General features: G+C 55.5%; 13 protein-coding genes, 1 long non-coding RNA gene and 5 pseudogenes across 40 annotated transcripts; 10 read left to right on the top strand and 9 right to left on the bottom strand.

Moving 5' to 3' along the window:
- The first annotated feature begins 74,858 nt into the window (after window positions 1–74,858).
- Window positions 74,859–82,780, top strand: TH (tyrosine hydroxylase). Of its 5 annotated transcripts, XM_050757879.1 has the most exons (14): window positions 74,936–75,054; window positions 75,929–76,008; window positions 76,817–77,038; window positions 78,004–78,178; window positions 78,491–78,579; window positions 78,738–78,805; window positions 79,187–79,237; window positions 79,657–79,802; window positions 79,933–80,068; window positions 80,152–80,221; window positions 80,644–80,700; window positions 80,938–81,033; window positions 81,336–81,469; window positions 82,317–82,780. In XM_050757879.1, exons 1-14 carry the CDS (start codon window positions 74,949–74,951, stop codon window positions 82,474–82,476), a joined length of 1,590 nt encoding a protein of 529 aa, XP_050613836.1. In that variant the 5' UTR covers window positions 74,936–74,948; the 3' UTR covers window positions 82,477–82,780. The 5 variants fall into 5 exon arrangements, with proteins under 5 accessions (XP_050613838.1, XP_050613837.1, XP_050613836.1 ...); XM_050757881.1 differs by lacking the exon at window positions 75,929–76,008 and having other exon boundaries at window positions 74,859–75,038; XM_050757880.1 differs by lacking the exon at window positions 75,929–76,008 and having other exon boundaries at window positions 74,859–75,050.
- A 2,064-nt stretch (window positions 82,781–84,844) lies between these two features.
- On the top strand, window positions 84,845–86,527 carry INS (insulin). 3 transcript variants are annotated; one of them, XM_050757988.1, is made up of 3 exons: window positions 84,845–85,183; window positions 85,353–85,556; window positions 86,310–86,527. In XM_050757988.1, the coding sequence occupies exons 1-3, from the start codon at window positions 85,072–85,074 to the stop codon at window positions 86,453–86,455; spliced, it is 462 nt and encodes a 153-aa protein (XP_050613945.1). In that variant the 5' UTR covers window positions 84,845–85,071; the 3' UTR covers window positions 86,456–86,527. The 3 variants fall into 3 exon arrangements, with proteins under 3 accessions (XP_050613945.1, XP_050613946.1, XP_050613947.1); XM_050757989.1 differs by having other exon boundaries at window positions 85,066–85,157; XM_050757990.1 differs by having other exon boundaries at window positions 85,118–85,233.
- A 12,711-nt stretch (window positions 86,528–99,238) lies between these two features.
- On the bottom strand, window positions 99,239–106,138 carry LOC126935778 (putative insulin-like growth factor 2 antisense gene protein; annotated as a pseudogene).
- Window positions 105,516–117,388, top strand: IGF2 (insulin like growth factor 2). The gene is made up of 5 exons (XM_050758018.1): window positions 105,516–105,888; window positions 106,446–106,610; window positions 111,220–111,382; window positions 113,084–113,232; window positions 113,526–117,388. Exons 2-5 carry the CDS (start codon window positions 106,449–106,451, stop codon window positions 113,760–113,762), a joined length of 711 nt encoding a protein of 236 aa, XP_050613975.1. The 5' UTR covers window positions 105,516–105,888; window positions 106,446–106,448; the 3' UTR covers window positions 113,763–117,388.
- A 96,274-nt stretch (window positions 117,389–213,662) lies between these two features.
- Window positions 213,663–475,499, top strand: CTSD (cathepsin D). Its single transcript, XM_050757899.1, has 10 exons — window positions 213,663–213,666; window positions 464,125–464,266; window positions 466,601–466,760; window positions 468,438–468,561; window positions 468,989–469,107; window positions 470,519–470,751; window positions 473,027–473,149; window positions 474,008–474,152; window positions 474,245–474,343; window positions 474,530–475,499. Exons 2-10 carry the CDS (start codon window positions 464,199–464,201, stop codon window positions 474,695–474,697), a joined length of 1,239 nt encoding a protein of 412 aa, XP_050613856.1. The 5' UTR covers window positions 213,663–213,666; window positions 464,125–464,198; the 3' UTR covers window positions 474,698–475,499.
- LOC126935735 (uncharacterized PE-PGRS family protein PE_PGRS54-like) lies at window positions 231,219–234,534 on the top strand (annotated as a pseudogene). The gene is made up of 8 exons (XR_007719285.1): window positions 231,219–231,301; window positions 231,418–231,552; window positions 232,219–232,258; window positions 232,393–233,214; window positions 233,296–233,430; window positions 233,526–233,638; window positions 233,719–233,839; window positions 233,921–234,534. The product of XR_007719285.1 is annotated as an uncharacterized PE-PGRS family protein PE_PGRS54-like (transcript).
- MRPL23 (mitochondrial ribosomal protein L23) lies at window positions 272,030–347,996 on the bottom strand. Its single transcript, XM_050757986.1, has 6 exons — window positions 347,993–347,996; window positions 280,979–281,028; window positions 277,490–277,612; window positions 276,319–276,401; window positions 275,703–275,776; window positions 272,030–272,280 (listed from the first exon to the last, which is right to left on the bottom strand). Exons 2-6 carry the CDS (start codon window positions 280,993–280,995, stop codon window positions 272,116–272,118), a joined length of 462 nt encoding a protein of 153 aa, XP_050613943.1. The 5' UTR covers window positions 280,996–281,028; window positions 347,993–347,996; the 3' UTR covers window positions 272,030–272,115.
- Window positions 312,715–327,782, bottom strand: TNNT3 (troponin T3, fast skeletal type). 5 transcript variants are annotated; one of them, XM_050758012.1, is made up of 14 exons: window positions 327,753–327,782; window positions 326,197–326,214; window positions 326,020–326,040; window positions 324,864–324,884; window positions 324,632–324,646; window positions 321,603–321,621; window positions 318,717–318,762; window positions 317,558–317,674; window positions 317,387–317,464; window positions 316,885–316,998; window positions 316,682–316,791; window positions 316,448–316,538; window positions 315,136–315,176; window positions 312,715–312,981 (listed from the first exon to the last, which is right to left on the bottom strand). In XM_050758012.1, the coding sequence occupies exons 8-14, from the start codon at window positions 317,639–317,641 to the stop codon at window positions 312,927–312,929; spliced, it is 573 nt and encodes a 190-aa protein (XP_050613969.1). In that variant the 5' UTR covers window positions 317,642–317,674; window positions 318,717–318,762; window positions 321,603–321,621; window positions 324,632–324,646; window positions 324,864–324,884; window positions 326,020–326,040; window positions 326,197–326,214; window positions 327,753–327,782; the 3' UTR covers window positions 312,715–312,926. The 5 variants fall into 5 exon arrangements, with proteins under 5 accessions (XP_050613969.1, XP_050613967.1, XP_050613971.1 ...); XM_050758010.1 differs by lacking the exon at window positions 315,136–315,176 and adding an exon at window positions 314,405–314,445; XM_050758014.1 differs by lacking the exon at window positions 324,632–324,646.
- On the top strand, window positions 333,614–341,033 carry PRR33 (proline rich 33). The gene is made up of 2 exons (XM_050757892.1): window positions 333,614–333,683; window positions 338,564–341,033. Exon 2 carries the CDS (start codon window positions 338,573–338,575, stop codon window positions 339,986–339,988), a length of 1,416 nt encoding a protein of 471 aa, XP_050613849.1. The 5' UTR covers window positions 333,614–333,683; window positions 338,564–338,572; the 3' UTR covers window positions 339,989–341,033.
- On the bottom strand, window positions 336,928–376,174 carry LSP1 (lymphocyte specific protein 1). Of its 7 annotated transcripts, none has more exons than XM_050757916.1 (11): window positions 375,939–376,174; window positions 348,817–348,954; window positions 347,483–347,647; window positions 345,572–345,713; window positions 345,101–345,193; window positions 344,801–344,844; window positions 344,547–344,628; window positions 342,254–342,388; window positions 341,807–341,884; window positions 341,551–341,653; window positions 336,928–337,417 (listed from the first exon to the last, which is right to left on the bottom strand). In XM_050757916.1, the coding sequence occupies exons 1-10, from the start codon at window positions 375,989–375,991 to the stop codon at window positions 341,564–341,566; spliced, it is 1,020 nt and encodes a 339-aa protein (XP_050613873.1). In that variant the 5' UTR covers window positions 375,992–376,174; the 3' UTR covers window positions 336,928–337,417; window positions 341,551–341,563. The 7 variants fall into 7 exon arrangements, with proteins under 7 accessions (XP_050613873.1, XP_050613872.1, XP_050613875.1 ...); XM_050757915.1 differs by lacking the exon at window positions 375,939–376,174 and adding an exon at window positions 363,033–363,344; XM_050757918.1 differs by lacking the exon at window positions 375,939–376,174 and adding an exon at window positions 358,804–358,971.
- TNNI2 (troponin I2, fast skeletal type) lies at window positions 388,307–389,799 on the bottom strand. Its single transcript, XM_050757985.1, has 5 exons — window positions 389,575–389,799; window positions 389,363–389,491; window positions 389,109–389,198; window positions 388,811–388,987; window positions 388,307–388,529 (listed from the first exon to the last, which is right to left on the bottom strand). The coding sequence occupies exons 2-5, from the start codon at window positions 389,483–389,485 to the stop codon at window positions 388,434–388,436; spliced, it is 486 nt and encodes a 161-aa protein (XP_050613942.1). The 5' UTR covers window positions 389,486–389,491; window positions 389,575–389,799; the 3' UTR covers window positions 388,307–388,433.
- On the bottom strand, window positions 390,315–395,106 carry SYT8 (synaptotagmin 8). 7 transcript variants are annotated; one of them, XR_007719316.1, is made up of 8 exons: window positions 394,712–395,106; window positions 394,452–394,615; window positions 393,939–394,037; window positions 393,639–393,797; window positions 393,382–393,549; window positions 393,136–393,241; window positions 390,966–393,039; window positions 390,315–390,349 (listed from the first exon to the last, which is right to left on the bottom strand). XR_007719316.1 is itself a non-coding variant. In XM_050757891.1 (8 exons), the coding sequence occupies exons 1-8, from the start codon at window positions 394,803–394,805 to the stop codon at window positions 392,565–392,567; spliced, it is 1,164 nt and encodes a 387-aa protein (XP_050613848.1). In that variant the 5' UTR covers window positions 394,806–395,106; the 3' UTR covers window positions 392,475–392,564. The 7 variants fall into 7 exon arrangements, 3 of the variants coding, with proteins under 3 accessions (XP_050613848.1, XP_050613847.1, XP_050613846.1); XM_050757891.1 differs by lacking the exon at window positions 390,315–390,349 and having other exon boundaries at window positions 392,475–392,804; window positions 392,906–393,039; XR_007719317.1 differs by having other exon boundaries at window positions 393,136–393,194; window positions 393,382–393,797; window positions 394,712–394,985.
- LOC126935847 (actin, cytoplasmic 2-like) lies at window positions 427,953–429,206 on the top strand (annotated as a pseudogene).
- Window positions 436,486–436,806, bottom strand: LOC126935876 (60S ribosomal protein L36a). Its single transcript, XM_050757995.1, has one exon. The coding sequence runs from the start codon at window positions 436,804–436,806 to the stop codon at window positions 436,486–436,488; it is 321 nt and encodes a 106-aa protein (XP_050613952.1).
- A 2,154-nt stretch (window positions 475,500–477,653) lies between the features above and the next one.
- IFITM10 (interferon induced transmembrane protein 10) lies at window positions 477,654–493,969 on the top strand. The gene is made up of 3 exons (XM_050758019.1): window positions 477,654–477,923; window positions 480,201–480,653; window positions 493,340–493,969. Exons 1-3 carry the CDS (start codon window positions 477,816–477,818, stop codon window positions 493,487–493,489), a joined length of 711 nt encoding a protein of 236 aa, XP_050613976.1. The 5' UTR covers window positions 477,654–477,815; the 3' UTR covers window positions 493,490–493,969.
- Window positions 493,970–531,697: 37,728 nt separating this feature from the next.
- On the top strand, window positions 531,698–534,885 carry LOC126935734 (uncharacterized; annotated as a pseudogene).
- A 7,098-nt stretch (window positions 534,886–541,983) lies between these two features.
- On the top strand, window positions 541,984–545,049 carry LOC126935733 (uncharacterized; annotated as a pseudogene).
- Window positions 545,050–545,810: 761 nt separating this feature from the next.
- Window positions 545,811–550,954, bottom strand: LOC126935887 (uncharacterized). The gene is made up of 4 exons (XR_007719328.1): window positions 550,624–550,954; window positions 550,018–550,190; window positions 546,960–547,681; window positions 545,811–546,798 (listed from the first exon to the last, which is right to left on the bottom strand). It is a non-coding gene; the product is annotated as an uncharacterized LOC126935887 (long non-coding RNA).
- LOC126935855 (integumentary mucin A.1-like) lies at window positions 547,401–550,011 on the bottom strand. 4 transcript variants are annotated; one of them, XM_050757947.1, is made up of 3 exons: window positions 548,636–550,011; window positions 548,501–548,527; window positions 547,401–548,428 (listed from the first exon to the last, which is right to left on the bottom strand). In XM_050757947.1, the coding sequence occupies exons 1-3, from the start codon at window positions 549,292–549,294 to the stop codon at window positions 548,341–548,343; spliced, it is 774 nt and encodes a 257-aa protein (XP_050613904.1). In that variant the 5' UTR covers window positions 549,295–550,011; the 3' UTR covers window positions 547,401–548,340. The 4 variants fall into 4 exon arrangements, with proteins under 4 accessions (XP_050613904.1, XP_050613903.1, XP_050613905.1 ...); XM_050757946.1 differs by lacking the exon at window positions 548,501–548,527 and having other exon boundaries at window positions 547,401–548,482; XM_050757948.1 differs by lacking the exon at window positions 548,501–548,527 and having other exon boundaries at window positions 547,401–548,437.
- Window positions 550,955–560,956: the final 10,002 nt, after the last annotated feature.

The following is a 560,956-nucleotide window of genomic DNA, read 5'->3' as shown; positions in this document are numbered from 1 at the left end:
GTCATTGCCTGGGGCCCTGACTGATACCCACCATCCCTTCCTCCTCCATCCATGCCAGATGGCCGGGACCTCGAGCAGCCCGTGGCTGCCATGGCCTTATCATGCTCACCCTGTGGCGCTTGCTACTTGCGGGAAGATCTGTGCATGGCAGCACCAAGAGATGCCCCTGGTGGGTCACCTGCCCGCCCCCATTGATGATACCTTCTCATGGTGCTCCCAGCAAGTTACCCCTGCCAGTATGGGAACTTCCTTCTCTCTGCCAGATTGTTGATACCAGGAGCCCAAAGTGACCAGGTGGAAGCTGTGTCTTAACAGTGTCTTCCAGTGGAAGCGTCCCGCTCTGGGAACGGCCCTGTCAAGCAACAGAGCCTAAAACTGCTGGAAATAGAACCACAGATTTGGTCCACTTCTTTCCCTATGAGTGCATGACCAGGTCCTGCACTCAAAGCTCACCCCCCTGGGAAGGTTTCCCCAACGCCACCATCATCACCACCTGAGTGGGCTGCAGTGCAAGAACAGTCCTTTGGGGGCTCACTAACGTTTCTAGCTAGCCCACCAATGAGTGACGCTCAGGCCCCTTCCTTCTCCATTGGCCGGTCAGAGGGAGCTCTGCAGGAGGCCGCAGGTGTGGACTGAAAAAGAGGTGTCGGTGCAACACTGGTAGCTGACGTGGGGGTTCTGATCCCTGGATTATGTAGCTTTCTTTTGCCCTCTGCTTGTTCCCAGTCCCAGGTTCTATCTTTTCCCATTTTGCTGGACGCTGCTGGGCTGGCCTGATCTGATTTGGTGGATCTAACAGATCCTAGCTCAAGATGGGCATCTCTGACCACATGGTCACTTTGGTCCATGACCAGAAATTCTTTTTCTAGAGGGTCCCGCAGGAGGGCAGGAATCTCTTTCTGAATGATATCGTTCTCTGCAGGGCCTTCTTCCAGAGCCCGGGGAGTCGGGGCCATGACTCTTATTTGAAGCTCTCCAGGGGCTCTGTGTGTGGTGTCTTTCTCCATTGCAGATACCACTTGTACCATGGGATTTGCCAGATTTTATGGCAATAACTTCATGGTAATGGTAATAAGATCATGATGTAGCAGGCCCCTAAAGCTTCATGGAATTTATCTCCCAGCCTGGCTCATGTGCCTTACTTGGGGCATCCAGAGCACTTGCCCCTGCTTGCTCGTCAGATCCAGTTAACATACTGCCATCAATATAGTGAACGAACTCGATCATCTGTGGAATGTCCAGAGGGCCTTTTCCCTTTGGACTACACTGTGACAAAGAGCAGGAGAATTAACCTATCCCTGGGGCAAAACTGTGACTGTATACTGTTGTCCCTCCCGTGTGAATGCAAATTGCTTCTCACACTCCCTCCTGATGAGACGGAAGAGAACTCATTCACACAGTCGATAGCTACTGATACCAGGTACCCGGGTGGTGTTAATTTAATCTTAGAATAAGTAAATCTAATCTAGTGCAAGATTAAACGAAGATACCACATCTGGCCTGGCAGCCCATTTGGTGTCGCTACTTGGTTGAGTCTGAGGTCTGCAATCATCTATTCTGAGTCAGTCAGTCTGCAGAGAGGCCAGAGGGGGGAAATCAGGAGAGAGAGGATGGTGGTTACTACCTAGGCCTTCTTTAACTCTTGCTGGGGTCCTGATTGAATCCATAGATGGATTTGTCACAAACTGACATCCTGATAATAATTCTGAGTCTTTCAATCCAGGACTCAGTATATTTCTTAATTTATTTGGGTATGACTTGTTTTTCTCAGGCATGTTTTCAGTTTTCAGTACACCAGACTTGCACATATTTTTTCAGATTTCTCTCTCAGTATTTTGCATTTTTACCCTATTAAAATTTCAATTTCTGATTGTTCTTTGTGTGTTGCATGTAGATTCTGTTTGACCATCTACCTAGACAATCATTTCTGTATAAATTAGGACAGTTTTTCTTTCTTCTTCCATTCCAATCTGGATGCATTTGTTTCTTTTTCTTTCCTTATTACACTGGGTAGAGCAGATATCTTCACCTTGTTTCTCATCTCAGGAAGAAAGCTTTCAATCGTTTACCATTAAATATGTTAGCTGTAAGTTTTTCATAGATACTCCTTATGAGGTTGAAGAAATTCCCGTTTATTCCTAATTTGCTGAGAGTTTTTTTTATCAGGAAAGGATATTGGATATTGTTTGTTAGATAATTTTTCTTAGCATTGTGGTGGTTAATTTTACATATCAAATTGGATAGACTATGGTGCCCAGATGTTTGGTCAAATATTATTCTGGATGCTTCAGCTAAGGTAATTTTTGGATGAGATTAATGTTAAATTGGTGAACTCTGAGTAGGGCAGATTAACCTCCACAATGTGCAGGGTCCTTGTCTTAGTTCATTTTGTGTTGCTATAAAGAAATACCTGAGACTGGATATCTATACAGAAAAAAGATCTGTTTGGCTCATGATTCTGGTGGCTGAAAAGTTCGAGACTGGGCATCTGCATCATGGTTAGGGAGAAAGCAAGAGTGAGCAAGGAAGGGGAGATGCCAGGCTCTTTTTAATAACCAGCTCTCTTGGAAACTAGTAAAGAACTGACTCATCACTGAGGGAGGACATTGATCTATTCAGGAAGGATCTGGCCCCATCACCCAAACACCTCCCATTAGGCCTCACCTCTAACATCAGGGATCAAACTTCAGTATGAAGTTTGGAGGGGACAAACATCTAAACCAGGGGTGTCCAATCTTTTGGCTTTCCTGGGTCACACTGGGAAAAGAAGAATTGTCTTGGGCTACACATAAAATATACTAACACTAATGATAGCTGATGAGATTTAAAAAAAATTGCAAAAAAGTCTAATGTTTTAAGAAAGTTTACTAATTTGTGTTAGGCTGCACTAAAAGCAGTCCTGCTACATGTGGCCCATGCGCCACAGGCTGGATAAGCTTGAACCATAGTCCTCATCTAAGCAGTTGAAGAAGGCCTTAACAAAACAAAGACTGACTTTCTCTAAGCCAGAAGGAATTCTGCCAGCTGACTGCTTTTGGATTTGGGCTCTAGTTTTTTCCTGGGGCTCCAGTCTGCCACTTACCCTGCCGATTTTGGACTTTCTCTCTTTCTCTGTGTGTGTGTGTGTCTCTCTCTCTCTCCACACACATACACGCACACACACACACACCTCCTGTTGGTTCTGTGGACTTTCTCTCTGTGTCTACTCTTTACACACACACACACCCTATCGGTTCTGTTTCTCTGGAGAACCCTAACCAGTACACATATATATATTGGTAATAATATGCTTTTCCTTTTCTAGTTTCATTAATATGAAAAATTTATATTGATTTTTGAATGTTAAACCAACCTTGTATTCTGAAACCACACTTGAGCATGAGGTATTATCCTTTTCATATATTTTCAGGCTTGATTTGATAAAATTTTGTTTAGAATTCTTGCATCTATTTTTATGACAGGTTTTAGCCTTAGTTTTCTCTTCTTGTAACGTCTTTGTCTACTTTTGGTATCAGGGTAATCATGCTGGTCTCATAGAAATGGTGAAGGACTATTCCCTCCTCTTTAATTTTTAGAAATAATGTTTCCAGAATTGGTATCATTTTTCTTTAAATGTTTGGTAAAATTTACCAGTGAAGCTGTGATGTTTTCTTTGTGAATAGAATTTTTACTACCAATTTAATTTGTGTTTGTGAGTGTATTTAGGTTGTCTATTTGTTCTTGTATGAGTTTTGGTAATTTCAGTCTTTCATTGAATTTGTTCATTTCATTTAAGATATCAAATTTATCAGAATAAAGTTATTGGTAATAGCCCCTATTATCCTTTGGATATCTGTAGAATCTGTAAATGATATCATCTCTCTTACTTCCTAATATTGCAGTTTCTGCCTTTTTTTCCTGATTAATCATGGTAGAAGTTCAGCAATTTGATTGATTTTCTCAAAAAGAATCCATTTTTGGTTTATTTATTTTTTTCCCATTTTTCCCTGTGCTTTGTTTCCTTGATTTACTTCTTAACTTTTATTATTTCCTTCTTTCTGTTAACTTTGAATTTAATTTGAATTGTAATTCAATTTCATTTTGGTCAGAGAGCATACTTTGTATTGCTTGAATCCTTTTGAAATTACTGAGACTTGTTTTATGGCCCATAGTAAGGTCTGTCTGAGTAAATGCTCCTTGTGCACTTGAAAAGAATGTGTATTGTGTTGTTATCAGGTGGACTGTCCTATCAGTGTCAGCTAAATCAAGTTGATTGTTTTATTCAAGTCTCTTATGTCCTTACCAATTTTCTGTCTATTTGTTCTATTATTGAAATAGGAATATTGAATTTCCCATTGTAATATGAATTTGTCTATTTCTCCCAGTAATTTGGTCAGTTTTCTGCTTTATTTGTTTTAAAGCTCTGTTACTGGGTGTATAAACATTTTGATTGCTAAATTCTCTCGATGGACTGACTCTTTTATCATTATGAAATGACCTTCTTAGTCCCAGTAATATTCTTTGCTTTTAAATCTGCCTCCCTTATATTACCATAGCAATTCTGGCTTTCTTTTGATTGGTGCTAGTTTTGCTTATGCTTTTTAAAATTCTTTTACTTTTAACCTACTGTCTTTATAATTAAAGTGTATTTTTGGCAGGCAGCATATAGTTGGGTCTTGCTTTTTTCATATGACCCAACGATCTATGTATATTAATGAAGGTGTGTAGCTCATTTACATTTAATGTAATTGTTGATATAATTGGAATTAAATCCATTATTTTGTAATTTGTTTTATATTTGCTTCATCTGTTTTTTTTCTTCAGATTGAGTATTTTTCATGATGTCATTTTCTTTCCTTTGTTGACTTATTATCTATAGCCATTTGTTTTATTATTTTAGTGGTTGCTTTAGGATTTCTAATACATATATTTATCTTATTAGTCTTTCTTCAAGTGATATTTGATCACATCATACATAGCATAAAAACTTGCAATAGTATATTTCCATTTCTTCCCTCCTCACTTTTATGCTATTATTGTCCTGCATTTTACTTACATATTATAAACCTCACACTATATTGTTATTCATTATTAAGTTAATATTTAAATAAATTTTTTATTTTAGAATAGTTTTAGCTTTTCAGAAAATGTGTAAAGTTAGTACAGAGAGTTCCCAGTCTACGCCACACTCACTTTCCTCTACTGTTAACATCTTGAATTATTTTGATATTGTTACAACTATAATTATCTTTTAAAGATATTTAAATCGCAAGATAAAAAGTACATATCTACCCATGTAGTTATCATTTCTGTGCTCTTTATTGCTTTGAGATCCGTATGTTTATTTGATATCACTTTCCTTCTGCCTGAAGAAGTTCCATCAACACTTCCTATAGTGCAAGTCAGTTGATGATTAATTCTTAGAGCTTTTGTATATCTGAAAAAGTCGATTTCACTTTCATTTTGGAAAGATATTTTTGCTGAATAGGAAATTCCAGTTGGCAATTTATTTGCTTGTGCTGTTTTACAGATGTTACTCACCCTTTGGCCGGGCGCGGTGGCTCACGCCTGTAATCCCAGCACTTTGGGAGGCCGAGACGGGCGGATCACGAGGTCAGGAGATCGAGACCACGGTGAAACCCCGTCTCTACTAAAAATACAAAAAATTAGCCGGGCGCGGTGGCGGGCGCCTGTAGTCCCAGCTACTCAGGAGGCTGAGGCAGGAGAATGGCGTAAACCCGCGAGGCGGAGCTTGCAATGAGCCGAGATCGCGCCACTGCACTCCAGCCTGGGCGACAGAGCGAGACTCCGTCTCAAAAAACAAAAACAAAAACAAAAAAAAAACAAACAAAAAAAGATGTTACTCACCCTTTTATTCTTTGATTTATTTCTGGTAATAAATGTACTGTCACTCTTATCTTTCTTTCTTTGTATGTAATGGGTCTATTTCCCCCTCTGGCTACTTTCAAGATTTATTTTTAATACTGATTTTGAGAAATTTGATTATTATCTTCCCCAGTATAGTTTTCTTAGTGATAGTGATTCTTATGTTGGGGCTTATTAAAATTTTTGGATCTGTGAGTTTATAGGTTTTCTCAAATTTGGATTTTTTTTTGCCTATTATGCCAGTTTCAATAAAGTTTTAAATTTTAGAACAGTTTTAGATTTACAGAATTATTGCAAAGATAGTACAGGGAATGCCCATAAACCCCACACCCGGTTTGTCCTATTATCAACATCTTACATCGGTGTGGAACATTTACCATGCTTAATGAACCAATATGTATACATTATTATTAAGTAAAAACTATAGTTTTTTTCAGATTCCTTCAGTTTTCCCCCAATGTTCCAGAATTCCCATCCGGGATACAACATTACATTTAGCCGTCGTGTTTCCTTAGCTTCCTCCTGGTAGTGACGTTTTCTCTGACTTTGCTTTCTTTTGATGACCTTGACAGTTTTTGAGAAATACTAGTCAGATGTTCTGCAGCATTTTCCTCAGTTGGGATTTGTCTGATTTCTCGGGATCAATTTGGGATTATGGGTTTGAGTAAGATGACAGAGGTAATGCCATTCACATCATATTGAGGCTATATATTATCAACATGGCTTATTGCTCTTGATGTCGAGCTTCATCACCTGGCCCAGGTGCTGTAATATGGTTTGCATCTATGTCCTCACCCAAATCTTATGTTGAAACGTAATCCCCAGTGTTGGAAGTGGGGCCTGGTGGGAGGTGATTGGCTCATGTGGGTGGATTTCTCATGAATGGTTTAGCACCGTCCTCTTGGTGCTATCCTTGTGATAGTGAGTGAATTCTTCCAAGGTCTGGTTGTTTAAAAATGTGTGGCACCCTCCCTGTCTCCCTTGCTCCTGCTTTTCCCATGTCATGTGCCTACACCCCCTTCACCTTCCACCACGATTGTAAGCTTCCTGAGGACTCCCTGGAAGCTGAGCAGATGTCAGCACCATTTCCTGTAAAACTTGCCGAGCCATGAGCCAATTACACCTGTTTTCTTTAAAAATTACTCAGCCTCAGGTATTTCATTATAGCAATGCAGTAACAGCCTAACACATGCTGTTTGTCAGGTTTCTCCACTGCTAAGTGACTCTTTTCTCCTCTTTTAGTACTGTCCTCTTTGGAAGGATGTCACTAGCATAGCCCACATCTAAGGAGTGGGGAGTTATACTCCACCTTGTTAAGGGTGAAGTAGCTACATAAATTGTTCGAAATTCTTCTGCATGGGAGAGTTGTCTGTTGTCTGCCATGTATGTATTTATTCAATCATTTATTTGTATCAGATTGGACTCCTGAATGTTTATTTTATAATTTGGGTTATAATCCATTACTACATTTATTTTGTTTTGTTCAAATCTTCCAGCTTTGGCCACTGGGAGCTCTTTGTGGTGGCATGTACCTGTAATCCCAGCTACTCGGGAGGCTGAGGCAGGAGAATTGCTTGAACCCAGGGGGCAGAGGTTGCAGTGAGCCGAGATCGCACCACTGCACTCCAGCCTGGGCGACAGAGCGAGACTCCGTCTCAAAAAAAAAAAAAAAAAAAATTCGAAGAGGCCCCATTCAGCATTGTCTCTTAGTTACGACTAAGAAGGGGCAGATGCAACTGCTTGTCCTTCCCCTTAGAACGGATAACTCGGCAGGCTCCACGCCATTGGATCCCTGGACGTTTCCCTGAGGTAGAAGGCTCTGAATTTTAGTTGGGTTTATTCCCCACCCTCTGACACCAACAAGTCTGGAATGGTGGCTACTTCTTGTGCCTTACGTCCCATCAGCATGATGTCATCAGTGTAATGGGCCAGTGTGACATCCTGGGGAAGGAAAAGGTGATCGAGACCTCTGAGAATTACCTCTGACACAGGCTGGAGAGGTGAGAGGCCCCTGAGGTGGGGCGGCGAGGGTGCGTTGCTGGCCTGGCTTCTGCTGGGCCTTGTGGACGGGGGTGGAGGAGAACACATTTGCCGGATCGGTAGCTGCGCACCAGGAAGCAGGAGATGTGCTAATTTGCTCAAGCAATGGAAACACGTCTGGCCCAGCAGCTGCAGTTGGAGTCAAACTTAGGACAGTCTCCCGTCATTCTCCAGGACCCACCTGTCTCCCCTACGGGCCGAACAGGCGAGTGGAATGGGCTGTGGTGGGGATCACTGCCCCTGCATCTCTCAAGTGCTTGGTGGTGGCGCTGATGTCTGCAGTTCCTCCAGGGATGTGGGATGGCTTTTGACTGACGGTTCTAGGTAGAGGCCTCTCTAACGGCTTCCACTTGGCCTTTCCCCCCATAGCAGCCCAGGTCAGGGGACGCATGTGGGGACTCTGCCGGCTGCTGAGTGTGTCTGTTCTACTTACGCATCTGGAGCCGGGGAAATGACCACAGGATGGGCCGGGGACCCACTGGACCCAGGAGTCAGACCTGAGCTAAAACTCCATTGATCCCCTGGCTCCCTAAGCCCCTCCCTAACTGGATGGCCACAGCGTCCCTCCAGCATCTCCTAGAATCAATGTCAGGACAGAGCCAGTGTCCAATTGTCCCGAAATGTCGCATGATTTTATTTTCTCCAATACACCGTCTCTTTCAGGAAGACTGCGGAAAAGATTACCAGGAGAAATTCTGGGGACTGTACCGGAGTTCTTTCTCAAGGGTACCCGCCTTTCTTAAAGCATTCAAGGGGTCGGGGTCCGTAGACTGTCTCAAGTCTGTGAATGACTAAGGCCATGATTCTCTCTGTTTTTATGATTGAACTTAGACTTTTGTCCACTTGGCCTGGAAGTTTACTGCTCGTATCCAGTAGGAATTGAGCAGGTTTCCTGTTTATTTCACTGCTAGGAGCATGATAAACAGCCAGAGCCGTAGGTCTGCATAGGTCAGACCTGTCACCCAGGTCTCATTGCTGCTTTGCTTCTGCTGTCCATCATGGTAACCACGCCCACCTTTTCTTTGGCCCCTGCTACCCCAGGATCCAATTAATCCCCGTTGCATGTAAGTTTTGCAGTTGATTGACTGCAGTTCCCACTGTGAGTCTGGCCTACAGAGAAGAACAATTGCAGAGCTCTGCAAGGAGACTGGGCTCCCTCACAAATCTATGTCTCAGTCATGAAAGGCCTGTGTCCTGGGCTCCCCCAGGGTGGGCGAGGAGGTTTTCATTGTCACATTCCCATCTCCCTGAGCCTTTGAACCGCTTCCTCTATGTTAAGCCAAGGGAGCTTGGGTACCTCCAGCTCGCTCACTGCGGGCATCCTTTGATCCATGTTTCAACCGACCAGCCATTTAGAGCTTTTCCAAGTCCCCGAGCTGCAGCCTGGAATGCAGCCTCTGCTTGGTGGCACGTCTGCACACCCGGCCCCTCCACCTCCACGTTCCTCCCCCCGTGCCCACACCCAGTGTCCGTTCCCACTCATGCCCCCGGGTGTCTATCTGTATAAATCAGAGAAGTCAAGGGGCTCTTCTAGGGTGTGGCCTGTCTCCTCCTGTGTCACACTGTGGGCCTCACCTTCAGGGGGCTGCTGGGCTGTGAGTCTTGTTATAAGTCCAGAAGCAAAGGGAGGTGGTGGGGGAGGGTCCCAAGGAGAATCAGCACCGACTTGCCTGGCAACTGCCTTAGGGGAAGTCCTTACCGTTTCCTCAGGCAACGCAGCTTAATGCCCCAGAGGAGGTGGAAAGGCCGGTGCCGCCGGGGGCGGGACGCTGCGTCCCCCGGGGCAGGGACGCTGCTGCCGCTGGGGCTGGGAATGTCACTTATGCTGGTTGTGGAGAGACTTTTTCCATGGTAAAAGAAGACTCAGTATTTCAGGGTACAGTGTCCCCAGCTTCATCGAGGCCCCCCTCCCAGGTCCCCATTCCAACTTATCAATTATTTCTCAACCGAAGCCTTCCCTTTAACAACAGACACCCCGCAAGGCCGAGAGCTGCATGATGAGGGCTTGCTTTTGACTTGCAGCAGTTTCGACCCTGTGGCTATAGGACCTAGGTTCTCCCGAGGGACACACCTAGCGGCTCTTAGGTCATTTGTGCAGTGCTTGAGCTGAGAATCCAAATACCTGACCTCATTCTTTGCCTTCATCACTTTGCCCAGCAACATTAGGCACAACCAGCAGTTCATTCCTTCCTTCGTTTTCCGCAAATGCTCCAGAGTATCAGATACAGAGCCTCTAAGTTCCTTGCCTCTTAAAAGTGGCTGCTCACTTTGGGAGGCCGAGGTGGGAGGATCGCTTGAGCTCAGGAGTCCAAGACCAGCCTTGGCAACATAGGGAGACCTCATCTCTACAAAAAATAAAATAAAATAAAATAAAATAAAATAAAATAAAAAAAATAATGAAGTGAAAGGCTCACTTGAGCCCAGGAGGTTGAGGCTGCAGTGAGCTGTGATTGTGCTGCTGCATTCCCACCTGGGTGACAGAGAGAGCCCCTGCCACAATAAAAAAAGTAAGGAAATAAAATTAAAAAGTAGTTGCTTAGGAGTACTTAATGCAGGTATTTTGCATGTCTTTATAAACAATTTATGCCATGACTATCGGTGCTCTGGGTGCTATTGGAAGTAGAGTCCTTAGCATTTTTAAGTCTGATCGGACTAGAGACCCCATTCCAGTAACTCTAAAACCAATTTAGAGAACTCATCCTTAAAATTCTGTCCCCTCTAGAACCACTCCTCGTACGTAGTAGGGGTTACCCAGAGAGACAAAACCAGTAGGATGCAGATAGACATAGATATAGATGTAGATATCAAAACTGATAGAGCTATATGAGAGAGGATTTATTATGGGAATTGGCTCATGCAATTACGGAGGCTGAGAAGTCCTATGATGTGTTTCCTGCAAGCCAGAAAACCAGGGAAGCCAAGAGCATGGCTCAGTCCAAGTGTGCAGGACTCAGGACCAGGAAAGCTGGTGGTGTAACTCAGTCTGCAGATGATGGCCTCAGAACCCGGGGGACACTGGTGCAGGTCCTGGAGTCCAAAGGCTGAAGAACCAGGGATTCCAATGTCCAAGGGCAGTAGAAGATGGGTGTCTCAGCTCCAGGAAAGATAGGTAGGTAGATAGAGAGATAGAGAGAGACTGAGCAAATAGACCATTGACCTTTCCGTTCTATCTGGGCTCTCAGACAATTAAATAGTGCCCACCCACATCACGTGAAGATAGATCTTCCTCATTCAGTCCATGGATTCAAACGCCAATCTCTTCTGGAAATGCCCTCACAGGGACGCCCATAGATAATACTTCACCAGCTAACTGGGTAGCCCTTCAAGTTGACAACCAAAATTAACCTTCACAGGGTCATATATATTTTGTTAAATTTATTCTTAAGAATTACGTTTTGGGGGTTCTGTTGTAAATGGTATTTTTTTTTTTTAACATTTCAGACTTCAGTTGCTCATTGCTAGTATATAGGAAAGTGATCGACTTTGGTGTATTAATGTGTATCCTGGGCCCTTGCCGTAGTTGCTTTTTAGTTCCAGGAGTATTTTGTTGATTCTTAGAGATTTTCTAGATGTACAATCATGGCATCTGCAAATATAAACAGTTGTATTTCTTCCTTTCCAATCTATATACCTTTTATTTTTCTTTCTTGTCTTATTGAAATAGCCAGGACTTTGAGTCCTGGTGAATTAGGAAGTGTGATGCCTCCTCTTTGGTTCTGCTTGGTCGACATTGCTTTAGTCATTTGGGGTCTTTCATGGTTCTGTAAAAATTTTATCATTGCTTTTTCTGTTTCTGTGCAAAATGCCACTGGAATTTTGATAGAGTTTGCATTGACTTTGTAGATCACTTTGGGTAATGTGGAGATTTTGACAACATTAATTCCTCTGATCTATGAACACAGGATATCCTTCCATTTATTTGTTTTCATCAGTTTCTTTCATCAAAGTTTTAGTTTCCAGTGTACCTATCTTTCACTACCTTGATTAAATTTATTCCTTAGTATTTTATCTTTTTTGATGCTATTGTAAATAAATTGTTTTCTTAATTTCTTTTTTGGATAGTTCATTGTTACTGTCAAAATACAACCCATTTTTGTACATTGATTTTGTATCCTAAAAATTTACTACATTGATTAGTTTTAACTTTTTTTCATGGAGTCATTAGGGTTTTCTATGTATGGAATCATGTCATCTGCAAACAGAGATAATTTTACTTCTTCTTTTCTGATTTGGATGCTTTTTTTTTTTTGTTTTTGCTTTCTTTTCTTACCTAATTTCTCTGGCTAGCACTTCCAGTGTTATGTTTAACAGAGCTGGCGAAAGTGGACATCCTTTTTGTTGTTCCTGATCTTAGGGAGAAAGCTTTTCACTTTTTATTATTGGGTATGTTGTTAGAGGTGAGATGTCGCATATGACCTTTATTGTGTTGAGGTACATTCCTTCTATACCAAATTTATTGATACTTTTTTTTTTTTATCATGAAAGGGTATTGAATTTTGACAAATGATTTTTCTGTATCTATTGAGATAATCATATGATTTTTATGTTTTATTCTGTTAATGTGATGTATCACTTTTTTGAGTTGCTTATAGTGAATTATCTTTGCATCTGAGGGATAAATGCAATTTGATCTTGATGTGTGACTCTTGTAATATGCTTTTGAATTTGGTTTGCTGGTAGTATTCTGTTGAGGATTTTTGCATTTATGCTCATCAGGGATATTGGTTTGTATTCTTTTCTTGTAGTGTCCTTGTCTATTTTTCATATCAGGGTAATACTTGCTTTATAAAATGAATTTGGGAGTATTCCAGAAATTCAGTTTTTTGGAAGAGTTTGAGAACAGTTGTTATTAGTTCCTCTCAAAATATTTGGTAGAATTTACCAGTGAAGCCATGAGGTTCTGGGCTTTTCTTTGATATGTGATTTTGATTACTTATTCAATCTCCTTACTTGGTCTGTTCAGATTTTCTATTTTTTTACGATGCATTCTTAGTTAATTGTATGTTTATAGGAATACATCTGTTTCTTCTAGATTATCCAGTGTGTTAATATATAATTGCTCATAGTGGTCTATTATGATCCTTTGTATTTCTGTAGGATCTGTTGAATGTCTCCTTTTTCATTTTTATTTATTTTAGTCTTATCTCTTTTTTTCTTCATCTGGCTAAATGTTTATCAATTTTGGTTATCTTTTCAAAAAAACAACTCTTAGTTTCATTAATCTTTCCCAGCTCTGCTTGTTGTTTTCTTCCTTCTGCTAACTTTCAGCTTAGCTTGCTCTTCTTTTTCTTTTTCTTTTTCTTTTTTTTCTTTTTTTATTTTTTTGAGACGGAGTCTCGCTCTGTCTCCCAGGCTGGAGTGCAGTGGCCGGATCTCAGCTCACTGCAAGCTCTGCCTTCCAGGTTTACGCCGTTCTCCTGCCTCAAGCTCCCGAGTAGCTGGGACTACAGGTGCCCGCCACCTCACCCGGCTAGTTTTTTGTATTTTTTAGTAGAGACGGGGTTTCACCATGTTAGCCAGGATGGTCTTGATCTCCTGACCTCGTGATCCGCCCGACTTGGCCTCCCAAAGTGCTGGGATTACAGGCTTGAGCCACCGCACCCAGCCTTCTTTTTCTAGTTCTCTGAGGTATAAAGTTAAGCTGCTTATTTGAGGTTTTTCCTTTTTCTTTATGCAGACATTTATCACTATAAAGTTCTCTCTTAGAACTGCTTTTGCAGTATCTCATAAGTTTTGATATGTTGTATTTCCATTTTCATGTGTCTGAGATATTTTTGGTGTCCCTTTTGATTTCTTCTTTGACCCATTGGTTTTTAAGGTGTGTGCTGTTTAATTTACATATATTTGTGGATTTTTCCATTTTTTCCCCCTGTTACTGATTTCTAGTTTGATACCAAACTAGAAACTGGAAATGGTTGGAATAGATGCTTGATATAATTTCAGTCATTTTAAATTTGTTAAAGTTTGTTTTGTGGTCTAACATATGATCTATCCTAGAGAATGTTCTGTGAATACTTGAGAAGAATGTTTATTCTGGTGCTGTTGAATGGAATGTTCTGTGTATGTCTGTTAGGTCCATTGGTCTAAAGTGTAGTTCAAGTCCAATGCTTGTTTCCATACTGATATTTCTGTCTGGGTGATCTATCCATTGTTGAAAGTGGGATATTGAGTTCTTCTACTATTATCATTGCATTGCTGTCTATTTCTCCTTTTAGCTAGTTATATACTTAGGTGCTTCAATGTTGGGTGCATATATGTTTAATATTGTTATATTCTCTTGGTAAATTGACCACTTTATCATTATGTAATAATCTTTTTCTCTTGTTAGTTTTTGATTTAAAGTCTATTTTGTCTGATATAAGTACAGCTATCCCTGCTCTCTTTTGGTTTCCATTTGTATGAAATATCATTTTTCTTCCCATCACTTTCGGTCTATGTATATCCTCAAAGTTGAAGTTAATCTCACGTAGGCAGTGTATACTTGGATCATGCTTTTTAAACACATTCAGCCATTCTGTTTTGTTTTTTAATTTAAAGGATGAGATCTCACTATGTTTCCCAGACTGGACTTGAAATCTTGGGCTCAGTAATCCTCCTGCCTTAGCCTCCTGAGTAGCTGGGACTACAGAAGTGCACCACACTTTGGGTATTCTATGTCTTTTGATTGTAGAATTTGATCCATTTACATTTAAAGTAATTATTAATAGGTGAAGACTTACTATTGCTGCTTTGTTAATTGTTTTCTGGATGTTTTATACACCCTTTTTGTTTTCTTCCTTTCTTATTGTCTTTCTTTGTGATTTGATGATTTTCTGTAATTGTATGTTTTGATTTTGTGTACCTACTATAGGTTTTTGATTTGTGGTTATCAGGAGACTTACATTAAACATCATAAACAGTCTATTTTAAGCTGATAATAGCTTAAGTCCCATACAAAACCTACATTGTTCCTCTTCCTTTCCCACATTATATGTTTATGATGAAGTCTGCAGATAAATTAGTAGGATCTATGGCCTTTCTTACCTTCTCCCAGCTTCTTGCAACCACTTAGCTGTGCTGATCACCTCAGTGTTCTGAGTGGGGTGAGAAAAAGTGGGCCTTTTGGGCAGTTAGCCATATGGCTGGGGGCGGGTGGCCTGGTGCTCACTCACTTTCCCCTGTGGAAAGGTCATGGACCTAATAGATTTCTTTTGTCACTGAGCTATGTTGCCTTGAAAAAAGGGTGATGTGGATAAAGTCAAACTGTTCTTTTACCCTCTTCAATGCATTTATTATTAGATTTTTTGCTATAACAGTGCTAGAACTTCTCCACTGGACTCCTGGACTTCCACAAAGATACTCTCATCTATAGGTAGTTGAAACATCAATGCTTTTGTGGAGGGATGATGGTGGAAATCTTCTATTCTGCCACCTTACTGACTTCACTCTTTTTAACTCCAGTTGTTCTTTGTAAGATACTTTGGACAAGATCACTAAAATCTTGTCACAGAAACTGGATATACCTATGGTGGCTACAGCCACTTCTTACATACTTGGAGAGCTAATGTCCTCCCCCTTCAAAAAAGTGGAGTAGAGGAGAAGAGGAGTAGTGGAGAAGAGGAAGACAGGAAAGGGGAAGAAGAGAAGGAACAGAAAGAAGCCAAAGGGAGAAAAATGCTAAATAAATTTTCTGCTTCAATTGATATGGTTATATATTGTTTTCTTTAGTCTGTTGATGTGTGGATTACAGTCCACACTTTTTAAATGCTGAACCCATCTTGCATATCTAGAATAAATCCCATTTGGTTGTATTTCATAATTCTTTTTATTTATTATTCAATTCACTTTGCTAATTTTTAGGTCTTTGCATTTATATTCATGAGAGCTATTGGTCTATAGTTTTCCTTTCCCATAATATCTTTATCTGAGTTTTGGTATTACGGTAATGCTGTCGTCAGAGAATGAGTTAGAAAATCTGTCACCTTGACTTTTTGGAAGAATTTGGTATGACTTCTTCCGTAAGTTTTTAATAGAATTCACTGCCAAAACCCTTTGGGCCTGGTAATTTCTTTTTAGGAAGGCTACTATTATTAATTCAATTTCTTTAATAGATACAGGGATATCCAGATTATTTATTTCACCTTGTGTAAGTTTTGGTAATTTGTGTCTTTCCAGAAATTAGTCCATTTCATCCATGTGAAATGTGTGGGTATAGAGTTAATTATAGAGTTTCTTTATTATGCTTTTACAGTCCATGGGATCAATAGTGATGACACTTTTTCATTTCCGATATTGGTTATTTGTGTCTTTTCTCTTTTTTTCTTACCTAACCTAGCTAGAGGTTTATGAATTTTATTAATATTTTCAAAGCACCAGCTTTTATTTCTGTTGATTTTTTTTCTGTTTTGAATTTCATTGATTTATCCTCTAATTTTTATTAAATTTTTCTTCTGCTTGTTTTAGGCCTAAGGTGGGAGCTTAGGTTACTGATTATCTTTCTAATAATATTCAGTTAATGCTATATTCAGCATTGATTTTGCTGAATCCTACAGATTTTTTGATATACTGTATTTTCATTTTCATTTAGTTAAAAATGTTTTTAAAATTTCTCTTGAGACTTCTTTTCAACTTGGATTATTTAGAGGTGTATTGTTTAATTTCTAAATATTTGGGGATTTTTTTTTTGCCAGCTTTTTGTTTTTTATTTCTAGTTTAATTCCACTGCTGCCTGAGAACACTTTATACGATTTCTATTCTTTTCAATTAGTTAAAGTATGTTTTATTCCAGAATGTGGTCTATCACGATGAATGTTCTACATGAGCTAGAGATTAATGTGTATTATTCTGTTGTTGGATGAGGTAGTCAAAAATGTCAATTAGAACAAGTTGGACGATAACTGCTGTTCAGGTCAACTTTATCCTTGTCTATTTTCTGCCTTCTTGACCTGTCAGTTACTGGCAGTGGTGTCTTGAAGTCTCCAACTGTAACAGTAAATTTGTCTATCTCTCCTTGCAGGTCTATCAGCTTTTGCTGCATGTATATTGGTGCTCTGTTGTTAGGTACAAACACATTAAGGATTGTTGTATCTTCTTGGAAGTCTGGTTCCTTTATCATTATATAGTGCATTTTAAACATAATTTCAATTTTGTTTTAGATGTAGGGGTTGCCTGTGCAGGTTTGTTACATGGGTATGTTGCATGAACCTGAGGTTCAAAAGGTCTCATCACCCATGTAGTGAGCATAATATCCAATAGGTAGTTTTTAAGGCCTTACCCCCCTCCTTCTCTCCCTTCTCTGGTAGTCCTCAGTGTCTGTTGTTCCCATCTTTATGTCCACGTGTACCCAATGCTTAGCTACCACTTATAAGTGAGAACGTGCAGTATTTGGTTTTCTATTAATTCACTTAGGATAATGGCCTCCAGTTGGGTCCATGCTGCAAAGGACATGATTTTGTTCTTTTTATGGCTGTGTAGTATTCCATAGTGTATATGTACCACATTTTCTTTATCTAATCTACCATTGATGGGCACTTAAGTTGATTCTATGCCTTTGCTGTTGTGAATAGTGCTATAATGAACATATGAATGCATGTGTCTTTTTGGTAGAATGATTTGTTTTCCTTGGGGTATACAACCAGTAATGGGATTGTTGCCTGGGATGGTAGTTCTGTTTTAAGTTATTTAAGAAATCTTCAAACTGCTTTCCATAGTGGCTGAACTAATTTACATTTTCATCAACAGTATATAAGTGTTCCCTTTTCTTTGCAGCCTTGCCATTATCTGTTATTTTTTGACTTTTTAAAAATAGCCATTCTGACTGATGTGAGATGGTATCTCATTATGGTTTTGATTTACATTTCTCTGGTAATTAGTGATGGTGAGCATTTTTTCATGTTTGTTGGCCATTTGTATGTCTTCTTTTGAGAAGTGTTTGTTCATGACTTTTGCCCGTTTTTTAATGGGGTTATTTGTTTTTTGCGTGTCGAATTGTTTAAGTTCCTTATAGATTCTGGATATTAGACTTTTGCCAGATACATAGTTTGAGAATATCTCCCCCATTCTGGAGGTTGTCTGTTTTTTTTCTGTTGATAAACAGATAAACAGTGATTACCTTAGCATTTACAATATACATTTTAAATTAACCTAAGCCCATCTCCAAATAACACCATTTCACTTCATCAGTAGCACAAGTAGCACAGATACCCTATAACAGATTAGTCCTGTGTTAGTCCATTTTGCATTGTTATAAAGGAATGCCTGAAATTGGGTAATGGATAAAGAAAAGAGGTTTAATAGTTCTGCAGGCTGTATAAGAAGCATGATGTCATCATCTGCTTCTGGTGAGGCCTCGGGAAGGTTTTACCCATGGCAGAAGGCAAAGAGGGAGCAGGCATGTCATATGGCAAGAGAGGAAGCAAGAGAAGTGCTAGACCCTTTTAAGCAACCAGCTTTCACATAACTTATTGCTGCAGGGAGGGCACCAAAACATTGATGAGGGATCCACTCCCATGACCCAAACACCTGTCACTAGGCCCAACTTCCAACATTGAGGATCACATTTCAACATGAAATTTGGAGGGGACAAATACCAAACTATATCAAGTCCCGATTCCTCCTCCCATCCCTTATAACACTTGTCATTTATTTTACTTACCCATATGCTGTAATAACCCAATGCATTCTTACTAATGTTATTTTAAACAAATAGTTATCATTAGATTGATTTAGCATAAGAGAAGATCTTACTTTTACCTTCATTTATTCCTTCTCTGATGATCCTTTTCTCTTTATGCAGATTCAGGTTTCTGACCTATAATTTTCCTCTGTCTAAAAAAATCTTAACATTTCATTCGGGTGTGGTGGTTCACACCTGTAATCCCAGCATTTCTTGTAGGGCAGATCTGGTGATAAATTCCTTCCATTTTTGTTTGTCTGTAAAAGTCTTTACTTTCTCTTCACTTTTGGAGGACAGTATCACTGGATATAGGGTGGATGCAATGACTAACACCCATAATCTCAGTGCTTTGGGAGGCTGAGGCAGGAGGATCACTTCATCCCCAGAGTTCAAGACTAGCCAGGGTAACATAGTGAGACCCCGTCTCTACAGAAATAAAATATAAAAACATTGTCAGATGTGGTGCAGCACACCTATAGTCCTAGCTACTTGGGAGGCTGAAGCAGGAGGATTTCAAAGTCCAGGAGGTCAAGGCTGCAGTGAGCTATGATCACACCACTGCACTCCAACCTGGGCAACGGAGTGAGACTGACTGAAAAAAAATTTTTTTTAATGATAGCCTAAGAGCTCTGAGAGTTAATGTGAATTGCAGGACACATTTATCATCAACACTTTGAACATACTTGTGGCCCTGGTTCCTCTCAGGACTTTAAAAATTATTTTTATACAATTTAAAAATTATATGTAAATATGTACATATACATACACACATATATACATATATATGTATACACACATACATACATATATGTATGTATACACATATACATACATATATGTGTGTATATGCACACACATATATATAACTGGATATAGAATTCTAGGTTGGTGGTATATGTCTTTCAACACTTAAATTATTTCACCTTACTGTCTTCTTACTTGAAGTTTTCTGACAAGAGGTCATTGTAATTCTTACCCATATTTCTCTCTAGGTAATGCGGTATTTTTCCTTTTGTGTCTTTCAAGAATTCTTGTTGTCTTAGGTCTTCTCAGATTGAATATAATAAGTCTGTGTGTAGTTGACGGTTTTTTAATGTTTAAAAAATTCTGCTTGGTGTTCTCTGAGTTTCTTGCATCTGTGGTTTGATGTCTGTCATTAACTTTGCCAAGTTCTAAGCCATTATAACTGCAAACATCTCTTCTGCTCCATTCCCTTTTTCTTCTCTTTCTGGTATTCTAACTACAAGTATGTTACATTTTTAAAATTTGCCTCAGTTTTTAGTTGCTCTGTTCTGTTTTTTTCTTTTTTCCAATTCCTCTTTTTTCCTTTGCATTTCGGTTTGGAAAGTGTCTATTGATCTGCCTTCAAGCTCCTCAATTCTTTCCTTAGCCATGCTTAGCCTATTGATAATCCCATTGAAGGCATTCTTTGTTTCTACTAAAATGTTTTTTTATTTCTAGCAGTTCCTTTTGATTCTTTCTTAGGATTTTCATATCTCTGCTTGATTACCCATCTTTTCTTATATTTTGTCCTTTTTTTTTCATTAGAGCTCTTAGTGTGTTAATCATAATTATATTCAATTATCTATGTGATTCAGTTCTGACGTCTGTGTCATATCTGAGTCTGGTTCTGTCACTTGTTTTGTCTTTTGAAGCTGTGCCTTTTCTTATCCTTTGGTGTGCCTTGTAAATTTTTTGTTTATCAGGTAATAGAAACTGAGGTAAACAGCCCTCTACTCTGAGGGTTTATATTATTCTGATAAGGAGTCAGGTATGTTGGGGAGAATACTGTTCTATAATCTTCCAATTAAATGTCTTATAGTGAGCCTGTGCCTCTGGCTGAAACCTTCACAAGTATTTCCTAGTGGCATAGCTTTTGCAACTTGGAGGTGACAGGAGAGCTAGAAGGGGCTGGAGTTGGGGAAATGCCCTTCACCCAGGTGGGATAAGGCTCTGGAAACATCTTTCCCCAGGAGAGTGGTCCTTTGTTGTGGAAATTACTCTAGGCCTGTTTCTCCATGATTACTCTTCACCCTTGTCCCCTACCTGCCTCCTACCAGGCTCTTCTGGGCTCTTTCTGGGCTCTTCACAGTGAGAAACTGGTATGGTTCCTGGAGGTAAAATCCATGAAAGTACGGAGCCCCCAAGACTGCACACCCCCAGGATCTCTTACTCTCAGGGTAGCCTGTCTCAGCAATTGATCAGAATTACCATTTAAACATCTGTGTCTGTTTGTGTCTCCTGTGGCTTCTATTCCCAGTAAGCCAGTCTTGGCCACAACTCTCTGGACTTACCCATTTCCCTGATTTCAGGAGAGTGATTTGCTCTGCAATCTCAAGTCTCTGATGAGTCTGAGAAAGCTAGTGATTTTCAGGTTGTTCTGCTTTTTCTTGTGGAAGGATGGGAGCTCTTTACATGTTTTGGGTGAAAATAAAAACCCATTCTTTTTTCAAAATTTTTTTGTCCCTCCCTATTCTTTCCTTCAGGCCCTCTAATTCCGTGTATATAGGCCACTTGAAATTGTCCCATAGCTCAGTGATACTCTTCGCATTTTTAAAAAATTATTGTTTTTTTTCATTTCATTTGGAATATTTTCTATTGGTATATCTTTAGCAATCTCATCCAGTGTATTTTTTATCTCAGACATTGCTATGTTTATACTGACAGCTCAATTTGGTTCATTCTTATATTTTTCACATCTCTCCACATCTCTGTTCAGCTCTTTGTACATAGGGAATGCAGTTACAGTAACTGTTTTAATGTCCTTGCTGCCAATTCTAACATTCATGTCTGTTCTGGGTTTGTCCAATGGGTTGATTTTTCTCCCCATTATGGGTTGTATTTTCTTGCTTCCTTGCAGATCTCACAATTTTTTATTGGCTGCATATGTTGTGAATTTTACCATGTTGGATACTGGATACGTCTGCATTCTTATGAACACGGCTGAGCTTTGTTCTGGGATGCAGTTAAGATACTTTGGAACAACTTGTTCCTTTCATATCTTGCTTTTATGACTTGTCAGGCAGGCCTGGAACATTACTACATCCAGGGCTAATTATTCCCCACTGCTGGGGCAAGACCCTTTTATTGGTACCCTACCCAATGCCCTGTGAATCATGACATTTTCCAGTCTGGCTGGTGGGAACTGGTTCTTCTCCCAGCTCTGCATAGGTCCTGGGTCCTGCAGCCCCGACCCCTTATAGATGGTCCTTCCAGGCTGTAGTCATTCCTTCCCAGGCCTGTGATGAGTATATCCTGCTGAATATTTCAGGGGGAACCATCTGGAGATCTCTAGGGTTCACTCTTTGTACCACTCTCTTCTCTGCCCTGCAAACTCTAGCCACCTTGGTCTCCCCAAACCCCCAACTCCATTTCCTCAACTTGGATTCACTGGGCTCTGCCTCAATTTCCCTCCCTGTGTTGCAGTCCAAAAACTCTCTCAAGGAAGCAAGACAAGGCAATTGTAGGACTCATTTTGTTTTTTTTTTTTTTCTTCTCTTGGGGATCACTGTCCTTCCTTGCCCGATATCCTTTCTTGAAAACCAGTGTTTCTTTTTTTTTCTTCAGTCTTTTTGCTTATTATTTTGGCTGAGAGGGGAAACCTAGTTACTGTTACTTCATCTCTGCCAGAAGTGGATGAAAAGCCTTGGAGAGTATCATCAGTTTTGACTGATTTTCTGGCTTTGGAGTGAAGGCAGGTTCAGGGACTTCTACTTGTTCTTTCCTGCCATAATAGGTCTTACCTCAAAGGTCAAGGAGCTGATGAAGGGGTCTGCCTGCTTATGGGTCCATGTTGATTATTTGTGTAGGAACTGGGGGAGTAATCTTCAAAAGGGTTCATGAACATAGCCCACCCCATGAGATAGACCTGGGCCAGGACTCCACTTATTACCCAACTCCCCTATGCTGCTTCTTTAATGGGGGGCCCATGATGGCACTTGGGGCCCCTAGTACCAGTGTTATGAGTGTTATGCAGACTCCATATGCAACAGGCCTGCAAAGATAGTTGTGTCCCTCAGTTATCAGCTGCGATGATCTGATTCAGTGGCTGTAAGTCCCTTGGGGAAAGGACTGAGGACATACCACAGATTGCATTTGGTATGCTGTTTCAGGGTCCTGCCTCATGGGGACCCAGCTTCTGTTTCCATTGATGAGTCTGGGTCTGAGAACTGGCTGAGGTCTGGAAATGGTCAACGGGTCAGGAATGCATTTGAGAGAACGATCTCAGCCTCAGGTCATCCAGTCTTGACCCCTTGTTTGTATATTAAGTGGTCACTTGGTTGGTTGCCCACCTGTCCCCTCTAGGAGCATGATGCTCTATTACCCTTCTCAAAGACGCCTGTGGGTTAGGCCAGCTGGTGCCATTTCCTCTTTGCTGCCTGAATTCACTTTCCATGGCTGCCATAACTAAGTACCATAGACGGGTAGACTTAATAACCAGAAGTTTATCCTCCTCAGTCCTGGAGGCTGGAATCCAGGATCAAGGTATCACAGGGCTGGTTCCTCCTGAGGCTTCTCCCCTTGGCTGGCAGATGGCTGCTCTCTGGCTGTGTCCTCACAGGGTCCTCCCCCTGTGTGTGTCTGAGCCCTAATCTCCTCTTCTCACAAGGACATCAGTCAGGTTGGATTAAAGCCGTTAGAATTTGGATGTTTGTCCACCCCAAACCTCATGTGGAAATTTGATCCAATGTTGAAAGTGGAGGTCTAATGAGAGGTGTTTGGGTCTTGGGAGCAGATCCCTCATGAATGGATCAATGCCCTCCCAAGTAGAGAGGGGCAAATAAGGTCTCACTTTATTAGTTCCCTTAAGAGCAGGTTGTTACAAAGAGGCTGGCACCTCCCTCCCATCTCTCTGGCTTGCTCTCTTGCCATATGGTCTCTGCACACACCGGCTCCGCCTCACCTTCCACCATGAGTGGAAGCAGCCTGAGGTCCTCACCAGCAGCAGATGCAGGCACCGTGCTTCCTGTACAGCCTGCAGAACCATGAACCAAGTAAACCTCTTTTATTTATAAATTACCCAGTCTCAGGTATGCCTTTATAGTAACACAAGTGGACTGAGAAAATTGGTACTGAGAGTGGGGTGTTGCTATAAAGATACCTGAAAATGTGGAAGTGGCTTTGGAACTGAGTAATGGGCAGAGGTTTAATGAGTCTGGAGGGCTCAGAAGAAGACAAGAAGATGAGGGAAAGTTTTAAGCTTCTTAGAGATTGGTTAAGTGGTTGTGACTAAAATGCTGATAGACATGTAGGCAATAGAGGCCATGCTGATGAGGTCTCTGATAGAAATGAGGAACTTACTAGGGACTAGAACGAAGATCACCCTTGTTAACCCCTAGCAAAGGTTGCAACTGCATCGTGAACATGCTTTAAGGCTTTGTGGAAGGCTAACCTTAAGAGTGATGACCCAGAGTATTTCGTGGACGAAATTTCTAAGCAGCAGAGTGTTCCAGAAGTACCATGACTACTTTTAACAACTTACAGTCAATACGACAGCAAAGGAATGATCTAAAAGCAGAATTTCTAATAAAAAGGGAAGTAGAGCATAAAAATTTGGACAATTTTCAGCCTGGCCTGTGGTAGAGAAGCAAAGAACGTTTTCAGGAGAGGAATTCAAGGTCCTTTGGGACTCTGCTTGCTAGAGGGATTAGCATGACTGAAAGAAGGCATAGTGCTAACAGTCACAACAATAGGGAAAGGGCCCTGAAGGCATTTCAAAGGACTTTGAGGCCACCCTTCCCATCACAGGCCCAGAAGCCTAGCAGAACAGAGTGACTTGGAGGGTCAGGTCCAGGGTGTCACTGCCGTGGACCACCTTGGGATTCTGCTTCCCACATCCCAGGCACCCCAGATCCAGCCATGGCCCAAAAGGCCTCAGATACCACTTGGGCAGCCGCTCTGCAGAGCATGAGGCATGGGACTTGCTGGCTTCCATGTGTTGTTAAGTCTGCAGGAATCCAGAATGCAAAAGTGCTGGAGGCTTCCAGGGTGCCACTGGAACTGCTGCTTCCCACATTCCAGCCATTCCAGATCCAGCCATGGACCAAACGGCCTCAGATACTGCTTGGACAGCTGCTCTGCAGAGCACGAGGCATGGGACTTGCTGGCTTCCATGTGTTGTTAAGTCTGCAAGAATCCGGAATGGAAAAGTACTGGAGGCTTGGCCGCTTCCATTTAGATTTCAAAGGGTGTATTGGAAAGCCTGGGTGCCCAGGCAGAACCCTGCTGCAGGGATAGAGCCCTTCAGAGGTATTCTTCTAGTGGAACTGTGGGAATGGGGCTGCCATAGGGACCCCAGAATTACAGAGACACTGGCAGTGTGCAATCTCAGCCTGGAAAAGTCCCAGGCATTGGACTCCAACCTGTGAGAGCAGCCGCGTGGGCTGGGCCCAGAAAAGCCATGCGGACAGGGCTGCCCAGAGTCCTGGGAGCCCACCCTTCCTTCCAGTGTGGAATGTGGGACATGGAGTCAAAAGAGATTTGGGACCTTTAAGATTTAATGTCTGTTCTACTGGGTTTCAAGCTTGTGTGGGGCCTGTTCTGCCTTCCTTTTGGTCAATTTCTCACTTTTGGAAGGGGAATGTTTACCCAATGTCTGTTCCACCGTTGTACCTTGGAAGTAAATGACTTGATTTTGATTTTACAGGCTCATACCTGAAAGAAACTTGCTTTGAGTCTTAGATGAGACTTTGCACTTTGGACTTTTAAATGGATGCAGGAACAAGCTAAAACTTTAGGGGACTCCTGAGATGGGATGATTGTATTTTGCATGTGAGAAGGACATAAATTTGGGGGGACTAGGGGGGAATGCTATAGTTTGGATGCTTGTCCCCCAACCTCATGTTGAAATTTGATGCCCATTGTTGGAGGTGGGGGCCTGGTGCGAGCTGTTGTGGTCATGGGGATGGATTCCTCGTGAGTGGATTAATACCCTCCCTGGAGGAGGGTGAATAACAAAGTTCTCACTTTGAGTTCCCATGAGCACTGATTGTTAAGAAGAGCCCAGCACCTTCCCTCTCTCTTGGTTCCTCTCTTACCAAGTGGTCTCTGCACACCAGCTCTCACCCTCCTGCCATGCGTGGATGCAGGCTGAGGCCCTCCCCAGCAGCCGATGCAGGTGCTGTGCTTCCTGTACAGCCTGCAGAACCATGAGCCAAATAAACCTCTTTTCTTTATCAATTACCTAGTCTCAGGTATTCCTTTATAGCAACACAAACAGACGAAGACAAAAGCCCACACCAGTGACCTCATTAGGACTCTCACACTGGGTCTTGAATTGTGAATTTGTAGATCTGAATTTGGGGTTTTCTTCCTTCAGGACCTTGGTGGCTCTCAGCAAACGCTGCCCGTTCCACCACTCTTTGGTTAAGGCTTCCTCATAGTTCTCAAGTGCTGGGGACATGGCACCAGGTGTGTGTGATCCCACAGTGTTCTGCTCTAGCCTGCCAGGGGCTCTGCCCACTCCTCCCCTGCTCACCCCCATGAGGGGTTCCTCCTTGCCCTGGTCAGTGAGAGAGCTGATCACAGAGTCCACACCTGGGTTCAGCTTCCCAGTGCCATGCCTGGCACCAACTGTCTTAGGCCTGTTCCCCTGAAGCGGAATCTGCAGTGGGGTTTCTCATGCGTGGGATTTGTTAGGGGAGGGATGTTCTCCTAGGAAGAGAAGAGCCTGAGAACACAGGCAAGCAAGAGGGTGTCTTAGCAGCAGACAGCCTCAGGGAGCTCTGGGGCATACATTGTACTGTGGTAGGCTGGGCTTTGAGGCAAGAGGACTGGGTTTCATATTCCTGGGTGGTCACTCCTGGTGTGGGCTGCCCCTGGGCTGGGGCACAACCTTCTGTTTGCCTGAGAACGAGTCACTGAGGAGGGGCAGCCGTGAGAACTTGCAGCCAATCTCTGTGGCTGGGAATGGTTGCACAGCCTGTGTAGGAGTCAGGTGGAGCCGAGGGTGTAGGGGCCAGGCAGAGCAGAGGCTGGTATAGGGACCCAGTGGGCACAGGGGATGGGGACCCAGGGAGGCGCTGGCAGCACGCTGCAGGCTGGGCAGCTCCAGGCACCTTCCTCATTACCATGTGTCCTCCTTGCACAGGGGATTGTGAAGGTTCCAAGGCTGGGTCCAAAGGGCCTTGGAATAGGGGGAGCCCACAGAGAGCCTCCCAGGCATAGGGGCTGTCCTGGGAAGCTGCTCTGACCCCAAGGGGTACCTTGGGAAGGCTTGGTCTGGCCACAGTCCTGCAGCACCCCCTGGGCATGGGAGGTGGGTGCCCAACTCAGCCAGGCTCAGAGGTCCTGGCCCCCTGCAGCAGGCAGTGGGCAGCAGGTGGTGCATCCACACCCGTAGGTCTCCTTATCCCAGCAGACGGGACTGTAGGCACACTCGCTGCGGCAGCGGTGTCTGTCTGAGCCTGCTGGCCTGGGTGGGCACCGCTGAGGATGTTTGCCGGGCGTTGGTGCCGGGACATCGGTGCTGGGCATTGGGAGTGGTGTCCCTGTGGGCAGGCAGCTGTGCTGGGAGGGCGGGTGTTGCTGGGTCCCCATGGGTGTGTCTGTGGCTGTGGGTGCGTGTGGCTGTGAGAGGATGGGCACGTCTCTGCGTGCCTGTGCGTGCTCCTGATTTGTGTGTCTGTGTGTGCTCATGCATCTCTGTGCACCTGTGCGTGCCCGTGTGGGGCTGTGCATCCCTGCTGTTTGTGCACGGTATGTATGTGTGTTTATCTGTGTGTGGCTCTGTGTGTCTGTGTTTTGTCTGTTCATGTCTGTGTGGCTATGTGTACTGTGTGTGGCTGTTTTATTTGTGTTTCTCTGGGTGTGGCTATGTGTGCCCATGTGTGGCTGTGTGTGTCTGCGTGTACTTTTGTGTGCCCATGTGTGGCTGTGTCTTTGTGGCTGTGTGGCTGTGTGTGCTGTGCGTGACTGTGTGTATTTGTGTTTATCTGTGTGTAGCTGTGCAAGTCTCTGTGTGTCTGTGCCTGTCTGTGTGTGTCTTTGTGTCTGTGTGTCTGTGTGTGTCTTTGTGTCTGTGTGTGTCTTTGTGACTGTGTGGCTGTGTGTGCTGTGCATGGCTGTGTGTATTTGTGTTTATCTGTGTGTGGCTGTGCAGGTCTGTGCGTGTCTGTGTGTGTGCCTTGCGTGTTTGCATGTGTACCTATGTGTGCCTGGTGCCCTCCAGGAGAATGGGCACAGGGAGTCCATTGCAAGGATAGGCAGCGTACGACCTGTCTCCCTGAGGGTTGCTGAGGGTGTGAGGGTGGGGTAGCCACACGTGTGTCTATGCCGGTCTCCCTTCTGTTTAGAGGGTGGGGTGGTTGGCAGCTGAGAAAGGAGAAGGGAAGAGGCAGCTCTGAGCTCCCTCCTGACCCCAGGAGACCCTGAGCCCAATACTGACCTCCCACTGGCACCCTGCTCTCCCTGGGGCCTGGCTGCGAGTGGGGCCTGAGAGGTGGGGCGCTGCCCTCAGGGCTGCCCATCTGGCCCAGGTTACACCTGGTTGGTGCCTACTTTCCTCAGGTGAGGACCTGCCCATTCCGGGCTCGTCTGTGAAGGGGACACAATGGTGAGACCACCGTGAGCATCCCATGTGCCCAGTGCATCCCGCAGGGAGGCCCCATCCTCAGTGCCTCTGGGGGTCTGTCCAGAGCACCTCTTGCTCCAGCTGCATCTATCCAGTCTGCTGGCCCTGACTGAGCGCCTACTCTATGCATTCCTGAGCGGGGACCCCGGGATATAGTGGGGGATCTGGGCCGAGCAGGGACCCCGGGATATAGTAGGGGATCTGGGCCAAGCAGGGACCCCGGGATATAGTGGGGGATCTGGGCCGAGCGGGGACCCCGGGATATAGTGGGGGATCTGGGCCGAGCGGGGACCCTTGGATATAGTGGGGGATCTGGGCCGAGTGGGGACCCTACAGAGCTTGTGGGTCAAGGCAGGAGAAGGCCCGGGATCGAGGGGCAAGTAGAAGCCAGGCTTCGCGGCCTCTGACACTGAGGGCCCCGGGCAGGCCTCCTGGGCGGCTGCTCTCCTGCACCTTCTGCAGACAGCGACCTCACCTTCACGTCTCCCCAAGCCCTGGTCACACACTTAGCCTGTCCTCTTGAGGGCCTCGTGAGCTTCTGAAAACTCACTTGTCTGGGACTTGCTCCTGTTACCCCATCACCTACCACCCAGGGGCTGTCCCGGTCCCCCCTCACCTGCCCCCCAACGTCCGTCCCGGCCCCCCTCACCTACACCTCAGTGGCTATCCCGGCCCCCCTCACCTACACCTCAGTGGCTATCCCGGTTCCCCCTCACCTACCCCCCAGCGTCCGTCCCGGCCCCCCTCACCTACCCCCCAGCGTCCGTCCCGGCCCCCCTCACCTACACCTCAGTGGCTATCCCGGTTCCCCCTCACCTACCCCCCAGCGTCCGTCCCGGCCCCCCTCACCTACACCTCAGTGGCTATCCCGGTTCCCCCTCACCTACCCCCCGGCGGCCGTGCTCCCTCTCTGGCTGCTCCCGGCTTCCGTTCCATGGAATTTAGCACCTCGAGCTCCCGTGTGCTCAGCGACACCTCTGTTCTCTGCTTCCTTCCCCCTAGGGTGGAGGCTCTGCGGGTTCTGGGACCGGGTCTGTTTTGTTCCCAGCTGTGGCCCGGTGCCCAGAGGGGGGCCTGGCTTGTGTATGAAGGGGACAACTGTGTACCCCTGAACGAGGACTGGGGTGTGTGGTCTGGCTGGGGAGGCTGCGGAGCCTTCCTTGCAGGAGAGGGTCCCGTAGAGTTAATTTCGGTGAAATGCAGGTGTGCAAAGGCCCTGCGGCTAGTCAGGTGTGGACCTGCAGAGGCTGGGGTGGGTGGGCACCACCCAAAGCCTGGGGAGGCAGGTGGGCCGGCCCAGGCCAAGCACAAAGGCTCTGTGTGGGTTCTGTCTGTGACTTTACCAAAGGCTGACGGGCAGCCCTGGGGGCCTCTAAGCACGGAGAAGTGCCCATTGACGCTCATGTTTGCAGAGGTCACTCTGACTCCCCAGAGGAGGATGTGCAGAGGCAGAGCGGGGGGTAAAGGGAGACCACAGAGATGTTGCTGCCCTCCTGATGGCGTGCCTGAAGGACAGAAGGTGGGGCAGGAAGGAGCAGCAGCTGGCAGGGCAGGTGGCAGGACAGTGGTACCCAGCATCAAGATCTGGCCTGGCAAGGAGGCCCAGGCGGTGAGGAGCCCTGGGGCTCAGGCCCGGGGCAGCTGAGCCTGTGCTGCCTTCTGTTGTCTGAGAGTGACAGACGAGGGCAGCTGGCTTCTGGGCTGGAGCACAGGGGAGAGGAGGTGGCCCAGCGGGAGACGGACTGTGGCCTGCATGTAGCCGGGAACTGTGGCAGGAAGACGAGAGGAGGCCATCTACAGCAGTTCCGGGCCCAGTGGAAGAGGCCGTCCCCCAAGGACCTGGGAAGGAGCAGCAGAGAGGGGAAGAAATGGATGGGGGGCAGGGAAGGCAGGAGGAGGTCTCCAGGACTGGAGGCCAAAGCACTGGGCCCCTTGGCGGTGCGGGAGCTGACTGACCTGGACTGTGGTTAGAAGAGAGGCGGCACGAGGTGACAGGGAAAGGCAGTGGACAGGCCTTCTGTCTTTGGAGACATTTAAGGTGAAGTAAAGAGGTTGGCACGAGCTGTAGGGCAGCCTGTGGACTCAAGGGATGAGTGTTTAAGATGGGAGAGAACTGAGCCTGTCTAAAAGCCCATGGAAGAAATGAGTTACAGGCCACAAAAAGACAGGAAGAAACCGCCAAGGCGACATGCTAAATGGAAGAGGCCAGGCTGCAAAGGATTGTAGGATCCTGTAGGTTTCTACCCCTAGGACATCCTGGAAACAGCAAAACCATGGAGACAAAGGTCAGTGGCTGCCAGGGGTTAGGGAGGAGGGAGGAACAAACAGGTGGAGTATGGAGGATTTCGGGGCCGCGGAACCCCTCTGTGGGGTGCTGTAACAGTGGATACAGGGTAGTATTTGTCCAAACCCAGAGAACTTACACCACCAAGCTCCAGGCCTCATGTAAACTATAGCCTTTGCATAATAATAAAGTATTGATGTATTTCAAAACAACGTGTTGTGCAGGATAAATATACGCATTTTTATTTGTCAATTAAATAAACAGAAATGTTTTTTAAAAAGCATCAGCATGGATAAGCAACGTGCGATCTCCCCATACGGTGGGGGATCCGGACCCCTGCTGCCACGGGGTGGACCTGAGGCACATGCTCGGTAGGAAACACCAAACACGGAAGGACGGACGCTGTGTGCTGCCACTCATGTGAGGCTACGAGAGTCATCAAATCCACAGAGATGGGAAGTAGAACGGGGGGTCAGGGGCTGGGGGAGGCGCAGGGAGTTTGCATTGAATGGGGACAGAGTCTCATCTTGGGAAGATGAGAGGGTTCTGAAGATGGATGGCCGTGAGGGCTGCGCACCAGTGTGAGTGTCCCTAGTGCCCCTGAACTGTGCCTTGAAAAACAGTGTCCATTTAGGACAGTACATTGATGTGATGTGTTTTTTGCCCCAGTAAAAAGTATGCAACTTTTAAAAACATCTGATGGGTTCCTGAACTGACTCACAGTGATGCAAGAGGCCAGTAACAGCCGAGACTGCGGGCACTGGGGAGGGCTGGGCAGGGGGTAGGGCATCTGGGAACTTTCAGTACCTTCTGCTCAATTTTCTGTAACCCTTAAAGTGTGTTCTTAAAAAAAAAAAAAAAAAAAGACTACCAGTTACAAAACGGAAAAAGCCCAGGGGCCAATGAGGGCACCCGGCGTAGCCTGCGGGCCAGTTAGCCGGGGGGCTGGAGGAGGTTGGGATGGAGCTGGCCCCTGCTGCACGCCCTGCTGCACCCCTGTCTAGGCGCGGGTGGGGGTCTCCTGGGGTTTGCCTGTTGCCCCTGGGGCTATGTACTCCATGGTAGCAGGAACCAGGGCAGCCTGCCCACTCCTGCGTCCCCACAGTAGGGCTGGCTTCTACCGCACAGTAGGTCTTCAGGACATTAGGGGAAAGACTGGATGGACTGGACAAAGGTGCTCGGAGAGGTGTGTGTGTGGCCACAGCAGCTCCCACGGAGGGCCCCTCCTGTGGCCACGCTCAACAGGAGCTGGGATGGCGCAGTGGGAGGTACAGGGCCACAGGCCCGGAGATCAAGGCACAGAGAGACCACCAAGGCCGCAGCCAGCCCCAGGCAGAGCTGGGAGTGAGCCAGGCTGCCTGCTTGGGGTCTGTGGCTCGGCCTCAGCCCCTAGCCTATCTGGGTTCCCCACGCTCAGGGACCCACCGTCTGTGTGTCTATCTCAGTGGGCTGTCATTTTTTAAATGAGTTGAAGCTCACATACACAGAATTAGCTATTTTCAGTGCACAATCCAGTGTATCCAGCACGATCTCAGTGTTGTGCGACCCTCACCTCCGTCTAGCTCCAGAGCCCAAGCATCCCCCAGGCGGAAACCCTGTCACTGAGCAGCCACTCCCCGTCTCCATCACCCCCCACCCTGGGCAGCCACCCATCTACTTTTGTCTCTATGGATTTGCCTATTCTGGACATTTCATATAAAGGAAGTCCATCACCATGTGGCATTGTGTGCCCCGCCTCTTCTACCGAGCGCAGCGTTGGCGAGGCTGGTCCATGCTGCAGCCTGCGTCTGTCCGTCATTCCTCTCATGGCCCAGTAATGTTCCATTGTATGGACAGACCACAGTGGGCTCATCTTTTTTGTGGTCGATGCATGCTGGGGTCATTTCCATCCTTGCCTCTGGTGAGTGATGCTGCCTGGAGCATGGGTGTGCACATGTGTGCCTGAGTCCCTGCTTTCACTTCTGGGGACAGAGCTGGGGTGGGATTGCTGGTCACATGGTAGTGCTGGGGGTAATCAGCCTGCACGGACCTGCCACGGCCTTGCCCATGGCAGCTGTGCTGTTGGCATCCCAGAGCTGTGTGAGGCTTGCTCGCAGGGCTCTAGCTGCAGGCCCACTCCTGGCCCGTGGGTCTGGAGTACACAGAGAATGAATGACCAGCTCTCAAGTGTGTGAGCAGCTCCCACAGCCCGGGGCAGGTGTCTTGCTGGGGACTCCAGCCGCTTCCTCTGGGCTCGTCTCCTGGCTCCAGGGTTGCTGGGAAGCTAGTTCTAAAACCAGGGGAGAAGCCATGTGCTCTCTCTGCCCACTGGGAGCCCCAGTGTAGAACAACTGTGCCCTGGTGGGGTGGGGGGGCTGGTGCCCACACCATGCCAGGCAGCTCCCCCACCCTGGCCTCAGGCAGAGCTGCCGTCCTTCTCCCCTTGGTTTAACCATTAACAGGTCGCCTGCGGTGCACCCGGAGACAATGGCGTGTTTGTTCAGCGTGGCCCGTAGGGGGCTGTGCAGGGTCCTGGCACAGTCATCAAAGCTTTGCGATTAAGTCTATTAGGGACGGGATTTGTGCAAACAAAGGGACAGGTGCAGGGGCCAGGCCAGCTGCTGGGGCCGGGTGCTCTGCCGGGTGGCCATAAACCTCCCTGGGCCGTGGGGCTTCCCTTACCTGCAGCCCGCTCGCCAAGGCTTTGCTGTTCGCCCAGGCACGGAGGCCAGGCTGTGCAGGGCAGGGTGTCCCCAGGGCATCCTGCTCCCCCTACCCCTTGGCCCCTGGGCTGCCTGGAACCTGGTTGGCTCAGGAGCTTTTTATGCACAACTCCTCTGCCTATGTCCCCTTGGCAGGTCCTTTTTAACACGAGTCCTCCTCCAGTAAAGGACAGGGTCACCACCAGGACCTGCAGCTGGGCCTCCGTTCCCCAGTGGGTGTCTTTGCATGAAACGGCCTGGGCCCTGGTCCTCGCCCCACCAGCGCTGCCTGCAACCTCGTCCCTGCACCTGGGACCCCCACCAAGTCCCTGGAACTGCACGAAGCAGCCCTGAGCATGGAAGTCAGGGGAAGGGAGGTCTCGATAGGAGCCCAGCCATGGCCAGAGTACTGAGCCCAGGGCCAGCAGCTTCAGCGGGCAGGGCAGGGTGATGGGTCTGTGGGCTGGGCTGCCCAGGGACCTCAGGCCTGGGATCTGAGGGACACCAATGCCCTTTGCAGGCCACCATTTCCCTTTCCACTTTCCAAATGTGCTTGGACACAGGTGGATGCACCTGTCTGACCGGCAGACACTCAGTTCTGACCCGTGTGGAGCTTCGTGGACTGGGCTCACCTGTGCCTTCTTGCATCAACCAGGTGTGGACCCTGACAAGGTGCCGGCCACTGTCCTCCAGGAGCTACCTCAGGGACACGCAGGGAGGGACTGGACAGACAGATGGAGCCCAGTCTTTGCTGCCCAGCCAAGCCCTCATGGGCAGTGCAGTCTCCTTCAAGATCGTCCAATGAAAGCAGGCAGAAGCCACGTCCTTTTGTGACCTAAGCTTGGAAGCAAGGTTGTCACTTCTGCCTCATCCTATTGGTTGGAAGTGAGCCAGGAGGTCCCGCCCACATCCAAGGTGGGAGTCCCTGCAGGACGGGGCTTGGGAGGTGGGTCCATGGGCTCCAGAGGGGCTGGACCACAGCAAGAAGAATGAGGCCAAAAAGCACCCGTGGCAGAGTCCTCCATGGGCAACGCAGACCGGCTCAGGCCCCGCCCTTCCCTCTGGGGTCTCCTGTGATGGGACAGAAGGGCACAGCTGGGGAGCAGGGTGGGCCGTTAGAGCTGGGCAGAGGCCACAGTGGCCAGGTGGCTGGTAGAGTGGCTCTCCAGCCCCATCAACTGCTGCCCTAGCCGCTGGCTGAGGGTCTGCCTGGAGAGGAGTGGGGTTGGACAGCCGGGCCCAGGACCCCCTCACAGCTGCCGCTAACACTTATTCCCTGCTCCCGGGAAACCTCCTCTAGGGGCCTCGCCTCTGGGGTCTTGGCGATGAGACAGAGGGACCTCAGCCAGGACAGAAAAGAGACCCTGGTCTTGGGGGTCCACAGAGTGGGAGCCGGGCAGACTGGGTGGAAGTCCTAGGCTCGGACCCTGTTATGGGACCTTCCCTGTCAGAGTGGGCTCAGGAGGGAGTAAGTGCCTGGTCCTCAGGTGTGTAAGCACCAGGGCTGGAGCCCACACCCTGGGGAAGCAGGGCCAGGGTGGCTGGGGCGGACTTGATCCCTGGAGAGGAGTGTGAGCGGCCAGGGCAGGCAGGAGGCAGGTCCAGGCCTGTGGCCTGACGGGGGGTGAGGAGGCAGTTTAGGGACCCAAGAGAAGGCCGAACGACTGTGGGGTGGGTGACCTGGGGCCCTGACCCTGCCTTACCCTTGGCCATGGGGCCACATTCATGCTTGGCCCCCACCCAGCCTGGGCTGGGAAGGCATCAGCTCGGCCATGAGGCAAGGGGCCAGCCATGCCTGGGGCCAGAGGGGGTCCCCCAGCCCTTCTTCTCTCCATCTTCTCTCTGTCTCCTGAGTGGGGCCCCTGCCCTGCCCTGACGGGGTGCCCAGTCCTGACCTGGCAGTGGCTCCAGCCTTTGCAGCGCGGCCCTGTCTGCCTGTGTGTGTGTCTGGGTTCCTTTCGTTTGGCCGCCCTCCCCTGTCTGCACTGGTGCTCCCCCAACCTGCACTGCCCGCTGGGCCAGGCTCTGTCTCTGCCACCTGTCAGGTGCTTGCAAGACTCTGCCGTCCTGTCTGCTCCCAGCTTGCGGTTTCTGCCTCCACTGGCCTGGGCCTGCCCTGCTGCCGCCTCCCTACGCCCTGGCTGTCCGCTGCCCCTCTGCTGCCCATGGGCCAGCTGGTAGGCTCCCTACCAGGAAAAGAAAGGGCCAGACGGTGCCGGACCAGGACTGGGCACAGCCTCCAACGCTCCAGATGGACAGGCTGAGACGCGCAGTGAGCAAGGCCGCCTGGGACAGGTGATTTCTGGAATGTGGGGCCAGCCAGCCTTGGCGTGAGGCGTGGACAGCTGCCAGCTTCTTCTCAGGCTGCTCACAAGCAGCAGGGGAGTGATCCCGTTTGCTGCTTGGCACCTGGCTTGCCATCCCGCCCTACCCCAGGGCACTCAGACCTCAAACTCCTCAGCTGCCTGGAGCACCAGGGAAGCCTAGGCTATGTGAACCTGTGCCCAGCAGCCTAAGGGGCACCAGCACATTCTCCTCTTCTCTGATTTTCCAAACCTTCCTGCCTTTGAGGAACGGCTCCCAGGCCTTCCTGGTTTTCACCCAGGTCTGCCAGCTCTGGAGCTCTGAGAATATTCCTGTAAGATGCACATCCCAGGCCTGGTCACAGACTGTGTGAGTCACAGGTAGGGCCCGGGATCAGCATTTTGATGGATTCTACAAGCACTGCCAAGAATGGCTGCCCCGGGATCCTGGAGCCTGGGTGTGGCCTGGCATCTCCTGCATCCCTGTGCACCCAGAGCCAGGCCAGGGCACGGGCCATCCTCCTCACTCTCCCCTTCTCAGAGGCCGCCCTTCTGGCCTGGCCTGCACCTTTCCCCACTCGCTGCCCTCCAGCCGCCGACACACTCACTCCTGCGTCGGGGCCTCCGCACGGTGCAGACGTTCCTCCCACAGCTTCCCAGGGAGGCCAAGAGCGAGGAACCTGCCTCTCCTCACGGAGCCCTCTGCTCCTGCCACATGGCTGGATTTTTCTTGGATGCCAGCATTTGACATCTCTATGTGAGATCTGCTTCTTCCCTGATCGTGTCATTTCCTCCACCAGCAGGCAGTCGCGTGAGGACCAGCGCCTGCTCACCGCTGGGTCCCTCCCATGTGCAGGGCAGGCAGGTGCTCAGTGCCCCCTGGGCGCATGCCTGGGAGCCCCGCTCCTGCTCCCCAGAGGGAACAAACGACTGACCTGCTGACGGAGGCTGTGAACCCACATGGGTTGTCTGCAGACATAAAGGGACAACTCCTACGATGCTTCTGGAGAGGGCAAGGCTCCACAGCTGAGGGCTTTCTTTGGGCCACAATCACGTGAAATGCCATGACCTTGTGCCACCCCGTGGCAGATGATGCTCTCAGAAGGTGGTGCGGACCCTTCCCCCATTATGGTGTGGACACGCAGACATGGGGCCTCTCCCACCTCTTACAACTGGGGCAGGCTGACGACCACAGAAGAAGGGACGCCCTGCGACTCCCAGACCACATCATAAGAGGCCACGCAGCTTCCTCCTGGAGCTCTCGGGCAGCTGCCCTTGGAGCCTGGTTGCCATACTGTGAGGAAGCCCAGGTGCCACCGAGGCGGCACATGCAGATGTGCAGCCAATGACCCTGGCAGAGCCTGGCAAAGTCAGCGCCAGCCACCAGACCTGCCAGCAAGGATGCTCTGAGCCGACTTCCGCTCCAGCTGTTGTCTGACTGCCCACGAGACACCCTGAGTGAGCACTGCCAAGCTGAACCCCGTCGACTCCAGAATTGTGAGAGTCAGTCATCCCACGACTTCCTGGTTTCAGTCACTGCTGTTGGGCAGTTGTGGGTGACCCTGAAGGGACGCTCTGATTAGGGACATCTGCCTGCCTGTGTGACCTGAGTCCCAGCCTCAGCTTTCTCATGTGAAAAATCAGGACAACGGTAGACCCTACCTTGTAAGGCCACTGCAAGAGTGAAATACAGTGGAAAATGTACACAAGACAGGGTGGCTGTTTGACACCCTCTTAGTTCTTAAAATCTAAGGCCCATGTCAAGTTTTACCATCATTTTGTCATCATGATGAGAAAAGAAATGAGATCAGCCTGACCAACATGGAGAAACCCCATCTCTACTAAAAACACAAAATTAGCCAGGCGTGGTGCGCATGCCTGTAACCCCAGTTACTAGAGAGGCTGAGGCAGAAGAATCACTTGAACTCGGGAGGCGGAGGTTGCTGTGAGCCGAGATCACGCCACTGCACTCCAGCGTGGGCAACAAGAGCGAAACTCTGTCTCGAAAAAAAAAAAAAAAAAGAAAGAAAGAAATGGAACTTAAATGAGGAAATGGTGCTTTCCTGCTTTCCTTGTTTTGTTTCTCGCTTATTGAAAGCACCTTGCCTGATGGGTTGAGGGAGAGATTTTCTTAAATCACCGTTGTGTACACATGTAGAGAGAAAATACCAGCAAGTAAGGGTTACTGGTCCCCACATTTGAGTCCACTTTCTCCGGGTCAATTTTGTCTAGAGTCGTTGCACCGAGGCCGTCCATCATACACTCTTCCTTTGGGCCGTGTACAGGACTGGGGGACACCCGTTCCCTAAGAAGGGCCTCCACGATTGACCCGGGACCTTTTGCCTGCTCTGCCGGTGTCTAGATCTTACCAGCAGGTGCCAGCAAATCATCTCTGGAAGGTGCCCCAGACTCACTGTCCTTCCCTAGATGGGCCCTTGAGGCTTGGGATGGAAGTGTAGAGGGGTCACTGCCAGGACGGACAGTCAGGTTCATCAGCGTTGAGCTGGGGCCACCATGTCACGAAGCTGGCTGTCGGCAGCATTCACATAAAACCTGTTTTCAGAGACAATAAGTGTGAACAAGTGTCTTAGGATCGGTGCATTGTGTCCAGGATGAGCCCCTTCTCTCAGTGCCCATCCACGACACTCACACCAGGAAAGGAGGCTGGGAGGCGGGGAGGCTGGAAGGCTGGGAAGTGGGGAGGCTGAGAGGTAGGGAGGTGGGGAGGCTGAGAGGTAGGGAGGTGAGGAGGCTGGGAGGTAGGGAGGTGGGGAGGCTGAGACGTAGGGAAGTGGGGAGGCTGAGAGATGGGGGTGGGGAGGCTAGGAGGCAGGGAGGTGGGGAGGCTGAGAGGTAGGGGGTGAGGAAGCTGGGAGGTAGGGAGGTGGGGAGGCTGGGAGATGGGGAGGCTGAGAGGTTGGGAGGCTGAGAGGTAGGGAGGTGGGGAGGCTGGGAGGTAGGAGGTGGGGAGGTGGGGAGGGAGGTGGGGAGGCTGAGAGGTAGGAGGTGGGGAGGCTGGGAGGTAGGGGGGGGTGAGGAGGCTTGGAGGTAGGGAGGTGGGGAGGCTGGGAGGTGGGGGTGGGGAGGCTGGGAGGTAGGGGGTGGGGAGGCTGGGAGGTAGGGGGTGAGGAGGCTGAGAGGTAGGGAGGTGGGGAGGCTGGGAGGTGGGGAGTAGGGAGGCTGGGAGGTAGGGAGGTGGGGAGGCTGGGAGATAGGGGGGTGGGGAAGCTGGGAGGTGGGGGGTGGGAGACTGGAAGGTGGGGAGGCTGGAAGGTGGGGAGGCTGGGAGTTGAGAAGGCTGGGAGGTGGGGAGGCTGACAGGTAGGGAGGTGGTGAGGCTGGGAGGTAGGGAGGTGGGGAGGCTGAGAGGTAGGAAGGTGAGGAGGCTTGGAGGTAGGGAGGCTGAGAGGTAGGGAAATGAGGAGGCTCGGAGGTAGGGATATGGGGAGGCTGGAAGGTGGGAAGGCTGGGAGGTGAGGAGGCTGGGAGGTAGGGAGTCTGAGAGGTAGGGAGGTGAGGAGGCTGGGAGGTAGGGGGGGGTGGGGAGGCTGGGAGATGGGGAGGCTGAGAGGTGGGGAGGCTGGGAGGTGGGGAGGCTGAGAGGTGGGGAGGCTGAGAGGTAGGGGGGAGGCTGGGAGGTAGGGGGTAGGGGAGGTAGGGGGCTGGGGGTGGGGAGGCTGAGAGGTAGGGAGGTGGGGGTAGGGAGGCTGGGAGGTAGGGAGGTGGGGAAGCTGGGAGGTGGGGGGTGGGGAGGCTGGGATGTGGGGAGGCTGAGAGGTGGGAAGGCTGCGAGGTAGGGAGGTGGGGAGGCTGGGAGGTAGGGGGTTGGGAGGCTGAGAGGTGGGGAAGCTGGGAGGTAGGGAGGTGAGGAAGCTGAGAGGTAGGGAAGCTGGGAGGTAGGGAGGCTGGGAGGTAGGAAGGTGGGGAAGCTGGGAGGTGGGGAGGCTGGGAGGTGAGGAGGCTGGGAGGTGGGGAGGCTGGGAGGTAGGGAGGTAGGGAGGCTGGGAGGTAGGGAGGTGGGGAGGCTGGGAGGTGGGGAGGCTGGGAGGTGGAGAGGCTGAGAGGTAGGGAGGTGAGGAGGCTGGGAGGTAGGGAGGTAGGGAGGCTGGGAGGTGGGGAGGCTGAGAGGTAGGGAGATGGGGAGACTGGGAGGTAGAAAGGTGGGCAGGCTGAGAGGTGGGGGAGCTGGGAGGCTGGGAGGTAAGGAGGTTGGAAGGCAGAGGGGCTGGGAAGTGGGGAGGCTGGAAGACTGGGCTGCTGGGAGGTAGGGAGGCTGGAGGCTGGGAGGTAGGGAGGTGGGGAGGATGGATGGCTGGGATGTGAGGAGGTGGCAGAGTGTGAGCCTTGGCAGAATGTGGGCTTTTTAGTGAATCACTGGCCCCTGAAGACAGCCCAGGTCAGGTGCAGCACCCCCCTAGAGGCCAGTTAGTGATTTGTCACCCTCTGCCTTGGGAGACCAGGCTGCCAGGAGTCCTGCCCCCAGCCACAGCACCCAGCTATGCTCCCTGCCCTCTGGCGGGAGATAGGGAAACCTGTGCTTTCACATCTGTGGGGAGGTCCCCATATTTGGCCCCTGCCCTTCAGGCCCAACCCACCCTGTCATGGAATCCTCTAGAGTCCTTGGAGGGGCAGAGTCCCATCCCCACCAGGAATTCCATCTGCGATCCTAGGAATGGAGTCCCGGAAGGCCTGCTCCTACGGCCCTGGGGGCAGGAATTGAAGCAGGCACTCCCTTCGGGCAGCGGGACAGGAAGGTGTCTGATGGACACTCCAAGTCCCTCTCCGTGTGACTCTGATGTCACCACCTTCTGACCCTCAGGCCCCGGAGGGTCCTAGGAGAGGATCCCCACCAAGGGCTGTGGACAGGAGCGAACCGGATCCTGGGGTCAGGCCACGTCCTGGGGCCTGGCACACAGTAGGGTTGCAATCGGGCACATCCACCCATGCTGTGGACGTTTGCAGGGCAGTGGAAGGGGGCACCTAGGCTGTAGCTGGGGAGCTCTCAAGGGCCCCGACTCTGTGCAGTTCAGCCGAGGCCAGGCCTGTCCCATGCAGGGTGAGGCTTCCCTTGGGGTGAGGGGTCCTCCTCACCTCCTGATCGTAAAGGCCCAGGGCTGGGCTAGGGGCCCTGGTGGGTTGAAAGGGCCAGAAAATGCTGTCCAGGCAGGCAGTCCCAGGGAGAGGGCCCAGAGCACCTGCGGCCAGGCTGGGGATGCACAGGAGTGCCGTGGTGTCACTCAGCACCCAGCACCCCCAGAAGCTCCTGGATCCCTGTCAAAACTGGGTGGATCGTGAAGTGGAGTGCGGTTGTGTCGCAGCCCCCGGAGGCCCCACCCACCACTCCCCAGCCACCCCTGGGAGCAAGGCCCTCACCCAGAGAGGTGGGGTGTCACCGGCCTGGCCAGAACCTCAGGGTGAGGCAGGGTCCTTGGGTCACTTCAGGGGGCCTCCAGTGGACCCAACCCAGCCGCTCCCTCTGGAGCTAGAGTTCTGGGTGTTTCTACACTTGCTCCGACAGCCAGCCACCCCTTGGGTGGGGCCCTTTGATGTCCCCGAACTCACAGGTGGGCGGGGCTCCAAGGCCTCCCCTGGCCCTTTGAAGCTGGGAACTCTCGTGGCCCACTCCCAGCAGACACAGGCTAACACCAAGTTCACCCTGGAGTCCACCGGCTCCCCCAGAGAGGCATGAGACCACCGGCTCTCCCAGAGAGGCATGAGGCCCCAGCCCAGCCCCAGGATCCCAGGCCTGCTCTCTTCAGGGGTCCCTGGAGGGCCAGTTCCCAGCCTGTGGTCCAACATCCTCACTTCCCTGAACCTCCATAGCAATAGCTGCTGGTTTGTCCCCTGGCTGAGCCGTCTCCTTGGTCTCCCTCGGCTCCATTAGCACCCTGTTCTTTAGGTAAGGAAACTGAGGCACAGGGGCTTGGGAAGGCAGAAGGCCCTGCCCACGGGAGTCATCAGGCAGAGGGAGAGAGGTGGGATGGGCGAAATAGGAGGCCACGGGCTTGCATGGGTCTGTATCCCAGAGTCCCCCCCAACCTGAGGGTGCCTGTCCCCCAGGCCTCCTGGTGACCTGGCGGAGGGGCTGGTGGCCCAGGTTCCAGGCGGGCTCATGCCGGCACCCCACAGCAGCGCAGGAGGCAGGGACCAGGTCTTATCAGAGCGACCGCCCGCCACCCGCCTGCAGCTGACGGAGGGATGGGGAGACCAGCCATAAACCCGTTTGTTCCCCCAAAGGAGAGAGGGAACAAAGGCATAAGCTAATAAAACTCAGATCAAAGCTGACTTATCTCTTCATTTTGCTATAAAAATTCAGAATCAAAAGGGAAGGCGGCCCCTTTATGGTTCAGGATTACAGAGATTTCTGTGCCTGTGGGGCCCTGCAGGGCCCCCGCTGCCCATCCCAGCTTCGGAGCCCCAGCCTCGGGCTGCGAGGGTTCCTGCGGTTGACCTTCCCAAGGGCACTCCTGGGACATGGGCTCCAGGTCCCTCCTGGGCTTCTGGGGGCCACAAGGAGGGAGTGAACAGCTCTATCCAAGGCCCCCTGGAGACACCAGGACACCCCACGGCTGACCTCCCCACGCCGATGGCTCTGTGGGTGAAGGGGGTTCCTGGCCTGGGGCCTGCGCCCTCCTGTCTCTGCAGAAGACCCCCCTTGGTCCCCAGTTCCTGAAACTCCTGGACCCCCCTAGGAGGGAGACAGCCAGGAGGGCAGGGCCTCTGCCAGCTGCACCGAGTCAAGCCTGGAGGCCACAGGGCTGGGTGGGTGGGGCCTCCTCTCCATTTCTTGGCTGCCCCAGGTCTCTGGGGTGGGGGGCACCACTCAGCACCGGGTGGAGTGGAACCCCTAGAACCTCGGGCAGCCAGGCACTCACTCCGGCATGCCCTGCACCCACAGCAGAGGCCCTTGTGCACTGCGCAGGTGACATGCGCGGACCTGTCTGCACCTACCTGGCTTGCTGTGACACATGGTCCAGTCCCGTGTGTGAGCACATGCCCAAGCTCCCGTCGGCGGGGCAGGCGCCCCTCCCCCATGCCCAGGGCGGCCCCCCGCACGCTTCCTGTGCACGCTTCACCTCTTCTCTAACCAACGCCTGAGCTCCCTGCTCCCTGCTAGGAAGCTGGCGGCCCTTCCCTTCCAAACAGGCCTGACAGGTTATGACTGAGGATTACAAACCTCCTCCAGGGTGGGTGGGGGAGGGGTGAGGAGGGAAGGTAGACTCCGGGACAGGGGCTTTGAATGGCCTTCAGCCCCTACCCCAGATGTCCCGGTGCCCAGAAGCTGGACCCTGTAACCTTCATCTCCGCACTCCAGTGGTGCAGGACATTCCTGGGTGGAGCGTGGGCCCGGGGCCAGGGGAAGGAGCCTTCCCTAGGTGGCTCTCGCAGGCACGGGCCAGGGCGGGGCAGGCAGGGCAGCCCTGCCATGCCCAGGGTGCCCAAGGCTACCCTCTCCATCATGCTCTGAGCCCCGGCATGAGCTGGGTTTGGAAGGAGGGGTTGCCACGTGGGTGCAGGTTCCAGGCATGGATGAGGGTGGGGTCTGGCCTCAGTCTCCTTGCTGCCCAGACGTTGCATTTTTGGGCAGGGCCTGGCAGACACCCGGGATGAACCAGGCACTAGAGGACCACGTGGTCCAGAACTCATGGGGGTCTTAATGGCCCCCATGGGGGAGGGAGAGGAGGAAGGGTTGAGGGATCCCCTCTGTTTCCCTGGAGTAGAGGACATTTCTGCTTGGTCTAGAAGACACGAGTGACTGGACAGCACACAGCTCCCAGCATCCTCTCAGCAGGGTCCTGAGATTCCCCTACAGGGAGACGCTGTACAGATATGCGCACCCATTTATCTACTAAATCTTAATGTGGTATACTGACGCTTGGCAGAGGACTTAGAAGGTACCCAGTTAGCAGTGGGCAGCCCCCTCTACCATGGCTAAGCCCCAGGTGGGCCAGGGTTTTGGAGTTATGTTAACTAGGTACCAAGTTTGACATCAGTAAGGATTGGGGTTTCAGAGAATTGGAGGCCTGTTAGGTCTGTTTACAAGAGGGTCAACCAAGGCAAATCTCCAAGCTGGCAGGGATGGGAGCTGAGTCTTTAGACTAAGGATATGGTGTTTGGAATACAGCAAAGGTCTTTCTTCTGTTTCCATCCACCCATTTATCCATCATCCCACTTATCCATCTATGCATCATCCCACTTATCCATCTGTCCATCTGTTCCTCCATCCATCCATCCATCCATCCATCCATCCATCCAGCCATCCAGCCAGCCAGTCAGCCATCCAGCCATTTTCCCATCCACCAATCCAACCATCCATCCATCCATCCATCCATCCATCCATCCATCCATCCATCCATCCATCCATCCGTCCGTCCATCCACTTCTCCATCCATCCATTTTGCCATCCATTCATTCATTCCTTTACCCATCTTTCCCTCTCTTCCTCCTTTCATCCTTTGATCTGTCTCTGCGTCTATCTTTAGGCACCTGTCTACACATTTATGTATCTATTCATGCATCTATCCATTAACTCTCACCACTTTTACGAGCAGATGGGCATGGGTTAAATCACAACTTATCTCTTATTAGGTAAAGGGCTTTTGGGGTCCAGAGTGTACATGTCTCAGTGTGCCCATAATAATACGGTGGTGGGGGCGGGTCCCAGAAGTTCTTTAATGAATGAAAGCTTCCTAAAGCAGTGGGCCTGTTTTATTAACTCAGTTGCTTTGAAAATATCTATTTTTCACCTTCATAGAGAACTGACCCTTGGTTGTTGGTCAACTCTGAGTCCACATTTGTTTTGCATTTGGGTGGCCCTCATCCTCTCTTGTGGGGGCTGCTCGTACCAGAGTGGGTGCTCGAGGGTGAAAAAAGGAATGGGTAGATGATAGGACACCCCGGGAAGGTGGACAGATGTGGGTGGGTGGCTGGGAGGAAAGAATGTTGGAGTAGGCTGTCTGGGGCCAGGAGGCAGGCAACAAGCCCAGACACCAGACATCAGCTGGTCATTCCCCAGCTGATGGCCTTGCCCATGCGTCTGCCTCTGCAGCCTCCATGTCTCCTTGGTGAAGTCCGGAAGTGTCTGCTTTGTGGGAAGAGGGTGAGGATCCAAAAGGACCGTGGCCCATCTTGGGGGTCTCTAAAGGGCGTAGGTGTGGCCTTGATGGAGGTAATCAAGGCTAAATGAGGGCACAAGTGTGGGCTCTGACCCCACACTGTGAGTGTCCTTGTAAGAAGAGACCCCAGAGCACTTACTTGCTGCCCGTGTGAGCTGGGGAGGCCCTGACTTGAGCCAGGAAGCAGGTTCTCACCAGCAATAGAATCTGCTGGCCCCTTGATCGGAGCCACCCAGGCCTCAGAGCTGTGGGACATGAATGAGTAGGGTTTAAGCCCCCAGTCTGTGGCCCTTTGTTCTGGCTGCCTGAGCTGACTGAGCTCTCAGGATAGAGTGTCTTTAGTCCTAGAGGCCATCTATGAGGGCAAGGTTGTGTAGGCCACTGTTTTCTCTGCCCCGGCCTGTCCAGAGCCCTGGTCGTTCTGTGCCCCCTCCCCGTCCAGCCCCTGCCTCTGTCTTGCCCTCACCTCCACACCCTGTCTGTCCTGCTCAGCACGGGGGACATTTTCTCCAGGCGGAACAGCCGTCCAGCTGCTCACCCTTGTGCCCAGGTAGATGCTAGGGTGGAAGATAGGCTGGGACACAGGTGGGGAGGGGGATCCGGCCTGGCTTAGGATGCAGACTCGGGCCTCTCGGAGGAGCCCTGGTCCCACCGAGCTCAGGAGGGGGTGCTGCAAGGCAGAAAACAAACAACTGGGGAGTCTGGGGACCCAGAAACACCTTGGGGCTCTGGGCTCACACCCTGTTAGCTGCAGGGCTGGCCCCGTGAGCCATTAGAGGGACCCACAGTGCACCCGCTGAACGCTGCAGCATGAGCTGACCCCCGGCCCCCGCCTCCCTGCCGGCCAGCCCACATTCAGAGTGGGGCGGCATGAAATAGGCACTTACAAAGGCCTGTGCCAGAGTGGCCCAGCAGTAAGTCTGCAGCAGGGCAGTCATGGGGTGGGCCCCAGCTGTGGCCTGGGGGTTCGGTCTAGGGCCCGCTGCAGCCATGGGCTACTCCTGGAGGCAGGTCAGTCTCTGCGCTCAGCCCCAGAGGTCCCTGGTGGGTGCTAGGTCACCAGACCGGCCAAAAGTTCCAGCAAAAGGGCCCCTGTCTTGGGAAGGCCCAGGCTAAGGAGGGGAGGATGGCCTGACCTTGGGGGTCAGAGTCTATGCTTTCAAACTTCCTTGGCCTCCCTTGCACGGGAGACACGTGGGTATAGAGAGTGTGGTCAGGGAGCCCGGTGGAGATGGAGTTGGCCGGCCAGGAAGTACCCAGGTATTCTGGGCAGGAGGGTGAGAAGGGCTCCCTCCTCCAGGCCTCCCCAGCCCGCCTCCTGCTCCAGGCTCCGCTAGCTGCCCCGGGCTCCGCTAGCTGCCCTGTTCCCCCCACCACCATGTCCCCTCACGCCTGCGGCAGGGAAACAGGAGATGCTGTGGTTCTGTGACGTCTGCCCTCATGTCTCCAGCTGGAGGCCCTCTGCGGGTCAGCCTGTGTCTGACTCTCACCCACCCCTGGTTATCCCTGTCTGCAGGTGCTGGCTGTGCTGGACAAAGGGCTGTGCCTTGGCTGGCAGTCCTCCAGGCCATCGGTCTGTGGCCGTCTGCGTGTGGTGGTCAAGCTGCCCAGGGCAGACAGTGAGCTATGCCAGCCAGGCCCTGGCTCCCACTGCTCAGCTCATAAGGTCCGGGCTAGGTATGTCTGTGAGGGCTGTGCCGGGCTGACCTCGGACACCCAGGAGCGGGACCCTGCAGGCACAGGTGACTTTGGAGCTGGGGCAGTTGCCCTCCCAGCCAGTAGCCAGGCCCAGCGCTGGTTAAAGGAGGGATGCTGGCCGTGCGGAGGCGAGAGGCCCAGCACCAGGTGGCCTCGTCTTGCTACCCGCCAGAACTGGAATGACACGGGGCTGGGCTGGCCTGTGAATGACCGCATGGCAGGCCCACCTCCTAGTTCTGTGGAGCAGGGGCCAAGACCCCTTCCCGGCCAGTGGCTGTGAGGACAGGATCCTGGAGGGGGAAGGGGTGCACCCAGTTTCCCTAGGATGGGTTCTGAGGAGGAGCCCTCCTGAACCCAGGTGAAGATACTGGCCAGGCCTGGTCCCTGGACAGCCCCCAGAAAGGTGCCACCTGCCAAGTCTCTGGGTCCTTGAGGTGGGCTCGAGGCCACCTCAGCAGACAACTCATGCCATCCCCACCCCAACAGGCATGCCAGGCCCAGTGTCTGTGGGGACTCCAGGAGCCCCCACTGGCCCCCTCCTCTGTCCTCTGAGCTGGGCTTTGCCCTGGGAGAAAGGAAGCAGTGAGGTCTCTGAGTGGGATGGCACAGGGCATGTGGGGTGTGGGTGATGAAGGACGCTGAGCTGTGTGGGGAGAGGTGGGACCTGTGCGTGGCCTGGCCATGTGGATCCTACCAGGGAAGCTGGAGCCCAGGGGCAAGATGCCCCGGCGGCTGGTGCCCGGTTAGGGAGCTGGGGTCACGGACCGGCCCCCGTTCGTCGCTTGCTAGCCTCTTCCCTGCTACCCTGCAGGCCGGGCTGTGGTGCCACGGTGGTCAGTCTTTCTGGGCTGGGATGTGATTCTTTCCTTTCTCCTGGGAGGTAAGTGTGTGCACAGCTGTGCAGGAGGCCGTCAGGGGCGTGTGTGTGACTGCGATGTGTGCTGTACATAGGGCCATGTGTGCTGGCATCTGCACATGCATGTTTGCAGGGCCCGCGAGTGTGCGTGTGCATATGTAGTGTGTGGCATGCGACGTGCCTGTAGAGAGAATGTGTCTGGGGGCCCCACGTCCTCAGGCCTGGCCCCCAACAGCCCCCGTTAGGCCCCAGCCACAGAGCTAGATTGTAGGTGGGACTGAGGCACTTCGGAGACCTCTGCACCTGACTGTGGGACTCTCATGGAGGCCTCCTGGGACGTGAGCGACCCCTGCCCTGCCTGGAAGTGTCAGCACCTCGGGCGGCCCGCACCTGGCCCCTCCACCCTTCCCCTGCCCCAGTCCTGTGGCAGTCACAGTTGAGCCGCACCTCCTGCGGTCTTGTCTCTCCCTTGGGGTCCTGGGGACCAGCCTGGTTCCCTGAGAGCAATCTGATGGAGACCCCCTGAGTCCCACCCCAGCTCCCCTTTCCTGACCCCTTCCCAGCCCCTCTCCTCCTTGAGGAGCCAGCACCCTCCTCCTGCAGCCTGGCCACCTGGACATAGGGCGACGGCCCCACCTTGTGGCCACCTGGACGCCCTGCAGGGCGGCTCTTCCACCGGACTTCTGCCTTCAGCACCCAGGGTTCCTCCTCCTCCCCGACTGGACGTGTGAGATGGGAGACAGAGACACGGGGACGGGGGCACAGAGACGGGGAGACAGAGATGGAGAGAGACAGAGAGATGGAGGCCGGGAGACAGAGACACAGAGAGACAGAGACAGAGACAGAGAGACAGGGACAGAGAGACAGGGAGACAGAGACACAGAGAGACAGAGACAGAGACAGGGACAGAGACAGAGAGACAGGGAGACAGAGACACAGAGAGACAGAGACAGAGACAGAGAGACAGGGACAGAGAGACAGGGAGACAGAGACACAGAGAGACAGAGACAGAGACAGAGACAGGGACAGAGACAGAGAGACAGGGAGACAGAGACACAGAGAGACAGAGACAGAGACAGAGACAGGGACAGAGACAGGGAGACAGAGACACAGAGAGACAGAGACAGAGACAGAGACAGGGACAGAGACAGGGAGACAGAGACACAGAGAGACAGAGACAGAGACAGAGACAGGGACAGAGACAGGGAGACAGAGACACAGAGAGATGGAGATGGAGAGACAAAGAGACAGAGATGAAGACAGATGAGGAGACAGAGGCACAGAGACAGGGACACAGAGACGGGGAGACAGAGACACAGAGATGGAGACAGAGAAGGGGAGACAGAGACACAGAGAGACAGAGAGATGAAGGGGAGGCAGAGACACAGAGATGGAGACAGAGATGAGGAGACAGAGACGGAGAGACAGGGACACAGAGACAGGGAGACAGGGAGACAGGGAACAGAGACACAGAGATGGAGACAGAGATGAGGAGACAGAGAGACAGAAACAGAGAGACAGGGAACAGAGACACAGACAGGGAGACAGAGATGGCGAGACAGAGATGCAGAAATGGAGAGACGGAGACACAAAGATAGAATAAGAGAGAGACAGAGATAGGGAGAGAAACAGAGATAGAGACAGAAGCAGAGACATAGAGACCCAAAGATAGAGACAGACTGGGAAGAGACAGACATGGAGACAGAGACACAGAGACACAGATAGAGACAGACAGAGATGGGGAGAGAGGCAGACAGAGACAGAGGCAGACAGAGAAACAGAGACTGATGAGGCCACACACTCATCCTTCTGTTCACCTCAAACCCCTACCCCTTTCCCTGCTACAGATGGAGACCCTCACGACCTGTGTGGTCCAGAACCCAGGTCTTCACCTGCACCCACTGGCCCTGGGCCCACCGGTTTCTTGGGGATAATGGTGAGCGTGGTGGTGGCTGGACCCCAGAGCCGGCTGGGCCACAGCACAGCCCAGGGACAGCCCACCCTCTACCAGGCCAGATTCAGCCCCCTGATGCCAACACCCCAGATCCAGCCCAGGCCCCAGCTGACCCCTGCCACATCTGCCCCTGTGAGTGGTGCCCACGAGATCTGATGCCCTGACTCACGGGCAGGGGTGGGCACCGCCCCTCCATCTTGGCAGGACGCCCTCCTCCCAAGATGCGTCTTCCTCAAGGCGGTGGAAGCAGCCTGGCGCCCGGTCTGAAGGCCTGGGCCCCGCTGCCACTCACTGTCCGCAGGCCTCGGTTTTCCCACCTGTGGAATGGGGGTGATGGACATAGAGCCCCAGGGGGTCGTGGTGCTGCACAAATTTGCGAGGCCACCAGTGCCCTGCGAAGCTGCCGGGGTGGGCTGTTGCGAATAGAGCAGTGCAACCCTCCCCGGGGGCGGGAAGCGGGGAGCAGCCTGGTTCAGGGCTGGGGTCTGAACTTGGAGCCGCATGGCCTCCCAAAACAAGCCAGGGGCCTGACTGCAAGGCTGGTTTGCTAAGGGTGGGCTGGGGCCAATTCAGAAGGCAGGAAAGAGCCCTCGGTGGGAGTCAATGAGGCGCAGGGGTCCTCTCAGGCCTTCAGAGGCCTTTCGAGAAGCCCCCTGCTCCCACCTGGGTGTCTGGGAGCTGTGTGGAAGCATCCCTAGAAAATTCTACCCCTGACCGACCATGTCAGGGGCTTGGGGAGCCCAGAGGCATCTGGGAAACTGGGGCCCATGCACCCACCTTCAGTGCACCCGATGCCAGCTGGCCCAGGGGCCCTGAGGCGCCCACAAATGCCCCCACAGACTGTTCTGTCAGGTTTGCCTGCCAGGCCCCTCCCTGGGCAGGGAGGGGGCTTTGGGGACCCCCAGCCTCTTTCTGGCACAGGCGGCTGGGAGCGAGGTTATGCCACAGATGGCCACGAGGGGGTGCCAGCCTCAGAGAACACCAAGGAAGGGGCTGGGCCTCAGTCTGCAAGGACAGAGATGGCCCGGAGTGCCTGTCACCCGCCACCCACCAGGAAGTGTGCACCCCAGGCAGCAAGAGAGAGGATGGCAGTTGCAAGGAAGAGGAGCACCAGCTAAGCTGGGACATGGGCCTGAGTGTGGCTGCGGCCATCCACGGAGCTAGAGGGCGTGGACAGGCGGGAGTGGGGCAGGCGCTGGAGACCCTGGGAGCAAGCATGCTGGGGGGTTCCTGGGGTGAGCTCAGGGTGCAGGGGACAGGGAAGCTGCAGGCCCCGAGAGCCCACCCCATCCATATCCCAGATCAACATGATCCAGGGAGAAACATACTTGCAACTTCTCAGCCCACAGATGCACACGGTCACATACAAATGCACACACACACTCAGTCCATCTGCAGCAAACGCACGTCCATACCCCACAGAAGCACCTGTGCACACCGTGGAGACCATTGTGCCCAGGAAGGGCGTGCAGCCTGCTCAGGTTTCTCCCCGTCCCTGCAGGTAGATCCCAGATCCAGTTGGGCGGCAGGACCAGGACCCAACGCCTCCCCATCCTCTGTCCCCTCCCTCTCTGTCCCCCTTGCAGCCACCATCACTGCTCTCAGCAGGCTAGGCTGGCCCTCACAGGTGGCCTGGTCTTCCATTGACCCTCGGCATGCACACACATGTGCACACAGGGCCGGGCCCACACGCTCTGACGCTCACGTGTGTGCACACAGGGCCAGGCTCACACGCTCTGACGCTCACATGTGTGCACGCACACAGGGCCGGGCCCACACGCTCTCTCACGTGTGTGCACACAGGGCCAGGCTCACACGCTCTCTCACGTGTGTGCACACAGGGCCGGGCCCACACGCTCTGACTCTCACATGCGTGTGCACAGGGCCGGGCTCACATGCTCTCTCACATGTGTGCATGGGGCCGGGCTCACACGCTCTGACTCTCACATGTGTGCGCACAGGGCTGGGCTCACACACTCTGACTCTCACATGTGTGCACACAGGGACAGGCCCACACACTCTGACTCTCATGTGTGCGCACAGGGCTGGGCTCACACGCTCTGACTCTCACATGTGTGCACGGGGCCAGGCTCACACACTCTGACTCTCATGTGTGCGCACAGGGCTGGGCTCACACGCTCTGACTCTCACATGTGTGCACGGGGCCAGGCTCACACACTCTGACTCTCACATGTATGCGCACAGGGCTGGGCTCACACGCTCTGACTCTCACATGTGTGCGCACAGGGCTGGGCTCACATGCTCTGACTCTCACATGTGTGCACTGGGCCGGGCTCACACACTCTGACTCTCACATGCGTGTGCACAGGGCCGGGCCCACACGCTCTGACTATCACATGTGTGTGCACAAATCGCAGCTGTTTCAGCACCAGCACTGCTGTGACAAGTCACTGGCACAGACCCCAGCTCCCCACTCCCTGGGTTTGGAGTCTGGTGTCTTCGGGGAGAAGAACATGGGGCCAAGGGTACAGCGGGTTAGGCCTCGAGTATGGGGTTTCGGGTGGGATGGCCCCGTGGGTGGATTCCCAGGGGTCTGCCCTCAGTGGGGTTCCCAGTAGCACCCAGCTAGGGTGGACCAGACAGTAAACTGGACTTCCCTGTGGGCCTGTAGCTGAGGCCCTTCCAAGAACAGGGGCGGGGCTGGGCCTCTCCTGGGCACTGTGCCGAGCCCCCGCCCCGCGCTGCACCCCGTCCTCCTTGCTCCAGGCCGGCCTGATGGCGCCTCCGTTCCTGCCCCTGCTTTTGCCCTCCCTGTGTCCACTTGGGCCCCCGCCGCCCTCATGGACGGTCTCTCCTGAACTGACCCCCAGCCCGCATCCCTGTCCTGACAGAGCTGTGCCTTCCTCGGTCTCCCACTGCTGAGGACAGCACACGGCACACCCCGCCTCTGCCCGGAGCCTCTGCCTACCTCCCAGTGGAACGGAGCAATGGTGTCACCTGTCACAGTGACACAGACCAGGGCCGCTGTGTTGAGGAGCAGAGCAGCTCAGCGGTGCCCGCAGGCAAGGTCAGGATGCGCACCCCGGGAGAGAACATCTTGTGCCACAGCCAGCAGGACCGTCTGGGGCTGGCGCGCACACCAGGCCCTGTGACGCCACCGTGGCCGCCTGAGCCATCACTGCACCCCATCACCCCTCTGATTCCCACCGTAGCCCACGGGGTTGGTATGAGGACACACGCTGCCCAGGTGGGGACACTGAGGCCCACCAGAGAGTGGGCAAGTGAGGCCTTGAGCCTGGGGCCCCCTCTTTTTTTTTTTTTGAGACGGAGTCTCGCTCTGTTGCCCAGGCTGGAGTGCGGTGGCGCGATCTCTGTTTACTGCAAGCTCCAACTCCCTGGTTCAAGCTATTCTCCTGCCTTAGCCTCCCGAGTGGCTGGGATTACAGGCGCCCACCACCAAGCTGGGCCTCCTCTTTTTACACAGCACCGTCCCCAGGGCCAACCCTGTTCTGGCCTCTGAGCTGCCCCCAGACAGCCTCTCCCTTGTTTGCCTAGGCACTGTCTGACCCTGCACCAGTGCCTGATGCCCAAGACAACGCTGGCCCCTCAGTGGGCAGGGCTGTAGCCAGTCTTACCCCTGGAAACAGGGGAGAAAGGGAGGGAGGGGGCCACCTTCAGCGATCGGCCACCATGCTCCCCCCTGCAGAGTCAGCTTAGGGACATCAGGCTCTGCCTTCTGGGGTCCCCAAGGCTGCTCCCCTGAAGAAGATTGCTCAGTCCCAACTGCCCCAGACCAGGACCTTGGTGGGGGGGTCCCTGAGCCTCCACTCCCTCTGGGAATGGCTGATCCTTCCTGGAGCCGAGTTCTTGTCCTGTGGGGAGAGCACCCAGCCATGGGGGGCACCCCTGGTGCCCCTGCCCACGGGTGTGCCTTTGGCCTGGAGACAGCTGCTCTACCGACTGCCGGGCCAGGAGTGTCCCAGGTTAAGCCAACAAGCACCCCCTTTCTGAGATGAAACTCACCTCTTTTGGGTGTGCAATATTGGGGACTGGGGGGCTGGGAGGTCGGGAGCCCTGGCTGGACCACAGGGCCTGTGGCTGGGGACTTCTCGCTGCCCAGGCCACAGTGAACGGGGTCGGGTCTCAGCCTGGAGGGGGTGACCCAGGAGGGTGCATTCCTGCTTCACCCCGAGAAGTCACACTGCACCTAGCCAGGGCCCCCCCAGGGTACACCCCAGGGGTTAGGGGACGTTAATGATTGACCATCTCGATTCACGAAGACAGTAATCACCAGCACCTCGGAGTGGCCACTGCCCAGCTCCGTCACACCCAGACTTAGCCTCACGTGCACCTTGATTTAAAGAATGATAAACCAGCCCTGCCCGTACCCCTCGCTCACTGAGCTTCCCTCCCTCCTTCCCTCCTTCCCCAGACATAGCCACCACTTTAAATTTCGTGTCCCGTGGGGTGTCCGCACAGCGCACCCGATTTATCCAGGCTCGGGGAGGGGTGCGGGGGGTCACAGATTATTCCTTAGGGGCCTTTACCTATTTTGTGTGTTTGTTCTAGGAGTTCTAGAAGCTACTCGGTTTCTTCTTTATGCATTTTTGTATGTTTTACATTTTTCTAGTGAGCATGGGGTTACCATTTTAATCATAAATATACATACCTATTTTTTTCAGTTAAAAAACTGTGGTTTCAGGCCAGGTGTGGTGGCTCAAGCCTGTAATCCCAATGCTTTGGGAGGCCAGGCAGGGGCATCGCTTAAGCCCAGGAGTTTGAGACCAGCCTGAGTGACATAGTGAGGCTCCGTCTCTACAAAAAATTGTTTTAAAATTAACAGGGCATGGTGGCGTGTCCCTATAGTCCCAGCTACTCAGGAGGCTGAGGTCGGAGGATTGATTGAGGCCATGGAGGTTGCCGTGATCCTGCAACTGTACTCCAACCTGGGTGACAGAGAGGGACCCCATCTCAAAATGAAAACAAAAATCTGTGTTTCCTCAATAACGAATATAAAGCCACCAACATCCTCATCCACTGAAAGGTTAGCATGTGCCTGGTGACAAAGTCAACACACAAAGGGAACCAGGGAACAGTTATGTTCCTCCTTTGCAGAGTCATAGGCCCCAGACCCTTCCCTGAGACAGCCTCAGGGCCTCCTCCTTCCCCTCGCTCATCCTCCTCTCCTTCCCTCTCCTTCCTCCCTCGCTTTCTCCCTCTGCAATCTCAGCCACCTGCACCCGCTTCCTCCACCCCGACCTTCCTGCCAGGCAGGTGCCCAGGGCTTGCTCAGCACGGGCAGCTCCGGCTCTGCCCCCTGCCCACTGGTAGGGTGCTCTACTCGCAGGGGTCTCTGGCTTTCCGTGTCCCTGCAATTAGCCTCCGCGTGCGTGCGAGAAGTCAGCACACTTTGACTCCACGTGGCCCCAGCGCCGATTGTGGACAGATAAAAGACAAACTAATGTCCTGCCCTGAGGATTAAGATGCAGCTGTTTCCCTGGATACCAGATCAGGGTGTAATTAGACAAAGGAAGTGCTTTCCAAACCAACTCAGCCAAGGCCCAGGGGCAGGCAGCCCTCACCCCCACGCAGCTGGCACGGGATCAGGCCCTTCCTTCCTCCTTGTTAAAAGCAGATTGATACAGACGCCACGGAAAAGGTTTCTGACACACAGCGGGATGATGGCAGCAAGGCCACCTGCGGTGACAGCGAAACAACAGGCTCAGAGCCCCATGAGCAGCGCGGCCACGTGCGCGTTCGCCTTCACCTCTGCTTCTATTTTCTCCAGTTTTGTTCCCTTTGCTGTATCATGGACGATAACACATCTTAATAAGAAATCAATAACTGGTCCCGAGGCTTTTAATGGAGAAGAAATAAGTAGCAACGGCATTTGGCGGTCTGGAGGAACCAGCCCTTTCTGCCTGGACCCTGAGCCTCAGGCTTCACCGCCAAGACGGCCCTCCCTGTGGGGCGGGAGTAGCCTGGGGTGGGAGGGGTCCACCCTTCCTTCCCGGCTTCCTGCAGAGGGCAGGGAGGGGCTCTGTCACCGTGCCCCTCCAAAGCCGGCTTGGGCTGTGTAACTGGGGACTTGTGGACAACAAGCCAGAAGGGGTCCTGCCAGGCTGTAGACGCCCACTCTGCCCATGAGGAGGGCACAGGCAGCGTAGTGCCGTGGTGGGTGGGCTGCCGACCTTATGCCCCAGAGGCGGCCTTAGTGCTGTGTGGACCCAGAGGGGACACTCCCCAGGGCTCCCTGAGGTGCTGCCTCAGTGGTTCTGCACTCCCAGTCCCCACGGGGTGTGCCCACCAGCTGCCCGGCCCCTGGGTGGGCCTGTGTCCATTCCCCCTCTGGCCTCCCAGGAGGGGCTGCTTGCTCTGCCCCAGGGTTGCTGAGAGACGGCCTTGCCGCTGACCCAGGCGGTCTCTGCCTCCAGCCCAGCCCTCTGTGCCCGCTGACCACGGGTGGAAACTCCAGGCTGGCAAAGAAAAACACGTGAGGCAGCCCCTCATTCTGCAGAAGAGTTCGTTCTGGGGTCTCTTTTTCAACATTCTTTTCTCCCTTTTTTTATATTATACTTTTTCCAGTTTTTTGCGGTCAAATACACATAACATAAAACTTCTCATCTGAACCACTTTAAGTGCACAGTTCAGTGGCATTAAGCACATTCAGGCTGCTGGGCAGCCATCACCACCGTCATCTCCAGAACTCTGTCATCTTCCCAAACTGAACTCTGTCCCCTGAAACACTCACTCCCTATCCCCTCCGCTGCCCCCACCCCGAACCCGCAGTCCCATTCTCCTCCCCATCCCGACGGATTTGACGGCTTTAGGGACCGCATGGGAGCAGAATCGGGCAGCGTTTGTCCTGTTGTGACTGGCTCCTCTCCCCGATTGTAAGGTTCTTGAGGTTCATCCACGGCATAGCGGGTATAAGAATGTCCTTCCTTTTTAAGGCTGAATCGTGCCCTGTTGTATGCGTGGACCACAAGACGTGGTCTTAGCCGGTGGACTTTGGGTTCACTCCACTTTTTGGCGACAGCAAATAACACTGAGCAGTCATACACATGTCCCCGTGTGGACATAGGTTTCATTTCTTTTGGGCATCGGCGTAGGAATAGGAGTGCGGCAGCCTCTAGTGCCCCTTTAACCTGCGGGGGTGCTGCCAGGGTACCGTCCACAGCGGCTGCCCCGCGGCACGTCCCCACCACAGGGGCTCTGATTTCTCCACATTCTCGTGAGAACTTGCTGTTTCCTGTCGTGCATTTTTTGGGTTTGCTGATGGTGGCCGCCCTAACGGGTGTGGGGTCCTGTCGTGCTGTGGTTTTGACTGGCATTGTCCTAACGATTCGTGGCATTGGGCACCTTTCCCTGCGGTTGCTGCTCTTGATACACCTTCCCCGGAGAGGCGCCCGTCTGTGTCCTTCGCCCACGTTTGAATCTGGTGTTTGGCGGTTGTGTTTTAGGGGTTCTCCCTGTGCTCTGGGTACTACTCCCCGATCAGGTGTGTGATTTGTGGCATTTTCTCCTGTTCCGGAAGTTGCCGTTGTACTGTTGATGATGTCCTCTGATGCACAAAGTTGTTTTTTTTTTAAATTTTCGAGTCCAGTTTATCTCTTTGTTGCTTACACCTTTGATGTCACGTCTGGGAAATCACTGCCAGGTCTGAGGCTGTGAAGCTTTGGCCCTGTGCATTCTCTCTACCGTCTCAGACCCTACGTCCAGGCCGTTGACCTGTTTGGCGTTAATTTTTGGATGGGAAGGGAGGGGTCCAGCATCGCACTTCTGCATTTGGGCATCCCGGTTTCCCAGCGCCCTCTGTGGAGGAGGCCGTCCTTGCCCCACTGAGTGGCCTTGGCACCTGTGCCAAAGATCATGGGACTGCATTCGCCAGGGGGGTTGTCAGGCTGTCCTCTACGTATCTACGTATGAATAGGGATCCATACTCATTCCACAGAACACCCAATGGGGCCACGGGACAGCCCTGTGCCAGGTTCCTACCTCCCCACCCAGAGGCTGTGTGGATAGAGCACACGCATGTGGCTGTAGCGTCTGTGGCGTGTTCGTGTGTGACACGTGGAGTGTGTGTGGGGTGTGTGTGTGCTGTGTGTTTGTGGTGTGCGTGGTATATGGTGTGTGTGGTATGTGTGGAGTGCGTGTGTGGTGTGTGTGTGGTGTGTGGTTGTGTGCGTGGTGTGTGTGATGTGTGTGTGGTGTGTAGCATGTGCGGTGTGTGCATGTGTGGTGTGTATGGGGTGTGTGAAGTGTGTGTGTGGTGGGTGTGTATGTGTGGGATGTGTGTGTGGTGTGTGATCTATGTGTGTTGTGTGTGTGGTGTGCATGTGTGTGCCTGTATGTGTGTGTAGTGTGTGATATGTGTGTGTTGCACGTGTGTGGCATGTGTATGTGGTGTGTGTGTGATGTGTATGATGTATGTGTTATGTGTGCCTATATATGTGGTGTGTGTGTGTGTGTGTGTATGTATGGTATGTGATGTTTGTGTGTGTGGTGTATATGGATGTGTGGTGTGTGTATGTGCATTGTGTTTGTAAGTGTGTGGTGGTGTGATATGTGTGTGTGGTTTATGCAGTTTGTGGGGTATGTGTGGTGTGTGTGGTGTGTATTGTGTGTAGTGTATGTGGTGTGTGGTGTTTGTGTGTGGTGTGGGTTTATGCGTGATGCGTATGTGTGCTGTGTGTGTATTGTGTGTTGTGTGTGTGTGGTGTGTGTATGTGGTGTGTGTAGTTTGCATAGTTCGTGTGGTGTGTATTGGGTGTGGTGTGTGTGTGGTGTGTATGTATGTGTGGTGTGTGTGTATTGGGTTTGGTGTGTGTGGTGTGTGTATGTGGTGTGTGGGTGGTTTGCACAGTTTGTGTAGTGTGTGTGGTGTATATGTAGCTGTGTGTGGTGTGTGTTTGGTGTGTATGTGTATGTGTATGATTGGTGTAGTTTGTGTGGTATGTGTGTGGTGTGTATGTAGGTGTTTGTGGTGTGTGGTGTGTATGTGTGTGTGGTGTGTATGTGTGTGTGGTGTGTGTGTAGGGTCTGGTGTGTGTAGTGTGTGGTTTATGTGTGTTTTGTGTGGCATGTGGTTTGTGTTTATGTGGTATGTATGTAGGTGTGTGTGGTATGTGTGGTGTGTGTGGTTTGTGTGTGTTGTGTGTGGCGTGTAGCTTGTATGTGGTGTGTGGTGTATATGTGTGTGTGGTGTGTATGTGGTGAGTATGTGGCATGTGGTGTTTGTGTGTCTGGTGTGTGTGGTTTGTGTATGTTGTGTGTGTTGTGTGGTATGTATGTGGTGTGTGTGTGTGGTTTGTGTGTGTGGTGTGTTTGTATGTGGTGTGGCGTGTGTGTGTGGTGTGCATGTGTATGGCATGTATGTGTGTTGTGTGTGTGATTTTGTGTGTGTTGCATGTGGCATGTGGTGTGTATATGGTGTGGTGTGCATGTGTGTGTGTATGGTGTGTGTGGTGTGTATATGTGTGGTTTGTGTGTGGTGTGTATGTGGTATGTGTGATGTGTGTGTGGTTTGTGTGTGGTGTGTTTGTATGTGATGTGGTGTGGTATGTGTGTGTGGTGTGTGTGTGGTGTGCATGTGTGTGGCGTGTGTGTGGTTTGTGTGTGTTGTATGTGGCGTGTGGTGTGTATATGGTGTGGTGTGCATGTATGTGTATGGTGTCTGTGGTGTGTGATGTGTGTTTGTGTGTGTGTGTGTCTGTGTGTGTGCACGCACTTAGATATCTTGTGTTCGCAGCTTGTCGTGGAGAGCAGTCCCTGGCACCGCTTCCTTCTCGGGCTGCCGTCCTGGGAAGGGCCCCCTTCACCCGGCCGTGCCTCCTGCTCCTGCCTCTGCTGCCCTCCCAATGCAGCCGCCTGGTTCAGCAGCCTTTCCGGGGAGGCCTGGGTGGGCCGCCCTCATCTTTTGTCTCCTCAGCGGGCGTTGCAGTGGCTTCACCTGGAGGCTCTGAGGGAGTGCACCTGTGTCCTCTGGGTAAACGCTGCTTGCGTCTGGATGCCATCCTCTGGTGCCCACAGGGATATCAGGCTGAGAAGGCCTTTGTGCTAGGGTCCTTTATAAAATAAGTCACCGGAGCATTCAGAACAGGTCAGAATCAATATTCAAATGTACTGTTGTCTAAAAATGTCTGGAAATTTTACTCTTGGGGTCAAAAGAGGCCCCTCCTGTGGGCTCTGAGACTGGAGCGTGGGGGTTGCGAGCAGAAGGACGCAGGGGAGGGGGGGTGCTAAAGAGTGGAGGGTCCAACCCACCAGAGAGCCTGCATTGGCAAGACCTGAGGTCATGCCATCATTTTCAGGCAGTGGGAGCCATTGAAAGTGCTTGAGTAAGAGAGTGGCCGAGGCAACGTGTGTTTGGTGAAACCACGGAAGTACTTGTGTTGGGAGATGTTTGCTGGGAAGAAATAGAGTGGGGGTGGCTGGGAAGAACCGTGAGACCTGTGTACACATTTCAGGGGTCCACTCAGCCTGGGTGTCTCATGGAGCTGTGGCAGGCTGCATGGACCATGCTGTTTGTTTGGACTCCCAGCTGTCGGTGGGGATGTGGAGAAGAAGGGAGACCCTGGGGCTGAGGGGGCAACAGCCTGGATAGGGGAAGGTGGCAAGCAGAGGTCAGATGCGGAGGGAGTGGAAGGCCCCAAACCACAGCCATTTACACGTGGGTACTGGGTTGCAGCCAGGAAGAGGGGCCAGGATGTTGGACGCCAGCACCACCCTCTGACTGCTCCCTGCCCAGGCCAACAGTGGGGAGGGGGCATACAGCATTCTGAGGACCATGAGGGTGGGGACCCCAGGAGCCGAATCTAGAAGGAAAGGGCTCCTTCCAGAGGAGGTCATTTGGAGATCCTGCCATCCCTACCCCCTTCCAAACAGCCAAATGCACTCTGGCACCACCGCCTTGCCTGTGACCCCACCCCAGCTCCGGGTGAACCCCCTCCCCCAGCTTCCTCGGGAGACTACCCATCTAGGCTGAGTTTCTGCAGCTCCTTCTCTGGAGCGCGAGCCAGGCACAGGCTCTGACACTGTCAGGGCAGCAGTAATGACGCTGGCCTCAAGTCTAGGGCCAGCCCAGGCCCCCTGCTGCCCCCAGACGAATCCTCAGAGGATGCGAGCCTGAGGGTCCCCATTCTGACCCGAATGAGAAGCCACTCCTGGGGGTGCACTGGCGCAGGGGGCGGGGATCCCGGGGCGGCCCGGACAGAGTCAGCCTCCTCACGTCGCCCAGCCCTGACGCCCAGGCCCTCCCTAGGAAGGTGGGGTGCGTGGCCTGCCTGCTCCCTCCGCAGGGTTCCCTGGGGCAACTCAGTGCTTGTGGACCTGACAGCTCTCTCTGCCTTCCTAACCCTTGATCCCTTTGATAAACATCAAAACCTCAGCATCAGCATCGCCTGGAGGCCCTGCCCTCCATGCTGCCTCCTCTGCACAGGCACTCACAGGTACGTTCACCCCAGTTCGGAAGATTCTGCCCAGCCCACCATCTGCGGTTTGTAAAAGAGAAACAATAGACCACGTTTGCTATTTTGTTATCTAAATGCAAAACTGCACTATGACATTACATATGCTTTTCTGGGAACACAGTCCCCTACTCCAGTGTGCACGAGGAGGGGGCTGGCGCTTCCTTTCTTTGGGGGAACATTGCTGTTTCTGGGGTGGGTTGTTGGACAAGATCCAGGCTGTAGACACCACAAAGGAGAGGGTTGACAAGCCTGGCTCCCCGAGGCCACATCAATGCCAAGCCTTCTTGATGACCACAGTCTCCATAAACATGGTAAAGGGTGGACCAGGCTTTGGGAGATGGTATTTCCTGCCAAAAAGGATTCATGTCGGGAATGCATAAAGAATTCCCACGTCTCATCATGGAAAATGCAAGCCCCCAAAGGGAAGATGAGGGGAAGCAGCAAAGGGATTGTTCGAGAGAGGGAGAAGTAGAGATGCCTGGGAAGCAGGTGGACCTGAGATGCCGCTGAAGTGTCCGTCAAGCTTCCTAATGTCGGGCGTGGGTGATGACCTGGAAGACAGACGCTGTTGGGTAGTGCTGGCGGAGTGTGACGGGAGAGGTGCTGGGGCTTTCCTAAGAACATGAATGTGGGCTCCCAGAGCTCGTGATTCCCTCCTCCCCAGAGAGGCTCACCCTCCAGTATCCAGGCAGGGGGGCCAGGAGCACATGCACCTTTTTATATTTGTGTGTGTGCACGTGTGTGAGTATGTGTGTGTTCAAAGGAGAATCTGTTGCTCATGTAACTAAAATTAAAAATAATATAGATGGCCGGGCGCAGTGGCTCAAGCCTGTAATCCCAGCACTTTGGGAGGCCGAGATGGGCGAATCACGAGATCAGGAGATCAAGACCATCCTGGCTAACCTGGTGAAACCCCGTCTCTACTAAAAAATACAAAAAACTAGCCGGGCGAGGTGGCGGGCGCCTGTAGTCCCAGCTACTCGGGAGGCTGAGGCAGGAGAATGGCGTAAACCCGGGAGGCGGAGCTTGCAGTGAGCTGAGATCTGGTCACTGTACTCCAGCCTGGGCGACAGAGCGAGACTCCGTCTCAAAATAATAATAATAATAATAATAATAATAATAATAATATAGATGTAGAGGAATTGGAAGTCTTGTGCTGTGTTGGGGGAGTGTGTAATGCTCCAGCCACTGTGCAAAACAGTAAACATTAAAACAGAAGCACCATGTGACCCACCAATGCCACTTCTAGGTCTAGCCCCAAAAGAATTGAAAGAAGGCTGAGTGCAGTGACTCACGCCTATAATTCTAACACTTTAGGAGGCCACGTCAGGAGGATCACCCAGGCCAGGAGTTCAACACCGGCCTGGGCAACATATGGAGATCCCCCATCTCTACAAGAAATTAAAACATTAGCCGGGCGTGGTAGTGCACACCTGCATTCCCAGTTCCTTGGGAGGCTGAGGTGGGAGGATCGCTTGAGCCCAGGAGTTTTCAGGCTACAGTGAGCCATGATGGTGCCACTGCACTCCTGGGTAACAGAGTAAGGCCCCATCTCTTTAAAAAAAAAAAATGTGTGTGTATGTTTGTATAGAAAGGGGGTGGGGATCTCAGCTGGGCGTGATGGCTCACGTCTGTAATCCCAGCACTTTGGGAGGCCGAGGCAGGTGGATCATGAGGTCAGAAGTTAGAGACCAGCCTGGCCAATATGGTGAAACCCCGTCTCTACTGAAAATATAAAAATTAGCCAGGCATGGTGGGGCATCCTGTAATCCCAGCTACTCGGGAGGCTGAGGCAGGAGAATCGTTTGAACCCAGGAGACGTAGTGAGCCGAGATCATGCCACTGCACTCCAGCCTGGGTGACAGAGCGAGATTCCGTATCAAAAAAAAAAAAAAAAAAAAAAAAAAAAAAAAAAAAAAAAAGGAGGGTCTCAAGGAGATGCTTGTGCGCTCACGTTCATAGGTTCGGAACTCACAAGAGCCAAAAAGCGAGTGCAACCCAAGTGTGTGTTGACAGGTGAATGAATGAACAAAAGATGGCCCATCCACACAATGACGACCATTCCATCCTAGAAAGGAAGGAAATTCTGACACTGCTGCATAGGGATGACCCTGATGGCATCGTGCTGAGCGAAATAAACCTCAGAAGCGCAGGTCCTGCAGCATCCCACTTAGACGCGGTCCCTAAGGCAGTCACTGGCGTGGAGACAGAGAGCCAACCTCGGTACCCACTTAGACGCGGTCCCTAAGGCAGTCACAGACATAGAGACAGAGAGCCAACGTCGGTACCCACTTAGATGCGGTCCCTAAGGCAGTCACAGACATAGAGACAGAGAGCCAACGATGGTACCCACTTGGACGCGGTCCCTAAGGCAGTCACTGGCGTGGAGACAGAGAGCCAACGTCGGTACCCACTTAGACGCAGTCCCTAAGGCAGTCACAGACATAGAGACAGAGAGCCAACGACGGTACCCACTTAGATGCGGTCCCTAAGGCAGTCATAGACATAGAGACAGAGAGCCAACGTCGGTACCCACTTAGATGCGGTCCCTAAGGCAGTCACAGACATAGAGACAGAGAGCCAATGACGGTACCCACTTAGATGCGGTCCCTAAGGCAGTCACAGACATAGAGACAGAGAGCCAACGACGGTACCCACTTAGATGCGGTCCCTAAGGCAGTCACTGGCGTGGAGACAGAGAGCCAATGACGGTACCCACTTAGACGCGGTCCCTAAGGCAGTCACAGGTGTGGAGACAGAGAGCCAACGACGGTACCCACTTAGATGCGGTCCCTAAGGCAGTCACAGACATAGAGACAGAGAGCCAACGACGGTACCCACTTAGATGCGGTCCCTAAGGCAGTCACAGACATAGAGACAGAGAGCCAACGACGGTACCCACTTAGACACAGTCCCTAAGGCAGTCACAGGTGTGGAGACAGACAGCCAACGTCAGTACCAGGAGCTGGGGAACGAGTGTTTAATGGGGAACAGAGTTTCAGTTTTAGAAGATGAAAAGAGTCCTGGAGATGATGGCTGTGACGGTTTCACAACCACGTGAATATACTTAATGCCACTGACTGGACAATGGACAATGGTTAAAACAGTAAATTTTAGCCAGGCGCAGCGGCTCACTACTGCAAGCACAGCACTCTAGGAGGCCGAGGGACTGGGAGGTGGGAGGATCACTTGAGCCCAGGGGTTCAAGACCAGCCTGGGCAACACAGAGAAACCTCATCTCTACAAAAAATAATAAAAAATAAACTGGCTGTGGTGGCACCCGCTTATAGTCCCAGCTACTTGGGAGGCTGAGGTGGGAGGATCGCTTGAACTCAGGTGTTCGAGGCTGCGGGAAGCCAAAATTGTGCCACGGCACTCCAGCCTGGGAGACAGAGTGAAACCCTGTCAAAAAAAAAAAAAAAAGAAAAAAAAATCAAAAATGAAAACAAAACAAAAAAGGTAAATCTTATGTACAAACAGGTAAATCTTATGTACAGCAAAACAATAATTATTTTACAAGCCCAGTAATAGAAAGCAGCCGGAACAGATGGGGGTGGCAACAGCCTCAGAGGTCCTCGGGGCTCCAAGTGCACCCCGGCCTGTGGGGAGTGGGCAGGGGTGGAGACATGAGTGGGCTTCAGGGAAAGGGCCAGAGGGAAGCAGCGCCTGCTCTGAGCCACCTGGGGCACTTGCTGGAGAACCCGAGTCCCAGGTCCACTGGCCGTGGCAGGGAGAGCTGGTCGGTGGCTTTGCCATGTGGCGGCCAATCCGCCCCCTCTTCTCATCTCTGAGCCTGGTGTTCCCAAACTTTTCTACTTGCCTGTTCATCCACCAGGCTCTGAGGGCCCGTCCTGCCCAGCAACAGGGGAACCAAGGGGCCAACTTCAGCTTTCCAGAAGCCTCCGTCCAGGGGAGGAGTCGACGTGAACGAACTGGTCACACACACGTGGAAAGGGGCTGCTGCTGGGGACCTGCGGGGCGGGGCGGTGGGCGGCAGAAGGAAGGTCCCCTGCTTGGGGGACCATATATTAAAAACAGGCGGCAAGCTGAGGCATCCAATCGAGTTCGTCCCGGGCCCCAAAGTCATCGCGAGGCCAATAAGTCCTGTCTAAGGTGAGGACGGGCGGGTCTGGACCCAGGCCCCGGCAGGACGGAGGGTCCTGGGCGTGCCACCAGCTCTCCGGTTGGAGGCTTCTGCAGGGGCCGTGCCCTGCGCTGGGAGACCCCTGCCTGGGCAGCCTTGCTCCAAGGTCAGCTCCATCGAGGGTGCCCGCCCTCTCAGCCCTGGCCTGTGCCATCTGCCCACAGCGCTTTCTTCCCTGGATGTAGGCTTCGCCCCCTCTGTGTCCTCCGCTGCACCAGGAAGGGCTTTGTTGCGTTGGCTGCCTGCCCGGCGCAGACTGACCCGGACTAGCTGAGGCTGACAGCGCAGGGAAGGAACCGGACGTCCCTGTGGCTGCTGTGCAGAGACCAGGTGTCTCCCCACACCTGTGGCCCCTAGGACCCCAGGGACACAGGGTCTGCACCCTGCCCCACCTGCTCCATCTCCAGGACGCCCTCGCTCCCCAGTCTGATTGCACGAGGTGGGGGGCCCAGCAGCCTTGGTGACACTTCTTCACCCCAAGGGCCCGCCCAGTTTCTCCTGGCTCCTGGGGATGGGAGCGGCCTGGGGCGTGGCCCCACTAGCTCTGTGACAGGGCTCTGGACGCCTTCCCAGGCCCTGGTTTCCCTGAGACCTGCTGGCCAGGACCACAGGCCTCCTGGTTTCTGGTTACTTTTCCTCCCCTCAGAAAGCAGCCTTGGCAGAGAGAACAGTGGCCCAGAGGATCCCAGAAGGCTCTCCACGCCCAGAATCTGGGCATCTTGCGAGGATTTGGAATCCTGGCCGGATGTGGTAGCCGAGCCTTAATCCAGAATTATGGGAGGCTAAGGCGGGAGGATCACTTGAGGCCAGGAGTTTGAGACCAGCCGGGGCAACACAGTGAGACCCCCTCTCTACAAAAAAATTTTAGAAAATAGCCGGGCGAGCTGTTGTGCCCCTACAGCCCCAGCTACTTGGGAGGCTGAAATGGGAGGATGGCTTGAGCCCAGGAGGTGAAGGCTTCAGTGAGCCATGATCAAGCCACTGCACTCCAGCCTGGGTGACAGAGTAAGACCCTGTCTCTCAAAATAAACATTTTAAACAATGGAAGTTAAATCCTCTTTTGGAGACTGTGGGGTGAGGGGAGTGTGGCCACACCACAGCCCTTCCACCTCCCCATTCTGTGCCCCGCACTGTGCTGTGCTGGCCACTGGCCTCACGCTCCCTGAAGCACGGCAGGTCCCCCACCCCCAAGGCCACGCTGGGGTGGGGACACGGGCCATGTGCTTCCCACTTGGCGGGGGCCGTTCCAGACACCTCCCTGGCCGCCCCGGCGGGGTCTCAGTTGTACTGGATGTGAGCACCATGGGCCTCCCTCCCCCCAGACTACGAGAGCCTCCGAAGTTGGGACCGTGCTGTTTCCCAAAGGGCTCCCAGGACATGCTTGCTGGGTGAATCAGTGAATGAGTGAATTCATTCTCCTGGGGGCTGGATGGGGGCGATGGAGCCTCCAGCCTCCTGGGACCTGCCCCCAGTGTGGAAAGTGAGGACCCATCTGTCTTCCTGAGGAAAACCTGGGCTTAGTCCTCCCTCCGGCCCAGGCGGGGACCGGACCCCGCAGCTGGAGGGAGCCGGCTTAGCGGACGGCGAGTGTATTAAAAACAAGCTTCGGAGAAAAGCTGAGGTGTTGGTAGAGACAAGCTCAGGTGTTGGTAGAGTTCATCCCAGGCCCCAGAGTAATCACACGGCAAACAAGCCCTGTCTAAATATCACGGCGGCTAGGGCAGCGGCACGCAGCAGCCTGGAAATGTCAGCTGGGGGTGGGGGCTCCTCCGAGCCCCGGGATTAACGGAGGCACCTGAAGCGAATGTGCCCACCTCCTTCTTCCTGCTCCTGCTCAGGACCTGGGCTGGGCCAGCCCAGGGCACCTAGGGAGGGGCTCAGAGGGTCTCACTGGGGCCGGGGGCTCTTCTTTCAGCCCCGGCCCGGGCTGGTTCCCGTGGGGTGGCAGCTGAGGGCAGTGGGAGACTGAGCTTGGCCGGAGTGGGGTGAACACACTTCCAGGCCCAAACCAGCAGCCCATGGGTGGGGGCAGAGAAAGCTGCCCCACTGCAGGCCCAGTGAGTCCTCAAGTGAGGGGGCCACCCGGTCACGGGGGTGTGGTGGTGTCGGTTCGGGGAACTTAGGGTTCGGGGACCAGCCCCTGGGCGAGGCGGTCACAGCAGCCACTGCCTGAGCGGGCTGTTCCTGAGCAGGCCACCTGCGGGCTTCCCTCCAGGTCTGCCCATCGGCTCAGGGCTTCCAGAGCCCAAGGGAGCAAAACATTTCTCCCTAGCATGGGTGGAGGGAAAATAAGGATGTTTACAGTCGAGTTGCCCACGGAAGCATTACCGAGCCCCCTGGAGACTGATCTCGCCGCAGTGGGACCTTTGCATTCTCCCAGGTGGTGGGGGTCTCTGCCGTGTTGTCCGTAAAGTGTCAGCGTGGGGCCAACCGGGGACCTCAGCAGCCGTGTCCGAGCCTCACGTGAAACAAGAACCGGAGGCCTGGGCTGCTCCTCCCTCCCCGCCCTCAGGAGCACGGGCAGCAGCAGGTGAGCTCCATGCAGGCCCCCAAAGCCAGGCAGGTGCAGGAGGGAAGGACAGGATTCAGGGACATGAGACACACAGGGCGTCCCCTCTGTCCCAGGATGCTCCTAAATCCAAGCCCAGCTGCCCCCAGGGCGGAGGGTGCAGGAGGCTGCGTGGACAGCCGGCCAAGAGGGGTGGGGCCACGGAAGGCCCTGGCGAGGCCGTGGAGCCAAGCAGAGGAGCCTAGAGTGGCTGCCCAGATGGGTCCTAGGAGACGCAAGGCGTCCTCTGCACCCATGTTCTGTTTCCCCGGCTCTGACCCGGTGTGCGGCCTCTCCTTCATGTCTGTATGTGGCTACCTCAAAGGCCCCTCTCCTCGGGCCCTGTATGTCCAAGCTCCTCGGGCCCTGTATGTCCTCCTTCCTCTGATTGCCCTTGGGAGAGGTGGCATTGAGGTCACCTGCACCCCTCCCAGAGTCTGTATCTTGTGGGCAAATGCCCCGCTGCCTCCCACCATCCTCCACGCATGCAGCTGCCTGCCCAGGTCCCCTGTGAATGCAGCCCAGGGCCATGCAGGCCACAGCCAGGGCTGATCTCCCCAGGTGGGGCCTCCAAGTCTACACCTGTGGCTGGGAAGGGGCGTCACAGCACAGATGGGATGAAGCATATGAGCCCTGGGTGTGGATCTGCCTCAGCTCAGAGCAGCAGTGGGACCACATCTTCTCCCTGCCACAGGCCAGATGACTAGCACCCAAGCCTGTGGCACTGGCACTGCTGGGGGACCAGGGCGGGCCGCGGCCTTGCAATTAGATGTGATTTTCTGTCAAAGCACAGCTGCTGCCTCTGTGAGTGACTAACGAGAACTGAATGTCGCTCTTACTGCCTTTCACTCCACTAATTTGTCAGAGGCTGTCAAGAACCAGGGGGAGGGGGCAGGGGGTGGGGACCAGAGGTCTGATTGAGTCACCAGCATGGGGGTGAGGCCGGGTGCTCAGGGGGGTCTGCAAGAAGGCAAGAGCCCTGGCGGGAACCCAGGGCCAGTAGAGGCCTCAGCCATGACGTTGTGTGAGAGTCCGGAGGGACACAGGAGCCGGGGTCACCCTGTTTATTCCATATCCATGGCTGGTCAGTCCCTTCTAAGCCCCTACTATAGGCACACGTGCACATGCATGCGTAGGACACACACACACTTACACAAGTGCACACATGCATGCATGTGGACATCAAATCATACACTCACATGAATAATTTTAGAAGCATGTACACACGTGTGCACGCAGACACTTTCACACATGGGGAAGCATTCCCACACATGTTCCCTGGCACAAGCATGCACACACACACACACACACGCACACGCGCACACACACCCTTGAATGCACACTCTGTCTCCCACACAGACACAGACCAGCGAAAACTCCAGGCCAAGCTCCGATGCATAGGTTCCCAAGCCTGGCTGCGCACACAACCAGGGTGCTCTCGGCGATCCCAGCATCTCCACACCCCTGAAGCCTCTTGTCCCGGGGTGGGCTTCCAGGTGATGTGGGCCAGCCAGGTATGGGTGGAACCGTTCTCCTCCCCCTCCAGCCCCAAGCCTGAGCCAACCTGAGTCTGGCATGGAGCTCCTGGAGCCAGGTGAGCAGTGAGGGGCACTGGGAGCTTGGCCTTTGGGGGTCCCATGGGCACAAGGGGCTCAAGACTGACCCCTCCTCCCACAAGGGCCTGCAACCGCCAATCCCTGATGTCTCCACTGTGTGGATGGTAAAACTGAGTCCAGGGCCCCAGGGGCTGAGTCAGGACCCTCTTTTCGGCCCACTACATGGTGGGTCTCAACACTGAGGCAGTCCCTACGGGCAACAAGGATGGAAGGACAGAACTGGCTGTCCAGGCTGGAGGGGCTCAGAGAGGAGGCCACTGGGGGACTGCCTGGAGGAGGAGGGCAGCCTGGGCCTGAGGGCCTGGCAGGATTTGGTGGGGAAGGGAAAGCGGAACCCCAGGCGGGCCGCAGCAGGAGCAGAGGGGGGGCAGGAGCCATCTGTGGGGGACAGGGAGGGCCTGGCTGACTGTCCAGGGTGTGGAGGAGGAGAGGCAGCCCACGGGCTCAGAGCCCGAAGGAGGTGCAGTGCCTGCTCTGCCGGCCTCGCTCTGGGCCTGACTTCCAAACACCCAATTATCCCTAAGTGCATCCGATCGACCGGCAGGGCGGCTGCTCCGGGGCCGCTTCGTCCGTGCGCTCCGCCCGCCCTGCTGCGGGGCTCCATCCGATGGCCTCGTTAGGGCTAATTGCTCTGGCATTTGGGTCTGACAGGGACGGCGGATTCTGTCCTGTGTCGGGGCGTCTTGGTTCCTCCAGCTTGGGAGACGGAGGGGAGCTGCTTCCTTACACAGCACAGAAAGGCCAGGGCAAGATGTCATGAGGGGAGGATGCAGGCCTCACTGTCCCCTGCCTTCTTGGGACAATGGGAACTGAGGGACAGCCCAGTGTGGCATGACACCCCAAATCCTCAGACGGTCCCCCAATGTCTCCCAAATGTGAGTGGGGGTCTAGGAGGGTGCAGGCCTGTGTCCCTGGGACCCAGGCTCTAGAGGGGGCATCTCTGGGGACCCTGGGAACCCTGGACCGTAAAGAGAACTGTGGGGTAGACATGGGCAGAGGGGCAGGGTGTGCTCCAGCATGTGTGTGCATGTACATGTGTGCACTTGTACCACCTGTGTGTATTCATGTGATGTGTATGTGTCATGTATGAGTGCACATGCATAGTGTGTGTGGACATATGTCACATGTGAGTGCATATGTGTAGTGTGTGTTGCATGTGTGGTGTGCCCATGTCATGTATGAGTGCACACGTGTAGTGTGTGCTCATGTGTGGTGTGTGCGTGTATCATGTATGCATGCACACATGTAGTGTGTGCTTGTATGTGATGTGTACATGCATCATGAATGTTCATGTGTGGTGTGTGCGTGTATGTGTGGTGTGTACGTGTGTCACGTATGAGTGCACTTGTATGTGTTGTGTGTAGTGTCATATATGAGTGTGCTTCCCTGTGTAGTGCACGTGCATCTGTGTGTGTGCTTATGGTGTGTCCGTGGGTCATTATGAGTGCATTGTATATTTGTTGTGTACGTGAGTGCACTTGTATGTGTGGTGTGTACATCTGTCTTGTGAGTGTACTTGTACATATAGTGCATGCATGTGTCATATGCATCCGTGTGTGTATGCATGTATTATGTATGAGTGTGCTTGTATGTGTGGTATGTACATGTCATGTGTGAGTGTGCTTGCATGTATAGTGTGTGGATGGTGCTTCCACCTATGGGGTGTACATGTGTCATGGGTGCCCACACGTGCATTGAGAGTTGTCTGTGTGCATGTGTGTGTGCCTCACACAGATGCCTGCATTTACCCAGGCACTCGCAAGAGGACACAATGCTGGCTCTCAAAGATCACAGGGCCACCTGAGCACACCACAGCCAGGCCATGTCTGGACGCTGCAGAGCCACAGGGCGATGCCTGTCAGCTAGGGGGCCTGGAACACCTCCTCGGCCCCTCCCCAGCACGTACATGGCTGGGCTCCTCCAGCAGCCCTGGATTTGGGAAGGCCCCATGGTGGGCAAGGCTGGTGCTGGGGATCAGGCCTGGTGGCCTCAGAGACTCTCCCTGTGGTCGGAGCAGCCTCACAGCCGGGTTGAAGCCAACGCTCTGACCCTGCCCCACGCAGGGAGTGGACACCAGTGCCAGGGCACAGACCTGCCGGGTGGTTAATCTGGGTGATTAAGCCTCGGTGCTGAGAGGCTGTTGAGCGCTCTGGTGATGGAGCTGGCTCAGCGCTCCTTACAGCCATGGTGGCAGGGGCCATAACCACAGGGATGGCAGGAGGAAGTGGCAGAGGGTGGTGGGGTATGGAGGGGACCCCAGAGGGCTCCATGCAGGAAGGTGGAGGCTGTCACAATGGAGGGGACAGCAAGGGCTGCTCAGACCCCCGTGGGGCCCCCACTCCCCCAGTCACCTGTTTTGTCTCTGATCTGGCCTGGGTCGGTCCTCACTCCTGGCCTCTCCCTCACAGCCCACCCCAGTGGGACTCTGCCCCAGCCCCTCTCCTTCCCAGGGGCCACTGTGCTGGTCCCAGGGGTCTCTTGGGGTGTGACCTCAGCCTCCAGAGAACCCTGTCCCAGCTCTGCCCTTCCCTCTGGGGTCTCTGTAGATGGGACGCTGGTCACAGCAGCCTGTCTGATTTGTCCCCTGTGGTCTGGGGTCCTGAGCCCCGCAGCGCCAGGGGATGGTGGCACCAGATCTTTGAAAGACCAGTGTCAGGCCGGGCGTGGTGGCTCACGCCTGTAATCCCAGCACTTTGGGAGGCTGAGGTGGGCAGATCATGAGGTCAGGAGATCGAGACCATCCTGGCTAACACGGTGAAACCCCGTCTCCACTAAAAACACAAAAAATTAGCTGGGTGAGGTGGCGGACGCCTGCAGTCCCAGCTACTCGGGAGGCTGAGGCAGGAGAATGGCGTGAACCAGGGAGGCAGAGCTTGCAGTGAGCCGAGATCGCACCAGTCCAGCCTGGGTGACAGAGTGAGACTCCGTTTCAAAAAAAAAAAAAAAAAAAAAAGGAAAGACCAGTGTCTTGGGAGTTGGAAAATCTGGGCTGGAGACTCACTGTGTGACCCCTGAGAGGTCGCACCTCAGAACCTCGGTCCTCGCATCTGCAGAATGGATCTGTGAACACCTCAGCTGCCCAAAGGTGGATGCTGCAGGCTGACCCAGCACTGAGCTCTGACAAGGCAAGGGGCAGCCGTGTGCTCCCTCCAGACCTGTGCCTAGCGTGGAGGGGCCTCGTCCCGTGGGCGCTGGAGTGGAGCCTTCCTGGTCTTTGTGGACATCTCTGGAGAGGGTCAGAGGCAGGTGGGTGACGCAGGTCAAGGCTCAATCCTGGGTGGTCCAGACTGGAGAGGTAGCCTCGGGCTGGGAGAGGGGAGGCTGGCCAGGGTGGACTCTCGGGGCCTCCATGGGTACCCTCACTATCTGGGATGGGGGAGGGGCACGGCACAAAGGAGGGCGGGACCAGGGCCAGGACTGGAGTCAGGGGCACCTCCGTGCCCACGGGGGCCTTGGATCTGGGGTGCAGCGTGGTTCCCTGGCCCTGAGGGGCTGGTGTGTGGTTCCCTGGCCCTGAGGGGCTGGTGTGTGGTTCCCTGGCCCTGAGGGGCTGGTGTGTGGGACAGGCTTCCCAGGAATGGACGGGCAGGGCTGCCTGACTAGGGCGGGAGGCTGGAGGCAGGGCAAGTGCAGGGGCCTGAGGGCAGCACTCGCCTCCTCAGGGGTCCAGGGGCCTCCCTGGCCTCAGCAGCTGGCCTGAGCTCCTGCCTCCGGAGAGCCTGGCCTCAAGGAAGAGTCTAGAAAGCTTCGTTCCCATCGGGCTTCCATGAAAGCACAACTGGCCCAGGCAGGAAACCGAATTAAAAAGCAATATTTGTATCAGTGGAAGACATTTGCTGAAAGGTTAAATCCACATCCGGCAGTGCTGGCCACGAGCCTCAGGCGTGGTGTTCGTCAGGCATGTCTCTCCTGGCCTGGACACCTGAGCACTCAGGCCACCCTGGGCAGAGCCGGGGCGGGGCGCTCAGGGGCCTGGCGCTGCCTCACCGAGGGATCCCCAGGCATCGACCCTGGGGCAGGCAAATGAGCCTCTTCCATGGACCTTGATGGGACTTGGGGGGATCCATGAAGAGCTTCAGCAGTCCTGGACACTGGGCATGGAGGCTGGGCCACCCGGGGCCATCATCAGGGACTCAGGTGTGTGGGCCTCAGCCCGGGGTGACAGAAGCTCACAGGCGGCAGGGTGAGGCCAGAGGTTGGGTCTTCAGGCAAATCCCTCCAACGCCCTTTTGAGCAGGCACCCAGACCTACTGTGGGCCAGGACCTAGAGGTGGAGGCCTTTGGGGAACGCCGTGGAGGGGCACAGCATCTCCGAGGGAGGACAGGGTCTGCACTGGGTGCTGGGAGACAGCAGGGGCTAAGCGGTGGGCTTCCCTGACCCCAGGGAGGTTCCAGAGGAGTGCAAGGGAGGGGGCATTAATACCATGGCAAGAAAGGGCAGGACTTGCAGAGTGAGCAGCGACCGAGGTGGGTTTTGTGGGATGTGCAGGAGCTCACCTGGATAGAGGTGGCTGAGGAATGACACTGCGAACTGGGGATCATGGAGCCCCAAATCCTTCTGGGGCAGGAAGTGGGAAGGGTCGGGGGGGTCTCCCATTTGCTCTGACTGAGCACTCAGCCTGCAGAGGACAGCGAGGAGCCGCCGAGGGGTGTGGAACAGGGATGCCATGGCTGAAGCAGTTTTAGGAAAGGTCCCAGGGGCTATGACTGAAGAGAGAATGGGGACGGGGGTCGTCCCACAGCTGACAAGAGCAGAATGAGCCCTGAGAGATGCCAGCTCTGGTGCCACAGTGACCAGCCGGGGAACGCCTTCAAGAAGTCAGGGAGCGTCCAGGGCTTCTGCTTCCTGCTGGGCCCAGTGTGCCACCTTGGGCTGCCAACACCAGAAAGCCCAGCAGACACAGGAAGCCCCATGCCTGTCGGAAGCAGTTCCCCTCCAGGAGGGACAGCGGTGGCAGCCTTAGGCCATGCACTCTGGGGCCATGTCCTTCCCTCTCTACAGTCCACCGTTGTCAAGGTGGGCTCTGGCCATCTCTGCTGACCCCAGAGGGGTGAGGAAGCCTCCCCTTCGACCAGAAACCACCCTGGGCAGGAGCATCACTTCCTGGATCGGGGCAGCGGCTGGGAGCAGGAGGTGCCAGTGGGCGTGGGCGGGGTGCGGGTGCCTGAGGACTGTGGGGTGGACACGGAACTCGGGGGAGGCTCTAGGCTGGGGTTGTCCTCAAGGGAGTTCTCAGGTCACCCCAGGATCACCCTCGCCCTCAGGCCCGGTGGGGTAGAGGAGAAATTGCAAAGGTCTCTCCAAGGCGAAGGGCGTCAGGGCCCTCAGCACAGGGACGTGTGTGCTCTTCAAAGAAGGGGCCACAGGACCTCCAAGGGAAGCCAGGAGGCTAGCAGTGGGCCACAGAGGGGCTGGGTGGGGGGGTGGAAGCCGTCCCTGGCATGCCATCCTGGCCCTGGTTGCCGTGGCCACCCTGGTGGGGGCTGCAATGCAGGAGGGGGGAGTCATTTGGAAACGCATGGCATCTCCTTGGGAATGTCTTCTGCAGCCTCCCAGGGTCCTCCACACTGGACGGGGGGCCCTCCTGGGACATTCTGGACCCCACGGGGCGAGCCTGGGGAGCCTCTGCAATGACCACACCTGCAGGGCCTGGGGGCTGCGGGCAGATGGCACTCCTAGGAAACACAATGACGAGACACACGGCCTGGAGTCTTCGGGAGAAGCAAACAAATCGCCTCCTGACGTCCAGGGCTGGAGGCTGGATTCCCCATCTTGGGGCTTTCTGGGTCCGTCTGCCACGAGGGTCTGGTGTTCATTAAAAGTATGCCCCTGGGTTGCCACAGAGCCCTTCCCTGTGTGCTCCCTTGAGGGGTGTAGGGCCAAGGGGACCCTGGCTGTCTCAGCCCCCCGCAGAGCACGAGCCCCTGGTCCCCGCAAGCCCGCAGGCTGAGGATGATTCAGACAGGGCTGGGGAGTGAAGGCAATTAGATTCCACGGACGAGCCCTTTCTCCTGCGCCTCCCTCCCTCCTCACCCACCCCCGCCTCCATCAGGCACAGCAGGCAGGGGTGGGGGACGTAAGGAGGGGAAGGTGGGGGACCCAGAGGGGCTTTGACGTCAGCTCAGCTTATAAGAGGCTGCTGGGCCAGGGCTGTGGAGACGGAGCCCGGACCTCCACACTGAGCCATGCCCACCCCCGACGCCACCACACCACAGGCCAAGGGCTTCCGCAGGGCCGTGTCTGAGCTGGATGCCAAGCAGGCAGAGGCCATCATGGTAAGAGGGCAGGTAGGTGCCCGGCGGCTGCAGTGGACGGGAGCCCAGGGCTGGTGCCAGCTGCCTCTGCTACTCCCCAGCCTGGCCGGCAACCCCAGGCTCAGGGTCCATGCAGACCCCTGGGACCCGGTGTGGGTGTGGAGTCCTGGGCACGGCGGCATCCCCTGTGCCTGGTGTTTGAGTCCCTGTTGGGGGAGGGTAAGGTGATGCCTGTCCCTGTGTGTGCCCCTCGTAGGCCGACCTCCCTCGGGAGTTGTGTGGGTCCCTGTGTCTTCTTTCATCTTGAATCTTAATGATGGGAACGTGGAAACAAATCCATCCAAAAAATCCCACATGGCCAGAGGTCCCTGGCTGCTGCACACAGCCCCCACCCTACTCCCACCTGCCCCTGCCTCCCTCTGCCCCAGCTGCCCTGGTCAGCACCCCAACCAGCCTGCCTGCTCCGGGAGGCAGCCCCAAGGCCCTTCCCGGGCTCTAGCAGCAGCTCATGGTGGGGGGTCCTGGGCAAATAGGGGGCAAGTCCAGAGTCAAAGAGTATCTGGGCTCTGGGGCGATTCCCATTGGCCTGTTCCTCCCTTATTTCCCTCATTCATTCATTCGCATGGAGTCTGTGTTCCCTGTGACCCGTACTTGGAAGCCCTGTGTACAGGGGGCTATGCCGGCCAGGCGGGATCATCGGGAGCTTCTCAGCCTTCAGGAAGGGTTTCCAGTGCCTCCGTGGGCACACAGAACCATGGTGTCCCTGGCACATTTAAAATGGATTTTTATTTAGGGACCTCGATTGAAACGTGGTGTGAGTTGTAGCAGTGTCATTTCCAGGTACCTTCTCAGGGACGCGGGGTGCCCTCCCCTGCCCTCCCCCACCAGGCTCCCCACCAGGCCCTCCCCAGGGGGACCCAGGCCCAGCCTCACGGGCTCTCCATGGCCTGGAACTGCAGCCCTAGCTGCATCCTACACCCCCGCCCCAAGGGTAAGAGGCAACTCCAGGAGGGGCTTCTGCTGCTCCCCTTCGTGTTCCATGACCCTGGAAGACCAGGGTGAAGCTGATTCTTCTCTTACAAGAGGCCCAGAGCCTTCTTGGGAGTTCAGGTCCAAGAGATGAGCCCCTCGTGTCTGCCAAGTCCCCCTCTGTCCAGGCCTGGGACAGCTCTGGGATCGAGGGGTTGGAGGTGCTGAGCCCAGGGAGAGACACCTGCACCCAGAGCTATGACAAAGGGCAGAGGGATGACAAGGCAGCCAGGAGCAGGCGCCTGGGGGGTGGCGCAGAGGGGCAGGGCCTGAGGACAGGTGTCCTGATGGGCTGTGAGAAAGGGCCCCTGTGTGGGAGGCAGGAGGGTAGGGGGTTTGTTCACCGGGGCCCTGTGGGGGCAGCTCCTTCCTGAGCTGCCGTTCCCTCCCCGGCAGCCAATGCCACTGTCCAAGACATCGCCCTCTTCCCATCACTAATCCAGTTAGCGCCTGGCCTGGGGACGGGTGACACAGCGTCTCTGTCTGTCTGTTCCCCACAGAGCGAGGAGCAGGCGAGCACCCTCCCAGCCCCTACTCCTCCCCCCGCCCCCACCGCTTCTGGCTGGGCTGCCCCCATCGGGAAGGGTGTGCAGTGCCTGCAGGCACCTCGGCTAGCGTCTGCCCCAGCAGGCACACAGTAGGCGCTCAACAATGTGCTCTCATGCCCGGCCTGTGTGCCATCAGCGCCGCCCAACTGTGGGATCAGCTCTGGGTGGGGGTCCCCGGGTCTCAGCAGGTGGAGGAGGCATGGGTGCCCCCTGTCCCCACAGTCCCCGCGGTTCGTTGGGCGACGGCAGAGCCTCATCGAGGACGCCCGCAAGGAGCGGGAGGCGGCGGTGGCAGCAGCAGCTGCTGCAGCCCCCTCGGAGCCCGGGGACCCCCTGGAGGCCGTGGCCTTTGAGGAAAAGGAGGGGAAGGCCGTGCTAAACCTGCTCTTCTCCCCGAGGGCCACCAAGCCCTCAGCGCTGTCCCGAGCTGTGAAGGTATTTGAGGTGAGCCAGTGGCCTTCGTGTCCCTGGGGCAAGTTCACCTGTGGGCGGGGCTGTGTGGGGTGAGTTCCTGGCCCCTCTATAGCAGAGGTGCAGCTGCCCAGGCCCCTGAGGCTGGCACAGGATGCAGCGGGGGAGTCTCAGGCCTCGGCTCAGCCCCCATGGCATCTAGCTACACCCCCGTGTTTTTGAGGGATCCTGAGCCCAGCCCTAGGGCTGAAGCCACCGAGCCTCCACTGTGCCTCCTGCCTTGCCCATCCCCTGGATCCCCCTCATCCACCATTTCACACATGGGGGGCTCCCAGCAGGGCAGCACGGGAGGCAGGGGTAGGATGGTGTGCCCTCTCCCTCCCGCCCAGCACAGCGACTGAGGTGATCACTGATTGCATTAGTCACTCCGGCCCCACTGTGCCCAGGGGGGCAGGTGACCCGGCTCCCGGAAGAAGCTCCCAAATGACATTAAAGCCAGACTCCCCCGGCCCAGCTCCGCAGAGCCCGAGGGGCACTGCAACCCATCGCCCTTGTTGCTGGGCAACGGAGGTGGGGGTGGAGCGGACCCTTCCGGCCAGTGTCCTGGATGCTCAGGGGCCATTGAGACTCGGGGCCCATCCTACAAACCTGGATGAGGCCACCAGGCTTGGGGGCACCTTCTGACCAGTGGCTGAGGAGCTGGACAGTGTGGCACGGCCTTGGAACACACAGACAGAGCCGCCCAGAAGCAGGTCAAGCCTCAAGCGGTGACAAATCCCGGTTAGGTGCATGACACAAAACCCAATTTGCCAGCGGCAAACCCTGGTCTGGTGGCCGACAGCTGACCTGAGCCTGGAAGAACAGGATCTGTGTGCTGCTAGAATAAAAGTCAAGGGCAGGGCCTGGCCAGCCGGCCAGATGTGCCTCCTCCTCCCCTCCTCCTCACCCTCTCTCCATTTCTGTCTCTCCTCTCTCTCTTCCTGCTTTTGCTCCCTAAGACGTTTGAAGCCAAAATCCACCACCTAGAGACCCGGCCTGCCCAGAGGCTGCGAGTCGGGGGCCCCCACCTGGAGTACTTTGTGCGCCTCGAGGTGCCCCGAGGGGACCTGGCCGCCCTGCTCAGTGGTGTGCGCCAGGTGTCAGAGGACGTGCGCAGCCCCGCGGAGCCCAAGGGTGAGGCAGTTTTCTGTCCTTGAGTGCCGCCAAATGACCTTGAGACGCTGGGGTGCAGGGGCTCCTGCAGGGGGACCCTACAGTGACCACGTGGTGGTGGACTGATTCCCTCTCTGTGGGCTCCACTTTGCCCCCCGTTTTGCTACACATCCGTGTCTGGGCCTGGGGCCACCTCCAGAATCCCCCCGCAGCTATCGCAGCCCCTGCTGCCTCTGCCCCTTGGAAGTCTTGTAGGGGAGGCTGCTTCAAGGTGGGTGACGCGGCCCCACGCCTCCAAGCTCACCAAGACCTCTTCCTCCATCCCCCATAAAGTCCCCTGGTTCCCAAGAAAAGTGTCAGAGCTGGACAAGTGTCATCACCTGGTCACCAAGTTTGACCCTGACCTGGACTTGGACCACCCGGTGAGTGGTGTGCCCCCCCACTCAGGCCTCCTGCCCCTGATCACATCCCCTACCCTTATCCCAACCCTGGACAGGAGTCTGTCGGCTTCGGGAGCCCCCGTGGCCTGTGCCCCCAACCTGAGCACGGCCTCCTGACCCGTGCACCCCTCTGCCCTCAGGGCTTCTCGGACCAGGTGTACCGCCAGCGCAGGAAGCTGATTGCTGAGATCGCCTTCCAGTACAGGCAGTGAGGGGCCCCTGCGCTCGGGACCCAGACTCCGTCCTGCAGGCTCACGCTGGACCTGGGGGGCGGGAGGGAAGGACAAAGGGGAGGACCCATCTTGTCACAGCATCATTGCCTCCTGCCAGGCAGCTCTGCTCCAGAGCTTTCCATGTCCCCAAATCCTGGGGGGGAAACTGAGGCCCGGGGGGGGGCTAGAGCAACAAGCCGAGGCCACACAGCCGGCTCACGGCACAGTCAGCTGGGGTGCACCCTCCTGTCCATCCTCCAACCCAAAGGCCTCGCTGCACAAGGCAGGTGTGGACCTGTGCCCAGAGAGGCTCCCTCCCTCCCTCCTGCCCTTCCCACTCCCCGAGGGGACCTGCTGACCACTGGCCCCCTCCCCAGCGGCGACCCGATTCCCCGTGTGGAGTACACCGCCGAGGAGATTGCCACCTGGTGAGACCCCGTGCAGCTAGCTGGCGAGGGACTGGGGAGGAGTCCGGGGGATGCCTCCTGGAATCCTGGTGTGTGAGGGCCGCCTCCAGGGACCTCGGCACAGCAGGAGAGACTACGGCCAGGAAGAAGAGGGACCTCCAGGGATCAGAATGTTGGGTTGGGAGGAACAGGCTACCCATCCTGTCGGGCCATCCCCAGTATGCTGAGGGACCACCCCTCACCGCCCCCTACCCCCTGGGATTCCCCAAAGCCACCAGCAAAAGCCCTTCCCAGGGGCCTGGGTCTTCACGGGTCCCCAAGAGGCGTGCGTTGGCAGGGGTTCAGGCAGGCAGAAGCACCCACAGCTCAGGAGGGGCTTCAGGGAGGGGGGTTCCGGCACTGGGGTGGGCTTGGAGGGCCCTGAGCCCCGCTGCCCGCAGGAAGGAGGTCTACACCACGCTGAAGGGCCTCTACGCCACGCACGCCTGCGGGGAGCACCTGGAGGCCTTTGCTCTGCTGGAGCGCTTCAGCGGCTACCGGGAAGACAACATCCCCCAGCTGGAGGATGTCTCCCGCTTCCTGAAGGGTGGGCCCAGACGGAAGGGGCGCGGAGTGGGGCGGGGGGGGGGGGGGCCGGGGACGGTCAGCCACGCGCCCCAGCCCAGCGCGGTTCCAGCCCGTCCTGGCTTGGCAGTGACCTGAGTGGCCCCTTGCAGAGCGCACGGGCTTCCAGCTGCGGCCTGTGGCTGGCCTGCTGTCCGCCCGGGACTTCCTGGCCAGCCTGGCCTTCCGCGTGTTCCAGTGCACCCAGTATATCCGGCACGCGTCCTCGCCCATGCACTCCCCTGAGCCGTGAGTGCGCGCCCTGGCCGCCAGCCCGAGGGTGGGGGGTGCGGCGCGCGGCCGCTCAGCCCCCCTCTCCCTCCCACGCGCAGGGACTGCTGCCACGAGCTGCTGGGGCACGTGCCCATGCTGGCCGACCGCACCTTCGCGCAGTTCTCCCAGGTACGCCGCGGCCTCGAGCGAGTCGGGTCGCCCAGGGGCTGGCCAGGCGCCGGGGGCGGGGGTCGATGTGCGGGTGGGTGAAGTGTGCGGCCTGCTCATGGGCCCCGCCATGGGGGCTCAGCGCCCCGAGGGTCGCGCGGCAGAGGGCGGGGCTGGAGCGGAGCCTCCCGCGGCCTGTGCTGCCACCTGCCGGCTACCTGGGAATGGCGCCCTCGGGCTTAGGGATATGGTCAAGGAGGGCTGCCTGGAGGAGGAGGCCCGGTGGAGGTGCGGATCCAGTGGAGGTCGCCAGGGAAGGTCTCTGCCGCCCGGGAAGTGTCCCAGAGATCCCTGGAGGGGCTGCGGACACCCCCGGCGCCCCCACCTCGAGCACCTCCCAGGGCTGCCTCTCCCCACCCTTCATCCTCCTCCCCACTCCACAGGACATCGGCCTGGCATCCCTGGGGGCCTCGGATGAGGAAATTGAGAAGCTGTCCACGGTGGGTTGACCCCTCCATGGAGGGCCCGTGGTGTGGGCTTGGGGGTCCGAATCCAGGCTTCGCCCTCCTGCTGTCCAGGCTGAGGCCTCTGCTTCCACCCAGGAATCGTGACCCTCACCCTGGCTCGCCTGCGGCCTGTCCTGGCCTCCCTGGGGGTGGTGTCCTGGTCACAGGTGACCAGGGGCTGCCAGGTGGTGGTAGCTGTCTCAGGGCTGATGCTGCTTGCCTTCCCCACAGCTGTACTGGTTTACCGTGGAGTTTGGGCTGTGCAAACAGAACGGGGAGGTGAAGGCCTATGGCGCCGGGCTGCTGTCCTCCTATGGGGAGCTACTGGTAAGACCCTCTCCTTGCTGCAGCCCCCAGCGGAGGGACAGGGCTGGGGGACAGTGCAGGGAGAGGACAGGCTCCCAGTGGGAGGAAACTGAGGCCTGGGCCTCCAGGACTCAGGCTCTGTTTGGGAGAAGGCTTGTCTCTACCCAATCCTCACCCCACACTATCCCAGGCCTCGGAAGGCCCGGCGGGAGAGGTGGGGGTGACTCTGCCCCAGGAACCCACCCAGCGTCAGGTTGTGGTATCCTGGTTCCCTCGGGGACCTGGGTGCAGTGGAGTCAGTGATGCCATTGGCCTCCTGCCAGCACTGCCTGTCTGAGGAGCCCGAGATTCGAGCCTTCGACCCTGAAGCAGCGGCTGTGCAGCCCTACCAAGACCAGACGTACCAGTCAGTCTACTTTGTGTCTGAGAGCTTCAGCGATGCCAAGGACAAGCTCAGGTGGGCTAGGCTCCTAGGGCAAGCCCCCAACGGTGCCCCCAAACTGGGCCAGCCAGGCCTTCCTTCTGGCCTTGAGCAGGGCTGGGCCTGTGAGCCCAGGTCACAGATAAGAACACCGACCCCCAGTTGCAGCAGCCCCCACACAGCAGGGACCCCGTCCGTGAGAAGGACCCCAGCGTCTGAGGAGGGCCAGACCTATAGGACTGGGGGCTGCTGGGTGGCCAGATCAAGGCCGGTCTTGGAGGTGCTGGCAGAGCCTGAGTTTTGTGAGGAGGTCCTGTGGAACCTGTCCCAACCCCCTGCCCTGGGATGGGGAGAAGTCAGAGGGGATAGATAGAGTCAGGGTGGGGGGCATGGCGGGAGTGGGGTCCCCAGGGCTGGGGGCCTTTGGTGCAATGACCAGAGTGTCAGGAGAGGGGAGCAAAGCCCACTAGCCTCATCCTCATAAAAGGTCTCATCATTTTCCCTCCAGCCTCCTGTAGTGCACTGGGGAAACTGAGACCAGGGGCTATGTTTCCAGTGGGTGCGGGTGCTGAATTCCACCCACAGGCTTAGGGATATGGTCAAGGAAGGCTTCCTGGAGGAGGAGGTCCAGTGGAGGTGCAGAGAGGGATGGGACGCCCGGCAGAGTCTCTAGTGGAAAAGGCGCCTAGCCTATCTCCCCCATGAACCCCCTCACCCAGTCCTGGAAGAGGCCTCAGTGTCCCGCCTGAGACCAGGTGGCTCAGAAAAGCCCTAGGAGCTCTGAGCCACCATGAAGGTGGAAGTGCGGCCCCGGCTTCCCCTCTCCTGGAGGCTGCAGACTCTGCCCGCCAGTTGACGAGGGCTCTGCCACTCTCCTCCCCAGGAGCTATGCGTCACGCATCCAGCGCCCCTTCTCCGTGAAGTTCGACCCGTACACCCTGGCCATCGACGTGCTGGACAGCCCCCAGGCCGTGCGGCGCTCCCTGGAGGGTGTCCAGGATGAGCTGGACACCCTGGCCCATGCGCTGAGTGCCATTGGCTAGGTGCAGGGCACCCCCGAGGGCCCTTCCCAACCTCCCCTGGGCCTGCACTGTCCTGGAGCTCAGGTCCTGGTGAGGGGCTGGGTCCCGGGTGCCCCCCATGCCCTCCCTGCTGCCAGGCTCCCGCTGCCCCCGCACCTGCTTCTCAGCGCAACAGCTGTGTGTGCCCGTGGTGAGGTTGTGCTGCCTGTGGTGAGGTCCTGTCCTGGCTCCCAGGGTCCTGGGGGCTGCCGCGCTGCCCTCCGCCCTTCCCTGACACTGTCTGCTGCCCCAATCGCCGTCACAATAAAAGAAAGTGCGGTCTCTACACCTGCCTGGCCCCACGTCTGTGCCACGGAGACAGGCCCTGGGATCCCCAGGCTCCCACACCCCATCCCCAGCCTCACTCCGGTTTCGCCCTGTCCTCCTTCCTCCTCTGGGAGATGGCTGGCCACCCCGGCCAGGCAGCTGGCCCCTCCGGGCCTGGTTTCCCTGCTTACCCTGAGGCCCCACCCAGCGCTGAGCCCCCAGCAGCTCCAGAGGCTCGGGCACCCTGGCTGAACTGCCCCATCTCTGTGGGGTGCCCTCCCAGGGTGGGGAGCCAGGTGGCAGTGGGAGGGCCTCTCTCAGGCCTGGCAGGGAGCAGGGTCACAACCGTGCTGGCTGAGGGTGGTCTCAGAGGTGGGCCTGCAGGCCTAACCCTCCCTGCTGATGGGGCTCCCAGCCCTTGAGAGGAACGGGGATGGAGGAACAGCTGCCCCAAAGCCGTTGCCCACCCGCAGCAGGCTCTGCAAGCCAAGGGGGAGCCTCAGCGTGGCCCCCAGCACATGTGCTGATGGGGAGGGTCCGGCTGAGCTGGTGCCCGGGCAGATGGTCTGGGCCTGTCTCCCCAGCGAGGCAGGCGGGGACTGGATTTCAGACTCTAAGATGCCCCTGGCTTACCCGAGGGGCCTGGACGTTGCCCTCCAGAGAGAACACCCAACACCCTCCAGCCTTGGCCAGCCAGGGTGCCCCCTTGCTACCTTGGAGAGAGCAGCCCCAGGGCATCCTGCAGAGTGGCTGGGATATCAGCTGGCCTTCAAGGCCTCTCCCTCCCTCCAGCTGCCCCACCACACTCTGCTGGGATCCTGGCTCTCAGCTCCCAGGGCCGACAACCCGGGCAAACTCCTACTCATCCGTGAAGGCCCTCCCAGGCACGGCAGTCCTTCCCAGCCTGGCAGTCTGTTCCTCACACACTTTGTCGGTGCCCAGCCCCTGAAGTTGCACCTGGGGGTGTCTCTGAAGGGCTGTGAGCCTCAAGGACGCCCTGGGAAAGTGCCTGCCTTGCCTCCCCCCAGCCCTGCCAACCCCTGGCTCTGCCCTCCCACCTGGGTACCCCCAATCCAGCCTCCCTCCTTACACACCCCTCTTAAGGAGGCACCCATGCCTTCTCCCGCTGCTGGGCCTCAGAGCACGGTGGCGTCCTGGGGCAGCCCCTGCACGTCCTGCTGTGGCATGGCTCGGGGTGGAAAGGGCGGAAGGGAGGGGCCCTACAGACAGCTGGTGCCCACTACCAAACCTGCTTGGGGCAGGAGAGCCTAAGGCTGGGTGTGTGCGGGGCAGCCTCGAGAGGTTCCGAGGCTGAGGCCAGGGTGGGACATAGGGATGGGAGGGGCCAGCGCACAGGATGCTCCAACCTGCCTGCCCCCATGGTCTCGCTCTCCTGCTGCTGGGACCTCCTGATCCTGCCCGTGGTGCTAAGAGGCAGGTAGGGGCTGCGGGCAGCAAGGCTTGGAGCCCATGCCCCCTCACCATGGGTCAGGCTGGGCCTCCAGGTGCCTGTCTTGGGGGGCTGGGAGGGCCGGAGGGGTGCACCGCAGGGGCTCAGCCCAGATGACACTATAGGAGTGATGGGGTCGTGGGGCCTGGCCAGGAGAGGGGAGATGGGCAGGGTCTCCCAGAAGAGGAGTGGGGCTGAGAGGGTGCCTGGGGAGCCTGGACGGAGCTGGGCCAGCGCACAGCCTCCCATACCTGCCCATGGAGTCCTGCCGCCACCCCCAGATCACATGGAAGATGAGGTCCGGGTGGCCTGCTGGGGACTCGCTGTTCGTCCCCACGTCCCTGGGTCGTGCCCTCCTTCTGCCACCCTGGGGAGCTGAGGGCCTCACCTGGGGCTGCTGTCCTAAGGCGGGTGGGAACTGGGCAGCCAGCAGGGAGGGGACCCTTCCTCACTCCCCCACCCCCGCCACCTTGGCCCATCCATGGGGGCATCTTGGGCAACCAGGGACTTAGAAAAAGGTCCCGAGGACAGGGGATCTGGGGATAGTGGCGCAAAGAGCCCCGCCCTGCAGCCCCAGCTCTCCTGGTGTAATGTGGAAAGTGGGCTGGGGAGGGCTTTGCTCTGCTGGAGACATTTGCCCCCAGCTGCGAGCAGGGACAGGCCTGGCCACCAGGCCCCTGGTTAAGACTCTAATGACGCGCTGGCCCTGAGGAAGAGGTGCTGACGACCAAGGAGATCTTCCCACAGACCCAGCACCAGGGAAATGATCCGGAAATTGCAGCCTCAGCCCCCAGCCATCTGCTAACCCCCCCACCCCAGGCCCTAATGGGCCAGGCAGCAGGGGGTGGCAGGCAGGGGAGATGGGCTCTGAGACTATAAAGCCAGTGGGAGCCCAGCAGCCCTCAACCCTCCGGGACAGGCTGCATCAGAAGAGGCCAGCAAGCAGGTCTGTTCCAAGGGCCTTCGCGTCAGGTGGGCTCAGGGCTGCCCCACTTGGGGGTTCCAGGGTGGCTGGACCCCAGGCCCCAGCTCTGCAACAGGGAAGACATGGCTGGGCTCTTGAAGCGTTTGGGGGTGAGCCCAGGGGCCCCAGGGCAGGGCACCTGGCCTTCAGCCGGCCTCAGGCCTGCCTGTCTCCCAGGTCACTGTCCTTCTGCCATGGCCCTGTGGATGCGCCTCTTGCCCCTGCTGGCGCTGCTGGCCCTCTGGGGACCTGACCCGGCCCCGGCCTTTGTGAACCAGCACCTGTGCGGCTCCCACCTGGTGGAAGCTCTCTACCTGGTGTGCGGGGAGCGAGGCTTCTTCTACACACCCAAGACCCGCCGGGAGGCAGAGGACCCTCAGGGTGAGCCCCACCGCCCAGCGCTGCCCCTGGTCGCCCCCAGCCACCCCCTGCTCCTGGCGCTCCCACCCAGCGTGGACAGAAGGGGGCAGGAGGCTGCCACCCAGCAGGGGGTCAGGAGTACTTTTTTTAAAAAAGAAATGAAGTTCTCTTGGTCACCTCCTAAAAGTGACCAGCTCCCTGTGGCCCAGTCAGGAGCTCAGCTTGAGGACGGCGTTAGCTTCAGCCGCTGAGCCCTGACATACGTCAGAGGGTGGGCACGTTCCTCCCTCCACTCGCCCGTCACACAAATGCCCCGCAGCCCATTTCTCCACCCTCATTTGATGACCACAGATTCAAGTGTTTTGTTGAGTACAAGTCCTGGGTGACCTGGGGTCACAGGGTGCCCCACGCTGCCTGCCTGAGTGGGCCAGACCCCTGTCGCCAGGCCTCATGGCAGCTCCGTAGTCAGGAGATGGGGAAGATGCTGGGGACAGGCCCTGGGGAGAAGAACCGGGGGCACCTGTTCAGGCTCCCACTATGGCACCGCCCTGGGGCGGGGGAAGGAGGTAGGACATGTGGGCATTGGGGCCTGTGGGTCCACACCCAGTGTGGGTGACCCTCCCTCTAACCTGGGCCCGGCTTGGCTGGAGACGGGTGGGAGTGCGACCTGGGGCTGGTGGGCAGGTGGGCACTGTCTCTCCCTGACTGTGTCCTCCTGTGTCCCTCTGCCTCGCTGCTGCTCTGCGACCTGCTCTGCACGGCCTGCCCTGGCAGTGGGGCAGGTGGAGCTGGGCGGGGGCCCTGGCGCAGGCAGCCTGCAGCCCTTGGCGCTGGAGGGGTCCCTGCAGAAGCGCGGCATCGTGGAGCAGTGCTGCACCAGCATCTGCTCCCTCTACCAGCTGGAGAACTACTGCAACTAGATGCGGCCCGCAGGCGGCCCACACCCTCCGCCTCCTGCACCAAGAGAGATCGAATAAAGCCCTTGAACCAGCCCTGCTGTGCCGTCTGTGTGTCTTGGGGGCCCTGGGACAGGCCCCGCTTCCGGGCAGTGTTGTGAGCCCCTCCCAGCTGTCTCCATGCTCTCTGGGTGCCCACAGGTGCCAATGCTGGCCAGGCCCGCCATGCAGTGGCTCTCCCCAAAGCGGCGATGCCTGTCGGCTGCCTGCTACCCCCACCCTGTGGCTCAGGGTCCAGTATCAGAGCTGGGGGGGTCGCTGAGAGGCCAGGGGTGGTGGGACCACTGAGAAATGACTTCTTGTTCAGTAGCTCTGGACCCTTGGAGTCCCCAGAGACCTTGTTCAGGAAAGGGAATGAGAACATTCCAGCAACTTTCCCCCACCTAGCCCTCCCAGGTCCTATTTTTAGAGCTATTTCTGATGGAGTCCCTGTGGAGGGAGGAGGCTGGGCTGAGGGAGGGGTTCCTGCAGAGCAGGGGGCTGGGAAGGTGGGGAGAGGCTGCCGAGTGCCACCTGCTATCCCCAGCTCTGGGCAGCCCCGGGACAGTCACATACCCTGGTCTCGAGGCCCAAGCTGGCAGCTGTCTGCAGCCACAGCCTATGCCAGCCCAGGCCCAGCCAGACACCTGAAGGACCCACTGGTGCCTTGGAGGAAGCAGGAGAGGTCAGATGGCACCATGAGCTGGGGCAGGTGCAGGGACCATGGCAGCACTGGGCAGGGCCTCAGAGACCACACCTTGGGCACCCTGGCCATAAGGCCCTAAGGATTGCAGCCCAAGAGGACCAGGGAACCACCAGGGCCACAGAGGCAGAGACTAGGGCCAGGGTCCCTCTGTGGACCCTTAGCCCTCCCTCTCCCAGAAAGCAGGGCCACTTGGCTGGCTTCCTTTGCTACAGACCTGCTGCTCACCCAGAAGGGCTGACGGGCCCTGGTGATAAGGTCATTCTGATTCCAGGTCCTTGGGGATCCTGACACGCAGCCTCTTCTTCAGCACCCCTGAGCACAGGGTGGCTCTGCTGGGCATTCAGCCTAGTGGGCAGACGAGAACCCAGGGGCTGCCTGGACCTACTGTGGCCTGGGAGGTCAGCGGGTGACCCTAGCTACCCTGTGGCTGGGCCAACCTGCCTGCTGCCCAGGCCAAACCAATCTGCACCTTTCCTGAGAGCCCCACCCAGGGCTGGGCTGGGGATGGCTGGGCCTGGGACTGGCATGGGCTGTGGCTGCAGACCACTGCCAGCTTGGGCCTCGAGGCCAGGAGCTCACCCTCCTGTTAGGGACCTGGCCACTGGGGCAGCCCTGTCCCTAAAGCTCTGAGCTCACCCCTTCCCCATGACCACATCAGCCCCCTCCACCCAGAGATGTCACAGCCCCCAGCTAGCCCCGCCTCCAGAGTGGGGGCCAAGGCTGGGCAGGCGGGTGGACGGCCGGACACTGGCCCCGGAAGAGGAGGGAGGCGGTGGCTGGGATCGGCAGCAGCCGTCCATGGGAACACCCGGCCGGCCCCTCTCGCACGGGTAGAGACAGGGGCGCCCTGCTGGAGCTGAGGTATGTGAGCTCGCGCGGGGCTGGGCCAGAGCAGGACCTGGTGGGCCAGCTGGGAGGCTGCCCACCAGGTGGCCATTGGCCAAGCTGTTGCCCTGGCCGAACCTGATGGCCAACAAGGTCGTAGGGAGTAATGGGCAGAGGCCTGTTCTGGGAAGGGAGGGTCGGCGCTCTGTGGGGGACCATGTGTTGGAGTGGAGGGTAGCAGGAGGAGCCCTTGGGTGTCCAGGGACTCCTGGAACCACCCCAGCCTTCCAGGACTTGCAGAGCAGCTGGCACTGGCTGGTGCTAGGGGCTGAGGAGTGTCCTTTGAGGGGCCAAATTTTCTGTGACCTCTGTCCTGGGGGACTTCTGGCCTGAGGCCTCAGGAGAGGGCAAGGCTGCCCACCCAAAAGAGACGCAGCCACGGTTCACGGAACCCTCAGCTGCCCTGGGCCAGAGCTGGGGCCAGTTTTCACCTTGTTGAGACCCAGGACTCTGTCCCCCAAGCCTGTCTTCTCCAGCACCTGACCCCACCCCCCACACACTGTGTCCTAGAAAAGGTGGACACGGGAGACCAGAACCAGGGCAAGGGATCACCCCTCCATCCCCCCAGGCCCAGTGAGAAGCAGCTGGCCAAGGTGATCCAGGTGGCAGAGAGAGCATCAGACCCAGTTTCCTGTCAGGCACCACCTTGGGCACCGGTCCCCAGATGCCCTGGCTGGGGAGCATGGATGCTCCCGGAGCCCCCAGGTCACCCCATGTGAGCCAGGCCCACAGAGCTTGGCTCTGCAACGCCTGCTGGGCCGCTGCCTATGCTCCGCCCCTTCTGGGAAGTTAAAAGACAGCCCTTCAGCGTCCAGAGACCTGCCTGGCCTTGGAACCTGGGCTCCACACGCCCACCGGGCTGGCAGGGGCACTCAGCTGCCTCCAGCCCCGGTGGTCACCCTGGCGTTGGGTGCATCTAACTGCTCCCCAGTCACAAGGCAACTGCTCCCCAAGGCTCCCCAAACCTGCCGGCCCCCCTAGAAGCCTCTGCCCATTCCTAGAGGACTCAGGACAGCCTGCAGTCCATCCCGCACACAGCCTTCTGTCTGGGCATCCCGCCTTCACATGTGCTGAGCAGGGAGGAAACTCTTGTACCACGTTCCTTAAGTGGAGACTGAAACCTGGAACCAGGCACACGGCACGTGCCCCCACCCACCCAGGACACACTGCGGTGTGGCTGCCTCCAGGCTGGCTCCCTGGATTACGTCTGCTCCTGGCATGGATAACTGGCACCTTTGCCTGGCCGTTGGGGCAGTGTTTGCCTTCCCCTGTCGGCAGCAAATATTTACTGTCCTCCCTGTCTCCAGGCCTGAGCAGACCCCGGGGGGATGAGAGTGGACTCAGGGGTGCTGAGGGTACCCCCCTGCCCTTCAGGTCCTGGTGCCCAGCAGGGGTCCAGCCCAGGGAAGAGAGTGAGGCCAAGACAGGTGGTATTTAAGCCTGAGCTGCTGGGAAAGGTAGCCCTGGGCAGAACTTGGGCGGAACATTGGCCAGTGTCTGTCTCCAGCCAGGCTATGAGGTAGCTTGTTCTGGGATGGGCACCTTTCCACTCCCAGCACTGTGGCCAGGAGCCGCCATTCACAGGTGCGACCAGCAGATGGCATCAGAGCCTCACTTTTGATGCACTCCAGCCACCAGCCACGGGTCCAGGCTCCGGCCGCCACCCAGGGTCTGAGCAGCTGCATCCTGCCCCTGCCGGGCACTCCCAGGGGCTGTGGGGCCTGTGGGAGCCTGTGGGGGCCCTGCCGGACACTCTTGGGAGCTGTGGGGGGCCCTGCTGGGCACTCTGAAGAGCGTGGGGCTTAGGAATGAGAGGAGGCATCTGATGATGATGTGGTCCACTGAGGCCCCCGGCCTGCTCAGGTCCAGTCTTGGCCCCCAAGTCAAGCCTCAGGCCAGCTTCTCACTGGCCTGGGTTTCTCAGAGGGCCGGGACAAACGTCCTGGGTCTCTAATATTCCGAGAAAGCCTCTGGCTAGACTCTGAGCCCCACCTGTGGGCCCTAGAATCACAGAGAGCCAGGGTGAGAAGACCAGGGGGACTCCGTCCCATCCTCGTCATGGCTGAGCCCACCGTGGCCGGAGGTGGACCGGGCTGTGGGTTTTGCTGAGGGTCCCCAGGGCCCCTGGGGGCTACTGAGGCTGGAGGCCAGCGGTGGCCAGGGGGCTCCATCCCTCAGCCACTCCAGTCGGAAGGTTGAGTCCTGGTTCCCATGTGAGGAGGGGGCTTCAGGGACTGGGACCTGGGGGCATGGAAGGCCTGGAACTGGGGTCCGGGCAGCTCAGGGTTAGCGTGTTCCCACGCTCCCCTCCGCCAGCGCCGCGAGGAGAGGGAGGTCCACTCTGGAAATAATGTTTGGGGGCAGGGGTAGACAAGGTCTGGGAACGCGGAGATGACACACTGGGGTGCCGCCTCCGCACCCTCCGCCCTTCCTCCCACTATTGTTTCTGGCCTCGGCCGCAGGAACAGCAAGGCAGATTCCTTCGAAAGTGGGGCCGGCCGGAGGCGGTACCCCATCGTCCCTCTCGCGGCCCAGCCGCGCTGTGCTGGCGCCAAGCTCCCTGCTGGCCTCCCACCCGCTCCTCCGCGTCCTCAGCTCACTCCCCTGCTCCCAGGTGGCCCCAGTCCCCACCCCACCTCGCTTGGACTCCCCACTTCCTGCCCATCTGCTGCTGTCGGGTGACATCCTCCTTGACCCCAGGGACTGCTGAGGCAGCCTCCAAGCCTCCCAGTGTCCCTGAGGCTGCCCTTAGAAGCTGGCTTGGGGCTGTACCAAAAGTCACCCCACAGTCCGCACTTTCCAAGGCAGGGAGATAGCAGAGATCTCAGGGTGCCTGTGGACCGAGGACTAAGTCAGAGTCGGGGTCCCTCAGGCCGAGGGAAAGATAGGTGGTGCCTGCCAGGCTCTCCTCACCCAGGGAGGCTGAGAATGTCTAGACCCAGGTGGCTGTGACCCCTGGGCAGTGTCACAGGGCTGCTGAGGGCTGCGCCAGAGCCAGTCCCGCCCTTGCCAGGGATGGAGACCGGCCTCGAGGAGGCCCGGCCCTGGGGGTCCGCAGGCCTGTAGGCTTCGGGGAGGCTCTGCCCCCTGCCCCCTGCAGCCCAGGCTGCTGAGTCATCAGAACCTCGGGGGCGCCGCGGGCCCCACATTCCGCCCAGGCCTCTCTCTGACCCTCTTCCCAGCCCATCTGTGTTTTTGGAAAACAGAGCCAGAGCCCCCCATAGCCCTGCCAACTTGCGGCTGCTCACGCTGGGACTCAAATCGCACCCTTCTGTCTTCAAAGTCCACCTTCACTTCAAAGCTCGGTCCCACCCCAGCCCAGCCTCCACAGGGCCACCACCTGCCCACATCCAGGCCTGCTGCTGCCCAGCTTCGGAGGGACCTTGGGCATCCCCTGATCCTCTCTAGAGCACAGGATCCCTGGCATGGGCCCATTACACACGGGTGGCTGGGTGGGTGGTGAGGACGGGGCTGGGAGGAGATCCTGGGGACCCCATGGTGGAGGCGATGAGGCTCCCAAACCCCGACTCCGGAGATGGCTGCTTGGTCTTCCATTGGGCCCTCCGAGCCCTGACCTCCAAGATGCAAGGAAAGCTTTCAGGGGCAGGGGCGAGTGGAAGGGGGGCTTCCTCCCTTGCCACCCGGGCGGTGGGCCCAGGGCAGATGCTCCATGGGCACTTCCCAACCTAGGCCCAGCTGTGGGGAAGGAGGGAGCAGGCGGCCAGGCTCCAGGTAGGGGGAGGAGTTGCCTGAGAACTAGGGGAGAGAGGGAGGGCTGGGGCACCCCATGCCAGCTCCAGCTGCACCACCAGAGCTCAGAACAGAGCAGGCAGGAGCCAGCAAGCTGAGAGGCTTCCTGAAGGAGGTGTCCCAGACCCTGCCAGCACTGCAGCCTTAAGCATGAGTCCACGCTGGGCTCCCACTGCCAGGGGTGCAGACCCAGCCCAGCACTGCCCATGCTGCCCTCGTCAGAGACCCATACGGAGTTAGCACCTGGGTCCTTCCCCCGGCTGGGCATGGGCTGGCCCTGACAATGAAGAAGGGGTAGCTGTGGCCTCAAGGTCTACAACGGGCTGTGATCTGTGGGTGCCAAGAAGCCACAGGCCCTCAGTGTCCACAGGGCCAGTGAGTGTCCACCCGGGCCAGTGTGGGGTTGAAGGGTGAGAGCTGGCAGGTGGCGTTGATGTCCTGGCTCTGCTGCTGGTGGCTGTGTGGCCTTGGGAAAGTCACTTAGCATCTCTGGGCCTTGGTTCCCTCATCAGAAGGGAATCAAAGGAGCCCCTGCCTGCCTCGGCTGCCGGGTGGTGTAGCTCAGTGGTGTCTGTGAGCGGCAGCCCTCGGGCAGCTGCGCCTCTGGCTTCAGTACACACGTGAGCTGCTTTCTGGGCCTTCAAATTACGGGGACAACCCCACGGGTGTGTTTCGTGTCTGGGCACCACAGCAAGGGGAAGCTGACATGTCCTCCGTGGGAAGTGGCAGTCCCCATGGCTACCGGGCATGAACAGGATGTGCGGAAGGGACCTTTCAGGGAGGAGCAGCTCCCCGAGGGAGGAGCCGGGGGCTGGGATACGGAGGCCTCTGCACATCTTGGAGTAAAACAAGCAGGAGGGGCTGGGTGCGGTGGCTTATGCCTATAATCCCAGCAATTTGGGAGGCTGAGGCGGGCAGATCACCTGAGGTCAGGAGTTTGAGACCAGCCTGACCAACAGGGAGAAACCCCATCTCTACTAAAACTATAAAATGAGCCAGGCGTGGTGGCTCGTGCCTGTAATCACAGCTACTCAGGAGGCTGAGGCAGGAGAATCGCTTGAACCTGGGAAGCAGAGGTTGCGGTGAGCCGAGATGGCGCCGTTGCGCTCCAACCTGGGCAACGAGAGCGAAACTCCGTCCCAAGAAAAAACAAAAACAAAGAAAATCAAAACAAACAAAAAAACCAGCAGGGGGGGCTCCGAGGTGCCTGCGACACCCAGGTGCCATCCGTGGTCCTGAGGCCCACCATAGGGAAGGGGCCTTTGCAGCTCTTTCAACCCCCAGCCCAGCTTCCAAGGAAGCCCAGGGCAGGAAGAAACCTCAGCGGCACCATCAGAGTCAGAACAGAGGAGCAGAAATGAGCAGGGAGTGGGGCCAGGGAGGCGTCCTGGAAGAGGTGTCTCCTGCCTTGCTGGCACCAAGCTCTCGAAGATGGGTCCATACTGGGCCCCCGCTGCCAGGGATGCAGATCCGGCCCAGTGCTGAAATATGTGCTCCTGGAGCCTCCCTCCTCTTCATGAGCCACAGGCTGTGAAAACCCCAGAGTCCTCCCAGGCAGCAAGTTTGTTTGTTCGTTTGTTTTGAGAGTCTTGCTCTGTCGTCCAGTCCAATGGCGCGATCTCGGTTCACTGCAACCTCTGCCAGCCAGCCAGTTTTCCTGGGGTAGGTGGAGGAGTCTTTGCAGAGAGATCGCCCAGGCTGCCTAGGCCTGCCGCAGAGTTGCTGTGCAACTAGGCAGTGTTTCTGTAGGACCACCAAAAAAGGTTTCGGCCCCCGTGGGTAGGGGAGGCAGGGGCAAATATCACTGGACGTCAGGGGGAGGATAAAATTGAACGTTTGTTAACATTGATTTTGTGCCAGAGGTGGCTACCCAGACCCATCCACTAAAGCGGTGAGGTTGGAAGGGAGAGGGGAGGCGTGAACAGGTCTGTCCAAGGTCATTGGCAGAGCGGGGCTGTGAACTGGGTTAGCCCCCAGGCCCCTCCTGCCCATCCGTCCTCCAAGCACTGATGTGTGAGTGGCATAGTGGGCCCCTCGGCCCTGCCAACCCCTCAGGCTGTGACCCTATATCCTTTGAGGGGCGGCCTCACTTCCCCAGCACAGGCAGCCTGGCCTTCCCGTACCTCGATGGTGTAGGGCTCTGGGGCCACAATCTGGTGTTTTCAGGACTAGGTTGTGAGTTACTTCCTCCTTTTCTCTCAACTCCCAAGATTTGGTAAAGCGGCCCTGTAGCCATGGTCATCATGGCAATATCGATGTATTGGAAAGCAAGGTGCTTTCTGAAGTTGTGGATGTAATTCTCACACGTGGCCACAAGGTGTCAGGCTCGGGCCAGATTTGGAAATCTGCGCTTTACAGGTGGAGCAGGGTGGGGCTGGGAAGCGAGTTAAGAACGAAATTCAGCCCATCTGGGCTCATCCTAGGGACGCTGCCTCTGAAAGGGGATCCCAGCGTTCTACCCCGGGCCTCTCAGTAATAGATCTGATCTTATTTTCATGCTAATGTAGTAGTTTCCTCTCTTAGAACAAAACGGATGTTTCAGAAAGGTGTTTCCAGACCTATCCTGTGGCTTAGGCCTTAAGCTTTAGGCTGCTCACCAGGCCACAGCCCCCTGGGGTAGGAGACACCCAAAGGGAGGAATTCCTTTAGCGCCCCCTCCCAGTACTGTAATGCCAGGACAAAAGCAGGTAAGAGCCCCGGCTCCAAACACAGAGGCGCAGAACCCATGGCACCCCGACACTGTAGGGAGGTGTCCTAACTTTGCCCCCAGAGTCCCCCTCCAGAGTGCTCCAAATTGCAGAGTCCCCCTCCAGAGTGCCCCAAATTGCAGAGTCCCCCTCCAGAGTGCCCCAAATTGCAGAGTCCCCCTCCAGAGTGCCCCAAATTGCGGTGCCCAAGACCTTTGGGTTATGCCACTGTAATTCTAGAAATGGCCGCCAGGTGTCAGCATAAGGCCACTTAAGACACTAAATGGCGAAGGCTTGGTGTAGATTTCTGGGGGTTCCCAAGACCCTCATGCATGAACAAGGGTGAGCTGAGCCTCTCCCAGGCCTAAGAGGCAGTGGAGCAAGGAGGTTTTTCTATGTCGCGTCCCTCACTTCTGCACCACAGTTTTTGTCCGTTTTGCGGTCCCTCTCACCTGTCTCCATAAAGCATGTGTACCCCCAACCTCTGCGTGGAAAATCTGTGGAAGGTAGTGCTGTGGGATCACAGCTCTCGCACCCCAACTCACTGACCCCCAATGCCTCTAGTCCTGTCTCGGTGGCACCATGGCTGAGCTGCTCCCCGGGGGCCCTTTCTATCCTGACCCCTTCTCCCTGCTCTCCTTCTGTTTACACACCCTGTGTTACAAGATCCTGATGGGATAAAATAGCCCCGGACTAGAGTGAGCTCCTCCTGGGCCCATCCAGAGATGGACTTTCAGTCCAGGGCAGAGTTTGGATTCAAGACACCATTGTGGGACTGGGAGGCTCCAGGTTGCCAGGAGTTTGAGCCGTGGGCTGCTTCCCTTTCAACCCCTTAGTTGCCCACCTCCTCAACCTGGGGACCCTTCATTCTGGGGGGCATCCCATGAAATCACTTCATCTGGCTTGGTGTCAGTCCTTCACTCTCTCTAGGTCCATCTGCAGCTTGGAAAGTCCCAGCCAAGTGTCTCCAGAGGGCTCTGGCTGTCACTCTTTGCAACATTTGGGCATCTCGCAGCAGACGCTGGGGCCCGCACGTGCTGCAGGGCCTCTAAGCTGTAGAGCTCCAAAGCAGAGCTAGAGCCAGCAGGATCGAGGGCTGCTTCATGCTGACTTCCTTGTATCTTTGTTTTGTTTCTTTCCCTGAGTCTTTGTTTTGTGTCTTCTCTTCTTGCAGGCTTGAGGAAGAGGTGTCAAATCCCCAGTAAGACTTGGTCTAATCCAGTGGGTGATTCTTTCTGAACCCTCCGTGAGCTGCTGCCAGCTCCGAGTCTGTGCTTTAGCTGGAAAGACTGTGAACCCATTCAGTGCTCTGGACCTGACAGGGTCATTAGCATCCCTCCCCACCCAAAAGCCAAGTGAAAACTCCCATTTTCCCTCCTCCCATGGGAGGGCATGGCTCTGGGGCATCTACATCTTATTTGAGACATCCCCCAACACACGCCAGATTTTAATGCCCTTCAAGTCTAATTCTCTTCCCTGTTGAAATCCTTGTTATCCCCACTAGATGTCCTATTCCTCCAGCTAATGAAGGGATTTAAGATGAGGGCTTGAAAGAAAAAGGGAAAGGGGACAATTAAATGCCAACCCAGGCTAGTAAGCTAAACACACTGAAGGTGGTTGGGGTGCATGGGTGTTGGGAGGGTGGGGACTGGTGGCTCTCTGGAAAGTACATGTCTTTGCCTCTTCCTGTGTCTTTGTGCCTGGTCTTCCTGCAGGCTTGGGGAAGAGGTTAGAAATTTCCAGTGTGATTTGGTCCAATCTGGTGGGTGCTTCTATATGAACCCTCACCCTGCTGCTGTCAGCTTTGAGTCTGTGCTTTGATTAGAAAGGCTGCAAACCTGTCCAATCACCCCATCCAGGAATGCCTGCGAGTGCCACTTGCAGCAGTATCATTAGAACTTAGTACCACACATGGACTGCACGAGGTCAGATCAGACATGAATAGTGAAGTGGAAAACTCCCAGCTAGGTCCCTTGTCCATGAACATAGAAGGACATCACTGTACTAGGAACACCTAAAATCCAATTTTTCTAATCATTCTTGAACCCTGCTTTTCCCCCCTTATTCCTCCACCATTTTACCAGTGCCACGCCCACCAACATTCCAGGGTGTCAAGTAACTGCCAAGTGTCACTCTAAGTAGAGCTACACCCACTCCCCACTACCTCCACATAGCCCCTACCTCCTGGCAGGCAGGGGGCTTCTGGCTTATACCCACGCCCACAGGTGCCTTTCTGCCAGGTCAGAGGTGGGCCAAACCTCCATCCCCTAATGCACCATGCCCTGGTGCTGGAAAGTGCCTGAGCCAGCTGCCCCAGCGGCCTCAGCACTACCAAGTTGGCACAAAGCTCCCCAAATTTGGAGGGGCTCAGGGAAAGGAGTGGAGGGGAAGAGGAGGTGAGGGGTGAGCCCATCATTTCAGTTGGCATTTGAGCAGGTGCCATGCTCAGCAGAGATGAGGCTATCCCATCTGTAGGGGGTGCATTCACATGCACACTCTAAAAGTGCCCTTCGTTTCTCCAGCCTCAGCCTTGTCCCCCTCCTCCTCCTCCACGTCAACCTGGCCAGAGGGTCTGGACGCCACAGCCAGACCACCACCTGCTTTGGTGGCGACTGCTAATATTGGCCAGGCTGGCAGATCATCATCCAGGCAGTTTCGGCAGAGAGCCTTGGGCACCAGTGACTCCCCAGTCCCCTTTATCCACTGTCCAGGAGCTGCGGGGATTGCGCAGAGACTAGAGTACAGGTAACTGGGCTCCCATCCCTTGAGTGTGGGAGAAGAGCTGCATTTTGAGTGTTCAGGCATGGGTGGGCCCGGAGCTTGGGGCAGCTGTCAGGATCCTGATTTCTGAAGGAGGGGAAGAATTTCTGCTGCTGGAGGGTCCAGGAAGCCTCCTGAGAGCAGCCTCCACTTCAACTTCGGGGGTGGGGGGTGGCAGGGAAGCCTGAGAGCAGCCTCAACTTGGCGGGGGTGGCGGGAAAGGCCACTGTGGAGAGGGTTCTTCTATAGGGCTGCACAAAGCCACTGAGGCTTTTGCAAGGAAAATAGGTTTTCCTTTACTAATTCACCAAGCAAAATGGGAGGGGTAGGGGAGGAGGGCCAGGCGGCTCTTCCCAGCGGGAACACACAGCTGTCTTCACAAGTGTAAAGGGAAGAGTCTTTCTGTGTGAAAAATTTCCTCCTATTGCATCCCCCACCCCATTCCCAGAGACAAACAGGAGACTTTGCAGAGGAGCCAGGGGCCCGAGATTCTGGTGCAGATATTTTATTTATATATATATATATATATATATACACACACACACACACACACACACACACACACACACACACATATATACACCATTTTAAAAGTAAAGCTTCCCTCTCTCCCACCTCCCTATGCCTCCTGACCACCAGCAAGAAATTGGACAGGAGACTGAGGAGAAAGGCCGGGAGCGGGCAACAATGCCCCTCCGTGTCCCCCCCAGGTTTAGCTTCTCTCCTCCTGATGGTGCACCTGGTCCCCCTTGCCACCCTCTCAGCCTCCCTGGCACACAGAGGGGCCTTGGGGCCAGGGCAGTTTCCCTGGGAATTCTCATTCATGCATGAAGTTTTTCTTTCTTGCTCCCTGGACCCAGACTCCTCAATCCACCCAGGGTGGTGTCTGTGGGGAGCGGATTCATTTCCCCAGGAAGCACAGCCACCCCTCCCTCACTGGCCTCGTCAAGGCAGAGCTGTGCATCCAGTGGCTTTTGCCGGGCCCCCCTCCTTGTCTCCTTCCAAGGTGGGAGTGTTTGGAGGTGCAGGAGGGTTTCATATTCTGTGCTGTGACCCCTCAAGGTGGGCCATTTGTGGGCAGCCCTCCACCCCCAGTGCCAGGCGGAAGCCCACCCTGGCCCAGGACCTGGGCAGCCTGTCTAACAGAAGGATTTCAGCCTCTCCATCAGCACCAGAACGCCCTTTCTAGGCAAACTTCTCACCACTTCTACCTTCCCTTGGACTTTGAAAAAGGGAGCTCTAGGCAGGGGAGGGGCTCGAGGGGGAGCCACTGCTCAAATCCTGACAAGGTGATCCGAAGGCAGCCAGGGGAGGGGGATGGGACAGGGCTCAGGCTTGGTGTGTATGGGGGGGCTTTGCTTTTAAAAGAGACCGGCCGGGCGCGGTGGCTCACACCTGTAATCTCAGCACTTTGGGAGGCCGAGGCGGGTGGATCACAAGGTCAGGAGATCGAGACCATCCTGGCTAACACGGTGAAACCTCGTCTCTACTAAAAACACAAAAAATTAGCTGGGTGTGGTGGCATGTGCCTGTAGTCCCAGCTACTCGGGAGGCTGAGGCAGGAGAATGGCATGAACCCGGGAGGTAGAGGTTGCAGTGAGCTGAGATTGCACCAATGCACTCCAGCCTGGTGACAGAGTGAGACTCTGTCTCTAAATAAATAAACAAATAAATAAATGAGGTAATCTCAGCAACATCTTTTTGCTTTTCCCCAGGGGCCGAAGAGTCACCACTGAGCTTGTGTGGGCGGAGGTGAATTCCAGCCCCCAGCTCCAGGCCTCCGAATCGCTGCCGGCTCAGCCCCCTGCCCAGCCTGCCCCACAGCCTGAGCCCCAGCAGGCCAGAGTGGCCAGAGAGTCCAGTCCTGAGGTGAGCTGCTGTGGCCTGTGGCCCAGGCGACCCCAGTACTCCCAGAACTAAGGCTGGCAGCCAGTCCCAGTCCCAGCCCCAACTGCAGAGGCAGAGAGGTGAGTGTCTCAGGCACCCTGAGGCCTCGCAGAAAGGGCCACAGGCTTTGTGCAGGGGTCTTCAGACTGGGATCGCCTGCTTCTGCAAGCAGCTGTGGCTCAGAGAGGCTGGTGTGGATTGTGAGTCACACAGCTGGGATCTGGAGTTCTGTGGTGGGCTCCAGGTGTTTCCAGGGGCCAGAGCAGGTGTGGGCAGAGCAGGCTTCCTGCAGTCTCCACAGCACTGAGGTCCTGGCAGGGGAGCTCCTGGGAGAGGAAAACGGGCAGAGAAGGGGAGAGGGGCAACGAGAGAGTGGGCAGCCAAGAGGGAGAAGATAGGCAGAAAGTGGATAAAGGGGGGAAAAGGGGAAAATATATCAGTTAGGAATAATCTGGAAACCCAAGGAAAGCTGGGCTCTGCTGGGGGCTGTGAGACCCCTGGGTTCTCCCCACCCCAGGCTGCTGGCCGTGGGGTCTTGCACCAATAGCCTAACCTTTCTGTCTGTCCCTATTTGTCAAAGTGGGTGACAGTCTCAGGACTCCTGGCTGTTCAGAATTGAGGCAATAACCAGAGGCCTCTGAGCAAAGGGCCTGAGGGGCTCCGGCGTCAGGATCCCATTGTGGTCAGGAGCCTGCGGGGCTTCCTTTGTGTGAGGAGGGTGGAAGGTGGCTAGAAAGGCCCGGCCAGTGGCCTCTGCCTCGGCCGGAGGGAGCTCTGTGGGGGTGGCCGCACCCATTCACTGGTCAGGCACTGGGGTGACGGGGGAGGTTCCAGGACTTGGGGAGCACTGGAGGTGGAGGCACATGGATTGGAGTCCCTGCACCTGCCCCATGACAGGGGCCTCCCTCGGGGCCTGCAGGGAGGGACCCAGCAGTGGACTCCTCAGGCTGGTTTGCCCAGATAGAAGCCAGGAGCGCTCTTTCAAAGCTGTCTTCAGCTTAGACACTCAATAAAACAGTAACACAGTGGCGCCATCTCAGTGCTTTGGAGCGTGTACCGTCTGAACCCCTCTCCCAGGGCCCTCTCCCAAGCACCCCAACCTGGACCCATATCCCCCACGTACTTTTGGCTTTGGGTGGGTCGAGCAGCCTTTGGGTGGTCTGTGCTGTCTGGCGTAGAGGCTTCCAGTTTGGGTCCTCCGTCGGACTTCCCAGTCCAGCCGGGCTGACGCCAGCAAGCGTGTCCTTCGCCAGAGAGGGGAGCGAGCGCAAGGTCAGCGCCCTGCAGGGGGTGACGGAGGGGCGCTCTGAGGACCCTTGGAGAAAGGAACTGGGTTTGTAAACTGCTGGGTTTGGTCCCATGGACGGGTGAGCGGTGAGCTCAGAGCCAGAGCCGGGGAGGAAACGGGAATGAGAAAGACCCACCGCAGGCCGGTGAGCGAGGGGATGTGCGGCGGCCACAGGCTGAGGCTGGGGTATGGGCCAGGCTCCGTGGGGTGAGTCTGAGTCCTTGAGGGGATGTTCATTCTCTGTGGAAATTGGGTTTGCCAGTGGAGAGACCAGCGCTGCCCTGGTGAGGTGCTGGGTCAGGGCTGGGGGAGGGTGCTGCTTGGGGCTAAAGTTCTTGCCAGCCAAGCTCTGGGCGAGAAGAGACCCCAGCCCCCTCCCAACACCCTTGGACTGCTGGCGGGACCCTTCCTACCTCCGGGGACTGGAAGTAGTAGGGAAGGAGCCGGTCTTGGGGAAGAACCCAGATGCTGGTCTTGGCTAGGGGGGAGCCGGTGTGCTTTTTGAGTCCCAGGGCGACCGGGGTCTGCCCCAGCCTCCAGCTTGCCCTGGTCACTTTTGACTAAATAAGGAGAGTACTCAGCAGGCAGCCCCGTGAGGGAGGGGGAACATGTGTGTCCCCCTACTTCCCCACCTGCTCCTCCCTCCCTACAGGGCCACTACACCCTGCTGTGGACACCCCAAGGTGACCTCAGCCTTCTTCCTACCTCAAAAAGTCCAGGCATGTGTCTCCAAGCATGAGTGGTGGCTCCTTGGGGGAAGGCACCTCTGCAGGGTAGAACAAGGGGAAGAGACCCCCAAACAGGTCACTAGTGTAATTGTCCCCAGCACCCCCAAAGAAGAGGAGAGTCACAACTCGGAACTGGGGCTCTCCCCCAGTGCCCATCCTGTCCCCAGCCTGGGAAGCAGGCGTGGAGGAAAAGGAGTGGGGAGCCCAGAGCTGGCCCTGGGGGCCCTGGTTTTGTCAATGACAGGAGCCTCAGCAACCTAGTCTGCTCTCCCAGGATCCAGGTTTGCAGACAGGCACTTTTCAAATGCTCCTCACCTCCAAATTTACAAGTCACCTTGCAGAGGAAAACATTAACACAGTCGGAGATTCTCTGCTGGAGGCTCCCTGTTCTATAGACACGGGCTGGAGCGGCCAGAGAGCTGGGAAACGGGGAGGCTGCAGAAGGCTGGTGGGAAGGGGGCCAGTGATGGGTGGGGGTAGATGGGCCAGATGTTCTTGGAATGGGACTTGGGGGTGATTGATGCAGACAGAAATTTGAAGGGGACATTCCCATATGTCTTGTGCTCTGGGTGGAAAATGGACTGTTTTTCATGGTGGGGGGGTTCTCTCCGTCTTGCCAAGCTAATGTGAAAGAGATGCCTCACCCTGCCCAGCTCCCCACACCTGTCCAAGGCTGTTAACTTCTGCCTCCCCAGTGCCAGGCTTTGAGATGCCCCCCTTCTAGCGGGGGTCCTCCTATGGGGTGACAATGGTGACAAGCAGTGCCCACTGTACTTGCCCCAAGATCCCACACCATTCTGCTGGTCCCCAGCGGTGCCCCCTCTCTGGCAGTCCCCCCACCCACCCCACAGGTCCCCTTAAGGCCACTGCCCCATCGCCCGACATTGCCCAACGCCAAGGGGTGACCTTGTTCCTGCTGACGGTGCGGTTGGGCGCCTGCACACGGGTTTAATATTTGCCTTTAAGGAACTGGGCTTTCCCCAGCCTGAGTGGACAGGCTTTCCCTGAAAATTCGCTTGGAGAGAACGAAAAGAGACGCCTGGCACCCCAGCGGCGTGCAGTCCTGCACCCCCCTCCCCACCGGCCCCATGTTTCTCATTTTCCTCCCCACTTCCTCTCCTCTTCAGTGTTACCCAAACAAAACTGGTTTCACCCTTGTTTGGTGCTGGCGAAGGCCCGAACGGCGCGCGCAAAGCTCCGAGGCGGGCCGGGGGTGGCCGCCGGGGGTGCTCCGGGCCCCCAAGCCAAGCCGGGGACTAGCCTGCCCCCGGTGGCGGCTCGGCCGCGGCTTCGCCTAGGCTCGCAGCGCAGAGGCGAGTGGGGCGCAGTGGCGAGGGGAAGCCTGCGGACCTCCCACGCGGGGACCGAGCAGGTAGCTGGGAGTCCCGGGAGCTCCCGGGAAGCAGCGTGCTGGTCGCTCCCTCGCGGCCTTTGGGTTTCTTCCTTCCACCCAGACGCCCGCTAAGCTCGGGCTGCCGCCACAAACGCGCTCTCCGTGTGGAGAAGGCAAAGAAAAAGAAAAGAAAGAAAGAAAAAACCCAAAGACCGAAAAGCAGAATTTCAGCCGGCCGTGCGCGCCAGGGCGCTCCGCGCTACCTGCCCGCGCCGCCCGCGCTCGCGTTTCCCGGGGAGGGCGCCAGTGCTCCGCACGCGCCCCAGTCAAGGTGAATCCCGGGCAGCGCCTTCCTTCCGCGGCCCGGGAAGCTTGAGCTCAACAATTAGCCTTTGATCCTGGGGGATCCCAATCCACGGAACAACTTCCCTGCTTTCCCCAAACTCGGACATTTTACTTGTTCTGGGATCCTCTAAATTTAAGCATTGCTTCCCAAGTCTTCCAAATATATTCAGCATTTCGACGGGTCACAAGAATTTTCTTGGACATTAATTTCCGGGGACGTCAAAACACACCAGCCCGGGCTGGCTTTTCCAGACTTACACTATGTCGCCTGGGTCCCCAGATTTGCTTTCTTCCAGGCTCTGGACAGTTTTATACACCCCTCCCCAGGTCCCACAGATTTACAGACTACTAACCCGGGTTCCCTAATTTTAAAGACGAAGCCCTTGGTCCGTGGTGGTCGCGCTGACCGATTTGCCTGGTTCCCCAGGATGTGGACAGTGCCCTTTCCACACTTGGACATTGTTCCCCAAACAAGTGGACCTTCCCCCCATAATTTTGAAAATTAACTCCAGGGTCTCCTAAGCTTACTGTTTCCCCCACATTTCCGCCCCATTCCGCGCCCCCACCCCACCCTTCCCCTTCACCTCAGCATGGGACATTTGCTACTTAGTTCTGCAAATCTATTCGCGCTAACCTGGGTTCCCTAAATTTTACACGTTGAATCCCAAGTCCCTCAGGACACTGAGCAGGGCTGGAAGGTTGGAACCCTCAGAGTATGAAAATTCCTTCCCATACCTTCCCCCAAATTCGGGCATTACACCCAGAGCACATTCAATCCTTTTCTGAATCAAAAACGACCTGCCCTCTGATTGCCTGAGTTTCATAAAATGGAGAGATTTCCCCAATGATTCCCAAAACCTATTGAGAATGTTGTGGGTGTGTGAGTCACAAAGCTTTGCGGCATTAATGTCTATGGCTCTATACGCTGCTTGGCCATGAATCAAGTCCGTTAAGTGTAGACACTGCCACTCAGGTCCCTGGAACACACTGAGCAGTTACCAGGAGGTGCTCAAGTGTGACCCAGGATTCTCCAGGTCCCCCAAATCACACAGGGTCTCACCGGTCCCTCTGGGCTAAACGAAGCACAAAAGAACCCCTTGGGCAGAGGCTATTTTTATTTCTGTTATGCCAGGTGTTGCTAACGGCCCCAGTTCCCAAACATTCTGAGCATTTTCTCTGCATCACAATATTGACTATTAAACAATTCTCTGGGTCCCAGGAGCTTCGCCACAAGAATCTTGCTTTTCCAAAATTCAGGCATTGGTCTGAAACCCCAATGGCCAGGATCACACTGGACCCTCTTCCTGGTCCCCCATACTTGGATGTTCTGGACGCCGCTCTCCAGGCCCTCTAGAAACATTCGGCATTGCCCTCGGATCAGAGGAAGGCACCGATTTCTTGGGCTCCAACAACCCACTGAGTCATCTGAAAGTTAAGCAATATTTCCTTCAAACACACTGTACACTCCCTATCACAAAATCTGAAAATTCCTAAGTCCTAAGACATAGGAACGCTGAATCTCCTTTCTCAAAAACATACATACCTAAAACGTACAAGTCCTCCAAGGACTATGAGTGACTTCCCTAGATCTTTAGATTCAAAAACGATTTTCCTGGAGCCCCCAAATTGAGGTATCATCTCCCAACCTTCCAAGCAAATTGAGATTTTTTTCCCTTCACAAAAACAATTGAGGTATTTTTTAAAATACTGATTTATGAGTCTCCTGACTTTATGATCCCTGCCCTGGGTCCCCCTACATTTAGAAAATGTTCCATGGACCCCCAAAGCACACTAAAAAATGTCCCTGGGTCCCAGAAATCCCAGGCATGAAAAAACCTGTGACCTGTAAGTTTCCTAGCTACTAACCAGGTTCCCAGACATTTAGATATCAAATCTCCATTGGGTAATTTCCAAGTGTCCCAAAAACCTGAAACGTGTTTCACTGGGGCTTCCCTAAATGCAGACACTGTGCAGGAAAATATATAGTATTTTTCTTATTTACCGAAAATAAACTAATGGAAATAATTTAAAATTTGACATAGAAAAAGAATACTGATTTTTTTGTTTGTTTTCCCCAAATGTACTGATCACACTCCAGGCTCCCCCAAAATTTAGACAGTGCTTTCTTCCATCTCTAAAGGGCATTAAAATGTTTCCCTGAAGCCACAGTAATTATGAAAGTTACTTTTCTCCGCATGCTGCCAACGTCCAGGCGACTAACTTGTATTCTTAAGATGTGAAAATTAATCTCAGCTTCCCTCTAACACACCAAGAATGTGTTTGGATCCCCAAAATGTGTCCCTTGCTTTCATCTGCCAATTTTAGGCAATGTGCCTCTTAGGCAAAACTCCCAATTTCATATGGAGAATTTCCTTTAACTACCCCTCCTCAAAAATTGGTCTGGGATTTCCTGGGTCCCCCAAGCTAGCTGGCCCCTATTTTAGACCTCTTTCTCTATGTTCCCAATTGCATGGAGCAAGTTCCCTCATCCCCCAAACCTGTAATCTATTTTTGTAGAGTCTCAGGTTTAGTCATTAATCAAGGTTCCCACATTAACGGAGTCCCCGGGGTCTCCTCCTCCAGGACACCCATTCGCTAAGCCCGCAAGGCAGAAAGAACTCTGCCTTGCGTTCCCCAAAATTTGGGCATTGTTCCCGGATCGACGGCCGCCCACTGCAGCTTCCTCAACCCCGTGCACAGCGGGCACTGGTTTCGGGCCTTTCTTTCTCCTACGAAGTCCCCAGAGCAACTAGGATTTGGGAAATTTCTCTCTAGCGTTGCCCAAACACACTTGGGTCGGCCGCGCGCCCTCAGGACGTGGACAGGGCTTCCCTGCGTCCAGGAAAGCGACCGGGCATTGCCCCCAGTCTCCCCCAAATTTGGTCATTGTCCTCGGGTCTTCCAACGGACTGGGCGTTGCTCCCGGACGCTGAGGACTGGCCCCGGGGTCTCGCTCACCTTCAGCAGCGTCCACCGCCCGCCACAGAGCGTTCGATCGCCCGCCGCCTGAGCTCCTGGTGCGCCCGCGATCGCAGCCTCCAGCCTCGCGGTGAGCTCCCCGCCGCGCCGGTCCCCGCTGCCTCTGCGCCCCTGCCCGGCTCTCGGCCCTCATCTGCTGCTGTCCCGCCGGTGCTGGCGCTCGTATCCGGCTGCCGCCGGAGAGGCCGGCGTGGGGCACGGGACCCGGCTGCGGACTTGAGGCTTGGCGGCTGCGCTCGCTCCGGCTGGGCGCCCCGAAATCCGCGCCACTTTCGTTTGCTTATTGCAAAGATCTCATTTGTGGGGAAAGCGGCTGGAGGGCCCCTAAGTGGGGCGGGCAGGGGGCTGCGGAAAGGGACGCGGAGGAGAGGCGCTCCCGCCGGGCGGTAAAGCGTCTCTAGCCCGCGGGCCTAGGACTCCGCCGGGAGGCGCGCGCGGAGCGCGGGCGAAGTGATTGATGGCGGAGCGAGGGGGGCGAGGGGGGCCCGGGGGGCGCGAGTTTCCGCCGGCGGCCCCTTCCCCTTGACCAGGCTTTGGCGGCGGGGGGCTGGCGGGGTGCGGGATTTTGTGCGTGGTTTTGACTTGATAAAAATCACAGTGCTTTCTTACATCGTTCAAACTCTCCAGGAGATGGTTTCCCCAGACCCCCAAATTATCGTGGTGACCCCCGAGACTGAACTCGCGTCTATGCAAGTCCAACGCACTGAGGACGGGGTAACCATTATCCGGATATTTTGGGTGGGCCGCAAAGTCGAGCTACTTAGACGCACCCCGGTGAGCTCGGCCATGCAGGTAGGATTTGAGCTGTGTTTCCCGCCCTGATTCTCTCTCCTTTGGCGGCCGGAGCCTCGGCAGGCTACAGGCCTGGCCCAGATTCGGCCTGGCCCAGCCGGCCTTCCGTGCGTCCCGCACCTGGCGGGGGCTCCGGGGCTCCGGCGCGGCACCGGGGGGCGCTCGGGATCTGGCTGAGGCTCCAAGCGCCGCGTGGCCGGCTCCTCCTGCTAGGGCAGGTGGCGGCTGCGCGCCCCGCCTGAGCCCAGGGGCCCCCTCCGCCGCAGCAACCAACAAGGATCCCCCGATCCAGCCCTGAGCCACCTGCATCTGCACTCAGACGGGGCGCACCCGCAGTGCAGCCTCCTGGCAGGGATCTGGGATCCTGCCTGCCCCTGCCTGCCCGGAGACCCCAGCTCACGAGCACAGGCCGCCCTGGCACCCCAGAAACCCTAGATGGGGCCCCTGAATTCTCTAGAACGGGCATTCAGCATGGCCTTGGCGCTCTGCGGCTCCCTGCCCCCCACTCAGCCTCGTCCCCGCGCACCCCCCAGCCCCCGCGACCGCCGCCCCCCCCAACCGGGGCCCCAGGGCCCCAGGGCCCCCAGCCCGCGCCCCCCGCCCCGCGCTTGGCTCGGGTTGCGGGGGCGGGCCGGGGGCGGGGCGAGGGCTCCGCGGGCGCCCATTGGCGCGGGCGCGAGGCCAGCGAGGCCCGCGCGGGCCCTGGGCCGCGGGCTGGCGCGACTATAAGAGCCGGGCGTGGGCGCCCGCAGTTCGCCTGCTCTCCGGCGGAGCTGCGTGAGGCCCGGCAGGGCCCGGCCCCCCCCTTCCGGCCGCCCCCGCCTCCTGGCCCACGCCTGCCCGCGCTCTGCCCACCAGCGCCTCCATCGGGCAAGGCGGCCCCGCGTCGACGCCGCCCGCTGCCTCGCTGCTGACTCCCGTCCCGGGCGTCGTCCGCGGGGTCGCGCTCCGCCGGGCCTGCGGATTCCCCGCCGCCTCCTCTTCATCTACCTCAACTCCCCCATCCCCGCTTCGCCCGAGGAGGCGGTTCCCCCCGCAGGCAGTCCGGCTCGCAGGCCGCCGGCGTTGTCACCCCCCCGCGCTCCCCCTCCAGCCCTCCCCCCGGCGCGCAGCCTCGGGCCGCTCCCCTTTCCACGCTGCGTCCCGGAGCGGCCCCGGTGCCGCCACCGCCTGTCTCCTCCCGAGGCCCGGGCTCGCGACGGCTGAGGGCTCCGTCGGCCCAAACCGAGCTGGGCGCCCGCGGCCCGGGTGCAGCCTCCACTCCGCCCCCCAGTCACCGCCTCCCCCGGCCCCTCGACGTGGCGCCCTTTCCTTCGCTTCTCTGTGCTCCCCGTGCCCCTCTTGGCATCTGGCCCCGGCCCCCGCTCTTTCTCCCGCAATCTTCCCTTCGCTCCCTCCCGTCCCCCCCAGTTCCCAGCCTCAGACTCCCTCCCCCCCTCACGCCCGCCCTCTCGCCTTCGCCGAACCAAAGTGGATTAATTACACGCTTTCTGTTTCTCTCCGTGCTGTTCTCTCCCGCTGTGAGCCTGCCCGCCTCTCGCTGTCCTCTCTCCCTCTCGCCCTCTCTTCGGCCCCCCCCCCTTTCACGTTCACTCTGTCTCTCCCACTATCTCTGCCCCCCTCTATCCTTGATACAACAGCTGACCTCATTTCCCGATACCTTTTCCCCCCCTAAAAGTACAACATCTGGCCCGCCCCAGCCCGAAGACAGCCCGTCCTCCCTGGACAATCAGACGAATTCCCCCCCCCCCAAAAAAAAAGCCATCCCCCCGCTCTGCCCCGTCGCACATTCGGCCCCCGCGACTCGGCCAGAGCGGCGCTGGCAGAGGAGTGTCCGGCAGGAGGGCCAACGCCCGCTGTTCGGTTTGCGACACGCAGCAGGGAGGTGGGCGGCAGCGTCGCCGGCTTCCAGGTAAGCGGCGTGTGCGGGCTGGGCCGGAGCCGGGGCTGGGGCGGCGCGGGCTTGCGCCGGACGCCCGGCCCTTCCTCCGACTGCTCCTGGCCCGGGCCTGCGGGGCTCGGCGGGGCGGCTGAGCCCGGGGAGGAGGAGGAAAACGGGCGGCTGCGGGTCCCGTTCCCTGCGCGGAGCCCCGCGCTCACTCTGGCGGTGGAGCTGGGGGTGGGGTGGGGTGGGGGCGTCGGGAAGGGCCAAGGGAGGTGTGAGCTGTCTGCAGGGGCGACTTCCTGGTCGGTCTGTGGGTGCAGGGGGTGCTGCCGAACGTGTGTGATTCGTGCCTTACGGGCCCTGGCCTCCGGGGTGCTGGGTAACGAGGAGGGGCGCGGAGCCGCACAAGCCCACCCTGGTATGTTGACGCGGTGCCAGCGAGACCGCGAGAGGAAGACGGGGTGGGCGGGGCCAGGATGGAGAGGGGCCGAGTTGGCAGGAGTCATGGCAGACGCCACATTCGCGATATCTCCCCCACACCCCCTCTGGCTCTGTCCGCAACATTTCCAAACAGGAGTCCCCGGGAGAGGGGGGAGAGGGGCTGCTGGCCCGAGGCTAAGAAGGGCAGAGCCTTCAACCCAGAGAGAGGCCGGGGCCCCTGCCCAGTGGGCAGCGTGGAAGTTTCCATACAAGGAGGTGGGAAGGAGACCCCCCCTTCAATGCCCTGTGCAGAGATGAGCTGGGGGTGCAGGATGGGAGCCCATGGCACTTCGCTACGGGATGGTCCAGGGCTCGCGGTTGGGGGTGCAGGAGAGAAGAGACTGGCTGGGAGGAGGGAGAGGGCGGGAGCAAAGGCGTGGGGGAGTGGTCAGCAGGGAGAGGGGTGGGGGGTAGGGTGGAGCCGGGACTGGGAGGAGTCGGCTCACACATAAAAGCTGAGGCACTGACCAGCCTGCAAACTGGACATTAGCTTCTCCTGTGAAAGAGACTTCCAGCTTCCTCCTCCTCTTCTTCCTCCTCCTCCTCCTGCCCCAGCGAGCCTCCTGCTGAGCTGTAGGTAACCAGGACTGTGGACTGAGGACACCCGCTGCCATCCCACTCCAGCCTGAGGCAGGGCAGCAGGGGGCACGGCCCACGCCTGGGCCTCGGGCCCTGCAGCCGCCAGCCTGCTGCCTCTCGGACAGCACCCCCCTCCTCTCTCTTCCTCTGCCCCTACCCCCACCTGGTCTCTGCTTCCTCACCTGCTCCTTCCCTTTCCGTTCCTTCCCTTCGGCCCCCTGCTTGCCCAGGTCAGGGCTTTTCCTGGGCCCTCACCTGCTCCGCACCGCGGCAGGCATGCTTCCTGCCCTGCTTTCTGCCGGTCCCCTGACCCGGACCTCCAAGTTCGGAGTGGTGGGGCTTGTTGCCGAACCGCGGCGAGGGCTTGAGTGGCCAGCTGGCCGAGTGTGCTCTTATAATTTGGAAGCGGGTGGCAGAGGGGGCGGTGAGGGGACTGGCTAGGGTCCAGTCAAGGAGATGACCAAGGAGGCTTTCGGATCCTCGGTGCGGCTGCCCACTGCTCTTTAGAGAGGGCATGCAAACTTGTGCTTCTGTCCCATTGCCTGCTCAGTCGCTCACATAATTTATTGCATCAAAAACTCGCCTGAGTCTGTGGAGGGAAGGCTGGGGCTGCCCGCCTGGAGGGCTCCACCTTCTGCAGGGGTAGGGCCAACTTGCTGTGGTGGCCCCCGGCCTCCCACCCCGGAGTTGGTTAGCGGCCCTGTGGCCCTGCAGCCTGTGGAGGGGGTGTGTCCTAAGACTGGCCTCCCCTTCCAGATTGCACTCAGGGGAACCTGTTGTCTGACTTCCCAGGTGGCCTGAGCTGGTCTCTCCAACTCTCACGGGGAGAGTTTGGTAGCGCAAATGGGGAGATGTTCTGGAGGCCCCGGCCTTACTGGTTTGATTTGAGGCCTGGAAAGGAGGCTCTGGGCTTGTGTGTGTGTGTGTGTTTGGAGGTACACATAGCAGACTGGAGTTGGAGAACTGGGTGACTGGGAAAACAAGGTTTCTAGAAGCATGGGTGGTGTGGTTGTGCTAACCACTGGAGTTCTGAGCCAGGCCTGGCTCAGCGGCAGACTGGAAAGGTGGAAAAGCCAGGGGAGGGGGCGGGACTGGCCCAGCGGGACCGGCCTGCCGCTTTGAGGGGGATGGTCCTCCTGGACCCCCCCTGCTCAGCTGGGGGTTGTGGGGAGGAAGGGACTGGTCCTCCTGGATGCACATGCTCTGTGGGGTGGGGTTGTCTGCCATCTTGGCTGGCGCTGGAGGCCTGAGACGTGGTGATGGGCCCCTGGGCTGGCCCTGCCCCCATGGTGTCATAGGACGGAGGCCAGGTCGGGTGTCCAGCCTGGGCCCCTGCAGCTGTGGGTGCCGCCAAGCTCCTGCAATAATGACCACGGAGATGGTCACTCGTCGTGTAAAATTACTAGTGCTTCTTGCAAATCGAAGGAACTGGGTCCTTTCTGCGTGCTTCCAGACACTTCATTCTCCAGGTGGCCCTGCGCCCTCAACTCGGCATTGTGACCTATGTGTTACTTTTGTAATGAAAATAATGTTTTTAGGAAAGCCATGCTTTAAATTTTTAATTGAATTTGTAGGTTGGCCAACGGCCTCTGGTTTGGGAGGGGCACCTTTGGCCTGGGGCTTGGCCTGGCTGCCACGCTCACACCACTTCTCTCCCGCCCCCAGATACCAATGGGAATCCCAATGGGGAAGTCGATGCTGGTGCTTCTCACCTTCTTGGCCTTCGCCTCGTGCTGCATTGCTGCTTACCGCCCCAGTGAGACCCTGTGCGGCGGGGAGCTCGTGGACACCCTCCAGTTCGTCTGTGGGGACCGCGGCTTCTACTTCAGTAAGTAGTTGGGAGGGGCTTCCTCAGACCCGGTCAGGCCCCTAAAGTGACAGGTGAGGACGCCCAACCTCAAGCCAGGGGAGCACACTCCTAGGTCAGCGGCCCAGCCCCTGCTCGGAGACTCCGACCTTCCAGCTGCGTTTCTGAGAACCTGCAGGGTCCCAGGGCATCCACACCAGCTGACTTTCCCTTCACAAGCCTCCTTCGAAGGGTGGGCCAGAGGTGTCCCCTAGACGTCGGGAGCACTTACAGGGGTCTCCCTTGGGGTCAGAATTTCTGTTGGGGGCTGTGAGCTCCCGCTGCGGAGGCGCCGCACCCCTAGGGCAGGGCTTCAGGCTCTGGAGGAAGAGCTTGCCTTTCTTCCTGCACCTTTTGGACATTTTGACAAGGGATGTGCGTTCAGTGAATGATCAGAATTAAAATCAGTAAAGTGATTTATAGAATTAAAATCAATAAAACAAGTGCAGTTGGTGGGTGGCAGGGGTGAACGGTGCATGCGCCTCCTTGGGCCCCAAGGCCGCCATGGAGGGTGCCCACCTGCTGACCTCAAGGACGATTCAGCCTTTCCTCATGTTTCTCTCTTGGTTTTCCGGCCTGGGGGTTGGCGGGTGGGTGCACAGCTCATTGTGCTTGAGACCCCGCCCCCAGATGGGGGGCTGGGTGGATGCAAAGGCAGGCATGGTGCCTAGGCATGCCTGATGGGGCAGGGGAGGGGCCACTTCTCGCTGGCCGGGACCACACGGCTTATTCCACCTGACACTCACCACGTCTCATCTTTACCACTTACTACTTACTCACGCTGTGCAATGGACTCACAGGATGCAAATGCACTTCAAAGCTTCTCTCTTAAAAGTTCCTGCTGCTTGACTCTGGAAGCCCCTGCCCGCCCTGGCCTCTCCTGTGCCCTCTCTCTCGCCTGTCCCATTTGGGGATAGGAAGTGGCACTGCAGGGCCTGGTGCCAGCCGGTCCTTGCCCAGGGAGAAGCTTCCCTGCACCAGGCTTTCCTGAGAGGAGGGGAGGGCCAAGCCCCCACTTGGGGGACCCTGTGATGGGGCTGCTGCTCCCTCCTCCGGCTGATGGCACCTGCCCTTTGGCACCCCAAGGTGGAGCCCCCAGTGACCTTCCCCTTCCAGCTGAGCATTGCTGTGGGGGAGAGGGGGAAGACGGGAGGAAAGAAGGGAGTGGTTCCATCGCGCCTCCTCACTCCTCTCCTCCCGTCTTCTCCTCTCCTGCCCTTGTCTCCCTGTCTCAGCAGCTCCGGGGTGGTGTGGGCCCCTCCAGCCTCCTAGGTGGTGCCAGGCCAGAGTCCAAGCTCAGGGACAGCAGTCCCTCCTGTGGGGGCCCCTGAACCGGACTCATATCCCACACATTTTCCAAATCACCCCAGTGTGGGCCTTTGGTCCTGGTGGTGTCTGTCTGGCCATGGGACCAAGAGCTTGTGCCCATTTTTCATCTGAGGAAGGAGGCAGCAGAGGCCACGGGCTGGTCTGGGTCCCACTCTCTTCCCCTCTCACTTCTCTTCTTCCTGGGACGCCTCTGCCCGCCCTGCCAGCTCTCACTTCCCTCCCCTGACCCGCAGGGTGGCCTCATCTTTCCAGAGCCTGGCCTGAGGGCAGGGGTGGTTTGCTCCTCCTTCGGCCTCCTGGGGCAGGGGGCAGCACGGTGCTAACATGGCTCTCTCTGTGCTGTGGGACTTCCAGGCAGGCCCGCAAGCCGTGTGAGCCGTCGCAGCCGTGGCATCGTCGAGGAGTGCTGTTTCCGCAGCTGTGACCTGGCCCTCCTGGAGACGTACTGTGCTACCCCCGCCAAGTCCGAGAGGGACGTGTCGACCCCTCCGACCGTGCTTCCGGTGAGGATCCTGGGCCCCTTCCCCACTCTCTAGAGATAGAGAAATAGGGTTTCGGGCGCCCAGCATTGCCTGTGGCCTCTGGGACCCCTTGGCCAGGGACAAGGACCCGTGACTTCCTTGCTTGTTGTGTGGCTGGGGAGCAGTTCAGACGCTGGCTCCTTCTGTCCCCCTGCCTGTGGACGTTAGCTCGAGTTGCTGATCAGTCACGGGGGTGACCTGTCAGGTCAGGCGGGTGGCTCGGGCGGAAAAGCGTGGAGAGCAGGCACCTGCTGACCAGCCCCTTCCCCTCTCAGGACAACTTCCCCAGATACCCCGTGGGCAAGTTCTTCCGATATGACACCTGGAAGCAGTCCACCCAGCGTCTGCGCAGGGGCCTGCCTGCCCTCCTGCGTGCCCGCCGGGGTCGCATGCTCGCCAAGGAGCTCGAGGCATTCAGGGAGGCCAAGCGTCACCGTCCCCTGATTGCTCTGCCCACCCAAGACCCCACCCACGGGGGCGCCTCCCCAGAGATGTCCAGCAATCGGAAGTGAGCAAAACTGCCGCAAGTCTGCAGCCGGCACCACCACCCTCCAGCCTCCTCCTGACCAGCGACGTTTCCATCAGGTTCCATCTCCAAAATCTCTCGGTTCCACTTCCCCCCCGGGGCTTCTCCTGACCCCAGCCCCCGTGCCCCGCCTCCCCGAAACAGGCTACTCTCCTCGGCCCCCTCCATCGGGCTGAGGTCCACAGCAACATCTTCAAACATGTACAAAATCGATTGGCTTTAAATACCCTCCCTCCAAATTATCCCCAATTATCCCCACACATAAAAAATCAAAACTTTAAACTAACCCCCTTCCCCCCTACCACAACAACCCTCTTAAAAATAATTGGCTTTTTAGAAACACCAGAAAAACTCAGAAATTGGCTTTAAAAAAACAACAACCAAAAAAAAAAAATCAATTGGCAAAAAAAAAAAAAGTATTAAAACGAATTGGCTGAGAAACAATTGGCAAAATAAAGGAATTTGGCACTCCCCACCCCCCTCTTTCTCTTCTCCCTTGGACTTTGAGTCAAATTGGCCTGGACTTGAGTCCCTGAACCAGCAAAGAGAAAAGAAGGGCCCCAGAAATCACAGGTGGGCATGTCGCTGCTACCGTCATCTCCCTTCTCATGGGAATTTTCAGGGTAAACTGGCCATCCCAAAATAGCAACAACCCAGACTGGCTCCTCACTCCCTTTTCCATCACTAAAAATCACAGAGCAGTCAGAGGGACCCCGTGAGACCAAAGGAGGGGAGGACAGAGCATGAAAACCGAAATCCATGCAAATAAAATGTAATTGGCACAACCCCACCCCCAAATCTTATATCTCATTTCCCATCCTAAAAAGCACTCATACCTTATGCATCCCCGCAGCCACACGCACGCAACACACAGCACACACACACACAGCAAACACACACAGCATACACGCACACACAGCACACACACGCACATGCGCACACACAGCACACATGCACACACAGCACACACAGCATACACACACACAGAGCACATGCACACAGCACACACAGCATACACGCACACACAGCACACGCACACAGCACACACAGCATACACGCACACAGCATACATGCACACACAGCACACGCACACACAGCAGACACGAACACAGCACACGCACACAGCACACGCACACAGCACACGCACACAGCACACACGAACACAGCACGCACACAGCATACACGCATACACAGCACGTGCACACACAGCGCATATACACAGCACACACATGCACACACAGCACACACACGCACACAGCACACACACACAGCACACACACATGCACACACAAGCACCCACCTGCGCACACACATGGGCACACACGCACACCCCCACACAATTGGATGACAACAATAAGCATATCTAAGCAACTGCAATATCTCTACGGATTAGGCCAAAGTCCCGCTAAGATTCTCCAAACTGTTTTCATGGTCTGAGCCCCGCTCCTGTTCCCATCTCCACTGCCCCTCAGCCCTGTCTGTGCCCTGCCTCTCAGAGGAGGGGGCTCAGGTGGTGCCTGAGTGTGCGGCCCGCGGCGTTTGGGATGCGCCCATAGGGTGGGCGGGGTGTGTCCCAGGCGTAATTCCATCTTTCCACCATTAGAGAGGTGCCCTTGCGAGGCTGGCCTCGTTGGCGCCTGTCTCCGCGGCCCCCGCAGTGTGAGCCACGATGCTCCCCATGCCCCACCATCCCGATACACCTTACTGTGTGTCGGCCCAGCCAGAGTGAGGAAGGAGTTTGGCCACAATGGAGATGATGGTAGCCGAGCAGACATGCCCCCACGAGTAGCCTGACTTCCTGGTGTGCTCCTGCAAGGAAGATCTTGGGGAACCCCCACCGGAGCACACTTAGGGATCATCTTTGCCCGTCTCCTGGGGACCCCCCAAGAAATGCGGGGTCCTCAGGAGCCGTGCACTGATGCGGGGAGTGTGGGAAGTCTGGCGGTTGGAGGGGTGGGTGGGGGGCAGTGGGGGCTGGGTGGGGGGAGCTTTGGGGTAGGAAGTGGTCCCTGGAGATTTTGGATGGAAAAGTCAGGAGGAGTGACGGCAGACTTGCGTAGAGAAATTAGGAACCCCCAAATTTCACGTCAATTGATCTATTTCCCCTCTTTGTTTCTTGGGGCATTTTTTCCTTTTTTTTTTTTGTTTTTTTTTTTTTGATCCCTCCTTAGCTTTACGCGCTCAGAAACCAAATTAAACCCCCTCCCTATGTAACAGGGGGGCAGTGACAAAAGCAAGAATGCACGAAGCCAGCTTGAGACCATCACGTCCTGCCCTCCGCCATTTATCGCCCTGATTGAATTTTGTTTTTATCTGTCCCTGTTGCTTGTGTTGGGTTGAGGGTGGAGCCTCCTGGGGGGCACTGGCCACTGAGCCCCCTTGGAGAAGTCAGAGGGGAGTGGAGAAGGTCACTGTCCGACCTGGCTTCTGGGGACAGTGGCTGGTCCCCAGAGGTCCTGAGGGCGGAGGGGGGAGTGGGCAGGGTCTCCTCAGGTGTCAGGAGGGTGCTCGGAGGCCACAGGAGGGGGCTTCCGGCTGGCCCAAGGCTGGCCAGAGGGGAAGGGGTTGCAGGTGTGTAAACAGAGGATTCCATCAGGCTGGTGCAGGGTGGCCGCCTTCCGCACACTTGAGGAGCCCTCCGCTCTCCCTCGGTGGCATCTTGCCCGCCCCTCAGCACCCTGCCTTGTCTCCAGGAGGTCCGAAGCTCTGTAGGACCTCCTGGGGGCAAGGTGGGGTGAGGTCGGAGAGTAGGGAGGTCAGGCAGGTCTGAGCCCACAGAGCAGGAGAGCTGCCAGGTCTGCCCATCGACCAGGTTGCTGGGGCCCCGGAGCCTGCGGGTCTGGCGATGCCGACGCAGCCACCACCGCGGCGCCTAGGGCTGTGGCAGGGACTCGGCGTCTGGGAGGCTTACCTCGCCCCCACTTGTGCCCCCAGCTCAGCCCCCCTGCACGCAGCCCGACTAGAAGTCTAGAGGCCCGAGGCTTCTGGGTCCTGGCGACGGGGCTGGCATGACCCCGGGGGTCGTCCATGCCAGCCCACCTCAGTCGCAGAGGGTCCCTCGGCAAGTGCCCTGAGAGTGGGCCATTCGGAACATTGGACAGAAGCCCAAAGAGCCAAATTGTCACAATTGGAGAACCCACATTGGCCTGAGATCCAAAACACTTCGAGGCACCCCAAATTACCTGCCCATTCGTCGGGACACCCACCCACCCAGTGTTACATTCGGCCTCACCAGAGTGGGTGTCCCCGGGGCACCTGCCGATGGACCCCTTGCGCCCCCAGGTTTGCAGCTCTCCCCTGGGCCACTAACCATCCTGGCCCGGCTGCCTGCCTGACCTCCGTGCCTGGTCGTGGCTCTCCATCTTATCTCCTCCCCGTGTCCCCAATGTCTTCAGCGGGGGCCCCCTCTTGGGTCCCCTCCTCTGCCATCAACTGAAGACCCCCACGCCAAACACTGAATGTCACCTGTACCTGCCGCCTCAGTCCACCTTGCGGCCCGTGTTTGACTCAACTCAGCTCTTTTAACGCTAATATTTCTGGCAAAATCCCATGCTTGGGTTTTTGTCACTAACCTGTTAACGCTTGCAATCCCAATAAAGCATTGAAAGCCATAATCTTCTGAGTGTTCCACTCTTTGACTAGGGTACCGGATTACGGGAGGGAGGGAAGGGGCTGAGCACCTGGGAGCGGGCAGAGGGGCATAGGAGAAGAGGGGAGGGGAAGGAAAGCCTTAGGGGTGTGGACACCTCCCTCTGTCCCCTGATCACACACATGGGAGAAACGAGAGCGGTTGGAAGCCAGACTCATACTCATGGTTGTGCACCTGAATCCAGGGGGTCTGGGACAGTTTCAGGCCCCAAGTTCTCAAAGATGGGGGTGCCACGAGGATAGGAACCTGGGGGGCTTTTTCAGAGAAAAAGCAAAGTACCATCACTACCAACTCCAGGGAATGCCCCCTCCCCACCAACCTTGGAGGACTGGGGCTGGGCAACCTCTGAAAGGTTTTGGAAATCATAGCTATTGCTGGAGATGGGGGCTCAGGGCCACTCCCACCCAGGCACTCAGCCCCCTTCCAAGATTGAGGCTGCCCATATGTCATTGGTACCACTCCCTCCTGCCAGGGCTCAGCCTATGCCCACCTGTCCCAAGGGTGCTGGCCTCTAGCTTTCAAGGGTCCCTGAGCATGGGAGGAGGGGTAGGCTGGGCTGCTGGGAGCCTGGCCCAGCCTCTTCTCTCCATCCCCCTCCAGGAACTTTCCAGCAGCCTTGGGCAGTGGATCTGCCTCTGCCCACCCCACTGTGGGGATGGAAGGACAGGGGCACCACAGTGGAGCCCGGAAGCATGCCCCCGGCCCTGCAGCCTTCAGTGCTGGGCAGGCAGTGGGGAGGGACCTGACTGGGTTGGGGGCATGTTTGCATCCTGGCACCCGGGGATTCTGCCCCTGGTCAAGCCCTGTCCCTTGATGGCTGCCTCTGTCCCTAGTTTCTCCTGTGCCGGGTACTGGAGGGTGCTGGGCTGTCACCCAAGCCTCTGGGGCCTGAGGACACATCTACACGGACGGTGTCACTGCCCACACCATCTGAGAACCACTCCAAGGGAAGGGAGAGGGTAGGCAGTGGTTTGGGGAGTTGCCTGGAGGAGGTGGGATTCGCCTTGAAAATGAGGAGGGCTGGGGGTTGGAGAAGAGCAGATTGGATGTGGGGGGCACCATGCCCTTCCCGGGCTGGTCCTTGGCTCTGTACCTCAGTGCTAGGGCTAAGCTGGAGGGCTCAGGGCCCAGGTGGCATTGCTGACCCCCAGGGGGTCAGGGCTGCTCTGAGGCCCTTCTGTAGGTGTAGATGGAGCCCTAGTCCTGTCCACCTTCCTGAGGCCAGCTGGAGTTTCTTTCCCTGCAAGCTCAGGAAGCCCTGCCCCGTGCCCCTCCCCCAGCCCTGCGGCCCCCTAGGCCCATGCAGGGCCAGCCTCATGGTCTCCCTTCCTCTCTGGATCTGATTCAGGGCCTAGCGTCCAGCCCCATGAGCCTGGGCCTTCCTGCTCTTGCCCACACTGGCCCCAGATCACTTCAACACTGGTTCTTCCTGCACCCTGGGCCTGCTCAGCCACTCCTGCCCACGCCCGGGAGCTTCTCTGCAGCTTCTTTCCTTTCACTTGCAGCCTGGCTGCCCTCTGCTTACCCAGAACCCTTGTGACCTCTCCTGACCTCTCTGCAGAACCAGGCAAAGCCACTCACCCCAGTTCTCTCGGGATTAGCCTGGTCTCTCGCCACCCACTCAGGGCTGCCCAGCCTTCATCCTGCTCCCCTGCGCCCAGCCTCATTCCAGGGGTTCTGAGACTGCAGGGCCCTCTCTTCTCCCCTCTCCCTGCTTTGCAAATTCTCAGTTCATCCTGGCAGCTCCAACTCTCCATCCCTCCACCCATCCATCCACCCATCCCTCCACCCATCCATCCCTCCACCCATCCCTCCACTCATCCCTCCACCCATCCATCCACCCATCCATCCCTCCACCCATCCATCCACCCATCCATCCACCCATCCCTCCACCCATCCCTCCACCCATCCATCCCTCCACCCATCCATCCACCCATCCCTCCACCCATCCCCCCACCCATCCATCCACCCATCCATCCACCCATCCATCCACCCCATCCCTCCATCCACCCATCCATCCACCCATCCCCCAACCCATCCATCCACCCATCCATCCACCCATCCCCCCACCCATCCCTCCACCCATCTGTCCACCCATCCGTCCCTCCACCCATCCCTCCACCCATCCCCCCACCCATCCATCCACCCATCCCTCCACCCGTCCCTCCACGCATCCCTCCACCCATCCATCCACCCATCCCTCCACCCATCCATCCACCCATCCATCCACCCATCCCTCCACCCATCCATCCATCCACCCATCCCTCCACCCTCCCCTCCACCCATCCCTCCACCCATCCATCCACCCATTCATCCCTCCACCCATCCCTCCACCCATCCATCCACCCATCCCTCCACCCATCCATCCACTCATCCATCCACCCATCCATCCAACCATCCATCCACCTGTCCATCCACCTATCCCTTCACCCATCCACCCATCCATCCCTCCACTCATCCATCCACCCATCCATCCACCCATCCACTTACCCACTCACTCACCAACTCATCCATCCACTCATCCATCTACCCACCCAACCATCCACTCACCATCCACCCATTCACCTGTTTATCCATCCCCTCCACTCACTTACCACTCACTCACCCACTCATCCATCCATTTACTCACCCCTCCATCCGCCTACCCACTCATCCATCTATTCATCCATCCTCCACCTACTCACCCACTCACTAACCCACTCACCCATTCACCCATCTTTTCATCCACCCGCCCAACCATCCACTCACCCACCCATCCATCTATTCATCCATCCCATCCACAAACACCCCACTTACTACTCACTCACCCACTCATCCATCCATTTACTTACCCCTTCACTCATCCACCCACTCATCCATCTATTCATCCATCCTATCCACCCACTCACCCACTTACCCACTCTCACCACGCATCCATCCACCCACTCACCCTCCCATCTACCCACCCACTCATCTATCCATCTACCCATTCACCCACTTACCCATTCACTCACTCATCCATCCATCCACTCACCTTCCATCCACCCACCCAGTCATCTATCCATCTACCCATTCACCCACTTACTCACCCACTCATCCATCCATCCACTCACCCTCCATCCACCCACCTGGTCATCTAGCTATTCACCTGTCCATCCACCCACTTAACTCTCACTCACCCACTCATCCATCCATCCACTCACCCTCCATCCACCCACCTGGTCATCTAGCTATTCACCTGTCCATCCACCCACTTAACTCTCACTAACCCACTCATCCATCCATCTACTCACCCTCCATCCACCCACCCGGTCATCTAGCTATTCATCTGTCCATCCACCCACTTACCACTCACTCACTCACTCATCCATCCATCCACTCACCCTCCATCCACCCACCAAGTCATCTATCTATTCATCTGTCCATCCACCCACTCGCCCACTTACCTCTTACTCGCCCACTCATCCATCCATCCCATCTACCCACCCACTCATCTATCCATCTATCCATCTACACATTCACCCACTTACCCACTCACCCACTCATCCATCCATCCACTCACCCTCCATCCACTCACCCAGTCATCTATCTATTCATCTGTCCATCCACCCACTTAACTCTCACCCACTCATCCATCCATCCACTCACCCTGCATCCACCCACCCAGTCATCTATCTATCTACCCATCCACCCACTTACCCACTCACTCACCCACTTATCCATCCATCCACTCACCCTCCATCCACCCACCTGGTCATCTAGCTATTCACCTGTCCATCCACCCACTTACCACTCACTCACCCACTCATCCATCCATCCACTCACCCTCCATCCACCCACCCACTCATGCATTTGTATGCATGGACAGGCACTATCCACATGCTGGACTTTCGGGCCAAGAGATGGGCTCAGTGTCATGGAGGGAAGAAGGACAAAGGTGTTGGGTGCTCTTTTAAGTAGGACAGGCCTCATGGAGAAGTTGGCATGGGGGAAGAGACTGGAAGGAGCGGAGGATGGAGTATGGAGTGTGCAGAAAGAGCATTCTTCCTCGTGGGGATGAAGCATGAGTGGCTGTGGGAGTGTTTGAGCAACAGCAGGAAGTCGGGGGTTTTGGTGGGTGGGAGTTGCAGCGGCAGGAGGAGGTGGGGGGCCTGTGTAGGGGCCTGTGTAGGAGGCACAGCTGTCATGGGGGGCAGATGGCCTGGGCTGCATAGGCCAATGCCATTTGTTCAACAGACACTACGGGCCCCTAAGGCCATGGGGTGAATGGTGGCCCTCAAAAAGATCTGTCCCACCACATCAGTGACTCGAAACTGTAGTCCCAGCTACTCGGGAGGCTGAGCCAGGAGGATCACTTGAGCTCGGGAGTCCAAGGTTACAGTGAGCAGTGATAGCACCTGTGAATAGACACTGCACTCCAGCCTGGGTTACAGCATGAGATCCCCCCCCCATGTCTCTAAACAATAAAAGAGACCTGTCTATATCCTGACCCCCTTGGACCTGTGAATGTGCTCGTGAATAGAAACAGGGTCAACAGGCGTGGTGGCTCACACCTGTAATCCCAACACTTTGGGAGGCTGGAGGTGTGTGGATCACCTGAGCCTAGGAGTTTGAGGCCAGCCTGGGCAAGATGGCAACACCCCATCTCTACCACAAAAAACCACCCCAAGACAAAAATTAGCTGGTGTGGTGGCTCACGCCTGTAGTCCCAGCTAGTTGGGAGGCTGAGGCAGAAGGATGACTTGAGCCTAGAAGGCAGAGGTTGCAGTGAGGAGATCGCACCACTGTACTCCACCCTTGGTGAGAGAGCAAGATCTTGTCTCAAAAAAAAGAAAAATAAAAAAAGATGAAGGGTCTTTGCAGGATCTTGTGATTAGATCATCTTGGGTTTGGGGTGGGCCTAAATCAAGTGATAGGTGTCCTCGGAAATGACACGAAGGGGAAGGGGCACCCCAGGACAAGGCCAGGTGACCCTGGAGGCCGAGATGGGAGTGAGGCAACCACACAACAGGGAACGCCCGGGCCCCAGGAGCTGGAATGGGTAGAGAGAAATCCTCCCCTAGAGACTTTGGAGGTGCCTTGCAGACCCCTTGGTTTCAGACTTGCGGCCTCTAGAACTATGAGAGAATGAATTTCTGTTATTTTAAGCCGCCTGCCTGGGGTCACTTAGGAAATGACATTAGGATGCCCTGGCTCCGTCCTAGGTCCCATTCCAGGTGCTGTGGATCCTTCCTTGAACATTTAATCAAGGAGCTCCCAGTCCACGGCCCACATCCCGGCTGCCCCAGCCTCCTGCCTGCCTGTTCTGGCTGTCTCCTCTCCACTCTAACCCCCACACAGCACCCACGTGGCCACATGGCACAGTTCGGCTCATAGTCTGGCAGTGGTACCTTATTTCCTTAGTGACAAGCAACACCCTCGTGATAACCCATGAGACCACCTGACCCAGGATACCCATCACCACCACCGCTATGACACCTGCCCAGACACAGTGGTTCCGGGTCGGACTTCCCCTGCCTAGATCCCTTCCCCTGCAGACCTTTGCCCAGGTAATCTTGGCATGGTTGCACCCTCGGCATGGAGCCTGCCTTGGAATTCCTCTACACAACGGCAGTCCGTGTGGACCTGTCCCGCAAATGCTCCGGGAATGAAGAGGACACGTTTCCAGTGGCACCTGCTGTGGCCGGCTTCACTCCTCCAGGATGTCCTGCAGACCCCTCACCCAGCGTGCCTCTGCCAGCCCCCAACCACTGTCCTCCACCACACCTCACAATGAGTTGGTTGAAGAGATCCATGGACTCCACTAGGTCCTGGCCCCTGCTGCTGTCTAGCCTCCAGTAGAGCTAGCCCCTATGGCCATGCTCCATATGGGACCAGAGCAGTGAGGCAGAGCCTGCCTCTCTCCACTTAGAGCCCTCCGTGAATCCCATGGGCCACTTGCAAATCCAGGCTCTGGCCAGGCTCCCTGGTCCTCCCAACCGCCCTCCGCTCCCAGTCCCAGGCTTCACCTGCTGCCCTCTTGCCCAGGCCCTCTGGCATCACCCTAGTCCTGGTAACTCACGCACGCCCTCTGCTGTACCGTGCCATTCTGACCCTCAGGAGTCTGGCCTCCCCAGTCCCCCTTCCTGTTTGGTCTGGCATTCAGCCCCTCCACTGTCCGCCAGAGACACTGCTAACCATGGTCCCAAGACGCCTGCTGGCAAGTCCTTTCCAGGATCCCTGGGGCTCTGTCTGGGGCTTCCAGACCAGAGGGGTCAGACAGACGGCCCCGAAGGGTGCCTCGACGAACCCTGGCACCCTACCCGGTGGCTAACTCCCTGCCCCCTGAGTTAGCTTGCCGGGGAGACCCAGCCTGCCGGGGGTCCTTGCTAGGGTTGCACACTGGCTGCTCAGCAGGCCTCATCCTGGAGGAACTTGTCCCTCTGGGCCTGGTCCCCAGGGTCCCTGCTCCTCTCAGCTCCCACACAGGTGCGGCCAGGCCAGGGCTGACAGCCCCACCCCTCAAGCCTGGTCTTTACCTTCTCAGCTGGGCCCCTGGCCCTGCCCAGCCCCCTCTGGCCCAGGCCAGGCCGCAGCCCCAGGCTCAGAGTGCAGTCTCCAGCCTGTCTCCCGGCTCCCAGCCCCAGCCAGCCCAGGCCTCAGCCAGCCTGAAACCAAAGAGAAAATGCCTGTTTATGCCAGTCATGCCGAAAGCAAAACAGTTTGTGGTTTGTGACCCAAATTTTTTGCCTTTTTTTTTCAGAACATAACAAAGCCCAAGACAACTCCCTCCCCGCCCCCAGCCCTCCCCCCAAGGCAGACAGAAATGATCTGTTTACACTGGCCGCGGCACATTCCGGCCGCCAGCCCGGCCCTCTCCCCAGCGCCGTGCCCTCCGCGCTGGGCTCCTCCTCGGTGGAAGGGGCTGCCGAGGCCGGGGAGAGAGAACCGCACCACAGACCTGGGGCGACGGTGGGGCTTGCTTCCTCTGGGCGACGGCTGAATGAGATGTGTCTTGGGGGTCGGGGGTATCGGGGTGCATGTCCATCTGGGAGTTGGAGTGGGGACTCCACGCTACCTGCACAGGCTGCACAGGGAAGGATGGCAGGAGAGCGGCCACCTGCAGCTGCTTCCTCCAGGGAACCCCTCTCCAAGTCTGGCCCTCAGTACCCCCTTCACACAGACAGGTGCTTAGACCCTCGTGGTGATGGGACCTATTACCCACCCACCCCCTCTACTGCACCCTATCCTCTCGCCTCCTCCCTCCTTGATTGTCCAAAACCTGAGACCCGCCATGACTCAGCTCGGCCGTGGAGCACACGGAGATGGGGATGGCTCTGTCCTTGGGAGCCGGCAGCCCCAGAGTGGCGGTGTCAGTGGGGTGGTGGGTGTGGAGCAGGGTGGCCTCAGACTGCATTGAGGGAGGGGGGTGCAGGCACATGTTGGAGCCCAGTGGTAGGGAGCAGGTGGGACCCCAAGGTGCCGTGGCTGGAAGCAAGAATGGGCCCCTCCCCATCTTCAGGCAGTTCCCAAGTGGCTGGCTTTCCCAGGAGACGGAAAAGTGGTGCAAGCCTTCACCTTCCCCGGGTCTCCTCGGAGTCCTCGGAGTCCTCAGGGAGCCAGCATTGCCCCTCCCTCCTTCCATTCCTCCACTGCCCTCTCCTGATCCCCGCCTCTCAGTCTTCATTCTTCGTTCATGCACTTGGCTATGCCCGCTCTTGGTGGTGGGGAGCCGAGGCTTCAGAAGAAGGAATTCCTGGGCCAAGAGGCCCTGGTGGTGTCAGTGGGATGAGGCAAAGGCACCTGGAGGCCTGGGGCTGAGAAAGACCATGCAGACAGGGCACTCCTCCCGCCGGGTTGGACAGGCGCGTGGGCATTGGCAGGACGTGGGCAGGAAGGGTGTTCTAGGCACAGGGAACCGCATGCTGCATGTGCAGGCAAAGGTGTGCACACATGGAGGGAGATGGCTGCAGCTCAAAGGGCCTCAGTGCTGAGCCAAGAAGCTGAACTTGACCTTGAGTGAGGTCTGGGAAGCAGGGAGGGGCTTTTAAGGGGACAGTGAGCCACTCAGATGCAAATTCTAGAGAGATGGTCTAAGTGTGGGAACCCTTGGAGCCTGAGAGAGTTTGGAGGTGCACCAGCAGGTGGGGTGGGAGGGGTGGTACTGGGCCAGGAGCAGGGAGGCGCACCAGCTGGGAGGAGCTCGGTGTGGCCCAGCAGCATCGCACACATGCACGGATGGGGTCCTTTCCATCCTGCCCCCAGCCCCACCAAATGCAGGTGCTGGCTCCTCAGCTGGGGGGAGTATGGGGAGCAGGGAGCTCCTCCTGCCTCAGGCCCTGGGGGCAGCCCAGGTCTGCCCACTGCCAGGCTGGCAGGCTCCCCGCGCCTGACTGGGAGCATCACTTTGGGAAGGTCTGGCCGAGTACCTCTGCCTCCCCTCCCCTGCCTTGTCGTCCCTGGCCTCCCGTCTATCAGGAACAGATGTGCCTCTGAGCAGGAATCCTAGCTATTTGGTTTAGCCAGCCACTCTCGGGAGTTTTCTGATAAGGCAAATTGGTTCTCTGCAGAGTCGTGGAGCGGAGGGGAGAGGACAAGCAGTGCCCACCCCCACCTTTCTCCTGCTGAGGATGGGGCCTAGGATGTGCCCCAGCCAGGTCCCTGGCCCCAGCTCAGCAGCACTGTGGGGAGAAAGACGTTCAAGGCCTCTCCTGATGCCCCGTGGCTGCAGCGGCTAAGGGCTGGCTGGCCCCAGCAGGTGGGAGTGGGCTGAGACTACAGGGGTTTCCCCCACCCCTGGACCTGGGCTCAGAGCTTTGTGGGAGAGAGAGAAATCTGCACTGGAGCCCTCTGTGGTGATGAAGCAAGCAGCCACAGCCCTCCCCAGCACCCAGCCCTCAGCGGCTACACGTCCCATGTTCCTGGCTCTGTGTAGGACCTTCCACAACACTCTGGTCCTTCCTCCCTTCATCGTCTGTTCAATACACATATGCCAGGCCCTGTACGAAGCCCGAGAGTCATGAAGATGGATAAAGTTCCATTCCTGCCCTCAAAACAGCTATAGGAAGTGACACATCAACATAAATGTTAACAAACATCAGGGCTGAGGAGGGGCCCGGTCAGCACCTTGCAGATTACTCACTCAGATCTTCCACACTGTTTCCCTGGATCCCAGAACATCGTCTTATCTTGTTCTATTCTGTCCGTGGTTTTAGCCCGCGGAGGCCATTCAAAATATCAGGTTGATCTTCGAAGCACTTAGCTTGTATTTCTCAGCCTTGGACCTTCAATGGGGGCTCCATGAATGGATGGGTGGATTGGTGGAAGGATAAACAGATGGGCAGATGGGTAGATGTATGGATGAGTAGTTGTTGGAGTGGGTGGGTGATGGATGGATGAATAGATGTGTGGGTGGGTGAACAGATGTATGGATGGATAAATGGATGTGTGGATAGGTGCAAGTCCGCTGTAGGTCAAGTGTCTACCTGGATTCTCTTCTGACATTATGATCCTTGTGAGGGAAGAGAGCAAAGGGACTGTAATCCGTTGAATATCTATGCTCGCAGAGATCCTATGTGTTGATTCAGGTTTAATATATCCTGTTTTTAGGATCTGACTCATCACAGAGATTTAAATATATGTGTTGATTAAATGAAATTTATTGGGAATGATATTAAAAGCAACTTAAAAAGGAAATGTAAAGCTCTTGTTTAAGCGAACATATATCTGGAAATTGTCTCAAGAGGACCTAGAAAAATCTGAACATATTGGTCAGGTGCAGTGGCTCATGCCTGTAATTCCAGCACTTTGGGAGGCTGAGGCAGGCAGATCATGAGGTCAGGAGTTCGAGACCAGCCTGACCAACTTGGTGAAAGCCCGTCTCCACTAAAAATACAAAAATTAGCTGGACATGGTGGCGTGTGCCTGTAATCCCAGCTACTCGGGAGGCTAACGCAGGACAATCGCTTGAATCCAGGAGGTAGAGGTTGCAGTGAGCCGAGATCATACCACTGCACTCCAGCCTGGGTGAAAGAGTGACTGTCTCAAAAAAAAAAAAAAAAAAAAAAAAAAAAAAAAGGCTGGACACGGTGGCTCATGCCTGTAATCCCAACACTTTGGGAGGCCGAGACGGGTGAATCACGAGGTCAGGAGATCGAGACCATCCTGGCTAACATGGTGAAACCCCGTCTCTACTAAAAATAAAAATAAAAAAAAATTACCTGGGCGTGGTGGTGGGCGCCTGTAGTCCCAGCTACTCGGGAGGCTGAGGCAGGAGAATGGCATGAACCCGGGAGGTGGAGCTTGCAGTGAGCTGAGATCACGTCACTGCACTCCAGCCTGGGTGACAGAGTGAGACGCCATCTCAAAAAAAGAAGGAAAGAAGGAAGGAAGGAAGGAAGGAAGGAAGGAAGGAAGGAAGGAAGGAAGGAAGGAAGGAAAGAAAGAGAGAAAAATCTGAACATACCAATTACTCTCAGTTATCTACTGAGAGTTATAAGATGCTACCCCAGAAAAAGTCACAGGGCCCAGAATGTTCCATGGGCAGGTTTTTTAAACACTCAAGATCATGCCTGTGCTATACAAAATGTTTCAAGTGTAGAAGATGGACACAGTTTCGATTCATTTTTGGTGTTAGCATAACCCTGATTAACAAAACCCAAACACAATGGCACAAAAAAGGAAAAACCACCGTCCAAGGTCACATGTAAAGAAAGATGCAAAAATTGTCAATAAAAGAATTAGCAAATTAAATCCAGCAGTGTATTAAATTAAAGTAATAACACACCATGGCCAAGTAGAGTTTGTTTCCAGGAATGTGAGGATGACTCAACATGAAGAAATCCATTAATATCATGATGCTAATAGACCAAAGGAAGAAAAACCATATGATAATATTGAGAAGTGCCAAAAACATATGTAATTAAATCTAAAATGCACTTCCAGTTATAAACCATGCTTAGCAGGTTAGGACTAAAAAGAAACTTCCTTAACTAAGAGAAGATACCTAGTCCTCAGTTTCCTGCTATCTTATCACCCACTGAGAGGACTTTTCATGACAACCACCAACCTTCTTGTAGCCAAATTCAGTGCACCTTTTTTTTTTTATTAGACTTGACCACTCAGCAGCCTTTTCCTGCTCACCCACTCACTCTCTCTCCCCACTCTGAAACTTCTCTTGGTTCTACTTCCAGTATGGCATAGCAAACTTTAACCAACCAGCACTCCTGCACATAACAACGGTAAACCCTGAATCACAGACAGACAGAAACTACCAAGGACTCTAGAAAGTTAGCAAAAGCAGGTAGATTTTGACGGGGTAGTCAGGGTATGGTGTGGGTATCTCTAATTCCAATAGAAAGCCTGCCATGTTTAACACCTGTGAAAAGAAGAGGGGATTAAAAGAAGTCCTGCCATTATCACGGCCAGAAGAAGCAGGAAAGGAGCCAGGGCAATCAAAGTCACTGGAGAGTGAGATGAGACTCTCAAAAAAGGCTAGAGACGGGCCTTGCATGTGTCCAATCTGCCCCAGTTTCTGGTATGGGACAGAAAACAATCTGAACTGAGATGGAGACTCCTGTCACCTCAGGTGAGACTCTTTGCAACCGGCACCTAATCAAGTTAATTCCCTGCTAAAACAAATGCAACAATGCTCTCCAGACAAATACAAGACATTTCAGAGTCTCCAACAACATAATACTCACAAAGTCCAGGATGCCGTCCCAAACCGTATGATGTATGTCAGGACCAGAAACCGGTATTTTCTTCTCGAGGGAAGACAATTCACTGAGGCCAGTCACGATGTTGGAATTATCAAACGAGGCCTCGATTATAACTATGCCCACCAAGATAAAGAAAAATACACTTTCAGTGAAGGAAGTGATAGGAAATGTCAGCAGACAGGTAGAAAATATTTAAAAATATCTAAACTGATGTTTCAAACTGAAAAATACAATCTCTGAAATTAGCAAAACACAAAATACTGGATGAAAAGATCAGTAGTGTAGAGACGACAGAAGAAAGAGTCTGTGACCTTGAAGACAGAGCAATAGAAATTATTGAACTCATTATGAAAACGAGAGAGAGAGAGAAAAGGCTTCAAAACATGAACAGAAACTCAAGTACATGTGAATAGTGTTAAAAATTTAACATATGACCAGGTGCAGCGGCTCACACCTGTATTCCCAGCACTTTGGGAGGCTGAGGCAAGCAGATCACTTGAGGCCAGGAGTTCGTGAGCAGCCTGGCCAACATGGTGAAACCCCATCTCTACCAAAACTACAAAAATTAGCCAAGCATGGTGGCACATGCCTGCAATCCCAGCTACTTGGGAGGCTGAGGCAGGAGAATAACTTAAACCCAGGAGGTGGAAGTTGCAGTGAGCCAAGATCACACTACTGCACTCCAGCCTGGGTGACAGAGTGAGACTCTATCTCAAAAAAAAAAAAAAAAAAAAAAAACCCAAAAATTAATATATGGGAAATTGGAGTTCTAGAAGGGGAGGAGAGAGCAAATGGAGCAGAAAAAACTATTAAAGAAATAATGATGAAAAACTTCTCAAGTTGATTTTAAAAAGCATAAACTTATGGATTCAAGAAGTTCATCAAAATCTGAATAGGATCAATTTGAAGAAAATCATACCTAGGCTCATCAAAGTCAAGTGGATAAAAAAGAAAATTTAAAAAGAAAATCTTGAAAAAAGAGAATGCCAGGTGTGGTGGCTCATGCCTATAATTCCAGCACTTTGGGAGGCCGAGGCAGCGGATCACAAGATCAGGAGATCGAGACCATCCTGGCCAACATGGTGAAACCCCGTCTCTACTAAAAATACAAAAAATTAGCCGGGCGTGGTGGCAGGTGCCTGTAGTCCCAGTTACTCAAGAGGTTGAGACAGGAGAATGGCGTGAACCTGGGAGGTGGAGCTTGCAGTGAGCCAAAATCACGCCACTGCACTCCAGCCTGGGTGACAGAGTGAGACTCCAAAAAAAAAAAAAAAAAAAAAGAGAGAACAAGGCACTACATAGCAGGGAACGGTGAATTGAATTACTACGGACTTCCAGTCAGAAACCATGGTGGCTGGAAGACAATGGAACAACATTCCTTAAACCCTGAAATGTCCTTTCCATTTGGCTCCTGTGGCCATTTGGTCCAGTTTTACTGTCCAGTCTTTTTGTTTTCCTTGTCGGTTTCCCTTCCATTAAGCATTGGCCTCATCCTGGCCTGGGCTTCCTCTATCCTCCCCTTCCTCCAACTTCACCCCTGAATGAAGTCTTCCACACCACAGCTTTGACAATGGCATATGTCCTGAAGACTCCCAAACACGAACCTCTTGCTTAACCCTCTTGAGACTGGGCACATAGATCCAATGCGTGCTCAATTTATCCACTAGCATCTGAATCTCTTCCTCCCATCTCAAGGAATAACCATCCCAGCCCCTCAGTTGCTGACACCAGAATTTTGGGTGTTAGCAGTCCCCATCTCTCTTACCTTCCATCACATCTGATGAACCTACTATCTGGCAAGTCTTAGTCCTTACAAGCCAGCCTTCCCTCCAGAAACTTCCACAGTCAGGGGGCCACCCTGTGCTACCTGCTGTACATCTGTTCTATCACTTCATCCTCAAAGGTAGAGCTATTCTCTGCATTTTAATTGATGGTCAACTGAGAAAGACAGGGACCTGTCGATGGTCATTCCATTGTTCTTGAGTGCCCCAGGTTAGCCACTGTGCTGGGCATTGGCCATGTAGCAGACAGGCAACTGCAAATTCACAGCCAGAGGCACAGACAGCCAACAAGGTGTCCAGTGCCCTGATAGGTGGCATGATGTCAGGCTGCAGAGAATAGCAGGGCCATGGGGCTATTCACCCCAGTGCTCCCAAGTCCTCCTGTGGTCAGGCGCTGCCCACGCTGTCTTGCCTCCCGAGGCTGAGACCAGAGATGCTGGTGGGCCTGTGCCTTCCAGGCAGTCCCTGGCCTCAGCACAATCATCTCTTACTTCCTCTACCAGGTGCAGCTCTGGGTGCAGGTGCAATGGAAGCAGCCCCATCCTCCTCCTGCCCACCCCTGGCCAGCTCAGAAAGCCTCCCAGAGAGGCAGCCCTAGGGTTGGCCTCCACTCCTCACTGCTGACCTGAGGCCAAAGGTGAGCTGTTCTGAGGCTTAGGGCCCTCTGGCACCCAGCTCTAGACCCCACCTGGCATCTCCCTACTGCCCCAGGTCAGGCCTGAGGGCTTGCTTGGGGGTACAGTTTTAAATCACGCAGGTGGAGGACCCATCCTGCTGCCCAACTCTCCGGCCTCCCCAGACTCTGGGTGTGAAGGTGGGGCTTTCACATCACATTTCCCCCACTCACGGGGCCGGGGCTGCCCAGAGCCCTCCGTGTGTGTCTCCCTGAATGCTCCCCATGTCCTAGGGGCAGGCTCTGTGCTCACCAGCCCCGGCCGCCAGGTAAGAAGACTGAGTCCGCAGCCAGCGAGTGAAGGGCAGGCCGGGGTTGCTCAGGGTGCAGCCAGGAGGCTGCCCTGTGTGTGTCCCCTCCGGGCCATTGCTCTGGCCCTGGTGCCCCTCCCTTCCCCTCTACCCCTCCTCCACCAGGCACCTCCCCCACTCAGGCCCAGGAAACCACCTGGAGCTTGGAAGAGCCCTCAGGGAAGGAGGGTGGCTTGGAGGAGGGAGGCCGGTGCCCTGTGTCCAGGCTCCCTTCTCTGTCTCACAGAACAGGCCAGTCTCTGCTACTGGGCCCGCTGCTGGGCCGTGGAGAGGAAGGGCTTCTGTGGTGCCCCAGCAGGACCCCATCAGGGGTCGCTGGCTCAAGGCTGAGTTGTCTCTTCTCTCAGCTGGGCAAGATCCTCCCACCAGGGCCCAGTTCCTGTCTGAACGCAGGGTCCAGGCCAGGGCCCGTGTGCCCAGGGGTGTCTGGGTCAGGCCTTCCATGCATCCCTGTCTGAGGAATGCCTGGGGCATGAGTGGGGACATGAGCCGGCACTGTCTCAGAGCACGAGCACGTCCAGGCGCTCAGGGCAGACTGCAGACGGCAAGCCCTGCTTGACCTGAGCCCCTCTGGGCCTGGGGAGCTCCCTTGTGGAAAACATGGGGGAGGAAGCCTGAGGGGGCCAGCTCCTTACTCCTGGTCTTTCCCACTCACCCGGTGCTCCCTGAAACTCCTTCCTCCAGCAACAGGATCGAGCATCTAACTCTCCGCACGTTCTAGGAAGTTCCTTACTGAACACTGTGCATGAGAAGAAACTTGGGGCAGGGCCCGTCCAGCTAGGAGGTGCGCGCCCGCCACACTCTGCCTGTGATTAGCAGGGAGGCGAGGGCTTTGCTCTCTGCGGTTCACCAGGGGGTCAAGAGAATTCCCCGATCCAGAGAAATGCCACTGCGGCCAGGCCTGGGACAGAGGGCCCTACGGGATGGCTGTGAGCTCGTGGGATGGACTACAGGAGGCCGTCCTAGCCTGGGTGAGGAGGAGATAAACCACTGCCAGATAGGAGACCGGGCTGGGTGGGGAGGTCTGCCTCTGCCAAGTTCACAGCCTGGTGGGGAAGCCAAGGGACATACACGATAGTAAAGAATGGGCAGAGGGAGCTCCAGGAAGCGAATTTCTCTAGGCTGGGCTGGTCAGGGAGGGCTCCCTGGAAGAGGAGAGGCTCCAGGAGAATCTAATGGGGAGGGTGAGGTAGTGGAGGGTGGAGGGGACAGGGAAGAGGGTAGGTCTATGAACGAGGCTGGGAACCATCCCACCAAAGCCTCCTGAGGGCGGGTCTATGAACGGGGCTGGGAACCATCCCACCAAAGCCTCCTGAGGGCGGGTCTATGAACGGGGCTGGGAACCATCCCACCAAAGCCTCCTGAGGGCGGGTCTATGAACGGGGCTGGGAACCATCCCACCAAAGCCTCCTGAGGGCGGGTCTATGAACGGGGCTTGGAACCATCCCACCAAAGCCTCCTGAGGGCGGGTCTATGAACGGGGCTGGGAACCATCCCACCAAAGCCTCCTGATAGGACAGTGTGGCTGAGTTTGGGGCAGGAGATGGGACCGAGCCCAGGTCTCCCAGCACATGGGACATGGGCCAGCTGCCAGTCTCACTTAAGAATGTCCTTGATGAAGCATTAAACTTTATTAATTCTATTAAATCTTGACCCTGGTGTGTGTCTTTTTAATATTCTCGGAGGCACGCTCAAAGCACTCCCACTGCAGCCGGAAGCAGGCCAGCATCCCCAGGAAAAGCTCCTGCACAGTGGTTTGAGTTGCAGGCTCTACTGGCTGCGGGCACCACTTTTACTGAACCGGCGACCGGCTGGTTGTCTCCTCAGAGAAGAATGAAAAGATCCACTTAGAGAAAAACAACTCCTGGATTTTGCTGTTGGTGACCACAGCGGAGCTTTCAAGCAAATAGCAGAATTTTGAGAGACTTGCAACCGCCCCCTTGAACCAGACAGTTTTCCAGTCCTTAAAGACCTTTCTGAGGAGCCCGCTGGGGACAGTCACAAATGGAGTTTTCCGTAACAGTAAAGAATGGTATCCACTCTTGGAAGAGCTGCCTGATTGTGAGACTGGTATTTTCCAAGCAATCAATGCAGAACGTTACAGAAGCACACACAGGAAAATATCCTTGAGGCCGAGGCGGGAGGATGGCTGGAGCCCAGGAGTTTAAGACCAGCCTGAGCAACACGGTGAAACCCTGTCTCTACCAAAAATGTTAAAATTAGCTGGGTGTGGTGGTGCGTGCCTGTGGTCCCAGCTACTGGGGAGGCTGATGTGGGAGGATCACCTGAGCCTGGGGAGGTTGAGGCTGCAGTGAACCGTGATCATGCCACTGCAATCCAGCCTGGATGACAGAGCAAGACCCTGTCTCAAAAATAAAAATAAAAACAAAAAAATGAGGAAAAGATCCTTAGAAAGTGCAAGATAGACCAGCTGACTTTTTTCCTGATACACCTTTTATTTTGGAATAATTTCAAGATGACAGACGAGTTGCAAGGATTGTACACACAGCCTCCCTTGCCCAATCCCCCTTCGTTAAGGTCACACCTGACTGTGGTATGGTTGTGACGATTAAGAGTCTGACATTGCTTCTTGACTTATTAATGTAACCCAGGCTTCATTTGGAGTTCACCAATGTTTCTGTTCACATTGATTTTGTTTTTTGTTTTGTTTTGAGACGGAGTTTCTTTTTTTTTTTTTTTTTTTTTTTTTGAGACAGAGTCTCTTCTGTTGCCCAGGCTGGAGTGCAGTGGCACGACCTCGGCTCACTGTGAGCTCCACCTCCCAGGTTCATGCCATTCTCCTGCCTCAGCCTCCCAAGTAGCTGGGACTACAGGTGCTCACCATCATGCCCAACTAATTTTTTGTATTTTTAGTAGAGATAGGGTTTCACCATGTTGGTCAGGATGGTCTCGATCTCCTGACCTCATGATCCACCCGCCTTGGCCTCCCAAAGTGCTGGGACTACCGGCGTGAGCCACCGTGCCCGGCCACATTGAGAGGGAGTTTCACTCTTGTCGCCCAGGCTGGAGCGCAGTGGTGCAGTCTTGGCTCACTGCAACCTCCACTTCCCAGGTTCAAGCAATTCTCCTGCCTCAGCCTCCTTAGTAACTGGGATTACAGGTGCCTGCCTCCATGCCCAGCTAATTTTTGTATTTTTAGTAGAGACAGGGTTTCACTATGTTGGCCAGGCTGGTCTCAAACTCCTGACCTCAGGTGATCTGCCCGCCTTGGCCTCCCAAAGTGCTGGGATTCCAGGCGTGAGCCACTGCGCCTGGCCCTGGTGCATTTAGTCATCATGCCTCCATCGTTTCCTAAACTGAAGGACTGTAACATCACAGAGTTTGTAAGGGTCATGGGTTTCAGATCCCGCATTGCAGCTAAGCTTGAAGAAATGATACTTGTCAAGTTTTGGTGTAGTAGCAAAAAGAAAATCTACAAGCACATAAGGCCATTAAAATACCAGTGCGCCCTGCCCCCCACTCCCAACCATGTATGTTCGTAGATGTCCTCATCTACATTCTTCCCATGCGTTGGCCAAAGCCTGCAGAAGCATGATGGGAATCCACTGTCTTCCAGCAAGCCACAGAGATTTGCAAAGTGCATAGCAATCTCACTCTTCTCACTGAACTTGTTTTGTTTTGAAAAGCCTAGTTATCTTTTGTAAACAAATATTTTATGTTAATGTGTAGTGAGTTTATTATTGCTGTTGTGATTTTACTGTTTTTTGCTCGTTTGTTTCATTTTGGTTTTGAGACAGGGTCTTGCTCTGTGGCCCAGGCTGGAGTGCAGTGGCACAATCAGGGTTCACTGCAGCCTCAACCTCCCAGGTCCAAGTGATCCTTCAGCCTCAGCCTCCCGAGTAGCTGGTATGTGCCACCATACCTAGCTTTATTATTATTATTATTATTATTAAGGATATTTTAACGGCCTCATGTGCTTGTAGATTTTCTTTTTGATTACTCATCCTTGTAATTCCAGCACTTTGGGAGGCCAAGGTGGGAGGACCCCTTGAGCCCAGGAGTTCAAGACCAGCCTGGGTAACATAACAACACAGCCCAGGCTGGTCTTGAACTCCTGGGCTCAAGTGATCCTCCCGCCTTGGCCTCCCAAAGTGCTGGAATTACAGGCAAGAGCCACCACGCCCAACCTCTGTTGTGACTTTTAAGTTAATTCATTTAACCTGTTTTTAAAATTTCTAATATTTTAAACATTAAAATATTTCAGTGTCTTAGTTGTAACTTCTAAGACGGTAAATATCAGCAGGGTTGACCCTGCATCAACCAGCTGTCTTTAACGGCTTGCCTGTAACTGTGAGGAATGTGAGAGGCCCTGAGGCCAGAACATTTGAGAACCGAGGTGGAAGAGCTTGGGCTTGGGGGGCCAGTAGCTGTGCTTGTAATTAGCAGAGGGGCGAGTGTTTTGACTGTTTCAAGTCCTGGAGTGTTGCATAGCTTTTCTGTGCCTCAGTTTCCCCCGTGCAAAAGCGAGCACCTGAGCACGGGGCTCCCACCAGATGCGCGTGTAAACAGCCTGGCTTGAGTCTGTTCTCCACAAAGGGAGCTGTTGGCAGTGGCATTAAAAAGTGACGGACAGACGGCCCTTGGACAAGAATAAAACTGGGTTAGGACTACAGAAGAATCACGCGGAAAGCACAGTGAGTTCCCATGGACCTCCTGCCTCATGCTTCCACCACGGTTTCCCCTGTTATTCACATGTTGCCATATGTGGGCCTTCTCTTACAACTGACCAGCCAACACCAGCACACACTGAAGTCCAGTCTCACTCTAGGGGCTGTGCATTCTACGAGTTTGGACAAATGTTATCATGCCCTATATCCACCATCAGAGTATCAGACAGAGTGGTTTCACTGCCCCACAATCATGGTTCTCCACCTCTTCCTCCCTGTCTTCCTGCAAACAATGGCAGCCACCGGTCTTGTCACTGTCTCCATAGCTTTGCCTTTTCGAGGACGCCATAGAGGTGAAATCCTACAGAGCGCAGCCTTTGCAGAGCGGCTTCTTCCACTTAGTAACATGCATTTGGGGTTCCTCCACGTCTTCTTGCGGCTGACAGCTAACTTCTTTTTAGCACTGAATAGCATTCCACGGCACAGAGGTACCACTTTGTGTTTACCCACTCACCTACTGAAAGATCTCGGTTGCTTCCAAGTTTTGGCGATTATGAATAAAACTGCTATGAATACTTGTGAGCAGGTTTTTGTGTGGACATAAGTGTTCTCTTTGGTCGAATTTTATTTCAAATTACTAACACATTATCTCAAGACAATGTTGAAGGCAGCTCCTCTGTGCTCCTCTGCTGGAAGGGCTTCTGAGATCCTATGCTGTGGTTTTAAATTGCAGTGTTCTTTTTTTCTGGAGTTTTAATGTTCTTTGTGTAGGTTGCTGGTTCCACTTCCAGACTTCCACTTTTCCTCCCCAGCCTATATCTCCATCTTTGCATCAGTACCATGAGGTTTTAATTATTGTTACTCTAGAACATGTTCTAACTTCTGGCAGGCTGAACTTTTCTGCTTTAAGCCCCTTTTATTTTAGAGCATTTCTTTAAAACTTGCCTCACACCTTTCTCTCTGAACCTGGCTCACAGAGACCCCTTCCCTGACTCAATGCCACCAGGGTGAGCTTCTGCAGGCCTCGGTGCCCCAACTGGGCTGCGGCAGCCCTTTGAAGGCCCTTGACCTGCCCGGCATGGCTGCCCGCCTCCTACCCACGCCCATTCTGCCCCATGAGAAGCCCAGCTAGTTTGTGTGTTCTGGGCTGGGTCTCAGCACCCTGGGTGGAGTGGCTGAGCCCACTGTGGCAGAGAAGGCTGTGTGCTGGGAGCCCACCCTTCTCTGACCTGCACGGCTCCATTGGCCAGGCACGAAGCCCAGGGGTTCCTCGCGGGGGAGTTCCAGCCTGGCCGTTTCCTGGAGGGATGGGACTGCCCAGCCCAGCCGAGGGCCTGGCTGCAGCGCCACCTTCTAGGCAGCCCGCATGCTGAGGCCCCAGCCCTCCCCTCACGTTCAGGGAAGACCAGCTGCTTCCTGTTTGTGTGAAGAATTCGGCTGTTTTCCTGCGTGGTGGGTGAGGGTCCAAGCACCCAGGGGGACGGTCACTCCTCGTTTCTGTGGGGCCTGCTGTTCTGAGGAGAAACTTAATCACTTTGTTTTCTTGGTTTAGGTTTTGCTTTTTAATAATAATAATAATAATAATAAAAGACCCAGCTTGACTGCAGCCCCAGGGCCCTGTGACGTTCCTGGCACAACAGGCGTCACTTTTACACAGGCTGCTGCAGTGGGCGGCTGACCGGGAGCTCCCGGGGAGGGCAGTGGGTCTCATGGACTTGGCCCTGCCCAGCCGGGCTGGGCACTGCTGCCCGAAAGTGGGGGGGCACGGAGGAGCCGACCCCTGTGTCTCGTGCTGGCTCAGCCGGGCTCCCTCAGGGCCCTGACCCTCTCCCAGCCACGGGTCAGTGCTGGGAAGAAGGTTCTCAGATGCCGGGGAGGCCTGGGAAGGAGAAGAGCTTGCAGGCTCCCTCAGCCAGGGCTGGCAGGTCTGGGAACCGCCGGGCCACCTGACTTCCAGGGCAGCCCCTCCGGGAGTCAGCACCCACCCCCTCTCCCAGGAGCCCAAGCCAGGAAAGATGGGAGACAGAGCCCCGGCACCCCCACTCTTTCTGGCATTCTCCTCTCAGAGGCCTCAGCTGCTGGACAAGGTCCTGGGCTCCCGGGGTTGCCCTCTTGGCCCAGGCTGGGGATGGAGAACGCTGCACAGACAGGGCCCCCAGGGCCTCAGGATGCCTCCCCCACCCTCCACCAGCTCTCCTGCCTCCCAGCCGGGCCCTTCCCTATCCCACCCAAAACCCTGGCTCTCCCCTTCTTGCCCTGTGGCTGGGGAATCTGCAGAGTCATGGGGCCAGGGGAGGGGACAGCAAGGAGGGACCCCCCTCTATCTCAGCATTGGAGGGGTTCAGGGTCCAGGGCTACCCCAGAGACAGTCGCTGTCTCACTGAAGAGCTGCAGGCACCCCCTGCCCGTGGCGCTCAGGGTGAGCCTATTGTGGGGAAGGAAGATGGGGCTGGAGGTGTTGGCTGGGCCAGGTCACCAGGTGTCGGGAATGGAACAAGAAGATGGTCAGTCTGGGGCTACCTTGCCCACTGCTTCTCTCACTTCATGTCATTTGTGGAAGAAAGAAGAGCATGTCATCTGCAAGTCATGGTAGCCATGGCCCCAGATCTGCACTTCTAGGAATTCTGCCACTGTGCGGCCCCTCTCACATTAATGGGATGGATTTGTGTAACCAACAGTGGGAATGATGGCAGGTGACTTCTGAGGCCAGGTCATAATCGAGACTGCAGCATCCTTCTTCTTCCCCCACCTCTCTCCCTTCGCTCCCTCTGGGGAAAGCTGGCTGCCATGTTGTGAGGATGCCCAAGCAGCCCTTGCAGAGGTTTGTGTGGAAGGACTGAGCTTCCCTCCGACAGCCACACCAGGTTGCCCGGCATGAAGGAGCCACTTTGGAGGGGATGCTCCAGTTCAGCAGAACCTTCAGATGGCTGGGCCCAGGGCTGGTGGCTTGGCTGGGGCTGTCCTGGGGTGGCAGCCAAGCCAAGCCACAACCACCAGGCTAAGCTGCTCCTGTACTCCTGACCCACAGAAACCAAGATGATAAATATCCCTCACTCTAAGTCTTCATTGTTTTAAGTTTTGGGGTAATTTATTGTGCAGCCATAGGCAACGAACCCTGTCTTCTGGCAGGGGTGACATAGATGCAACTAGACCAGAGGGGACGAGGCTGGTGCAAGGAAGGCTTGTAAGGATGGAGAGTGTGAGGGGAGCTCAGGAGTCCTGGCTGTGGGTCTGGCCTGGCTCTGAGGCTCAGCAGCTATGTGCGCTGGACAAGTCTGCCTCCCACACAGGTTAGCATGGGTGATGAGTGTGGTGTGTGGCAGAGGCAAATAGCCTACGATCACACAGGGAGGACCAGTGTGAGTCACGCAAGGGACAGCAATTAAGGGTGACATTGGAGGGACTTAGCTTGTGGTCTGGGTACAGGTGACATCAGGGAAGCCTGCAGATGGCTCAGAGTGACCAAGTCCCCAGAGCAGGCACAGAATAACAAAGCAGAGCATGACTCAAAACAACTGGCACCAGCACCTCCACAGTCAGGCTGGGCACATCTCTTTTGGCCCCTTCAACACCCGGGGCCCAGCAGTTGTTCTCAGGTCAGGGTGAGTGGTCTGGGAAGACAGCTGCCCACCTGGGCCTTTCCACTTGGCTATGTTCCCTGGCTGGCATTCAGAGAAAGGGCATCCACCCATCCATCCATCCATCTGTACATCTATCCATCCATCTATCCAGGCATCTATCCATTCATTCATCCACCCACCATCCATCCACCCATTTATACACCCAGTCATTCATCCATGTATTCATCTATCCACCCATCCATGCATCCACCCATCTATGCGTCTATTCATCTATCCATTCACCCACTCATAAATCCATGTATCTATCTATCATCTATCTATCTATCCATCCATCCATCCACGCATCCACCCATCTATGCATCTGTTCATCTGTCCATTCACCCACCCATTCATACACCCACTTATTTATCCATATATCTGTCTTCCATCCATGCATCCACCCACCAATTCATCCATCCATCCATCCATCCATCCACTCATTTGTTCATGTATCCATCCACCCATCCATCCTTCCTTCCTTCCATCCATGCATCCATCCATGCATCCTTCCTTCCTTCCTTCTCCTTCATTCCTTCCTTCTCCTGCCTTCCTGCCTTCCTTTTCCTTCCTTCCTTCCTTCTCCTTCCTTCTTTCCTTCCTTCCATGAATCCATGCATCCACCTATCCATCCATCCATCTGTTCATCCATCCATCTCTTCATCCATCCATCCATCCATGCACCCATCCATGCATCCATTCATCCTCCCTCCCTCCCTCTCTTCCTTCCTTCCTTCCATGAATCCATGCATGCATCCATCCATCCATCCATGCACCCATCCATGCATCCATCCATCTTCCCTTCTCTCCTTCCTTCCTTCCTTTTCCTTCCTTCTCCTTCCTTCCTTCTCCTTCCTTCCTTCCTTCTATGAATCCATGCATCCACCTATCCATCCATCCATCTGTTCATCCATCCATCTGTTCATCCATCCATGCACCCATTCATCCTCCCTCCCTCCCTCTCTTCCTTCCTTCCTTTTCCTTCCTTCTCCTGCCTTCCTTCCTTCCTTTTCCTTCCTTCCTTCCTTCTCCTTCCTTCTTTCCTTCCTTCTATGAATCCATGCATCCACCTATCCATCCATCCATCTGTTCATCCATCCATCCATCCATGCACCCATTCATCCTCCCTCCCTCCCTCTCTTCCTTCCCTCCTTCCTTCCTTCCTTCCTTCCTTCCTTCCTTCCTTCCTTCCTTCCTTCCTTCCTTCCTTCCTTCCTTCCTTCCTTCCTTCCTTCCTTCCTTCCTTCCTTCTTTCCTTCCTTCTTTCCATGAATCCATGCCTCCACCCACCCATTCAGCCATCTACCCAGCCATCCATTTACTCATCTACATACCTTTCTAGCCCCCACCACATACTCACATGGACATCTGGGGAAGAGTGTCTCATGTCAGGAGCAGCAGGTGCAAGGTTTTCACAGAGATGATGTGGCATCTCTGAGGAGTGGTGGATAGGGAGGAAGCATGGGTTGTTGAAAAACACACCTGAGAAACCAAGGGGAACTTGCCCAGGAAGGCACCAGGAAGCCCTGAAAGGGATGCAGCTTTTTCTTGGAGTGAAGTGGGGCTAGTGGAGGTCTCCGCTTAGGAGTGAAGGGATCCTGTGGCTGCTGAGTGACCAGAATACAAGGGGAGAAGTGGAGGCACCTGCTGGGATACAGAAAGAAGGGGGGGACTGGGAGGGACTGGAGGAGGAGTGAGGGTGGTTGGACCCTGGTGTGCGCTGAGGGCAGAGCGAGAGCCTTTGCTGAGGGCCTAGAGGAGTGAAGAGCCCAGGACGGCCCTGGGAAGGATGGCATCACCTGGTGGAGGAGAGGGAGAAAGGTGCATTTGGAGCTTCAGGGCTAAGGGGTCATGTCCACAGAGGCCGGGGACATCTGTGAGAGGGGAATAATGGACAGACAGCACCTGCTAGGTCATGTTGCCAAGAGGTCCCTGGCCAGGAGCTCAGCTCAGCCTGGGCAAGTGGTCAGGTCCTGGCTGCTGACTGTGGCCTTCCTCTTGCTGGCCTCTCAGATGTCACAGGGAGCTCTCAGAGCCTCTCGAGCTGTCCCACAATGGGCTGCGACCTGGCCCTGAGACCTGGTCCTGGCCCCACAACCCCAACTTGGCCTTCCTTCAGGGCAGAGACAGATGGGACAGGGGCGGGTGAGGGGAGGAGCGTTCTGAGGAGGCGGTGCTTGGGCTGGGCCTGGGAGGGAAGCTCCAGGGTGCTCCTGGGGCTGCAGGGTGAACCAGTTCTGATGTTTTCTGTATTAAGGAGCAACTGGGAAGGGAGAGAACAAACGCTTCGCTTTTCCAGTTCAGGCACAAACGTGATCGGTCCTCTGTTTTCATTCTGGGATCTGGAAAACAGCTGATTCTGGAAACCTACCACTTCCCTGGGTGCAGAGCTCTGTGCAGAAGGGTTCCCGCAGGGCTGGGGGTGGGAGCTCAGGCCCCTGGCACTCCAGAGCTGGTTCAGGAAAGGGTGAGGCTCAGACTGGGCCTGGAGGGAAGAGCCCATCAAGGAGGAACCTGTCTCCGCCCCCTGCCTCTGGCCAGGTTTCTATAGCACTGGTGACCAGGACACTCGAGCCTCTGGGACCTCAGTGGGCTAATCCGGGACTAATCCTAGCAACAGGCTGGGCCTGCAGCCACATGATGGCCGAGGGTTGCTGAGCTTGCACCCATGACCTTCCCGGGGCGCCTGGCCACAGCGCCTGGTTTCCCTCTGTGCCCTGGGGTTGAGTGGAGTCGGCTCCAGGAGCAAGGCCCCCCTGGGCCTTTGGTCTCCTTCCTGGGCCCTGCTCTGGGCCACTGGGGTCCCCTTGGCTGCCCTCACCTGGGGGTTGGCAGGATCAGAGGAGATTAGCAGGTGAGGGAGGCCTCATGCATGCAGCACGGCTTCCTGCTGGGAGCGGTGGAAACCCGGAGATTTTGGGGCGGGCTCAGGGATCCTGACACGCTCACTTGGGGCCCTGGGCTGGGGCAAGGCAACATGGTGGGTCTTCTGGGCCACTGGAACCTGAGGAAGGACAAAGCTCTGGAGGCCTTGATCAAGGAGGCCTGCTGCACGTGTGTGTGTTCGTGTGTGTGTATGAATGTGTGTTTGCATGTGTGGGCACATATGTGTATGCATGTGTGTCTGTGCATGCGTGTGTGCACCCGTGTGTTTGTGTGTGCACACCAGCACAGGAGGGGGTTGTGCCCCTGCCTCTGCTCTCCAGCAGCTCTGGCTCCATCTGTGTTCGTGCTTTTCATCAGTCAGCCATCATTTGTTAATTCATTCATTCACCCATCATTCATTCAGCAATGATCAGGAGGAGCCAGGAAGCAGGCCTCGTCCATGCTGACCCAGGCTGCGGGTCTGTTGTGTTGGTCTCAGCAGTGTCTGGGCATCAGCAGGTGAAAGGGTGCCCGAGTCTCAGTGCGGGAGCAGCCTCCACTGAGAACCGCAATTCCCCGGGGTACCCTGAGCTGCAGCCCTCCGTCGCCTGCTCTGCCGTCTCCTGTACCAATGCCCTTCCTAGCTGCTGGATCAGCCTCCGCCCAGGTTGGGCTGCAGGGGCTGGGTCCAGGCCTCTCTGGGGTGCCCCTCGCCAGGGATTGCGGGCAGCCCCTGAAACCTTGACTGGAGTTGGGCTGACCCGGGGTCGAGCTCCTGGCTCTTGTGCCACTTAGCGTGTGTCTGCGGGAAAGCCACTTAATGGAGACTGATCCTCTTTCTCCTTGTCTGGAACAGCGACAGTCCTGACTCCTTCAGGGTTTCAAAGGTGATGCTTGTGGAACATGCTGCCGGCACCTGACCATGGAGGGCATGTGAAGGACGGCCACTGTCACTACCCAGATGTTCCCTGGGCCAGCTGTGTGGGAACAGGTGGGATTTGGGGTGGAGCACCCGCAGGACGGGCCTCGTTCATTTTGGGTCCACACAGGATGTGTCCCCAGTTCCCGGCCCTGCCCCTGCTCTGTACTGCAGCACCCCTACTCTCAGAAGAGACCCCTTATTTCCATGTGGAAAGGGCTCTGTGGGTTCCAGGAAGGCAGAGTCCCTGGAGCCATCTCTGGGTCTCCAGGAAGCCCACTGGGAGGGTGGTGGATGGTGTCTCCAGGGCCACAGAACACTCTGGCTGCCCTTAGCACCAGGCGGGGAGATTCTCTGGTTTTCAGCTTGTCCTTCTGCTCCAGGGGGCAGCTCTGTGGGAGAGGCTCCCTCCCGCCAATGCAGGAGACAGAGCTGGAGCAGAGGAGAGCCCCTGCTTAGACCTGAGAGCCCCAGCTTGGTCACTGAACCTGGGAGCCACGGTTGGAAAGTCTGGTCTTCCGTGCCCTGGCAAGGGCAGACTTGATTTTCCTTCCTACTCTTCCTTTCCAGTCTCCTCCTCTGCCAGACTGGCCATGGTGGGCAGAGAGAGGGGCAAGGAAAGGGAAGTGGGTGGACAGAGCAGGATGACTGTGAGGAAGGGGACACAGGAGACAGAAGGGGATGCAGGGCCTTCCAACTATGGACTTGAAGAAGAAAGATGAAAATAAGAAACCAAAGTCACGTCTTGGCCAACAAGGGATGGTGAGGAGTAGGCCCTACCATCACCCCCAGCTTCTGTCTCCCTATAGAAAGAAGCTTGGGGGAAACTGGCTCCAGGAGCCTTGGCTGCAGGGAAGGCAGCAATTCCACGACTGAGCCCTTTGCAAACTATGTGGGTTCTGCTCTTTTTGGCCCTCCTGCTCCAGCCCCCAGCTCCCTGCATCCAGCTCTGAGGGCCCTGGAGCCCCATCAGATGTGGAGGGAGCTTGGGTGGAGCAGGGTGGAGGTGCAGCAAAGATCAGGCCAGGCCTCATTGTTTAGAAAAGAAGGAACTGACTTCAGCTCCGGGAGCAGGGCCTCCCACCCCACCCGGACTTCCTGCTCCCTGAGCCTGCCAGGGCGGACTTTGTCCACCTTATTTGGGGATTGAGAAGCCACACTGCTGTGTGGCCCTGGGGGTCATGGCAGAGAACCAGAGACTCATGGAGCGGAGGGTGCCCGGCAATCATTCTCCATCATTCAAGGTTACAACACTTTAGCCAAAGAAAGTGCTATTTGAGGATCCATTCATTCCTCCATCCAACTGTTCATCCACCCTTCCATCCACCCACCTACTTTTCACTCATCCACCTACTTATTCATACATCTACATTCATCCTCATGTCTACACATCCCCCATTCACCCATCCATTCATCTTTCCCTCTACCCACTCATCCATCCATCCATCCATCCACACACCCACCTTCCCATCCACTCATCCACCCATCCATCCCACACATCCTTCCATCTACCTACACATTCACTCATCTATCCATCCATCCATTCCAACCTCCATCCATTCACCCACCTACCCATCCACCGATGATCCATCCATCCATCCATCCATTCATCCACCCATCCATCCATTTATCCATCCATCCATCCATCCATCCAACCATCCATCCATCTGTCCGTTCATCTGTCCATCCATTTGTCCATCCATCCATCCATCCATCTGTCTGTCCATCCATCCATCCATCCGTTTATTCATCCATCCATCCATCCATTCGTCCATCCGTTTATCTATCCATCCATCCATCCGTTTATCCATCCATCCATCCATTTATCCATCTATCCATCCATTCATCCATCAGTTCATCCACCCATCTATCAACCCACCTATCTACCACCCTTTACACCACAATTCTATAGCATCCTGGTGTGATAATTGGAAGCTCATTGCTAAGAAAACTTCTTGAACAAGTTCTTTGGCTAAGAAACAAGAGCCTGCCTCAATTCACCCACTGCATCTGTGTCTTATAGATTTGAAGTCATCATAAGTCACATCTAAGACCAGGACCAGAACTTGAGACTGTCCTTCCGGGACCTTTTATTTTCCACAATGACAGTGACAGACACGCACGGGGAGCACTAAGGCTGGGGTCCCAGTGGCTGTCCGTGTGAAGAGTTTCTCTTGGCTCTGTGTGGCCTTTGAAAGGCACCTCATTCCTTTGGTCTAGCCTTCTCTGTAAAATGGGCTGCCAAGATGGTTGTGCGGGTCGATGGAGAGAAGGAATCTGCCTCTTTGAATCATTGCCTCCAGGTGAAGGTCTCCCCGCTTTCTGACTCTAATCTAAAAACCAATGAGGTTGAAATCCTCAAGCCCCAAGTGACACCTGTGAAACGGCCCAAGAGAAGTGTGCCATGAAGCAGCAGGAAGGGCATTCCAGGAGGAGGGAACAGAGGTGAGAGAGACACCCTGACATTTGGGGACCCAGCAGGGAGTTGGGCCAGGCTGTCTGGAATGGCAGCAAAAGTGGCTGGGGAGGAAAGAGGAGCCAGGCTGAAGGATCAGATGCCCCTGGGAACACACAGGAGCTGGGGGGTGGGCCGGGTGGGGTTTCTGGGGGAGGGGCACGGGTGGGCCAGCTGGCCAGAAGAAGCTGCCTCCGCAGGGTGGCGAGTAGAAAGGAGAGTGAGCCCCAACTGCATGGCTGCCAAGGGGTCCAGTGAGGGAAGGTGGTGAGTCCAGGGGCCCAGCTTCAAGTACCACATGGGTGCTGCTTGGCCATGCTGGACGTGAAGGGTTCTCCTCTGGTACACTGTGTCTGGAGGCCCCGGGTCTTCCTCCCTCGGCCTGGCAGGGTGGTCCCTCCCGCTGCTTGGCTCTGTGCTGGGCTTGATCCCCTGTCTTGGGTCCAATCCTGCTCAGCCTCCCCAGGCATCCGGTCCCTCCTGTCCTGCCCCATCAAGTCTGCAAACCCAATGCCCTTGGCTTCTCCCTGCCTCTAGCTCCCGTCCTTCAGTCCGTGCCAGGGGCCTGCCCGAGAGGTCCCTTGTCACCAGTCCCCAGTGCCTGTCTCCCAGTCTCCCACTCAGCAACTGTGGAGCACCTGGAAGGACCTGTGAAATAAACCCCTGAACCCTGGCCCAAAGCCACTGGCCCCAAAGCCTGGACTCAGGGAGCTCAGCAGAGCATGCAGGACCCCAACTGGCCTGGGCTGTCCACTTGTCCTGCAGGCTTTGGGCGTGGGGAAGGGCAGATGGCCTGGGCTGTCCACTTGTCCTGCAGGCTTTGGGCGTGGGGAAGGGCAGACAGAGGGGCAGGGCCAGGCCAGCCCAGGAGGCCCGGGGGGTGCAGAGTGGGGCCTGGCTGCACCAAGGAACCCAGGGGCTCTGGTCCCCTGGGCCCAGCAAGCTTCAGATGGGCCTGGGCACCTCCCTCCCCGCACTGGGCGGGCTTCCTGCCTGGCCCCGGGAAGTGGCCCCCCTGCGCCCCCCGCAGACAGGTGACGTCAGCGTCTGAGATAACAAGGCGGCCCTGCCGGCGTCTGCCCCAGAGTATGCCCACTGTAATCTGGGCTGTCTGGGCACACGGGCCACCTTGGCTCGGTGAAAAGCTACCCTTGCAGTGGGCTCTGGTGGGGCTGAGGAAAACACGTCTGCAGGCCTAGGCGGGGCAGGCCCCAGGAGCGGCTCTGCCTCACTCACCCTTAGATCTGTGCCAGAACTGAGCTGTTCTTACTGGGCGCACAGGACCTGGAGCCCAGCAGGGCGTGTAGTCAGTAGGTGCCCAGTAAATGTGTGGATGAGCCAAGGAACCCTGCACGAATTAGTGAGGCTGAAAAGCAAGATGATTTAGAGGCAAGAGGCTGGAGGAGCCTGGGCCTCTCCAAAGAGGAGGACAGGAGGCAGGGTCCCCGGGCACACACAGCCCAGTCCCCCGTCTGCCCCGCCCCCACCCAGGCCGGCCTTGGGCAGCCTGTCCTCCAGGCCCTGCTATCACTGTGGCCTGTCTTGTGGCCTGACTTGGCCTGGCAAGGGCACTTGGGCACAGGACCAAGGGTGCAGGGCCTCCCTTCCTTGTAGCCCACTCCAGTCTCCTCCACTGGCCGGGGAGGGCAAGGGAGCCGCTGCTGGAGCTGCGGCTGAGCGGGTGACGGGTACTGTTCTCAGGCAAGGCGGGGGTGCGGCTCCCGCTTGGCATCCTCCACCAGGGCTGCAGTGAGAGGCGTGGCCAGCAGGTGAGCAGGCAGAGGAGCGTGTGGGTGCACCCAGCCCAGCAGCCTGGCCACAAGGGCCTCTTGGCACCCAGGCACTGCTCTTCATCAGAGGCTGCCCTGTGCCAGCTGGCAGGACCAGCATAGGGATGTTTAACTTATGTACACTTCACAAGGGAAACGGCAGGCCGAGGAGCTGTCTGCCAAAGGCCAAGACCCGGGGACTCGCCACAAGTGGGGACAGCAGTTCCTGAGGATCCCAATGCCCCCTGGTGGGAGGGGCCGCGGGGAGGGTCCCAGGGCGCAGGTGCTGGGCACAGCAGCATGTCTGGGCCAGCTTCGACCCTCAGGAGGGTGGGCTGGGGTCATCCAAGCCACTTCTTAGAGCCTGGGGATATCAAAAACAGCATAGCTGGCCCGCTGTGCCCAGCACCGGCCAGGACAGGAGACAGCAGGGGTGGGGCACCAGCATATCATCTACCCAGGGCTGCAGGAGCTGGGTGGGGGCAGGCAGCAGACACCAGGAAAGAAGGGGGAGTGAGAAGGGATGTGGGCTGAGACTGGTGAGAGTTCTGGGTTCGGGATAAACTTGGCCACAGCCTCGAGGAGAGGGAGGGAAGCCCCTGCCCCAGCTGGGCCTGCATTTCTGGCCATGTTCAGACGCCCTGCGGTCCGGTCTCCACTCCAGGTGCTCTGCCCGGGCAGGAGGCTCTGACGCACCCTCATTGTCACGGGGCATTCAGGGATAAGGTTCCTGCCTGCAAGGAGCTCACTCTAGAAGGGGAGCAACTCCAAAGCAGACAGGATGGGGTGAACCGTGCGGGGTGAGGAGGAGGCACCCCAACTGGGAGGATGGGGAGGTCCCTGGAGGGGCCCAGCCCAATGTGAATGCTCGTCTGTCATGATGGCCGTGTTGGGGTAGGATCCAGGAGGGGTGCTGGTGGGTCCAAGGGGCGTGAGGACTGGGCAGGACGCTCCTGAGCTTGGTGCTGGTCCTGGAAGCCTCGCTCCCAGGAGGCCTGATGTCCCTGCCTCCTGCCCCAGTCCTTGGCAAGATGCCCGTGGTCCTGGGTTGCCCCTGCCCACCGTCTACCAGGGACCCCCAGTGTGCGCCTGCACGAGAGGTACAGGGTCTCCCATCCCTGCCTGGCAGTTAGTCTGCCTCTGTGAGCGTGAATTTTCAGCTTTCAGGTTCCCCAGGTGCCCTGACTTCATCAGAAAGGCCCTGTCCTATGCCCAGCCCAGAAGGGCCTTCCTGCCCCTCGGATTTGGATCTGTATCCCAGGGCCCCGCTGGAGCCGAGAGGCTCTTCTGGGACTTCTGGCAGCACATGTGGGGTTCTGTGCCCAGACAGGTGATTGGTTTGCATCCTTGGTTTGGGGTGTGTGTGGGAGGGCAAAGAGGCCTCCACTGCTGGCCCTGGGAGGCCCCTTCTTGGTCAGCATTTCCTTTTCTCCAGGGACCTTTCCTGGACTGGTCACTCCTTTGGTTTCACAAATGAAGGAAAATTTTGGAAGGCACCGGCACAGGCGGCTGGAGTAGGAGTGGTCACCAGGGAACAGCATTTCCGAAGGCTGGAACAGCATGCATGCAAGGACGAGGGGGAGGGCAGGGGCCCAGAGGGCCCGCGTGTGAGGCTGGCAGGTGTCAGGGCCACAGGGGAGAAACAAGAGTAAGGGCCTTCCCCAAGTTCCCCGGCAGCCTTTCTGGAGGGCGAGATTATCCCATGTTGCACCTGACTCCTGGGCCTTCCTTGCCCGAGGCCACAGAGCTCAGGCAAGAGGCTGTGCTGCCTGACCCCAAGGCAGTCTCTGTGGACAAAGGGAGGCAGGGATGCTGGAGGCATGTCCCGGGTTTGTGCTGCTTTCTCAACTCAGGTCCCCTCTTCCAGGGCCTCCTCTGTCCCCATCACCAGCTCCTGGTGCAGAGCTCACCCAGGGAGGCATTGCACAAGTTGACCTCCTTCTGCCCTGGCCTGGACCAGCACAGACCAGAGTGGGGAGGGCCAGGGGAGCAGTCCAGGCCAGGACCTCCAGCCCCGGCCAGTGCAGCTTGCCCGGCCCTTCAGCGGCTGCATCCTCTGCTCTGTAAAGGCACATTCCTGAGGCTGCGGGTTAGCGGCCCCCCTCGGTGGGGCATTAATGAAGAAATGGAGGCTGGTCTTGTGTAACCGTGACAGCCAGATCGGAGCAGCCAGGGCGGGCGGGCGGGCGCCGGGCCCTGGGTGGGGAGGACTGGGACGTGGCCCTGCCCTTGGCCCCCGCCCACCTGACCCCCAAGCTCACGGTCTGTGGCCGAGGCATGCCTGAACCCTCCCAGCCTCCCCCGCAGCGGGAAGCCCTGGGCTGGGCCTGCACTCAATGTGTCCTGAGTGAGTGTGTGTGTTTATTCTTCATCACTGAGCCCGCTTGTAGTGCGTTCGTTTCCTGATGTAGTAAACATTTTAGAAGGCCAAGATCCTCTCCTTCCTGTCTCTGTGCCAGCGAAATTCCCCAAGACCAGCTTGTCCTTCGTGGAGCGCCAGAGCTCATCTTCCTGAGGGGAGATCAGGGGGTTCCTAGACCCTCCCATTGGCACCCCCAAGACCTCCCCACCTCCCTGGGCCTCCCCATCAGTGCAGGTCTCCTCTGGGCCAAGCAGCGCCTCCCGATGCCTCTTGGGGCCGGGTGGGGCGTGCACTGTGGGCGGGAGGGCCATGGTGTGCGGGTGCCCCAGACTCGGAGCCTCAGAGCGGGCCCTCAGGCCAGCAGTTGGAGCAGGAAGTCCCTGCATTCGAATCCCAATTTGGTTTCTTAAAGCTGCGTATTCTGGGCCAAGGAATGGGCCACTCCAGGGGAGGCCCCAGCCAGTGAAGTCTGCCAGCCTGCCGTGAGCAGGGCAGCTTCCTGTGGAGAGGGCAGTTCACGGAGGGTATGGAAGGGGTCTAGGGAGGAGCTGGGGCTGCTTTGGGGCAGACAGCCTGGGGGCACAGACTTGAGGGGCATGCTGCCTTGGGGGTTCAGCCCCGGTGGTGCAGCCTTGGGTGGCACAAATTTGGAGGTACAGCCTTGGGGTTGTAGTCTTGGGGGCTCAGAGGTAGGTCTAAGGCAGGCCAGGGCAGGGTTGTGATGGCCAAAGGAGACTCACTGTGCCCTGGAGCAGGCCCTGGGTCCCCAGCTGCAAGGGCCTCTGTGGGACATGGGCTGAGGTCTCCCATCATGTGGCTGTGTGTGCTGACATGCAGGGCCTGTCACTCCCCATCTCACTGATTCTCCAAAGGACTCTGGGAGGCGTGAGGGGCAGAGAAAGGGAAACTGAGGCAAAGAGAAACCAATGACTGCCAGTCAGGACGGTGGGGGCCTGGACCCAGCAGCCGGCCCCCCACCCTGAGCTCCTTTCACAATATCACAGCCAGGACTGGGGAAAGGTTACCCCGAGGCCCTGTGTGTGATGTGCATGCTGGCGTGTGTATGTATGTACAAGCATGTATGTGCATGTGTGCAGGTGCGTGTGTACATGTGTGCACGTATGTGGTTCCTGTGTGCACACCTCAGCCCAGGCGTGGGGCCTGTGCTCCTCACCCAGCTCTGTCCGCACGGCTTCTATTTTCTTATACATGTCTGGCATTTTTTGCTGCTGAGTTGGGGGGCCGTGGTTTGGGGGGAGGCTGGGCAGTGGGGGAGGGGCTGTTTATGCCAGTTGTTCGCCCTGGCTACACATTCTTGTGGTTGTCTCTTTAACTTGGTAAAAATTTGGGAAATTTCTAAATAAAACAAAACAAAGGAAAAGCATTTTCAAAAGGATTTCAAAATCGATGCTGCCACTTCCCCCAGTAACTGGACCTGTGGGGCCTGGGAGATGCTTGTGTGAGGAGGGGTCTGGAAGGTGGAACTTTCTAACCACCAGCACCTTTGAAAAGTGTTGTGCTGTGGACGATGAGCTTGCTGTCGGGAGAAACATGGAAGCCTTGGGGAGCTGCTGGGCTGTTGGCTGAGACCTGGCCTTCTCTAGAAGGAATCCAAAACATCAGGTTCGTTAGAGGAAAGTCTTGACATCTTCAGGTTCTGGTGGCCAGGTAAGGGGTGCTGGACTCTACTCTCTGAGACCCGTGGGGGCAGCAGGGGTGGGCAGGGCGAGAGTCTGCAGGGAGCTGGGGCAGGGCTGGTGAGAGGAGAAATGGGGGTGGGGAGAGGAAGGGACTCTTGGCTGGTGAGGACCCGTGGATAGGTGTGCACTTGGTGAGGTAGGCCCTGTTGACTGCTGCATTCTTGGTGTCTGGCCTGGGCTGGCCAGGGAAGGCTCTGGAAGGTCTTTGCTGACCTGGGAGGTGTCAGGGGGTTCTATGGGGATGACCATCAGTCATAGTCATCCCCTACCTACCTAAGGGGTAGGTGCCTTAGACCTACCGCTGCACCCCCAAGGCTACAACCCCAAGTCTGCACCCCCAAAATTGTGTCATATTCCACTGGGGATGACCAGTTGGGCCTGGGTGAGGGGTCCTTGTGGGATGAGAAAGCATGGGCTGCTGGGGACAGGGGCTGGAGAGGGAGGTTGAGGTGGGCCTTGGCCTCCCACAGGGCGACGTGGCATCCACACGGGGCACTGTGGGGTCCAAGTGGCCCTTTGGTTCCCAGGCTTTTTCCTGTCCCATCCTGGCTGCACCTCTGAAACTCTGGGAGCAAGGAAGGGGGACCCCATATGTTCCCAGGCGGCCTGGACAGATGGCCCCACTGGAAACCTGTCCCTGGGTACATGGACTGTCCCTGTGTGCCTGGGCCCTGGGGGGGCTGGGCGTGGAGCCCTGGGAAGCTGCTCCCAGGCTTCAGTTTTCCACTCTGTACAGTGTCCAGTGGGACTTCACCTCCACTCTGGCCTGTCTTTAGGCCACCAGGCCCTGGGGTCAAGGCTGGGGAGGGACAGCTGCAGGAATAGAGAGGCTCCGCTCCCACCTGATGCGGGGTCCCCTACTTAGTGATGTGCTCTGGTCTGGTCCCTGGGGTCCCAGGATGAGCTGACTAGGCAGGCTATGGACCACGTCCTTTTGGGGATGTCCATCCACACTAGGGGCCCCAGGGCACAGCGGGACCTGGAGTATCCCAGGCTGTGCAGACGGCATGTTCGCAGGGACTGTGCCTGTGACCGAGCCCTGGGGCATGCACATACCCCTCTAGTCCTTGCCTCCTGCCCCCAGGATCTTACACCGTTGGCCAAACCCAAAGCCCCAGGCCAGTCTGATTGTCCCAGAAGAGCCCAGGAACCCCGGGAAGTGTTACAGGGGTTCCTTTGGGGTTTCACCTTTCCGTTTCACAACCAGACCCTCTGTTTTGTTTGCCAGCAGAGTTTTTAGCTTGTGATGGCTCCCAGCTTTCCTCTGGGACCCACACGCAAGGGTTGGCATGGAGCCAGTAGCCGCTGGGATCTCCTGGGCAGAGCTGGCCTTAGCCTCCTGGGCCATCCAGCTCAGGGCTGTGCCGCCCAGCATCCAGGCTGGCCTCGGGCACCGCTGCTGACCTCGGGCACCGTCCTCCATGCCTGGCAGCTCGGGGACTAGGCTTTGAGAGGCCACAGACACTTACCATAATCCCAGGAGAGTGCCCTGGGCTGTGCGTGGGAAGCTTTCTGGGCCAGGTGCCACCGGGACTCCACGAGTCTACAGCCAGCGGCGTGTCAGGCCGTGCTGACGATTCCTGACATTCAGGGCCTGGCCAAGTCGGGCTCCTGGTCCGGGGGTTCCTCCTTGTCCTGGGCACTCATCCTGCATGTTCCTATCTCTGCCTTGTGCCCGTACTCTGCCTTCCCCTCTCTGCCACATGACCTCCCTCCCTCAGAGCCCCCGTCTCTCTTGTGGAGCCACATGCCAGCCCCTGGGGCACTGCCAGCTTTTGGAGACAGAGTCTCATTGCTGTGGCCGGCAGGGAACTCCTCTTGGGTGAGTGCATGGTGAGTCCTGCTGATTGTTCGGTCATGGCCAGGCTGGCAAGTGGGGTGCTGCTCTGCTCCAAACCCCCCCGGGTTCCCCAGCACCTTTGGTCCAAGTCCAAGCTCTGTGGCCTGGTTCTCTAGGTCCTCGCCATCCTGCCTGCTCCCCCGGCCCTCTCCTCTGACACACACACACCCAGGTTCCTGCCATGCTGGAAAGTGCAGTGCCCAGCCACACCTTGCCTTTGCTGGACTGGCTTCTTGGTGAGGAGCGCCACTTCCTTTCCTCCCTGCTGCATTTCTGTACCCAGCTCAAATGTCAGCTCTTCCACACGACTTCCAGACCTTCCCTGGGACTCATTTTTTTCCCTCCTCCGTGGTTTCAGTCCATCTCGGGGGGTCTGATTCAGCAGGCACCATGCTAGGCCCCTCCCACACAGCACCTCCTTAACCCCCACCCGAGGTGGGTCTATCATCACCAGGTCAGGGGATTGGGCTGGGGTTCAGCCTCCTTCCCTCATCGCTCAGCCAGTAAAGGCAGGAGCTGGTGCAGGGCCCAGCCCCAGGAGGGGCCAGGTGGGACCTGCTGCAATCACAGCCTCACCACCCACTGGGCAGGAAGCCAGCCTGGGAGCCAGAAAGCCTCAAACCACAGGCGGCGGCTCTCACAGGGAGGCTGGCAGCCACCACCTGGCGGGGCCCCAAGCTGCTGCCTGGCTGAGCCGGGGGCTGCTCCAGGCACACTCTGGCCTCGGCTCCCATCCAGCCTGCCGGGCAGCCTCCTCCCTGGGGACCCGGTTGGGAGTTCCACGGGCCTGGACCTCCTCAGAAGACTTACCGGGTGAGTCAATAACCACCCGCACCTGGCAGCCTCCTGCTGACCAGGAGCCTCTCCAGCCTCCCCAGAAGCTTCCCTTGTTTGTTCCTTCACTCAGGACCCTGTCCGGCCATGGCTGCGAGCTCTTGCTTGCTTAGGGCTGGGGTGGCTGCATAGGGGATGGATAGCTTTGCACTGGCCCCAGGAGCTCCCTGGGCAGCTGGCGAGGCTCAGGGCGTGCAGTCAGCATGGAGCTGGAAGGCAGGACCCCAGGCAATGGCTGGGGTTAGGAAAGAGGGTTGAGGGAGCGGGGGCTCGCGGGAGGGACTGGATGGGGCTGATGAGGGCAGCAAGCGGGGATGAGCCAGTCCCAGGCTGAGAAGCCCCAAGACAGGGGCTAGGACCGGCTGGGGCTGCTGGAAGGAAGCAGTGGGAGCTTGTCAAAGCCAGCCTGGCCTCCCACCTCCCCTGGGGCCCCCAAGGAAGCCTCAGCCTCTGCCATCAGGCTGGTGTTCTGGAGGCCCCAAGGCTTGGCATGGGCCAGACTCTGCGCGTTTGCTGCTTCTGCTGCCCTCCAGGAACTGTCTCCCCTCTGCCCCGGGCAGGCCTACCGCTTGCACAGTGGTGCTGGAAGGCGTTCCTCAATACTCCAGCATGAGCCTCAGTTTTCCCTCCTAAATGATGGGCATCTCATAGTTGCTAGGAGGGTGAAGGGCCTCATGTGTGGACCCCTGGCAGCACACCCAGCACACGGTGGAGCCCCGGCAGCTCTCAGCAACCGTCCCACGCATCACCTGTTGTTTGGCAGACACAGACCCCAGACCCTGGGCCTGAGAGCATCCACTAGTCAGTCCACAGCAAGGCCAGTTGTGCCAGATTCTTATGCTCCCCCAGGCCTGGGGACCAGGGATGCTTCTCCCCTCTGTGCCTCAGTTTCCGATCTGTTAGTGCAAGGCACTCCCACCATGCACTGTTTTGCCCATTCGCAAAGGACATAGGTGTCTCCGTAGAGGGCTCTGCCTGTCCTTCTGGAGCCACTGGCCCCAAAGGTGCACTGCCTGCTCCGTCTGCTGTCTCGGGCTCTGCAGTCATGCTGGTGGCTGGGGTGCAGCAGGGAGAGGATGGAGATACCGATTATCCTGTCTTGAGGTCAACATCCCCGTGGGCTGACAGGAATGAACAAAGTAAGGGTGTGGAGTGCCAGCTGTGATGGCAGAGACAGGGGAGCGATGTGCCCGCCAGCCTAGGAGCTCCAGCAGCCCCTGGAAGCTGGAAGAGGCAGGAGGGACCCTCCTGTAGCCCCTGGAGGAAGCCCAGCCCTGCTGACACCTGCATTTCTAAATTCTGGCCCCCAGAATTGGGACAGAACCCATTTCTGTTGCTTTAAACCACCCAGTTTGTGGTCCTGTGCTGCATCCGCAGGGGATGCAGATGCAGAGGACTCCTGGGTGAGATGGGAGTGTGGGGTGGGAGCAGAGGGGTCTCCAGCCCTTGCTTATCCTTTGCCAGGGCCCCTCTGGCTGCTGTCAGAGCATGGATACAAGAGTGGGCAGGGCTGGCCTGGCTGCGGGGCTACCCTGGAGCCTACCTGCTGGTTCTGGGGTGGCCAGGCTCAGCGGAGGTGAAGCCAGCTGGGCAAAGGGCTTGGGAGCCAGACAGGAGTAGGCCCTGTTTTCCTGCCCGGACTGTACCACACAGCTGTGCTCTGTAATTTGGGGCTGGGGCCAGCACGCCCCGCTTCAGGTGGGGGTGAGCCTGGTAATTACAGCCTGGGGGCCAGGTCCCCAGCCCCCAGCCCCCAGCCCCACAGGGCTCCCACCCAGGCTGTGCAGCCAGGACCCAGAATCCAAGCCCCTTGTTCCACCTCCACCCACATGTGAGACCTGCAGGTTAGCCTGTGGCCCCTTTCAGAGTGTCACTCTGTTCACCCTTCCCAAGCCCTGCAGGGTGTCAGAGGTAAAAAGATAATAATAAATAAGCAAAATTTCAAGTAATTTATTGCAGTAAAAATATAAATAAACGAAGCCCCTCAGGAGGTCGTGCTGGGGGCTGTGCTGGGGCCCAAAATCTCCTCAGCAGATGTGACAAGTCATGGGCTTCCCAGAGTGTGGGGGCCGCCTGAGAGTTTTGGGGCCTGGAGGATGGGAGGGGTTTTTCCTGGTGTGGGAAGACCAGGTGCAAGGTGGTAAGGTGTGGGACAAGGTTTGGGTGAGGGTCCTGGAGGCTCTGGCTGACCCCCGCAGGCCCTCCAGGCCTCCTACATCCAGTGTCAGCAGGAACTTCCAGGCGGCAGTGGTCTTGGCGGGACCCTGTAAGGTGGCGGCCACTCTGAGCACAGCCCCAGAATCCGATGTCTTCAAAGCTGCTGTGGCTCTTGTCCTGCCCTCAGCCCTGGATAGCCAAGCCCTGGACATGCACGTGTGCACATACACATGGCCCACTCGCCTCTGTGCGCACTTGCCTGTGGGGATGGCGGTGGCAGTGGCTTTTCATCAGTCCAGATGTTGGAGGCTGCACAGAGCAGGCCTGTGGAGGGACCAGGGGAGCCGGGCAGGGGGTCTGGGAAGCAGGCTGGGGGCAGAGAGCCGATAACTTTACAAGGCTGAATGGGAGTTTTGTGTCCCAGTGTCTTTTGGAAACGATGTGCAAAACCTAGTTAATCCAGTGGGCAGGTCGTGGTGGCTCCTGGGTGAGCTGAGAGGGGCCAGGGGTCAGGAGGCTACTGGGCGACCAGCAGGACAAGGGGGGCCTGAGCTGTCAGCTGGGGACATGAGGATCCTATACACCCGTCTATTCATTCTAGCAGTGAATCTGCTGGCACAAAGGCCATATCCTCCAAGACCACGCCCTCTGTAAGGCCACACCCTCTCTAAGGCCACACCCTCACTAAAAGCCATATCCTCTCTAGAGGTCACACCCTCTCTAAGACCACAACCTCACTAGAAACCACACCCTCTATAAGGCCACACCCTCACTAGAGGCCACACCCCCTCTAAGGCCACACCCCCTCTAAGGCCACACCCTCTCTAAGGCCACACCCTCACTAGAGACCACACCCCCTCTAAGGCCACACCCCCTTAAGGCCACACTCTCTCCAAGGCCACACCCTCACTAGAGGCCACACCCCCTCTAAGGCCACACCCTCTCTTAAGACCACACCCTCTCTAAGGCCAACTCTCTCTGAGACTCTAGGCCAGATCCTTCCTTCCTCTCTCAGCTCCTGGGGGCTCCCACGGTTCAGTACTATGTGGTCCTGTTCCTCTCATCTCTGCCTCTGTCATCAAATCACGGCCTCCTCCTCCCCTCTGTCATCAAATCTCCCGCTGCCTCCCTCTTATAACCACCTTGTGTTGGCGTTTAGGGTGTTCAGATAGTCCAGGACCGGACTGCATCTCAAAGCCCTTTGCCTCCTCACGCCCGCACAGACCCTTCTTCCTCATTAGGTCACATTCAGGGATGAGGACCAGACACCTCCGGGGCCACTATTCCACCTGCTGGCTCCTCTTCACAGCACAGCCCCGAAGACAGGAGCTTCTGCTCCGGGTTCTGCTCCTCTCCTGCCTCCTCTGAACCACGTCCAGGGGACTGTCCCACCTCCCCAAAGCAGCTCTCTTCAAGACCTCCGGTGGCCTCTGGGTGGCCAAACCCACGAGTCCTTTCTTGGCTCTGTTTTTCCCAGACAAAGCAGTGCCTGATGCAGGCAAACACCTGTTACCTAGACCACACTGCTTGCTCCCTGGGCCCCTGGCTCTGACTGCCTGGCTGCTGGCTCAGCCCCTTTCTTCCCTTTCTGTCCCACCCCATTTTCAGAGCTGGCCTCCACACCTTCCATGTCTGAGTGGTCCCAGCCCTGGCCTCCGGGCCGACTGCCCAGCTCCCCACATCTCCTGAGGCCTCCCTGTCCCGGACCATCAGTGTGCAGACGCCACAGCAGACAGACTGCACCCAGAGCCCCCAGATGTGGGGCAGGAACAAGACCCGTGTTCGTCTGTCTGATGCATGAAAAGGAGGTACGGGTTCCATTCTGGAAGATTCTATCCCGTTTCCATGCCTATTGGTCCTCCCTGAGGACACCCACCAGGAGGGAGGATGCCACCCTGGGGCCCAGGAGCCCTCCTGCCCTCCCGGGAGCCACAGTGGAGGGCGTTTCCGCCGGACTGGACTTCCTCTTCCAGCCTGCTCCGAGCTCCTACTTCTGCTGGGGCTGACCTCAGAGGGCCTCGTCAGGCCTGAGCGAGAGGAAGATGCTGGACATTTTAGTGGGTCAGAGACCCTGGAGGGAGCCTCAGTGACTCCAGCTGGCTCAGCCATCAAGGACCCCTGCAGCCCCCAGACCCGCTCTGCTCCATGCATCCCACCCTGAACCCCTGTTCCTTGGCCGGGTGAGTCCAGCGTGCTTTCCAGAAGAGACAGAAGAGGCCAAGGCCTGCCTGAGCCCACATGTTCTGAAAGGTGTGAAGTCTAGCATGATTGTAAGCTGTTTTGAAGCCAAGAAATCCGTCAGGTACCCTGGGCGCCCATGGTCGAGGCTCCCTGCCGGCATGTGTAGGGTAGAGAGGGGGCCAGGTGGGCCCATCCTGTGTACCTGCTCCCAGGGGCCCACATGGAGGGGACTGTTTTCTCGTGGTAGGGCTATAGGTATCCCTGGGCCCTGCCTGGAGGGAGAGGTGTCCCCACCATCTTTCAGATGCGTCTGTGTCATCCAGACCTCGCTCAGCCACCTGGACCACAGGGGTAAGGGGCAGAGCCCAAGCTGCTGGGTGGGCCAGGAAGGCTATCCAGGAAGCCAGGAATGCGGCATGAAGCTGCTCCCAGCCTTGGCCAGAACGAAGAAGCAGCAAGAGAGTGGTGGGCGAGGGTCCAGAGCCCACGGAGGGCCCAGCACTCAGGAGGGTGCCACACTCAGGTGCAGGGGGAAGGGGGTAGGAGCGCTGGCCCCACACCTTCCAATCTGGGCCACAATAGGGAAAAGGGGTGGAGGGCCCAGCTCACGAAGGCGTGGGTGAACTCACTCACTCACTCATTGAGACACTCACTCATTCATTCATTCACTCATTCACTCATTCAGTCACTCATTCATTCAGTCACTCACTCATTCACTCATTCATTCATTCACTCACTCACACATTCACTCACTCATTCATTCAGTCACCCACTCATTCACTCACTCATTCATTCACTTATTCATTCAGTTAGTCATTAATTCAGTCATTCACTCATTCATTCATTAATTCACTCACACACTCATTCATTCACTTGCTCAAACATTGACTCACTTATTCACTCACTCAGTCACTCATTCTCACTCATTCACCCACTCACTCATTCACTCACTCATCCACTCTTTCACTGCCTCAGAATGTATGAGACATTGTTCTGAAGGCTGATACAGAGCTGTGATCCAAATAGGTTCCAGCCCTGGAGGAGCCTGAGCTGCAGCAGCAAGACCCCAGGACCCCGTCTGTGCTTCGGGTACCTGAACTGCACCAGGGGTGGCTTTGGGGAGGGAGCTTGCTGCTCCTTGTCCTATAATAGCACCTCCTGCCCCTCACTGCCCCTGAGGAGCAGAGCAAGGTGGCCGTCGTAGGAGAGCCACACTCACCAAAGGCTGCCTGTGGTCAGGCAGGCTGGGTGCCAGCTCAACTGGGTTTCAGCTGATGCTACCCCGGGCCCCAGGCTGTGAGCAACCATGGCTCACAGGCAAGGCCTGATGCTCAGCCTCTGTTGCTCAAATCCAGCTGCCTGCTGCGAGCCTCTCGCTTCTTCTGTATTGGCTCCTCTGACCATGTGGCCCGGCCTCACCAGTACCTGGGCGAAGCAGGCAAGGATGAACAGATGGGACCCCAGCCCCTGGCCCCCAGCCCTACAACTCTGTCTTGTTTGGAGGCAGTGAAGGGACAGGGACCTGTGGGGGCCTCAGTGACAAGTGTGAGCATCTCCAGGACAGGCCTGGACTGGAAGGAGAAGACAGGCCTATGACTGAGGATGAAGGGGGGTGAATTGAAGGGGTAGTAAGTCCACACCGAGGAGGACCTGGAGGTATTTAGGACCCAGAGGAAGAATGGGCCTCAGCTCCTGCATGCTCCACCATCAGGCCTGGCCCTCTGCTGACCGTCCCAGATACCCACCAAGTACCGTCCACACAGGCCACTCCCAGAGAGCCACCAGTGACACTGACACTCAAAGGTGCTGAGCGTGGCTAGGCCATGCGAGGGGTCTGGGCAGTTATAGGCTGAGTGTGGAATTTCAGGCCTGATTTCCAGCTTGAGGCTGAATCAAATTCCCTGGAGCTCTTAGGAAGCTCCTTCTCCTCTGCCTCAGTTTCCTTATTTGTAAGTGGGATCAGTGTCACCGCCCCCCCCTGCTGAGGCTCCAGCAGAAGCTTTGAAGGAGAGACCAAGGCTTGGAGATGGTGGGCCTGAGCAAGTGCCTGAGTGCATGAGTGTGTGTGTATGTGCATGTGTGTGACAGTGTGATTGTGTATTTATGTGTGTGCATGTGTGTCACAGTGTAATTGTGTGTGTGACAGTGTGATTGCATGTGTGTGCATGTATGTGGCAGTGTGATTGTGAGTGTGCACGTGTGTGACAATGATTGTGCATTTGTGTGATATTGTATGTGCATGTAACAGTGTGATTGTGTGTGCATGAGTGTGTGCATGTGTGTGTGAAAGTATGACTGAATGTGGGTTTGTGTGTGTGCATGTGTGACAGCATGATTGTGTGCATATGTGTGCATGTGTGTGTGTAAATGTGTGAGTGATTATATTTCTGTGTGTGCGTGTGTGTGATTGTGATTGTGTGCATGTGTGTGGCAGTGTGATTGTGACTGTGAGTGTGGGGGGTAGTGGGATGTGTGTGAGTATATGTGTGTGTGTAAATGTGATGTGTATATGTGGGTGTGATGTGTATGATTGTGTGTGGGTGTGATGTGGGTGTGTTTGTGCATGGGTGTGATGTGTGTGAGTGTGTGCACGTGGGTGTAATGGGTGCTCATGTGTGCTCACATGTGTGTATGTTCATGGGGGTGTGATGTGTGTGCATGGGTGTGATGTGTGAGTGTATGTGTGGATGTGTGGGGGGTGGAGTGATGTGCGTGGGCATGGGTGTGATGTGTGTGAGTGTGCATGTGCGTATGACAGTGCAATTGTGTATGACTGTGGGGGTGGATGTGATGTGTGTGTGCATGGGTGTGAACGTGTGTGCATGTGTGTGTGACAGTGCAGGTGTGTGAATGTATATGTGTGCATGAATGTGATTGTGTGAATATGTGTGATGTGTGTTATTGTATGTGTGTAGGGGTGTGATGTGTGTGGGTGTGATATGTGTGAGCCTATATGTGTGCATGGGTGTGATGTATGTATGACAGTGTGATTGTGTTTGTGTGTGGCTGTGTGTATGTGTGTGTGGGGATGTGATATGTATAAGTGTGTGTGCATGTGTGTGACTGTGTGTTTGTGGGGGTGTGATGTATGTGCATGGGTGTGATGTATGTGCATGGGTGTGATGTGTGTGCATGGGTGTGATGTGTGTGGGTGTGATGTGTGTGTGATGTGTGAGCATGAATGTGATGTGAGTGTATGTGTGTGAGTGTGGTGTGTGTGCATGGATGTGTGTGTGCATGGGTGTGATGTTTGTGAAAGGATGTGGTGTGTGTGTGCACTTGGGTGTAATGTGTGTGTGTGCAGTGGGTGTGGTGTTTGTGTGTGGGTGTGATGTGTGTGTGGGTGTGATGTGGGCATGGGTGTGATGTATGCCTACGTATGTGAATGTGTGTGGGTGTGATGTGTGTGAGTGTGCATGGGTGTGATGCCTGAGTGTGGGTGTGAGCGTGGGTGGGTGTGATATGTGTATATGTGCGTGACTATGATGTGTGAGTGTGCATAGGTGTGACGTGTGTTGGTGTGATGTGTGTGGGTGTGATCCATGTGAGTGTGCATGGGTGTGATGTGTGTGGGTGATGTGTGGGTGTGATGTGTGTGTGGGTGTGATCTATATGAGTGTGCGTGGGTGTGATGTGTGTGGGTGTGATGTGTGGGTGTGATGTGTGTGGGTGTGATGTGTGTGGATGTGTGTGGGTGTGATCTGTGTGTGTGGGTGTGATCTATGTGAGTGTGCGTGGGTGTGATGTGTGTGATGTGTGTGTGTGGGTGTGATGTGTGTATGTGGGTGTGATCTATGTGAGTGTGCGTGGGTGTGATATGTGTGTGTGATGTGTGTGGGTGTGTGTGTGTATGTGTGTGGGTGTGATCTGAGTGTGTGCACATGGGTGTGATGTGTGTATGTGTGTGTGATGTGAGTGTGTGTGATGTGTGTGTGGGGTGTGATATGTGATATGTGTGTATGCATGGGTGTGTTGGGTGGTGCAGCACAGGCTCATGCAGTCTCTGCACTCCACCTCCTGCTCAGTCTGGTGGACGCTTTCCTACCACTGTGTGCGCTTTCTGGGCAGTGCCAATTGAAGAGGCAGCGGCCCCTGCTTTGTGTTCTCCTGGGGGTGCCCATCTCTCCAGCCTCCCCTCCTCAGGTCAGGCCTCTCCTGGGCTACAGGCTCACTTGTGCATTTTCTTGGTGCACCCTGGAGTGGACTCACTCTCACCGTGATTGTCACTGAAACACCGGCCCGCTCCCAGTTCCCACCCTGGTGTATGTTGGGATGGGATGTCCCTCGCAGGAAGGTGCAGCAGGCTGCTGGGCAGCGTGTGCTCAGCCCTCTCGATTCTCTCACCGTCCCTGAGTGTGCCTGCCTGGGCCCATCAAACGAATCATAAAGTAAAGCCTGAAAGAATCAACCTGCTTCCAAGTAACTGAACAACAGTCCAGGACAAAGTTCAAAAACAATTGATAAGAGTACAAAATACCAAACACCCAAAAAGTAAAATTCACAATGTGCAGCAACCCATCAAAGATGACTGAGCACCCAAAAAGGCAGGAAGGTATCCCTCACCATGAGGAAAATCAGCCAACTGAAACCGACGCAGATGGACACCCTTGTTAAATCGGAAAAAGACACTGAAACAGCTTCCTAACTGTGTTCCACAGCTGCAAAAAGTTAAAGACATGAAATGTATTTTAAAAGACTCAAATACAACTTCTAAAGATAAAAACTACAATGCCTGAGACGAAAAACAAACAAACAAACAAAACACTGGATTAGATTAACAGCGAAAGAAAAGAATAGTGAATTTGAAGACAAAGAAATGGAAACCATTCAAAATAAAATACACAAAGACAAAAGAAATTTTTTTTAACGGCATCGATGAGTTCTGGTATAACTTCAGATGGCCCAATATATAGATAATTGGCTTAACTGAAGGAGAGATGTGCGTATGTTTGGGATAGGAGCAAGAAAGAAAAATGAAGAAATGATGACTGAAATGTTTCCAGACTTAATGAAAACTATAAACCTATAGGTCCAAGAAACTCAATGACTCCCTAGTGCAGGAAACAGGAATAAAACCACACCAAGGTACCTCATAATCAAATTGTTCAAACTAGTGGTAAAATGAGAATCTTTTTTTTTTGAGACCGAGTCTTGTCACCCAGGCTGGAGTGCAGTGGTGCGATCTCGGCTCACTGCAAGCTCCGCCTCCCGGGTTCACGCCATTCTCCTGCCTCAGCCTCCTGAGTAGCTGGGACTACAGGCGCCCGCCACCACGCCAGGCTAATTTTTTTTTTGTTTGCATTTTTAGTAGAGACGGGATTTCACCGTGTTAGCCAGGATGGTCTCGATCTCATGACCTCGTGATTCGCCCGCCTCGGCCTCCCAAAGTGCTGGGATTACAGGCGTGAGCCTCCGCGCCCGGCCCTTAATTACGTATTTTAAAATAGAGAATGTAATTGGATTGTTTGCAACTCAAAGGATAAATGTGTGAGGGAACGGATACCCCATTCTCCATGTTGTGCTTGTTTCGCGTTGCAGGCCTGTATCCAAACATCTCGTGTACTTTATAAATATAGACACGTACTGTGTACCCACAAACAATTTTTTAAACAATAAAAATAATTTAAATCGCTTTAAAAGGTAATAGACTAGAAAAAATAATAACGATGTATTATGAGATTTTTAACATACATAAAAGTAAAATGCTTGACAAGAACTACGTAACGACTGAGGGGAAATGGAAGGGTCCGAGTGCAAGGCGCTTTCCTGTAAGTAACGTGGTGAGACATCGTTGTAGAGAGTGATGCTTAAAATGGAAGCTAAAGGGACTAATAAAAGAAACAAGAGGTTATAGCTACAAAGTCAACAAAAGAGATGAAATCTTGACAAATATTCAGACTGGGTGCAGCGGTTCACACCTGTAATCCGAGAACTTTGGGAGGCTGAGGAGGGCATATGCCTTGAACTCAGGAGTTTGAGATTAGCCAAGGCAACACGTTGAAACTCGGTCTCTACCAAAAATACAAAAAAATTAGCCATGGCATAGAGGCGTGTGTCTGTGGTTCCAGCTACTCAGGTGGCTGAGGCTGAAGGATCATTTGAGCCCAGGAGGTTGAGGCTGCAGTGAGCTGAGATCGCACTGCTGCACTCCAGCCTGGGTGACAGGGTGAGACTCTGTCCTAAAAGAGGAAAAAAAATCAATCAATTCAGAAGAAGACAGAGAAGAAAAATAATAAAGAATAAATGTGGCAAATAGAAACAAATAGGAAGTGATGGAAAATTCAAGCCTAATGATATCAATAATCACATGAAATACAAATGGTCTAAACAACCTCATTAAAAGTAGAAAATGTCAAATTGGATTTAAAAAGCAAAGCCTGAATGTGTGCTGCCTACATTAAATATACAGACACAAATAGGCTAAAAGAGAAAGAAGGAAAACAGATATAGCATGCTAATGCTCGTCTAAAGAAAGCTGGAGTGACCATCCTAATTTCAGATAAAGGACATTTTGGAGTAAAGAATATTATAAGGATAATGAAGGTTATTTTATAATGATAAATAAGCATCCTAAATATTTACGCACCTAATCGTATAGCGTCAAAATGCATGATGAGATTCCAAGAAGTAAGCAAAACAGAAATTAGAGTCAGATTTCAGTACTCTCTCTTAATAACTATGAGAACAAGCAGGCAGAAAAACTCAGCAAGGTTGAGTAGACGTAGACAGCACTGTGAAGAAATTTGATCCAACTGACATTTAGAGGCCATTCCACCCAACGACGACAGAATACACGCTCTCCTCAAGTGCAGGTTGGACATTTATAAAGATAGATCATATTCTGGGCCATAAAATAAGTCTTACTAAATTCAGCAGAATTCAAGTGATGCCAAATGTACTACCTGGCCATAACAGAATAGAATTAGGAATCAATAACAAAAATATCTCTGGAAAATTCCCAAATATGAAGAACTAAATAATAGACTTCTAAATAGCCCATGGATCAAAGACAAAATCAAAAGGCAAATTAGAAAATAGTTTGAACCGAATAACAGTAACAACACAGCACATCCAAATTTGTGGGATGCTGATGAAGTGGTTGTTAAAGAAAAAAATTAGAGCACTAACGACTATACTGTAAAAGAAGAAATGTCTCAAAGCAGTGGCTTCAACTTTTACCGTAAGAGACTGAGGAAAGAAGAGCAAATTAAACCCAAGTAAAAGAGAAAGAATGAAGATCAAAACAGACATCAATGAAATTGGAAACAGAAAAAAAGAGAAAACCAATGAAAGTAAAAATTAGTTTTTTGGTAGGCTCAATCAAATTGATAAGCTTCTAGCCAGAATGATCGGGCAGGAGGGAGGGAGGAAGGGAAGGAGAGAGAAGGAAAAAGAGACATAAGTTCCAAATATCAGAAGCAAGTGACCCAACTACATATTCTACAGATATTAAAGGGATAAAAGGGAATATTATAAAATGCTTTATGCCAGTGGGTTCAACAACTTAGATGAAATGAATAAATATTAGCAATCAATGCTCAGAAATTGAAATAACAAATAACATTTATAATGGTATAAAAAATATGAAGAACTTAGAACTAAATTAGACAGAAATGCAAAAGGCCTATTCACTGAAAACTGCAAAATACTACCTAGAGGAGTTAAATAACATTTAAATGAATGAAAGATATACCTTTCTCATAGACCAGAAGATGCAGTCATGTTAAGATGTCAATTCTCCGTAAACTGATCTACAGATGAAATGCAATCCCGATCCAAATTGCAGACGTCTTCATGGTAGAAACTGACAAGCTCTAAGAGTCATATGAAAATGCAGAGGCCAAGCAACTCTGACAAAGAAGAAAAAGGTTGGAGGGATCTCACAATCTGGTATCAAGAGCCGTTACAGTGCGGCATCAGCATACAGACAGATAGAACAATGGAACTGAGCAGTGGGTCCAGAAATGAGTCCACACATAGGTGTCCACACAAATGAGTCCACACGTATGTGTACATACAAATGAGTCCACACGTATGTGTACAACTCTTTTGACAAAGATACAAAGTCAATACTGGTAAAAAAAAAAAAAAAAAAAAAAAAAAAAGGGAGACAAACTTTTCAACCAGTGGTGCTGGAACAATTACCATACGCAAGCCCCCCCATGCACACACCCGCAAGCCATGTCTCACATGTATAGAAATTCACTCAAAATCGATGATAGACCTATATGCAAAACCTAAAAACATAAAATTTCTAGGAGAACACATCAAAGAACAATTTTGTGACCTTGCGTTAGGCAAAGATTTCTTAGTTATGATACCAAAACTATAATTCATAAAAGAACTAATGGATAACATGGCCTTTAGCCAAATTAAAAACTGCTTCACCAAAGAGGCTGTTAAGAGAATAAAAAAACAAGCCACAGACAAGGAGAAAATCTTTGCAAATCATTAATCTAATGAAGGATATAGAGTTATCACAACTCAACAATAAGAAAACAATTCAGTTAAACATGGTAAAAGGTTTGCACAGACACTCCATCAAATAAGATAAACAGCTGGCAAATAAGTACATGGAAAGATTCTCAATGTGATTTTCTATCAGGTAAACAGAACAGCTAACCTTGAAATAACTGATTATAACCAGTGTTGCTGAGGACGTGGTGGAACTGGAATTCTCACTGTGGGTACAGTGTATGGTACAACCATTTGGAAACCAATCTGGCAGTTTCTTAGAAAACTGAACCCTCACCCAGCACAGGGCCCAGCCATTCCACTCCTACATATTTATTCAAGAGAAAAAAAATATGTTGATGCAAAGACTTGTGCACGAATATTCACAGAATCTTTTTTCTTTTGTAACAGCCAAAACCTGGATATGACTCAGATGTTCATCAACAGATGAACAGATAAAAACAAGCTCTGGTCTAGCCAGGCAGTAGGGTATAGTTAGCAACAGGAAGGGGTGAATTACTCATACAGCACAACGAACACGGTGAAGCTCAAGAGAATTTTCTGAATGAAGGAAGCCAGAGGAAAAAGAAGACTCGCTATATACTTCCATATATACAGTGAAACTCAGAAATGCGGTAGAAAGCAGGTCAGCAGTGGCTCATGGGGTCTGGGGAAAGGGAAGAGTGACAGGAAGGGTTACAAAGGGGCAGGAGGACACCGTCAGGGAGGGGACGTGCCCATTGTCCCCATCATGGTGACTATCTCCAAGGACATGAGTGGACACAAGTTTCACATGTTTTCTAATGTATCAAACTGTACATTTTAAATATGTGCAGTTTAAATCAAAACCACAATGAGATACCATCTCACACCAGTTAGAATGGTGATCATTAAAAAGTCAGGAAACAACAGGTGCTGGAGAGGATGTGGAGAAATAGGAACACTTTCACACTGTTGGTGGGAGTGTGAACTAGTTCAACCATTGTGGAAGACTGTGTGGCGATTCCTCAAGGATCTAGAACTAGAAATACCATTTGACCCAGTCATCCCATTACTGGGGATATACCCAAAGGATTATAAATCATGCTGCTATAAAGACACATGCACACATAAGTTTATTGTGGCACTATTCACAATAGCAGACTTGGAACCAACTCAAATGTCCATCAGTGACAGACTGGATTAAGAAAATGTGGCACATATACACCATGGAATACTATGCAGCCATAAAAAAGGATGAGTTCGTGTCCTTTGTGGGGACATGGATGCAGCTGGAAACCATCATTCTCAGCAAACTATGGCAAGAACAGAAAACCAAATACCACATGTTCTCACTCATAGGTGGGAATTGAACAATGAGAACACCTGGACACAGGGCGGGGAACATCACACACTGGGGCTTGTTGTGGGGCAGGGGGAGGGGGGAGGGAGAGCATTAGGAGAAATACCTGATGTAAATGACGAGTTAATGGATGCAGCACACCAACATGGCACATGTATACATATGTAACAAACCTGCACGTTGTGCACATGTACCCTAAAACATGAAGTATAATAAACAAATAAACAAATATGTGCAGCTTATTGTATGTCAATAATACCTCAATAAAGCTGCTTATTTAATGAAAAGAGACTATGAATGAATGGGGAAGAGGCTGAAAGTGATCACTCCAATAAGAAGTCGTGCTTTCTTGCCCCATGTCCGTATTTGAGTTTATTTTCTGACCCAGAGCCTGTTGCTTGAAGACACAGCCAAGGTCGGCAGAGGGAAGGCCCAGCAACACCGCTGCCAGCATTTGTTGGAATGCTCTGGAACATGCTCTCGCAAAGGCACACGGCGTTTACTCACAGGGCTGAGCACTCTGGCACATGGAGCCCCTCACATTGTAGGACTGCTGGACACCGGCTCTGAGTTGACATTGGCATCTAAAGACCTGGAGGGTGGCTGGGCACAGTGGTTCATGCCTATTATCACAGCACTTTGGGTGGCCAAGGAGGAATCGCCTGCACCCAGGAGATCAAGATCAGCTTGTGCACCACCACTCCTGGCTAATTTCTCTTAATTCTTCTTTTTCTGTCTCTCTACAAAACAAGAAAAATTAAGAGAAATTAGCCAGGCATGGTAGAGCACACCTGTGGTCCCAGCTGCTTGGGAGGGTGAGGCAGGAGGATCATTTGAGCCTAAGGGTTTGAGGCTGCAGTGAACCATGATCATGCCACTACACTCCAGCCTGGGCAACATAGCAAGACCCTGTCTCGCAAAACAAACAAACAAGACCTGAAACGTTATCATTGTCTTCTGTTAGAGAGGACCCCCATGGATCAAGAAGTGAATGATGTCCCTGCCAAGCTTAGAATGCGCCCTCAGGGTTCGTGGACCCGTCCAGCGGTCGTTTTTATGGTCTCTGAATATTCCATTGGGATTGAGATATTTGGCAATTAGAGTAATCCCAGTAAGTGGGTCCTTGGCCTGTGAGGTGAAACCTATCATAAGTGAAGTGAGGAGGTCAAGTGTAGGCCACTGAAAGCATCCTTGGTCAAGATAATAAATCAGAAACACAATCCCATCTCGGCCAGGACAGTGGATGTTTGTAAACACCATCAAGATCTCTGGTGTAACGATTATTTCTACGTGTTCACTTGACTGGGCCACAGGGTGCCCAGATTAAACCTTGATCCGGGCATGCCTGTCAGGTTGATTCTGGGTGAGATGGGTATTGGGATTGGTGGACTCAGGAAGGCAGATGCCCTCCCCAGCGTGGGGGCCTCCTCCCATCCATTGTGAACCTGAATAGAACAGAAAGGCAGGGAAAGAAGAACCTGCCCTCTTTTTCTTGCCTCACTACCATTGAACGATACACTTAAAATGGTGTATAGTTAAGACTGTAAACTTTGTGATTTGTATATTTTATCGTAATTTCCAAAAAAAAAAAAAAAAGATAGAAGAGATCTGAACATCCAGACATCTGTAGTACAGCCCACTGAGTCAATGGATCATTAATTGAACACGAATGACTTAACGGGGAGCCGGCAGGATGAGTGGGGGTAGCAGGCGCACTGGGGTCCTCCTTAGGATGTGCTCAGGAGGACGTGTGGTAAACCCTGCAAAGATCCAGGGGCCAGACCTATAGGTAAGTTCTCAGAGGCCCAGGCTCAGGGATATGTTTGCACGTTGAAATAAAAGGCACATGGCTCCCCTGTGACAAAGGAGGCACAAAGCTGGCTAGGCCTCTTTGCTTTTCAAAGGCAGTGCCCCCCACTCCTGGAAATGTGGGGAGACAGCGTCGCCTACTCCTGGGAATGGGGGAAGCAGTGCACCCCACTCCATGGAACATGGAGAGTCAGTGGCCCCCACTCCTGGGGATGTGGAGAGACAGCGGCCCCCACTCCTGGGGATGTGGAGAGACAGCGGCCCCCACTCTTGGGGATGTGGAGAGACAGCGGCCCCCACTCCTGGGGATGTGGGGAGTCAGCGGCGCCCACTCTTGGGGATGTGGAGAGACAGCGGCCCCCACTCTTGGGGATGTAGAGAGACAGCGGCCCCCACTCTTGGGGATGTGGGGAGTCAGCGGCCCCCACTCTTGGAGATGTGGGGGGTCAGCGGCCCCAACTCTTGGGGATGTGGGGAGTCAGCGGCCCCCACTCTTGGGGATGTGGAGAGACAGCGGCCCCCACTCTTGGGGATGTGGGGAGTCAGCGGCCCCCACTCTTGGGGATGTGGAGAGACAGCGGCCCCCACTCCTGGGAATGTGGGGAGTCAGCGGCCCCCACTCTTGGGGATGTGGAGAGTCAGCAGCCCCTATTCTTGAGAATATGGGGAGTCAGTGGCCCCGACTCTTGAGAATGTGGGGAGTCAGTGGCCCCCACTCCAGGGAATATTGCCCTGGGCCATACTCTGGGCAACAGGGAAGCTGAAGCTATGAGTGGGGCCTGTCACAGAGAAGGCCTGACCACAGCCCAGTGCCAGGGCTTGGGAGGTTGGAATGCCCATCTGGAGTGCAGCAGGAGCACCAGCTCAGAGGCGAGTCTCAGCGTGCACCAGGGAGCTTCGTGCAGCCCCGTGTGCCCAACAGGAGACGTGCATATGGTGCTGAGAACGGGGGTAGTTGCTGGGGTGGCCCCGCTTCCCATCATTCCCAGTGCTCCATGGGGACTTCCTGTTTCCTGTGCCCTTAAAGCCTGGCTCTGCAGCACTGGAGGCCCCTATGCCTGAAGGAGAACCCCGGCAAGGGTGCAGAGAGGGTGTTCTTGAACTTCAAGGTCTGTCTGCCGCCTGGGCCCTTTGGATTCCTGTGTCCAAGGACCAGCAAGAAGAGGAGACGCCACCTTGTTGGGGTCAATTGACCCTGGTCGGCAGGAGAAGGCAGGGCTGGTGCAGCCCAGTGTGGCCTGGGAGGGACATGGGCGGACTGCAGGGGACCCGTTCATGTGCCCCTTGTACTCCTTGGCTAGGTGCGACCATGAAAGGACAAGTAAAGCGTCCCTGGCCTAAGAAGGGCCTGTGCTGGGGCCAGACCATGCAGGTGAGAGGTGAGGGGAGTGCAGACTGGGTGGAGGAAGAGGGAGATGGTAAGTGCTGCTCACAGCCCCAGAGGAGCTCCAGTGAGCGGGGGCTGTGGTTTGTCCCAGGAACCCTGTTCCCAGGGCCCTGTAAGCTGCTCTTGCACCATGTGTAGGGAAGTGGATGGCGCAGCACAGGGGCGCCATGCAGAGCCGCCATGGACAAAGGCCTCCCTGCCCACCGCGAGGAGTGAGGACAACTGATGCTCCAGTGTCCGGAGCCTCCAGAATCCACCTCAGCTTTCATGCCAACGTCAGGCTGTTCTTGGGGTTCCCCGGCCAAAGACTGAGCCAGGCAGCAGTACAAGGGCCCAACCACTTCCACCCAAGGGACACTCTCCTGATGCCCAACCCTTGTTCCCCTGGCCCCTTAGCTTGGCAGAGCCCTTCGCAGGGGGCACTGGGACCTGGGGGCTGCCTCTGCCCCATCCTGCGGCCGTCTCTGTATTTTCAGAGGAGTCTTCGTGGCACACCTTGTGCTCACCGTCTCCACCTCAGCATCTTCTCCTCTGAGAACTCAGCTCGCAACAACCCAAATTTTGACTTTTTAATCCTCCTCCCGACAGAGAAATGATCATTGCTTCTAATGAGACCAGAGTCTTCATTCACTCACCAAATCCTGATTGAATACAAAGTCAGGGGAGAAAGTTATGCAGCTACCCAGGGAAAGACAGTTCTGGGCAGCAGGAACAGTGAGTGCAAAGGCCCTGGGGCATGACTGCATTGGGCAGAGTCAGGGAACAGCAAGGGGGACAGGAAGGCTGGAGGTTGGCTGAACAAAGGTGCAACCAGGTGGCCAGAGGGATTCCAGGCCAGACCCGTGGGTCTTGGTCAAACACTGCAAGTACTTGAGACTTTACTCTGAGCGAGGCAGGGCCGATGCAGGGCTCTGAGTGGAAGAGGGACGGGTCTGTCTTAGGTTTGTAGGGCTCTGAATGGAAGAGGGACGGGTCTGTCTTAGGTTGTAACAAGACTGCTCCACCCCCAGCCGCTGTGTGGAGAGTGGTCGGAAGGGGACCAGGGCAGAAGCAGGAGGATCCCTGAGGACATTGGTGTTGTAATCCAGGAACCAGGACTTGGGTGGGGGATGTGGAGGTCTGAGGGTGGTCGGATTCTGGGTACCTCCAACAGATGCGAGGTTTGGGTGTCGGAGAAAGAGAGGAGCCAAGCCTGGTGCCCAGACATCTGTCCAGGCATCAGATGCGGAGATGAGGTGGGAGCAGGAGAGAGGAGGGAAGCCGGCATTGGCCTGATTCTGATGGAAACGCTTGTCAGACAAGTATGAGTGGGGACCTCAAGGCTGCACGTGACTATCTGGGTCTGCAACGGGGCCTGGACCCGAGCGTCAGCACAGAGGCAGTCCATATGGTCATGAGCAGAGGGGTCACCAAGTCTGAGAGTGTGGATGGAAAGGGACCAAGCCAGGCCTCACAGTACGGAAAAGAGAGGAAGATGAGGACACCCAGCAAGGAAGCACAGACGAAAACGCCCAGCTGGTGGGATATACCCAGGAGGGTCCTGTGGCCTGGGGCAAGGTGTAGGCAACAGTTCAGGGAAAGAAAGTGACCCAGGGAGCCTGGGTCGTGAACGATTATTCAGGTAAGGGGGTCCTGAGCCGGGACCTTGAATGGAGCACCTTGGGGGGTCATTGCTGAGCGTGGGGTGTGTTGAGGAGAGGATAGGCTGGGGTCAAGTGGAGACACAGTGTGGAGGAATCATCTGGGTGGCCCGTGTGTTTGCTGGTTTTCATATGAAAGGAATACCCTTCATCAGGGCGTTGGAAGGATTCTGAAAGGAGATCTTTTCCCAGATAGCTGCATGGCTCCCTCGCTCTCCTCCTCTGTATCCTTCTGGGATTTGGTGAGTGAAGGAAGACCCCAAACTCACTAGCAGCTGTTATCATTTTTTCCTTAGGGGAGGGTTTGGGCTGTTGCAGGTTGAGGTCTCTTAGAAAGAGAGGCTGAGCTGGGCGCGGTGGCTCACGCCTGTAATCCCAGCACTTTGGGAGGCCGAGACGGGCGGATCACGAGGTCAGGAGATCGAGACCATCCTGACCAACACGGTGAAACCCCGTCTCTACTAAAAATACAAAAAATTAGCCGGGCACAGTGGCGGGCGCCTGTAGTCCCAGCTACTCGGGAGGCTGAGGCAGGAGAATGGTGTGAACCCGGGAGGCGGAGCTTGCAGTGAGCTGAGATCCGGCCACTGCACCCCAGCCCGGGCGACAGAGCGAGACTCCGTCTCAAAAAAAAAAAAAAGGAGAGATTGAGGCAGAGTCAGGTTAACTCAGGAGTGGGGCCTGTGAGAACATTCCTCCTGCCACAGTATCCTGAGCTGGGGCAGGAACCTGCTCTCCAATGGATGGGTGACCTTTGAGGGAGCATGGGGAGTTTACACCCAACACTGAGGGAAAGGAGCGATTCCATGGGATAGGCACAGAGGTTGGTGGGCACAGCACGTGTTGGTGGGCACGGGGCAGGGTGTGACGTGCACCAGGACACCTGAAAGGCCAGGTCCCTAGTGGGACAGAATGGTGGAGAGGAGCTGCTGGAATTCAGAGACAAGAAGAAAGAAGAGCCTCCAGCAGAGAGGGATGCAAGTGGACATAATGGTGTGTGAAGGATGGAACAGAAAGAATGGAGTGTGGGGTACACAGTGTGAAGCTTGGGGAAACATGGGACATGGAGAATGGAGTAAGCAGAATAAACAGTGGGTATGAAGGATGGGGAAGAGAACATGGAGAATGGAGCACTGGCTATAAAGGATGGAGAATGGAGCATGGAACATTGAGAGTGAAGTGAGGAGAATGGGAAACAGAGTGTAAAGAAAAGAGATGGAACATGGAGGCAGAGTATACAAGACGAAGAAGGGAGCATGGAGAATGAAGTCTGAAGAATGGTGTAGCAACATGGAACATGGAAGACGTATGGAAAACAGAGTGAGTATGGAGAATGGAGAATGGATGATAGAGATAGCAAATGGGGTTGAGAAAATGGAGCATGGAGAATGAAGAATGGAGCATGGAGAATGAAGAATGGAGCATGGAGAATGAAGAATGGAGCATGGAGAATGAAAAAGGGAGTGGGGATGGAGTTTGGTGTAAGGCGGATAGAGAATTGAGAATGGAGGGTGGAGCATGAGGTAGGGTACGGTGGACAGAATGTGGAACGCATCGTGAGAGTAGGGCATGGAGCATGCTGTATGGGGAACAGTGATGCAGAGTGGGGAATAGAGAAAGAAGTGTACAGTATGGAGAGGGGCGCATGGTAAATGGAATGTGCAGAATGGAGATTAAAGAATGGAGTACAGTCAGTCCCTGACTTACAATGGTTCAACTTACAATTTTTTTTTTACAATGATGTGAAAGCGATGTGCATTCAGTAGAAGCCATACTTCAAATTTGGAATTTTGAGTTTTCCCAGGCTAGTGACATGCAGTAGAATACTGTCTCATGAAGCTGCCAGGCAGCCACCGGCAGCCACAGCCCCCAGTCAGCCACACTCATGTGAGTGCTCTGAGCGTGTTCAAGGCAGGCTGGGCTCAGCTATGATGTTTAGCAGATTATGTGTATTAAATGCATTTTGGACAATGTATTTAATGTATGATGTGTTTATCAGGACAAAACTATCATAACTCGGGAGCATCTGGATAGAATACGGACAGAAAAGTATGGAGAATGAACAAGGGAAAGTGTAGCATCTAAGAACAGAGTATGGAGAATGAAGAATGGAGTATGAAAAGGAGAGGAATGTGGAAAATGAAGCGCAGAATATGGAGAATGGCACATCAAGAATGGAGTATGAAGTATGAAGAACAGAGTAGGAACCATAGAGCATGGAGAATGGAAAACAAGGAATGAAGTACAGAATATGAAGGATGAAGTACTGAGTGCGGGGAGTGGAGAACGGAAAGTGGAATTTGTGGGATGGAGTATAGCAAACGCAGAATGGTGATGGGGAACACAGTGTGAGGTATGGAGTATAGATTCTGGCAACTGTAGACGGGTAATGAGAATGGAGGATAGAGAACGCACAGCCATGCCTGGTTTTATTGTGCTTTGCAGATATTGTGTTTTTTACAAATTGAAGATGTGTAGCAAATGCTGTGTCCAGCAAGTCTTTTGCTGCCATTTTTTCCAGTAGTGTGTGTTCACTTCATGTCTCTGGGTCACATTTTGGAAATTCTTCAAACATTTCACACTTTATTATTTTAGCATTTATGGCAATCTGTGATCAGTGATCTTTGAGGTTACGATTATCATTGTTTTGGGGTGCTGTGAACCATGCTCATATAAGATGGGGAATTTAATTGATGTGTTGTTTGTGTTCTCCCTGCTCTACCAACTGGCTATTCCCCCAACTCTCTCCCCCTCCTCAGGCCTCTCTATTCACTGAGGCACAACAGTATGGAAATTAGGCCAATTAAACCAACAATGGCCTCTGAGTGTTCAAATATAAAAAGAGTCTCCTGCCTCTCACTTTAAATAAACAACTAAACATGATTAAACTTACTGAGAAAGGCCTGTTGAAAGCCAAGATAGGTGAAAGCAAGGCCTTTTGCACCAAATAATTAGTCAAGTTGCTGATGTAAAGGAAAAGTTCTTGAAGGAAATTAAAAGTGCTACTCCAATGAACTCATGAATAATAAAGAAGCAAAACAGTCTTTTGCTGATAGGAAGAAATGTTAGTGGTCTGCATAAAATATCACACCCCCATAACATTCCCTTAAGCCTCATTCAGAGCAAGGCCCTAACTCTCCTCATTCTGTGAAGGGTGAGGAAGCTGCAGAAGAAAGGTTGGAAGATAGCAGAACTTGGATCATGAAGTTTAAGAGAGGAAGCCATCTCCATAACATAAAAGTACAAAGTGAAGCAGTAAGTACTGATGCAAAAGCTGCACCAACTTATCCAGAAGATCTAGCTAAGATCGTTGAGGGAGGTAACTACATTAAATAGCAGATTTTCAGTGTAGATGAAACGGCCTTCTATGGGGAGGAGATCCCATCTAGGACTTTCATAGCTGGAGAGGAGAAGTTAATGCCTGGTTTCAAAGCTTCATGTGAGAGGCTGACTGTTTCGTTATGGCTGACGGAGCTGGTGAAGCCAACATTCGCAATTCCAAAACCTCTAGGGCCCTTAAAATTTTTTACACTAAATCTACTCTGCCTGTGCTCTGTCTGTGGAACAACAAAGCCTGGATGACAGCACGTCTGTTGACAGCATGGTTTGCTCAATATTTGAGGTCCACTTTTGAGAACTACTGCTCAGAAAAAAATTCCTTTCAAAATTTTACCACATATTAAGCATACAACTGGTCACTCAAGAGCTCTGATGGAGATGTACCAGGAGCCAAATGTTGTTTTCACGCCTGCTAACACAACATCCATTCGCAGCCCATGGATCGAAGCGTAATTTTGACTTTCAAAGCAGATTATTTAAGAAGTATACTTTGTAAGGCTATCGGTCCCATAGATGGAGATCCCTCAGATGGATCTGAATCTGAGAAAAGCAAATTGAGAGGCTTCTGAAAAGGATTCACCATTCTAGATGGCACTAAGAACGTTTGTGATTTATAGGAGGAGGTAAAAATGTCAACATTAGCGGGAGATTGGAAGAAGTCAATTCTCTCATGGATGATTTTGAAGGAGCTTAAGACTTCAGTGGATGAAGTAACTGCAGATGTTACGGGAATGGCAAGAAAACCAGCAGTGGGCCCTAAAGACATGATGAAATTGCTGCAGCCTCGTGATAAAATGTGATCAGATGAGGAGTTGCTTCTGAGGGATGAGCAAAGATTGTGGTTTCTTGAGATGGAATCTACTCCTGCTAAAGAAGAAGATGCAATGAATGTTGTTGAAATGACAACAAGGGAATTAGAATATGACATAAACTTAGTTGACAAAGCAGTGGCAGGGTTTGAGAGGTTCGATTCCAATTTTGAAAGAAATTCTACTGTGGTTAAAATGCTATCAAACAGCATCACATACCACAGAGAAATCTTCCATAAAAGGAATAGCCGATCAATGTGGCAAACTTCATTGTGTCTTATTTTAAGAAACTACCACAGCCACCTCATCCTTCAGCAACCACCACCCTGATCAGTTAGCAGCTATCAATAACTAGGCAAGACCCTCCACCAACAAAAAGATCATGACTCCTTGAAGGCTCAGATGACCATTAGCATTTTTTTAGCAATACAATTTGTTTAAGCTAAGGTATACATATTGTTTCTAGACATAATTCTATCGCACACTTAATAGACTACAGTATAGTATAAGAATATATGCACTGGGAAACACAAAACTGTGTTACCTGTTTTATTGTAATATTTGCTTTACTGTTGTGGTCTGGAACTGACCTTGCAAGAGCTTTGAGACGTTCCTGCAGCATGGAGAACGGTTATGTTGAATGGAGAATGAGGTATAGAATACGGAGACTGGATTATGGAGTATAGAGAATAGAGAATGGAGTACAGTTGGTTTCTGACTTACGATTTCGTTTACTATTTTTCAGTTTTACAATGGTGTGAAAGCGATGGGCTGTCAGTAGAAACCATACTTGAAATTTTGAATTTTGATTTTTCCTGGCCTATAATACTGTATCATCATGGTGGGTAGCCACAGAGAGTCACAGCACTCAATCGCCCAGGCTAATGTAAGCATTCTAAGCGTGTTTAAGGTAGGCTGGGCTAAGCTATGATGTACAGAAGATTAGGTGTATTCAGTGCATTTATGACTTGTGATATTTTCAATTTACCATGGAGGTCAAGATGTAACCCCATCGTAAGTAGAGGAGCATGTGTATAGAAAATAAACAAAAGAGTACAGAGTATGAAAGATAGAAAATAGAGAAAGAAGCATGAAAAAAGAGAATGGGATAAAAATATATAGGTAGAATACAGAGAATAGATAATGAAGTATGGAGGTAGGACAATGAAGAATGGGGCATGGAGTATAGACTAGGGAGAAAGGAGATGAAATATGGAGAATATAGAATATAGAGAGGGGGCATGGAGAAAGGAATATAGTTTGGTCTATAGCATATAGAGAATAAAATATAAAGTATGGAGTATGGAGAAAAAAATGTGGAGCATGAAATAGGAAGAATGAGGAACAGAATATGAAGAATAAAGAATGTAATGGGAACTAGAATATGGAGAATGATGCCTGGAGCATGGGAAATGGAGAATGGAATGGAATATGGAAAATGGAGAATAGAGAGTGGAATACGTTCAATGGTTGGTGTATGAAGTATGAAACTTGGAGGACGAAGAATAGAGAAACAGTACAGAGTATGGAGACTGAGTACGGAGAATGAAGTATAGAGTATAGAGTATGGAGAATGGAGTACAAAGTAAGACAAATATTGTGCAAAGTGTGTACTGCATGTGTGCACAGAGAACCTGAAGCAATATATGGTCCAAGAGGAAGGCCTAGTGCAAGGCCTGGTATATGATAGATGTTCCCAGAAACTAACATAAGGCAGGTAGCACTGGATCTGCACACAGTGGGGGCAGTAATCTATAATCCATAACTGTGAATATGGGATATGAGAAATGCAGAATATAGTATAGAGTATGAAGTGGGTTAGGGAGTATGGAAAATGGTGTATGGAGTATAAAGAATGGAAAATAGAAAATAAATAACAAATAATTGAAAGCAGTCGGAGCAGGAAAATGGTGTGTGGAGAATGGAGAGTGGAGTATGAACAATGAATATGAAGTATGGAATATGGAGCATAAAATATAGAGTATGAAGGATGGCATTTGCAGTACAAGAAATGCATGCACACTGGAGTATAAAAAAATAAAGAATAAAAATGGAGAACAGAGTGGAGTAGATAGATAACAGTCTACAGAGAATAAATTAAGGACAACGTGGTATGAAAGATGGGCTCTGGTGTATAAAAATGATGTATGGAAATGGAGTGTAAAGTGAAAGCATGGTGTATAGAGAAAAGAGAATGAAGAACAGTGTGCAGAGTGTGCAGTATGGTGAATAGAGAACGGTCTATGTATGGAGTGTGGAGAAAGGAAAATGAGAGATGATTTATGGGCTATGGACTACGGAGAATAAAGAATGAAGAATGAAAACGGAAAACATATAATGGAGTATGGAGAATGAAAAGTAAAGAAAGGAGAATGGAGCATGGAGAGTGGAAAATGGAGAAAGAGATATGGAGAATGAAGTATGGAGAAAAGAATAGGGAATGGATTATGAACTATGAACTAGGGAGAATGGAGTGTGGAGAATGAGAAATGAAGAATAGAGAATGGAATATGCAGAATGGAGAATTGTGTATGGAGAATGGAGAAATATTGAAAAGGATAATGAAGCACACAGTATGGAAAATGGAAAGTTGAGAACGGTGTACGGCAAGTGGAAAACATAGAATGGAAATTGGCGTATGAAGAATCAAGTGTGTAGAAAGAATAACGGAGTATAGAGTTTGGAGAATAAAAGATGGAATTGGAAAAGGGGGAAGAGAGAATGGTATATGAAGAAAGGAGTATGGAGGACAAAGAATGGAGAATGGAGTATGCAGTGTGAAGTATGAAGAATGGAGAATGGAAAATGGTGCATGGTGAATGGAGTTTGGAGAAAGGAGAACGGAAAATGCAGTGTGGAGAAAGAAGAATGGAGAGTGGAGGATGAAGAAAGAAGAAGGGAGAATACAGTATGGAGTACAAAGAATGGAATATGGAGAATGGAGTACAGAGAAAAAAGAATGAATTGTGGAGATTGGAAAATGTATGGTAAAGTATGATGTATGGATAAAGGAGAATGGAAAGTGGAGTATAAAGAATGGAGAATGAAGGGCGTGTAAGGAGAATAAAGTATGAAGAAAGGAGAATTAAGAATAGAGTATAAAAAATGGAGTATGAGGAGAGAAGAATGAGCAGTGGAGTATAGCGAATGGAGTATGGAGAAAGCAGTATGAAGAATGAAGAATGCCAAAAGGAAAATGGAGTATGGAGAACGAAGCATGGAAAATAGAAAATGGAGAATGAAGAATGATGTATGAGAGTAAAGTATGAAGAAAGGAGAATGGAGTATAGAGATGGAGAATGGAGAATGGGTAGTGATATATGGAGAATGGAATATGGTGAATGGTGAATGGTGATGGTGAATGGTGTATAAGGAATGGAGTATGGAGCACACCAGTCAGAATGGCAATTATTAAAAGGTCAAGAAACAACATATGTTGGTGAGGTCGCAGAGAAAAAGTAACACTTTTATGCTGTTGGTAGGAATGTATATTAGTTCAACCATTGTGGCAGCCAGTGTGGAGATTCCTCAAAGATCTAGATGCAGAAGAACCATTTGACCCAGCAATCCCATTACTGGGTATATACCCAAAGGAATATACATCATTCTATCATAACGACACATGCACGTGTATGTTCATTGCAGTACTACTCACAATAGCAAAGCAATGGAATCAACCCAATGTCCATCAATGGTAGGCTGGATAGAGAAAATGTGGTGCATATACACCATGGAATACTATGCAGTCTTTAAAAATGAGATCATGTCCTTTGCAGGAACATGAATAAAGCTGAAAGCTGTTATCCTCAGCAAACTCATGTAGGAACAGAAAACCAAACACCACATGTTCTTACTTATAAGTGGGAGCTAAACAATGAGAACACGTGGACACATGGAGTGTGGGGAACAACACACAATGAGGCCTGTCAGTCAGGAGGCAGGGGGAGGGAGAGCATAAGGAAGAATAGGTAATGGATGCTGGGCTTAATGCTTCGGCGATGGGTTGATCTGCGCAGCAAACCACCATGGCACATGTTTACCTATATAACAAACCTGCACATCCTACACATGTACCCCAGAACTTAAAATAAAAGTTGGAGAAAAAAATGAAGTATGGGAGAAAAATGGAGAACGGACTATGTAATATGAGTATAAAGAATGTAGTATGGAAAAGGGAGAATGAAGAATGCAGAATGCCATATGTAAAATCGACTATGAAGAAAGGAGAATAGAGCATAGAGTATGGAGAATAAAAAACTATAATGGAAAGGTGTATGAAGAACATAATATGGCAAATAGAAAATGGAGAATGGTGTTTGAAGAAAGGTGAATAGAGAATGGAAGATCGAGAAGGAACTATGAAGAAAAGGGTATGAAAAAGGGAGTGTGCAGAATAGAAAATGGAGAATGAAGAATGGTGTGTGGAAAGTGGGGTATGAAGAAAGCAGGATAGAGTATGGAGTATAGAGTATGGAGGACTAAAAATGGAGAATGAACGATGGTGTATGAAGAATGAAGAAAGGAGATTAGAAAATAAAGAATGAGTTACAGCATATGGGGAAGGAGTGTAAGGTATATAGTAGGGAAAAGGGAGGATGGGGAATGGTGTGTGGAGAAGAAGTATAAAGAAAGGAGTAAGGAGAATGAAGTATGAAGAATGGAGTATGTTGAAAAGAGAAAGAAGGAAGAATGAGTATAGAGAATGAGGTATAGAGAAAGGAGCATGATGAACAGAAAATGGAGAATGAATAATGGTGTACGTAAAATGAAGTACAAAGAAAGAATTGAGTATAGAGTACGGAATGTGGAGAATAAAAAATGGAGAATGGAACATGGAGAATAAGGTATGAGGAGGAGAATGAAGAAATGATAATAGAGAAAGGAGTATAGAGAACGGAGAGTGGAGAATGGTGTGTGGAAAATGAAGTATGGAGAAAAAGAATGAAGAACGGAGTATAGAGAATCAAAAATGGAGAATGGAAAAAAAAATGGAGAATGGAGAGTAGTGTACAGAGAAGGGAATATGAAGTATACCGTATGGAAAATGGAGAATGATATACAGAGAAAGGAGTAAGGAGTATGGAACAAGAAGAATAGAGTATGATGAAAAAAGAAAGAAGAGTGGAGTATGGAGAATGAGTATGGAGAAAAGAGAATAGAGTATGCAGAATGGAGAAGGGAGAAAGGTGTATGTAAAATGGCATATGAAGAAAGAAGAATGTATTACAGCATACGGAGAATAAAAAATGAAGAATGAACAACAGTGTATGAAGAATGGAGGATGAAGAACAGAAAATGAGGAATGAAGAATGGCATATGAGGAGGGGTACGAAGAAAGGAGAATGGAGAAAGGAGCGTGGTGAGAGTGAAGAGTAATGTGTGGAGAATGGAGTATGAAATATTGTTTACATAGTGTGGAGAATCCAGAATGGACAGCACAGAATGGTGTATAGACAATGGAGTCCAAAGTATGGAGTAAGGAAAATGGAAAATGGTGTATGAATAATGGAATATGACAAAAGAAAAATAATAAAATATGGAGAAGGGAGAATGGAGTAAAGATAATAAAGTATGGAGAATAGAAAACAGAGATTTAAAATGGTGTATGTAGAACGGAGTATGAAGGAAAAAGAATGGAACATAGAGCATGGAGAATAAAAATGGAGAATGAACAATGCTGTGTGAAGAATGGAGTATGGAGAATAGAAAATGAAGAATGGAGAAAGAATGGAGAATGGAATATAGGAAAATGAAGGAGAATGGAGAAAGAATGGAGAATGGAATATGAGGAGGAGTGTGAAAAAATGGAGAATAGAAAATGGTGTATAAGGAATGGAGCATGGGGGAAAAAGAATGGAGTGTGAAATATAGGATATAAAAAATGGAGTACAGAGAATAGAAAATGGGGAATGAAGCTGTGGGATGAATAACAAAGTATGAAAAGAGAAGAATGAGTATTGAGTATGTAGAATGAAGTCAGAAGAATGGAAAATGAAGAGCAGAGGATGATGTACAGAGAATGGTGTAGAATGAGAGGGGAAAATAAAATGGAGTTTGGAGAATGAGTATGAATAATTTTAAAAAGGTATAGAATATGGCATATGGAATGTGAAGATTACAAAACGCAGAATGAAAAATGGTATATAAAGAATGCAGTATGGAGGAAGGAGAATGGAATATGGAAAATGGAGTATGGACAAAGAAGAGATAATGGAGTATAAAGAATAATGTTTGGAGGATGGAGAATGGGATATGAGAAATGGAGAATGGTGTATGGGGATTAGAGTATGGAAAAAGCAGTGTGGAGTATAAAGTATAAAGAATGGAGAATGCAGAAAGGGGGAAGGAATTTGGAGTGTGATTATGCAGAAAGGAGTTTGGAAAATGGAAATGGAGAATGGTGTATGGAGAATGAACTATAGGTGAAGGAGAATGGAGAATGACCTATAAAGTATTGAGTATTGAAAAAGCAGAATGTAGTATAAAGAAACAGGAAAGGAGAATGGGATATGAAAAATGAAGAATGGAGAATACTTTTGGAGAATGAAGTATGGAGAAACCAGACTGGAGTATAAAATATGAAGAATAGAGATTGAGAATAGTGTATGGAGAATGGAGAGTATTGTGTGGAGGATGTAGCATATAGTGTGGAGGAAGAATATTGAGAATAAAGTACGGAGTATGGAGAATTTATAGAGAAGTATAGAGAATGGAGAATGGTGTATAGAAAGGAGAATGAAGAATGGTGTACATAGAATAAAGTATTGTGTATGAAGAAAGAAGAACGGAGAAAAGAATATGAAGAATACATAATGGTTTACGGAGAATGGAACATGAAAAAAATCAGATTGAAATACAAAGTATGCGAGTGGAGAATAGAGTATGTAAAATGGAAAATGGTGGATGGAGAATGAAGAAAGAGTAAGGAAAATGGAGAATGGATGATAATGTATGAAGATTCAAGTATGGAAAAGAATAATAAAGTATTGAATACAGAGATTGATGATGGAGAAAGGAGTATGGAGAAAGCAGAATGAGGATAATGTGTACAGTATGTAGTGGGGGAATTGAGAATGGGGAAAGGAGTCAGGAGTATGAAGTATGGAGAATGAAAAATGGAATGTGGTATATGCAGAATGGAGTTAGAAGAAAGAAAAATGGAGTATAGAGTATGAAGAACGGCATATGGAGAACTGATGTGGAGAATGGAGAATAAGGAATATAGTACAGAGAACGAAGAATAAAGAATTGTGTGTGAAGAATAAAGTATGGAAAAAGAAGACTGGAGAATTGTGTATGGAGTGAGTATGGAGAAGGGAACATAAAGAACGGATATTAGAGAATGGTGTATAGAGGACAGAGGGTGGAGTATAGAAAATGGGGAAAAAAGAACAGAGTATGGAGAATGAAATATGAAGAAAAGAGAATAAAATGTGGAATATGGAGCATTGAGAATGGTGTACAGAGAATGATGTATGACAGAAAAATGGAGAATGGTGTATGGAAAATAAGGAACGAAGTATGAAAATGGAGAATGGACAACAGTGTACAAACAATAAAATATGAAGAAAGGGGAATGAAGAATGGACAATGGTGAATGGAGAATGGGTTGTGAAGAAATAAGATTGAGAATAAAGTATAAAGTATATTGTATGGAAAATGGAGAATGAAGTTTGGAATGTGGAATATGAAACATGAAGAATAGAATATGGAGAAGGAAGCATGAAGCATTGAGTATAGAGAATGTAGTATAGACAATGGAGAATGAGGAATATAATATGAAGCATGGAGAAAAAAGAATGCTGTGTGGAGAATAAAATATAGATTTAAAAATTGCTAATGATGTATGGAATATAGAATATGGTGAATGGAATATAAATAATAGAGAATGGAGAGTGTTGAATGGAGAATGAAGTAGAAGAATGGATAATAAAGTATTGAGAATGGAAAATTGAGTATGAGAAAGGGGAATGAAGAAATGAGTATAGCGAATAAAGAATGGTGTCTGGAGAATGAATAATTAGAATGAAGAATTGATAGTAAAGTATGAAAGCCAGAGCATAAAGAGAAGAAGAATGGTGTATGGAGAATAAAGTATGTAGAATTGGGAATGGAGAATAAAGTATGGAGTATTGAGTATCGAGTATGAAGAATAGAGAATGGTGTACAGATATCAAAGTATGGAGAAGGGAATAGAGAATAAAGAGTGGAACATGGAGGATGGAGACTAGATGATGCTATATAAAGAACAGACTATAGGCTGGGCGCGGTGGCTCAAGCCTGTAATCCCAGCACTTTGGGAGGCCGAGACGGGCGGATCACGAGGTCAGGAGATCGAGACCATCCTGGCTAAACGGTGAAACCCCGTCTCTAGTTAAAAAATACAGAAAATGGAGTATGGGGCGCGGTGGCAGGCGCCTGTAGTCCCGGCTGCTCGGGAGGTGAGGCAGGAGAATGCGTGAACCCGGGAGGCGGAGCTTGCAGTGAGCTGAGGTCCGGCCACTGCACTCCAGCCTGGGCGGCAGTAGCGAGAAAGTCTCAAAAAAAAAAAAAAAAAAAAAGAACAGACTATAAAGAAAAAGAACAGCATATGTAGTATGAAGAATGAAGAATGGTGTATGAAGAAATAAGTGTGGAAAAAGGAGAATGGGGGATGGCGTATGGAAAAATGGTGTATAGTTGGAGCAAGAGAGAAAATGGAGTATGGAGAGCGAGTACGGAGTACTGAAGAACTGAAGTATGAAGAATGAAGAACAAAGTATGGAGTATATAGTATGGAGAATGAAGTACAAAGCTGAAAAAATGTAGAACGTAGAATGGTATATAAAGAATAAAGTATGAAGAAAGGAGAATGAAGTATAGAAAATGGAGCATGGAGACAAGAGTAGAGAGAATGAAGTATAAAGAATAAGGTTTGGAGAGTGAAGAATGGGGTACAAAAAATGAAGAGTGGAGAATGGTGTAAGGAGATTGGAGTATAGAGAAAGAAGGAAGGAGTGTGGTTTGTGTAGTATAAAGAGTGGAAAATACAGAATGGAGATTAATGTATGGAGGGAAAAGTACTGAGAAGAGAGGATGGAGTGTAGAATGTGGAGAATAAAGCATGAGAATGTGAAATGGAGACTGAAGAATGTTAGATGAGAAATAGAGAACGGAGAATGGTGCATGGGGTATGAAGCACGGGGTACAAAGAAAAGAGAATGGAGTATAAGAAAAGAATATGGAGAAAAGAAAATGGAGAGTGAAGAATGGAGAATGGTACATAAAGAACAAATTATGGAGAATGAAAAATAAAAAGGAGAAAATGATGTATAGATAATAAAGTATGGAGACAAAAGGTGAATAATGAAGTATGGAGAAAAGAGAATAGAGAATAGCGTATAAGGAATGAAGAATAAAGAAAGGAGAATGAAAAGTGGAGAATGGGGGAGGGCATATGGGAAATAAAATATAGAAAGAAAAGAATAGAGTTTGGGGTATAAAGAATGGAGAATGAACAATGGTATATGGAGGATGAATTACGGAGAAAGAAGAATAAGGATTGAAATATGGGTATACAGTATGGAAAACAGTATGGAGACTGAGAAATGGAGAATGAACAAAGGTGTATGGAGAATAGAATATAGAGAAAAAAATGGAATATAGAGAATGAAGCATGATGAAAGGAGAACAGAAAATATAATACAAAGAATGAAGTTTGGAGAATGGAGTATGGGGAATGGAAAATGGAGAATAGACTATGGTGTAGAGAGAATAAAGTATGAAGAATGAGAATCTTCTTACTCTTGGAGAAAAAAGAATGGAGTATGGAGAATGATGCATGGAGAATTGAGAATGGAGTATAAAAAATGGACTATGAGGAGAGAAAATAAGAAATGGAGTATAGTGAATGAAGTATAGAAAAAGGAGTATGGATGAGAAAGTATAAAAGAAAAATGGAATATAGAGAATGTAATATGGACAAAGAAGAATGGAGGATGAAAAATGGAGAATAAAGAATGGCATATGGAGAAAGGCATATTAAGAAAAAATGAAGAAAGGAGTATGGAGAATGGTGAATGGAGTTGGTATATGGTGAATGAAGTACGAAGAGAGACAAATTAAGTATGAAGTATGGAGTATGTAGAATGTAGTCAGGAGAATGGAAAATGGAGAATGGTTTATGAGAATGATGTATAGTGAGAGGGAAAAAGAACATGGAGTATGAAGGATGAATATAAAAAACAAAGAATAAAGTATGGAATATGTAGACCAAAGTATGGAAATGAAAAATGGAGAATGGTGTGTAAAGAATGAAGTATGGAAATAGAGTATAGAGAAATGAGAAGAGAAAACAAAGTATAGAGAATAATGTTTGGAGAATGGAGGATGTAGAAAAAAAATGCAGAATAGTGTAAGGAGATTGAAGTAGGAGAAAAGATAAAAAGTGTGGAGAATGGAGCATGGGGAATGGAGAATGAAGTATAGAGTATAGAGGATGAAGAATGGAAAATGCAGAATAAAGAATGGTATATGAAGGAGAAACTATGGAGAGAGAAGAATGGAGAATAGAGTATGGAGAATGGTGCATGGAGAATGGAATATGGAGAATAGAGAACGGAGAATGGTGTATAAGGATGGAATATGGAGAATGGAAAATGTGGAGTAGAGAATGGTGTATGGACAATCGATTGCACAGAAAAAAGGAGAATAAAATATGGAGAATAGAGAATGGAGAATGTTGTATAACAAATGGAATATGGAGAAAGGGAAATGGAGAATGGAGTACAGAGGATGGAGAACGGTGTATATTAAATTAACTTAAGAGGAAACAGAATAGAGGATGAAGTGTACAGTATGGAGAATGAAGAATGGTGTATGAAGCAGGGAGTATGGCAAAAAAAGAATGATTAATGAAGTATGAGTTAGAGTATGGAGATGGGAAAATAAAGAATGGAGAACAGCATATGGAGAATGGAGTATAGAGAAAAAAGGATTAAGCATGGAAAATGGAGCATGAAGTAGAGAATATAGAGAATAAACTTTGCAGAATAAAGTATTGGGAATAAAACATGGAGAATGATGAATGATATATCAAGAATAAAGTATAGAGAAAAGAGAATGGAGTATTGAATATTATTATGGAGTATAGAGTATGGAGAAGGAAGAATGAAAAGTACAAATAGAGAAAAGTGTATGAAGAAATATGGAAAGAGGAGTATAGAGTATAGAGAATGGTGTATGAAGAATGAAGAATGATGTATGGAGAATTAAGTATGGAGAAAGAAAAATAAAGATTGGTGTATGGGGTATGGAAAATGAAATATAAATAATAAAAAATGGAGACGTGTTTATGGAGAATAATGTGTGAAGATAAAAGAATGAAGAATGGACTGTGGAAAATGAAGAATGGGGAATGGTATATGCAGAATAGATTCTAGAATAAAGAAAATTAAGAAGGGTGTATAAAGTTGGAAACATGGAGAATGGAGTATGGAAAATGCAGAAAAGCGTAAGAGTATCGAAAGTGGAGAAACGTGAATGAACAATGGAATAAGGACTATGGATTATGGAGAATAATGTTTAGATAATAGAAATGGAGAATGGCGAATGGCATATGGAGAATAGAGTATGGAGAAAAAAGCATGGCATATGGAGAATGCAGTATGAAGAAAGAGGAATGGAGAACGGAATATGAAGAATGGAGAATTGTGTATGGAGAATGGAGTATGGAGAAAAAAGACTGCAGTATAAAGTATGGAGAATGAAGAATTAAGAATGAAGTATGGAGAATAGTGTATGGAGAATGTAGTACAGAATATGAAGAAATGAGAATTGAGAATGAAGTATGGAGAATGGAGAATAAGGTACAAAGAACGGAGAATAAGGAATAACAAAAGAATTACTGAGAGTGAGAGAGTGTGGTATGGAGAATAGTGTATCGATAATAGGGGATGGAGAAAGAAGAATGGAGACTGGAGTATGGAGAAAGAATGGAGAATGGAGATTGGATATGGAGAAAACAGAATAGAGAATGGTGTATGGAGAATGGAGAATAAGGTATAAAGAATAAATAATAAGAAATAAGCCCTAGCGGGGTGGCTCATGCCTGTAATCCCAGCATTTTGGGAGGCCGAGGTGGGCGGATCACCTGAGGTCAGGAGTTTGAGACCAGCCTGGCCAACATGGTGAAACCCCATCTCTACTAAAACTTCAAAAATTAGCCAGGCATGGTGGCAGGCACCTGTAATCCCAGCTACTTGGGAGGCGGATGCAGGAGAATCACTTGAACCTGGGAGATGGAGGTTGCATGGAGCCGAGATTGTGCCATTGCACTCCAGCCTGGGTGACACAGTGAAACTCTGTCTCGAATAAATAAATAAATAAATAAATAAATAAAAGATTATTGAGAATGAGAGAATGTGGTATGAAAAATGGTGTGTGGACAAAGAGGTACGGAGAAAGAAGACAGAAGAATGGAGAATGGAGAATGGAGTTTTGTGAATGCAGATTGTAGAATAAAGGAAAAGGAGGGGTTAATGGAATATAGAGAATGGAGAATGAACAATGGAATATGTAGAAAACAGATTGCAGTATAATGTATGAAGAATGAAGAAAGGAGCTAGAGAAGAGAGTATGGAGAATAGAAAATGGTGTGCGGAAAATAGAGAATGGAGAAAGGCTATTAAAGAATATAGTATGAAGCATGGGGAATACAAATGGTGTATGGAGAGTAACAAATGGAGAAAGGAGAATGGGAAATGGTGTATAAAGTATGAAGTATGGAGAATGGAGCATAAAGAATGAGACTGAACAATGATATATAAAAAATGGAGAATGGAGAGTAGAGTATGGAGGACAAAATTGCAGAAAGAAGAATCAATGATGGATATGAAGAGTGAAGCATGAAGGGAAAAGGAAAAGAATAAAGTATGAAGTATGAGGAATGGAGTATGGAGAATGGAAAAGGAAGAATGAAGTGTAATGCATAAAGAAATGAGAATGGAGAATTGAGTATAAAGGATGGATAACAGAGTGTGGAGAATGGAGAATATTATATGGAGAGTGAATAACAGAAAAGAGAATGGAGTATAGAGAATAAAGAATGGTGTATAGAGGATGGAGAATGGAGTGTGGAGAAAGGATGATTAAAATGGAGAATGGATAACAGAGTATAGAGAATAGACTATAAAGAATAGAAAGTGGAGAATGAGCTATGGAGAATAATGTACGGTTCTTCACCCAGAACCATCTCTGCAGTTCCACTTGCCCCAACCCAGGCCTTCCTCGCACCTCGGCCTCTCCCTTGGCGGGCCTCTCTGCTGCCCCTAGGCCTCCCCCTATCTCGGGCCTCCCCATATGTGGCTCCCAGCGCCTCTAGATGGTTTCTACAAGCCAAACCCCATCAGAAGAGGAAGAAGATTTGCCTGTTTCAGAAGGCTCAGAAGTGGTTCAAGTCAGCAAGCGAATGGAGGCCCCTCACCAGCCCTGCCTAAAACCTCCCCAAACACACGCAGACCTGTGAGTCCCTGCCTGGCTCTGACCTCAGGCACAACTCCCCACCCCGGCCCACAGACACGGCCCACCCAGCTCCAGCCCCAGGCCCAAGGAGCTAAGCCAGCAAAAAAATCCACGAGGCCCCTTCACCCGACTGGCCCGGGCCTGGGGCTGGGAAGGGAGCTGGGCTGATTGACGGGGCAGGTGGTGGCGTTGCAGCCTCTGCCCCACAGCCCGGCACAGCCAGGGCTCAAGTGCCCCCCAAGCTGCCGCAGGAGGTGCCTGTGCTCCGGGAACCTGGGGGCTGTCACCCCTAGGCAAAGGCGAAGGCCGCAGGAGGGCAGTTGCACAAGCCAGGAAGCAAAGGTTAGAGAAAAGCAAATTCAATAAGCCGGCTTTTGATCCGTTTTCCACGAAAAGTCCCCCTCCTGGTCCCCAGGCCTCGTGGCCAGCAGGGAAGCCCGCCAGGCTGACTCGCCCACACCCATCAGATCCCCACCTGCCCCCGACCTGCTGCAGGTCCCCAGCCCCTGGCTCTTGGGGCCTTTGCTCTTTGCCCACTCTCCCTGGGCTTCCCTGCCCACCCACTCCACCCTCCCAGACTCTAGGACCACCTGACAGACAGTCCCCTACTTAGGGAAGAGGCACAGAGGCAAAGGCCTGGGACCCTGCACGCAAGCCCCTCCGCCTCGCTGGGCTGCGTTGGGACCAGGCCTGAGCCATCTACTTCTCGAGGAAGGGTGACACGCAGAGGCTGGGGGCCCTGAGGGACCCATATGGTACGGGGAAGACCCTCTTCCCTGGGCCCTCCATGCCGCCCCTCTGCCTCAGGAGTGCTCCTCTTGGGGATTCTCAGTTCCACGCAGTGCTGAGATCACAGCATGGCACCTCCCAGCTGACCAGGAGCTGAGAACAAACGGGGAAACTGAGGCCTAGGAGAGGAAGAGCATGAGGGAAACAAGGCATGCTCCTTACCCTGGGGATACGATCGGGAGGTGTCTTGAGGGCCCACAGTCGTGAGTGTCAGCCTGGCCCAGCAGTGGCCAGCTGGAGTCCTCTGGGTCTCAGTTTCTCTCTGCTGTGCCCTCCCTGCAGGGTGGGGGTGCACAATGGCAGAGGCCGAGGAACGCCACTCCCATGTCAAGGGGCTGCCACCAGCCGGGGTTTATTGAGTTACAGGTGTACATCTGCTTCAGGACTGGCCTTTTGGGAAGGGAGGAAGCTATTAATATGGGCCGTTGGGGGATCTCAGATACGGTGGTAGGGCTGGGGTGGGCCAAGCCCTTGGGGAACCCTCTCTGGCCCAGGCCCTTAAAGCTCCTCGACCTGGGACTCCCCACCTCCTGCTGTGCAGACTTCCATGGCTCCCCAGTGCCCACAGAAGGACCAGCTGCTCACCCTTCTCAGATGCTGGGGGGCGTCCGCTCAACTCTTTCCCAGCTTGTTTGGAATGCTGGCAGCTGAGCCTCCCTCCTTCTCTCCACAGCTGCCACCCCCTGCCAGAGTTTCTCTCTGCCCAGAGTCCCAACATCCAGGCTGGAAGGGAGAAGAAGCCCTCCATCCCGTGCTGCCCCACCCAACACAGGCCAGCCCTGTAGCCTCCAGGGTGTGCTGGGAAGACCCCCGTAGGAATGTCCTCTCTGGGCCCAGAACCAAACCAGTGCCAGGAGAAAGAACATTTGCTCATAAACTTGGAAACTGTCTGCTGAAAGATGCACACGGCTCAGCTGTGTCTGACAAGCCCAGGAGGGGGAGTGAGCGGCCCCCACCCCAACAGCCCAGGACTCTGGGAGCTGGCCAGGCCTGGGCGTGGGCCTCCTTGGTGGAGCTGGGGGGTGGGGGTGGGGGTCAGGAGGGACCGTCCACTTTCCCATCCAGCTTCTGGCAGGCTTGCCCTTGCTCAGCAACCTTCCATGGCTCCCTAGTACTGGAGGGGACACTATGTCTCTTCTCCTTGCACTATCAGCTTCAGACCCAGGAGAGCGCCTCCTGCAGCCGACCCTGAGTCTATCTTTCTGGCTACTCCTGGATAGCTCCCCTTGGTCCCCTGTGAAGAGTACCCCTGCTGACCCTCAGGAGTCTGGCTCTGGCAGTGGGGCCCTCAGCACACCCCTCACTGCTCCTGCCTGAAGCTGGGTCTCTTCCCCTCTCCCTCCCCCCCCGCCTCCTCAATGTCCCTGGGATCTCCCACCCAAGCCCCTGGGCTGCCCTCTGCCTGTCCCTGGCCCCTCGGTGCCTCAATTCTTCATCTCCTCTCCCCAGCCCACTCCCATCCAGGGCCTCTGCCCGGTTTTGGAGCCCTCAGCCACCTCTCCCAAGCTCCTGGGCAGGGACCACACCTGGCTCCCGGGCCCTTCCCAGAGCTGCTCACTCTCCTCGGCTGCCTGAGACCTGTGGCCCCTCAGCCCCCGCTGCAGGCTTCTTCCTCCCGCCCCCACAGCCCCCAGGGAGCCTCAGGCCCCAGCCGGGTCTGGGGTGGGCCTGGGCTCATTCCCTCCTGCCTGGCTGGAGGAGAGGGAGGGAGGAAGAGGAGAGGAGAAGGGAGAGCGGCCTAGGGAGCAGGATAGAGGCAAGAGGGGCTGCAAGGTCAGGGGACATTGTTCAGGGTGGCAGGTGAGTGGGGTCAGGTAGCATGGCTCGCCTTTGAGAGACAACTGGGGAGTCCCCGCTCAGCCCCCACTAAGCCGCTCAGTCCAGAGGATCCAACCACAAAGGGACCTTCCCTTGAACTGGCTGAAATTTTGTTGTCTCCTGCGCCCCCGTGAGGTCAGTGGATAGCATGACACCCATTTGACCACTGAGGTGGGGCTTCTGGGGTGGGGGGCGAAGGTGGGAAGCGCCCCCAGCCACCTCTTACCACCTGCAAAGCTGGGCCCTTCCTTCCAGCCATTGTCTGCGTATTCCCAGGGCCTGAGGAGGGGGTGGATCTTTCCAGAACTGATTTCATCTCCCTGGCAGCAGGGAGGGGCTGCCGAGCTCCTCACCCCTGCCTCCTTTCTAACGCATGGAGACCCTCATCCCAGATTCCCAGATGACAGGGTCCTTCGAATCCGAGGCCCCTCGAGACCCCTCACTTGGTGGAGAGAGGCACCGGCCGTCTGGGCTCCAAAGGGAGTCCCAAGTCTGGGCTTGTGCTGAGCTCCCAGCCTGGTCACAGAGGCCTCCAACTCCAGCTGCAGCCTGGGACCCGATAGCCCCCAGCCCTGGCCCTGGCTCCCACACTTGCTACGGGTATTGGGGGCCACAGGGTGCCACCCCTGGCCCAACTGGAGACAGAGCCTGGGGCCTCAGCCCTTAGCGCATGAGTCCCCAAGGCCAGAACCCCGGAGAGAAGGGGTCTCCAAGGCCCCCTAGGCTGCAGCACCCTTTGCAATGAGCTGAGGCCCTCCCTTTGGAGCCTGGGCAGCCAGAAGCCTTGTGCCACTGACAGAAGCTGCTGGGAAGGAGTCCTGCCCAGCCACCTGCCTCCCTGCAGCCTGGCCTGGCCCCGAGGCTCCCAGCACTCCGGGCCTCTGTCACAAGGACGCCCTAGGAGGGTTCCCAGACTCCTGACCTCCCACCTGCAGCTGGCTGTCAGGCCCAATGGGTAAGGAAGGCTTTATGAGCAACCTGAGGCCAGAGGCAGGCCTCACAGGACAGCGGATTGAAGTAGGGGCACACAGGGACCAGGGCTGCTGGGCACTGCAGGCGTCTGGTCTGGTGGAGGTACAGGCTGCAGAGGCCATCCCCAACTCACCCACCTGCGGCGAGGGGTCGGACTGCAGTGAGGGCCCCCCACCAGCAAGGTGCCATGAGGAACAGGAGGAATTCCGATGGGGAAGGGTGGAGGCGGCCTTGAAGGCAGGGGGAGCCCACCTCCTGGCTGGGGTTGTACAACCCCCTTCTCCCCTAAGGGGTCTTTGGTTGCCCTTCAGAAAAGGAGGGGGTTCAATCGTCCTGTCACCAAGGACCCTTCTAGAGAAGCTGATGATGGGACGGTTCGAGTCAGGACGAGCCCCCAGGCCAGGCTGATGGGGGTTGGGATGCTGGAGCATGGAGCGTGCAGACGGCTTTGGTGGGGCTGGGGGCATATCCTGGAGCCTCCCCAGGGGTCCCCTGGGTCCCACCCTGAGCAGCTGGGCGTTGGAAGCCGCCTCCCCTTCCCAGAAGAGCAGCTCCCTGTCGGCATCCTCCCTCCCCCCGGGCTGAGCGGACAGGCTCCCATGGAACAGCCTCTGAGCAGAGAGAGCTGTGTCCTCAGATCTGCCGGGGCCAGGGCTGGGGCAGAGGAAGGGGCGTGCAGTGAGCCCAGCTGGGACAGCAAACAGGCCTCTGGGGTCTCTCCTTTCCCTTGCCTGCCCACTGCAGGGGGCTGGCCTGGGCCAGGGCCGGGGGAGGCTTCCTCGATTTATCTCTGCAGCCAGCGGACAGCCTACAGCCTGGAATCCGGGGTTAGGCTGAGGTTTGCGTGTCCTGCTGTGAGCAGCTTGCAGCAGGACAGAGGGACTGGGCTTGGGGGGGAGTGCACTGAGGGAATGCAGGCGGGATGGGGTGGGAGACTGGGACAGAGAGGATGCTGGGATGCCTCTGAGCTGGCTGGGGACCCCGCTGCTTCGATGAGGCCTGACTGTGTAGAACCCTGGTACAGGCCATGGCCATGTTCTCTGAGGAGCCAGGGGACTAAGGGCTGTAGGAAGTATGGGGGGGGTGCCAGGCAACGTAGACACATCCCCGCCTGCGGCAGAGGGTGGGGGGGTGCTGGAGCCTGTGCTTCAGCTGGAGGAGGAAGGCACGGATAGAAAGCAGAGGCTTCAGCAGGGCAGGGCAGGGCCGGGTCCTGGAACACTAGGGCCAGAGCCAGCTGGAGGGAGGCAGGAGCTGGGGGGCTCCCAGAGGCTTCAGGCAGGAAGGAAGGGAGGCCTGGGGTGCCAGGCTGGCGACCAGAGACAGCCCCGCTCCAGGACTGCCACCGAAGCAAGGCCCCAGACACAGGCGAGGGCCCCACCAGCGGCCCCATAGATAGCAGCTCCCGGCCTGGTTGCAAAACCCCACACGGTGCTTCCCTGTGTTTTCATGACATGGCTGGCCTCTCCCCTACAGCTGCCCCAAGACAAGAGGGGCCCTTCACGGCTGCCCATGCACTGCTGTCCCATAGAGGACCCTCCACAGCCCCTCAGGAGACCCTGCCCAGGTTCCCCTCATCAGGGAGCTGGAAGCCCAGCTGTGCCCCTCACCCACAAAATGAGAGGGGGGCTCTAGACCCCACAGCGAGGGTCACATGTCAGTGCCCAGCCTTGGATAAGGAAGATGTTGCTGGCTCCGATGAACTGGCTTCCTGGAGAAGGCGGCGCTTGATGGGGCTTTGGCAGCGGGGTAGGTGTGGAGAGGGCCCAGCCACAGACGAGTGAGGCAGCGGATCAGACTGTCCCAGCAAGACGGACTCTGAGACTCACCAGGGCCAGTGTCGGCCCCCAGACTCCAAGGCCAGAGCCTCACAAGTCCAAATGGCTCAGCACACACGGCACATGGCACTCCCCAGTGCTGCTCCAGCCCTGGCACCTCCTGAGGTCAACAGATTCCCGTGCCGGTGCTGGCCCTCCCTGCGCAGGCCACTGGCGCCATGCTGTCCCCACCTCATCACTGCGCAAGCAGCACCCGAGTGCCGTCCGGAGGACCTGCTGCCCAAGGGAGCACGGCTCTGGGCTTTTCTTTCCACCTTGTTGCCACTCAGGAGAGGACAGTGCATAGGTGGGAAGACCCTCATGTGCTTTCCCACCTCAGGCCCCACCCCAGCACCAGGCTGTGAGCAGGGCAGGCCTCATTGCAAAGTGCACGTGCGCCCAATCACCACCCCATCCTCTGCCCCATGAGGGCCCCAGGGGATGTGGAGCAAATCCCACACCCACCCTGCTGGTGTTGCCCCCAGGGAGCCCACGACGTTGTCTGTGAAGGTAGTGGCTGGGCTTTGCACACAGAAATCTTGCCCCCATGGGCCTGGAGCAAGGTCCATCCTCAAGCCCGATGGGCCTCAGTTTCCCCCTGGGCCCCGGGGTGGTGGAAACCCTGCTCACTGACCTCAGAGGCGTGGAAGTACTTTGGACGCACGGGGCTACCCAAGACCCCAGCTACTCCCAGCCACACATGCGTGACAACCCCCACCGAACTCGGGCATGGCCCACCCTAGTCTGCTGGCTGTGGGCCGCAGCTGTTCTTCTCTCCTCCACCTCTGGGCCCCTCTCCAACCTCGCTTTCCAAGGTGCCCCTGCTCTGTGGGATGTCTCTCGCGAGGGCAGGGCCCCGATGGACGGGCTCTGTTCACCTGTCCTGGTGGCCACAAGGTGAGAGGAGAGACAGCACGGAGGTCTTCCTGGCATGGTCCACGTACTTTGGCCGGGGAAAGTGGCGGTGGCACCCTGGTGGGCCACACTCACCCCTCCTGTGTCCACCTGGGCCATCAGGCTGTCGGGACAGCAGCCCACATCTTAGTCGGCAGAACCCCCAGTGGGCAGAGGCTGTGGGCCCTCTTGCATCCCTGAGTGTCCCCTTCGGTGTCTCTTGGCCTGCTGGGGCTCCCTGAAGGGCCCAGCTCCCCTGCCCAGGGCTGTGAGCCTGAGCCCCGATTTCCCCGAGTCCTCGCAGGCCTCCTAACCCGGCAGGCAGGCTCCAGGGAGCTCCAAGGCACCCAGGTCTAAGTCAGGCTGGGGTGGGGGTGGCTACACTGAGATCTACGCATGGTTCCTAGCGGTCCCCAAGGCCAGTCTGTGGCTCTGGCAGATAAACACGTGTTGAGGCACGGTGGAGGTGTGTGTGAAGCCACTCTGCCTCCCACCGCCATCGTCACTTTTTCCTCTTCCACTAATCCCAGCCGGGCTGCTCCAGCTCAGAGGGCCCACTCGGGCTGCAGGGCCCAGCAAGGGGGCACAGGAAGAAGCGCTCCCTGCAGAGGTAGTGTCTGCGGGCACCACACTGAGGCACGGTTTGGAGACCCTGCGCCCAGAACCAGAGCTTAGGGTCCCTGGAAACTCATTTCTAGGCAGCCGAGGCTGAGTTTGGCACAGAGCGAGAGGCCTCTCTGCCTTCCCCCAAGCCCGACCTGTTGAGCCATCGAGGCCCCGTCCACTCCTCTCGGGCCTTCTCTTCCCGCAGGTTCTGAGGGGTTCTTAGAAAGAGGTGCGGGGCCTGCAAAATCCAAGAGTCTGTGCAGCAGGTCCAGCCCGCTTCTTCCCAGGCCTGCAGGTGCCAAAGGGCCCCGGGGAGCCAAAGACGCAGGCAGCCAGCCTGCCCGAATGCCAGCCACGCCGGGAGCTGGGAGCCTCCTTCCACTCTGGTGTGAGGGCACTGTGTGGGGGGCCCCGAGGCCCTGGTCCACCAGCAAGCCCGGAGGAGAAGGGCTTTGGGGCAGCCATGCTATCAGCGGTTTACAACCCACGGCTCTGGGTCCCCACCTGGCCTTGTCAGCAGATGGGTCCTCCTTGGGACAGGCCACCAGGGACACTGGCTTTAGCCCTGAGAACCAAGACATGGGGCCTTTGGGCAGCAGAGACCAGTATGGGACATATCCCAGGGCCAAAGGGACCAGGAGGGCTTTCTAAGGAGGCAGGAGAAGGGCAAGACGACCCCGAAGTGTGTGGGGGAAGCCAGCCTGCCCAAAGCCTCTCTTAGGTGCTGCATGAGGGTTTCCTAGGACAGTGTGGTGGGCCGGGCAGGTGGAGGAGCAGGGATGGGCTGGGTAGACTGGGGACAAGGACCAGTGACGTTCTGGTGGCTGAGAGGCCTCTCACCTCAAGCCTCCTCCTTGTGGGGTTCCCTGGAGGTGCGTAGGCAGAGCACCCATGGCAGGCAGGACGCATTGGAGGTGTTGGGCCATGTTCTTCTCTCAATACCATCTCCTGGGCTTGAGCCTCAGCGACTGGGATGGTGTTGCCCCCATGACACAGAGGAGCCACAGCCAGAAGAGGCAGGGCTGCCTGTGGGTACCTCACTGTGCAGGCACCCAGGAGCCCAGGGAATGCTCCCTGATGAGCACACAGGGCGGTGAACGCTGAGCTGGCCAAGTCCAGTTTTTGAGCTGAACCTCAACACGGGGGGCTTGCTGTACCCTCCAAACTCACAGCCCAGGGCCTGTGGGCACCAGGGTCCAGCTGCTGCCGTTAGTTCCAACAGCTGAGCTTCCCCCTGGGCTGGCAGGGCCTCCTCGACACTCCCTGTGCCCCCCATGCCAGCCCTGCACGTACAAACCCCACTGCAAGCAACACCCCCACCTCGGCCACAAAGCAGCCCTGTTCGAAGGGGCCCTACTGGGCCTCAGGGTCAACAAGACTGAATTCAGAGGACTGAGAAGACCCTGGCAGAGCCGCCTGGCTCCTGGGGAAGCCATTTATCACTCCCAGGCCCCGGCCCGCCGCCTGCTCTGTGGCTGCGGCCAGCAGGCCTCACAGCGCCCGCCCACCACTCTGCCAAGAGCCCCTTGGCCAGGGCTCCCTTCACCACCTCAGCCAGCGCTTTCTGCTGAGCTGGCCTTCCTAGCTTCAGAAGGGTCCCCAGCCCCTCTGCTCAAACCAAAGCTTCCCAAACCCACCCACATTCCCCCCAGCTGTCTACTTGCCCAGGGTCTGTGGGCCTCGGTCAAAGGCAAAGGGGTCCCACTTGAAGAAATCCTAGTAGATGATGAGCCATTTCACAAAAGGGTCCCCTGAGGCCACCTGGAGAGACCCCTGAAAAAATCCCTGGCCACCTGGAGGGTCCCCTGGCCACCTGGAGAGCCCCCTGCCCACCTGGAGAGCCCCCTGGACACCCGGAGAGCCCCATGGCCACCTGGAGAGCCTCCTGGCATCCTGGTGCATTGCAAATGAGCTTTTATTGACACAGCTTTTCAGGAGCGGACGCAGGCAGGCATGGGTGTGGATGCCCTGTTGGGGCGCAGATGCGACATAGTGGGCCATTTCAGCAGCCACCAGGGGAACCCCGGCCCGGACACCTTTGGGCAAGGCCCCTGCTTCCTGGCGAAGTGTCTGGGCACCGTGTATTCCTGGTGAAGCGTCTGGGCACTGCGTGTTCCTGGGCTTCTGGCGCTCAAGGGAGCTGGTGCGGCCCCAGGGGCCCTGCCTCTGACCCTGAGGCCTTCAGATGAGATGCTGGGCTGAACCCTGCGCCATCCTCCTCTCCTGCCTGCCCCTCCAGACCTGGCTGTCACCTGCTCGGGCAGGCCAAGGGGGCTGTGGCCTTGTGCCCCTCCCCTGCTGAAGGCTCAGGAACCTCCTCAGTTCAAAGGTCAGCGTCCCTCAAAGCAGCAGGCTATGCCCCACCCAGCGCCACCCCCCACAGCCCCACACCACAGCCCTGGACAGGTGGGAGCTCTCCCCATCTGGGGCCTGGCACAGTGTGGAGCAACAGGGGCTGCCAGGGGAGCCCCGGAAGGATTCGGAGACGGGTGAAGGTTGAATCCCAAACCTCCATGCTGCCTTGAAGGGGAGGGTGAGGCAAGAGACCTGGTAGCCCCCAGGATGCCTACAGCCGCTAGCCACATACACACCCTCCTCCGGGCACCACCAGTGCTGTGGCCTGTGCCTGTCCTTGTGCTGGGCCTGCGCCCGGGTGCAGTGGTGCCAGGGCTGAGACTGGAACCCTGACTGCCTGAGACCCCCAGCCCCTCCTTGCTGTGCTGAGCCAAATATGAAGCTGGGTATCCAGCCAAGAGGCAGCGCTGGAGCCCAAACCTGCGCCCCACTCCCCAAGGAGCACACACTCCCGGCTTGCCGTCCTGGCACAGCTCAGTGACACATGCTTTTCGGGCCTGCCTGGTGTTTGCCCAGGGAGACTGCAAGCTCTCTGCAGGCAGAGCCCGCTGCCTCTGGACCACTGCTCCCAAGGGCTGGCCAGCACTCCTGTCCGGCACCCAGCTCTGAGCGTCCAGGACCCTCCAAGCCCCCAATACCCCCATCCAGGCTGAAGCTCACCCTTGAGCTCCAGGTTGGAGGGGAAGACTGCTGACCCCAGGTCAAAGGCCTGTGGTCAAAGAGAACTCGCCTGAGCCTACAGGATTTAGCCAGACTTTAGCTTTTCTGTGTCCGCCGGCCCTTGTCTCTCCCAGCCCCAACTCCAAGCAGGCAGAGCTGGTAGCCCAGGGAGGTCTTCCAGTCTCTGTCCACACCTCACCAGGTGTGGACTGGGGACAGCTCTGGGGCTTGGCAGGGGCTCTGCCCTGAGGCGGTTGGTTAGTGCCAGCTCTGCTTTTGGGAGCTCAAGTCAGCCTGGGTAACCTGTCTCCAGAGCACCTGGGCATCCAGGCACTGGTGCTGACCCCCAAACCCTGGGGCTGGAGCAGTTTGGCAGCCTCTCCAAACCCTGCGCCCATTTCTCACCGTCCCAGGAAGAAAACAAGCCAGGCATGTTTGGTCAGGCCCGGGAAGCACTGACCAGGGTGTCTCCCCCCGAGGACACAGAACAAGCCCCAGACCTTTTCGGAAGCCAGCCAAGTAGGCTGGCTGAGAGGGCGGTGAGTGGCATGGGTGGGAGTTTGGGCTGAGTGAGCAACCTGGGGTCTTGCGGGCCAGGGAGTCAGCCCAGCACACGGCCCTAAAGTGGGGCTCCTGGGGACAGAAAGACGTCCCCTTTGAGTGTTCCAGGTGGCTCCAGAGCTGGCTGGGTTGATTGGCCTTCCTCCTGCTCCATCTTACTCGCCCTGCTTGTGCCACAGCTCTCCCAGCCCCCTGCGTCTTCCCCCACCCGCTCGCTCTCCTCGGTGCGGTAGCGGGGGTCTGAGTATTCACTCTGAAGCTTGGAGCCCTCCTCGCCAGGGGACCTGCTGGAGAGAGAAACCCCCCACCAGGGCAGCACTGGCTCCCTTGGGCTCTCCTGGAGTGGAGGAGACGGCGCAGGGGCATGGGGCAGGGGCACAGGGCAGGGCAGAGGGAACACGGCCCACTGCCACTCGTGCCTGCAGAGGCTTGGGGAGTGCCTTGTGTGCTGAGCCGCCTGCCACCCATTTGTGATGAAGACTGCCCCTCCCTACCATCCTGAGCCAGCTTAAGGAGGGCCCAGCCTCCCTCTAGAACACTCTGTAGCTCACTCTCATCCTGTGCCAGCCCGGCGGCCTTACTAGCTGGCAAGTGAGGAGGGACCTCGTCTGTCCTCCAAGAGCTGCTGAGCCCAGCCCCAAAGCCAAGGCTTCACAATGGAGGCACCAGAGTGGGCTCTCAAAGGGTCTGGAGCCCCCGAGCTGTCGTCAGAGGGGGCTGAAGTTCTCTCCAACCCTGGGGCAGGGAGAAGCTGAAAAAGGGCCTGTTCCCCTACCCTCTCCTGGAACCAGGGTGTGGGGAGGCGGTGACATGGGGACCTCGAAACTGCCCGAGGGCCAGAACCCGTGAGCTCATGGGCAGAAAGGTGAGCTGGACAGGCCTGAGCTGGACGGGCCTGAGCTGGGCGGGCCTGAGCTGGACGGGCCTGAGCTGGCCTCTCTGCTCCCTTCCTTGCTGCCCTTTCTGGGGTCTCCAAGTGCCTGGCTGGCGCCTGTCCGGGCCAGGCGTCTACATTCCCTTCCTCTTTGGGAAGAGGACAGGGAAACTGACGCCAGGCCCTGAAATAGCCACTGTCCTTCGGCCTGTGCGCCTGTGCAGACGGCTGTGCTGATTGGTTCCCCCTTGGTGGGCACAGGTGGCCCTGCAGTGGACAGGCCCAAAAAAGGCCAACAGCCTCCCTGGGCGCTCTTGTGCCCCACACGGCTGGTACCTGGGAGCTGGGGATGAGGCTGGCAGTGATGTCTGCCCCTGCAGGGGGGCCCGGGCCAGGCTGGCATAGCAGCTGGGACTGCCATTCACAGCCACTGGAGACCAATGGGATGGGAGGGGCAGCTGAGCCAGCAGGGCCGGCGAGGGCACCACCTGGAGAGGTCAGGCCTTGGAGTGGCAAAGAGGGGTGCTGGCCTGGGCAGAGACGAGATGTCGCCAAGTCCATGCTGCCCCGAGTTCCGTCTCCCTGGCCAGTCCCCATCCGGCCCTGAGCCATGGGATGTGTGCTGGTGGCCCCTGCAAGCCCGGCCCCCGGCTGAGCAAGCCTGTGCGTTCTCAGAGTGAGAAGCCCCGGGTGCCTGCCATGGGCCCAGTGGGCAACGGTGCAGCCCCGTCAGACCACATGCTTGGTGTCCAAGAACCCTTGTCCCTCACAGGCCTGAAAGCCAGAGACCGGGGTGGAGGGTGAAGCCTGTGGGCCCCCTCGAGGCCAGGATGGCCCAGGATCCCCCTGTGTGGGTCTCTGTGCAATCCCCACCCTGGCCCTGCCTGTCTCTCCCCCATCTCCCTCTGCCCAGGGTCTGTGGGCCTCGGTTTCTCAGCCAGTAGCCACAGCTGAGTGGGCTGGGCAGGGAGTTTTAGGTGCGGAGCAAGGCGGGTGGGCAGGGGGAGGGGAGCCCCGTGCCCCCTGGCTAGGGATGAGGAAAGCTGCAGCCCATGGAAAAAACAGGGCAGCGGGCGACACGGTGCGGGCAGCGGCCCAGCCACGTCTCGCACGTGATGTTTCTCTCCTGGAGGCCTTGGCCTGGCATACCTCCCTTGCTAAAGTTTCTCACTTTCCACTGCTTCCTGCTTCCCAGGTTTGCTTTCCGGGGTCCAGGCAGACGGGTGGCCAGGGAGACTGCTCCGTGCGACTTTTCTTCCGAGATCCGCCTCTGGGAAGCTTCTCGCCCGGGCGCTGCCGGTCCCCTGCCCCGGCTGCCCTCCCACCCTTTATACTCCTACCTACGGGGATGGCAGTTCAAGGGGCTTGGACTGTCCAGGTTGACAGTGAGTGGGGCGGGGGGCAGAGGCTTGGGCCCCAGCACCTGCTCATCTGCCCAGAGACCCCCAGGCAGGGGCATCAGGAATAAATAAACACAAGGAAAGCACACGGTTGCAAGGCCCAGCCCTCAGGCAAACCCAGCTCCCACTCTCAGCCTCAGTTTCTCCATGTGTCAAGTAAGGGAGTGGGACTGGCCCCACCTGGCTGTAGCACTGGCTCTTGGCTCCAGGGTGCAGGCCTTCCTTCTCTCATCCCCCGTCCCTGCTCAGGGCATTCCCCCCTTTGAAGCCCCCTTGAGCCTGGGGACCCAGTACCCATTCACCAGTGACAGCGTAGAAACCTGCCCTCAGCCAGGTCTCTGTTCTCCGCCACTGGCCGTCCCTCTGAGACTGACAGGCCACACACAAGGCTGGAGCTCAGCCACACCCTGTTCTGTTCCTGCCAGCCCCTCCTGGACCGTCTCCTGGGGTGGGCACACAGTGGGCACGTGGCAGGGACTGTGCCATGAACATGGGCTGCCCTTCACTGCCCGCCTGTGCTGAGCAAACATGCACTTGGCCCTTGGCCGTTGGGCCCAGTGAGGTGGCAGTGGCAGCAGCAGTGGCCACCATTCACACCTGGCAGGGAGACATTCCCAAGGCCACCTGCCAGCCGCACTCGGGGCCAGGGCACAGGCTGTGCTGCTGGCCCCTCAGCCCACATGTCCCAGGACGGCCACCCGGTCAGGAAGGAGGCATCAGGGGCTCCGTCAGCCAACGTCCTCTCTTTTAGCATCCACCAGGGGATGGGAAGGTGGTCCTCAAGAAGCCAGGGATCAGGGCATCGCTGCGGGTGGGGGGTGCCCGAGGCTCCTCAGGGTTCTCCTGGACCTCCACGGCCATTGTGGGGAGGAGGTGCCTAAGGTTCCTCTGGGGGTTCTCCTGGCCCTCCACAGCCGTCGTGGGTGGGGGTGCCTGAGGCTCCTCTGAGGGTTCTCCTGGGATCTCCAGAGCCATCAGGTTATTTGTGCCCATCCAGGTGGCAAGAGCGAGTGAATGAGACACAAGGAGAGGGGTCAAAGTTGTGCCCACCCTCAGGCCATGGTCCATCCCTGGCTCAGGACCAGACAGGGGTGGAATTTGGGAAGATCTGGAGGCACACAGCACAGGGCGAGTGGGCCAGCACCCGAAGCATCACCTGTACCTGCTCAGGCCTAGACACTCGGCGATGGTCCACACAGGGCCTGGGAAGACTGAGCTCCCTGGGCAAAGGGAGCAGCCAGGGGCCTGCAGTCACCGAGCACACCTGGGAGCCCTGCCTGGTGACAGGGCTGGGCGTGGCTGGGATCCCTGCACCCGCGCCTCTCAAATGCTCTGGTTCCACCGGCCTGGATGTCAGCTAGAAAAGGTCTTTTATTCCCTTTCTTCGCAGGGGAACATGTGGCCATTACAATTACTGGTGCCATGAAGGTGCTTCAGCTCCAGGCCTTAGGACCACAGGCAGCTCCTGGAGTGGGGCCAGGGTGAGGAGAGAGGGCACAGGAATGGGGGCCGGTGCCTGGGTATAAGAAGACCCTTGTGGGCAGGGAGAGGGAGAGGAGGGGTAGAAGAGGACGGAAGGCCCTGGTCTTGAGAGCTGGCCTGCCAGGGTGTGGGCAGGTGGCCTCTCATCTGAGTTGAGCATCTTGGTGAGCCCTAACCCTCCCGCCTGGGGGTCTCTGCCCAGCCTGGTCCCTGGCCAGTCGGCCAGCAAGTCCCTCTGCAGCCCTTTCCAGAGGCTGCTGTGAGTCTGTGCCCACCTGCAGCCTCCTGCAGGGCCCTGGGAGGGGAAGGGGGGTGCAGGCGGCCCCAGCATCCAGCCTCACAGACACTGCTCCTCAGGAGCCATTTCTGGGGAGGGGAAGGGGGGTGCAGGCGGCCCCAGCACCCAGCCTCACAGACACTGTTCCTCGGGAGCCGTTTCTGGGGTGCAGCTCCGACTCACACCCCAGAGCGCCTTGTAGGAACGAGCAGCAGGCCTCAGGTAGGTGCTGGCGGGGGGGCCCGTCTGCTTGGTCACATTGGCAACCCAGCCCTGGAACTGCGGGTCGGGGGGTCTCTGCCTGGAAGGCACATAAAGAAAGATGGAGCCTGGAATTTTTCCCTTAGAAAAAAGAAAACTTGTTCTAAAAGGGGAAAGATTGATGTTCTTGCTTTCCCACACTTGGTTTGGAGCCAGCGAGGTGGTTTCAGAAAAAATTCTCGTCTCCTCTATTAAATGTAACCAAACACGATCGACATTTGCAGATCACACGGGAACCTTCAGGCAGCAAAGCTTGGGAATCCTCCCCGCCCTCCGCCCGGCCAGGCGAGAACAGACGCACCTCTCACCGCTTCCCTGCCCTCCGCCCGGCCAGGCGAGAACAGACGCACCTCTCACCCCTTCCCTGCCCTCCGCCCGGCCAGGCGAGAACAGACGCACCTCTCACCCCTTCCCTGCCCTCCGCCCGGCCAGGCGAGAACAGACGCACCTCTCACCCCTTCCCTGCCCTCCGCCCGGCCAGGCGAGAACAGACGCACCTCTCACCCCCTGGCCAGACAGCCGCGCAGGGGCTGTGGGCAGGAGGGAGGTGGGGGCTCCTCAGGGCCCCAGTGTCAGGAGGTGTCCAGATGAGAGTGGAGGCGGGCGCCTGTAGCCAGGGGCTGCCCACCAGCCGGCTGGCCAGAGGAGGCCCCAAAGGAGCCCAGCTGAGGATGTCAATGGGGCCGCGATTGGATGGGGGCCTTGGCATCCCACACCGCACCTGCCCCTCTTGGAGCCCCTCAGGAAAGCCCCTCAGGAAAGCCCCTCAGGACCCCCAGGGGGTCCAAGTGAGGTGCTGGTGGCCCCCGCAGAGACCCCGCTGCATCTCGGCCTTGACCCTGGGCCAGCGCAGCACGACGGGCCCGGACTTGTAGGCAGCTTCCACGCGGTTGGGGTGCCCTCCTGCATCAGCTGGCTGCCTGGACACGGACCCCCGGGATGCTCCTATGCTCAGCGATGGCCGGAAGGAAGGCAGGCGGGATAGAGACAGGGCCTGTGGGAGGGCAGGACCCGGCAGGCAGCCTCGCCTGTGGCCTGTGCTCAGAGGGGCCAGTTTCCAGCCTCCAGTCTGTTTTCTGGGCAGCCAGGGGGTGGGGGGTCCTGAGGGCAGCCAGAGCAGGCAAGTTCACAGCCTCTGTGTCCTTAGCCAAGACTCCACTTGTCCTCGAGACCACCAGAGGCCCAACAGCAGCTTCCCACTGACCAGTCAACCGCCGACCGCAGGCCTCGTCCAGACACAGGCTGTCCTGGGCCGGTGCGTGAACAGGGCAGCCAGACCCACCGATGGAAATACAGGGCGGCTGTTAAGCCTCGAATTTCAGATAAAGAACAGAGGCTTGTTTAGTATTTGTCTTCAACAGTGTCCCAAATATTACATGGCACACACTCACGCTAAGAACAGTCATGGTCTACGTGCAATTCGGATTCAGCTGGGCATCCTGCACTTTACCTGGTGACCCTAAACCGCAGAACGGAGCCACAACTGTGCAGGCCGCGCCTCCCGCTGCACTTCGAGGGCCTATCTCAGCTCCGCACCGTCCAGCGTGGCCATCTCCAGCCACCACAGCTGTTTACACTGCAGTCATGAAAACTCCATCAGCCACATTCCAGGGCCTCTAGAGCCACGTGTGGCTGGGGCTCCTGGCTGGACTGGGAAGACCCAGAGCGCTCCCATCACTGGAGGAAGCTTTGCTGGGCCCTGTGGGTTTCGGAAACTTCCTCCGGTTGCCTGGCCCGCACCGACCAGCGGGTCTGACTTCTCATGCCAGACCTTTCAACCGGGAGCTACCCGTGCCCAGGGCCTGACTCACAACTGTGGCAGAGGGGCATTCCCCTCCAAGCGGCTCTCGAGGACATGCCTGGCAGAGTGCCTCCCCCCGAGTCCGGACGCCATCCTGCTCAGCCCTGGGCCCGACACCCTCGTTTGGCCCTTGTTGGGGGAACGTGCTGCAGCCAGGGGTCTGATGCGGTCCCATCACCAGCAGAGCCCTCGGCTCCCCTCCCTGCCCTCCTCCCGGGCCTACCCCACAGTGGAGTTACTCACCTAGCACAGCCAGATGGTCCCCACTAGCCTCCGAGCCACAGGCCTCACGGTTGAGTCCCAGCAAGGCAGGGCTCAGCAGGGGCACAGTTTGCGCCCAAGGGTTGGTCGGCAGAGCTCTCCAGGGCTGTCCAGTCACTGCTCCCCAGGCCCTGTTCTCCCAGATTCTCTCTCACCACGGGGAGAGAAGGGGAGGCTACTGGGCCTGCATGCTCTCCCCTAGGAGTGGGCACCAGCCAGCTTCATCAATGGAGTCATCAAGGGGGTGCTGTCTGGGGGCCTCCCTGTCCACTCCCAAGTCAAGGGCCTGGTGTGTGTAGAGGGTACCTACTGTGTGCAGAGCGCAGAACCCAGTAAGAAGGCCAGGCTTTTGCAAGAACCCAGGTGTGAGGTGGTGAGATGAGAGCCAGGTGTGGGGGTGGCGGCAGGAAGGAAGGAGGGGCTCAGAGCTGAGTTGGAGCACTGCCAGTGTGGGGGCAGCCCAGGTCCCTTCTAGTCACCCCCAACTCAGAGCAGCGCTGAGCCCCCCTACCCAGCTCTTCATCCAGACCTGACACCTCCATCCCCTAGGACACAGGCTGACCAGACTGACCATTAACCTGTGGGCATGCACTGGGCACCAAGCAGCAGGCAAAGGCCCAGCCGACCCCAGACCACCCCAGACCACCCCAAACCCCTCAGGCCACCCCAAACCCCTCAGGCCACCCCAGACCACTGCAGACCACCCCCGACCACTTCAGACCACCCCACACCACTGCAGACCTCCCCCAGACCCCTCTGGCCACCTCAGACGATTGCAGACCACCCTAAACCTCCACAGAGCACCCCAGACCATCCCAGACCACTCCAGGCCACCCCAGACCCCTCAGGCGCGGGTCCGCCTTCAAGCCCAGGCCAAAGAAGGCTGAGGCAGGCCTGCACTGCCCGGGGCCCCAGGTTTGCCTGATGTCCTCGAGCCTCCCACCCCCAGACTCTCCCAATTGCTTCTGGGCTTTCCTGAGGCTGGGAGCTGCTTCGGGCTGCCTCGGGCTGATGAGGGGTGTGACGTGGGTACCCCGGACACGGGAGCCAATGGTAACTGCAGCAAGATGGGCTGCGGGCAGAGTCTTGCACCCTCCCAGGAGATGCATGGGGAGCCCAGCCCCACCTGTGGCCCCTCCAGCTCCACCACAGCCCTGCACCTGAGGGTCTGGCGTCTGCTCCACAGAAGTTCAGTGAAGCAAAGAGGGCGTGCGAATGCAAACCCCACCGTGATCCCTGTCCTTATTTGGACTCACCCGAGCCGCCCAAGCGGCTCCCCTCTCCTCCGAGGGCCTGGGGAGGAGGCTCACTCAGGACAGGCGGCCGGTGGGAGGAAAGGAAGGGAGTGAGCCAGGTGGGCCCTGGGGGTGGGGGTGGGAGTGAAGAGGGCAGTGAGAGACGCAGATTGCTGCTCGGAGGGCCTGGACCCCCTGGAGAGGCAGGGAACCCCTGAGGTCCTACTGAGAACTTTCCATGGTCAAAGTCACACTTGTGGGGCACTGGAGCCAGCGCTCACACCCCACCTCAAAATGGCCAATCCTCTCCCTGCTGAGTTCAGCATTTCGGGTAGCCTCATAATCAGCCTGGGAGGGAATATTTATACCCGTCACCGGAAGACGCTCCAAAGCAAAGCATGTCTTTTCTCCCTGAGCCCATTGTTAATGCATCCCAGCATACCCTGCCCCGGCAGTAAATTCCCTTTTATTTTTATTTATTTATTTATTTATTTATTTATTGAGACAGAGTTTTGCTCTTGTTGCCCAGGCTGGAGTGCAATGGCGCAATCTCCGCTCACTGCACCCTCTGCCATCCGGGTTCAAGTGATTCTCCTGCCTCAGCCTCCTGAGTAGCTCAGACTACAGGCAGGCGCCACCACGCCCGGCTAATTTTTGTGTTTTTAGTAGAGACGGGGTTTCTCCATGTTGGTCAGGCTGGTCTCGAACTCCCGACCTCAGGTGATCAGCCTGCCTTGGCCTCCCAGAATGCTAGGATGACAGGCGTGAGCCACCGCACCTGGCTGTAAGTTCCATGTTTACAGAATGACTCGGGATCAAGGCCATTCTATGAAAGGTGAGTTTCTGAAAAACAGAAACGGGCAATTCCCAAGAGTTTTATTAAGGGGAAAATATTCCATTTTGTTTAAGCAAGGACAAGAGATCTGACATGCCAGGAGCTTTCTGCCCCTCTGCGGATAGTTCAGTAGACCAGGCACTCCATAAAAGTCTCCCACGAGGCCCCCAGCCGCAGGCAGGTCCCCACTACCTGTCACTCTCACTGCTCAAGGCGGCGCCCGCTGGCTCCCTTGGGTGGGACTAAGGAAAGCACATTCCACTGGGCATTCTCTGAACACAAGCATCTTAATAGGAAATTCACCTTAAAAGGTGACAGGTGTCCTCCCGGGCCAGCTTCTGCGAGACAAAGCATGTCGAGGGAAGGGAAACACGTCTAATCCCCAAGCCTTCTCGTGGGGTTTTGCAGAGGAGATGGTCACAGCTCATGACCCAGCCTGCAACTCCCACCTCCCATGCCCTCAGCCCCAGGGCCTGGCACCCCCACCCTGCTCTGGCTTGGTGGTTTGCAGAGGGGTGACACAGGGCCATGGTCATCTGCACCTGTGGAGCTGTGAGAGGAAGGGAAGGGGCACAGTCTTCGCCACAAGCTACCCTCGGCCCTATTGTAATCTCTGGAAGGCTCCGTGAGACACCCAAGAGTCAGATGGGGAAACTGAGTCCCAGGGCTCAAGACCATGCTACGTGGAGGGAAATGGCAAAAGAGCCACCGCCCAGCCTTGCTTATCTTCAGAAGGTGGCAACAGAAGCCACTGACATCCCTAACAAAGTGCCATGTGCTGGAAGGTGTGTATCTATGGGGGTGAGGACACGGGGGCAGAGGGAGCCTGGCCTTTTCTTATAGGGTCCCTGTTCTTGCCTCTCCCCCAGCCTCCCCTGGTGCAGCTTCCACTGGTCCTTCGGAGGGTCGTGCCTGTGGTGCCTGTGGTGCCTGTGGTGTCTGTGGAGCCTGTGGTGTCTGTGGTGTGTGGTGTGGGGTGCCTGCCCCTCCCTCGGGGATGGTGGAGGTGTCCCAGATGCTGCGTGTCCCAGGTAGGCTCCCCCTCCCCCTGAACATGCCTGGCCGAGGGGCACCGCTGCAAATGTCATTATTACCAGGAGCCGTTTATAGGGTGCACTTTGTCCACGCGCAGGGTTTACAGCCCCTTTTATTCCTCATAAAACGGGAAGGGAGCAAAGCCCCAGCGTGTGGGGGCCAGGGCCTGGCTGCATCCACTGGAGAGCAGCGAGAGGCTGGCTCGGTGCAGGCCCCTTTGCCACGTGACCCTGGTAGGCCCTGCTCCGAGGGGACCTGGGCACAGGGGATGGACTGTGGCAGGGCCTCTCTGGAGACCTGGGTTTAGGATGACCAGGGGCCCCAAAGAGCCCGATGTGCTTGGGTTTTCTGGAGCAGAGGTAAGGGGGAGGTGCTGAGGGGCTGGGACAGTGAGTCTGGGCTGTCTCCCTGACGGGTCCTCTCTTCCAAGCCTCCTTCCCAGCACATGGATGCTCCATGCTGCCCAGGCCTGGCTCCCCTTCCTCCTCAGCCCTTCACCTGGTCCAGGACAAGAGGGCGGGAGACCCCCCAGGCCCCACGGGGTTATGGGCAGGGAAGGCAGGCGGCTCTCCGCGGAGACTGCCTTGTAACCCAGGAAGCAGGAGAGAGGACTGCCCTGCCAGGGGCAGCAAACAGGCACCAGATAGAACGGGGTGCCCAGGCCTCATCACCCGCCATGGCACTGTCCAAGGATGCCCAGATCACTGAATGCACAGCATGGAGAAGGGCTGAAACGGGGGTCACATGATGGGGGCTGCTGGTGTGGGCCACTCCCCAAACCCCAGGCATCACAGAGGCCACCAGGTCTCCAGGACTGTCCCTCCAGGGTCTTTACAGGTCCCGAGTCCTGACTCCGCCCTGCACCCCCTCTTTCTCTCCACACTCTATTCTCTTCTGTTCTCCCTGTGCTGTCTACCCTGCCCCTGCCCTTGCCCCACAGCCTCTTCCTGTCCACTCTGGTCAGGGTATCTCTGGGGGTCCTCCGGGCCTCCCCAGCCTCCCCTGCATGCATGCTGGTGTGGGGTGGGACTTTACAGGTCCCGAGTCCTGACTCCTTACACACAGAGCGTGGGCCTGGGAGTGGGAGTCCAGGCCCCCCAGGCCCAGGGCCCTCCATCTTCCCTCCCCAGTCAGACTCACAGCACCAGCCCTTGGGCCACAGGGGTGGCAGGCCCAGCTTCAGAGGCGCAGTGGCTGTCCTGGCCTCTGGTCAGTCTCCCTGGGGCAGGGGTGCCTCTCCTCACAGACCTGGGCCTCCCTTGGGGTGGGTGCTGCCTCACAAGGGAGCCTCAGGTGGGGGTGGGTGCGGCCGAGTCTTTAGTGTCCGCCCAGAGGCATCCAGCGGGCAGCTGACCCCCTAGACCAAAGATTCCTGGAGTCTGAGGCACTGCCTCCCCCACCACGTGGAAAGTTGGCCCTGATCAATTAGACCGCGTGCTAAATAAATCACTCGAGGGGCTTAGAGCTGTGTTTTTGCAGCGGCTGCAATAATAATATTAATAACAATGCCCCTCAGAAACCCGGCCAAGGCTGGAGTCTCAAGTGGGGAGGGAGCGGGTGCAGGGGCCATGCTGGCGTCCCTAGGCCTACCCCCAGCCCCCTGCCCACCCACCAGGGCCCCGCCACCTGGGCCACAGCCTGGCCCTGTCTCCTGGCTCAGAGCGTCCCGGACGTCTCCTACCCAGGGCCCCCTGGCCATGGTAGGGCTGTGCTGGGACCTAGAGCCCACCCCACACCAGCATGCATGCAGGGGAGGCTGGGGAGGCCCGGAGGACCCCCAGAGATACCCTGACCAGAGTGGACAGGAAGAGGCTGTGGGGCAAGGGCAGGGGCAGGGTAGACAGCACAGGGAGAACAGAAGAGAATAGAGTGTGGAGAGAAAGAGGGGGTGCAGGGCGGGTGGAGTAGGGGACGAGGGTCTGAGCGCAGGTTCGGTCCCCTGACTTCTCCAGGACCCCTCCTCCCACAGCGCTGACAGCCAGCATGGAAACAGTGCTCATCTCATGGGGACCTGCCCTGGAGGTCCACGCAGTCTGTGTAACTGCGGGGGGCCCCCGTGGGCACTGGCCCGGCTCTGCTTCTGGGATGAGGTTGAGTGAGCAGATGGGGATCCCTGCAAGGTCCAGGGCCAAGGCAGAGACACAGAAGCAGAGGGAGATGGGGTCTCCATTGTCACCCAGGCCCCTTGAGAGACCCCCGCCACCGCCAGAACCTGTGGACGGCTGAGCCGGATCTGTCCCCGCATCCTACAGTGGGGGGTCGGCCAGCACGGGCAACAGAGAGGAGCCGGCACAGGCCCTCCGTCCTCCTTCTGTGTGGGGCCAAGGAGGCCTCTGGCTGGTGAGTCTGCTGGACACCCAAGGCTCGAGAGGAAGCCATGGCTTTGGAGAGTGGCATTAGCACAGAGGGGAGCCAGCGGCCCACGGGCATCCGGCACACCCAGTGCACGGGTGGCAGCAGGCCTGCCCTGAGGGCTGGCTCTGGGATGGGCAGAAGCGGCTCCTGTGGAGCTGCAGGAGAGAAAGGCAGGCGTGCCCTCCCGGCTCAGGCCTCTCCCCACCTGAAGGTCCAGAGAGGAGGCAGCCCCAGAAGACCGCACGGGCGGGGCTCACAGACAGGGCTCAGGGACCAAGGTGTGGGCCCCAGGGACAGCCAGCAGCAGGGAGGGAAAGGGGGAAGAGGGGGCTTCCGCTGTGGGAGATGGCCCCTTGCTGGATGAAGGGCAGTTCTAGGGGGCCTCACTCCCACCTGAGCCCAGAGGCCCCAGCCTGGCGGGAGGGGCATTGCCCAGACCCACCCCTCGGCAGCCGCTGGTGCTTTGGGAGAGGGTGCCCTGGCTGCGGTTTGGGGAGGCATGTTAAAACATCAAAGACTTTTGAGTTCAAAGATGTCAGAGGGCAAAGGTCGCGGGCCCCGGCTGCCCTCTGTTTAACCTCAGCCCCAAAAGGGAAAAGGGAACCGAAGGGGAAGCAGCTCTGTCCCTGGCCCCATCCCCGGCCCCTCTCTCTCCTCTGATCCTTCTTCCTGGCTCTCTGCAGAGAGGGAGAGGGAGAGGGCCCCAATGTGGCTTCCCCAAGCTGCAGCCTCCACGCAGGCCCTCTCTCCCCTCCCCTTTTTCTGCAAAGGCATCGGAAAACAAACACGCTGCACTGCCCCCCCAACTCCCCACCTCCCACCCCCAAAATAAACCCAAGAACTCCGCCAGCCTGCTCAGCACAGCGGGAAAACCGGAGTGGTTGCCTGCGACCCAGAGCGCGACGCGAAAAATAAATTCCTTGTTTTATGATGGGAGGGGAAGGTGGGGGAGGAGAAGGAGACAGAGAGAGAGATAAATAATCTTTATTATTTTCTGTTATCATTTTCCTAGGGCCGTTTTGCCTGGGCACCACAGTCAGTTCTAGCCCAAGGCCCACCCCTGGGCCTAGGGCAGAAAAGGGCTGGAAGAGGTGGAGGAGGGGCCAGAGGAGGAGGAGGAGGAGGAGGAGGCGAGCAGTGTAATTGAAGCTGGCTGTTGGCCCAACCACCAACTTAAAACAATAAAGCCAGAGGAAGTCCTGCAGGACAGAGAAACAGGGCGAGGGGGTGGGTGGCCAGGGGGGCAGGATGGAGAGGCCAGGGTCGCCCTTGGGACCCAGCTCTCCTTGTGGGGAGGAGGCCCCGTGTCCCAGAGAGCATAGTGAGCTGAGGGCTTTGGGTAACGGAGAGCAGGGGCGGTCAGTGGCATGGGTGGGGGTTTGGGCTGAGTGAGCAACCTGGGGGCTTGCAGGCCAGGGAGTCAGCCCAGCGAACGGCCCTGAAGTGGGGCTCCTGGGAACAGAGGGACGTACTCTTTGGGTGCTCCGGGTGGCTCCAGAACTGGCTGGGTTGGTTGGTCCAGGAGTTCCATGGCCTGGGCCTCCTTCCCTGGTACTAGGGCCGTGGATGCTGACGGGTGGGGATGGAGGGGGCCCTTCTAAAGAGGGCCGGCTCCCATGGGCCCTCAGGCCAGGGGGCACTGCCCGCCTTCCAGGCCACCCTGGTAGGGCTGGGAGGACCAGAAAGAGGGCAGCAGCCCTCTCCCCAGCCCGCCACCCACCACGCCAGAGGCCCTTGAGAGGATGGGTCTATGCCAGATCCCCTGCCCACGCGGGACCCCAGAGCCGCGCCTGTGTTGGGCAGGGCGGATGCTGGGGCGCCTTCTGCGGAGCTGCACAGCTGGAGTCAGTGGACCACAGTCGCCTTCCCAGGCAGGGCTGGGCTTCCAGTCCCATCAGGGAGACTCTGGCCGAGCTAATGCTCCCCAGGCCAGGCTCCCCAGGGGACAAAGCGGGCAGGGCTCATGCCCAGCTGCTCTCGCTCCCCAGCCTGTCCTCTGTGTGCCGTTCCCCTCCCGGGCCTTAGGGTCTTTGTTCCCACGGCAGAGGGCCTGGCCCCTCTGAGGACCTCAGGCTCTGGAGACAGCACCTGCTCACGCCCAGCTAGAGCCACAGCAGGCGACCTGGTGAAGGGTCCTCAGGGCATCCTGCACCCAAGAGCAGGGAGGGGTCTGAGAGGCCGAGGGGCAATCTTAATTACCCCCAAAGCGAGGTTCAGTGAGACCCCCTTTGGAAGTCAGGGGTGCCCACGGAGAGGCCAGTCCTGGGAAGACGGGCATTTTCAACTGGCTGACCAGGAGGGGTGGGAGGCCGGAGGAAACAGGGCAGGCAGGCCAGAGGTGGTGGGAAACGGAGCGGGAGGTGACGATTTCAGCCTTCTTGGGCTGCTGTCACAAAGTACCACAGCATGAGAGAGAGTCTGAGGTCAAGGTGCCGTGGGCCAGTTCCTCCTGAGGCCTCTTTCCTGGGCTTGCAGATGCCGCCATCTCCCTGTGTCCTCACGTGGCTGTTGCCCTGTCAGCGTCTGTGTTCTGATCTCCGCTTACAAAAACAACAGTCGGATGGGCTCAGGGTCATCCTAACGATTCCATCTTAACTTGGTACCTCCTTAAAGACCTACCTCCAGACAGACTGATTCTGAAGTTGTGAGGGTCAGGACTTCGGTGCCTAGACTGGGCAGAGACACGATGCAGGCCTTAGCTGTCTGTGTTCCCAGAACATGGGGGCCAGGAGAAGGCCAGGCGGGCACAGGTGAAGGGAACACAGACGTCTGCAGGCTGCTGGGAAGAAGGGCAGGAGGGGAGAAGGGCCTGGGGAGCGTGGCTTTGGGCAGCCAGGTCACCTGTCCCACGGGTCCTGGAAACAGCAGCCCAGAGCCCAAGTGTACTGGGCCACGAGGACTCGGAGGGAGGATGTGGGTGAGGGCGAGGGGTGGCCCCCAAGAGCGAGGTCCAGAAATGCACAGGGGGCCCAGGGTCCTGGCTGGGAAGGCAGAGGCGGCCTTCCCTCGGCCAGGGACAGTGCAGATGCGGTCGGGCTGAGCAGTTGGAAGCCACGGCGTGGGAAACGGCCCGGCCAGAGCCGGATGTGAGAGGGGACCCAGGAGAGGCTGCACGTGCAGAGACGTGGCCCATCCACCCGGATCCTGTGGGCCTTGGGGGATCCAGACCCCTGACTCACAGTCACGCCACAGGCCAGGTGGGGACCCGCCTGGGGAAGAGACAGGAACTGGGGAGCTGCCTCCAGGTTTCCGAGCGCACGCGGATGGACGGGCTCCCAGCGGCCGGCTCCGACTTCGTCTCCCTGCCTCCCCTAATTGTCCCCGCATGAGGCACAGAGGAGGGAAGTGAGTTAACGCAGGAGTTTCCTCCAAGAAAGCTCATCAGAAAAGCCCAGATGGAAAAATCCGCCTCCATGGAGCCCTTGGAATTGGAAGTGATTTCTTTCTGGAAATATGTACCCTGAGGGGTGAGGGAAAGGACAGGGCCTGCACGTTCGTCAAGACGGAGACTGCTGGCTCCACACACCGTGAGCCCCCTCCCCAGGGCCGCCTCAACCCCTTCCTTCACCCCCTCTCGCATCCCCTCAGGGGGAGGGTCCTGCCGGCCTGCCCGGGTCAAGGTCCCTGGTCCAAGGTGGGGACGTGGCCTCTGCCTGTGAACAAGCTGTGAACGAGTTCCTCCCCAGACCAGCAGGGCCACAAAGGCTGGGACCTTCCGCCCTCAGGGTCCTCCCCACAGCCAACCTCCCTCTGCCAGTCTGCACCCACCACACCCCATCTGCACGGAGGGGAAGTCTCCCTGAGTTTAATCTGTCCTCTGTGTGCTTAATCTGAAGATGCCCCAATGCACACTGTGGGTGCCTGCAGCACGCAGATTGGAAAGCACTTAGATGTGGCTCTGCCCCTACCCCTATTTATGGACAAAGACACTAGGGTTGGGAACGAGGAACTGATTTGTCCCCAAGGCAGTGTGTGTGTCAGGACAGGACGGGCACTCCTGTGTGGAGAGCTGCCCCCCTTCCCTCCTGCCCCCCGTGTGGTCCTCCCTCACCATACTTGCCCCAAGATGGTGGGGCGCAGTCGACATGCGTGCATCTCTGCACAGTCACCGTTCTGGGAGGGTGGTCCAAGAACGGTGTGGGTAGGGTCTCCTCCAGGCGACTGGGGACCCAGGCTCCCGCAGCCTTGTGGCTCTGCACTCCTGAAGCTGCTGGGGGTAGAGGGAAGAGAACGTAGAGGATCCTTCTGGAGACTGTTACGGACCAGACCTGAGAACAATGCTATCACTTCTGCTCCCAGTGAGTGGGCTGGGCTCTGTGCACAGGGCCGGAGGACGTGTGCACAGACAGCGGTCCTCGCTGGCCCTCACTGGCCCGGCGGCAGCACCCACCTCCCACCTCCAAGCCCTTGTCCTCGTCTCTCTGCCAGCCCTGCTCCTGTCTCCGTGATGATGGCCCTTCCAGGTGGGGCTGGCCCGACTTGGGGCTCATGAATGCTCTCTGCTCATCGCCGTGTGCCCCTATGGGCTCTGAGTTCTGGGACAGGGCCCAGCTCTGCTGCTGGGGACAGAAGAGGTCCAGAGAAGACAGAGCCTCTGTGCTCAGGGAGCTTCTGGGCTGGGTGGGAGAAAGGGCTCCACTGGGCGCAGTCAGGTGCCAAGTGCAGCTGATCCCCAGAGCCTGGTGAGCAGGAGGCAGCCCCACCACAGGGGGCCATGTTGACGCAGTCCCTGGGACTCCGAGGGCAGCCTCGGTGGCCAGCCTGGGCCGTGTGCAGTGGACACTGGGCAGAAAGGGAGCCTGGGCCGTGTGCAGTGGACACTGGGCAGAAAGGGAGCCAGTGGTAAAGAGCAGATGGGCACCCCGGCACAGACAGCAGGAAGGGCCACAGAGACAAATGCCCCATTTCCCGGCCAGCCCCATGCAGGAAGGTGTGCCTGGGGAGGGAGGGAGGCAGGAAAGGCAGCCGCACGGCCCAGCCGCGGGTGACTGTGGACCTTGCCCCGGCCTTTCCAGCCCCAAACCCCCCAATGTGCAGCCTCAGCCTTCAGGAATGTCCTGTCCATGGCTCAAGCTGCCAAGGGGAATGGACAGGACCCAGGAGCGGGGGCCCAGGCAGGTGGCCGGCGGCTCTGACACTTTCCTGGCCGAGGTCTGAGTCCCCCGCGGACATCGCCGGGGCGGTTTGGTGGGCTCCAGCGTCTGGGGGTGTGGGAGAGTTTCCAGGCCCCAGCCCATCTGCTCAGGCTCCCACTTGGAAGGCCTGTGTTGTTGAGATGTCTGAAATATTTGTTTTCTAAAGGATTAGCTTCCAGATGATTCTGGAAGGGGCCAGGAACGATTGGCGTGGAGGGAGGAAGGAGGCCCTCGCTCCCTCTTGAATCTGGACCAGGAAGGCGTCCTCTGTGCCTTGAGAGGCCCAGGCCACGTCGTCCTTTCTCTAAGCCTTAGTTAGTCCACTTGCTCATCCACTGAGGCTTTTATTCATCCAACAAATATACCTTAAGCTCCCTCTATAAACCAGACCCACGGCCAGGGCCTTAAAACCCCACCTGGTCAGATAGCCCTTCCTCACCAAGCAGGGAGCAAGGGGCTCTTCTCCGTGGGGCATGTCCTGCCCAGGCCCCCGCACTGGCCTTCACGAAACCACTCCGATGTGTACACCCCTCCCACGTGGTGCCTGTTCTCTGGGAGCTGTCAACCCCAGACAAAGTCTAGGCCATTTGTCCCCTCTGTCCACACCCCTCTACTCACCACCCTGAGGATCCTGGCGAGGAAAAGGAGGGCCAGTCACCTTTCCCACCGAGGGACTTCTCCAGCCTTCCTGACTCAGATTCCACTGGCGTTGGCGTGCTGAGATTCAGGACAGTGGCAGCTCCTGTGGGTGGAGGATGGGGGTCCCGGGGAAGAAGATGGCCTGGAGCAGCCTGGCTGGGGCCTGTCCACGAGTGGGAGGCAGAGGACTTGAAGACGGCATGGCTTGTCTTTGACGGGGGAGGGTCTGGCTTTGGGGGACTGTGAGTGTTTTGGGAGAGACGAGAAGGGAGCCCTGGAGAGGGTGTCCTGGGGCCACCTTGCTGGTGTCAGCGTGAGCCTAAGGAAGCAGGGGCAGGAAAGTGGGGAGACACGAGGACTTCAGAGTCAGGAGGAGGAGAAGTCCTCTGAAGAAAGTCTCTAAGAACTGTTAGCATGGAGAACGGGAGAGGGGGAGAGACAGACCCTGGAGAAGACCAGCAGGCAGAAAACAAGGCTGGAAGGGGCAGAGGCCCAAGGACCCTGTGTTCCCAGGTTGGAAGCACCAACTGACACCCCACAAACCAACGGGGTCCCTGAGTGAGAATGCAGGGCTCGTGGCCGATGGTGACAGTCCTCACCCCAAAAGGAATAGCTGGGGCACCAGGCCGAGATGTTGGGGAGGCTGGCAGGCACCGGGTGGGGAGGAGTGTTGTGGGGTCAGCAGAGGCTGGGGAGAGGGCAGCGAGGTCGACAGCAGAGAGGCCGGGAGCCAGCTGCGTGCTGCCAAGATGGCAAGTCACCAACACCATGCATGACATCCTCAATGTGGGTGACAGCCAGGACAGGCCCCATTAAAACTCCAGGCCTCCAAAGACAGGCCTAGGCCCTCAGACACACCCAGAGGTCCAGGGGCACAGGCAGGCACAGGCCGGGTGTCAGCGGGCACAGGATGAGCCAGAGCTGCCCTGCAGGGGCCTCCAGAGCCTCCCATGTGTGTATTTTGGGGTCCACCACGGCAGGCTGCCTCATTCTGCCCCTTTCTAACTCTGAACTCTGAGCAGCTAAGAGCTCGCCAGGCTGCACACCACACCGGGAGCTCAGGCCAGATGGAAAACCCCACAGCAGGCCCAGCCCACATCATGCACAACGTCCTCAATGTGGGTGACAGCCAGGACCGGCCTCACTAACACGCCACACCTGGATTTCCCCAGGGGAAGGCTTGCAGGACGGTCTCCCTTCTACCTCCCCTGGAGGTGAGGCCCACTCTGTCTCCTTTCCCTCAGCCGGCAGGTGAGGAGTTGCGTGAACGCCGGCTTCCCTGCTATTTCGTGGCTGATTCCCAGGGGAACTCCCTGGTGCAGAAGAGTGAGGCTCAGAGAAGTGGAGGGTCTTAGGCTTCTCTTAGCTGGGTACATCTTCTGCCCGTGGGTGACTGGCCAGGCTCCGCCATGCGGCTGCTGTCTGCCGGAAGCTGGGCTCAGTTGGTCAGTCCAAGTAGCCTTGCCTTCCGAATCTGGCACTCTGGTGCCCTTTCTGGGAACTCTTTCCACACGGCTAGCTTGGGCTTCCTCACAGCATGGCAGTCTCCTGACAGTGAGAGTCGTACATGGCTTTTCATGCGCAAAAAGCACCCCTAAGACTTTTTAACGGTCAGCTTTGAAGTCCCAGAGCAACACCCCACTGCATTTTATTGGTCAAAAAGCACCCAGATTTCAGGGGAGGGGAAATAGATCCATCCTCCTGGCATGAGCAGGGGTGAAGCTTCCTTGCAAAAGGAGCACGGAGCGGGGACGAGACTGTATGGCGTCCCTGTAAGCAGCGTGCACGGGTGCTGCAGGGGAGGCTGTGGCTGGGTCAGTGCACCGACCTCGGGGGAACGGAAATCGACAGTCACGTGTCAAACCGTCAGCCTCGCCACATTTCGCTCCATTCCTTCTTGGGTTGAACACCTGATGTTGCTCCATTTTGTGATCCCTGAGAAGAAGTGGCTCTGTCAGGATGGAATCAGACAAGCAGAGCCTCCTCACGGACGAAGGGCAGGGGCTTTGCTGGAAGGGATGGGACCTTCTGCCGAGATGGAGCTCCAGGTTGTCTGTGAGACGCTACTGCCCGGCTCTGGGGCTGGGCCTGAAGCCAGCAGGACAGGCGGTCAGGAAAGAAGATGGGCAGGAAGTGGGAGGGGACAAGGGCCACCTGGACATGGCGAGGTCACACGTGAACCCATGTGGACAGTCCGGAGCCCACATCTGTGTCTTACCGCTTTGTGCTGCGTTGAGCTCCCCGGAAATTCATGTCCACCCAGGACCTGTGAGTGGGGCCTTCTGTGGACAAGGGCTTTTGTGGCTGCCACTAAAATAAAGACAAAGTCGCGCTGAATTGAGGTGGGGGAGGCATCAATTCAATGAGTGTTGTCCTTATAACAAGAGGGAAATTTGCACACAGACACAGACGCACAGTGGAGGAGGCCACGTGAAGGCAGAGGCAGAGATTGGAGCAATGCAGCCACACGCCGCAGGACGCCTGGAGCCCCCAGAAGCCAGAAGAGGCAAGCAGGGGCCACCCTAGGGCCTTGCGAAACAGGGCAGCCCTGCCCTCCCCTGGGTGGTGAACCTCGGGGCTCCAGAGCTGTGAGAGTCATTCCTATGGTTAAAACCACCCAGTCTGTGATCACTTTTTCACTGCAGCCCCAGGAATCAAACCCCTCCAGTCCAAAAACACAAGGGACATCTGGAGGAGCAAGCACCACGCACCAGGGGGCCGCAGACACCCGTGGCCCAGGACTCAGAGGAGCTGCAGGCTTGGGGCCCGGGGCCAGCAGGCTGAACCCGGGACGGTGACACCAGGCGTGTGCAGTAGCAGCACCTAGCCAGCACCCCCGGCAGATGCAAACATGGTGGCCGTTTCCACCCACTGGTCATGCTGCAGCCGGATAAGTCTGCCAGGGCTGCCTCTACAAAGCGCCACGGACCGGGAGGCTTAACTCAGGGAGATACATCCTCTCCCAGTCCTGGAGGTTGGAGTCCAAGATCAGGGCTGCTGCAGGGCTGGGTCCTCCGAGGCCTCTCTCCTTGGCTTATAGACGCTGCCTTCTCTGCGTGTCCTCGCGGGGTCATCCCTCCGTGTGTGTCTGTGTCCTCCTCTCCTCTTCCTATAAGGACACAGTCCTGTGGGACTGTGCTCACCCCTGCTCACATCAGGAGAACGGTCCTGTGTCTCCTCTCGGGACCCCATCTTGGTGCTTCCCCCTTGGCTACCCCACGGTCAGGACTCCGCCACCAGCGTGAGCCCACACACTGGTTCTGGAGTGGTGGGCACAGGTGAGAGGGAGGTATAGCTGCCACAGCCAGGAAACCCCAGGATGGTCCTGAATGGGCCCGCAGCTGGCTTTTCTCTGCCAGTCATGAGAGTGAAGGTCGCCAGCTCCCAGGGTCAGGGCCCAGCCTCCTTCCATCTCACTGCTCCGGCCGCCTCAGTTCCTCATGGAGTCTGTTTGGTGCCTCTCCAGAGAAGACAAGTTGAAGCCCTGACCGCCAGCGTCTCAGAGCACAAACTCATTTGGAAATAGGGTCATTATAGACACAGTCGGTCAGGTCAGACTGCAGTAGGGCAGGCCCTGAATCAAACATCATGGTGTTTGATGGTAGAAGAGCGGCACGAGAGAGCAGTGCTGCGTGAAGGCGCAGGGTGGGAGCGTCCCGGAAGATGGGCACGGCGGGGTTGACAGATCTGGGAGCCAGGGAACACTGGGAGCCTCCCTTAGAGCTCCAAGAAGGAGCCAGCCTCGACCACCCCTGACTCTGGCCTTCTAGCGTCGAAACAGGGAGAGACACATTCCATGTGGATGTTCCAATCAGCCCAGCTTCTGGGACTTCCTTATGGCAGCCTCAGGGAACTGGTTCAAAGCCCACGTGGGCTATCCCATTACTTACATCTGGGTAGGTCCCAGCCACAGGGGAGAGAGAAGAGAAAGCCCCTCTATCTAATGACACGCTGTGCCATGTCCCACCCAAGTGACACGCTGTACCCACATCCTGTCGAGGTGACACGCTGTGCCCACGTCCCTGTCTAGGTGACAGGCTGTACCCATGTCCCACCCAGGTGACACACTGTGCCCACGTCCCTGTCTAGGTGACAGGCTGTGCCCACGTCCCACCCAGGTGACATGCTGTACCCACGTCCCACCCAGGTGACATGCTGTACCCACATCCCTATCCAGGTGACAGGCTGTACCCACGTCCCTGTCTAGGTGACAGGCTGTGCCCACGTCCCACCCAGGTGACACGCTGTACCCATGTCCCACCCAGGTGACATGCTGTGCCCACGTCCCTGTCTAGGTGACAGGCTGTACCCACGTCCCACCCAGGTGACACGCTGTGCCCACATCCCTGTCTAGGTGACAGGCTGTACCCACGTCCCACCCAGGTGACATGCTGTACCCACATCCCTATCCAGGTGACAGGCTGTACCCACATCCCACCCAGGTGACACGCTGTACCCACGTCCCACCCAGGTGACATGCTGTACCCACATCCCTATCCAGGTGACAGGCTGTACCCACGTCCCACCCAGGTGACACGCTGTACCCATGTCCCACCCAGGTGACATGCTGTACCCACATCCCTATCCAGGTGACAGGCTGTACCCATGTCCCACCCAGGTGACAGGCTGTGCCCACATCCCACCCAGGTGACACGCTGTACCCACGTCCCACCCAGGTGACATGCTGTACCCACATCCCTATCCAGGTGACAGGCTGTACCCATGTCCCACCCAGGTGACAGGCTGTACCCACGTCCCACCCAGGTGACATGCTGTGCCCACGTCCCTGTCTAGGTTACAGGCTGTACCCGTGTCCCACCCAGGTGACACGCTGTACCCATGTCCCACCCAGGTGACATGCTGTACCCACGTCCCTATCCAGGTGACAGGCTGTACCCACATCCCACCCAGGTCACACGCTGTACCCACGTCCCTGTCCAGGTGACAGGCTGTACTCATGTCCCACCCAGGTGATGCACTCTACCCATGTCCCACCCGGGTGACACGATGTATCCATGTCCCTATCTGGGTGACAACGCTGTGCCATGTCCCTATCCAGGTGACACACTGTGCTCATGTCTGTATCTAGATGACAGCACCGTGCCCACATCTTCATCCGGACGACAGCACTGTGCCCACGTCCTGTCTTGGTGACATCAATGTGGTTACATACCTGTCCATGTGATACCACCATGCCCGCATTCCATCCACGTGATACACTATACCCACATCCCTGTCCAAGTGACATCACTGTGCCCACATCTGCCTCCAGGTGACAGTGCTGTGCCCACATCCCCACCCAAGTGCTCTGGGCAACTTGGTTGGGGCTCTGGCCACTTTCATGTTGGTGTCACCCTGTGTGTAGATCATAGCACCCAGGCACTCACCATTGCCGTGGCCAGCACAGACCAGATACGACCCCAGTCATCCTCAGAACTAGGTCCCCTGTGCTGCTGTGCCCCGCAGTTGCTTCACTGGCAAGACCACTCTTAGCAGGTGAGCCTGGAAGCAGAACCTCGCAGCTCCTGGTCTGTCCTATACACATGCAAATGCCCCATTAGAAAGCAAATAGCCCCAAGTGTCTGCCTGCTGCCAGGCAAAATCTTCCTCCGGGAATCAGTGAACAGAAGAGATGTCCGTCACCCCCAGGAGAGTGGTGTCTGAACCCGTATAACTGCCCAACAGGTTCTCCCTGCCGCCTATCTGGACAGAGCTGCTATCACGACAGGGGAATTGCAATAAAGTTTAATTCACACATAATCGGCTGTGCAGGAGACTAGAGTTTTATTATTACTCAAATCAGTCTCCCAGAAAATGTGGAGATCAAAGTTTTTCAGGAACATTTGGTGGGTAGGGGGCCAGTCAATCAGGAGTGCTGATTGGTTGGGTCAGAGAAGAAATCATAGGGAGTCAAAGCCGTCTTTTTGTGCTGCGTCAGTTCCTGGATGGGGGCCACAAGACTGGATGAGCCAGTTTATCAATCTGGGTGGTGCCAGCTGAGCCATCCAGTACAGGGTCTGCAAAATATCTCGAGCACTGATCTTAAGTTCTATAACAATGATGTGATCCTAGGAGCAATTTGAGGAGGTTAAGAATCTTGCAGCCTCCAGATATGTGACTCCATGACTCCTAAACCATAATTTCTAATCTGTGGCTAATTTGTTAGTCCTGAAAGTCTAGAACCCAGGCAGGAAGAGGGTTTGTCCTGGGAAAGGGCTGTTATTGTCTTTGTTTCAAAGTTAAACTACAAACTAAGTTCTTCCCAAAGTTAGTCCAGCCTGCACCCCAAAATGAACAAGGAGGCAAGATAGAGTTAGTTACGCCAGGTCTCTTTCACTGTCACAATTTTCTGTTATAATTTTTTTTTTTTTTTTTTTTTTTTTTGAGATGGAGTTTTGCTCTTGTCATCCAGGCTGGAGACCAATGGCTTGATCTTGGCTCACTGCAACCTCCACCTCCCGAGTTCAAGCGATTCTCCTGCCTCAGCTTCCCAAGTAGCTGGGATTACAGGTGCCCACCACCATGCCTGGCTAATTTTTGTAGTTTTAGTAGAGACTGGGTTTTGCCATGTTGGCCAGGTTGGTCTCGAATTCCTGACCTCAGGTGATCCACCCGCCTTGGCCTCCCAAACTGCTGGGATTACAGGCGTGAGCCACCACCGCTGGCCGATTTTCTGTGATAACTTTTGCAAAAGCGGTTTCACCAGGAGAACCAAGCATTAATGCGCTGTGACTAATGTGTAGTAGAGCGGCATTCCCCAATGGGAGAACCCTGGGGCTGTCTAGGAGCTCCTGCATGGCTGGGATCCTAATCCCAGGGACACCACTGATGACAGCTCCCATAGCACGTAGGACAGTGGATACTTAGAGGCAAAGAGAAATCTCTATGTTCTGGAGTGGTCATGACTTGGACCCCAAAGAACCTGAGCCCAAGGTCCAGATGGAAACCCTCCCCACAGGGCCTCCAGCAGAAACAGGGATTGTGGGAGCCTGCCAAGCATAGCGCACAAGTATTTCTGGAGGCTTCCCGTTCAGTCTTAGATGCCGACCTCACCAAGGGCAGCCCATCTCACCGACCTCACCAAGGGCGGCCCGTCTGACCGCCCTGATGGCGCAGAATTGGCTGTAGGTGTGGAATCAGAAGTGGCCGCGCGGCGGCAGTGCAGGCTCATACATCACAGCCCGAGCACGCCTGGCTGGGGTTCGCCCACAGAAACATCCCAGGTCACTCAGGCCAGGTGCCTCATTGGTTCCCGAGGGTCGTCAGAGATACGACACTCATGGGAGCCACATCGGGCTACGTGCCTGAGTCACCCCAGGGTACACTGTTGAAGGTTGGGGAGATTGGAGGAGATACTTGGGGGACAGTGAAGTGTCCCCATTCTTTGGATGATGGGGATCTCGGCCTCAGCGTGAGACCCCTCCCACAGGGTCTCTGGCAGGCATAAGAGCCCGGGGGCTCTTGCATAGCACATGGGTAATTTCTAGAGGCTTCCCCTTCGGTCTCACCGCCTGGATGGTGCAGAATTGGTTGTAGTTGTGGAATCAGAAGTGGCCGCGCGGCGGCAGTGCAGGCTCACACATCACAGCCCCAGCCCGCCCCGGCTGGGGTTCGCCCGCGGAAACATCCCGGGTCACGCAAGCCAGGCGCCGCAGGGTTCACGGGGGTCGTGAGGGATAGGACGCTCATGTGAGCCATGTTGGGCTAAGTGTCTGATTCACCTCAGGGTGCATTGCTGAAGGTTGGGGAGATGAGAGGAGATATTTGGGGGACAATGAGGTGTCCCCATTCTTTGGATGATGGGGATCTTGGCCTCAGCGTGAGGTCCTTCCCACAGGGTCTCTGGCAGGCACAAGAATCCGGGGGCTCCTGCGTAGCACATGTGTATTTCTAGAGGCTTCCCCTTCGGTCTCACCACCCTGACGGCACAGAATCGGTTGTAGTTGTGGAATCAAAAGTGGCCGTGCGGCGGCAGTGCAGGCTCACACATCACAGCCCGAGCCCTCTCTGGATGGGGTTCACCCGCGGAAACGTCCCGGGTCACCCAAGCCAGGTGCCCCAGGGTTCTCGGAGGTCTTCTGGGAATAGGATGCTCATGGGAGCCACATCAGGTCTTTTTATCGGGCCATATCCACAGCCCGTGGCCCCGGGTCGTACTCTGAGGCCTTCAGTGACATGGCCTGGGACTCAAGTCACGCCTACCAGCGTGATGAGCACAACGAGTTCCGCCAAAAGCTTACACTTTCCACATCCATCCCAGAGCATAGATCCGACTAAGGACAGCCTCCAAAATCCCGAGCCTTTTACTGAACTGACAGTTGCCTCCCCAGTGAACACTCTAAGCTCATCAATCCTAAACGGCCAGACATTAACATTCCCATTCAGTGCAGGTTTGATATGCTAATTCAGGAGCTTGAGATGCTAAAGAGCTGGGAGTGTCACTGCTGCTTTATTCTGGGGTCTAGGATCCTTGCGTTGCCTGAGATAAATCGCTAATGTGGGTGCGGCAGACATCCCGCGGTTTGTGGAATTGACAAAGGATGGGGATCAGTGGTGTTTGTGCACCGTGCGGTCTGTGCCCAATCGCCTGCCTTGTGCTGTGGAATCTGTACACCTGGCCAACATGTGCTCGTATGAGCCTGATGGTGCATTTTCCAGAGCCCCACCTTGGCTCTGCCCTGGAGCCTGTGTGCTGCTGGAATCAGACTCAAGGACCTCATCAGAGGACCATGGCCCCGTATCCCCTTGGTCAGGGACTGAAGTTGGGACAGGAGAGCAGAGACTTCCGAAATGAGGGATCCCTGTGTTCTGAGGTGGTAATGACTGGGACCCAAGGACTCAAGCACATGCTCCAGAGGGAACTGTTTCCCACAAGGCCTTCGGCAGGAACAGGGATCCTGGGAGCCTGCCAAGCATAGTGCACAAGTGTTCCTGGAGTCTCGCTGCCCGGATGCCACGGAATCAGTTGAAGGTATGGAAATTCAGGTGGCTGCGTGGCGGCAGGGCAGGCTCACGCATCATAGCCCAAGCCCGGCTACCTGCAGTTCCCCTGCGGAAATGTCCCAGGACAACAGGCCAGGTGCCGCAGGGTTCACGGGGGTCATCAGGGATAGGACACTCATGGGAGCCACATCGGGCTACGTGCCTGAGTCACCCCAGGGTGCACTGTTGAAGGTTGGGGAGATTGGAGGAGATACTTGGGGGACAGTGAAGTATCCCCATTCTTTGGATGATGGGGATCTCGGCCTCAGCGTGAGACCCCTCCCACAGGGTCTCTGGCAGGCACAAAAGCCCAGGGGCTCTTGCATAGCAAGTGGGTATTTCTAGAGGCTTCCCCTTCGGTCTCACCGCCCGGATTGCACAGAATCGGTTGTAGTTGTGGAATCAGAAGTGGCCGCGCGGCGGCAGTGCAGGCTCACACATCACAGCCCGAGCCCGCCCCGGCTGGGGTTCGCCCGTGGAAACATCCCGGGTCACGCAAGCCAGGCACCGCAGGGTTCCCGGGGGTCGTGAGGGATAGGACACTCATGGGAGCCACATCGGGCTACGTGTCTGATTCACCCCAGGGTGCACTATTGAGGGTTGGGGCGATGAGAGGAGATACCTGGGGGACAACGAGATGTCCCCATTCTTTGGATGATGGGGATCTCGGCCTCAGCGTGAGACCCCTCCCACAGGGTCTCTGGCAGACACAAGAACCTGGGGGCTCTTGCATACACATGTGTATTTCTAGAGGCTTCCCCTTCGATCTCACCGCCCGGATTGCACAGAATCAGTTGTAGTTGTGGAATCAGAAGTGGCCGCGTGGCGGCAGTGCAGGCTCACACATCACAGCCCGAGCCCGCCCCGGCTGGGGTTCGCCCGCGGAAATGTCCCGGGTCACGCAAGCCAGGCGCCGCAGGGTTCCCGGGGGTCGTGAGGGATAGGACACTCATGGGCGCCACATCGGGCTACGTTTCTGATTCACCCCAGGGTGCACTATTGAGGGTTGGGGCAATGAGAGGAGATACTTGGGAGACAATGAGGTGTCCCCATTCTTTGGATGATGGGGATCTCGGCCTCAGCGTGAGACCCTTCTCGTAGGGTCTCTGGCAGGCACAAGAACCCGGGGACTGTTGCGTAGCACATGTGTATTTCTAGAGGCTTCCCCTTCGGTCTCACTGCCCGGACGGCGCGGAATTGGTTGTAGTTGTGGAATCGGAAGTGGCCGCGCGGCGGCAGTGCAGGCTCACACATCATAGTCCGAGCCCGCCCCGGCTGGGGTTCGCCCGTGGAAATGTCCCGGGTCACCCACGCCAGGTGCCGCAGGGTTCACGGGGGTCATCTGGGAATAGGACACTCATGGGAGCCACACCAGGTCTTCAGGTGGGGCCATATCCACAGCCCTGTGGCCCCGGCTCGCACTCTGAGGGCTTCGGTGTCATTGTTTGGGACTCAAGTCACGCCTACTTATGTGATGATCACAGCGTGTTCCAGCAAAATCTTACACTTTCCACATGTATCGCAGAGCACAGATCCGACTCTAAGGACAGCGCCCAAATCCAACTCTTTACTGAACTGACTTCTGCCTCCCCAGAGAACACTCCGAGCTCCTCAGCCCTAAGTGGCCAGACATTAACATGCCCATTCAATGCAGGTTTGAGATGCTAATTCAGGAGCTTAAGATGCTAAAGAGCTGGGAGGGCCACTGCTGCTTTATTCTGGGGTCCAGGATCCTTGTGTTGTCAGAGATAATCCACTAACGTGGGTACAGCAGGCACCCTGTGGTTTATGGACTTGGTATGGGGTGGGGACCCTGATGGGGCTAAGATGCTCGATGGCCCGGATGTGCTACTTGCTCAGAGATCATCATGTCCGGGCGGTGGTAGTTGGCGTGTGGAGAGGTGCATTTGCCCACAGGTGTTCCCTGTGCCCGTGCATTGCTGGGAGTGAAATTCCAGGGCAGCACCACCGGATCCTCCCACAACGCCCGGAGCAGGAGCGAGGGGCCTGGGGAGCCGCCTTGCCCGGCACATTTGTATTTCCGGAGTCTCCCTTGGGTCTTGGGTGCTGTCCCCAGTGAGCCCATCTCCCAGCAATGGCACAGAATCGGTTGTAGCTATAGAGACAGAAATGGCTGAGAGGCAGCAGTGGTGACTCACATGACAGTATGAAGGTGACCCAAGGCTGGACTCCACTTTTAGCAAAATGTGGGGATCTGCCTTGGTCTCCTAACTTGGGGGTCCACTCATGGGAAAGCCTGAGAATTCTCATGCCGTGAAGCTGGGGTTCACCCACGACAAAGTCCGGTGGTCAGTGCTCAGCAGGCAAGCACCCAGCCGTTCCTGGCCAGGCCATAGAAGCAGAGGGTTTGCCGAAGGCGCAGCCAGCCCTTCCACATCCCAGAGGGCCTGCGGGGTGATTGGACCCATGAACTCTGGGTCCCTTGGCCCTGGTGCCCCCCTTCATGGCTTCGACACTCGAGACTCGAGGTGAACCCTATGGACCGCGGAGCCCCAACAACCCTCCCCAGAGGCCAAGGTGGTGACCCGCGGACCCACAGCGGGGTGGCTGGGGGAGTCGAAGCTCTCCAGTCTTCACTCCACTCCCAACCGTGGTGCCCCGCGGGGCCTGGGAGAGTCTGAGGCCGCCCACCATTTGTCAGTAGAGTGCGCCCGGGAGCCAAGAGCACGACCGGCAGCATGCCGTCTTCAGACAGGAAAGTGGACGGGAAGGGGACCAGGGTGCCCAGCGGCTGTGGGGACTCTGTCCTGCGGAAGCCGTGGTGACGAGCACAAGCTCGTTCAACTGGATGGGAATCGGCCTGGGGGCTGGCACCGCATCCATCAGGGGGTTTGCGGCACTTCCCTCTGCCCTCAGCACCCCACCCCCACTCTCCAGGAACCACACCCCGTGGACTGCCGGGACCCCTGGAGCAAACGTGAGGTCTGAGCCGTCCGTGGTGGTGGCAGGAAAGGGCTCTGTGTGCCATCCAAGTCCTCAGGGACCCGCAGTCGGCCCCCAGTCATGTGCAAAGTACGTGCAGGGCGCTGGCAGGCAGGGAGCAGCAGGCATGGTGCCCCCTGAGGGAAGACAGCAGTCTGGGAGGGAGAAGTCCTCGACCCTGAGGGAGACGACAGGGGCAATGCCCAGCCCTGTCTCCGGATGCCAAAGGAGGGGTGTGGGGAGGCCGTCTTTGGAGAATTCCAGGATGGGTGCTGGGTGAGAGAGACGTGTGCTGGAACTGTCCAGGGCGGAGGTGGGCCCTGCGGGGGCCCTCGGGAGGGCCCTGCTCTGATTGGCCGGCAGGGCAGGGGCGGGAATTCTGGGCGGGGCCACCCCAGTTAGAAAAAGCCCGGGCTAGGGCCAAGGAGCAGGGTGAGGGAGGGGGTGGGAGGGGTGGGGGGTAACGGGGGAAACTGGGGAAGTGGGGAACCGTGGGGCAACCAGGGGAAGATGGGGTGCTGGAGGAGAGTTTGTGGGAGCCAAGGAGCACCTTGGACATCTGGAGTCTGGCAGGCGTGACGACGGGTGGAGGGGCTAGCTCGGGGCAGGGCTGTGGGGTCTGGGGCCAGTGAGGAGTGTGGAGTAGGCGCCCAGGCATCGTGCAGACGGAGCAACATCAGCTGGGGGCGATGGGCCCGAGCTAGGGCTGGAGAGAAGGGGGAGCCAGACATTCATCCCGGTCACTTTTGGTTACAGGACGTGGCAGCTGGTTGGACGAGGGGAGCTGATGGGCAGGGTTTGATCCCAGGGCCTGGGCAACGGAGGTGTAGCTGGCAGCAGCGGGCAGGTGAGAACCCCATCTGCCGGGCAGGTGAGTCCCTTCCCTCCCCAGGCCTCGCTTCCCCAGCCTTCTGAAAGAAGGAGGTTTAGGGGATCGAGGGCTGGCGGGGAGAAGCAGACACCCTCCCGGCAGAGGGGCAGGATGGGGGCAGGAAAGTTAGAAAAGGTGACATCTTCTCGGGGGGAGCCGAGACTGCGCAAGGCTGGGGGGCTGCGGGCTCATCCCAGGCAGAAAGGGCAAGAGGGCAGGGACGGAGCGCAGGGTGGCCAGCGTAGGGTCCAGCACGTGGGGTGGTACCCCAGGCCCGGGTCAGACAGGGACAAGGCAGGGGACACAAAACAGAGGGGTCCCCAGCTGCCACCTCACCCACCGCAATTCATTTAGTAGCAGGCACAGGGGCAGCTCTGGCAGGGCTTTCTCAGGCCTATGCCGGAGCCTCGAGGGCTGGAGAGCGGGAAGACAGGCAGTGCTCGGGGAGTAGCAGCAGGACGTCACCAGGAGGGCGAAGCGGCCACGGGAGGGGCCCCGGGACATTACGCAGCAAGGAGGCTGCAGGGGCTCGGCCTGCGGGCGCCGTTCCCACGAGGCACTGCGGCCCAGGGTCTGGTGCGGAGAGGGCCCACAGTGGACTTGGTGACACTGTATGCCCTCACCGCTCAGCCCCTGGGGCTGGCTTGGCAGGCAGTACAGCATCCAGGGGAGTCAAGGGCATGGGGCGAGACCAGACTAGGCGAGGCGGGCGGGGCGGAGTGAATGAGAGCTCTCAGGAGGGAGGCTGGAGCAGGCAGGGGTGAGGAGCACAGCAGGCGGCGAGCGGGAGGCACTGGCCTCCAGAGCCCGTGGCCAAGGCGGGCCTCACGGGCGACGACGGAGCCGGGATCGGTGCCTCAGCGTTCGGGCTGGAGACGAGGGTGAGTTTTTTCTCCTCTGCCACCCTGAGCCCCCACCCGCCCCTTCCCACACAACTAACACCTCTCTCGTTCTCCCCACAGCCAGGTCTCCAGTCGGGGTGGACGTGCCCACCAGCTGCCGAAGGCCGGGACGCCAGGTCCGGCGGACTTGCCGAGCGGGACATGACATGGTCCGGTGTGACGGCGAGGACAGAAGGGGCGCGTCCGGCCTTCCTGGTAAGCATGTCTGCCCTTCTTGCGTCGGGACGGGGCCCTGCCCAGACCGCCCAGCCGGGCCACCATCTCACTCCCCCCACCTTTGTCTCCTACAGAACACCCTAGGCTGGTGGGGCTGCGGCAAGAAGCGGGTCTGTTTCTTTACTTCTCCCACGGAGTCGGCACACTACAGCTGCCCTCTGGGCTCCCAGAACCCACAACATGAAAGGTACGGGGCCTCCTGCCACACCTGGGGTGGGGGGCACGTGAGAGGAGCTGAGTGGGACCTCACTCCTTCTCCGTCCGCAGAATGGTGCTACCCAGCTCAAGCCTGGGCCTTTGAATCCGGACACAAAACCCTCTAGTTGGAATCGAACACGCTGCACTTTACAACCACTGCACTACTTGACTCAGGAATCGGCTCCAGAAGGTGAGCACCAGCGCTCCTTCCGGAAGCCTCCAGGCCCCCGAGCACCCTGCCCCCACCCAACCCACGTGTCGCTATTTGCAGGTGAAGCTAGAGGAACAAGACCTCATCAACCCAACACCAAAGACGCCATTGGACCAGCAGCGCCCGCAGCACCCACCCCCCACCAGCGACTCCATCTTCATGGCCACCCCCTGCGGCGGACGGTTGACCACCAGCCACCGCGTCATCCCAGAGCTGAGCTCCTCCAGCGGGATGACCCCGTCCCCACCACCTCCCTCTTCTTCTTCTTCATCCTTCTGTCTCTTTGTTTCTGAGCTTTCCTGTCTTTCCTTTCTCTGAGAGATTCAAAGCCTCCCCGACTCTGTTTCCCCCGTCCCTTCTGAATTTAATTTGCACTAAGTCATTTGCACTGGTTGGAGTTGTGGAGACGGCCTTGAGTCTCGGTGCGAGTGTGTGTGAGTGTGAGCCACCTTGGCAAGTGCCCGCCCAGGACCCGGCCGCCCTTCATCTGGGCTGGGTGACTGGGCGCCGGCTGTGTGCCCGAGGCCTCACTCTGCCCTCGCCTAGTCTGGAAGCTCCAACATCACGGGGCAACCTTCAAGCATTCCATTACGCCCCATCTCGCCCTGTGCCCCTCCCCACCAGGGCTTCAGCAGGAGCCCTGGACTCATCATCAATAAACACTGTTACAGCAACTTGTCTCAGGGACTCTGGAATCTGGGGCTGTGGGCCTGACGTGGGGGAGGCCAGCCTTGGGCAGAGGGGGGCTGGAGGGAGGGGGAGGGGGAGGAGTCCATGAAAAGGGGATGGGGGTTCCAGGGTGGGGGACTCGGGGATGGGTGCAGCACAGCACACACCAGGGGTGGGGTGAGCAGAGGGTGTGCGGACATCAGGGGCGCAGGGCAGGCGGTCAGCACGCAGTGATGGGAGTGGAGGGGCTGCAGGACCAGGGGCTCCACAGAGTGGGAGGGCCTGGGCTGGCGGAGGGGGCCTGGGTTCTGAGGCAGGGGTCAGGGACCACCAAGGCACCCCCAAACGAGTGCCTCCTGCCACCCCAAAGTCCCATCAGAATGACACCTTGGTGCTGGCCCCATACTCCTGAGGCTCAGACTAGGTGACTGGGAGAGGGCTGGCCATGCCACTCTGGGAGGCCCACAAGGTGCTCTGGGAGACCCCATCCCAAGAGGGACACGAACCCCTTGCCAGTCCCATTCCTGCTCCCCTGTTGCTGTGGGTGGGAGCCAGGGCCACACCGGAGGGACGGCCCCCACACAAGAAGCCAAGGGGTGGGGGTGGGAGTGGGCAGGTGGCCTTGGGGCGGAGGTCCTAAGGAGGCCAGGGGGCCAGGAGGAAGGCGGAAGGAGTTGAGGGTGGCCACAGAGAGGAGGTGAAGGAGGGGCAGGAGGGCCTAGGGTGAGGGGCTCCCGAGATCTCTCCCTGGGGTCTTGCTGCTGGAGCCCCAAGAACCCTGGCATGCAGGGGTTTGCTTCCCAGGTGCCAAGGCAGCCCACTCACGGGTTTGGGGTCAGCTTCCCCACAGAGGCCAGCGGCCGGCAGCTCCCTCAGCCAGGCCTCCCAGCCCCCAGCCCCTCACTCTGCAGGCGCTGGGAACACAAGGGGCAGCCCCTGGAAATAAGGGTGGGGTCCCGGCCTCCCCATTCCTTCCCTCCTCCCCCCTGCCTTCCACCCCCATTCCCAGTGCACAGAGCTGTCAGGAAAATGCCTCCCCGACTGACAAAGAACAGACAGGAAGGCGGTTAGGGACGCCCCTCCCCTACCGGCCCAGCCGCCCTTGGGGTCTTGGTGTCCAGGGCGGAAGAGCAGGGTGGTTACCCACGCCCCTTGGGTCTGGCCTCCCCTCTGCACCCTCTCTTGCCCCGTCCCCATCGAGCTGTGGGCCCTGGGGTCTGTCAGAGACTGAGGGGTTTCCAGGGACACACTTGTGTGCTAAAACCTGGGCGGATGGTCACCCCCCAGGATGCACGTAGACATCCGGTGAGGGAGTTTCTTGAAGCCTCTGGGATGGTGCCTCTGGGACTGGCCGCCATCTCATGGAGGAGGTCAGAGGTCGCTGGGGCCAGCCCAGGGTGAGGCCGCATTCATCTTCCTGACCCTACAGGCCAATTTGACTTACCCAAGTGGGTTTTGGCCGGCAGGATGAAGTAGCCCATCCATTACATGTCAAGAGTCAGGTCTATAAACGGCCTTTATTATAAACGCCCAACGCTGCAGGAGGTTTACAAAGCGGGGCTCAGGAGATAAAAGCCAGCTTCCCCAGGTGGCGGCTGCAGGGCGCAACAGGCAGCCCCCGGGGTGCCCAGGGTGGCAGGGCAGGGGAACTGTAGGGAGGGGGAGGGGGCGCCCAGAAAACCTCACCTGGGGAACATGGAAGACTTTGCCCGCTTTAAATCCCTGCCTGGGGAAGGGCGCATGGGAATGGGGCCTCAGGCCTTCGTCACCTGCCTCAGCTCCTAGGGGCTGTCTCCTCCTGGTCACTTGGAGAGAACAGGCATGCTGGTCACATCCACACCTCTGGGCCCAGGAGTGTATGAATGACACGTTTGCTCTGGAGTTTCCACCTGGGAGCTGTATGGGGACAGGGCTTCTCCTTCTCACACCCGATGGGGAAGGGACACAAGCCTCCTGGTGGCCCCCGCCATCTCCCAGCACTGCCCACGGCTGTGTCCACGCTGGCTTCCCCCTGAGAGCAGAACGTGTACACAGGCGCAGTGCCTACCTCTGGGCAGCCCATGTTCCTCTGCTCCCTGCAGCAGAACGGGCTTCCTAGGGCAGTTCCCGGGGTGGTGTCCCCACGGCAGCCCCTGAGTGCCAGAGAGGATCTGGGCCACCGGTCCTGAGACAGGGAAGTAGTGAGGGCAGCATTCTGGGGGCTGAACCTCAGAGTGAGGCAGGCAGGCGGGGAGCCACAGGCCTGGGGGCCCCTGCAGCAGGTGGTCAGCCTCGGAGCCTCCTGCCGCGCCCCGGAGCGGGGGCTGGGAGCCCGCCCAAGCCCCTAGCTCTGAACGACCTGCCAGGTTGGAATGTGTGTTTATCTTTGGCCCAACCTGATTTCCTGCTTTTTAGAAAAGGGGCTTAGAGAGGGTTGTTAGACAGGCTCTGGGCGCCCCGACACCCAAAGGCACTTTCAAAATGCCCCTGCACTGACTTCAGTGTGGAGAAGCAAACAGGGGCTGGAATTTCACTCCCGAACCCCAACATGGGGGTGGCGGGGCCGGGGTGGGGGTTGTGGCTGCCTGCGAAGGTGCTGGGCAATCTGGGGAGGGAGGAACTTCCACCATTCGGGGAGACCCCGAGGGTGCCCAGGCTTCTGGCCATGTCCCTGACCCTGTCAGGCGCTGGGGTCTTCACACCTGGACCCTCCACCCACCCAAGTTTCTGTGGCATGTTTAGGTTGAGTGAAGATCAAGTCACCCAGTTAGAGAAGAGGACTCGAGGCGTGTGCTGCTGCTGTGGCCACGCTGGGCCCTCGGTGCACACATCTCCAGGCTAATCCCTGTGGCTCTGAGGGCCGCCGGATGGCCTGTGCAGCCATGCACTCCCGGGGCACGGGACCTCAGCTATCTTGTCACCAAGTGTGTGCATCACTTGGTGCACAACACAACATGCACAACACAAGGTGCATGTCACAACAGCTGTGCGTCTGTGCCTGAGAGTGGGGTCTCCACTTGGCAGGTCTCTGCATGCTGACCAGTTAACCTGCCCGTCCGGGCTGCGGATGGTGTGGGTCCTGTCCGGCCCGGAGATGCTCCGCGGGGCGTGTGTGTGATCATGGCCCCGTAGTGGGGTGGTGTTCCCTGGAGGGTGGACCCCTGAGCCTGGCTGTGTGTGTCTTGTGCCTTTGTGTGGGTTCGTGTCTTGGCATGAATTCTGTGACCCAGGAGCACGTTTTGAGGCAGGGATTAGGAGCAGCTGGGGCTGGGATGGAGGCAGGGCACTTGGTATACCATTGAATGAAGACAGAAAATCCCAACCCTACGAAGGAAGTAAAGTTCTTTAAACAGGGATGAAGCGATGTTTGGGGTCTGACTATGATGCACCCTGGGAAGTCTCAAAGAAAACAGTTGGGGCCCCAAGGAGGGCAGCCCCCTCTCCCCGACCCTGAGCTCCGGGGAAGATAAATGATTTCCTTCTCTCTAGACATGGTGTGGGATCTGAGCACTCAGAGCTAAGGGCGCAGTGGGTCCGGGCGGGGGCCCTCCTCGGCCCTCCCAACATGGGGGCCAGGAGGTCAGCCCCTCAACCGGACCCCAGCTGAGTCTCAAGGAATGGCGTCCCATAGCGGCCCAGCTTGCTCGTGTTTTCAGGCGGGTGTGCCCGTGTGTGTGTGCATGTGAGATGCCTGACAAGCCCCAGAGAGCCAAAGACCTGAGTGGAGATCTTGTGACTTCCCAAAAGGGGGACTGGAAGGTTCAAGAAGGAGCTGTGGTCAGCCTTGCTCTCCCCTGAGGCTGCAGTAACCACACTAGGCGTAGCCCAGGCCTGCGCCCCATCCCTCCTTCCCTCCTCCGCGCCTCTCCTTTCTCCTTCTCCCCGCTCTGCCCCGCTCCCCAGCCTGCTCCTGGTGACACCGTTGGCCCCTTTCCAGGGCTGAGGGAAGCCAGCGGGGGCCCCTTCCTGGAAGACCACCTGCAGGCCGGCTTGCTGGGAAGGGGCTGCGAGGCGGAGGCTCCCGCCCGCCCTGCAGCCGTTTCCTGGAAGCAGTCGCTGTGGGTATTCTGTTCCTTGTCAGCACTGTGCTTGCAAAGAAAGCAGACACTGTGCTCCTTGTCCTTAGGGAGCCCTGCTCCATCACCCAACACCTGGCTGGACACAGGCGGGAGGCCGGGTCCGCGGGGAGCGGCGCGGGGCTGGGGCCGGACCAGTAAACACACACGGGCGCCAGGCGCTGAAGGCTCCTCCTCCTCCTCCTGCCCGGTGCCTCTGCTAACAGGCACGTGCCAAGCCCCTAGGCTGGGAGGCCCAGCAGTGGGTGCACAGCAAGCTCCTGGGAAGGGGATGCAGGGCGGACCCCCGGGGAGAAGGGTTGGCAGGGCTGTAGGGGACACTGACCATGGGCCCCACATTGCAGAAACCTGACTGCCTGGCTGGAAGTCGGGGGAGATGCCAAGGCTCTGAGGCCGCAGGAGCAGGGTGCATGAAGGCTGGCGTGCGGGGAGGCCGCAGAGCAGCATGTACCCCGAAGCCCGGGGGGAGTGGAGACCAGGCCATGGAATCGAGGAGTAGAAAGGTGGCTTGGAGGCCTCAGAACCGGCTGACCTCCAACAGAGAGAGGGGTCAGCCCTGGGGGAAAGAGGTGCCCAGGGCCCAGCCCTGCCTGGGGGAGCCGCGTATCATAGGCAGCCACAGGATATGTAGCCAGCTCTGAGCACACGGACCCATGGGCAGGGCAGGGCAGGGCAGGGGAGACAGATAGGGGAGCAAGGAGCAGAGAGGGGGCCTCAGGCTCTCCCAGGAGGTACATTCTCCCAACAGGAGGAAGAGACGGCCCAGGGGTGACTGTGGAGAGCCATGGTGGCAGCTGGGGTTGTGGCAGATGGAAGAGAGGCTGGCGAGGTGAAGGCTCTAGGGCCCACATGCCTGTGGGAGCGGGCAGGCCCAGGGCTCTCTGCCACTCCCCACTCCCACTTGGCTCATAGGCTGGGCCCAAGGGTGGGGTGGGATGAGTAGGAGATGGGGCCCGGGGGGAAGCAGGGCCCCAAAGGACATTTAGAAAAACCGGTTTATTACGCAGGCGGCATTTAGAGCATGTAGCGTGCATGGCGGCGGCCCTGGGAGCACAGAGAGGCACATGCAGGGCCCCCGAGGGGCTCCCCATTGGCCGGTAGTGACATCACCCCTGTGTCAACACTGTGATGTCTGTACCTCCGGCCAGCCAGGGTTTATGGAGCGAGACCCAGCCCGGCCTGGGCCCTCACTCCCCAGGCCCACACACTAGCCCACTGTTCAGGGTCTGGGGTGGTGGCACAGCCTGGGGGTCCTGGCACCGCTGCTCCTCTGCCCACCCCAACTTCCCGGCATGGTGGCTGCCCCCTTTGGGCGCCCCCAACCAGAGAGTGTGGAGCCTGCAGGCCTGCCCTCCTCCTCCTCGTCCCTCTAGCGAGAAACTTGGAGGTCCTGGGGCTGGGGTACTCACAGCCCTGTGGCACAGGTACATGGGGTCAGGGGGCCCAGAATGGCCTCTGGGAAGGACCTCAGGTGGGCCAGCAGCTCTGGAGGTGCTTCAGGGGTCTGTCTGCACAGGGGCTAGCCCCTCCCAGACCTCTGTGAAGCCAGTACAGGCCTCCCCTCCCTGCCCTGAGCTCCGTCTGGTGCTGCCTGGACTGCACCGTGGGCCACTGGCGAGAGGGCGGACAGGGAAGGGCCACCGTGATGGCTGTTTCTGCCCACCTGGCTGTGTGGGCCTCTCCAAGTAGGGACAACCCTTCTGAGGGCTTGGGGGCATCCTGGGGTTTCCAGGGCCTCCCGGAGCCCTGCGAGCCCCTCGGGGGTCTGGCCTGATGCCCCCCTCCACGTCCAGGGCAGGCAGTGGCCCAGAACCCCAGCTTCCCAGCAGGCCAGTGTGCAGTGGTGACCCAGGAGGGGCCTCACCTCCACTGAGGGGCCACCAACCTCTGCCAGGCCACAGAGACCCCGAGGAGTCTGAAGGTTGGAGACCCGGGGCTGGGACCAGATGGCACTTTCCCACAGAGCCGCCCCCAGGCCCAGCTGCGGACACGTCCCCCTTCTCTCCAGACACACCCTGCCTGCCACCATGGCACATCGGCCTGGTGGGGTCTCAAGTGCTTGCCACTCTGAGGTGACTGTCCCTTTCCAAAGAGGTTTCTGAGGCCCAGGTGGGATGTGTCGGCCTGAGCAGGAGGATCTGGGCCCCCCGGGCGCCGGGGACTGTCTCCTGGGGGAAGGAAGTGCCTGGGAGCATGTGTGCTGACCCGGGACCGTCCAGGGAGGCCCGTCTGTGGGGCAAGCGGGAAGGGAGCTGCTGGAGAGGCTTGGCTGCCCCCGCCCTGCCTCCCATTCCTTAGCTCCATGCCTGTCAACCTCTGTCACCCAGTGAGTGATGTCCAGGGGCCCTGGAAAGGTCACAGCATGTTTGAGCGGGGTGAGAGAGAGGGGAAAGGCGGGGGTGGGGAAAAGGACGTGGAGGAAGCTCTAGGCCCCAGGAAGGAGAAAGGGGTCTGGGAGGGAGGGAGCCCCTGGGGCCGCCAGGAGGGTCCCTGCCTGCTGCTCCCACCCGGAACCCTCTTCTTAGCTAGCTCCCACGGCCCCAGCCTTTCTGGCCTGTGCTCCCCTCCCCCATCCCCAGCCCTCCTGTGCAACCAGGCCTTGGACCCAAACCATCCTGTCCCCTCCTCTCCCTCACCCTCCCCATGCCGTGGTCTCCATGGGTCAGAGCTGCAGCCTGGCTCTGCCCTGCCGCGGGTCCCCTCCCCTCATCCCAGGCCTAGAGCCTCCAGTCCCGGCGGCCCCCTGCCCGAGGGTGAACAGCCTCACCCTGGGTCGTGGGACAGAGGGCACGTTCACCAAGAGAGGCTCCCAAGGGACACGTGGCTGTTTGCAGTTCACAGGAAGCATTCGAGATAAGGAGCTTGTTTTCCCAGTGGGCATGGAGCCAGCAGGGGGGCTGTGGGGCAGCCCAGGGTCAAGGCCAGGCTGTGGGGCTGCAGCTGCCTTGGGCCCCACTCCCAGGCCTTTGCGGGAGGTGGGAGGCGGGAGGCGGCAGCTGTACGGCGGCCCCAGGCGAGGCTCTCAGCCCTAGTCGCTCTCCGGGTGGGCAGCCCAAGAGGGTCTGGCTGAGCCTCCCACATCTGGGACTCCATCACCCAACAACTTAAGACTGAATTTCAAGTGTTCTGTGACTTGGGCAGACACAGCCCCTGCCCGAAGGGGTTGCCAGCCTAAGACAGTGGGGACAACGTGGGTGGCGGGCGATGGGGGAGACAGACAACAGGACCGAGGGTGTGCAGGACACTCATGTCACTCGTGCACACCAATGGGGGGCATAGGAGGCTGGGGAGCAGATAGACCGGGCTGGGCTGGGCGGGAAGGACAGGCAGATGGGATCCCAAGGACATGGAATTTCAGACCTTCTGCCCCCGCACTCTCTGCTGAGCCTAGGAACCTCTGAGCAGCAGGAAGGCCTTGGGTCTAGAGCCTAGAAATGGACCCCCACCTCCACCTGCCCAGCCTAGGCCCCCGGCATTGAGGGGTGCTCAGAAAAAGCTACCCAGACTTCCTGTGGGAGGAGGCCACTAAGCAGGATGGACACCATCGCCCACTCCACCCAGCCCTGCCCAGCACAGCCCTGCCCAGCCTACCCTTGCTCTGCCCAGCCCTGCCTAGCCCTGCCCTGCCCTGCCCAGTCCAGCCCTGCCCAGTCCAACCCTGCCCTGCCCAGTCGAGCCCTGCCCAGACATGCCCAGCTCTGCCCTGCCCTGCTCAGTCCAACTCTGCCCAGCCCTGCCCAGTACAGCCCTGCCCGGCCATGCACAGCCCAGCCCTGCCCTGCCCAGCCCTGCCCTGCCCTGCCCAGCTCTGCCCAGCTAAGCCCAGCCCTGCCCTGCCCTGCCCAGTTCTGCCCAGCTCAGCCCAGCCCTGCCCTGCCCAGCCCAGCCCTGCCCTGCCCTGCCCAGGTCTGCCCAGCCCAGCCCAACATGACTTCTCTGGCTGGAGAGCACAGGCTTGGCCTTAGAAAGAGGCTGGCAAGGAGGGCCGAGGCCACCAGGCCACTGCATGCTCACAGGTCAGACAAGCTCAGAGCCTGCTCCCCTGCCACCCGTCAGAGCTGTCACTGCCAACATGCTGTGGATATACGTGGCTTCAGGGCTGCTGGCTCCAGGCTGCCCCCGCCCCAGCTCCCGAGGCCACCCCTCTTATGCCATGAACCCTGTGCCACACCCACCTCTGAGCTGTCCCCACTCCTGCCTCCTGCACCCCCTTGAGCAGCCCGCTGTGTGTTTCACGGGTGTCTCAGCAAGGAAGGGAAGCTCTGCAATCTTGCCAGTCAGGGTGCTGTCGACTGAGTAAATGCCCCTGTGCTGTGCCCGAATGTCCCCATCCTTTTGCAAACGACCGTCGGCCTGCCACCTTCGCGGTGGGTGCCTGCCACTGACCAGGATCCTGCACTCCTATGCGGTGGGAGAGGCAGACCCGGGCTCACCTCAGCCTCCCCACAAGCCAGGGAGAGGGGCTGCCCAATGGCGGGAGGCCCCCATGGGTCCCAAATGGCAGCTGCCCACACTCCTACCCAGGGACTTTGTCTGTGACGAACAATAAGGAATAAGGAAGGGAGTGAGAAAGAAGGAAGGAAAGGCGGTGGGAGGCGTTGCGGGTGGGGGAGGATGTTTGGAAAGTTCCAGAAAAGAGTCACTTCACCAGAAAGGCCAGAAGCTCCCCGCGCCCCCCAGCGCCTGCTTGGCTCCGAGGTGAAGGGATGGGAGCGTCGAGGCGGGCGTGGGTGCCAGCTGTTCTGCGTGGGTCTGTTTCCTTCAGCTCCTTTCTGGGCCTCGCCCTCCTCTTCCCGCCACACATACACTTTTTTCCTTTTTAAATTGTTTTATTTGGGGCCAGGTGAGGCGGCTCACACCTGTAATCTCAGTATTTTGGGAGGCCAAGGTGGGCAGACAGCTTGAGTCCAGGAGTTGGAGACCAGCCTGAGCAACACAGTGAGACCCCATCTCTACCAAAAACCAGTCAGGCGCAGCGGCAGGCACCTGCATCCCCAGTTCTGTGGGAGGCTGAGGCGAGAGGATCGTGCGAGCCCAGGGCGTTGAGGCTGTAGCAAGCCATGATCGCACCACTGCACTCCAGCCTGGGCAAGAGAGTGACACCCTGTCTCAAAAAAAAAAAAAGTAGAAAAATTTATTTTTAAAAATCGATTTAACACTTGAATGCTACAATTGTCCAAGGAGGAGCAGAGAGCCCGTGTCAGACAGCCTGAAGCCTGATCGTCTGCAATCAATGGCCCTGCTGCCAGCTGTGTGTGGCAGTTTGGCCTGGCCTGATGCCACTGTCCTTCTTGGCACCAGCTCACAGTCCGTGCCCATAACAGATATGGAGCACCCAAGGAAGGGCAGACCCAGTCCCCACCTGCCCTGGGTCTGAAGATCTCCCAGGAGGTGCCATGGGGTGCCTTGGGCGGGAGGGGCTGGCAGATAGCCTTGAGGAAGTGGCACGGATATGCAGAGAAGGGCATGTCCCAAACTCGGGGGCACTGTGGCCTCCAGCTGCCAGGAGACAGGTGTGCTCTGACCACCAGAACTGCAGGGCCGGACTAGGGGAGACGTCCCTGCTCAAGTGCACGTTTGCCTGATGGCGACTGCTCTCGGGTTCGCGGGTTCCAGGCTCTGCCCCGGTGCCTCATGCAAACGGGTCCCATTCTACAGATGAGGAAACTGAGGCACAGGGTGATTACGGCTGTCCCTGAGCTCCTGCAGCCAGGAAGGTGACACACCAGGATATGCTCCCAGGCTGCCCGCTGGGCTCGGTAACATAGTCTCAACTGCCCCGTGACACTGTGTGTCTGTGCTTGTGGGGAAGGCGACCAGAGGCCCCCTTTCCTCCACGTGGTGAGCCTACCAGCAGGGAGACAGTCCTCAGGTGTGAGGATGAGCCTCGTGGTAGGCACAGAGAAACAGGAGGAACTTTCTAGAAGGTGAAGGCTCCCATGGCTGGGACTCTTGGAGAAGGTCAGATCTCTGTCTGTCCACTCCTGCCCACTCCCCAGCACAGACAGAGCGAGCAGGACAGAGGGTTCAAAGTCCCAGGATACTGCAGAGCTCAAAGGAGGGCAGAGAGCACCGCCCCGCCTGGGCGCCGGGGGAAGGTGGGTGGGGTGCTCAGGGGCCCCTGGCGGTCCTGAAGGTTGCCTCAGAGAGGTGTGGGCTTCTCCTCCCTCCCACACACAGTGTCTCTGAGGATGAACTGCCGTGTGCCCCGCGGGGATGCCGCGTCCTGGCCCTCGCTGGGCACCTCTGGGACGAGGTCAGCTGAGCCTGCCGTCCTGACTCAGAAACACCATCTAACTGTCTAAGTCCCTTCTCAGTGAGACGGGGGGTCTTGCACCCACCTCCCAACCCCCATGCACCTGAGGAGGTCCCCGTTCCCCTACTCTGTGGCTCCACCACGTTCCACGCGTCCTGAGGGACAGAGGGGACTGTGAGATGATCCTCAAGGCTGGTTTTCCTCTTTCACCCAGGACAGGCCCCAGCAAATTCTCACCTCCAGAGGCCAGGTCTGCCCGGAAGGACTTAGGAAATACAGCCCTACTTCCATCCAGCACACCGACCCAAGAAAGTGCCTCAGAGCCCTGGGGCCTGGGGGGCCTGGCCTTGGTCTCAAGGCGTCAGCTCCACCTGGAAAGGAGTGAACTCAAGCCAGGACGCCCCATCTCCACGGCGGAAATGGTGCTGCCGGCTGCTCCCTCCTGGGGACTCTGGGCCTGGAGCTCCTGTGGGAGTTCGGGGGATAGCTGAGTCCCACGGAGGTGCCCCTCTCCTCCCCGCCCAGTGGAGCTTGGGGTGGGGGCAGGCGAAGACAGGGCAGGAAGCATGGGGCATTCCCCCTCCCCACAGCACTGAGAAACCAGGGGAGCATCCAGAAAATGGCGCCCACAGGCACCAGCTTCAGGTGACCCTAGCCCAGCCAAAGACCCAGGGCCAGTGTGTGCCACAAAGCCCGTGCCTGCTTTGCTGCTTTGCCTGCTCCCTCCTGCCTGGGACCACCGTGGCGAGGGGAAGGGAGAGTGGTGGCCCTCTCCTGACTCCTGAGGCCTGTGGTCCAAGCTCCCAGCCCTCAGGCAGGCCAGGGTCTAGACACTGCTTCCCCAGACACATCCCCCAGTCCCAGCCCACAGGCTTCCTGCAGGATCCCTTGGTGCACCTGGGGGCAAAGCACAGTGAGCAGGAGTGCAAAGAAGCTTCGTCAGGAGGGCAGTCCCTACCACCCTTGGACCCCCGGGTGGTCCCTGGGGTCCTGGGATGGACCCTGGGAGGGACGGTGCAGGGGCTGCTTTTTGCTCCAAGAGGACAAAGTGCCACATTGCCTCCGCAGAGGGCTGCCCAGCTGGGAGGACCCACAGTGCAAGGCCGCACAACCCCCCAGGAAGCCTCAGAGCCCTCAGGTTCCAAGCCGAGGCTGTGGGCGGGAACCCCTGTGCGAGCCCTCTGGAAGAAAAACCTCACAGCTCCGGCGGAGGAGGGCCCCACCCGCTCCCAGAGCCCAGCGTGTAAGGGAGGGGTGGTGCCCACATGAGGCCCAGGGAAGGGTTGCGGCTGGGACGCCCCCTCACCGCCCCCAGATATCCCAGGCAGCCCTTCCCTCCACAGAGAGACCCACTGGGCCTGACCCTGCCCTGGGCACAGGGTTGAGCCAGGGACGGCCCGTGGGAGAAAGACGGCTTCAGGGGCCACTGGCCGGGCCAGGCGGGTCCTTCCCCAGTTCTGGGTGGCAAATGGGGTGAGGCCAGAGCCTTCTGGCCAGGGAAGACATTGGCCTGACTGGCACGGGCAGCAAAGGAGGGTCAGAGGCCACTCTGGCCTGGAAGAGTCTCCAGCCACCTGGACGGGGGTGGCCAGGCCTGGTCCCTGCCCCCACTCTCCCAGGGGTCGGGGCAGCCGGGCAGAGCCAGTAAGTGTTTGTTTTCAGATGACATTTGTAAAGAAAAACAGCCCTCCCACTCTGCTTGACCCGGTGTCTGGAATGTGGGGAGGCAAACAGCTGTACCCTTCCCAGACCCTGCACAGCCCCTGGTGGGGGCAGGGCCCTGGTGGGGGCAGGGCCCGGAGGTGCAGCCTGGGGAGGCACTGGCCATCGTGGTCAGGGCGCGGCAGCCAGGCTCTGGGCTCTGTTCCGGGCCTCACTGTGTCCCCGGTGGGGTGCCGCCACCTCCCCCCGAGCCAGGGCCCCGCCGGTCAGACACCCGCAGGGACAGCTTGTCTTGGCTAGCTGGCTACAGCACCTCGCTGGAGTCCAGCAGACACACGCTCCCGTGCGCACGCCGCGCCCCGGGCCAGCCCTCACGCCACTGCCCCTGTCAGACCCCTGCCTGCGGTGGGCTGCTGTCTGCCTTGGCCTGCCCCAGCTCTCTCCGCGCCCTTGCCTCCAGGGAGTCCCCCTGGAGGACTCCAGCCACCCAAGCTCAGCAGGGCCAGCCCGAGCCCCTGCCCCACCCGGCCTGTGTGAAGGGTCCTCAGTCCCCTGATCCCCCAGACCCTCCAGGCTGGGTCCCTGGGGCTGGGGGAAAGCCGGCTCCAAGGTCCCTGGCCTGGATGATTTCCGGGAGGCCCGTCCCCTGCCACGTGCCTGGTGACCCTTGCTCCTGCCTGGCTGCCCGTGGTCCTCTGTGCGACCCCCACCCCCAGCCCAGGAACTGGACAGGAGACTCTGAATGGACGACAGCAGAGCCATCCGAGGGCTGCCCCTGACCCTGGCCCTGACCCTGCCCTGGAGCCTGGTTTCCAAATCTTGCCTCATGCTTTCGCCAGACCCCCTTGGCCCCTTCCCCTGACCCTGGAATGCCCCTGGGGCTTCCTGGAAACAGCCCCTCCTTTGCTTACTATTGGGTGCCAGACCTCACCAGCACCGACCGCCTGAAGGTGCGGGGACATCCCCCCATTCCCTCTCCTGGGGGTCCCATCGTCAGTTCCCCGTGGGCAGGATATCAGAAGAGTTCTCTGCACAGGTCCTCCGCCCCTTCAGGCACGGGAGAGGGCGGCTCAGGGACCGGCGGCAGATGTCGGTGCCTGCCCCTGCAGCGGGGTGCCCCGTGCTGAGACAGTGCGCACGGGGGACACTCCGGGCCTCGGTCCACTGTCCATGTGGCAAATGAGGTGCTCTGCGGGGCTTCTAAACTCTTCACCCTGGCCTCCCCATGGGTCCCTTCCCTTCCCCTTGGGGGCCCTGGCCCCAGGTCCCCAAGGCCTGGACCTGCCTCTGCCACCCTCAGAGCAAGGATGCACTGCAGAGGGAAAAGGGCTGCGACTCGGCCCCAGAGCTCCGGCTTCCCGTCTCCCAGCCCACAAAGCACTAAAGTCCGTAGGTCCTGGGACATCAAAGGCCCAGGAAGCTCCTTGTGCTGAGTTAAGCGTAGTGGGGCAGACGCATGTAGCTGGCATTTCCCACATTTACAGCTGCTCTGCTACGGGCTGGGAATCGGCTTCCCCTGCACCCCGGTCATCCCTTGTCCAGAGGGACCCGTGGGAAGGCCAGGGTGAAGAGTTTAGAAGCCCCGCAGAGCACCTCATTTGCCACAGGTAGGGTGGACCGAGGCCCGGAGTGTCCCCTGTGCATGCTGTCTCAGCACGGGGCACCCCGCTGCAGGGGCAGGCACCAACATCTGCCGCTGGTCCCTGAGCTGCCCTCCCCTGTGCCTGAAGGCCCAGCACTTCGAGGGCTGCCTGGGCTGAGGACCTTCGCAGAGAACTCTTCTACACCCCACGGAGGAGGCTGAGGGGTAGAGGCAGCTGCGGGAGCCCCAGGGCCACCAAACAGGCACGCCTGCCCCTCTCCTCGGTGGGTGCAGAAAGCTCTTAAATGGTGGAAAAGCAAGGCATGGCCGCCTTTCACAGGCACTGCTCAGAAAGTTCCAGAAGGAGACAATGGCATGGAGGGAGCAGGGCCCAGGCTGGTGGGGGCGCAGGGATGAGGCCAGTGAAGGCCACGGGTCAGGGGGGGCGGTGCTCAGAAGCCAACGACCCCATCCTTATCGCCTGTGTCTCTGCACACAGCGTCTCGTCTGCAAAGTTAGCTGAGCAAACGCCAGGAGCCAAGGGTCGAGGCAACGCCATCCGTGGGGCCACTCCACACCCCCTCTGCTGGCCCCACCAAGACCTGCTTTCTTGGTTGAAATCCAACTCACAGTCTGCCCCCGGGGGCCCAGCAGCCCTGCCCACTGGAACAGCTGCACCCACAGTGCCCAGCTTCCCAGGGCGACAGGGGCTGGGTGAGCCTTCCTGTCCCCACTGGAGCATGGCCGGAGTGATTTTCTGCTTCTGCTGCAGACCATCCCGGGCCTGGTGGGAGCAGCTGTAATCGCATTATCCCATTATGCCTCCACCGGGCACTGGGATGGGGACAGGGCTGCAGGATACGACTCCATTTACCTATCACCAGTGGAGCCCTGGGGGCTCTCCTAGGTCCATGGGGAGGGGTGGCCATCTCTTTAGGCCCAGGGACCCCAGGACAGAGGTAGAAAAGCACAGGAGAATTAAAGAGTTAAGGCCAGAAGGGGCCAGTCCGGCCAAGTGGAGCAAAGCTGTCCACCGGTGGCCAGGGCATGACTGAGGGGCTGTGTGGGGAACAGAGGAGGCGCCTCGAGCCCCCCGGCCGCTCCGAGCAGCTGCTGATCTTACCCAGGCCCATGCCCGTGATGAGCTGTGTGACTACCTCCAAGATCAGTCGGGAGGCTCGGCCCGGGGGCCTGCGCAGCGGTCGGGAGGCTCGGCCCGGGGGCCTGCGCAGCGGTCGGGAGGCTCGGCCCGGGGGCCTGCGCAGTGGTCGGGAGGCTCGGCCCAGGGACCATGCAGACCTAACAGCTCCAGCCCCGAGGCAGGGCAGTTGTGCTCCAGAGGGCTCCCACGGCCACGCTGTTCCTCCCAGGTGAACACCCTCGTGGCACGTACACCCCTGCTCTCAGCCCTCTCCTTCACTGGATGGAGAGACTCAGGACCCCCAGAGGTGGGTATCGGGCAGAGGAGGTGGAGCTGGTCTGAGATGCAAGAGGTGGCCCATGGATTCTAGGAGCAACCGGCGACTTCCGAGGTCCCCCACCCACTCAACACACATTCCCAAACCCCATTTTACAGATGAGGATGAGAGGCCCAGCACAGGGGCCCATGTCTCTGTCACCAGGCAAGGTCGGGGGGATCTAGGGCCAGAATCTGGCTTCCCGCTCCGGCCGGGGGTCAGAGGTCTCCGGTTGGCAGCCGAGGCCAGCGGGACACAGGCTGAGGGATGGGGACAGCTGCTTTCTCGGCACAGACAAGGCTCCCCTCCTCATGCTGCAGACCCCGGCTGCCCCATCAGTCACGGCCCACCCAGGACCGTGCAATCATCCCCCACTTCTCCTAATCCTCCTGCCAGCTTCTTCCCAAGAGTCCAAGCAGTTGGATGCATTTTCTAAATTCTCAGGCCACTGCTGTTTCCTCCTCAAATTCCTTGCCCCCCACCCGCGGCCCCCTCCCAGCCATGGGAAAGGACTGCTGCGGCCTCCCCACAGGCCCATGCACGGGCGGGGCTGCGTCCAGGCAGCTGTGAGGTACTGGGACCCAGGGGTAAGAGCCCCGATTACAGAGGCGTCATGGGAAAGCGGCGAGGAGAGGCCACCCAGAGCCCCCACCACAGCCCCGCTCCACGCCCTCCCTGGATCTCTGGCCCTGGAGAGAATCAGATGGGACCCCCAGCAGCAGTCACTTGAGCCCCCCTGCCACTGGCTCTGCTGAGGATGCCCATTGGGCCATGCTGTGGCCACCTGGCTTGGAATGTGGGCACCAAGGTATCGGCCCAGATTCCTACCCATCAGGGCACCAGCATAGGGCCGAACCAGTGCCACAGAACCCCCGGGCTGCACAGACATGTCCTGCACGTACCACAAACCGGGAGGGAGGGGTGCTGCCCAGGGCTCTGTGCCCTCCCGGAAGGGGCTACTGTGGGGCTGATTGCCAGGTGGTGGCTCTGACGCAGGAGAGGACAGATGGATAGAGCCTGAGGGCAGCCTGGCCAGGTGCACACAGTGGTGGCTATGACGCCTTCTCCCACGGCTGTCGCTCTGGGTCCAGGAGTGAAGATCTCCAGGCTCCAGAGAACTAGAAACAGCCGGCAGGCTCGCTGCTGATAACCGGGCCTTCTCCACCTGGTGGGGAGTGATGAGGCAAGACCGGATGGCGGGCCCCAGGCCTCCCCTCTCCTGGGACGGCCAGCTCTCCTCGCCTGTGCACGTCTCAATACGTCCATGATTACGCAACCAGCCCTTATCGCTGGATGTGAAGATCTGGAGGCCAGGCGGGGCCCTGAGGCCACAGCCTTCCCGCATGGGTGAGCGGTGAGCTGTGCAATTAGCCCTCAGGCCATCCTCACCAGGCCCTGCCTTTGTTCCTCCACCTGCCAGGCAACATCCGCTGGCGGTCTCCCACAGCCTGGCCAGCCTGCTCTTTCTCCCTCCACTCTGACCCCTTCCTCCTCGGGGCCCTGACATGCGGCTGTCTGGCACCCATTTTCAACTACTCTTTTCTTTCTTTTGAGTTTCACTCTTGTTGCCCAGGCTGGAGTGCAACGGCACGATTTCGGCTCACTGCAACCTCTGCCTCCCAGGTTCAAGCGGTTCTCCTGCCTCAGTCTCCTGAGTAGCTGGGATTAGAGGCATGCACCACCACGCTTAGCTAATTTTGTATTTTTTGCAGAGACAGGGTTTCACCATATTGGTCAGACTGGTCTTGAACTCCTGACCTCAGGTGATCTGCCCGCCTCGGCCTCCCAAAATGCTGGGATTACAAGCGTGAGTCACCGCACCCGGCCTTCTTTTCTTTTTTCCTGTCCTCGACTATCCTTTTCATTAAAGAATTCAGAATTCTCTCCCCTGCCTGCCAGGATGGAACCCAAAACCACGTAGCCAGTGGGCCTGCCCGAGCTGCGGCCCTGCGCCTGTCCCCGACAAGTCACCCTCCATTTTCCATTCCATCATCCTCTCTCTGCACCTCAAGCACCGTGACCCTCTCCTGCCTGACTGACCTCTCCGTCTCCAAAGGAGACCCTTCCTTGTGACTTCCCGCCCTCTCCAGGCCCGCCGTCTGCCTGGGGGCTGCCCTGGGGGCTGCCCTGGGGGCTGCGCTGTGTCTCCCACTGCTGTCCACACGTGCTGCCTGCTCTGTGCCTCAGAGGCACTGGAGCTCACGTACTCGGGGCGGGTGGCCTTCGAACACTGTGAGTCCCCACATCTTGCCCCTGGAGGCCACAGCTGCCCTGGGCCAAAGCTGAGCCGCTTGCTCTGCAGGGACCAAGGGCAGGGCTGCCTCGAGGGCTTTGGGGCAGGAGAGAGGGAGCGAATCTCCTGGAGGCAGATGAGGACCACAGGGAGGCTGCAGGCCTTGAACCCCTCCCAGAGAGCCAGTGGAAGGATGTTGCCTGGTGGATGGGAGATGGCAGACGGGTGCTCTGGGGGCTCCTCCCTCCCTATAGCACCTTGGACATGTTTTGTTTTATCATGGTGAAAATACGTAACAAAACTAGCCACTTTAACCATTGAGCCATTTTAGCCATTGAGCCACTGAGACATTTGAGCCATTCAGCCATTTTAGCCACTGAGCCACTGGGCGCACACATCAGTGGCACTCAGTGCTTTCTCACTGCCACGCAGCCATCGCCACCGTCCACCTCGGAACTCCTCCCTCTCCCAAACTGAAGCTCCCTGAAGGTGCCCAGCCGACTTGCCAGCCTCCTTGCCAGTAGACGAGATGGGGAGGCAGCCCTGCTCAAGCAAGGAGGCAGAAGTCTTGACTGTTCTCCCTGTGGTCCCACGGGGAGCACCTGCAGCAGGGCCCTGGCTGGACAGACGGCCACGAGGGGGGTGGTGTAGTGATCGCGTGCCCTGGCCTGGGCAAGAGAGTGGCGCCCTTGGCCTGCCCAGCCCCTGCCCTGCAGCCCGCCTGACAGCCGAGGGGAGCTTCACCTTCCAGCCTCTGGCTGTCATTAGCTGCTCCCGACGGGAGGTGGGACGGGCAGGGGAGACTCGTCCCCGCAGCCAGTGAGGATCCAGGCTCACGTGGGACCACCTGGACCTCATTATTCTTAAGTGGTCCAGTCTGAAAGTTTGAGAAGAGGGGAGGAAAAAACTGCCAATCCCCAGGCCTGGAGAGCCCCACCCCCTCTTCCAGCCATCACTGAAGCCCTGGGGCCTTCAGCCACAACCGAGAGCTGAACCGGGCCCACCCCAGGGCCCAGGAGGGGCATCTGCAGAGGGTTCGGCCCCAGAAGGACTTGGAGGTCAGGCAAGTCAAAGGGAGTTCAGAGCTTAGGAGGAGTGAGAGGTCAGACTCTGGTCCTTTCTCATCAGCTGGGGTCCCTCTGTCCTTCCAGAAGGTCACCTGGGGTGTCTACAGTCCGGGCCAGTCTGACAGGTGGGATGGTGCTTCCCAGCAACCCCACCTTGGGGAGAACCCTGCTGCCCCTCCCTGCTCTCCACCTCCGGCACAGGCCCCGGGGAGCCTCCAGCTGATGACAACGCTGAGTAGACTCTGGGGCCAGCATCTCAAGGCACCCAGGACCCCAGACCATCCAGCCACACCCCAGGCTATGAAGAGGGGGAGCTCCGGGGAGGCTGAGGTGCCTTCAAGGTGCATCCTAGCAACATCCTCGACCTGCAAGAGGGACACTTGGTCTCAGCATGGGGAGGACGTGCTCAGACCCCATGGATAGGATTTGCGCAGACCCCATGGGGAGGACATGCTCAGACCCCAGGCAGGCATCCTGAGTGTGCCTGGCCTGGACCCCAGGCTGGTAGCTCCTACCTCTCACGGAGCAGCAGAGGCTGGCAAGAGGGACTCAGAGTCCTGGCTGGGGGCAGAGGGCCCTGCATGGCTCTGGGGTCCTGACCCAATCCTGCATTTCCACAGAGAGCTGCCTCAGCACCCATACTGAGGGTCCGTGCACCCCCTGGTGTATTGGGGACCCTTCCCCCACCCCACCCCCCATCGCCACTGGGACACCGGAATGTGCAGGATGGCTGTGAGGGGAGAGGCAGGCCCGGGGCGCGGCGGGCAGCGCTGGACGGGGCTGGGGATCTGTAGGAGGCTGGCCAGGCAGACGGGACGTGTCTGGACCCTTAGCACCATCACCTCTGTGTTTTGACCACCGAGCAAATATACCCTAAATGAAGCACAAATTCGCCAAGGGGACAGTCAACTCTGTCCTTTCTTCTTAATCCCTCTGGCTTAGGGTTTCCCAGCCTGGACAGCCCGTCCGAGGGGAAGGCTGCCCAAGGGCACACGGGCATCCGTCTGGGGACATTCAGGCAGTGATCAATCCCCGGCCGCCCTGGTGTGTACTCAGCACTGTGGGCCTTTTCCCAGCCAGCTAGTGGGGGAGCGCCGCTGTGGCTCCCTGAGTCTTAGTGAGATGGTCAAGGATGGGACAAAGATGGAGACCCACATGCGGCCGCATCCATGGGCAGAGGAGGCGGAATACAGGACAGCTCTGCCATCCCCTCAGCCGAACCATGAAAAGCAACCCTGTCCCCTAAGGCCCCAGTGCCCACCTGGAGGCCACCATGAGCTGGAGCCCAGCACAGCCGCCACCACCACGTCTTGGCTGTCCAGCTCAGGACAGGTCAGTTCCAAGGCGTCCAGGCTGGAGCTCTGGGGGTGGAACAGCATAGCTCCTGAAGAGTCACTTGTCCAGCCCTGGCCGTGGAGGGACAGGTGAGAGCCCACCGAGGGCTCTGAGGACTCCAGGAGGGACCAGCTGAGGACACCGGTGGGGGTGATGCCTCCCGCTTCAATGGCCGCTCGCAGGAGGCAATCCCAGAGCCCCGCTCCGTGGGCCACCAAGTACCCGGAGCCTCATTTAGAAATGGCCATCCCTCCCCACTGGCCCCGGCTGGGATCCTGGTGCTCCAAGAGTCCTGCTGTGGTCCCAGGGAGGAGCAAACCCCCTCCCAATCAGGAAGCATCCTCAACCCCATCTAATTCCAGACGCTGCCTCCCACCTTGGCTTTCGGAGATGGAGAACAGAGCCGGCCCCTGCCCAAGGTCCCGGAGCCCAGGAGGGCGCCCCTCCGAGCAGACAAGCTCGCCCCTGCTCCCAGGACGAGCAAGCCCCTGCCGAGGCTCTGCTGCTGCTAATTGGTCCTTGGGATAAGCAGACCTGTCCAGGAAAGGACCCCCTGATCTCCCAGCCCCAACCCCATCTGGCTGGGAGTTCTGACTTAAGCAAATAATCCGTCCAGGGAATTGAAGGCTCAACAGAATCGCCCGCTACGGATCCGGTCTCGGTTCCTCCACCCTCCTCCTGCCACCTCCACCTGGGCACTTGAGATCAACAGCAAGGCTTTGCAGTCATGAGAGCTTCCCTCAGATGCCCTCCAGCCTCAACCCAGAGGAGATAGGTGCCTGGGCCGTGACCCCTCACACAAGAGGACCAAGCCCAGAGAGGAGACGGGGAGCCATTGGCCCAGACAGCTGGGGTCTGCGATGGACTCAGTGAGGTCCGGCCCTCCTCACTCCAAGGGGAGCTGGGAGCCGACCCGGTGAGGGAGGACATCCTGGGAAAATGATAGGAATCAGGGAATGGCCCTGGGGCTCCAGACCTCTTCTGATGGAGTTATTCAAGGCCCCTTGGCAGGGCTGGGCATCCTCTGGACCCTCGGGGGATAAGGTCCCCTCACTCCACCACAGAGTAACATCTGGGCACCTACCTCCTGGCCATGGGCAGAGCAAAACTCTCTCCTGGACCCCAGTGCCCAGAGCCCTGGCCTTGAGAAGTAGCTGTGTGTCCTCAAGAGCCGCCCCAGACTGCCTCCCACCACCTTGCAGGCAGCTCACCCTCCCACCCCACCAGCTGCAGGGTGCGGACACGAGTCTTTTACATCCCCAAATGCTCCTTCCGCGCCTGCTTCAGGAGGGCAGTCCTGCCTGCTCAGAGCCCAGCCCTGCCCAAACTCCTGGCCAGGGGACACACGGGCATTAGAACATGGCATCCTGGTTCTGTTCTATGTTCAGGAAGATGACACCCATTCGGCTGAGGGGATGGCAGAGCCCCTCTCCCCACAGCCCCCTCTGCAAGTGCAGCTCTCCTTTCCTCTCCCCGCATGCCTCTTCCCGAGGGCGGCCCCCTCTCTCCATCAGGATCACCCCTCCTGGGCCTCCGGGGTGCACTGTTTTCCCCAAGCCCTCCCTTCCTCCCTCAGGGTCAGGCCCTTTCCTCCAGGCCCCTCTCTGTCTCCTGGTCTCTGCCCTCTCCCAAAACTCATTCTATTTCTCTACATGTCTACCTGGTTCCCCACCCGTCTCCATTCTCCCAGTCTCCCGCCTGCCAGGCTGGCCCTGGCCCCAGCCACTTGGCAGCCTCCTCCTCCTCCCAGAACCTTCTCTTTCCTTCCTGGTCCCATCTCAAACTGCAGCAAGCTGGTCAGAAGGTGAGACCAGGCTGGGAGGAGCTCTGGGCCATGGAGATGGTGGCCGGGGGAGGTGTGGGAGGTGGAAGGACAGGTGGGCCAGGTGGGGAGCAAGGTATCCTGCCATGGGAAGGGCTGGAGGAAACATTGTATCCAGGGATGGTCAGAGTTCGCCTGGAGGCCCTGAAGGTCTTGCTTTTAGAGCCGGGCGGGGCTGCCGTGTAGCCAAGCCAAGCCAGTGGCCCCATCCCGGGGCCTGGGCTCCTGGCGTCTGCCCTGGAGCCCACCATGTTGCAGTACTGAGTGGCCGTGCATTGCTGCTCTCTTCACTGTATGACCGGGGGTTCCCTCTGTGCCCCTCAAAGCCCCATCTGGCCTGGACTTTGGGTCTGCAGCTGGCACATGAGAATCTTCCCACAAGGCAGCGTAGGGGGACTGGGGAGCCGACACCAAGGATGCCAAGGTCTTACTTGAGTAGAAGACTTCCATCCTGAGCAATCCTGCTGGCCAGTCCTCCGGATCCAGCCCTCCCGGGGCTGTGGCCACCCCCAGGGCTCCAGGCGGGTCTGGGGTCCCTGGTCCCCCAGGTCGTCCACCCCTTGCTGCAGTTCTCCGGAAACAGGGGGTGCTGCCCTGGCCACTTTGCTCCTTGCCGGGTGTCTGGGAGGGCTGTGAGGGGAGAATAAAGGGCAGGGAGAGGTGAGAGACCCGAGGGACGGGGAAAGCAGTCTCAAAGGAGGGAGGGAGGGCGGGCCAGCCGCGTGGCGCAGCGTGTAGGAGGGGAACATGGCGGTGCCCGGCACGAGGTGGGGTGCGGGGCGGCCCTGGAGCCCTGGCTGCCTCTCCCTACAGCGGGTCCGGCACTAGCTAGCCAGCTGAGCATGCTGTGTGTGGAGTCTGCAGAAAGTGCTGACCCGCCAAGCCCCACAGGCCAAGCCAGGCCCGGGGGACAGGAAGGAGCATGGGGCCTTCACTCACTGCCCAGCCTGGGGCACGGCCGGCCCATCTCCCATTTCCAGGGCATCCGGGGACGGGCACGCCCCGGACACTCACTGCCCTGCCACTGGAGGTTAGCATCCTCCCTCATCCGGTGCCCTGCCCAGGTGGCTGTTACCTCCCCTACCTCCTCCAAGACCCTGAGCAGGGGAAGAAGGAAAGTGGATGGACCTGACCCTCTGACCTGAGTGCGGCCCCCGCTCTGTTCCCCTTTCCTCTGCCCCTAGTTCTCACCGCGAAGGAGGACAAGAGCGCTCACCTGGGGTGGCCCCACGTGCCTGCCAGCCTTGGTCCAAGACTGCAGAGAAGGGGCCTTGAGGAGGTGGGGAGGAACCCAGAGGCAGACCCCGAGGGTCTTCCCTGAAAGTGGAGGGCCGGTGAGCAGCAGGAAGATCCGGGATTGTGCCCTCAGCTGCCCTCTCTGTCCTGACGTGTCACTCGCTAAGGGTCACGGGCCAAGGAGGGACCCGGCAATGTCCGGGAGCCACAGAGTTGGGATGGCCAGGCTGGGTGTGGGGTCTGTTGGGGATCCCAGGTGAGAGAAAGGAATTGGGAGTGGACTTGGGCCCGAGGCAGGCTGGGTGGCTGGTGCAAGGCAGAGGGCTGGGCCCCGGGGGCATTCTGTCCCTGCTCCTCTGTCCCCTCACCCAGTTCGTGAGCATCCCTTGTGCAGCGGGCCCCGGAGAGCACGGGGGTGGTGGGCGGATGCAGTGCAATATCCCCCAAGGAAAGTGTGTTGTGAGGTGGTGGAGGGCAGGGCCGGAGAGGCCCCAGCTGCAGAGCAGGACGCCGGAGGGCGAAGGGCAGCCGAGCCAGGGCCTGGGGTGGCCGGAAAGTGGTACTGTGTTCTTGCGGGCCGGACCAGAGCCCAGGCAGTGTCAGGAGGTGGATGGTGTGGAAGAGAGAGGAGTTCCAGGGGCACACTGGGGGCCCCCTATGTGGCTGGAAGGTGGAGGGGCGCTGGGTGGAAGGGCTGGCATCGGGCTGGCGGCTTGGGCTAAGGCGGCCTTGCAGGGGCTGGCTCCTGAACGGCGAGAAGTATGGGCTGGAGTGGCCACAGCACTGGGGAGAGACAGATGGAAAGGCTGGACAGGAAGCAGGGCTGTGCCCGGGGAGGACAGGGACAAGTGGCAGATGTGAGGGTGCAGAGGAGCAAAGTCACCAGGACCTGGCCTGGATCGGGACACTCAGGAGGCTGAGGCACTTGGAGGAAGGCCCTGGGGGAGCCCGGCTGGCTGCCCCACCCCTGCCACCCTTAGCTCCCTCTGCCTGCCAGGACTCCTGGGCTCCATCGGGTGCCGCAGCACCCTGGCCGCGACGTAACAAGGGGGGACAGGGTCAGCAAGGTGGCCTTTCATGCCTCCATGTTTGCAAATCCCCAAAATGACCCAAAAGACAAGCTCAAGGCTGGATTTTCCAAGAGAGCCCCTTCAAGTACCAAAGGACACAAAGAGCAGGCCCTTCAGAGTCTGTGGCCCGCAGACGGCCGGAGATTCCACGGCTGGCCTGCGGGGCTCCAGCAAACACGTGCAGGGCTTTCCAGAGCCCCGCACAGAACAAAGAAAAAATGGGGAGAGCAGGGCCTGGGCTGAGTGGACCACGGGCGGGTGGGTGGAGGGGACGCAGCGGCATGGCGCCCACTGCCAGGCCAAGGGCAGCTGCAGGGGGCTGGGCTGGAGCAGACCCGGGGAGGGGGTGGGGGCTGGAGGAGGCTCTCACGGCCGGAATCAATAACTCATGCTGGGGGAGGGTGGGAGACGTTTGTGGCGGGGCGGGGAGGGGGGCGCCTGACAGGGTGTCCCTCCACCCCCAAGTTCAAAGTTTTATGGCCAGCAGGCTTGACTTCCTCCCGCGTCCCTCCTCTCCAGGTGTTATTTGAAAAAAACACTTTTCAGACTACATGCTGAAAAGTTCAGCATGAAAATTTAATGTCAGAAACTCTGTAATCTCTTTCCCAGAGATAAGACCCAGCCCCTCGAGGAGGGGCGAACTCGATCCCTCTAACACAGAAAGCAGACGCCAGGCCGGGAAAGCAGGGGCCTGGCGGCCTCGCTGGGGGAGGCTCAGGCTCGCGCTCCCTCCCTCCCACCCGGGGCTGGGAGGGGGTGACTGAAAGAGGCCCTGCAGGGATGGAGCTGCAGGGCTGGGGTGAGGGGTCCGGCAGGAGGGGCCGTTCTAGTGCAGCCTGCAGGGTTCGGGCACACCCGGGCCTTTGGGAAGCACTTCCTGCCGCTCTCCCGCGTGCACCCCGCTCCCTGGAACTTGGAGTGGGTGCCGCGGCTGCCAAGGCTCGGGTTTCCATGACGCCTGAGGCCCCTGGCCCTCTCACTCAGACCCGAATTTAGGCCTCACGGAGGGCTCAGGCTGTGGACAGCTAAGCTGGGGAAGGACAACATGGCCACCACCGCCCCTGGCCTTTCTGACCGGCGGCACTGCCCTGGGTTGGATGGTGGGGGCGTCCTGCACACACAGTTCCTGAGGTCAAGCCTGGGTGTGGGGGTCTCGGACTCTGAGCTGCCAGGCCCGCCGGGTCCTGGCCTTAGGGAGAGGAGAACAGAGCCGCCACACACCCGGCTCTTGACTCGATTTCTCTGTGGGTGACAGACATAACTTCTCTAAGCTGTTCCCAACAGTCCCCACCCTGAAGACGGCCTCCACCTCAGACATCAGACAACGCCCCGAGCCCCCCCTGCCCAGGGCCGGGAGGGCAGGCTGCCCGGAAGGAGGGTGGGGCTGCCCGGGGGCTGGGTGTGCTCCAGACCTGTGTTCTGGGACTGCATTCCGGGGGAGGGGGTGGTGGGAAGGCGCCATGTGGAGCAAACCGGCTGGGCTGGGGGCAGGAGGCCCCCCAAGCGGGGAGAGGGAGGCGTCCGACCGACCGACCGCACTGCTCTGCTGCCCCCACCAGGCAGGCTGAGGCCGGCGTCCCTGGAGACCGGGACCTGGTGGCTGAGCCCAGCACTCCTAAATGAGCCTGAGACCCCCACGTCCTGAGAGGCAGGGGGCTCCTTTGTAGCGGAAGGAGACAGAGGCCTCCTAAAGGGGCTGGACGCTTGCCCAGGGCGCTAATCGCCTGGAAGCTCCCAGAATGTGGGTGTGGGAGAGGCCAAACTGCTTTCTCCCCAGATCCCAAGATCCTGGGTGACCCTGAACCTGGGCCTGGGGACCTGGCCACGTCTGCCCAAACCCCCTATTGCCCCCCACACGTGCTTTGCGTGGTCCGAGCCCGGCGGGCGGGGCAGGGCTGGCTTGAGGCCTCCGAGAGGGTTTCTCCCCAACCGTCCTGCCCCCTCCAGGGGACATGGGGAGCCAGACGGGTCTGTTGTCCTGTGTTTCCTGCTTCTCCCGGTGTTGCCCTGGTGTGTTGCCATGGTGATGACACCAGGCATGACTGGGAGGGGTCACACCTCAAGCAGACCAAGAATCCTACGTGTCCACCACAGACCGCACCTCCTCAGGACACCCACGCCCCGGCCCCCGGCCCCCAGGCCTTTTCGAGAATGTTCCATGAGCCTGATGGATAGGCACGAGGTCCAGCGTGTGAGGCCCAGCCCGCTGCTCACGAGGTCCACCCTGCATCGCCACAGCACCCCACCCGGCCACCCTGTCTGTCCTCGGGGGCCCCCCAGCCGTCTCAGATCCAGGTTGCCCACTGTGAGAAGCGCCCTGGGTTTCTGCTGTGTCCCTGAACCCTGACAAGGAGCGCTTCTCTTCCTACACCCACAGCCCCTCACAGCCCCTCCACACCCCAGGGTCCCCCAGCCAACCCAGGGCCCTGTCTGCTGCCTGCAGCTGAGCCTGCGGCGGGGGACCCCCGGCAAATGTGAGGAAGCCTGGGGAGAAGGCGGCCCCTGCGGAAGCTGCTGCCCGTGTGCCCCCACCCCATGCTGCCGGGAGAGGCTCGGACCTCAACAACTTGGGGGTGGCAGAAATGGTCTCGGCATGATCAGTGCGGCCCCTTCTCAGCCCCTTCCTGGGGGGTCCAGAGGGCCTAGCAGCTTCCCTGGCTGGGGGCTGAGGGGCCTCAGGGCGGCGACTCTTGGAAAAGCCTGAGGTCAGAAGAGTTCAGAAACGGCCGTGCTGGCTGGGTCCTCTTGACTGATGTGGACAACTGTGTCCCATCTCCCTGAGCTATTTCTGTTTTCGCAGGAGTCAGGGGAGGGCTGGAACTCCGGCTTCCCGGCATCCCGGCGGGCAACCAGATACCCTCAGATAAAGGGCATTCCTGGAGGCCTTCATCACGCTCCCCAGGCAGCTGCTGGCCCCTCACCCTGCACAAGTGGGCACGTCCTCCCTGAGCCCCGAGGGAGGCTCGGAACACACAGCTTCCCTGTTATGTACCAGCTGAGGGGCCCGGGTGGATTTAGCTGGGGTGAGGCCCAGGGGCCCAGGCGAGCAGGGGATGTTCTGGTGGGGAGGACATGGCTGAGATGGGAAGAGCAGCTGGTCCTAAGCCCCACAGGCCCCCTTCAGGGCCCCGAGCCTGGGTTTTATTTTGGGAGGCACCTTCTAGAGCGTAAGCTGCCTCATCCCGTGGGCAGGCGTGGGGTCGCCCAGGATCCTCCAGCCGGCTGTCCATCTCTGGGACTCTGGGTTCTGGGGAACCCTCAGGGGCTGATGTTCTGAGCTTGTTTGCCCCACAGTGTTCTCAGCCAGGTCTGCACCCTAGCAGGATGCCAGAGGGCCTTTCCCAGACTTCAGAGCTGAGGCCTGGGCCTGGCAGGCGCCCCCTCCTCCAGCAGGACGGGAGCCAACCGTTCACTCAAGCCACGAGCACCCCACGGGCTTCCCTGCAGAGCTGTTGGGAGGGGAGGGTCCACGATCCCAGGTTCTGAAGACCTCTGGGCCCAGCAGCAGGGCCTCTGAGGGTGAGGAGGGATGAGTGTTAGGAGCAGAGTCCATTGCCGGCTGGTGGGGTTTATTTTGTTAAACAGAAAGAAAAACAGCAGCAGCAGCACAGAGCCCCGAGGCAGTTGACCTCCTGAAGCCAGGCAGGGTGCCTGGGCAGGGCCCCAAAACCACAGAGGAGCCCCAGTCAGCCCTCTGGGGAGGAGGGTCAGGCACCCCGACAGAGGGTGACCAGGACACACGACCCAGCAGCCCCGAAGCCCCCCAGTACCTCCTCACTGGGGACCAGCCTGGCGGCAGGAAGCAGCCCTGGGGGTCGGGGACACAGTGCTGAGGAACACTAGGACCTGAAATGCTCCTTAAGGGAGTGAGACACCCCTGGGGGGCAAAGCTAGGTCCTGACCAGGGTGGGGGCTGCAGAGGAGCTGAGCTGACTCCAGTTGGTGCGTGGCTGGCTGTCTAGGGACAGCACAGAGGGAGGTCCCATCCCAGGCCAGCAGTGGCAATGCCATCTCCGAAAAACGGCCCATGCCATGAGGCCTGAGCCTCCGGTGCCCTTGCCTGGCATGCTCTGCCACACCGTGGCCGCGTGAGGGACAGACAGTGAGGGACAGAGCCCCACCTGGCAGGGAGGTGACGGGCTTGCCATGCGCCAGCAGGCACTGGGGGAGGAGGGGCTGAGTATGGGCGGCGGGGACCCCGGGGTGCACAGTGCGATGTGAGGCGGCCTTCTTCTGCAGGCCCGTGTCTCCTGGGCAAGTGTTATCATCTCCACATTTTATTTTATTATATTATTATTTATTTACTGAGACCAAGTCTTGCTCTGTCACCCAGGGTGGAGTGCAGTGGTGTAATCTCAGCTCACTGCAACCTCCACCTTCTAGGTTCAAGTGATTCTCCTACCTCAGCCTCCCGAGTAGCTGGGATTACAGGCACCCGCCACCACACCTGGCTAATTTTTGTGTTTTTAGTAGAGATGGGGTTTCTCCACGTTGGCCAGGCTGGTTTCGAACTCTTGGACTCAAGTGATCCAGCCGCCTCGGCCTCCCAGAGTGCTGGAATTATAGGCATGAGCCACTGCGTCTGGCCTCATCTCCACATTTTAGACAAAGCAAGACAAGGTGGCAGCCAAGGGCCTCAGGGTTGCAAGGCGGCAGCTCCAAGTGGAAACCCGGACTCCTGGCCCCTCACCCAGGCCGCATACCTGCAGCCAGGCCTCCCTCCCAGAAGCTGCTACTAGGCCTGCTCCTAGGCCCCAGCCTCCTGTGCTCCCGGTCCAGGTGGTGGCCATTGTCTGCCAGCCACTAGGAGCCAGCTGGAGGGGAGTGCCGTGCCCCAGCCCCTGGGCAGCCCATGTGTCCCTCCTACACCCGTGGGCAGGGCCCTCGAGTCCCAGGTCCCAGTGGCCAGCCATCGGTCTTCTCACTAACTGCAGGATGGCCACTGAAGGCCAGAACGGTGGGGGCCTTGGGGACCACCCGAGAATCTCGCCCACCATGGCCCAGGCCCATGGGCGTTCTGTGGCTCCAGCCTGTGGCTCGGGTGGGGGTGGGGACCTGGGATTTCTGACCCCGGCGGTGGGGAATGAACAGCAGACCCCTGTCTACGCCCCTGGCCTGCGGCTCGCTGGCCTTCCTAATGAGCGTGTGTTTCCAGAGCCCTTTGATCTAGGGCTTTAATGACCATCCCCTACCGAGGAGCCACCAATCAATGGGCCGCCCCCTCCCCAGTGTGCCCACAACCAAAGCAGGGCTTATCCAGGCCCCCTGACCGGCAGCCCTGAGGCTGAGGGCTCCTGCTCCCGCCCGGGGTCACCAGGATGTCCTCAGTGGCATTCCAGGTGGGACGAGCCTAGCTCCTCCTCAATGCCTCCATGCCCACGGTCAGGCCCAGCTGCCCAGGGGTCATCTGGGCACTTCCTGGCCCGTGATGGGGGAGGGAGTGGCCGAGCAGTGCTGGCTGCCACCTTTGGGCACCGGGGGTCTGCTCGGAACACTGAAAGAGGACGAGACATGGCCTCAGCTCTGACTCAGGGCATGGGAGCAGCCTGCGCTTCACAAGGTCGGTCCCCCACTCTGCCTGGGGGCCTCCTCCCGAGCTCCATCCTGGGTGGGCCAGGGCCCTCTCCCCGTGGGGTCTCCAAGCCCCAACACTTGGCCCACAGAGTCCGGCGGGTGTGCCATCCATACTGTCCTGCTGGCAGAAGCTGTGCCCTCCGCTGGCCCTGAGGAGGCCGCTGCTGCTGTCCCTGCCACGGGGGACACCCTGACTTCCAAGGCCGGTTCTCCTCCCGTAGTTAACAAAGTGGGGGCGCAACAGGCTGTGTCTCCAATGTGGCGATGGGGGGACCCACGCCGTCCCGCTGATGGGGAGGCAGGGGCCACAGGGCAAGGCGGGAGCCCCAGGGGGGACTGCAGGGGTCCAGTTCTTTGGGGCCACCCTTCCCCCAGGGCACCCCTCACTCAGGCCACGCACGCACAGGCGGGAAATGAGACGTGTGAGGCTGGGCTCGGCCCTCCCCCTCTCTGGCAGCAGGCATGGGGTTTTATGAGTGCTACAAATCAGATATCACACAGTTTGGGGCTGACATGGTTTTTGTAAGAATTATTTAAGGCCCTGGCCGCCGGTAAAGTCCCCGGGAGAATGGGCGCGCCCAGCTGCGGGCCGTCGGAATTCCAAACACTTCGTAAAGCTAAGGTACTAGCCGGAGCACCTCGTTTTGTTTAACAGGCTGCTTCACCCCTGCCCCGGGCCGCGCAGGCTGCTGGGAACACCTCCCCCAGGCCGGGGGGCGGGGGGGCTGCCCGCAGCTGTGAAAGCTGGGGCCTGCCTGGGCGGCCCTGGCTCCAGGCTGAGAAGCTGAGAGGGAGTGAGTTGAAGGGTTGGTCCCACTAAGCATCTTCTCCCAACCCCAAAGCTCTACCCAGGGTCCTGCTGTCAACCCCAAACACCGGGCCCAAGCCGCTCCTGGTGGTCTCCCGTGCTCCATCCTGGGCCCGGCTCGTTCCTCCTGCCGTCTGTGGCAAACTCCTGCAGGCCAGGACCCTGCCCAGCACCCACACGCTGGGAGCACGACAGTGTCCTGGCCTCAAGTGGGCCTCACTCGGCATCTGTGACTGGTCAGTTCTGCCAGCCGAGCCTGCTGCTAACTGGGCCCGGTCACGGGCTCAGGCTGCCCTGTGGCTACTTCCCTGCTCCTTCCCTTCAGTGGGCCCAGGCCAAAGCAGAGACCACAGATGTGCACAATGTCATCACTGCCAGAGGAGGGATGGCCATGTGGGTGGCCCGGGGCACCCCAGGCACACCCCAGGAAGCTGCTCATGGGTGCCCGTTGGCAAGGAAGGTACAGGGGGAGGCACATGCCAATCCACCAACCTCAGGGATTCGTCCAGGCTTCTATCCTGGGATATTTGAGCACTTCCATAATTATCCAAATACCGGTGTCGTCTCATACTGTCAGACAAGGACACCCTTCCTTCTGTGATCATCGCTAAAATCCATGACACTGTCATCACACCGAGGGCTGAGTAACCGCGCTGAGAATACGGGACACAGGGACACGAAGCTCTCCCAGTGAACCTGTGGGAAGGAGACGAGCAGCATCACGTGACTGGGGCTGGCCCGGCTGAGGGGGTTCTGCGGGAGCAGGGCCATGGGCTCCCCAATCTGGAGGGGAAGCTGCTCACTCATTGCCTGGCCTCTCCACCCACTGGAGTGGGTGCCCTCAGGGGAGCTCAGAGGACCGTGTAAAGGTGGGCTTTGAGTCCCTGGCGCTGCGTGGAGCACTCCTGCCATGCGGATGTTGGGTGGGAAGGAGTGGAGAACCAGGAAGGGGCGTTGTTGTCGGATCCGATGGGCCCGTCCCTTCCCAGCCCCCAACTTCCCGGGGGTGACAGGGCCCGGACTTGTGGATCCCTGTCTCTGCGGGAAGTGTTTGCTGCAGGCCCCAGGGCTGCACCCTCCAGGGACAGGCTGGGGACCCTGCACGTCTGAGCTTCGGTGAATTCCATGTAGAAGGGCCATAGGATTTCTGGAATCTTCTGTCTCACATCTCAGTGAAGGAGGATGGGGTAGCGGCTCTGTCCGGGGCCTGAGGGACGTCTCTGAAGGCCAGCGCCCCCAGCCTCCCTCCATGAGGGCTCCAGAGCAGGGGTCACTCTAACCATGGGGCGAGTCCCCTAGGGTCTCAGCTTTGCAGAGCTGGGCTCAGGCCAAGGCAAGGAGTGCGGATGTGTAGGGGGAGGATGGGTGGGGGGTCTCCCACCCTCTCGCAGAGCTGGCCTTGTGCACGGAGAATGCAGGCCCGGCTGGCCCTCCCCATTGGACACAGCATCAGGGCCCCAGCGTCCACGGAGGCCAGGGCCAATCAAAGCCAGATGTTGGAGAAACAAGAAAAGCTGACTATTTTGACTAGAAAAAGCCCTAGTTACAAAGAAATAATGAATCGATTTGGGGGGACTGGTGCTGGGGATGATCTCAGACGGGGTGGGGTGGTGAACACAGACGCCGAACAGGTCACTCAGGGCCTGCGTGTCCCCACCCAGCATGGTGTGGTCTGAGGCCTCGCAGGGTGCGGCTCCTGTCAGGCTGAGCTGGGTGGGAACCTTGAGGGACATCCCCTCAGACACCCAGGCCCAGGAAGCAGCAGTGTCTGGAGGATCAGGAGAGGCCAGAACACGGGGACCCCAACAGTCCTGTCCTCCCAGCGTGCCATGGCAAAGAGCAGCATCCACTATGGAGAGTGTCCTAGGGCAGGCGGAGGGGTGGAAATATGGTCAAAGAGAAGAATTCTTGGCCTTGAAAGAACTCTTAGCGGGCTATGGAGATGAGACAGGCATCCACGTGCAGCGCAGCCCAGGCCCCGGCTGCCATGTACAGGGCACTGCAGACATTGTGCTTGCTCCCAGGGCCCCAAGACACAGAGGCAACAACGCAGGGAATTCCGGGGGTGTGGAGCTGTGAGTGGTGCTGGAGATAGAGAGGAGGGGACTGAGGGTGCAGCACCTGGGGAGGAGACGCTAAGATGAGAGAGAATGACAGGGAAGGGAGCAAGCACAGGTGGCCAGAGCCCTGGGGCTGGGCCCCTCGGTCCAACTCCTGAGCCCCAACCCGAGCCCCAGCCCAGGCCAAGCTCCCAGGGCCCTGCAGGAACCCCCTGGGGTCCAGCCCAAGAGCAAACACGCCATCCGCATCCACGCCTCTCCCCAGCTTCCAGGCCACTCGGGAGCCCACCTGCGCCCCTTGTGAGAAGCAGCCCAGGAAGACGTCGCCTTCATGAGCACCCCATCTGGAGCTCCACAGTAGGGACGTCTGTGGAGCCGGCCCCATCCCTCAGCCATCCTCAGGCACCTTTAGAGCCTGGGACAGTCACTTCCTCGGTGAGGCTACAGCAGCCTCACATGCACGCCACGGGCAAGAAAGTGCCCCAACCCTCCAAGAGGAATGGCAAGCTGACATCCGCGTCAAAGTGTGCACACGCGTGTGCGCCACAGCTTCGCTCACGAGAGCCAAAAGACTGAAGCCGCCACGTGTCTGCTGATGGACAGCGGATGAACACAAGGACCGTTCACACAGTGCAGCACGACTCAGCCTCAGAGGGAAGGAGATCCTGGTGCAGGCTGGGACATGGGTGCGCCCTGAAGATGCCACACCAGGTGAAATAAGCCAGACACGAAAAGCCACACAGACCCTGGGTGGTTCACTCATGAAACATCCAGAACAGGCCAATCCAAACCAGACCAGTCATAGCCAGGGGCAGAGGGGAGCAGGGAGCTGGGAGTTCCAGCTAAGGGGCGCATGCTGCTTTCTGAGTGATGACGATGTTCTAGTAGGCTACACAACTCTGGGAATATACTAGAAGCCACTGAGTGGGTGGACTGCAGGGTACGTGAACTTCATCTCACTAACGCTGTTCTTCAAAAATTGAAAAGAGCATCCCAAGGCCAGTGCTCTCTCAGATCACTGTAGCCACAGGCCTCCTGCTCTGGGGGACCCACCATGGGCAGGCAGGGATGCCGGGCGGTGCTTGGCTCATGCCACCTGCCCACTCAGCCAGACCCTGGCCAGGAGCACCCATCAAACCCCAAGGAAGAGGATGACAGCCCGGCTTTCCCACCTGGCCAAGCTGACTTCCCCAATCGGGCGGTCACTCACTCACTCATTCACTTAGCTAATACGACTGACGGTTGCATGAAAGGTGGGAGGTGGGAGGGCAGCCCCGAGATGGCAGCCACTACAGCTACCTTCAAGGGGCTGGCCTGCTCCAGCCTGTCCTCACTTTAAGCCCTGGAGTGGACCAGGAAGAACCGCTGTGTCCCTGGCCTTCAGTTCCTGCTGGAGGCTGTTAAGTTGGGAACCCCAATGCAGATGGATGACCAGGAACGTGACTTCAGGCTCTAGACTGCAGAGGCGTGTGTTGGCTAGCTTGAGGCAGGGGGGCCCAAGGAGGTGGGAGGGGGCAGGACGGGGCAGAGGAGGAGCCCGGGGAGCCAGGGCCAGGAAGAGCCCGCTCCTGCCCCAGCGCCCGGCTGCCCATCTGCCACCAGGTACAGAAGTGATGGCGTTTCAAGACAGGACACTATCAAGCCGCCCCAGGAACACCGCCAGCTCCCGAAGAGAACCAGATGCCCACAGGAGGGAGGGTGGCCAGGGGCTTTCTGCTCCATTCCGGCAGCTTGGCTTACCTGGAGCTGCCAGGGCATGGGCTCCTGTGGGCTGGAGAGCTGGGCCCATCGTGGCTATAACTCGTCAGCACAGACAAGCGGGGCCATCCAGCTCTGAGCACAGCCTGGTGCGGTCCTGAGGGCCCCTCCACCCCTTCCCATGCACGCAGTGGGGCATTGCCTGGACCTTGCATCACTCCGGCATGGCAATAAAGGAACATCAATGGGGACACGCGGCAGTGCTGCCGGCTCTCCCTCATCCTGTTGCCTTTGTCTCTGGCTGCCCCCGACCCTGCTCCCAGTTGGAGATGTCCACAAGGGGTAGGGCTGTCATGTTGGGGCGACTGAGGCAAGGCCGCAGGCCCGCCTGCCATCCCTGGGGTCAGGGTTCCTCTCCCACTCCTGCCACGCTGAGGATGTCCAGACACAGGTGGGAGTGGTCTTGTCAGCCTTGGGAGATTAATCTTTCCGGGCGAGTTCCTTCTGCAGGAAGAGCCTGTTTGGGTTGGACGGGGGTCTCGCCCAGGTGTGGGGGTGGTGAGGCTGACGCCCAGGCCAGAGGGGCCCTGTGAGACCCTCTCCGGTCCCCATGCATGAAAGAGCCTGTGTTAGCACATGAGCCACTACAGTGGGGCCCTTGTACTGGGGAAAAGACAGACCTGCCCAGGTGCTGGTCCCTCCCTCCCCGAGCCTCCAGGCAGGAGCGGGTCATGGGAGCTGGCACGTCCAGCCAGTCCCTTCTCTGGGCTCTCAGTGTGCCTGGGGTGGTGGGAGCAGACTCCCGGCTGCAGCCCTGAGCATCCCACCCCACCCGGGGCCCTTCCCGTGGGCCCTCCCCGTACGGCCCTGGTTGGCTATCCCAAGCTCAGCTCCACGGGTGCGGCATGCAGGCCTCCGGGAGAGAGGCTGAGCCTTCCAGACCCCGAGTGGGGCCGCCTGCCCACCCCAGCCTGTTCCGCGCTCCTCGGCAGCAGGCATGTGAGGTGGGTGTGGATGCTTCGGGGAGACTATCCAGCGACATGGCTGGGTCACGCACACGTGGCTGGGACGGAGACCTGGGGGCTTCAGTTCAGACACCTGGCTCAGACCAGAAACCACTGGTCAAGTAATGACCCAGAAAGTGGGGTCTCGCGTGAATTACCCGCCCCAGCCGAGGACCGGCAGCCGAGGACCGGCAGCCCAGTTTCTCACACTGGACAGCCACATGCCCGTCCCTATCCTCCATTCTTCGAGAAATGCGCTCAGTCTCACCCCTGCGCTCATCCCCGCGTTTTGGTCTTGCCTCCATCTAGGCACTCCCTAGGACTGGGCCCAGGCCAGGCACTTGGCAGGCCCTTAAGGCTATGATCTCCCCTAAGGCTCTGCCCTCAGCCAGCCCCTTTCCAGGGTCAGTGGGCTGCCATGCAGAAGGATGCCCAGTGGCAACTGGGGAGTGGGGGAGCCCCCAGCGTGCTGTGCAGTAGCTCCCCAGCCCCTTTCTCCTTCCTGGCAGGGAGGCCTGTGGGAGACATGGGGGCTGCAACAGGACAGCACAGGCCAGGGTGAGATGGGGCGGGAGGAGGGTCTGGAGGCCCAGGCGGCTGGAGCCAGAGTCAGGGCTGCGTCTGGGGGTGGCGGCCGTGATGGAGTGTGCCTGGTGCGCTGGCCGCCAGCAGGGCTGCTAACAGCCTGGCCCCTGTGTGCGGGGCTGGACATGCCGTGGATGAAAGATGGGATTCTTCTTCCCCTGCCGTGAGTTAGGGTCCTCAGAGCTCTAGGCCCCATGAATTATTTCTCTAAGGAAAATACAGTTGACTCCATTTCTCCGGCTCCACTTCCTGACCTTCCCCATCCCTTTAAATCAACACTGAAGGGTGAGCTTGCCCGGGCCTTCACCCCCTAGCCGAGCGCTTCCCCCGCTGCATCTCATCCTGCCTGCACTCTGGGCTGGGGGAGGGGAGGCTGAGCCAGCTGCCACGCCATCTCCTCTTGCAAGACCCTTGTAGGCTGCCCACGCAGAAGCAAAGGCCAGGACCCTCACTCAGACCACAACAGGCCCACACTGCGGATCGGGGTTGGTCCTGAGGCCACGTGATACCTGTGTCCTCCCGAGCATTCGGATGGGGAGGCTCACACGGCAAACCCAACTTTGTGCAACAAAGCCGTGCCGTGGGCTTTCCCCCAGACGCCCGAGTGCAGCTCCGTCCTGGTCAGGTTAGATGGTTCCCAACGTACACGTGGGCCCTGGCTTTGATTCCCAAGCCGGAGCTGCCTCCACACAGCAGGGAGGGGGCCTTGCTCTGGCCTCCATGTTGGGTTTTCTGGGGAAGCACTGGAACCAAGGGCAGGTTAAGAAAAACAGAGGCCCCCAGGCCTCTGGAACTCTTTCTGAGAACGCACCAGCTGCCACACGGAGACGGGGCCAGAAGGGGCTCTGGAGGCCATGGGCCTCACCAGATGCAGGGGTTCTGGGAAGAGGGGCTGGAAACCATCCGGGCTCCTTGGAAGGTCCTGAATAATACATCATTAAAACTAAAAATCAATTCTGTATCCAGCTCAGGGCCCCCTGGAGGCTGCCCCGGCCGGCCTGTCCAGCTTTGCTGGAACAGGAACCCAGGCCAGTCTGCCAGGTTCAGGCCCCGTAAATGGTGGCCGGGCAACCCCCTTGCTCCCACAGGCCAGGCCAGGCTAGGAGGGGCAGCACAGCGCCTCTGGCAGGGCCACAGGCTTCCATACAGAACCCTTTAGACAAGAATCAGAGGCAGCAGCTGCGCGTCCTGACCTGCCCTGGGCCGACAAAACGAGGGTCTAGACCCAGGCATCCACCCAGATACCGCGAGGCCACTGGGCACCTCCAACAGGACCCTCAAGCCCACCCTCTCCTCTCTCAAAGCCCACAGAACTGTTTTGCAGCGGTTGCTGCCCACACCTTGCCCCTGCCCTAGTCACCTTTCCAAGCTGCGTCCTCCCTGTCCCCTAGACCCAGCCCTGGGCCCATTCCCGATGGCACCTCTCCGCCCTGGGCCCATTCCCGATGGCACCTCTCCGCCATGGCTTTCCTGAGATGCTGCTGCCCTTGGATCCCTTCCTGGCCCTTCTTGGGTCCTTGCTGCCAACTGTGCCAAACTGAAACCCACAGGCGGGCCAGAGTTCCCTCACCAGGCCCCCTGAGGGCTGCTGACCTGGCAGCCCCTCCCCAGAACTTCTGTCCAGGCCAGGCCGTGCCGTGCTCTTGCGGACCCCTCCGCTCCTCCCGACGCCTCCGGGCTCAGGCTTTGAATGTCAGCGCTCAGAACTATCTTCTGGGTCATTTCACCTGCGTGTCTCATTCCCCACCGGGCATGCAGCTCCGAGGCTGTGTGTGGCCCTCTCTCTGGCCAACCCGCCTCCCCAGCATGGGGCCACCTTGTCTCCAGTCTGCCCACCCTCAGTTCCTTGTCAACTCAGAGACCCGACCCCGGCCGCGCCCACTGCCCAGACCCTGGAAAGCAGAGCCAGGCCACGTGGCGCTCAGAGTTGGGGGGTGGCTGCTGCGTGTCTGGCACCCAGAGACCCAAGAGAAGAAGGAAACCGAGTTTCCTGCTCTTTCTGCTGCAGCAGGACTTTTATTTAGGTGTCAGGGCTGCTCTGCCACAGTGCCCACCTGGGGCACATCCCTGATGGCCGCCCCGTCACAGCCCGAACCAGTTGGGGACGCCGCCCCGCCGAGGGTCACTGCTCTGCCTCTGCCGCCTCTCCTCCGTGAGCATGTCGTGGAGTCCGTCGGCAGTGCTGCCTTCGGGGCTCTGGTCTTTCTCGGGAAACAGATCTGGGAACGTGAAGGTCTGTCCGTGGGCCTAAGGGGGAGAACAAAGGCTCCAGCCAGAGCTGCAAAGACTCCTCAGCAGAGGGGTCCATGGGGAGCCTCATGCTTTCTGGCAGCCCCTTTCTGCCAGCGCCGGATTCAACTGCTCAGAGGCACCTCCCTGGGCCTCCTGAGGCAGCGTCCCTGCCTGGAATGTAAGCAGCCCTACAGCCATGGCCTCCAGTACCATGCCGCAGCCGAGGCCACAGCTCCAGGACAGGGCTGCTTTCCCCACCATTGTCTCTTTAGGGCCTGGTGTCTGCCCCCACCCTGGGTGCACCCATTTACTAGCACAGGGCCACCTGGCTGGACTGGGGGGGCAGGGACAAGGCATGGAAAAACATGACACAAATCACGTCTGGTACCACGCGAACCTATCCATCCAAAATGCCTCAGGCTGTACTCACATTAAAGCTCCCCCTCCTCCCAGCCCAGAGCCTGGCAATTAAAATGAACATCACGTACGAAGAAACATGCACGTGCAGCAGCTGATAAATCAGGACCGGCTCTGCCAATTAACTGGTCTTACATCTTTTGCTGAGAGTTCAGAATATGTCTGTGTTGGCCAAGCCCCAGTCCAGGCCACGGCATGTGGCTCGGGTTCACGAGAAGGAGGGGATACTGCTCTTTGGGGACCTGAGCAAATATGAGGAGCCATTTTAACTTGCTGATTACTAAGTAGCTCCAAAGATAAGGGGCAAGAGCAGAAAGAAAGAGCAGATCAGAGGAGAGGGAAGAGAAGGGGGAGGAGCGGGTCGGCACATGTCGGGGCGGCCAGCCTCCCTTCTGTTTCCAGACAGGTGGAGGAGGAGTGAGGATGGCACCCGAATCTGGAAACCTTTAGTGAGGAAAATCAGTCAAGTACATTTGGCTCTTGCAGACCCTTGTTGTGTAAATAAATTTGGATGTGGGCAAGCAGCCAAGTATGATCGGAAACAGGCCCAGATTCCACCCTGCGAGGGAGGTGGATGCACCCCAATCCCTGGCAGGGGCTGGTGGGGAAGGTGGCACTGCGTGCGCTACAGCCGACCTGCAGGAGGATTGGCTTACACAGCTCTAAACTTTGCATCTTTTAAAATACCGAGGGACAATGGTTTACATGTGAGGCTGATTGCCCTGAATGGGAGGTTTACCTTTACTATATGGAGGTGACTCTGCTAGTTTTCTGAGGCAGTCAGAAATGACAGTTTAAAACACAAACATGGCCATTTGTCATAGTTTCGGGAAGAAATGGGGGAAGCTGGTGAGAGAAAATCTGTTTCTTACAGAAGACAAACACCGTTTGTGGATGCCAAGCATGGTTTCCCAGGGGGTTCCCCTTTCTAGAAGCGTTCACCTTGTACCTAAAAAAAAAAAAGCCCTTGATCCTTCCAGAAAGGACAGAGACAGTTGATCGGAGTAAACAACAGGAAGAGAAAAATGTCCTAATGACAAGTAAACACGGCAGCCCTGCCTTCAGGAATCCCAGGGCACCCTGGGGGCTGCTACCCGCATGCAGCCCCGAGCCCCGAGCCCGGAGCTCAGCCCAGCTGGCAGCAGCGGCTTGTTCTGGAGTTGCCTCTCATGTCCTGCGCCCTTCATTCCTGCGCTGCTCAGCGTCCACACAGGCCTCGGGGCAGCGGGCGGTCAATGGTCTTTTTGTTGTGTGGGTCACTGAGGCGCTGGTTACAGCTCCCAGGACTTTGGGCCAAGGAGATGCTTATCAGGTTGAAGGAGAAAAAAATGTGGGACTCCCACCATGTGGGACAGGGTCTTTCCACAGCGGCCAACTCCAAATAAAGTGGATAAATTTATCTTTCTAATGCTCCCTCCCTGAGCTTTGCAATTAGCAGTGATTCTAAGCCCTGGCGCAGGGCCCAGGGGGACACGCTGAGCAAGGTCTCAGCAGACACGAGACAGGAAAGGGCCTTGAGAGTCCCCTTTGCGGGGGACAGGGACCAACGGCTGTGGCCCATTTCTAGGCTGTGCAAAGATCTGCCGGAGTTCAGGAAGGGGGTGAGGACCCGTTACAAATTTTAATTCTGGAACCGGAGGAACCATGCCCAACAGGGACCCTCCAGGCTCCCAGTTGCCCTGCCCTGTCTCTAGCTGCCTGGACTTCACAGAGGGAGAACGACACACGGGCAGCAGCTGCAGACACCGGATCCCGGCGCTGCTGGGTTCAGTTTTCATGGGAGGTGGGGCCCAGAGGAAAAACGCAAGGGTTCGGATGACTCGAATGCCACTTGTAACCGTAGCTGCCTCTGAAGTGCCCGTGGCGGTGCCGGCACACGGGATGTCCACCCACATGCCATGACAAAGACAGATGGGCCCAATTGACACTGAGCACACAGAGGCCTTTATGAGGCCAACGGCTGCTCTCCCCACCTGGATTGGCTGATTTCATGCACAGCAAATATTAGGCCAAGTTATTCCGGGGGCCCCTGTTTAGAACAACAAATGTGACTGTTTTTCAGAAAAGCTGCCATGTTAACTTGGCCTTTTGAACAAACTGCCTCCTTAGCCCCAAAGTAAGCCGGCTGGCCCAGGAGGCGGTTTTCACAATAGTGTTACTGCCATCTAGTGGCAGGGGCCACTGGCTCAGCCTCCAGGGACCGTTTACACCGGAAGACAGCCCCATCCCCACCCAGTAAGGCCAGCCCCAAGGGGCAGAGCGGGGAGGCCCAGGAGGCGGCTGGAGCGGTCTGTAGACATCTTGGCCCAGAGAGAAAGTGCCTCTGGGTTTGCCTGGGACTCAAAACAAAGAGCCCGAAGAAAGGCTTTGAAACTGTGGGTCTCACTCCTGACAAGTCTGGGTTTCAGAAACTAAGGCCCAGGCAATGTGGGGTGAGGGTCCTTCTTCCCCAGAGCCCCTCCAGGACACATAAGAAAGCACCTGCTCAGAACCAGCCTGTTGAGCCCTCACAACTCTGTGGGACTGCTACCCTGCAACGCAAGGCACGGGCCTCGGCCAAGACCCCGGCCAGCCAGACCTGCCTGGGCACCAAAGACCTTTGCCCTCAGGGGCCTCAGACTCTGCCTCCGAGTCTGAAACCTGGCCAAGGACAGGCTCTCCAGAGGCCGGGGCCTCCCATGCTCAGCACCTAGTGTGTGCTGGAGCTGAAACCCACTAGGCCTGTGATGGCCGCTTTTGCCCAGAGAGAATTCAAACTTCAAAATCACAAAATGGCTGGACGCTGAGACGTGCCCCACGCGCCCCAGCGCTCACGTGCTCCCAGCGCCACCACTGACACCCCCAAGGCCGTGACGGAGCGCGACCTTATGTGGAGCCTGCCTCTGCACTGCGGCCCTGAGATCCGGCCTCATGGGGGCTCCCTGGGCCCCAGCGCAGCGTCTCTGGCACAAACATCCCCAAGGACACAGTTGCAAGGAGCCCCTCGGAGGCCCCGCCGGGGCTGGCCAGCTCACACGCACCAGCTGCACGTAGGCGACCTTGTAGTCCGGCTTCTTGATCCTCACGTTTCTGTGATCTCTCCTCTTGTTAGAGCCTTCCGGAAGGGAGCGAAAAAACAAAATCAGAACTTTAAAAACTTACATCCTTAGAGGCCAATGCCACGAAAATGAATCTCTGCTCTCTTAAAAATGCAAAGATGTTTTTAAAAACTCAAAAAGGCAATTTCTCAGGGAAATGGGCACGGAAATCAAATGAGCCGGCACAGCAGGCTCGCAGGCTCGTCCCATCTCCGAACAGAGGCCAGCAGGCTCTCAACAAAGGAGCAGAAACAGCACCAGCCAGAACACACAACACGGGCTTATGGAATAGAGAGCGCTTTGCTGCCCAGCCTCAGCCACTGCAGTCCCACCTCGGAGTCAGGGCTCAGAGTGGACCCCAGGCCAGCCCAGTTGAATTCCAATCCCTGCTCTGGCATGTAAGCACCGTGTGACCCTGACAAGTCACCCTGTGCCTCAGTTTCCATGAACCAAGTCAGACCAAGACCCCCAAGCAGTGGCTGAGGCTGTGGCTCGGCGAGGTGGGCGTGTGGTACAGATGGGCACAACACCAACAGGAGACCCTCCTGTGGGTACTCACCATACTGCACCCGTGTCCGCACGGCAGCCACGGGCACGTTATAGATGCTCTCGAGGTAATTCCTGAGGTCTACCCTTGTCATTCTGGAGGCGAAGGAGAGAGAAAAGGGCATCTTAACCAGGCTAGGCCAAAAATATTGTCCCAGACAAACAAGGGTGAGAGGCCGACAGACCAAGGCCCACAGGGGGCAGGGAGGAAGGCTGGGTGCTGGTGCCCGGCACCAGCGGGGTCAGGCAGCCCCAGCAACACTAGTGCTACTGGTCACAAGGCTCTGTACTCTGGACACACCAGCATGGGGTGGCAGTGGCACAGACCCCAGGGAGTGGGAACACTGCCCAACCAACCCCTGGCCTGCTCCACAGCCCCACATGGCTCCCTACTCCGGGCAAGTGCCTGTGCGAGGTGACAGTCTCCGCACACTCCTGGCTGGCAGGTGCCCCACCTCGTCTGCCCTGGGACCCGTCGGCAGCACCAGGGTTAGGCCTGCTCTGCGGCTGACGGTGCTCTACGGTTCTAGGAAGTGCCTTCTGGAAAGGCCCGCCTGGGATTCGGTGCATTAACTGCATGTTCCCTCTACTGTAGAACCTCACGGTCACTGTCAACTCAGCTTCTGAGCCTCTGCAGGTGGTACAGTCCTGACCTCTGCCCCCAGGCGAGCTCATGCTGCTGTCTCGCCTGGCTCGCGCCAGCCCCGAGCTGGGGACCTGTGACCTTAAACACTGCAGAGCGGCACCCCAGTTTTGTTCGCAGGGACTGTGCATTTCTCTGGAGGTCAAGGAGGCTCTTCTGAGTGGCTCTGCACATCATGGCCTGCTCCCAACCCAGCCTCCCGGCGCCTCTCCTAGAAAGAAGTTGCGAGAACTCAACAGAAGACGTGAGCACAGAGGTCCAAATTTTAAGGCTTCCAGTGAAGCCCTCCCCAGCGGGCGGGCGGCGTGCAGCATGCCTGCTGGGCTCCCCACCTACCGGCACTCCATCAACACTTGCCGGCCAGGGCTGCCTGAGGTGCCTTCCCAGCAGGAAGAGCTAGCACGTGAGCCGAGTGGTTTAACTCAGGACCCAGGCCCCCCGAGGGCGCTCTCCCAACCCAGCCAGACTCCTTCTGGGTTCATTCCATGGGGATCCCCCCGAAGGCACTCCCCCACCCCAGCCGGAATCCTCCCGGACTCACTCCATGGGGATCCGGAACTGCACGGTGTCCTCGGGTTGGGCCACACCGGGCCGCACCAGCTGAATGAAGAAGTTGGTTCGGAACACCCGAAGCTGTGGGCCACCCAACTGGTACAGGGGGTACCTGTAGAGAAGAGATTGGGTCCACATCACACACTTAGCCACGGCAGTCCGACATGCCAACCCTGCAGACCTCCGAGTGTCCACTAACAGGGCTGGCAGGAAAGGGGGTAGCTAACCCTGCAGACCCCCAGGTGTCCACTCACAACAGGGGTGGGCAGGAAACGGGGTAGCTATCAACAGGTCACCACCCAAGGACACAGAGGTCCCCACAGCCCCTTTCTTACATGGGCCTGCCAAGGAGGATAGCCAGTCCCTAGCATTGACTCAGGGAGCACGGGCTGTTGACCCCCAAGGTCAGACTTTAGAAAGGGCCAATGAACAAAAATCAGAACCCCGCAGAGAGCGTTCCCCCAATAAGCTGGTGGCAACGCTCATAGACGTGCGTTGGGGCACTGATATCCCTGGGAGAGCAGACTCTCTGCAGCCGGCCCACTCTCCTGTTGCTCAGGTGAAGTGGAGCTGGAGAGGACCACACGCCATGGGACAGAAAGGCCAGCTCTGCACTCTCCTGGTGGCAGCAGGGCCTAGCTCCTCGGGATGGAGAATGCAGGCAAACCAGGCTCAGGCTCCTGGAAGATGGTGCTGCCAGCAGACTCTGGTTCGGTACACTAAATACGAGCTGACTGCCACACCCCACCACCCCGCTAGAAGCCAGCGGAGGCAGACTCTGATTTGGTACACTAAATACGAGCTGACCGCCGTACCCCACCACCCCGCTAGAAGCCAGTGGAGGCAGCTGGAGAAGTGCCAAGTGGCCACCGAAAACTAGACCGGCACTCAGCCTGGGCTGGCGGGCCATGTGACAATCGTGCAGAATCTCTAGTCAGTTGGTTTTGTGCATTCTCCCATGTCCAGCTGGGTGGACAGGCGGCGCCTTCCTACTGCCCCCCACCCCCGTTCCATCCCCTGCCACTGCCCACACATCCTGGCTCTATTTGGGCCTCAGAGCCGGGAGGAGGGACACAGGAGAAACTCAGGTCTGCAGGGTCTCAGGGGATGTGGGATCTGAGAGCCCAGGTGCAGGTCTTGGTGGAGGGGGAGCACAGGGGCTCTTCAGGAGTCTCTGGTGACCTATCTGAGGCACTGCACACGGCGCTGACCTTGGGGAGCACCCAGCAGCAAGTTAGAGGCTCCATAAGGCTAACGCTGCCCCAAGCCTCACATGAATTTCACACTGGTCTCTGCCTGTCTAGGGAAGATAAGGAGGAAGTGAGGGTCAGAGGCCTTGGGTGGGGTGTTCCTGAAGGGCCAAGAGTGATGGGCAGGGCTGAGCCTCTGGGCCTGGGGGCCTGGCAGGGGCCAGGAGCTGCCGGGAGCTCTCAGAGGCAAGGCGCCTGTAGCAAAGCCAAATCACTAATAATGTCCACCCCAGGCCTCCTGATGACCACACTGACACATGGCAGCCTGGTGGCTGGGCCAGTGGGGCTGAGTCTTCACTCCCCCAACCCCAGCAGAGCCTCCTCTTGGGCATGGCCTTGGCCCTTCCAAGCCTCGGAGTGCAGCCTTCAGGGGTGGGCACCAATGAGAGGCCGAGAAGGAGGGGTGGGCTCTGGGTGTGGAGGGGCCTGACTTGTTTTACCCACAGGTTCAGGCTAGCCATGGCTACCCAAGGGGTTCACACATTCCCTCTGGTGACCAGCTATGGGATTGCAGGAGGGGAGACAAAGTTTGGGGACTCCCAGAAAACAGTAGAAAAGAGGGTACAACAGCTCCCAGGCCATTAATTGTCGAGTCTCCAGGCTTGGGGCCTGAAGGGCACACTTTGCTAAGGGTCTGAAGGGCCATGTGCGGGCTTGAGGTGAGAGGCTGGCAGGGGTTGGGCCAGGACTATTCACTGTCCTTGTTCTCACAGGCAGAGCCTCTCCAGGAGGCAGCGCGGGCTGTCTGCACATGGAGCCCGCAGATCTGGAACAAGCTGCACTGTCCACACCCAGGGCCGCAGGACAGGGCTCTAAGGCCTCTCTGCAGGACTCGAACCCTTATGGGCCCACCAGCCCTCAGTTCCCTCAATCCCAGCACCCCAAGCACTCCCCATGGTATTTCACAAGCACCTCCACCGTAACCTATCTCAAGTAGAACTCTGACCTAACTTCTTCCTCAAAACACAAAAACCTGGCTCACTGCCACCAGCCTACCTCCCCACAGCCCCACGAGTGACTCACCCAGGATCCCACCCTGTCAGCACCCCCTCCCCAGCTGCATCCAGTCCACAGCAAGTCCAGTCAGCACTCCCTGCAAAGGCTCCCCAGCAACAGGAGTGTGTGCACTGCTGGGCGTGCGGGCCCCGCTGCCTCCAGGGCAGCCACACCTGATGTTTCCAGGGGCCCACCGCCCTTGGCCTTTTAGGAACACCCCACCCGGGTCCTCTGACCCTCACTTCCTCCTCATTCTCCAGGGACAGGCGAAGGGCCAGCGTGGAATTCACGTGAGGCTCAGGGCAGTGTAGGCCTAAGACCCTTTCTTCCTTGGTGCTGGGTGCTCCCCAAGGTCAGGGTCACGTGCAGCACCGGTCCCAGATGTCTGCTGAAGGAAGCCTCGTCCACTGAGGGTCCCACCTGCCACCCTCCCCTCTCCCCCCAGCTATGTGCAGGGGCCTCCAAAGCCACGCCCTGGCCTCTTGACGGTCTCTCTCCAGAAATACTGATTACTGTTCTCCAAAACCCACCCGGGAGCCCACATCTACTGATTACGCCTGAGTCACTCGTTCACCAAGAAATATGCAGGGTTTCCTGCTTCAATTTGGGGAAAGCGAAGTGGGGCAGGACAGCGCCCTGATGGCCCCTGGGAATCCAGAGAAGATGCAGAGTGGGCGTGGGGGGTCTGGGCTGCGCAGAACCGGGACTCCGGCCCTGCCTGCCCCAAAGCCGAGGGCTGTGGTCAGCTGCCCTTTCCCACTCAAACCCAATCTGGACTCCCAGCTCCTTTGCCTCAGGCCGCGCCCGAGCTGCGGTGGGGGCCGCCCGTGCCTCCCCGCCTGGACCCAGCAGCCACCGTGGCCCGTCCCGTGACGACCAGAAACGTCTCCAGACAACGCCCTCGGCCCTGGCAGCGGGACCACCCCCGGGCCGCCCTCCCAGTGCCCCCGCGGGGACACCGTGGCCTCCGCGGGTTTGGCTCGTACCCTCTGTCGCCACCCCGGCCACACCCGCCCCCCGGGGTTGCCCTAAACCTGGCGGGGGGCGACTTCCGCCACCCGCCTCACGTGCCCCAAGCCACCATGGGGGTCCCGGAGGACCCCGCCTCTCCCGGGCCAGGAGGGGACCCAGGGACGTCCACCCCACTCCCCGGAGTCCGCGCGCCCTGTGGGGTCCGTCTGCTTGTGACACTAAGGGGCGCCCCGCGGGGGGGGGCGACGACCCCTACTCACACCACATTCCGCGCCATGGCGGCCGCGCACGCTTCCGGGGCCCGCGAGGCGGAAGGAGCAACACGCCCACCCCGCAGGGCCGCCGCCTGGCACAGCGCCCCCTCGCTTCCGGAGGCCGCGCCGCCCGCCCCGCACACGCCCGCGCCCGCGCCGCCTGTCCGCGCGGTCCCCAGCCCCGCGCCCGCCCCGCCCCGCCGCGCGCCGGCTTCTTCCACCTCTCTTCCCCCCGCCTGTCCCGCACCCCACGTTCCACCCCGCCCGACCCCCACTCCCCGCGCCGCAGGCTCCACAGGACGCAGGACCGCAGCAGTCCCGCCCCGCACTTCCGCCCCCACAGCCTGAAGCCGGGGCCCGAGCCCCTGCTGCTCGCGCCCCGCCCACGCCCGCACCCTCCCCAGCCCCAGAGGCCTCTCGCCGCCGTCGCACTCTTTCGGGCCTGTCTGCCCTGCCTCCCAGAACCCGGGACTGCATGCCCCCCACACCGGTGCCCCTGCCCTTTGGCAGCTCCAGGCCACAGCCTGGCCCGCACCGCTGCCCTTGCAGCTGCGGGGGACTGGAAGTGGAGACCTGGGGCTGTAGTGCCGGGGAGGGCGGGTCCCCGGGTCTGGGGTCTGAAGCCCCTCTCTCCTGGCTGTTTCTCCCCCACCCGCGTCCGGAACCCCAGGGCCCCTCCCCTCGCCCTTCTGGCGAGCCCGGTTGGCAACCCCCACACCGGCCACACTCTCCATCTCCGGTGCTCCCAGCACGCCTCCTCCAAGAGGGCCACGGGTCTCTCCAGGCCTTGCCATTTGCCCACCCCCTCTCCACCCTTCTGGCCAGCCCCCTCCAGCCTCTGGCAAGGCCCTCTCTACAGGGACCCCCGTCCAGGGCCCAGTCCTCACTCCTCTCCTTGGGTGGCGCTGGCCAGGAGGGCTGCTGGGACCTTTCGGGGTAGGGCGGCAGCCTCCCTCCCCTGTCCCCAGGCCTCTCCCTCCTCCCGTGGTTTCCTCTGCCTGGTGGCTGGATTCAGGCCACTTGATCTCTTTCTCAGGCCACTTCTCAATGTGTTTAGCTGCCCGTGTACCCCCACCCCCAGGCCTGGCTTGTTCCCGCACCCAACAGCACCCTAAGTGCAAGAGGCAGGGGTGTCGGGGGACCCCGAGAAGCGGGGCCATGGGTCCTGGCTGCTGCTGGGGGCAGAGGGCCCGGGCCTGCAGGTGAGGACAGGGCTGCGGGAGGGCACTGGGGTTGATGGAAATTCAGGAGGAGGAGAGGGCTCTGTGCCCCTCCAAGGGCCTGAGCCGGGTAGGGCTGATGGGTAGGTTTGAGTGGAAATGACTCCAGGGGGTCTATCTAGCATGAAGGCATTGAAGCAGGATGGAGTGAGAAGTGGGACAGAGTGGGCAGGGAAGGTGGTAGCAGCTGTCCCCACTGTTGTCCAGGCCTGCGTGGGGTGGAGAAGCTCCAGGCTGCCAGTGGTAGGGTCCCAGGAGGCTGGTGACCAGACAGGCCTTTGCACAGCAGCAGGTGCCCTTGGCCAGGCCCAAGGAGCAGACCGCAGGGGAGAAGGGACAGGAATGGAGCTGGAGAAGGGGGGTCCTGGGGCCGGGGGTCCTCAGGCTTCCTTTTATTTTCATGCAATGCTGCGTTTTTCGGCAGTCACATTGTGCAGTGTGCTTAGAGATGTGTGGCTGCTGGAAATTGGGTTCAAAGTTGTGGGTGGCTGATGTGGAGAGAAGAGTGATGGGAGGCCAAGCTGTGTGTCGGGGGTGGGTGCTGCTCAGATCACTGGGGCTCCTGGAGGGCAGGAGTGGAGCTGGGAGCTGAGGTCCTTCCTCAGGGAGGGGCAGGGATAGGGTCTCAATGGAGCACCACTCCACTCCTTCCATCCTTTCACCACTCCTTCCAACCCTGCTTCTCTGATAATCTGCTAATGGGATCCTCTGGAAGGCATGCTAGGTATGGGGGTTCTCTGAGATGCCTGGGGAGCCAGTGGGGACCTCCTCTTCCTCCTTCCCACCTGCCATTGAACACAAATGCCAGGGTGACTTTCGCTCTGCCTGTCCCTCCTGAGATCAGTGGTCTGCACGAGGTTAAGGCTGCCAGATAAATACAGGCCCAGTTAAATCTGAAGTTCTGATGTTTATCTGAACAACTAATAAATTGTCATTATTTATTTATTTATTTATTTGAGATGGAGTCTCGCTCCGTGGCCAGGCTGGAGTGCAGTGGTGCAATCTCAGCTCACTGCAACCTTTGCCTCCCGGGTTCAAGCGATTCTCCTGCCTCAGCCTCCTGAGTAGCTGGGATTACAGGCATGCACCACCACACCCAGCTAATTTTTGTATTTTTAGTAGAGACAGAGTTTCACCATGTTGGCCAGGATGGTCTTGATCTCCTGACCTCATGATCCGCCTGCTCCGGCCTCCCAAAGTGCTGGGATTATAGGCGTGAGCCACCACGCCCGGCCCTTATTTTATTTTATTTTATTTTATTTTATTTTTTTATTTTTTATTTTTTGAGACAGAGTCACTGTGTTGCCCAGGCTGGAGTGCAATGGCACAGTCTCGGCTCACTGCAGCCTCCACATCCCAAGTTCAAGCAATTCCTCTGCCTCGGCCTCCCGAGTAGGTGGGATTACAGGTTCGGGCCCCCAAGCCCAATTAATTTTGTATTTTTAGTAAGGATGGGGTTTCACCATGTTGGCCAGGCTGTTCTCAAACTCCTGACCTCAGGTGATCCGCCCGCCTCGGCCTCCCAAAGTGCTGGGATTACAGGCATGAGCCACTGCACCTGGCCCAATAATTGGTCCTTTTTAAGTAGACCTTATCTTTTAGAGCAACTTTGGGCTTACAGAAAAATTGTTCAGGGAGTATACAGAGTTCCCACAGACCCCTCTCCCTGAGTCCCCCTCCGTTATTAACATCTTGCATCATGTGGTGTGATCTGTTCCAATTGATAAACCAATATTGATACGTTACTATTAAGTCCAGAGTTTACCCCAGGGTTCATCCTTGCAAAATGTCTTTTAGCCACCATTATGGTGTCAGACAGAAGCGTCACTGCCTGAAAAGCCGCCTCTGCCCCGCCTGTGCGTTCCTTTCTCCCCCAGCCCCTGGCAGCCCTGGGTCTTTCCACTGCTGCCTTGGCTTTGCCCTTTCCAGGCTGTGGTGTCGTTGGAGTCATACAGCACGTAGCCTTTTGAGATTGGCTTCTTTCCATGAGTGAGATGCAGCTAGAGCTCCTCTGGGTCTTTTCGTGGTTTCATAGTGCATTCTTTTCGGGCCGGATACTGTTCCATTGTCTGGATGTACCTCGATTTATCCATTTGCCTGTGGAAGGACTTCTTGTTTACTCCCAAGTCTCGGCAGTGATGAATAAAGCCTCTGTAAACACGTGTGTGCAGGTTTTAGGGTGGACACAAGTTTTCAATTCATTTGCAGAAACACCCAGGAGGGCCATTGCTGGTTGTATGGTAGGAGGACGTTTGGTTTTGTAAGAAACTGCCCTGCGGCTTTCCAAAGTGGCCACACCGTTTGGTGTTCCCACTGCAGTGGTGGCGCTTCCTGCTCCTCCACGTCACCCGCATTTGATGTTGTCAGTGTTCTGGGTCTGGACCGTTCTCATAGGTGTGTCGGGACACGGTCTTCTGTGTCCACCTGCTAGACCTGAGCCGGGAGCCCCGCTGCAAGGGCAGCCCCTAGGCTGAGCTTTGTGAGTCAGGCTGGGGAAGATGGGGCATTTTTACAGTGAGGGGCCCTGAAGGATTTTAAGGGAATGGACGGACAAGTTCAGCTGGGAAAGCACCTTCAGCCTGCAGATGAGAATCCGGTCAGAAGGTGGGGGAGGGGCCGTTCACACATACACTCATCCATTCATTCATGCAGAGGGTGGGGGAGGGGTCGTTCACATACGCTCATTCATTCATTCATACAGAGGGTGGGGGAGGGGCTGTTCACACATACACCCATTCATTCATTCATAGACTCATTCATTCGTCCAGCCAATAAACGCACAAAAAAAGTGCAAACACTTGTAGTGAAATCAGTATAAGCGCAAACCGATGAGCCACCATGTTCAAATGCAGGTTTTCAAAGGTTAGGAAGAATGGCAACCCCCTTGGTTTTTTTTGTTTTTGTTTTTGTTTGGTTTTGTTTTGAGACGCAGTTTCGTTCTTGTTGCCCAGGCTGGAGTGCAGTGGCGCGATCTTGGCTCACTGTAAGCTCTGCCTCCTGGGTTCACGCCGTTCTCCTGCCTCAGCCTCCTGAGTAGCTGGGACTACAGGTGCCCGCCACCACGCCCGGCTAATTTTTTTGTGTTTTTAATAGAGACGGGTTTTCACTGTGTTAGCCAGGATGGTCTCGATCTCCTGACCTTGTGATCCGCCCGCCTCGGCCTCCCAAAGTGCTGGGATTACAGGCGTGAGCCACCGCGCCCAGCCTGTTTCTGCTGTGTGTGTGTGTGTGTGTGTGTGTCTGTGTCTGTGTGTGTCTGTGTCTGTGTGTGTCTGTGTGTGTGTGTGTGTGTTTTGAGACAGGGTCTCACTCTGTTTCCCAGGCTGGAGTATGGAAGTGCAGTGACACAGCGAGAGCTCCTTGCAGCCTCAAAGCTCCTTACAGCACCAGCCTGCGATCACCAGCCACACACGTGGCCACCTGGCATTTCCCCCAACCAGAAGAGAAGGCCCCCCACCCATGTGGGAGGCCTGCGTTTGGGCAGGACCAGGACAGCAGGTGGGGGTGTGCTGGTGCTTCCCTCACGAAGCCCTTCAGAATCAACTGCCATTAGAGACTTCCTGTCTCCCCGTCGACCCCTCCTGCTCCTTCCCCCTCCCTCCCCCCCCCCCAGCTCCCTCCCACCATCCCAGGCAACCTGGCCCTTTGCTGCAGCAGCAGAGCCCCTGCCCAGCACCTGCTCCTGGTGGCCTAGGGCTCAACAGTGCCCCCATTCTAGGAGCCCCTTCTTAATCCCAGTTCCCCCACCATTCTTGCCCTCCTAGGAACCCTGCTCTCGGTTGCCACGAAGAGGGGTGACAGAGGTAGTCAACCCCTCACATGGTGTGGTCGGGGGTCTCTGAGGGTCCACATGGCTTTTTTGTGCCCTTGTAGTGCTTGGGATTCCCAGGCCTCAGGGCCTGGGCGTATGCTGACCCTCTCCTCCTGACCCCGACACTTGCCACGCCCTCTTCCCAGGGAGGCCTCGTTCACCACCTCATTGAAAACCGCAGCCTCGGCCTGGCACGGTGGCTCACACCTGTAATCCCGACACCTTGGGAGGCCGAGGCGCATGGATCATTGAGCCCAGGAGTTTAAGTCCAGTCTGGGCAACATGGTGAGACCCCGTCTCTACAAAAAATAGACAAGTGAGCCAGGTGTAGTGGCGTGTGCATGTCGTTTGCTCATATTTCGGATCCCAGGGCTTGGCTGCTTCTGTCTGTTGCTCATTTTTTCTACAGGCTGAATTGTGTCCCCCTTAAAATTCTTACCTTGAGGCCAGTCCCTGTGGCTCATGCCTATAATCCCAGCACTTCAAGAGGCCGAGGCAGACGGATCACCTGAGGTCAGGGGTTGATCAGCCTGGCCAACAGGGTGAAACCCTGTCTCTACTAAAAATACAAAAATTAGCCAGGCGTGGTGGCGGGCATCTGTAGTCCCAGCTACGAGGGAGGCTGAGGCAGGAGAATCACTTGAACCTGGGAGGTAGAGGATATAATGTAGTGAGCCAAGATCGTGCCACTGCACTCCAGCCTGGGCGACAGAGCAAAATCCATCTCAAAATATATATATGTATGTGTGTATATATATATACACACACATATATATCTATCTCGTATGTTGAAGCCTTAGTCCCCAGTGCTTCAGGATGTGACTGTTTTTGCAGATGGAGTCTTTAAAGACATAATTAAATTAAATGGGGTCATATGGGGGGGTCTTAATCCAACAGGACTGGTGTCCTTATAAGAAGAGGAGATGAGGACACAGACATGCACAGAGGGATAGCCCCGTTGGGGACACAGGGAGATGATGGTATCTGCAAGCCCAGGAGAGAGGCCTCAAGAGGAGCCAGCTCTACCTTGATCTGAGACTCCAGCCTCCAGGACTGTGAGAGCACAAATGTCTGTCATTTAAGCTCCCTGGACTTGGTGCTTTGTTACGGCAGCCTGAGCAAACTAGTTAGGGTGGGAATGTTTTCCTTACGTGTTTTTCCAAGTGCCTTTAATGTATGAATGACATTACTCCTTCTCTGTCATACTTGATTCCAAGTATATTCCCAGTTTTGTCATTTGCCTTTTACTCTTTAAAAACACCTTCGTTGGGAGTGTCATTGACATGTAGTCATTGCCATGTTTAAACTGTACGATTCCATCGGTCTTAATCTACAGAGAGAGCCATGAAGCCAACCACATCAGGAGACAAACGCACCCATTGCCCCAAAATTGTCCCGGTGCCCTGTGTGACTCTCCTTCCCACCCTGGACCTCCCAGTCCCGAGCAACCGGTGTCCTGGTTGGTTTCTGCTTGTGTGAGTGTGTGTGTGTGTGTGTGTGTGTGTGTGTGTGTGTGTGTGTGTGTGTGTGTGTGTGTTTGAGACAGGGTCTCTGTTTCCCAGGCTGGGGTGTGTGTGTGTGTGTGTGTGTGTGTTTGAGATAGAGTCTCTGTTTCCCAGGCTGGGGTGTGGGAGTGTGGGAGAGTGTGTGTGTGTATATGTGTGTGTGTGTGTGTGTGTGTGTGTTTGAGACAGGGTCTCTGTTTCCCAGGCTGGGGTGTGTGTGTGTGTGTGTGTGTTTGAGATAGAGTCTCTGTTTCCCAGGCTGGGGTGTGGGAGTGTGGGAGAGTGTGTGTGTGTGTGTGTGTGTGTGTGTGTGTTTGAGATAGAGTCTCTGTTTCCCAGGCTGGGGTGTGGGAGTGTGGGAGAGTGTGTGTGTGTGTGTGTGTGTTTGAGACAGGGTCTCTGTTTCCCAGGCTGGGGTGTGTGTGTGTGTGTGTGTGTGTTTGAGATAGAGTCTCTGTTTCCCAGGCTGGGGTGTGGGAGTGTGGGAGAGTGTGTGTGTGTGTGTGTGTGTGTGTGTGTGTGTGTTTGAGATAGAGTCTCTGTTTCCCAGGCTGGAGTGTGTGTGTGTGTGTGTGTGTGTTTGAGATAGAGTCTCTGTTTCCCAGGCTGGAGTGTGGGAGTGTGGGAGAGTGTGTGTGTGTGTGTGTGTGTGTGTGTGTGTGTGTGTGTGTGTGTGTTTGAGATAGAGTCTCTGTTTCCCAGGCTGGAGTGTGGGATTGTGGGAGAGTGTGTGTGTGTGTGTGTGTGTGTGTGTGTGTGTGTGTGTGTTTGAGACAGGGTCTCTGTTTCCCAGGCCGGAGTGTGGGAGTGTGTGTGTGTATATGTGTGTGTGTGTGTGTGTGTGTGTTTGAGATAGAGTCTCTGTTTCCCAGGCCGGAGTGTGGGAGTGTGTGTGTGTATATGTGTGTGTGTGTGTGTGTTTGAGACAGGGTCTCTGTTTCCCAGGCTGGGGTGTGTGTGTGTGTGTGTGTGTGTGTGTGTGTGTGTGTGTGTGTGTTTGAGATAGAGTCTCTGTTTCCCAGGCTGGAGTGTGGGAGTGTGGGGGTGTGTGTGTGTGTGTGTGTGTGTGTTTGAGACAGGGTCTCTGTTTCCCAGGCCGGAGTGTGGGAGTGTGTGTGTGTGTGTATATGTGTGTGTGTGTGTGTGTGTTTGAGACAGGGTCTCTGTTTCCCAGGCTGGGGTGTGTGTGTGTGTGTGTGTGTGTGTGTGTGTGTTTGAGATAGAGTCTCTGTTTCCCAGGCTGGAGTGTGGGAGTGTGGGAGAGTGTGTGTGTGTGTGTGTGTGTGTGTGTGTGTGTGTGTGTTTGAGATAGAGTCTCTGTTTCCCAGGCTGGAGTGTGGGAGTGTGGGAGAGTGTGTGTGTGTGTGTGTGTGTGTGTGTGTGTGTGTGTGTGTTTGAGACAGGGTCTCTGTTTCCCAGGCTGGATTGTGGAAGTGCAGTGGTACAATGAGAGCTCCTTGCAGCCTCAACCTCCTGGGCTCGACGGATCCTCCTGCCTCAGCTCCCCGAGTAGCTGGGACCGCAGGTGCACACCACCACACCGGGCTAAGTTTTTTATTTTTTTGTAGAGACGAGGTATTGCTATGTTGCCCAGGCTAGCTTCAAACTCTTGGGCTCAAGTGACCCTCCTGCCTCCACCTCCCAGAGTGCTGGGATTATAAGCATAAGCCCTGCACCCAAGGCTGGGATTACAGGCATGAGCCCTGCACCCAAGTGTTTGTGCTTTTTTACAGTTACATAAATGACATCCTGCAGCACGCATGCACTCCTTGTCTGACTTCTGTCACGTAGCGTAACTATTCTGAGATCCATGCTTGCTGCTGTGTCTGTTGTAAACACTCATTTTTATTGCCACAGCATGGGTACACCCCACCCCGCTCATCTGTTCATCTCTTGGTGGACATCAGGGTGGTTTCCAGTTTTGAACGATGGAAAGTAATGTGTCCATTTGCATTCACACTCTGGTTTTCAGAAGGACATACATTTCCTTTGCTCTTGGGGAGAGACCTAGAAATAAAATGACTAGGTGCCGTGGGAAGTGTGTGTGAAACTTGTTCAGAAACGGCCTAGCTCTCATTTCATGTTGCAGTTGGAGTGGTTCATCTCGCTGACTTTGGCCCTTCTTAGACGTGTAGGGTGCGGTCTGTGATTTTGGCTTGTGTGTCTCCAAGGACCAACGGCGCTGTGCAGCTTTGCACGTGCTACTTCGCCACTGATATATCTTGTTGGGGGAAGCATCTGTGCAGATCTTTTGCCTGTTGCTGTAAAATTGGGTTATTTGTTTTCCTATTGTTAAGTCTGAGAGTTCTTTCTTTCTTCTTTCTTTTTTTTTTTTAGTTTTGCTCTCGTTGCCCAGGCTGGAGTGCAGTGGCACCATCTTGGCTCACTGCAACATCTGCCTCCCGGGTTCAAGCAATTCTCCTGCCTCAGACTCCCGAGTAGTAGTTGGGATTACAGGCATTTGCCACCACACCTGGCTAATTTTTGTATTTTTAGTGGAGATGGAGTTTCACCATGTTGGTCCGGCTGGTCTCAAACTCCTAACCTCAAGTGATCCACCTGCCTGGGCCTTCCAGAGTGTTGGGATTACAGGCGTGAGCCCCCATGAGCGTTCTTTATATATATTCTGAATTGGTCCTTGATGAAATAGATTTGCAAAGATTTTTCTCCTAGTTGGTGGCTTGTCTTCTCACCGTTAACCATCTGAAGAGCAAATTTTAAACATTTTTGATGAATTTCAGTTTGTCAATTTGTTCTTTTAGGAATTGTGCTTTTGGTATCATGTCTGAGAAATCTTTGCCTTATCCAGAGTCATAAACATTTTCTCCTGTGTTTTTATGGTTCCAGCTTTGCATTGAGACCCATGATCCTTTTTGAGTCCGTGTTTGTGTACAGTGTGAGGTATGAATGCAAATTCTTCTTTTCTTTTTGCATGTGGAGATCCAGTTGTTCCTGAATATGAAATTGTTGCAGCATGCTTTCTTGAAGAAGCTACAAGTGGGCACCAAGTCGCCTTTGTACCTTTGTCAAAAGTCTGAACTGCGCGTGGTGGTGGGTGCCTGTGGTCCCAGCTACTTGGGAGGCTGAGGTGGGAGGATCCCTAGAGCCTGGGAATTTGAGGCTGCAGTGAGCAGAGATTGCACCACTGCACTCCAGCCTGGGCAACAGAGCGAGACCCTGCCTGAAAAAAAGTCATCAGTATGTATGTGTAAGCTTATTTCTGGACCATTTTCTTTTGGATCTATTTGAGTATTTTTACACCAGTATCATTCAGTTTTGATTACTCTGGTCTTAATATGAATTCTTAGAATGTTAGCTCTTCAGTTGTGTTCTTTTTCCAGATTGTTTGAGCTCTTCTATCTCCTCTGCTTTTCCATATGGATTTTATTTTTTTATTTTTTTTTGAGACGGAGTCTCGCTCTGTCACCCAGGCTGGAGTGCAGTGGCCGGATCTCAGCTCACTGCAAGCTCCGCCTCCCAGGTTCACGCCATTCTCCTGCCTCAGCCTCCCGAGTAGCTGGGACTACAGGCGCCCGCCACCTCGCCCGGCTAGTTTTTTGTATTTCTTAATAGAGACGGGGTTTCACCGTGTTAGCCAGGATGGTCTCAATCTCCCCGCCTCGTGATCCACCCGCCTCGGTCTCCCAAAGTGCTGGGATTACAGGCTTGAGCCACCGCGCCCGGCCTCCATATGGATTTTAGAATGGACCTGTTAATTTATACAAATGTAGGGAGAGTTGACATCTTAACAGTATTGAACTTACTAATCCACAAACCTTGGATGTCCCTATTTATTCAGGTCTTCTTCAACTTCTTTCGAGAATGTTTTACTCTTTCAATTTGGAGGTCTTTCACATCTTTTGTCAGATGGACCTCTGCGTATTGTCTATTTTTATACAGTTAGGAAGTGGTATTTTCTAATGTCAATATCTGATAGTTGATTACCATTTTATAGAAACACAATGGACTTTGTATATCAGTCTTGTTATTCTATTAACCCTATTAATCTCACTTAGTAATTCTTGTAGCTTTTTTTTTGTTTTTTATTCCATCGGGTTAGATGGTCACATTATCTGTAGATAAGATTGTTTTCTTTTTCCTTTCTCGTCTGTATGGCTTTTATTTCTTTTTAGGGGCCTAATTGCACGAGCAGGAACCTCCAGGTCAATGTTGGATGGAGGTGATGAAGGCAGACATCCCAGCCTCCTTTCTGTTCTTGGTGAGAAGATGTTCAGTCTTCCACCATTGGTTGTGGGGTTTTCATAGATATCCTGTATTAGGTTGGGAAAGTCCCCTCTATTCCTAATTTACTGAGTGGTGTTTTTTAAAAAAATCAGGAACCGATGTTGGATTTTTCAAATGCTTTTCTGTACCGTTAAAAGAAAAACCTTGGACAAATTAAACTTAACAGAGTTTAATGAAGCAAAGAACCACTCGCTAATTGGGCAGCCCCCAGACCCAAATAGGTTCCGAGAGGCTCCGGTACTGCTGCATGGCTGAAGATTGGTGGACAGGAAAAGGAAAGGAGGTACAGAAAATGGAAGCAAAGCCCAGAAACCATCGGAGGGGCTGCAGCTCGACGCTTGCCTTGTCTGAACACGGTTGGAACGGCCGGCACCCTTGATGAGCGGAAACCCGGTGAGTGACACAAGGGCAGGTTTCAGTCTGTTTACATCTCCAGTTAGGTTTCAGTTCATGGCGGATGGAGAAGGCGGAACATAAACTATGTCAGGAGGCAGCTTTACGCCAAGATTAATTTAACGATTTCCCCCTTTAGACGTTGACGTCCCTGTCTCCATCGTAAATGTACGTATTTGGTCCCAAGTCCCGCTGGGAAATAGCAGAACAATGGGTTTCGTAAGTGGGAATGAGGACCTAGGGTTCTATTTTTTGTAAGGAATAGAGAGGAACCTCCTTGTGCTGGAATTTCATGTGCTCAGAAAAACAAACCCTGGTCTGCCTTAGGACCTATCCGCTTCCCTAAAGCTTCAGTTTGATGGTGTCACATTTAGCTTGCGTGACTCCATCTGCGTTTGGTCTGATCTGTTGGGGCCTCTTGCAGGAGTCAGTTCAAAACAATGGCCTCTTATAATGTTGTGTAAAAATTCCCTGCCTTTGGTCAGGTTCTCATTTAGTGGAAAGTGTAGCCAAGCCTTAGGGCCTTAGCACCCCCCTCAGTCACCGCCACTTCGGGCTCCTGGTCACCGCATGTCATTCGTGGGTTACGATGTCCTCATGGCCGTGTGTTTCTTTGAGTTCTTGTTGCTCCGTCAAAGAGACACCATTTAACATCCTACAGATGGCTGCGTGCAAACATGTAAAACTTCTGAGAGAATACAGAGCACCAGGGAGATGAGTATTAGGACTATTTGGAAGATCATATTTAATACCAAGAATTTGGAGCATGCTCCTTAGGTGGGGTCCCGTGAACCAAACCAACGAAAATCGAACAGATCAGAGAGTGAGCTAGATAAAGAGTCTACTCATTTCAAACAAGCAGCCTGTTTGTTAATCCCCCACGACCAAACCTTTCTAATACCCGATACATTCCTCCATGTGCAACACGAAGCGCCAGCAATGGTACAGATACTCCTCTGTTTAGCTAGTAAGGAATCCAGAGCAAGTCTGTCATCTCACACACCTTTAGCAAGAGAATTTAAGGACTGTTGTGTAACCATAGCCTTTGGCGTAGAATCTGTTCTAGAGCCAATTACGAGGGACACTTCTTATTTATTTTTATTTTTTATGAGACGGAGTCTCGCTTCGTCGGCTGGAGTGCAGTGGTGTGATCTCAGCTCACTGCAACCTCCACCCCCTGCATTCAAGTGGTTCTCCTGCCTCAGCCTCCCGAGTAGTTGGGATTACAGGCGCCCACCGTCACACCCAGTTTATTTTTTATATTTTTAGTAGAGCTAGGGTTTTGCCATGTTAGCCAGGATGGTCTTGATCTCTTGACCTCGTGATGTGCCCGCCTCGGCCTCCCAAAGTGCTGGGATTACAGGCGTGAGCCACCGCGCCCGGCAGAGGGATACATTTTAAATCTTTGCCTCGTTTACTCCAAACTGTGGAAAAAGAGGCCTCAGAAATGATGCCCATCTAGAAGAGTGAAGCTCTTGCCAGAGTTCTCTTTAAGCTGTGGTGTAGAGGAATGGACCGATGTTTGTGACTGATTATAAAGCAACAAAGGCACCATTCACATTTTTCACCCAGGCTGGGCACAGGAGCTCACACCTGGAATCCCAGCACTTCGGGAGGCCAAGGTGGACACTTGAGGTCAGGAGTTCGAGACCAGCCTGGCCAACATGGTGAAACCCTGTCTCTACTAAAAGTACAAAAATTAGCTGGGCATGATGGTGGGTGCCTATAATCCCGGCTACTCGGGAGGCTGAGGCAAGAAAATTGCTTCAGTCCGGGAGGCAGAGGTTGCTGTGAGCTGAGATCACACCACCGCACTCCAGTTTGGGCAACAGAGAGACTCTGTCTCAAAAAAAAAATTTTTTTTTTCCACCTACATTGACCCTTCATCTTCCAACTGTCAAGGCAAAAGGTTGGCCACGTGTAGGATTGGCTGCAAAACCCTCCACAAATAAAAATATACCCCATGAGCGCACATAAGAGATCCCTTTTTGGTTCTGTTGTTCAGAGGCATAACGGTCTCAAGATAGGTTCTTGGGGAAAAGCTGTTCACGTCTGGGATGCCGTCTGCTTCTGGGGAGACACTTCCCTGATTAGCTTTACCTTAAAATCTCCGAGGGGGCTGCAATTCCTAGAGTCTGGCGGTGCCCTCTTGAGCTGTGAGATAATGAACCCAGGGTTCAAAGTCCTGAAGTTTCACTGCAGTGTGGGTGGCAAGGACAGTCTTTCTGTGCTACTCTCAGAAAACCAAATGTCTGAGTTTTAGATGGTGAAGGGCTTAGTAGAGTCCTCAGTGTACCATGGAAAGCTTTCTGTACCTGGTAAAATATACTCAGGCATAATGCATTAAGGCCTTGGAGCCTTTAGTCATATCGGAGATGAGGAGTGGAAGATACATGAGGTTCTATATAGGCCTTCCAGGGACTATTTCATAAGGTGCCAACCTATGTTTTCCACTGGAAATGGACCCGATGGCCCATCTACCTGCAACACCCTTGACCAAGGCAGCCCACTTCATTCAGTTCCCTTGCTTTTAATATTATTGTATCTGCAACAACTTATTTAACAGTTTTTCCACTTGAGCAGTGGAACAAGTACCTCTGTCACTGGAGATTTCCCAAGGAACGTCCCACGAGAAAAACAATTTTCTAATAATCTTTTAGCTACTGCTATAACATCAGTGCTCTTGCCTGGGAAAGCTTCTATATAATCAGAAAACAGGCATTGAAAATGACAATGGAAGGAAATCCCTCCAGTAATGTTTAAATGGCCCATCAAGTAGCAGAAGTATAATTGAAGTTTTGATTGTCCTCCCAGGATTATGGGGTTGGCAAACTAAACATTGGTCGTAAACCATTTTAACAACTTACAACAGTCACCATGCCAAACACATGTCTATCTGATGTATATATAATATGTATATACAAAAAATATATATAATATATATAAAATTTGGATTATTTTGTCTCTTCCATGATGAGTCATGGCGTGCAGAGCATTTAATAATAGAAGATTTAAGGACACAGGAAGAACCAGGTGACCATCTGGGCTGTCCGTGTGTCCATGCTTGACACTGGACTTATATCTTCTTAAATACCAATTTTGTTTCTCCAATTCAGGTGTATAGCGCTGTCTATTAGAAGGGTTATCGTAGGTAATTTGACTTGGACTATGGATTTTATTCAAATTGGGTACTGGCTGATTTAGCATGAAAAGCTGGCAAAGTATTTTCTTGGTATTCAATTAATTTTTGTCCATGGTTAGCCATTTTATAAACCAGTCAATGTTTTATATGTCCAGGTTAGCCATTTTATAAACCAGTCAATGTTTTTGTTAGAGTTCCAGGAATTTTTACCCAGTCCAAATTATATTACACTAAAGTTATCAGAAGCCTATTCAAGAGGGCTTACCAGGGTCATTTCTTTTTTTGTTTGTTTGTTTGTTTGTTTTTGTTTTTTTACCAGGGTCCTTTCTATCCTTTCAAGAACCTCCTAGAAGACTTAGTATTGTAGGATTGTGCATGCTTGTGAAGAGGTTTCAGAAACGTCAGAAAAAAGCAATTAACTATGGAAATGACTTAAAATGGCCATGGTTAAAGACAGAATTGACAAGGAATTTTGGTTATTTCTCTGGCCAACAATAACTTAACATAACTGTAATTATGAGTGACAGCATGTGCCAAGATGTATCAGAATTTTAGGAATCCCATACAATTTTGGAGCACATATTAATGATGTATTCATAAACAATATCTCAAATAAGGTTAAACATCATTTCTTATTTGGCAGTGCTTCCCATGTAATTTAGTTTATCAAATACTTCTGTCACTCTCTTTTTTGGATACTATAGGGGCCCTTAGTAGCATCCCAAAATTAGTTTGAAGTTGAAAAGATACCTGATTTTACAATTTAAATGTGATTTTGGGAAGCCTGTCAAAAATGTCAAAGATCTAAAACACTCAAGCAAAATAGGTTTACAGGTGACTGTAGAATTGTCATTCTTTTAGCCAAAGTGATATTTCTAAGATTTTAAAAAGCAAAAACCTGTATTCTTTGTTAGAGAAGGGATTCAGTTTTTTACACTGAGAAAGACAGCATGAGACAGAATCTCTTTTCTCTCTCTCTGTCTCTCGCAGTTTATTCAAAAGATTAACAATCATTATTACTATCTCCTACTAATACACATAAAAATTCTTGTTCAGAAGAGAGAAGCAAATTTTACTTTTAGACTAGTATATTTATCAATACTAAAACTAATTTTCATAAAACCTTATAAACAAATCAATCTGGCCGGGGGTGGTGGCTCACGCCTGTAATCCCAGTGCTTTGGGAGGCCGAGGCGGGTGGATCATGAGGTCAAGAGTTCGAGACCAGCCTGGCCAACATGGTGAAACCCTGTCTCTACTAAAAATACAAAAAATTAGCTGGGCGTGGTGGCGGGTGCCTGTCATCCCAGGCACTCGGGATGCTGAGGCAGGAAAATTGCTTGAGCCCGGGAGGCGGAGGTTGCAGTGAGCTGAGATGTGTGCCTTTGTACTCCAGTCCGGGCAACAGAGCAAGACTTGGTTTCCAAAAAAAAAAAAAGTCCATCCAATCTCACTCATCTCGTGACTAAACAAGGTTTTCCTAAGCCTTTTAGAATCTTACATATAATTTTAAAATTTTTCTTCTTAACTTTCTATATTTTTGTTTTACCTGCATCTTTTTATTCCTTTGATTTTTTTTTTTTTTTTGAGACAGAGTCTTACTCTGTCACCCAGGCTGTACTGCAATGGCACAATCCTGGCTCACCGCAACGTCTGCCTCCCTGATTCAAGCAATTCTCCTGCCTCAGTCTCCCGAGTAGCTGAGAAAACAGGCAAACACTACCACACCTGGCTAATTTTTGTATTTTCAGTAGAGACGGGGTTTCCCCATGTTGGCCAGGCTGGTCTCGAGCTCCTGACCTCAGGTGATCCAACCTGCCTCGGCCTCCCAAAGTGCTGGGATTACAGGCATGAGCCACCACGCCCGGCCTATTCTCTCAGTTTGAAATGAGCTTTAAGTAGCTTCAAACTAGAAAAAATGATTTTTAAACACACATTTTTCATGCCTTTATACCTTCTCTCACCAAAAGCATATCTTGATTTTTTATATTTTCTGTATACAGCATTGTTTTTCTTATCTCTATCGTAGTCTTAATTGCAAATGTTAACTACACTTATATCAGTAACCCAAATCCCAGTGAAAACCCTAAGAAATAATTGTGAACTATTTTATATCAGTATTTGTAGAGGAGAACCACTTCATAATTTTTTTAGAAAGATGTTTCTTCAAATATTTGTTTACAGATCTAATACATTTAGTTTTGTTTGTTGTTTAAGATGGCATCTCGTTCTGTCACTCAGGCTGGAGTGCAGTGACCTGATCTCAGCTCACTTCTACCTCTGCCTCCTGGGTTCAAGTGATTCTTCTGCCTCAGCCTCCCGAGTAGCTGGGATTACAGGCACGTGCCACCACGCCGGGGTGCAGGTGTAATTTTTGTATTTTTGGTAGAGACGGGGTTTCACTATGTTTTGCCCAGGCTCGTCTCGAACCCCTGACCTCAGGTAATCTGCCTGCTTTGGCCTCCCAAAGTGCAGGGATTACTTTTTTTTTTTTTGAGATGGAGTTTCACTCTGTCACCCAAGCTGGAGTGCAGTGGTACGATCTCAGCTCACCGCAACCTCTGCCTCCTGGGTTCAAGCGATTCTCCTGCCTCAGCCTCCCAAGTTGCTGGGATTACAGGTGCAGGCCACCATGCCTGGCTAATTCTTGTAGTTTTTAGTAGAGCCGGGGTTTCACCATGTTGGCCAGGCTGGTCTGGAACTCCTGACCTCAGGTAATCCATCCCCCTCGGCCTCCCAAAGTGCTGAGATTACAGGCATAAGCCACTGCACCCAGCCTACATTTAGATTTTCTATACATATAAAATAAGATGCCAAAGTATTTAAATCTGAGCTCATGAATCTCACACCTGAAATCCCAGCACTTTGGGAGGCCGAGGTGGGTAGATCACAAGGTCAGGAGTTCAAGACCAGCCTGGCCAATGTGGTGAAACCTCGCCTGTACTTTTTGTAAAAAAACAAAACAAAACAAAACAAAATTGTAAAAAAAATACAAAATTAGCCAGGCATGGTGGCACATGCCTGTAATCCCAGCTACTTGGGAGGCTGAGGCAGGAACTGCCTCCCCCTTGAGCCCAGGAGGTGGAGGTTGTGGTAAGCCAAGTTTGTGCCATTACACATCATCCTGGACGACAAGAGCAAAACTCCATCTCAAAAAAAAAAAGAGGCAAGATGGAGTCAATTAAGTTGGATGTCTTTCACCATCTCAAAGAGAGAGTGCAAAGGCGGTTTCAGCTTTATTTCCTCAATATTATCAGATACATGTAATGCAGAGAGACACATAGCCATAACAGACACAGATAGAAACAGATCTTACAGATTTCACAAAGAATTTTCATTTGCCAGCTTTCAGGTAGTTTTTCTTTTCCCCCTTTAGACAATCAATCTTCTGATTACCTGTTTTATCATACTAAGCAATTGTTAGCTAGGGAACAATTTGCCTTCAAAAAATATAGCTCTTAGGTGAAACAAGGCAGAAAATGTGTATCTGAAAAGTACAGAGCTGAGACTTTCAGCTTAAATACTGTACCATCATTTGCTCAAATCAAGAAAAAAGCAAGGCCCAGTTAAGACAAGATGGCCAGGAAAAGCACGTTAAACAAACGTGACTTGTTATGTAAATTTAAAACCAAGGTACGTCCCTCCCAGACATTGCAAATGGAAATGTCTTGTGGAGATGTAAATTTCTTTCACAAAATGGTTTCAAGATAGTAGTTGAATGTCAGAAAGGTGCATTTGAGTTATTAGGCTGGTTGAAAAGTAATTGCAAAAACCACAATTACTTTCACACCAACCTATGGATAGGTGGTCCTTCTAACTGTAACTACTGTTTCTTAGCTAAAATTACGGAGTACAGGGTGGGGCCCATTAAGGAATAGGGCGGAGAAAGCCTTCCCTCTGCCTGGGCTCAGCGTGGATGGATCTGAAGTAAGCCTGCTGGATCTGAGAGACCTTTTAGAAATCCTTCATCTAGGATAGCGTTCTGTCCGGGATAGTAACCAGGCCAAGAGCCCAGAAGATTCATTTTTTTCTTGTCAACTGGTCACTTAAGCTTTTTATTTGTCTTAATTAATTAATTTACATTTATTATCTTATTTTGTCTTTATCTTATTTGGCAGGGTGTTGCTCTGTCACCCAGGCTGGAGTGCAGTGGTGCCATCACAGCTCACTGCGATTGTTACAGGAGAAGGTCCTGATCCAGACCCAGGCTGGAGTGCAGTGGTGCCATCACAGCTCACTGCAGTTGTCACAGGAGAAGGGTCCTGATCCAGACCCCAAGAGAGGCTTCTTGGATCCTGTGCAAGAAAGAATTCAGGGTGAGTCCACAGCGCAAAGCAAATACAAGTTTATTAAGAAAGTAAAGGTATAAAGAATGGCTACTCCATGGACCAAGCAGCCCCGAGAGCAGCTGGTTGCCCATTTTTATGGTTATTTCTTGATGATATGCCAAACAAGGGGTGGATTACTCATGCCCCCCCTTTTAGGCCATATAGGGTAACTTCCTGACATTGCCATGGCGTTGGTAAACTGTCATGGCACTGCTGGGAGTGTAGCAGTGAGGACGACCAGAGGTCACTCTGGTCACCATCTTGGTTTTGGTAGATTTTAGCCGGCTTCTTTACTGCAACCTGTTTTATCAGCAAGGTTTTTATGACCCGTATCTTGTGCCGACCTCCTGTCTCATCCAGTGACTGAGAATGCCTGACCATCTGGGAATGCAGCCCACTAGGTCTCAGCCTCATTGTTCCCAGCTCCTGTTCAAGATGGTGTCGCTCAGGTTCACACACCTCTGACACAGCCTCTGCCTCCTGCTTCAGCCTCCTAAGCAGCTGGGACTACAGGTGAGTGCTACCGTGCCCGGCTAATTTTTTTTTTTTTTTTTTTTTCTGTAGAGATGGCAGGGCGACGGGGCAGGGGCTGGAGGGGGCGGGTGCCTCACTGTGTTGCCCAGGCTGGTCTCAAATGCCTGGACTCCAGCGATCTTCCCACCTTGGCCTCTCAAAGTGCTGGAATTACAGGCGTGGGCCACCTTGCCAGGACTTATTTGCCTTTTGTGCAGACACTTTTAAAATAGGGAATAAATATATTGAAATCATGTTAGAAGCTTCTTCATATCAATCAGCATCCCCGATGGGACTCATTAGGAGGCCTTGTGGTTAGGTGCACTTCTTAAAGTGCAGTGGTGTTCACCTGGAACATCCCACCATAATTTCCATTCACCGTTAGTAAGATGCCACCATTTCTGTAAACATTTGCTGCGTCCGGGACCTAACACGGATGGACGTACAAGCCAGAAGGTACTCGGTTTCTCCGAGACGAAGGATCCCATTTTACATTAAACCTTGGCTTTGGCTCTTAGATCCCCTCGATTAACTTAGCAAAGATTTTTCCCTACCTTAGTGTGCACGAAAAAGAAACCGAGAGAGTAGAACACGAGAATCCTTTTGAGTGTCCGGGCTGGAGTGCCTACCTGCTGCAGTCCTGCCATTTACAGCTAGTTTCTGCCTGGCCCAGTCAGACACGCAAGGGCCTCTTACTGGATCCAAGCCAGTGGATGATCAAATCAGATTCCATCCTGGACCCAGTCCAGTTTCTGTCACGACTTCTGAACCCAGTTTAGATAAAAAAATTTGCTCAAGCAAACTCAGATAGCTCAAAACACACATCCATGAAGCTTTGGAATCCAAGAGAGAACTTCCCACGAACCCCGGCTGCTCTGAGAGAGCAGAGGGCACCGTGGGCCCTGTGGGTCCTCCTTTGGTCAGTCAGAGCTCCTGGGGGCCTCTGGGAGCTCTACGCCAGGTCCACTTCTGATGCCATCCGTTTAAAGAGAAAACTTGGCCGGGCACAGTGGCTCACGCCTGTAATCTCAGCACTTTGGGAGGCTGAGGCGGGAGGATCGCCTGAGCTCAGGAGTTCGAAACCAGCCTGGCCAACATGGTGAAATTCTGTCTCTACTAAAAATACAAAAATTAGCCAGGCATGGTGGCAGGCATCTGTAATCCCAGCCGCTCGGTAGGCTGAGGCAGGAGAATCACTTCAGCCGCGGAGGCGGAGGTTGTAGTGAGCAGAGATAACACCCCTTTACTCCAGCCTGGGCAACAGAGCGAGACTCCATCTCTAAACAAATAAATAAATAAACAAACAAAAATAAGCCATGCGTAGTGGCACATGCCTGTAATCCCAGCTACTCGGGAGGCTGAGGTGGGAGAATCACTTGAACCCGGGAGGCGGGGGCTACAGTGAGCCGAGATCGTGCCCCTGCACCCCCGCCTGGGCCACAGTGGGAGACCCTGTCTCAAAATAAATAAATAAATAAATAAAAATAAAGAGAGGCCTTAGATAATTCAACAGAGTTTAATTGAGTAAAGACTCATTCACACATCAGGCAGCCATGTGGGGCTTGAATTTTCTTTGTGGGAGGGTTTTTGCTGCTCTCTCAGTTTTTAAGAGAGAGTTATTTAGGTCAGTTGTTTCTTCTTGTGTGAGCTTTGGCATTTTCAGTTTTTCAAGAGACGTATCTGTTTCATCTAACTTGTCAAATTAATTGGCATAAAGCTGTTCACCAATATTTTCTTCTTTTTTTTATTTTTATTTTTATTTTTTTAGACGGAGTTTCGCTCTTGTCACCCAGGCTGGAGTGCAGTGGTGCAATCTTGGCTCACTGCAGCCTCTGCCTCCTGGGTTCAAGTGGTTCTCCTGCCTCAGCCTCCTGAGTAGCTGGGATTACAGGCGCCCACCACCACCCCTGGCTAATTTTTGTATTTTTATTACAGATGAGGTCTCACTATGTTGGGCAGGCTAGTCTCCAACTCCTGATCTCAGGTGATCACCCACCTCGGCCTCCCAAAGTGCTGGGGTTACAGGCGTGAGCCACTGTGCCCGGCCTCTTTGTTCTTTGAATTTCTGCAGAATCTGTACTCATGCCACCTCTCTTGTTCCTGATATTGGTAATTTCTGTCCTTCTCCTCCTTTCCCTGGGCCCTCCCCCATCAAGTTGGTGAAAGGTTTATTGATATTCTTATCAGGATTATTGATATTCTTAAAGAACCAAGTTTTGGTTTTCTCAATTTTGTTCTATTATTTATTGTTTTCTGTTTTATCAGCTTCCACTTGATGTTTACCATTTCCTTTCTTCTGCCCACTTTGGATTGAATTTGCTTTTCTTTTTCTATTTTCCTTAAGCTGAGAGCGAGGTCATTGATTTGAGACTTTTCTTCTTTTGTTTTTCTTTTTGAGACCGAGTCTTGCTCTGTCGCCCAGGCTGGAGTGCAGCGGCGCGATCTCAGCTCACTGCAACCTCTGCCTTCTGGGTTCAAATGATTCTTGTGCCTCAGCCTCCTTAGTAGCTGGGATTATAGGTGTGTGCCACCACGCCTCACTAATTTTTGTATTTTTTGTAGAGATGGGGTTTCTACCAAATCCTGGTAGAAATGTTGCCCAGGGTGTTCTTGTCCTCCTGGGCTCAAGCAATCCTACCACTGCGGGCTCCTAAAGTGCTGGGATTACAGGTGTGAGCCACCATACCTGGCCAGTTAAACCATATTTCTTATTGGCAGTACATAGTTGGGCTTTGCTATTTTATCAATTAGACAACCTCTTGTTGGGGGTGTGCGGACAGGGTCTCACTGTTGCCCAGGCTCGAGTGTGTTGGTGCAATCACAGCTCATGGCAGCTTGGACCTCCAGGGCTCAAGGGATCCTCCTGCTTCAGCCTCACAAGTAGCTGTGACTACAGGCACATGCCACCACGCCCAGCTAAATTTTTTTTTTTGGAGAGATGCATTCTCCCTCTGTTGCCCAGGCTGGTCTTAAACTCCTGGACTCAGGGCATCCTCCTCTACCAGCCTCTAAAACTACTGGAATTACAGGTGTGAGCCACCATGCATGGCCCCTCTGCTTCTTAACTGGGGAGTTGAGCCCATTGATATTTAACGTGCTTACTGGTATGGTTAAGTTAGAGTCCGTCACCTTGTTACTTGCTTTCTATTTGTCGCATCTGTTCTTTTCTCCCCTTTACTCTTTTTTCTGCCTCCCATTGCGTTCGTGGGAAGTTTGATTCATCACGTCATCTTGTTCGTTGGCGTTTTCGCAGTAACTCTTTGTGTTGTTGTTTTAGGGGCGGCCGTAGGGTATTAGTGGTGAGCTTTAGCGTCCCGCAGTTGACTTTGAGTGACTGATATTTCCTCTTTTTTATGGGTCACCCTTTCCTGCTTCTGTGTCTTTTTGATAATTTTTTATCGGAATGCGGACATTGTAAACTTTAACTCGGGTGGGAGCTGGATCCTTTTATATTTCCACAAATATTCCTGAGCTTTGTTCTGGAATGTAGCTGTTTATCTGCAAGCAGTTTGATCCTTTCAAGTATTACTTTTACCATTTGTAAGGGAGGTCTGGAATAGTGTGGGCTAACTCTTCCCCACCATGGGGGCAAGCTGTTTCTGAGCACCCCACCGCTGTGCGTGATAGGGTTTTCTGCTGTGGCTGGTGGGAGCAGACACAATTCCTAGATCCATGCGAGCGCCCGGCACTGCCCAGCACTGGTCTCTCTAGTCCTTTCTGAGAGTGCTTTCCTGCCTTGGGACCTTTCCCCTGGCATGTGCTGATGGCTCCGTCCCTAATACTCCAGGGGACTCTCCAGTCTCAGCTTCTCTCTCTGGGCAGCTCTGTGAGCGTCATGAACTTCAGCTGCCTGGAGACCCCCAGCTCTGCCTCATCCGCTCAGGGACTCTGTGGCCTCCATCTCAACTCCCACTTCCTGCACTGAAGCTTGGAAACCCACCAGAAACTGCACAGGCAGCGAGAGGCCCCCAAGGCCAGTTCCCAGCGCGGGAAGCACATTTGTGCACCGCCCACGTGTGGGGTCTTGAGAGCCATTGTGTTGTGTGTTTTGTCTGTTCTGTGTTGGTTGTTTCATTGTGTTGTGTGTTTTGTCAGTTCTGTGTTGCTGTTTGGTTGTTTCATTGTCTTGTGTATTTTGTCTGTTCTGTGTTGCTGTTTGGTTGTTTCAGGCAGGAAGATAAATCCAGTCCCTGCTACCCCATCTCAGCCAGGAGTGGAAATCTGCCTTTTAATGTTGGTGGACATGTTTGGGTAGACAGAAACTTGACATGGTGAAGTAGTGAAATGGGCTGAGCTGCCCCTTTTTTCCATCGTGTTTCCACTGTTCTAAAGCCCGAAACATTGTTCCCCAGCGTGAAAGCAGATGAGTGTGCACCACGCATCTCTCTAGCTTATGTATTTATGTATTCAAGATGGAGTCTCGCTCTGTTGTCCAGGCTGGAGTGCAGTGGCGTGATCTTGGCTCACTGAAACCTCCGCCTCCGGGGTTCAAGCGATTCTCCTGCCTCAGCCTCCCCGGTAATTGGGATTACAGACACCCACCAGCATGCCCAGGTTATTTTTTTATATTTTTAGTAGAGACAGGGTTTTGCCATGTTGGCCAGGCACGTCTCGAACTCCTAACCTCAGGTGATCCAACCGCCTCGGCCTCCCAAAGTGCTTGGATAACAGGCGTGAGCCACCGTGCCCGGCCTCTGGCTTTATTTTTAACCTTTTTTTTTTTTTTTTTCACATGTCATGGCCTCTGTAATTCACCTGGACTGTATTTTGGCATTTGATGTGGAGAGCAAATCACACTAACCCAGTGCATACCTAATTTTCTTGACCTCTTTTATGAAATATCCCCCCAGCCTTCCTCGACCCTGCCACCCCGAGGTTCCCGTGCACACGTAATATTGCGGGATAGGTATTGTGGAATGAGGATCAGTGTTACAACCTACAGAAGATGTGGTCGTGAAGTCAGGAGTCACAGTCTCAGAGTTGACTGCGCTGCCTTGTAGCTGTGTGACCTTCGGGATTTTGTTCAACCCCCTCTGAGCTTCGGTTTGCTCTCTGGGAAGACTCCAAGGATAAGAGCATCTACCTCCTCAGCCTGCTGTGAGAGTTACGGGGCCTGGGCCAAAGACGCTTTGTCCGACTGCTGGTCCGCAGGGAGCTCTAAATATGAATCTGCTACATCACCTTCACTTCTGAAATCTGCTCTGATGTTCCAAATGTTCTTGGCCGTTCCTCCGTGTTTCTCCTGTATGAATTTCAGCTTCTTTTTGCCAAGTATCTCCCCACCCCCGCCCACCCCCACCCCCAAATAAACTCACTAGAATGTTGGTTGAAAATCTGATAAGCCTACACATTGATTTGGAAAGAAATGATTTTTTGTAAGAGTCAAACTCCCTACCCATTTTTTTTCTTTTTTCTTTTTTTTGCAAAAGTTTTTTCTTACATTTGTCATTCAAGTTTGTCATTTTCTTGCTACAGACTCCAAACACTTTTCAAGAGGACCATCGCTAAGTACTTTATACTCTTGTTCGGGTTTTTTTAGAGTAAAAAGTGTTCAAATTCTACCTTATCTTCTAGCTGGTGGTGGTTGGAAAATAATTTTAAAAACGGATTTAAAATATGTATTTTGCATCTGGCCGCGTTCCTGAATTCTCTCATTCTTTCTGAAAACTCTTCCGCCGACTCTCTGGGGGCTCCTAGGAATGTGCTGTTTTGGCTCCTCCTTTCCAGAAGTTATACGTCTCATTTCCGCCTCACATGGCTGGCATTGTCCTTCGTTTCCAGACCAGGGTCGAACAGTAATGGTAAAAGCAGGCATCCTTCTTGGGTTCCTGTCTTGGACTGGAACGCCTTCGTGTTCCAACAGCAAGGGGAGATAAAGGAAGTGCTTATTTATAGTTTTCTATAGTTTCTTGAGCTTTCGTGTTGTTTTGCTTTCAGAGACAAGAATTGACTTTCAGCAAATGCCTTTCCCCCTATAGTTAACAATCAGGAACTATTTAAACTATGCCAGGAGGCGTAAATAAAGTTAGGAAGAGCCCCCATCTACCCAGCCCCCACTTAGCTTAAGAAAAACAACATGGCTGGGCACAGTGGCTCAAGCCTGTAATCCCAGCACTTTGGGAGGCTTGAGTCCAGGAGTTTGATACTAGCCTGGGCAACACAGTGAGTCTCTACAAAAAATACAGAAGTTGGGACCGGGCACGGTGGCTCACGCCTGTAATCCCAGCACTTTGGGAGGCCAAGGCGGGTGGATCACGAGGTCAGGAGATCGAGACCATCCTGGCCAACACAGTGAAACCCCGTCTCTACTAAAAATACAAAAATTAGCCGGGTGTGGTGGCGGGCGCCTGTAATCCCAGCTACTCAGGAGACTGAGGCAGGAGAATCGCTTGAACCCAGGAGTCAGAGGTTGCAGTGAGCCGAGATTGCCGCTGCACTCCAGCCTGGCGACAGAACGAGACTCCGTCTCAAAAACAAAAACGAAAACAAAAAAGTTAGCCAGGCATGGTGGTGTGTACCTGTAGTTCCAGCTAGTCAGGAGGCTGAAATGGGAGGATCACCTGAGCCTGGGAGGTTGAGGCTGCAGTCAGCCGTGAGGGTGTGAGTGACTGCACTCCAGCCTGGGCAACACAGTGAGACCCTATCTAAAAAAAGAAGGAGGAGAAGGAGAAGGAGGAGAAGGAGAAGAAGGAGAAGGAGAAGGAGAAGGAGAAGGAGAAGGAGAAGGAGAAATACAACATGATGACTTCATCTGAGTTGAGTGCTCTGTGCAGCTCCTTTGCGATGGAATCCCCTCTGCTGGCCGGGACCTTTCATCATAAGTGTGTATTCTCTATATCCAGGTGCATGTGATATTTTAAAATATAAAAATATTGTATTTAAATGTCATGTAAGTAGCGTGAGTTTTCCTTTTGCAACTGTTTCACCGCCACCCCAGTGTGGTTGCTGTGTCCGGGACTCGCCATTGGTGACTCACAGCCGCAGGTCAGTTTTAATCGTGTAGAACCCATCTATGAATACACCACAGTGTACCTGTCTGTTCTCTTCTTGGTGAATGTGTGGAGGTTTTCTGATTCTTTGCAGTGACCAACAGCAATCTGTACCCAGCAGTGCAAATGCCAGACTGAGGGATGCACCCTGTGCGCTGGCCGAGATGTCATTGGGTGCCATTGTGGTGTTTTTTGTTTTGAGACAGAGTCTCGCTCTGTTGCCCGGGCTGGAGTGCAGTGGTGCGATTTTGGCTCACTGCAACCTCTGCCTCCCAGGTTCAAGGGATTCTCCTGCCACAGCTTCCCAAGTAGCTGGGATTACAGGCGCCCACCACCATGTCCAGCTAAGTTTTGTAGTTTTAGTAGAGACAGGGTTTCACCATGTTGGCCAGGCTGGTCTCAAATTCCTGACCACATGATCCACCCACCTTGGCCTTCCAAAGTGTTGGGATTACAGGAGTGAGCCACCATGCCTGGCTGTTGTTCTCTATTTTCAAGACACCCTTTTAACTTTATAAGTAATCAGTCAGGTGGTTCTTTGAAACTGAACATACTGGCCCCCGTTAACTTTCACGTTTGACTTGGGCATCCAGTGATAATCCTTGTCTCAATCAGTGATCCCATCAGTGGTTGCAAAACAGTGCATTCTTAATGCTGTCGTTTCACCTCCATTGAGCTGGTGTTCTGCAAAAATGAACTTTTCCTTCTCCAGACTGATGTTTATATTTTGTTCATCCACTTTGCAGTTTTAATTTAGTTTCCCCTTTCATGCATGTGCTGACAATTCAGCTTCGCTTCTCTGCCAGCTACCTGTTACCACCTCTCGCCCATTTTTCTATTCAATTGCTTGCCTTTTTTCTAATGGTGTCCTACCTTCTTTTTAGATAGTGAAAACTAATCCTTGATCAGTGATACGTGTTACAAACACCTCCCAAGAGATGGCTTGGTTTTTTTTGGCTTGGTTTATGGTGTCTTTTGATGAAGAGAAGTTCACTTATTAAAGACCTTAGTTTTTTCTTGTTGAATTTACCAATCTCTTTATTCTTTGGTTTGTGGTTTTTATATCTTGTTGAACATATATTCCTAGCTGGGTGTGGTGGCTCACGCCTGTTATCCCAGCACTTTGGGAGGCTGAAGTGGGTGGATCACCTGAGGTCAGGAGTTAAAGACCAACCCGGCTGATGTGGTGAAACCCTGTCTCTACAAAAAATACAAAGATTAGCCAGGTGTGCTGGCAGGAGCTTGTAATCCCAGCTACTAAGGAGGCTGAAGCAGGAGAATCACTTGAACCTGGGGAACAGAGGTTGCAGTGAGCCGAGATTGTGCCACTTCACCCCAGTCTGGGTGACAGAGTGAGACTCTGTATCAAAAAATAAAATAAAATAATAAGTGGCGCGATCTCAGCTCACTGTAGCCTCCGCCTCCCAGGTTCAGTTGATTCTCCTACTTCAGCTTCCCGAGTAGCTGGGATCACAGGCACCCGCCACTATGCCTGGCTAATTTTTTTGTATTTTTTGGTAGAGATGGGATTTCACCACGTTGGCCAGGCTGGTCATGAACTCCTGACCTCAAGTGATTCGCCTGCCTCGGCCTCCCAACATGCTGGGATTACAGGCGTGAGCCACTGTGCCCGGACCTGTCTTCTGTTCTTAGTTGACCAGAATGTCTGTCTATGAGTGATGGTATATTTTATCCAAATTATTATTTAGTCTTTACATTCTTTATGTGTTGTAAACATGAATCACTACGTCATTCAGTTTTCTGATGTAAAACTATTATCACATTAAAAGAACTCTCAAGGCCGGGAATGGTGGTTCTCACCTATAATCCCAGCACTTTGGGAGGCCGAGCTGGGAGGATCACTTGAGGCCAGGAGTTTGAGACCAGCCTGGGCAACATAGTGAGACCCCATCTCTAAAAAAAAAAAACCAGGTGTGCTGGTATGTAGCTGTGGTCCCAGCTATGTGAGAGGGTGAGGTGTGGGAAATCGCTTGAGCCCAGGAGTTTGAGGCTGCAGTGAGCCAGGATCTCACCACTGCACTCTGGCCTGGGTGACGAAGTGAGACTTCATCTCTTTAAAAAGGTAAAACTAAAAAAATAATAATAAAGGACCCCCTTGGTCATAATGTAATTTAAAAAATTCATACTGTTTTTTGCTTGGTAGGAGATTTAACTACTGGTTCAATGTCTTTTTTTGTCTTTGCATCCCTGATTCGGAATGCAAGATCCAATGTCTTTAAAATGAATTAGTCTATGCAGGGTTTGAACTTCACTTGGAGTCCATTCCATGTTATATTTCTCCTGGGAGTGGGCTGTTTTCCTCAGTTTTTAAATTGTCATAAAGTTGTTTATGGAATTCTTTCACCACAATGTCATCTCTGCAGCCTTTGTCATGGCGTTCCTCTTTTCGTCGACGTGGCTTATTTGTGTCTCTTCCTCTTTCTGCTAATTTTGTTGCCAGATGTTAGACTATTTATTAGTTTTTTCACAGAAACAATTTTAAATTATTTATTTATTTTCGAGCCAGAGTCTCACTCTGTCACCCAGGCTGGAGTGCAGCGGCGAGATCACGGCTCACCGCAACCTCCGCCTCCTGGGTTCAAGCGATGCTCTCACCTCAGCTTCCCAAGGAGCTGGGATTACAGGCACCCACCACCGCACCTGGCTAATTTGTTTTTATTTTTTGTAGAGACAGGTTTTCACCATGTTGCCAGGCTGATGTGGAACTCCTGGGCTCAAGTGATCTGCCGTCCTCGGCCTCCCAAAGTGCTGGGATTGCAGGCGTGAGCCACTACACCCGGCCCACACAGCAGCGATGTTTAATTTGGTTGATCTTCATCAATTTTTATTTTTCATTCTGTTAACCTCTTACATTTCTTAATTATTTCCATTCTTCTCTTTCCCTTGGTTTTAGTGTTTTGTTCATCTCCGAATTTCATAAATTAGATGCATACTTATTAATACTTTCCCCTCTCTATTTTTTTGTTGAGGGTAATCCATACTTTGTTTTCTTTGTTTTTTAGTCTTCCCCCTTTCTGATGTAAGCATCCAGGCCCCCCGTGTCCCTCTGTCTTGTTTTAGCTGCACCCAGGGCTTTGCTCTGGGTTCTCCCATTCTCCTTCAATTCCAGCCTCGCCCACTCTCTCTGACCACGTCCTCCCTGATCCCTGCGCGATTCAGGTGTGTTTTTACTTCCTCACCCTTGCTGAAAGGGCCGCCTTCCACTTAGTTGGGTTCTGACTTGGCTGCAGAGGGCAGACAGTTGGCTGGGGCATTCTTGTGTCCGTGGCCAGCTTTGGTCACTGTCTCCCATGCGTCCTCTGGTTTGGAGGCTCTGCTTCTGTCCCTGTCTGTTCCACCAAGCCAAGTCATTTCGTTCCAGTCCCAGACACCTCAGCCTGTGCTCTGCGGTGAGCACGAGCTGCGTTGCGCACTGGGATCACGGACTCCTTTTCCCTTGTGATGCTGCCACGGGCTCCCACCGCACTCCCAGTCCCAATTGTGGAACACGTCGGGGACGGAGCCACTGCCCATAGGTGGTGACCACCTCTGTCCCCAGCATAGCTGCTTGCCTCCTGTTCATTTGGTGCTCCTTGGGGGCCTTTCAGAACCAGGCAGCACAGCAAGACTGGCGACATCCAACCAGCAGATTTCACCTGGGGGTACCCCGGTTCCCACCTTTGCATTACCCAGTGAATACGCCTCGTCAGGCACGGTGTGGCTGAGACTCCCGCGTGCAGGCCTGCTGTGCGGGTGCAGGCTGACGGTGCACATTGGTGTGTGTTGTGGGGTCACACACCTGGGATGATGTTGCTGTGTGTGTGTCTGTGTGTGTTGTGTGTGGGGTCACACACCTGGGATGTTTCTGTGTGTGTGTGTTGTGGGCGGGGGTGATATTTCTGTGTGGTGCGTTGTGGGGGGGGTGATGTTTTTGTGTATGTGTGTGTGTGTTGTGGGAGTTGATGTTTGTGTGTGTGTGTTGTGGGGGGTGATGTTTCTGTGTGTGTGTGTGTGTTGTGGGGGGTGATGTGTGTGTGTGTTGTGGGGAGGTGTTTGTGTAAGGGAGGTGATGTGTGTGTGTATTGTGGGGGAGTGATTTTTTGTGTGTGTGTGTTGGGGTGTTTGTGTGTGTGTGTGTTGGGGGTGATGTGTGTGTGTGTTGTGGGGGGTGATTGTGTTGTGGGGGGTGATGCGTGTGTGTGTTGTGGGGGGTGATGTGTGTGTGTGTTGTGGGGGTGATGTGTGTGTGTGTTGGGGGTGATGTATGTGTGTTGTGGGGGGTGATGTGTGTGTGTGTTGTGGGGGGTGATGTGTGTGTCTTTTGTGGGGGGTGATGTGTGTGTGTGTGTGTGTTGTGGAGGGTGATGTGTGTGTGTGTGTGTTGTGGGGGGTGATGTGTGTGTTGGGAGGGTGATGTGTGTGTGTGTGTGTGTGTTGGGGTGATGTTGTGTGTGTGTGTGTGTTGTGGAGGGTGATGTGTGTGTGTGTGTGTGTGTTGTGGGGGGTGATGTGTGTGTTGGGGGGTGTGATGTGTGTGTGTGTGTGTTGTGGAGGGTGATGTGTGTGTGTGTTGTGGGGGTGGTGTGTGTGTGTGTGTGTGTGTGTGTTGTGGGGGGATGATGTGTGTGTTGTAGGGGGGGGTGTGTGTGTGTGTGTGGAGGGTGTGTGTGTGTGTGTGTGTTGTGGGGGGTGGTGTGTGTGTTGGGGGGGGTGGTGTGTGTGTGTGTTGCGGGGTCTGCACACGTGTAATGGTATCTGGAGGTTCTGTTTTGTCCTCCAGGTCCTGGCCTCGTCCCCATCCCCATCCCAGGCTGAGGAGGCCGTGCTGTGCTGCTCCCCCTTCCCTCCCTCCTTGGCCCCCTTCCCCAGCAGCAGAACTCCCAGATGTGGCCGCCCGCCCCCGAGTCTTTCTGGGGCCCGTTCTGGACTCCAAACCTTCCTCTGTGAATATTTTGCTGTACAAGTCTCTGCGTCTTGATCCAATTTCTGTGATTTATATTTTCCATAATTCTCTCTGGTCAGGATTTTCAGATTTACGACCCGCATGCGCTCTGCCGTCCTGCGTTCTGGAGAAGGCCGTCTGTGTCTTCCCCGCCTGCTGTGAGCTGGGAGTGTGCTCTCCTGCACTGCCCCCACCAGGGCCTGGGGTGCCCCTCACGCGGGAGCCGCTCCCGCCTGCCTCCACCTTTCTGGGGGGTGGCAAAGTCTTCCTTGCAGCTCTGCCCTCCTCCCTCACCCCCTCCTGAGGCAAAGTTCCTGTGTCCCCAGTGGATTGACTGGCACAGAGGGACGGGGTCTGGGGCTGGGGGTGTGGCCTGCAGATCCCTGCTGCAGAAAGACCCCAGGGAAGTGGAGAGCGGAGGGTCCTACAGGCTCGGGCGGGGATGGGGCCCGCGTTTTAGAGGGAAAAGCCATGGGCAGCATCTGATGGGCATCCAGGCACCACCCTGGCCATAGTAACAGGTGGTACGTGCTGGCCAGTGCCCTCCTGAGCTGGCCCCGCGGATGGCCAGGATGCTGTGCCCTTGGCTAGCCCCTACCCACATCCCCCCCGTGTCCCCCAGGGCCCCCCATGCAGAAGCAAGTACACACTGTGGAAGGGGGTCTGCGGCTTTATTCACAGGCCCCAGGGGATAGAGGCAGCAAGGACAGAGATGCGGGGGATGCCCTGGGATGGCCTCTTCACCCCCAGGATTGTCAGGGAGCCCCTGACAGGACTGTGGGGGCTGGAGGATGTGGAGTCCCACGGGCGGCCCTGGTGGGCACGAGGGCGGAGGGTCTCTGCCTCGAGGGGCCTTTCTGTCCTCTCTACTTCCAGCGCCCGCCGACTTTGCCCTTGGCTGGGGTCCCAGCCTTCTTGCTGCTGTAAATGGGAAGCAAGCGATCCTTGAGGGTCAGGACCTCTGGCCGTGCCCCTCCTGGTCCTCCACTCTGGGTGGACGCTCAGCCTGACCCCACGCTGCTCTCCGGGCACAGGCCCGGCCCAAGCTCTCGGTGCACACCCAGCTTCAGTCCAGGCAGTGCCCACTCACCTGTGCCTGGCGGGCCTAGGTCATTAGTGTGGTTAGGGAGCTGGCACGTGAGCCCAGGGCACCCTCCCTTTGTCCTTCCTTCCTTGCCTGAGGTACCACTGCAGACAGACCCCGAGCTTGGGAAGACTGTCTTGGCAGATTTCACTTGGGCTCGAAAGAGTCCTTGGCCCTCCAGACAGTGGCCTCTGAGGGGTGGCGGTCCCAGGAACCTGCCCCGTTTGTCTGAGGCCTTCACGTGGCCGAGAGCCAGGAGGAGCTGGGTTCGGGTGAGGGATGGAGGCAGGAGGAGGACAGGTGTGCTCCGGCCCGCGAGGCCAGCCCCTTTCAGACGCGGCTGCTCAGCAGGACGCCTGGCTGGCAAAGGCCGTGCCCTCACACACGTTCCTGAGCACCCTCAGCACATGCACACGTGCACACACGCAGGCACATGCACACCACGTCGACTGCCCGCCCTCAGAGGGGCCTGCAACGACCCCTGATGGCACAACAGTGAGACGGTGAGGTCGCGTGCACCAGGGAGGAGCCTGCCCCGGGCGCCACAGGGAAGCCAGGGCTACAGGAGGAGGGAGAAGAATTCCCAGAAAACATTGAAACTCCAAGTAGCCCCCAAACACCGCGATCCTTGGAGAAAGGGAACTGGCTGCGCAGCTGGGCTCGGTGACAGGATCCCCGGTGTTGCGTTGCCGAGGGCACCCTGGGTGCAGCCCTGTGCGGGTGGTCAAGTGGCTGTGCCAAGGGATCCCACAGCCCCCCGGGACACGATTTTATGGACGAGGCGTCACCATCCTGAGGAGTCCATGATTTTGCCCAGCGTCACAGAGGGGCTGGTGATGAAGCCCTGGCTGCTTAACTTCCTGTCCTAGGTCTTCTTGGAGGGTGGGACACTGGCAGATACCCCGGGGCCCAGGTTGGCTACACCAAAGGCCACCGAAGCAGCCCCTTCTAGGGTCCCCTGGCTGCCCTCTCCCTGCAGCCAGTGCCAGACTCGGGGCGAGGGCGTGACAAGCAAGCCCCATTGGGTTCCCCCCTCCTGACTCTGCCATCCCCCAGGGCTCCCCTGCATGCAGGAGAGGGAGGAGGCTCCGGGTCCCTGGCCACAGGCCTGTGCATGCTGGCCTGGGTGGCCTGACCGGGTTAGTCTCGTTACTGCCCGCCCAGGCCAGCCACCACCGGCCCTTGTTAGGGACTGGCGACAGCGGCCGACCGGGAGGGCCCCTGTGCCCAGCGCGGAGTGAGGACAACAGGGCTACTCACTGCTTCTGGGCCTGGTCGATGCGGCTTCTGAGCGTGGTGATCTGTGAACAACATGAGTGACTCACTGCGACGACCCAAGAGCCAGGCCTGCGTGTACTGGGTGAAGGCCCGTCTCCACCGCAGGGTGGGCTGGGCTGAGCGACCCAGGGCTGCTGGGCCCCCACGAGGGCTCCTCGGCTCCCTTACTGTCTCCTGGCTCCTTGTGCAGGGGGACACTGTCCCTTGGCCCTCGGGCTCGTGCCTGGACTTACTCTCGCCAACCTGTACTGGCCTGGACTGCCACACACAGCAGCCCGTAGCTGGCCACTTACCTTCAGCCTGCGGCAGGATGTGGGGCAGGGGGCACGGAGCATGGATGAGGGGGTGGGGAGGGTGCAGGTGAGGCCTGCAGACCCCTCCTTCCCAGCTGCAGCTCCCTTCAACTGCTGAGCTCTGAGCTCGTGGGCCAGCCGCTCCTGCCCTCCTGCCTGCACCCGGGGGCACTCCGTGGCCGCTGCTGGCTTGAGGCGGAGCTCCCGGGAAGGTGGGGGCCCTTTCTCGCTTGCCAACAGGGCAGCGGCCACTGGGAAGCCCCCAGCTGCAGGCACGAGGGGAGAGCGGGGGCAGGAGGAAGGCTCCAGGCCCCCTGCCACCGACATCCTGAGCGACCCAGGTTTTTGCCATGCGAGAGGTTCACCTCACCGTGCAGCGCACACCCACGGGCCTGGCCCAGGGCGGACCCGGCTACTTACAACTTGGCCAGCATCTGCACTCTGGCCCGGACATTCATGATCTAGAAAGACCAAGATGGTTACAAGACTGGATGGGCAGCTGAAGCATCAAAGCTGTGGGCTAGCTTGGCCTGGTGATGGCCCTCCAGGCTCTGCAGTCCCTAGGGACCCGCTGTGGCCGCATCTATCCAGAGCCAGTGTGGGTCCCTGACTCAGCTCTGGGAACACAGCCTGGGTCCTGTGCAGTGAAGCCCATCTCAGGGCCAGCCCCTCTGGGAGAGCCCCGAGGGTGAAGTCAGGGCTGTCCCCCATGCCTAGACCCCCTGGGGACAGCTCTGGGAGGGAGTGTAATCATCCTGCTTCTGTGGGAGGGGCGCTCGCGGAAGCTCGGGTGGAACAGGTGGTGTGCGCAGAGCCCCTGAGAAGGTGCTCGGATTTGCCTGGCTGGCTTGGACGGGTCGTCCCGCACCCCTGCACCCGAGTGGAGCACAGGCCCCGTGGGCAAGCTGCTCTCCCCTGGGGCCTCTGGCGGTGCTGGAGGGTGGACATCGTGTCCTTGATGGTGATGCTGGAGTGTCTGCATTTGCCCCAAGCACACAGGTCATCCACGGCTGCGCCCCTCGCCCCTGGAGCCCACACGGGTGTTTGGGAGGGTGGGAAGCAGCTCGGCCTCCATCCTAGCTCCCACACTGCACCCCAGTCCCTGAGGCCACCCAGGCAGGCTGCCTTCCCCAGCCCCAGCTTTGCCTGCAGCGATAACGCCTGCAAGGGATGGGGGCTCTGCTCCGTCCCCGAGCGGCACAGTCTCAGGCCCCCTTTTCCAGCCGCAGGGTGCAGCGTGTCACCCCTCTCTGCCTGCCCTGAGGAAGCAGATGTCTGGGGCCCCGGTGGAAGCCAGAGCCTGGGTTTGCGGAGGAGGCTCTGTGGAAAGGACGCCCTACACCGGACAGCCTCAGTGCCCCAGGGCTGAGCTCGGTGATGATGGGGACTTTGTTTAAGCTTAAAGAGGTTCAGAAAATGAACCCTGAGTCCACTCAGCCATGGCTGCTCTGCCATGACAGTCCTCATGGCAGGGGTGACCAGGGCCGCCCACAGGGGTCAGCTTCATTGCTCAGGGTGCTGCGTGGCCAGCCAGGAGGACGGGCTCTGGCCACAGTCCCCATCAGGAGAGCAGCCTCAGCCAGAGGTCAGTGGCGACAGCCTGTGTGGGCCTCTCAGGGCCCAGGGCCCTGTGATGGGCAGGTCCAGAGTTTGCTCAGGACGCAGGGAGTGGCTGCTGTGGCTGGTGGGTGAAAGCTGCTAGGGCCCCAGGGCCGGAGGTGCCAGGACTCACATCATATTTCTGGCGTTTCAACTTCTCCCCAAACTCGAACTTGTCGGTCTCCAGCTGGTGCAGGGTCTCCCAGAGCTCCTTAGCTTTGTCCCTGGGGCAGAGGAAGGGGTGAGGCTTTGTTGAATAAGCCCCAAAGGCGGGGCCGGGGCCCTGGAGTCCTCCTCCAGCCACTGAGGAGCACAGTCCTCGGCGGCTTGGGGAGCAGTCGGCAGCCCCGCAGCAGCCACCCCTCACCTCAGTTTGTCTTCACTGAGGTGGTCGATGTTGAGCGGCTTGCGTCTCTCAGCAAGAATCTTCTTCTTCATTTCGCGGGCCGTCTGCTTCTTGCCTCTCTTCTGGTCAGCCTGGAGGGGACAAGTCCAAAGAGAGGGGCCTGGTTTCAGGAGGGCGCAGTGAAGGCTGAAGGCTGCCACCATGCTCCCAGCAGCGGCACTCACCTTGGCCAGGTAGCTGCTGTAGTTGGCTCCCATGGAAGACAGAGCTTTCTTCTTCTTCAGGTCGTCCTCTGCCCTCCTCTTGGCATCCTCCTCCTCTCTTCTGGCCTTTTCCTCCTGTGGAGACCCCATCCCCAACACGCTCAGGGATGGAGAGAGGGCTGTGCTTTCTGGGCAGGCTTTAGGGACCCACCCTGGGCTTAGAACTCTCTGGAAGGACCCACCCTGGGCTTAGAACTTTCTGGAAGAATCCACCCTGGGCTTAGAACTCTCTGGAAGGACCCACCCTGGGCTTAGAACTATCTGGAAGGAAGCTCCAGGTCTTGGCCAGGATTTGTTGTCTTGCAAGGGGTTCTGCAGGGCGTGGGGGACTTAGCCAGTGGCTCTGATCATTGGCCAATGACAATGGGAACCCCAGGAGGAGGAAGGCCTCAGTCCCCTGCATTTCTCTGGGCCTGGGGTTCATTCGCTGGTGAGACAGCGGTAGGGATGATGCCCTCCTCACCGCCAGTCTGTTCTGGCGCTCCCTCTCCTTCTCTGCACGAATCCTCTGCTGCTCCGCTCTCTCCGCACGGCGCTTCTCCTGCGGCCGGAGAAGTGCGTCTGCTTAGCCCTGTCCCCAGGTCCTCCGAGGGTGTCCACCAGCCCCTGCTGCAACCTGAACTGCCCCACTCACAATTCTCTCCTTGAGGGCGACCAGCTCCTCCTCCTCCTTCTTCCGGGCTTCAAAGTGGCTGTCGATGAGGGCCTGGAGCTCCATTAGATCTTTGTTCTGACGCTTCTTCTGGATGTCCTGTGGGCAGGGGCAGTGGGCGTCAGCCCCACCCCTCTCTCCAACCGCTGCCCTGCCTGGCCTGCCTTGCAGCAAGAGGTCCCTTCCCTTGCCCCAGCAGATAAGCCCTGAATCCCTTGGCCACCATGAAAATGGCAAGTGGCAAGGAATGTTTCCCCTTCTCCACATTGCCACGGCTGCTATCCTCATAGAGGCCAAGGGTGGCCTGATTTCTGAGCCACAGAGCAGGGATGGTGCCCAGCCATAAGCTCCTCAGCATCCTTAGGATGAACTGGCCCTGACTTGGCTCTGTCATCATCCTCAGAGATGCCCTGCATGGGCCTGGCAGAGAGAAGACTGCTGAGTGAGAGAAATTGTTGGATAAATAGAGAGGCATGTGAACAGATGAACTGATGGATGGGTGGATGAGTGAGAGAGGATGGAGACAGATGACTGGGTGGATGGATGAATGGATGGATAGGTAGATGGGCAGAGGGATGGATATGTGGATTAATGGTAGAGGATGTGTGGATGGTGGGTGAGTGGCTGGGTGGGTGGATAGATGGGCGGGTGGATGGGAGGATGAATGGGTGAATGGGTGGGTGGGTGGGAGGGTGGATGAGTGGATGGTTGCATGAGTGAGTGGATGATACATGGATCAATGGATGGATGAGTAGATGAATGAGTGGTATGAATGGATGGATGGATGGATGGTTGGGTGGATGGGTGGGTGGGTGGGTGAGTGGATGGATGGATGGATAAATGGTTGGGTGGATGAGTGGGTGTGTGGGTGAGTGGGTGGATGGATAGGTGAATGGGTAGAGCTTATGTGGGTGGGTGGATGGATGGATAGAAGGATAGATAGAGGAGAAGGGAAGAGAGAAGTTTAGTTTTAGAGGGATTTCCTCTGGTCCAGGAATAAGTTATGATAGAATTGTCCGGACCCAGGAGGCCCCAGCTCTGGCTGCTTGGGAGGAAGTGACCATCTGAGGCCTGGCTTGGAGCCCAAAAGCTGGGGTGTGGGGAAATCGTGGCCGTGTTGACCGGAGTCCTGTAAACTTACATCGAAGTCCACTTTCTCCCCTTCTGGAATCTTAGGAGCAGTGAGTCTGAAGAGGAGACGGAGAGGCCCATGAGCAGAGACCCGGGAACCCACCCCAGAGGGTCAGCCTGGCGCTTTCCCCGCTTGCCCCTGCTGACCCTGGTGCCCTCCTGCTCTGGCCCCTAGCTGAGGATGCCCCGCCCAGCGGCACGTTTGCCCCAGCTTTATTCTTACGGGGTTTGTAGCCCACCGTCCTGAGAGTGGCTTGAGACCCTCAAGAATGCTTTAGCTTTCAGCGCTGCCATCTGCCTTTCGGCTTCCGGCCATTGCCAGTGTCACTGCACCCCAGCTACCAGGAGGGCACCTCCGTTTCCTTCTCAAACAGATAAACAGACACAGCCAGGTCGGGTGAGAAGCTACAGCCACTGTGGGTGGCGGTGGTCTCCCTGGGCAGGAACGGCCACTGCGAGCCTGTGCCTTTCCCCAGCCCCTCTTTCATCTTTCTCTCTGGCAGCCCAAAGGAAGGAGGAGGGGGGCTGGGAAGAAAGCAATCTGGAGGGGAAGCGAGGCCCCTCTCCGGCTGGGTGTGCAGTCCCCTCCTCTCACCAATACATTCCAGATGCAGCAAAGAGTTAAAACAACAACCATTTTTTTTCCAACAAACCATAGAAGAAAGTGGAGCTAAATATCAATCAAAAACTGGAGGAGGAAAAGGTTTCCTAAGCTCAGAAGCACCAGAAGGTGCCTCTAAGGGAAAGAAGGCCAGATGACGCCACGCAAATGAAAAACTTATGTATGTGAAAAAAAAAAAAAAAAAAAAAAAAAACGGAAAATGGAAAGGCAAAAAAAAAAAAAAAAGACTAAAAAAATATTTTCAGCAAATACAGAGAAGACTTATATCCTTATGCAAACTGATGACTAAGAAAACACAGAGATTCTTCCACCAGGAGACAAATGAGCAATGGTCATGGCTATGAGTTCTCAGAGAAAAGACGACCCATCCCAAAGTCAGGGAAATGTTGGCCCCGAGTGACTGTTAGGGCGCAAAGCCAAGCAGCCATGAGGTGCCGTTTCTCATCCATCAGAGGCTGCAATGTAAAAGCACGTTCCTGTCCCTGGGTGAGGAGGGTGTGGGACACAGACCCGCTCACATCCCACGTAGGAGACGGCGTTGGCCAGGCCCTTGTGGAAAGCAATTTGGCAGTGGATGTCAAAGCCTTAAGAACATTCATACTCTTTGACCCAGTAATTCCAGTTCTGGGAATGTGGCCTACGGAAATAACCCTAAAGACAGAAAACGCTTTCCAACCGGCGTTATTTATGATAGTAAAATATTGGGGAAAGCCTGCAATAGGGGAATGGTTAGGAAAATTACGGTTTGTCCAATTGATGGAATATTATGTGGCCATTCAAAATATTTAAGGAGACTGTGTAAAAACATGGAAAAATACTTATGAATAGTGCTAAATTTTAAAAAAGCAGAATTCAAGGCTGCAGAGACGGCATGATGTTTGAAAAACAGGGCCGACTTTAAATCTTTTTTTCCAAGCGCTATGCATGGAAAAAAGGAAGAAATAAGGCTTTTTAGTTCTTTCTGCTCTTTTCCACAGTCTGGCTGGCTGGGTGGGAGAGTTATAGATGACGTTTTTTTCTTCATTTGACTTTTATATATTTTCCAAATTTTCTTTCATGAGGTGTTTTATTTTCATAATGAAAACACAAACAATTTTTCTAAAATGAGAAAATATCTCGTGATCTGGCATTACTGTACTTAAAATCACTGAAAAATACAGTGCAAAGGATGGGAATATGCCGGCTGTACCCTTCCGATGTTCTCACTCTTCTGAGGATCTGCAATGCTCCCCAAGTGGGAACCAACAGTGAGTTAAGACACTATGAGATTCCACCTCGCACAGGGCAGAACGCAGGCAACAGCACCCGAGAGACAAAAGGGTGAATCACGTAGCAAGTGCTGCGGCTGGTGAGCACTGATCAAAAGCAGAAAAGTCAGAAGAGGTGCAGTAAAAAAACAAACCCATGAAGTGCTCACAAGCAGGTGCCATGGGGACAAGATGCTCCGAATTCTGCCCCAAAGGGGGACAGGGGCCCCTGCACGGTGAGCTATTTCGGACACGGTCAAGGTGTCATTCTGAGGTGGGTTTCTGGGGTGGGTCTCCCACCTTTCCCCACTTCTGGACTCACTTTCTTGTCGATGTTCACATCTAGGGCTCTGGGAGTCCTCGCAGTATGGCGGGGCATGATGTGGCCCCCCGAAGGCCATGAGGTGTCGCGGTGGCCCGACTCCCTGCACCCGGCACCCTGCCTTCCTTCTTCGACTCTCTCCCTCCCACCTCTCCTCCCTTCTTCTGCGTCAGTAGCCTCCCCCTGCAGGAAGCCCCCTCTTCGTCTGCGCCGAATGACCCCGCGCAACATCACACCCTGCCGGGCCTCCAAGCCCATCTCCCAGGTGACCCTCATCCCTCCCACCCTGTGCTCCGAGCATCCCTCCGAATGCAGGCTCCAGGCATCTGGCCCTGGCCCGCTCCTCCACCCCCACCATGGAGCACACTCACTGGGCACCACACTCACTTGGCCGCCCCCTCCCCAGAACACGCCCGGTGCGGGGCCTGCCAGGACCCCACACTCACTTGGCCGCCCCCTCCCCAGAACACGCTCGGCGCTGGGCCTGCCGGGACCCCACACTCACTTGACCGCCCCCTCCCCAGAACACACTCAGCTCGGGCCTGCCGGGACCCCACACTCACTTGGCCGCCCCCTCCCCAGAACACGCTCAGCTCGGGCCTGCCGGGACCCCACACTCACTTGGCCGCCCCCTCCCCAGAACACGCCCGGTGCGGGGCCTGCCGGGACCCCACACTCACTTGGCCGCCCCCACCCCACACTCACTTGGGTCTTGGTTTCTCCTCTGGTCCGCACAGCACCAGCGTGGGAAGAGGGACACCAGTGTGGGGAGAGGGACACCAGCATGGGGAGAGGGAGAGAGACAGCCCGGGTGAGACTGGGTCGCCTGGGGCCCTGGGGTCCCCCTCGCTGAAAGCTGCCGTCCTTTTCAGCTGGGTGTACCCCCAACCCCCAGAAACAAGAGGGTCCTGTTTCTGCTCTAGGCCTGCAAAAGCCCCTGGCAGGGTCAGAGGGGAAGAACTCAGGGCCTGGGGCCGGCAGGAAGGGTGAGGAAGAGGTAGGGAAGAAATAGGAGTGAGACAGGCAGCATCCTTGAAGGCTGGGAAGGGAGGAGACGGAGGAAAGAGGACAGGGGCCCAGAAAGAAGATGGGGAGGAAAGGGGCTCGGGAGAAAGGGGAGGGGGGCGCTCTGCCCGGGCTCTGGCACTGCTGGCTGGTCCCGCTTACTCCCCCTCCACTGTGTGGCAGAAGCTTGGAGCAGTGGCACCTGCGAGGCCCTGGCAGCCCGACCCCAGCAGCACGGTGCAGAGCAGCAAGGCCTAGCCCTCTGAGGCCCCCGTGCCGGGGGAAGAGAAAAAGGACAGAGGGAGAGGAAGGCAGGGCAGCAAGAGACCCCAGCCTGTCCTCTTTCCCTCGCGTCGGCTACAGCCAGGGTCCTGCACCTCCAGCGGCGGGGACGGGCCCTTACCTTCCGCGTCCTCCTCTGCGGTGTCTTCCAGGTGGCAAAAGGCACAAGCACACATGCAAGAGAAAAGCCAGCGCAGCTGCGGGAGCGGCGGGCAAGGGGCCTGTGGCGGGCAAGGGGCCCACCCCTCTCACTCAGACCCTCTCTTCCCCAGGGTGCGCCTATGGGGCCCTACAAGTGTCAAGGGGCAACGTGGGGGGCTAAGAGCACTGGGTCTCATCTGTCCCCCTGGTCTGTCCTCTTGGGTCTGGCAGGGCCAACCTTGGAATCTGAGACCCTCCCCACCAAGAGGGCATTGCAGCCGGGGTGGGTGCAGCCCCTTCGCTTGGTGCTTCCTGGAGCCTGACCCCTGCCTGTAAAGGCAGTGTTGCTGGGTGGAACCCAGCAGGCCATGGAATGACTACAGCCCTCAGGCCTCAGGAGCCTCCGCCGGCAACGTGATGTCTAACTCCTTGCTGGTCTCAGCCCCAGGAGCCCCTGCCTGAGCCCAGAATGTCCACCGCAGCCCCCATCCACAGGCCAGGAGCCCAGGTGTCCTCACCCCTGACCTCCCTGGGACCTGCCGTCTGACTGCCACATGGCTGCTGTCCTGAGACTGGGCCCCTCTGGGACCCCCCTGCGACCTCTCCCTGGCTTCTCTGGGGCCTGCCTGGCCTGACCTGGCCACCCTAGTAATGGGCGGCTTCTTTTAGGATACACTCGGCTCCTGGACCTGGGGTGGACCTGGCTGGCCTGGCCTGGCTGGGGCCCAAGAGGGGGGTCTGCTGCTGGCGTAGTGGCACCCGCCTGTCCTGTTCCTTCAGTCCCTGCTCTGGGCCTTAGGTAGCAGCAAGGCCATTGACACGCAATGCCCTCGGCCCTCCGAGTCTGGCCCAGAGCTGTCCCCTGCACTTGGCTAAGGCCAGCAGTCCTGGGCCCAGGGGTGGGGGTCCTGCCTTGCCAGTGCCTGGCCCGGGGTGCACTGGTCCTTGAGTCCTCCTTGCTGGCAGATACTTCGGTTGCCTGGGAGCCCCCACCAGAGAGCCCGCCAGCACTCTTGATTTTGCAAGTGGGCCTGAGGTCACCCCTTCCAGATGCCTTGGGGGACGTGTGCACCGGGAGTGAGCGGTGGGGCATCCTGAGTGCCACAGCCTGGCCAAGGGCCCTGAAGGAACGGCGTGGTGAGGATGATGAATGGGCTGCTGGCCCCGGCCTCCCTGATTTAGGGATTTTGCTGGACGCAGTGCGTGGCTGAGGAGCCCCCCCGGGTGGGAAGGCCAGCCAGGGGGGAGGGTGAGGTTGGGTGGGAGGCTGAGTGCTTGTGGGGAGCGACCACACGGCCAAGCAGCAAAGCTGTCCCGCGGCCCTGCCTCCTCTGCTCCTGCTCCACCCTCCCCTGCTGTCTGTCTGTCTGTCCGTCCACTGACCTCAGTGCTGGTTCCAGAGGGACCCAGCGACCCTGTCACCCCCATAGGCCATCTCCTGGACCCCTCCCTGCACGGCTGGAGTCCCATCCCCCTCCTAGCGTGTCCCTTCTTGTCCAGGGGCCTCTCTGAGGCTCGAGTCATGCAACAGCTCAGGCCCAGCAGGGAGGAGCCCCTCAGCTCCACGGCCCGTGAGTGGGGGGAGCTGAGAAACGCTCCCCAGCTGGGGCCCCTGACTTGAACGTGCAGCTCTCTGACCTCCGCCCAGGGGTACGGCCAGTCCCACTGCCAGGAAGGCCAGGCCCACCCAGGGGGCCTCCTCACTCCGGGTGTGTCTGGCTCGGGCCCAGGCAATGGGTGGGATGCTGTGACCTGGCTGCGCCTTTGCACGCATGGCCCCTGGCTGTTCCGGGTCCCCAGCGTCCCCACCTTGGGCCTCAGCCTGCCTTTCTGCTTCACTCCACTTGCCCCTCCACCCTCCCTTCCACCTCACCCCTCCCTACCTTCCCACTTCTGGCTTGCTAACTGGAGCAGGGTGGAGGCCTCTCCCGCGCTCTTCCCACCCCACCCTGGCGGATCCAGAGGGTCCCAGTGGACCCCAGCACAGTCCTCCCAAGGCCTGCTCTGCCTCGGCCTCAAGGCTGGCCACCCCCACCTCCCACCTTCCTGTGGGCAGCCCGGGAAGAGCCTCGTTGTCCCCAGGCTATGGAATCAATGCTCTCTGCCTGGGAGACCCAGGGAAACCTGCACCCCGCTGACACCAGCGCTTCCTAAGCCGGGGTCCTCACTCTGTCCCCAGCCCAGAGGCCAGAACCGGTTACGTTGTTGGTGGCAAATGTCACAAGCGGTGGGCAAGAGGGAGGAAGTGAGAGAGGACAGAAGGGAGGACGGGGCTCTGGCCTGGAGGCTGGGGAGCACCAGTGTACCTTCTTGAACTTCCTCTGCAGAAGCAGCATCGTGGTGGGCAGAGAGGGCGGGAGGGAGAGAGAACCAGTGTGAGCGATGGCAGCGCAGAGAAAGGGGGGGTTGGCAGGGCTGAGGCGGTGGGGCGAGCAGGCCAGGCTGTGCGGGGTTACGCGGCCCCTCTTGTTCCTTCTTGGTTCCTGCACCCCCCACATGGCCACATGTGCCCATGTGGCATTGAAGTCATGCACGTACCTGGTTCATGAACTTCATGGGCTAAGGAGGCCACGGAACAAGAGGCAAAACCGCGGGTCAGAGGTCAAAGGAGAAGGGTCCGAGGTTAATGGAAAAGCGGCCCGTCGCCACTCGAGGCCGAGGGTGGGGCGCGTGCGGGGATCAAGCAAGACACGGTCAGAGTTAGCCCAGGCACGGCCACCACCCCAGTCCCATGTCCCCAAACCCTGCTGTCAGCATCTGGGAGCACCCCAGGTGGGGAAACTGAGGTGAGCTGTGGCTCTAGCCCTTGGTAGAGAAGACTCGGTACTGGGGCTGGGCCTTCCTTTGTTTGCCCCCATCCCGTCTGTCCTGGGGTGCCCCTGGAAGGGTGTCTGTGCCTCTGGCCGGGGCACCAAGGCCCATGGGCAAGGTTGTAGCCTGGCCAGGCAGCCCCAGGGGCCCACAAAGGCGGTGCTGGTAGCCCTGGGAGGCAGAGCCACAGACGGGCTATGGAAGGCATCCCCAGGACCCCCATTCCTGCCATCCCAACAGCTGGAGGCCCACTCTTTCTTTCCCTGATGGGATTCTTTCCACCCTCCTAGGGTGCTGGCAGCCCTGGGCACCAATGATGGCTCTGCCTGCTGATCTGGGCATAGAACCCCAGCCCTCCCATCTGCCCCCAGCCTGGGTGCACCTCAAGGGTCTCACAGGCAGAAGGCTTGGGGGGCTGGCGAGGGCACGCGCACGAGGGAGCTGACTGTGCCAGGCTGCAGGGTTCTGCCCGCAGCTGCTTTCTCTCCCCTCGCTCTGTGGTGTCCCAAGATGTGGTGGGGGGTCCTGGCCAGGCCCAGGGCTCAACGCTACCACGGCTGCTCACCCTGGGGTGGAGGACTAGGGTGGGCCTATGTGTCCCCTCTGCCCCATGCTTGGGGACGCCCTGCTGACCAGCAGCCCAGCCTGGGGAGTCCCTGGCCCTGCTGCCTGGGAGGCTATGGGGAAGGGGGCCCACCCTCGAAACCCCACGCCCTCTCTGGTCAAGCATTGGCCATGGTTAGTGGGTTACATTAGGGCCACATGTGGAGGCCCCTTGGCTGGCTGGTACCTCGTGGCTTCCCCACCCTCTCCCCCACCCCCACGTGGGCTCCAGCCAGGCCCCGGGCCCCACATGGGGACCAGAAGTCCTGTGTCCTCATACCTTCCTCATGGACTTCTGCAGCTGAGGAGAGCCAGGGGTTGCAGGTGGCAGGGGGAGAGAGGAGAGGGTTAGACAGGGGCACACGGCAATCCTTAGAGGCAGGGTGGAGGTCAATGTCGGGTGGGGCAGGAAGGCTGGGGAGTGGGCATGGGGGCCGGGGCCTTGGACCCCACTTACCTTCCTCCTGGGCTTCCTCTGAGAGCCGGAGAAGCCAGGAGCAGAAGAAGGCGGGGTTGGGGGAGGGAGGGAACAGAGACAGTGATTAGAGTGTACTCAGGCCGCAAGGACAGGAGGCCGGCTGGCCGGGAGAAGAGGGCCTGGGGCTCGCTTGGCTGGGGTAAAAGATGGGGGTCAGTCCTGCATCTCTGGCCAGCCTGGGGAGCACAGACTCCCACCAGCAGAGCTGGTCACTGTCAGTTGGGCTGGGCCCGGTCCCTGAGAGGGGTTCTGAGGTCCCTCCTACCCTCCCGGGGGCCGGGTATCCCCATGCCGGGAGGCATTTGTGCACAGAGGCCCTTGCTAAGTCCCTCTTTGCAGGTGACGCAAGTGAGGACGGGGACAAAACCCACAGGGCCTGTGGGAAGCCCCGGCTCTGAGTGCGCCCGGAAACAAGGCTGGCACCGAGGGGTCTTTGGAGACATGTCGCATGAAGACCCTTCCGTGGCCTTCCGTGGCCTCCCAGCCTACCCCGTGGCTGCCCCAAGAGAAAAGGTGGCTCCCCAGGGCCACAGTTCCCTCCCAGAAATGAGTCTTTCCACCTTTTCGGGAGAAAAAGAAATGTTTTGCTGACGTTGTTAGGGTAGCCAAGTGTTTTCAAAATATTTTCAAAACATAGCACTTAGGACTCCTCACAGGACAGCCCTGTCTGTTAAGGTTTCGTGAACGCGCTCCCCAGTTGAGCGGGTGCCAGGGATTCCAGGGCAGCGTCGTCGGCCTGAGAACTGCCGCCCCGCACGGTTCCCAGGTGCGCCCACGCCCGCCCACGCCTGCCCGGGCACGATGGAGACGCCCACAGACCACACCTGGCCAGCACAGGGAGGGGGCTCCAGGCTCCACCCAGGGTTACAGCACAGGGTAGTGGGTGGTACGGAGGGATGGAGACGCAGGGAGACAGAGACGGAGATGGAGGTGGAGAAATGGGGACAGAGAGGCCAAGAGAGACAGAGACTGAGAGAGAGAGGCAGGGAGAGACAGAGACCAAGAGGCCGAAAGATACAGAGACAGAGAGAAGCTGAGAGATAAACAGGCACACAGAGAGCCCAGGGTGCCAAGAGAGATGTGGAAAGGAACTGGAGAGAGATGCAGAGACTCTGAGATGCCGGGAGGGCAGACAGAGAGAGAGAGGCTGAAAGACAGCAGCACTGGGCACGGTGGGGCACCTGGTGTTAACGAGAGTGAGGCCCTCGTGACCAGCCCCAGCGAACCCCACACACCACGGCACACGGAGGGTGAAGGATAAATGAAGGATCACGAGTGCATATTAATCAATTAAAGAGACAGGGGTTAGTGATGATTTACTGGCTCATTCATCATTAATTAAGTGACAGCCTCATTCATCATTAATTAATGATGAATGGTGATTGTTAATGACTAATGATAAGAGAGATGGATGGTTGATTGATAAGCTCAAGGCGGCCTGGAGCAGCCTGGGGAGGGGGTTCTGTGAGTGCCACACGGGGAGGGGGTTAAGTTCTAAGGAGGGGCTGGGGGCTTCCAGCGGTTGCCGGAATTACCTTCTTCTTCGTACTGCTCTGCATTGGGACAGAACAAAAGAGGGGAACCACGTTAGAAGGGGCCGCCCGTGAAGGGAGGAGGAAGAGGAGGAGAGGCCAGTGTGTCCTGACCCTAGACAGGCCAGTGACTCCCCCTGGCCAAGGGTGTGGAATTGGGGGTCCTCGAGCCCAGAGGAGGTGCTGAGGAAGGCAGAGGCTCTGGTGATGATGGTGGCTTTTGGTGGGCTCGGGGGTCCTGGATGCCCACGTCCCACAGTGGGCATGAGAGAGGCAGAGAGACAGGACACAGCTTGACCCGCAGGCCCCTCAGGACTGTGTGGCCACCCGTCGGGGAAAAGACCCTCGAGGCCCCCAGTCGGACAGCTGTTTTCTGGGGGTCACTCAGAAGGCACCCATGGCATGTAGCCGATGTAGGGCTGCTAAGGGGACATGTGGTATGCACAGTCCAGCCCCCTGCCCAGGTGTGACCCTTCGTTCTAGAGCAGGAAGTAGAAGGAAAATGGGTTATACTTACCCTCCACCTGTTCACTGTGGGGCAGGGAAAGAGAGAGAAAGAAAGAGAGAGGTGGTGAGGCTGGGCTCTGCTTGGACTTGTGCAAGTTAGGGCGTGCTCCAGGCCCACAGAAGCCAAGGGGCCCGGGTCCCGAGCCGGGCGGGGGTAGCCACCAGCTAGGTACTCACACTTCCTCGTCAGACATGGTGAAGGTGGGTGGTTTCTGCAGAGAGAGATTGAGAGACAGAGAGAGAGAGAGAGAGAGAAAGAGAGAGGATGGAAAGAGAGTTCGGAGCTGCCTGAGCGTAGGGTGGGGGATGGACTCTTGGAGCAGTGCTGTGGGGAGACTGCGTGCAGGGTTTGGGGGCCAGCTCTGGCCTTGGACGAGTCCACCTCTTTGGGCCTCCCCTTCCTCCAGGGCTCCTGGCCCCTCCCAGCCCTTGGCGCCCCGGACTCTGTCCCCTCTTCCTGCCTTGGCTCCAGCCTGGAGCTTGGAATCTTGGAGTTGGACGGGATGTTGGAAGGTCGTGGCATCCACCCCCACCCAGGGCAGACATCCTCTCCGCAGCGTCCCCTGAGGAGGGTCATCCAGAATGCAGGGCGTGTGCCGTCCAGCCCGCTCTGGACACTGGAAAAGTCCTGCTGATGGAGCTGAAACCTGTCTCTGGGTATTCTCTGCCCAGTGGGTGTAGGCGGGGTCTCCCTGCGAGCCCCTGGATGACCGAGGCTGGCTCCCCAAGATGGGTAATCTGCTCAGCCTACCGTTCCCCATGAGAACCCCTCCTCCCTGTTTGAGCCCAAAGCTCCCTTCTGTGCCCGTTTTCCTATGGGGTGCTCGGAGTCCCTGGTGTGCCCACCACATCCTTCTGAGGACCCCTCCTCCAAGATCACAGAGTAGGGAAGCTGCTCCGTCTTGTCACCCCTGTCTCCTGAAGACACTGAGGCTGAGCTCCGGAGCACATTGGGTTGGGTCTGGGCTGCTTCCCGTGCACCCCCCCGAGCCAGGCTCTGTGCAAGGCATACTTGGACTGCAGGAGCCCACTGAGAAGCCCCCCATTTCCCTCCCAGTGGCCGCTTTCCTCAGCCCCGGGGGTGCTCTGGATCTGTCCCTCCATGCCTGGGACTGGCTGCCCTGTCCATGTGCGGTGGTGGCTCCAGGCCAGCATGCTGGGGACCATCTCTCTGTGAGCTGGCCACGATGCACACCGGGCGGCCAGGCCTGGGGAGGCTCTGAGCAGCTGCACCGGCATGTTGGCCAGGGTTTTAGAAAACAAAGTTCATTACAACACAGTACAGATCACTTGAAGACAATAGTTACGGTCCCCCCTGAGAGTGCTGTATAAGAAAAACACACGTTCATCAGCTAAAAATGCATCTACGTTGCATTGCTGAGGTGGGAACCGTTTTCCAAACCCTTTGTCAAGAATGTTAATTTTCCCAGAGCAACTTAAGCTCCATGCAAAATTATCCAGCAGATAGCTGTCTTCCAGGCAACGGGGGCCGCTTTTCCCTATCCCAGAACCTCTTCCTGAACTCTGCTGCCCCTCAAGTGAAGCCTCTTGTAACTGCCACGGCTGGGCCAGGCTCTCCTCCGTCCTCAACCCCACCAGCCAGTGTTGCCCAGGCCCCTGGCGTGACCCAGTCCTGGGCTGCCCACCGACCCCTCGTGCTGTCCTCCTCGCTGCTTCAGGCCCCAAACCCCACAGCCTCCTCTAGGGCCACCCTCTGTATGGAGGAGGGTCAGTGAAAGGAGGGAGCGGAGCCCGGCCCCGCCCTGCTGTGCCCACCCCGACCCTGGCCGAGCTGACACCTGTCGACTGCCACAAGATGGGGGCGGCGTGGCCCTCGCCTGGGGTGGGTTATTTATAAGGAGCCAGTGGCAGCTGAGGTGTCCAGAAATAGGCAAGACATTTCTGCCCAGAAACCCAAGACGTGGGTGAGGCAGGTGTGACAGCCCAGCCCTCCTTGGCCCGCAGCGGCCCCCTCACCCTCGGGCACCCAGGCCCTCCCCAGCTCCTCATATTTCCCTCCTGTGCCCCCAGGCCAGAGTCACATGGGTGCCCCGACACCCCCAGGCAGGGTGACCTCAAGGCCCACCGACATGAGGTGGGAAAGGCCCACTCTTGAAGTGGGGAGACTGAGGCATCTGGTTTTCTGCTGAGCGCCTGGAAGCAACACAAGGCTGTTCTGTTCCCCGCAGTATGGCCTGTGTCATCGCCCCTCTTTGGGGAAGGGGCTGGTGGCAGGGGTGTGCTGGGGGCAAGGGACGGCATTTCAACAGCTGAGAAGCAAAGCAGGTGTCCAGTTAGTGCCTGCCTCAGAGGGGCTGCGTGAAAATAACCTATGCGGTCAGGTTCCTTAGGCACACACGTCACCCTTCCCTCCTTCGGAGGTGACGGGGCCAGGGTGGGGCGGGGAGGCAGGAACCACTGCCCCTTGCTTGCTGTGGTCCTGACCATGCCCCCAGACCTGCTGTCCAGCCAAACAACCTATGCCTTGCCCCATGTTCGCCATGGACTTCAGGAGGGGCGCCCAAGGCCTGATCAGACGGCACAAGTCAGGGGGACCGTGTCCAGGGCAGGGAGGGTGGGTGGGGGCTCTTAGGAGCACCAGCTCCTCCAGCCTCCAGCCAGGGGGACGCCGTGGAGCCCAGCTCCTCATTCATGCCCCGTCCTGCCCCAGTCCAGCCCCTGTTCACTTCTGTCCTGCACCTCCAGACACTAGCCCCCAAGACTTTGAGGGCTTTAGACGTCCCTGCCCTGACGCAATCCTGGGCTGACCATACATGAGCCCCTGCCCTCCTATCCTTGTTTTTGTCTCTACAAAATGGCGGTGTTGGAGGCCCAGGTGCGAGGGCAGCATGGCAAGGCCAGGATGGGCCCGGGCAAATGTCTGCATGGCAGCTGCAAGCCGGCAACCTAAGCCCTGGCAGCGCCCCTGCATGGCCTCTTCCCTGCCACTCACACCCCGCGCCTCTCTGCCTCCTGCCTTCAGGCCACTCCCTAGCACTGGGCGTCCCTAAGCCCCGACTTCTCCCCTCCCGGCCTCCCACACTCTGCCTTCTTCCGTGTCCTCCCGATGCAGAGACCATCACACCACTGTGTCCGCATCCCACACTCTCCGGACCCTGGAGCAGCCACCTGGGGGCTTGGAGCCACCATGCTTCAAGTTGAGATGCTCGGCACCACACGGGCCTGGGACCTCGGTGCCCCAGGACCCCAGAGTGTCCCTGGAACAAGGGGCTGTCCACCCGCACGCAGGAGGCCCCATCGGCCCCAGCCCTGGGTGGCCGTTCCTGCCCATACCCACCTGCGGGTTGAGTGTGAGAAGGGCTGGAGCTCCCTGTGGACAGGACCGGCTGCAGGCACTGGCGCCCGGCTCACACCCTCGTGTTATAGTGACATTTGATCTTCCCAGCAGCCCATTGGCCAGTGGCTGGGTGGCCGGGATGTGTGTGGAGTCAGCGGGGGGGTGGGGGGGCTGTGCCCGTGCAGGCCCCTTACCAAGTATAGGAATAGCCAGAGGAGGAGGATGAAGGAGGCCAGGATGCAGAGGACGTGCTTGGAGAAGGAGGCAAGGTCCTCCCTCCGCCTCCAGGAGGTGTCAGCTGCTATTTTTACTTCCAGCAGCGGGTACATTCTGGATGGGCCGAGGAGGGGAGGAGGAAGGTGTTGGGTGGCCCTGGGGCACAAAGCCGAGGCTCTCTTTGGGCCAAATTGATGTGGGGGTCACCAGAGCCGGGCTGCCAAGTTTCCCATCTCCTTGCCCCTTCTTTCTGAGATGTTCTGTGGGAGTAAACCTTTGTCCAGGAAAAGGGTCTGCACAGCCAGGGTTCCCTCCCGCTACCCAGCCCAATGCCCCAGGCCCTTTGCTGTCTCGCCTAGGGGAGGAAGCAGCCTGAGGCCTGGGAGACCCCCCATGAAACTGAGGCCAGGCCCCCATCCCATCTGAGACCCCCTTAGAGGTCAGCTGTGCTTCCCCAGGTGGACGCCACTGGGGCCCACACAATAAGCGGGCGAGGGACATGGCCAGGCTGGCTGCAGTCCTAGTCTGCCATACCTCGCCTGGGGCTGGTGCCATCGGAGGGAGCTATATCTGGAGTTTGCTGGGTGAGGGTCTGGGTCCTCCCTCTAGGCCCTCTCTCACCCGGGGCCCCGGGACCCTGGGCACTCGCAGTGGCTGTTACCATCTGTGCCAGCGTCTCCCACAGGCTCATGGTGGCTTGTGGAGATTGGTTTTCTTTCCTCAGGACTCCAGGTGGCACCGTCCGACTAGCAGACACCCTTCCTGGCCTCTGATGACCCCTATGCTGGCCAGTGAGGCCACCAGCTTGGATGGCCCTGCCTCTTGGATCAGGGAAACTGAGGCAACAGGTGGGGGAGAGCAGTCGGGCACCCTGACCGGCCCCCTTACTCCCCTCAGACCCCACAGGCTGAGCGTGGGCGGTGGTGTCCGTGGAACTCTCCGGTTTAGGCACAGGTTGGTTCCTTCTTGGCCAGCGCCCAGGACAGGGGTGAGTCCCGAGAGGTGCAGACGAGGTCCCTGTCCTCCCCAGGCTTAGAGTCAGGGACATCAGGTCAACGCGCAGGGGCTCACAGTGCCATGGGGCCGGGCCGGGGGCCTTCTGGAAGGCTTTGGTTGGCACCTCATTCCAGCCCTCCATGGAAGAATGAGGCCGCAGAGCCCAGGACAGGCAGGGTGTGCCTAAGGTCACACGACAAGGCGGGCTGGCCCCAGGCTGCCATTTCAAAGGACGGGGCCTGTCCCCTGCCTGCCTCCCCCCTGAGTGCCGGGCACTGGGAAGGCTCTTGAAGCTGGAGTTGCTGGGAACGTCCCTGTCCTGCTTTGGGTCCGTGGCTTCCTCTGCACTCCACACCTTCCCCTCCCCGTCCATGTCCGCGATGGGCAGGGCTTTGGGGGCCATGTACAACCCTGGCCCCTGGACATCCATGACCAACTTTTTGCCCACTGGGGACATCTGCAGAGCTGCTCCCTCAGAGGCACCTGAGCGGCTTCCTGCAGGTCGGCGGGCCCACCCTGTCCTCTCCCATGGTGGGGCCAACCTCCTTTTCCAGGCTGGCCCTGCCGGCTCCCCTAACGGAGCCCTGAGCCCACCATTGTGGTTACACATGGCTCAGTCCGCAGGCCTGGGAAGCCTGTGCCCACCCAAGTCCTCGCCCAAGCCAGGGGTCCTGAGGGGCGCATCTGAAGGTGGGCATGCCATGGCCCTGCACTGGCCCCGGGTGGCCAGCAGGGGAGGGTGCTGCCCGCCCAGCTCCTCGGGTTTTGGCAGGCACTCTCCGCCCAGCCGGCTGAGGTCAGAAGCACAGGGCAGGTTTTATTTTGGGTATCGGCGACCTCCCGCTTAGGGCGCTGGGCCTGAGGCGTAGCAGGGACTGCACAGAGCAGGCACCAGCGGCCTCGAGGGTCTGCACCAGGTAACCTGCGCCCTGCTGCCATCTGGCCTGACCAGGGTGGTCTGAGAGAGGAAGCAGGGCAGGGGCCACTATAGACCTGGGTGGGGGCACGGCACAAGGGAGGCCCAGCCTGGGTTGGGGACGCATTTCCATGCAGGAAGAGTCTGAGGACGGACCATGGGACGGACCATGGGGCCTTGGCTCTAGGGCAGTTGTTGGGGGATGGGGAAGGTTCTGAAACTGGTGAAAGCTGAGCCAAGCCCAGGGAGTGGGGAGCAGGCTGTGGGAGGGAGGATGACCTCCCGAGTGTCTTGGCTTCAGCTCTGCCTGGGTGACCCCCAGATGGTGGCCGGGGTCCTTCAATCTAGGTCCCAGCACCCAGTACGCATGGTTGGGAGTTGTGGAGACCAAGAGGGTCCTGAGCCTCTCCTCATGCCCTGAGCTGACCTGAGTGCCCAAACTGGTTTCAGCCTGAGGCCACTTGGCCCAGTTGTGGGCTCAGACACTGCCAGGCCCAGGACAGGAGCAGCTGACACAGCACTTGGGGACTGAGCTGCTCTAGCCCAAGGTAGCTGCCTCCCCACATGCCTAGTGCTTCTGATTGTGCAGATTAATTGACTCATTCTGCAGAGATGATGGCCGTCTTCTGTGTGGGGCTGGCCTAGGGGCCTGTAGCAAGGGTCACAGGATGTCAGGTGGCTGCTCTGGCAGAGAGGACAGAGGTTAAGGGCTTCGTCTGCCATCCCTGGCCAGGGGCCTCGTAGGCTGCAGCCCTTTTAAGCCTCCTGACGTCTGCACTGGGCATGGCCTGACCTCCAGGTTTCCAGAAGCAGAGGCATGGGGTTGCTGTAACCATGGAGGGGAGGCTGCACCAGAAACACAGCAGGGCTGAGGCTAGGCAGAGCTCAGAGGGACAGGCCCTGGGTCCTTGTCCCCGAGGCTGAGCTGAGGGGTGCGGAGGATCTGACAAGAGGCCAGGGCTGGTCGGGGGCCGGCGGGGGCAGTGGCTGCCTCCTCAGCACTGCTGATCCCAACTACCCCCTGCCCCTGGTGCTGTCCACTCTGCACCCCAGTGCTGAGTGCCCAGCTGCGGCCTTTGGGCCTGCCTCTGCCGGCTGCCTTTGGTCACCGTCCCATCCAGATCGGGTGGGAAAGGAAGGGAGTGCTGTCACTGGGTGGTTCCCCAGCTGGGCAGGGTGGCCTGGATGCTCTCTCAGTGGCTGGGGCATCTGAGAAAGGATGGGGACACATCATCTCCCTTGTGTGGGTGGTGGCTCTGTCGAGGTTTTGCTTTTCTGAACTGTGTGTATTCATGAGACAAGCAGGGTTTGACATGAAACCTTCAGAAAATAGTGGCTGTGAGGAGCCAAGGGAATGGCAAAGTGAAGTCCAGAACATCAGAGTTTGGGGGGCCTGCTCCTCAAAGGGGTTTCCCAGACACTGAGGGCTGCAGGGCTGAGTGTCAGGCCCCAGTGCAGGAGCTGGGAGAGGAGGGACAGGAGGGAGGATGTCCCCAGGCTGTCTGCTGTTTCACAGTTGTGCATTCGTCCACCCATCTATTCATTCCCATGCATTCACTCTCACTTTCACTACTTCCTTTCCTTCCTTCCTCCCTCCTCTTCCATCATCCATCCCTCTGTCTGTCCATCCCTTCATCCACCCATACATCACCTACCCATCCACTCATTTATCCCTCCATTTCTTCCATCCCTCCCGCCATCTGTCCATCCATCATTAGTCTATCCATCCATTCATCCACCCATATATCTATCTATCCATCCATCCATCCATCCATCGATCCATCCATCTCTTCATCCATCCATCTACCCATTCATGCATCCATCTATCCCTCCATCCATCCCTCCCTCCATCCCTTCATCCACCCACCCTTCATCCATCCCTCCTTCCCTCCATCCATCCATCCATACATCCACTCATCCATCCATCCACCCACCCACCTACCCATCCACTCATTCATCCCTTCTTCCATCCATCCTTCCCTCCCTCTGTCCTTCCAGGCATCCATCTCTTCACCCATCCATCCACCCACCCATCTACCCATCTACTCATCCATCCCTCCATTCATCCATCCACGTATCCATTCACTCACTCACTCACCTATCTATCCATCCATCCTTTCATCCATCCATTCATCTACCCACCCACACATCCATCCCTCCATCATCCATCCACCTATCCATCCATCCGTCCATCCACTCATCCATCCCTTCATCCATCCGTCCATCCATCTACCCATCCATGCATCCATCCCTTCATTCATCAATCCCTCCAATGCATCCACCTATCCATCCATCCAACCACATACCTATCCCTTCATTTATCCCTCCTTCCTTCCATCCATCCATCCACCCAGCCACCTACCCATCCATCACTCATCCCTCCCTCCATTCCTCCCTCCCTCACTCTGTCCATTCATCCAGCCATCCTTTCATCCATCCATCCACTCATCTACCCATCCACTCAGACATCCCTCCATTTATCCATCCTCCTATCCATTCACTAACCCATCCATCCATCCATCCAGCCAGCCAGCCAGCCAGCCAGTCAGCCAGCCATCCTCCCACCCACCCATCCATTCACTCACCTATTCACCCACTGATTCATCCATCAATCCATCCATCCACCCACCTGCTTACCCATTCACTCATCCATACATCCCTCTATCCATTCATCCATCCCCTATTCATCCACTCACCCATCCCTCCACTCGCCCACCCAGTCATTCATCCACTCACCCACCTACCCATCCATTCACCCACCTATCTCTCCACGCATCCACCCATTCGTCTATTCATCTATCCATTCATCCACCCACCCACCCATCCATCCACCCACCCACCCATCCATCCATCCACCCACCCATCCACCCATTTGACTGTTTACCAAACCTTCACTGAGCACCTCCTGGGTGGTGTTGGGGGAGGCTCCGAGGTGAATCTTGCCCTCAGTGAGTGCACAGTCAGGGCACAGAAGTTTATATTGGGCTAGTCATGGTGGGGGTAGGGATATCACGGACATTCTGGAAAAGGAAGCCTGGACCCCACCCATTGTGTGTGCTCTGACTTAGGCCACCAGAGAGCTTACGTCCTGGAGGCTTACACTGCAAAGGCCATGAGACAGGTCAGACTGCCTGAACCCAGAGGCCACAGAATGCTGTGCAGTGTGGGAATGGGCTGGCCACTGGCCCAATCTTTCCATCCTGGCCAGCCCTGCCCCCTTAGTGAGTACAAGACAGCCAGCACACGAGAATACACAGGGAGCTTTATTATATAAAATGGCGGGGTGGGGGGTGGCAAGCAGAGTGCGGGTGGGATGCAGCATCAAGCTTCCTGCGTGGCCGTTACCAGCCCTTGACCTGCAGTTTCCCCTTGGATCTGGGGGGTGACCCGCCCTCTCTGCACAGGGCTGTGCCTCAACCTCCTAACTTCCTAGAAGGTACTTGGCCTCTCCAGGGGTAAGTTCCTCTGGCCAACGATCAGGAGTTTCTTTCCTCCCCCAGGTAGTGAGAAGCAGAGCTGGCGGGGGGTGGTTGGGGTCAGAGAGAGGAAGGGCAGAGAGGCTAAAGGGTCCAGGAGCAAAAGGAGGTGGCAGCGGGGGGCGTCAAAGAGGCGAGGGTAGGTCATGCTGGCAACAGGAAGCAACTTCTTAGCCAGGGCGGGGGTGCAGGTGTCTGGCTGGGATCTCCCCTGGGTACATGGAGGGTGTCGCCCGTCTGGACCTGCAGACCCAGGAAGCTGGAACATAGGCATGGGGTGCAGGGGGCATTAGGCTAGGGTCCAGGGAGGGGCCACAGACCTGCCTCCTGCAAGCCCACAGAGCCTGCTCGTTGCTGGCCTCCCTGCCCTGCCCACACTCCGACTCCACCATGGGAGAAGATGTCCTGCCTCAGAGGCCTGCTTCCCAGTGTGAGCACTTGTGCCCTGGGTCAGGACCTCTGGCTGGAGACCTGACTCCAGGTGGAGGGAAAGCAGCCTGCCCACCCCGGGAGCTAGAACCGGGGTTCTCGTGGTTCCTGCCGTCCTGTCATCCAGAGGAGACCGGCAGCTGAGAGTAGGTCCTGGGCAGGCTCCTTCCGCCTCCACCCCTCCAGCAGCTCTGTTCTTGCCTTGGCAGAGCCAGCCCCCACCAGTAGCAGCCCCCAGGACTCCTCCTTCCCCAAACCAGACAGCCTCTGGCTCAGCCCAGATGCCATTTGTCAATGTCCTTTCAAACACGTGGTGCCCAGAAACCAGGGTGGGCGGCTTGGCCGGACCACCCCAGACAGGAGGTCTGCGGGAATATCCCATTTAGCATAGCTCAGCGAAAACTGCTCCCACCTTCCTGCCGATCTACCTCTGATGATGCAGCCTCAGCTTTCCCGAGCCTCTTGGCCGCCACCCCTCACCGCTGGCTCGCAGCGGACGCGCCTGTGGTCGGGCCGGCGACAACGGGGCGCCCCTCACGTGTCTGTGGGCAGACGCTCTTCCAGCCGTGGGCCCAGCCAGCAGCTGGCCAGGGGCATGCCTGTCACTTGGAGCTCACCCACGTCTCCCACCCCAGCCCACACGGCACTGTGGCCTGACCCAGGCTGTGTACTTGGGGCCTGCTTTGTGCTGGGGTGGCATGGAGGACAGAGACCTGGAGGCAGGTTCTAGCCCCATCCCTGGAGGGACTCGGTCTCTGTGGCCTCATTTCTAAACAAGGGTGATGGTCGGGCCACCCCAAAGTCCCCAAGGCACAGTCGAGCTCAGGACGGCCCCGGCAGGTTCTGGGTGTTTAGGAAGCCGAATACTCAGGCCCCCACAGCCCTGGCCCCAGGTCCTCCCTGGATCACAGGAGGCACAGGCCTCCCACCTCGGTGGGGAGGAGGGCTGGTCTGACTACTGTCCCTCCCACCCTAGGACACAGCCATGCTCATCTCAGCCGCGTCGATGGCACCCGAGGTGAGTGGTCCGAGCCTCCAGGGAGCCCCTGGACCCCCACCGCCCGTGCTGCCCAAGCCAGGAAAGGACAACCTGCGTCTGCAGAAGCTCCTGAGGAAGGCAGCCCGGAAGAAGATGATGGGGGCCGCGCACCTCGCCCCACCCGGGGCCTTCCGCACCTCCCTGTCCCCCGTGAGTGAGGCCAGCCACGACCAGGAGGTCACAGCCCCACACGCTGCTGAGGGCCCGCACCCCGCCGAAGCCCCACGCCTTCCTGAAGCCCCACGCCCCACTGAGGCTCCCCGCACAGTGGCTGCCCTACCCCGCTCCCCGCACACCCCCGTCATCTACCACTCGGCGTCACCCCTGCAGAAGTTCACGTTGCCTGTCGGCCTCACCCAGCGCAGGATTCTAGCTGCTCACAAGGCCACGGGGCCCCAGGTTGTAGCCCCGGCCCCAGAACCTGCCCGGCCCCCCAGTGGCTTCGTCCCTGTCTCAGCCCCTGTGGCTGGGGGCACCCACATCACCCAGGTGCACATCCAGCTGGCACCATCCCCACACGACGGGACCCCTGAGCCCCCCAGGACAGCCCCAGAAGGGGGATCCAACAGCCAGGACGGAGATGCCACCCCACGTCTCCCCAGGGCCCAGCCCCTGGTCCCAGTGGCTCACATCCGCCCACTACCCACCACAGCCCAGGCTGCCAGTCCCCGGCCTGAGGAGCCCCCTGTACCACGGCCGCCACCCAGCTTCCATGCCTCGGTGCCCAGAGAGGCTAGTGCCAGGGTCGTGGTGCCCATAGCCCCGACCTGCCACTCGCTGGAGTCCTCACCGCACAACCTGACCCCCGTGGGCCCTGGCAGAGAGCAACTGGAGGAGCCCCCCATGGCTGGCCCTGCTGCTGAGGCCGAGCGAGTGTCCAGCCCCGCCTGGGCCTCATCCCCTACCCCACCATCAGGCCCTCACCCATGCCCTGTCCCCAAAGTTGCACCCAAGCCCCGGCTCAGTGGCTGGACGCGGCTCAAGAAGCAGCTGCTGGAGGAGGCCCCGGAGCCTACGTGCCCAGGGCCGCGGCAGAGCCTGGAGCCGGAGATGCCCGCCCCCACAGAGCAGGAGGCGCCCACCCCTGCCGTGCCCCGGGTCCCCGCCTCCCGGGCCTCCAGGATGTGGGATGCTGTGCTGTACCGCATGTCGGTGGTGGAGGCCCGAGGGCGCCTGACGGGGCCCAGCGGTGGGGAGCGCACCCCAGCCGGCCTCACCCGCCTGCCCTTCCTGTACCGGCCTCGTTTCAACGCCCGGAAGCTGCAGGAGGCCACCCGGCCCCCTCCCACAGTCTGCTCCATCCTGGAGCTGAACCCTCAGCCCAAGAACTTCAACCGCACAGCGACTGGCTGGAGGCTCTAGTGAAGTGGCCGGAACGGCCCCCAGGGCCCAGAACCATGAGGTGGACAGAAGAGGGGGCTGAGGTTCTAGCTGGGGGCCCATAGTTACTGCATGAAGATGCACCAGGGCCCAAGGGGCATGGGGTGCAGGGCAGCCTGGGAAGGGCACACGGGGTGCTGAGGGAAGTCTGGGTGTCAGGAAGGTGGTCAGGTGGAAAGGGCAGAGAGGACAAGCTGGAGCCCCTGGGCTGCAGTGGTGTGAGGGGAACAGAGAAGGGGTCTGCGTTGGGATGTGGGATGGGGGCCTTGGGATGAAAACTTTAGGGAAAATGGCGGAGGACCGCACCTATTGACCTAGGCCAGGCTGCTCAGGGGCCTGGGCCTCGCGTTGTTCCTCCCTTTTGCTGTCAAAGGTTTGGGGGCAGATCTCTGCTTGCTGAGGCATGGGTGCAGTCAGGCTGGCTTGGCCATCGGCCTCAGGAGCAGTCAGCAGTTTTGCTGCGTGCTCTTCCTGATGGCAGAGCCAGACCCTGGGACTAGGGTGCAGGGGGAGCCTCAGCCAGCGTGAGACTTGGCACCAATACAAGTGCTCAGGGGCAGGCAGGGAGGGGCTTATCAGGGGGTAGAGGAGGGCCCAGCGTGACCCCTCTCACTGCCCCCCTCTGCGTACCCTACCGGGGCTGACAGCCTGAGGGGGCAGAACTCGAGGGGTTCACTGGTGGGACAGCGAGGGTCTCAGCATTGGCCACGCCCAGGCTCTGACCGCTGGATGAGGAGGGAGCCCTCAGTCCCAACCCTGTGGGAACAGCCTGGCCAAGTGGGACCGAGAAGGGGCTGTGACCCCGGCAGGGAGAGTGAAGGCGCCCAGTTGGCAGTCAGCCAGGCTCTGGCAGGGGTCACCAACCACAGGAGAGGGACACAGAGGTGCCAGAAAAAGCCTCTGCCACAGCTGCTTGAGAGTCAGGGTTTGGCAGGGAAGATGGTAGGAGGACAGTTGCCCCACCCTGGGGTGTGATGGGTGCTGGAAATGGAGCCTGGGGTCCAGGTCACCAATAAATGTGTGTCTAACCATGGCAGGAGTGGCACTGCTCTGTCTGCAGCATGGGATGGGGAGGGCATCAGGACCTCTGAATGACTCTCGGCTGGGACAGGGAGTAGGACCTAAGTTCCCGCCCCTCTATGGACCACCAGCATACAGATGGTCAGGGAACCTGGGCTCCATGCCACCTGCTTTCTTCAATGCTAGCCCTGTGGTGGCCAGGCTGCCCCTCACTTCCCTCATGAGCCCTGCTGGGGCTTTTGGGGAGTCCCAGATGGGAGCCTTGAGCTTCCCTAGTGGAGCAGTGGCTGAGCCGGGCTGTCTCCAGTGAAGTGAACAGAGAGTTTGAATCTGGTGTCAGATGAGGGAGGCAGCATCTGTGCAGGGCTGAGAGACTGAGATGGTCTGGGTTCTGGCCAACTCGGGGTCCACCCTTGCAGCATGTAACAGGGCTCCAGGCCCCCTCCAGGCTGCCAAGTTCCCAGCACAGTGCACGTGCGTGCACCTCGTCCCACTCTACGGGTTGCTGGTTGCCGGGGACTCACCGAGACAGGAGGCCTAGGGCGCCGGGCCCCCTTCCACAAGCACCTTCTCATACTTCCCATGCCCGGTGGCCACAAACTTATACCTCTTCCCAGATGGGGTGCTCTGTTGGGGAAGGAGACCAAGAGCGAAGGTGAGAGCAGCAGAAAGATGATGCCTCTACCTGTGGGAAGCCCTCACAGATGCACAGAGGACAGTCCCTCTTTGCCCTCCCCTGCTGCACCCACCCTTCCTGCACCAACCACATTAAGGCTCTACCTTAATTGTTGATGAGGTCTTGGAGCCTCCCTTCTGCTCCCAGAGGCTTTTCTTGCTCATGTCTCCAGCCACAATATCCTGGGGGCAGCAGAAGGATATGTCACAAGTGCAGACCCCTGGATCTCGGGGAGTAGAAGCCCTGGGCCCTTCTCTCTTGCCTTGCCTTACCTGGTCAGGGGGCCTGGGACCTGCCTACCTACCTTTTTCTGTGTGATCCCAGTGGAAGTGGCAGGGAAAGGGATAAAGGTGCCATCCACCTCCACTCAAACAACACAGCCTTCTACACCAGCAAGGGTGAACCCAACCCTACTGCAGTGCCTCAGTGTTCTGTCTACCCACATTCACGCTGGACAGTCCCACGCTTGCCTTAACAAAGAAAACTGGCCTGCTGCTAAACTCCCAGGTGCTGGCTCTGCAGCCTAGCCTTGCCCCTGGAGGGGACCTTACCTTGCAGGACGGAGTCTTGGTGGCAGACTGAGCCTGTACCTCACCCGTCTCCCACCGACTCTTGGTACTGGCCACGGCCATGCTGGGCAGCTCTATGGAGGCCTGGCGGGCTAGCTTGGGGGTCCGGCCAGCGGTCTGCAGAGGAGGCAAAGCATCAGGATTACCTTAGTGAACAGCCACCGTGGTCACATCAGAGGGTCACACTGGGCAACCCCTTGCTTTGTGTTCGTATTTTCCCTGGGAGTGCTTTCCCAATGCAGCCCTAGAGTGGGGAATCACTGAAAACATGTGCCTTCCTACATTCAATGCAATTGTGAGACATCTCCCGGTCCTGAAGAGCATCAGGGAGATGATGGCGCACAGGACAGATGTGGGTCTGCCTCCATGCTGCTCATGGGGTAGGGCTGGGGGACCATGGAATGGATGGAGGGACATTGAATGGATGGAAGCACAGTGGTTAAATTGCAGAGTATTGGTTGGATGGAGGAGCATTGATTAGATGGAGGAGTATTGGTTGTACAAAAAGGTGTTGATAGATGAAGGAATATTGATTGGATGGAGGGGTACTGATTATATGAGGGAGTATTTGTTAGATGGAGGGGCATTGATTGAATGGAGTAGTATTGGTTGGACAGAGCCATATTGGTTCAATGAAGGGGCATTGATCGCATGCAACGACATTGATTGGATGAAGGAGTATCGGTTGGATGGAGGGGCACCGGTACAATGGAAAGGTATTGACTGGATGGAGGAGCACTGAATGAATGAAGGAGTATTGATTGGATGGGGAAGTACTGGTTGGATGGAGGAATATTGGTAGGATACAGGAGCATTGATAGGATGGAGGGGTACTTGTTGGATGGAGAGGGATTAATTGGATGGAGGAATATTGGTTTGATAGAAGGATGTTGGTTGGGTAGAGGAACATTGATTGCATGGAGGAGTACTGGTTGGATGGAGGAGTATTGGTTGGTTGAAGGGGAATTAGTTGAAATCGGAAGTACCGGTTGAATAGAAGGGCATTGATTGGGTGAAGGAGTAATGTGTGGATGGAGGGGCATTCGTTGCACAGAAGAGCACTGACTGGATGGAGGAATACTGGCAAGATAAAGGAGTGTTTGTTGGATAAGTGAGTACTGGGTGGATGGAGGGGCCCTGGGTGGATGAAGGAGCACTGATTTAGGAGAGGGGTATTGGTTCGATGGAAGGATACTGGTTAGATGGAGATGTCCTGATTAAATAAAGAAGTACTGGTTGAATAGAAGGGCATTGATTGGAAGCAGAGGCATTGATTGGGTGAAACTATTTTGGTTGGTTAGAGGGAAATTGATAGGATAGAAGGCCATTGATTGGATGCAAGGCATTATTGGATGGAGGGGCATTGATTGGATGAAGTTGTTTTGGTTGGCTGGAGGAACATTGGTTGGATGGAGGGGAATTGATTGAATGGAGGAGCACTGAACGAATAGGGGTACTGATTGGATGAAGGTGTATTAGTTGTATTGAAAGGAGTTGGTGGATGAAGGAATATTGGTTGGATGAAGGAATATTGGTTGGATGAAGGGACATTGATTGGATGGAGGAGTATTGGTTGAATGAAGGAGCAATGACTGGATGGAGAGATACTGATTGAATGGAGGGGCTGGCATGTGGGATTGGCATCGGTTACATGGTGAGCCATTAATTGGATAGACAAGTATTGGTTGGATGGAGGGTATTGGTCAGATGGAGAAGCATTGATGGATGGAGAAGAATTGATTGGATGGGAGGGGCATTGATTGGGTGTAGTAGTATTGGATGGATGCAGGAATCTTGATTGGATGGAGGGTCATTGATTGGATTAAGGAGTACTGGTTGATTGACTGGAGGAGTATTGGCTGGAGAGAAGAGCACTGATAGCATGAAAGGGCATTGATTGGATGGTGCAGTATTGTTCTGATGGGGGCATTGATTGAATAGAGAAACACTGAATAATTGGAGGAGTATTGGTTGCAGGCATATTGGTTGTATAAAGGAACATTAACTGGATGCAGGAGCATTGATAGGATGGGAGATTTTTGGTTGGATGGAATAGCATTGATTGAACGGAGGGGCATAGGTTACATGGAGGGACATTGATTAGATGGAGGGGCACTGATTGGGTAGTGGGGCACTGACTGGATGGAGAAGCATTGGTTGGATAGGGTGTTGGTTGAATAAGGGGGCATTGATTGGATGGAAGGGCGTTGGTTGAATGAAGGAATGGTGCCAGGATGGAGGAGGGACCTGGCAGCAGACGGAAGCCAGATCATACCTCGATGGCCTGGGTGTATTGTTCCAGCCGCTGGTCAATCTTGGAGATGGGCAAGTCTGGTTGGGACTTCTTCACACTGTTACTGGAGGGTAGAAGATGTGTCAGGCCCCATGTCTCCCACAAGGCTTCTCCCAACCTGCCCAAGCCTCCCCCAGAGCGCCCCTCGGTCTCCAGATCTCCACCCTGTGACTCCCTTCAACCCCCTCTTGGGGAAACCTAAGATCTGAGCCCAGAAAGCAGATAGACAGGCAGACCTCTTCTCTATGGAGCGGTTTAGGGACTCGGTCCTGTCGATGAGCTGCAGAGGGTGGAGAGAAACACAGGCCTGCAGCAGCTGAGGTAAAGCCCACCCTCCATCCCCACAACTACTCCATCCACTAATCCAACCCCCAACCCTTATATCACGGGGCTTTGCTGAGCATCAGGAAATGCGGGGGATAGCAGACAAAAGCCGGGCCTGGGCCTGGTCTTCCTGTGGCTGGCATGTGGGACTGGCCTTTTGGGTATGAGTTCGGGAGAGGGGAGAAGATGGCAGGCTTTGCAGCTTGACCTACTTTGGTGGTGGGGCTCAGGGGAGGTGAGCTGTGTTCAATGGTCCCCTCCAAGATCAAGGGGCTGGGTGTCCTGGGCTGCTGACATTTCTGGTGCTAGAAAAGAAACAAGACAAAACAGACATCCCAGGTGACCCTCTGCTGGTATCCCTCCTGCCCTGCCCAGCACCTGTGGGAACAAATGCTGTTCCTCCCTGAGCCCCAGGTTCTCTGTGGCCCTGACATGCTCCCGTTCTAGAGCTGGTGGGGAGGGACTGAGGAATCTGGGGAAATGTCTCCGGATCTTGCAAGAGGATCACCGAGCCTCACCCTCTCTGAGAATATGGGCCCAGAAGGGGCTGCAAGGTCTAGGGATGTGGGGTGCTGACCCACTTTGGGCTAGACCCACAGGGCCCACAGAGTGGTGCAGACAGCAAAGGCAGGCTCATCCCTGGGGTGGGGGTGCAGTCAGACCCTCTGAGGTGGAGCCATCACCTCCTCCTGCTCCTCCTCAGCCCCTGCGGCCCCCAGGTTGTCCTGGACAGTGTCCTCTGGCTCTGGCTCCTCCTTGCTCAGACTCAACTCCTCCAGGTGGACTTCATCACCGTCCTCCTTTTCACCAGCATGCAGGCCGGGCCTGTGGGTGGAAAGGGAGGCAAAGCCGTTCTAGGGCCATTGGATTGCTTGGTTGACCCCTTCCTTTTTCCAAGCCTCAGTTTCCCCATCTGTAAAATGCAGGTAGTCAGGCTAATTGAGTGCCAAGGGATCTGAGACCCAAGCCCATTGGGAAAGAAGGTCCAGCGGCCTCAGAGCCGGCGCATTCTGCTTGGGTCCCTGTGTCAGGGCCTGAGGCCCTTGGGGAACTGCCCAGTCCCCCCCCAGGCGGGGCTCTACAGACGGAGGGGCCCCCAGGCACTGAGGCTGGGTTCAACCCCAGCTTCCTGGCTGGGCCTCAGCTTGGCAGCTGCCCGCCCACCCAGTTGGTCTGGTGAGGTGCCCAGGGGGCCAGGCTGCCGGGACCACCACTCCTGCTCGGCTCCCTGTGGGGGCCCTGGGGTGTGTGGGGGACTGGAGGCTGGGTCATTTGGAGGGCTAGGCAGGGGCAGGGGCCAGGCCACTGAGTAGCAGGGCCAAGGGGCTGCCGGCTGCGGGGGAGGGGAGGCCAGCCAGCTGGCAGCTTCCAGCGGCTCTGCATTTGAGCAGGACTGAACCTGGAGGAGAAGATGGGAAATTCTCGAATTTTCCATGATTTCAGGCCCCTGGGTGTGCGTGCCAGCCAAGACCCAGACCCACCCGCCCAAGGTGGGCAGGGGTCTGAGCCAGCAGCAGCCACACAGAGGGCCCGTTCAGCAGCCAGTCTGTGCAGCCTGGCAGGTGCAGGGGGTAGGGCGGCTTCTCGAGCTGGGTTTCACGGAAGAGTCAAAGCGCCCCCTGCTGTTGGGAGCAGCCTGGCCCGCCTAGGCCCGAGGCCAGGGAGAAGGGCGCTGCCCCGGCTCAGAAATGCAGGGCCGCTGACTCCCAAGCATGTAGGGGGAGACTGAGGCCTGGGGAGGGGGCAGCGAGCACTGTGCCAGACCACGACCGGTGCCCTGGTTATAGGAGGACAAGGCAGTGTCGCTCAGCAACACTGGTCCCGAGAGCTCCAGGCTGGTTTAGGACTTCAGAGGGGGCAGGAAGGACCCCGACCAGGGAGAACTGTCAGCCCAGCCACGGGCTCTGGTCCCACTCAAGGCAAGGGGGTCCTGAGCAGGGCTGGGGTCCTAGATGGCCCGGGCCCTGCAGAGCGGGTGGGGCCGGCCCCATCGTGGCCGCAAGTATCTGAGAGCAGCAAGGACCCCGAGCAGGCTGGGCAGGGGTAGTGAGGTGGGGCTTGCACGCAGCCCCCGTTGGGCCCGCTGGGGTTGAGGCCGGCACACACATCCACACATCTGGAAAGTGTGTCCTCCCACCCCACTCTCCGGCATGCACATCTGGAAATACCTGCTCCCCTCCGTGGGAATGGAGATCAGCCAGCCCCGAGGGAGGAAGGGGCGGCGGCGGCTCTCAGCCTCCATTACGGAAGCGGCCGCAGCTGTGTGCTGATGTGGCAGCACTCGGCTTGGCCCCGCAGCTGCCTGGATGGGGCCCAGGGGCCCTGGAGAGCCCCAGAATGAGGTTTCCTCGCGGCCCTTTGCCGGCCACCATGCTGTCTCGCCCTCTTCCTCCCTCCCCTCCTTTCTCCCCCTTTCCTGGCCATGGGGGCATTTCAGGGGCGGCTTGGAAAGGGGAGGATGGGGTGGCTGCTCAGGCACAGGCTGAGGGCCTGAATCAGGGAGCCTGCTGTGCCCTGCTCTGCCCAGCGCCCACCCTCGAGGCCCGGCGGGAGCCCCGCTCTGCCCACTGCCCACCCTCGGGGCCCTCACTCACTTGTCCTCTTGCTCCCCCTCAGGACTCCTGCACCGGGGGGGTTCTCTGCTGTCCGAGGCGCCCTGGACCCCCTCATGCTCCTGCCGCTGCTCTGGCCTCTGGGACCAGTCGCCAAAGCCCTCGTCCTCATCCAGTTCAGGGGCCTCCGAGGGCTTCAGGCTGAGGCTGAGGGTAGCAGGGGGGAGCTTAGGACTGGGCGGCTGCTGCCTCCTCTGCTCGGGGCCCACACTCACCTCATGGCACCTGCTCAGGCCCTGGGCTCCAAGTGTGGGAGACCCTGTCTGCCACAGAGCTGGCTCTGGGCTGTGTCTCCTGTGCTTAGAGAATCCCTGAGGGTAGGGCTGTGCCTCCCCCATCAGTCTGGGGCAGCCTGACAACTGTGCTTCCTCCATCAGTTCAGGACTCCTTGAGGCTTGGCAGGGTTGTGCCTCCTCCATCAGTCTGGGGCTACCTGAGGGCAGGACTATGCTTCTCCCATCAGTTTGGGGTTCCCTGAGGGCAGGGCTGGGCCCCCCCATCACTCTGGGACTCCCTGGGGCAGGGCTGGGCCCCCCCATCACTCTGGGACTCCCTAGGGCAGGGCTGGGCCCCCCCATCACTCTGGGACTCCCTGGGGCAGGGCTGGGCCTCCCCCATCACTCTGGGACTCCCTAGGGCAGGGCTGGGCCCCCCCATCAGTCTGGGGCTCCCTAGGGCAGGGCTATGCCTCCCCTATCATCCTGGGGCTCCCCAAGGGCTGCCCTGATCCCCAGGCTCCTCCTAAGCGCCTATGTGGCAGGGTGAGCTCCTGGAGAGCTAGGGCTCTTGGCGGGGGTGGCCGAGGGCCTGACCGTGGTGACCGCTGAACCCCACTCTACCCAAGGCTGCTGACTCGGAGAAAATGGAACAAAAGAGGCCAGGAGGAAGGGGAGCATTATTGGAAAAACAGCCCAGCCCAGCCGCGGAGGCCTCCTGGGCCCAAGGAGGAAGCAAGCCAGCCTGGCCGCCAAGTTGGACGTGGCTCTGTGAGTCATTGGCGGGGGAGTCTGGTTGGGGGCCCAGGGGCTGGCTGCGTGGCTGGGGTCAGAGGCAGTACAAGCAAGGCCCAGCTCACGAGCACAGAGCCTGGGTCAACGTCCAGGAGGCAGCCAGGCATTAGCAGACCCTCACCCAGGGCTGCAGCCCCCCTCACCCCAGGAGTACTCGCCCCCTCCCATGCTTGCTTCTGGGGGCTCTTCCTTGTTCTCGTGCTGCACTGGGACCCCCAAGCCCAGGCCCTTGACCTCCCCCTCAGCTCAGGCCCCAGGGTGCACGGACAGGGGTCAGAGGCCGGGCATGCGGTGGGGGTTGCTCACAGCATCTCGTGCTCCGGCCGCTCGGGGACATGGCTGCCTCCGTCCACATCCTGGGCCTGAAGCTGCCGGTCTCTCTCCTGCCGGCATGGGTCGCGGGTGGCCTCCTCCTCGTCTTCCACGCTCCACTGAGCAGTGGGCCTGGTGGGGGACACAGAGGGACAGTCACGCCACAGCCGAGACCGGCGCGGTTTTGCACCCACTCCTCCTCTCTATGCAGGGCCTTGCTGGGCCACACAGTGTGGGCAGCCCTGGTCCACGAGGGCAGTCCCAGGCTGGCCCTCAGGCCTCACCTTGTCCATCTTTAAATAGAGGCTGCCCACGTGGTCATGAGGTGCCCTCTGACCCAGGCGAGGGTCCCAGGGCCTTGTGAGGATCTGGGCACCCCTGTGCCCTGTGGGGATGAAGGTGGGACTCCAAGGCCCATTCAAGCCTGAAGAAACTCAAGGACATGACAAAAGCTCCTCTGTCCCCCTCTCCCAGCCCACCTCCCTCCCTAGGTAGAGCCAGGACCTAGACCCAGGTGACCCTGGAGGGCCCAGGAAGAAGATACTGGAGTCCAGGGAGACTGGCCACAGTGCGTCGCCAGGTGGCACCTCCACCCTACCTGCGGGTGCTCCCTCCTGCACCCCAAACGCAGGGTGTATTGGGGAAAGGGGGCCCCACATGAGGTCCAAGGCTGAGGAAAGGAGGCCCCGCACATGTCCAGGCAGGACACCTCCTGTCCCACCACCAGCCCTGCTAACAGAAGCCCAGCAGACCGGTGGGCTCCTGCCTGGGCCTAACCCCATAGCTGGGGGCACCTTACAGGGTCGGCTCACCCAACCCCACCCCATCCTTATTTCAGAGCCCTCTGCAGAGTCTCTCTGAGCTGTTTCTTTTGTTTGTTTGTTTCAGCGTTTCGCTCTTGTTGCCCAGGCTGGAGTGCAATGGCACGATCTCGGCTCACGGCAACCTCCGCGTCCCGGGTTCAAGCAATTCTCCTGCCTCAGCCTCCTGAGCAGCTGGGATTACAGGCGTGCACCACCACACCCGGCTAATTTTGTATTTTTTAGTAGAGACCGGGTTTCTCCATGTTGGTTAGGCTGGTCCCGAACTCCCGACCTCTGGTGATCCGCCCACCTCGGCCTCCCAAAGTGTTGGGATTACAGGGATGGGCCACCTCGCCCGGTCATTTGAGCCATTTCAAAAATGGTGAAACTGAGGTAAGGGAATGCTTCTGCTCTCAGAGACTGAAACCATGGCTTCTCGGGGTCCCACATGCCCCACTGGGGGACAGAGGTAGACACAGGCTGGCCTGGACCCGGTTATCAGAGCCCCGGCCCGGCACCTCTCAGACAGTCCGGGTCCTGCAGACACCTCGGCCTCAGCTGTCGTGGTCCTGCCTCCCATCGCCCTCCTAGAGCCTGAGTCGGGGGTCCAGGGTCTCTACACTCCTACAGGGCTTATTATCCCAGACCCAGGGAGGGCGCCCAGGCCAGAACGGGGAGCAGGGCTGGGGTCTTGCCGCTGGGGTCTCAGTTCTTCCCGGCCAGTGTCCGCTGCCTGACCCTGCAGCCTGATCCCTACCAGGCCCCAGTCCCCTGGCCAGACAGCCCTGCCAGCACATGATCTAATCTCTCCTAGGTCTCCCCTAAGCCTCTCAGACAAAAGCCAGGCCCTTCCACAGGCCCGAGTTCAAGGCCCACTCCCCCCACCGAAGCCACAGGGGACTCCAGCCACGCAAACCCAGCCGCCTGTGCACCCCGCCCCCTACGCCCCCGAATCCGCCTGCCTGTCCTGCTCCTCAGAAATGCCTTCAACTCCTGGCCCCCGAGGAAGCCACTTAATTCCCCACACCTGGCTCCCATCATCCGGGCAGATGAGGCCCAGCTTCCCGCTTCTGCCGGCCTCCGCATGGCTGGGGGCTGCTGGGCCTCGTTCCACCTGGGGAGGCAGAGCCTGGGGCGCAGGGGCCCTCATGCTCACTCACGCCCCAGCCCCTCCAAACGGAGGGTGGTGCAGAACTGGGGCAGAGTGTTGAGGAGGTGGAGGGGTTCCATGGAGGGGAAGCCTGGCCATGTTGCTCTCCGTGTTCCCATGTCCCAGCCCCTCCATGTGAGCAAGGGTTCAGCTGGGGTGTGTGCCCCTGGGCCTGGGGCATGAGATGGAGCCCCAGCTCCTCCTTGGACCTGGGCTTCCGATGGGTCCAGGGCCCTCACTCCAGCTCCATAGACCCCCTCCACCAAGCCGTAGGGGAGAGGAGAGCTTAAAAGCCCACACTGGTGCAGAGACCCCAGATACTCGTGTGCACACGTTTCCTCGGGTGCACCCCTATGGGCAATGAGTCCGGGCCCCAACGGCCCCACAAAGGCCCTGGCTCTGCTCACAGCTCATGTCCTACACATGGAGCGCAGCCGTGCTCGGGCTCCCCAGGCCCGGGGCACACGCAGGTGCACACCCAACTCACACACGTTCTCCACGAGCCCACACTCCAGCCACACAGGCACACACGCCCGCACCCCATAGGCACATACAAGTACGCTCGTGCTCACACACGGGAACCCTTGACATTCACGTGTGTGTGCAAACAGGCTTGGGAACAAGGCGACCACGTCCCCCTCCAGGGATCCCTTCCGGGTGCCGCAGCCTCACTTTCGTGAGGCTGTTTAGTGAGGCAAACATTGACTGTTTGCCTTGCCATTGCCCTGACAACGGCAGTGCGGTCCTGGCACGAGGCCCAGGTGTGTACTCTGGGAACATCACCCCTGCCGAGCTGGGGCCCCTCAAAGATCACCCCGACTGAGCTCTCCCTGGCTAGGGGCCTGGAGGACAGAGTGGGGGTGCAGAGTAAGCATCTCCTGGTGTCTCCCCTAAAACCCAAGGCTGGGGAGAAGCCCCGCCAGCCCCTGGCCTCTGACCCAGCAGACTGAGGACGTGGAGGCCTCTGGGCCCCTTCCCCGTCTCCTCCCTTTCCCCTACCCCAGGATGTGAGTCATGTGGGCCCCCTCCCCATGACCTCACCCCCTCACTATTCCACAGCTGGGCTCTGTTCTGGGAACTGAAAGGGGGGCAGCTCTCCTGGGGTGGGGTGGGGGCCTCTGGCCTGGGAAAGGCGCCCCCCGGCCAACGGCCCAGGCCCCTTGGCATGCACAGCAGAGCTGTCAGGACTCTCAAATGGCCGACCCCACCCGTGGCCCTGGCTCGGCCCCGTGCAGCTGTGAGGGATTTGGTGTTCCTGCGCAAATGCAATTAGGCGATTTCCTGTGTCTGTTCTGGCTCCGAAGCCCAAGGTTCAGCCCAAGGGGCCAGGCAGTGGAGGGGGGGGCTCCATCCACCTCCCACCCCGGCACACCCCCACACCCTCACAGTCCCAGGCTCCGCTTCGGGGCTTGGCTGCCAGCCAGGATCACCAGAATGCACAGAACCCTGACGGTGCCTTGTTCTGAGTGGGACTCCCCAAGCTCGGGTCTGTTCCTGCCGTCCTCATCCACTGCCGACCACCCCCCGACTCGGGACGCTGGCCCTTCTTCTCCTTCCTCCACAGACCCCCCCACTTCTACCTCCCAGTCCCCACCGAGGGCCTGACAATGTTCGTCCGCAGCTCGGCACTCCCAGCTGCCCACCTCCAACGTCCCCCTGCAGACACTTCCAGAATGAGTGTCCGGCTCGGTCCCCGTCCCGACTCTGCCCCCTGCAGGCAGCTCCTGTGGCCGCCTCACCCGGCTGTTCTGAGCCCAGTGGTTGGCTGGAGAGGGTCCTCTCTGGGGTCCTGGGGAGTGAGGAGGTTCTGGTGAAGAGCAGGGGCTGCAGGCAGGATGTCGAGAGGAGGGGGAACTCCTCCTCCGGGCTGGACCACAGGTCCCCTGGACACCACAGGGAGCTGGCAGGAGGCCTGGAGAGTAGGGCTGGGCCTCCAACCAGGGTGGCTCAGGGCTCCCTGCACAGCGCTGAGGTCTCTGGTCCCCTCGTGAGCCCAGCCTCCCCTGTGGTCATAGACTTGCCCCCTCAAGTCACTGCAGAGCCCAAGAATGGGAAACACAGCACAGTGTGCCGGGAAAAGGTGCCCACAGGGGCCCTTCATGGCTGAGGCTTCCAGAGGGTCGTGGGACAGCAACCCCGACCCCACCAGGCACCCACCACAGCATTCACAACACAGCTTCGGAATGTGGGTCTGGGTCTATCTGGGAAGCCAGGGCAAAGGCAGTGGCAGCTGGCAGCACCCACACCCACAGCTCTGGGGCACGGCTCACATGAGCCCCCATCAGCAGGCCCCTTGGTTGTACCACACGCAGGGGTCCCGCCCCAGGGAGGGGGCAGTCCAGGGAGGGGCCCGAGGGTGTAGCACGGGCCAGCTGTCACCCCTCCCTGGAGAGGCAGCTGGGGACGAAGCTGGGAGGGGAGCCAGGAGCAGAGACAGCCCGGGGCCAGCACGTGGGTGACAGGTGGGGCAGCGGGAGGGGCACACGCCATCCGCCTGGGGCTGGGGTGTAGAGATGGGAACCTGCCCCCCAGTGCCTGGTGCTGGCTCAGCCTGACCCCCGGGCCTCCAGCACCTTCCCAGTTGTCTGCACCCTGCTGGGCGTGGAGGGGAGGGAGGGAGTCAACCCCTTTCCTTGTAGTCCTGGGCCAGGGGGCGAGGGAGACGCCCCAGCGATCAGAACTCTCACCTCTCTGCCTGGGGAGGCCAGGTGATGAGCCGCCCGGAGCAGGAGGAGGCCTTGAACTTGGGTCTGAAAGATGAGCTGGGGTTTGCCGGCCAGGTGTGGGCAAGAGCTAATGCAGGAAGGCAGAGAGCCGGAGAGCTTAGAGGGAGTAGCTCTGTGCGGCTGGAGCCAGCTGGGTGACCCCCACTCAGGAGGAAGCACTCGGACCCTCTCTGCATGTGCGGGGTCCTCTGCCTCCCGCTAGGATCCCCACACCTAGGTCCTTCTGGGCCTCTGCCGCACAGATCGGGTCTGGAAGGCTCCCTGGAGGAGGCGACGCCTGGACTTGGACATCGGCCTGCAGAGCTGGCTTCCCTCACAACCCTGGGAAGACGGAGCTCCCTGGCGAGTTGATGCGGGGGAGGCGGAGCCTCCCTCCATGGCACCAGCCCAGTGTTGGGGGCGACACAGAGAGCCGGAAACTGGTGGGGGCGGGAGGCTCTGCCTCCCATGGGCTTTACATACCGAAGCCCTCATGGCCAAGTGGAACCCGGGGTCAGCCCGGGGAGGTTGCGAGAAAGGAGACTGTGGGCCCCACCCCATCACACAGGGAGGAGGCGCTGTGCCCCCGGGGGGGGACAGCTGCCCCTCTCTGGGTCCTCTGGGTGGGAAAAGGCTTGGTGAGGCAGAAAGCCCAGCCCCAGCCAGCAGGGTTGGCTTCTCACAGTGGCAGCGCTTTGTAACCTGGGGGTTCCTGCAGGGCCTCTCTTGGTTTCTCACCATGTGGCAGCATTTGGGGGCCTCTTGAGGGACCCCCTAGGTGCTTCTACTCCGAGCCCCCAAAACCAAGGAGCCTCCACTCCTCTGTCTGCAGCCTCCCCTGCCGGCTCTCGGTACCCAGGGCTCAGTGGCCTGGGGGCTGACAGAGGGGGTCGCCTCTGACAAGGCCCCTCCTGGCGCCTCCCTGACTCATCCAGCCCACCTCCCTCCCACGCTGGCTCAGGCAAAGGGCTCTGGTCACCAGACGCCCTTCCTGCCCAGCCCCAGCCCCTTCTTGGCCTTCGCCCCACCTGGCCTCCCCTGGAGCCCTGGCCTGGGTGCCCGGCCTGCTGGGTTCAGAGCCCCACCCCGCCCTGAACAACCCCGAGCCTCAGCCACCCTCAGTTCTCGCCCATTTCACAGCTGGGGAGTGGAGCCTGAGGTCTCGTTCCTAGGAAGAGGCATGGGGAGACCAGACCTCACCCCGACACTGCCCCTACCGTCCCCAGCCTCCCTCCTCTGCGGGGCTCCCTGCTCTTCCGACTGCCACCCTGATGGCTACTTCCTGCCCCACAACCACCCAGCTAGCCCAGGCTTGGTTCCGGCTTTTTCTTCTCAGCCTGCCTGGGATGGCCCAGGGCACGATTCGATTCTTCTATAGCCATAGCCTCGGTCCAGTTCCTTCCTCCTCCCTCCTCCCTCCATTCTTCTCCTTGTCCTTCCCTCCTTCCCTTCCTCCCTCCTCCCTCTTCCCTCCTCCCTCTATCCTTCCCGCCTTTCCTCCCCTCCTTCCTCCCTCCCTCCCTCCCTCCCTCCATCTTTCCTTAGCCAGCAGTTTATTTTGTCAGGTGCTAGGGACCCAAAGACGGAGGAGTTAGCTCTCTCTTCCCTGCCCTTACAGATCTTAGCAGTTGCCAAGAAACCAGCGCTGACCCACGATGTGGATCAGGAACCACAGAGGGGAGCTGGCAGGAAGTCTCTCAAAGGAGGGGCTCCTGTGCCTGCTCTGAGCCTGGGGGTCGCCACAGTGGGCAGGGTCCTGGCAGGGAGGAAGGGGTGCAGTGACCGTGCGTTTGTCTGGGACTCCCCAGGGAGGCACAGCCAAGGGGAGACAGACCTGCTCCCCACACGCACAGCCCTCCCCTCTCTCCATCCTCCCTGAATCTCAGATGCCAGTCCCCAACTCCTGATGACCTGAGGCTTGTCTGTGTCTCTGCCCCCCGCCTCCACCTGTCCCTGCCTCCACCTCCCCCTGCCTCCACCTCCCCCTGCCTCCACCTCCCCCTGCCTCCACCTCCCCCTGCCTCCAGCTCCCTCTGCCTCCACCTGTCCCTGCCTCCACCACCCCCTGCCTCCACCTCCCCCTGCCTCCACCTCTCCCTGCCTCAACCTCCCCCTGCCTCCACCTCCCCCTGCCTCCACCTCCCCCTGCCTCCACCTCCCCCTGCCTCCACCTCTCCCTGCCTCCACCTCTCCCTGCCTCCACCTCTCCTGCCTCCACCTCTCCCTGCCTCCACCTCTCACTGCCTCCACCTCTCACTGCCTCCACCTCTCCTGCCTCCACCTCTCCCTGCCTCCATCTCTCCCTGCCTCCACCTCCCCCTGCCTCCACCTCCGCCTGCCTCCACCTCCCCCTGCCTCCACCTCTCCCTGCCTCCACCTCCCCCTGCCTCCACCTCTCCTGCCTCCACCTCTGGGGAGAGGCACACAGGGAGGGTCTGTTCCTCTGGGTTCCCTACCCACCCAATCCGAACCTGCTTCCCTCTGTCCCCCGACCCCCGCCGCTGGGACTGCTATCCAACTTGGGAGGCGATGGGCTCGCCTTCTCCCATGCTGAAGTCCCCTGAGCTTCATGACCCACCCAGTGCTACATGAGGGCCCCGAGCTCCTGCCTCAACTTCACCCCAGAGTGGTGATGCCATGACTAGGCTATCAGAGTGGGCCGGGGTGACTGCAGCCCAGGCCTGCCATGACTAGGCTGTGAGTGTGGGCCGGGGTGACTGCAGCCCAGGCCTGCTCGCCACACACACCCAGTCCCAAAGGTGCCCACGCCAGCCGGACAGACCCCAACTCTACCAGTGCGGGCCGGGGTGACTGCAGCCCAGGCCTGCCCGCCACACACACCCAGTCCCAAAGGTGCCCACACCAGCCAGACAGACCCCAATTCTACCAGTGCGGGCTGAGGAGACTGCAGCCCAGGCCTGCCCGCCACACACACCCAGTCCCAAAGGTGCCCACGCCAGCCAGACAGACCCCAACTCTACCAGTGTGGGCCAGGGTGACTGCAGTCCAGGCGTGTTCGCCACACACACCCAGTCCCAAAGGTGCCCACGCCAGCCGGACAGACCCCAACTCTACCAGTGCCAGCCATGGTGACTCTGCAGCCCAGGCCTGCCCACCACATACACCCAGTCCCAAAGGTGCCCACACCAGCCAGACAGACCCCAACTCTACCAGTGCGGGCTGGGGTGACTGCAGTCCAGGCCTGCCCGCCACACACACCCAGTCCCAAAGGTGCCCACGCCAGCCGGACAGACCCCAACTCTACCAGTGTGGGCCAGGGTGACTGCAGTCCAGGCCTGCCCACCACACACACCCAGTCCCAAAGGTGTCTACACCAGCCAGACAGACCCCAACTCTACCCAGACACCCAACAGGAGGGGTGCCCACGCACCGGCAGACAGTGTTGACCTCAGGGTATCTATGACCCTGGAAACCTCATGGTGTGGCCTCCACAGAGCCCCAAGCCCTGACCCCCTGCTGAGACTGGACAATGGAGCCTTGTTTCCCCAGCCCCTCTACCCCTGGCTTCCCATTAGTCCTCAGAGGCTGGATCAGGCACTGTCCTCAGAGCAGAGTCCAGAACTGGCTTGATGTCCCGCTGACCAGCCCATCACCTCCCTTGCGCTGGGTGCCCTACCTCTTTTGATGTGCTCCGTGGTCAGCCTTGTGCCGGCAGCACCCTCGTCCCGCTCTGCAGCTGTTTCACATCTCTGCCCCATCTGCTGCAACCGGCCTGGGTCGGAGGTTAGGGCCCCGCCCTGTTCGTGGGTGGCCCTGCCTGCTGCATCCAGGCATGGCTGCGGCTCCACTTGCCCCGTGCCTGCTCTTTCTTCCCCCCTCCTCCTGCTCTGTGTGCTGTGCACATGGCTTTCTGTCCTCCTCCGTGTCACTGACCACAATGCTGCCGGGCCCGTGCCACGAGTGAGGCAACCTGGGGGACCTTTCTGGGGCCCTCATCTGCACCCGGCAATCAGTGTCCTCCGCCACAGTTCACCCTCACAGGGATCTACATGCAGCCTCGCTCGGCGCCTGCTTCCCACAGGAGGGGAACAAGGAGCCCTGACACCCACAGGTCCCACTGACAGCCCGGTTACGCCTCCCGCCTTTGCTGGATGGCCCTCGGGAGCCCTGCGGCTCCTGGGCCAGCTGGTACTGCCCTGGCAGAGCTCTCACCATGCTCACGAGGCAGGTTTTTGGCACGTTCCGGGACACGCGACCAGTCCCTGGCATCGGCTTGAGGCTCTGCCATCCTCTTTCCTTGCCAGCTAGTTGTGCCCAGATGTACCTCACATCCCTGAAGGCTCTGCCCACAGATGCTGCCCAAAGCGCTTCCATCCTCCATGCAACCGGAGGCTTCATACATTATTCAGACGTGGTGCCCACCTGGGCGGGAGCCACAGCCGGCACCCACAGAGAACGGGCAAGCCAGCCTGGCATTCAATCACCTGTCTCACTCTCACAGCACTGGGATCTTCCTACCATAGCACCCAGCCACCAAGCTCTCTGCCTGACGCCGCCACGCCATGTCTGCCTGTGGAGCTCTGGGGTGCCCGGCCTGGCCACCAGCCCCTCCCCGAAGCTTTCATGGGTGACCAGCCCCTCCCAGACTCATCATCCCTGGGGTGCAGGGGAGACGTCGCAGCACAGAAAAGAGTCTGCCCCTGGGCTGGCCCTCCTTCCCCAGGAGACTTCCTGGTGTGTGTCCCCTGGTACTGTGGACGCCCCCTGCCAACTCCCAGGACAGGGGTAAGCTTTGGAGGCTCCCTGAGCCTCAGCTTTCCTATCTGCAAAATGGGGTATGAAGGACCAGCTTCAGTGGGCCGTGGGAGACTCACATGGCCTTGGGAAGTCCTAGTGGCTGAGGTCAAGTGGACCTGCCCTGGTCCTCTGCGCCTGAGGTCCAGACATCCCCATTTAAAGAGGCACAGCGAGCACCAGGGCAGCCAGCACCTCCGTCCTCACAACAGTTGCCAGGGCCGCAGTCCCAGCATCCCCATTACAGGCGCGCACATGGAGGCTCGGAGGTGCGCATCTCATGCGGGGGTCCTAGGGAGCTGATGATGTGGCTGGGGCTCCAACCCCTCAACCCCCAAGAACTGGGTGTGGGGAAGACCAGGCAGGGACAGAGGCCGGAAGAGGTGCTGCCCCTGAATGTGAGTGGAGGGCAGGGTCCTGACCCAGGAGGTCCAAGTCCGGGCGCAGAAATTCATTCCTCAGTCCCAGGGAAAGCCAGCCCTCCCCCGTGCCCCGTCCTCTGTTGGGCGCTCCATTTTCCTCGCCCGTCCTCTCCTTGGCAATCTCGCCAGCCCTCGCCTGGCCTCACCGCGTTCCTTCAGCATCCATTTCTCGATTCTCTGGTTTTCCTCCCACCTCCCGTCTTTGCAGCACCAAGGAGCTGCGTGAGACAGTGGCTCTGCAGCCTCCTGCCCCAGGCACCTGCTAGGTGGGGCCCATGTGGGAGAGACCCCTCCTTTCACGCCTGGGGTCGGCTGCACAGGGCAGTGCCCGGGACCCTCACGCAGCTTCCATTCGCAACTCAGCCCCTCCCTCTGCCCTTCCCCTCCTGCCGCCACCCTGCACCCACTTCTGCTCCCCTCTCCCTCCTTCAAGGCAGCCCCTGCTCTTGCCCTCTCTTTCCACATTTTTCCCTCCCTTTCTCTCATGTCTTTCTCACGCCTTCGCTCTTTCTTTCTTTTCTTTGTTCACTTCTCCCCAGGTAGGGCTTGTTCTCGTTGAGAGACCCTCAGAGCCCCAGGCACAGTGTTGCCCCCTTCCAGCATCCCTGGCCAGGCCTGGTGCCCAATCTCACCTCCACAAGCACCACCTCGGCTCTCACCAAGACCTCCCTAGTCCGTCACGGGCAGTAGCCAACCCTCACGGCCACGGGTCTCAGCCCACTTGGAGCCTGGGGCTGGGGTTAGAGACCCTCACCCTTCTCTCCGATGGTCCCCACCCCATCCAGGGGGCACCCAAGGGCTTCTCTCCTACAAGCTCCCACCTGCAGCGGCTCGTGTCTGCCCTCCAGAGACCTCTGTGGTCAACCCCAGGCTACCAACCTCTGTGGAGCCGCTCTGAGCCGGATGCTCAGTCCCTGGGGCCATGCTCCCTCCGGGCTCAGGGTGCCTCCCCTTTACGGCTCCAGCAGGGGCATCTGGGGGTCGAGTGCCCAGGGCACCCTGGCTGCCGCTTGCTGGCCGCTCTGCCCAGCTCTGGTTTGCCGGCTGGGACTGAAGCCTGAACCGCAGTCCTCTGGGCTCCGGCCCTGACACCCTGCCCAGGGGGCTGGGCCACTCGGTCCCTGCACCCCTGTTGCTGGCTTGGCTGGGCTTCTGGGCAGGACGGGCTCTGTCCAAAGACGGACTTCCAGCCCTGCCAGGGCGGGGGCTACCCCACCCTCAGGATCTCGGGCCTGGATGGGCCCAAGGCAGCCACGCCCTTTTGGACACTGTGGTTGGAGGCCTGGCTTCCCCCAGCCCCCTCAGGGCCAGCCCAGCAGGCTGCCAGCCCATTCCTGCCCCACTGGCCACATCAGGAGCCCCAGAGGTCCCTGGACCAGGCTACTCAGGGCGGGTCCCTGCCTGAGGGCCTTAGAGGCCTGGGGAGAGCCAAGCATGGGGTGGCTGCCACATCTGTGGGCAGATGTGTGCCGGAGATGAGGGACTGGAGGGGCTCACACCACCCAAAGAGCCATGGCTGAGGTGGGCACAGGGCTCTGGGGACCTCAGTGGTTGATAAGGATGTCTGCCAGGCTGATCCCCAGCCCCCCTCTTCACTCCGGGCCAGGCTACAAGGCACTCACAGCCGGCCTGCTGCCCTCTCCCAAGCCAGGACCCCACAGGTGGCAGGACCAGGCCAGTGGCTGAGTCTGGGTGACCTCTGGAGTTAAGTGGGCTGAGGTCCTCTTTAGGTCCCCTGACCATCCCTAACACTGGCCTTGCCCGAGCTGGCCCTGGGAGAGCTCCGAGTTGCCCAGGGGCAGGGAGGAGGCACAGGGCAGACTCTCAGGTGCCTGGAAGGGCAGACTTGGCAGGGAGGCATTGGGGGGAGGTCAGCCCAGGGCCCGACCCTGCCAGCCAGAAGCCGCATGCTGGCAGAGGCTGGGAACAGCCAGACCTGGAGAAAATGGTATTGTGCGGCTACATGCAGAGCCCCTGGGCTCACACCAGGTGTAGACAAGGAGAATCGCTGGGGCAGGGGTGGGGGACAACGGGGCAGGGGAGGATGGGGCGGGGGGACACGTTTTCCCACTGGCCCAGAGCACCATTTTTAATGAACGTAAACTGCATTGAATTTGCTCTCTGGCGGCTGCTGGCACCTAGCATGGCCCTTCAGGGCTCATCACTGAGGACACAGCACCCTGACTGCAATGCCTCTCCCAGCCCTGCAACCGGCATGGCGGGACACCCAGGGGATCCCCGTTGAAGGGGTGGGGTGATGTGGGTGGAGGAGGGACCTGCGGACCTGGGCTTACCATGCCCTGCTGAGTGGCCTTGGGCAAGTCTCTTCACCCACAGCTTCTCTGGGCCTGGCTCGCTCCTTTATCCAACAGGGAGTGGGTAGGGGGCAGCCTGCCGGGCCTGGAGGGCTGAGACTGGGGAAGTTTGAGCTGTTGGAGACTGCAGAGAAGTGATCATGGCAGTGGTGGTGAGTGCAGCACTGTCCTGGGTGGTAGTGTGTGTATGTGCATGTGCGTGTGCATGTGTGTGCGTGTATGCTTGCGAGTGTGCGTGTGGTGGGTGGGTGCGGTGCAGTGGTCTCTGGGTCTGTGTCCTGGAGGGGGTGTGTGTTAGTGCACATGTGTGAGCCTTGCTTCATGTAGCTCACCATGATTGTCCCCCATAGCTGGACAAGGGACTCTTGCTGCCCTCTGCCTGGCCCCCGTCAGGGCGAGTTCCCAGGGAGTTCAAAGGGACGGGTCCTTATGCCACCATCCCACTGCCTGACCACCTCTAATGAGGTCCCCTCCCCGCTGTGTCCTCCCCAGGTCCACAGGGACTGGCCCGGAGCCTGGGCCCATGCGGCGTCAGTGCACCCCGAGTGCTGCTTGCTCACCTGGGGCTGCAGTTTGTGCTGGGCCTGCTGGACGGGTGCTCATGGCCAAGCCCCTGGTGACAAGGGGGTGAGCCCCTGCACAGACAGGCAGGGACTCTGCTGCTCCCCCGGGGGCTGCGCTTCCTTCTCTTGGGCCCATTTGTTAAGTAGCACTGGTGAGTCTGGGGGGTCGACCCCAGGCACTCCTCAAATCCCAGGCCACAGAGCTCCTGAGGGACAGCAGCGTTCCCTGGGGAAACATAATCCCCGTTGGGCAGGGAGGGGAGGCCCGACCAGCAGAGCCTGGAAGCCCAAGAGGAGGAGGCTCATGGGGGGGCAGGGGTGGGGGGAGGCTGGGATGAGGTGTGCCCAGCCAGGGGCCCACTGCAGATCCTGGTGCTGGTCCTGAACTGGGATGGCAGCCGGAGACCCTGTAGGTGAGGGCCGGATCAGAACTATCTCTCTGCATCTGCAGGGACTCAATAAGTGGGAGCTGGGGAGGAGGGGTGAGCTGGGCTGCCCTCAACTCCTCAGACCCTGCTGAGCCCACCCCCATGGGCATCCCTGGCTCTCTGCTCTCTCAGAGTCTCAGCATGGAGTGCCTGGCCTGGGTGGGCAGTGGCAGGCTGACCGATGCCAGCTCTGCCTCCCAGGAGCTTGAGGTCCGGCCAGCATGCTCTATGCCATCAAAGGGAGTCAGAGCAGGGCAGCCCTCCAGGTTAGGAAGAAGCAAGGCAGCCTTCAAGGAGGTGGTGGTGTTTCAACTTGGCTAAAAACCTGAAAGGGCTGAGGAGGAGGAAGGGCACTACAGGTGGCTGAGTGGCTGAAGATGCAGAGGGGTATCTCTGACTGCCCAGGCTGGGTCCTGAGGAGCCCTGGGCCCTCCAAACTCTGCTCTCCTGCTTGACCCCATGAGGGGTCACACCACTACTTTACAGAGGAAGAAACAGGCGGGGAGAGGGCACCACACTGGCCCAATGCCTGCAGGTAGACAAGGCCCAGGTACCCTCCCTGGCCCTGAGGAGCCTCCCACTCAGGGTTGGTGTGATGCGGCCAAGGCGGGTGAGCTCAGCCCAAAGTCGTTTCATGATCTGTGAAGTGAGGGTGACAGGAGCGTACCCAGGGTCCGAAGGACCCCACGGGAGGCTCCAGAGGCCACTCAGAGGATGGGCCCTTCATCCTGGGGGCTCAGAGTTGAGCAGAAGCCCTGGGGCTCGGGGAGAGGTGCGAGCGAGCGACAGTGCAACCGGCAGTGCAGGTGGGACAGGGGAGGAGGATGCGTGGGTGGCTGCCAGGAGCTGGGAGGAGGAGAGGCCTCAAGCAGCCTCCACACTCACACGTGGACACGCGGCCAGCCTGGCACCTTCTCCCTGCCCACTCTTGGGGCAGTGGAGCCCACTGAAGCTGGGGGAGGCCCAGTGGCCCCATGCCCGGGGGCCTGGCCCAGTGCATGTGGCAGCCCAGCACTAGCATCCTACTCTGCCCTGCCCTCCATGCCCAGCCGGGGCAGGAGGGACCTACCTCAAGAGGGTATCCAGGCCCTGTCTGCTAGAGTTCCTCCTCAGCTCAGGACTGCCCATGCTGCAGCCTCTGCTCAGGCGGCGACCTGGCCTGACCCCAGCCCCAGGGATACAGCAGCATCTTCGAAGGCTCCTGTCCTGCTGGTCCTCCTCTCTGCTGCCCTCCTCCCGCACCCCTGCCCCTTATGCCTGGCTCTCCTTGGCTTTCCTGCCTCTCCCTGCCCCTCTCGCTCCTGCGCTTCCTTGGCGCTCTGCCCTGGCCCTCGGTCTCTCACTGGCTCTCACCCCTCCCCTGTCCCTTCTCTCTGTCTTGTGGTCTGCTCGTCCCTGTGACCCTCTGCCTGTGTGTCTTGGCCCCTCTGGCCCCTGGCACAGGAGTCTGCGGGCCGGCTCCCTGTGGGCAGACTGGTCCCTGTGTCCCCATCCCTGCGGGTCTCCCTGACTGTGGGTCTCCCGTTCCCCTTTCTTACTTCAGGACGCCCAGCAGCTGCTTCCCTTTTGTTTCCCCCAGCCCCCTTCTCCTCCCGCCTCCATCTCTTCCACCTCCACCTCCTCCTCCCGAGAAGAGTAAAAATGTCAGAGCGAAAACCCTCCCAGCCCAGCAGCGTGGGGCTCAGCCAGATCTCTGTGGCCCGCTGATGGGCAGCGTGGCTGCCTCCTTCCCTCCCTCCCTCCCTTCCTCTTTCCTTTCCTCCCTCCGCCTCTCCCCTCCGGCCACCTTGGCAGCCGCTGCCCACCTCTCGGTCTCCCCTAGCCCTCCGTGGTGCCCCTGCCCAGGCACTGGGGCCTATTCTGCCCATCGTCGCCTCCCACCTCAGAGTGCCTTATGCCCTCTGCCAGGCCCTGCCCGGGCCCTCCTCTGTTCTTCTTCTTCGTCGGCCATTCTGGTCCAGCCCCCGCTCAACCTGCCACCTCCCTCACCATCACCGCAGGCCTGGACCCTTCGCTGGTTCCTCTTTGTCCCGTCCCCTCCTTCCCCGTCTCGCACTCAGCCCCTCTCTCCTCTCTCCTTTCCCTCTGGTGTCTCTGTCCCTATCTGTGTCTCCCTCCCTCCTTCCCTCCCCCCTCCCTTCCCCTCCCCTCCCTTCCTCTCCCCTCCTCCCCTCTCCCCCGCTCCTGGTTCTCCACTTTCCCTTTGTTCATTCCCGGCCTCTGCTCTCGTTGTCACCTCTGGAGAAGGCTTGGCACCCCAGGAACCCTCTCTGGTCCCCAAATGGGGAGGCCGCTGCCTTTCCTGGTGCCCCCCTAACCGACCAGACTGCAGAGATGCCCCGAGAAGCAGAGATGCCACCAACGTGGCGTCTTCGGTTTGGTATTGGGACACCATGGTCCCAAGAGGTGGCCAGTGGGCACAAAGTCGCCCTGGTGCCCTCGCCAGCCAGGCCCCCCTTGTCCCCGTCCTCTGGCCCTGGCCCAGGGAGGAGCAGCCCAGCCCTCTGTTCCTCTGGTTGGGCTTGGCTACTGTGACTCACTGGAGAACATTCGGGGCTAGTGGCCGGGCGAGGGGAGGGACGGGTGGCCCGGAGAGGGGAGGGTCAGGACTCGTGTTCAGGGCTCACCGAGGGTCAGCTCCACGACGGCAGTCTCACATCCGGTGGCTTGCCCAGCTTGCTGACACTCAGAACCACCACTGTACCCATGTCCCGGATGGAGAAACCAAGGTCCAGCCAGCAGCACTGGCCTCCAAGGTCACAGAGCCAGGGCCTGGCACAGCCAGAACCAGAGCCGGGTCTGCCGGCCGCTGGCCACCGGGTTACTGTCCTGGGCCACCATCTGTGCATGCACAGCCACCCGCCCATGCCACTCCCCATCCCCACATCCACGGAGAACAGCCCCCTCTTGTTTCCCCAGCTATCATGACTCTGGCCGGGCCAGGCAGTTGGAGCTGCGTAGCACCTTGGGAACACTGAGGGAAGCAAGGGTGAGGCTGTGAACAGATTCACTGCGAGCGAGTGAATCACCGCTGAGGGCAGCGCGCCCGGGGGTGGCGGCGACAATCGGAAAATTCCACATGGGTCCATAGCTCGGGCTGTGGTGACTCAGGTGGTGGGTTAGCCCATGGAGACTGCGGGGGTCAGGAAGTCCGTCCCCACTCCCTACGCACGCACCAGGATGGGTCTCGGCCAGTCCTGGAGAGAGGAGCCCACAGCATCTCCCCTCTCCCGGCACAACCCAGGAGGAGCAGGGAATGGACACTAGAGACCACGGTGTTGACCCCACATACCCACAGCGTCCACAGAGCTGCAGAGGCCACAGGATTCTGGAGTAAGCAGGAGGGATGGTGGCCAGGGTTGGACCTCAGGTTGGACAAACATTTAGTGAGATCACCCAGGGGAGGGGAGGTCACCCAGGGGAGGCAAGATCACCCAGGGGAGGCCAGATTACCTTGGGGAGGTGAGGTCACCTAGGGAAGGAGAGATCACCCAGGGGAGGTGAGATCACCCAGGGGAGGCAAGATTACCTAGGGGAGGAAAGGTCACCCTGGGAAGGTGAGATCACCTGGGAGAGGTGAGATCACGCAGGGGAAGGGAGGTCACCAAGAGAAGTCTATATCACCAAGGAAGGCAAGATTACCTAGGGGAGGGGAGGTCACCCAGGGGAGGTGAGATCACTCAGGGGAGGTGAGATCACCCAGGGAAAGTTAAATCACTCAGGGGAGGTGGGATTACCAGGGGTAGGTGAGACCACACAGAGAAAGTGAGATCACTCAGGGAGGCCAGATCACCCAGGTGAAGTGAGATTACCTGGGGTGGGGGCACAGTGAGCTTGTGCTTCATTTGTACCTCAACCTGCCTGTTTCCTCCTTGCCTCCTGTTTTGACTTCTGGAGGGAGTCCCAGCCACAGAGAGCCAGGAATGAAATGTGGCCAAGGCGTATTTTAGTTCAAAAGAAGGAAGAATATTCCCACAGGGAAAAGAGCTACCTTGGAATGGCAGGACTTCCCTGTCACTAGGGAATGATCATCTGTCAGAAATGCTGATAGATGCAAAGTGACAAGAACAGATATTTATATGTAGTGGCCAAGACTCAAGGTTTTACAACTAGGGCATGTCTTGTGAGGGACAATATGGGAGAGTATTTGATGTCAACTCCACTGTTATGTGTGTGCTCATCCATCCACCCACTCATTCATCCATCTCTCTGTCCGTCTCTCCATTCATCTATCAGTTAATCCATCCATTTTACCCATCCACCCACCCATCTATTCATCCATCCATTTATCCACTCATCCATCCATCCGTCCATCCATCCACCCATCCATTCACCCATCCATCCACTCATCAATCCATCCATCTATCCATCCATCCATCCATTCACTCATCCATCTATCCACTATCCATCCATCCATTTACCCATCCATCCAGCCAGCCATCAATCCATCCATCCATCCATCCATCCATCCATCCATCCATCCATCCATCCATTCACTCATCCATCTAGCCACCTATCCATCCATCCATTTATCCATCCATCCATCCATTCACTCATCCATCTAGCCACCTATCCATCCATCCATTTATCCATCCATCCATCCATCCGTCCATCCATCCATCCATCCATTCACTCATCCATCTATCCACCTAGCCATCCATTCATTTACCCATCCATTCATCTGTCCATCCAACCACTCATCTATCTACCCATTATTCATCCATCCATCCATTCACCCATCCATTCACCCATCCATCCTTCTGTATGAATGCCTGTCTTTTCATGTATCATTTATCAATCATCAATTTCCAATGTATCTATTCATCCAATTATCTATATAAACATATATAAACATATAAACATAATATATCCTTCTATTTAACCCATTCAGGCATCCATCCATATAACCATGTCCACCCCTCTCTATACATCTATTTATTGAACAAGTATCTGCATCCATCGATCCTTCCATTCATTTACCTAAATGTCTTAGTACATAGAAAACACTTCACAGATGCATTCAGTAAGCCATCCATTTAGCCATCCATCCATTTATCTAAATGTCTAAATATGTAGAAAACACTTAGAAGCATTTAGCAAGCCATCTATCCATTTGGAACTTAACCACTCATTACATGCTAATTACTGTTATCTACATGTTCACTCATCCATTTGTATGTCCGTTTGTCCAGCCAGCCAAACAGTGAGCTATTTATCCTTCTTTAATGTATCTTTCTATATCCAAATGTTCTTCTTTTCTTATTTTCATTTATCTGTCCAAATATTCTATTTACCCATACCATCCATACATCCATTCATACATCTTTCTGACTATCCATCCATATGCCCATCTATCTTCTCACCTAGCGAATCCCATTTCCAATTATACACACACGTGTGTTTACCCTTCTGTACACATGTGTGCCCATCAGTTTGTCTATTAAGTCATCTAAATGATTTAACACTTACAACAGTTACTGGAACATAGTCTGCCCATAATCAATGTTACTTATTATTTTCCACCCACCTATTCACTCAACCAACCAAACATCTATCCATTAATTTCTCCATTTACAAATTTGTATATGAGTCCATCTATCCATATATTTATCCATCCATCTATCCATCCATCTGTCCGTCCGTCCGTCCATCCATCCATCCATCCATCCATCCATCCATCCATCCATCTATCTCTCCATCCTTCCATATATTTATTCAATAAATTGTACTGAACTCAGACACTTTGAAGGTGCTGGGAATTCAGCACTAACAAAGTCCCTACTCTCAGTGAGGATCATGTTTCATTTGGAACAAACACATAAATAAATAAATAAAGGTCAGATGATGGAAAATATGACAGAAAATATAAATCAAGGTAAAGGCATATGGAGTTCTGGGGGGATTGATATTTTATGTATGATAGCCTCATGGAAATAAGTAATTATTTCCTTGGATTTTTATATATGAAAGCCTCATGGAAAGAAGTAATTCTTTTCTTATTTAAAAAGAGATGAGAGAAATGGGAGGACGTGTTCCAGGAAGACAGTGCAAAATTACTGATTTAGTAGTGTCTGCTCACACATCTGTCTTTCTAATCATTCACCTAGCACGGATTCAGTTGTCTATTGATTCATTATCTATCCATTTATCTTTCTACTCATCTCTTGTTATATCCGCCCATATATCCATCTATTCTATTCATCTATCTATTACCCATATCCATCCATATGTCTACCTCTCCTGACATCCTTCTATTAATCTTTCCAATCATTTATATGTCCATATTCCAGCCATCCACTCATCCACCCATCCGTACTTCCATTTCATGTGTCCTTCCATCAATACATTCATTCACCCATCTATACACCCATTCGTCCATCATCCATTCATCCATAAATCCACTCATCTTTTGTTTTGGCATATCTGCTCACTTAGCTATTGGGCTGATGATCAGCCAGGATACACAGGTACAACACAGTTCAATGTATGAATATAATCAACACCCATTCTCATAGATTAATATTTGTACCACATGCTTTGTTAAATATTCTAAATATCACATCTGCATTTATCTATCCACCCATCCATTCGTCCTTTCCTCCAAACATCCATATATACATATGTTCTTCTGTCCATCAATCTATTTTTGTTCATCTGCTCATTTGTTCATCCATTAATCAATTACTAAATAATTATTTTTATTTATACATGAGTTATATTCTATTTATACATGAGTCCATCCACCCATTCATCCATCCACCCCCATCCATCTGCCCATCCATTCATTCACCTGTCCATCTATCCATGCACCTATCCATCCACTCATCCCTCCATCCATCCACTCATCCATCCATCCATCCATCCATCCATCATTCAATTATCCATCCATCCATCATTCAATTATCCATCCATCCATCCATCCATCCATCCATTTGTTCCTACTTCCTATCACTCTTCATTCATCTTTCCATGCATTCATACTGTTCTCCATAATTGATTCTTTTCTAATCTTTATTTTTCCTTTCTTACGTGACTAAGACATGGTTCATAAGCTCATGGCCCAAGAATAAAGCAGACCACCATGGCCCAGGAGGCTGAGCACCTTGATAGAGCCTAAGCAGGGGCTACAGGGGTAGGGATCTGTCTTCTTATTGACACATTCTCATCATTCCTGACACATACCTGCAAATATGTGTTCACAGAGCAGCATCCCAGTGCAAGGTGTTTTGAACAAGCCGATGGGGACAGGGGAAGACAGGGTGGTGGCCTCAGTGGCTCCCAAGTGATCCCTGGTAGATAAATGTCTCTGATTTAAAAAGGAGGCAGCCTCCAAATGCTTGGAGCAGGCATCTGTTCAGTGTGGCCCTCTGTCCAAGCAAGCACTGCTGACAGCAGGAGAATGGGCCAGAGCCATGGGTAGGGTCCAGGGTGGTGGGTGGTGGGTGGTGGGTGCTGGGAGCTGGGCGCTGGGGGCTAGGTGGTGAATGTTGGGTGCTGGGTGGTGGTGATGAAGCTCAGATGTTGGTTGGGACTGAGTCTAGGAGAAAGGCTAAAGGATTGTTTCTAGATTCATCTGGAATGAATTGGCCAGATCCTTCCATCCCAAGTCCCATTGCTTTTCTGAGGACAGGCACCCTGGAGAAGGGGAGGAGTCAGCTTTGCCTCAGAAACCAAACTGTCAAAAGTATAATTTCCACCCAGGAAGGAGGAGCAGAGGCACCTCTGAGATGAGGGGGACGTGCTCTTCTCTGGAGCAGAAAGGAGCAATAGGTGAGGTCCCACCTGCCAGGGGTAGAGCAGGGCAGTGACCCATGTGCAACTTTGAACCCTCATCTGCAGCCCATGGGCAGCTGGAGATCGGGGTCTCTGGGAAGGGCACTGGGTATAGAACCCACCCCCTGCCCCAGTGGACAGGGCCTCCTGGACACCTCAGCCACTCTCCCCAAGCGTGCGGTGTGTGTAGAGGTCCCTGCATCTGCACCCCTGCTCCCGGGGAATCTAGGAACCCAGGAGGGATGCTAGAACCCTTCATGCTGTTGAATGCCCTGCACAGAGCGGCCCTGCTCTAGGCTTCACGGTCAGGGGCCAGAGTGCCTGCCCCCTCCTGCCGGGGGATACAGGTGACTCAAAGGCCCTCCCTGCCACAAACTCCCTTCCCTGACAGAGCACAAGCAGCTTGGAGGCAGTTAGCAGACGGAGTCTGGATAGGACTTGCCTGGCCCCAAAAAAGGGCCAGGGGCTTTCCTCCCTCCACCCCTGCTCAACATCTCTCTCCTCCCTTATCTGCCTGTGTCTGGCACTGGCGGGGCTGTGCTGGGTGTACACGGCTAGGAGGCCTGACTTTCTCAACCCCCTAATCTCCTATCAACCCCACCCCCATACAGCCCCTCGAACCTCTTTCCAGGTCCCTAGATGTTGGGGACGGGGTGGGGGCTGGGCTGGCTGGAGACAGTCTAACCCTGGGGAAGGCACCCTGCTGAGCTGCCCCCTGGCCGAGCCCCTCCAACCCGCTCGCCTCCCTCTCTTCTAAGTATCAATACATCCTCGTCCACAGCCAGGGCCTGGTTCTGTCTGCCTCGGCGCATGCGGAAAGCCCTCTCCGATTGCCTTGTGGTCCTGGGTTGCCATCTCCCAGAAGGTCTTTAGTGGCCCCCCAAAAGATGCTGAGGGCTGGGATTTGGGCGGGGCTGGGCTAGAGGGAAGTGGAGGACCTTGTTGGTGCAGCAGCGCCCAGTCCCAGTTCTGCTTTTCCGGGAGGTCCCTTTGGTTGCATGCTGAGCTTTGGACATGAGCAGTGCTCGGGCACTCTCGGGAGCCTTTGAGTCCAGTGGCTGGTGTGTGGTGTGGGGTCAGAGAGTCCCCGGGAAGGGCAGCCCAGTCCTGCTCCCTGCTGGTGCCCACGGGTCTTGTGGGCCCTCAGCACCCGAACCCCACGGGGGCAAGGACTCTGGCCCCTCCCCAGGCAGGGAGCAGCCTTTGGACAATGCACTTGGCCCCGGTGAGCCTCGGTTTCCATCTGTGAAATGGGAAGCTCCAGGGACCTGCCTCACAGCTCTGGGGGATGAAACAAGAGGCTTGGTTTAAAAAGCTTGGCAAAAGTGGGGCGCGGTGGCTCATGCTTGTAATCCCAGGACTTTGGGAGGCTGAGGCGGGTGGATCACCTGAGGTCAGGAGTTCGAGACCAGCCTGGCCAACATGGTGAAACCCTTGTCTCTACTAAAAATACAAAAATTAGCGGGGGGCAGTGGCAGGTGCCTGTCATCCCAGCTACTCGGGAAACTGAGGTGGGAGAATTGCTTGAACCTGTGAGGCGGAGTTTCCAGTGAGCCGAGATCGTGCCACTGCACTCCAGCCTGGGCAACAGAGCGAGACTCTGTCTCAAATAAATAAATAAATATATGAATAAATAAATAACTTGGCAAAGACTGGCATGGAGCGAGTGTTTGGTCTGAGTAGCTACATTCTGAGTGTGCAGATGGGGAAACTGAGGCCTCAGAGGGGTAGGGCTTACTCACCCAGAAAGCACTTCTAGGCCTATAGCAGCTCATGCAAGACCAGCCCTGGGGCCTTGCAGCCCATCCCCCTCCTTCTCCCCCAGCAGTGGGATCTCAGGGGCTGGGACTGCAAGGCAGAGCTCACACCCCCACCCCTCACCAGCCTGAGGACTCAGGCGGGAGACCACTTGGCTGTTTCCACTGCCGACACCCTCCTCTTCTCTAGGGCTCACCCATCCGTCTGGCACCTTCTCAGGGAACTGAGCAGGCTGGCCTGTAGGGTAGTGGAGGGGAGGCCCACCATCCTGCCACCCCAAGGTGCCACCTGCCAGGGCCTGTCCCAGCTGGACCACCTGGCCCCCAGACCCTCCTGGCACTGCCTTTCTGTGGCTACAGGATTGTTTTAGGAGACACAAGGCAACCAGGAAGGGGGCGGGGGAAGGAAGGATTCTGGCTTCTAGAATCAGCGGGGGTGGGGCCTGTGATGCTCCCATTTGTGCAAACAGCCCAGCTGGGTGTCAGCGGACAGCAGCGCCTGCCAGCCCAAGAGGAAGAAGACATCCTTCTGCGTCCCTGGGAAACTTCCAGGTGCCTGAGACCCCTTGCCCAGGGCAGGAGGAAGGGGACCTCCCCAGGGATCCCGGGTCCAGACATCAGGTCTTGACCACAGGAAGGTGTAGGGAGGGAGCCCCAGGGCTTAGACCTCAATCCCAACCTCCCTCAGCAGCCCCTGTGGGGCCAGGGCTGGGGCTGAGGTGGCTTCCCCGACTGTCCCCAGCTCTGCCCTCTTTCCTGAGCAGCCATGGGCACTGCTGGGGGCTCTCAGGGCCGCCTACCCCAGCTTGGAGCATTGTGCATCCTCCGGGTGGTGCCCGGCCCTTACTCGGAGGGAAGGTGGGCGGGAGGGCTGCCCAAGGGCCTGACTGCCTGGGGGGCTCCATCCAGTGGGCTCCTGCTGCTCAGATGAAGGCTTCCCAGGGGCTGCCTGGGGCCTCCAGGTGAGTTCAGCCCCGTCCTCCTGCAGAATCTAGAGCTCTGAGGCTCTCCAGGGACAGAGTCCAGAAGGGTCCCTGCCAGAGAGGCCCCTCAGGTCATCCCTCCCCTTCCCAACTCAGCTCAGCACATGGAGAAGCGAGGGAGGCTCTGATGGGCCAGGTGGGGCTGCAGGACTGGAGCTGTCCATGGCAGGTCCTGCCAGAGCCCCGGGCAGCAGCCTCCCACTGCGGGCTGGGCAAGCCTTTGAAGGTCTGCAGAGGGGCAGGGTGATTGGGTGATGCTAGCAGGGGCACGTGCCAGGGCTCTGACACCTTCCAAAACTGGGAAGAGCTGGGAAAGCCGGTGGGATGGGAAGTGAGTTCAGCCAGGCCAGGAGGGCCTGGCCTGGCCACCCAGAGCCATGGTCTTTGCCTGTAGCTGGTGAATGGTTCTTTGCGTGGGAGACACGGCCTGGTCATGCATGCGGAACAGACTGGGGGCAGGGTCTTCCTGGTAGGGGCCTGGGTTGCACAGGGGCAGACTGAGAGAGCCACCAGGGTGTCTGTGGGATGGCATGCGGGCAGGCAGACTTGCCTTCTAGGTGTGGGCATGGGATGGGAGCCCCAGGGCAGCTGGGCCAAGGACAGGCACTGCAGCCACATACGAAGTGTGACCCCAGGGAGGGTGCACCCCTGCAGAGTTGGGTTCCAACATTTGGATATGTCGAACCCAAGGTCTGAGAGGGTGTCCTGACCCTCCCTAGCTGTGGGCCGGGACTGCCCCGTCCTCATCGCCTCAAGGCCCCCAAGGCTGGGTAGTTTCTCAGGGTTGGGAGTCTTGCTCTTGGGGACTATGGAGGGCAGGCGTCCCCCTAGCGTCACCAGGGAGTCCCCCCAGAGCCACAAGGGAGCTCTGTGAAATCCTCGTCCCTGCCCCCAAGGGACAAGGACAAGCTAGTGACTGTCAGCTGGACAACCGGGCGAGACAGGAGTGCCCCCGAGTGGAGGAACCGCAGTCCAGCCTGGCTGGCAGCCGAAGTGGAGCCCGGATCCCGCCCAGGGTCAGGGGACCTGCTCTGGCCTGAGGCCCGGTGGGAGAGGACAGTCCTGTCCTGGGGGCATCTGAAAGGCCACATCATGGAGGGGTGGTTCTGAGGAATTTGGCCCCATCCCAGGCAGTCTGAGGGGAGGGGCCACATCATGGGACAGTCTGAGGGGCTGGACCCACTTGTCCGGCTGGAGGGGCTTGGCCTGCCCAGGGCCTCGTGTGGGGGGCATGTCCTGAGACCGTCACAGCCTGGCGTCCCTGGTGCCCTGTGAGACGCGTGGGGGGATGTCTCATCTGCTTTTCTCCAGCCTCAGCCGAACCCGCCCAGCCTGGGCCTTCCTGGGGACTCCCACGGGGGGCCTCCCAGGCCACACATCCCTGTCTGGGTGCAGGGGGACTTCTGTCCCATCCTAGACAGGAAACTCCCCGGTTCCCTTAATCACCTTTTGAAATGAGAACCCTACCCCGCACGGGCTCTCAGTTTCATTCTGAAAGGTCAGGTTTGGCTCCCCACCCCATGCAATTTGGAGGGGCCGGGGATGTCCAAGGAGGGAGTCCAGGCTCTGCAGAGCCCAGGAGAACCATCGTTCTCCAGCTGGAGCTCCTGACAGCCCCGGCACAGGTGCAGCCTTGGCCTCCTGGGATCTGCACCAAGATGCCCCAGGATCATCTGTGCCTTGGCCATGGCCGCCCAACCCCCCACCCTGCCTGGCCCCGGGGATCAAGGCATATGAGACAGCTGGGAGGGGGTGGCCAAGGATGAGGCCAAGGAGGAAGGCGGGGGTGCCCTAGCCCAGAGGCTCAAGTCCTGCCCTTCTATGGGCATGAGGTGACCAGGAGCAGCACCTCGTCCAGGGCTGGGGGCGGAGCTGACAGGAGGGGCCGTTTTGGAGCCGACACAGCTGTTGTGCGCCCAGCAGCCTGTCTCCCTGTGCACGGCCTGGGCAGGGCATCCTCCCACTTCTCCCTGGGGACAGGCACGGACATCCCGACCCAGCCCCCAGCCAGCCGTGGCCTCTGCTTAGCCTCCACTCCACTCACGGCACGCAGCGTCCCTTCAGCAGCCCCCACACCTGTGCCCCAGTGGGATTTGGCAGCAAGAAGTCCGAGATGCAGACCCTTCACACACACCAGGCCCACGGCAATGTGACAGCCACCAAGGACACAGACACAGGACAGTGACTGCAACTGCCAACACAGCACAGGAGCTGGGGCCAGGACCCACTTTGCATGAAGGCAGGGAGGCGGTCCTGCACCGCCCTGGGTCGATTAGACAGGGACCCTCTGCCGTCAGCACCCAGGCAGAGCCTGGTAGCAGCCCTGGCTGCAGTTTTGGGGTGTGTGAGCGTCACCCTGGGCCTCCTCTCAGGTTCATCCTGTGTGACTCCGGGCGTCACGCCCTTTCTGTGACCTGGGCCCCAGCACCTTCCCTTCCGCACACCAGGCCACAGCCCCCGCTGGCCTGCTCCTAGGCTGGCCTCTATCCCCAGCACGGGCCATCCCCTGACCATTAGCATGTTGCCCCTCTGCCCCTCAAAGCCCTGCCTGTCCCCGCACCCCACGCCCTGAGCCCTCCCATCTCTGCTGGGACCTGCACCGGGGGCAAGTCAGATTCCCCTGGCGAGGCTTAGCTGCGATGCCTGGATGCCTGCTGGCCGGCAGCTCCCCCCTGCCACGGAGCCCAGTTACCAGGCCCCTAGCCCTCTCCACCCGCCCCAGCACAGGGCTGGATGTCCATTGGTACCACAGAGTACAGCTGCCCGCTAGGAGGCCTTTGGCTGTGGGGTTTCTCTGCCCAGCTCTGGCCTTGGTAGTCCCACACACAACCTCTGCCATGCCCCCTCATGTCCCCATCCCAACCAACACACGGTGGCCGGCACCCAGCACAGGCACCTGTCAGAATCCTGGGCCTTGTCCTTTACAGCAAGTCAGAGGCAGCTTTGGGTGTCCTGCCTTGAGGCCTGCTGGACCCCAAGCTTGGCAGCCTCCAGACCCTCAAGGCAGGATAACCCCTCTCAGATAGTCCTGTGGGCAGGAGGCTGGGCCCAGGCCAGTGCCACCCCTCCCAGAGCAGCTGCTCCCCAGCCCCCACCTCGCTTCTTCCCAAGCTAACAGGGCCCACAGTCCCCAGCTCCTCCCCAGCAGTCCAGGCCACGTCTTGGGGTCTCCCCGCTTCAGGCATCCACCATGGGCTTAGGATCCCACGCGCCTCCCCTAGTGAGTTCAGGGCACAGAGGCAGGCAGAAGAGGCCTCCACCCTTGTTATGAGACGGGGGTCCCGGCAAGACTTCCTGACACCTGTCTGTGGGTCCCCAGCTTCCCCATTGGACATCCACATTCTCTCATCGAGGAGCCCAGATTCCCCATCAGGCACCCCCGTTCTCCACCATCCATGCAGCTCAAGGACTATGCACCCGTGGACACGGCACAGGGCGCTGGGTGTCGCCACAGACCCTTACCCCAGCAACTCTTCCCGCTCCTCAGCGCCTGGGTCACTCGAAGCCTCTGCCATCGGCCTGTAGTCTGGACCCCACAGGGTGCTGGCAGATTCCTGGAGTGGGTGTACGTGCTGTGGCTTTCAGGGCTTTCTGGGGCGGCCTCGGAGCCCCCACCCCCCGCCGGGTTTCACTTCCCCCTTCCGGCGGCAGGTTGAGGTTTGGAACCTATCTTGGCTTGGGTCAGGGTGGTGTTGTTTTTTAATCTGTTGCTACAAGAGGAGAGGAAGAAAAAAAAAAAACAAAAAACCAAACCACCTCTCAGGAAGCGTTAAGCAAGTTACAGGGGCCTGGGGGACGGAGACGGGGTGCAAGGGCCCAGATGGCCTCAGGCAGCTCGTCAAGGCTGGGAGGGCGCGGGGCATGCTGCCCCTGGTCCCCGCTAGTAGCTCTGGCCGCCAGGTTCAGCTGTGAGTGGCTGGTTCTCCTGCAGCATCAGGGACAAGCACGTCTGTGATCCCATAAGCACCATGTGAGCGTTGTAGCCTCTTTGGGTGAAATCTCCCCAGAGGCTGGCTCTCCTACAGGCTCTCATGGAACTTGGTGGAACCTTTTCTCAAAGCCTGGGGTCATTGCCTTGAGCACCCCAAATGGCTGTGGGTTCCAGGGGGCTTTAGGGGCTGTGCCCGGGATGCCCCTGCATCCTACCCGTCAGGTGCTTTGCTCTGTCTTGGGCTCCCTGGCTGATGCCGAGCCGTTGGGCAGCTGCCTCGTCCACCCCCTGCCCCTGCTCTCCATGCTCTGGGCGCTGGAGTTGACCACCGAGTGGTTCGTGTCCCCAGGCTCTAATGGGGGTGCCTCAGGGACCCTCCCGAGAGGCACAGGCAGGGCCGAGGGGAGGGATGGAGGCTGTTTCCAGCCCTCACTGCCCTCAGCTTCTGGGAGTGGCCACACAGCGGCTCCAGGGTCAGGAGGAGGCATGACTGTGGGGGCCAGACCCCAAAAGCTGAGGCAGGGGAGGACTTAAGCTGGGCCGAAGTGGGGCAGCCCCGGAGGAGGTAAAGGCTTCCCTGTTGGAAACCTCAGCCCAGGAGAAGGGGAGAAGGGAGCCCTGGCCAGCGGCTGGGCCTGAGAAATCCAACCAGCAAGGATTTGCAGGGGTTCCCGAGGCAAAGAGGGGCTGGAGAGAGGCCAGGGGTCGGGAAGGCCCAGGGCGGAGAGTGTTGGCCCATCAGGCTGGGGCCGAACCAGGAGCCGCCTCCATGGGAGGCAGCGAGTCCCCCACCCACCAAACACCGCAAAGACCGGCAGAGGCTTACTCAGAGCCTCACGAGTGGAGGCACCAGAGGGATCCGTGGCCCAGATGATGGGCAGGGCTAGAACCAGGCCAGGCCCAGCGCTGTGGAGATGAATAGGTCATGCTTGTATCTTCCCCGTGCCTCCTCCCTGGGGGTCCCTAAGGGCCCCCAAGCCCCCCTTGCAGAGCAGCACATGTCACGGCCCTGCAGTTCTCACTCTGCAGCCTCCCTCCTGAGGCCATCCTGAAACGGCTCCCCTCGGGGCGGTAAGGTCTCGCCTCCAGGTTGCAGCCATCCTGCTCACCCACCCGTCCAGACGCCGTGTCAGCAGGTGCAATGCCCATGTCCATCTGCCCTTGTGTTCCCTCCCCTGGCCTGCAGAAGGGCAGCCCCAAACTCTTCGCTGGGAGCTTCAGGAACCTTGCCAGGAAGAGAACAGGCAGATGGAGACTGGGGTCCACCCCATCCCGCCCTCTACTGCCCGAAGGCTGGACAGGCTGCCTCACTTTTGGAGCTAGAGCAAAATAAGAATGCAGGACCCTGTGGTTCAAAATTAAGAATTTTGACCGGGCGTGGTGGCTCACGCCTGTAATCCCAGCACTTTGGGAGCCCGAGGCAGGTGGATCACTTGAGGTCAGGAGTTTGACACCAGCCTGGCCAACATGGTGAAATCCCGTCTCTACTAAAAATACAAAAATTAGCCAGGCGTGGTGGCACACGCCTGTAATCCCAGCTACTCGGGAAGCTGAGGTAGGAGAATTGCTTGAACCTGGGAGGCGGAGTTTGCAGTGAGCCAAGATCGTGCCACTGCCCTTCAGCCTGGGCGACAGATCTAGACTCCACCTGAAACAAAACAAAACAAAAACAAAAACAAAAAAACCTTAAGAATTTCAAGAGGGAGACACAAAGCACAAAACCACGCTCAGCCCCAGGTCTACAAAGCCACGTGGCCAGAGCGGGAGGCCCATAGACCCTGGAGCTGAAGGTTGGGGTGATGATCGGCCTGCCCCGGGGCTTGGAGAGTGTGCCCTCCTCCCCTCTGCCTACCCAACCCTGTTGGGGCTGAATCATGCCCCCCACAACGTTCATATGGTGAAGTTCTAACCCTACCCCAGCCCAGTCCCTCGGAGCATGACCGTGTTTGGAAGCAGAGTGGCTGCAGGTGTCATTAGCTGGATGAGGTCATGGTGGAGGAGGGTGGCCACTCATCCAGTGTGACTGGTTTCCTTACAAAAAGAGGAAATGTGGGCCGGGCGCAGCGTCTCACGCCTGTAATCCCAGCACTTTGGGAGGCCGAGGCGGGCAGATCACGAGGTCAGGAGACAAGACCATCCTGGCTAACACAGTGAAATCCCATCTCTACTAAAAATACCAAAAAAAAAAAACAAAAAAAAAAAAATTAGCCGGGTGTGGTGGTGGGCACCTGTAATCCCAGCTACTCAGGAGGCTGAGACAGGAGAATGGCACGAACCTGGGAGGCGGAAGTTACAGTGAGCCGAGATCGTGCCACTGCACTTTAGCCTGGGCGACAGAGCGAGACTCCGTTTCACAAAAAGAGGAAATGTGGACATGGACACCCATGGTGGGGAACTCCCCATGAGAAGACAGCAGAGATGAGGGTGAGGCATCCACAGGACAGTCACACCAAGGGGCACCGGGACCCCCAGCAGTGGGAGAGGCCTCGGGAGAACCAGCCCTGTCCACCCCAGGATCTCGGACTTCCAGAATGCGGGAGCTTGACATCACGGCAGCGGCAGGGCAGCAGGACAGTCGCTCTGGTGGTGCGTCCCGCAAGCAGGCCACAGTGTGGGGGAACCCTGCCCTGTTCTCCGGGAACCCAGGCTGAGGAATAGGCCACACTCCAGGATGCTCACGGTGCTCTGGGAGGCCTTCTCAGCAGATGTGCGCCCTCACCTCCCGAATCACAGAGGGCAGGGAAGCCAGGGTGCGGGGTGTCCTCCTGTGGCCGTCCAGCCCTCTCTCCTGCCCACATCACCATCGTGGAGAAGGCAGACTCTTGCTCTCTCACTCAGCTCCTCCTCCCCAGACGCTATCTTGTGGCCCATCCACCTTCCTCCCCATCCCCCGAGCCTCTCCTCCGTACACCCTCCACGTTGATGTGCAAATCACTCAACATTTTAACAAAGAAACAAAAGTAAAAACCATCCCAGAGCGTGCCCAGTCCATGTGGTCCACCCCCTTCTCACTTCTTCCCTCCCTGGCCAAGCCCCTGCCTCCAGCCCTTCCCTCCACTCAGCCTGGACTGGCAGGCATGGGCAAGGGGGGAGGTGTCCCGAGCAGGGGCCCAGCCACCCCTCAGGCAGTCCGGGCATATTTATGTGTGTGTGTGTGTTTGTGTGTGTGTGTGACAGGGTCTTGCTCTGTTGCCCAGACTGACGTGCAGTGGTGCAACCAAGGCTCACTGCAGCCTCTACCTCCTTGGCTCAAGTGATCCTCCCGCCTCAGCTTCCCAAGTAACTGGGATCACAGGTACATACCACCATGCCCAGCTAATTAAAAAAATTTTTGTGTGTACAGACGGGGTCTTGCCATATTTCCCAGGCTGGTCTTGAGCTCCTGGGCTCCAACTATCCTCCTGTCTCAGCCTCCCATGTACTCCCATGCTGGGAGTGCAAGCAAGAACCACTGCACCTGGGCAGTCCGTGCATGTTTGAGGACCTTGTGGGCCCTGCTGGGTGGGAGGTTAAATAGGAACATAGCCTTCCTCTGAAGAGCTAAGAGTCTACCCAAGAATGAGATGCAGAATCATTTCTTCCCTCAGTGCCACTCCCTCCTGAAACTCTAAGGGAGGTGTGTGGAGGGCGACTCCGGCCCCTCGGTTGTCCTGTCTCCAAATCTGGTGCAGGGTCCAGCAAGCAGCACGGGGACCAGCAAGCGGCTGCGTCAGGCGATGAGTTAGTTTGAATTCTGGGATGGAGCGAGCTGAGGGCATCAGACTCCAGGGGATGGAGCCAAGCAGCAAAGCCCTGAGGGGTCATCCAGGAGGAGGTCTGTGCCAGGCGGGCAGGACACAGGGACACTCCAGGTGCAGAGGCCACAAGGCAGATGTCTGGGTGGTGCAGGGTCTTGCTCTGGATTTGAGGGGAGAAGCCAGCGGTTAGGACCTGTGTAGCAGGCTGGAGGTGTGTGTAGAAGTCCCAGCTGAGCTGGGAGAGACCTGGGCAGGAGACGCTGTGTGCTCGCACCATGGGCGGGAAAGGACATTCCTCAGTACAATACATCCCGCAGCGCCCCTCCCTGGTGAATCACTCTGTGGGCACCCGCAGGTGCTGGAGGCGTTTGCTGTGGGGAGCAAAGCTGGGGGCTGTGCCCTCTCCCTGCACGTGAGCTGGGGTCCCTTGGTCCCTTTCCTTCCACTGACCGTGGCCACTGGTGAGCTGGGGAATCTGGCCCAGGAGTAAAGAGAGTGAGGAAGAGAAGCTCTCAGTGGAGACAGAGACAGACAGGAAAGGGGCGGGGAAGCCTTCGAGGGGGCCGGGTGGATCGGAGGGATGCCAGGAGAGGGCAGTGACCAGAGAACTGCCCCTCACAGAGTGGACAGGCCGGGGGTTGGGGAGGCAGCACTGGGGGAGCCCAGGGTTCAAGGCCAGCCGAGGGCAGAAGTTTTCCAGCAGACGCAGAGACACAGGCTGGGTCGAACAAGATGGGCGTCGGTTGGCACGAAAGGCCTTGAGTCGGAGAGCTTGGCTATTTATCTTGTTTGCTTTTAGTTTTTACTTTATTTTTCACTTAAAAAAAATTTCGTAGAGATGGGGTTTTGCTATGTTGCCCAGGCTGGTCTCAAACTCCTGGCCTCAATCCACCCACCTTGGCCTTCCAAAATCCTGGGGTTACAGGCATGAGCCATCGGCCTGGCCTTCTTTTTTTTTTTTCTTTCTTTCTTTAAATTCTTAAAGCTTTAATTTTTGAGATAGAATCTCGCTCTGTCACCCAAGCTGGAGTGCAGTGGCGTGATCTGGGCTAACTGCAACCTCCGCCTCCCGGGCTCAAGCCATTCTCCTGCCTCAGCCTAGCTCTGCCTCCCTAGCTGGGACCACAGACATACACCAGCACACCCAGTTAATTTTTATATTGTTTTGTAGAGACGGGGTCTCACTTTGTTGCCCAGGCTGGTCCCAAACTCCTGAGCTCGAGGCCACCACTCAGCCTCCCAAAGTCCTGGGATTAAAGGCGTGAGTCACCACACCTGGCCTTCCTTTTTTTTTTTTTCCTCTCTCACTCTTTTAAAATCTTTAGAGCTTGGTTTTGTCTCCACCATTTGGTGGCATCAGAGTGACTGGGGCCTTCACTCATGAGAAACTCAACCTCCAGCGAGAGCAGGGCTGGCTGGGACCTGCAGGCAGGGAGCAAACCTGAGTGCTGTGAATGGCCTCGCTGTGGACATGTGCTCTGGGGGGCGTGGGACACTTCATGAGAGGGCGGTGATAACTGCTGGATTCTGCCCCAGTGGCCTCTGGTTTGAGGTGGGGGGCCCGGGTGATTTGGGGTGTGAGTGAAAGATTTGGGGGGCTTGGTGGAGGGGGCGGAGGGGAGGATCAGGAGGAGGAAGCTTGTGGAAACTGCCCGGCCCGATGCCGTGATGATTCTTGGCGGCCTGCTGGAGGGACAGCTGCAGAGACTCGGGTCTGCAAGGACCCAGGCCTTCCCGATGGCTCAAGGAGGGGACAGGGAGTCAAGAGCAGCCTGGCAAGGACGGGGAGCAAAGGGAGATGGGAGGGGGTGGTGAGGAGGTGGGGGTGACGGGGCCAGGAGAAGGGGAGGCCCTGGGGCCAGGCTGTGCTTGTCGAGGGGACAGAGGTGCTTGCAGGAGGCAGAAGCAACAGGGGGATCCGGGGAGCTTCCTGGTTGGTCACGACCAGCCCCGCACAACGGGGGACGCCGGCTGCCAGAGGACCCCAGTGTACATGGTGGCCCCAGTGTCCTGTAGGGACTGTTAGACAATCCCCATGCAGACGCCTATCCCTGTCCCCAGGTCCCGTCATGGGTGTAAGCTAGCCGCTTGCCCCAGCAGCGCTGACACAGCTGCAAATAACTCCAGGTCCCCAACTTTGTGGAGTTTCCCTCCCAGAGGAAGAGACGAACAGTGAACAAATGAAAAAACAAGCCCATGGTCATTCTGGAAAATAACCAGGAGAAGTCACAGAGATGGCTGGGGGACTCACAGAGGGCTTCACGGAGGAGGTGACCATGCCGGAACTAAAGGGTATGAAGGAGACGGCCACAGGGAGAGTCTGGGGAGAAGCTTCCAGGCCTGGGGCAGAGGCAGGCTTGGTGGTCCTGGTGTGATATTCCGCAGCTGGGTGGTACAGGGGTCCGAGCCAGGCCTTGCTGGGACTGGGGGAGAGTCGGGCTGACTCTGGGGGGCATGGTAGGCGAGGAGCTTAGGGAGGCAGGAGGTGCCCGCCGGGTCCCTGCCTACCAGATGGTCCAGTGAGGCAGACGCTCTCATCTCCATGTTCATCGTACATCTGGGTAAACCGAGGCTGGGCACCCCGTTGGGGTGGAGTGGGGGGCTGAGCCACAGAGGCAGCTCGAACCCTGGGCTCCAGGGCCGTCTGGTAAGAGCTGGAGCCGGAGGAGTGGGTGAGGTCTGGCAAGCGCCGGGCTCAGCTTTCCAAGGATGGCTGGAGCCAGGCACCGGCCTGCAAAGGTGGGTCTGGGCCCAGGCACAGCCGGTGCCAGGGGAACAAAAAGGACACAGGGCTGGACAGGTCAGGGGCGAGGCACAGCTGGGGAGAGAGCATGAAGCCCAGCCCTGATCCTGGGGCCCCTCAGTGGAAGCCCAGTGAACCCCTGAGGACCACACAGGGGGTCCAGCAGGTGGACATTCATGGGGGAACTCTGTGTCCCCCTCTGGGACCCCACTCCTGGCTTCCCCTTGACCGAGTGTGTGAGGGTGAAGGTCAGGGGGAAGCCCCTCTGAGTTCAGCCCTGCAGAGAGAACAAAGCCCTGTGACCTGCCTCGTCCTAGCTCCACCCAGCGCCCACCCTGCCCAGGGCACCCGGGCCTCCCTCCTGCTGTCCCTGAAGGGCAACTTTCCAGCCTTGGATCCCTGGCCCTAAACCTAACCCTAACCCTAACCCTAACCAAGGTGTCCCCGGAGGCCTGGCACCCAGCCCCGCCCTTGGCCCTCAGCCAGGGGCACACACGCAGTCCTCAGCCTCCCCCACCACCCCCGAAGTCCCCCACACCCTCTGGGGCACCTTTCTACCCACACCTGAGCCCTGTGAGGTCCTCTCTGTTAACTTGTGGTGGTTTTCATGTCGTCTGTTTTTGTTGTTGCTTACAAATTGTATTGCTTTAACGTTTAAAGAAAAGTTTAGCTTTGGGGGAAATAATTTCAAACCCACAGATAAGTTTCAAGAATAAGAATTTGACAAGGTGCATCTGTGCCCCCCTCACCCAGGGCACTCGTCCACTTTGCCATTCGACCCCTGCTTCTCCGCCTCTCAGCCTCTCTCTGTTTCTCTGAACCTCTGTCTCTTTCTCTGTCTGCCTCTGTTCGTGTCTCTCTGCCTGTGTCTGTCTGTCTCTTGTCTCTCTGTCTCTGTGTGTTTCTGTCTCTCTGTCTCTCTGCCTCTGCCTCTCTGTCTCTCTGCCTCTGCCTCTCTGTCTCTCTGCCTCTGTCTCTCTGCCTCTCTGTCTCTCTGCCTCTGCCTCTCTGTCTCTCTGCTCTCTCTCTCTCTCTCTGCCTCTCTGTCTCTCTGCCTCTCTGTCTCTCTGTCTCTGCCTCTCTGTCTCTCTGCCTCTCTGCCTCTCTGTCTCTCTGCCTCTCTGTCTCTCTGCCTCTCTGTCTCTCTGCCTCTCTGTCTCTCTGTCTCTCTCTCTCTCTCTGTCTCTCTGCCTCTCTGTCTCTCTGCCTCTCTGTCTCTCTCTCTGCCTCTCTGTCTCTCTCTGCCTCTCTGTCTCTGCCTCTCTGTCTCTCTGCTCTCTGCCTCTCTGTCTCTCTGCTCTCTCTGTCTCTCTGCCTCTCGGTCTCTCTCTCTGCCTCTCTGTCTCTCTGCCTCTCTGTCTCTCTCTCTCTCTGTCTCTCTGCCTCTCTGTCCTCTCTCTGCCTCTCTGTCTCTGCCTCTCTGCCTCTCTGTCTCTCTGCCTCTCTGTCTCTCTGTGCCTCTCTGTCTCTCTGCCTCTCTGTCTCTCTGCCTCTCTGTCTCTCTGCCTCTCTGTCTCTCTGCCTCTCTGTCTCTCTGCCTCTCTGTCTCTCTGCCTCTCTGTCTCTCTGCCTCTGCCTCTCTGTCTCTCTGCCTCTCTGCCTCTCTGCTCTCTCTGTCTCTCTGCCTCTCTGTCTCTCTGTCTCTGCCTCTCTGTCTCTCTGCCTCTGCCTCTCTGTCTCTCTGCCTCTCTGTCTCTCTGCCTCTGCCTCTCTGTCTCTCTGCCTCTCTGTCTCTCTGCCTCTCTCTCTGTCTCTCTGTCTCTCTGCCTCTGTCTCTCTCTGTCTCTCTGTCTCTCTGTCTCTCTCTGTCTCTCTCTGCCTCTCTCTCCTCTCGTCTCTGCCTCTGTCTCTCTGCCTCTCTGTCTCTCTGCCTCTGTCTCTCTGTCTCTCTGCCTCTCTCACTGTCTCTGTCTCGGTCTCTGTCTCTCTGTCTCTTGTTCTCTGTCTCTCTGCCTCTTTGACTGTCTGTCTTTGTGTCTCTCTCTGTCTCTCTGTCTCTGTGTTTCTGTGTCTCTCCATCTCTGTCTATCTTTCTGTCTGTCTCTGTCTCTGTGTCTCTCTGTCTCTGTGTCTCTGTCTCTGTGTCTCTGTCTCTGTGTCTCTGTGTCTCTGTCTCTCTCTTTGTCTCCGTCTCTCTGCCTCTCTGTCTCCCTCCTTTCCTCCTAAAGACTTTAAGGTCTGTTTCCTTGGAATGCAGATGTTTTGTGTAACCACAGTGCAGCCGTGAACTTGAGCACGTTCGCCGCGGACGCTGAGTGTTATCTTGTCTGCCAGTCTGTGTCCTGATGGCCGCTCCCATCGGCGGGGGCACAGGGCAGGCCCTCTGCGTCACCGCGGCCTCCTAGCAGAAAGGACATGGCAGGCTCTTCCTGCACGTTTCCTGCCCCGCCCTGCAGTCAACCTTCTTCCGAGGAGCCCTGGGTCCTTCAGGCGAGGATGGTTTTAGAGAACAGGGCCTGGGGCCTGATGTGCTCCTTGATACTGGGGTGTCTGCGTCTGGGTGGCTCAGTCTCAGAGCAGGAAACGCCCACGTGTGCAGAAGAACCCACACCTGCCCTGCACCCACGCCTGCCTTCCCCGAGGAACCCCTGCCTTCTGTCTCCAGCAGCCGCAACTTCCAGGGGCGCCCCGTGCACTTCCTCCCACCCCTCCCTCCTTGGCCCGCTGTGCCCAGTCTTCCCCAACCCCTTCCTGGCCACAGCCCAGCACGGGTTACCCGGGACTTCAGAGGCCATGTCCTCCCTGACCTCCGGAGTCATGCACAGGCCTGCCCACATCCCCTGCCCTGGGCCTGTCCCCCTCCTCTTCTGGGACTACCCTGGGGCTCGTGGTGGCTGCCCCAGCTGCCCTGGCTGTCCCCACCCTCCCCCTCCTCTCCTCTCGCCCTGGCCTTGGGCACCTCTGCCCATCGGCTCACCACCCAGGACACCCACATCCACATCTCCAGCCCAGCACAGCTCCGGCTGCCTGGGCCAGCTCTCCCCTAGGAATTTCCACAGGGCCCCCAAACCCAGCAGCCCCAAAGTGAGTGGCTCACCTCCTCCCAAAGCCACTTTCTCAGGGCTCCTGCCCTGGAGAACAGTCCCTGCCCACCCGTGCCCCCAGCAGGTGCCTGCCTTCCTCACGTCCCTCAGCCAACAAGTCCTGGGGACCCAGCCCCTTCCATGTCTCCGTTCCTCACTCCCCCGACCCAGCGGTGACTTGCTCTGTGCTCCACTCTGCTGAGGTCTTTCTAGAATGCAGAGCTGGGGGACAGCCACACGCAGCACTGGCCGCAGGCCTCACTTCCAGCAGGGGCACCAGCATCACCCGAGGGGGAAGGAGCCGGGCTCGGGGGGCGCCGGTTTGATATCTGCTGGCTTGCTTTCCGCAGGCCTCTCACTTACTCCTTCATTTACTCCCTCACTCATTTGTTGGGAATTTGACAAACACCCGTGCATCTACTATCCAGCCCAAGAATTAAAACATTCCCCAAACCTACATCAGCGTAGGGGTCCTCTCCATTCCGCCCCTGCTCTGGCCCCACCCCACCCACCCCAGAGGGTCACTCTTTGGAATTTCGTGTTTGTGTTCAACGTTTCCTTGCTTTGAAATAAAAAAGAGAATCTTCCCGCAGAGCGCGTCTGCCCCGGCCGAGTTGAGTCTTGAGGCTGGGAGCCAGGTGTGATGCTCCTACCTCAGCTCCTCTGCCACACTCCTCTAATGCCCTGTGGGTTCGGGTCCAGCCCCCTTTCCCGGTGGGCACAGGCTCTGGAAAGCTGCTGTGTCCCCTGCAAGGGGTCCGAGGCCAGGCCCCACCGCCGCCTGTCCCTCGCTCTGCCTGCTGCCCGCCTGGTTCTGCCTGCGACGTGCTCCGGCCTGTAGCACCCTCTGCCTCCGCGCTTGTCCTCCTTCAGGCCACAGCTGAGGCTTGGCCTTGTGCAGCGTCCCCCCCACAGGCCAGGTCTCTTCTGTGCCCCACGGCCTCCTACACCCTGGGCCGCGCCTGGTCCCATCATCCTGGCATGGGGTGCCATGCACCTCCACCATGGCTGCACCCACCAGGCAGTGCCCCCTTGGCCCCAAGCTGCCCTGCTCCATGAGTTCCCCTACAGAAGGCTCTGGGAGAAACCCCGGGTGGGGGGTTCGGACTGGCGTGGGGCTCCAGCTACAGAAAAGATCAGAGCTGAGTGCCAGGGCTGGAGGGTGCCCGGGGGGGCAGGGGACTGCACACAGCCAAGGCCGTTCCAGGCGCCCATTGACGTCAGTCCCTCAAGGCAGCCCGAGGCGGAACTGCTGCTGCACGTCCTACCTCCGGCAGATCAGTCGAACAGACCTCCCGGGGACAAGGGCAGAGCGCGGGCTGGCAGCTCCCCAGAGCAGATCAGAGCACAGGGACCTTGGCGTGCCTGCTCTGTCAACCTTCAAAGAGCAGGGCTGATAACGCGGCCTTGCTGTCACCGGTCTTGTCAGGACCTGTCAACTGCCTTGTCCTTGGTGGCCAGATGGGGCTGGGATCTGGGGCTGAGTGGAAAAAAGACTTGGGAACCGCACTGGGGCCAGGTCAGGGCCAGGACCAGCCCCTGCCCGATGGGCACAGGTCTCTTGGTCCCCTGGCATGGTGAGGAGTGACACAGCCTGCCTTTCAGGGTGGCAGTAAGGACCAGTGACCGGGCCGGCCAGCCCCCAGCACCATGCTGGTCCCCAGCCCGGAGACTACCAATTTGGCCTGGTCATGGCCCACCATGCAGGCTCGACCCTCCACGCTCCCCGTGCCCAGCCCTACCCCCAACTCAGGCCTCAGCCCTCAGGGCAGGGGGCAGATAGGAAAAGCAGGGAGGCCCCGGGGCTGGGGGTCTGCCCCTAAAGTGATGTGGGAGGGGGATGAGCAGGAGGATCTGGGGGTGGGCACATGTGGACAGCAGCCTGGGGTCTAATGTAGCCCTTGGCTTCCTGCCTCAGATGAGCTCCCTGAGGAGGGGCAGCTTGGGAGGAATAGGGGGCCGCCCCCAGCACTGCGGAGGCTATGCGTGTGTCACATGTGTGGATCTCTCTGGAGCCCCAGCAGGGCCTTTGGATGGCTGTGCAAATGGGAGACCTGCTCATCTCGGGAACTCCCACCCAGACCTGGCTCGGTCCCGCAGCCTCCGTCCCCAGCCCTGCATGTTGGACATGCCCAGGCCAAGCCCCAGGAACGCCAAGGGACCTATCAGGGCCCTTACCAACCAGCCCCATGCAGCCTGGGGTGGATTCCCCTGTAGGGGCCTTCCCAGGCTCACCTCCTTGCTGGAAGCAGCTTCCCTCCCAGCCTGAAATCCCCAGGCCCCCTGTGGCCTCCTCCCGGGCTTTCCCCGCTGGCCACTGACCACACTGCAGGCCACAGATGCGGGGGTCCAGAGCACGGCCGATGAGGCTGGGGAGAGCCAGACCAGACCAGCCATGGGGATTCAAATCCTTTATTGACAGTGGAGGTGAGGCCAGCCCTCCCTGGCAGGCTCTGGGTGCATCCCCCTAGTATGTTCTGCTGGGAGCCGGGCACCGGGGCAGGCGTGGGGGCAGCGAGTAGCCTAGGACTCGGACTCAAACATCTTCTTCCGGCCCTCCATGCCAGACTTCTCCTCGATGTTCTTCCTCCAGTCACCCACGTCTCGCAGGTCCCGCTCCTGTGGAGGGGAAGGCAGGAGAGAGCTCAGGCCCCCCCGCTTATGTGTGCACCCTGGTCCACACCACCTTCAGCTTCAGTTTACCCTCTGCTTTGGGCAGTGGAGTGTCACCTGCATGGCACCCTGGAGGGGCAGTGGTGCAGGGCTCCTGGCAGGGCAGGTGTGGGAGGTGCTCCCCAGGGACAGGGCAGGTGTGGGAGGTGCTCCCCAGGGACAGGGCAGGTGTGGGAGATGTTCCCCTGGCAGGGCAGGTGTGGTGGTGCTCCCCCCGCGGCACATACCTTCTCTGTGTCCTCCTTCTTGACCTGCTTCAGGTTGGCCCTCAGGTCCATGCACACCTTGTGCTTGGAGCCCAGCAGGGCCTTGAGCATGGCGTCAGCCGACATGCGCACCCTCCGCAGCGGGGGCCGCTTGAACTTGCCCCGCAGATCAAACAGCTTCTGGTTCATGTCCTCCAGCTGTGGGCAGGAGAGCCAGGTGGAAGCCTGAGGTCCTGGTGGCCTCGGCCTCCCTGGCCCGCCCACTTGCCCGCTGGGCTACTGCCTGCCCGCCTGCTGCCCGCCTGCACCCACCACTCACCTCCTTGCTGCTCTTCTGCACCTTCACCTCCATGTCATACTTCTCCTCCTCAGCCGCGTCGATCTTGGCGTGCAGCTGTTTGCAGAGCTCCTAGGGGTGGGTGTGGGGGCGGGTAACCATCTTGACACTTGGCAGCCATGGTCACCTGCCCCTGCCCTGACCACCCCGCTGGCCCTCTTGACAAAAGTGGGGAAACTGAGGTAGCAGGCAGGCCTGCTGCTGGGGAGGCGAGGCGGCCGGGGAGGGGCCAGTACCTGTACTTCTGACATGGAGCCCGGGATGTGCAGTGGCGGGCAATGCTCTGACAGGTAGTTCTGCTTCTCGGCCTCGCGGCGGCTCTCCTCCTTCTCCAGCTCTGTGGCCGCTATCTGCAGCATCACGCTCTGTGGCGGGGCAGGCGGTGAGGGGGCTGCAGCTGGCCCCCCTGCAGACCCACCTGGGCGGCCCCCGGGGAGCCCACACCTACCTTCAGGTGCTGCCTGCGGGCCGTGATGGCCCTGTTGCGCTTCTGCAGGGCAGGGGACAGGGGGTTGAGTCAGGGCCTCCAGGCCGGGAGCACCCCCACCCCTCTCCAGGCTCCCTGGCCAGGTCAGGGGCTCCGGCTCAGGGACCAGCGGAGCCTGGGAGCTCCCGAGGCCATGATGGGCAGTCTGGGCCTCACTGGCCCCAGACCTTGCTCTGGGACACGCTGTGTGGTGTGTGACACTTTGCCCAGGTGGCACATGGTGCTGGGAGGCCAGAGGTTGGGGGAGAGGAGGCCTCAAGGCCAGTTGGGGGCAGGTCGGCCGGCGAGGTAGGGGCAGGAAGTGCAGGAATCAGAAAGAAGAAGTGATTCCCCTGTGACCAGGCCACAGCTGCACTTCCCCTGCCCCAGAAGGCTCGGGGCAGCCACTTCCTCTCTTTCGGCTGCGTCTTGGTGGGTGGGTGGGGCACTTTTGCCAGCGGGGAGGGCCGGGCCATATTCCCTGGGCCTTAGGGCCTTGAGGCTGTGACCGATGACCTATCCTGAGTTGGGGGAGCTCCCTCCTCGTCCTGTTTTGAGCCCCCAGCAAGTACTTACCTCCTCACTGTCCGGGGAGAGAGGACGCAGGCAGGACGGGGAGAGAAGACAGAGGTTAGGGCCATGTCTGGCGGGGTCGGAGCGTGTGATGGGGTGGACAGGGCAGGAGGTGGGCAGGGTCACTGTATGGGGGTACAGGGGTGCTACTTACTCTCCCATCCTGAGGTCCTGAGCTTGGAGCCTGTGGGGAGAGGAAGGAAGGGGTGTTGGCCGGGCCCTTGCCGCCGCGATGCCTGTGCCCATCAGGTGGTGAGGGGCTCAGGCCTCCCGATGACAGCCCCTCCCTCCCACCCCCTACTCTCACCTCCTTCAAGGACAATGTCTTGGAATTCCCCAGGGTGAGAAGTAAGAGGAGAAAGTGTTCCCAAAATGTCCCAGGCATAGCCTGAGGAGCTGCAGCTGTCCCCGAGGGAGGGCGGGATGGGCCAGCACAGGTGGCCTCCTCAGTGACGCTGTTATTTTTAACCCTCTGTCTTTGGCTTTGGGCCTAAGTGCGTGGAAGAAATCGCTCCTCAGTTTGGCCTGGGGGTTCAGGTTTTGGGGTTTCTTGACCCCTAAACTCTCCTTCCAGGGTCCCCAGAGATGAAGCCTGGTGGTCAGGGCCTGTCTAGAACCTGCCTCGCACTAGAGCTGCCTCCCCAAGCCTCTCCTTCTCTCTCCCAGATCCGTGCAGGCCCCCAAAGAGGGCTGCTGGCGGCATCCCCCAGGCCCCCAGACCCCTGCCCCAGGGAGTCCTCCCTCAACTAGCTCGAGCCACATCCTGTGCCCCGGCCTTGGTGGGCCGGGTTGGGCCTCACCTAGAATCTGGGCAGCAGGGCTGGGAGCGAGGTCAGGCCGGCAGCAGTGAGTTGGGCTGGTGGGCCCAGGGGGAGGGGTATAAATGGCCTCCCCCAGGCTGGGCCCCTGCTCGGAAAGGGCATGGAGTCCTCCTCAGACCAATGGGGGCGCGGAGAGCCGCAGAGACCTCCCCACCTGTCCGGCCGCCTGGCCTGGCCGCGTGCTGCCGCCCAGTCCAAGAAGTCTTGGTGGGGGATGCCATGGCTGAGCTGCTCTATTTAGGGCTTGGTGACGCGCTGGAGATGCCTCTGTTGTTCTTGTAAGGAGCCTGAGGACAGTGTGCCTGGCTTTGCCTGTGGCCTCGGCCGGGCACACGGCTTGGGTCAGCTGAGGGGTCACTGCGAGGATCCACACCTCGCCTCAGCCCATCTCGCCCGAGGTCAGCGTCCAGCCCACCGACCTGGCTGCCTGCTGGGTGACAGCCACAGCCTCTCCCTGCTGGGCCAGCTTCCCCACTCAGCCCCTGCAACGGGCCGTTTCCCACTTCAGCCCAGGCCTGACCCCCTTCGGCAAGCCTGGCTCCCGGGGTGAGGCCTGGACTTCCAGACGTGGCCTTCCAGGCTCCGCCACGTCGGCCGAGGGCTGGCGGACTGCCCCCTCTTTGCGTGATGCTATCTCCCTGCCTGGGGAGCAGGACCAGGAGTGAGGGGCACGCCGCATGTGCCTCTGGGCCCCTCCCAGCCTTCCCGGAACTGTCCCCTCGCCGGGCGACTTGGAACACATCCTTCAACCTAAGGAGAGTGGCACCACCTGCCTTGGGAGCCTCTCTGACCTGCGGGGGCTTGGGGCCCGCCTGGCTGCCCGGGCAGGCCTGGCATTGCCTTCTCACTCAGACCCTGAGGCGGCCCTCACCCCCCCAGCCCCCAGGCCCCCGCCCTGCAGAGGCCCCCTGGACCGTGACTTGGCACCCTCTCGGAGTGGGGGCTCTTGGCCCCAGCCCTGCCGGCTTCGCAGCCCCATGGGGAGGATCAGAGGAAACAGCAGCGTGGAGGCTCCAGCCGCTAAGGCAGCCCAGATGTGTGGGGCCTGGGAGGGGCATCCGGCCAGGACTGAGCCCCTAAAGGCCCCAGCAACTTCCGAAGGCATCTGCTGCCCCCTGCTGCTCATGCGGGGAAGGCCCTGCAGTGCTGGTCTCTGAGGTGCTGGGGGTCCTCCCTCCACGCTCACCGGCCCCCAAACACCACTGCCCACTGTGTCCCTACAGGGCTGGCTCTAGCTCGCCCCATCCCATGTGGTCCCGACTCTCTGGCCCCCACCTCCCAGGTCTTCCCACGTGGCCCGGGGGTGGGGATCGGTGCTCGTGGGCAGGTTTCCCACCCCTACCGGAGGGTCCGGCAGGGACCAGTCAGAGGCCTCAGGGCCTGGCTGACTCTGGAGAGGAGCCCCTCCCCTGTCATTGTGGGGGGGCCCTGGCGAGTGGAGCCAGGCCCTGTTTCTGCATCCCCTCCAGGCTCCAGCCGGACACACAGTGGCAGGAGAAGGCGTTTATTGCAGTGGTCCTGCAGGGCGGCCTGGGCAAGTGCCTGGGCTCAGCGGGGAGACCGAGGCACGCGGCGCGTTCAGGAGTGGGGCAAGGGCAGGTGCAGGCGCAGGCGGGGCTGCAGGGCCAGCACGCGGTCCACCTCCCTGGCTGGCTGCAGGGGGTGCCACTGGGCAATGGGCCGCCGGGCGTGGGCCAGCATGTCTGCCCAGTGTTGCAGGGGCTGCCCCGAGGCCCGGGCACCCAGGTGCACCTTGCCCACGGGCTCAGCCCGGAGCGGCAGGCCGCGGTCCCAGACGGCCAGCACCAGGTCCACATTCTGTGCAGAGACAGGCCATGTGTCGGAGTTGGAGGAGAAAGACTGTGGTCTTCGTGGTCCGGCACTGGGTCCCGCTCTGCCCCTGCCTCCCGGAGACCCACCTGGACCTGACTGAAGGGCACCAGGAAGGTGAAGGCCTCGTTGAAGTAGGGGGCAGCCGTGCCCTTTCTGGTGGCTGTCTTTCTCTTCTTCCACTTCCTCTGGTTCAGCATGAGCTGGACCTTCACGTAGGGCTCTGGGAGGGTAAGAGGTGCCGAAGGGGCATCCCAGGGCTCAGGGCCGAGCACAGGCCCCCGCTCTGTACACCAGCATGGGCAGGTGTGACCCTCACCTGCCAGTCCTGGACGCAGGCCTCGAGCCTCCAGCACCACCACGGTCAGCCGGCCTGAGCTGGGCACGTACCGGAGAGAGAAGCACAGCTCTCCCACCTGCTCGGGCTGCGGGCGGCAAGAGGGGCTTTAGCCCGGAAGGGTGATTCTGGCCGAGCTGGGGTTCAGGCTCCCGCAGCTGCTGCCCACCAGGCCTCAGGGCCCTGCCAGCTCTGCCTTGGGCTGTGACCTGGTGATCAGCGCCTCACCTCAGTGGCAGCCGGCGGACCCAGCGGGTACCAGTGCTCCAGAACGTGCTGTAGATCCACGGTGCCCAGTGGCAGGCGGAGCTCACCCAGGGGCTCATGCCCCGAGAAGCGCTTGAAGTTGAAAAGCTGCACCTGCAGGGTGGTCCCCGGCAGCTCCGCCTGCGGGATCTGAGGCAGCGGCGTGAACCAGGCCCTGCTGCCCCAGCCCAGGCCCACCCAGCTGTCCAGGCCCACCCAGCCCACCATCCCTGACTCACGTGGAAGCAGCAGGTCTCGTCAAACACAGGGCAGAGCGTGCCTCGGTGCACCTTTGTCTCGTGTCTGTGCCCGGACTGGGTGGAGACGCTGACCCGCGCATAGGGGTCCACGGTGCCCCCGGGCCTCAGGTCGGCTGCCTGCCTCAGGCCCACCCTGATCTGGGAGCCAAGGGGGTGGGCTCAGCCAAGGGCCCCTGCCCTGTCAGCTCCCCACCACCCAGGGCACAGGATTTGCACTCCACCCATCACCCCTTCCGGAAACTCGCAGAACCGCTGGTCCTGCACAGCAAGGTCCTTCACCTCCTGGCTTCCAAAGTCGTACTCCAGGGACAGCTGCAGGCGCCCCCATTGCTGAGCGCCCCCCGGACTGGACTCCAGGCTATCCACATCAGGCTGCACCTGGAGTGAGTTGGGACAAGGGGCAGGTGGTGCTGGCATCATGCCCCATCAGAGCCCTGGGCTCCCGGGCAGCACTACATGACAGGCCAGGCCAGGCCACCTGACAGGCACAAACCCTCGGCTTCGCTGTGTGCTGTGTGAGACCGGCCAAACCCACCTCAAACGTGGGGTCTGTGGTATCCCTTGCCTTCCTCAAGAACCCGCTGTGGCTCCCCTGGGCCCATGGAGCAGCCCCTGTTGCGTGACCTCCTCCTCACCTCCGTTCACCCACTTTCCCTGCCAGGAAGGCCCTCGCCGCCCCTGCCTCTGTGGGGGCTAAACCGTCCCTGGGGCTGAACTCGCCTCGCCGCCCTAGGCTCTGGAACCTGGATTTCGAGCCCTCTCTGGACTGAGCGAGAAGGGGCCGCTCCTCACCAGGTGGGTGGTGGTGATGCCACGGGCACTGCCCAGACCCACCGCCTCCTTGTCCCTGGGCTTCTTCCTGTGGCGGCGGCAGCAGCAGCAGGCAGCACAGAGGAGGCAGGAGACGACGAGGACGCCCGCGGCAAGGGCGCCTGCAATGAGAGCCCAGCGGGGCCCTGGGGTAGAGGCCAGGCTGAGTGCATCTACGGACAGCTGCAGCCCCCACTTGGCTGGGTTATCCCCACACCCCTCTTGGGAGTCCCACAACTCACAGGGGGTCCCGGCGATGAGGTCTGGAATAAGCCCAGGTATAGCTGTGGTACCAGCTGGGGCCAGGGCACTGGGAGAGTCTGGTGGGTGCCCCATCTTTCCACCCTGCTGGTTTGGAGGAAGCAGCCCAGGAGGCTGGGTCAGCTGGGAGGGCAGCCCCTCCAGCCCCTGCCCGGTGCCCCATCTGCCTGGCAGCAACCAGTGCTGGGTCTGCTGGGCAAGGAAGCAGCCTAGGGTGGCCAGGGGCGAGGGCTCTGCACGGCAGGAAGCTGAAGGGAGGGAGGCTCTGGACCCTGGCCAAAGCTCCAGTTTAGCTGCCCAGGCCCAGCCTCCTGGCCACCTCCCCACAGCCCCCAGCCCCAGCCAAGCAGGCAGGGCCTGGGCAGCCTAGTCCCTGCCTTCACCGGCCCTCAGAGCACCCTTGCCCCCACTGTAGGATGCTTCCTCCACCAGGAAGCCCTCTCCCTCCCTGCTTCTCTCTCCCGGGTCCTGGACCCTGGGCCCTGCCTGGGGGGTCCCATCTCATCCCTGGGGGTCTCATCTCTGCGGTCCCATCACTTCCTTGCCCCTACCCCAGGACCCACCACAGCTGGGGCCCACTATGGTTTCCAGCCGTGCAGGTGGAGCATGCTCACTGCAGCCCCCAGGAACATGGAAGCCCAGAGGGGTCTGCGGGGTCGTGGGGCGAGGAGCAGGGCTGGCTGTTGGGGGAGCTCACTGAGCAGGCCTCAGCTAAAGGTGCATTCCTGGCAGGGGCTCAGGGCCACAGCGCCTGGGGACGAAGGTGAGGTGGGGGCAGGTAGGGGCAGGGTGCAGCTGGGAGCGGCCAGAACATTCCTCACACACTGACTCAGCCGCCGCCTGGACTCGCCCACCTGCCTGCCTCTGGCCACCCTTCGGCATGTGGGTGGGAAGGAGGGTGGGGTGGGTGCAGCTGCTGGCCCCTGTACCCGCCTTCCTGGGGCCTGGGGAGGGAGCACACCTGGACAGACTGGCTCCTCCCACCTACAGGCAGGGGAACCAGGGTGCCACATGGGGCCCACGGTGACCCCGGGCCCGGGGTGACTCCCCAGCTCAGCTCTTCCCTGACTCCACCCGCCCCGGAGAGAAGCAGCCGGCCAGGAGACTGTGTTCCTCCACGTCGACGCCTCCCCTGCTTTGCCCACAAGAGCCTGGGGCCTTCTCGTCATGTCCAAGTCAGCCTGGCCTTAGGGGCCCAGTCTGGGCCATCCCTTTGGGAATAAGCAGCTGTTCAGGCCAGATACCCTCACCTATGCAGCCCCCCAGTCTGGGGCAGAGCAAGTAGACAGACAGAAAGGGACCCCACCCTGACTCCAGACACACACACACACACACACACACGCGCGTGCACACACGCACACACACACACACACACACGCGCGCGCACACACACACACACACGCGCGCGCGTGCACACACGCGCACACACACACACACACACACGCGCGGGCACACACGCACACAGCATCCGTGCCCCACTCCTTGGCAGGCTGGGAGAGGCAGGCACACTCCCAGAACGGACCCAAACCCCCAGTGTTCAGAGGAGGGGGCTGCAGCTCAAAGAGGGGAGGGAGGGTCCAGGTTCCAGCCCCACATGCATGTTGTCCCTGTGAGGTCAGCAGGCCAGGTGTTTTATAGGCGAGTGGACCGAGGCTGGGAGCTCTAGTTTTGTGGCTTTGGAGGCCATCATGGCCCTGGAAGCCCAGCCTGTCCCCAGAGCAGAGGGGCCAGCACTGTGGAGGGATTAGAGGTACAAAAGGAGATGCGGAGGTCAGGGCCAGCTTTCCAGGCTGCATCCTGTGCACAGGGCCCCATGCTCAGAGAGGTCCCTGCTTGGTTTAATGCGTGCTGGGGCCATCTTGAAATTCTTAATTTTGGAACGAGACGCTGCACATTTCCATTCTGCACTGGGCCTCACAAATTACAGAGCTGGTCCTGTTCGGGGGACCCCTTGCGTGAGTCACCTGCAGATGGAGTGTGGGTGTACTGGTCTCGGCAGCCCCTCGGCCCCTGGGGGACACTCCCAGGTGGGTTGGGCGTCCCACACGTGGCTGGCAGAGCGCCCCTACTGGTGGCTGATGGAAAGGGCTGGGTCCACAGGGTCCCTGGAGCAGGACTGTGCCAGCCAGATTCAAACAGGCCACTGCCTCCTCCCCACGTGGAGTTTAAAGGCAACTTCTCCTTTTGAAATGTCAGAGCCTGTGTACGTGCTGAGATTAAAGTAGCTTCACTGGAGATTTTTATGGTTGAGATTCCGGATAAGTTGCCAATACAGAATCTGCATCTGTGAGTGCAGGCATGTGTGCGTGTGTGTGCACCCCTCCCCTGTGCCCCTGCTTTGCTGGCATCCCCCCCTCCTTTAGTCTAAGAACGGTCAGGGCGGGGAGATGAGAGCACCCCTGCAGTGATTTGCTGCAGCCGGCCAGCGGCACTCCTGGACCAGCCTGGTGACCTTGTCCCCCGAGGAGCACAGGGGCCACCCAGAAGCTGTTCTGGAGTACCCCAGGACCCTGGGGGCGCTGGCTGCCGACGCTGAGGGTCCCAAGGCCTGGGGAGGTGCAGGGTCCCTCTGGACCGCCGGGACCCGAAGGAGGTGCAGGTACAGCAGGCGTGTGGCCACCAGGTGGCGCCGTCCACCCCTCAGGACCCGGCCTCCCTCCCGGCTCCTGGGGACAGCGCCCTGGAGACCCTTGGGCGCTGGGGGCTCTCAGGTCTCCCGACCCTGATCTGGGAATTCCCCGCCCTCCCTGCCTGAGCCTCCGTGGTCGCTCTCCCCGTTGTCTAGCTTTGGCTGTCCATCTCCTGTGGCCCTGCTGGGAAAACCTTCCCTGGGAGTTCACACCATGTTTTCCCAGGAAAGGGAGACGGGTCCTTCCTCCCTGGCTCCCCGCCTGGCCACCGCTCCAGGAGGCTCCTTAAGGCTCTGGAAGGCAGCTCGGCTCTCCCCACGAAGGTGGCTGCTCTGCTCCTGCAGCTGCCAAGCTGCTCTGCATCCCCATCCTGCTCACCCTCCAAGGCCAGTGTGAGCCCATCTCTTCCAGGTAGCCCTCCCTGGTCACCCCAAGGACCCCGAGAGCTGCCATGAGGTTTTGTGCTAAATCCCACCCCTTGGGACCCCCAGCCCCCACCAGGCAGAACAGGGGCGAGCCCCTCCTTTAGACTTCTTGTTAGCCCAAGACCAGGCACTGTTTCAGGCTTGCTAATGCTTCCCTCTACAGTGAGTCTACATGGAATGCTTTCTGCTTCCGTGGGAGCACCTTTCCGTGGGCCCTTCCTCTGGAAAAGCAAGATTTCCCCGAGTGCGGGGGCTGGCAGCCCCCCAGGTGTAAAAGCTCTCACCTGACACCCACCGCTTCCTGTGGCCGGCCAGCCACCAGGCCTTCCTCTCAGACACCTGGAGGCCAGTCCAGCTCTCGGACAGCACTGCCTCTGGTGACGGGGAACTCTCTCCTGGGGGAGGAGGGGTGCGGGGGGCAGGGCTGCAGGAGCCCCACCTTGTGGCCACAACTGCTGGCCCGTGAGAACTGGGCAACTCCCCGCGTTAGGAAGGTCTCCCCGAGGCGCAAAGGCCGAGCATCTGGGCTCCAGCCTGTTTCCAAGGGTCTCTTGGTGCTGGGGGCACCCTGAGCCCTACGCAGCTTTGCAGGAGGGGGTGATGGGCCCTTCAGGCTGGCCTTGGTGAGGGGCAGTAGGAGGCTGCCTGTCTGAACCTGGTTTAAGCAGGTTCTGCACGCCGGGAGGGGTCCTGAGGTGCAGGGCCGCCTGGCTTGGAAGAGGGCACCTCAGGTGCTGTGGGTCGTGGGGGAACTAAGTGTGAGGAGGGTAGGGGCCAGGTGGGGCTGCCCTGGGCAGTGTGGGGCAGGGGGCTCACAGAAAGCCAGGAGGGCCTGCTTGGCTCTGCCGCTGCCTCCGCTTCCAGCCCCAGGCACCCTCAGGCCATTCCCCTCCGTGCCTTTGGCTCCTACTGGACTAACCCAACCCCTTGAGTTCTTGGTTTCCTAATGAGCAACCCCCTTATCAGCTGGGCGAGTGGCTGGAAGTCCTCACTCCGATCTAACCTCAGTGCCTCTTGCTTCAGTTGGACCCCAGAGCAGGGCCTATAGCCTAAGCTTCCCTCCCTCTGCTCTGGCTGGTTAGTCTGGTCTGGTCACTCTAAACAAATCCGTGACCCGGGCCTACCGTGGAGTGGCCACCCCAGGCCAGGGCGTTTCCTCAGAGCCTTTATCTGCTGCTGGTTAATGCTTAACGGGAAAACCTATCCCAGCAGGGCCGGCCCTGTGGGGCTGGTCAGGCAGCACGTATGGAGGACATAGCCTAGGCCCCGAGGATGTTTTTGTGCCACAGCAGGGGGACGTGTGGGCACACATGTGCACTTCCGGGCCCCTCCGGTCACACGCAGCCCTGGGCGTGTGGGGATGTGTACGTCCTTCTGGTGTTTGCACAGGGCAGGGGTCTGTCTCCTAGTCTGACCCAGTCTGGGATGAGAAGGGCCGGAGGCTGCCCTAGTGGGGCTTTTAGGCAAGCGAGGGGACACGTGCAGGGGGTGGCTCGACGCCGGCCCCAGGGTACAGCTGAGCTACGTGCCCCGCGCGCAGTTCTCTGCAGCCAGCTGTGTAGGGGCTTTGTACCTTCCCCAGTACATGGGCGCCTTCACGGCCAGACGGGCGTCTGAGGTTCCAGGGCAGGAAGGAGAAAACCAAACAGAGCTGGAGCCCGAGGCCAGCCCCGAGGCCCCGAGACGGCGGCTTGGCAGCCAGCAGCTTCGTGGAGACCCTGGTGGGGCTCCTGGACGGGGACGCTTCCTCTGAGGTCGCCTGGGGAATGCTTGAGGTTGGAATGCAAGGCGAACGCTGGTTCTGGGGAGCCAGGAATCACTGGCACACAAAGAGAAGTCTGCTGAGTGAGCGTGTGTTTGCCCGCCCACTCTGACCCCAGCTGCTGCGCCCCGCAGGGCTGAGGCACCCTCATCAACTGGGGCCTGGGATGGCTGGGGATGGGGGAGTTCAGCTTGCCATGGTTCTCTGTGGTTTGGGATGCCCTGTGCCCATTCTCTGTGTCTTAGCTTGTATGTGCCACACTCACCTTTCATGCATACTGTCTGTGCCTCTTCATCCCAGGAGGCTGTACCCCATCAACCAGGCATCTGGGGAGGCTGCACCCCATGATCTGAGCCTCCGGGGAGGCTGTACCCCATCACCGAGTCTCTGGGAGGCTCTGCTCCATCTTGGGCATTGGGACCTGCACCCCACTCCTCTGAACATGGCTGGTGCTGAATCCGTGGGCTCAATTCCTATCCTCTGAGAATTTGCCTCTGGATTTTGGCGATGAAACCCCCACGTCCTGAAGTGTCTGGGTGTCTTCCTGTCACCTGGAAGTCGGGGGGCGTGTAACCCACTCCTCAAATGGCCGTTACCGCAGCCGCCGTGTCAGAGGATGGGAGTTCTCCGTGTCCTCCCCGCACTGACCTCATCTCCCAAGGGCCTTGGGGACCTCATGGCTGGGGCCCAATGCCCCACAGTTTTGTGTGGACCCCGTTTACCTTGTCTGGGGGGGGTTTGTGTTCATCGGGAACCCTGGCATCAGAATCTCTACACCCCACGCCTGAGAGTGCCTGGGGGACACAGTCTGGGGACCTGAGTGCCTGTGCAGCCCCCTCCCTCATGCCCAGGGTCGGGTGACCTGCCCCTTCTCTGTCTCCTGTTGTCACTAGGGTGCCAGGACAGCGCGCCCCCCACCTGTTGAACCCTCTGAATCCCCCATGACACATGATACTTAAGCCTGGGTGCCAGCCCAGGGCCAGGAGCCTGGTGCCTCATTCCTGTGGTTTTGGACATCCTGTGCTCCACGTACCTCACTGCTGGGTGCACCCCCTCTGCCTTCATGTCTGCCTGTCTGAGAACTGCTCATTCCCGTGGCTCTGTAACGTGCCTCCAAAGAGCTGAGCCTCCGCCTCAATCATCTGACGTCTTGACACGTGTACCCCATTATTCCAAACACCTAGAGCCCTGTACCCCATTGGTGTCAGTGTGTGGGTTCCTGTTCCCATCAGCCTGAGTGTCTGGGTCTCTGGACCCCGTGGCTTAGAGGCTTGGGCAAGTCTCTGTCCATCCACCCTCTTGACAGTTCTGGAACCGGAACACCAATCACTTGAATACCTGGATGACGGAGAAACTGGGGCCCTGACATTCCACTTGCCTGAGTGTCTGGGCAGCCTGGACCCCAGGACTCTGAAGGTCGTGGTGCCCTGTATGTCAGAAGTGAGGTTATCTGACCCCACAAGCCCTGGCTGTCTCCTTTCGCCCGAGGGCCCGGCAGCGCGTTCTGCAGCTCTCAGCGTAGACGCGGCGGGTGCTCCTCACCCGCGTTTCTGAGTGGTGCGTGTCTGGAATCCTCTGACAGTGTGGGTGACACTGCACTCATCTGCAAAGGTGCTCCCAGTCCCCTGAGGACAGAGAGAGCATAGCCTTTATTCACCCATGTGTCTGGACACTCGCCCTTCCTCCTGGTCCCCCTGCACGGGGCCCTCTTATTGTGAAGGCTCAGGTCCCGCGGACCCGGTCGCTCAGACAGTTTGGCTCTGGAACCTCCTTGTCTGAGTGTCCGGCAGCTGACCGGGTGTCCTACCCCCTCCTCCGACAGTCTGAGTAGTGAGGACTTCAGCCATCAGCCCAACGGGCACTCTGCCCTGGGTTTCCAGGTCTCTGGACGCTCCACCCCAACTCGCTGTGCGACGGCTTACCTCACCCCATGCAGCGTTGGGGACCGTGCACCCACATTCCGAGCCCTTGAGCCCCGCTCTTCTCTAGCTGCCTGAGGGCTTTGATGCCTTGTATCCCGTCTGTCAGGGTCTTTGGCAGCCTAGCCCCCACCACCTGCCTTGAACGTAGACGCACGTCCCAGGTCGAGGGCCCCCGGTGCCAGTTCCAAGTTCCCCTGTGTCTTTGGACACCCGCTGCCCTTTCGTTAGCAGCTGTCTCGGCCGTGGGAGCTACATTCGTCCCTGTCCAGACGCCTCTGTGCCCTATTCACGAATTCTCAGCTTCACCACCCAAGCCTCCAGGGTTCTGTGCCCCTTCCTAGAGGCCTGAAGCCCTCACAATCCCAGAAGCATCTGAGACACATGAACCCCACTGACCCTAAAATTGGGGTGCCTTGTTCCCCCACGATCCTGCACAGCCAGCGACATGCCTTTTGCCTGTGACTGTAGATGCCCCTCTGGAATCAGGGTGCCGTTGCTCATACACCCCTCCTGAGCACCTGGACCACGAGTCCCCGTGAGTCTGAGTGTTGGGGTGCCCTGCTCCCCATTCACCAGGGGTTCTTAGCAGCGTGTGCCGTCAGCCACCTGTGCCCCGCACCTCACACAGACCGAGTCCCAGTTCGAGGGCCCCCAGTGCCAGTTCCAGGTTCTGCTGCATCTTTGGACGCCCCGAGCCCATTCACTGGTGTGTCGGCCTGTATGAGACCATTCAGCCTTGTCTCAGGGCCTGGGTTCACGCGCAGCTCTGGGCAGTCTGCACCCCATCCGCCCACGTCTCAGAGACAGTCTGTGCATTGTAGCCCGGTTCCAAGAACAGCTGCCGTGCAGCCAGCAGGCACATTCCAGGGTTTGGCCAAAAGCCAACACAAACCCTCATGCCGCTGGCACTAGCACGGAGTGGGGGCAGACGCAGGGGCTGACCGAGGTGGGGCGAGAGGGGAGAATGGGGACTCTCAGTTTGGAGCCGAGTGCTCAAAGCCTTCCCTGTACACACAGAGTCCTGGAAACCAGGGGGTGTTGGGGTGTGGGAGCCCAGTTCCCGACTGAGGCATGTCCTGGACTGGCTGCCAGAGAGATCAGTGAGCGCGCAGGCTGGAGGAATGTTCCAGGGCCCTCCACCGCGCTGCCATTTCCTGCCCAGGCTGCCTTGGCCACCCACCCACTGGCTGCCTGGGCTGGGACACATGGCGGCCTGGCTGTCAGATGTGTTAGCATCGGCTTGGGACAGGGTCCCGGGCCAGAGGAGTGGAGGCAGAGGCAGGCGGTAGGGGTGTGACACCTCTGGCGGCTGCAGACCCCGGCCCCCTGCTCCAAACCTGGCTGGGACTCTGGGTGCTGTGAGGCTGTGGCACAGGGAGAGAGCCCAATGGAGCCTGCGCCCCCGCCCACTCTGGCTCCCTTGCGGGAAGGCCCTTGGCTCAGCCTCCCAAGTCTCTTGACCGTGTGCTTCCTGGAGGTCAGAGAATGACGCAGTGTGCATGCCACGTCTCCTGTCCTAGGGGACTCCTGGGGTCACCTGGGAGCTGCCTCAGTTTTCCAAGCCCCTGTGTGAGTGAGAGCTGGGTCCTACCCACCAGGGTCCCCGTGGGAGAGATGAGCAGGCAGACTCTCGGATATGCAGGGGCCAGCCGGGCTCTCTGGGAGCTGGATGAGGGGCTGTCCAGGTTTTCTGGTGAAGAAGAGGAGGCCCGATTCAGGCTCTGTGGTGAGCAGGTTGCTTTGTATCCCTGGATAGAAGGAGGGCACTGGGTCCCGCCCTGTGGGGTCCCCACACTTAGGACCCGGAAGTCCCAGTTGACCCCCAGGTTGGAGAGCCCTGGGGCCCCCGCCTGTCCTGGTGCTGTGTCCCCCCGCCCCGCCCCCTGCCACTTGCTCAGGACTCCAGCCCCGTTCCCACTGCTGCCGGCCCCACACTCTCCAGGCACCCCCAGCTCAGGGGCTGGCCAGAGGTTGGCTTCGGAGCCCCCCGGGTTCCTGGTAGGATGAGCCGGGAGCTCCCTTCAAGTAGGTGGGGGACTTGCAGGTGCGACGGGGGCTTTCCCAAGCCTTGACCAGGCTGAACCAACGCCCTGCGGGCACTGCCTGCACCGTGCACGGACCCCCTGTGAACAAACGCCCTGTGTGCAGGTGTCACCGTTGCAGGCCCCACTTTGGGCCGGTGTCACTGCGTGCAGGCCCCACTGTGTGCAGGTGTCACTGCGTGCAGACCTGGGGCAAGGGTTGTGTGACTCACAGCAGTCCAAGACAGTGGCTGCTGGGCTCAGAGAATAAGAAAGGAACCAGGGTCACCCACAGCCTCCAGCCCCACCCTGGCCACAGATTCCTCCCTGCAGTTCCAGAGGGGCCCACCAGCCAGAGGGTTTCAGGCCTGGACCACCTGACATCCTGAGGGCCGCACTTCTCCCCACTGCTCTCGAGCAGGCTTGGTGCATCTGTGATGCGGGTTGGGGTTCCCCGTTGACCAAGCCCTGACTGGGGCCCCCCACCTGCCTGGCTGGCGGGCAAGGGGTTGAGTCCCGGCTCCCCCGAGTTGCGTCCGGGGTGGCTCAGGATCCAACCCCAAGGTGCCCTCAGGGCCTTTCTCAGCCTCCCCTGTGGTCATCCCCAAGGGCGACTGCTGGCCGAAAAGACTGACTGGCTCCACAGGGCACCTCTGCCGGAGGGGTCAGAGCAGCAAGGCCCGGGCTGCACGGGGCAGAGGTTGCCGGCAGAGCCGGATCAGCTGGACTCCAAGCTCCCCCTGCTGTCTGCTGGCCGCTCCTGGAGGTGGCCTGACCTCCGGCTCCCGCCCGACCCCTGCTCTCCCTCCCTGCCCTACGGGCCAGACTCCGCCTGCTGCCTCCCAGCCGAGCCCGCCAGCCTGGCAGGCGTTCGGGCGCCCCCTTCCGTACACAGGCCTCTCGTCGGCCTCTCCAGTGCAGGCCTGGACCCTCCTCCTCCCGGGGAGGGACATCCTAGGACCCCTGACAGTTCAGAGCCTTCCTCCTGGGGTCCCTCTCCACAAGGGTCCTTTTTCTAGATAAAAGTCTCCGTCCTGGGGGCCTGGTCTGCACAGAAGTCTCTGAACTGGGGTCTTTTCTGAACAGCCCTCCGCCCTGGGACCCTCCTCCGCCCCCAAACGAGCTCTGAGCAGAACCCGGAGGGTTACCTTAAGTCCTTGACATTGAGGCCTCAGAAGCCACCACTGAAGTCATCCGAGTGGCTGGGAGAGAAGGAAAAAAAAGACCCCTCGAAGCACAAAGGTCACCCCAGCATATCGGGGTCTGCGGAAGTTGGCAGCCCAGCAGGATTCATCTTCCTTGGGATGGCACGGGAACACCAGGCCTAGTCCCACACTTCAGGCAACACAGGTGCACAGACTGCCCATGTGGGGGTCTGTAGAGGCCTGCCCAGCACCAGGCAAGATCAGGGAACAGGGGTGCACAGACTGCCCATGTCGGGGTCTGGAGAGGCCTGCCCAGCACCAGGCAAGATCAGGGAACAGGGGTGCACAGACTGCCCATGTCGGGGTCTGGAGAGGCCTGCCCAGCACCAGGCATCAGCTTGCAGACAGAAAAGGACAAGAGACACTTTCTGGCAGTGTCAGCCCAGCCCTCGCCTGTGAGTGTGGGCGCAGGACCCACACAGCCTCACACACACGCACACACGCACACCAGGCACGGGAACACTGCTAAGCACCTGTGCGCACAATGTATGTGCACACTCACCCACGCACACACATGCTCGCTCTCTCCACGTCAGCTCCCCAGGTGACTCTGGGATCTCCGCTGTCGCCCTGATTCTTGCAGCTGCCTTCTTGGTGGAAACATCCTGTAGCTCGTCTAGACTCTGCACAAACCTGCTTTGGAAGGGCCGAGTCTTAGTTCTGCGGCGGCCACTGGCTCCCTGCACCCTGCGCTGCCCTCCTGGCCAAGGCACACACAGAGAGATGTCAGGTGCCACCCAGCTCTGTGAGAAGACGCTGGCAGGCGAGGGCATGGGCGGATGCCCGGGCTGCCCAGCGCCTGCAGGTCTCACCACCTCCACCTCTGCTCCTGACCGCTGGCCACTTCCTTTGGCTTCCAGTGGGGCACATGGGGTCCACCAGTGGCCAGCACAGTGTCCAGCCAACCAAATCTGGCCTCATCCAGCAGGATGGGGAGGAGGCTGGGCCCACCCTCCTCTGGGCAGCCTCTGCCCAGTCCCAGCCAGCCAGCGGGCACGGCTGTCCTGCTTTTCCCGCCTCTGACAGCCACAGCATGTTCCAGCCATGTTGGATCATGGGGGCTTCCTGTTCACTTCCATTAAGTCTGGGGTGGCTCTCAGCCTCCAGCCTCTGCCACCTCTTTAGGACCAGATTCTGAACAGAGGTAAAGACATGCAAGAGCCTGGTGCTGGGCGGGGGAGCGCGGGGACCTCCAGAGGCCTGTAGCCCACCTGCCCCCTGGGTATGCTGCCCCTCACTCCAGCCTGCCCTTCCAGGCCTGGCCACCAGCAGCCCCGTGGGCCTCCCTGTCCACGCCCACCCTCTCCAGAACTGGACATGGTTAGGGGCTGGTAGGTAAGGGACTCTAACCTTTGAGAAAGGTCCTCCAGGGCCAGAGCAGACCCACCCACAGGGCAGCTCATCTTCCCTGGGATGGCACAGGAACACCAGGCCTAAGCCCATGCTTAGGGAACAGGGGTGCACAGACTGTCCATGTGGGGGCCTGTAGAAGCCTGCCCAGCACTAGGCAAGATCAGGGAACAGGGGTACACAGACTGCCCATGTCAGGGTCTGGAGAGGCCTGCCCAGCACTAGGCAAGAGCCTAGGCCCACAGTGCTTCCCAGGGAAAGAGCACCCAGCAAGCCTTCAGTGACCTGGGGGTTGTCCTAGGACTGGAGATCGGAGGGCCAGTGTTCCAGGCAGAAGCAACGCAGGCACACGGCAGGGGCGCAGGACCAGCTCACCAGAATCCAACTGGGCCTGTGTTGGCCTGGAAGCTGCCCTGCGGTGACCTGGGGACCTGGAACTTCCCAAGCTCCTCTCCCTCCTTGCCTGGAGACCCTGAGTGGCCCCAGGTACACTTCCAGTCCACTTGGCTGCTTGTTTGCCCAGTGTCCACAGGGCAGGGTGGAGGATTAGCTCAAAGTAGGCCAGCAAAGGGCTGGTTCCTGCTGAGGCTGCCGGCCGGAAAGGCAGCGAGTCCAAATACAGAGAACTCTGGCGGGCTCAGGGCAGGCCCTGAGGGTAGAGAGGAGGGTTGGCTTGGGGGTGGTGGCAGTGGAACCTCTCTACTGCTGGCCTCGATGGCTTCTTCAGGCCCTAGAGTCACTTCATGGTGATACCTGCTGTTGGCTGGTGTGGCCCAAAGTCAGCCCTCTCCTGGTCACTCTCAGCCACCCCTCCCTGACCTAATTGCGGGCAGGTCTGGATGGCATGAGGTGTGGGGTGTGGGACTGAGGAAAGTTCCTTTAACCCATCCACTCACTGCCCAGGCAGGCATCCTGGTCAAAGAGCCATCTGGCTTTGTGTGTCTGACTGTGTGGGTTCCCCTCTGCGGTTCCAAGAATCTCCTTGACTCTGGAGTTTCTGTGGGTCCCTGGTCTACTTCCATGTACTTGTGGGTGTGTCTGAGCTTCTGGGTCATCCACGGGCCCACCTTCTGTCCTTTCTGTGGGCCCATCTGATCCCCAGGGGTTTGGGTAACCCTGCATTTCTGTAGGTGCCAGCATGGCACCCAGAGACACTTGGCGTGGGTCTCTCTGCCTACTAGCTGCAGGATGCTGAGCAAGAAGGAGGGCCCTCCTGTGCCTCACATGCCCCCTCTGCAGTACCCATGTCCAAGAGCTGCCATGAGTTAACTAATAAGTTACCATGTGGGAAGCATGGAGAGCTGTAAGGTGCCTGGGATGTCAGTGGCTATTCCTGCTAGTGTGTGTTCATCTGCATGTCTATGGGGCTTCGCAGATACGTTCACATCTGTCATTTCCTTCATCCTCTGTGTGCCCCTGTCTATTCTCTCTCTGCATCTATCTAGCTAGATGGATAGCCAGATGGATAGGTAGATAGATCGGTAGCTAGCTAGCTAGCCACTCACTCATCTACCTGCTAATCCACCCACCTATCTATACAACCATCTATCCATTCACACAACTATTCATCCATCCATCCATTCATTCAACCATCCATCCATCCATCCATCTATCCATCCATTCATCCATCTATCTACCCAGCCATCCATCCATTCATCTATCCACCCAACCATCCATCTGTCTATCCATCCATCCATCCAATCATCCATCCATCCATCCATCCATCCATCCATCCATCCATCCATCCATTCATCTACCCACTTATTCACCCATCCATTTATCCACTCAATCATCCTTCCATCTACCTGTCTGTCCATCCTTCTATCCATGCATCCATCCATCCATCCATCCATCCGTCCACCTACTCATCTGCCCACTCATCCACCCACCCATTTATCTACCCAAACATCCAACCATCCATCCATCCAGGCACCCATCCATCCATCCATCCATCCACCCACCCACCTGCTCCATTTTGCCTTCTCTCCCTCCTTCCTCTCCTCCCTCCCTCCCATGTCTAACTTTATGCAGCCATGGAGGTGGTGCTGGACACGCAAGCCCCAAGATTCCCATGGTAATGGGGTGTCAGTGGCTGTCATCCTGGCTTGCTGGGTCTGGCGCTGTTCATAAGCTGCCCCATTGTAGGTGTGGCCCCCGTGTTCTCAAGCTCCTATGTCTTGGATGTCTGTTGCAGCTTGTGGCTGTGCTGAGTGAGTCGGATGTCAGATGGTGCAGGAGCAAAGTTTTAAGACCTACTGGTCAGTCTCTGGGTGTGTTTAGGCTGCTCAGGAATGAGGTGTTCAGCTGCCAAGGCCAAGGCGGAAGGAAGCTGGATTGTCCTTTGGGAACTTGAACAGAGGCGCCCCAGGGCCACGTGGAGGGAAGGGTCCCAAAGCTGCTGCTGGCTACACTCTGACACACAGCAGCCCTGACTCACAAATGCCCAGGGGCAACTTCTCCGTAACGAGTCACAACCCATGTTTGCCAGGAGTGCTTGGTGGAGAGAAAGCCAGGTACCCACAGTTCTGAGGGGCTCCTGACCCCTGGGCCTTTGCATTTGAAACTTGCCTTGTAGTCTGAAGGCAGATTATTTCCAAACCCTCTATTGGGAGAATTTTACACACACACAGAAACATTCCAAGGCTTCCTTAGATTCCATGAGTACCGCCAAATGGCCAGCCAGTGCCTCCCACCATGCAACTCCGTCTCTAGATTCCTTTTATTATAGCAAGTCCCAGTGGGCCTCTGTCTGTCTTCTCATGTTCCCAAAAGATAAGAACCCTTTATCAAAAATCCATTTTCACAGCTAAACAAATACCAGTAACTCTTTAATATGATCAAACCTGGACAGGGCTCAAATTTCCCCCATTGTCTCATAAATGGCTCTTACAGATGGTGTCTTCCAGTCACCCCACACGGAGCTCACGTGCTGCCTTGCTCCTGTGCCTCTGGAGCCCCCTTTGATCAATCGGTGCCTCTGTCTTTTCATTCTTGCCACTTATTTGTTGAAGAAGCAAGGGCACTCATCCTAAGGAGTTCCCAACATTCCGGGTTTCACAAGTCGCACCACACAGCGTTTCAGGTGTCCTTCCACACTCTGTAACACTGAGGCCTGATCAGTGTGAGGTCAAGCCTTTTGGCAAGGCTGCTTCCTGGAGGGAGATGGTACTTCCTTTGTGCATGGCAGGAGGCACTGGATGTCCTGGGATTTCCTCCTGGGATATGGGGCTGATCAGTGAGTGGGTTTGGGTGTAGCCAGCTACAGCCATAAGCCACCAAGTGCCCAGTGGCTTTTCTTTTCACGGTTTTAGCAGCTGCTGGTGACATTTCCTAGACCAGGGGTCAGCAAACTACAGTCGCCCTTGGCCAAATCTTATTCCCCATCTGTTTTTGTAAATAAAGTTTTATTGGAACATGGCCCCCACTCATTCACTTACATACCACCTGTGACTGCTTTCATGGTACCATGACTGGCTGTGGTGATTCCAAGAAGGTCCCCCTAGACTTTGTGCCCTGATTCCCAGAATTGTGAATAATTCTTACCCTTGTGAATGTGTTATGTTGTCTGGCCAAAGGCATTTTGTGGATAAAGTTTAGGCTGCTAATGGGTTGACTTTAAAATAGAGGATCAAGGTGGGCCTGGTTGAATCCCATGAGCCCTGTAAAAGCAGAGTTTGGATTGTTTTTTTCTCCCCCCGGCTGGTGGCAGGAGAGAAATTGAGAGGGATTCACAGTGTGACAGGGGATTCTCCTTGAGGCAGGCTCTCCATGAGCCAGGGGAAAGGACTGAGCACAACGCCTGCAGAGAGTCACCCTGCCTACAGCCAGCAGGAAGATGGGGACCGTGGCCCTACAACCACAAGAACCGAATTCTGTCCACACTGTGAATGCCCCAGGAGTGGAGTCTTCCCCAGCACCTCCGGTGAGGAGCCCAGCCTGGCTGGCATCTGCTCTCAGCCAGTGAGGCCCTAAGGAAAAAGCCCTACAGAATGCCCAGAGCTCTGGTCCACAGAACTGTGAGCTAACCATGCACAGGATTTGTTTCACAGCTGGTTTGTGGTGATTTATTACATAGTGATAAAAAACAGACACAGTGACAGAGAACAAATGGCCTGCAAAGACAGACATGTTTGCAATCCAGCCCTTGCAGAAAGCAACAACAACAACAAGCCCTAAGTTAAGTTTCTCAGTCTTGGCATTGTGGGCATTTGGGGCCAGGCTGTTAGTTTTCTATGGTGTGGAACAAATTATCACAAACTTAGTGGCTTACAACAACACATGTTTCTTATCTCTCAGTTTTTGTGGGTAAAAGCCCGGGGCACAACTTAGCTGAATTCTCTACCTCAGGATCCCAAGGTGTCAGCTGGGGCTGCATTCTTATCTGAAGGTCCAACTGGGACAGGGTCTGCTTTGTGTTCACTTTGCTTGTTGGTAGAATTCAGTTCCTTGAGTTTGTAGCACTGAGGTCCTTACTTCCTGCAGGCCACCCGTAGTTCCCAGTCATGTGGGCCCCTCAAAGGCAGTTCACACATGGCTCTTGTTTCTTCAAGGCCAGCAGGAGACAGAGAGAGTGACTCCAGAATCTTATATACTATAATGTAATCCCAGGTGTGATATCTACCACCTTTGCCATATTCTGTTGGTTGAAAGAAAGTCACAGGCTCCACCCACTTTCAAGGAGAGGGAACAACACAGAAGCACAGCCAACAGGAAGCAAAAATCACTGGTTCACCTTAGGGTCTTTCCAACCCAGCCAGATAATGTTTGCTGTGGGGCTGTCCTGTGCACTTTAGGATATTTGTCAGCATTCCTGATCCCTATAGCAACTCTCAGTTACAACAATCAAAAATACCTCTAGATATTGCCAGAGGGGCAAAATTGCCTCCAGTTGAGGACCACTATCCTAGATCCATCACTTAATTAGGGGTTGCAAAATTGCAATTTTCTCAACCTGGTATTTCTTCAGCATTTATTTGCAAGAGTTCTTCTAAAGATACACTTTCCCACATCAAATATTTGGTACAGGGAAGGCAGACAAAATATTGATTATTTTAAATATATATTATTGTGAAATCGCAAATTGAAGTATATTACTTAAATGTACTGTATTGAATGTGTGCAGTAATTCTCAATGGCTGTGGAACAAATTGCCACAAACATAAAGCTTTAAACAACTCCCATTTAGTATATGCACTTCTGTATGCCAGATGTCCTGGTATAGCTTAGCCAGATTCCTCACCCAGGGTCTCATCAGGCTGAGATCAAGCTGTCAGCCAGGCTGTGTTCTCATCTGGAGACCCAACTGGGGAGGGAGCAGCTTCCAAGCTCATTTAGGTTTTGGCAGAACTCATTTCCAGGAAGTTGTAGAATTCATGGCAGCTTCCTCCTTCAAAGCCAGCAACAGAGAGAGAGGGTCTCTGCCCCTTCTCTAACTTCAGAGAAGCCCTGGACTCTCTTACAAAGCACTTGCCTATTAAGTCAGGACCACTGGGAAAAAATCTCCTTTTGATTAACTCAAAGTCAACTGGTTAGGGACTTGATTATGTCTGCAAAGTCTCTTCACTTTTGCCTTAATCTCTCAGTTAAAGGCAAATCACAGGTCCTGCCCCGCCTCAGGGCAGGGGATTAAATAAGGCCATTATCACTGGAGGCCACATTAGGGTGTGCCTGACACAATGCCTTTCCATTCATTGTACTTATTATCTTTACTGGTGACCATGTTGTCCCACATTTGGTCAATGGGGATACTTTTCAGTTGACTGGTATGTCATTTTGAAATGACCCCAGTAGTCTTTGATAGTTTCTTAGCTTTCCGGTGTGATGAGAAGTTCTAGGTTGATCTTGCCTATGTCATGCCTCAGTCTGGAACCAGTCATTTCTCCAAGGGTTCGTGGTTCTTTTTGAAGGGACCTTGGTGGGTACTGAGAGGCCCCACTTTGGGCGCCAGGGTCTCATTGCTGCTAGTTTATTTTCATTGTTTCTAAGCCCTTACAGAGGACAGAATTAGGCAAAATCTATTTTTCCAGTTTTTGTATGGTGGTAAAACATGTGTAACATAAAATTTACCATCTTTTAAGTGCACAGTTCAGTGGCATTCAGCACATTCGCGCTGCTGTCATCCCACCATCCAGCTCCAGAATGCCTTTCGTCTCGAAAAGCAGAAACTCTGCTCCCATTAAATCCAACTGCCCCTCTGCCTCCCCCAGCCCCTGGCACTCGCCTTCCTACTTTCTGTCACTATATATTTGACCACTCTAGGGACCTCATACAAGTAGAATCATACAGTATTTGTCTTTTCTTTTTTCTTTCTTTGACTGGCTTAGGAAATACTTTTTTTTTTTGGGTGAAGTTTTGCTCTGTTGCCCAGGCTGGAGTGCAGTGGCGTGATCCCAGCTCACCACAACCTCCACCTCCTGGGTTCAAGCAACTCTCCTGTCTCAGCCTCCCGAGTAGCTAGGATTACAGGCGTGCACCACCATGCCCAGCTAATGTTTGTATTTTTAGTAGAGACAGGGTTTCACCATGTTGGCCAGGCTAGTCTTGAACCCCTGACCTCAAGTGATCCGCCCACTTAGGCCTCTCAAAGTGCTGGGATTACAGGAGTGATCCACTGTGGCCCAGCTGGAAAAATATGTTTTTAAAGGTAAATATATCATGGAATCATACTGATATTTCTAATTTACATACAGGATTTTAAGTTTCTTTCTTGACTTCTTGAAGTGCGTACATTTATCTGTCTTAAGTTGAGAATGCTACCCTCATAGCATTTAACACAATTACACATTTAACACAGACACACATCCACGTGCAAACACACAAAACACATATCAACACAGTCACATAATCCACCATGTTTGACAGAAGTTCTCACACTACTGTGTTTTAAAGTTGTTGCTCAGGCTGTTGGAGATGGAATCTTTAAAGCGGCAATTGTTAAAATGAGGTCGCCAGGGAGAGTCCTAATTCAGCGTGGCTGTGTCTCTACAAGAAGGAGAGGTAAGGACGAACACACACAGAGGGACAGCCCTGAGGGCACCCAGGGCGAAGGCGGCGTCTGCAAGCCATGGAGAGCAGCCTGGGAAGAAATAACCCTGCCACAGCTTGATCTCAGACTCCAGCCTCCAGGACTGAGACACGACAGGCTCCTGCTGCTCAAGCCATGTCACCTACCTGTGGCACAGTAGTCACCCCTCATCGTGGGTTCAGTTACCAACGGCCAAGTATGGTCTGAAAACATTAAATGGAAAATTCCAGAAAGATGCAATTCATAAGTTCTTTTTTTATTATTTTATTTATCTATTTTTTATTTTGAGATAAGGTCTTGCTCTGTGACCCAGGCTGGAGGGCAGTGGCGCGGTCTTGGCTCACTGCAACCTCTGCCTCCTGGGTTCAAGCAATTCTTCTGCCTCAGGCTCCTGAGTGGCTAGAATTACAGGCACCCCCCACCATGCCTGGCTGATTTTTGTATTTTTAGTAGAGATAGGGTTTCATCATGTTGCCCAGGCTGGTCTCGAACTCCTGACCTCAGGTGATCCACCTGCCTCGGCCTCCCAAAGTGCTGGGGTTACAGGCGTGAGCCACGGGGCCTGGCCTTGTAAGCTCCAAATTGTGCAGTGTACTGAGTAGCATGATGCGCGCTCGTGCCCTGTGGGCTCCATCCCTTTTGCCTCACCGGAAGATGGGTGAGTACAACATAGGCCACATCTCGTAACTTTGTCGCAGTATACTGTTACAATTGTTCTTTTACTGTCGGTGATCGTGAGTCTTACCATGCCTAATTTATAAATTAAACTCTAACACAGGTGTGTATATAGAGGGTTCAGGGCTGTCTGCAGTTCCCAGTTTCCAGCATCCACTGAGGGTCCTGGAACGTGTGCCCCGGGGAAAGGGACCCCTGCCCTTTGTTATGGCTGGCGGGCTGCCTCACGTGAGCCATTGCACTGGGAATATTGTCATGTATCTCTTTAATGTAACTCTGAGTCTTATCTTCAAGAAATCAGATAAACCAAATCTGGCATTAAAACTTGAAATTATGAAAAAGAACCAGAATGGAAACTCTAGAATTAAAAAATACGGAAACCTCACTGGTGGCTGAAATGGACCTGCTCGCAAGGGAGTGCCCCTTGAAAGAGAATTTGTGAACTGGAAGGAAGACAAAAGCATGCAGGAGGCAGACACGATGCATGAGGTGGGATGCAGGAGAGCGTCTAACAGGTAGTGGAGTTTAGAGAATGGAATGCAGATGAGAAGTGGAAGTGGTCACTGCCGAAAGCAGCCCCAGCCACTGATTAAAGAAGCATGAGAAACTCCAAACAGAATACAACCGGAAAACGGATAGCTAGACAAGTCCTAGTAATCAATGGCAATGAGAAAACCTTTCAAGGAGCCAAGAAAAAAGGCAAATACCCCAAAGGGAAGCAACAGGTGAGCTGTCCGGCAACTTCTCAGCAGAAGCGATGCACTCCAGAAGAAATTGGAATGATGCCACCGGAGACTGAAACACAATCTTCTGACCTAGAATTTCATGCTCACTGAAAATATTCTTCAAAATTAAAAGTAAAAATATCGACACTTTTGGTCAGGTGGGGTGGCTCATGCCTGTAATCCCAGCATTTTGGGAGGCCGAGGCAGGCGGATCACTTGGGGTCAAGAGCTTAAGACCAGCCTGGCCATCGTGGTGAAACTCTGTCTCTACTACAAACTCCAAACTCCATCTCAAACAAACAAACAAACAACAACAACAACAAACCAGAACCTGTGTCCCTGACAGAGGCAGACACTATGTAACAGAACAGCTGCCTTTTGTGTTGGTTCAAGGCACACACCACCCCCAGCTGGCAACTTCATTCCCACCTGTTCACTTTTGATTGTTTTCCCCACTGGAATGGAAATCCCCTGAATGTTCATGGAATCCCCAGAGTCTCCAAGAGCTTGGCTGGAAGATGGTCATAGCACTATCATCTTGAATAAGACATCACCCCAAATTTCCTCAAGTGTGTGACCTTACTTGTTTGTTTGTTTGGTTTTAGGTTTGTTTTTGTTTTTGAGACGGAGTCTTGCTCTGTTGCCCAGGCTGGAATGCAGTGGCACGATCTCAGCTCACTGCACAGACACCTGTTTTTGTAACAAAGGTTTGTTGGAATTTGGCCACACTTACCTGTTTATATATGATCTGTGGCTGCTTTTGTGTGACAACGGCAGAGTTGAATGAGTAGCTGCAGCAGAGGCTGCGTAGCCAGGAAAGCCAAAACAACTCACTTTCTGGTATTTTATAGATGAAGTTTGGTAGCCTCTTTTCCCCAGAGCGAGGGCTTCTCTAGATATGTCCTAACAAAACCTAAAAGCAAACCCTGTCAAGGACCACAGAGAAGACAGAGTATAGAGATCGAATCCTCTAACATAGAGAAGCTTGATAAAACCTAGATCTGTCCCAACAGGGCATAAAACCAAGCCTACATAAATGCGAAGTAAGTAGCCAGCATTTAAGCTTCCTACTAGAACAGAAATCAACCCTCTTTAGGGAAAGATAACAGAATCTAGCCTCTGACAATGCATCCTCCACTAGTCCAGTATACAATAAAAATTGTTAGGCATGCAAAGAAATTAAAAAAAAACCCTATAGTCAATAAAATTAGCAGTTAATTGAAATAGGCTCTCAAATGATCCAGGTGTTACATTCAGGATACTTTAAGCAACTATTACAGTTATGTCCGAAGTCTTAAAATGAAGTCTTCATGAGTGAACATAAAGGAAAACTCAGAAGAGAAATAAAAACTGTAAAGAACCAAGAGGAAATTCTAGAACTGAAAAGTACACAACCTGAAACAGAAAATTTTACTGAATACCATACGAGCAGTTAGGAGACCACAGATGATGAGATCAGTAAATTTAAAGACAGGCCAATAACAATAATCCAATCTGAAGAAGAGAAAGAAACAAGATTAAAAAGGAGAAGAGATCCAGTGGCCTATGGGAACATATCCAATCATCTAAAATAAGTCTAATTTAAATATCCAAAAGCAAATAGGATGAGGATGTAACGGAAAAAAGATTTAAAGAAAAATGGATGAAACATTTCCAAATTTGGTGAAAAACATTGACTTAGAGGTCTGAGAAGGTCAGTGAATGCCAGTCAGGATAAATACAAAGAAAGCCACATATATGCACTAAAGATAAATAGAATATCTTGAAAAAATCCAGATAAAAAAGACACCTGACATACAGCAGACCAAATATAAACCACGGCTGACTACTCATCAGAAGCAATGGAGGCCAGAAGACAATGGAATTGTGTCTTTGAAGCCCATTGAAACACACACACACATGCACACACACACACGCGCACACACACGTGCACACACACACAAACACACACAAACACACACACACGCACACACACACATGCACACACACGTGCACACACACAAACACACACACAAACACACACACACGCGCACACACACGTGCACACACACAAACACACAAACACACACGCACACACACACGTGCACACACACATGCACACGCACACACACACGCACACACACACACACACACACACACACACGCACGCACGCACACGCACGCACATGCACACGCACACGCACACACATGCACATGTGCACACGCACGCACACACACAAACACACACACGCACACACACACATGTACACGCACACGCGCACACGCACACGCACACACACACACGCACACACACACACATAGAGCTGTCAGCCAGAGTCTGCACCTGGAAAAGCAGTCTTCAAACATAGAGTGATCCTTGCTTGAAGCACCATTATGGTTTCTAGATGGTAATTATGTTGGCGAGTTCTGCAGTAAGATTCTATTAATGGCTCTCTCTTTTCTTTAAGCTTATGGTTGAAGACTCATAAACTCTGCCATCCCATGACAGGCCCCAGGGTGTGATGTTCCCCTTCCTGTGTCCAAGTGTTCTCACTGTTCAATTCCCACCTATGAGTAAGAACATGCAGTGTTTGGTTTTCTGTTCTTGCCATAGTTTGCTGAGAATGATGGTTTCCAGCTGCATCTACGTCCCGACAAAGGACATGAACTCATCCTTTGTTATGGCCGCATAGTATTCCATGGTGTATATGTGCCACATTTTCTCAATCCAGTCTGTCATTGATGGACATTTGGGTTGGTTCCAAGTCTTTGCTATTGTGAATAGTGCCGCAATAAACATATATGTGCATGGATCTTTATAGCAGCATGATTTATAATCCTTTGGGTACACACCCAGTAATGGGATGGCTGGGTCAAATGGTATTTCTAGTTCTAGATCCTTGAGGAATCACCACACTGTCTCCCACAATGGTTGAACTAGTTTCCACTCCTACCAACGATGTAAAAGCATTCCTATTTCTCCACATCCTCTCCAGCACCTGTTGTTTCCTGACTTTTTAATGATCTCCATTCTAACTGGTGCGAGATGGTATCTCATTGTGGTTTTGATTTGCATTTCTCTGATGACCAGTGATGATGAGCATTTTTTCATGTGTCTGTTGGCTGCATAAATGTCTTCTTTTGAAAAGTATCTGTTTGTATCCTTTGCCCACTTTTTGATGGGGTTGTTTGATTTTTTCTTGTAAATTTGTTTAAGTTCTTTGTAGATTCTGGATATTAATCCTTTGTCAGATGGGTAGATTGCAAAAATTTTCTCTCATTCTGTAAGTTGCCTGTTCACCCTGATGGTAGTTTTTTTTGCTGTGCAGAAGCTCTTTAGTTTAATTAGATCCCATTTGTCAATTTTGGCTTCTGTTGCCATTGCTTTTGGTGTTTTAGTCATGAAGTCCTTGCCCATGCCTATGTCCTGAATGGTATTGCCTAGGTTTTCTTCTAGGGTTTTTATGGTTTTAGGTCTAACATTGAAGTCTTTAATCCATTGTGCAATAATTTTTGTATAAGGTGTAAGGAAGGGATCCAGTTTCAGCTTTCCACACATGGCTAGCCAGTTTTCCCAGGCCAGAGTCGGGGTTTCTTTATGGGGTGCTGGAAATGTCGTGGAATTACACGGTGGTGATGGCCAAACACAGCTCTGGGAATGCACTAGAAACCATTGCATATTCGATGGTATGTGAATTATATCTCAATAAAGCCGCTTAGAAACCATCACACTGATTTTCCATTCCAGATAGCTGAACACGACAATGTCTAACCATTCCAGATAGCCAAACACGACAATGTCTAACCATTCCAGATAGCCAAACACGACAATGTCTAACAGAGCCACACCGTGGTGACGATGGAGGATATCAAGAACTCTGATTCCAGTGCTGGCGCAACGGAAACTGGTACAAGACATTCAAAACAGTATGGCTTTATTGGGATACGTGAAAAACACGTGGCAATTCTTCAAGGATCTAGAACTAGAAATACCATTTGACCCAGCGATCCCATGACTAGGTATATACCCAAAGGATTATACATCATTCTGCTATAAAGACACATGCACACGTATGTTTATTGCGGCACTATTCACAATAGCAAAGACTGGGAACCAACCCAAATGCTCACACTTAGCTGGTCATTCTCCTCCCGGGTGCAGCAGCCTAGAGGCACTCCATGAGTGTGTGTCTGGGATGAGGGTGCATCTGGGACTCACGCTCTGGAATGTTCATTGCTGCGGTGTCCACAGCAGCCCCTGATCTGAAATAAAGCAAACTGTGTGTGAGAGGAGCCGCCGTACAGTGGTGAAGACAAATGAACCACAGGTGCGTCCAGCCCTGAAGAACCTGGAGCCACTCAGGGCAACAGGGAAGCGAGAAGCAGAAATGCACCTGACACGATGTCCTGTATACAAACTGGAAAAGCCGGAGAACTGACGGAGACGAGTTGGGGAGGCGTTCATAAACAGTAGCCAGAAGAAAAGGCAAGAGAACGATGTTCACACAATTTAGGATTTTGCCAGATCACCCAACAAAAGATGGCTAACACACTGAAAGCAGGTCTCTGGCAAAAACAGGAGTATGAAGAACATGGAAGTACATTTCAAATTGCTTGTGGGAGGCCTGGCGTGGTGGCTCACGCCTGTCATCTCAGCACTTTGAGAGGCCAAGGTGGGTGGATTACTTGAGGTCAGGAGTTCGAGACCAGCCTGGCCAACACAGTGAAACCTGTCTCTACTAAAAATACAAAGAGTAGCCGGGCGTGGTGACACCTGCCTGTAGTCCCAGCTACTCAGGAGGCGGAGGCAGGGAAATTGCTAGAGCCCGTGAGGCAGAGGTTGCAGTGAGCTGAGATTGAGCCACTGCACTCCAGCCCCGATGACAGAGTAAAACTCTGTCTCAAAAGCAAACAAACAAAACAAAACAAAACAAAACAAAACAAAATTGCTTGTAAGAGACTCCTGCCAGCATAGAAACATTTACCCATCTAATGATTATTCAAGACCTGGGAGGGAATGAAGGTGTTTTATTTGCGCACCAAATTCAATTAACTAAATTGAATGGAGTCAAACTAAAGAAACTATTAATGGGTCAATTTCAGGAAGAAATTCTAGACAGGAAGACTGATTAAGCGCAAGAAGAAGGCCGGACACTGTGGCTCACGCCTCTAATCCCAGTACTTCGGGAGGCTGAGGCAAGAGGATCACTTGAGCCCAGGAGGTTGACACCAGCCTGGGCAACATGCCAAAATCCTGTCTGTACAAAAAAAAAAAAAAAAAAAAACCTTAGCTGGGGCATGGTGGCATGCATTTGTAGTCCTAGCTACTTGGGGGGCTGAGGTTGGAGGATCGCTTGAGCCCTGGAGTTCAAGGCTGCAGTGAGCCAAGATTGCACCAGAGGGTGACAGAATGAGACTCTGTCTCCAAAAAAAAAAAAAAAAAAAGTGAGTTAATTAACTGGTTAACATTTATGTACAATAAAAAAATTAACTTAGAAATAATAAAACAAGCCATATGGGTTAAAAAAAAAAAGTAGAAATAAAATACTTGCCAATAATACATAAGAATAGGAGAGAGAGATTAGAGTTTGAGGTTATAAGGACCTCACATTCCCAGAGAGGAGGAGAAGATTGACTGATTGACAGTAAACTTTTGAAACATATTGTATATTGCATATTGTATCTTTAAATGTAGTTTTGATTTTACAGACAGTGAACTTCACTTGTTTGTGCGTGTACACGTCTGTGAGTTTTGACGAATACATAAAGTTACATAACTTCCACTAAAACCATGATCTAGAGCAACCCTGTCACCACAAAATTGTCCCTGAAGCTTCCTTTTTGTGGCCAGCCCTCCCACCCTTCACCCCTGGCAGTCACTGACCCATTTTTGGTCCCTATAGTTTCTGTCATTTCCAGAATGTCACACAATTGGAATTGTGCAGCCTGTAGGTCTGGCCTCTGTCATTCAGCAATGACACATTTGAGAGCCATCAGCGTTGCAGCCTGGACGGACAATTGGTTCCTTTTTTTGCTTAGACTCTATGCGTGGATCTGTCTCAGTACGTTTATCTGTTCGTACATTGAAGGGCTTTGGGGTTGTTTGCAATATCTCATGCTAATGAATAATGCTGTTTTAAGTATGTGCAGGTGCTTGTGTGAACACGAGCTTTCATTTCACTCCAGATACCTTGGAGTGTGACGGCAGGTCACATCTGAGCACACATTATACTCTACAAGAAGCTGCCTGACCACTTTCCAGCATGGCTGCCCCGTCTCACCTTCCCAGCAGCGATGGGCAAGGTTCCGGCCACTTCACATCCTCCTGGCACGTGGTGCTGTTCATTTTTTAATTTTTAATTTTTCTTTGAGACAGGGTCTGGCTCTGTCACCCAGGCTGGAAGTGCAGTGGCACGATCTCGCTCACTACACCCTCCACCTCCCCGGCTCAAACTGTCTTCCCACCTCAGCCTCCCGAGTAGCTGGGACTACAGGTGCCACCACACCCACCTAATTTTTGTATTTTTGATAGAAATGGGGTTTACCATGTTGGCCAGGCTGGTCTCAAACTCCTGGCCTCAAGTAATCCTCCTGCCTCAGCCTCCCAAAGTGCTGGGATTATAGGCGTGAGCCATCACTCCTGGCCTGTTATTTTCTTTTAACTTACTATTCTAATAAATATGTAGTGGTAACTCATGGATTTATTTTGAATTTTCTTAATACTGAAACCAGCCTAACTGTCCCATAGAGCTGATGTCGATGGTTTCTTTCGAATAAACATAGAGATTGATCCTGCCAGTCTTAAAACTTGAGAGAGTTACATTTGTCTTTCCTCTGAGTTCCCTTCTCAGGAAACCACCCGTCGTATCTCCCAGATAGTGTCAAGGGGCTGAAACTCACCAGATTTCTGCATTTGGAACATGAGATACTGGACCCCTCACCCATTATGACTGCCTAACCCACCACCCACTTACTGTTGACCAGGTCTTTCTTAGCCCTCTCTAATTCCTGTTTCCCCACACGTGGTTACATTTCTCCCCTGCCATATAAACCCCTGAGTTTAGCTGGCTGGGGAGATGGATTTAACACTGATTTCCCATCTCCTCAGCTGCAGCACCTGATTAAAGCCTTCTTCCCTGGCAGTACTTGTCTCAGCAATCGGGTTTCTGCGCCATGCGTGGCAGGACCTGGACTGAACCCCTGGATTTTCGGTAACGTACTCATGATGCAGACCATCTTTTCATGTGCTCTGTTGACAGCCCTGTGTCTCTGGTAAAGCTTAAATCTTTTACTCATTGCTTTATTGGGTTTGGGGGTTTTTTATTGTTATATTTTGAGGTTTTTTTTTTTTTTTTTTTGAGATGGAGTCTCACTCTGTTATCCAGGCTGGAGTGGCACAATATCAGCTCATTGCAGCCTCCGCCTCCGGGTTTCAAGTGATTCTCCTGCCTCAGCCTCACAAGCAGCTGGTATTACAGGTGCACGCCACCAGGCCCAGCTAATTTTTGCATTTTTAGTAAAGACAGGGTCTCACCATGTTGGCCAGGATGGTCTCGAATTCCTGGCCTCAGATGGTCTGCCCACCTCAGCCTTCCAAAGAGCTGGGATTACATTCTTGATACAAATCCATTGTTGGACGTAGGATTTGCATGTATTTTCTCCAAGCTCATAGCTTATCGTTTCCTTTTCTTAACAGTGCCATTTGAAGACTGAAAGTTTTGTCTCGATGAAGTCCAGCTCATCGATCCTTTCACTGACAGATCCTGTCTAAGAACTCTGCCTGATTCAAGTTCGTGCAGATTTTTCCCCTGTGCTTCTTCTTTTTAAGTTTTTTTTGGTGCTACATGTTACAATTAGGTCTGTGATCTACTTTGAATTCATTTTTGTCTAAGTGTGAGGTATAGCTCGAGGTTTTGTTTTCAGTTAATGTCTAATTTTTCCAGCATCATTTAGTGAAAAAACAACCCTCTCTCAATTGATTTACTTTGTATCTTTGTCAGAAATTAAGCTACTGTGTTTGTGTGGGCCTCTCTCTGGACTTTCTGTTCTGTTCCCTTTACCTCTGAGTCTATCCTCCCACTAACTGCACATGGCCTTGATTACTGGAGCCTTACAGTAAATAAATTTTATCTGGAAATGGAGTGGTATGACTCTCCCAACTTGGTAAACATTAATTTGGCTCTTCTAGTTCCTTTGCCTTTCCGTGTATGTTTTCGAATCTTGATGGTGTTTGATTTGGATTGTGTGAAATCTGTAGAGAAATCTGAAGATAGCTGCCACCTTAGCACCTTCGCGTCTTCCGATTACTGGACGTGGGAGTCTGTCTCTCCATTTGTACGAGTTTCCTATTTCCTCCATCCACATGCCCTCCCGCCCAGCTAACGTATATCCCGCTCAGTTGCCCAGGTGCAGACAGAGACTCCCAGAGAACAAGCACTCGATTCCTCAAGCTTGTCAGGCAGCGGGAGCTTCGCGCTGGTCCTCAAGTCCCCCGGGGGATGACGAACGGCTCGGACAGGTGCTTTGGATGTGGTGGTTTTGCGTCCCAGATGAGGAACCCCAAATTTAGGAAGCCCCAATATTTCATAAGGACCTGCTATCAAACCTGCCTGGAGGGAGACATTATCCTTATTCGGCCCATGGGGGACCCCATCTTTATTATCCAGGACAGTCTGCCCTTCGCCCCGCAGGGAGACATTGCGTCTGCCGAGGTTCTGCAAACATCCCTGGAAAGATAGTGGACGGTGGCAGAACTCCAGCTCCATCCTCTCGGGGTCCCGGCGCGGCCCAAGAATTAAACTGACGTGAATCAGATCGACAGGAGAAAAGCACGCACATTTATTCAAAAGAAGGTCTACGTGCCTCAGGAATCTTCCTAAGGAAATGAAGAAACAGAAACTGTGCAGAAGCAAGTGAGTCAGGCAGGGAGGCTGGAGAGGTAAGAGCTGGTCTAACAAGACCTGTACAGAATTCTTTGATTTCTCGTTTTTGAAGATAAGGGTGTTGCAGCTTTCACACGGGAATTTCAGCTCCTGCTTTTAAGAAACGGCACGAAGGTCAGCGTGATCTTTCTGTACCCGCTGTTTTCCAAGTGCTTTTAACTCATAGTTAATATGCCAGTCAATGCAGCACTTTTTTTTTTTTTTTTTTTTTTTTTTTTTTGAGTCGAAGGCCTGTCACCAGGCTGGAGTGCAGTGGTACGATCTCCACTCCCCGGGTTCAAGTGATTCCCCTGCCTCAGCCTCCCGAGGAGCTGGGACTACAGGTGCACACGACCACACCCAGCTAATTTTTTGTATTTAGTCAAGACAGGATTTCACCATGTTGGCCAGGATGGTCTCGATCTCCTGACCTTGTGATCCAACCACCTCGGCCTCCCAAAGTGCTGGGATTACAGGTGTGAGCCACCGCGCCCGGTCCCAGTGCAGCATATTTTAAACTCCTTCCGTAGTCCAGAACAGAAGCGTGAGCTCGATGCGGAGAGATCTCCCAACATCCCCTCGTTCCTGCTGTTGGTAAATGGTTTTTTCTCTCTTTTTAAACATTAGTTTTGCTAGGGTTTTTAATCGATTTGTTAATTATCTTCTATTGTTTTTATTTTTATATCTGCACTGTTATTTCCTTTCTTCCACTAAAGTTGGTTTAATTTGCTCTTCTTTTTTGTTTTTATTTGGAAGCTTAGACAAGTGATTTTAAATCTTTTTTTTTTCACTAGTAAAATCATTTAAAGCTACCCATGTCCTTGTAAGCTCAGCGTTAACTACACCTCACAAATTTTGATGCATTGTGTTTTCATTTTTATTTGGATCAGATGTTTTCGAATTTCCTATGTGATTTTTTTTTTTTTGGTCAAATATTTGGGAACTTTTCTAGATCTTTTTAAAATTGATTAATTTGGTTTCTAATTTCCACTGGGTTAAGATACAGCAGCCTACAAGACTTCTTTAAACTTTTGAACATCTTGGCATCACACTAATGCTGGTTTCATAAATGAGCTAGGAAATGCCTCCTCCTCTTCTGTTTCCTGGAAGAGATTGCATAGAATTTATCTTCATTCTTTTTATTTATTTATTTATTTATTTATTTATTGTTTTGAGACAGAGTTTCACTCTTGTAACCCAGGCTGGAGTGCAATGGCGTGAGATCTTCTCACTGCAACCTCCGCCTTCTGGGTTCAAGTGATTCTCCTGCCTCAGCCTCCCAAGTAGGTGGAATTACAGGCATGTGCCACCACACCTGGCTGATTTTTTGTAGTTTTTAGTAGAGACAGGATTTCACCATGTTGGCCAGGCTGGTCTTGAACTCCTGACCTCAGGTGTTCCGCCCGCCTCAGCCTCCCAAAGTGCTGGGATTACAGGCATGAGCCACAGCGCCTGGCCTCATTCTTTTTCAATGTTGAATGGAAACCTCCAGGGAGACCAGCTGGGCCTGGAGATTTCTTATTTGGGAGCTTTTTAATTATAAATTCGAGTTCTCTAAGAGCTGTCGGGATATGTAGATGTGTCTCGGGGAACATCCTATCTTGGAGCTTACTCTGTGCCCCTAAGTCATGACCCTTGGGGTCTTGACAGATGTCCAAGGCAGTTATCACACCTCCCAACGCTGGTGTGACTCGGAGGCTGAGCGTCACGTGTCCTTGATGAAGGTGGCTATCTTTCCAGCTGCCGCTTTCACCGGGCTCCTTGAGTTCTCTCCGTGCAGATTTGGTTTTTGGGGTCAGAGGCCTAGGATTTGGAATGAGTTTGATGAAGATTTGGATGTCCCCTCCCTGTGGCTCCCTCCTAGCTGAGATTTCCTTCCTCACCCCAACCCCCTCATCCTCTGACCCCCAACTCCAGTGAAATTCGCCCTGGCTGCTTGAAGCCCCACAGCCTGGCTCAGGGGGCTGGAGTATGCCCTTGGGACAGAAACCCCCAAAATGTGACCTTGGCCCAGCCTTTTCCCTCACATTGAATCCTATCCATTTCTTCCTGGTTTCAATGGCTCACTAGTTCCTTTAAATAGTTTTTAAAAATACGTTGTCCAGAATTTATCATTGTTTTCTGCAGAGAGTTAGTCTGACATCAGCCACTTGCAACTTCTGGAGCCCAAACTGATACGGATGATTTAATACCACCATTTACCAGCCTGATCTAACAGACCAGTGGAGCTGCCAGGATCCAACTGTTAGAGAGTTCGAGTTCTGCCCAGGCTCACCTTTGTAACAACTGACTACCTATCAGCCCGTAAAGTAAGTCTCATAAACGCCAATCAATTTGCATCATATTGACCCCTGTCTCTGATCAGATTGCAAATAAATTAGAAAACCCAAACAACAACAAGATGACCTAAAATGCATTTTTAAACATGAAAAAGGGCATTCTAAAATAGCTGGAGGTCAAAGGATAAATCATCTTGGAAATTACATCAAATTCAGAACTAATCCATAATGAAAGCAGAAAATACTATCAGAGCTCGAAGATGCTGCTCAAGCAAACAGTCGTCCCTCAGGATCAGTGGGGACGGGTTCTGGGACCTCCCACACATACCCCAGTCCACGGGCGCTCAAGTTCCTGGTGTGAAATGCTGTTGTATTTGTATATAACCTACACACATCCTTCTGTCTACTTCATATCATCTTTAGGTGACTTTCCACACCTAACGTGACGTAAATGCAACATAAAGAGTTGCTATGCTGTATTGTTTAGGGAACAATAACAAGGAGAGAACATGGACATGTTCAGTACGGACAGAGCCTTCGTCATACAAACTACGTTTTCCGCCTGGAGTTGATTGACTCTGCAAGTGTGGAACAGGCACATACGGAGGCTGCTTCCAGGAAAACCAATAGCTTTAAACTGGAAAAGAGGAGAGGGGGGAATTAAGGAGCGAATCATCTCACTTATGAAGTTAGAAAAAGGAGGAGAGGCCGAGACCACATCCGCCCTGTGGCACCCTCCACATGGCCTCCCGTCCACACCTGCCGCCCTCCACACCTGCCGTCCTCCACACCTGCCGCCCTCCACACCTGCCACCCTCCACACCTGCCACCCTCCACACCTGCCGTCCTCCACACCTGCCGCCCTCCAAACCTGCCCCCGTCCACACCTGCTGCCTTCCACACCTGCCGCCCTCCACACCTGCCACCCTCCACACCTGCCCCGTCCACACCTGCCACCCTCCACACCTGCCACCCTCCACACCTGCCCCCTGTCCACACCTGCCACCCTCCACACCTGCCCCCTGTCCACACCTGCCGCCCGTCCACACCTGCTGCCCTCCACACCTGCCACCCTCCACACGTGCCCCCTGTCCACACGTGCCACCCTCCACACCTGCCGCCCTCCAAACCTGCCCCCTGTCCACACCTGCCGCCCTCCACACCTGCCGCCCTCCACACCTGCCGCCCTCCACACCTGCCCCCTGTCCACACCTGCCGTTCTCCACACCTGCCGCCCTCCACACCTGCCGCCCTCCACACCTGCCGCCCTCCACACCTGCCATCCTCCACACCTGCCCCCTGTCCACACCTGCCGCCCTCCACAACTGCCGTTCTCCACACCTGCCGCCCTCCACACCTGCCCCCTGTCCACACCTGCCCCCTCCACACCTGCCACCCTCCACACCTGCCCCCCATCCACACCTGCCCCCCATCCACACCTGCCCCCGTCCACACCTGCCACCCTCCACACCTGCCACCCTCCACACCTGCCCCCGTCCACACCTGCTGCCCTCCACACCTGCCGCCCTCCACACCTGCCCCCCGTCCACACCTGCTGCCGTCCACACCTGCCGCCTCCACACCTGCCCCCCGTCCACACCTGCCGCCCTCCACACTTGCCACCCTCCACACCTGCCCCCCGTCCACACCTGCCACCCTCCACACCTGGCCCCCGTCCACACCTGCCGCCCTCCACACCTGCCGCCCTCCACATCTGCCGCCCTCCACATCTGCCGCCGTCCACACCTGCCGCCCTCCCACCTGCCCCCCCGTCCACACCTGCCACCCTCCACACCTGCCGCCTCCACACCTGCCCCCCGTCCACACCTGCCACCCTCCACACCTGCCACCCTCCACACCTGCCGCCCTCCACACCTGCCACCCTCCACACCTGCCACCCTCCACACCTGCCGCCCTGCACACCTGCCCCCCATCCACACCTGCCACCCTCCACACCTGCCGCCGTCCACACCTGCCACCCTCCACACCTGCTGCCGTCCACACCTGCCATCCTCCACCACTGCCGTCGTCCACACCTGCCCCCCGTCCACACCTGCCACCCACCACACCTGCTGCCGTCCACACCTGCCACCCTCCACACCTGTCGCCCTCCACACCTGCCCCCCGTCCACACCTGCCACCCTCCACACCTGCCGTCGTCCACACCTGCCCCCCTCCATACCTGCCGCCATCCACACCTGCCACCCTCCACACCTGCCGCCTGTCCACACCTGCCCCCCTCCACACCTGCCGCCCTCCACACCTGCTGCCCTCCACACCTGCCCCCCTCCACACCTGCCGCCCTCCACACCTGCCGTCGTCCACACCCATCCAGCTCACCATGGATGATAAATATCATCTTGCTTGTCATAGACAGCACCTCTGGCACGTGCAAGGCCAGCTTCGCGGGCTATGATGCCCCCCAGGCCGTCTTCCCCTCCATCGTGGGGTGCCCCAGACACCAAGGCGTGACGGTGGGCATGGGTCAGAAGGGCTCCTATGTGGGTGACAAGGCCCAGAGCAAGAGGCATCCTGACCCTGAAGTACCCCATCGAGCATGGCATCATCACCAGCTGGGATGACATGAAGAAGATCTGGTGCCACACCTTCTACAACGAGCTGCAGGAGCACCCGGTGCTGCTGACCGAGGACCCCCGAGCCCCAAAGTCAACAGACAGAAGATGACCGAGATCATGTTTGAGACCTTCAACACCTTGGCCATGTACGTGGCCATCCAGGCCGTACTGTCCCTGTATGCCCCTGGCCATACCACTGGCATTGTGATGAACTCCAGCGACAGGGTCACCCACACAGTGTCCATCTGCGAGGGCTGAGCCCTCCCCCATGCCATCCTGTGTCTGGACCTGGCTGTCTGGGACTGGACTGACTACCTCATGAAGATCTCACTGAGCATGGCTACAGCTTCACCACCACGGCCGAATGGGAGATCGTGTGTGGCATCAAGGAGAAGCTGTGCTATGTTGCCCTGGACTTCAAGCAAGAGGCGGCCACGGCGACCACCAGCTCCTCCCTGGAGAAGAGCTACGATCTGCCTGATGGCCAGGTCATCACCACCGGCAACAAGTGGTTCCGATGGCCCGAGGTGCCCTTCCAGCCTTCCTTCCTGGGTGAGTGGAGACCCCCTCCTGGCCGTGCCCACGTGAGGGTCACCCTTGGGGCCCTCCAACCTTGGTGCTGCGGAAGCTTAGGCTGGCCCTCATTTCCCCCTCAGGCATGGAACCCTGTGGCATCCACGGAACTACCTTCAACTCCTTCATGAAGTGTGACATGGACGTCCGCAAAGATCTGCATGCCAACACAGTGCTGTCTGGAGGCACCAGCAGGCACCCTGGCATTACCGACAGGATGCAGAAGGAGATCACCGCCCTGGCTCCCGGCACGATGAAGATCAACATCATCGCTGCTCTGGAGTGCGAGTGCTCGGCGTGGATCAGCGGCTCCGTCCTGGCCTCGCTGTCCACCTTCCGGCACAGGTGGATCAGCAAGCAGGAGTATGACGAGTCCGGCCCCTCCGTCATCCACCGCAAATGCTTCTAGGCGGACTGTGACTTAGCCGCATCACACTCTTTCTTGACAAAACCTTGCGTGGAAAACAAGATAAGATGGGCATGCTTTTTTTGTTTGTTTGTTTTTGTTTTTGGCTTGACTCAGGATTTAAAAACTGGAACAGTGAAGGTGATAGCTGTCAGTTGGAGCAAGCATCCCCCAAAGTTCTACAATGTGGCCAAGGACTTTGATGACACATTGTTCTTTTTTAAAATAGTCATTCCAGACGTTGTGAGATGCACTGTTACAGGAAGTCCCTTGCCCTCCTACGAGCCACCCCACTTCTCTCTGAGGAGAATGGCCCAGTCCTCTCCCGAGCCCACACAGGGGAGGTGATAGCATTGCTTTTGTGTAAATTATGTATTGCAATTTTTAAAAATTATTTTATTTATTTATTTATTTATTTATTTATTTATTTATTTATTTTTGAGATGGAGTCTCGCTCTGTCACCCCGGCTGGAGTGCAGTGGCGCGATCTTGGCTCACTGCAAGCTCCACCTCCCGGGTTCACGCCATTCTCCTGCCTCAGCCTCCCGAGTAGCTGGGACTACAGGCGCCCACCACCAAGCCCTGCTAATTTTCTGTATTTTTAGGAGAGAAGGGCTTTCACCATGTTGGCCAGGGTGGTCTCGATCTCCTGACCTCGTGATCCACCTGCCTCAGCCTCCCAAAGTGCTGAGATTATAGGTGTGAGTCACTGCGCCTGGTCTGCAAATTTTTTTAAATCTTCACCTTAATACCTTTTTATTTTGTTTTATTTTGAATGATCAGCCTTTGCGGCCCCCTTTTTTGTCCCCCAACTTGAGATGCGTGAAGGCTTTTGGTTTCCCTGGGAGTGGGTGGAGGTAGCCAGGACTTACCTGCACACTGACTTAGACCAGTTGAATAAAAACGCACACCTTAAAAAAAAAAAAAAAAGAAAAAGAAAAAGAAAAAAGAGAATAACCCACGGGCTCCCAGAATTCAAAGGAAACCATTTTAAAAAATACAATAAAAATTAATGAAATTCAAAACAAAGACGTATTAGAAGTGCTCCCAAGATTCACAAGTTAATTCTGTGAAAAGATTAATAAAGACAAACTGTTAAGACAAATAAAGACTGATCAAGGAGGGAGGGAGGGGAGAGAGAGGGTGAGAGAGAGAGAAGAGAACGAATCTACAGCACTAGCAGTGAAAAGGAGCCTCCAGTAAAAGGCTGCCAAAGGTTCAACAAGTCATAAGAGGAGGCCATGAGCAACTATATGCCAAACAATTTGAAATTGTAGCTGAAATGAATAAATTCGTGGAAAAAGATAACACACAAACTAACTCAAGAAGAAAAGAAAACCTAAATATAACTACCACCTTGGATAAATGAAGTCAGAGTGTGACATAAGGAGGAAAAAGTCAAAGAACAGAAGGTCCAACCTTATACAACTCTTCAAGCAAATATAAAAATAGGCTGTTTTTTTTTTCATTCATTTTAGGAGGCTAGCATAACTTTAGTTCCAAAATTAGATAAGGACAGCGTAAGAAACGGAAGTTACAGACCAGTCTTATTTTGAAGGCAGAAATCCTAAATAAAATACTAGCTAATCACATCCTGAGACAGGAAGCATGTTTTTCTGACCAACTTAGATTGATATCAGGAGATATATTGATATCATAAGAATGACGTGACATTAGAAACTGTGTTAAAGTAAGGCCACATACTTGAGGAAACTTGGGGTGATGTCTTATTCAAGATGATATTGCTATGACCATCTTCCAGCCAAGCTCTTGGAGACTCTGGGGATTCCATGAACGTTCAGGGGATTTCCATTCCAGTGGGGAAAACAATCAAAAGTGAACAGGTGAGAATGAAGTTACCAGCTGGGAGTGGTGTGTGCCTTGAACCAACACAAAAGGCAGCTGTTCTGTTACACAGTGTCTGCCTCTGACAGGGACACAGGTTCTGGTGTTTTGTTGTTGTTGTTGTTGTTTGTTTGTTTTTTTTGAGACGGAGTTTCGCTCTTGTTGCCCAGGCTGGGGTGCAATGGCGCAATCTCGGCTCACCACAACCTCTGCCTCCCGGGTTCAAGCAATTCTCCTGCCTCAGCCTCCCGAGTAGCTGGGACTACAGGCACGTGCCACCACGCCTGGCTAATTTTGTATTTTTAGTAGAGGCAGAGTTTCTCCATGTTGGTCAGGCTGGTCTCGAACTCCTGATCTCAGGGGATCTACCCGTCTCGGCCTCCCAAAGTGCTGGGATTACAGGCGTGAGCCACCACACCCAGCCTACTCATTGTTTTTAAAACTGATAAAGCAAAAGAATGAAACTTTTTTTTTTTTTTTTGAGAAGTAGTCACCCAGGCGGAGTGTAGTGGTACGATCTTGGCTCACTGCAACATCTGCCTCCCGGGTTCAAGCGATTCTCCTGCCTCAGCCTCCCGAGTAGCTGGGACTACAGGCATGTGCCACCACGCCTGGCTAATTTTGTGTTTTTAGTAGAGGCAGAGTTTCTCCATGTTGGTCAGGCTGGTCTCGAACTCCCTACATCGCGGCCTCCCAGAGTGCTGTGATTACAGACATGAGGCACCTCGCCAGGCTGGATACAGGTTCTTAATAACAATTGTTTCAGAGTAACACTTGCTTTCTCATAGCACAAAGCCCCTGGCCTGTTCTCTCTCCACCCCTCTCTCTTTCTCCCCCATCTCTATCTTTATCTCTATCTCCATTCGTGTCAGAGAATACATAAAATACGTACTAATAAAATGTTCTGTTGGACAATATTGTTCTTTGGCATAAACTTTAGAATCAGCTCAATTATTTTCATTGAAAACTCTGTCACGATATAGAATAAAATTAGATTGAAGTTATATATCAGTTTGGAGAGAATTCACTTCTTTTCAGTATGGAGCCTTCTTAGTCATAAATACAGTGTGTCTCCCCATTTGTTTACATCTCCTTTAAATCCTTCCAGTACGTTTTTAATCATTTTCTTCACAGATAAATAAATGTATTCCTATAAATCTTTCTTCACTACTATTGTAAAGGGTCTATATTTATAAAGTGTATTTTCCATTGTTCCTGGTACTAAAGAATGCACTTCATCTTGTTTTGGCTGTTGAATAGCAACCTTTTATCTTGGAGCCTAGTTAAATTATCTTTTTTTTTTTTTTTTTCTGTAGATTCCTTTGGGTTTTCTAGGTGAATAGTCATAAATCTAAGAGTGATAATAATTTTCTTCCTTTCTTTCCCATTCTTACATTATTTCTCCCTTGCCTTTTTAAATTTATTTAGTCTCTGGAGTTGCTAGGCTTTTTGCTAATATTGAAGGGGGAAAATGGTGTCACTTGGCATTCTTGTTATATTTTTTTTTTTTTTTTTTTGAGACGGAGTCTTGCTCTGTCGCCCAGGCTGGGGTGCAGTGGCCGGATCTCAGCTCACTGCAAGCTCCACCTCCCGGGTTTACGCCATTCTCCTGCCTCAGCCTCCTGAGTAGCTGGGACTACAGGCGCCCGCCACCTCGCCCAGCTAGTTTTTTGTATTTTTTAGTAGAGATGGGGTTTCACCGTGTTAGCCAGGATGGTCTCGATCTCCTGACCTCGTGATCCACCCGTCTCGGCCTCCCAAAGTGCTGGGATTACAGGCTTGAGCCACCGCGCCCGGCCTCTTGTTATATTTTATTTATTTATTTATTTATTTGTTTACTTACTTACTTACTTACTTATTTAGATGGAGTCTCACTTTGTTGCCCAGGCCAGAGTGCAGTGACACAATCTTGGCTCACTGCTACCTCTACCTCCTGGGTTCAAGTGATTCTCCTGTCTCAGCCTCCTGAGTAGCTGGAACTACAGGCGTGTGCCACCACGCGCAGTTTATTTCTGTATTTTTAGTAGAGACAGGGTTTCACTGTATTGGGCAGGCTGGTCTCAAACTCCTGATCTCATGATCTGCCCACTTTGGCCTCCGAAAGTGTTGAAATTATAGGCATGAGACACCGCACCTGGCTTCCTATTATATTCTTGATTTGAAAGAATACTTTTAATAGTTCACTATTAAGTGTAGTGTTTGCCGTAGACTTTTCGTAGCTGTTACCAGGTTGGGGACGTTCCCTGCAATGCCTAGTTGGCTCCTATATTCATTTTAAAAAATAACAAATAAAGACTGAATTTATCAGGAGAATTTTTGCAGCCCATGAGATGATCAGATGTGTTTTCTTCTTTGATCTGTGAATGGATTTTCTTTAAACATGTTTAAAATTAAATGTATTGCTTTTGACAAGTAATATGTTCACGTGGCCCTAAACTGAAAAGGCTGACAGTAGGAACTCCTTCACCTCCCCTGGAGAGGCCTGTGTCCCATGTTCATTTGTGTGCATCCTGCGATATCCTTTACATAAAAGAAAAAATACATTATTCAAATTCTTTTCCATGCACATTGTATCATAATATACAATTATTATTGTTAATTATTATTATTTTGAGACAGAGTTTCTGTCACCCAGGCTGGAGTGCAGTGGTGTGATCTCGGCTCACTGCAACCTCCGCCTCCCAGGCTCAAGCAATTCTCCTGCCTCAGCTTCCCCAGTAGCTGGGATTACAGGCACTCACCACCATGCCTGGCTAATTTTTTGTGTTTTCAGTAGAGACGGGGTTTCGCCATGTGGTCCAGGCTGGTCTTGAACTCCTGACCTCAAGTGATGCTCCCACCTTGGCCTCCCAAAGTGTTGGCATTACAGGCATGAGCCACCACACCCAGCCCATAATATAGAATTATTCTGTGCCACACTTTTTTTTTTTTTTTTCCCTTAACAATCTGTCTCGGCCAGGTGTGGCAGCTCAATCCTGTAATCCCAGCACTTTGGGAGGTCGAGGCAGGTGGATCATTTGCGCTCAGGAGTTGGAGACCAGCATGGCCAACATGGTGAAACCCCGTCCCTACTAAAAGTACAAAAATTAGCTGGGCGTGGTGGTGGGCACCTGTAATCCCAGCTACTCTGGAGCCTGAGGCAGGAGAATCGCTTGAACCCGGCAGGGGTGGAGGTTGCAGTGAGCCACGATCACACCACTGCACTCCAGCCTGGGCGACAGAGTGAGACTCTGTCTCAAAAAATAAAAAAGTGAAAAATAAAGACAGCTGGGGTTGGCAGGGCAAGGTACCAAGGAGGAGAGCACGGGGATTGAGAATCCCGGAGACCTGGAGAAGTTCCCTTCAAACTTCCAGGTGTGATCAGTGCAGGCAATGGAGGAAACCACCCCAAACTGGGAAGGAACGTCCCAAAAGGAGATACGGGAAGAATCTTCAGAGCTCACGCACCACCAGAGGGGAAGCACCGCACAATTCGTGAGGTATTGAGCAGACTACCCAGAAAGGTTTTGCCTTAATAGAAGAAAGATTAGCTCTAGACTAGATGCTGCTTTTATTCTGCCTGACAAGGCTTGAAAGCGAGACCCATGCCATCACCAAGAAGATGAGGGAAAAAAGAAAATACAAATAGAAAAAAAGAAAAAAAAAGGAATACACAGAAGCGCCAAACATAACTGCCTCCCAGAACAAATGTTAAGAATGGTTAAATGAATACAACAGTATCCAGCACCCAGCAAGGTAAAAGTAACAATGCCTGGCATCCAATCAGAAATAAACAGGAATTCAAAGAAGCACAAAAATATGATCCATCGTGAGGAGAAAAATCAATCTATAGAAGCAGACTCACAAATGATAAAAAGAAAGAATTTGCACATAGGATATTAAAACAGCTATTATAATTGTATTTTTTATGTCCAAGACGTTAAAAGAAAGGATACTTACGTTAAAAAGAGACAAGGAAAATATTCTTAAAACACCCAAGGACTTCTAGAAATAAGAACTACAGTGTCTGAGACAAAAATCACACTAGATGAATTTGATGGCAGATTGGAGAACTAACTATCCAAATGAAACACAGAGAGAAAGGCCGGGTGTGGTGGCTCATGCCTGTAATCCCAGCACTTTGGGAGGCCAAGGTAGGTGGATCATAAGGTCAGGAGTTTGAGATCAGTCTGACCAATCTCAATCTCTACCCATGAAATCCCATCTCTACCAAGAGTACAAAAAAGAAAATTAGCCGGGTGTAGTGGCACAGGCCTGTAATCCCAGCTACTTGGGAGGCTGAGGCAGGAGAATCGCTTGAACCCAGGAGGTGGAGGTTGCAGTAAGCTGAGATTGTACCATTGCACTACAGCCTGGGCGACAGAGTGAGACTCTGTCTCAAAAAAAAAAAAAAAAAAAAAAGGCTGGGCATGGTGGCTCACGCCTGTAATCTCAGCACTTTGGGAGGCCGAGGTGGGTAGATCATGAGGTCAAAAGATGGAAACCGTCCTGGTCAAAATGGTGAAACCCCATCTCTACTAAAAATACAAAAACTTAGCCAGGCGTGGTGGCGGGCACCTGTCATCCCAGTTACTCAGGAGGCTGAGGCAGGAGAATGGTGTGAACCTGGGAGGCAGAGCTTGCAGTGAGACGAGATTGCCCCACTGCACTCTAGACTGGGCAACAGAGTAAGACTCCGTCTCAAGAGAGAATTAAAAAAAAAAGAAAAAGAAACACAGAGAGAAAAAAGACTAAAAGAAAAATCCCATCAAATACAAATGAACAAAGCATCGGTGAGCCGCGGGACCACTCCAAGCAGGCTAACATGCATGTAATGGAAAGTCCCCAAAGGACGGGTGCAGAAATTATTTGAAGAAATGCCAGCTGAAACGTTTTCAAACTTCATAAAATTTACAAACTCACAGATTCAAACATTCCAATGAACCCCAAGCACAATAAACATGAATAAACGACAGGCGGGCACATCATGATTAAATTGCTTAAACCCAGCAATCTGTGCCAAAGGAAATATTTTGAAAGAAGCATCCGTAGAAAAAGGATACATCACATACAGAGAAACCAAATGAGAATGACAGCAGGCATCTCACCAGGAGAAACACAATTTAGAATACAGTAAAGCAACAGCTTTAAAGTTCTGGAAGAAAATAAAAAAAAAACTGTCAACTTGAATTTTTATATCCAGAAAAAATTTCTTGAAGGCAAAATAAACATCTTTTTTTTTTCAGCTAAAAATTTTCATAACTGGCAGACAGACACACAAAAAAATTATTAAAGGACATCCATCAAGCAGAAGAAAAATTACACTAGATGGAAGTTGATCTACGCAAAGCGATGACAAATACCAGAAATGGTAGATTTTTCCTTTTTTCTTTTTTCTTTTTTTTTTGAAGTGAACATAAACTCAAGATTTTACTGTTTTCATAATAAAAGATGACATTTAGAATTGGATCACTTGGCCCTTTCTCGTCTTATCTCCTCCCAGTTCAAAATGCTTGCATCTTTTAGTAGCCAGCATTCTCTCAGATCTGCAGTTGGGCTCAACGCACTCAAGCCTTAGCACAATCTTCTTTGTAGTTTTAGCCTTTTTCCAGAAAATCAGCTTAGTGTGCCCACCATAGCCACTCTGCTTCCTGTCATAATGCCGCTTTCCTGGGGCATACAGAGAATCCTTGCCCTTCTTGTACTGGGTCACTTTGTGGGGCTGGTGCTTGTCATACTTCTTACAGAACGTCCGACGGGTTTTAGGGACGTTCACCATGTTTACGTGAGCGCTACTGGCAAGGAAAAGAGATTTTTCAAATCTTTTAAAAAGATAACTGACTGTTTAAAACAAAAATAATAAGAATGTAATGTGAAGCTTTTGTGTTTTTTTGAGTCAGAGTCTCACTCTGTTGCCCAGACTGGAGTGTAGTGGCATGATCTCCACTCACTGCAACCTCCGCCTCCCAGGTTCAAGTAATTCTCCTGCCTCAGCCTCCCAAGTAGCTGGGATTACAGGTGTGTACCACCATGGTCAGTTAATTTTTGTATTTTTAGTAGAGACAGGATTTCACCAGGTTTCCCAGGCTGGTCATGAACTCCTGGCATCAAGTAATCCACCCGCCTTGGCTTCCCTAAGTGCTGGTATTACAGGTGTGAACCACTGTACCTGGTCATAATTTGAAGCTTATAACATGAAATAAGTGAAAAGTATGGCAACAAGAACACAGAGTCTGGGGAGGGGCAAGTAGAAATACACAGTTGTAAAGGTCCTATGCAATGCATAAAGTGCCAGACTGTGCCCAGCCAGATCCTAAAGTTTATATAAAAAGGCAAAAGATCCAGAATATCCAACGCAGTATTGAAGAAGAACAAATTTGGAGGACTGAGCCTCCACGACCTCAAGATGTACTACAAAGCTACGGTAACGAAGACAGTGTGTTATCGGCAAAAGAACAGAAAAATAGACCAATGGGCAGAATAGAAAGCACAGAGGTAACAGGCTCATATAAATATAATAATCCACTGATATTTGACACAGAAGTAAAGGCAATTCGACAGACAAAAGAAAATCATTTTGGCCGGGCACGGTGGCTCAAGCCTGTAATCCCAGCACTTTGGGAGGCTGAGGCGGGCGGATCACGAGGTCAGGAGATCGAGACCATCCTGGCTAACACGATGAAACCCCGTCTCTACTAAAAAATACAAAAAACTAGCCGGGCGAGATGGCGGGCACCTGTAGTCCCAGCTACTCGGAAGGCTGAGGCAGGAGAATGGCGTGAACCCGGGAGGCGGAGCTTGTAGGGAGCTGAGATCCGGCCACTGTACTCCAGCCTGGGCGACAGAGCGAGACTCCATCTCAAAAAAAAAAAAAAAAAATCATTTCAACAAATGGTGCTGGAACACCTGGACGTATGGGGAGAACAAAAGAACCTAGGCATAGACCTTACTCCCTTCACAAAAATTAGCTTAAAATGGATTATGGACCTAAAAGCGTAGCAGAACTATAAAGCTCCTAGAAGATAACACAGGATAAAGTTTAGTTGACTCTGGGTTTGGTGATGACTTTCCTTGTTTTGTTTCATTTTAAGATCCAGTCTCGCCCTGTGGCCCAGGCTGGAATGCAGTGGTGTGACGGTAGCTCACTGCAGCCTCAACCTCCTGAGCTTAAGTGATCCTCCCACCTCAGTCTCCCGAGCAGCTAGGACCACAGGCATGCGCCACCATGCCCAGCTGATGAGGAAATTTTTAGATACAGCACCAAAATTATGGCCCACGAAAAAAAAATGTAGTAAGTTGGACTTATTAAAATTAAGAACTTCTGCAGCGTAAAAGACACTGCTAAGAGAATGGAGTCACGAGGCACCGACTGGGAGAACATTTTGGTCAAACACACGTCTGATAACGACCTTGAATCCAAAATATACGAAGAACGCTTAAAATTCAGTAACTTTAAAAAACCATTTAAGACAGTGCAAAAGGTAGGAGCAGATGTCCTCCACCCCCAGAGAGGATCGACAGATGGGAAATAGGCATATGTTTAGCAAATCAAACTCCAAAATATGGAAAAAGGATAATACTCATGACCAAGTGGGATTTATCCTGGGGATGCCAGGTTATTTTATCATGTTTTAAAACTCAACGAATTTAATTCACCGTATTAACAGACTGAAAAAGAAAATGCCTGTGAACATCTCCACAGGTTCAGAAAAAGTTTTTCACAAAATCCAGTATCCATTCCTGATCAAAACTCCTAGCAAACAGAGAAGAAAAGGAAATTTCCTCAACCTGATTTAAAAAAATAAAAGTACAGAAAACCCTACAGCGAGCATCATCCTTAATGGTGAAAACTGAATGTTTTTCTCCTATGATCACGAACAAGACAAGAATGTCCTGCTCTCACAGCTTCCATTCAACATTCACTGGGGTTTAGCCAGTGCAAAGAAAACAAAAATTAATCCCGATTGAAAAGGAAGCACAAGTGTCTTTAGTTTTGAAAGACATGATCATCTTTGAAGAAAAACCTACACAATCTATGAGAAAGTTACTAAAACTGATAAATTAGTTTGCACGGTTGTAGGATAGGTCAATGGATGGATATCAACTGTATTTCTGTATAACAGCAACGACCATTTGAAGTTGATTTTTTATTTATTTATTTATTTTTTGAGAAGGAGTCTTGTCAAATTTATCCTGAAGTATCTATTTTCAATTTTCTTCTAAATGGCCATTTTAAACATCAATTTCAGGCTGGGCACAGTGGCTCATGCCTGTAATCCCAGCACTTTGGGAGGCCAAGGCAGTGCAGTGGTATAATCTCTGCTCACTGCAAGCTCCACCACCCGGGCTCCACCAATTCTCCTGCCTCAGCCCCCTTAGTAGCAGGGATTACGGGTGTGCTCTACCACGCCCAGCTAATTTTTTTATTTTTAGTAGGGAGGGGTTTCACCACATTGGCCAGGCTGGTCTTGAACTCTTGACCTCAGGTGCTCGGCCTGCCTTGACTTCCCAAAGTGCTGGGATTACAGGCATGAGCCACTGTGCCCAGCCCGAAATTGATGTTTAAAACGGCCATTTAGAAGAAAATTGAAAATAGATATTTCAGGATAAAAATGACAAACATGTCCAAGATCTGTACTCTGACACTCTAAATAGCAAAAGTAGAATACTAAGAAAATGGAGAGATACACAGTGTTCATGGATAGAATCAACATTGTCAACATGTCCGTTGTTCCCAAATTGATCTATAGGATCAACCCAATCCAAATCTCAAGACAATTTTTTTTTTTTTTGAGAAATGGACAGGCCGGGCGCGGTGGCTCAAGCCTGTAATCCCAGCACTTTGGGAGGCCGAGACGGGCGGATCACGAGGTCAGGAGATCGAGACCATCCTGGCTAACACGGTGAAACCCTGTCTCTACTAAAAAAATACAAAAAACTAGCCGGGTGAGGTGGCGGGCGCCTGTAGTCCCAGCTACTCAGGAGGCTGAGGCAGGAGAATGGCGTAAACCCGGGAGGCGGAGCTTGCAGTGAGCCGAGATCCGGCCACTGTACTCCAGCCTGGGCGACAGAGTAAGACTCCGTCTCAAAAAAAAAAAAAAGAAATGGACAAGCTGATTTTATTTTATTTATTTATTTATTTATTTATTTTTGAGACGGAGTCTGGCTCTGTCATCCAGGCTGGAGTGAGTGGTGCGATCTCGGCTCACTGCAAACTCCACCTCCCGGGTTCACGCCATTCTCCTGCCTCAGCCTCCCGAGTCGATGGGACTACAGTACAGGCACCCACCACCATGGTCGACTAATTTTTTGTATTTTTAGTAGAGACGGGGTTTCACCGTGTTAGCCAGGATGGTCTCCATCTCCTGACCTTGTGATCCGCCCGCCTCGGCCTCCCAAAGTGCTGGGATTACAGGCATGAACCACCGCACCCAGCATAAACAAGCTGATTTTAAAATGTGTATCAAAATACAAAGGATCTAAAATAACTAAAATCAGGCCAGGTGCCGTGGCTCACACCTGTAATCCCAGCACTTTGGGAGGCCAAGGCGGGTGGATCACCTGAGGTCAGGAGCTCAAGACCAGCCTGGCCAACATAGTGAAACCCTGTCTCTAATAAAAATACAAAAATTAGCCAGGTGTGGTGGTGTGCAGGTGTAATCCCAGCTACTCAGGAGGCTGAGGCAGGGGAACCGCTTGAAACTGGGAGGCAGAGTTTACAGTCAGCTGAGATGGGGCCACTGCACTCCAGCCTGGGTGACAGAGCGAGACTTTGCCTCAAAAAATAAATAAATAAATAATAATCAAGGCTGTACAGTGCTGGTATAAAGACACACAAATAGATAAATGGGTCAGAATAGAATGCCCAGAAATAGATCCACAGGCATATGGACAACTGAATTCAACCAAATTGCCAAGGCAATTAAATAAAGAAAAGGCTTTTAACAAATGATGTTGGAACAACTGGATAGCCATAACAATGATATACAAAAGCTAACTCAAAAACAGGCCTTATTGGAAGAGATAAAGCTGTATGTGACACTTCTAACAGAAAACATGGGTGAAAATCTTACTGATCTTGAGTTTAGCAAAGATTTATTAAACACAACATAAAAAACACTATTAGGCTGGTCGTGGTGGCTCACGCCTGTAATCCCAGCACTTTGGGAGGCCGAGGCGGGCGGATCACGAGGTCAGGAGATCGAGACCATCCTGGCGAACATGGTGAAACCCCGTCTCTACTAAAAATACAAAAATTAGCCGGGCGTGGTGGCGGGCGCCTGTAGTCCCAGCTACTCGGGAGGCTGAGGCAGGAGAACGGCGTGAACCCGGGAGGCGGAGCTTGCAGGGAGCAGAGATTGCGCCGGTGCACTCCAGCCTGGGCGACAGAGCAAGACTCCATCTCAAAAAAAAAAAAAAAAAAAAAAAAAAAAACCTATTAAAGAAAAAAAAAAAAAAGGCTGGGCACAGTGGCTCATGCCTGTAATCCCAGCACTTTGGGAGGCCAAGGCAGGTGGATCACCTGAGGTCAGGAGTTCTAGACTAGCCTGGCCAACATGGCGAAACCCCATCGCTACTAAAAATACAAAATTAGCTCCGGGTGCGGTGACTCACACCTGTAATCCTAGCACTTTGGGAGGCCAAGGTGGGCGGATCATGTGAGGTCAGGAGTTCAAGACTAGCCTGGCCAATATGGTGAAACCCCATCTCTACTAAAATACAAAAATTAGCCAGGCATGGTGGTGGGTGCCTTAATCCCAGCTACTTGGGAGGCTGAGGCAGGATAATCGCTTGAACTCAGGAGGCAGAGGTTGCAGTGAGCCAAGATCGCACCATTGCACTCTAGCCTGGGTGACAGAATGAGACTCCATCTCAAAAAAAAAAAAAAGTCCACATGTCTTCCATGCAACCCAACAATCCCCCTCCTAGATATTTACACAGAAGAAGCAAGAGCAGGTGTCAACACAGACTTGTATGGGCATGTTCCCAGCAGCTTCACTTGTAATCGCCAAAAACTGGAATCCTCCCAAAATGCCGTGAACAGTTAGATAGAGAAACAGATTGTGCCCATGATGGAAAACTATTCTGCAATAATGATTGAGGGGCTATTGACTGTGATAGGCAGAACAATGGTCTCCCAAAAGATGTTCATGCCCTAATCCCGGGAAGTTGGGAATACATTAGGTTTATGCTGAAGGGGAGTTGAGGTTGCAGATGGAATTAAGGTTGCTTAGCAGCTGGCCTTAAATAGGGAGATTATCCTGGATTATCTGAGTCAGCAATGAGATCACAAGATGCTTAAAAACGGAAGAAGGAGGCGGAAGAGGAGGTCAGAGTGCCGGGATGTGGGAAGGGCTAGCCTGGTCAACGCTGGCTTTGAAGATGGAGGAGGGCCGCCAGCCAAGGAACGAAGGCAGCTTTGGGAGCTGGAGGGGCGGGGACGTGGATTTTCCATGTGAGCCTCCAGAGAAAGCACAGTCATTCCTGTTGACACCTTCATTTTGGCCTAGTGGGACCCATTTCAGAATTCTGGCCTCCAGAATTGTAAGGTTAATAGATTTGTGTTGTTTTAAGCCACTCAGTGTGTGGCAATTTGTGACAGTAGCCGGGAGAAAGTGAACGCATTGACACGTGCATGACACGAATACATCTCAAAATAATTATGCCAAACACATTGATACATGCGGTGACACGGTTACCTCTCAAAATAATTATGCCGAGTGAAAGAAACCAGGAAAAAATAAGCACGTGCTGGCTGACCTCATCTATACAACGTTCTAGAAATGGAAACTCGTCTACAAAAAGCAGAACAGTGGCTGTCTAGGAACAGGGATGGGGATGGGGAGGATGGGGGAACAGGGAGGGGTGGTCAACGGGTCACAGCGGAGGCTGTGGAGGGAAGTTCGTGATCTCGACCACGGAGACGCCTCCGTCAGCGCTCACAGGTCTCGAAACCGGCCGAGTCGCACGCTTCAGGTACATGCAGTTGGCTGTCCATCCGTTATCCAGTCATTCGCCGGGAAACCACGGGAAAATGAGTCCTGAGGCAATTTCATGGTTGTGTGAACACTGCAGAGTGCACTTACACAAACCCAGATGCTGTGGCCTGTCACACACCCAGGCTGCACGGTTGAGCCTACTGCTCCTAGGTGGCAGGCCTGCACAACTAGGTGCTGAGCTGAATACAGCAGGCATCTGGAACACAATGGTAAGCATTTGCGTATCTCAACACAGAGAAGGTAGCTCGTTGTGCTACAGCCTTATGAGGCCTACGACATCACTAGGCGATAGAAACTTTTCAACTCCATTATAATCAGATGGAACCCCCGGGGTCTAAGCGTTCCGTTATACTTCAAATAAAATGATAAAAAGGCTCAGTGCTGTGGCTTTTACACCTATAATCTTAGCACTTCGGGAGGCCGAGGCAGGAGAATTGCTTGAGACCAACCTAGACAACACGGTAAGACCCCGTCCGTACAAAACATTTAAAAATTAGCCGAGTGTGGTGGTGCATGTCTGTGATCCCAGCTGCTCAGGAGGCTGAGATGGGAGGATCACTTGAGCCCAGGAGGTTAAGGCTGCCATGAACTGTGATCGCACCACTGCACTCCACCCTGGGCGATACAGTGAGACCCTGTCTCCAAAAAACAAAAAAAGGTAAAAAAACAGTTTTAACCATGTGAATGTTCATAAGCTAGCAACAGTAAAAATGGGGTCAGATGGTTCAAAAGAAAGGTGTCAGATGTTGATTTGGGCTACGGGGAGACCCAGCCTCATTGAGGGGCTGGGAGGCTTCTCTGGGAGCAGCATCTGGGGCCGGATCTGCGGGACAGTACCGGTCAGTGCGCTGGGAGGAGGTGTCCGTAGACAGCGAGCTGGGCAGAGGCCACATGGGGAAGAGTTCCTGGGGTGAGCGGGGGCCACCAAGGTCAGCAGGGGACCAAGACCACAGGGGACCTTGGGCTCCAGAACTCTGTTCCTATAGCCAAGTGCTCTGGAAATCACAGAGTCCTGGGGTAGAGGAACGGGGTCAGATGAGCCTTTAAACAAGAGCCTCCGCTGCCTGCACCATGGTGAGCAAACTGTAAGGGCCCCAGCCCTGCAGAGGAGAGAGGAAAGGCGGGCCCAGGTGGGCACCTGCCAGGAGAAGGGGTCTGGGAGAATAGGGGCTGGGAAGGTGTGGTGTTTGGGGTGAGAAGGGAATTGAATCACTGTCTGCAATGGAAACAACACAGAGCAGGTGCCAGTCCTCCTGCCGGGGTGCAGGTGCCGGTCCTCCTGCCGGGGTGCAGGTGCCGGTCCTCCTGCCGGGGTGCAGGTGCCGGTCCTCCTGCCGGGGTGCAGGTGCCGGTCCTCCTGCCGGGGTGCAGGTGCCGGTCCTCCTGCCGGGTGCAGGTGAGTGCAGGGAGAATCTGCTGCAAGGCCCGGGCACCTCGGGAGGTGGGCATGGAAGCCGGGCAGAGGGTGCTGAGGTCCTGTTAGGGGTTCAGTCGTGTCCCCTAAAATTCATGTGTTGAAGCCCTGATCCCCAGGACCTCAGAACGTGGTTTTATTTGGAGATGGGTCTTTACAGAGATGAGTAAGTTAAAATGAGGTCTTCAGGATGGGCCCTAATCCTATAGGCCTGGTGTCCTTGTAAAAAGTGGAAATTAGGACAGAGACACACACAGAGGGGTGGCCCTGTGGGGACACAGCGAGAAGGAGGCCCCAGGAGGAGCCAGCCCTGCCCACACCTTGATCTCAGACTCCAGCCTCCAGAATACGAAAAAATATCGTTGTCTGTTGTTTAACCTGCACAGTCTGTGGTCTCTGTTCAGGCAGCTCTAAGCAAATCCACCCACTGCTTTTCTGAACGAACCTCCGAGAGCTAGCTGAGTCCGTCACTAAGTCCAGGTATGACTCTGCCGTGGACCCATCGGAGTTGGGGACCAGGAGGACCCTGCTGACCCTGGGCGGCCGACTGTGATGCACAGAAGGTGGCAGGAGCGGATGTGGGTGGGGAGGAGGGACAGCGTTCGAGGGGACAGGTCCTGAGCAGGGTAGGCAGCGAGGGTCAGCTGGGAGAATTGGGGTTCATTTGGGGTGGAGCATGGGTGGGGCCAGCAAGAGCCTGCAGCACAGGACGCGGGGCCACCCTCAGGCCCTGGTGGACGCTGCTTGTGTCTCTGGGCCCAGGGATGAAACCGCTGAGGCTGCTTCTGGCTGCGTTGCCCGCCTCAGACAGGGATGTGCCAGGCAGCCTGAGTGTGGGGTGCTGTGGGGGAGCCACCAGAGCCACCAGCCCCAGTTCTGCTCTCACCAGCGGCTGGGAAGGGAGAGACGGGTCACTCTCATCTCCTCCCCCAGACAGCGGGGTGGTGGTGGAACCTCTGTGGAGATGCCTGCTGGGCACCTTGGTTCCCTCCTCCGCAGTGGAGGGCGGGTGGGGCTGGGCCCTGGGCCAAGGACTCCTACGTCTCGACCTGGGGGCTCTGCTTAGTGACCAAGTTAAGGAGGATAAGAACAGGAGCCAGAGGGGCCTGGGCGAGCTGAGCGACCACCAGGGCCCAGCCAGGGATGGGGGCTGTGGGGGCCGAGGGCCAGAGCAGGCTGGGGGCCCTGGGCTGGGAGGGGAGACACCTGCCCACCATGTCACTTGGGATGGGTGGGAGCTCTGGCTTGAGCACCAGGCTCCAGGGTGAAAATCCTGGCTCTGTGACTTCATGGCTGCTGGACCTGCCCTGCCTCTGTCTTCTTGCCTGTGAAGTGGGATCAAGTTTCCGTCTCTGTCAAAGGTGGAGCGGATGCTCCATCTTCAGCACTCTCCGCGCGACGTTCTGCCAGGCGATGGGGTGGATACTCGGGGAGGACCGTGAGTGAGTCGGGGCTTAAGGCAGGAGAGGAACAAAGAGTGGAACAGGTGGAGTGACTGCGGCCCCGGCCCACCTGGAGTTGCACGCGTGGACTGACTGCGGTTCCTGGGCTTGAGAGGTGCCCAGACTGCAGGACTTTCGGTTTTACAAAGGTCAGCTGGTCACCCGGCACAAGGCCTGTATTAGTCTCTGACTGATTAACTGCTGTGGCAGATTACCACAAACACAGTGGCTTAAAACAACGCAAATCTATCATCTTGCAGTTTGGGAGGTCGCAAGTCCCACGCGGTTTTCACGGAGCTAATATCAAGATGCCTGCAGGGCGTCTCCCTTCTGGAGCCCCTAAGAGCAAATCTGTCTCTCCCTGTACCTCTCATTCCTGGAGGCTGCCGGCATTCTCTGGCTCACGGTCCCCTCCTCTGCCTTCAAGTCCAGCAGTGGCATCTTCTGGTCTCCTGTGGCTCTGACCCTACCCCGCTCCTATCCTGATGCTTGTGATTGCCCTGAGCCTGTCCAGACATTCCAGAACAATCTCCCATCCCATGTGCCTTGACTTAACCACATCTGGAGGCCCCTTTGTCATGTAGGTCCTGGTGATTAGAACGCAGACATCTTCAGGGACCCTTTTCAGCCCAGCAAAAGAACACAGGATTGGGTAGCAGGAAGGGGCAGGGAAAGACGTGGAGGGGCCGTGGGCAGAGGCTGGGTACTATTGAGGGGTCCAGAGACAGGAGGATGGGGTGAAGGGGGGCTCCTGCCCTGCTCCCTGGTGAGGTGAGGGGCCTGGCTCCACTCGCCGCAGGCCAGACCCACAGAGGTCCAGAGACAATCCTGCTTTGCTGGGTGTTGCGGTAAGCACCTTCTCTTTCAGGGTAGGCAGTGGTGTGTGGCTGGCACCCCTGGGGCGCTGGGGTTTCCCCAGATGAGGACACAGCAGCTCAGGAGGGGCATCCCTGTCCGGAGTGTGAGCCGCTGTGGCGAGGGGCCTGCTGGCTAGAAGGGCATCCTGCCCATGGGGGAGTGTGGGGTGGGGACCCGAGCGCTGTGTTCACTGGGGCTATGTCTGGGGCACAGGGGAGGAGGACACACGACTGTGGGAGAACGGCGGGGACACTGCCCATCACCCCAACAGGGATGTGACTTTTGCCAAACTGCAAAGGCAGCAAAAAAGCAAGATCAGGAGGTGCTGCACTGTCCCTTGTGCAACCTCCTCTGTCAGCGTCAGGGTTTTATCATCTGGGGCAAGGGATCAAGGCCCTGCCTGCTCCCCGGGGCCTGGGGGGATGAGACAAGGCAGCGAGTAAGAAAGGGCTTGGGGGCATGGAGCCAACTGCACTGGTGAGGGGCTGGTGGCTGCCATCTGCAGGTGACCCTTCGGGGCCACTGCCTTCCCGGCATCTTCTCCCTCCTTTCTGCTGGGACCGCATTGGAACCTCACCTCGGTCTCCACATGGACACTCTGGGCTCTGTAATGTCACCCTCCCAGCTCCGGTGCCCTGGCCTCCTGAGTCCTCAGCTACAGTCTCACCCCCTCAGGACCTGGGCAGCTCACAGCCCCCTGGGAGGTAACAGCTCCCAGCGGTGAAACAGCTGTGACGGGGCTCCCATGTGTTGTCTGCACCCTAGGATGAGAGGTCCGTCCTGGCTGAGGGTGGACGCCCCTTGTCATGATCTCAGCAGTGGAAGGACAGGCTCAGCCAGGCCCAGGAGGCAGGAGGGCACTGCCTGTGTGGGCAGAACCTACAACAGAGGCCAGGCAGGTGCACCGATGGGTGGGGCCTCTGCCAAAGGGCGTGGAAGAGCCGCCGTCCAGCTGAGAGGCACAGGCTGTGTGTGCAGGATGGACGGCTGTGGCAGAGAAGAGGGGCTGCCTGGACCACGGTGAGAGGCTGCAGAGCTGGGGAAGCGGCATGGTGCTGTGACTTCAGGCCAGCCTCACATGACAACCCCAGCACAGGGCCGTGGGAGCCACATTCAGAAGGGGAAGGAAGTCACTGGCTGGGCTGCAGACCACAGGAAGGGCCTCACACCATGTGCTCGGAGGTCACCTGGACTTGGGCCTCAGCGGTCGCTGGTGCATGACACTTGGGGAGGGAGTGAACTTTCCCGGGGGTTTCTCTTACAGGCCAGGGGTCTGGGGTCAGGGTCCAGGGATGCTGCAGACGCCCTCAGTGGCCTCCACAGCCTCGCCTCTGCCTCCCAGTGCTGACTCTGTTGCACCCCACTGGATTAGGGAACACCTTTCCCAGCATCACAGCTGCCACCCTCTCACCTGCAGGGATTACGCCTCCTGCTGCCAGATCCTTCCAGCAGCTTCGAGCGCATCCTAGCGCATCCTGGCCACCCCGTCGCTTGCCTGCCCCGCCGAGAGAGTCAGCCTCAGACACCAGCTCCCGGCACCTCCTTCCACCTCCTTCAAACCTGAGCCACTCAGAGCTGCCCCAGCAAGGTCCTGAGGGCTGCACATGGCCGTATCTGGGGCATCAGAGCACGGACGAGTCTCCCGGTCGCTTCTGGGAGCCCTTCCCATGCTTGGCCCCGGGACCTCCACAGGAATCCCCCTTTCCCCGCTGGCTGCTCCATCTCCGGCTTTCTCCCCTCCCCAGCTTTTCCTTGCTGCCCTGTGTCCACCCTGACCCCTTACGATTTCCTGCCACCTCCAGGCTGGAAATCCTCTTGGGCCAAGGGATTCCATGTGCATCTCGGCCAGGGCACTCCTCACACCCTCAGACCTGCATCCCGCTGCCCGTCAGCCACACACTTGAGGCCTAGCAGCAAGTCACCCCTGGCAGTTCTGACCGCCCCCTTCAGACAGTCTCTTTCTCAGCCTCCCCTTCTAGGAGACGTCCCCCGATCACCACCGTCCACCCATCCAGCCCACCAGCAAAATCTGCCACCTCACCCTGCCTTGTTGGCCACCACACCCCACACAGCCACCGCATCTTCCTCCTCTGCTTCTCCCGCGCCCCATCACACTCCTCTCTCAACGAGCGCCAGTGGCCCTGAGAGCCTGCTGAGGTGGTCCTCACCCTCCTGTTCTCAGCCCTGCAGGTGCCCCACCAGTGCCTGCCCACCTGCACCCCTGGCCTGGGGCATTTGTGCCCGCTGGGCAGGAGGCTGGCTTCCTCCCTGCCTCTGCGTCCTTACCCGGACCCCAGGCATCCCCAGCAGTGGCCCCACCCTTCCCCTTTACTGCTCTTCCAGTCACCACCCCTGTGTTTGTTACTATGTCCCCCATGTCCCCCATCCCCTACTATTCGCTCCTGGAGGGCAGGGATTTCTGTCTGTTCTGCTCGTCACAGCATCCACATCACGTCCGGCCACAGAACGTGCGACACAAACCCTTGGCAAATGGAGCAGCAAATGGACCAAGAAAGGGGGGGCCTCATCTCCCTGCTGTGGCAGCTCCGTCCCCGGGGCAGGCAAGGGCCTGCACTCTGCAGACAGGACCCTGCTGGGAGGTCTCTGTGGGGACTTTGGGAGCACCGTGCGGAGCCACGGGGAGGGCTGCCTCCTGCCCGGCCCTGGTCCTCCCAAGAGGACTCAGCCTATGCGCACAAGGAGCAGGGGGAGCCATGGACCCCGAGAACCCCCTTTCCCGCTGCCCAGCTTGCACTCTCCTGTGTTAACTGTTGCCCAGACAGGGGCGCAGTCCCTGCAAACTCAGTGGGGTGAGCGAGTGAGGGGCTATAGCGTGTCCCCTGTGGGACCCAGAGAGAGGAGCCTCCTTGCCAACACTCCCAGCAGCACCCACCTGATCGCCTGTGAACAGACTCAGATGCACTTACCATGGCATTCAAGGCTCTTCCAGCCTCCCTTGACCTCCCTGTTCAGCCTCCAGGGCTGCAGTTCACCTCCACCTGTGCACCCTCGGTCTGACCAAGCCAGCAGGACGGCGTGCTGGCCTCCCTGCCCCTGCTTGTGTTGGGGGCCCCTGCCTGGGTGCCCTTCCCCCGAGGCCCTGCCTCCCCCAGTAGGCTCCCCACCCTCTGGCTGGCCTCCTCTTGGAAGTCGTCCTCCCTGCCTTGCAGGAGCTCCCTGGCCTGGTTCCCAGGCTTCTCCCAGGACCTGTGTGTCCTCCATGGCCCGAGGGGCAAAGAGCCCTGGGCTTCCGTGTGGTCCAGAGCCAACAGAGGGGCAGGTTGAGGACGGACGTCACCATCCCATTTTACAGATTGGAGACTAAGGCTCAGACAGGTGAGTAACCCACGTGAAGTCACACACCTGGGGTCTTCTGTGTGTCACAGAGCCGTGCTTCCTGCTAGCATGATGCAGGGAGATGCGGGGTATCATGCCGGGTGACTCAAGGGACGAGGGCTCTGTATCCGCAGCACCCACTGTGAGGCTTGGGGTCCCTCCAGGACTGGAAGGGGAGGCCTCAGCCTCTGCCTCTGGGCAGGGCCCTGCCCCCAGCTCAGGACCCCCATGCAGGCTGGAAGAATCAGGGCATTGTTCACAGAGCAGAGGGGCCACCTGTCCCCGCCCACCACTCCCTGCCCATGTGAGTCACTGCTCCAAAGAGAGGGGGTGTCACAGCCCCAGACCCGTTTGTCCAGCTGCCTGGGAGGGGCAGGGTACCACAGAGGAGCTGGCATCCCGAGAGTGGGTGAGTGTTGACCGCCACCACCGTCCCACCCTGGGGAACAGGCCTTTTGGCTGTGGGTGGGAGGCAGGCGAGGGCTGCAGGAGGGTGATAAGGCCTTTTCCTCGACTGGGACCAGATCAGCCCACAGCAGAACAGGTTCTCCCAGGAGAGAGGAAGAGCCCATGCCCAGGCTCCATGGAGCTCTGGCTCTCCCCTCCCTTCGCACCCCCACAATGAGTTCACGACGGGGTCAGGGTGGCCCTACCCTGGGGGCTGCACCGAGACGCGGGGCAGGGATACGGTGGCCCTTCCCACTCCCTGTGGCTCTGCTGCAAGGACTTCGGACGGAAGAGGCTTGGAGGCAGGATGGCCTGGGCCCCTTCTGGGTGGGGAAGTCAGGGCCCCTTTAGAATGGCTGGCCCAGTGTGAGGCTAGAGGGTGGTCACTGGCCACATCTGGGGGTGGAGGTGAGAGAAGATGTTTGGACAGTGCCTGAGGCCCCTGGGGCCAGGAGAGGGCACCTTGCTCCAACACCCTCCAGCTACTGAGGCACAAGTCATGCCTCTGTTCTGTGGGACATTCAGATGTCCTAAGAGCCCCTAGGGGAAAGCCACAGGCATTGCCCAACTCTTCCTGACACTCACAAGCCCAACACCAGAAACAAGCATCTCCGGCCAACCCAGTCTGTGTGAACTGGGGCAGAACCATCAACCACCAGGACCGCCCTAGCTAAACCGAGCAGCCCATCCCACCCAACCCAACACCAGAGGCCCCATCGGCCCCAAATCACCCTGATGGCTCCATCCCACCAGCTCAGCCCCCATGATCCAGTCTCACTCAGCTCAGTCCCCGATGGCCCCATCCCACCAGCTCAGCCCCCTGTGGTCCCATCCCACCAGCTCAGTCCCCTGTGGTCCCATCTCACCCAACTCAGCCCCCAGTGGCCCCATCCCACCAGCTCAGCCCCCAGTGGTCCCATCCCACCAGCTCAGCCCCCATGATCCAATTCCACTCAGCTCAGTCCCCAGTGGCCCCATCTCACCAGCTCAGCCCCCCGTGGTCCCATCCCACCAACTCAGCCCCCATGATCCAGTCCCACTCAGCTCAGCCCCCAAAGGCCCCACCCACCAGCTCAGCCTTCCATGGTCCCATCCCACCAGCTCAGCCCCCTGTGGTCCCAATCCTACCTAACTCAGCCCTGATGGTCCCCTCCCACCAGCTCAGTCCCTAATGACTCCTCCCACCCAGCCCACCCCAGCTCCTCAACTCAGCCTCTCTCAGTGTATCCCTCTCTGCCCCAAGCTTCAGCGCCAGACACTCCAGTTCTGGAGTAGGGGGCTTCAGGATTCAGGCCCCTCCCCCTGCCCTTACTCCTCTGGCTTGCCCTTGTTTTCACACAGATGCCACCACCAGCTGGTCCCTTCCAGAGCTCCGTCTGAACTCCACCAGCCTTGCTTCTGGCCTCACCCTGCAGGTCCAGGGGACACCTCCACTTGTGAGTTCAGTCCATGGGCACTGCACACTCTCTCGGCCCCAAATTGAATCCCTCTTCCTCACCCAACATTCTCCATTTCAACAAATGGCAGCGTTGTGGGAAAAATAACACCTCCTGCAGAGACGTTGACATCCTCATCCCTGACATCGGTAAGACGTGGCCTTACCAGGACAAGGGGACTTTGAGGATGTGACTCAACAGGTCTCGAGACGGGAGATTATCCTAGATTATCAGGGTGGGCCCCCGGTCATCACAGGGGTCCTTTGGAGGGAAAGGCAGGAGAGGAGGCAGAGAAGGTGATGAGAAGATGGAAGCAGATTAGGGTGCTGGCTTTGAAGACGTAGGTAGGGCCCAGCCAAGGCCCAGCCAAGGCAGCCTCTAGAAATGGGCAAAGCCAAGGAACAGGTTTGCCCTTGGAGCCTCCAGAAGGAACCAGCCCTGCTGACACCTCGACTTCAGCCCAGTGACACTGAGTCTGCCTCCAGAATTATGAGAGAATGACTATGTGTTGTTTTAGCCACCCAGTATGTGGGCAGCTCTGCTCCTGTGGGACTTGTGCTGGAACCTGGCTGCCATCCTTATTTCTAGGAGAAGCAGAGGGGAAGAAGTAAATGCTGCCTTCCCCCTCTCTCCATCCCCCTCTCCTTCCCCCTCTCCAACCCCTCTCCATTCCCTCTCCATCTCCTCTCCATCTCCTCTCCATCCACCTCTCCATCCCCTCTCCAACCCCTCTCCATTCCCTCTCCATCTCCTCTCCATCCACCTCTCCATCCCCTCTCCATCCACCTCTTCATCCCCTCTCCATCCCCCTCTCCATCCCCCTCTCCATCCCCTCTCCATCCCCCTCTCCATACCCTCTCCATCCACCTCTGCATCCCCCTCTCCATCCCCCTCTCCATCCTCCTCTCCTTAGTATCTGTTGTCTGCTCTTTGTCCCATCCTTAATGCTGCAATCTTAGCTCACCTTCTCGAGCCCAGAGGACCCCGGAGGCCCTGGCCACGCTGCAGGTGAATCACCACCCTACGCTCAGGCCAATCATTTCTCTGTCCTTTCCTAGTTGACCATTGCTTGGGCTCAACCTTCACCTGCCCTCCCTCCAAAGCCTGCAGACCAGACATTTCAGCTGCCTCCCTGCCGGAGGCCCACCCCTTCACACACCTGGCTAGGCCAGCACCATGGGCCTGTCCAGCATGGCTGCCTGGTTTTCAGACCCCTGCAGGGCGGGACCCTTCCCTTGGGGATGCCTTCCCCGAGCTCATCTGTACTGGCTGGGGCCCTCCAAAGAGACAGAACCAATGGGGTGTGATATGTATACAGGCGGAGAGAGAGGGATTTATTTTCTAAAGTTAGTCTGTGTAATTATGGAGGCTGCAAGTCTGAAATCTCAGGGCAGGCTGGAGACCCAGGGAAGAGCTGATGCTGCAGCGCGAGTCCCCAGTGTGTTGCTGACAGAATTCCTTCCTCCTCAGGGATCTCAGTCTTTTTTCTCTTAGGGCCTTCAACCGACTGGCTGAGGCCCACCATACCCTGGTGCATCATCGGCTCTACTCAAAGTCGACACATTTAAATGGGAACGGGAATCACCTCTGAAAAACACCTTCACAAAAACATCTAGACAAGTGTTTGTGAATATCTGGATACTGTGGCCCAGCCAAGTTGACACAGAAAATTTCATCACAGGAATTTGCACAGGAGTCCATGTACATTCCTGTCCCTTCCTGGGTGCCAGGCCTGTCTCCCCAGTGAGCCAGGGCAGGGAAGCTCCCTCCCTGGGCCTCCCTGCAGCCTGGCTGAGCCACACCTGTGCCAGATGCACCCCCTGGCTGGTGGGCCCCCATCACCCCTTTGACCCCACCGCATCACCTCCTTTCCCACCTTCCTAGCCATGGGGGCCTCTCAGTCCCTCCAGCTTATTCCCTTCTCAGGCTGGCTCCTGTCCGTCATTGAGGAAGGCCTTCAGTCATTGCTGTAGCTACCCCAACCTCCTCCCTGTCTCTGAGGCAGCCCGGCCCCAGCGTTCCCCTCAGCACACGCCACAGTCTGGAACTACGTCTCTTATTGGCTGAGCACTTGCTTTGGCTCCTTGTGCCCCATGAAGGCAGGTCTGCATCTGTCTTGTTTGTCCCCAGCGTGCGGCAGCCACCGGCATCCCAGGGGTGCAGTGGATTTTGTTAAAACATGAAGGAGGAGTCCCCAGCCAAGCTTGGGGGACAGTGAGCCACGTATTCAGTTATTCCAGGTGCAGAGCCCAGTGGGTTCTGCGGCCTCCTGCCATGGTGCGCCCATACCTGTGGGCTCCTGGGGTCTTCCGCTTGCCACGGTTCACCCATAGCTGTGGGCTCCTGGGGTCTCCCACCTACCATGGTGTACCCGTACCTGTGGGATCCTGGGGTCTTCCGAGGCCCCCATGTGCCTACTAGGCTCTCCCAGGGCAGCCGTGATGGAGGAAGGTCATGGCTCAAGGCTCAATCCTTGGAGCTGGAGCCCCTAATCCAGGGGGGTTGTGGGCCACTGGGACCCTGGTCTCCTTTTCATCAGTGCCCTGAGACTGCATCCCTCAGAGACTGCTGAACCCTAAAGCTTTTGGGTTTTTTCTTGTTACACATTTGTGATCTTGGAAGGTCAGGTGCCCGAGCAGTGTATGTGCACAGGTGGGGAGCAGGAGGCAGCTTCGAAGGTCATCCACACCTGTCATCCCAGCACTTTCGGAGGCTGAGGCCAGTGGATCATGAGGTCAGGAGATCGAGACCATCCTGGCTAACACGGTAAAACCCCATCTCTACTAAAAATACAAAACAATTAGCCAGGCGTGGTGGTGGGTGCCTGTAGTCCCAGCTACTCGGGAGGCTGAGGCAGGAGAATGGCGGGAACCCGGGAGGCAGAGCTTGTGCACTCCAGCCTGGGCGACAGAGCAAGACTCCGTCTCAAAAAAACAAAACAAAACAAAACAAAAAAAGGTCATCCAGTTCACCCCCCAACTGATAACTGGCATCTGACTCTCCTCCACAGCACCCAGGCCTGTCCAGCCCCAGGGGATGCCCAGAAACGCACACCCAGGCAGCCAGTGCAGAACTGGGCCCCGCAGTAAGCTCAGGACTTAGGGGTGCTCATTTCTGGAGCCAGACTGAGGCTCCTGGAAGAGGACACAGCAGAGGCCTCCAGCGACTGTGAGCACTGCATGCCACTCCTCCTGCTTGGGCAGAGAGCCAGACTGAAGGTCAGGGGCAGCGTCCAGGGTGGGTGAGGTGGATAACCCCATCCTGTGGTCGGGGTGGGGGACTGGGGGGATCCTAAAGGCACAGTGCACCTTCAGCCAAGCTGGGTCCCTTCCCAGCAAGACACCCAAAGATGCCATGTCCTGGACCTGGAGGGAATCCAGACAGCTGTGCCTGGGCACCCCCCTCCCCCTCCCCAACCTGTGCCCAGCACCCCCTTCCCCTCCCCAACCTGTACCTGGGCACCCCTCCCCCTCCCCCACGTGTGCCCAGCACCCCCTTCCCCTCCCCAACCTGTGCCTGGGCACCCCCTCCCCCTGTCCCCCACCTGTGCCTGGGCACCCCCTCCCCCATCCCCCACCTGTGCCTGGGCACCCCCTCCACCTGTCCCCCACCTGTGCCTGGTCACCCCCTCCCCCTGTCCCCCACCTGTGCCTGGGCAGCCCCTCCCCCTGCTTTAACTGTGCCAGTCATTCACTGCCTCCACCCTTCCCCCACCAGCCCCAGTCCTGTCCAAAGTCAGCTGACAGAAAGCTAATTCCCTCCCTGGCCTCCTCAACTGCTCTTGCAGAACTAAAGCTGCCTGTGGCTGGAGCCCCAGGGTGCCACAGCCCCCCTTTCTCTTGAGGGTCATGGTGGCCCCAGCTCTGAGGGTGGGGTGACTCAGTCCTAAGAGGAGGGAGGGGCAGGGCTGGAGCAGGGATGACTCAGCATCTCAGCTGCTCCCCCTCCTACTCTTGGGGTTGGCAGGAGACTTGGGGAAGAAACCACTTCCCTGCTCCACACCCAGCGCCTGACCCCATCCAGGGAGTCTGACCTTCAGGCCGTCCCTTAAGCCGTAGGGCTGCAGAAGGATCCCTGGTCCCCTTCCTTCCCCACCGAGGAAGAGAAGTTATACACATACACACACACGCACGCGCGCACACACACACACACACACACACACAGCCACCATGATCAACATCTTGCATTTGTGCAGCACATTTGTTATAAATGATGATCAATGATGCAAGGATGCATTACTGTTAACAAACGTTCATCGTTTACAGCAGGGTTTGCTCTTCGAGTGGTACATCCTATGGGTTTTGACAAATGCATAATGTCCTGTTCTACCATTACAGTATCATACACGGCAGTTTCGCTGCCCTAAAAATGTTCTATGCTTCACCTATTCATCTGTCCTCCCCAGCCCCTGGCAACCACTGATCCTTTCACTGTCTCCATAGTTTTTCCTCTTCTGAAATGTCATAGAGTTGGAATCAGACCGTGTGTAGCCTTTACCGATTGGCTTCTTTCACTTAGCAATATGCACTTAGGTTCCTCTATGATTTTCCTGGCTTGTAGCTTTTTTTTTTTTTTTTTTTTTTTTTTTAACACTGGGTCTCTCTCTGTTGCCCAGGTTGCAGTGCAGTGGTGCAATCTCAGCTCATTGCAACTTCCACCTCCCAGGATGAAGCAATCCTCCTACCTCGGCCTGTCCAGTAGCTGAGACTACAAGCTCCCTCCATCAGCCGGGCTGATTTTTGTATTTTTTATGGAAATGGGGTTTCACCATGTTGCCCAGGCTGGTGTCAAATCCCTGGGCTCAAGCTATCCACCCACCTCAACCTCCCAAAGTGCTGGGATTGCCTGCTTGAGTTCAATCCCTGGCCTGCTCGTTTCCTTCTAGTGCTGAATAATATTCCGATGTCTGGATAGACCACAGTTTGTCTGTCCACTCATCTCCAGAAGGACATCTTTGTTGCTTCCAGTTTTTAGTGACAGTGAATAAAACTGCTGTAAACATTCCTGTGCAGGTTTTGGTGCGAACATAAGTTTTCAACTCATTTAGGTAAATCTCGAGGCGGACAGTTGCTGGATGGTATGGCGAAAGTACATTAAGCCTTGTAACAAACTGCCAAACTGTCTCCCGAAGTGGCTGCACCATTTTGCAGTTCCGCCAGCAACGCATGGGACTTCCTGTTGCTGCACATCCACCCCAGCATTTGGCGTTGTCAGTGTTTTGGATTTGGGCCATTCTCATAGGTATGTGGAGGTGTCTCACTGTTGTTTTAACCTGCAGTTCCCTAATGACGTATGATGTTGAGCATCTTTTTGTGTGCTTATTTGCCAGCTGCATTTTTTCTTTGGTGAGGTGTCTGAGCAGACGATTTGCTCATTTTTTAAATTGCGTTGTTTATTTTCTTTTGTTAAGCTTTGAGAGTTCTTTGACTATTTGGGATACAAGTCCTTTATCAAATATGTTTTGCAAATCTTTTCTCCCAATGTGTGACTTTTCTTTCCATTCTCTTTGGTGTTTTTCTGTGTGTGTTCTATTTAAATGACAAACCTTTGCTGATTTCAAAATCACGAAGATGGCCTTCTTTGCCTTTTTCCTCCCTAAAGGATTTACCGTTTGCATCACATCCCTAACGGATCTAAAATTGAGTGTTGTGTATGATGTGAGGGAGGGATCGAGACCTTTCCATTCCATTGCCTGAAGAGATCACCCTTTCCCCCACTGCATTTCCACGTCGCCTTGATGCTGTGCGCCTGAGACTCTTCCTTCCTGTCCACCCATCTATCTTTGTGTCAATACCACACTGTCCTGATGACTGAATATGATAGTCATTCTCTCTTAAACTTCACCGCCACCACATCACTAAAACAGGTCTTGTCAAGGTTAAATTGTGAAATGTAGTGGCGAATGCTCATCTTCCACAGGCGCATCAGCAGAGCCACTTACCACTTTCTTCAGCCAGCTCTACTGGCCCCACCCTCTTGGCCTCTCCTGCCTCCATATGGTTCCTTATCTCCTTTGCTGGTGCCTGCTCAATCCTCTAACCTCTTCTTCTTCTTTTTTTTTTTTTTTTGAGACGGAGTCTTGCTCTGTTGCCTGATGTGCAGATGATCTCAACTCACTGCAACCTCCATCTCCTAGGCTCAAGCGATTCTCCTGCCTCAGCATCCCGAGTAGGTGGGATTACAGGCACCTGCCACCACACCCAGCTAATTTTTGTATTTTTAGCAGAGACAGGGTTTCACCATGTTGGCCAGGCTGGGCACAAACTTCTGACCTCAAGTGATCTACCCGCTTTGGCCTCCAAAAATGCTGGGATTACAGGCGTGAGCCGCTGCACCCAGCTTCAATCCTCTAACCTCTTAAAGTTGGGAGGCCCCTGGGCTCAGTCCCTAGACCTCTTCTATTCTCTAGCTACACTCAGCCTGGTGCCATCCAATCTTATCATCACAACCCATGGCGCTGATGACTATCTCATGTCCATCTCAGCCCGGACCTCTCCCCGGACTTACAACTCAAATCACTGCTGCCATGCAGCAGAATCACCTGCTCGCCCCACATGCTTTGTCTCAACCTGAAGCATCCAAAACTGAGCTCCCGGCCTTCCTCCCCAAGCCTCTTCCTCCTGCATCTGTTCCCATCTCAGCCAATAAAAGGCCATCCTTCCAGGGTTTTGGGTAGGCCGTGGAATGTCAGTATTGGCCCCTCCATCACACACTATCGGTCCAATCCGTAACCGCCCAAGGGGTTCACCTTGCCTGCTGCCTAGACAGAGCCCATTCATCAAGAGAGGGGAATTGCAATAGAGTAATTCACGCAGAGTCAGCTGTGCGGAGACCAGAGTTTTATTATTACTCAAATCAGTCTCCTCAAGCATTCAGGAAGCAGAGTTTCTAAGGACAACTTGGCGGGTACGGGGAAGCCAGTGAGGCAGGAGTGCTGATCGGTCAGGGATGAAATCACAGAGTTGAAGCTGCCTTCTTGCGCTGAGTCAGCTCCTGGGTGGGGGCCACAAGATCAGATGAGCCAGTTTATTGATCCGGGTGGTGCCAGCTGATCCATCAAGTGCAGGGTCTGCAAAGTATCTTGAGCACTGATCTTAGGAGCAGTTTAGGGAGGATGAGAATCTTGTAGCCTCCAGCTGCATGACTCCTAAACCATAATTTCTAATCGTGTGGCTAACGTGAGTCCTACAAAGGCAATCTAGTTCCCAGGCAAGAAGGAGGTCTGCTTTGGGAAAGGGCTGTTAACGTCTTTGTTTAAACTATAAACTAAATTCCTCTCAAAGATAGTTCAGCCTACGCCCAGGAATGAACAAGGACAGCTTGAAATTAGAAGCAAGAAGGAGTTGATTAAGTTAGAGCTCTTTCACTGTCTCAGCCATAATTTTGCAAAGGCGGTTTCGAATAATCCACCTGGAAATTCTTTCAAAAGGCCCTACCTTAAAAGTGTATCCAGAGTCTCACCCCTTCTTACTGCCTCTCTCTGACCTCAGACGGCTTCCTCTCCTCCCCGCCTCCAGTCTGGCTCCCTTTGCCTCACGGCCTCTGCTCTCCTGTTCTCCTGTCAGCGCCTCCTGACCAGGCCTTTGGTTCATCACCTCCTTCAAGTCTGATTAGAGGGCCTGGCAGGGTGGCTCATGCCTGTAATCCCAGCACTTTGGGAGCCCAAGGTGGGCAGATCACCTGAGGTCAGGAGTTCAAGATCAGCCTGGCCAACATGGCAAAACCCCATCTCTACTAAAAATACAAAAATTAGCCAGGCATGGTGGTATGTGCCTGTAATCCCAGCTACTCTGGATGCTGAGGCTGGAAAATTGCTTGAATCTGGGAGGTGGAGGTTGCAGTAAGTGGAGATCACGCCACTGCACTCCAGCCTGGGCAACAGAATGAAATTCCATCTCAAAAAAGGTCTGATTAGAAGAGGCTTCTCTTCCTTCAGGGCCCTCATCTGCCCCTCCCTGTGCCCTGCAGCAGACTCCTCTTTGGCATGTTCCACTCTCCAAGCCCTGTGTGGGCCCCCCCACTTCATTTTAATGTCTGCCCCTCCACACACCTCCCCACCCCCACCCCTGTCTAGATATGAACGGCGCGAGAGCGGGAATTTCTCTGTTGTTTTCTCGATTTCCTAGAGCAGCGCCTGCTCTTGGTAGATGCCCGAGACTCACATGTTGAATGAATGAGCAGGTGCTCAGGGCCCCCAAGGGACTGACCCACCCAGGCAGACCCTTTCCAGTCTGGGATTCAGCACTCCCCGTGGAGAGGCAGTGTTGGGCTGATAGCCTCCAACCCTTGCCTGCCCCTGTTAGGAAGTGTCAGCACGCAGTGGGCACCCAGCAGGTCTGACTCCCTTCTCTGCCCCTTCCCTCTCAGGCACTTTGCCATCCTGTGATTCCCTGACTCTCCAAACAGCCAGGAGGCAGCTGGAGAAGCCATGACCCCCGTCCTGTGGTTGGCTTCCCAGGGTTTTGGGTAGGCCGTGGAATGTCAGTATTGGCCCCTCCATCACACACTATCGGTCCAATCCGTAGTGGGGCCCCTCCGTGGTGGGAAGCTCAATGGGCTGCGATGGCAGAGGCCAAGATGGAGCCTGGACCCAGCCCCCACCTCCTGCCTCCTCTCTCCAGGTGGGCGGAGCACCCCACAGATGGAGCCCGTGTCCCTGCATGTGGTCAGCATGAGGGTGTGAAAGATGAAAAAGTGACCTGTCCCCTGCACTCTGCCAGAGGCAGGGCCTGGACACACTCAGGCGCCCACTGGCCCAGGAGCCCCGAAGGCAGGCCTGGTGGGAAGAGGGTCTCCTGAATTGGCCTGGCAGGTGCAGAAGTCTGGGGAATTGAGCCAGACAAGGAGGTCAGGGGTCACTTCTGCACCCTCAGCTCCTAGCAGGGGCAGGCAAGGGCTCCAGAGACCATTAGCCCAACCTTGACTCTCCAGGGACAGAGGTGAGGCCCAGATTGTGAGGGTCTGCCTGGGTGAGCCAGAGGCAAGAGGATTAGAAGTCACTCCCTTGACCTTCACCCAGTATGCCTGCAGGGTCCCACCCTGCCTGGTGGGTCAGTCCTTCAGGGACCCTGAACACCCAGGCATTCATCCCACACATAATTACTGGGCACCTACCACGTGCCAGACTCTGCTCCAGGAGCTGGGAAGCCGAGGGGGCCCAGGCAGAATGCCCCCTCTGTAATAATTAACAGATGGTCTCTGCAGTGGGATGGGGCCTCTCCACCCTTGGGGCCCCCAGAGGGTCCTTGCTCAGCAGTGCCCCATTGTCCAGGGGTTGGTCCAAGGCTCTTAGCCTGGCTAGCACCGGCCCATACACCCCACAGCTCGCCACCATGTCGTGCCTCTGGCCCCACTGGCCATCCGCACTGCCCACTGGCTTGCAGCCTCGCCGGCTCACCGGGGCCTCTGGGCGGAGCGTCGGCCACGCGCTGTTAGCATGCGTCCTCACAGGTGCACATCTCAGTATCCTGAACACCAAACGCTTCATCCACCGCTGGGCCCAGGGACCGAGCAGGGCAGCTCAGGGGACACTAGCTGCGACCATTTTTCACCCCTTGCTGGAGTCCAGTCCACCTGGGGTCGGCTGACATCTCCGAGATGCCAGTCCGCTGGGAAGCAGGTGATAACCCCAGGTGCCAGGTCCAGGTTGACCGTGGCCCCCCACCAGCTGGGCGGCTTCTGAGGGCAAGGGTGTCTGCCTGCTTGGGCTTCTGTGTTCGGGCTTAAAAACCCCTCAGATGAAGGGCTCTAAATGGGTGGGAAGGCGGGGCTGAGGGGGCGGCCACTCATTTGTGGCCATCAGGCAGACCCTGCTTGGAGGAGGTTCTGCAAGGGCCAGGGTCCTGATATATTTGGTTACAGAAAAGGTGGGAATTCCAATCCCGCCCACCGAGAACCACAGAACCCTGCTGCCTCTGTAAAGGGGGGTGGGGCCCGTCGACCTCGCAGGGAGCTGGGAGGAGAAAATGCACCCTGGGTGAGAGCCCGGGGAAGCATCCTTCATTTGGGTCCAGGCTCAGATGCCACCTTCTTGGAGGGGCCTTGCTGCGGAGGTCGCTGTTTAGCACATCCCCTGGCTCCGTTTCCTGTGTGACTTGGACCTATCTAAAATTATTTGTCCCAGTATCCCTTTCCTACTTACAGCGGCTCCATCTCCCGCCTGGCTGCGTGCTCCAGAGTATCTGGGGAATGACTGGGCCCTCCCCTCCAACAGGCCTAATTCAGTCCCCCATGCCATGCAGGACCAGGGCACACAAGAATGGTGAAGTCCTGGGGCAGCTGTCACCGTGGCCTCCGCAGGTTCAGTGTCAGGAGACCCAGTTTCTGACCTGGTTCCACTGCTCAGCTTTGAGGTCAGGGCCTAGAGGGACGGTGCCACGTTGGAGATGGGCCGCCAGGGACGGTGCCAAGTTGGAGACAGGGTTCCAGGGATGGTGCCACGTTAAGAGACAGGCAAGTCTGGGCCAAAGGAGGAGGGCCCAGGGTGGCCAGGGCAGGGCCCAGTGAGGTGCTGCTCTAAGGAGGTGGAGAGTGGCCACTTGGGCAGGGGACACTTGGAGAGTAAGGATGAGGCCCATCTGGGTACCTGTGTATAGGGAGTGTTGACGAAAAAAAGCCCAACACTGTAGAATATTTGAAGAGATTTATTCCGAGCAAATGTGAGGACTATGACCTGCGAAACCGCCTCAGCAGGTCCTGAGAATATGTGAGCAAGGTGGGTGGGTAACAACTTGGTTTTATACTTTTTTTTTTTTTAATTTTCAATTTTTTCTGTAGAGGCAGGGTCTCGTCATGTTGCCCAGGCTGATCTCAAGCTCTTCGGCCCAAGCGATGCTCCCACCTTGGCCCCCGAATGTGCTGGGATTATAAGCAACAGTCACCACGCCCGGCCTGGTTTTACAGATTTTACAGAGACAGATGTTACAGTCCAAAACCATAAATCGACACATGTGAGGTATACACTGGATCAGCCTGGAAACAGGGTTGGCAGGGGTGGCTTCCAGGTCATAGGGGTTCAAAGATTTCCTGATTGGCAAGTGGTTAAGTTTTGCCTAAAGAGTTGAAGTGGGATTACTCACGCCTGTAATCCCAGCACTTTGGAAGGCTGAGGCAGGCAGATCACCTGAGGTCAGGAGCTTGAAACCAGCCTGGCCAACATAGTGAAACGCCATCTCTACTAAAAATACTATATATATATATATATATGTATGTATGTATGTTAGCCAGGCGTGGTAGCATACGCCTGTAATCCCAGTTACTCGGGAGGCTGAGGCAGGAGAATCGCTTGAACCCAGGAGACACAGGTTGCAGTGAGCCGAGATCGCGCCACTGCACTCCAGCCTGGGCCACAGAGCCAGACTGTGTCTCAAAAAAAAAAAAAACAAAAAAAAAAACAAAACAAAGAGCTGACGTGAGTGGCTAAAAAGTGCCCGACCTCCTAGGGAAGGAGCTTCTCTAGAAAATGTGAATTTCGCCCTCAAGAGACAGCTGTACAGGGCCATATCAAAACCTGTGAAAGGAATATATTTTGGGATGGAATACGTTGCCTGCCTTCGGGCCAGATGTCTGCCACGTGAGGCTGTGCCAGGGTGAGGTTGGAATTAGGGATCTGGAGGCTACAGAGCCATCGGTGAGGCCTGAGTCTAAGCACAGCGCCCAGAGGGAGAGGGCGGAGCAGGTCCGACCCCCTTTGCCGCAGGGCCTGAGCTGGTTTTCCAGGTTTCTCTGGAAGCCCTGAGGAGGAGCGGAGGGTCCATTCGGTGGGCTGGGGACTTTGAATTTAACCTTGGTTTGCAAGAGGCTTCCACGCAGGAGGTCTGGGAGCGTCTCGGAGGGGGCGAGGCGGCGCCGGGAGGAGCAGGTGCAGGAGCCCAGGGCGCACCGCCCCGCGTAGGCCTAGACGCGGGGACGGCCGCGGCGGCCGGGACAGGGGTCACCCCGCGGGGCCCTCCAGGCTGGGCCGCCCCACGACCCCTGCCAGGCCGAAACGGGAATCCCCCAGACCCCAGAAGCGGAGCCGGGCTGACCCCGCGGGCGGTGGGCGTGGCGGGCGCACTCCTCGGCGCTGTGCGCGTGCGCCGAGGTCGCCCCGCCCAGGCCCCGCCCGGCGCACGCCAGCCTCGCCCACGTGACCAGCCCGGGTGCAAACACGCGGGTCAGCTGATCCGGCCCAACTGCGCCGTCATCCCGGCTATAAGCGCGCGGCCTCGGCGCCCCGCTCCGACCCGGTGGCCGCCGCCATGCATCCCCCCAGCCTTCTGCTGCTCGCCCTCTGCATCCTGGCTGCGCCTGCCGCCGCGCTCGTCAGGTGAAGCCTCAGGGTCCGGGGCTCAGGGGACGGTCAGGGGTCGCGGCCCTGAGGTCCCGGGGCCTGTGGTGACTTCCGCGCTCCCCTGGGGACCCCACGAGCCCCTTGCGCCCCCCGCGCTGGAATGCACCTGTGCCGCCCTGCGCGGTCTCCTGCACGGCCCACCCGCCTACCGGGCGCCGGGCTCCGGAGGTGCAGGGGACCTGGGGCAGAGGTGCCAGACGCCTCTCCCCATGCCACCCTGAGGTGTACCTTGAGGGGCCAGGGGGAGGCGTGAGGACTGCAGACTGACCGCAGCCTCCCTGGAGATGGGGCGGGGCTGGGGGAGGTAGTGCTTATTCGGGGCAGCTGGAATTGGGGGTCTGCGTTGAGCGCCCTTTTTGCTGGAGACCTAGGTGCAGTCCCCAGAGCCCCCGAGTCTGGGCGAGTCCATTTCCTTAGGGACCCCTTTACCACCTGTGAACTGGGGGCTTTAAAAGTTTGCTCCTGCGGCTCTTATCACAGGCCCTGGGCTGGAAGGCCCCTCCAGACCCTAGGAGTTCCCATGTCCCTGGGAGAGGAGGAGGCATAGGGAGTGGGCCGGCTCACCCACCCCGGGCCTGGGGCTGTGCTGCAGTGAGGCCCACAGGCTCCTCAGGCCGAGCCACTGTGCCAGGTGAGGCCACCGACTGGGCCTGGATATACCTGACTGGGCCACCGACATACCTGACCAGCTGGGCAGAGGAGGGCCAGCCCTTGCAAGGCAGCCTGCATTCCCAGGAGGGGTATGCTGACCCATCCCATTGGGCACCTGCCCCACCCTTGCTCTGCCTTTGTGGGAGACCTGGGACCTGAGATGGGTCCACTGCCCCTGGGCAGGTGGGTGAGGTCAGAAGGCTGCAGAGGCTGGAGCTGGCTGGGCCAGCAGGAGCAGTGGGCTGGGTAGGACTGAGCCTCACCAAAGGCTGTGGGGAACGGCCCGGGGGCGGGTAACCCCAATTAAAGTCGTTGTGGGGGAGCAGCCACAAGCCTGAGCCTGCCTTGACCTTGCCAGCCTATCCACAGGCCTCCCCTCTCCAAGGAGGACAGACAAGGCAGTGGGGAAAGGATCCTGGGGCTTCTTGGAGGGCAGGGTAGCTGAATGCAAGCCCTCACCTGATTCCAGCTCTTGTGCAACTGATACTATTACACCTGCTTCCTGGGTCCCTGGAGGGCATGTCCCTCCCCCAGGACAGAACCTGGGGCTCTTCCAGCCCATCAGCTTTTAGGCAATAATCTCATCTTCCTGGACCACGCCCGTGATGTGCCAGGAAAAGCGGGCTATGACCTTGGACTCTCAAGTCCCTGGGGCAGGGGATAGGTTTTCTGCAGGTGATGAAAAGCCCAGGGGAGCTTCTTTGGAACAAGGAGTTGGTTCACACCAAGGGGAAGGCCAGTGGCCCTGGGGAAGGGGCAGGGACCCCCTCTCTGTTATTTACTTCCTGTGTATAGAACTCAGGACCCCTGACCTCAATCTGGAGCTCCCTCCTGCACCCTGGCGGGCGGTGTGCTGGGTGACAGGGCTCTGGAGGGGTGCCCTGAGTGCAGCTGTCGGAGGAGGCAGGGTGGTGGGTGGGGGAGCACAGAAGCCTCTAAGGCCCCGGGTGCAGTCCTGGACCTCGTGGAGCCGCATGGAGAGAGGAGAAGGGCCAATGCACAGGAACGGGTGTGGGATGAGGGCACTGGACAGCCATAGGGTCCATGTGGAGGAGGATGGGTAGTCAAGGAGGGCTTCTGGAGGTGGCGTGGAGGGCCCATCTCATGGCCAGAGGAGGCCACCTAGGAGGTCAGGCAGAGCTGCCAGTGCCAGCCTGGAGGTGGGGCCACCTTCGTGCTGGTCTCTGGGTGGAGAGCAGGTGTGATGGGGCTGGGTACAGTGGGCTACCTCAGAGCACTTTGGGCAGGAGTGACAGGTGCCCGCCAGCACCCTGAGCAGCCATGCTGGCCACCATCCTGGAGGAGACCAGAGCAGGTGCAGAGGGAGGACTGGAGGCCCTTGGGGGCTTTGGAGCCTCTAGAATGGCTGAGGAGAGGAGGGGTGGGCACACTGGCCCCCAGGTTGGGTGTGTGGGGCCAAGGTGGGTGGTGGGTGGCCACTTCCTAGGACTGTGGCCTGTGCAACCTCGGGGGGGCGATGGGTTGCCATTCACTGACGGGGGAGGTGGGCCAGCAGTTTCCAGGTGACAGGCAGGAGTTTGGTTTTGGCTATGGTGACTTCGAGATTCCCCAGGGGCCTCCAGATGGATGTGCAATGTTAGCGGCCTCGGCCGGCAGGCGGGAGGACCTCCCTGATATGCCCCAACCCCTGGTTGACAGGATCCCGCTGCACAAGTTCACGTCCATCCGCCGGACCATGTCGGAGATGGGGGGCCCTGTGGAGGACCTGATTGCCAAAGGCCCCATCTCGAAGTACTCCCAGGCGATGCCGGCCGTGACCGAGGGGCCCATTCCCGAGGTGCTGAAGAACTACATGGACGTGAGTATGGGGTCTTAGCCCTGCTGGGAGCGGAGCTGCTCTCCAGAGAGCTCCCTGGGACTGTGGGGACACTCCCGCCTCCTGTTCTCAGGGGCACAGTTTGAGTGACTCACTTGGCCAGGGTGGCGTCCAGGCTCAGCCACACTCCTGTCTTCCCCATCCTGGACCTCCTGCCACTGGCCCCTGTGGTTGCAGGATCTCGGGCCTGGGAGGGTGATTGAGGGTGGCCTTGGGCCTCAGTGCCAGCTCGCCCGGGGGGCAGTCATTGGGTCTGCCTGGGTGTGGCCGGCTGCCCTGGAGCCTGTCTTTATTGCTGTCCTGCCAGGAGGCCTATGGTGACTCGTGGCCCCTCTCCAGCCCCTCCCCATCTTCTTCCTCTGGCAGCAGCCCCTCCTGTGCCCACGACTCCTTCAGGGGGAAGCAGGATCCAAAGGGGAGCACTCTGGAAGCCACCTAGCAAGCTGGGGCTTGGTCAGCCTTGTCCCAGCTCTATGGGGTCAGTTCGAGGCCAGGGCCTGCTGTCCAGCCTCGGGGCTCTGGCCCACTGTGGCGGGGGGGCCTTGCCCTCTGTCCTGCTTGGCCCGAGTCCTGGCTGTGACAGGAAGCCCAAGACTCATAGGCATGTGACTGGGCGGGTTGTGGGGAGGGGGCCTGGGGGGAACCGGGTGCCGTGTGCCTGGTCCCGACCGGCCAGTTCCTGATCGCCCTAGCGCGAGAGCACGCCGAGGCACACACATGCACACGCACACATGGAGATTTGCTGAGTGTCCCCCCGCCAGTGGTCACTTCTGTGGGGCCATGAGTCAGCAGCTGCTGCTGCTCTGTGAAGCCAGGCGGTCGGAGAAACATCGGGCTGGGCTGGTGCCAGGAATCTGGTGGCTGACAGTGGCCCAGGCTCTATTCCTGGGGGAAGCGGGCGCCCAGGCGACCCCAAACTCCAGGACCCTCTTACTCTCTGCCTCCTGAGATGCTCAGTGGGCGTGGGACCCCTTGTACTTGCCTGATCCCTGAGTCAGCACCCCCACCTGTCCCTGCTATCCCTGTGTACACATGGGAAAACTGAGGCCCTGGGCCATTAAGGAAGGGTTGCTGGGCAGGCAGTGACTAAGGCTTACCTTCTCCCCTTGACCAGCTGAACCCCTCTGCCTGGAAGCCCTCCAGGCTTGGGGTTCACCCTGGAGGGCAGGGCAGGCACTGAGACACCCAGAATCAGACCCTGATACGGTCCCAACCTGGGGAGGAAGTCACTTCCCTTCTCAGGCCCTGGACCCCAGGCCACCAGGGGAGTCTTCCAGGCAGGCCCTTCCTGTACCTGGGGCTCAGGCCGAGGGCCACATCTGTCCCCACCCTGGATTGACCTCCGGACTTGTCTTTTCCGTGGGGAAGTCCTCAGCCTCACCATGTGTCGAGCAGGGGTAGGTGGCAGAACCCAGAGGTCTGGAGACCCCAAGCACCTGTGGGCATTAGGACTGAGGGCTGGGGACCTGGCCCATCTTCCCTGCAGGCTGAGCCGGTTGGAGTAGGTGGCTGTTGGCAGCTGTGGGCCCCATGATGCTCGTCCCTCCAGCATGGGCCTTCAGGCTTCAGGGTTTGGCTCTGGGGACAGCCGGGCCTTCTGAGGCCCGGTGGGGAGAGAGGGCCCCCTCCCCATCCCTGACGGACCCTGTCCCCTGCCAGGCCCAGTACTACGGGGAGATCGGCATCGGGACGCCTCCCCAGTGCTTCACGGTCGTCTTCGACACGGGCTCCTCCAACCTGTGGGTCCCCTCCATCCACTGCAAACTGCTGGACATCGCTTGCTGTGAGTCACGTACCCCGGCCCCGTCTCCCAGGTCCTGCCCTTTTGGGATGTCGCCACAGGGCTGCCTCAGGAATCCTTGGGCAATGCACTTCTCCCACCTCTTGGCCCCATGAGCCAGGCCAGCCCTCCACCCTGCTCCAGGCACTGGCTTTCTGGGTGAACCACCAGCTGTGGTCTTGCTCTCAGCAGCGCTGGGGCTGGGGTGGCCGCGGAGGGAGCCAGCTGTGGCTGGGAGGGAGGCCCGGGGTCACAGCCCACAGTCCTGGGGCTCTGGCACGATGGTGGGCCTCGGATCCCCTCCAAATCCCACCCTGGGGAGGCAGCTTGGGGGGAGCAGGCTCCATGGTAGACTGCAGGGGGATGGGAGGGCCGTGGCCGTGGCGTGGGCTGCGGGATGACCGGCGGGCCCTCTTCTCGCCCGGGGCAGGGCTCCACCGCAAATACAACAGCGACAAGTCCAGCACCTACGTGAAGAATGGCACCTCATTTGCCATCCACTACGGCTCGGGCAGCCTCTCCGGATACCTGAGCCAGGACACTGTGTCGGTGAGTCCCTCTGGGGCCTTTCCCGGGACTCGAGGGTGCCAGGGTGTGCGGTTCACCCACCGTGGGTATGTGGTTGAAAGGGAGGGCTCGGTGATCCCAGGCCGACCCCAGCCCTCAGGTGGCCGGGGCGGTCAGCAGGATGAGGAGGGGCCTGGGAATGGGCCTGGTCATGTGCAGGCTGGAGAGAGAGCCTCGAACCTGGGGGCTGCAGGGGCAGGGGTCCCCGGAGTCAGGCCACAGTGAGTGGGAGGGAGGACAGGGCAGATTGATTGGGCTTTTTTTGGCACATTGGGTTTGAGGTGCCAGCAGGTGTTGAGGGCTGGGCCTGGGGCTGCACAGGATCCTTGCAGCAGGCCAAGGGGTTGGGGAGGCTTGGGGTTGGGAGGATTGCCAGGAACCCGCTGTGGGGGCTGCTGGCAGAGAGTCACCTGCAGGAGCCTGGGAGGGTAAGGGAGGGGGAGCAGCAGTGGCTGTTGGGGGCCCTGCCTGTGCTCCACCATCCTCAGGGCCCTGTGCAGAGCTGCTCCCTGCCCAAGGAGAGGGCGAGCTGGCCCTTGTCACCCTGCCTGGGCCTCAGTGAATTCTCACCTCGGAGCTGTCTGCTGGGGGTGGGCCAGGCCGCAAGGGGTTCAGGAGTAGTGGGACGGTGACACAGCCCCCAGCTCCGGAGCAGGCCAGGAGGGCAGCAGAGCCCCCCTGCAGGCCAAGGGACCTGGGAAGAGGGCCCCTTCCTCCAGCTGGACCTGCTCCTAACAGTCCGTGCTGGGCTGGAGTCCAGGTCTGTACAGGGGCTCCTCAGAGCCCTCTCCTCTGGGCCCCGCTCAGCCTGAACGGGAAACTGCCCCGTCTGCCCTCTTCCGCCTCCTCCGCCCCGTGTCAGCCTCAAGCTGTCGTTCCCTTCCCACATCCTGCTCTGGCCTGTTCTCTTTCTGCAGCCTCATCCAGGGCTGGGGGAGGGGACAGTCAGAGAGGGGGACGGGGGCAGCACGGCTGTGAGTCTGGGTTGGGGTCGGCGGCTTCCCCGTCTCTCGGGCTCCTGGCCCGGGTTGTCTCTTGTTCCCAAGGCTGAGGGCAGGAGCAGGAGCAGGACCTGCTTGGTGGTGGTGGGAACAAGAGGTCAGAGCAGGGAGTGGGGCAAGGGGTCTCCCCGTCTGTGCTCCTGCCTGGTTCCCATCTCCTTAAAACCAAGCCCCAAAGTCTCCCACGAAGAGGGCTCCACCTCACCCCGCGTCCCCATCCCCTGCTGTGTTCAGCTCACCGTTTCCAGCCCTTTCCGCTGGGCCCTCTGGGCCCCGTCGTGTGTGAGATGAGGGGTATCCATTGAGCTGGGTTTTGTAGCGCAGCCTCATGCTCAGAGAGGGGTGTAGGGCTCAGCCTGTCTGCGACCCACTGACGCTGCCCTGGCCTGCAGGTGCCCTGCAAGTCAGCGCCATCAACCGCTGCCCTGGGCGGTGTCAAAGTGGAGAGGCAGGTCTTCGGGGAGGCCATCAAGCAGCCAGGCATCACCTTCATCGCAGCCAAGTTCGACGGCATCCTGGGCATGGCCTATCCCCGCATCTCCGTCAACAACGTGCTGCCCGTCTTCGACAACCTGATGCAGCAGAAGCTGGTGGACCAGAACATCTTCTCCTTCTACCTGAACAGGTGGGCGCGTGGGTTCCCTCTCCCCTCCTGCTCTCCTCGCTCAGCGTTGTTGGGAGGCAGGGCGGGGCTGGCCTGGGAGCCTCCCGGGCACCCCCACTCAGTGCCGCCCCCTCCCTGCTGCTGTGGCCAGAGCTCCTGACCTCTGACCTCAGGGTGTCCGGGAGGCAGGGGTTGGCCGCCCTTCTGCAGAGGAGTAAGCAGATCGCAGAGAAAGCTGTTTGGCCGGGGTCTCCCAGTGGGAGGAGCTCAGGCCAGTCTGTGGGTCCTGGGACCTTGGCAGCTGGGCCTCCTTCCTATGAGAACAGACCCAGTTCGGAGGTCATGGCAGTTCCTCTTGGTTCAGTTGGCCCGTTGGTCCCTGGACCTGGTGATGGGCATGTGTGGTCCTGGTCCCGGGTTGCTGATGGTGGAGAGGGGGCATGGTGCCCAGGGGCCTGGGAGTCCCTGGGGAGGTGACTTGGGTGGGTGTGGGTCCCCGGCACCACGCAGCGAGCAGCTCTGTGGGTGTCCCCAGCAGGTGCTGGCTGCCCTCTAGGAGGAGCATAGGGGGGCCCTTCCTTCTGGGAAAAAGGTTCTCCCCCAGGGTCCCCACCTGCTGCCACTGCTTCAGCATGGGTGAGCCATGGTCAGGCCACCTTGGGAAGGGGGCCTCGGCCTTGGTTAGTTTCCTCTTCTCGGGCAGACCTGAGTGGAGGGTTCCATATAAGAGGGGTGACTGGGGGTTGGGGGCTTTTGCCCTGGGGGTGGGCAGCGTGTCAGCCGGCAGCCTCCTGCCCTGAGCTGTGCCTGGTCACTGCCCCATACTCTCCAGGGCTGACAGGGGCAGGTTCACCTCATGTGGCTCACTTGGCACTTGGAGTCTCTGGGCCTGACGCCTGACCTTGGGGCACTGCTGGCAGAATTCTGGCTGTGGGGCTGGCCTGGCCTCTTTACTCTGTCCGTTGCCTGGGCAGTGAATACTCCTTAGCAACACCCTGGGCTGAGCTGCTCACTGGAGGCCAGGACACAGGTGAACCAGCTGGGCCATTTCCCCAGGAGCCTTGGGGCACAGGCGAGGCAGCGAGGTGAAGAGGGGTCCCCTGAGGGCAAGAGGGCACACAGGCATGAGTGCCCACATGGGGGAGGAGGGCACACAGCCTGAGTGCCCAGGTCGGGGAGGCGGACACAGGTATGAGTATCCAGGTGCGGGGAGGGGCACACAGGCATGAATGTCCATGTGGGGGAGGGGCACACAGGGTGAGTGCCCAGGTGAGGGGAGGGGCACACAGACTGAGTGCCAGGTGGGGGGAGGGGCACGCAGTTGTGAGTGCCCAGCTGTAGTCTCAAGGCAGCGGCTTGGGCAGGAAGTGAAGCCAGGCAGGAGGGAGGGTCTGAGGGCTTCTGAAAGCATGTTTGGTGAGGAGAGGAGGGGTGGAAGGCACTGATCGGGTTTCTACACTTGGGATTGCAGAGGTGTTGACAGGAAGCAAAGGCGGAGGAGGCTGGAGGAGGGCGGAGGCCCTGAGCAGTGCTGGGAGGACTGGGTCAGGCCTGGTGCTGCCTCGAGTGACGGGCAGCGGGATGGTGGCCAGCTTAGCTGCAGATGCCCTGGCGGGATGGCAGGACCACCCGACACAGAGAGCTTCTCTAACGGGACTGGCAGGATTTGCTGCGTTGAAATCTTGTACTTGAGTCATGTTTGGAAACGAACCCAGGCGACGCGGGCTGCAGGTCCTGGGAAGTGCAGTGTGCTGCTGCCCAGAAGCACCTTGGCCATCGCTGGTCTGGATGAGGGGAGATGAGTGGGCGTGGTTCGGGAATGCAGCTGGAGGCTGTTCCCAGGAGCAGCCAGTGCAGAGGCCCTGAGGCCGGACCCAGCCATCCCAACTTCCCAGATTGTACCATCACCCCCTCCTAGAAGCCTTCCTTGGTTTCTCTTCTAGACAGACAGACAGGGTCCTCCCCATTGGGCTCCTGGCATTCACTTCCTTGTCTGCCCCCAGCCTTGACCCTGATGTCTGGCTGAACCTTGGCTCTTGAGCAGACCAGGAGAACCTGAGGGTTGAGGAAAACCTCTTCCGGGGCAGGCTGGGCCCACGCAGAGCAGCCCCACCCCAGGAAGAAGGGAGTCCGTCCCTCCTCCTGCCTTCTGGGCCTTTCCATCCCTGCAGGCCCAGAAAGCCCCTCCTTCAGGAAGCTCTCCCCGATTGCCACATTCACCCCCTTACTCCTGACCTGGCCCTCCTGTGCTTGGGGGGTGGAGTGGCAGCTGACTCCTCCCTTCCTTCCCTCCTAGGGACCCAACCGCGCAGCCCGGGGGTGAGCTGATGCTGGGCGGCACGGACTCCAAGTATTACAGGGGTTCTCTGTCCTACCTGAATGTCACCCGCAAGGCCTACTGGCAGGTCCACCTGGACCAGTGAGTAGTGGCTGCAGTCCGCTCCCCTGGGTTCTGTGGGTGGGAGCGGCATGCAGGGACCCTGGAGGAACCGGGTTCTGCAGGTGGGGCTGCCTGTGGGGAGTGGTGGAGCTGGGCAAGAAAGAGATGGGGTCGGACCAGCCCTTCATGCCCCTCCATGCCCCCCATCCCCTCCATCCCCTCTATCCCCTCTATCCCTCCATCCCTCCATCCCCCCATCCCTCCATCCCCTCCATCCCCTCCATCCCCTCCATCCCCTCTATCCCTCCATCCCCCCATCCCCCCATCCCCTCCATCCCCTCCATCCCCTCTATCCCTCCATCCCCCCATCCCTCCATCCCCTCCATGCCCCCCATCCCCTCCATCCCCTCCATCCCCTCTATCCCTCCATCCCCCCATCCCCCCCATCCCTCCATCCCCTCCATCCCCTCCATCCCCTCCATCCCCTCTATCCCTCCATCCCCCCCATCCCTCCATCCCCTCCATGCCTCTGTGACTCTCCATGACCCACCATCCCCTCCATCCGTCTATCTGTCCATCCCTCTATGCCCTTCATCCCCTCATTCCTCTGTGACTCTTCATGACCCTCTATCCCCTCCATCTGTCCATCCCTCCATCCCTCCATGCCCCTCCATCCCCTCCATGCCCATCACCATCATCCCCTCTGCCACTCTGGGTCTCCTCTCCCACCCTTCGCCCTGGAGGACTCACGGTCCCCTGTGCATCCAGGAGCGCTGAGAGGAGGAGAGTGCAACCCAGCCAGGGGAGGGGTATGGGAGAGGGGCTCCCGGGGGGGGCACTGGGCCTCCAGAGCACACTCCAGTCCAGGCAGGGGCCTCACGCCCTGACTCCCTGCAGGGTGGAGGTGGCCAGTGGGCTGACCCTGTGCAAGGAGGGCTGTGAGGCCATTGTGGACACAGGCACCTCCCTCATGGTGGGCCCCGTGGATGAGGTGCGTGAGCTGCAGAAAGCTATCGGGGCCGTGCCGCTGATTCAGGGCGAGGTGAGCGCCGGGGACTGGGGCTGGGGCTGGGGCTGGTAGGGGGAGCCCCAAGACCACCACTACCACCCTGACACCGCTGTGACCCCTCTTAGTACATGATCCCCTGTGAGAAGGTGTCCACCCTGCCCACGATCACACTGAAGCTGGGAGGCAAAGGCTACAAGCTGTCCCCAGAGGACTACACGCTCAAGGTGAGCAGGCGGAGGGGGCATACGCCCCAGGGGAGTGGGCGGTGGGTGCACACGCTCAAGGTGAGCGGGCGGGGGGCGCACACGGCCCAGGTGAACGGGGGTGGGGCGCATGCCCCAGGTGAGCCGACAACAGGTTGGGGGGCGGCTGGTGCCAGGCCTGGGTGCTGACCACCAGGGCCATCCCAGGTGTCGCAGGCCGGGAAGACCCTCTGCCTGAGCGGCTTCATGGGCATGGACATCCCGCCACCCAGCGGGCCACTCTGGATCCTGGGCGACGTCTTCATCGGCCGCTACTACACTGTGTTTGACCGCGACAACAACAGGGTGGGCTTCGCCGAGGCTGCCCGCCTCTAGTTCCCAAGCCGTCGGCGTGCCAGCACAGAAACAGAGGACAGTCCCGGAGGAGGAGGCCCCCGGCCCCCCGGCGCCTCCCACACGTAGTCACACACACTCACACACTTGCCTGCCCACTGCCCTGGGCGCCCTGGAAGCTGGCGGCCCAAGCCAGACCTGCTGTTTTGTTCTGTGGTTTTCCCCTCCCTGGGTTCAGAAACGCCACCTACCAGTCCGCCTGTCTCTCCACCTGTCCATCTGTCCGCCTGTCCGTCTGTCTGTCTGTTTGGTGGGGGTAGAGCTGATCTGGAGCACAGATCTGTTCCATACACTTGGAAGACCCCGCCCCAGCTTGGCAGCCGAGCTTGTGTATCCTGGGGCTCCCTTCATCTCCAGGGAGTCCCCTCCCCAGCCCTACCAGCGCCCGCTGGGCTGAGCCGCCACCCCACACCAGGCCGTCCTCCCGGACCCTCCCTTGGAAACCTGCCCTACCCGAGGGCCCCTATGCCGAGCTTGGGCCCCTCTGCCCAGTTTGGGCCCAGCTGGGCTCTGCCACCCCTACCTGTCCAGTGTCCTGGGCCCATTGTGGATGAGGCCAGTGGAGGCCTGAGGATGAGCTGGAAGGAGTGAGGGGATAAAACTCACCTTCTGGAGCCTGCGCGGTGGTCCTGGGACTGAGCCCATCCCTGGGGCATGCATTGGCCTGGAGGTGGGGCTGGGACTGGGGGCTGGCGTCAGCCTTCCTCTGCAGCTGACTCCTGTCCTCCCCTTGGGCGACTGAGAGCCCCAGCTGATGTGGAAATACAGTTGTTGGCCTCCCCTCTGTGCTGGTGTGCTCTGCTTGGCAGGGGGTGGGGGGCGGGTGGCTCCAACTTGGGATGGGGAGGGGGGTGGGTAGTGCGAAGCCAGCATGGCAGCTGAATCAGGGCAGCACCAGGACAAGCATTTGGGGTGCCCTGGGCCTATGGCCCCCTGCCCTTCCCAGCCCATGGGCTCCAGGGCCGTGGCCAGCTGTCCAGCCTGGTTGGCCAGCGGGGACCGACTTGTTCCCAGGTCTGGAGCAGTGGCCGGCAGGATGTGGCCTTGGCTGGGGCTGCAGGGTGGGGCCGACAGGGTGTCCAGTATGAGTGCCAGCCTTGAGGAGTGATTTCAGGGAAATGGCCCAGCCAGGCAGCCATGGCACTTGAACAGAGGATGTTTCCGCTCTCAGGGACCATCAGAGCAGGCCTCCCAGTCACCCTCCGTAGCCCTCTCATCCTGGGAAAGAAATGGCCCCAGGTGGCATGGGTGGCTGGCCTATCTGGGCCTTCTTGCTTCCCAGGCCCTAGAAGCAGCTTTGTGCGCAGTGAGCCGAGCTGGCGCCAGTCAAGCCTGCCCAGGGTCGCTGGTTGCAGGGATTGGACTCAGAAGTCCCCTCCAGCCACAGTTGCCACAGTCACGGATGCCCAGGCTGATTAAGGCAGTGTGCTTGTTCCGCTGGGAGGTGAGGGATTGGGAGCATTGCCTGGATGCAGTGGTAGCAGCCCATGGGGTTTTAAGGGCTAAGTAGGAGCTTGTGGGCATGTGGTGGTGAACTCAGAGTTCCTTTTGGGATCAGTAGCTCTGGAGTCACTTGGAGCCCCACCCCAACAGGTTAGAAGATGAGGCGAATGTGACATTTGCCATTATCCTGATGCCTCCGCCTGAGGGTGGTGGCTGCCTTGGCCTTCCTCCCAAGGGGGTTCCAGGGCTTGCACCCCAGAGTCACACCACGGCAGACACCTGGAGCAAGAACATTTACCCGGGGTGGCATGGAGGCTTGGAAACACATGCCTAATGTTTGGCATTTCTGGAATCTGAGCAGAGCCCGGCAGAGCTTCTGGGGAGACAAATGTCCCGACGTCAGATGCTTTGTGCACTGAGGCCCGGAGGGGGCAGAGAGGTGCAAGGAGGCAGCCGTGCCCTGTTGTCCCCGCCCTGTCCCACTCTCCCCTTCTCCCTCCCTCTGCAGCCTGTCAGCTCCGTCCAGCTCCCATCTTCACGGCTGCTGCCCTGGGGTTGCTCTGAGGGCTCCCTCCCGCCCGGCAGGATTCTCGGGGCCCTGGAGTCTGACCCCAGGCTCCTCTGGTTTTCTAGCTGGTGATTGGACCCTGGAGTCCCTCCTGTCTAGACACGGTTGTAACCAGAAACCCCTAGCAGAGAGTATGCTGGAGCCCAGGCCCTTGGAGAGCCCAGTACAGTCACATGAATGCTGGCTGTGCTGAGTTTGGCTGGGCCCTGGCTCTGCCCTGTGACCTCTGTGACCCTTGGCTCCCTCTCAGTGGTGTTTCTTGGCCTCAGAGTGAGGCAGCCCCAAGGTGGCCTGAGGCCGGGAGCAGGCCCTGGCTCCCCTGTCACCTACCCAGTGACCCTGGGCAGGCCCTGGCCCCTCGGGCCCAGGCAACCCTCTCCTCCTTCTATGGAGGCCTCCTCACTGCTTGAAGCCTTCAGGGCAGACTGGGGCAGCACTGGGGAGAGGCTGTGTGGTAGGCCAGTGTCTCCCAGAAGGTGGTGGCTGGTCAGGTAGGCCCAGTTCAGATGCTGGGGAGACATGGGGGCATGGCACACAGGCCACACGCAGCCTGGGAGGCCCCCAAGATCAGGCCCCACCTGAAGACACCAGGTCGTTTTCCCTGGGCCAGGCCCTTGGAAAGGAGGAGGGAGTTGGGGAGGGAGAACGGAACCCTGGTTCTCTGGCAGGCCCCATCCACCCATGGCCTGTGGGCTCCAGGGAGAGCATGGCCAGGGTGCCCAAGGAGATGAGGAGGAGGCCCCTCATGCTTGATGACCTCTCCTGCTCACTAGGGTTTATCAGCATCATTTAAGATCAGCCTTGTGCTGTGGGTTCCTGGCGTGCTGTGGATAACGCTCTGCCAGGGGTCAGCCCAGGCATGAGGGGTGGAGACTAGGCTGGAAAGGGGAGGGGCTTGCAGAGGGCTGGGCTTTTCCAGGGGATCAGGGTTCAGAACAGAGGTTTGGGGAGAGAAAGGGTTCAGAGATGACCTGGGGTTCAGGCACAGGCAGACAGAAGGACCCCAAGCAGGACTGGCCTTCCAGACAGGAAAGAGGGTTGCGGAGACACAGGAGGCCAATTTAGAGAGGCAGAGGAGAAAGGAGTTTCATGGGAAGACAGGGCTTGGAGAGAGATGAGGGAGGGAAACAGGGGCCGCCATGCACCCTCAGCTTCCGGGGGACTTTGGAGGGGGTCGGGGCTCAGTGGGAGCCGGAGGTTGGTGAAGAGGACCCAGTTTAGGGCACCTGTGTGGTGAAGTGGGGGACTCGGAGGGAGGCAGGGAGGCAAGGCCAGAGTTTTCTCTTTGGGGAGGGACTCATGGGGACTGTTATGGGGATGGAAGATCAGTTGGGGTCAAGCGTACGGTGAGAGTGAGGATGTGGTGGGGCAGCGGAGGCGGCTGAGGCTGGGAGGACCAGCATTGGTTAGGAAAAGTGATTCACAGGGAACAAAGAAGCCTCAGGGGACCGGGCCCAGAAGGGCTGGTAGGGATCGCAGAGAGGCTGTGGGCAGGTGAGTGGACCAGCCTTCAGGGAGACAAGTGTCCTTAGCAGCCAGGACCTCAGCATGGGACCAGAACTCGGAATGGGACACTTTGCCCTGCGGGCAGAGGGAGTGTGACCTGGGGTCTGTGCAGGAGAGGCCGCATGCTCCCAGACTCTGGGAGTGAACTGGAGTGGGGCCCTGGCTGGGTGAAGTCAGACTCCAGGAAAGGGGGCAGGAGCTCCGATGGGAGAAGTGGGCTCAGCCAGGAAGGAACAGAGTAGGGGTCTCTGAAACTTGTCGGAGGGCCTGGACTTGGTGGGCTAAGGAGGGAAGAGACTGGAGGGTGGCCTTGGGGGCCTTGGTGACTTGGTTAGAGATAGGACAGGCAGAGATGGGCACTCAAGTAGAAGGCCTGCTGGGGCTCAGGGGACTGGAGCTTCTTCAGGAGGGTACTGGAGCTTCCTTAGGAGGGAACTGAGCTGCTGGAACTGAGAGTCAACAGGCCAGAAGGGCAGGACCCAGGGGCGGGGGTCCCTTGAGGCAGCAGGGCCCAGGCGCTGCGGTAGAGCGCGATGGGGAGAGCGTTAATAGGAAGGGGGTCTCTCTTGGGGAGGCAGATAGAGAGGGTTCCGGGAGCCGCTAGTCTTTCACGGGGCGGGGGGCTCCGCGAGAGGGATGGGGCCGGGTGGGGTGGGGAGGAAGACACAGCGGGTCCGGGGAGATGGAGGTGGCGCCGGCACCCTGGTCGGGCGCTGTAGGGGTCCCATCCCTGCAGGACCTTGCAACTCCCCGGGGTCGCGGCTTCCGGCCGGGCCCGCAGCCCCCACCCTCCCGGCAGGAGGAGGCGGGAGGCGGGGAGGTGGCTGCGCCCGCCGCCGCCGCCGTGAGTCAGGTTCTGGGCTGCAGCCGCGCGGCCGGTCTGGCGCTGCGGAGGGAGCACAGGCGGCTGGGGAGGCAGCGGCGCCGCCGCCGAGCCCCGCACGCTCCCCACCCCCTCAAGGTTGGGCCGCTGGGACGCGGATCAGTGGACAGACAGCGGCCCGCGGGACGGCGGAAGGACGCGCGCACCGAGGCGCAGGGGGTCCGGCCGCGCGCCGAGGAGGAGTCGTTTGTAGGTGAGGAGGCGCCGTCCGAGCGGTTGCGGCAGACCCGGGTCGGGCTGGGGGCCGCAGAGCCTCGGCCGCAGACCCCCTGGCGCGCGCTGCACGGGCGCTGGGCACGCGGGGTGGCGCAGGGCGCGAGCGACTTGGTGCCGCGTTGGAGAAGTGTTCGTTTCGCAGCCTGTCATTGTGCGTCTGTGTATGGCCCGGGGGTGCGTGGCTCCGGGCAAGTGTGCGCGCTTGGGGTTCCCAGGTTGGAGGTGGGGGGCGGTGCGCACGAGTTGGAGACCCCGCACCTGTGCCGGTTCTCAGCGCTCGTGGCTGAGCCTGCGTCGCCTTGTGTGGGGAGTTGTTTACTCCTCAGTGGCTCTGAGCGCGCCCGCGGGTGCGCCCGGGGTCTGGAGAGCCCGCGGTGGAGCCCGTGGCGGTGCCCGTGGCGGTGCCTGTGGCGGTATCGGGTGTCCGCGGGCGCCGTGGACAGGTGCTTTGGCCGCTCTGCTCGCTCTGCCGGTTGGCGGCTGAGGCAGCGTGGCTGTGGGTCCCGCGCCCCATGTGTGCGGGGTTGTTTGGGGTGCTGGGGCACTCTGTGTTTTGCAACAGTGTCAGTCTCAGCGTCGGTGTGCTTCTGGGGGGGTGCTGTTGTGTGTGTCAGTGGGTGAGTGTTTGTGCGCAGATGGCAAAGTGATGAAAGCCCCAGGTCCCTGCCAAGGCTGCTGCGAAGGGCTTTGGCATCGTCTGTGGCCGCCGAGGCCCCCGGGCGGGTGGGGGAGGCAGGTGGCAGGCTGGCAGCTGGCGGCCCCCGCAGGGATTTCCGTCTCCACTGGGGCTGTTCTCGGGGCCGCCGGGCGTGAGGGTGGGTGCTGGCCGGTGGGCCGGGCCCAGCTCGCTCTCACTGTCTCCTCTCCAGGCCCAGGGCCCCGACCAGTGCCCAGCCCCGCTGGGAGCCCCGGCCAGCACCACGGACGGCGCCCAGGAAGCCCGAGTCCCCCTGGACGGGGCCTTCTGGATCCCGAGGCCCCCGGCAGGTTCGCCCAAGGGCTGCTTCGCTTGCGTGTCCAAGCCCCCCGCCCTGCAGGCTCCAGCGGCCCCTGCCCCTGAGCCCTCGGCCTCTCCCCCGATGGCGCCCACACTGTTCCCCATGGAGTCCAAGAGCAGCAAGACCGACAGCGTGCGGGCCACTGGCGCGCCCCCGGCCTGCAAGCACCTAGCCGAGAAGAAGACGATGACCAACCCCACGACCGTCATCGAGGTCTACCCGGACACCACCGAGGTGAACGACTATTACCTATGGTCCATCTTCAACTTCGTCTACCTCAACTTCTGCTGCCTGGGCTTCATCGCCTTGGCCTACTCCCTCAAAGTGAGCCCGGGCGGCGGCAGGGGGCAAGGGTGGGCTGGAGAGGTGGTGCCGGCAGGACGGTCCCTGGCTGGCAGGCCCGGCCCCTCTCCCTCTCAGGGGAGCACACGGGTAGAGCAGGTGCAGTTGAGGGGCCAAGGGTTCAAAGGACAGCGAGGGGTCCTGATCGCGGGTCCCAGAGAGGTCGGGGTACTGGCTAGGTCTGGGCGGGCAGGAGTCTGCCCTTCCCTCTCCTGAGCCATCAGAGCCTGGCTTTCTGCTCAGCCAGCACAGCGGAACCCGCAGGAGGGGCTGGGGGCGGGCCGAGAGGGTCCGTGCTCGGGCTCAGGGGACATGGGACGTAGACCTGGGCAACAGCCACTCCTCCGTGTACAGGGATGGGGCCAGCATGGGGCTGAAGAGGGCTTGGAATCCTACCCCTGTGGAAAGGAAGAGGGGCCACCTTCTTATCCAGCTCCTCACCCGGAGCCCAAGGGCAGGTGCTTACACAGCTCTGCCAGGCCATGCGTGGAGACCAGTCCTGGGTGGCCAGGACAGCTCAGGGAAGAGGGATGTAAACAGGTTCTACACCTCCCCAGCCTCCACCCTGAGAGGGCATGACTTCCAGAATCACCTCAGTGCTGTGAGAAGAGCTGACTGGTAGCAGAGCAGGTGCTGGGCAGACATGACCCAGTCCCCCTGAGGTCAAGGTGGAGCGACAGGGATGGAGATGGTGGGAGGGAGGCTGTGATGGGCTCACAGTGAGGGGGGCAGCCCTACGTAAATGTGTCTGGTGCTGGAGCCCTTCCTGGGGAAAGGAGCGTGAGGGCGAGGGCAGGCCCCGTGCCCTCCTCCCCACCCCGAGGCACCGGAAGGAAGGGCTTGGCTCACGTTTAGCCTAATCATCACATTTCCCCAGCCCAGACTTGAGTGGCCAAGGCCAGATGTACTCTACCAGTGCAGCTGCCCTGCCGGGTGGGGGAGAAGACGGGGGATGCGGGGAGGGAAGAGGCTGGGCAGAGGCTGGCTGGGAGGAAGGACGCCTGGCCAGCTTCGCCTCTGCTCCATCCTTGAGCTCGAGCCCCACCCCGCCCTGCATCGCAACTGCCGTTGGCTTTCCCGTCCTGCTCCTGACTCATCATCATTGCCAACCCCCGGCATTGCCCACTGGCACGGGCACCTTCAACCTCGGGCGTGCCGACCCGTCCCTGGGCTCTGACACAGGGGCCTGTGTGTGAGCCAGCACGTGCCAGTGTATGCATGTACTCAAGTGTAATTTGCATAAATGGGCGTGTACTGTGAGTGTAACTGTATGTGTGCATGTGGATGCATTGTGTGCATGAATGTGTACATATATTTTGTGTGTGTGCATGTGTATGTGTGTAGGCATGAGTGTATTTGTGTGTGTGCACACGTGCATGCATATGTGTGCATGTGTGTGTAATCATGTGGGTGCACATGGTGTGTGTAAATGTGTGTGCCCAAGTGTGTGAGGGCGTGTGTGCATATGTGGTGTGTGTGTATGTACCTGTGTGTGTAATCGCATGTGTGTGCATGGTGTGTGTAAATGTGTGTGCACAATGTGCAAGGGTATGTTCATGTTTAATGTGTGTTCCTGAGTGTGTGCATGTGTGTGTAATCACACGTGAGTGTGCATGGCATGTGTAAATGTGTGTGCACAAGTGTGTGAGGATGTGTGCATGTGTGCTGTATGTACCTGTGTGTCCATGTGTGTGTAATCACACGTGTGTGTGCATGGCACGTGTAAATGTGTGTGCACAAGTGTGTGAGGGTGTGCGTGCATGCATGATATGTGTACCTGAGTGTGCATGTGTGTGTAATCACACGTGAGTGTGCATGGCACGTGTAAATGTGTGTGCACAAGTATGTGAGGGTGTGTGCATGTGTGCTGTGTGTATGTACCTGAGTGTGTGTGCATGTGTGTGTAATCACACGAGTGTGCATGGCACGTGTAAATGTGTATACACACGTGCATGAGGATGTGTGCATATGTGCTTTGTGTATGTACCTCAGTGTGCATGTTTGTAATCACACGTGTGTGGTGCATGTAAATGTGTGTGTACAAGTGTGTGAGAGTGTGTGTGCATGTGTGATGTGTGTATGCACCTGAGTGTGCATGTGTGTGTAATCACACGTGAGTGTGCGTGGCACATATAAATGTGTGTACAAGTGTGTGAGATCATGTGTGCGTGTGTGGTGAGTGTCTATTCCTGCATGCACACATGCGTGTGCGTGTGTGTGTGCGTGTAGAAGCAACAAAGGAAAGGGACCCCTGGAACTGAGGGTCATGCCTCCCACCAGCTCCAGCTGTGGCTCCCCAGACCCATCCTGAGCAGAGAGCTCCGGTGTTGCGGGGCTGACGCTGCAGCTGGTGGAGCTCTGCCTCCGCTCTCTGTGCCCTGCCAACAGCCTGCGGACATGGGTCTGGCTGCCTGGGCTCCTGTCCGGAAGCCGTCCCTCCTCCCGCTTGGCCCAGGCTGTGGCTGGCCGGCTGGCATGGGGCAGGCCCATCTGGCTCGGGTGTAGGTAGGTCAGAGACTTCTGGGTGGTGCCGGGTGTCTGCAGGGGTTGGGGGTGGTGTGAGCTTGGCCCTTCTGAGGGGCAGGGACTGCTCATTACACCTCCTCCCAGGCCTGCTCCTCCTGTGTCCTTCCTGCGGGGGTTGGGAGCAGCCAGGGCAGAGAGGCTTTGGGGCATACTTGGGAGTGGGTGCGAGGTGAGTTGCCTCTATCCTGGGCAGGAGGGAGGACGGAAGTGGCTGGCTGTGGACCCCACTCCTGGGAATGCATCCATCTGGCCACGCAGCTGCAGGTCTCCTGATCTGCACCCTACACCAAGGGCACAGGGCGGACTTGGGGTCAGAAGGTCTTGGCTAAAATCCGAGCTCTTGGGACAGACAAGCCATCTTGCCTCACTGAGCCCCTGTTCCCTCATCTGTTCCCAAAACAAATAGAAACAAAACAACATTCAAGCCAGCACACGTGAGCAGGGCGGAGGCCCGCATGCAGTGGTACGAAATAGACAGCGTGTCCTTGCCTGCCCCCACGTGTCCATCCACCCATCCAGCCATCCATCCACCCCCCACCCACATGGGCCAATTCAGCTCAACGCAGGCTGGATCTGCAGCGCGGAGATTGGAGCCTTATTTTGCACAGCCTGGTGTCCGGGGAAGGCAGAGATATAGAAAGTCAATTCTCCATTCATGCCGCCTCCACACGCTGCCTCCTGATGACCACTGGCTCCCGCGGTCAGCTGGATGATGGTCAAACGTCTCATCTCAGCATCCAAACTGCGTTTTTAACCCTTCTGGCCTCAGCAGTTCCCTGCCCCGGTCACTCGGCAAACGTGACGTGAGCGAGGTGCACAGCCCGGTCTGCATATGCACATCCTCAGCCTGGAGAGCTTTTGTGAGATCTGGGTCTCTCTTCTGCAAAGCCTCCAGAGACAGTCCTGCCCCAGCCACATCTGTTCACCCCAGCCAACCTGTGCTCAAGGCAGAGCTGGCCAACAATGGATCAAGACATGTTGACCTAATGGTGAGGGTGTGCATGCATGCGTGATGTATGTACCCGAGTGTGCATGTGTGTGTGATCACACATGAGTGTGCATGGCACGTGTAAATGTGTGCACAAGTGTGTGAGGGTGTGTGCATGTGTGCTGTGTGTATGTACCTGAGTGTGTGTGCATGTGTGTGTAATCGCACGAGTGTGCATGGCACGTGTAAATGTGTGTACACAAGTGTGTGAGGGTGTGTGCATATGTGCTTTGTGTATGTACCTGAGTGTGTGTGCATGTGTGTGTAATCGCACGAGTGTGCATGGCACGTGTAAATGTGTGTACACAAGTGTGTGAGGGTGTGTGCATGTGTGCTGTGTGTATGTACCTGAGTGTGTGTGCATGTGTGTGTAATCGCACGAGTGTGCATGGCACGTGTAAATGTGTGTACACAAGTGTGTGAGGGTGTGTGCATATGTGCTTTGTGTATGTGCCTGAGTGTGCATGTTTGTGGACAGAGGACACATGAGACGGAAGAAGCACCACAGTGTTTCAGAAAAGGAATATTTCATTCCCAGTTTGGGGTGAGGCTGGAAGACTTCTAAGAGGAGGCAGCAATTTCACCGGGCCTTGAAGCTTGGTGAGGGGAAAGGTGTTTCAGGCGGGGGAAAGAGCATAAACTAAGACACATAGGTGGGGCAGTCGAGGGGGTTGGCAAGGCCCCTGTCCTTGGTGGGAAATAGAAGACAGTCCTAGAAGAGTGCCTGAGGCAGTGCACTGAGGGGTTTGAAAACCTCGTGAGGGGCTGGGCTCTCATCTGTAGGAGACATGGAAGAGAAGGATATGATCAGTGCCATGAAATCTGCAACCAGTGTAGGGGAAGGGGACAAGTCAAGCCTCGAGGCAGAGGGTTCAAGTCCCAGTGTGGTGGTCCAGGTGGAAGAACTTGTGAGCTGGGGATGGGGGTGGGAGAGGAGGAACAGGTGTGGCCAGGACACAGCAGCTGCTAGATGTGAGCCCAGGAGGCTGTGAGACCTTCCAGTGACAGGGCGATCAGAAAGAACAGGTTAGGTGGGTGGGTTCTGCCTTGGGTTTTCGATGTACACACTCGCCCACTCACTCCTTTCTGAATATCAGCATCACACATTGATCTTTCCCATCCTACATCTATCTATCATTCATCCATCTTCCATCCATCCATCCTCCATCTGTCCATCCTCCATCCACCCATCCATCCACCCTCCATCCATCCATCCATCTATCATTCATCCATCTTCCATCCATCCACCCTCCATCCATCCATCCATTTATCTTTCATCCATCCATCCATTTGTCCATCCATCCTCCATCTGTCCATCCTCCATCCACCCATCCATCTATCATTCATCCATCTTCCATCCATCCATCCTCCATCTGTCCATCTCCATCCACCCATCCATCCACCCTCCATCCATCCATCCATCTATCATTCATCCATCTTCCATCCATCCATCCTCCATCTGTCCATCCTCCATCCACCCATCCATCCACCCTCCATCCATCCATCCATCTATCATTCATCCATCCATCCATTTGTCCATCCATCCTCCATCTGTCCATCTTCTATCCACCCATCCATCCACCCTCCATCCATTCATCCATTTATCTTTCATCCATCCATCCATTTGTCCATCCATCCTCCATCTGTTCATCCATCCATCCTCCATCCATCCTCCATTCATCCATCCATCCATCCATCCACCATCCATCCATCTATCCATCCACCCATCCATCCTCCATCTGTCCATCCATCTATCCTCCATCTGCCCATCCATCCATCATCTGTCCATCCATCTGTCCATCCTCCCTCTGTCCATTCATCCAAACTTATATTCAATCCATCCTCCCACATTCCTTTCAACTCCTCCAAAGAGCCACCCAAGCTTCCATCTACCTGTGTTCACACATGATCATTCAGGCTCCCCTCCCTGCCCTGCTCTCCCATCCTGTCCCCACCAACCTTCTGCATCAACCCACTAAACTATTCATCTAGCCTCACTTTCTTAGTAATTGCCCACTTTTCTTCCCAGCCCTACCTGTCAATAGACCCAATCATCCCTCCATCCTGTGACCTCATATGGCTGTGACCTCACAAGGCAACACATTTATTCACCCTTCAAGCCATCCACCCACCCTTCCTCCTGCTGCTCCCCAAACTGAGTCACACTCACCCATTCACTGCCTTCTTCATACTCAGCGTGCCTCAGCTCACCCCATCTGTCAGCACAATCCAGCCATTGTCACTTTCTCTATTCCCTCCCTCCTCATCCACCCTGTCTCTCACTGTTCATGCATCAATTTCTCACGTTCTTCTTTTCCCTCTCATTTTTTTTCTTTTCCTTCCTTTTGCCCCACTTTTCAGCCACGCATTCTCCCCTTCTACCCCCTTCATTCTTTCTACCATCCGCCTACCTGCTTTACCAATATAGCTAATCATTCAGCCGTAAAATTTCCATTCTTTGTTTCCTCTCGTCCATTGCCCATCTGACCTTCCAGCCACATCTATCTCGCCTTTCCTTCCTTTGCTTTATTCATGTCTCCCATTCATGTGCCTCCAAGTTGAGTGGCATGAGCCTGTCCAGACTGCTGTAACGAATTATCATAGGTTAGGTGGTTTATAAACTCTGGGTATTAACTTCTCACTGTTCTGGAGGCTGGAAGTCTGAGACCAGGGTGCCAGCATGGTCAGGTTCTGATCAGGAACCTCTTCTGGGTTGCAGGCTGTCAACTTCTGTGTCCTTATTTGCCAGTAAATCCTAGGGCTTCTCTGGGGCCCCTTTTATAAGGGTGCCAATCCCATGCATGACCTAATCCTCTCAAGAGCCCCAACTGCTACAATCACTTTAGGGGTTAGGATTTCACACAGGAATTTGGAGGTCATGAACATTAGACCATAACATTGCCCTTTCATCCACTTTCATGTCATCCCTTCCTTGTGTTTCCTCTCCCCTGTTCCTCCAGTGACCTGTCCCGTCCATCTCTATAGCCAGAGCCAGTTCCTCTCTGTATCCATCTGCCCATCCCTACTCTTTTTCCTTCACACATTCACCCATCTGTCATCCGTCAATATTCACAGTCATAGAAGAACTGCCTGGCCACCTAGCCCTCAATTCATCATCAGAATGTCCTTCCATTTTCCTTCCTTCCTTGCTTTGATGGACTCACTCATCTCCCAGCCATCAGCCTGTTCTCTCTCCCGCTCTCCTCCTCCCTCTCCTCTACCCACCCAGCACCATCCATTGCCCCTGCACCCACATAGCTGCCCCATCCTCTATGTCCCACCTCTGCTTATGCTTCTCAGCCCATTCCGCCATCTAGCACCCTTGCGCCCCCTTTGCTTTCCCTGCTTCTTGGCCCACTCTTCTCGAGCCCCTTTCCTAATTGCTTTTGGCTCCCTAACCTTCTGTCACTGCGGGTCTCCAGGGCTCAGCCCTCTGTCCTCTCCTTCCTTCACGTTCACTCCCTTGGCGCCCCATCCAGTACCATGGCTTTAGTATTAGGCCATTCTTACACAGCTGTAAAGAAACACCTGAGAGTGAGTAATTTATAAGAAAAGAGGTTTAATTTGGCAGGCTGTACAGGCAGCATGGTGCTGGTATCTGCCTCTGGGGAAGCCTCAGGAGGCTTCCAGTCATGGTGGAGGGCAGAGTGGGAGCAGGCATCTCACATGGCGAGACTGGGAGCAAGGGAGAGATAACGGGGAGGCGCCTCACACTTTTAAGCAACCAGCTCTCAGGAATTCACTCACTATGGTGAGGACAGCATCAAGCCATGAGACCTACACGCATATCCCAAACACCTCCCGCCAGGCCCTCTCCACCACTGGGGATCGCTGCAACATAGATTCGGCGGGGACAGATGTTCAAACTATATCAGTTTTAAATACCATCTTTCTGCTGATGCCTCTCAAATTTATATCTCTGCCCTAGACCTCATCTCTGAACTCCAGACTCACACAAAGTGCTACGCCAAATGTCTACTGTATGTGTAAAGGGCATTCCTAACTTGACATGTCAGAAATTGAACTGCTAAATGAGTCTTCCTTTTGCAGCGTTCTACAGCTCCCTGTTCAGTTGATCAAACCCCAAAAACCTTGAGATCATGTCAGATTCCATGCTTTTTATCACACTCTATACCTGATCCCAGCAACCACCATCAGCTCCACATACTATGCATGTCCAGGAGCTGGCCAAGTCTCACTACCTTCACCACTGTTGCCCTGTCCAAGCCACCCTCACCCTTCCCTGGACCATTCAATCCACCTCTCTCTGCCTGTTCAGCTATCCCTTCTTTTTTTTTTTTCGAAATGGAGTCTTGCTCTGTTGCCCAGGCTGGAGTGCAGTGGCGTGACATCGGCTCACTGCAACCTCCACCTCCTGTGTTCAAGCAATTCTCCTGCCTCAGCCTCCCGAGTAGCTGGGATTACAGGTACACCCTACCACACCAGGCTAATGTTTGTATTTTTAGTAGAGATGGGGTTTCACCATGTTGGTCAGGCTGGTCTCGAACTCCTGACTTCGTGATCCGCCTGTCTTGGCCTCCTAAAGTGCTGGAATTACAGGCGTGAACCGTTGCACCCGGCCCCCACCGTCTGTTCTTAGCACAGCGGCCAGCACTGCCTGGTTCACATATGTCATATCACGTTCATCTTTCCGGCTCTAAATGACTAAAAAGCACCCTCAGAGCCTGCACCGTGCTCCTGGATGGTCTCCTCTGACCGTATGTCCTCCCCTTCTCTCTGTGATCTGCTGCCCCTACTCTGCACCTAGTCCTCAGAGGCACCGGGCCCTGCACATAGAGCTCTATGTGCCCAGGACGTGCCTCCCTGTGGATGAACACATGGCCGAGTCTGTCACATTATTCTGGTCTTTCCTCAAATATCTCCCACAAGGTCTTTCCTGGCCACCGAGCTAGACTCGCACCTCCTACAGCACTCTCTGTTCCCTTGAGCCTCTTCGGGTTTCTTTTTAGCACACTGAGCACATTACATGTTTTACTTATTTATTGTGTTTATTTTCTGTATCTTCTCCCTACAATGTAAGCTACATGAGGACAGAGACTCTGTTTTATTCCTTGTAATATAAGCAGGACCTAGAATAGCAACTACTCAGAGCAAGCACTAAGTAAATATTGATTGATGATTGATTGATTGATTGATTAATGAATCTGTGTACCCATCTACCATCCAGTGGTCTATGCTATATTTATCAACAACCCTCCTTCCTATTATCCACCAGTCTTACCCATTCAAAACATATCATAAATTCATTTATCTACCTGTTCCACCCATTCAGCTCATGGATCCATCCCAGCCATCCAGTGTCCATTACTATATCCAGCCATGGACCTGCTCCAGCCATCCAGCGGGCATTCAGAAACCCATCTGTGCACCTGCCCCTCCAGTCTGGCATCTGTTCCTGTATTCCTGTAACCACCTGTCCATTCATTGAAATCACTTGAAGTTCCAGTCTTTTTTTTTTTTTTGAGATGGAGTCTCACTCTGTCACCCAGGCTGGAGTGCAGTGACATGATCTCAGCTCACTGCAACCTCCGCCCTCCAAGTTCAAGCAATTTTCCTGCCTCAGCCTCCTGAGCCGCTGGGATTACAGGCGCCTGCCACCGTGTCCGGCAAATTTTTTTGTATTTTTAGTAGAGACGGGTTTCACCATCTTGGCCAGGCTGATCTTGAACGCCTGACCTCATGATCCACCCGCCTCGGCCTCCCAAAGTGCTGGGATTACAGGCGTGAGCCACCGAGCCCGGCCTCCATTCTTTTTATCACACTGCAAACCTGATCCCAGCAAACGCTGTCAGCTCCACCTTCAACACATGTCCAGAAGTTGGCCGGGTCTCTCCACCTTCACTGCCACTGCCCTGGTCCAAGCCACCATGAACACATGAGCACACATTCTCGTGTATTCATCTATTTGCCCGTCCTGCCCACTGAACATGCTCTCACATATCCACACATCACCTCCCATCCAGCAGCCATTCACTTACCCACTTACCCAGCTGCCCCACCCACGTGGCATACATTTGCGTATCCATCTGTCCATTTGGACATACATTCATATGTTTGTCTATAGTCCTGTTCCCCCATCCAGCAAGTGCAGACGGTCCCCACCTTATGATGGTTTGACATATGATTTTTCAACTTCACAATGGCAGGAAACCCATAGGCACTCAGTACGCTCCTCAGTTTACCGGGCTTGTGAAAAACGCATCATACGAAAATGCGTATGAAACGTTCAATTACGACACTTTAAACTTATAATGGATTTATTGGACTGTAGCCCCATTGTACATCAAGAAGCATCGTATTCATAAATTCAGCTATCTGCCTGTCCCACTCATCCAGCGTACATTCTTATATCCATCCAGCCCTCCTCCCTACCCAGCACAAGTTTCTACATCCATTTCTCTGTCCCATACACCCAGTCTCCATCTATATAACCCCTCAGCTCCATCCACCCACCTTTCCGGGATCACTCCCCCGCCCTCCTCTTCCCTGTCTTCTTTAGCTGTGGCCACCATTTTCCATGCACCCAATACCCCAGCTGCCTCAGCCTCCTGCCCGCCACTCCATCCACTTTTGACACCCAGTGTTTCACCCTCCCTCTGCCACGTTCTTCCTCACTCCAAGTATCCAACAAAGAAATCATGACCAAAAGTTTGTTTTAGGAATTCAGAGTTGTCTTGGTATATGAAAATCAATGAATTATAATCTACCTTGTTAATGAATTAGAGAAAGAAAAAATATGTTTATCTTGTGGAAATTCTAATGCAATCATAGACCTCTAATGATACGATGAGCATTATCCTTCCTGGTACATTTAGGTCAAGAATGAGGCTCAGCTGCTTGTCCTCATTGCTGCCCACTGGGATCACTCTGGGATCTTCTTTGCCTCCATGAGAGGAGCTTACTTTGGCCAGGCTCTGTGGTGGAGTTTCACATCCATCAATTCATTAAGGCTTTCCCACAACCTTGGGAGGCAGCGCTGTTGTCATCTTCATGTCTCAGATGAGGAAATGAGGAGCAGAAGAGTGAGTTGTTAGCTTGCCTAAGGCTGCACACTCTGTGACCCACAGAATCAGGATTGAAATCCAGTCAGTGTTTCTGCGTCTGTGCTTTAACCTCTATGCTGTGCTGTCTAGGAATAGACTGCAAGGAGGAAATAGAACTATTAGTATTTGCTGTTGATATGATTTATTATTAAGAACACGTGGTCAATTAGTACAATATGATAGTTTAGCTGGATACAAAATCAATTAGACATACAATTTTAAAATATACTTTTACATGATAATAAAAACCAAAACAAATAGACTAAGTCTAACAAAAGATGTAATAGCTCTTTCTGGAGAAAGTTATACAACTTTTTTTTAACAAAGGCATCAAATAAGACCTCAATAAGTGGGTGACACATTCAGTCCTTAGAAAGGAATACAAATTTCAATCAGATGTCAGTTTCCTCCGAAACCACTAGCATGAGAACCCGATGAGAGCATAGACTTTCTTCCTGCCTCCTTCCCTACCCTGATTCCTCAATACCTGCTTCTTCACATCGTTGATCTCTCCATTTTGATAGCACGTTCTGTACAATTTATCTTCCAAGTCATCTACTTGCTCATTTGACCTTGTTCCCTCCCTTCCCTTCTCTCTCCAACTTTTATTCCAGCTCCACTCCATTGACTCCACTCCATCTTTCAACCCACTCCTCTCCATCCACTCCATCCATTCCATTAACTCCAGTCCATCCATTCCATTCACTCCACTCCATCCACTCCATCCATTCCATGCACTCCACTCCATCCATTCCATCCATTCCATGCATTCACTCCATCCACTCCACTCTATTCACTCCATCCACTCCACTCCATTCACTCCATCCACTCCACTTCATCTTCTCCACTCCATCCACTCCATCCATCCACTCCACTTCACTCCACCTCACTCCACTCTATCCATCCACTCCATCCACTTCACTGCATTCACTCCATCACTCCACTCCATCCACTCCACTCTATTGCACTTCACTGCATTTACTCCACTCCACTCCATTCCACTCCACTGAATTGCGTTCTCTCTTTCCCTTCCCCACTCCCTCTATCCTCTTTTTTCTCTCCTCTCCCTTTGTTCCTTCCACTATTCTGCCTCTTCCATCCATCCACCCACAGGCCAAACCATTCATGCTTCCATTCTTCCACTCAGTCACGCACCCATTGCCCTGACCGCCCATCTGTCCTCTGTCCGTCCACTCTTCTGACCTGGGTCTCCTGTTCATCTGCCTAATCTGTGCACTGAGGGATCCAGGCATTAGTCAGTCCCAGTATCTATCTACCCACCTTCCTTCTTTCAGCCCAGCCCCAATCTACTAAGGCAAAGACTTTTTGCCTTTTCCTCTCTTCCTCTCTTTCCATTCTCTTTCTCTTCCTTATCCTGGTTTCTTCTTACAGCAAACTCATGCACATGTCTGTGGATGTGATAGAAAGAAAGAGTGCTGAGGACGGAGGGCCCTATAACTCATTCTGAATGAAGGTCGCTTCTTGGAAATGAGTCCAGCTCAGTCCACTGCCTCCCCAGGACTTCCTGAGTGCCAGCCCACTTCCTTCACCTTAATATCCCTCCCCAAGGGCCCTGGAGATTGCTGTATCTCCTGTCAATGCACAAGGCTCGTCCTCAGGGCATCCCAGTTAATTTTAAACTAAGCAGAACCAATCAAATTAGGAGAGAGTTGTGTCACCCCATCCTCCAATCATATTCTCTCTGAGGCCAACTTCTTTTATTTTGATCATTTAAAACTTGCAAAAAGGGAAAAGAATTTCTTTACGTCCTTCACCCAGATGTCCCAAATGTTAACATTTTACCATATTTGCTTTTCTCTCTATGTATAAATACATCTTACCTACTTTATAAACCAGTAGAGGGTTGAGAGGTTTCAGACATGATGCCCGTGTGCCCCTAAGTTCATCAGTGTCTGGTACCCCAGGGCAGAGACAGCCTCCTCCAGAACCATAGTTCATTTGTCAGCTCTCGGAAACAAGACACTGATACTGTGCTGAGTGCTGTGGCACTGGCCCTGCTGGGCTCCTGGCTGCTCCGGGGCCCTGCTCCCTGGCTGACTGCCTGTTTCCTCTCCTCCTCCCGGCTTCAGGTGCGAGACAAGAAGCTTCTCAATGACCTGAATGGAGCCGTGGAGGATGCAAAGACGGCCCGGCTGTTCAACATCACCAGCTCTGCCCTGGCAGCCTCCTGCATCATCCTCGTCTTCATCTTCCTGCGATACCCCCTCACCGACTACTAAGGCCTGCCAGGCACGTCCGCTGGCGGAGACAAGCACTGAGACATGTTTATTCTCATGGTCCCTGAAACGCAGGATCCCATGAGGTTGGGGCAGGGCAGAGCTTCTTGTCCTGGGGCTCCCTTGAGCTGTGAACCGGGCAGCAAGGCCATCAGAAGCTGAGTACAGCAAGGGGGCAGTGAGCTTGGCCCTCAGCCCACCCCCTCCGCCTCCTGGCCTCCGCCCTGCCTGTGTCTGGGGCCTGGGGGCTTCTCCCCTCGCTGCTGCACCCTGGCTTCCAGTGTCTGTGTCCCTGCCCTCACGTGCCCCTTCCCAGGCTCCTGGGGCTCCTTGGACCTGACACCTAGCAGGAAGGGCTTAGGCAAAAGTGTCCCAGGATGGGACGACTCACTCTATGCTCCCTGTCCCTGCCTCCTCCACGCTGTGACCCTGCTCAGAGCCCTCGTGTCTGTGAACTTTCAATGAAATACCCATGCAGCTCCAGCCCAGCCTTCTACTTTGTGTCCCTGGCAGGGCCTGGAAAAGTCTGGAAGCTTTGCAAGCCTCCTTCAGGAACTGCCTGGAGGTCAGGGCCCCTGGCACTGTGTCACAGCGGACTGCAGGAGACAGTCTGCTCCATTACAGCTGTGCCAGATGGTGAATGGGGGGGTGGGCATTTGGTGGAGGTACCCCAAACTCGAGTCGCTTAGAGGGTCAGGCAGCCTCCTGGGGGGAAGGAAGTGGTAGAGCACAGCCTCAGCTGCCTGCGTTGGCCAAATCAGAGCAAAGGAAACCACACATTCACTCAGAAGGAAGCAGCAGGCAGAGACGATAGACCCCTGGCTAACCCCTGTCCCTCCTGGAGGGCTCTGGGACCCGGGCAGGCCCCTTTACCTCTCTCGTGCCCATCTCCTTAACTGTAACATAGGAAAATGACCTTTCACTTCTACAATCACTGTGAAAATCAACTGAAGATGCTGTTCAAAGGCCGAGACCCGTGCCATCCCGGTCCATGGCACGTGCAGTCTGCAATGTGGAAGGCAGGATGCAGGGATGGGCTCTGTCCCCTTGGAACTCAGGCAGAGTCATGGGGTTGCCGGTCAGCCCTGAAGACAAGTCTGATGAGGGTGCACTAGGAAAAGTGAAGGGTGTCAAGGCACACGAAGGAGGCGGGGAGGTGAAGATGAAGAAGATGAGGCACTGGCCATGGGTGCAGAGCCTCACGCTGTGGGGGCCCCGCTGGTCTGGGAAACTGCAGGAAATCCCACAGCTCAGGTGTGCAGTGGGAAGGACTTATCATCCCATGGGAAGGCAGGCGAACTTTCCCAGGGAAGGGGCATGGCCGTGCGCTTCGTGTTTTGGGAAGATCATGCCCTCCGGGGTAGCGAGGCCAGCTTGGAGGGGATCCCAATGGACAGAGGTGGATGCAAGTGGAGGAGCTGAGCCTGGGCTGGGGCCAGCAGCAGAGGGTTGGACAGCAGGGCGCCTGGCAGCTGTGCAGGTGGTGGGGTTGACTGGTTTGGGAGGTAAGCTGGGGGAGAAGCCTGGAGGATTCCTGCCCCTTGACTTGGACAGCCCAGTGGGTAGAGAGGGCTGTGTACCAACAGCAGGAAACCAGGGAGAAGAAGATGTTGACTTTTAGACACCAAGCAGAGAAGGGAAGAGCCTTCTGGGCTGGAGACGTGGGATGCCTCGGAAGGGAGGACCTTGAGTTAGCAGCAGATGGGACAGACGCAGGAGACAGGGCATACCATGGCAGGAGTGCAGTGAGCAAGAGGCAGGTCACAGTCTTGACCCAGAAACCTGCAAAGGAAGGCAGGATGGCTAACACCTGCCCATGGGCCTGGGTTGCAGCTCAGGCAGAGGTGGAGGGGTTGCTCAGGGAAGAGGGGAGGGGAGGGGAGTGTGTGACCTCAAAACGGGAGGGCTTGGGGGTCCGAGTCGAGAGAGGGGACAGGGTGGGGACCATGTGGGACTCTTGAGCACTGACCCTTCACCCTAGGCAGTGGTGGGATGGGCGGGCAGGAGGCAGCGGCTGCGAGGCTGATACAGGGCTGCATGGAGCTGTCATCGTGCCTCTTGGAGGATGGTGGGAGAGGTGCCAGGGGCGGCTGAATGCCTCACCGAGCATGTGGGCAACCCGGTTGTGGGCACTTTGGATGCTTTCACCATTAGACCCAGAGGCTTTCCTGAATGAGCCTGGGCTGGAAAATGATGGCAGAGGCTGCTGGGCCTTGGAAAAGAGAGGGTCCTAGCTTCTAATTCCTGGGGCACCTGGGGGAGACCTGGGTCCTGGGTCATGAGGTCAGCTAAGGCCAACCCCAGTGTCCAGGTGTCGTCCAAGTTATGCCTGGGAGGGAAGAAAGTAGAGGGGCAAATGCTTTCTTTCCCTATTTTCCTTAAGCCTTCGATGCCAGTGCTGGTGGCTGCCTGGGACAGGGGCCAGGAGGAAACACACCTGCATTAGGGAAGCCCTCAGCCAGCTTTTCCCTGAGACGTGCCTGTGCCTGGCTGAAGCTTTCTGAGTTCATGCTGGGGAAATGGAACAGTTACCTTCCAGCCAGTAGAGGCACCCCTAGCTCTTGGGATGTTTGTATCCAACTCCGGGCAATGTGGGGCTACAAAGGCCCCTGGCTTCCACACCCTGGGGACCGGGGGAAGACTGGTGCTCCCACGGTGGGTGTCCACAGTGAGGTCAGGCCCCCATAGCAGGTGCATTCTCGCCCTCAGCAGGCAAGCAAGCAGGCGTCAGCTCCAGCACTGGGGTCCGGCTTCGAAGTCTGTGTCTCTGCCTGTCTGTACTCATGCCTGACCTGCTGGCACTCCCTGTCCACTGCACTCCTCCCGCCTCATTTTTATGTGATTTTGCACAGTGCCTGGCAAACATTGGACGTTCAATAAACATTGTATGAATGAAAGAAAGAATCCCCCTCTCGCTCTCTCTGTCCTTCTCCCTATGTGCCTCCATATATTTCTGTATCTTTTGGGAGTCAGGTGACTTTCCCTGCCCTCCCCTCTCCCCATGCTGCCCTGGTCAGTGCCCTTGGGACCCCAGCCCAACAACCCAGTTTAAAAGGATTGGGGCTGGGCGCAGTGACTCATGCTTATATTCCCAGTGCTTTGGGAGGCTGATGCAGGAGGATCGCTTGTGCCCAGGAACTCAAGGCTGCAGTGAGCCATGATTGCACCACTGCACTCCAGCCTGGGTGACAGAGCGAGACCCCGTCTCAATAAATAAATAAATAAATAAATAAATGAATAAATAAAGGATCAGGACTTTATCCTTTATCAGGAGGGGAGTGTAAAGGCTGAGCCTCACTGTGCATCTGTGTGTGTGTGTGTGTGTGACTGTGCATGTGTGTTGCATGTCCGTGTGACTGTGCTTATGTGAGACTGTGTGCACATGTGTTCATGTGTGTGTGTAGTGTGTGTGCATGTGCTGTGCGTGACTGCATATGCGTGTGACTAATTGCATGCATATATTATGTGTATATGTGTTTGCATGTATGTGACTATACATGTGTTTGCATGTGTGTGACTGCATGTGATGTACATGCTATGTGTGCATGTGTGTGTGACTGTGTGCATGTGTGTGTTGTGTGTACAAGTATGTGCATATGTGCCTGTGTGCCTGTGTGTAAATGTGCTTTGTGTGATTGTGTGTGACTGTGCATGCATGTGTATGTGTTGTGTGTACATGTGTATGCATGTGTGTGGATGTATTGTGTGTGCATGTTTGTGACTGTGTGCATGTGTGTGACTATGTATGTGTGTGTGTTGTGTACACATGTGTGTGGCTGTGTATGTGTGTATATGTGCTGTGTGTGACTGTGTGCATGTGTGTGTGACTGTGTGCATGTGTGGATTGTGAATATGTGCATGCGTGACTATGTGCCTGTGTGTGTTGTGTGCACATGTGTGCATGTATGTGTGCATGTGTGTATTGTGTATGTGTGCTGTGTGTGGCTGTGTGCATGTGTAGAATGTGTGTGCATTGGGGAGGATGTGCTATAGGGTCATCCCCAAGCCTCCCTTCCTGTGACCACAGTGGCCCAGAGCTCTCTAGGCTCCCCTGCCCTTGCCAAGCCACTGCCCACTCCAGCAGGCGGCAGAGCTTGATGCCTGTTCTCCAGACTTGGGAGATCTGCATAACATTCTTTCCTAATTGCATGTGCTCAGCAGTCCCACGGGGGCTTTAGAGACCAGGAATATATGCTCCCTGGGGTCCTCCTGCTCCCATAGCGTGCAGCTGACAGCTCAGATGGATAGGGGCACAAGGGGCTGGGGAAGTCTCTGACTCCACCAAACCACAGGGCCCACTGAGGCGAGCTCCATTGCACTGGACCTCAGAATGAGAGGAACTGCCCTTGACAGGGACTGGGCAGAGAGGGGAACTGTTCTGAGACAGAAAAGGGACAGGAATCTCCTCCCCATCCCCCCTTCACATCCACCTGCTGAGCTGGAGGCTTTGCAGGGGTGGTCAGGGGCGGCTGGCAGCCAGGACGGGAGATGTGCTCCTGGGAGACTGGCCAGAGAGGCTGTGATGGTGGGAGAGGCAGACGTAGTCACTGGAAACAGCATCTGAAAATGGCCCACAGTTGATAAGCTCCATCAACCCCCTAGTTCGAGATCAGGGAAGCCCACACAATAGAACACTAAATCCCTGACTGAGGACATCACAACCAAACTGCAGCACCAGAGACACAGAGGAAAATGCCTTCGAAGCAGCCAGAGAAAATCGAATATTTTCAAAGTAGTAACGATGACTTTTAGCCAAAAATAGTGAGCTGTCCGTAACCTATAGGAAAGAAAGGATTTCTTTAAACAAAAACTTCTTAAATGTGAAATATAATGCACAGAATAGTGCCCAAAGTCAATTAAAAGTAACATTTTTTTTAAATGTACAGCTTGATGAATCTTCACAAAACAATCACCCATCAATTTAGCCATAAAATATCAAGAAGGAGCACTTTGTCCAGACCCCTAGAAGCCCCCAGGGGCTCCTTCTGACCCGCCCCCCTTCTTTCCCAGCTGGGACCCCCACCCTGACTGATCCACACCCAGCAATCAATCCCAAGTTCCTGTGTACATTTTGACGACCTACGAGTGCATCCCTCAGCGCCGTCACCTGTTAAACAGGCTCCCGAATTTTGGAGCTTTTTATGAATGGAACCAGGCCATGCACTGTTTTGTGCTTGTTGTTTTGCACGGTGTCACGCCCCTGGGATTCACTGGGGTGCTTATGAATTTTCGTTGCAGCCTGACATCCACTGCATCATGTACCACAGCGTACATATCCATTTTACTACCGACAAACGCTTGGGCAGTTTCCATCTTGGCATTTAGGGACAACACTGCTACCAGCATCCCTGTGCACGCTGCCTGGAGCCCCCGGCCCCCGTGTCTCTTGGGCAGATCCTTCGTGGTGGGATGGCCGAATTATGAGGTTTGCCGATCCTGCACCTCAGCAGGCAACGCCCGCCCTCCAAGGTGGCTGCGCCTCCCCCAGCAGTGTGTGTTCCCACCGTTTCATTTCCTCCCCAGTGCACCTGCTGTCAGTCTTTTTTTTTTTTTTTTTTTTTAATTTTATCCACTCAAGGGAACACGTGGTAGTATCTCGCGGTGGTTTTGGTTTGTGCTTCCCAGAGGAGTGAGGAAGTCGAACGTCTTTTCTGTGCACTGACTGGCCATTTGGTTTTCCTCTTTGTGAAATGCCTGTTTCAGTGTCTTGACCATTTCTTTCCTACCAGGCTGTCAGTTTCTCCGTGATTCTAGGGGTTCTCTCAGGACAGCGTGTCCACGTCCTCTGATGGTTCTACGCAGTACAGATAATTTCTTCCGCTTGGAGGCTTTCCTCCTAACTCTCTTGATGACATCTTTTTATAAACAGAAGTTTCCAATTTTAATATAGTCACAATTACCAACATCTTCCATTTGGTTACTGATTTTCTCTGCAAGACACAAATAGAGTGATCATCATGAAAAACGATGCATTTGACAAATCTGGGCACAGGTGGGGCAACTTCTGGGTTGCTGGGAAGGTTCCGTTTGCTGATGCTGGTGGTGGTTGCATGAGTATTTGCTTTATAAAAGTCACTAAGTTGTACATTTATGCTTGATGTAGTTTTCTGTATAATATTTATGTCCTTTATATATTGCAGTATTATGCATAAATGCCACCAATGGGAAATAACTCAAATGTCTACTGACATATTTTCATATGCATATGAAAATAAAATAAATAAATATGCACATCTTTGGGTTCAAGTAATATCTGTGAGAGAAACTATCCTTATATTTATTCATAAATAATTCCAATGCATAGAATAGAATATCTCTGGAAGAAAACCGGCTCTGGGAAGGGAAGTGAGCAGTGGTGATTAGTAATTTTTATTGTGAACGAAGCTGCACAGAGAGGAGAATGTGAGGGCGTCCCTGTGGAGAAGGTACTTGAGGAGGAGGGCAGGAGGCTGGGCATGGAGAGGAGGGGCTGCAAGGAGGGGGCCAGAGCCAAGCATGATGAGAAGGGCATCTGCAGGGAGATGGACAGTGGCAATGGGAGGGAAGTGGTTACACCCAGGGAGTCGGTAAAAGAAGTAAAGATATTAAAGCTAATGAGAGTCCTCTTTCTCACTGTGGGCAGAGAGTGACAAATATTGAAAGGCATGAAACTAGAATGCAGCCCGCGGTGTTGGATTGGAGTTGGAGGAATCCATTTATTCTCCAGCTCCTTCCTCTAAGAGACTCTGCAAGCAGTAACCCCACCCCCTCCTCCAGTGGCAGACCCTGGGCCCTAAATACCACTCACCACGACAGGACCCGGGGCTCCCTGGGGAAGCAGCTGTTTCCAGACTGAGACAGGTCAGGGGCAGGATGAGCCAGGGCGACAACTTGCAGAAAATACACAGGAGTCGCTTCCTACCGGCCACGCCAGAGACAACTTGAGCATCAAACCCAATAATGTTAGTCAAGATTCCAGTTCATTAAATAAAATAGGAATCTGAGTTTAATATACTGATGTTAATAAATCAATAAACTGGAAGTTGAACAACCGCAGGGATCTTTAGTTCCAAAGAAACTTCCTGAAGAGTCATCGCAATCACAAAGAAACTTTATGACTTTATGCCGTCAGAGGTAACTTTACAGGCGGGGAAGCCCAGCAAGCATCACCTTGATCAAATGATCAAAGTGAACGTCATCAATAACCAGATAAATCGAAACTATTCACCACCTGATGGGATGCACTGAGAAGAAGAGAGTCGTTTCTGTGATATTTCTGCCGGTTAAGGACTGAATGTTTGTGTCATCTCCACTGTGACAGTATTGATGGCAGGGCCTTTGGGAGCTGATCAGGGTTATATGAGGTCGTGAGGATGGGACTCCCATGATGGGGTTAGTATCCTTATGAGAAGAGACACCAGAGGGCTTGTTCTCTCTCTCCCCCAGCCTGTGAAGACACAGTGAGAAGGCGGCCGTTTGCAAGCCAGGAAGAGAGCCCTCACTAGGACCCAAATCTGCCAGCACCTTGATCTTGTACTTCCAGCCTCCAGAACTGCAACATAATAATTTTTTTGTTTCAGACACCATGTCATATTAGGTGTGGCAGCCTGAGCTGACTAATATCCTGCCAAAAATGCACAGCCAAACACCAGACAGACCCAAACTGAGGGATCATGAGAACAGATCTGGCCTGTAATCAGAAGAGTCGAGGTCACGAATGTCAAGGAAAGATGGACGAACTGTTCCAGACAAATGAAATTAGGCACACTCTCACTCTGTGATTTGCCTTTTCACTCTCTTAATGTCATATTCTGATAACTAAGTTATTTTAATTACATTCCATTTATAATTTTTATCTTGTATGACTGATGTTTTTCGCGTCCTGTTAATTTTTAAAGTCTTTTTTTTTTTTACTCACTTCAGCATCATGAAGGTTTTCTCCTAATAGCTTTATTGTTCTGCCTTTCGGATCTAGGTCTGGGCTCCGCCTTGGATGAATTTTTGTGTATGACGTGAGGTGGGAGGTGGGGGGAGCCAAGGACCCTGTAGGTCCTCCACCAGGTCCGTTTGGGTCATACCACTGTTTCTCTCTGCCCCACCCCAGCCTCAGTGTGCATCTGTCTCCAAGAGTCCACGGCTGAGACAGTACTTGGGAAGACCCTGTATCTGGACTTTATATCCCTTTCACAGCCGTTAGTCACTGCTGTTTCTGGCTGGAGTTCCAAAGCCAAGCTCCCCTGTCTGCATCAAGATAAACTTACGGTCTATGATGAAGAGTTGCCATTGATTAGGCAGAAGCTGGGCCTGCACAGAAACCCTCACTCTCCTGAAATCTTACTTTCCTTCCCACATTTTCCTAGGAGCATGTCCCCAGTAAATTACAGACACGTGGATCTTCTCACTTCAGGTTCTGCTGCAGGAGAACCTGAACCAACTCAGGGGCAATGTTAGTATTTTTATTCTTCCCATACAGACGTCCCCACGCTGCCATGTCACTCATGGAGAAGACCATCTTTCCCCTACTAAGTTGCAGGGGCTCTCAGTGGTTGGTTGGGTGACTGTAGAGATGTGGTACATATGTTTCTGGACTTCTATCTATCCCACTGGTCTGTTTATCTAACTTTACAGCAACATCGGACTGTCTTCATTACTGTGGGAATACTATCTGTGTTAAGTCTTCATAACTGGTAATGTTTGCAAGGAATTTTTCCATTTCATCGAAGCTGCCAAACGTATTGACATAAAGTTGTTCATAGAATATTTTTATTACATTTTGGATGTCCGTAGGATCTGAAGTGATGCCCGCATTTTCATTTCTGATCATGATAATTCATACTCTTGACAACTTTTGATTCTCTTTGCTCTTGGTCAGTCTTGTAGATAATTATCAATATAGTTACTTTTTTTCAAAAAAAAAGTTTGCCTATGGATCTTTCTATTGTGTGTCTGCTTTTCATTTCATTAGTTTTTGTTCCTAACTTTATTATTCCCTTTCTTGTAATTTCTTTGGGTTTAAATTGCTCTTTTTCCCTCCAGCCTCTTTGGTCAATAATTTTTTTAACTTTTCTTCTTTCATAATATAATGAATTAATTTAAACCCATAAATATCCTACAAGTGTTGATTATTATGTATGTTTTATTATCATTTGTTTTAATATAGTTTCTGAGTTCTATCCTGATTTCTTTTTTGAATCCTTGATTACATAGACACTTGTTGGTTAATTTGCAGACATTCAGATTTTTTTTTTTTTTTTTTTTTAAGGCGGAGCCTCACCCTGTCGCCCAGGCTGGCTGCAAGCTCCGCCTCTTGGTTTCGTGCCATTCTCCTGCCTCAGCCTCCCGAGTAGCTGGGACTACAGGCGCCCGCCACCACGCCCGGCTAATCTTTTTGTATTTTTGGTAGAGAGGGGGTTTCACCATGTTAGCCAGGATGGTCTTGATCTCTTGACCTCGTGATCTGCCTGCCTCGGTCTCCCAAAGTGCTGGGATTACAGGCGTGAGCCACCGCACCTGGCAGACATTCAGATTTTTATAGTTATCATTACTTTTTTTTCTTTGAGACGGAGTTTCACTCTTCACTCACCCAGGCTGGAGTGCAATGGTGCAACATCAGCTCACTGCAACTTCCGCCTTCCAGGTTCAAGGGATTCTCCTGCCTCAGTCTCCCAAGTAGGTAGGACTACAGGTGCCCACCACTATGCCCAGCTAATTTTTTGCATTTTTAGTAGAGACCATGTTGGCCAGGCTGGTCTGAAACTCCTGGCGTCAGGTCGTCTGCCCTCCTCGGCCTCCCAAAGTGCTGGGATTAACGGCGTGAGCCACGGCCCCCGGCCTGTAGTTATCTTTCTGTTCGCAGTATCTGGCTTTATTTTTCCTGTTGTCAGGGAACATACGTAGATCATTTCAATCCTTTGACAATGCAGGAGGTTTCTTTACGAAGCGGAAGTCGGTCTGCTCCTGTAACTGTGTCTACGTGCACTTGAAAATGTGTTTATTTTCCAGTTACTGACTATACATTTTAACTATTTCCAGTGGTTAACTGTGTTGTTGAAATCTTCTCCCACCTTACTGATTTCGGTTTCGGTCTAACTGTCCTATCAGTTGCTGAGGTGGATTGAAGCCGCCAACTCTGATTGCAGGTTTCTCTACGTGTCCTTGCCATTGCCAAGCTGTGCTTTTGCGTATTTTAAAGCAATGTTATCAGATGAATGGAAGTCTAGAATTGTCGTGTCTTCTTGATTGATCTTTTTAAAATGATCAAATGATTCATTTTATTGGGAGCAATATTTCTTTTATTAAGTCTACTTCTTTTCTGAAGTTTATTTAGCTACTGCTGCTTTTTTTGGGTAATGTTTATAAACTATATCATATTTCCATCCCAATCTGTCCATATCCTTTAATTATATCTTTTATGAACAACTATTTATTTATTTATTTATTGAGACGGAGTCTTGCTCTGTTGCCCAGGCTGGATTGTAGTGGCACGATCTTGTTTCACTGCAGCCTCTGCCTCTCAGGTTCAAGCAATTCTCCTGCCTCAGCCTCCCGAGTAGCTGGGATCACAGGCGAGCGCCACCACACCTGGCTAATTTTTTGTACTTTTAGTAGAGACGGGGTTTCACCATGCTAGCCAGGCTGGTCTCAACTCCTGACCTTGTGATCCATCCACCTCGGCCTCCCAAAGTGCTGGGATTACAGGTATGAGCCACCACGCCTGGCCAAATCGAATGTTTTTATTTCATTTTATCTCCATTAGATTTTTAGCTATACACTTTTGTAATGATCTCTTAGGAATTATAATATGACAACGGGAGTTACTGGCTTGTTACAGTCTAAAGAAAGTTGTACTTTTACCACTTCCCAAAAACAGTACAGGCATTTTACAGAAATTTAACCACGTCTACCTCCTCCTGCCCTTTGTGCTATTGTCATTTTATATTTTACTTCTATATATGTTCTAAACATCTGTAATCTCATTGTTTTAAATACCCAGTCTCCTCTCTCTCTCTCTCTCTCTCTCTCTGTTTTTCCATGCATTGACTTGCATACTCAGCCTTTCCAGGACACTGTCTTCTGTTTTGAAGTTCTGCATTCTATCTGGGACAATTTTTTTTTCAGCACAAAAATCTCCCTTACGTGTTTCCTGCAGCAGCCTGGCTGGTCTGAAATGGTCTTTGCTTTTATTTTTGAAGGATATTTTTGTTGACTATAGAATTCTAGGTTGGCCATCTTTTTCTTTTAAAAATCCAACAACACGCTGTCATCCCATTCTCTTATGGTTCCCATTGTTTCTGATGAGAAATCAATTAACTTATAAAACCAGTCAGTTATATTGACAGTCCCATAAAAGAATGTCTTTAATTTGTATATTTTCTATTCATCTTTCTTTGAATTTACTAATTCATTCTTCTGCTATGTTCAGTGTATTATTGAATGTACCCAACACGTTTTTAGAAGAATCATAGTTGATTGCAGAAAATCTTGATTAGGACTCTTGGCCTGTGTGAAGGAAAACAAAAGAATATGTTAAGAACCCTTCTCTGAAGATTCATGATGCGTATTAGCTAGGTAAAATAAAACTCACAAAACACATGTTGCTTAGCCTGTTGAGTGTTGCTTAATCCAACATTTTCTATACATTGTATATTTTAAGCAAAATTTAATTATACCTTGATTATTGCCAAACACTTTAGGAGATGCTAACTTAGAACATAATTTGTGAAAGTATCTCAAGACCTACTCTCAGAAAGGATATGTGGGCATAGCACAGCTATATTCTGTCTTTTCATCCAATGTATTTTCAAATTTTAGATATGATGTTTAGTTTAACAATGCTTATACCATTGTTTTTTAGGTTCCAATATTCTGATGAGATTCTTCATCTTCTCATCTATTTTGTTCATCTTTTCCTCTATATTAAAGACATATTTATAATAGTTCTTTTAATGCATGTCTGCTCACTCCAACATACAGATTATAAGTGGTGACCTTTTACTGTCTGGCTTTCTTTTCTTTTTTTCCTTTTTTACAACAGGTAACCATCCTGCTACATTTATTTTCTTGATATTAGATGCATTGATCTTCTTTTCATGTCTCCATTTATTTATTTTTGCATTTCATACATCATGCGTAAAAGAACTTCAGAGGCTAAACATTATGTATAAACTTATTAAAGACAAACTGTTGTTTTCTCGTGGAGAGGATTTTCTCCTTCGGTTAGGTGGATCGTGTGGGAGGGGTTGACGGTTTCAACCTAGTTTGTCTGAGGAATTCGTCTGACTGCGTTTGTTCAGGATTGGGTTTGAGATTTTCTGAGTCAGTCACTTTCAGTTTGTTACCGATTTGGGGCGGAACCCTCCTGAGCCCTTCAGTGTTTCTCCTAAGCCGTGAAAGAGGACGCACATTCCGTCCTCCCGGCAGAGGTTTTGCTCTTCGCTCTGGCTGGAGAGCTGGGTGGGAATCCCGGGGGCCCCGTACCCTGGGAGCAGGCCACTGTCTCCAGAGGGAATCACGAACCATGGGGCTGCAAGGGAGGAGTTCACTGAGCTCTTTTTTTTTTTTTTCCTGAGATGGAGTCTCGCTCTATCGCCCAGGCTGGAGTGCAGTGGCGCCATCTCAGCTCACTGCAACCTCCACCTCCCAGGTTCAAGCGATTCTCCTGCCTCAGCCTCCTGAGTAGCTGGGACTAAAGGCGCCTGCCACCATGCCTGGCTAATTTTTTGTATTTTTAGTAGAGATGGGGTTTCACCATGTTAACCAGGATGGTCTCGATCTCTTGACCTCGTGATCTGCCTGCCTTGTCCTCCCAAAGTGCTGGGATTACAGGCGTGAGTCACTGCGCCCGGCCCACTCAGCCTCTTAACAGTTCCCAACCCAACATCCCCACGCCACGGGCCACCCTAGACCTGGACAAGTGTCCAGCGGCCACAACCGGCTCTGCCCTGCACCTCCCGTCCACTCCCCTCCAGCCCCACGAGACTCAGCAACGTCTCCACTGGCTTCTCTTTCCCTAGCAGAATCCCAACACCCAGGCCAAGCCCAATCCTCCGTCCTCTCCCAAGATGGGCCCCCAAGAGAAAATCGGCCGTTTAGAGCAACTATCTAGAAAGGTGATTCTTTGGAATTTGAGTTGCTCCAGTCTTCTTCGCTTTTATGGCTCCTGAATGTCCTATGTGTATTTGTCACCTGCATTTTTTCTAGTGGTCGTAGCGTTGTTTCCTAGTGTGATACATCTCAAGGAAGCAGGGGTCTTCGGTGGTTGTCCTTTTCTTTATTACCAGTTCTTGATTTAACCAGATTTAAAAGACATCACTGGCCAGGTGCGCTGGCTCACGCCTGTAATCCCAGCACTTCTGGAGGCCAAGGTGGGCAGATCACCTGAGGTCAGGAGTTCGAGACCAGCCTGGCCAACATGGTGAAACGAAAGATACAAAACTTAGCTAGGGGTGGTGGTGCACACCTGTTATCCCAGCTACTAGGGAGGCTGAGGCACAAGAATCACTTGAACCCAGAGGTGGAGGTTGCAGTGAGCTGAGATGGCGCCACTGTACTCCAGCCTGGGTGACAAGAGTGAGACTCCATCTCAAAAATAATAATAATAATAAAATAAAAGATATCACCCTTGATGACCTTCTAGGTCTTTATTATGTTGTTTTTCATATTTAGATGGATAATCTACCTGCGCACGGAGAGAGGTAGAGGTAAGTTCCACCTCTCTGGCGTTGTGAAAACCTGTCCTGTCTTCATTGCCCTGCCACACCACCTTAGCTAGACATCAGGAGTTCCTGGATGCAGGGGTCTAGTTCTCGGCTCTCTATTTGCTCTTCTGTCTGTTGTTGCACCAAGGCCAGATCATCTCACCTACTGTAGCTTTAGAATAAGCACACATGTCCTTTCCACCCCTCATATTGTCACTCTCCAAGAATTTCTCGATTATTTTACTTTAGATTTTCACTTAATTTTAGAGCCTGTTTATCCAAATTTTTTAAGCCTATCAGAATTTTGATTAAATCTATAGATACATTTTGGTTGGGTCAAAAGTAATTGTGGTTTTTGCCATTAAGAGTATGCCATATAGCATGCTTGGAGATTTGGAAAATCTTTACATATTATAAACATATGTAAACAAAAACTCTCACACATTATAAAAATGCAAATTCTCCCCAAATATTAGGCTGGTGCAAAAGTAACTGTGATTTTTGCCATTAATGAATTTACATTTTTATAATATGTAAGTTTTTCTTTACATATTTTTACGATAGGCAAGGGTTTTCCAAATCTCCAAGCATGCTATAACCTTCCATTTATGTAAGCCTTCTTTAATTTCTCCCAAAAAAAACTGCTTTATAGTTCTCTGTGTAGAGTCTTACACAGAGCTTGTTGAATTTATTTCTAGATATTTGATTTTTATGCTATTGTAAATTGCACACCATTTGAAACATTTTCTTTTCTAAGTTTTTATTACTGATGTGAATAAATACAATTGACAATTAAAGAGTAATCATACAGCCAGGATTCTTACTAAATGTAGTTTTTATTTTAATAATGTTTTCTGGCTTTATCTAGATTTTTTTATATATATACAATCATAGCACCTTATCATATAAATGATTAGAGTTTTATTTCTTCCTAAGTCACATGCATTTTATGTGTTTCTCTTGACTAACTGCATTTTCTAGGACCTCAATTTCAATGTAAAACAGGTGGTGATAGTGGGCTTTTATTTTATCATCCTTATCTCAAAGATAAATCTTTGAAGGTTGTAGGACTTGTGTGATATTTGTTCTGGGTATTTGCAGACATCCTCTATTAACTTAAGGAATTTCCCTATCATTTATAATATGCTAATATTGACATTTTTGCTATAATGCCATAAATAGGAAAGACTTTTTATTCTGCAAAAGAAAGCATGGACTAAAAACTAACAAAGCTGATGGAAAAATAGATTTGGGCAGCAGTTTTATTCCAAAACTGTGTAATTTTGGGACTGGAGTAAATGACAAGCATTAGCAAAGTTCAGTCCCCATCATCACGTCGCCCCGGCACCTGTCAACTGTCCCCTCTCAGCCTTCAATCCTGGCTCAGGATTCTCATTCCAACAAAGAGGCCCTGAGGGGCACTCGCTTCAGATTTTGCCAAATTTAAACGTGTGCTTCAGATTGCAGGCATTGTCATGATTTTTTTTTCACCATGGGTGACACGTATTTTTTTTTTTTTTTTTTTTTTTTTGGAGACAGAGTCTCGCTCTATCACCCAGGCTGGAGTCAATGGCATGATCTCTGCAACCTCCACCTCCCAGGTTCAAGCGATTCTCCTGCCTCAACCTCCTGCATAGCTGGGATTACAAGTGCCCCCCACCACGCCCGGTTAATTTTCGTATTTTTAGTAGAGACGGGGTTTCGTCATGTTGGCCAGGCTGGTCTTGAACTCCTGACTTCAGGTGATCCGCCCACCTCAGCCTCCCAAAGTGCTGGGACTACAGGTGTGAGCCACTGTGCCTGGCACTTCTCAGCTTTTTCAAGTGTGCCTCCAGCTTTTTCAGATAGCTCATCAGGGCAGGTGCCGCAGCAGTCCCTGCCGACACCAAGCCAGCCATGGCCCGCATTGAAAGAAGAGCCTGTCTTAACTGTGAAAATGCTTACCTCAGTCCTTTTACATCATTAATATGCTGGGGGAAAAGGTGTCTAAAAGAGAATAATTCTAGTGTCATACTGATATTGCTTTATTTGCCAAATGCTTTTGAGCTAGTTTGCATCTTACGCAATGCATTCTGGCAGAAATGGCCCCATTTTATTAAATTCCTATGAAATGTTATGGAACAAGGTTTCTACATCATTTATGCTATTTTCTTCCTTGTATTCAGGAAGTTAATGCAGCAAATGACATTCTTGGACATTTTGTCTAATGTTAAAACAGGCTGTGTGCCTGGACTGGGCCTAAAACGTTCATTGTGTATTTGTGCTTTGAAACGCTGCTATTTCTGTCGTGCCTTTTTGTTCCAGAAGCAAGTGTGTGCCGGACTCGCCGGCTTCCTTGTGCACCCTGCCCCCCTGGGGCTTGGAAGCCAATATTTGGCTGCTTGGCCTCGAGTTGCTTGACGGGGTTTTTGCCTCTGCATTTTATATTTGGTGCAGCAGCTGGTGAGGGCACGTGACCCTGGAGCTTTCTTTGTAGGAAGGTTTTCATTTAGTTTGAATTCCTTTAATAGTTATTGCTTTATTTGCTATCCTATTTATGTCCTTCTCTCTCCAATATCTTGCACTGAATGCTTAATGCATTCATTTTTATTTTTAATTACTCTGTTGTCCAGGCTGGAGTGCAGTGGCCACAATCTCAGCTCACTGTAACCTCCACCTCCCGAGCTCAAGGGATTCTTGTGCCTCAACCTCCTGAGTACCTGGCGAAAAAATACTTTTTCTGTTGTTTTACTCAATGCAGCAGTTTTTAGTCAGAGAATATTATATTCCACCGTCTGAATTATGCACCATATTCCGACGACCGTCAGTTGTTTTGATTGGTGCACAAACAGCAAACAAGAGGGCCAAAGAGGCAGCACTTTCTAGAGCTCTTTTATCTAGTGTGTATCTGTGTAAAAATGCTATGACAATGAGCTTCCATTTTTCCCTTCAGATGTTTTTATGTTTTCTAATTTTATTTTTAAGTGCAATTTGAGTGCAAGATAACTGTGGCAAGTTGGTGACAAATTGGTTGGTTGACAAACTGGTAAAGAAAATGCTGAATAAAAGAAGGGGTAGGCCGGGTTCAGTGGCTCACGCCTGTAATCTCAACACTTTGGGAGGCAAAGGTGGGTGGATCACCTGATATCAGGAGTTCAAGACCAGCCTCACCAACAAAGTGAAACCCTATCTCTATTAAAAATACAAAGTCAGCCAGGAGTGGTGGTGGGCGCCTATAATCCCAGCTACTCAGGAGACTGAGGCAGGAGAATCGCTTGAATCCTGGAGGCGGAGGTTGCAGTGAGCAAAGATGGCGCCATTGCACTCTAGCCTGGGCGACAAGAGTGAAACTCCATCTCAAAAAAGAACCCCAAAAAACAAAAATAACAAGAAGGGGTAAGATGAACCTTTGTTAAAACATTTTAATTAATCTATTTTTTAATTTTAATTTTTTTTTTTTTTTTTTTGAGACGGAGTCTCGCTCTGTCGCCCAGGCTGGAGTGCAGTGGCCGGATCTCAGCTCACTACAAGCTCTGCCTCCCGGGTTCACGCCATTCTCCTGCCTCAGCCTCCCGAGTAGCTGGGACTACAGGCGCCCGTCACTATGCCCGGCTAATTTTTTGTATTTTTTAGTAGAGACGGGGTTTCACCGTATTAGCCAGGATGGTCTTGATCTCCTGACTTCGTGATCCGCCCATCTCGGCCTCCCAGAGTGCTGGGATTACAGGCTTGAGTCACCGCGCCCGGCCAATTTTAATTTTTTTAGAGGCAGAGTCTCACTCTGTCATCCAGGCTGGAGTTCAGAGGTGTGATCCTGACTCACTGAAGCCTTGACTTCCTGGGCAGAAGCCATCCTCCCACCTCAGCCTCTGGAGTAGCTGGGACTATAGGTGTACACCACTACACCAGGTCAATTTTTATATATGTATATATATGTGTGTGTGTGTATTTGTAGAGATGGAATCTTTCTATTTTGCCCAGGGTGGTCTCCTGGTCTCAAGTGGCGTGAACATGATCTCCGCTCACTGCAACCTCCGCCTCCTGAGTTCAAGCGATTCTCCTCCCTCAGCCTCCCGAGCAGCTGGTACTACAGGCTCCCGCCACCATGTCTGGCTAATTTTTGTATTTTTAGTAGAGACGGGGTTTCACCATGTTGGCCAGGCTGGTCTCGAACTCCTGACCTGAGGTGATCTGCCCGCCTTGGCCAACCAAAGTGCTGGGATTACAGGCGTGAGCCATAGTGCCCGGCCCAGAATGTTCTATTTAAATTGTATTCATGGAGTTGTAGCATAAATGCAGAGAATACTCACCATATGATTTCAATCTTTTAAAATGTTTCAATACTTACTTTATGGTCAATCTTTTGTGAATGTGTCACATGTCCTTGAGAAAATATATGTACTTTTCTGTGTTGGTGCTGGGTTCCTTAGAGGACTTGTAGGCCGTGTATTCATGGTGACGTTCCGCTCTTCTGCATACAAATCGAGTTTGCCATGGGGGAGAGTGGCTGTCCCAGGCCCCAGCAGTCGCAGTCTGCAATCCAGAACCGTATTTACCCCAAAGTCATGGGCCGCTTCCAGAGACTGGGGTGCTATACAGAATGCTCCTGGGAGACCTGACACTCCTCTGATGAAAGATGTTGGTGCAGGGATCCCTGGAGGCCTCGTCCAGTGTTTTTCTGATAGCATGGTGGTCTCCCACGCTGCTTCCCCTCGCCCTTCATTCACGGTCACGCTTGCAGCAGGGTCATGGCTCCCCAAGCCCTTAGGGCTGCTCCCCATTTCCTCCACGTAGACATTTCCCTGCTGAAATCCCCTGCATTCAGTCCCGTCCTTGGGCCTGCTCTTTAGAAGGCCCTTGATGAATGCAAGTAGTGCTGAGAGTGGCCTGAGAAGGCGGGTGCTGGGATGAGCACTTGGGATGGGCCCACCTACTGCTCAGAGGCACAGGAGCCACCCCTCTGGTTGTTGGGTGGGGCATGGACGGCCCTTGACACGAGGTGGAGACTCCCTTGTTAAAATCTTGCTGGTGATGATTTGCAGGAAAGATCTAGGTGGAGGAGAGCCCTGTGGCAGTACGATGACGTAGGCATTTGGAAAACACAAGGGGACAGTGCCAAGAAGATCCGCAGGGTTGGGTGGCACCGCCGAGTGGCACGGAGGCCCAGTCCAAGGATAATGAAACATGGCGGCTGCCAGTGAAGAGTCCAGGGCTAAGCATGGAGCTGGGGGCTTGGCGCTAGCTCACGAAGAAGCCCCTGCTTCCTCCGTGGAAGGCAGACCCAGCTGAGTGGCAGACTCAGGACCTGATTGTGATGGTCCCAGAGTCACCGAGAGGTTGGACTGCTCAGCCAAGGAAGGCCTGGGGCATGAAGTCAGAGCCCTCGAAACAGAGACAGAAACATGTGGATGTGTCCCCAAAGATGTTGACTCTGCAGCCCGCCTGGACTCTCAGAACTCAACAGGTGGTCGACCCCCCCCCAGGCAGAGCTAACACTACTGTCACGTTTGAGCAAGCTGCTGAAATCGTTCTCACACAGGCAACAGGTGCCTCTTGAAAGCTGCCCTTTGTCTTTTCACCTGACTTCCAAGTGACTGAGGTTAAATACCAGCCTAACCTGGTCAGCAACAGATGGGACCTGGTGAGATGTGAGACATGACACAGTAAGACTCCCAAGAGCCAGCTGGCAGGGACCAGGAGGGACCGGGGACACGTTTGGGATCCCAAGAGCCAGCTGGCAGGGACACCAGGAGGGACTGGGGACACATTTGGGATGGGACTTATTTCCCCTATTAAACAATAGTCTAGGCACGATGGCTCAAGTCTGTAATCACAGCACTTTGGGAGGCCAAGGCGGGCTGATCATTTGAGGTCAGGAGTTTGAGACCAACCTGGCCCAAGATGGTGAAACCCCATCTCTACTAAAAATACAAAAAAATAAATAAATTACCTGGGCATGGTGGCAGGCACCTGTAATCCCGGCTACTAGGGAGACTGAGGGAGGAGAACTGCTTGAACCCAAGCAAGGTGGAGGTTGGAGTGAGCCGAGATGGCGCCACTGCACTCCAGCCTGGGCAACAGAGTGAGATTCCATCTCAAAATGATGATAAGGTAACATTCACAGCTCTGGGTTTTTAACAACCATATAGTCGTGTCACCTCCACTCAAATCCCCGGTGCCATTTTGTGGTCAGACGTTCTTTCCCCACTCCCAGGCCCTGGCAACCAGTGATCTTTTTCTTGTTTCTGTAATATTCTGTAATATAGCTTTTTCCAGAATGCCAAACGTTCTGGGATCATACAACACAGAACCTTCCAAGCCTGACTTATTTCATGTAGGCTGATGCCCTGAGATTTGTTCGTGTTGTGCCTCTATGGTTTGCCCCTTGGTTTGCCAGGTAGGACTCCAGATTACCGATGTACCACAGTTTATCCACTTTCGAGGGGCAGTTTGGGCTTTCTCTGGCTTTCGGCAATTACAAACAAACATTCCTATGCAGGTTTTTGTGTGAACATAGATTTTAATTTCATTTGGATAAATGTCTTTGAGTAGGATTGCTGAGTCACATGTTTAATTTTATAAGAAACTGCCATGCCGATTTCCCCAGGGGCCATACCATTGTCACTCCCACAGTGGTGTACACAGTTCCATTTACTGCCACCTCTGCCAGCACTGGACATGGCCCGTTTTTTAAACCTGTTGCCGTTCTAAGGAGTATATAGTATTATTTCATGGCGGTTTTAACTTACATTTTCCTAATTACTAATTATGGAGAGCATATTTTCATGCACTTATTTGTCATATATATATACACACATACACATATATATACACACACACATACATACACACACATATACACACATATATACACACACATATATACATACACATATATACACACACATATATACACACATATACACACACATATACACACGTATATACACACACACTATATATACACACATATACACATATGTATACGCACATATACACACATATATACACACATATATGTACACACACATATGTACACACACATATACACACATATACACACATACACACACATATATACACGCACACATATACACACACATATATACACACATATATACACATATACAGACACATATGTACACACACATACACACACATATACACACAGATATACACACATATACACACACATACACACATATATGTACACATGCACATATATACACACTATATATACACATATATACACACATATGTACACACATATATGTACACACACATACACATATATACACACATGTATAACACACACATATATGCACACATATGCACACACATATATACACACTTCACAAATGCTCAACTCAAGGAATACACTGAGCTTTGCCAGGGTCTCCTCCCTGCACCATGACCTGGAAACACTCTCAGGGCTGAAACCTGGGGCCACTGAAGGGCTCACGTCCCAGGGCTCACCTCCCAGTCCTTTCTTGTCTACCTCTTGAGAATAATGTTTTTGTCTTGGTTTTGTTGTTGTTGTTTTACATTTACAAGTGTCTATTTATTCTCTGTGGCTCTATCTTGACCCAAAGCAGAAGTATCCTAATTCTTTTTCTATATATTAATCTTTTTATTTTGAGATTATCGTAGGTTTGCATGCAGTTGTAAGAAGCAATAGAATATCATGAACCCTTTATCCAGTTCCCTCAATGGTAACACCTCGCAAAACTATAGTACAATATCACAATCAGAATATTGGCATTGATATTTTCAAAACACAGAACAAACACATTAATCACTATAGGAACCCTGGGGGATAAACCCTAGGAGATACTAATTGGTTATCTATTTCTATAAAGTTTTCATTTCAAGGATGTTATATAACTGAAATAAAACAGCATGTAACCTTTTGAATTGGTTTTTTGTTTTTCATTCAGCATGATTCTCTGGAGATTATCAGATTGTTGTCTGTATCAATAGTTCATTCCTTTTTGTTGCTAAACGTATTCCATAGGGTGAATGAGTCCCAATTTATTTAACTGTTCGCCCATTGAAGGACGCCTGGATTTTCAGTGTTGGGCTATCATGAATAGCCCAAAGCAATTGTGTGAAAGCTGTTAGATGAAAGCTGCAATGAATATTCGTGCACAGGTTTTTGTGTGAAAACAAATCTTCATTTCTCTGGTGAATTTTTCATTTCAGTTATTGGACTTTTCAACTCCAGAATTTCCATTTGGTTCCTTTTCACAATCTTTATTTATCTACTGGTGATCTCTACTGATGTGTCATTTGTCATCCTATCTTCCATTACTTCTTTAATTACAGTTTCCTTTAGTTCTTTAAACATATATATAATGGCTACCTTCTGACTGGAGCCAATGGCTTGTACCTGTATTCTCAGCACTTTGGAAGGCCGAGGCAGGCGATCGCTTGAGTCCGAGAGTTCAACACCAGCCCGGACAACATGGTGAAACTCCGCCTCTATGAAAAATATGAAGAGACTTTGGCTACTTTCTATTCTGTGTTAAATCTAACATCTGGTCACTCTCACAGGCAGTTTCTGTTGCCTGCTGTTTTTTCTGGGGTGTACAAGTTGCACTTTGCTGTTTACTTGCATGTCTTGTAATTTTTGTTGAAAACTGGACATTTTAGACATTAGAGTGCAGCAACTGCAGATGCCAGGCCCACCCCCCTGCCAAGCTTCTTATTATTATCTGTGTGTTTGCTTGTTTAGTGATTGACTGGAATACGACAGTAAAGTCTGTTTCCTCTGAGAAGTAGTGGGCAGGTCCACGTTGATATGATGGAGGTGTGGGAAGGCTCTCTTCGTCTCTTCCCCTGACCAAACCCAGTTGCTAAACTCGTCATCGCAAGTTGTTGCTCGATTGTTTTTGACATCACCCTAGGGAATAAATCGCTTCACAGACTAATCCAATCAAATTCTGACTCCTTTGAAAGGAAAGGCCAGTGCTCGAGATTTCTTACTAACCCAGAAAGTCTCTTCCCAGCTCTCTCTTTCTCCATTTCTCTCCAGAAAACTAGCCATCTTAGAGTTATGCTCTGTCTCTCATGAATCTATCAGTCTTCTCCCAGTTGCCCTTCACCGCAACCTCCACTGACTCTGAGAGCACCCTTGGGTTTGAACTTCATACTCTGTTGCAAATGAAGTCAGTTCCTTTTGGGAGAGACTAGGAGAACCTCTGTTCTACATCCTGCCACTCTCCCTGGACAAAATCTCTCAGCCACAGCTCTGGAACTGACGGCAGCGACCTTGTCTCACTGGTGTCATGCCTACTTTAGAAGCTGGACCCTTGAGTGATGGGCAGCAGCTCCAGGTGTCCTCAGCTGACCCTTGAGTGATGGGCAGCAGCTCCAGGTGTCCTCAGCTGACCCTTGAGTGATGGGCAGCAGCTCCAGGTATCCTCAGCTTGCCTCTCTCAGGATGACCCTCTCCCATAAGCTGGAGCAAAGGTGACCAGAGACCCAGGATTCTCAGCATGATGAACCCAGGGCAGCATTTGCTGCATGAATGAGACCTGAGGCTGAGTAGAGGCAGGGACCCTCACCTCTCAGACACACTCACTCAGAATTCAGCCTGAGACACAGGTAGCTGGGGGCAGGATGCTAGCACACTGACCCTCACAGGAAGACAGCCCCACCAACTGGAAGTGAAACTACCTTTTGACAGCAAGAGAGGTCTAGTGTGGCTGACTCCATCTTGCGTCTAGCTTCACAGGCTGGTTGCCCTTGCTGATTCCTGGGCACAGGCCAAGCTAACTGATGCAGGATTTTTTTCTCAGCCTCTTTGCTGGACTTACAGCATAGGCTCCTTGTCTACTTGGCCCGGCATGCTCAGCCCCTTACGGGAAGGAGTGCATGAGCGAGCAAGTGTGGGATCCAGCCAGCCACTCTGAGTGCTGACACAGGAGCAAGCTCCATGTGGGGCCCACAGCCAGACCAGGTGTGTCACCTCGAGGAGAGCATGGCAGTGCCCAGACAACGGTGCCCAAAATCCCGAAGCCCCAGAAGGGGTGTTAGTGCTCTAATCAGCTCTTTTAGTTCTGCCATCCACATCCCAATGGATGGCAATGTGTTAGCAGCTCAGTCGGCCCCTGGCCCCATCTCATGGGGCAGCTGCCCTCTGCTGGTGAGGGCCAGTGTGACAGCCTCTCTAGGTACCTGCACTCAGTGGGGCCTGAGCTGTTGTCCAGCGTCCAAGAAGAATGAGGTCATGCTGATGACTGAAGGGTGGTGAAAGTGGAGAATTTTACTGAGCAATGAAAACAGCTCTCAGCAGACAGGGGAAGAGGAAAGGGGACAGGAAGGGCGGATCGTCTTCCCCAAAGTCAGGAGGTCTTTTCCTTGAAGTCAGGCCTTGTCTCTCTCTCTCTACCAACTGAGTCTGGAGTCTTTATAGGCCCAGGATGGGGGCGGGTCAGGCCATAGGTAGTATTGGATAAAGGCAACATTTGATTGGTTAAAAGGCATTATTCAAAATGAACCAATCTGGAGAGAGCAGGCAAACAGGAATAGAAGTTTTCACTCTGGGCTGCAGGTTTCAGGATGTTCTGGCTTGAAGGTGAGGTTTCGCTGGGGACCCACTCCCATCTGCCTAGGATTTGTCTGCCTCCTGCCTCTATTACATCCATGGGAGGAATTTAGTTTGTAGTTTAACTTGGAAGCAAGGATAATAACAGTCCCTCCCTAAAACGAATCCCCTCCTTTTCTGGGAGCTGAAACTGCCTTTATAAGACTAATGAAAGACCACAAGATTAGAATTACGGGAGGGCCTGAGTTCTGCTAAAACGTAGGCATAGTTTCTATAATCCCCGTCTGCTCAGGAGTCATTTGTCCAGAGATCACAAGATCTGTGGCTTTGCCAGTTGCTCCTATAGATAATATCAGTGTGGTAGAATGTAAGATTGGTCTTTTGAGATGGTTTTCCAACAGACCCCACTCAGACTCGTGACTCATGACTTGTTTAACCATTCACCCATTGAAGGATGTGTGGGTTGCTTTCAGTTTGGGGTTGTTATCCACCCAGAGGCAGATTCAGTGTGTAAGGACCATTTTCCACACCCCTGTGATTACCTCCCCAACTAATGAGCAGCACCTATTCCCCAGCCCACCACCCACCAAACTGTCCTCGAAAAACCCTAACCTTCAAGCCTTCAGAGAGACTGGTTTGAATGATAATTCCAGTTCTTCCACCTGGCAGACCTTGCCTTAATTAAACCTTTCATTTACTGCAATACCATGTTCTCAGTGAACTGGTTTTGTCTGTGCAGCAGGCAGGAAGAACCTGTCGGGCAATTACAGAAGCTGGAGGAGAGAGAGTCTTGCATTCCTGGCTGTACAGCCTGGAGTGGAGCTTCTGTCGCACTGGGCTGGGAGAGGGCACATGCATGGGCTCAGATACCACAGACTCACACAGTTCTCACTAAGCTTTAGTCGATTTTCTTGAATAAATGTTTCTGTATTTGAAATGGCTACAGGGCCATTTGCAGACGCTTTAAATGGTTGTTTGGGGGTGGGAGTCATTTGTTTTTGTTTTTAAAATCTTCACCAGTTTCACATGGAAGTGGATCTCTGGAGTTCCCCTCGTTGTCATGCTGCAATGGGACTGCCCTGTGACTTTATTATTTCATAAACATTTGAACATAAGATAATCACAAGCTTTCAAAGGACTAAATGTTCGATGAAGAAAATGGTACAGAAAAAAAAAAAAGTCCCTTCCAAATAAGCACCCACTTGGTCCCCCACCAGCAACCACTACCATGCCAAGTGTGTCTCTCTCCTGATGACATGACCTTTTATCTTTAAACGACACTAAATTTCTCTCCCATTATTGTTTATTTCTTACACACGTGTGTTTTTATTACTCAAGGTCACTAAGAGTTTCTCCTGTTTTATTCCAAATGGTTTATTGTCTTGTATTCAACATTTAGGTCTGTGATGGGCCTAGAGTTAATTTTATATACAGTATGAGGTTGAGGTTGAGGTTTCATTTTGGTTTTGTCTACGGCGGTTCAATCGTTCCAGTGCCATGTTTTGGAAACGGCTCTCCTTTTTTTTTTTTTTTTTTTTTTTTTTTTTTTTTGAGACGGAGTCTCGCTCTGTCACCCAGGCTGGAGTGCAGTGGCCGGATCTCAGCTCACTGCAAGCTCCGCCTCCTGGGTTCCCACCATTCTCCTGCCTCAGCCTCCCGAGTAGCTGGGGCTACAGGTGCCGCCACCTCGCCTGGCTAATTTTTGTATTTTTAGTAGAGACGGGGTTTCACCGTTTTAGCCAGGATGGTCTCGATCTCCTGACCTCGTGATCCGCCCGTCTCAGCCTCCCAAAGTGCTGGGATTACAGGTGTGAGCCACCGCGCCCGGCCAATGGCTCTCCTTTCACACACTGGTATGAGTGTGTTCCCCAAAATTCGTGCGTTGTAACTTAACCCCCATTATGGTGTTACTAAGAGGTGGGATCTCTTGGGAAGTGATCAAGTCAGGGCTCTGCTCTCACTTGATCATTAACGGGCTGGAGGGGATGAGCGTGGCCCCTTTTTGCCCTTTCACTTTTGCACCAGAAAGACACAACAAAGAGCCCCCACCAGATGCAGAATACCGGCACCTTGAGCTGGGGATGCCCAGCCTCCAAAACTGTGAGAAATAAACTTCTGTTGTTTGCAAAAGACCCAGTCACAGGTATTCTGTGATCACAGCAGACACTTCTGCATTTGGTTGTCTTTGCCCCTTTGTCATACATTAGCGTGGTCTTATTTGTGCAAGTGATATCTCAGCTCAGTGCTTTTCCCTTGATCTGTGTGTCTCCCCCTCTGCCCATACCACACTGTCTACGTTGCTGCCGCTTTATAAAACGTCTCAAAGTCAGCTAACGTCATTCTTCCAACCTTATTTATTTTTTCAAAATTGTTTTGGCTATTCTATTTTCTTTTGCCTTTCCTCATACATTTTTTTTTTTTTTTTTTTGAGGCGGAGTCTCGCTCTGTCGCCCAGGCTGGAGTGCAGTGGCGCGATCTCGGCTCACTGCAAGCTCCGCTTCCCGGGTTCCCGCCATTCTCCTGCCTCAGCCTCCCGAGTAGCTGGGACTACAGGCGCCGCCACCACGCCCGGCTAGTTTTTTTGTATTTTTAGTGGAGACGGGGTTTCATTGTGTTAGCCAGGATGGTCTCGATCTCCTGACCTCGTGATCCGCCCGTCTCGGCCTCCCAAAGTGCTGGGATTACAGGCTTGAGCCACCGCGCCCGGCCCCTCATACATTTCATAAACAGCTTGTGAATAGCTACCAAAAAATCCTGCTAAGATTGTGTTTGAAATCCCATTAAATCTGCACATCCGTTTTGGGGAAGTTGACATCTGTATCATTCTGTGTCTTTGAATCCATGCATGCACTATCTCTCTCCACTTATGTAGCATTTTTTGATTCCTTTAATCAGTGTTTTGTATTTGTAACATACAAACGCTGTACATATTTTGTTAGATTTATAACTTTCATTTTTTTGGTCCTATTTTAGAAAACAGACTATGTTTTAGGGCAGTTTTACGTTCACAGCAAAATTGAGTTGAACGTATAGAAAATTACCATATTTCACCTGCTGCCACACCTACACAATGTCCCCTGCTGTTAGCATCCTACACCAGGGCGGTCCATTTGTCATCATCAAGGAGCCAACATTGACACGTGGCGAACACCCAAAGTCCAGAGCTAACCTTCACCTCCACTCTTCATGTTGTACGTTCTACAACACAAATGACAAATGTGGAATGTCATTTATTCACCATCATAGTATCATAGAGAACAGTTTTGGGCCGGGCACGCTCACTCCTATAATCCCAGCACTTTGGGAGGCCAAGGCGGGCAGATCACCTGAGGTCTGGAGTTCGAGACCAGTCTGGCCAACATGGTGAAACCCCGTCTCCTCTAAAAATTAGCTGGGTGTGGTGGCAGGTGCCTGTAATTTCAGCTACTCAGGAGGCTGAGGCAGGAGAACCACTTGAAGCCAGGAGGCAGAGGTTGCAGTGAGCCGAGATCTTGCCACTGGACTCCAGCCTTGACGACAAGAGCAAAACTCCATCTAAACAAACAAACAAAAGAACAATTTTGCTGCCCTAAAAACCTCTGTGCTCTGCTTATTCATCCCTCCTTTCCCACTCAATCCCTGACAGCCTCTGATCTTCTTACTGTCTCCATAGATTTGCCTTTTCCAGAATGCCATATACACGGGTCCTCCCTTGTCCACAGGGATACGGCCCAAGGCCCCCAGTGGATACCTGAAGCCACAGATAGTACCAAACCCGGGATGTACTGTTTTCTCCTATATACACCTACCTATGATAAAGCCTAATTTACAGATGAGGCACAGTGAGAGATTAACAACAATATCCAATAATAAAATAGAAGAGTGTAACACTATACTGTAACGGAATTGATGAGGGTGTGGTCTCTCTCTCTCTGTCTCTCTCTCTGTCTCCCTCTCTCTCGTACGTGGCTCCTCTGCACTCACATATTTTCAGACTGCAGTTGACCGCGGTCACTGAAAGTGCAGAAAGTTAATCTGTGGATAAGGGGGACTGCTGAGGCTGCAGTCACACCGTGAGAAGTTTCTCAGATGGCCTTCTTTCAAGGCTTAATAACTCTTCGTTTCCTGTTTTTTGTTTGTTTTGTTTTTGTTTTTGTTTTTTTGAGACAGAGTCTCACTCTGTCGCCCAGGCTGGAGTGCAGTGGTGTAATCTCGGCTCACTGCAACCTCCGCCTCTCAGGTTCAATCATTTCTTCTGCCTCAGCCTCCTGAGTAGCTGGGATTACAGGTGCCCGACACCACACCCAGCTAATTTTTGTAATTTTAGTAGAGATGGGTTTTCACCATGTTGGCCAGGCTGGTCTCGAACTCCCGACCTCGAGTGATCCACTCGCTTCGGCCTCCCAAAGTGCTGGGGTTACAGGCGTGAGCCACCACACCCAGGCTCCTCCTATTTATTTTTACTGTGGTAAAATATACATAAAATTTACTATCTTAACCCTTTTCAAGTATAACTCTCAGTGGAATTAAGTCCATTCACGTTGCTGTGTGACCATCTTCACCATTCACCTCTAGAACTTTTATCGTCTTCCCAAACTGAGGCCCTGTCCCCATTAAAAGCCAACTCCCCATTCCCCTCCCCCAGACCCTGGCACCCCCCTGCCCCCCTCCCCACACCATTCTACATTCAATCCTGATGAATTTGACTGCTCTAGGAACCTCATATTGTTATAGGATGCACAGGACTAGAGAGACTAGTACAGGTGAATACAGGAGGATATTTATTTTAAGGTATGTACCAGCTCAGTGGATTCACATCTAAAAAGCTGAGCCTTGAACAAAGACAGAGCGGGATTTTTATAAGCGGGCTTACAAAAGCAACACAAAGGAAGCTCATCACATAGTGTATAACTTGTGGCCTTACATAGCTGGTGGCCTTGCAGCCTTGTCAAAAGACAAAAAAAAAGAACTGGCTAAATACAGACATTTGTAAAACACAGTCATGCTTAAGGGGCCGGGGAAAGGAGTAACAATAAAGGAATTTGTCTTTCTTTTTTTTTCCCCTCAACGTTGCTTTGGAGGGGTGGAGGGTGTGTCTGGAGCCCATTCCTTTGGTCTTGGGTTTTTGGACAGTGTTATCTTATAACTGTCCTTGAATTGAGCTGCTAAGCAGAGGAACATTTGTTTCTTTTTCTTTTTAACCCTTACTACGATACGAGTGGAATCACACAGGATCTGTCCTTTTGGGTCTGGCTTATTTGACGAGCATCATGTCCTCAAGGGTTATCCATGTGGTGGCTTGTAGCAGGATTTCCTTCCTTTTGAAGGCTGCATCATATTCTGTTCTACAGATGGATGACATTTAGCTCATCCATTCATCCTTCAATGGACACTCAGGTTTCTTCCACACTTTGGCTATTGTGAGTAATGTTGGAAATAATATGGGCGTAAATGTATCTCCTCAAGACCTTGTTTTTAATTATTTTGGGTGTATACCTAGAAATAAAATGACTCAAGCCCATGGAAGTTCTATGTGTAACTATCCCTCGTTCCTTTTCAGTGATGAATTCTATTCCATCATATGGATGTACCACACTTTCTTTATCCATTCACCTGCTGAAGGGCATCTGGCTGCTTTCAAGTTTTGGCAGTTACGAATACAACTGCTCCCCGTGTCCGTGTGTCGGTCTACGTGTGTATGTAAGTTTTCTAGTCATTTGGGCAAATGCCAAAGAGTATTATATTGGGAGATCATATGGTAAGACCATGTTTGGTTTTGTAAGAAACCACCAAACTGTCTTCCAAAGGGGCCATACCCTTTTGCACTCCCACCAGCAATAATGAGCGTTCCTGTCACTCCACATCCTCTCCAGTACTTGGTTGTCAGGGTTTTGTGTTTTGGACATTTAATAGCCGTGTGGCAGAATCTCACTGTTGTTTAAATCGCAATGCCCTAATGACATATGGTGTTGAGCATTTTTTAATATGCTTGTTTTAATTTTTTTTTTGAGATGGACTCTCACTCTGTCACCCAGGCTGGACTGCAGTGCAGTGGCGCAATCTCAGCTCACCGCAACCTCCACCTCCCAGGTTTGAGCAATTCTCCTGCCTCAGCCTCCCGAGTAGCTGGGACTACAGACACCCGCTACAACGTCCGGCAAATTTTTTGTATTTTTATAGAGACGGGGTTTCACCGTGTTCGCCAGGATGGTCTCAATCTCCTGACCTCGTGATCCGCCCGCCTCGGCCTCCCAAAGTGCTGGGATGACAGGCGTGAGCCGCCGCGCCCGGCCTCAAATAGTATTTTTTAAAAGTTTGGTTTCCATTCATTCACTGCTACTATACTGAATCTTATAAAATCAGTGTTACAGGAAAGGGGTCCCAATCCAGACCCCAAGAGTTTGCTCTTGGATCTTGGTCAAGAAAGAATTCAGGGCAAGTCCACGGAGTGAAGTGAAAGCAAGATTATCAGAAAAGTGGAGGAATGAAAGAATGGTACTCCATAGAATGGGCAGCCCTGAGGGCAGCTGGTTCCCCATTTTAATGTTGTTTTTTTAATTATATGCTAAACAAGGGGTGGATTATTCATGCCTCCCCTTTCTAGACCATGTAGGGGAACTTCCTGACGTTGCCATGGCATTTGTAGACTGTCATGGCACTGCCAGGGGTGCAGCAGTGAGGACGACCAGAGGTCACTCTGGTCACCATCTTGGTTTTGGTGGGTTTTAACCGGCTTCTTTACTGCAACCTGTTTTATCAGCAAGGTCTTTATGGCCCATATCTTGTGCTGACCTCCTGTCTCATCCTGTGACTTAGAATGCCTTAACTGTCTCGGAATGCAGCCCAGTAGCTTGCAGCCTCATCTTACCTAGCTCCTACTTAAGATGGAATTGCTGTGGTTTAAATGCCTTTGACAGTAGGATTGATTTTCGTAAAGTTACTTTGTATCCTGCGACCTTGATAATTTCACTTATTAGTTTTAGGAGATTTTGTTAGATGCTTTGAATTTTCTATGTAGATAATCATATTAGCTATGAATCAGAATAGTTTTATTCTTTCTTTTCAATCTATATGCTTAACACCAGCCCCCACCTTATCAAACTGACTTCCAGTACCATGTTAATGGTGGTGAGAGTGGACATTCCTATCCTCTTCCTGATTCTCAGGGGAAGGCATTCATTATTTCATCACTAAATATGATGTTACCATAGGGTTTTTGTGGATGCCTTTAATCAGGTAAAAGAAGTTTATTTCTATTTTAAACTTGTGAATGAGTGCTGGGTTTTGTTAAATACTTTTTATTCTTCTGCATCTATTGATATCATCATATAGTTTTTCATCCTTAGTCTCTTTGTCAGAGGCATGTGAACGAGAGCGACTCCATGTTGAATAAGAGCTGGGTAAAATGAGGCTGAGACCTACTGGGCTGCATTCCCAGATGGTCAGGCATTCTAAGTCACTGGATGAGACAGGAGGTCGGCACAAGATACAGGTCATAAAAACCTTGCTGATAAAACAGGTTGCAGTAAAGAAGCCGGTTAAAATCTACCAAAACCAAGATGGTGACGAGAGTGACGTCTGGTCGTCCTCACTGCTACACTCCCACCAGTGCCATGACAGTTTACCAACGCCATGGCAACGTCAGGAAGTTACCCTATATGGCCTAAAAAGGGGAAGCATGAAAAAATCCACCCTTCGTTTAGCATATCATCAAGAAATAACCATAAAAATGGGCAACCAGCAGCCCTCTGGGCTTTTCTGCCTATGGAGAAAATTCTCCCTCTCCCTCTCCTTCTCCCTCTTCCTCTCCCTCCCTCTCCCCCTGCCCCTCCGCTTCTCCTTCTCCTTCTCCTTGATTAGGGACTACAAGACCCAAATCATCAGCTAAATGTGCCACGAGGTTGAACTTTGGATGACCATCTTCCAGGCAGATGCCTTGCCAATTAGTAGGAAGAGATGGGCCAAAAGCTTCTTCAACATAAGGTTCCAAATGACTATGGGGATCTCCAGGCAGCGTGTATGTTCAGCTTTGTAAGGGTGGACACACTGGAATAGGTTCTTTTTGCACCTTTTCTACTGTCTCAGCAACCACAGGCTCTTTCTGTTTTCTGAGTTGAGACCACCAAAATTATCTCTGTGGTGCCCCTAAGACTGTCCACATGAAGACTCTTCTGGTAATGGCACAGATTGCACCCTCCATCTTCGATGAGATCCATGGGCCTGAGGCCATCCCTTTACTTTATTAACAAACTTGCTTTCACTTTACTCTATGGACTCACCTCAAATTCTTTCTCGTGCGAGATCTAAGAACTCTCTTTCGAGGTCTGGATTGGGAGCTCTTTCTGGTAACTTATTCATGTGGTGGCTTGTCTAACTTTTCAAATGCTTAACCGACCTTGCATTCCTGAGAGAAGCCTCACTTGGCTGCACCGTATTCCCCTCAATGTAGCAGCTCCGTTACGTGTCCTGATGCTTGGCTGAGGGTGTTTGTATCTATGCTTGTAATGAACATTGACCTGTAGTTTTCTTCTTGGAATGTTTTTGTCTGTTTTGGTATCAGAGAATGTCCCTTCCTCTTCCATTTTTGAGAAAAAAAGTGTGCAAAATTTGTACTATTTCTTCCTTAAGGGTTTTGTATAATTCACCAGAGAAGCCATCCAGACCTGGGGATTTTTTGTTTTCTATGTTTTTTAAGTACTTTTTTAAAACCATGATTTCCATATTTTAAAATAGATATAAGACTACTCAGATTATCTATTTATTCTTGAGAGAGTTTGGTGGTTCATGTCTTTTGAGGAATTGACCCATTTCATCCTAGTTGTCAGATTTACGTGTGAGCAGAGATGTTTGTGGAGTTCCCTTGCTATTCTAATGTCTGTGGGGTCTGAAGTGATACCCCTCTTCCAACCCTAACCTCAGTCATGTGTGTCTGCTCTTTTCTCTTGTCGGTTCTGCTAGAGGCTTATCTCCTTTATTGATCTTCTCAAGGAACCAGATTTTGGTTTAATTAATTTTCTTTCTTTCTATTTTTTTCTTTTTTTTTTTTTTTTTTTTTTTTTTTTTTTTGAGATGGAATTTCACTCTGTCACCCAGGTTGGAGTGTGGTGGCGCAATCTCAGTTCCCTGCAACCTCTACCTCCCAGGTTCAAGCTATTCTGCCTCAGCCTCCCAAGTAGCTTAGATTACAATCATGGGCCGCCACATTCAGCTAATTTTTGTATTTTTAGTAGAGATGGGGTTTTGCCATGTTGGCCAGGCTTGTCTCAAAATCCTGACCTCAAGTGATCCACCAACCTCGGCCTCCCAAAGTGCTGGGATTATAGGTGTGAGTCACCACGCCTGACTGGTTGAATTAATTTTCTCCATTGTTTTGCTATTTTTTATTGCATTGATTTCTAATTTTATATGCATACATACACAAGTATCCATAAATTTGTATATTTTTTCCTGCTTGCTTTTAGATTATTTGTTCCTTGAAGGTTATGTAGAATTCACCAATGAAACCCTCTGGACTTGAAAGGGTTTTTTGTGTGGGAAGGCTTTTAACTACAAATTCTGTTTCCTGATAGAGATATTCAGGCTCCTTCCTTCTTGAGTTTGGTGGTTCAGGTCTTTCAAGCAATTGGTCCCTTTCCTCTTAGTTTCCAAATGTATGTGGTGTGCAGTATTCCTGTATTATCCTTTTAACGTCCGTGGGATCTGAAGTGATATTCCTTTTATCATTCCTGATATTGGTAATTTGCATCTTCTCTCTTTTTCATCTTGCCAGTCTTGCTAAAATTTAAAAAATATGCTGATCTTTTCAAAGAACCAGCTTGACTATATTCTTTGTTTATATCTTTTTAGTGGTTGCTCTAGAGTGCAATTATGTTGCTTACTCTTGCACTGTGTACTTAGAATCAATATTTCACTAATTTAGGTGGAATCCAGGAATCTTCCCACAAGATAGGCCACTTGTCTCATAAATGACAAATACTCCTATTGAAAACCCCATCAGAGAATGGTGTGATTTTTGTTTACAACATCAAACACATTTTGAAGAGACTAACCCATTAGATTTACCCATATGTTTACCTAAAACTCTGAGGATAGGAAACTTTCTCTCTTAGAAGAGGCTCTGTGGTCCCAAGACAGTTGGTGAGCCCGTTGTTTAAAATTGTCAGCTGGTATTTTATCTCTTCATGTCCTCATTCATGGCCCTTGGTGTCTCCATGTGTCTCTGACTGCGGGTACTGGCTATCGCCTATGGTGGCTGCTTTCCTTGTGTGCTTGTGGTTTTCTGCTGTGAGCTCATGTTTGCCTCGGCTGTAGGTGGGGAGCTCAGGGCCTTGGTTGAGGACACAGACTTTGTCTGAAGTTTTGCTGCACTTCCTTCAAACCAGGTTGCTCTGGGTCCTATCAATTCAGGACCCACTTTAAGTGACTTGCTCAGCTTGTGGTTTTCTGGGCCACAAAACTGATGCAAATGTGTGCCTCCCACCTGGGTAAGGGTGGGCCTGAAGTTGTCACTTCTCAAGGGAAATGTTTTTTCACCCATCTCAGACTCAGCAGAACATATTTCTCTGCTGTCTCCTTCTGGCAGTGGCTGGGTCGCCTTCTAGCCCCACCGTCAGAGGGCACAGTCCCTTCTGGGGTCTCTGCTTTGGGTAGCAGCTCTGAGCTCCAGCCACCCACTGCGCAGAACAAAGACTTGTCTCTTCTGCATTGCACGCTCCCATGTAGCTCTTAAAACCAAGGCGTCTGGGTGTGTGTGCACGCTGTGCTGTACCCTCACAGGTAGGACTCAGCAAAAGCAGCGAACGGGTGACATTCCATGCAACACGGTGGACGAATCTCGCCAACACAGTCCGGGGCCAAAGGAGCTGGCCACGAGAGGACATGGCCTACGAGAGCATTTCATGAAGTCCAGTAACAGGCAAAACTGGTGTCTGATGGGAAAATTCAAGCTCGTGGTTACTCTTGGTGGAGAGTGGGTGACAATTCGAAATGGGTGCCTCTGGGGTGCTGGAATGTTCTATTTCTTGCTCTGAGGGCCAGTTCTAGGAGGGTGCTCAGCTTTCGTGGAAATATATTGAGTTCTACATGGACACCTTGTCCACTTTTCTATAGTTTTATTTTAATACAATGTGGCAACAGCAGCAAGGGACCCTCTTTCCTAGGGGGCACCTCTATTCCGCAGCCGTCACCCCACCTGACCCTTCACTCTGAAACGTGACAGAGCATATTTCTGCTCTACACTGCGCTGCTCCCTCCTCCAGGCGATGAAGCCTATGTGTCCCCTCTTTCCCTTTTTGCTCTGACTGCTAGGGAGCTCATATTAAAGGCTGGGCTCTCTGGTTGTCCTTTTCCTGGATCTGGATGCCATGATATTGATGCCTCTTCTACCCTTTCTGTCCTTTTTTGGGTGGTTTCGCTCCTGGAGAACTTTCACTCTAACATAATCCACACTTTTTGGATGAGCCAGCTGGCATCAGGCCTTGGGGACAAAGTGACATTGGTTGAGATTCTGGCTCTGTGGCTTTCACTTCTGTAACTGGGATTGAGGATGCAAAGCATCAAACTCAGAGCTGGCAACATGACATGGACTCCGTGAGTCCTTCTCTCTCCTTCTGGCAGTGGCTGGGTCGCCTTCTAGTCCCCCCGTCAGAGGGCACAGTCCCTTCCAGGGCCTCTCCTTTGGGTAGCAGCTCTGAGCTCCAGCCATCCACTGTGCAGAACAAAGACTTGTCTTCTGCGTTGCGCCCTCCCACGTAGCTCTTAAAAGTGCGATGATTATTTTTGAATCATAATGCATCCATGGACACACTGGAAGCTCTGGATTAGACCTGAATGGAGTGGTCAGCAGGGAGAGCTCCTGGCCAAGGATGGCCAGGCAGAAAGATGAGAGGCGGGTCCCCAGGGCCACTGAGTCACCGACAGCCTGGGGCTCAGGGGCTGAGGGGAGAGACTGTCAGGAAGGACTGGCAAAGCAGCCATGCTGGGGCCTCAGGAAAAGGCACTACTGACTGGCCAAGGTCCTCCCTGGGGCCTGCCCTGCACTGCCTCCGCCCCCACATTTGCTGTCAGAGCCGTGGTGAGACGGGGCCTGAGATAGGAGGTATCTTCCTGGCGATGTCCTGAGTGTGGCTCCTGAGAGGAGAGCGGTCTCTGGCCAGATGTTCCATTGTGGTTATGAGCAGCATTTGCAGTCAGACAGGGAGGTTAGAATCGCACCTGTGCCACCTGTGTCTGGGGCCATGCCCAGGCGTATGCTGACTCTGCACCTCAGTCACGGCTGCTATGGGAGGCAAGAAAAAGGACACACACCTTGTGGGTCCCTGGAGGACTGGATAGACTGGCTCCACCCAGGACCTGAGCTGCAGGTGAGGGTTCTGAGTCCCTGTCAGCTGCGAGCACCTGGGGTGCAGGAGGAGCTCAGTAAACACACATTCAGTGACGGGCAGTGAACGGGCCGACTCTACAGGCAGATTTCCCTCAGACAAGAGCTGCAGGGAAAGAGACACAGTGGTAGGCGGTGCTTGTTACTTTGCGGTGTGTTCCTTCAGGACCTAGTTTATTCAGAGTTTTTGGCATGAAGGGATGTCGGCCGGGTGTGGTGGCTCACGCCTATAATCCCAGCACTTTGGGAGAGCAAGGCAGGCAGATCACTTGAGGTCAGGAGTTCGAGACCAGCCTGGCCAACGTGGTGAAGCCCTGTCGGTACTAAAAATACAAAAAATTAGCTGGGCATGGTGGTGGAAACCTGTAATCCCAGCTACTCGGGAAGCTGAGGCAGGAGAATCACTCGAACCTGGGAGACGGACTTTGCAGTGAGCTGAGATCACACCACTGCACTCCAGCCTGGGCAACAGAGTGAGACTCCACCTCAAAAAAATAAAATATAAAATGAAGTGATGTTGAATTTTATCAAAAGCCTTTTCTGCATCTATTGAGATGATCATGTGGCTTTTGTCTTTAGTTCCGTTTATGTAATGAATCACATTTATTGATTTGTGTAGGTTGAACCAACCTTGCATCCTAGGGGTAAGGCCTACTTGACTGTGGTGGATAAGCTTTTTGATGTGTTGCTGGATTCATAAATCATTCTATCATAAAGACACATGCACACATATGTTTATTACAGCCCAATTCACAGTAGCAAAAACAAGGAATCAACCAAAATGCCCATCAACTGTAGACTGGATAAAGAAAATGTGGTACATATACACCATGGAATACTAGGCAGCCATAACAAAGAATGAGATCATGTCATTGGCAGGAACATGGATGGAACTGGAGGCTATTATCCTTAGCAAACTAACTCAGGAACAGAAAACCAAATACTGGACATACTTACAAGTGGGAGCAAAATGATGACAACACATGGACACACAGAGGGGAGCAACACACAGGGGACTATCAGAGGGTGGATGGTGGGAGGAGGGAGAGGAACAGGAAAAATAATTAATGGGTACTTGGTTTAGTGCCTGGGTGATGAAATAATCTGTACGACACATCCCCAGGACATGAGTTTACCTACGTAACAGACCTGCACATGCTCCTCTGAACCTAAAATAAAAGTTTTTTTTTTTTTTTTTTTTTTGAAAGCTGCAGTGAGAGCAAGTCTTGCGGGTGGGAAATGTGTTTATTTAAAGTGTCTCAGGTCCTGGTGACCCTTAACTGAGAAAGAAGCCACAAGAGTGGCCACCTCCTGGGGAGGAAGGTTTGGAGCCTTTTGGGGTTGGGGGCAGATCTCCACCGCCTCCCCGACCTGCCGCTGCTCTGGAGAAGGAGGACAGGAGGAGTCATGGACAGGGAGGGCCCTGTCCCAGCAGGACCTGGCAAGGGGCTTGTCAGAGGAGATTGCAGGGCTCTGGGAACTGGGAGGGTGCTGGGCATCCGGAGAGAGGAAGAGAGTTCTCATGAAGAATGGCTGGAAAGGCTCAGCACAGGCCAAGAACCTGGAGTCATCACCTTCCACAAAGTTCAGGGGACACAACTTCTAGAGCTGTGGGACAGACAGGACTGAAATGCAGCGCTGGTCACTTCTTGGGTAGTGTGGACATGCTGGACTCACCTGAGATCCAAAGTCACACCCTCAGATCTTGCACTGGCAGCACACGGGGACACAGCAGCTGGACTGGGAACAGCAGGGTTTGCAGCAGGTGGACTGGCAGCAGGATGACCCACAGCCTGAGGAGCAGCAGGGCTTGCAGCAGCTGGACTGGGAGCAGCAGGGTTTGCAGCAGCTGGACTGGCAGCAGGATGACCCACAGCCTGAGGAGGAGCAGGGCTTGCAGCAGCTGGACTGGCAGCAGCCACAAGATCCACAGCCCCCTTTGGAGCCCCCACAAGAACTACAACCCCCCTTGCTGCTCCCACAGGAGCCACAGCCCCCCTTGGAACCCCCACAGGAGCCACAGCTGGAGCAGGAACAGGCTGGCACACAGCAGCACACGGGCTTGCAGCAGCAGACAGGCACACAGCAGCTGGAGCCACAGCCCCCACAGCCGGAGCCACAGCCTCCAGAGCAGCCACAGCAGCCCATGGTTCTGGTGGGTTGAGGGTGGAGCAGGTAGAGGAGCAGGTAAGAGGGAGGTGTGCAGGTGTGGAGCTTCCTGAGCCTGGGCCCTTTATATGCCTGCCCAGGGTCAGGAGTGATGCTGGACACACAGTCATTTCCTGGTTCCTGTTTATGCCATTTCCGTAGGGAAACTGTTTGTTTGCTTTATCTTAAAATACCTTAAAACAAACTCAGGTGTATATAGTTTTGCACTTTTTCTTTAGTTCATGATTTTCCTCACATGTCCTCTGAAAAATGACAAGACCCCTGTCCTTCTGTGCCAGTGAGGGCAACGGGAACAGGGACTTGGCTTTGATGCTGTGCTCATCCTTGCTACCAGTGTTCATTTCCTGGGGCTGCCATAACAAATGGCCCCCAACTGGAGCCTTAACATGGACATTGATGCCTCGCAGTTCAGGCAGACGGAAGTTCAAGATCAAGTTCTCCGTGGGACACGCACTCTCTGAAGGCTCCAGGGGAGGATTCTTTCTGCATCTTCCAGCTTCTGATGGTGGCCAGACATTCTTCGCTTGTGGCTGCATCCTTCATCTCTGCCTCTATCCTCAAGTGGGCTTCTCCACTGAGTGTCTGTGTCTCACCTCCTCCCCTCCTTTCTCTTACGGGGACACCAGACATTGGATCAGGGCCCACCCTACTCCAGTATAACCTCATCTTAACTTGATTACATCTGCAAAGACCCAGTGTCCAAATAAGGTCACATTCAGAGTTTCCAGGTGGACAGGAATGAGGGGATCCTATTCAACCCATGCCTGTGCTAATGCTGATGCTAATGCTGACTGATGCTGCCTTGACTCCAAAAGTCCCAGGAAAAGTTTACGGAAGGCACAGGGAGACCATGCATGGAGTCACCCTAGAGCAGGTGATCCCATCCTGGGCCATCACCCATGGGCAGAACAAGATGAAACCCAGGATCTCATAAGACCCAGGATGAGGAAAGGATTCAGGATCAGAATAGGACTCAGGATCAGGGCAGTTTCGGGACAGGACTCAGAAACAGGGCAGGACCCAGGATCAAGACAGGACCTGGGATCAAAACAGGACTCAGGAACAGAAGAGGACTCAGGATCAGAACAGGACTCAGGATCAGGGCAGGACACAGGATCAAGACAGGACCCAGGATCAAAACAGGACTCAGGATCAGAACAGGACTCAGGATCAGAACAGGACTCAGGATCAGAACAGGACTCAGCATCAGGGCAGGTCTCAGGATCAGATCAGGGTAGGACCCAGGATCAAGACAGGACCCAGGATCAGGACAGGACCCAGGATCAGGACACGACTCAGGATCAGGGCAGGTCTCAGGATCAGGACAGGACTCAGGATCAGGACAGGACTCAGGATCAGGGCAGGACCCAGGATCAGGCAGGACCCAGGATCAGGCAGGACCCAGGATCAGGGCACATCTCAGGATCAGGACAGGACTCAGGATCAGGACAGATCTCAGGATACCTGGGTTCCTGCTGTCTTGGTTGGAAAGTGGGGGCCTGAGTGCATACCCAGGAATCATGACCCTGCAGAGTCATTTCTCTGGGACTGGATGACTCCAGGCTCAGTGGTTTGGGGCTTAGAGATGCTGTCGGTCAGCAGCCTGTGAGGCACTGAGGGCATACTCCAATGGACCAGCAGAGTTAGAGAAACAAAGGAAACGCCGTGTGGCAGCTCGGGAGCCCCTCACCTTTGGGCTTTGCTGACAGAGCAGGACACAGGGATGGAAACTCTGAGAAAGTCACAGCTGTGGGAGGGTCCCAGTGCCCCACTCCACACACAGGACGATGGCCACCCACAGACCACAGGGCCTGTGGCTTGTATGCCCAGTCAGGTGACAATGCCATTCAGAAACTAGATCTCACGAGGTGCCCGGCTGCTGAGTCTCAGGCCAGGTCTGCCGTGAGTGTGGTGCCCCAGGCCTGGAACACTCTGGTGCCATCAGGACCCAATGCTGGGTGCACTCAGGAGCTGTGGGTCTGAAACAGCGGTCAGAGGTCACCGACATGTGGAGGAGGCACCTGGAGTGTGGAAGACAGAATCCCCAGGTACCAGGCTTGGCAGGAAGCTTTGCAGGACTGAGCAGGTGGGGAGGGAAGGCAGTGAGCACGGCTGCCGGAGGAGAGACGTGTCCTTGGAGGTGGGTCTCCAGGGCAGGGCAGGGCAGAGCACCAGCCTGGAGGTGTTTTGTGCACATGCTGGATACCTGGCAGCCATGGCGGCGTGGGCTTAGGACCGGCTCCCGAATTTTCAGGGCCCAAAGCAATGTCACAACGCAGGCTCCTTGTCCAAGCGTGGCAAAGGAATTCAAGACCATTGGAAACTCACACTGAGCAGGTTACTTCTCACTTGTGTGGTTGCTGCATCTACAACCCCCATTGCCATCCCGTGAGCCCGGAGGTTCTCAGGAATCAGTGCATTCTTGTGAAACAGGTGGTTTTATTTTGAGGAGCGTTTCCAATTCTGCAATAGGGGTGTGCACGGCCTTGCTCTACTGGTCACTGTCCTGCTTCAGCTCTGGGTCTGAACGTGGCTCCACGTGGCTCCAGGGTCACTCCATCCACACCCAGGGACACCCACCCGGGCCACTTCCAAGCTCTACCCCGCCGTGTGCCTGGAGGACAATCGCCTGCGGACAGACCCGCCCGCCGCCCCAGCAGTCGTGTGACCTCAGGCAGTGCACAGCCTCCCTGGTCCTCAGTATCTTCATCTATAAAATGAGGAGCACTGACCACTTTGCAGAGCGGCTTTGGAGGCCAGAGGTCATGAAATGAAGTTGCGGGCCGCTGACCCACGGTTGTCATTTTAGCTCTCGGCTTCCTGACCCTGGGTTCTCGGTCTCCCCCTTTAGTCTCTCTTCCTCCCCGCAGCGCAGCGCCTCGTCCTCCGGGCCAGTGCGGCCCACGGCTGCGGGGAGCAGCGGCTGCAGGAGCGCAGCGGGCGGACCGAGCCGCGCAGATGAGCAGTCCTTGAGCGCCCCCTGGGGGCCGCGAGCTCCGAGCCTGTGGCCGAGGGCGGGGAGGCGCCTGCTGGGCTCTGCGGAGGTCAGAGGCAGGGACTTGGGGGTTCCCGGGGGCCCTGACACAGCCTGGCACGGAGGAGGCATCGCCCGGCCCCCCTCGGGGCTGTAGCTCAGAGCAGCCCTGGTGCCATGACCACCCTCCAACCCCTGGCCCAAGTGAGCAGAGCCCTGGGCGTGGGGAGACCTTCCCTTCTGCCCCGTTCCCCTGCGTGTTGACCTCACAGAGCAGGAAGGGGGCCAGCAGGAACACGGGAGGGGGCGTGAACATGGGAAGGGGGCAAGGCCCTGGGGTCGGCTCACCTGCTGCTTGCCCTGTGCCAGCTGACCTGGGCCTCCCTCTGTCTCCGCCACATCCTCCCTGGCCTGTCTCCACCATGGCCTCCATCCCCAGGCACTGGCCCCTGGTCCCCAGGCTCTGGGTGGTGGCAGCCCCTCGCTCAGGGCCACGGAGAGCGAAGGGAGGGCAGCTCCTGCCTCTGCTGTCTCTGGGTGGACTCCCTTTCCCTGTCCCCACGGTGGCAGCTCTGGTTTTCTCTGCACCTGAGTCCCTGTCCCCATCCCCCAGAAGCTTCCTGTGTCCGGGGAAGGGTCCTTCGTCCCTTGCGACTTTCTCCAAGTTACTATATATGCACTCGGAGCTTCCTTTTCTCACCTGCAGAACTGCAATGGGAGTAACAGGCCCTGCGGCCTGGGCCTGGGCTGGCCGAGAAGCGCCACCTGGTGGCAGGATCCTCCCCAGAGCACTGCCCCAGCCCCGGGGTCTGCAGCTCTCCGGGGGCCATGTCCCCGGCTGGTTCGGCGCCCAGGGACAGAACCCCAGACTCAACGTGTGCATTCTTTCCAATCACAATGACTTTGATGCTTTTGAAAAAACAAAAATTAAATTAAAAATTAAAAATTAAACAGCACATCCTTTAAGTTTTGTTCTGTGGGCTTCTCTTTCTGGGCAGGTGCCTAGCCCGCCCGTGCACACCATCAGAGCAACGCAACCAGACCCCAGCCTCGGCTCAGCCAGGGCCTCTAGGGAAGATGCCTGAAACCAAGCCCTCATTTCTAGTTGATAAAGCACGGCTTCCATTTCATGGCATGCACTGATGCTGGTTTAGAACGGCTCCCACCCTTCCCTCTCTTGGTAGCAGGTAATGAGTAGCTGTGGCCCTCTGAGAACAGGACAGGGGCTCACACCTCTGAGCCATCTCCGTCCTGCTCCTCAGCCCTGGAGAGTGGAAGGGAGTGCATGGGAAAGTTGAAGGCTGCATGCTTAGGGCTGGCATGGCCGGGGCACCCAAGGGAGGAGGGACATTTGAGAGCTAGGCTCTCAGGACCTGGGTGTCTGTGGCTTCCTGGGGATGCAGGGATGGATGGAGTTGTGCCTGGCCAAAATCTCACCCTGCACTGTCACTCCAGCCCCTGCCCCTCCCCAGGGTGAGAGGCGGCCTTTGGCTTCCCACCTGCCCACAGGGCCTTGCCTGCCTGGGGCCCAGCAGGTGCTTCAGCTTAGCTCCATGAGCAATTTCCCTCCGCCTTCACCTGAACACACAGGTGCACCCTGACTCTGCTTCCACGCCCCCTCCTCCAGCAGCTTAGGATCGAGGAACAGAATCAGTTTTCAATGCATTTGATGACCTCTGAGGAAGTCTCCTTAGAAGATTGTGGCAGCATCCTGGGATGGGAAGGGGATGTTCCAAATGAGGTGAACCTGGGGAGGTGGCCTGAGCCTCTCTGGGCCTCAGCCTCTCTTTTCTTGCCGGCAGCATGGAATGAGTATTTCATTTTCTCCTGGGCCACTGGGAGACTCTGCCACTGTGAAGGCAAAATGCCTGGCACCAAGTGGGGCTTCTGTGACCGTGGCTCTCGCCGTAGGCTCACAGCTGCGGCCGCTGCTTCCTGGGCCTCTGTCCCTCTGTGAAGGTCTCTGCTGCTCCCCCTGTCTTTCAGACAGCGTCTTCTGTCTGGGTCGGGGTCTGGCCACACTGTCCCTGAGCTCTTCTTCTAAGCATCCCAGCAGAGAGCAGAAGTGAACCCACAGAAACCCCCATCCACTCTGGACATTGAGGCTGCCCCTGGGAGCTGGCAGATCCGGAACTCTGTAAGGCCTGCCCTAGGCATGGAGCTGGCTGGTAGCTCGAGGGTGTCAAGCCCTCCGGATCCCACCTACACAGGGGTTCCCTGGAAACGCCCATCCCTCCCACTCCGCACCCCAACCTGACCTCCTGAGGCAGTGGCTGCAGGGGCTCTGGGGGTTCGACCCCAGCAGTGAGATGGGCCATGGGGCTCAGGGGCCCTGGGTCGTGTGGGGCTCAGGCCTCAGGACAGACACCCTGGCCCTGGCCTTGGCAACAGCGCCCCTCTTGTTCCCTGGGGCATTGCTCTGCTGCTCGTCTCCTGTTTGCAGCCACCATTTATGTAGCACCGACTGTGTGCAGAGTCTGGGAAGGTGACACAGAGAAGAATAAGAAGAGGGAGTGGTCCTGCCCCAGGGGCGCAGAGCCGTCTGTGAGGGGCTGCAAAGCATGAGGAGGGGTCCACGCCTGGTCCAGGGGCCTGTGCCTGTGCTCGGGGGATGTGCTGGACAGGGCACGTGGAACGGTGCCAGAGCTGACTTTTTTCTGGGAATGGGAAGAGTTTGTTATTTAGCTTGTTCCTTTCATCTATTTGCGTTGCAGAAGTAATCCTTAAATCCAACCCTTATCTAATCACTAGAAGAGTTACAGAGACAACCAAAGTGCTCTTTGATCCTTCCCCACATCCCAGTCATCTGGGAGCACCCAGGGAGTCACATGGGAAGGGCTGGGATCAGATCTGAGGGTCTAGCAGGGAGTGTCCAGGGCAGAGCCCTTGCCAGGGTGAGCAGTGTCCGGGGAGGGAAGGGCGCCAGGGACAGGGCACAGCTGGGCCCTGAGAAGCCCGGGGGAGGTTGGGCTGGGGAGGCCGAGATGGGCAACATGGAGCTGGCTGACGTCTGAGCAGCCCACAGGCCCACCCACCCTCAGCCGCTGCCAGGAAAACCCGCCCAGGCCCCACTCAGAGCCACTGTGGAAGTGGGGGCTCCACCAAACCTGAGCCCCCAAAGGTGTTTCTCCAGGATCCCCTGCCAGCCCTACCTCCCACAGCCTGAGCACAGACTCCCTGATGCCCTACAGGACCACCCGCTCCCTCAGAGCCCTGTCCCACTCCCCACAGCCCTGTCCCACTCCCCACAGCCCTGTCCCACTCCCCACAGCCCTGACCCACTCCCCACAGCCCTGACCCACTCCCCACAGCCCTGTCCCACTCCCCACAGCCCTGTCCCACTCCCCACAGCCCTGTCCCACTCCCCACAGCCCTGTCCCACTCCCCACAGCCCTGTCCCACTCCCCACAGCCCTGTCCCACTCCCCACAGCCCTGCCCCACTCCCCACAGCCCTGCCCCACTCCCCACAGCCCTGTCCCACTCCCCACAGCCCTGACCCACTCCCCACAGCCCTGCCCCACTCCCCACAGCCCTGACCCACTCCCCACAGCCCTGACCCACTCCCCACAGCCCTGTCCCACTCCCCACAGCCCTGTCACACTCCCCACAGCCCTGTCACACTCCCCACAGCCCTGTCCCACTCCCCACAGCCCTGCCGCACTCCCCACAGCCCTGTTCCACTCCCCACAGCCCTGCCGCACTCCCCACAGCCCTGACCCACACCCCACAGCCCTGTCCCACTCCCCACAGCCCTGTCCCACTCCCCACAGCCCTGTCACACTCCCCACAGTCCTGCCCAGTCCCCACAGCCCTGTCCCACTCCCCACAGCCCTGTCACACTCCCCACAGCCGTGTCCCACTCCCCACAGCCCTGTCCCACTCCCCACAGCCCTGCCGCACTCCCCACAGCCCTGTCACACTCCCCACAGTCCTGTCCCCTCCCCACAGCCCTGTCCCACTCCCCACAGCCCTGCCGCACTCCCCACAGCCCTGTTCCACTCCCCACAGCCCTGCCGCACTCCCCACAGCCCTGACCCACTCCCCACAGCCCTGCCGCACTCCCCACAGCCCATGGCATCTGGCTGTACATGGAAGTGAGGAAGCTGCTGTCTCCCCCCATAGAACGTTGCTCCCAGTCAGGGCTCACCCCCTGTGGGGCAGGGCTCAGAGGCTCCTGGTTCAGAGACCAGGGCCCTTGTCAATTGCAGCGTGAACAGCAGGGTACTTTGCCCCTGAGTCCCACAGCAGGGGTGGGGACCTTGTCATGGTGGGCCCAGGTGACAACACAGGGCCAGCGATTCTTCACCCGGCAGCCAACACGGCGGCAGATGACAAACATTGCAGCCCTTGGCAAACAAAAAGCACGCAGCAAACAGTGTGGCCAGTACAGAGACCCTCCCCTCCCCGGGGACCAGGCAGGGCAAGGTCGTCCCCCGAGATGGCCTGCACCCACCGGGCCGCCTGTGTGACCAGCCACAGAACTCACTCAGCATTGGCACCCACAGCCGGGACAGGCAGGGTGCTGGGCCCGTGGTTTCCTGCATCTGCTGATACCACCCAAGGCTGCCAGGCCATAACATGAAGTCATCTGTGCCAGGAAATCCTGAGCCTCGCCCACACCTGGCCCTGGGCCGTCCCTGCATGCCAAGGGGTTGTGGGACCTCGCAGGCCTGCAGGCAGGGGGGTGGGCGCTGGGCTGGGGTCCGAGTGTGCCCCTGCTCTAGGGCATGGCTGGCAGGTGGGGACAGGGAAAAGGAAGGAGCAGGATTCCTGCCTGGCTATGGCAGTCTTACCCCACGGAATCCAGGCTCCAAGTGACCTCACCATTGTGCGGGTTAATTTTGATTCTTAAAACCTTCATCTAAAGACCTTTGCTTCCTGTAACACAGGCCTGGGTTTTCCCAAAAGTCGTGGGGACCTGGCCCGGCACGTGCTGCTCAGTGCAGGGACCTCACAGCCTGTTCTATGTGAGCTGGACAGGAAAGGCTCCACGGGCAAACTCACTCTCCGTGACAATCAGGAGGTTTCTGCTCCAGCCACAAGAAGGAGCTGGGGGAGCTCCTGAGGCCAGGAAGAGAACAGCCCTAATCCCATCCTTTCCCTCCTCAGCAGGGACCCCAGGGTCTGCTGTCCTGCCCCAACCCACACTTCAAAGAAGGAAGGACACCTGCCTGCCCCTGCTGCCTCACACCCCGAAGCATGGTGAGCCTGGGGGACCCTCAGCAGAATCCTTTTGTAAGGAAGAAAAACAAACTATTGTAAAATAGCAGAAAACAAGCTAATGGCCAAACAAATCCAAGCGGGGGAAAATACCTGTGAAATACAATGACAGAATATGCTCTCCTCAAAACTCAGGAAACGTTAAAATTAAGAATACACCAAACCTCACAAAACAGGGGCAAAATACAATGATGACCACATGTGTGAAAAATGGTCAATGGTAGAATTGAAAGAAATGCAAGGGAAACAAAAGATAAGGGGCCCTTTCCCAGCAAAGTGACAATGCCACAGCAGCCTCGCAGTCAGCCTGGCGGGACAAGAATGCTGGGCAGTGCTGGTTTGCAGGGAGGGGTCGACTTTTCTGGAAGCAGCCCAGCAAAGTGCCCCAAGAGCCGTAAATTATTCCTGTGTTTGCAGCCGCAGCCCCGAATGCAGGTCTAGCCACAGAAGCGCTGGAGAGTGGAGGCTGAGAGTGGCGCTGGTTGAAGATTTCTCACAGGAAACACAAGGAACGGCCACCACGTGGCTCGAGGCCGTGAGAACCCTCGACTCAAACCATTGCACGTGGTGAGGAGGACGCGGGTCAGCCACCCGAGCTGCATGATGATGATGCTGTCAGGGAAAGCGTCCGTGCCTATGTGGGAAAATAGGGGAACGAGAAACAAACGCGAAGCGTGTGGCTCTCGGCTCTGCTGCCCTGGAGGCTGTGGCTCATCTTTTCACCATGGACATGGGTCATTTTCATTTTAAAAAGTCTACTAATGATTCTAAGGAGACCACACAGAACCAAAAATTCTGAATAACCCTGTCTTCCTGTCTTCCATAAGGCAGGCTTTTCATTTCTGTCACCTTTCTGGAAGGGCTGGATACAGAGTCTGCGGGCCTGCGATGGAGGTGCCACCGTCTCACCAGGAGTCCACGGCCCTCAGTCTCTGTGCTCCCTGAACCTAAGGTGAGGAACCCATGCCTTGTGGTTGACGAGGGCTGCTGGGGCACCTGCCCTCTCATCTGCATTCTGGAAGGCAGGAAGGAGTTCAGAGGAAAACACAAGCCTGCTCTGGCCAGCTCAGTGTGCGCCTTCCAGACACAGGTAAACATGAAATTACCCTGTGAAGCCGCCATTCCGTTCCTAGATCTATCCCCAAAAGAAATCCAAGCAGAGACTCAAACACTTGCACAGCCCTTGCCACAGCCCGGATGTACTTAGTGCCTCTGTTCCCAGCAAAACTCTTGTTGAAACAGGACCCCCAGTGTGGCAGCGCAGGGAGATGGGGCCTGAGGGGAGGGAGACGTGCAGGTCGTGGGAGTGACTCCCTGGGGAGTGCCTGGTGCGGGGAGTGACTCTCCTCTTGTGATACGGGGTGAGTTCCCATGGGAATGGATTTGTTCCCATGAGCGGGGCTTGTTCTGAAGCCAACACATCCCTGGGCTTTATCTCTCTTCCCATGTCTGCTTCCCCTTTGACCTCCGCCAGCAGAAGCAGAAGGGCCATGCCATTGAACTTCTCAGCTGACAGAACCGTGAGCTTTATGAATTACCCCATCTCAGAGGTTGTTTTATGGCCACACAGAATGGACTCAGACACCCGTGCTCATAGCCGTGTAGTCACAATAGCCCAAAGGTGGAAACAGCCAGCAGGTGAGGGGATGTGGAACGGGGCAGACACACACATCGGGGTCTCACCGAGCCTGGAAAAGGAGTGTGCTCTGACACAAGCAGCAACACACCAACCTTCACAACCTCATGCCCAGTGAAGCCAGCTGGTCCCAATAGGACCAACGCGGTGACCCCACAGAGGGAAGGCCCCCAGAGGAGTCAGAGTCAAGAGAAGGACGACCGAATGGTGGTCAGCAGGGCCCGGGGCAGGGGCCGATGGGAGTGAGTGATTAGTCAGGACGGAGCTCCAGTTTCGCCCGATGAAAACGTGCAGGAGCTGCATGGTGGTGACAGCGGCATAGCCGTGGGCATGTTCTCACTGCCACGGAATGTGCACTTCCCATGGCGATGATGGGAAATCTCATGTACCCACATTTGACTATAGACAGGAAGGGAGGGAGGGGGGAGGGAGGAAGGAGGGAAGGAAGGAGGAGGAAGGAAGAGAGGGAGCAGAGAAAGAAGGAAGGAAGGAAAGAAGGAAGGAAGGGAGGGAGGGAAGAAGGAACGAAGGGAGGGAAGAAGGAAGGAAGGACGAAATGGATGGAGGGAGGAAGGAGGGAAGGAGGGAGAGAGGGAGGGAGCAGAGAAGGAAGGGAGGGAGGGAGGGAGGGAGGGAGGACAGAAACAAGTAAGGAAGAAAGGAAGGAACGGAAGGAGGGGAGAGGGAGGGAGCGGGGAGGGAGGGAAGAAGGAAGGAAGGAAGGAAGGAAGGAAGGAAGGAAGGAAGGAAGGAAGGAAGGAAGGAAGGAAGGAAGGAAGCAAGTGATGGGTTCGGGAGCCATTCTGTGCCTGTCTTTGCTGCTGGCCTGAGGAGCTGGATGGCATGTTGGGAGCAGTGGGAGCTGCTGAGGAGTCTGGTCCCGGAGGGAAGAGGCTGAACGTGCATGTCTGGAGTCACCATGGAGGGCAGAGCTCGAGGGAGCAGCAGGGTGTCCCGGGGGGGAGAAGACGCCAGGGCTGGAATTAGAGGAACATCGAGGCTGATACTTGGAGGCGTCCGATACTCGGGGCCTGCCTGATACGCTGCTCTCAGGCGGGATTCGGGGGTGGGAGAGGGATCAGTGCCCAAAGGACCACCGGGCCTGTGGCCTGTATGCCCAGTCAGGTGACGACGCCATTCAGAAACTAGATCTCATGGGGCTGCCCGGATGCTGAGTCTCAGGCCAGATCTGCAGTGAGTGCGGTGCCCCAGGCCTGGAACACTGGTGCCGCCATCCGGACCCAATGCTGGCGCACCCAGGGGCTCTGGGTCTGAAACAGAGGTCAGAGGTCACCGACATGTGGAGGAGGCCCCTGGAGTGTGGGAGACGGAAACTCCAGGTGTCAGGCTTGGCGGGAGGCTTTGCAGGACTGAGCAGGTGGGGAGGAAGGGCAGGGATTGTGGCTGCCGGAGGAGAGAGGGCACAGGGGGTGGCTCAGCCTGACGAGGCTGCTTGAAGGAGACACCCTTGGAAACTGACAGGGCTGTGGGCACTCCTGGGAGCAGGAGGAGGGTGGCCTGTCCTGGGCAGCCCAGGCTCTCCGGGCTGTGTGGCCCCAGATCCCCGAGCCCAGAGGGAGGTGAGGGTAAGAAGGCCTGGACCAGGCAAGACGCAGCCCCCAGGGCCCCTGCTTGGAAGAGGTCAGAAGCTCCCATGGACTCAGAAGCAACTGAGGATGGAGCTGCTCTCTGCATCTCCAGGGAGGACAAAGGAGGCCGTGGCAGCAAGGGGACAGGGCAGAGGGGAAGGCCGGCAGGTGGATGTTGGCAGCTGCAGATTCCCATCCAGTATCCTGGAGGAGGAAACCCAGGGTTGAGTCCTAGGAGACCCAGGCAGCCTGGTCAGCCTGGAGGCTGACGGTGGGCCCAGGAGATCTGGGAAGGACATCAGTGTCTCCACAAAGAACAGCAGGGTCTCAGACCCCAGCAGCCGCAGCCCCCACGGCTGGGGCCGCAGCCTTGAGAGCCGCCACAGCAGCCCATTGGTCTGGCGGGTCAAAGGTGGAGGCTGTCAGAGGGGCAGTGCAGGGGCTGCTGGGGTGAAGTCCCCTGTAGCGGGACCACCCATCCTGCTGTGACTCTGCCCTCCTGGACCCCCTGCCCTCCTGGACCCCCTGCCCTCCTGGACCACTGTCTGTGGCCCCTGCTCCTCTCCTTCCCTGACACACGACTGGGTCCCCGATCTGTAGCCGGGGTCTGAGCACCTGGGGCCCTGTGGGCCTCTCGGTGTCTGGGGACAATCACAGGTTCCTGTGCCCACGCCCAGCCTCTGCTTCCAGAACACACTAGAGGGTCCCAGCATCCTGATGACTCCACTGTCCCCGCGATGGTTTTCAGGGATGGAGAAGGCTCCCTGTCCTCCACAGGAACCCTGCAGCAGGGCTGACGGCCTGTGTACCCCACCACTCGCCCAGGGGCCCCAGACCCTCCCCCATCTCCACCGCTAACCCAGGCCCAGGCTGCCCACCCGGGGCCAGGCCGTGAGCTGCCGTCCCCAGATGGGGCCGCCCTTGGCTGGCCTAGCTCACTCCGTGTCACAGATATTCCCACAGAGACCCCAGCGAGACCTGCAGAACATTACAGCAAAATGAAGGAGAGCCAGAGGAAGAGGCAGATGTGCTGGCCTGTAAACAGTCTGATTTCCAATGTAAACCAGATTCAGGCCACGACATCAGGTAAACATCTGCATCACAGCCCCGGGGCCCCACCGCCCGGGAGGCCCCGGGGTCCACACGGCCGACTCTGGGACCCGTCACGGTGACCGCTGAGACATTTCGCAATTAGGCAGAATTGATCCTTGCATTCCTTCCCTAAATCCCACATCTCTGCAATTTCACTTCTTCTCAAAAATGAAAACATTTGGCAATTAGCTGATCCAAGTGAAAAAGGTAGAGAATGTGCTCTCAACTGGAAAATGCCAATTAAGGAAGCAGCTCTGACTTCCCACCCGCCCTGGCTAAGCTGGGAGCTTATCTTCCCCGAGAGGAATCTGCTGGGATAAGGGGGCTTGGGAAACATCGAGGGCAGGGCTGCCTCCTCAGCTTCCTCTGAGAACGGATTAGCCATGGCCTTGCACCAGCGTGGCCTGGGTGCCGCACGGGGTGGCGGGGTCGGCAGAGCTGGGCCTGGCTCTGGCATTGGGATTTGGGGTGGTGGGACCCAGTGGGCCACCCTCTTGTGGGCAGTACTGAGGGCAGTGACATAGGCAGTGAGTGCTGGTGTCTGTCCCTCCAGCTGGCCGGGCTCCCCACTCGGCTCCTGCAGCCCTGGACCTCAGGGCCCATTTGGGGTGCAAGGGGGCTCTTGGCCATTTTGCCTGCAGGGCCCTACCTTGGATCTTGGGAGCTTCTGTCCCTTGCCCTCCCTTGTCCAGGTCAGTGTCTCCCCCGTGGGAATCCTCTGTGGCCCCATCCTCTGGACAGTGTGGGTCGGGTCACTGGCTATTTCGTGATGGGTGTGTGGGCTCATCCCTCAGTGCTGAGAAGCCGAGAACACTATGGAACCGCTTTTCAGGCTCCGTGTCTGTCACCCCCTCTAGAGACTTGATTGCAGGGAACATGCTGGGCCGGCCTAGCTGCACCCCCTCTCTGCAGATGGCTCGGGGGACCCAGACCTGCTGGCCCCTGTGGTGGTGCAACCCAGAGGCTGTGAATCAGTTTACACAGTTCAGTGGCTGAAGAAAAGTCATAGGACAAATTGTACTTGGTTGCGCAAAATACTGATATGAAATTCACATTTTGTACTGAAGGAAACGCCAGATGAATTGAACTCACGTTCAGTTTTTATTTCTCATTTCTTCCGCCTCAGTCTCTTCTCATGTGCACGACCTCACAGGGCTGTCACAAGGCCTGCTGGGCACATGCAGCTCATAGAAAAGTAATGGCTTCCTCCTCGCCCCCTCACCTCCCTCCTTCCCCTCTCCCCCTCATTTTGGAGCATGCAGGCTGATTGTGGAGACATCTCCCAGCCAGGATGTGTCAACAGGGAATGTGCTGGGGACAGCAGGAGTTCACAGCCACCCCCGCAGGCGCCTTCCTGGAGCACGTCCACAGGCCATATGCAGCTGCATCCCCCCACGACAGCAGGGACAAGTTCCTTCCAGAGGACCTGGGTGGCCCCCAGAGCTGCAGCATTTATGATCCAGTCCTTTGCAGAATGCAAGGGACAGACACATGAACCCTGACCCAGGTTCTTGTGCAGAAATGTTCTCTCTTCAGAATAGAAAGGTATGAGTCTCAGGGCTGGGTCTCTGCAAAGCAGCCATCGGCCTTTCAGGTGGAAACCATGGAGCCCTCAGAGGCTGCGTCTTCCAAGGAGCTGGGAGACGTGCATCTGCCTCTTTTTAAATGCAATGACTATTGCAGTGCATAGAATCAGAGACATGTATCCATGTGTACAAATGAGTCTGTAAACATGATCAAGGTGTGATTTTTGTATGACAATGCAGTTGGATCAGAAATAAGGGAGTGCGGGCCGGGCGCGGCGGCTCACACCTGTAATCCCGGCACTTTGCGTGGTCGAGGCAGGCAGATCACTTGAGGTCAGGAGTTCGAGACCAGCCTGGGCAACATGATGAAACCCCATCTCTACTGAAAACACAAAAATTAGCTGGGCGTGGTGGTGGGTGCCTGTAGTTCCAGCTGCTTGGGAGGCTGACGTGGGAGGATCACTTGAGCCCAGGAGGCAGAGGCTGCAGTGAGCAGAGATGGCACCACTGAACTCCAGCCTGGGCAACAGAGCGAGACTCCATCTCAAAAAAACAAATAAATAAAAAAGAAAGAAAAGAAGAAATAGTGGAGTTGCTGTGGTCACTCTGGGAAAAGAGGAGGGACCCCCCCCCAAAGGTGGTTTCTCCATCAACCCTGATGATGCCCCACACACCAGGAAGAGATGAAAGGGTCTGGTGCTTACCTAGCTCGGCATCCACGGGGTGCAGGTGGTTTCAGGAAGGGAGCTGGCGTGGGGCTGTTATTATGCCTCGGGGATGGGGTGATGGCCTCACATGGGCAGGAGGCTGCAGAGCTTGAGCCTTTCACTGGCACCAAAGGCACCTGCCCTGCTGTGGAGCACACGGGAAGAGGGATGGGTGAGGCGTCAAAGCAGTGAGCCATCAAACATCATAAAAACAGAGTCAGGCTCTTTATTGCAGGAAGCAATTTATTTGTGGCTTTCTGTGCAGAGAGCAGGGGGATTCGAGGTGGGCTTTGTAGAGCGAGGGAGTTCACCAGATTGACAGTGTGGGCCGGATCACCCCTGCGCAAAGCGCAGCCATTTCCACGTTGCCCCTGAGAGAATGTTTTCCTGGGATCTCCAGCGTTGAGATTTAAAAACTATCATGTTCATAGTTTGATGATAAAACAGTAATTTTTAGGAAGGCAGAGGACCTGCCTGCTTTTCCTGATAAGACCTCGTTCCATTGCCCTAGGTCAGGCATGGATTATTAACTCTCAGGGTTGTGGGGGACCGGCAGCCACAGATGTGGAGCCCTGGGGAACAGGCGACAGCCTCCTCTGCCTACGGGGCTTTGTCCTGCAGTGACTTGATACCCGCAAGAACGGACGCGAATTCTCAATGTCGGCATGAAATCCCGGCTGACACATGCTGCCCAGGAGACGTCTCCACAATCAGCCCGCCTGCCGGAGAGGGAAGGAGGGAAGTGAGGGTGCAAGGAGGGAAGTGAGGGTGCTCCCTTCTCCATGAGCTGCGTGTGCCCAGCACGCCTCATGACAACCCTGGGAGGTGAGAGGAGACTGAGGCGCGAGAAATGAGAAGCTTGCCCAAGTCACGCGGCTGAAGCACAGAGCCAGGGTCTGGCGCCCTGAGAGGTCCTGGGTGCATTGGATGCTGTGCACGTACATCAGCAGAGAGGCAGGATGTTGTCATCTCCCTTTGGAGCCAGTAACATTTTCTGCTGCCAGCAAGGAAAGAACATTGGATCACGCGCCTCCACGCAGGCAGGGGCCTTTGGTTGCGCTGATCCCGAGCCCAGCCCTCTCGTGGTCTGTGCTGACGCCAGGGCCTCTTGTTGGAAGGCCTCATGTTCCACGTTTCCCCTCCACGGGGAGGATGCTGAACTCTCTACCTGTAATTCTGGCCTCAGAGCAGCTGTTTTCTGCCTGGTTTCTCAACCCCAGCCATGCACAGTGGAGGTGTCAGCAAACCCCTGGAGAGAAAGTCCAGTGGACACAGGGCTCCTTTCTCTGAGGTTCCCTTTCCCTGGGATCACAGTAGCTGTGTCAGGGTCTCCAGGAGGTGCATAGAGTGAAAAGGAGATTTATTACAAGGTGGGGACTCATGGGGTAATGGAGGCAGTGAGTCCAGCATCTGCAGTGTGGGCAGTGTGGGTAGCGTGGGCAGTGTGGGTAGCGTGGGCAGTGTGGGCAGTGTGGGTAACGTGGGCAGTGTGGGTAGCGTGGGCAGTGTGGGCAGTGTGGGTAACGTGGGCAGTGTGGCTAGCGTGGGCAGTGTGGGCAGTGTGGGTAGCGTGGGCAGTGTGGGTAGCGTGGGTAGCGTGGGCAGTGTGGGCAGTGTGGGCAGTGTGGGTAGCGTGGGCAGTGTGGCTAGCGTGGGCAGTGTGGGCAGTGTAGGTAGCATGGGCAGTGTGGGCAGTGTGGGTAGCGTGGGCAGTGTGGGTAGCGTGGGCAGTGTGGGCAGTGTGGGTAGCGTGGGCAGTGTGGGTAGCGTGGGCAGTGTGGGCAGTGTGGGTAGCGTGGGCAGTGTGTGGGTAGCGTGGGTAGCGTGGGCAGTGGGCAGTGTGGGCAGTGTGGGTAGCGTGGGCAGTGTGGGTAGTGTGGGTAGCATGGGCAGTGTGGGGCGTGGGCAGTGTGGGCAGTGTGGGTAGCGTGGGCAGTGTGGGTAGTGTGGGTAGCATGGGCAGTGTGGGTAGCGTGGGCAGTGTGGGCAGTGTGGGTAGCATGGGCAGTGTGGGTAGCGTGGGCAGTGTGGGCAGTGTGGGCAGCGTGGGCAGCGTGGGCAGTGTGGGTAGCGTGGGCAGTGTGGGCAGTGTGGGTAGCGTGGGCAGTGTGGGTAGCGTGGGCAGTGTGGGCAGTGTGGGCAGTGTGGGCAGTGTGGGTTGGCCGGCTGCAGACCCAGGGGAGCCTGTGGAGCAGATGAAGCCCAAGGCCGTCTGCTGGAGAGTCTCTCTTGCTTGGGAAGGTTGGCTTTCCCTTGTATTCAAGACTTTAACTGCTCGGAGGAGGCCACCCATATTACAGAAGGCAACATGCTTCACCCTAAGTTCATCCATTTAAAAGTTAACCTCAGGGCCAGGCGTGGTGGCTCACGCCTATAATCCCAACACTTTGGGAGGTCGAGGCAGGCGGGTCACCTGAGGTCAGGAGTTTGAGACCAGCCTGGCCAACATGGGGAAACCCCGTCTCTACTAAAAACACAAAAAATTAGCCGGGCGCGGTGGCACATGCCTGTAACACCAGCTACTTGGGAGGCTGAGGCACAAGAATCACTTGAACCCAGGAGGTAGAGGTGGAGGCTGCAGGGAGCCGAGATCACACCACTGCACTCCAGCCTGGGCAACACAGCCAGACTCCATGTCAAAAAAAAAAAGAGTTAATCTCATCTAAAAACACTTTCCAAATTGACACATAAAATTAATCATCACAAGAGAGCTGACATTCATTTTTTGATATTCAAAATAGAATCTTGCAACAAGACAGTGAGCTGGAAAGCCAGGCTTGTCTAGAGAGGCAGACAGAGAGAAAGACAGAAACAGAGAAAGAGAGAGAGAGGACTTTCTCAGTGCCTTCATCCCATCCAGAAGCAAACCTGGGAGACTTCACCCATGGCTGCTGTGAGCATTCATGGACAAGTTTTTGTACGGCCAAAAGGTTTCATTTCTCTTGCTAAATACCTAGGTGTAGAATTGGTCATTTAAGAAACCACTAAACTGTTTTTCAAAGTGGTTGCATGGTTTAAAATCCCCTCCTCATATTGTATATTTTGTTCTGCTGACCTGTTTTTCTCTCTTGACACCAATCCCCTTCTGTCCTCATGACTGTAGTTTTACGGCGAGTCTTGAAATCACACGTCTTTAGTCTTCCAACATTTTTCTCTTTTTCAAGATTCTTTTGGTTATTCTAGGTCCTCTGCATTTCCTTATATTTTTTGTACGCAACATGGTAATTTCTGTTAAGAGAAAAAAGTACTGAGATTCTGATTGCAATTGTACTGAATTCATCAACCCATGTGGGAAGATGTGGCATCCCGTCAATCAAGAGTTTGGCCCTTGAATGTGGTGTGGCCTCCATTTATTTCATTCACCTTGACTTTCTCCCAGCCGTGCCCTTAGCATACCTTGTACATCTTTTGTGAGATTTATTCGTAAGGATTCATGTTTTCTCTGTAATTTTAAATGACATTTGAGTTCAATTTCTGCTGTAATACAGAAATGCAATTGATTTTTAGTGGCCTCATGGAGATAAAATTCACGTATCACACACTTCACCCTCTCAAAGTACGCAATTTGGTGGTTTTTAGTATATTCACAGAGTTGTCCAATGCTCTAACCATCATCACAATGTAATTCTAGAACATTTTTATCACCCCAAAGAAGCCGTACCCATTGCAGTCACTCCCTACTCCTCCCGCTGAGCTCCTCCGCCGGCCTTGGTCACCACTGATCTCGCCTCGCTCTGCGGCTTTGCCTCTGCTGAATACAAATCGAGTTCTGCTGTGTTCATCCTTCTGTGTCTGGCCTCTTTCTCTCAGGGCGAGGTTTCGAGGTTCATGCATGTCATGGTGACCAGAACTTAATTTCTTTTTATAGCTGAGAAATACCCCATTGTGTGGCTAGTCTGTATTTTGTGAATCCATTTATTGGTGCTGGGACACATGGGCTGCCCTACCATGTGGCTGTTAGAACAATACCATTGTGGACATTTGTGTACACGTTTTTGGGTGGACACGTTTTCATTTTTCTTGGGTGGAGTAGAATTGCTAAATCATAGGATAAATTTATGTTTAACATTTTGAGGAACTGCCAAACTATTCTCCAAGGCGATTAAATCATGTTGTGTTCCCGCCAACAACATAGGAGTGTTCGAACTCATCCACGTCCTCACTAACACGGATCATCGGCCTCACTGACGCTGTTCCAGAGACAGTGTGGAACGATGCCTCACTGTGAGTTTGTTCTGTGCTTCCCTGATGAGTAGTGACATGCCACACCCTTTCCTGCGCTATTTGCCATTTGTATCTCTTCTTTGGAGACATGTCTATCATTTTTAAAACGGGGTTAATTATCCCTTTATTACTGACTACTGATTTTGTATGCTGATCTTTCAGCCTACCATTTTGCTTAAGTCACTTACTAGTTCTAGTAGCTTTCTGGAAGATTCTGTTAGATTTTCTACAGGGATGGCCATGGCCCTGTGTTACTTCTTCCCCTGCAATCTATGTGTGTGTGTGTGTGTGTTTTTTTTTTTCCTTTCCGTGCCTCACTGCACCAACCAAATAGAGACACTTTGAGTAGGCACTACTGCTGGTTCCTTCTCTTGGGGGAAAGCAGGCAATCTTCCGCTAGGAAGCATGATGTCTGCTGTATCTGTTTTGGAGATGCCCCTTTATCAGATTGGGAACGTTCCCTTGTGCTCTCCTTTGGCTTGAGTTTTTATTATAAATGCATAATGGATATCAGATTTTTTTCTGTATCTATTGAGATGATCATATGGCTTTTCTTTTTAAGCTTGTGAATGTGGAGAAATGCACCGATTTTTCAAATATTCAGTTGATCTTGCGTTCCTGGGATAAACTCCACGTTGTCATAATATATTATCATTTTACACACTACTGTATCCAGTTTGCTGAATGTTTGCCTCTGTGTTCCTGGGGGGTATCGGCCTGTAGTTCTCTTGCCGTATCTTTGTTTGGTTTTGGTATCAGGATAAGCCTCCTAGAATGTGTTAGGAAATGTTCTGTGGTCTTTGGTTTCCTGGAAAAGATTGTACAGAGTCAGGATTCTCTATTTGTTGACTGCTGGTTGAAATTTACCAGTGAAACAATTTGACCTGTCATTTCCTTTGTCGGAAGTTTCTTAACTACAAGTTTAATTTTCTTAACAAATACAGGGCTATTTGGTTTATCTATTTTTTTAGTGACTTTAATAATTCGTGTCTTTCAAAAAATGTATCCATCACATCTAAGTTGTCAGATTTATTGACCTGAATGTTCTGAATAGTCCCCTTTATCCTTTTACATATCTATAGAATTTCTTTCATTCCTAATTTTGCTAATTTGTGCCGTGTCTCTCTTTAGTGATTAGACGGGGTAAAGATTAATCAATTTTATGGATTTTCTGAAATCATGTGTGCAGAGCAGCCACGGGACAGCACGGCCTCTGCACGCTGTGGGGTACTCAGCAGCTGGGCAGGCAGCTGCCACCTGGACAGGGTGAAACCCACCGCCTGAGTTCTGGAGTAATTGTCCCAAGGAGGGCCTTTCCACTTTTGGTTGTCCTGGAAAAAGGCTGCTCCTCGGCTAGGGAGTGAGGTCCCAGGCAAAGACCTCAGTGGGAGGGAGGAGACATGATCTTCCTAAATCTCAGCCCCGAGGCACCAGCCTGGATCCCTCAGTGTGCTGTCCAGAGCTCGTCAGGCACTGATGAGGACTGAGAGGAGGGCAGCGGGGGGCACCCACGTACAACACGACACACACACACACACGCACACATTCTCCTTCTGAGACATTTGCATTTAGGAAACTTGCAGGCACTTCTTTGTTTGTGCAACTAAAAGCTCCAGAGTCCCCCAAAGTGAAAACAACAGACAACTCCCGAAGTAAACTTCAACCACCACCTCTTCCGAGACAGAAAACGCTCAGGACTAGGAGGACAGGGTTCCCAGATTTGTCTTCCCCAAGTAGGTTCCAAAAACACCAAGGCACTGAGTTTCAGCCAGGGCACCCCTCGCACCTGGCCTGGTCCCCGGGGAGCAGGATGCACTGTCCCTCGGATCTGACTTCCTGGTGGCCTCCGCGGCCTCCGCAATGGAGCTTGTCCTGGGACAACAAGGTCTTAATTTGGCAGCTCCTTAAAGGACCAGCCCTGGGAAGGGAACATGGACATGAAAATAATAAGAAAGAAAAAGGACTACTGCAAAATAGGAAACCTAATTTAAGACCGCAGGGCTTTGGAATCCTGATACAACAGGTTATCAGAAGAACAAATACATTAAATTTACCAATTAAAAGACACAAGAGTGTGGATGGAATTCAACAGTGTTACCTGCGAGAGACACAGAATAGTTGACAATAACAGGAAGGGAAAACACAAGCCAATTGTACGTGGATTTAAAGAAGGCTACAAATTGATTAACACATTAAGCCACAGTGCAGTTTTCTGATAGTCAAATGATCACCATACAGAAATATGTCTTCCAACCACAGGGCAAAAAAAAATTAGAAATTAAGTCACAAAAGGGATAGTGCAAATATTGTGTGTTTGGAAACCAAAGAGCCTATTACCATAAATGTTGGGTTACAGACATAACCATAATTATTAAAAAGTAGTGTTAATAAAAACAGTGCACATTAGAAGGACCAGGGCAGAGTAAAGCAGTTGTTACTGGGAGGTGTATAGCACTCAATACGTTTCTCACAAATTATGAAATGGGAGATCTGTGCAGATGTTTTCCCTGTTTCCAACGGCGTGGTTTTTGTCATTAATTCTTGAGTTCCTTTTCCATTCTGGGGGCGATCTTTCATTAGTGATATGATTTGCAAATGCATCCTCCTGAGCTGCAGCTTATCTTCTGATTTCTTGTTAGTGTCTTTTAAAGCACACATTTGAAAAAAGAATTTGATGAAGTTCACCCTATCAATGTTTTATTGTATGATCTTCTTTTTGACATCATGGCTAAGGAATCGCACCTGGCCCACAGTTTCCTTGACTTTCCCCCATGCTTTCTACAAGTGTTAGTTTCCGGTTTTCATTTAGCCCTCTTTGTGTTCATTCTTGTGGTGGATATGAGGTAGGGTTCCAAACGTATTCTTTCTCATGCGGCTATCCAGATGTCCCAGCACTATTTCCCAGCACTATTTGTGGGCAAGACTATCTGTCCCCCCATTGACTTCTGTTTCTGCCTTTATCAAAAATCAATTGACAATCTACATAAAAGGGTTTTTTTTTTTTTTTCCTGGACTTTTGATCCTGTTTCATTGGTCTGTGTGTCTATAATGAAGCCAGCATGAGATGGTCTTGGTTACTAAATTTTGTTCTTTTAAAAAGTTGTTTTATCCATACCGGGATTTTTAAGTTATTTTTGTCTTAAGTTTTTAGTTCTTTTTTCTATTCTGGATACAATCTTTTATCAGCCATATGATTTGTCAATATTTTCTCCTAATCTGTGGCTTATCTTTCATTTTCCTGTGTAAATATTAGGATCCATTTGTCAAAATTTGCACAGATGCCTGCTGGATTTTGACAGGGATTATACTGGATTTACAAATTGCTGTGTTAACATGATTGTACCTCTGGCCCGCAAACAGGGACATTCTCCCCAGTTGCTGATGTTTTCTTTACTTCCTCTCAGCAGGATTTGGGGGTTTTAGCATTTAACTCTTTTACTTCTTTGGTTACATATATGCTTCTTTATTTTATTATATTATTAATTAAAATTTTCTTAATTTCATTTTCAGATTGTCTATTACAAATGTATAGAAATTCAATGGATTTTTGTGTGTCAATACTGTACTCTGCACCTTTGCTGGATTTTTTTATTAGTTCTAACAGGAGTGTTTGTGTTTATTCTGCTTACGGCTCTTCAAAATTCTCAAATCTGTGATTTTTTTTTTTTTTTTTTTTGTCTTTGACTAACTTTGGGAGGCTCTCAGCCATCATCTCTCCAAACAGTTTTTCTTCCACGATCTCTCTTAGGATCATAAGTGGACATTCACAAGAGTGCGTTGAAGTGTTTTAAAGGTCTTGGATGCTTGATTTAGTTATCGCTCTTTCTCTTTTTTCTCTTTGTGTTCGTTGTGGATGATTTCTACTCACCTGTCTCCCAGTTTACGGATTCTTTCCTTAGTTCTGTCCAGTGTGTTAATTAGCCTGTCACAAGAATGTTGATATTGGGGGGGGGGTGGTGGAGAGGCTATTTCCATTTGACTTTTGTTATTTTTGAGACAGGACCATGCTCTGTTGCCCAGGCTGGAGTGCAGTGTGGTTCTGTGAACTGTGGCACAGTTCACTGCAGCCTCTAACTCCTGGGCTCAAGAGATCCTCCTGCCTCAGCCTCCAAAGTAGCTGGGACTATAATTGCAGCACTTTGGGAGGCTGAAGTGAGTGGATTACCTGAGGTCAGGAGTTCAAGACCAGCCTGACCAACATGGTGAAACCCTGTCTCTATTAAAAATACAAAACGTAGCTGGGCATGGTGGCACACACCTGTAATCCCAGCTACTGGGGAGGCTGAGGCAGGAGAATCACTTGAACACGGGAGGCGGAGGTTGCAGTGAGCCAAGATCATACCATTGCACTCCAGCCTGGGTGACAGTGAAGGATTCCATCTCAAAAATAAATAAATAAAAAATAAAAATAAAAATAGTTTTCTAGTTTTTTTCGGTTTTCATTTATCTGTTGAAATTCCTCACCTGTTAATGCATGTTGCCTAAACATACCCATTACAGTTATTTTTATTTATTTATCTATTTTTGAGACGGAGTCTAGCTCTGTCACCCAGGCTGGAGTACAGTGGTGTAATCTCAGCTCACTGCAAGCTCTGCTTCCTGGGTTCAAGTGATTCTCTTGCTTCAGCCTCCCAAGTAGCTGGGACCACAGGCATCTGCCACCATGCCCAGCAAATTTTTGTATTTTTAGTAGAGATGGGGTTTCACCATGTTGGCCAGGCTGGTCTCGAACTCCTGACCTTGTGATCCGCCCACCTCAGCCTCCCAGAGTGCTGGGATTGCAGACATGAGCCCCCATGCCCAGCCTGTCAGTTATTTTAAAGTCCCTGTACAACAGTGTCAACATTGGAGTCATCTCTAAGTTGGATTCCATTAATTGTTTTATCACATGGCCATGGTTCATTTTACCTTCCTTTCTTGCTATCTCATAAATTTTAATTGGATTTCAGATACCGTGTCCAGAGAATAATAGAGACAGAGGCAGGTAGCTTTTATGCCCCAGATGGGTTTGGGTCACCTTCTTCCAGGTATCAGTGTGGGATCTGTGCCAGCCTGGACCATGGGTGGGCCGGATCAGGGTGAGGTATGGCCGCCATTACCTCAGGGCGTCAGAGACAGTGAGGCCTCCTGGGCAAGCTCACCTTACCTGGTGCTGCAGCCCGGGACTGGGTACCAGGGAGGGTTTTCTCTCCTCTCCTCTCCTCTCCTCTCCTCTCCTCTCCTCTCCTCTCTCCTCTCCTCTCTCCTCTCCTCTCGTTTCCTTTCCTTTCCTTTTTGAGACAGAGTCTCGCTCTGTCACCCAGGCTGGAGTGCAGTGGCGTGATCTCAGCTCACTGCAAGCTCCACCTCCCAGGTTCATGCCATCGTCCTCCCTCAGCCTCCCAAGTAGCTGGGACTACAGGTGTGCGTCACCACGCCTGGCTAATTTTTTTGTATTTTATTAGAGACAGGGTTTCACCATGTTGGCCAGGATGGTCTCAAACTCCTGAGCTCGTGATCCCCCCGCCTCCGCCTCCCAAAGTGCTGGGATTACAGCTGTGAGCCTCCGCGCCCGGCCCCAGGGAGGGTTTTCTCAGTGCCCCTACACCTCCGTTGCAGCAGGCCCTTCATGCCTGAACCACAGAGGTGGTTTTCTCCATGTTCTTGCCCCTTCATTCATTTTACACAACCGATATTTATTGAGCAACTACTATGTGCCAGGCACTGAGTTCAAGTATGGTTTATTCCAGCAAGGCAGGAAGATAGCAGCTAGTCTATTTATGTAATTCTGGAATTTCACAAATGATGAAACCTATGACTACTCAAGTATTAGCTCCAAAAGCTGGTAAAATTCAACAAAGTTCAAAAACTTACAGTTCCGCATTCATGCATGTTAGAAAAAAAGAAATACTTGAAAAGCTATTAATATCTAACTTCTGAAGAATATCCCTCGGGAAGTGATAATAAATGTCACATAGAAGTGAAACATTAGGAGAAGCAGCTACTACCTGTCTTATTAAACACTGTTTTGAATGATAGCATTGGGACAAACTAAAAAGTAAATACAGTTCAAAATATTTACAAGGAAGAAATGCAACAACTAGAACAAAAGCTGAGTAAAGATACATTATAAATCAACGGATTTTCTGGACACCATGTAGAGAAAATATCACGTGACAACATTTCCCATTTATAATTTTTAAATTATAGAATTCTATGGGCAGCCAGGCACGGTGGCTCACGCCTATAACCCCAGCACTTCGGGAGGCCAAGGCGGCTGGATCACTTGAGGTCGGGAGTTGCCTGGACAACATGGCGAAACCCAGTCTCTACTAAAAATACAAAAACTTAGCTGGGCATGGTGGCTCATGCCTGTAATCCCAACACTTAGGAGTCTGAGGCAGGAGAATCACTTGAACCTGGGAGGTGGAGGTTGCAATGTGCTGAGATTATACCATTGCACTACAGCCTGGGCAACAAGAGCGAAACCCTATCTCAAAAAAGAAAAAGCCTCCTACCCATAAGTTGTAAACAAATGGAGAGCTATAACAGGTTTCTTGATTGAGAATACTTATAACTTCAGGTCTCTAAAAATCAACCTATGGATTTAATTATATTCCAATTAAAATAAATAATTACTTTTATCTTGCCAAGTTTTCTCAAAATTCTCATCAAAAATGTATAGGCAAGTGTAGCCATTAAATTTTGGGAGGATGTCTTTACAATATTTAAAAATTTTTATAGCCATTAAAAATTTAAAAGCAAAATATAAAGGAAGAAGAATGAGTGGTGATTTCCCAGACAGCTGTCAGAATAGACCATAAAGCTACAGTAATTAAAACAGCACTGCCTTGCTTCTGGACTACATAAATAGAAGGAGGAAGTGGACCCGGGCCCTGGCAGCCTTCTCAGTGTAACTCGGCACCCTGTGGACGGGGTGTCTGAGCCAGCAGGAGACAGGGCCTGCTGCAGAGGACGTAACAACAGAATCAGGCACCTGCAGCAAGGCAGTCCCATCTCAGCTGAGACACAGAGCAAATCCAAGAGGAATCCAAATCCAAACAGAAAAATAAAAGCACAAAATTCCTGGAAGGACACGTGGGGAATGTAGTCCTGATATTGGGGGGCCTCGAAAGCATGGTGTGAAATGCAAGCGTTGTTAACGGAGTGTCCAGGAGATTTCACTGTTTCAAAAGGAAACACTTCTTTATTGAAAATCACAGTAAAAATGACAGTACAGATTCAGAGAAAATGTTTCTTACACATATAACAATAAAAATTAATATCTCTAATACCCAGATTGATTATATAAATCAATAGCAGCTCAGTAGAAAAATGGGCTAAAAGTATGAATATTAATTCTCACACTTTTTATGGAATAATGTTTAGAAAAAGAAAAACTTTAAAATTCACAGAGGGACTAAGTTTTAGGGAATAGTTTTGGGTGTCATCTATATAGATTTTCTCAATAAATATACTAATGTAGTAAATGATGTTGATTGCTTTTATATTTTAATTTAGATTTTCCTAAATTGATCTAGATAGATTTTTTATCAAAAATACCAGGAATACATATTAATCAAAATACCAAAATATCAAAAATATTTTTTATTAGATAAATTGATTCTAAAATGTATACAAAGGGGCAAAGGAACTAGAATAGCTAAATGATAAAAGAAGAAGAAAGGAGGAAGCTACTCAATGTTAAGTACTCAAAAGCTACCGTAATCCAGATTGTCACCGTGGAGGGGGGACACAGCAGCTCACGCGTGTAATCCTAATACTTTGGGAGCCCGAGGAGGGAGGACCTCTTGAGGTTAGAGTTCTAGACCTGCCTGGGCAACATAGTGAGATCTCATTTCTAAAATTTAAAAAAAAAATTAATTAAAATTTAAAAATTAGAAAATGAAAAAAGAGAGTGTGACCCCAGGGAAGAGAGAGAGTGCGGGTACAGGGGCGTGCAGGCCCCCAGGATCACGGTCACTGGCCTCCCACAAGGGACCAAGAACCATCAGAGCCAGAAGAGCTACTTTCCCAACAAGCTGTGCTAGAGCAGACTCATGGGTTCAAAACCGGCCCTAGACCTACATGTTCATATGAAAATTAACTCAAATTGGGGCTGGGCGCAGTGGCTCACGCCTGTAAACCCTGCACTTTGGGAGGCCGAGGCTGGCAGATCACTTGAGGTCAGGAGTTTGAAACCAGCCTGGCTGACATAGTGAAACCCCATCTTTACTAAAAATACAAAAATTGGACCAGGCGCGGTGGCTCATGCCTGTAATCCCAGCACTTTGGAAGGCCGAGGCAGGCAGATCACGAGGTCAGGAGTTCGAAACCAGCCTGGCCAACATGGTGAAACCCTGTCTTTACGAAAAATGCAAAAGTTAACCAGGCGTGGTGGCAGACCCCTGTAATCCCAGCTACTTGGGAGGCTGAGGCAGAAGAATCTCTTGAACCCAGGAGGCAGAGGTTGCAGTGAGCTGAGATCGTGCCACTGCACTCCAGCCTGGGCAACAGAGAAAGGCTTGTCTCAAAATAAATAAATACATAAATAAATAAATAAACAAAAATTAGCCAGGCATGGTGGCAGGCACCTGTAATCCCGGCTACTTGGGAGGCTGAGACATGAGAATTGCTTAACCTTGAGGGTTGGAGGTCGCAGTGAGCCAAGATCACACCACTGCACTCCAGCCTGGGAGACAGAGTAAGACTCTGTATCAAAAAAAAAGAAAAGAAAAAGAAAATTAACTCAAACTGGATCAAAAACAGTAACACTTTTAGAATAGAAGAAAGAGTCCAGGGCCTGGGGCTTGGCAAGGACTTCCTAGATATAACATCAAAAGCATGATTCATATATTTTTAAAATCAATGAATTAGAGCTCATTGAAATTAAAATCTTTTATGCTGTGAAAGGTCCTGTTAGGATGGATGAAAAGATAAGCTGTGGGCTGGGAGAAAATATTTGCAAAACACATGTCTGACAAAGGACTTGTATCTGGAATATAAGAAGAACTCTCAAAACTCAACAAAACAGAGCCAAATAATCCAATGAAAGAAGGATCACGGAGAGGAGGTGGAGATGGCAGACGAAGGCACGAAACGGCCTTCAACACGCGTGGCCCCAGGGAAACGCACGTTAGGACTGCGGCCCAGTGTCCCTCCGTACCTATTAGAACAGCTAACGCAAAATGTAAGGACAAGACCAAATGCTGGCAGAGATTCAGAGAAACTTTACCACGTTCACTACGTGTGGAATGTAACACGGTGCATCCACCGTGGAAAAGAGTTTGACAGTTTCTTAAAAAATGGAAACGGATTCTGACCATTTGACCCAGCAGTCACCCTCCTGGGCATTTGTCCCAGAGAAAGAAAGATTTATGGCCACACAAACACCTACACGCGATTGTTCACGGCAGCTCTATTTGTAATAGTCAAAGGCTTCAGAAGGTGCATGGTAAACACAGCGGTCCTTTCCGACCAAGGGAGGCTACTTATCAGTAAAAAGGAACAAACTATTGACACAGGAAACAGCTTGGATGGTCTCAAGGGCATGTTCCTGAGTGAAGAGCCCATCTGAAAGGGTCCCACGCATTCCATTTACATCGCACTTGCAACATGACGGATTTATGGCCGTAGGAAACAGGCCAGAGGGTGTGAGGAGGAAGGAACGGGAATGCGGGCAATGGGTCTCCGGGATGGGGCAGTCCCAGAGATGGCCATGGCAGTGGGACAGCTCTGTGTCCTGTTCCTGGCGGTGTGGACACAAATTCCCACACCCTACAACATGGCAT

Source organism: Macaca thibetana, chromosome 14, assembly GCF_024542745.1.
Source record: "Macaca thibetana thibetana isolate TM-01 chromosome 14, ASM2454274v1, whole genome shotgun sequence".
In the NCBI taxonomy this organism is placed as follows: Eukaryota; Metazoa; Chordata; class Mammalia; order Primates; family Cercopithecidae; genus Macaca; species Macaca thibetana.
This window is presented reverse-complemented; position numbering and strand designations above follow the sequence as displayed.

Bases quoted from the DNA above. Each gene is read 5' to 3' on its own strand.
- TH (XM_050757879.1), top strand. From the start codon at position 74,949: ATGCCCACCCCCGACGCCACCACACCACAGGCCAAGGGCTTCCGCAGG. The intron at 75,055-75,928 runs GTGCCCGGCGGC...GGCCCTCCCCAG, and splicing joins CATGGTAAGAGGGCAGGTAG to GGGGACCCAGGCCCAGCCTC. The intron at 78,806-79,186 runs GTGAGGGGCCCC...CCCCCTCCCCAG, and splicing joins ATCGCCTTCCAGTACAGGCA to CGGCGACCCGATTCCCCGTG.
- INS (XM_050757988.1), top strand. From the start codon at position 85,072: ATGGGCTCTGAGACTATAAAGCCAGTGGGAGCCCAGCAGCCCTCAACC. The intron at 85,184-85,352 runs GTGGGCTCAGGG...CCTGTCTCCCAG, and splicing joins TCCAAGGGCCTTCGCGTCAG to GTCACTGTCCTTCTGCCATG. The intron at 85,557-86,309 runs GTGAGCCCCACC...CTGCCCTGGCAG, and splicing joins GGAGGCAGAGGACCCTCAGG to TGGGGCAGGTGGAGCTGGGC.
- IGF2 (XM_050758018.1), top strand. From the start codon at position 106,449: ATGGTTTCCCCAGACCCCCAAATTATCGTGGTGACCCCCGAGACTGAA. The intron at 111,383-113,083 runs GTAAGTAGTTGG...TGGGACTTCCAG, and splicing joins GGACCGCGGCTTCTACTTCA to GCAGGCCCGCAAGCCGTGTG. The intron at 113,233-113,525 runs GTGAGGATCCTG...TTCCCCTCTCAG, and splicing joins CCCCTCCGACCGTGCTTCCG to GACAACTTCCCCAGATACCC.
- MRPL23 (XM_050757986.1), bottom strand. The intron at 276,402-277,489 runs GTGAGTCCGGGA...CTTCGCCTCCAG, and splicing joins CAGTTCCGGATCCCCATGGA to AATGACAAGGGTAGACCTCA. The intron at 275,777-276,318 runs GTGAGTACCCAC...CCCTTCCGGAAG, and splicing joins GCGGACACGGGTGCAGTATG to GCTCTAACAAGAGGAGAGAT.
- TNNT3 (XM_050758012.1), bottom strand. From the start codon at position 317,641: ATGGAGCTCCAGGCCCTCATCGACAGCCACTTTGAAGCCCGGAAGAAG. The intron at 317,465-317,557 runs GTGAGTGGGGCA...CTCCGGCCGCAG, and splicing joins TCGCCCTCAAGGAGAGAATT to GAGAAGCGCCGTGCGGAGAG. The intron at 316,539-316,681 runs GTGAGGGGTGGC...CCTCTGCCCCAG, and splicing joins CTCAGTGAAGACAAACTGAG to GGACAAAGCTAAGGAGCTCT.
- PRR33 (XM_050757892.1), top strand. From the start codon at position 338,573: ATGCTCATCTCAGCCGCGTCGATGGCACCCGAGGTGAGTGGTCCGAGC.
- LSP1 (XM_050757915.1), bottom strand. From the start codon at position 363,091: ATGGGCAGTCCTGAGCTGAGGAGGAACTCTAGCAGACAGGGCCTGGAT. The intron at 348,955-363,032 runs GTAGGTCCCTCC...GTCCCCCACCAG, and splicing joins GGCCTGGATACCCTCTTGAG to GCCCACTGCTCAGTGGAGCG. The intron at 345,714-347,482 runs GTGAGTGAGGGC...TTCCACCCACAG, and splicing joins GAGGGGGAGCAAGAGGACAA to GCCCGGCCTGCATGCTGGTG.
- TNNI2 (XM_050757985.1), bottom strand. From the start codon at position 389,485: ATGCTGCAGATAGCGGCCACAGAGCTGGAGAAGGAGGAGAGCCGCCGC. The intron at 389,199-389,362 runs GTACTGGCCCCT...ACCCACCCCTAG, and splicing joins GCTCCATGTCAGAAGTACAG to GAGCTCTGCAAACAGCTGCA. The intron at 388,530-388,810 runs GTATGTGCCGCG...TCCCCTCCACAG, and splicing joins AGAAGGAGGACACAGAGAAG to GAGCGGGACCTGCGAGACGT.
- SYT8 (XM_050757889.1), bottom strand. From the start codon at position 394,805: ATGGGGCACCCACCAGACTCTCCCAGTGCCCTGGCCCCAGCTGGTACC. The intron at 394,616-394,711 runs GTGAGTTGTGGG...CCTCTACCCCAG, and splicing joins CCTCATCGCCGGGACCCCCT to GGCCCCGCTGGGCTCTCATT. The intron at 393,550-393,638 runs GTGAGTCAGGGA...CCGCTGCCTCAG, and splicing joins ACGAGACCTGCTGCTTCCAC to ATCCCGCAGGCGGAGCTGCC.
- LOC126935876 (XM_050757995.1), bottom strand. From the start codon at position 436,806: ATGGTGAACGTCCCTAAAACCCGTCGGACGTTCTGTAAGAAGTATGAC.
- CTSD (XM_050757899.1), top strand. From the start codon at position 464,199: ATGCATCCCCCCAGCCTTCTGCTGCTCGCCCTCTGCATCCTGGCTGCG. The intron at 469,108-470,518 runs GTGAGTCCCTCT...CCTGGCCTGCAG, and splicing joins TGAGCCAGGACACTGTGTCG to GTGCCCTGCAAGTCAGCGCC. The intron at 474,153-474,244 runs GTGAGCGCCGGG...GACCCCTCTTAG, and splicing joins TGCCGCTGATTCAGGGCGAG to TACATGATCCCCTGTGAGAA.
- IFITM10 (XM_050758019.1), top strand. From the start codon at position 477,816: ATGGGAAGACAGGGCTTGGAGAGAGATGAGGGAGGGAAACAGGGGCCG. The intron at 477,924-480,200 runs GTTGGTGAAGAG...TCTCCTCTCCAG, and splicing joins GGGCTCAGTGGGAGCCGGAG to GCCCAGGGCCCCGACCAGTG. The intron at 480,654-493,339 runs GTGAGCCCGGGC...TCCCGGCTTCAG, and splicing joins CCTTGGCCTACTCCCTCAAA to GTGCGAGACAAGAAGCTTCT.
- LOC126935855 (XM_050757946.1), bottom strand. From the start codon at position 549,294: ATGGATGAACTTAGGGTGAAGCATGTTGCCTTCTGTAATATGGGTGGC. The intron at 548,483-548,635 runs CTACACTGCCCA...TGCCCACGTTAC, and splicing joins GCCCACACTGCCCATGCTAC to CCACACTGCCCACACTGCCC.